Below are 566,892 nucleotides of genomic sequence, written 5' to 3' on the forward strand. Positions count from 1 at the left end.
TTTGTTCAACAAAAAAAGAAATATTTTCTCCTGGAATAAAATAACGATGTACCGTCTGTTGAAATTGAGATTTTCATCTACCGTAAAACGAGGTGACTTTGTCTGAGATTTATTTCGCAAAATGAAGAGTACAAATGAAATACGTAATGGCATGGAATCATACTGACCTGAGTAGAGAAAGGTTCATGGTACTTCTAGAAGATGTTTTCATTATTTTCAACAATTTTCCACAAGGAGAAGGTAAACAAAGTTAGTAAATAATAAAAATGGGTTGTTTTTGAAACGTAATTAAATAAAATTTCAAAATTTTAAGGCATTTTCAGTAGAAATTTTTGATTTGTGCTTCGAATTCAGTTTAAAATGCAATATGAATCGGTAATTTTACAAACAAAACTATTTTTAACAAATTTCAGACAAAATTCTGACTTTTCAACAATTTTACCTAAAATTTATATGTATTTTGTTAAAAAGCCTAAAAACTTAGTTAACTAAATATAAACATTGATTTGTTTTTGTTAAAAACTGTATCAGCAACCTTAGCGATGGTACATTCGACGCAAAAATAAAATTTGAACACCTTGATAACCTGATTTTAACAACAAAAACCATGACTATCATCCCAGTATTCAAAATAAGAATTTTGAACGCAACTATTTTTTTAAACACCACTGCATTTTTTGTAAATAGTGCATTATCCATTAACCTTAAGTGGCCAACCCTGGTACATGTTTTAAAAGTAATAGTCTTGAGAAAATCCTTATTAGTTGAAAAATATTACAGAAAAAATTAAAATCCTATCAATGTCACCCCGGTTTACGGTACCTTTTCTCGACTTGGATTTGAGTCAAAACTAGAATCAAAATTATTTTTAAAAATATTCAAAAGTAATCATTATTCTTACCAAACCCTCAACATGATTTTTGCCTTTCTCACTGAGGTAGGCTATAATCCTGCTCTAAAAATGAACTTTGTATAGGGACCATCCATAAATTACGTGGACACTTTTTTGGAAATCTCGAACCCCCTCCCCCCCTCGTGGACAATTGTCCATACAAAAAAATCTTTTATGTATGGAGCGTGGACAATCGCCATACCCCCCCCCCCCACCCAAGTGGCCACGTGGTTTATGGATGGTCCCATAAAAACGTCGTAGACACAAATATCGACTCAGAATCGAAAACTGAACAAATATGTCTCACTCAAATGTATGTAAATCCAACATCCGACCCATAGTTGGTTAGGTTATTAAAAGACCTTTCCAATGAGTCCAAAACATCAAAGATCTGGCAACCCTGTCTCCAGATATGGCCGCTTAAGTGATATTGATGTACTTTTTGGAAGCCGGATCTCACTTAAATGTATGTAAACTATGTCCGGATCCAACATCCGACCCATAGTTGGTTAGATTATCAAAAGACCTTTCCAATGAGTCCAAAACAGTTAAGATCTGGCAACCCTGTCTTGAGATATGGCCACTTAAGTGATATTTATGTATTTTTTTAATTCCGGATCTAAAAAATAGATTAAAAATAGATCCATTGTTGGTAATGAGTGAGGAAGGCTCCAACCACATAGATGGATTAAGTTAGTTTTTTTTTCTTATTTCTTATCACTTCTTATCACTTATAACATTTTACTGTTAAACAGCTCTATCCGATGATAAATTTTAATTATTAAAATAACAAAGGTTAAATATAAAGGTTGAACTATAAATAAAACATACTAAAACACCGATCGGAAAACCGCGTTGTTTGCCAAAGGCGCTTAGGACTTATTGTAACCAATTAAAATGTTTAATATTTGTAGTATTCAAATATCGTAAAAAAAACGAACCTATAAAAACACAATAATTTAGCCATGAACATAGACAAAACGAAATAAATTAAACTAGCAAGTAATTTGTCTTAAAAAAAATATCCCAAATATTCTTTAGTAAGAATCTACCAAAGAAATAATAAGTCTACATAAAAAATGCTTTTTCAAGGGACATACCGTATCCTTAAATAATATCTCAAAACTATCATTTCAATTTAAAACTTTAAACTTGAAATAAAATTTACAATGGCCAAATTTATCTGCTATATATATAAACCTATAGGTTTTCGCTTTAAATTAATTTGAATTGAATTTATGTTTTATGTTATTTATGTTATTTTATGTTATGTTATGTTAAAAACGAAACTATTGGCACTACGCCCCCCGGGGCATGGCCTTCCTCTAACGTGGGATTTCTGCTCCAGCGCCTCTGACGAGACAGGAGAAACCGGGACCGACGTTTTACTTCACCATCCGATAGAAGCTCAGTGGATAAGGCGGGAATCGAACCCGCGTCTCATAGCATCATCGGGATCGGCAGCCGAAGCCGCTACCCCTGCGCCACGAGACCTATGTTATGTTATGTTATGTCAATTTTATGTTATTATATAAAATTCAAAATAACACAAATGATCATTAGAATAAATTCAAACTTGTACGCAATCGCCTCAGCCGCTGGATAAAGCTCCTCCGGACAAAGCTCAAATTTTCTCAGTTTCACCCCTCGACGATTAAAAGCTCCCCTTTCAAACGCCGACTTCCTGCTCGATTTCTCAGCAACGTCAACCGATTTTCCGCCTTATCAATCGGCCCTCGATAAAAACTAAATGCGCGCGTAACTAGTGCTAATTTTCCCTCTCCGGAAGTTTCACCCTCGCCCCACTCTCTCTCTCTCTCTCTAGTCGATTTGTGCATCCACACGAAGAGGGATGAAGCTATGGAAGCCATCGGACCCTTTTCGGGGTGGGTGCTGTGTGTGCGTGCGTGCGTGTATGTGTGCTAATCTCGGGGGCCGGGAAAGCGCCTATATAGAAAAGGAAAACGCGACGAGGAAAATGATTCAGTTGTGCGGTGCATTTCCACCAGTTGACATCCCAGCAGCAGAGCTCCGGAACTGGGAAAAGGATCTAAGGTTCGGGAGGACCCAGTTTTTGTGTGATTTTGTGATTTTTTGTGTGAAGAAGGACATTCGGTGTTGCTGAACTTTGTGAAACTTAATACTTTTTTTGTTGCTATTTTTTCAGTGTTTTGTGGTTGTGGTAGAGAAGTGCAGTGAAAGTGATTTTACATGTGAGAATCCGTTTGCTTTTTGAAGCTTTACATGATTTTTGGTTGAACATTTCGCACGTGGAAATGTGATGGAAACGGAAAATTTAAAATATTTATGTAACTTATCAGTTTGATTTGAAAGGGCTATGGGTTTATTTATCCATTGAAGTAAATATTGAGCTGCTATCGTTTCAAGAATAATTTATTACCTTCGCCGGACAAAAGTTTTTTCAAATAAAGTACCGTCATCAGGCGAATCGGGACACATGGGGCGAGTTGTGACAACTGTTTTAGCCTTGTTGCTGCACAATATTTTGATATTTTTGATTGGTTTCAGATAGAACAGATACAGATTAACAAAAATAGTGCATCGATTTCCAAATTTCATGCTCTTAGGTGCTCTAAACCCTGCTGTCCCTATTCAGACTGTAGTCCCGATTCACCCCAGATGACGGTGATATAAATTTGCAATACAGTTTCGCATCAATAACAAAAAAGATTTAATTTTTGTTGTTAAATTAACTGAGAAATGGCTACTATTATTAATTAAAACCATGTGCACAAACAAGTTTTAAAAAAAGTTTAAATCATTTCGAATGAAGATTGTTACAGTTATATTTCAGATTACATTTATACAATGAAATTTCATATTGAACAGAGGCCTTCAATAAAATGCATGGCATTCGTAACGAATCTGAGTAAAACAAAAATGTAACATATTTCGACTTGAACAAAAAAAGTTATCAATTTTCAAAACAATTTGCATCTACAATATTTCGTTTGTGAAAAATATGTCAAAAAAGAAAATGTTAAAAATATCAAAATACTCAAATATTGTTAGGTATATCACAGTTATCTAAAAAAAAATCTTGATCCAATTTTGAACTTTTTTTTTGTAGCCGTATTGCGATTTTTCAATAGTTCAAAAAAATCATATAAATTTGTTATAAAACATTGCAAATTGGACGTCTATTTGCTGAAATACAACCACAAAAAATGGAAATAGGAAATATGAAGTATTTTTTAGCTATCACTCAAATTCAACTCAACATTCAAGTGCAGATTTCTAAGTACTAATATTTGAAAGGATTGAGATGCCAAATTAAGCCCTTCTTAATATTAGTCTTGAGTTTTAATTTAAAATTTCGATAATATTTGTATCGAAGAGGCCGGAAAATTTCATTATGTTTCATTTTTTTAAATTGAAAATCGGATCAATAGTTGCTACAATATAGGCATTCGAAAATTGAGTACTGTCTGGGAGATAACCAAAAACCCAATTATTCTTGCTTTTTTGTGTCAAGTGGTTCAATTTTCAAAGTTTTTTGGGCAAAGTTATAGGAAAATTTCTGAACTTTTCGAAGGAAAAAAAAACTTTTTAGACTTGCGCATCCATTTTCACTATGGAATAAAACTGAAAAATAACAAAATAAAAATATTAGAAATCAGACTTTTTGCGGATTTAGCTCGATTATTATTTCTGTGAAGTAATTTTGTATTTCAAATCTGACCTTGCATTTAGAATTGCAGTGACAATTTTTTGACTGGTTTAACAGGGTTTTCTAAATATTACTGTCAAGTAATGTTTCTTGTTCGCTCAAAAGATGTCTTTTCTGTTTAGAGGATAGCATAGCATAGCATAGCATTTTCAACTTCATTTTTCTATGTAAAATCGAATTTGCAATCAAAAAGTACTGAAATTTTGATAAAATGCACCGTTTTTAAGTTATAGCAATTTTTAGGTAACTTTTTTGAAAGGCCTGGGTGTAAAATAAATATTGCATTATAGGTCATTTCACGCCAACTGGCACACCACTCGAAATGCACTTTCTCTGATCAAGCTCAAATTTGGTGAAGCTGTTGATACTATCAAAACATGTACGATTCCCGATTTTTGACCAAATTGGACCACCTCTTCTTTTTTGGCACCGCCCTAAAGTTTTGCGATTTTCGTCATTTTTTCAAAAAATCTCTTTTAACAAATTGCCATATCTCGGAAACAAAAAAATATAGAGCAAAACCTGAATCAAACTTTGATGCATTTAGCGCAATTGAAAACTTGACACGCAATTTTCTCAATATACATGCTATTCAATTTCGAATTAAACTTCACTATCGTGTTCCCCAGACGATTTTACGATTTGATATCTCTTGAGATATATTTTCTGTAATCCTTAAAATTATAATTTTCTAGTTAATTTTAGATTGAGTATATAATAAAAATACCTTACCTATACCTTTAAATCACTTTGTTATTTATTTTTTCAGAAGTTGACTGTATTGAGCTAAAATTAAGAAGAAAAGATAAAAAAAATTCTGGTTTTTTATAGAATTGATTTAATTTTGTGTAATTTTATACAGTTTCCATATTAGTTTCAATCCATTTTGTCCCCAGCTAAAAGTATAACACAGCGAAACCTTAACATAATTTCCATCTGTTTTGCGAAACAAAAAAACATACTGCAGTCCTGTTCGATATTGTGTGCAGCTTTTACAGTAGCAATATCGAGATCTTAATTGAATTCCGGTCGTACCGGTACAATGGTAGGGGCAAAACAAGATGACATTGTGCTTTTTTTCTGTTTTCGCTATGCAATTCCGTGTATGCATTCTGGTTTTTCTATAAAAATGCTTAATTCAGAATTTAATTCAATTGTGCTTCACTTTAGTTAAGGGGGAAAACAGGAAGCACACAGTAAAGTGGAATTGAAATTGAATACCTTTTTTGCTCTGATATTTTTTCGCTGGTCAAAAATTGATTTCTTAGGTTTTTGACGATTTGTTATCCGATCAATCTTTTTCTACCAATGCTCAAGTGCGGCTATTTTCTTCAATTACTTTTGATTGTTTCCGGTGAATGAAGCAATCTTTCGTCGTGATTGACAACACGAGGGAGTTAATCGCGCGAGAGAGGGAGCTCCCGGAGGCTATATGAAACCGAAATGTCTGGAGTTGGTTTACCTTGACTCACCGAACACCTAAAGTTTGTGTTCGCTGTTGGCGGAATTTTCACATTCCGGGAAAATTCATTCGGTGTTTTCCCCGCGGAGCTTTTTCTCGTGTCCTCGTGCGACGCCAAATTCCACGCTTCAGTCGTCTCTGTTATTGTTTAGTGACAAATTAATGAAGAGTTGATTAAAGCTGCTTCTTTCATTTAAAAGCTTAAGTTCAAAGAAATAAATTTTCCGTTTCCAAAACAAAACTTTTCCACCGCCATAAAAAAGGCACACACCCTTGGAGGAGTTAAAACTTTTCAACCCCAGAAGTAAAAAATCCGTGGAAAAGTCCGAAAATAATTGTTTGAAAAATTCCTAAACAGGGTGAAGTGGAAGTTCGCCAACGGCACAACACGTCACAACTGTACCGGTCATCGGCAGCAGGAACAGCGCCAGCAGTGAAAATGAAACCCAGCCCTGGCCAAGCCGGTGGAGGCCGCTGCCCCCAGAGGCTGCTGTTGCTTCCGCCGGTCGCGCTTCTGCTCGGCGGCATCCTGGCGACCACCGTTGGCGGCGTTCCGACTTCGGTGCTCGCCAGCGCGAAGGATTCCAGCAATGGTAAGTCATTTTTAAAACAAACTTCCTTGAACAACTCCAAAGAGGCAAAAAATACACCCAGAGTTTATGTCAAGTCCAAGAATCATTGAAATCTGACAACTCGTTCGAGACTTGCTCAGATCGAAGCAGAATCAAAAAGTTGATTGAAAGAAAAACAAAGAGCTGTGCTGGAAAATCCTTTCTGGTAAACTGGCCGCAAGCAGGGAGGTGGTATCGGTTTGGCGGAAAAGTTTTCCCATCATCTTCATCAGGAGTCCATTAGCAAAAATGACGCAGCAACATTATTGACTGAGAGGATGTTTGATACGTGAATTAACGAAGGGACGGGGATAAGATTTGGAAAAAATGTGTTTATATTTTTGTACTTTCGATTAGCCGGCTTGTTACCGATTACTTAGTTATGTGAGAAGCAAGGAACCTGATTTTCGGTTAGAATGATTTGGAATGACTCACTCGGTGTAAGTAAGATCGCACGAATCGTCAGCGCGCAATCAATCGTGAGCTACCACGATTCAAAAGCAGCAAGCGATTGATCCGATCTCTGCTCACAGCTATTCAATTTCTCTGTGAATCTGTGCAAGAAAATTTAATATTTTTCAACAGCGTTTGAATTGTTATAGTTTTTCGATAGCCTTTCAATATTTATGTTAATTTATAACACGGACGAACGGACATGACACGGGGTTTCAAAAAGTGAAGCAGGTTTTCTTTTACTTCTTCTTGGCGAAAACCTACGCAAGCGAGATCGCTTATGTCAAAATCTTCGCGCCACGTGGTTTTAAAACGTAAACAAAGCCAGCGGATGATGCAAACTCATGGGCATTTTTTTGATATAGTCCAGTGTTTCTCAACCGGTGAGGAATTCCCCCCTGGGGGGGAATTTGGCCATTCTTGGGGGGGAATGACGATGTATTAGAAATCAAATGCGTTTTTTAAAAAAAATATATAAATCTTTATTTGCTTTTTTTATAACCTTTAAAGTTCACAATATATTTGACATACATGGGAATTCCTGTGATAAGATACAACAGCAATTTTTATTTCTTTAGATTTCATCTTTGCAAGTGTTTCAAAAATATAGCTAACAAAAACTAAAATTCAAAAAAGTTCGAGGTATCGAAAATAATAGAAATTGTTCTGAATAATACCATTATTTTTGTTTAAATATTTGCATCCTCTCAAACATAAGCAATTAAAGCAATTGAAGAATGGAATTTCAAAAAAATTGTGAGTTTTAACATTATTTTAAACTTGAGCCTTTTTTGTAATAAATTTCAAAAATTAGCTTTACTACACCCAGAACTGGACATCGGCATACGAGAGGATAAAGAGCACGATTCGGTTGTAAAATGATACTGTGTGCGGACTGAGAGGATAAATCCCGAAATTACCGAGAGTACTTTACTCATGGGTTCATCTTCAAAAAAAAGTTCATCTATCAAAAAAAAGTACCGATACCGAGACTCGAACCCAAGACCTTCGACATATTAAACCGTGCCTTTGCCGTATGGGCCACCATGGTTTGGTGGCTAAGTGGCGGTCATAAGCCACTCAATAGGATGAACTGTTCCAATGAACGAATGAACACGCGAGAGGACTATTCTCTCGCAAAGTAGCACTTTCCTCACGTTTCTTTTCGTGAGGACTATCCCCTCGTTCTTTAACTTTGGGTGTAATATTTTTTAAATAAATTCAAGCTAATTTTCATTTACTTTCAAAATGAGAATTTTTTGAATATTTTTTTATTTTATGTCAATTTTGCTTCGGTTTTGTTAAGTTTAGGTATTTTTTAAAACTGGGAAAACGAAACTATTGGCACTGGGAAGCTTTTGATAAAATATATTTGTGAAGTTTTGCGTTGATTCGTTTTTTTTGCGAACATTACTTTATTTAATTTCTGGGAGTTTTCGCATCATTTTGGGCAAAAATTCCATTACTTTGAAAAATAATCGAGCATCAAATATTAGTTTTTGTAAAAATTATTTGACGTCTTTTTTAAATAAAATATCAGTCATAATTTCTGTCTGTGATTGATAAAAACTAAAACTGGTAGTGTTTGCAATATTGCAGATTATAAAAAAAGATTTTTTGTTAGCTGTTGCATTCCATTAAATATGAACAGATAATAAAAATTCTTTTTAAAATTTCTGCAAGTATGTGTAAATTGTTGCGAGTGAAGAAAAAATGTAATGTTGTGAATAATTTTGAAAATTTCTGCCAACAATAATACCAAAATTATGACATTAGTTAAGGGGGGGGGGAAGATGTTCATAAAATTCAACCAAGGGGGGAATGGATCAATAAAGGTTGAGAACCACTGATATAGTCGTATGACTTTATATTGAAATACAATTTAAAAAAAACCAGCAATTTTAGTATTAATCATAAATAACATAGTAATCATGGGACCATCCATAAACCACGTGGACACTTTGGGGGAGGGGGTTGGCGATTGTCCACGCTCCATACAAAAAAATTTTTTTGTATGAACAGTTGTCCACGAGGGGGCTTGAGATTTCCAAAAAAGTGTCCACGTGGTTTGTGGATGGTCCCCATAGAAACAAACATAATGCCAAAAAACTGTTTCTAGCACCACACTAATGCTAAATGTTTTAATTAATTATTGCATAAGACATTTTGAGAAATCATGGGTAATCGCGCGATGCTACTTCGACAACTTGAATGTAGATGGCGCAAGTGATAGTTAGCTTCAGAAATTTTATTGACCCACTTAAATAACTATAATACAAGCATGATGTGGCCCGATTATTAAAAACCAATGTTATTTATGGAATTGAGTGAGTTTTTGAGTTTTTTTTAAAGATGCAAATTTAAAGCATAATGAAAGTTCAACCAAAGAATACCTGCTTTATAAATAACAAATTTCGGTACTGTGCTACCCACAAACAGTCCTAAAACAAACTCCTTGGTAGTCCAACAAGCACTAAAAACACACATCATTACATAGTTGCTTGTTTCCGGACACGTGCCGATGGTGATGAATGTTATTTTTAAATTTAGTCCCACTCCAGGGCAAAAATACCAGTCCCAAGTTCTAACTGAAAACAGTGCGTAAGGTAACGATACATGCTACTTGTAGGATGCTAGGATAATATCCTTGATTACCCCCCGATTTCCTGTGCCGTCTGTATCCAAGAACCCTCCCGGAGGGATGACATTTGAGGCATGTCTCTCTGCGTGTGTGTGTGTGTGTTCTGGGTCACATCAACAGAGCGACCCAACAACATACCAGTGGGAGCATTCCGCACGTGCCAAAAGTGCGAAAATTGCTAGCATGAAGCGCTCCCTCCCGGCAGCAAAGACAAGACAAGACGACTCGGTGGGGAAGCACTTTTGCACGTGTGTCTTTCGGGTGGCTTCAATTGAAAAGATCGTATTACGCACACATATGGTAATACATTATCTGCCTACCCCACCCACCCTCTCATCTGAAAAGATTCACTCTCCTTTGCATCAGATTGACGACAACATGTCATTATGAAGAGGTTTGGGTGAAATTTGATGAATCCAGGAGATAAGATTCTTTGCTGTATCGAGTATCGCGGGTGAAACATTTCTAAGAAGTACTTTGTGGAATTGGGACATGCCTTTCAAATGGCAGTGATGTGCTTAATTAAACATTCTCTAAGGGATGAGTTTAAGGTGATGCTCACCTTGTTAACAGGTGTCTTTCATATTTTGTTATGAAACCAATCGAAAGCATTTTTATTGATTCTTCGGCAAATGTGTGGCGAAACGATAGTAAATGTTAACATAATTTGTGGTTAAGATGAAACCGTCATTCATTTTCATAGAAACTGAACTCTAAAATGCTCTGTATTTAGTTCAATTTTAGGAACTTTTGCACCAAGAGTAATCAGCATATGGCGGTTGCACTCTTCTTGAAGGCCCTGAAGGATTGCTTGTCTAAAATAAATGTGTCTCAAAGGTTATATAATTCTGTCAAGCAATAATTGACTTACTGCTTGACAAGCATTGATTAAGAATGATTTTCATAACTTTACAAGGAAGAGGAAAATCTTTACATCTGTTTCATTTTTTTAACATTGACAATCGGACCATTAGTTGCTGAGATATCGAATTAAGAAAATAGTGTGTTGTTTGGGTGGGACTTAGAAAACATCAATTTTCCTGTTTTAAACCTTTGCATGGCAATATCTCTGCAACTAAGGGTCGTATCAACAAAATTCAAAAAAGCAAAATTTAGAGAATTTTCTCAGTTTTTCAAAAATATTTTTCAAAGGTGAGCAAACATGAGCACTAATTTAAACAAATGAACAACTGCGACAATTTTCAAAAAAGTTACCTAAAAATGGCTATAATTTGAAAACGGCGAGCAAAATAAAAATATTCTAAATATATGCCTTCTCGTTTGTAATCATAGTAGCCCATGTTTTATGCTAAAAACGCTTATATACTAAGAATTTTGAAAATTCTTCACTTTTAGCTCACTAAAATGCAAATATCTCGGCTTTGCGTGGACATGCATAGAATGATAAAAAAGCAAAATGATCTCCGTAAAATTTCCTATAAGCTGAATGCATTAATTTTGGCTGCTAAATTTTTTGGCTTGTTTTGGAGAGTGATTTTTGAAAAAAAAATCCAGCAAATACAAATTTTTCTCTCTAAAACGCCCTGCCATGCCCAAACACAAGCTTTTATGGACTACAGGAAATTGTTTAGGGGACACTAAACTATAACTTGAAGCCCAAGGCGACCAAATTTGAATGACTTTAGTATGATTGTTAATCGCATTTCTGAAAAATACTCGAAAAATGCACTTTTTTCATTCAAGCTCCGCGCGGAATTTGTTGTTCTATGAAAACATTATTTCTGACATCCTTATCTTTCATTCAAGGGATGAGCACCAAAGATTTGACAACCTTTACATTTTGTTTTGTACTTATCCCAAGGGAATGATGGAAAGAGAGGAATCACAAATCCGTATAAATAATTTCAAGATTGTTCAGGTGTTAACCGAAAACGCGATCAAAAATTAAAGTGGAAGAATAAGGCTTTTATCTGCTTATTTAATTGTCGGTGTACAGGCCGCCGCGATGTTTAATTATATTCTGACGTACATTCAATTTTGCAGTCCAAAACCAGTCATTGAATTGAAAAAATAAAATTCTTTTTCAAATTTTCTTTTGTTTACTTTTTGCTCTTTGGTCTGACAGTCTTGGTCTGGCAGATTTGGTCTGACAGTGGATTTTGGTCTGGTCTAGGCGAGGGATAGGACACAGCACCTTCCTGACTTATCCATAGATATGATTCGTTCCTTTCTCCCCTTAACGTGAAGACTTCCATAATTGTCATGATTTTTCGTTCAAAGATATAAATTTTGCGTCGCTTTCAATATTTTGACAAAATTCTGACTGTACCACAAAATTATATAAATTTTGAAGCACAATTGATTTAGATCACTAATTCCTTCAGTGGTTCAAGAAGGCAACAACCGGCACATGCTGATTCATTTTGGTGCAGAAATTCGTTAAATTGAATTCAATATAGAGCATTTTTGAGTGATGATTAATTATGATCAACGGCTTCACCTTAAACAAGTTGAGTACAACACTTCTGGTCGGCATTGGACGGCTGTCATGGTGGTGAGAAACTGGTTAAGGTGGAATTGGTTTTATTCCCAATTACTAGTTCCTATGCAACTTGGGCTTAGGCAATCATCACATCACATGGCGAAATCCATCACCGTCTCCTAGCGAAGCGAATACTGACATACGAGAAAAAATGAATAGAGGAATGTTTTTCAACTGAAAGCCATTATGAAAATTTTCCAAGACTACAACTTTCTTATCCGTTTCTATTCCTGGCAACACTCAACCATAAGAGCATTTGTCCATATTACAATTGAACTCGTTTACTAGTAAATCGACCTCTCACTATTGCCTCCAACATTAAACCGTGAAGGATCCTACCTCTGGACTGTCTTGTTTTGCTTGTTTTAATCACGTTCCATTTTTTTTTCTCGAGATTGCTCCACAGACCGTGTTACACACACCTTGGCGCACAGCAAATCACTAACAGATCGTTAATTAACGGAACAACCTTCCCCTACTTGACTGTGATGGGACACTCTTTCTCACTATCCCTAAGCTGCCCGAGATCTCCGGTGCGAGTCCTTGGAATGAGATCCGGGGATCCCTTCTCAACTTACGCGTGTACATTTCTACCAGCAGTATTTTTTGTAATTGATTTTGATGGAATATATGTCCTATTTTCATTTTTATAGATTGTCAGTCTTTTCAAGTAAATTTTATATTTCGTCGTAAAGTTTAAATTTACGAACGAAACCACGAATTTAAAATATTTTGAAATTTTCGAAACAAATAAGACAGTTTTGCGATTACAGTTCGGCTAATGTCCCTCCACCTCACCAACCAAACACACGTGGTAAGGTGAGCAGAGAAAGAAAGCAGAAAAATGCTTCCGGACCCGGTCAAGTGGTCACACAAAACCCAGCCGTCCCAGCAGTCCCCGAAGTCACCCCGAGGAGGACCTGTTGCGCGGCGATACCTGACGCCTCTGTTGATTGGAGGGTGGTGCGTTACTGACCATGATGGCTAATGGCCAGCAGCTTCGTGTGCGCTGTGGGCAGGGACTGGGACAGGATTGCTGGACAACAACAGGTTGTTGGCTGTTATTATCCGCATGGGAAAGCTGGAAAATGGGAAAATGAAATAATAAAATTTAATTTACGTTAGAGTCACTCTCTCTCGCTTTTTTCCCTCTATCCATGTACTTGACTTTTTTTGTCGCTTCGCACTTCTTTTTCTTTTCTACTGGGAGGATGAGTGTAGTTTTTCTGTAATATCATTTGAACTTTGCGTTAACTAGCGCTGTTCTTTGAACATTCATCAGTGATTCAGTTAGTAAAATGTTGTTTCATAACTGTAACTTCCAGTGAATTTTCAATAAACAGTTACAAGTTTAATTATATCTAACTAGCGTTGACCTAACTCTTGTTTAGCAAAAATAAATTGGTTTGGATGTGAAAAACTGCCCTCACAAATGAATAGAACAAAAAAAATACAATTTTAAATCAGTCTGATTGATTTGGGTGATAAAAATCAATGGAAAATACGTTCCATACAGATTTCTAGGCTTAGTGATTTTTCATTCTAAAAAAAACAATTTTTACAGTGACCACAAAAACCAACCGGACAGATTTTTGTGCATTTAATTCTATATTAAGCAAATAAGCTAAGTGATTTTTCAAGCTGAAAATTTCCAGTTTCACGGGACCATCAAGTTTCGTGAAAATTTTACCAGTTAAAAAAAATACAATGCTTTACAAAATGGCTGTTTTTTAAAGATCTAAATAATACTATAAAGTCCAAGTAATTAAAACTCTTTGCTGAACTGTACATGGAATATTCACTGATATTTAACATAATTTTGAAGAGCGAAATCGAGGTAAAAGTGATAGTAATTGAATCTAAACGATAGTTGTTTCAATTAGTTGTACTTTTATTTTAACAAAACATTTCAAAGATACTAAAAAGTAAATTTCAGGATTTACTTAATTGAATTTATTTTAAGTAACATTTCAACATTTCAAGTAACATACTACACTTTAAAAAATTCAAAGTATCAATGAAGTCTTCTAAAAATATCCCGGAATTCTACCAGTATTAGGGTGCCCAGAAAAAATGACCCCCAGCTCCACAAGCGGAAAACGGTTTTTTGGGTTATTTTAAGCATCTGTGTAAATTTTGAGCGACATTGGATGAGATAACCCATTGATACCCGAGCGTAAAGTTGGTGAAAAAAATGTTTTTCATACAAAAATAACTTTTTTAAATCGCTAATAACTTTCCAGGATCGGATTTTACAGTTTTGGTATGTTCTACAAAGTTGTAGAGCATTAAATTTTCAAAAAGGATCTCACTTTTGGGAATATTTGGATGGAAAAAACGCACCGTCCAGACCAAACCGTAAGAAACTTGGGATCTCCATACATTTTTCGATTTTTCCCATACAAACTTCACCTTCGAGTATCAATGGGTAAATGTTGACCGAATTTGCTCATATTTGGCCCAGAGTCCTAAAATAGGTCAAGGAACAATATTCAGCTTGTGGAGCGAGGTTTTAAAAAAAAGTCGCTTATTCTGGGCACCCTAACCAGTATATATCCAATCTGTGGTCACAAAACTCAAAATTTGTAAAATGCTTAAAAATGACAAATTTCATTTAAATTGCTAATGCTAATAATGTATAATCGAAATATAATTATATTTTTATATGATTTAAGCGAACATATTTTTTTGCCAAATTTACATCAAGTTTGTGGACCGTTGTGGACAAAATATTTGTTTTTTTTTTTTATGTTTGGCAATGATTTCAGATAATCCTAGAATTTCACGGGATTTCGCGGAAATTGTGCAATTTCACGCTGTCCGCGAACTCGTGAAAGTTCACTAACCCTACAGATTTCGCATGAAAATTTCAGATAAAAACTCTTTATTGTCAGATATAAGAAATCACCCTGTTCTAAGTTTTAGGATATTATTTGGCGCTAAAATATTTTTCAGTCAGCAATTTTCAGCAACTCCCAAAAAAAAAGGCCACAATAAATTTATAGTTTAATTTTTAACAAGGTCGATTGATTTTGTCTTCGAAAATTCAAGATTCAATATTCAAAAACTGTCTCTCATAAATGTTCCCGAGGAATCCGTTAAAAATATTCTCAGATTTAACTGATGAGATCGCTAAAACTGAATTTTATGATTTCTAATGACATTTTCAATTAAAATTAAAAAAAAAGATCGATTTCGTAGAGAACTGCTCAGCAAAATAATGGCTAGCATTTTTGCTAACTAATCCAAAGGACGGACGATCGAACTTCGCCTCGAGCTACTTTAAATTTTTGTTCTAAATATTCTCAATGGGAGCAGATGGGAATCGAATGCAGAACCATTTGCTTACAAATGTCTTGATTAAAAAAAATGAAAATATTGTTTTCGGAAAGATCGGAAAATTTCATGAATGTTTCATATTTTAACATTGAAAATCGGAAAATTAATTGCTGAGATATCAACGTTAGAAAATGGTGGGTTGTTTGGGTGAGACTTTGAAAACATCAATTTTCCTGCTTTTTTAACCTTTGCATGGCAATATCTCAGCAACTAAAGGTCGTATCAATAAAGTTCAAAAAGCAAAATTTAGAGAATTTTCTCAGCTTTTCATAAATATTTTTTTCAAAAGTGGGCAAACATGTGCACTTATTTAAAACAAATGGAAAACTGCGACTATTTTCAAAAAAGTTACCTAAAAATGGCTATAACTTGAAAACGGTGCACTTTATAAAAATTTCACTCGAGTACTTTTTGATTGCAAATTTGATTTTACATCGAAAAAAAAAGTTGAAAAATTTTTGCGACCAACATTTCGATTTTTTTGAAAAAAATTGTGTTGATTCGAAAATTCATAACTCGGTCAAAGATTTTTTGCACAACCTGGAAATTTCTGAAAAGTTGGCATTTTATGTCCCCTAAAACATATCAAAAAATAAAAAAAGTAAAAATAGTATTTTTTGCAATTCCGTCGTGAAACTACTTACTTTTCCTGTCATTCTTGAACGACGAAATAGCCTACTTTTCTGTACCAAAAATAACGGAATCGAATAGCAACACTTTTCAAAATAAATGCTTTTTTTTGGTTTGGTTTGGTTGACAAAATACATGAAAATTTGACTTAAAATTTCATTCAGTGTGTGTTTTTTGGAATTGCAAAAAATGTTGTTTTCAGCACTCTTCGTATTTATCCAACTCGATGAACATTAGAGTGTAACAAAAATGACTTTTTGGCGGGCATTCAGGGGTTTGTTCCGGTGGGCATACTGAGCCTAAATCCCAAATATGAGCTTGATTGGACGTAACAGGAGCTGGCGCTCCGCCCTTCAATTTTAAATGGGATTTAACCCGTAAAAAAAGATTTTTCAAAATGTCACTTTTGAGGCGTTTTGCCACCAATGCGTTTACCGAAAACATCACTGGCGTGTAGGCCAGATCCTTGCGCATCTTTTGGTATATATAACATTGAAGTTTGGAGCATCCTGGAGCTCGGTACAGACCTTCAAAGTTTGGCATTTTTTCGAAAAATCGGTCCCAGCAAAATCAAATGGCGTCTCGGGCGTCGCGAGGTGCGACGCATATCTTTTTTGCCGGGGCCGATTTTTCGAAAAAATGCCAAATTTTGAAGGTCTGTACCGAGCTCCAGGATGCTCCAAACTTCAATGTTATTTATACCAAAAGATGCGCAAGGATCTGGCCTACACGCCAGTGATGTTTTTGATAAACGCATTGGTGGCCAAAACGCCTCAAAAAGTGACATTTTTGAAAAAATCTTTTTTTACGGGTTAAATCCCATTTAAAATTGAAGGGCGGAGCGCCAGCTCCTGTTACGTCCAATCAAGCTCATATTTGGAATTTAGGCTCAGTATGCCCACCGGAACAAACCCCTGAATGCCCGCCAAAAAGTCATTTTTGTTACATCCTAATGAACATCTTTGGATAAATGTACGACTCGTGCTGAAAAAATCCTCTTTTTGCAACTTGTTGCATAAACTACTATTTTTGCAAATCAATTTTTAGTGACAAAAAGTTAAATTTAAAATCACCCAATTTTTTTTTACAGTGTATCATTGTTTTTCAGTGTAGTCGTTATCCATACCTATACGGATTTTTGAATTTTCATATATCATTTTTGTATGGACAGCTGGCAAATTTGTATGGAAAATTATATGAACAAACTAATGATGCAATATGGCTTCTTTGGGCATACCGAAGGCACCAAAAAAGTTTCAGCCGGATTAAATAATACAAAAAAAATCGATTGAACGAAATCTCAGAGAATTGCTCTGCTTCTTTGTTTTACTCAGTTTAAAAGCTTGTTGTGTTCCGTCAATCAACTCTGAGATAAAATGACAACTGTCAGAGTAGTAGAGAACTTCGCTGAAAACAGCGACAAATTTTGCTAGTTTTTCTGCTGCCAGATTTTTTTTGGCAAAAATAAGCAAAAGCAAACCAACAGAACTATGTTACTTGTTTTGATTTTGCTCAGCCGATGGCGTCAGCAAGAAAAGAGGCAAACGACAGCTTTTTGAAGAAAAATCCTCTTATTCTAAAAATGGATAAAATCAGGAAATATTCAGCTTCAGTGTTCACACACATTTCTCTTCAAAAATCAAAACATCGCTAAAGGTGAATGAATACAAGATTTTTTTTTCTTTCCCTGCTCCATGTGCGGTGTGATTTTCCTGTTTTCCTATGATGGCATTTGTATGGCCAGGAAGGGTACTACCCCGTCCACTTACCACACTGACGATGCTGTTTATGTGATGCCACCGGGAAAAGTGGGAAAAAGCATAACCAAGAGGCACACTTTTGCCCGTCCTCAACCACCAAAACCACTCCAGCGGATGCTCCAACGAGAAGTACGACGGCAATGTGTTGCGATGAATGATCCTGACGGACGAAGAATCGTACTTGACTGCGACCATTAGTTAGTGGTGAAGTGCGTTTTTAACTTACTTCCTGTCCCATTATAGTCGCGTTGAGGAAAAATTCAGATTTAGCAAAAGTATATTTTAAAACGTTTTTTAAGTCATTTCAATAAATTTTAATTTGAAGTGGGTTTCTTCCTAACCAATAATAATCTGTGATCGATCACTTGGGAGAACCTTCCGACGAATATTTCCATAATTCACTATTGTCCGGTGTTCGTCCGCCTGCGTCACAAAACTCACCGGGGACGATGGCGGCAATGAAATTTACGTGATGATGAGGTTTAATTTGCTGATGAGATGAGATTACTCATAATTTTATGGTTCCCTCTCGTTGGCCAAAGTGTGGCGTGAGTTTCCGAGCTTGTTTTGATTATTTCCTTCTCCGTCAGGTTAGCATCTGGGGACTCAAATTTTCCACAGCGGAATAAACCTGTCCGTGGGGGCGTTTTTGGAACGGAAAGTTTGTAATGAAAAAATGATGAGCTGGAACCAAATGGTTTCAATTTGAAAGACGAGCTTTAAAATGAAATGATGTATTATTTCATGCAAAACAACAAACAATTAGCCAAGGATACGGCAAAAACGTTTACCGAAAATCTTTGATACAATTTATATAAATCCTGTGTTGTTTTGCACGTGTTTGCTAAATAAGAAAGAAATACATTCAAACATATAACCCCCTAAATTTCTGTCAGTTTTTTAAACAAGGGTATGTTTGTGTTTCTAAATGCTGGCTTGCTTCACTGATATCTGAAGCAGCGTTTGTCAATCAATGCCAACTGACAGGGGATGAGAGGGAATGTCCGTCCCAATGCTGGATGAATGAAATCGATTGGTTGATGTTGAACAACGTCTTAAAAATTTAGGACAACTTTTGTTTTGTTTTGTTCTAGAGGTAAAGGCACCAGTAGTTAGTACACAATTACTTTTAAATCATAAAACATAAACATTTAAATACACGATTCTTTCTCGATAGACTTGTCCGATGTCTTACACTTGTTATATTGAAGTCATAGTTGAGCAATTCCAGCTCAAATCAGGATTTTTTTTCTGGTACTTTTGTACCCGACCCTCTCCGATTTCAATAAAACTTTGTAGACATGTTATCCTAGGCCTATATAAGCCATTTTTGTGTATATCGAGCCAATTGTACTTGAAAATGACATTTGAGAAGCGCGTAAAGTATTTAGATATTTTTGTATTCTGTAATTTGAAAATGACTGTATCTCGAAGGCGTTGCATCGTACTAGGGCGTCCAATTTTCCCGGGTATTGAATTTCCCGGGAAACGGGAAAAATATTTTAGGAATCCCGGGAATTCCCGGGATCCCGGGAAATTTTTGAATCAGTAATAAAATCTATGTTTCATTATATTTGTGTTATGTTTTCAAGCTCAAAATCATAGAATTAGCTTAATAATATCAAATGGTGATAATCCTCACTTCAATCTAAACAAAGCCCGAGCAGACGGAAATAACGTGGGAATAACATTTTTTGATATTTGAAAATACTAGGCCAATAACAATTTATGTTATTTATAACAAGTTTTGTTATTCGCCGTTATGATTTTTTTTTGTTATTGGATTGTTATTGTAATAACAGACTTATAACATTTTTAGTTATTCTTCGAACAAATCTTTGTTATTCTTTTTTGTTATTTTAACAACTAATCCGATCATCCCAATAACAGTTAGAGTTATTGTTCCATAACAAAAAATGTTATTCCCATATTGTTTTGGCTTTCAACCAATATCATACCAATAACAAATTTTGTTATGATAACATAAACTGTTATTAAACTCTTATGCAAAAATGGATTTTTCAAGAAGATTCCATAACATTTTTTGTTATTTTAACAGTATTTGTTATTGAAATGGCATAAATTTTGTTATTACCGTCTGCCCGGGAGATGACAGTTTTAAAATAGCCTAAAAGAAATTATTTTTTTTTATCTTTTTGTGTTTAGGATTTTACATCAACGACTATTTTTAATTCCAGTATGATTTTTTTTTATTTGCGAATCAAATTACATAATTCTTGAGTTTTTTTTGAAAATGTCCAATAAGTTTTTGTCTTCTATATGTTTATAGGACCTATTCAAAAAAAACTCTGGAATTCTTTTATATATTTTTTACTTTAATATATATTTTTATATGACATGACAAAAACAGCTTAAAAAAATATTTTATATCTAAAAAACAAGAAACGACAATAAATAAAATGATACCAGTCAATGTAAAATTTTAGATAAGTTTTGAATTCATTGTTTTATATAAAACATATTTTACAAATTACCGGCCCTGATGCCGGTGTTTGATTATAAATAATTTGATATGAGATTGTTTTTTTTTAATTTAAAATTGAAAATATACGTAAATATATCCAGTCTTTAAAAAAAAATAAAATAAAAGAGAAAAAAAAATTAAAGCGCTAGGCATTTTGCGGACCTGTTAATTAAAATTATAATATTTTTTTTCTAAAATGCCAATTTAATGCTGAGATTTGCTGAATACAAATTTTAATTCATTTTATTGTTCTACTATTTTCACAACCAAATCTGAATTTCCAGACCAAAATATGATATTTTTTTCAATTTCGGGAATTCCCGGGACAAATTATAGAAAATCCCGGGATTCGGGAATTTCCGGTATTGGAAAAATCCCGGGATTTTTGTCCCGGGAATTCCCGGGATTTTTGTCCCGGGAATTCCCGGGATGGACGCATTACATCGTACCAAAAAGTGGTCAAAGACAAACTTGTAGGAAATTGGACGGGCTTTTTGAATAAAATACACTGAAAGAAAAATACACGCCACTTCTATGGGATTTTTCAATTTTTTTGTTTAAAAGTTAAATTTTAAGGTGAAGTCACGATTTTTTTCGTTCAAAATTTTTGAGGAAATAGCCTAAAATGTTACAAAAACACTCACGAAAAATGCAGGATGGTTTGTCTCTCCTAAAAAAATACAAAAATCATTTACTAAAACCAGACTGGTGGCAAGCTTGTCAAAAAGTGAACCTCACTTTTGACAGTCCATATAGGGTGAATGCTCCATAAACTGGTTGCACAAAATAGGGTATACAGGCCATTTATAAGTAAATTTGAAAATAAGTTTATGGGTAATTCTCCGCCAACTCACACAGCAGTTGCCCCGACCCCTCTTCGATTTGCGTGAAACTTTGTCCTAAGGGGTAACTTTTGTCCCTGATCACGAAACCGAGGTCCGTTTTTTGATATCTCGTGACGGAGGGGCGGTACGACCCCTTCCATTTTTGAACATGCGAAAAAAGAGGTGTTTTTCAACAATTTGCAGCCTGAAACGGTGATGAGATAGAAATTTGGTGTCAAAGGGACTTTGTGTAAAATTAGACGCCCGATTTGATGGCGTACTCAGAATTCCGAATAAACGTATTTTTCATCGAAAAAAACACTAAAAAAGTTTTAAAAATTCTCCCATTTTCCGTTACTCGACTGTAAATTTTTTTGGAACATGTCATTTTATGGAAAATTTAATGTACTTTTCGAATCTACATTGTCCCAGAAGGGTCATTTTTCATTTAGAACAAAATTTTTCATTTTAAAATTTCGTGTTTTTCTAACTTTGCAGGGTTATTTTTAGAGTGTAACAATGTTCTACAAAGTTGTAGAGCAGACAATTACAAAAATTTTGATATATAGACATAAGGGGTTTGCTTATAAACATCACGAGTTATCGCGATTTTACGAAAAAAAGTTTTGAAAAAGTTGGTCGTCATCGATCATGGCCATTCATGGTCACCCGCGACAGACACGGACGACGAAACAAAGAGAAACGCAAAAAGTAACTTTTTCAAAACTTTTTTTCGTAAAATCGCGATAACTCGTGATGTTTATAAGCAAACCCCTTATGTCTATATATCAAAATTTTTGTAATTGTCTGCTCTACAACTTTGTAGAACATTGTTACACCCTAAAAAATAACCCTGCAAAGTTAGAAAAAACGCGAAATTTTAAAATGAAAAATTTTGTTTTAAATGAAAAAATGACCCTTCTGGGACAATGTAGATTCGAAAAGTACATTAAATTTTCCATAAAATGACATGCTCCAAAAATTTTTACAGTCGAGTAACGGAAAATGGGAGAATTTTTTAAACTTTTTTAGTGTTTTTTTCGATGAAAAATACGTTTATTCGGAATTCTGAGTACGCTATCAAATCGGGCGTTTAATTTTACATAAAAGTCCCTTTGACTCCAAATTTCTATCTCATCACCGTTTCAGGCTGCAAATTATTGAAAAACACCTCTTTTTTCGCATGTTCAAAAATGCAAGGGGTCGTACCGCCCCTCCGTCACGAGATATCAAAAAACGGACCTCGGATTCGTGATCAGGGACAAAAGTTACCCCTTAGGACAAAGTTTCACGCAAATCGAAGGGGGGTCGGGGCAACTGCTGTGTGAATTGGCGGAGAATTACCCATAGGAATTGATTTATATTTACTTTATTTAAAATTAGGATGGTTGTTGGGATTCACTGCCTCTTATCGAATAAATGTCCCATATGCGACGTTTTCGGAAAACGACGAACAAAAGGGGTCAAAATGTAAACATTAGTTAGACAAGTGCATTATGACGTGTCAGTGCTTTTTTTGTACGGACCGAGTCACGTAGCCCAGTGGTAACGCTTCCGCCTCGTAAGCGGTAGATCGGGGTTCAAATCCCGGCTCGGACCAACACAACTGGTAATCTTTTCCCTTCTGAATTCGATTGCTTAGTAAAGGGAAGGTAGTGTATCGTCACAAACTGGACCTTATCAAGACACCTTAGGAAGACAACCTGTGGAATGTTAACATTAACCTTAACATGATAACATTAAGTTGTTTTATAAACTTTTACTGAATACGCTTTGCGAATGCCGGTCCCGATACTCTTCACGGGTGTTCCCCTCAGGAACAGGGAAAGATTTACATTTTTTATTTACTAGTGCTTTTTAATTTGAATACGTTCGAATTAGCCTGTAGCCTAAATGTGTGGAACAAACTTGCTTAAAGATTATCGAACATAGCCAGTTTATCTATTCAAAAATTAATCAATAGATACAGTCATCATTTTTCTGTTCGAATAATTGAGTCTGGGCTGTAGAAGAACTTTGAAAAAAAAATTACCCCTATGAACTTTGGATAAAAAGATCTGACAGCATTTTTCTTCCAAAATACTATTTTTATCTGAAACTGTTTTTTAAATGATTGCAGGACAACTCTTGAGTTTTTTTTTAATAGGTCCTATAAACATCATAATCGCCGTGAATCTACAATCTACAATTTTAAAAAGTGGGGGTTGCGCATACATAAAGTGGCTTTAATATTTATTATTTTCAAAATCGTATGAAACCGGTGCATTTGATGAGACAAATGGAAAAGAACTTTTCGAACGCATATTTAATTTTCTGTCGAATCATTAGGTTTGTTTAAAAATATTGCTTTTTGTCCATACTAATACTTATTGTTCAAGTCAACATTGTCGAAGTTAATCATGAAGCTCTTTGATTGCTGTTTGTTCAAGCCATCTATAGAAACAATCATTCCAAACTCTCAGCCGAAATTTCCGTCAATGAAAAACAAAAAACAAATTTCCCAATTCTAGCTCCCCTTCTCAAAAAAGCAATTCACACCCATGCTGCAGCGGTGGCTAAAACTTTCCATCCCCAAAAATAACACCGACAGCCAACTCGTAAGCACTTTTGAATAATTTATTTCATCAACTTTGGCCCGCTCTCGTTTTGCAATTGGATCCCCCCCCACTTGGCGTGGGACTCCGCCCCTCGATTAAACTTGCTTAGCGCAAATGGCCCGCACCTGCTGGGCAGTAAAGTTTAAATTGTCCGCCAACCGGGACTGGGCCGTGGCCATGCACGCGCGGAACGCGGTCTTTAGTTCATCAAAGGTGGCGGCCGTCAGGGCGCTCGTCGTCACTTCGGGGGATAGCTCGGTGCGGGTCTGCTGCCAGTTGGCCAACTTTTGGCGGATTTTGGCGGGATCGGCAAAGATGTTCTCACCGCGGAACACCGCCAACAGATTGAGTTGGTCGTACTGGTCACGGGACAGCGTCTGGGTCGTTTCGGAAAGTTTGCTGAACAGGGCTTCGTCAACTTCGTTCAGACAGTTGGTGTAAGCGATTCCGGCGAGACTCATCAGCAAGTTCACGTTGGTCCGGATGAACTCCACGCACTGTGGGCCGTTGCGCTGCACGTCACTTCCGGTCAGTTGGTTCAGCAATTCAGCCTCATCGTTGAGCGCCGTCTGAACGTAACTCTCCTCGGTCAGCAGCACTTCACGTTGGCCACTTGCCAGAAGGTCCGATGCACCGGAAAATAGCTTCGTGGCACGTTTCAGCTGGGCAAAGATCTCAAGTGGGTCCTCGCGCTCGGCCAATGCAACCTGTAATCAGTGAAAATCGCCGTTTAATCCGACCACTTGAAATCCCGTGTGCGGCTAATCACTCACATTTCCTGCCAGCAAAATCACCGCCGATAGCAGCACCAGTTTCATCTTGATCCGGGTGATTTATTGATGACGCGCGCGCGCAAAACACACTGACACTGTCTTGGCTCGGTATTATCGGTTATTATCAACGGATTCTACTAGAAGAAACACTTTTTTTTACCGCGCAATGAAAAACAGTTTGTTGTCTACGTTTACGGCTAGAGACGCATTCATGAATGATGGCCAGTGGCGACAGGTAGTGCAGTTTTATATTTCTTTATCAGCGCGCTTCATCGCGAGCTTTGACTTCTTATCGATGTAGGGCCAGTTCCTGCTCAAATCTGGGTTGACATTTTAATGGGTTTTTAACAATTCGATGAATGAACGAAATTCAAATAAATATTTTAATTGATCGTTGAAATAATCATTCAGGAAACAAAGAATAAAAAAAGAAATCAAAGTAACCAGCGAATCATACTATTATCTTCCCTTGCAGGCAGCGATAGGACCAATGCTAATTATATTTAGAGCAATTCTCTCAGATTTCGGTCATTCGATTTTGCCTTCCTCACCTCACTGAGGCAAGGCTATAAAATCACTCAAAAATTGAACTTTTTAAATAAGCCTCCCAGATATACCTTTACGTATACATATCGACTCAGAATCAAATTCTGAGCAAATGTCTGTGCGTGTGGATGGACGTAGAATTTTTTTTTTCTCACTCACTTTTCTCGGAACTGGCTCGACCGATTTTGTCCGGATCTATGTTTTTGGATTTGCCTTCAGGTTCTTTAAGTCTTTTTTAAATTTCATCCGGCTTGGTGCAGTACTTTAAAAGATATGTTCGAAAAACTGTTTTGGTTGATACTAAAAAGGGTCATTATTTACATTATTTGAAAGCTCCGGCGGATAGCTGTCAGAACTTTACGCTCAGTGCACGCACACAAACACTGCAGTGCTTTCAAATGGTTCATTAAATTTATCATACCTAGATGGCAGCACTCACATGTATAGTGTCTTTACTAAGTAAGCGTTAGCCAAAGCTTTCGTAGTGTGTGGTTGCAAGGCTTTTAGGAGGAAGGCAGCAACCACCTTCCGGTGGATTAAGTAACGTTTTTTTTTTTTGTATTTTCAATTTCATTTTCGATGTAAAATAAAATTTTCAATCAAAAAATACTTTAGTGTATTTTTCGTAAAGTGCACCGTTTTCAAGTTATAGCCATTTTTAGGTAACTTTTTTGAAAATAGTCGTAGTTTTCCATTTTTTTTTTAAACTGGTGCCCACTTTTGAAAAAAAATATTTTTGAAAAGCTGAGAAAATTCTCTATATTTTGCCTTCTTGAACTTTGTTGGTACGACCCTTAGTTGCTGAGATATTGCCATGCAAAAATTTAAAAATAGGAAAATTGATGTTTTCCAAGTCTAACCCAAACAACCCACCATTTTCTAATTTCGATATCTCAGCAACTAGGGGAAATAAACCCATTTTAATCACACTAAGCCGTTCGACCAATTCTCATCACTTTGCCGTTTTCCGCTATTATGTCAACATTTTCAGATGTATCATTAATGGAGAGTTGCTTGCTCACTTTTATTTGAGCTATTTATTACTTTGGAACAGTCAAAAACATTTTATGAAAGCTTCAATTCATGTTCAAAGTGCTGATAAGCCGATAATAGAAATAGGCTGAGAAAGGGTATAGTTCCCCTAATTGTCCGATTTTCAATGTTAAAATATGAAACATTCGTGAAATTTTCTGATCTTTTCGAAAAAAATACTTTCATTTTTTTAAATCAAGACTAACCTTTCAAAAGGGCGTAATATTGAAAGTTTGGCTCTTTTGAAATGTTAGTTAAAAATTAGTTAAAAATCACCAATTTTTTTTACCTTGTATAATTATTTTTCAGTGCAGTCCTTATCCATACCTACAACTTTGCCGAAGACACCAAATCGATTTCTTCAAAAGATACTGATTTTTGAATTTTCACATATCATTTTTGTATGGACACCTGCCAAATTTGTATGGAAAATTATATGGACAAACTAATGATGCAAAATGGCTTCTTTATAGGCATACCGAAGGCACCAAAAAAGTTTCAGCCGGATTAAAAAATACAAAAAAAATCGAATGACCGAAATCTCAGAGAATTGCAGCTCCAATGCTAATATTATTTGATTTTTTTCTCTCCCCCCTTACTAATTCTGAGGACTTGTAACTTCTCCTGGAATGAAATGTGCACACCCAAAATTCAGAGTCGAGATAATCGTTCTCTCATAATTTATTGAGGGTTCAGTGCCAAAATCGATAGAATAATGGTACCAACTCACACCATCATAACAAATGAGTTCATTCGTTAGTTGAATCAATAAATCTCCAACAAGTGTCATACATCGACTTCTGACTTCTCCTTGGTCACCAAGATGTGGTGGCCGAGGCAGCTAAGTCATTGGATTGGTATGTCAAAGGTCTCTGGTTCGATTCCCGTTGTCGACACTTTTGGTTTTTTGTTTGACTAATGAACTTTTTTTTGCAAATGAACCTCGAGAGAATAGTTCTATCGCCCATCTCGAGCTGTGTTCTCTGCGTCCGTGAATGGTACCACTATTCTCTCGACACGAGACCATCATTCTCTCAGACTGGCGCTGCCAGTTTTGGGTGCAGTTACTTTTTCCCTTTTTTGTGGCTTGTGTAATAAAAAAAATTTAGTGCGTGATGGGTTTTGCCAGTTTTGAGCCCCTTAAGGATCTGAAAGGCATCATTCCCGATCGTATTTGCTAAAATTGTGAAGTTATCGCAGATTTAGTGAAAATAGTTGTTTTTTCCGTATTTTTTTTTTCATTTTCTCCTTTTTGGACGTTGTTGTTGTTGTTGATTTTATTAGGAGAACATTAACCCTATGGGTCTTTCGCTCCCGTATTTTTGCTCATGGCGTGTCGAAATCCGCAGATGCTATGAAAAATTTGGTTTTTGCGAAAATCGACGAAAATTGAAAATTTTCGTATCACCCTAAAGTGGTGTAGGTCACCCTAACGGCCAAATAAAAAAAAAATACGGGTCTAATTCTTTCGGCAACCCCACTCCAATTTTGAGCTAAATCAAAACACCTTTATTATTTTTTCTTAAACTTTCGTATGGAACTGCTGAATTGTTTTCAGTGTGTGTTGCGAAATGAAAAATTGATGCATAACATCAACATTAGGCGCACATTTTAACTGAAATTTTGGCATCAGCTTCGTGTTCCTGACAAATTGCTGCATAGGTTTTCCAATTATGATCTATGCTTTATTTTTAGTTCACGAGATATTGAATTGATAATTGATAAAAATGATATTGACGCGCCCGTGTGGATCAATCGGACCGCGCACTGGACTCACAATCCTGAGGTCGCTGGTTCGAATCCCGCGGCGGGCGCTCTAAAATTCTTTGTGTAAATATGGGTGTTCGGCGCCGTCGCTCCGTGCCATACTCTCGTACACTTAGGAGCCCAGGGCGGCAAAGTCCTTGTAGATAAAAAGGAAGACACTTAGTGGTTGGTACTAGCAATGGTGGCCGACAGCTATAAAGTCAACTTCGTTTTAGATATTGAATTTTAAATGTAAAAGTTTAATATATCAATTCCTGCTGGTCCTTTTCAACCTTCCTTAAAGTCCATACCTCTGTGTTTTATGAAGGCTCAATTGAGTAAACATTTAAAATAAAGCCTCCCATCAAATTTAAACCTTTAATCCCTCAAGGGCTAATTTATACCCAGAGTTATTTATTATCACCGGTGTCTTCCACCCTCTGCTGTAAGGCACTTCATTCCAGGGTGAAATAATTCGGCCTGACCTACAGTTTCGTGATGTTATCTAGCAAGGCTTTGTTTTGGCGCACGATGGAATGGAGCTGATGCGTAAATACCACTGCTCTCAACGCGCGTTTGACCACGCGTGCCACCCGACTGATGGAAAACGCTAATCGTCGTGGTTTGTCAAAAAAAAGTGAGGCCACACTGTATCTACCAACCCCGAGGGCTTGGACTGCTCGTTTTCACTTCAACCCACACTTTTTCACTACACACCATGATCATGCGGGGGTTTTCGTTCCGGCCCAGCCTAATCCCAAAGGGGGAGGGGGTATGACGGTGTGGTTGTACCCAAACTCTGGAGCTTAATTAAAATTTGCGTATCATGGAACGGCGAGACCGGGACAGGAAGCTTGTTTTTGCGGACACACTTTTTTATAACAGGCCGGTTTGGAGACATTTTATCTGGCAGGCAATCTCTCATGCTTTGCTTATCACCTTTTTTTTGCTGTTTTGGGGTGGCGGTCAGTTTTTGTGCCTTCCAGCGGTTTTGATATGGGTAAAATATGAACAGTTACTGGATCTCCCCTCTCGTTCTATACCACCCTGAAGAGGAAAAAGAGAACAACCACAATGTTGTAAAATTGTCGTATGAGTTCATCGTGTAAACGAAGCCAAAGTTACGCACACGTGGGACTTCCACGCGCGAGAATTGAATGAACAAAGTTTTGAACGCAATCCACAGAGCAATACCTGGTCGCTGGTTCCTGGAATTGTAATCGAAATATTGCGAGTACTCTGATGGGTAGTTCGATAAAGTTCGCCTTCGCGAGCCACTTCAAACCACCTCGCCGTAGTCTGGGCAAATAATTTAATCCTCCCGCAGCAACGAGTTGACGGGTTGAGCGATGTTGTGCGTTGGTCACCGTCGTCATGGTCTTGAATTTTGGTTGGCGATCAATCAGTCTGCGGTGTGGGGATGTGGTGCCAACGACGAGCACTTAATTATAGAATTGATCGACGAAATTGATTGATAACAAGATAGAAATAGATTGTTTACATCACAAATATGAGTAATACACAATATCTAGTCAAATTTTCCAAAAGTTCCTATCTGCAAAATTATAGCACATAGGTTGTTATGAAAAAGTATTCTACAAATCTTAACATTCACTCAAGGACGTATTAGACTAAGACAAACAAACAAAATTTTTGAATTTAGCAGTTTGACTGTTTTTTTTTTATTGCGATTTTGCCGCAAACAAGTTTGCGAGTTTGGCAATCAACACACAAAAAGGGCGAGTTTGTTTGTTTGTTTGCCACAGTCTAATACCTCCTTCGGTCAACAATAATAAGCGACCTATGTCATATGCTTTTGCTGTTTGCATGTATTTATACGCACTTTTTAGACGACCAAGGTCGATTCCCGTTTTCAACATGGCAAAAATGATATATGTATTGCGTTTTTTTAGAAAAGAATTTCTTTTCCATCTCTTGAGATTTATATTGGCAATAAAAACTTTAAAAATATCTAAATTAGGTCAATATTGAATACTCGCTTTATAATAGACTTTCTTGGATGGACTTCTATTAAATTGACTTTAATAAGCAGTTATCTGTCGGCCTGTGTGGATCAATCGGACCGCGCACTGGGCTCACAATCCAGAGGTCGCCGGTTCGAATCCCGAGGCAGACGCAAAAATTCTAAGTGTTAATATAGGTATTCGGTGCCCTCTCCCCGTGCCATACCTTCACACTTAGGAGATCCGGGAGGCGGAATCTTGTCGCAAAAAGAACGATACACGCCTGTGGATCCGTTGACGAAACCGCAAGGTTTAAGAGGGCCACATAATAAGGTTTTCCGTTAATAAGCAGACAGATAGGGGGAGAGGGGGTAATATGCACCCCCGGGGCAAAATGCACCCCCTACTTTTCTCGGTATTTAGAAAAATTTTCCGGAGAAAAAATCATAGAAATTTGAAGCTTAACATTGCTAAACCATGCTGGAAAAATTTGAGGATCGCAGTATAGAAACAGCTCAAGTTATTAGCAAAACTTTAAAATGTTGTGTTTTCATCTAATTTTCATGGAACTTTCATTATGATTTTTGGACAATATAAAAAGCATTTATTGATATTGTAAGTGTTGAGGTATATAGTTTTAGCCATAATCTTCATTATTCTGTAGATAAATGAGTCCAAAAACATCAAAAAATGCATTTTTAATTAAATTTTCTGCAAAAAGCGTGGTCGGGGCAAAATGCACCGCTGTGAAGCTCCTTTGTAAAAACAGCGGTGTCATCTAGTGGTGACTAGTGAAAACTGCTTTTACCCGGTGCATTTTGCCCCATGTTGTGGTGCATTTTGCCCCTTTGTTGTAGTGCATTTTGCCCCAATGTTGCGGTGCATATTGCCCCGCATGGTTGTTTGAAATGTATCAAAAATGTTTTTAGAAATTTGATATTTTCGAACAATTTTGTGGTTTTTTAAGACTTTTTTCACATGGATGACGAAGAATAATAGTTGTTTTAGAACATCGAACAAAATTCTTCCAAAGTTATACTGTAATGGTTGAGAAATCACAGTTTTCCCTTAGGGGGTGCATATTACCCCCTCTCCCCCTACTACATTGTTGTCGCAATTTCGCACTCATGTCCCCGCATGCAACACCGGTGCAGGTTTGCTAAAATTGAGCAAATTTGGTAAAACATACGGCGTTACAAGTTCCAATCATTAAGCAAACACTTAAAACTTGGTACATACTGAGGGCCTTCCGAGTAAAATGATTGGTTGCTCATCATCAATAAATTAGAAGATAACGGTTCGAAAGTGCTTAGAAATGTTGACGAAAGCTCTAAAATGCACATAAGCTTAGATGGTATAAATACTAAATCAATCAATTGGACTTGTCACAATTCCTTAGGGACACAGTCCGGAGCAACTTCAGCTAGTTTCATTCAGACGAGATTTGGCTCGGCTCGGAAGTGGAAGCAGTGACAATGAAAGTGATACTGGCGTTTTGCGCATTCTTGGGTGTAAGTGATCGTCTTCAGTGCTGAAGAGTTTAAATGTTCTAATGGTTTGAACCTGTTACAGCTAACCGCAGCTCAACGGGAAGATTCGCTCAACGTCATCAGCAGCTTACGACAAGTTCAACCCGCGTATCGAGATTTACAAAATTTTGTCGTTGCGGTAGTGTCAAATGCCAAAATCAACAGTTCTGATGTGATTTTTGCATTTCACGAGCAAATTTCCTCGTCAAGGAAAGCTTCCTCAGATCAGCTATTGGAAAGAAGCTAGCACCTTGTACCAAATCAACGGTCAAAACCAGAATCTCGACGCGAGCTGCCTCAACCTTTTGCGCAGCAGCATCGAAGTCAACATCAATCTGGCGGGAGTTTCGTTCAGCAACTGCATCACGGCCGTCGACGGTCGCCTCAATACGGAAATCTCCCAGATTTACCGCGAGCTGGAATTGAACGAAACTTCTTTCGTGAACATCAGCATCTACGATGTGTTCCGCGGTCAGAACATCTTCATGAACCCGCAGGTCATCACCGAACTGTTGCAAGCCAAGCTGGCTCAGCTGCAGCAATCTCCTACGGGATTGGTTGCCGAACTATCTCAGCTTGTTGACGGTTTTCGCGGTCGGTTGGATCTGGTTCGGGCAGCCTACGGTCAGTGTTTGAACGCCAATGACCAGCTGCTGCAAACGGCCGTCAATACTGTGCTGGTTCAGCTGCAGCAGATTTGTCAGGGTGCGCTGATCCCGGATGTAACCACCGTGGGGCCGACCACGGTTGACCCAGAAACACCGGAACTGACCACTCCGGAGTTGACAACGACTCAAGTGCCCGAGACCACACCTCCATCCACACCGGAGCTGACGGCGGCTCAAACGGATGGGCCCACTGTCGAACCTCCAGCTTACATCAACTTTCTTCCCAATGGACCTCCAGCCGTGCAACCAGACAGTGACTTCCGATGGAACTAACATGCAGCTCAATTATAAGTTCCTTTAAAATTAATTTATTTACGTGCCAACAATCTTTCAAAATAAAAAAAAAATAACAAATGATTTAGACAGTATATCGTCGCTTGTGAACTATCTTGTGATACACCTTATCTTTTTACAGCAGACGTATCACAAGAAAGCACACAAGCGACGAAATTGCACATCAATATCCAACACAATCCAACAAAAAATTACAAGACAACAAGACATAATGCTTCCGTTAAAGAAAATACTTGGAGGGACACTTATGCGTAGACTTGGTGTTGTTTTTAAAAGAGTTTCTGTACAAAGTACTAGATATTATGTGTTTTCTGAAAGTATACATTAAGCTAAACTTGAAAGTGATAAAAAGTCAGAATCGTCCAAAAATAGCATTGGACATTTGTGCGTAGAACGACTGCAAACCAGTAAAAACAGTTTTTCTTTTTCTTTTTTTTTGTAAAACGGTTTTTAGAAGGTTTGCTAAAACTTGCTCGTAAATTGCTTAGAGATGAATGGTTGGTTGGCGTCTTATATACAACTAAATTGTTGTGTTCAACAATTTTCTAGAAGTTGAATATAATTCCAAAAATATTTCTGAAAGATAGTTCTGAAACAACCTAAATGAAAACAAGCCAAAACTAGCCCACTTTTTCAAACGTTTTCATGATAAGCACTTGGAAAATATGTTTCACAAATTAGATTAATTTATTGCCAGGATTTTTCTTGAAATTTATTTTTCATATCATATCCTCTGACTTAAACTTAACAGGTTTTCGATTAAAATCCTTATTTTCCTTCACAAAGAACACTCAGTTGTTTTGAAGTTATTCCAAATGCTTCAGAAAGTAAATCATCATTGGCTTTTAAACATCCCTTATACTTCGCAACGATCGGCACCAATTGGCTCCGGAAATCCTTCACATATCCCTGAAAAGTATCAGTCAACTCTGTTGGCAATTTCTTCAACTCCTCCAATTTCTCTTGGAGTTTTATGTCGATTGCTTGTGGGTCTTGAAAAATGTTCAACCCTCGAAAGGCCTGATAGATGCTGTTTTTCGTCGGAGAACCACTGCTTCCATCCAGTTCGCCGTAAACCTTAGCAATTTGTTCGTTCAGTTGGTCATCGATCTCCACTATGCAGGTACTGAACTTGATTCCAGCAAGCAATACGTCCAAGTTAACTTTAGTACGCAACAAACTCAAACACGATTCGTCGGACATGCTCGAGCTGCCGATTTTTTGCAAAATTTTGGTCTCATTCTGGATAGCCGAGCGAAGGTACTGTTCCTTGGAATCTGCGACCTGTGTGTGGAACTCAAAGATGATATCCGAAACGCTTCGTTTGCTGTTGGCGACTGCATCCACCACAAATACGTTCAAGTCCCGATAGGCGGGCTGAAGGGCCCTCAAGCTGGTGACCACTTTGAGGGATTCATCTCTTGCTGCAGCTGCTACCTTTGGAAATGTGTTGACACATTAAATTGAATAAAGTTAATTCATCGAAAGTAAAATTTACTTACCCCTAGCACAATAAACAAAACTATAATTGTTTTCATTGCGAAAAATACCCCAAGTGAACCTTGGCTTGTTCACGTGTGACTGTGGATCAATCGAAAAATTAACGGCGATTTTATACTACGCATTGTAGCGAAAATGATACCATCAGGTTTTTACCCGACCTGAAGTACTGTCTAGAGAGCATATTATCATTTAACCTAATTATGATGAGTAGTTGCGTTCGGACTTAGCTAGAATCTGAACTGATAAAACGCATTTTTTATGCATGAATGGTCTGGGCAGGCAATTTGTTGAGCTTCTAAAACAAAGCAGCAGCATGCTCAAAACGGGTCTCAAACATTATTTTCATCAAAAATTAAAAAAAAATGGATTTTCTCTGACTTATTGTTTTATTTTTTTGTATAACTTTTGATTTAAAATATGAATCAAAAAACACTTAAACAACTCCAAAACAGTTTTTTCCAATTCCGGAGTTAAACTAAAAAGAAAAAAAGTTGAATTTTTTAATGTTGAAAATTTGGTAGGTTGAATAATACCTTTTTTTTTGAGTAACATAAAAAATGTGTAAAAATGTGAACCTCATGAATATTCATCAAAAACTGATGAAAATTCTTCATTTTTTTGTGTAAAATTAATCATTTTTTGACACAAAATCTGTCACCATTTCCTACTATTTTTGTCGAATATAAGCCACGGTGTATTTTTTAGAACAAGCTAATGATAAAAAATTCGGTATGTCTGGTATTTGGCACCGTCAAAGAAGGGCTCTTTCCCGACATTTTGCGGGGTATACCAAAATATTAAGCACTGCCTGCTGAGTTTTGTAATGAATGCTATAGAATAATTTTCATGAATTTCGTTGTTTGTTGCAATTTTTATGTTTCAATAAAATATTATCATCATAAAAAATATCTTAGTAGGCAGTACCCATCATGTGAAAGGTACTTAAATCAAGAAATTTTTGAGAAAGGCACTATTTATTTCAGGAAATTGGGCATATCTCTGCTTATATTGAACCAAAACTGATACTTGTGTATGGAACTTGTTCAGAAAACTGTTTTCTACAATGTGATTGATTCTAAAATGTTTTAAAATGTTTTAAAATAGTATGATGTGGCAGAGGATTGAAATAGTAGTTTATGCAACAAGATGCAAAAAGAGGATTTTTTCAGCACGAGTCGTACATTTATCCAACGAGGTTCACCGAGTTGGATAAATACGAAGAGTGCTGAAAAAATCAAGTTTTGCAACGAGTTCCATACAACATTTTTTGCAATTCCAAAAAACACACACTGAGTGAAATTTTATGTCAAATATTCATGTATTTTGTCAATAAATCGTTTAAATCAAAAAAATGTTGAAAAGTGTTACTTTTCAAAACAAGTGCTGAAAAGTTCAACTTTTCAGCACCCATTTGAGTGCTGAAAAGTAGAACTTTTCAGCATTTATTTTGAAAAGTGTTGCTATTCGATTCTGTTATTTTTGGTACAGAAAAGTAGGCTATTTTGTCGTTCAAGAATGACAGGAAAAGTAAATAGTTTCACGACGGAATTACAAAAAAATAATTTTCGGAACCTGATGGGTAATAAACAGCTTATTTATTAAATAAACCATGTTTTGCATTGTTTGATGCTCAAATTAGTATCCGGCCAATGTATTGCTGTATTTTCATGACAAATTGTACAAAGAAAAGAATAATTTTCGGTCGTATCGGGGTTTCCAGCTTGGATTTTGGAGTAATTTCAAAGATATATATATATATATATATATATATATATATATATATATATATATATATATATATATATATATTCCATTTGAAAGAGCCTAAACCAAAAAAGTTCTCCGATCGGGCTCAAAATTTTCTGGGGTTCCTTGGCCAAAATAATTAGACCCGTATTTTTGTTTGGCCATTAGGGTGGCCTACATCGCGCTAGGGTGGTTCAAAAATGGCAATTTTCGTCATTTTTCGCAAAACCACTTTTTCTAAAATCATATCTCCGCGCCATTTCATCCGATTTTAGCTGTCTTAGACGCAAAGAAAGGTGATGAGTTTGGCTATTTGGGAAAAATAGTAAAGTTCCAAAAATCTAGCTTAACTATTGAAAAGTCGTATGAAAACTTAAAATGGCGTTTTGACCGTGTCTGGACCAAAGAGCCTATGTCAGAAAATATTTTTATCGGATTCCTCGGAAAATTTCACATAACATATCAAAAAATTGGCGATGTCGAACCGTACGTTTCCGAGATATGATTTTTTGAAAATAAAAACTGAGCTTTTCGACGCGCCACGCGCAAAAACGGGAAAATGACGAAATCGGCAAAAAATCAACTTTTTCCACTAAAACTGCGATAACTTTAAAATTTCAGCGATGACCTATAGATGTTATGGTACCAAAAGTTGCGTCTCTCAATTACGAAAATTTTGGTATCCAGACATGTATAGGTCATCGCTGAAATTTTAGTTATCGCAGTTTTAGTGAAAAAGTTGATTTTTGCCGATTTCGTCATTTTCCGTTTTTGCGCGTGGCGCGTCGAAAATCGCAGTTTTTATTTTCAAAAATCGTATCTCCAAACGTACGGTTCGACATCGCCAATTTTTTGATATGTTTTGTGAAATTTTCCGAGGAATCCGATAAAATATTTTCAGACATAGGCTCTTTGGTCCAGACACGGTCAAAACGCCATTTTAAGTTTTCATACGACTTTTCAATAGTTAAGCTAGATTTTGGAACTTTACTATTTTTCCCAAATAGCCAAACTCATCACCTTTCTTTGCGTCTAAGACAGCTAAAATCGGATGAAATGGCGCGAGATATGATTTTTAGAAAAAGTGGTTTTGCGAAAAATGACGAAAATTGCCATTTTTGAACCACCCTAGCACGATGTAGGCCACCCTAATGGCCAAACAAAAATACGGGTCTAATTATTTTGGCCAAGGAACCCCAGAAAAATTTTGAGCCCGATCGAGAACTTTTTTGGTTTAGGCTCTTTCAAATGGAATTGCTGTATATATATATATATATATATATATATATATATATATATATATATATATATATATATATATATATATATATATATATATATACGGCCTGGCTCCCCTAGCCGTATTGCACCAACACTTGCAGACTTGTCATACGAAGCATTCTTTCTGAAATAATAAATCAGTCAGTCTAGTTTCATCCTTCAACCAGTGCAGTGCTGAAGTCAATTATCCGAACCTCCCCACGGGCCGGGAAGCAGCCAACATGGCCCGCTTCCCGGGAACCCCGTACATAACTGGCGCAGTCGGTCGTCTCGGTGGATTACCGAGGCTTAAGGTAAGTAATTATTAAGTTTTAGTACAATAAATTTAGGGCAAAAAGTCTGGTTCACCAGCAATTTCCTGTGTCGATATTGCGAAATCGTAGTCGACACAGGCTATAAGTGTTTAGCATAGGGCAAAATTAGATTTTGCAATAAATTTAGGACAAAAGTCTGGTTAACCAGCAATTTCCTGTGTCGATATTGCGAAATCGTAGTCGACACAGGCTATAAGGTTTTAGTATAGGGCAAAATTAGATTTTGCCGTAAATTTAAGTGAAGAAAAAAACCCCCCGCGTATGAACGAAGACGATATGTGGATGATACGATGGTCAGCAGAAAATGCTTTGAAACGGTCGTCACCGCGTAGGAAAGAAGACGATATTTGAACGATACGATGGTCAGCAGAAAATGCTTTGACATGGTCGTCGCGCTGACGCGATTGCAACGAAATATCCAAAACCAAAAGAGTTCTATAAAAATTAAAAATTAAAAATTAAAAATTAAAAATTAAAAATTAAAAATTAAAAATTAAAAATTAAAAATTAAAAATTAAAAATTAAAAATTAAAAATTAAAAATTAAAAATTAAAAATTAAAAATTAAAAATTAAAAATTAAAAATTAAAAATTAAAAATTAAAAATTAAAAATTAAAAATTAAAAATTAAAAATTAAAAATTAAAAATTAAAAATTAAAAATTAAAAATTAAAAATTAAAAATTAAAAAAAATAAAAATTAAAAATTAAAAATTAAAAATTAAAAATTAAAAATTAAAAATTAAAAATTAAAAATTAAAAATTAAAAATTAAAAATTAAAAATTAAAAATTAAAAATTAAAAATTAAAAATTAAAAATTAAAAATTAAAAATTAAAAATTAAAAATTAAAAATTAAAAATTAAAAATTAAAAATTAAAAATTAAAAATTAAAAATTAAAAATTAAAAATTAAAAATTAAAAATTAAAAATTAAAAATTAAAAATTAAAAATTAAAAATTAAAAATTAAAAATTAAAAATTAAAAATTAAAAATTAAAAATTAAAAATTAAAAATTAAAAATTAAAAATTAAAAATTAAAAATTAAAAATTAAAAATTAAAAATTAAAAATTAAAAATTAAAAATTAAAAATTAAAAATTAAAAATTAAAAATTAAAAATTAAAAATTAAAAATTAAAAATTAAAATTAAAAATTAAAAATTAAAAATTAAAAATTAAAAATTAAAAATTAAAAATTAAAAATTAAAAATTAAAAATTAAAAATTAAAAATTAAAAATTAAAAATTAAAAATTAAAAATTAAAAATTAAAAATTAAAAATTAAAAATTAAAAATTAAAAATTAAAAATTAAAAATTAAAAATTAAAAATTAAAAATTAAAAATTAAAAATTAAAAATTAAAAATTAAAAATTAAAAATTAAAATTAAAAATTAAAAATTAAAAATTAAAAATTAAAAATTAAAAATTAAAAATTAAAAATTAAAAATTAAAAATTAAAAATTAAAAATTAAAAATTAAAAATTAAAAATTAAAAATTAAAAATTAAAAATTAAAATTAAAAATTAAAAATTAAAAATTAAAAATTAAAAATTAAAAATTAAAAATTAAAAATTAAAAATTAAAAATTAAAAATTAAAAATTAAAAATTAAAAATTAAAAATTAAAAATTAAAAATTAAAATTTTTTAAAAAACTTTAAAAATTGAGACGTTGTGTAATTTTATTGTAATCCATTATTACATGGAAATACAAAGGGTACAAGTGAATTGTAATCGAGGATTACGTAATCTTAGATTACATTCAATATAAATATATTTTTTTTTCATGTTTGTAATTCAGTATTACTAACTTGGAAATTTGTAATTTGAAATTACGAACTAGCTTGACAATTTTTCACCATTGTGTTTTCACATTACTTTTAAAATTCCCTAACCAAAAAAAAAAAAAAAAAAAAATGGACGGGCAATTGTTACAAAGCATGATGTATTTTTTTTTCCTGAAATTAATTCTGTTTTCATCAAATTATCCGAGGTCGATTCGCACAATATTATCATATGGTCGTGTTGCTCAATTGGAGCCCCAATTTGAAGATTTTCATTGGCATTTTTGTTAAACATTTTATTTACTAAATGTAAGCTATTTACTTTACTTTCATCCGCCTTTTACTTTTACAATAAGTATCAAATACACAAAAACAGCATCATGACTACCATAACGCTGAAAGAGAAAATGCACCTTTGTTTGACGATGGAGGAGTCGTTGTATTGGCATTTTCTGTGTAACATTTTGTGTACTTGTTGTAAGTTGTCTATCTCTACTGTTATCTGTCTTTTACTTTCACTATAAACATCGAATATTAACCAATACTTTTTGATCCATAGAGAATCAGGATGATAATCACGAGCCGAAACCGAGGACTGGCAGGCAAAAAGCATCGAAAAAAAAAATCAATGCATCTTCATTCCTTCTTTTATTTGATATTTCTAACGCTTTTTACTTTTAGACTTCCACCATATTCACTCAACACCCGCTTGGTAACCACGTCTAGGGAAAGCAGCAGACGTGCAAAACAACCAGGCTAATTTCTCCCCAATGAACCTAACCAGCGTTGGAGAGGTAGTAATGGATATGAAGAATGAGTTGTAATTGTAAAATTCGTAATCATTGTGGCGTTAACGAAAAGAACAAAAAAAAAGGGTTTTATGCCGTGATTGAGGAGAGAGCAGACATAGCTCAACCTCAACCCAAGTGCTTTTGTCCCTTCCAAAAGCCTTAGCCTGCAAAAATTCTGATGGATGCTACTAAGAAACTGTACACCGAATATCGCTGTTAGAATTAAGTTTGGTAGGACAAGTTAGCAAGAAATCGTTTAAATCAAACCAGAAAATTCTCATAATTCTTATGAGCCTGAGCCGCATCAACCAAATGCTAGGAATGTGATATCCTTGATACGTCAGGAATCCTTCCTGTTGCCATCCCGGGGCTCCAGACAACTAGATTTGTGAGGCCCTCGACACGTCAGGACTCCGTCTAGCCTGGAACAGTCATTGGGAATGTGATGTCCTCGATACGTCAGGCATCCGCCCTTGGACGAACTCCGCAGCAACTCGAGCACATCAGTGGAACTCAGAAAAAAAAAAAACTAAAACAGTTTTTTAAAGTCGAATCGAGACGATTCGAGTCTAACGATGGGGTAGTTACGGCCTGGCTCCCCTAGCCGTATTGCACCAACACTTGCAGACTTGTCATACGAAGCATTCTTTCTGAAATAATAAATCAGTCAGTCTAGTTTCATCCTTCAACCAGTGCAGTGCTGAAGTTAATTATCCGAACCTCCCCACGGGCCGGGAAGCAGCCAACATGGCCCGCTTCCCGGGAACCCCGTACATAACTTATATATATATATATATATAAAATTACGACGGTTTTGTTCGAACGCGAATCAATTCAACACGGAACGTCCGATCGAGGTGATCTTTGTTGCGTTGGGTTCGTATGGTAAGTTCGTGAGTCCAAGGAAGGTTTTTACGCCAAAAAGTTACAACTTTGGCCACTCTGGAACCGATTCCGGAAAATTTGCTGATTATATGGGAAAAATTAAAATCAAGTTTTGATCACAGGAGGCTGAATAAGCAAAAAAGTCAAAAACGTCAACAAACGAAAAAAGGCAGAACGAAGTTTGTCAGGTAAGGCTTGTTTCTCAATAAAGATATCTGGAGTTTTTTTTTTTTTTTTTTTGAAAAGGTCCTCTAAACCAAATTTTCATTTTTTGCTTTTTGGGTGTTTTTGAATACCCTTGACTCAAGGCGGTTATAAAAACACCCAAAAACAAAAATTGAAAATTTGGTTTATAGGACCTTTTCAAAAAAACTCCAGAAATACACAAATGTCACTTAAGCGGTCATAACTTGAGATTGAGCGTTGTCAGATCTTCAATGTTTTGGACTCATTAGGAAAGTCTTTTGATTACCTAACCAACGATCGGTCGGAAGAAGGATCCGGACATAGTTTACATGCATTTAAGTGAGATCCAGCATCAAAAAAAGTACATAAATATCACTTAAGTGGTCATAACTTGAGACAGGGTTGCCAGATCTTCAATGTATTGGACTCATTGCAAAGGTCTTTCGATTACCTATCTAACGATGGGTTGGATTATGGATCCGGACATAGTTTACATACATTTGGGTGAGATCCGGCATAAAAAAAAGTACACAAATATCACTTAAGTGGTCATAACTTGAGACAGGGTTGCCAGATCTTCAATGTATTGGACTCATTAGAAAAGTCTTTTGATTACCTAACCAACGATCGGTCGGAAGATGGATCTGGACATAGTTTACATACATTTAATTGAGATCCGGCATCAAAAAAAGTACATAAATATCACTTAAGTGGTCATAACTTGAGACAGGGTTGCCAGATCTTCAATGTTTTGAACTCATTGGAAAGGTCTTTTGATTACCTATGCAACGATGGGTTGAATGATGAATTCGGACATAGTTTACATACATTTATGTGAGATCCGGCATCAAAAAGGTACATAAATATCACTTAAGTGGTCATAACTTGAGACAGGGTTGCCAGAACTTCAATATTTTGGACTCGTTGGAAAGGTCTTTTGATAACCTAACCAACGATAGGTCGGGTGATGGGTCTGGACATAGTTTACATGCATTTTTGTGAGATCCGATTCGCAACTCTGACACTTTTTTATACGTAACTTTTGAACTACTTATCGGATCTTCAAACAATTCAATAGTGCAGTATGGGGCACCAAACCGGATCGAATGCAACTAATTTGACTCAAATCGGATCAGCCAGTGCCGAGAAAACTTGGCAAGAATTTTGAGCACCCAGGAGAATACGCACACACATACACACACACACACAGACATTTGTTCAGTTTTCGATTCTGAGTCGATAGGTATACATGAATATAGGTCTACGAGCTGTTTTTCAAAAGTTCATTTTTCGAGCAGGATTATAGCCTTACCTCAGTGAGGAAGGCAAAAGAGTTGCTCTAGACCCCCCGACGAAATATTTCGGTATACCCCGCAATATGTCGGGAAAGAGCCCTTCTTTCACGGTGCCAAATATCAAAAAATAAAGATTTGAACACTTTGTTCGCGGTTCCCATTTTCATGAACGTTATGCATCGACTAGTGGTTATTGAAATATTACACTTTTATTGTTATTGTGCGGTTACACTTATTTAAAAAAATGTTTTGTGATAATTTTTGTTGAATATTTTATGATCATATTGGCACCATCTAATAGCAAATAAAATATAAATTTTATCCTTATTCACTTTAACGTTCCTCTGACCCTTATTGCTTTCGTCACTATTCGTCAACCATGTTGGTGGTCTAGGGATGTACGGGGAAGTATGTTATTTTTTGGCCCAGCAGCCCAGCAACTTTTAGTTAAGTTTAAAAATAAGGCTTGGAATTCTGACAATCTCATTTTGAAAATCAGATGTGTACATTATTATTACTTTATTTCAGACGGAATGGTGATTTTTTCACAATCTGTGTAAGCCTCATTTCAAGTGACTGTTGATCAGCGTTAATAATGCTGACTCAGCTTAAAACTTCAAGTGGATTAAAAATAAACGCATGAGCACTAGGACTAGGACTAGGTTGTGGTTGGCTTTGGTCGAAAACAGTGCAAACCTGTTTTTTTATCGATAATATATTATTAATAAATAAAATTTAAAATAATGAGCACAATCAACATCCATTGGTTGTTTTGAATGGCGATAAAATTAATTGTACACCTAGAAAGTTTCATCCCGGTTAACTCAATGTCATTCTTTAACAGATTTCAAAAATAATTTAAACAGTTTTTCTGAACACATGATACAGAAATCCTTTCTCGAAAGCAGGGTTACCAGGTCAAAATTTATAAAATCTGGCGAAGTAACGATAAAAAATCTGCAAAAATCTGGGACACGAAATTAACCATTCTGATGGTAAAAGGAAGTGGAGGTGTGAGTTAATTTAAAAGTTAAAATTGTAATTCAGACGGTTTAACTGATTCAATAGCCTCAAAAATGATGAATTTGCATGTTCGAATTTGAGAAACACATTTTTTTTTTATTTTCATATTAACTCGTTCATTTTAATAAAAAAAAATGTTCAAAATGGGCATAAAGTGAAAAATCTGGCAAAATCTATCAATATCTGGCACAGAGAAGGGTAAATCTTTATTCGGGCTGTCACTTGAAAAAATATGGAATTCCCAGATTTATCTGGCAATCAAAAAACAGGATATTGTATAATTTGTATAAATAATATGTTGCAAATTTACATCAAATTGTATTTGAATTTTAATGTTTAATGACGTGCAAAAGTGTTACATCATAAATGGTGTAACATTCGGTATTTTTTTTGTATGTGTGAGAAATATTTTTTTAATAATTTTATTGATTTACAAATTTCTATTTAAATTATCAAAAAAAAAACCCCTGAAACAAAGCTAGTTTTAGCATCATTGTGACGGGTGGTTTACTGATTCTTACGCAACTTTCTTCGGGTCTTGACTGTAAAGAAGATAATAAGTTGAAAATGTGTTACCACATACTTGTGAACCCGCCTTTAGAGTTTCCCACGATAACCCACGTCTGCAACAATTTTTAATAAATTATGAAAAATTCACTTTTTATGCCCTTTATGGAGATAAACAGCTAATTTTATTCTACTCATGATAAAAATAACAATACTTCAAACATTTAACATCTATTCATCCTCGTTTGGCTCCTCCGCTGTAGGTTCCAGCTGCCCCAGACAAATCTGCACAATCTGAGTGCGTACCATGTTCAAAGCCATGTTCAACAAGCCGACCCCCTCGTCCAGACACTCTTCGTATCGTTCCTTCAGTGCCTCCAAGTCCTCCCCAAATCCCTCCACGTGTTCAGCCAGTTCATCGTCAAAATCAACCGGATCGCGCGACAGCTCTTCTCGCCTAGCTTTCAGCTTCTCGATCAAACTTTCCGGATCGTGGAAAATGTTCTCCCCCTCAAACATGTCAAACAGCCTGGCCACCGTCAGCAGCGACTCCCCGTCCTGAAGTGACCCGTAGAAGCTGTACAGCGTCTCGTTGAACGACTCGTCGACCTGTTTGATACAGTTGGTGTACGAAATACCCGCCAAATTCACGTTCAAATCGGCACTCGATCGGACAAACGCCAGACAGGCTGGATTTACGGTTTCCGGTTGGGCGGAGATAATGTCCAGAACCTGACCCTCCTCGTTGACTGCGGCCAGGACGAACTTTTCCTTCGTGTCGACGACGTCCTCGTGCAGCAGGGAGATCAGCTCGGAACCCTTCAGTTTGACGCCGGTCAGCTGGTTGACCACGTGATCCTGCAGGTCTTTGTACAGCGGCTGGAGGGACTTCATCGTTTCGATCACTGCAAGTGAGGCTTCACGTTGGCCGTAAACTGTGGTGGCAGCGAGGGCCGCCAGACAGATGAAGATTGCTCTCGGGAACATCTTTGATGAACTTTGCAATCGATTGTAAGATTGATACTGAAGAAGCTGATTTGCACTTCTGATTTTATATGCAACTGATATTGAGATGCATCTTTTGTCTTCCGGATCCTATCTCCGTTGACACAGTTTTGGCACGAATTGCAACGATAGATGTCAAGATAATGAAATATCTGCGTAGATTCAAGCATGAATCATAGGAATTTGTGTAACAGTTATTCTTGATTGATTTTTATATTTTAATAGGCCGCTGCAAATGTTCTTTAAAGTTTATGTATTGATAAAAATGTTAATAAGCGTTATTCTAGGTTTTAAAATAATGTAATAATGGCAGTAACCTTAACTAGTTTTGATTGCTACAAGCTAGGTAGCGAGCATAAAAAAATATCAGCATGCTATTGAAACTAGTAGGCAACACGATTAGTAAAAAACAGACCCACAAGATGCAGCGATATCAATTGTCTCTTTCATCGTTATCAATTGCAATACAAGTGTTGACGAGGGTTAGTATCATAAAGATAACTCTTCAAAAAATCAAAAATCAAATTATTCGCTCTACAGCATTGGCCTTGGCGTTCTCGATTGCGAGATTCCTACTCGAAACTAGGTGTCCGAAGGCTTGATTGTTGAGGCAATTGAAAACCTATTTTTACACCTAAGCTTCCATCCACCCCGGGATTCGAACTGACGACCTTTGGATTGTTAGTCCAACTGCCTACCAGCGACTCCACCGAGGCAGGACCCAGGGAGACAACTCCTGCACCTGGACTGAGCTAACGACCTAACCACTAGGTTAGACCGAGACCAACATTTACTTCCCTGTCCGACGGAAGGCGTGATCAGACAAATCTCGTCTCAAAATTTGCCACCGGGACCTTCTGGGATCAAACCCAGGACGACTGGGTGAGAGGCAACCACGCTTACCCCTACACCACGGTCCCGGCAAAGATAACTCTTCATTCTACTCAAATGTTTTGCTGGCATTCGGGTTCAATCACTGATATTTCCATGTTAATCTGTGATAGATGAAACGCTGGTCAAGTTAAAAGATTAGGCATATATTTTTTTTTGTTTGTCCTGTTTTGAAAAATAACACAAATGACGCACTTATTCTTAAGACAATAATATCAACATCGTATGATGGTACTTTTTATCTTCGACGAAGATTACAATTTATTTAACTTAGCTTTAGATAATATCGGGAAAACAGATAAATAAATGACTCATGAGAAAATATATTCTAATTTGCTCAAAACACTGCTGTATTCATGGAAGTTATTCGTTCAGTTGTCTAGCCAACTAACTTACAGACCAAATCGTTCGCGGAACATTCTCAGAAAATCCGATGGTTCAGCCACGGGAGTTCCGCGGAACACCGGCGCTTGCGGGATCGATGCCACTGGGTAGTCCTGCTGGTACTGCTTGTAGTCCTCTGGGATGGATTGTTCGGGCGAAATCTGTCCGGGCAACGATTCCGGCGCAGATGGAACCTCCACGGCTTTGCAGGTCGCCATCATGTTGTCGTGGGCCAGCTCCATACCGATCTTCAGACGCTGCTCACCGTCGGTCATGCACGTAATGTACGATCGCTCCAGGTTGTCCATGGTGACGCCCAGCTGGGAAACCCACGCGTTCACTTCATCGTACAGGGACGTTGGGTACTGCTCCAGCTCGCCAGACTTGGAAGACAGCTTGGACAGAATGCTATCGGGGTTGTAGAAGATGTTCTCATCCTTGAACACGTTCAACAGTCCAATTCCCAGGTAGTCGGACTCGTCCTTCTGCATGGCTGCGTAAAACTTGCTGATCTCGGCCGTTAGAGCGGTGTTGGCATCGGAAATGCACCCGGAGTATGCGGTTCCAGCAAGGTTCATAACACTGTCGGCAAGGGATCTGACAAAGTCAAGACAGCCACTGTTGACCGATGCGGGTTGGTTGTTGATCTGGTAAAGAAGCTTGTTCTCCTTCTTGATGGCATCCAGCACGAACGTTTCCTTCACGATTAGGACATCCTCGTGGAACACGTTCAGTTTCTCAGAACTGCTCAAACGGGCATCGGACAGAGTGTGAATGACAAAGTCCTGGATCTCACGGTACCGTGGACGAAGGGTTTTCACGGTGGAGATGACAGTTTCCGATTTGGGACGGTCCGCCAGTACAGCCTGTGAAATTCATGGTTATTAAAAGTTGTCCCAACTTGATTGAACTAATTTTAAAAACTTACGGTCATCCCAACGAGTACAATTGAAAATATCACGAAGGATTTCATGGTTCCTGAGTGCTGTTGAATGCTTCGAATTTGACTTAACTAGTTCGGAATCGCTAATGATGCCTTACCTTGGTCGGTAAGGATTTTTATACTTCGTTCTCTGATATCGAACGGATTGCAAAAAAGTGTTATCGAAGGGATTTAATCTCCCACAAATCCGCGTCCGATTGATAACCGCAAAGTTAGCAAAAACAACCGCACTCGCGTCCTAATATGTGTGTGAGACCAAATTTTTATGAATGGAAATTTCATTCCAACCTTCAATCTGAATGGGACTTTGTACGTCCGTCTGCGAATTCTTCAAAGACCCGTACACTTTTACAACCAAAAAGGTCAAGTCTAGCCAGGTGATTTACCGCGGCATCCGGTTCGGCTATGAAACAATTTCGTCCGGCGGACTAATTCATCAATGATCGATGAAGTCATAACGAGCGATTGAATTTGTCGTGATTTGCGATTAACACCGGCCTGATAGGATAGGAATGTTTTCGAGTCAAGCTGTCTAGCCGTGGATTGGGACTGCGAAACTACAGGTGTTTGTCTTATGAGGAAATATGGATTTAATAAAAATTTCTTAGAAAACACTTCCTTCTTAAAATGAATTACATATTTAACTCAAAATTTTAAAAAAGTAAATGAAAATCACATTCGACACCCATAAATCCGTATGCTCAGTTTTGAAAACCTCAGCATAATTTTTGTAAAATGAAAATCTGACACGTATTTCTTGAGTCATCGTATAAAAAACTTCATTTTTCCTGTTTGCTTTTCCTCCAGAAGCTGCATCTCAGCAACCATTGGTCCAATCTCCAATGACGTTGAATCCAAATTTGTAGAACATTTCTGCAGTTTTTTTTTTAAAGGTCCAATAAACCAAATTTGCATTTTTTGCTTTTTGGATGTTTTTTGATACCCCTGACTCAAGGCGAGATTTGGTTTATTGGACCTTTAAAAAAACTCCAAATTTTCTGATCTATTCGAAAAACATATTTTCAGAGATGATTAAGCTTGCTATCACTTCTACAAGTAAAAAAAAGGTTTTTAACAAAAAATACACAATATAAAATTGTATGCAATGAACTTTTTGAAGTGCACATGTTTCTGGTGACCCAAAACTTCATGCTTCCCCTCAAGTTGAGCCAGCGCAGAAATTTTGTTGGTCGGTGTAATCAAATCTAAACATCTAAAAATCAACTCAAAAAAGTCGCTTGAATTTTTTTTCCGCGTTTTTAAAAAATATTAATTTTTGAAAAATTGGCAACACTGCAAAGTGAATGTTGACCAACTAATGTCATAGTTCGAATGATGCCATTATGTGTCATCTAAAACACATAGAAATTTTTTTTTCAAAAATACTCAACCACTTGGTCACTTTTTCGTTTGACACTTTTTTAGTTTGTGAAATTTCGACTTTGTTTGTGATAGCTGACAGAACACTACAATCGTCTTCACCACGACAACCTGATTTTTACATTCTGCTTTCGTTTGTTTCACACACAAAGGAATGAGTGCTACGCAAAGTCACTCACACAATCATTGACTTCCCTCCAGGAGAAAAATCGCCTAGAGAGCGGTCGTTTGACATTCTACCGAGATTCCGATCATCTCTCCAATGATAACAATCATATGATTTCTGTCACCACGCAGCATACATTAGGAAGAGAGAGACAAAAAACGGGAGAAATAGAAAGAGCGCGTTGTCTCGTTCGGGCGGCTGCTTGAGTGGTGCTCAGTTTTCGTTCGTTTCGTCTTCGTGTTTACGTTCATCGACCGTCGCCAAGCAATGACGGTCATGATAGGCGTTGTTTGTCAGCGATCAAATATCGTTTTGGGAAATGATCGCTGACAGAAAGTTCTATCGAATATCGAGCAGTCCCGTTGAGTGATTGATCCCTTTTCAAGCATTGATCAGAAAATCTGTTCTCAAGATACAGATTTTTGAAAGTGTTAAAAGTCTTTATGTATGGATAGCTCCCTAAATCTACGGAAAATTATATAGACGAACTAAAGATACAATATATCTTCCAACAAAATTTCTTTCGAACAAAAAAAGATGCTCATTCTTGGGAGAATGCCTCATTTTTTTTTTTAAATTCAATTCGGTCATGTTTTACCCAAGTACTAAAATTAATTAGGTTCTGTACAATTCATCATGTTGAATACCATTTCAATTTCTAGATAACGGATGTGGTCACTTTAATTTCAAGAAATTTTCGATTTGCTATCAGCGCGATTACGGTTAGGAATGCACCCACCCAAATCTTTACATTGTCCGCAAAGCCACAACCACAAATCCAATACGGACACATTCCGTGGCATCCCCCTCATTATCGCTGCGCTAATGGAAAAACATGCCACACCCGATCCCAATCACGACGATGCCAATTGGAATGCCTAAATAAATTCCAGAACCATCCCTCGTCCATCCGGAGCAAACGCTGATGTATTTAGCCGCGTCCTAAATGCCTCTTTGGGTTTGATTAATAATTCAAAATTGTGTACATTTTGCATTGCCATTCCATTCCAGCTGCTAACCATGACGACGGCGGTGGCGGAGGTTCCGATGCGGCCAATCAGCAGTCCGTGACGGCCGATCCGCTCGATGCCCGGAATCATCAAATATCCGTTCCCCAGAAGCGTGGAGGTGAGCACCAAGCCGCAGGCACATCTTATAAACATTTAATGTTGGGCTGAGTTTTATTTCCAAATATTTTTTAATAACTTTTTTGCTTTTACTAAAAAATTTTAATAAATAAAAATCAAATAATTTCCCGTTCCAGTGAACCCCTTGCTGTACAACGATTTGGACTATTCCGGCAATTCGATTCCCCACGGCGGTCAGTGGGACGACGAGGGACTCTTCGACCAGGGACCCCTGTCGGCGGCTGCCCTCTACCCAACCCTCGGGGCTGGCCACCCGTCCGACGGAGCAGCCAGCGTCGGACGGCTGAGGAATTACGACCTGCTGGCAAGTTTGCTCGGTCCGCCGCCGCAACCACCCGTGCAGACCTTCTACGACGGACCGGTTACGCCGTCCGTTAGCTTCCCGTACGGATACGGGTACGGACTGGATCGGAACAAGCGGATGGCCAACTTTGGCCATGGCAAGAACCAGCGCCAGCGGTCGCTGAGGTAAGTTTGCTTGCTGCTGGTAAGATGAAAACCACAGTCAACAAAGGGATTGGTTATGTGGTTGAGCTTTCTGATAATTATTTCTGCTGCAAGCGATTTCTACGTTGAAATTTCCTACCTTAGGGTACGTTATCCATTCGTGGACCCCTTTCCTATAGTGGACCCTCTGAAGGGTTTTTAATGGAAAATTCAATAAAATCACAATTTCAAGAGTGTTGTTGTCTACAAATCTTTTATTTGGCATGTTCAGCATCATTTAGAACAATGTTGACTGACATTGAATTGTCCTTTTCACCAAAATAGGTGTTTTGAGTTCGACATCTGAAATCAGCCATGGCCACTAGCATTTTCACAACAAAACTGCATTTATATTTTATGATTGAATTAACCATCCAATCATTTTTTGACTGATTATTTAACTTCAGCAAGTCGAAGTAATGTAAGTTTAAGGATATTTACTCAAATAAAGCGAAGAAATGCAATTTTCTAGCAAAAATTATGGGGGTCCAATATAGGACAACGAAAATCCAAACTTTTCCAAAAGTGGACCCATGTTAATTAAACCTTCAAAAATGATAAAAACTGTGTATTCAAGCAAAAGTTTCTCTAAAACATACAATAATTGCTTGTTGTTATCAACCTAAACGCATATTTTTTCAATTATGAGTATACATATAGCTGTTTTCATGTTAAATGTACCAATAATGCTGAAGCCGTAAGAATTTATAATTAATCAAAACTATAGTTAATTGTACTTAACTGAAGCACCATAATTGCAGTTTGAAATGATATTTTATAATAATAAATCAATAACAAAACATTTTTTCCAATAAACATGCGTGGTTTTATCAGCAACTATAAACAATTCTATTGTTTAGTTTCGGTCAACCATTTATGTAATTAATATGGAAAAATTTGCATCAAGATTACTTTTTTTAAATTATTTTTATGTTTACAGTGTTTTTTGAGACGTTTTCTCTGATGTTTTTTCTGAAATAAATGTGTTTAAATGTCTGTTTGGTTTCTTGTTGTTTAAAGCCAAATTTGTTAATTCGCAATTCGCAATTTTCAGTGTAAGAACGGGCCTTGACCGATCTTATGCACTAGGTTCCCGACGAACACGCACTGCCCTTACACCTACATCTCACCCTTGCTCTGAGTCAGTACGAGCAGCACGCTAGAACACGCTTTGAGTGTTCGTGCCAGGCATGCACACCTTCTTTTCCGGTTACGCATTTTAACTCGGCCGGGGGTGGTACATTACGTAGGGTTTGATGTAAGTATAAGCGCCTAACCATTATAGTGTGCCTATCAACTTTCATTAAAGCAAAAACTGTTATATTTTTAGTTTGAGTTCAAAAACTAATTGTTATTTACTGTGTATTGTTTTCTCCTGAAATCTTTCCTAGTGTTGAGTCGTGTTTATCTGTTGCTATTTCTCTTGTCGCGGTGTTTTGTTACAATATTTTGGTCCTAAGCATTTTAGAAAAGTTTTTCAAAAGTACAATAGTAATATTTGTGTTAATTCTTTGATCATTCCAAAAATTGAGTAAGGGTTCGAACCTCATTTGTTTGAAGAAAAGGGTGAAGATTGAAAACAATGGACAGTGAAAGAAATATACTATTTGAAGAATCAATAGTAAAAGAAAGATAGTAATTTATTAAGTAGATAATGAAATTAACAATAGTTAATAAAAAGAGGTAACAAACAAGCTTAGATTGTATTAAATGCAATTTATAGGGCAGATGAAAAAATATTCAAATAGATAAATAAAGATAAACAATATTGACATCGCTGCCAAATTAAGGAAAAACAGACAGTTTGTTACAGCAGCATCAGTTGATAAAATAGAGTGGAAAAGCGTTGAGAAATAAGAGAATCAAATGAGTAAAATCGAAATCAAATGGAGTTAACAGAAGCCGCGTTAGAAAATCAGTGAAACAAAATAAACAGAAGATAGGTGGTAGATGAAATGGAAAGAAGAGAAACCCCGTTGTGCGATGTTTCAGGTACATCCACAGCAGTTGACTCAACATACTGCGAATCAAAACAATACCGTCTACAATCACAAATAACTTCCCTTTCCCACATTGTCGCGCCCCTTTCTTTTAGCCGTCTCGACTCTGACCCGCGGTGGTCAAAGGTTTACGATCCGTTTCCACAGGCCACCAGCTAGGTCATCATGAAAACCAAGCCAACGTGGAGGTAAGAAAATAGGACACTTGCAAGGAACCAGAGCTATACTGTCTCGATCAAGAAATGATCTAACAGGACTGCGGACCTAGCCAGTTTCGCTCCTTCCAGGATGTTCCTCGCCTGAGCGTCAACTGAAGAGGTATCATCAGAATCATTCGCACTTGGCCTGCAAAGCCAAATTTGTTAACAAAAAATATTTGTTTATGATGAAAAGTAAGCAAAATCCATCTTTTATTCATTAAATCTATCATTAGACCTACACCATGCATCAAAACATCAAATATCGGTTAAATTTGGTATAAAAATAACAGTTTGCCTATAGTGGACCCGGGTCCACAATCGGATTATGGACCCGGGTCCACTATAGGAAAAGGGGGTCCACAACAGGTAAAAAAATCTTTTTTTTTCAATTGGCTATTTTTCTGCTCAAAAACAAATAACTGATGAAACAAATAGTCAAAATTGTTCAAAAGACTTCAGTTTTCATTGTTTTGTACAAAGGGTTATGAAAAAGTGCTTAAAATATTGAAAATTTGTGAAAAATGTGCTTCGGCTCTACTAGGGGGTCCACTAATGGTTAAAATACCCTATTTCACAAAACACATTCTAAAAATAAGTTTTTCATGTTTTCAACATGATTTCAAATCTTCTTAAGTAAATGTTAATGTATTTGGCTCAAAAGTGAAATTTTCAACAAAAAAAATCCAAAATAAACATTAATAATAAACAGTTTATAAATCGATTGGTGATATTTGTTAAACGCATATAAAAAAAATTAGTCAAAAAATAAGCAAAATGAATTACTTCCTGAAGTCTCCGGTAGATAGACCATCACCAATCGATTTGTCAGGATATTTTATATAAAGATCACCATTTGATCACGGGATATGCCAAAAGAAGCTGTGTTGTTCGTTTGTTTCTCGGGCAAATTTAACTCCCAACCCCAACAGAAGAGGGTAAAAGCTCTATTTTATTTCATTCAACATTTATGTTCGAAAGATTGGATTTTTTTGACATCAACATTTATTATTAGATATCCTCGCGAAAATAATTGGTTTTCCGGTGTTCTCAAAACTCAGCGTGACACGGCCAGACACCGATCCGGTCCGAGACAAAGGACAACTTCCAAGATTCACTCCACTCTCATGACAACGCACATGACGAAACACGTCGTTACCGCCAAGTCCCAACACCATCCTTCTCTCGCGTATACGAGCAAGCAACATCACTCCAACACTGATCAGTTTCCGTCAGATTCTCGCTAGCTTGTGCAACAGAAGCAACGTAAGGCTGATTAATGACTATTTGGAGTGAGCGGTTGCCATCCCGTCTGTACCAGGCAGAACACACGGAAGAAAGGGTTCCTTAGACGCGCACGGATTCGATGTCTCAAAGAATACCGCGAAATTGGATGTTTTGTCTCACATGGCCAAATCGGAGAAGCTTCTAGTGAACGCTTTCGGTTACAGCTTGCCAAACCGAGTGGAAACCTTTAATTAGCGAGTCGCTTTCAGCGTGAAACACCGCCATTGTCATCATCATCCGAAAGCTTTTCCCAATCTCCAGAAAGCTGGCAGATAATCGAATAACGAACGTCTGGCCACGTGGCTGGCGAACCTGTTGCGGCGACCGGTACTGGTGTGGCGATGCAACAAGTGGAAAAACGGAAATTACAAACGCAAACAGACGACAGGTCCTGCTAGCTATTAGGTGCGAGTCGTCCGGGGTCGTCGGGAAAAGTGAACAAGAGCGTCAATTGTATCAACAAAAGTATCTTCTCATTATCGGTCTGTTTGGTTTTCATCTTATCGAGAGTTGAAGTCAAAGTGGCTTCTGCAGTGAGTGCAGAGAGTGAGTGCACTGATAACGGTTTTCCAACTAGGGAGTGGGATTGGGAGTAACTTTTACTTTGCTTTTTTGTTTAATTTGGTAGTTGGAGTGACTTAACATTTTATTGGTCTTATTTGTAGCCTTCTACAATCGTTGTAATTAATATTTTCAATTTCTGTCTGGCGACTATGAAACATCGCCAGCATGTATGCATGCTAAGATGTAAAAATAGTAGTTTATGCAACAAGTTGCAAAAAGAGGATTTTTTCAGCACGAGTCGTACATTTATCCAACGAGGTTCATCGAGTTGGATAGATACGAAGAGTGCTGAAAAAATCAAGTTTTGCAACGAGTTCCATACAACATTTTTTGCAATTCCAAAAAACAAACACTGAGTGAAATTTTATGTCAAATTTTCATGTATTTTGCCAATAAATCGTTTAAATCAAAAAAATGTTGAAAAGTGTTACTTTTCGAAACAAGTGCTGAAAAGTTCAACTTTCAGCACCCATTTGAGTGCTGAAAAGTAGAACTTTTCAGCATTTATTTTGAAAAGTGTTGCTATTCGATTCTGTTATTTTTGGTACAGAAAAGTAGGCTATTTCGTCGTTCAAGAATGACAGGAAAAGTAAGTAGTTTCACGACGAAATTGCAAAAAAACTTTTTTACGGGCATTCAAGAGCATGTTTCGGTGGGCGTACTGAGCCGAAATCCTAAATATGAGCTTGTTTGAACGTAACAAAAGCTTGTGCTTCGCTCTTGAATTGTAAATGAGATTTTACAAGTAAAAATATATGTTTTCTAAAAATTCAATTTGCCTGTGTGGACGCGCAGTCCTGTTTTTTCGTGTTATTTTCCGTCTCTTTTATGTCGCTGTTCGAGTGCATGGGATTGGTCATTATAATTAAATAATGGCATCAGTAGTGCGGTGCCTGTGTGGACGCGCAGTCCTGCTTTTTCGTGTTATTTTCATATCTTTTGTGTTGCTATTTGTGTACATGGGGTGATTGGATTTCTTCTTCTTCTTTTTTCATTCTTTTTAGTTCACGCGTTCGTTGGCCGATGAATTTTATTTTTGTTCTCTTTATATAGTTTTCGATAGAAACGATCCGATGTTTGTTTTTTGAGACAAGCAAGTCGTATTGCTGAATTAAGTCCTTTCCATATCATCGAGGATCGGAAGGCACGCCGACGAATATGTTTTAAGGCTTATGATATAAAATAATTTTAATGAATGAAGCCATTCCTACATCACCGTTGATCGGAAGGCACGCCGACGGAGAATTTTTGGAGAATCGCGGTCGAATTAATACTATATTTAAATCCCTAGATAAGTATCTCTCCGCAGCCGGCTGCCTAAGATTTTTAAAATTTCAACCCATAAACAAATTGCTCATGGTCGCATCACCTACCACAGTGAATCCTGACCTCATACCCATCTTACTAACCCCTCAAAACTCATGTGATACTTTGTCGGAGACGCAGTCGATTTGGCGGTCCCATCACTCAAGTATCGGCTAACATTCCCATCCACTTCCCCGTGTCTTACCACTGGTCGTGGCCGGCGTCGGTATTGATCAGCACGATAGGGACCTTTGAAAATTGCGAAGGGGTGATGATTGGTTCCTACTTTTCATCTGTGGTCCACGGAGCAATGTTTGGGGGTCCTGGTCAATAACGAAGTAGCAGCTACGGGTAGACACCAATGCTATGCTATGCTATGCTATGTTTTCTAAAAATTCAATTTTTGAGAAACTTTGAAAAAATTGAAAGAAAGAGAAAATATTCCTTTTTTATAACGTTTTATCACAAAACTCAATTTTGACCAACTTTACTAACTGAGATTTTTTCATTTATGTGTTCAATGTTACAGGGCTAAGTTTAAAATTTTAGAAAAAATGTCTTTTTTAATTAAAAAAAAATAGTGTCCATCCTCGTTCCCCTCTGATAAAAGAATATTTGAAAATCTGAGAAAATTATCTACAATTTTCTTTTTAAGTGACATTAATAATCCGACCTTTGGTTACTGAAAAATGGCCTTGTAAAACTATAAAAAAGATAAATAAAAAAAGAAGAAATTATTTTTTCAAAAAAACTTCAGAATTTCAATAAAAGTAGAAGCTTACATTATTAAAAACTATCTGAAATGGATTTTATGTTTAATTTAGACTCGTTTAAACATGTTTTGATTTTTTTTATGAAATTCCAATGTACAGCACTGCAAAAAAATGTTTTTTCAATACTACTCGAGGAAGATGGGGCAATTATATGGACGGTTTGAAAATTACGTCGTTTATGGACGCCCCCTGCCCAAATATAGAACAAATTTCTGCGGATGGTGCGGCAGTTGCCCTATGTTGCCCTACCCTGTGCACGCTAGTGACGCTCTACAACTTTGTAGAATATACCAAAGCTGTAAAACTCGATCTTGAAAAGTAATTAACGATTTAAAAATGTAATTTTTGCATGCAAACACTTTTTTCACCAAGTTCAGGCCCTGGAAATCAATGGGATAATCACAACCAATTTCGCTCAAAATTGGCAAAGATGCTTAAAATAACTCAAAATCAAAATCAAATCAAATTATTCGCAGCATTGCCTTGGCGTTCTCGATTGCGAGATTCCTACTCGAAACTAGGTGTCCGAAGGCTTGATTTGCAAACCTCTTTTTACACCTAAGCTTCCATCCACCCCGGGATTCGAACTGACGACCTTTGGATTGTTAGTCCAACTGCCTATCAGCGACTCCACCGAGCCAGGACCCAGGGAGACGCTTCCTACACCTGGACTGAGCTAACGACCTAACCTTTTAGGTTAGTCCGGGGCCAACAAATCTCGTCTCGAAAAATGCCACCGGGACCGCCTGGGATCAAACCCAGGCCAACTGGGTGAGAGGCAATCACGCTTACCCCTACACCACGGTTCCCGACAAATAACTCACAAAACCGTTTTCCGCTTGTGGAGCTGGGATAATTTTTACTGGGCACCCTACTGGACAGGTATATAATGCATTTTAAAACACCTTTGTTTATGCAAATGTTAAAACCATGGCTTGTAATTTAAATTTGAAATTTTTATAATTGATATTTATTTCCCTGTACATTTTTCTCCCGAATAGTCCTAATCATTACCTGCAATTTCGCCGAAGACACTAAATCGATCAGAAAGTTCCTTCTCATAACACTTTTCTATGAACAGCACCCAAATTTGTACGGAGAAACCAATGAATGGCTTATTTGAACCTTAGAAATGGAGGGAGAAATTTTCATCAAAATAAAAATAATATACAATAAGAGTTGATTTGCAAAAACTCAATCCCGCTCTTTATGTTTTGCTTTTTGAAATCAATGTTATTGTATTTGGGGAAAAAAGTTAAAGAAAATGTAAAGTCAAGGAAAGTTTGAGCAACTTTCAACTCTCTTCTCCTAGCCAAATAGTCCACAATAACTCACTTGCAGACGTTATCCATCCATTCAAACCAACCAAAGAGGCTGACCACAGAAGTAAGAAGCCCAATCGAAAATTTTACATCATTTTGCTGCCCCACCCCTCCACCAATCACTTTATAAACTAAATTCATTCTCGTCTCATTCGAAACTCCGGAAAAATATTCTTATTTCTGACGGCAACAGGGGAAAGGGAAGCATGCTTTTTTATAGGAATGTTCGATGTCAGCAGCTGATGCTATTGACTAAACTTTTACTCTCGCCCAATGCAGAGGAGCTGCTTCCTGTTCCGGTTCCCTTTCTCACCCATATGCGAACGGCACGCTTCCAATTCCAGAGCTAAACTCTTGCCAAGTTTACGTATGGTTTAAGGTGAAATCGGGTCAAATCTATTTGGGCTTCTTATTCTTATTCTTCTTTTTCTCATCCATCATTGAAATCATTGATCATTAGCAATATATTTGTGTTGGTAAAACCAACACACACCACTACTAACAGAGTTTGTTTACTAACTGAAAACAAACAAAGTTTTGATTGTAAAAATTTCTTGTAATTGTTTACTGGAAATAATTCGTTAAATAGGGTACATAAAACTTGTTAGAATATTTTAATCCCAGTTGGGGTGTAATCCCGACTAACAAAAACAAACCTTCCACTTTAACGACCCACAGGTGGTCTCTACTGCAAGTTTCTGCTCGAACCCTGGGGTCCGAATACTTGAATGGGGAGGGCACCCAAACCTCTTTCTACTCCAAGGAATCTTCCACCCCGGGATTTAAACTGACAACCTTTGGATTGCGAGTCCAACCGCCGCCAGCGATTTCACCGGAGCAGGCTAGGTTTGGTGTTTTAATTGTCCTTATACGGGGGAGACGACTCCTACACCTGAAATGACTTAACGGCCTAACAACAACTAATGGCCTATCTACAATCACTTAGCTTAGAAAATTTCACTTAGCTTAGGAATTTGAATCTATGGAAATGAATTTGAGTTTCTACAATGGAAAAGTTATCAAATTAGAAACTGACGTTTGGTTTGGAAAATTTCAAAATCTACGGTAAGTTGACGTTTCCATATCAAAGGTAAACAAACAACTGCATAGCAACGTATATCAGCCCAGCAAGTTTTCTAAGTTGATTGTGGATGACGAACGTAAGTTGCAGACTTTCCTAAGTAACTACTTTACTTAGATGTTCTAAGCTAAGTGATTGTAGATAGGCCATAAGGCCGGGACGTTTTACTTCCGCATCCGATAGAAGGCTGTAACGGGCGGGAATTGGATAGGGGATTTCGGGGTACAACTTTCACTTCTGCGCTAGGCCGTGGAAGTGCTAGGATGCGTCTACTGATGCCCGAACCGGCCATGAGACCTCAGGGCAGGTCATACCAAGGCAACTCGTCACTGAGTCACCGTCAGATCCCAACAACAAGAATCTTCGAACTGGACAGGCTAAAACGCGGGATTCCCGAAAAGAGTTACCCCTCTTAGTCCTCCCGCTTCCACAACGACCCTTCCACGCACTAAATCTACTTGCGGACCGAACTAAAAAGTCGCAACTATCTCTACAATGCGCCGCAGCGCTTTTAATTTTCATTTTAACATCTAGGTGTATGTTTATATAAGAGTGTAATTGTGTTTCTATACCTAATTTTAAGTTAAAACTAGCTTTTTACTCTTGACCGTTCGCCGACGGTTTGCGCAGCTTCCATCACGAACACGCGAGGTGCACGGCTGTGCAACGGGACTGGCAGGGTCGATCGCTCGACTCACCTGAGCTCGAATGTGGGGCCAACCAGGTCGACCAGCGTTTTAGGGATAGCGCTGAAGAGTTGTCGAGGGCATTCAGGCTAGCCGGAAATCGCTGGGCAGGTTCGCGAGAGCGGCCGATCGCCGAGGTAGCCATCCCCAGTCCGCGCCCAAGTACGCGGGACCAACCAGGTCGACCTGCATCTCAAGGCCAAGGAAACACGCCGCTAGAAGAATTCATGCACAACCGAGAGGGGGTGGGGGCTGGTGGTAGATCCGGAACACGACCGCGGCTAACTAGCCTCCGGGCGGTTTTCGTCAGCGGGGCCCGTCAGGGTCAATCAGCTGGCAGAGACGTGCGTTCGTGGCAGTTGTGAGTGGCGGTTCCTTGGCTCGGAGGGTTGATGGACCTCCTACACAGGTCGAGATGTCACGATCACGGCCACAACCGGGTCCAGTGGCTCAGAAACCCGGGTTCAGGGTTCCCTAGGGACCAGATGAACGGTCACGAGCTACGCTGGAAGCCGGACCAGGATCGGGGCAGCGTCTTGTGGACCAGAGCGCTCGTTGCTCAGATCCGCGCACTTTTCTTTCTCTTTCTACTAACGCTTGTTGTTGTTCTCGTTGCTGCTGTGGGTTGGCTGGTGTTGTGGGTGATGCGCGGGAGTTCGTGGTCGTCGCGACCCGCAGTCGCCGGCGTCGTGTTTACACCCGTCTGACAGCCGCGACGTCGACGCGTCAGGTGTCGACTTGGTCACCTGGGGTATATCGCGGGCCAGGCGTTGACTGGGGTCCGTCTCGATGGCTGAGTGGTGTAGGTTGGAACTCCTTATAGATTCACCTACTCTGAGATCCCCTCCCGGAACTCTTCTTCCCTCTACTATCATCTCGCTCCGAATCCTGATCCGTCCGTTCCGTCCAACGCATTCTTGGTCACAAATCTGCGGGCGACGCCTTTTCACGGATGACCCGGAAACTGTTCCGGCAGGCTGCACTGATGATTTGCTGAAAAAAATATAATAAAAATCGAATCGAAATCGAAATCGCACCATACTCACTCTTGGTGCGCGATGCAATTCTGCTTCCCCGAGGCTATCACAAACTTCGGCCAAAATTCCACCACCGATTGGCCAGATACGGTATCTTGCCGAAGAATTTGTGTTCCAGAAAAATTCGCTCCGCCAGAACCACTTCAACAAAATCAACAAACAAAGCAACAACACTCAAAATAATCCACACGTTGATGCTACGTGAAAAATCACGTAACCCCAATTTTCCCCTCGCTAGGCACGTTTTACGTGACACACGTAAAAACAATCTGAAAGTGTACCGGCAAAAAAAATATTTCACGTTGATGTTACGTGAAAAACCTCATAGTATTTTTCCACTAGGATCTTTCATGTAGCTTTTATGTGTTTTGAAATATAACTTCAACGAGACTTGGGTGAGCCATTCGGCCAAATTTCTACGTGATTATTTTAGTATGAAAATTGTTGGCGTACGGTGAAGATCTGCTGCCGGACTTGCGCTCGCAAAATTTCATTAAATATGTTTAACAGTAAGTTGAATTAGGTATAATTATATTTTGTTTTAATAATTCATGTTTATTTTGCAGATCTTTTGAAGCAGTATCTTCTTTTCCGGTAACCATGGAATTCTGGCCATACCCCTCGAAAGTATTCCCAGGCGCAACTCTGCGATTTGGTCCGTCGGAATGACATTCATGGTCGAAGCTACCGTGGAGCGAACATGGCCAACGGGTCGTCGACCTTTTCTAGTGTGCCCCGGAGAAGTTCGAGTACGGATTACACAACTCGTTTCAGGTCATAGAGCTAGTGTCCGGCCTCTGTCCGAGCATCCACTCCGGGTTTTTTTGTGGCCACCCTCTCATCGTCCGACTAGTTTCGCTACAACCGTAAGTTAAATTCGGGTTAAAGAGATTTTAACGATGATTTTAAGAAACATTATTTCTTTATTTATCAGGGAAAAATTCAAATCACGGTGACAGTACCAACGAGGACAAAACGGCAACGACGGGGCCTAGACGGGGCCAATCTTGTATGCCATCACTCGTAACAAAGATGACCAGTTAGACCAGCTGTCAGGTCACTTCGTCGGAACGATCGCCCTGTGGCCAACTTCGATTCGTCAAGCGGAAGTCAAAACGGATGCCCAACTTCGACACGGAACACAACAAAATCGTGAATTTGAATAATTTACAAAATGTTATTAAAAGAAAAGTTCAATAAACCATTAAATTAGAATTGAAAATTGCATTATTTTGTTATTTTAAACAGAAAAAATAATCTGAAATAAGATTACATAAGTACTAGAAGGTTCCTATAAAAATCACTAAAACGTTCATGTAGAATTCATCAGCTGATACATTTAGCTTTCACGTGTGAAACACGTAAAATCAACGTGAAATGATCTGGCCAAGCATATTCCGCTTCCACTAGAACCACCTCGTAGAAGTTACGTGAAAAGTCTAGTGGAAAAATACCACATAGCTTTTCACGTAACTTCGACGTGAATATTTTTTTGAGTGAACAACAACTTGTCAGAAAGATCACGGCTCCTGATTGGCTGAAATAAGCAGTAATGCCAATTCAAGGGCGAACAAAACTATATCAAATTAGATTGTTCTGAATTTGGTTGAAATTTTTGCTCCAAGTGACTTTTTTACTCGGTATATTCTGTGTTTTATTGAATAATTAAATTCTGCTGCTTTTCAGTGGATTTTAACAGAACAAATTTAATAATTTTCGTTTTATTGTACATTTAAAAGCTAAATGCTGCTGGCAACCCTTTATGCCGTGATCAAAGAACGTTTGGGAATGGCTTGTGCAAAGGAAATTGAAGCAGTTGACTAGGTTTTAGGTACGCCTTTTCAAAATATTTGTTAAGAAATGATGATTTTCAGCTTGCTGTGCAAGAACAGAGAAGAAGAAAACGAAAATTTGCTCGGTTCGGAGGCTCGGGTTTCGGAAGTTTCGGCAAATTACGAGGAAAATAAAGTTTTTTACGTTTCCAAAAGTACTGTTCCTACAAGTTTTCATCAAAATAGGAGTTGCTTAGTGGTATGAAGTGCATTAAGTGAGAAGTTATCGGAGTTTTCAGTGAAAATAATGAAGAGCCCAATTTGTGTGAAGAAGACTACAATTTTTTTGGGAAGAAGAGGCCAGCGATTGAAAATTTGTACTGGCCCAATATTTCAGGACTTTCCAACGTGTTAAAGTGAGTAATCTCAACAAAATATCCTGCATTCGATCATTGGTGAACATATGGTCCTGGAGTAATCATTTGGTAAAGGTAGGTGTGGAAAAAAGTGTTCAAAAAACCATTATCCTGGCCACGGTTGTTCTCAGGCAGTCGAGGCTAAGGTTGTGTTTGTAATCATTGATTGAAATTAAGGTCAGAAGACGGCAGCCTTTTCGGCCATTTTTCTGATTCTTTAAAATTTCACCTTATTATTATTTTTTTTTTGGCATACTATTTTTGCTGAAAACAAACAATTTTGTCGAAATCATAAAGTAGGTAGATTGAAAAGTTTATTGCCAAAATTAAAAAAAAAAGAATTGAAAATGCAAAAAGATTTTTTCCAGAGAACTGCTCAGTACCGAACCTTGTCCTGGACCGACAGACAGGAAGCTTCATTGGTCGTCCTGTAACACTGCTTCTGATTCAACATAACATCTAGTACTACAACGGCGTCGACGGGTCGGAGTTCGGAGGGCTGACTTCTCCGGGGTTGGTCCGATGTTTGTTCTGGGGAGAAGGATGCCTTTTGCTGCCTGTTGCATACTGTTTTTTTTTGCTTGCGCTTTTCCCAGTTTATCCTGTTTTTCCTCTCCAGGATGGAATGTTGGCCAAAGTGATCGATATTGATTTCCACTGTTTGTGGGTGTTTGGGAGCAATGAGCGGTTTCCCATATATTGAACTCTGCTGCTCTGCTGATTTGGTACCTTATAAGAGGTCGCATTTCAAGTGTGATTGCGTTTCACCAGAGTGGAGTCCTCAAGGACTATCAAGTTTGTTGACACTGGTACTGTTCTGCCGTTCTACGCATAATTGTCCCATGTTCAAAAAAGTGCAACTGAGAAAAACGCGATTGAAATTTTTCGACCGATTTCTGTGTTTCTACGCATAATTGTCCCGTGGGTTCCTATTCGCCCTATGTCTCCCTAATCGCCCCAGTTAGCAGTTTATCACCCTTATTTGTGATTCGCTTGCTATACATCAGGTAAACAAGACATAATGCTTGGTAAAACTGATGATTCCGTGTAAGAAAATACTTGGTGGGACAATTATGCGTAGAAGTTCAACGATGGGACAAACAGACTTGGTGTTGTTTTTGATGAGTTTCCGAACAAAGTACCAGATTTTATGTGTTTTTCTTAAAGTACAGGTCGTACGTGTTTTTCAGATTCTAAAATCCTTAATTTGTTGGCCAACATTTATTATGAAATGGTCGTATTCAGCAGTAATAAAAATAACCAGTCTATGCCATTTAACCTTATCACGTTTAATCAACTGTTTAAACATTTAAACTGAGCACTTGAACGATGAGCTCTCAACATAACATGATTTATAACTTATGACATCACATAAGACTATCTGCACTGCGATAAAAACGCACGATTCAACCCCCGTATAAGCATTAGAAGTAGACACAAAGTCATTACTGAGGCAACTCCGGACGTCACTCGCCGTGTCCAGCAATTGATTTTTCCTCCTCCTTGGGCCATTTGGCTGAATAAATACAACAATGTTTTCATTTTTGTTGTTTCGTTCGATTTACTTATGCAAATCGAAATGGTCAGTCAGTGAGCGCCTGTTGGGGCTTGACCTCCCCTCCCCTCATTGACCCAGCAAATCCCCTTCCGGTGGGACCCCATTTGCATATTTGATTTCGATTTGATAACATTATCACATCGTCAGAGTCCCAGCGTCGCCAGACTCGGTAGTGTTCGCAAAAAAAGCGCGCTTTATTTTAGTCCCGCAGGCTGTTTATGTGCGTACTCCCTGTGCAATTAGTACCCAACTGAACGGTCATTCGTAAAATATGCAGACAGATACGTGGCGACAATCTTTGGAGGTATTACTTGGACAATGTCTGGGTACTCTTCGTCAGATAAAGTCGACTTTAACTTATCATTTTGTGTTTGAATACTGACCTATATTTGGAAGAGAAATCTTTCGTCACAAACCATCTGCGCCTAAAGGTTTGAGTTAGCTGAAAATCATTAAGAGACAAACCTATGGACGAATGCCCACATTTCGGCTCAATTCACCCAAATGTAATGAGCAACAACATAAAACAAACAATTTTTAATTTTGGTATGAATTTAAGTTACTTCATGCGACTTTTCCGATGCTAAATTTAAATATGGCGACTTTTTTGGGAAATTTGGAATGCGTTTACACTAGAGATGGGCTTTTTTGAGCGAACCGTTCTTATGAACCGGCTCAAGCTAAAGAACGAATGAGCGACCGCTCAGAAAAAATGAGCGGCGGTTCATTTTGTGAACCGGTTCTTTTCAAAGAACCGTCAAATCTAAGAGCGAGTCGAAGAACGAACCGAACGAGAGCGAATGAGCGAGAGCGAATGAACGGAAAGAATGAATGGAGCGCTTGATAAGCGTCGCTCGCGCCGTCGTCGACGTCGTCGAACGGCGTCGTTTTCGCTCACTCTTTCGTTATTTCGCTCTCGCTCATTCGCTCTCGTTCGGTTCGTTCTTCCACGCGCTGGTGGTGACGGTGCTGTGGAGAAAAGAGTGGAAACTAGGTTCTCACCGGTCGCCTCATATTCCAACATTTTGGCGCACTTTATGCTTGTTGCTAGCCCGTGTCGGAGCGCCTGTGATTTTGAATTAGCTGACTGTCGCCCGATGTTGCATGATCTCATTATGAAAATATCGATACATTTCTCAAATGTTATGTACATCCCGGTCGGAAAAAAATCTGGTAAATTTGAGTGTCTGGCGCAGGCGGACGTTTGTCGTGCAGTTCAGACACACTTGGCACATTTCTTTTAGCCAGGTTTTGCGTGACGCCCGACGAATCTGACGAAAATCTGGCGGGATAACTCACAGCTGTCTGGCACAAAAACCAATCGGTTCAATCGGTTGAACCGTGCACGACCGGTTTGTTGCATATTCGCCAGAATTCTGGCAACACTCTTGGGCCAGTCGGGGGGGAAATCTGCCAGACGTCTTGCGCAGCTAAGTGCAGCGCCCAAGACAAAACGCCCGCCAGGCGCCCCCCTTTTCCGTCTGGGTACCACAAAAGAGTGCCAAGTTTGTGTGATGTGCTGTGGTGAATTACATTTTAAATCATAAACGGTCCAATACATGGATTAAAACCGCAAACTAGCATACGAACTATGTTCGAATGCATGTAAAAACTTCATCCCAGACGGAAAAGGGGGGCGCCTGGCGGGCGTTTTGTCTTGGGCGCTGCACTTAGCTGCGCAAGACGTCTGGCAGATTTTCCCCCCGACTGGCCCAAGAGTGTTGCCAGAATTCTGGCGAATATGCAACAAACCGGTCGTGCACGGTTCAACCGATTGAACCGATTGGTTTTTGTGCCAGACAGCTGTGAGTTATCCCGCCAGATTTTCGCCAGATTCGTCGGGCGTCACGCAAAACCTGGCTAAAAGAAATGTGCCAAGTGTGTCTGAACTGCACGACAAACGTCCGCCTGCGCCAGACACTCAAATTTACCAGATTTTTTTCCGACCGGGTAATTGTTCAATAGATTTATTAAGGCATTTTTTCAGATCTTCTTTTTGACGCTTGTTTTGATCATTCATTTGCTGTCATGAGTAAAAGATGTTCTTATTAAACAAAAAACTGCATTTCAAGACTAATTTATTAAGTGCAGCAAAACGCTACCTCAAATATGCATGTTAATGAGCGCCAAATTAAATCTTTTGTTTCACAAAATAATGGGAAGATAATTGGGACCATCCATAAACCACGTGGACACTTTTTTGGGAATCTGTTTCCCCCCCTTCGTGGACAATTGTCCATACAAATAAAATCTTTTTTGTATGGATCGTGGACAATCGCCATACCCCCCCCCCCCCCCCCTAAAGTGTCCACGTGGTTTATGGATGGTCCCATTATCAAAACGATAATTCAGCTAGCTTTTCATTACTTTTTACTTTTTACAATTAAATTTGGTTGAAAATATTCACTTCTGAAAAAAAAACTCAAGGTTGTTTACCTCTCTATGAAAAAAGTTTTCGATATTTGTGGATTTCAGAGATCAATGTTTTTCTTTTTTTCATATAAAACGTTTATATTTGAAATGCTTTCCAAAAAAGGATAAAGCAAATCGACGGTTTTCTATGTTTTATGGACGATCTCCAATCTGTTCAGAATAAGTGCGATGAAAACATATATTTTATATCACTCCATTGGTTGTTTGAAAAAAAAAATCTGAATATCTTGAGCACATGTTTCAGTTCATTCCAGTCTATTTTCTGACTTTGAGCGAAATGAGCGGATGAGCCGTTCAAAAGAGCCGCTCATTTAAATGAGCGAACGAAAATGAGCGGCTCACAGAAATGAGCGGTTTTGCCCACCACTAGTTTACACGAACATACAGTAAGGTGCCGAGAAAATTTCAAAATTTTCACAGTTACTTATTTTTGCCTAAGAATCGAATTAGGGAGTATCCCAGAGGTCGATTTTTTGTGACCCTTATATACATTCGCCCTTAAATAGGAAAAAACTGCAAGCTCAAAGCAGAAAAAATAGCAACAAAATCAAACTTTTTTATGATTCCTGAAAAAGCGCATTTCAATTAGATTTTTCATTTATTTGGGGAATCACTTCAGTGATGTTTACCGTCAAGATAAGTGTCAAACTGCAAAACAATATCCAAAAGGTTAACTTTTCAGCACTCAAATGGATGCTAAAATAGTAGTTTATGCAACAAGTTGCAAAAAGAAGTTTTTTTTAGCACGAGTCGTACATTTTTTCAACGAGGTTCACCGAGTTGGATAAATACGACGAGAATTATAAGTCAAATGTCCATATATTTTGTCAATGAATCATTTAAATCAATGTTTTTTTTAAGTATTACTTTTCTAAACAGGTTCAACTTTTCGGCATCCGTTTCAGCGCTGAGAAGTAGAACTTTTCAGCAATTGCTTTTCAAAACATTATTATTTTTTTATTTTCATCTGTTATTTTTGGTACAGAAAGGTAGGCTATTTCGTCGTTCGAGAATATCAGAAAAAGTAAGAAGTTTCACGACGGAATTGCAAAAAGTACTATGGCGATGAGCAATTCCCTACGAAATCAGTCTTTTTTTTTAATTTTAATTTTTGTATTTTTTAATCCAGTTGAAACTTTTATGGTGCCTTTGGTATGCCCAAAGAAGCCATTTTGCATAAATGCAAAATTTGGCAGCTGTCCATACAAAAACGATATATGAAAATTCAAAAATCTGTATCTTTTAAAGGATTTTTTTGATCGATTTGGTGTCTTCGGCAAAGTTGTAGGTATGGATACTGACTACACGGTAATTTTTTTTTTTTTTTAGTTTTTGTCATTAAAACTTGATTTGCAAAAAAATACTTTTTTTTTATATGTTTAATAGGACATCAAATGCCAACTTTTTAGATATTTCCAGGTTGTGCAAAAATCAGTGGCAGTGCGTGGCCGAATGGTTACGCTGTCCGCTTTGTAAGCGGATGATTCTGGGTTCGATTCCCATCTGCTGCAACCTTCCATCGGATGAGGAAGTAAAATGTCGGTCCCGGCCTTGGTTGTTAAGCCGTTAAGTCATTCCAGGTGTAGGAGTCGTCTCCATGCCATAAGTACAAACAACACACCAAACCAAGCCTACTCCGGTGGAATCGCTGGCGGCGGTTGGACTCGCAATCCAAAGGTCGTCAGTTCAAACACTGGGGTGGAAGGTTCCTTGGAGTAAAAAGAGGTTTGGGTGTTCCCCCCATTCAAGCCTTCGGACTCCTAGGTTCGAGCAGAAACTTGCAATAGAGACCACAAAAGACCCGGGGGTCGTTAATGTGGATGGTTTGATTTTTTTTGCAAAAATCTTAGACCGAGTTATGATTTTTTTAATCAATACTGATTTTTTTTCTAAAAATCAAAACATTGCACAGTGGGAAAAAAGGACCCAAAAAATTACCGCAACATGATTTCGCGCAAACCATCGATTGCTAAACACCAAAAGCTTCGTTTTTGCACCTGGAACAATAATCCGATGAAAAATCGCACTGCACGGACCGGTGACCGGAGTACAGGCCACCGGAAGATCATGATTTTAGGAAAAAGTGTCAGATTATTCCAATTGTGAACTGATAAGCTTTCTTCATAGCAATTCTCTGAGATTTCGGTCATTCGATTTTTTTGTATTTTTTAATCCGTCTGAAACTTTTTTGGTGCCTTCAGTATGCCCAAAGAAGCCATTTTGCATCATTAGTTTGTCCATATAATTTTCCATACAAATTTGGCAGCTGTCCATACAAAAATGATATGTGAAAATTCAAAAATCTGTATTTTTTGAAGGAATTTTTTGATCGATTTGGTGTCTTCGGCAAAGTTGTAGGTATGGATATGGACTACACTGGAAAAAAATGATACACGGTAAAAAAATCTGGTGATTTTTTATTTAACTTTTTGTCGCTAAAATTTGATTTGCAAAAAAACACTATTTTTATTTTTTTTATTTTTTTGATATGTTTTAGAGGACATAAAATGCCAACTTTTCAGAAATTTCCAGAATGGGCAAAAAATCTTTGACGGAGTTAGGATTTTTTGAATCAATACTGATTTTTTCAAAAAATCGAAATATTGGTCGCAAAAATTTTTCAACTTCATTTTTCGATGTAAAATCGAATTTTCAACCAAAAAGTACTTTAGTGAATTTTTGATAAAGTGCACCGTTTTCAAGTTATATATAGTATATAGTTATAGTACTTTAGTGAATTTTTGATAAAGTGCACCGTTTTCAAGTTATAACCATTTTTATGTAACTATTTTGAAAATAGTCTCAGTTTTTCATTTTTCAAAATTAGTGCCCATGTTTGCCCACCCTTGAAAAAAATATTTTTAAAAAGCTGAGAAAATTCTCTATATTTTGCTTTATTTAACTTTGTTGATACGACCCATAGTTGCTGAGATATTGCCATGCAAAGGCTAAAAAACAGGAAAATTGATGTTTTCTAAGTCTCACCCAAACAACCCGCCATTTTCTAATGTCGATATCTCAGCAACTATAAATCCGATTTACAATGTCAAAACATGAAACATTCGTAAAATTTTCCGATCTTATCGAAAAAAATATTTTCAAAAATTTAAAATCAAGACTAGTGTAGTCCATATCCACACCTACAACTTTGCCGAAGACACCAAATCGATCAAAAAATTCCTTAAAAAGATACAGATTTTTGAATTTTCACATATCATTTTTGTATGGACAGCTGCCAAATTTGTATGGAAAATAATATGGACAAACTAATGATGCAAAATGGCTTCTTTAGGCATACCGAAGGCACCAAAAAAGTTTCAGACGGATTAAAAAATACAAAAAATAAAATTAAAGAAAAAAGACCGATTCCGTAGAGAACTGCTCTTCTGCCATGAATAGTCATGCAAAACAATCCTATAAAAATATTAAATACCATAGGGCTCATCGGAACCGGTTCCACCGATCTCCGGTGGCCACATCCGGAACCGCATTAGGAAACATGCGACGTATCCAACTTCTTGATTCCCACTGTGTTGGTCGCAAAAAAAATTTCAACTTAATTTTTCGATGTAAAATCGAATTTGCAATTAAAAAAGTACTTTAGTGAAATTTTGATAAGAGGCACCGTTTTCAAGTTGAGGCAATATTTAGGTAACTTTTTTGAAAATAGTCGCACTTTTTAATTTTTTTTTAAATAAGTGCACATGTTTGCCCACTTTTGAAAACAATATTTTTGAAACGCTGAGAAAATTATCTATATTTTGCTTCGTTGATACGACCCTTAGTTGCTGAGATATTGCCATGCAAAGATTTAAAAACATGAAAATTTGATGTTTTTCAAGTCTCACCCAAACAACCCACCATTTTCTAACGTCGATATCTCAGCAACTAATGGTTCGATCTACAATGTTAAAATATGAAAAATTCATGAAACAATATTATAAAAAAATTAAATCAAGACTAACATTTCAAAAGGGCCAAACATTCAATATTACGTTCTTTTAAAATGTTAGTCTTGGTTTAAAAATTTGAAGATATTTTTTTCGAAAAGATCGGAAAATTTCACAAATGTTTCATGTTTTAACATTGTAAATCGGACCATTAGTTGCTGAGATATCGACATTAGAAAATTGTGGGTTGTTTGGGTGAGACTTAGAGAACATCAATTTTCCTGTTTTTAAACACTTAGATGGCAATATCTCAGCTCAGAATCATACTTTTTCTAATTGAATTTCAGACCATTTCTTTGCCAACCTATTTTCAGTTGAATAATAAAGGAAATAATAAAACATATGAAAAACAAATCTCAATTTCAACTCTTTGCTTTGCTATGTCTCAGCAAGTATTTGTTCAAACGTCATAGTCGAAACATGAAAAACATATTTAAAAATAAAAATACAGATTAACATTAGATTAACACCTTTTGTAAAAAAAATAATAAAAAAAGTCAGTTTTTCTGGACTGTTCTTTTACACAAAATACAACATTAGTCGAAAATATCAAACAATCAGAATACTTCTTCTCAATATACAGCTTTTTGGAATATTTAAATATTTTTTGTATGGTTAGTTGAAAACATTGTTTTTCAGACTAGTATGGAAGAACCACTGGAAAGCCCACCACAAAGTTTCAACCATTTTTTAAAAAATCTCATGAAATCGACCGATTTCAGAGAGAATTGCTCCCAGGAAATCTCCAGTCCAATTTTGAGTTTGATCCGAACACTTTTGTTTTTTTTTTCTGCTGATTTCGTAGAGGTTTGCTCTATGGTTTTAAAAATCGAGTGTTCCAAGTAAAAACAAAACTCCACTATCCCCTACCTTCACTTCTCCAGAGATTCCAGGAATAAAACAACAGAAACATTCGAACTGCCTTCGTGGAAAATACCGGACCAAAAGGGGCAGGGCACCAATACTTGTGGCGCCAAGTCTGCCAAGAGTTTGCCGAAGGGCAAAAAATCTCCCTTCTGGGTTGTCCAGTCCAACCCCCATCGTCAGCGCAAAAAGTGCACATGAAAAAATAAAGATTATCATTTTTGCCAATAATTCCATGTTTCCATGCAACCAAAGTAGCAGCCAAAGTACAGGGTTGTGGGCTGTGATTGTGACTCAACAACAACCAGCAACCAACCGGGAGGGCTCTGAATTGAGCAACAGATTGTCAAGTTGACGTCAATCATCTTCTTTGGCTGTGACACACAAACACAGCAACTTTGCAACATAATCATCATCCTTCGGGAGGAGGAAAATGTGCTGTGTTGCTATCTTGAGCGCCACCAGATGGATTTGAAATTTGTGTCCTTTTTCCAACGGATTCAGACGGGGCCACCACGTGTTGATCCGGCCCATGAATGGGAAAGTGAAAATGACAAACAGTTTGGAGAGTTGGTGAAGAGGGGGGTCCTTTCGAGTGAGACATTTTCCTGTGGCCCGCAGTTTGACGTGCACGGGCGGAGATAATATTTATTCATCAAACTCAATGTATTGTGTGTAAATGGGTTTGAACAGAATGCAGACGAGCATGATTTGCATAGTTGGTATTAATATTTATTGGGATTGCCACGGGGGGAGGCAAACATGCGGAAAAAAGTTGAATATTTAATTCTTGCGAAAAGTATTTGGAAAAGTTGGCCTCTTTTTTGTTGCATACTTTTCTTCGGTACTTTTGAAGATATTTTACAAAATTTTCAATGGGAATTTACAATGAAAAATGAATACTATTTAACGCGTAGGTATTGTAATTTGTTTTATTTTTTTGATGGAGAATAACCCTTTTATGAGAATTTGAGATTTTTTGTCTTTTCCAGCATATTCAAGTTATTTTTTCCAAAAAATAACAAAAATCTTGGCAAAAGTTACCACGTTAAAAAAATATTCAAATTTATTTGTTATACAACCTAAGCTTTAACTTAAGCCAGTGGTTTATTTTCCAGAAGAAGCATTATAAACTGTAAGTTTAAATTCACTACCATTTTTAACGACATGCCCACCCACACTTGAATGGCCATAAATCACCTAAAACACGTCGAATATTGCGAAAAAGGAATGTTTCTTTTTTTAAACATTCTCCCATCCCACAAATTGCCAACGGATACGTGTCATGGTATGACACGGGACAACAGTTGAGTGATTCGGAAATAAATTCATCCGTGCTTGGCATCGGTGACACGAAGGACCCGGAAGACGCGAGTAAACTGACCACATTTTGATGACTAGCGTCGTGGCTTGAGGGCAACAGCTCGTTGTCAAGTAGAACTGTGACTAATGTTAGGGTATCAAAACTGTGAATTGAAATGACTGAATATTTTTCTCTTGTATAAAATTAAGGTAAAAATGCATTCTTTTCCCATTATGTTCCCTTTTACAATAAATTAAATGTTCTATCGGCTTTAAAGTAACACGAATATGTTTTCATACAGGGAACGATGAGCCAATCTAATAGAGTATACAAGCCAACGAAACCACACCGAAATAGATTTCCCAAACCCAAACAAGTTGAAAAAAGCCACACATCAAAGCTAGTACGACTTTAGATGGCAGACATCGCCACACAACCAGGCGAAAAACCACAATGATTGTTCATTTTGGGTAATCTTCCGGTTGAATTGAACCACATCAATATGACTGGAAAGCTGCCAATTATGATGTGGGTTAATACAGAACATCGATCAGATGATTTTTAGATTCTTTTTTTTTTTTTTTTGCTCAAAGCTTGAAATATTTTGTAATTTGCGTTAACATTTGGCAACTACTAGAACCAGTGAAATTTACTTTAAATTCCACACATTCCAAAACCATGCTTTACAATCCACAAAGTTTATCATATTTTGTCTAAAAAAAACTGCTCTCCTGCAGAGTGGAATTTTCAGGTATGCTGAAACTAAAAGTTACACGTCGGACAAAAAACAAATATTTTCACCCCCGTACAACCATAGACGACAAAAATGTTTGCCGATTAGGGTTACTGAGCAGTTCTCTACGAAATCGGTCTTTTTTCTTTAATTTTAATTTTTTGTATTTTTTTATCCGGCTGAAATTTTTTGGGTGCCTTTGGCCTAGTTTGTCCATATAATTTTCCATACACATTTTGCAGCTGTCCATACAAAAATGATGTATGAAAATTCAAAAATCTGTATCTTCTGAAGGAATTTTTTGATCCATTTGGTGTCTTGGGCAAAGGTGTTGGTATGGATATGGACTACACTGAAAAAAAGATACACAGTAATAAAAAATTGGTTTTAATACCACTTTTTGTCACTAAAACTTGATTTGCAAAAAAAATAACACTATTTTTATTTTATTTTTTATAAGTTTTAGAGGACATCAAATGCCAACTTTTCAGAAATTGCCAGCATGGGCATAAAATATTTGACCGAGTTATGATTTTTTTGCATCAATACACATTTTTTCAAAAAAAAAAACGAAAATTTTCAACTTCATTTTTCGATGTAAAATTGAATTTGTAATCAAAAAGTACTTTAGTAAATTTTTGATAAAGTGCACCGTTTTCAAATTAAAGCCATTTTTAGGTAAATTTTTTGAAAAAAAACGTCGAGGTTTTTCATTTTTCAGAATTAGTGCCCATGTTTGCCCACATTTGATTTTTTTTTTTTTTTTTTTTTTGAAAAGCTGGAAAAATTCTCTCTATTTTGCTTTTTTGAATTTTGTTGATACGACCCTTAGTAAGTTGCTGAGATATTGCCATGCAATGGTTAAAAAACAGGAAAATTGATGTTTTCTAAGTCTCACCCAAACAACCCACCATTTTCTAATGTCGATATCTCAGCAACTAATGATCAACTAATTTTCAAAAATTTTAAATCAAGACTAACATTTCAAAAGGGCGTAACATTGAATGTTTGGCTCGCTTGAAATTAAAAATTGTGTTTTTTTTTCGCAAACTAAGTTTAAGTGACAAAAGTGAAATTAAAAATCATCAATTTTTTTTACCGTGTATAATTTTTTTCAGTGTAGTCCATATCCATACCTACAACTTTGCCGAAGTCACCAAATCGATCAAAAAATTCCTTCAAAAGATACAGATTTTTGATATCACTTTTGTATGGACAGCTGCCAAATTTGTATGGAAAATTATATGAACGAACTAATGATGCAAAATGGCTTCTTTGGGCACACCGAAGGTACCAAAAAAGTTTCAGCCGGATAAAAAAAACCGAATGACCGAAATCTTAGAGAATTGCTCTACTATAAAAACAATAACGGTCAGAGGAATGTTCAAGTAACGAAGAATTAAATTTATATTACTATTTGCCTTAAGATGGTGCCAACATGATCTTAGCATATTCAAAACAAATTCTCACAAAAAAACATGCTTAATATGTTTTAAAAAGTAAATGCAACCGCACAATAACAATACACTCAAACCCCGATGGTTTGACACCAACTGTTGTCAAACGAACGGGGTCACTTTTTAGTTTGACACCCTTTCTACGCGGAGTTCACACTCACTACCAAACGTTTGTTTTGATAGTGTGCGTGAGCGCCATGTAAAAAGTGACAGTTCGTCACTTTTTAGTTTGACTTTGACCAACCAACGGGGTACAAACTAAAAAGTATCAAACGAAAAAGTGACTAACCACCGGGGGTTGAGTGTAATAGTTCAATATTTCAATACCCGCTAGTCGGTGTATAATTCGAGTCAAAATATTCCCTGAAGACCGTTGCAATTGCATCGCTATCAATTGCATTCCACGAGCCACCAGTGCAACAGACCAAATATCGAAATATTGTGGCAAACACAACACGCCATTCAATTAGGGAATTGAATGCGATGCATGATAAATTCGAGTTAGAACAATTCCCTATTTCTTCGTAAATCAGCTTAGGGGCTTTCCATAAACCACGTGGACACATTTTTTAGAAATTCTAACAACTTTTATACGACGAAAAACGTGTTTGCCTAAAAAATGATTAAAGTACAGAAATGATGTATACATCCAAGTCCATTTTCTAGACAACCTTAACACCTAAACTACCATGCAAGCGAAAAAAGGCGAAGTCCAACTTCAAACAGCTGTATCTCGGCTCCCTGTGGACGGATTTTCAAAATTCAAGAAGCAAAAGATGCGGACAGATCTCTAGATTATTTTGCTTTTTGAAAAGTCAAAAACAGAGGCACTTACCTAAGTTATTCCCAAAACCAACCAGGTAACTTTTTTTTAGCCCTCTATTTTCTAGTTGTTTTGCATGTTGGATCGAATGTTGAATGACAATTTGTTTAAAATTTTATCATAATGCAAGTTACAGTACAATTATAATATCCAATACCATATTGGACCGATCTGGACACATTGGGACCGGTTCCAGGTTCTCCGGTGAAACCCGGAATATCCTCAATTCCAGAGTATTTTCAAAAATTTTATTAGGGTGGCAATATGGGTATCAAAATTCAGCATTTTCAAAATCAAGCTCACTGATGACGCTGAAAACCATTTTGGACATATCTGGCCACTTTGGGACCGGTTCCAGGTTCTCCGGTGGAATCCGGAATATCCCCGAATCTACAGTATTTTAATGAATTTTATTAGAGTGGCAATATGGGTATCAAAATTCAGCATTTTCAAAATAAAACTCATTGATGACGCTGAAAACCATTTTGGACATATCTGGCCATTTCGGGACCGGTTCCAGGTTTTCCGGTGGAACCCGGAATATCCCCAATTACAGAGCAATTTCAAGAATTTTATTAGAGTGGCAATATGGGTATCAAAATTCAGCATTTTCAAAATCAAGCTCATTGATGACGCTGAAAACCATTTTGGACATATCTGGCCACTTTGGGACCGGTTCCAGATTCTCCGGTGGAACCCGGAATATCCCCAATTCCAGAGTATTTTCAAGAATTTTATTGGAGTGGCAATATGGGTATCAAAATTCAACATTTCCAAAATCAAGCTCACTGATGACGCTGAAAACCATTTTGGACATATCTGGCCACTTTGGGACCGGTTCCAGATTCTCCGGTGGAACCCGGAATATCCCCAATTCTACAGTATTTTCAAGAATTTTATCAGAGTGGCAATATGGGTGTCAAAATTCAGCATTTTCAAAATCAAGCTCATTGATGACGCAAAAAACTATTTTGAACATATCTGGCCACTTTGGAACCGGTTCCAGGTTCTCCGGTGGAACTACGGGTATTTTCAAGAAATTTATTAGAGTGGCAATATGGGTATCAAAATTCAGCATTTTCAAAATAAAACTCATTGATGACGCTAATACCCATTTTGGACATATCTGGCCATTTTGGGACCGGTTCCAGGTTTTCCGGTGAAACCCGGAATATCCCCAATTACAGAGCAATTTCAAGAATTTTATTGGAGTGGCAATACGCATAACAAAATTTAGCATTTTCAAAATCATTCCAAAAAAATAATTTGAGTGTCAACAAAAAACTTTATTTTGAAAATGCTGAATTTTGATACCCATATTGCCATCTAGGAAAAGCTCCGTAATTGGGGTTGTTCCGGGTTCCACTGGAGAACCTGGAACCGGTCCCAAAGTGGCCAGATATGTCCAAAATAGTTTTTAGTTTTTATTTTAATCAATGAGCTTGATTTGGAAATGCTGAATTTTGATACCAATATTGCCAATCCAATAAAATTCTTGAAAATACTCTGGCATTGGGGTATTCCGGGTTCTACTGGAGAACCTGGAACCGGTCCCAAAGTGGCCAGATATGTCCAAAATGGTCTTTAGCGTCATCAATAAATGCTGAATTTGGATACCCATAATGCTCCCCCAATAAATTTCTTGAAAATACTCCGTAGTTGGGATATTCCGGGTTTCACCGGAGAACCTGGAACCGATCCCAAAATGACCAGATATGTCCAAAATGGTTCTCAGCGTCATCAATAAGCTTGATTTTGAAAATGCTGAATTTTGATACCCATATTGCCACTCTAATAAAATTCTTGAAAATACTCTGGAATTGGGGATATTCCGGGTTTAACCGGAGAACCTGGAACCGGTCCTAAAGTGGCCAAATATGTCCAAAATGGTTTTCAGCGTCATCAGTGAGCTTGATTTTGGAAATGCTGAATTTTGATACACATATTGCCACTCTGATAAAATTCTTCAAAATTCTCTGGAATTGGGGATATTCCGGGTTTCACCGGAGAACCTGGAACCGGTCCTAAAGTGGCCAGATATGACCAAAATGGTTTTCAGCGTCATCAGTGAGCTTGATTTTGAAAATGCTGAATTTTGATACACATATTGCCACTCTAATAAAATTCTTGAAAATACTCTGGAATTGGGGATATTCCGGGTTTCACCGGAGAACCTGGAACCGGTCCTAAAGTGGCCAGATATGTCCAAAATGGTTTTCAGCGTCTTCAATGAGCTTGATTTTGAAAATGCTGAATTTTGATACTCATATTGCCACTCTAATAAAATTCTTGAAAATACTCTGGAATTGGGGATATTCCGGGTTTCACCGGAGAACCTGGAACCGGTCCCAAAGTGGCCAGATATGTCCAAAATGGTTTTCAGCGTCATCAATGAGCTTGATTTTGAAAATGCTGAATTTTGATACCCATATTGCCACTCTAATAAAATTCTTGAAAATACTCTGGAATTGGGGATATTCCGGGTTTCACCGGAGAACCTGGAACCGGTCCTAAAGTGGCCAGATATGTCCAAAATGGTTTTCAGCGTCTTCAATGAGCTTGATTTTGAAAATGCTGAATTTTGATACTCATATTGCCACTCTAATAAAATTCTTGAAAATACTCTGGAATTGGGGATATTCCGGGTTTCACCGGAGAACCTGGAACCGGTCCCAAAGTGGCCAGATATGTCCAAAATGGTTTTCAGCGTCATCAATGAGCTTGATTTTGAAAATGCTGAATTTTGATACCCATATTGCCACTCTAATAAAATTCTTGAAAATACTCTGGAATTGGGGATATTCCGGGTTTCACCGGAGAACCTGGAACCGGTCCTAAAGTGGCCAGATATGTCCAAAATGGTTTTCAGCGTCATCAGTGAGCTTGATTTTGAAAATGCTGAATTTTGATACCCATATTGCCATTCTAATAAAATTCTTGAAAATACTCTGGAATTGGGGATATTCCGGGTTTCACCGGAGAACCTGGAACCGGTCCTAAAGTGGCCAGATATGTCCAAAATGGTTTACAGCGTCATCAATGAGCTTGATTTTGAAAATGCTGAATTTTGATACCCATATTGCCACTCTAATAAAATTCTTGAAAATACTCTGGAATTGGAGATATTCCGGGTTTCACCGGAGAACCTGGAATCGGTCCCAAAGTGGCCAGATATGTCCAAAATGGTTTTCAGCGTCATCAGTGAGCTTGATTTTGAAAATGCTGAATTTTGATACCCATATTGCCATTCTAATAAAATTCTTGAAAATACTCTGGAATTGGGGATATTCCGGGTTTCACCGGAGAACCTGGAACCGGTCCTAAAGTGGCCAGATATGTCCAAAATGGTTTTCAGCGTCATCAATGAGCTTGATTTTGAAAATGCTGAATTTTGATACCCATATTGCCACTCTAATAAAATTCTTGAAAATACTCTGGAATTGGGGATATTCCGGGTTCCACCGGAGAACCTGGAACCGGTCCCTAAGTGGCCAGATATGTCCAAAATGGTTTTCAGCGTCATCAGTGAGCTTGATTTTGAAAATGTTGAATTTTGATACCCATATTGCCATTCTAATAAAATTCTTGAAAATACTCTGGAATTGGGGATATTCCGGGTTTCACCGGAGAACCTGGAACCGGTCCCAATGTGGCCAGATCGGTCCAATATGGTATTGGGTATTATAATTGTACTGTAACTTGCATTATGATAAAATTTTAAACAAATTGTCATTCAACATTCGATCCAACATGCAAAACAACTAGAAAATAGAGGGCTAAAAAAAAGTTACCTGGTTGGTTTTGGGAATAATTTAGGGTAAGTGCCTCTGTTTTTGACTTTTCAAAAAGCAAAATAATCTAGAGATCTGTCCGCATCTTTTGCTTCTTGAATTTTGAAAATCCGTCCACAGGGAGCCGAGATACAGCTGTTTGAAGTTGGACTTCGCCTTTTTTCGCTAGCTTGGTAGTTCGCGGGATAATATTGAGGATGGTAGTTTAAGTGTTAACAATACAACCCATCACCGTAGACGAAATCTCTCCTACATTTCCCATTGGGGACCATTCACAACGGGATTCAGTCCCAACCTCTAAGTTTCGTGCTCACCAAAGAAATTAAAACATACTTTCCATGCATCGAGACAAACATAGCCGTCGTGCAAATGTGCTCCTTTACTCCTTAAGTGTGGGAACTCTCCCCGACCAGCTGGTCCTTCTCGGCGACGACTACATTTTATAGTAAAACCCCAACTCTCTCCTTCCAGTAGTGTTCCCAGCGCGCATGAAAATGAACGATGAAGCCAGTCAAGAGTTATGACATTCGTTTAAAGCTTCTTGGGTTTACTATTTTTTTGTTGTTGTTGCATTTCGTACTTGATTTATGAATACGACCATACACACATGTATGCGAAAACGGCGTTAACACCAACCTCCCCCTCCCGGAACACGTGGCTGGCCTTTTCTGTAATCCTCCGAGACCAAGTCCAAGTCTACGCTCTGTCTGCCCTGCCTTATTGCCATCATCCTTCATCCTGGGATCGGTCCCGAGCGCCTTTAACGGGAGGGCGCTCTTTTTGCGTTAATCCTTTGTTGACCCATCCGACGTGACTTGTTGCCGAGGTTCGGCCTTGCTCTGCCATGCGTGCCCCTTTACCTAAGCCCCAACGGTCAATCCGTCCGTATACCATCGCTTAGGGAACATGTGTACATGTGTCAGTTCGTCATAGCCGGATCCCGAACAGCTTTATGGATGATGCTGCTGGACGCATTGAAACATCGAATGACCAGCGAAATATGGTCAAAACATTGTTTTCAATACTTTTGTTCTATCTTTTAAGGATATGACAATGTTTAAATAAATGTGTTGCCAACTAAATTTTTATAAAAAAAAATCATCAAAGAATATAAAAAAATGTAAGAATGGATAAAACATCAACCATGAAGAATATCAATATTTCTAAGAATAACTGAATGAAGACAAAAACTTCAAAAAAATCTTTTTCTAACAGTTTAGCACTTTTTACTATTCAAAAATATGTTCTTAACACATTTTCATTCCACCTTGAACCACAGTGCACGGCGTCATGACTGTGACTTAAGCTTCTGTGACGAGAGGCCAACCATCAAACGCGCAGTGGAAATAAGTAGATTTATTAACCATCCGAAGCGTTTAATGAGGTAATAGCTTCCAACCGCAGCGAAACCCGCTAATGATATTGCCACGCCGGGGGATTCCCGGTTTGGAAAATGGGAAGGAGGTTTAGTTTCGTTGATACCACATATCGCACTGCATCCGCAGTACGTCGTAGATCATGCGAGTAGCACGACGAGGATACATTAGAAAAGTTTAATTTAACTTTGTAATTATGTGGCGCGCAGAGATTACACGATGAAGTCGAAAGCATGCACCAGCATCACGAGGAGCATCTTTTTGTATAAAGTTTCCTTGTTTTAAAGGAGGGAATCTTCAATTTCTATAGACTTCACATGGCAACTAAAAGGATTTCTCGTTCTTGTCATCTGTCATTTACAAAGACGAGTTAATTGTAAGGAGATAATTAATGTGATACAAGCAGTTTAGTTATGTGAGACTTTTGTTTACATCAATAGAACATTTTAGTGAATTGAAATCCTATTCGAATGTCTATCACTGTTTAGTGACTTAGTTTTAAAACCAAAAATGTTTTCTTTACAACGAAAATAATTTATCGATCTGCCTGAACCCTTTGATTTTCGAAGCTTGAAGCCGAAGATGTTGCTCTTATTTTTATCCCAAAAATATCAACCTTCCCACATGCTCTAATGTCGACCCGGAATCACCCCAGGCTCGTACACGTTCAGGAAGATGTTGCGGATGTTTTGCTTCCATGGCTGCTACTGGATGGAATACCCTTACCTTAGCTACAACTTAAGCGTCCCGAGCGGTAAAATCCAATTAACAGGTGCAGCCTTTGAATTTTTTTGGAATACATTTTTCGATTCTAGCGGTATGACTAGTTTCTTTAAGTTGAAGCCGTTGAGCATTTTCGAAGAAAACTGATCATCACTCTAAAATTCTCTGTATTGAATTCAATTTGACGAATTTCTGCACCAAAATGAATCAACATGTGCAGGTTGTTGCCTTCTTGAAGCCACTGAAAGAATTTTCGGTCTAAATCAAATGTGTTTCAAAATTTATAAAATTTTGTGGTACGATCATTGACGTCCTAGTTGGCAATCATTGATTAAGTACGATTTCCATAACTTTGCAAGGAATGAGATAATCGTTACCAAAAGGAATCAGCATGTGTAAGGCACTATTCTAAACAACTTGTGGAAGGAATTTTGTCAAAATATTGATAGCGACGCAACATTTATATCTTTGAACGAAAAATCATGGCAATGATGGAAGTCTTCACGTTAAAATAGTTTTGCAATGTATGGTGGATTTAAAAGTATTTTTAAATATACAATCCAGACTCGATTATCCGGAAGCCTTGGAAAAATTTTACTTCGGAAAAATTCGGCAAAAATCGAAACTTCGGATAATCGAATCACGGAAAAAAAAAGTTTTCGCTATTTTTTATGAGCTTTACTATGGCTCTTAAACTATTCTGAAATGATTTAGAATTTTCAATCCAAGATGGCGGCCAAAATGGCGATGATGGAATATTGAAAAATGCATTTTTTTATTTAACAGGCAATCAGTCATTCAAATTTGATTAAAATCGCAGAACTCGAATTTGATGTTTAAATAAGAAAATAAAAAATACAAAAAAATATTCGTGATTTGATTATCCGAAGGCCCATACAAGCCTTTGGATAAACGAACTTCGAATAATCGAAACTTCGGATAATCGAGGCTTTGGATAATTGAATCTGGAATGCAGAAAAGTAGCTTTGAATAATATTATTTTTGACGACGAATAGTATGTCGTTTCGTCATTCAAGAACGACAGAAAAATACGGAGTTTCACAACCGAAGTGCCAAAAAAAATCTTAGCCTTAGCTGAGGCATGGTTTACAAAAAAATCAAGATGCACAGGAATAAGACAGAAATCGGCCAATTTCGACCGATTATTTTTAGTATTTTTTTATTTGGCTCAAACTTTGTGGGGGCCTTCCCTATGACCAAATAAGCTATTTTACAAGTCTCCATACAATTTTGGCTGCTGTCCATACAAAAATGGTACGTACATATTCAAATAGCTATAACTTTTGAGTGAATTTTCTGATCAATTTGGTGTCTTCGGCAAAGTTGTAGGTATTAGAATATTGAGAAAAAATAGGCACACGGAAACAAAAATCAGATTTTTAAATCAACTTTTTATCACAGAAACTAAATTTCCCTAAATACGTATTTTTTGATTTTCGAGATTTTTTGATATGTTTTAGGGGACAAAATCCGCAACTTTTGAGCCATAGAGAAACATGGTCAAAATCTGCCGCCGAGTTAAGAATTTTTGAAAAAATAGTGATTTTTGGAAAAAAAATCGAAATTTTGTGCAAAAACAAATTTGTTGTAATTTATTATCGAAAATTTATTTTGCAATCGAAAAGTACTCTACATATTTTTTGATAAAGGGCTCTGTTTTCAAAATATAGACACCGAAAGTTTGATTTTAGCGAAATATTTGCAGTTTTTCGATTTTTAAAAATAGTGACCATGAGTGACCAGTCAAAAAAAAACATTTTTTTGAAAAGTTCAGAAAATTTGATATAAAATTGTGTAAGAGACATTGAAGATTGGACCTCTGGTTGCTGAGATACAGCGGCTTGAAGAAAAAGAAACATGAAATTTAAAGTTTTCTCGTAATATTCAATATTACGCCCTTGTTAGTCTTGATTTAAAAATTTACAAAATATTTTTCCTCGAAAAGATCGGAAAATTTCACAAATGTTTCATGTTTTAACAATGAAAATCGGACAATTAGTTTCTGAGATATCGACATTAGAAAATGGTGAGTTGTTTGGGTGAGACTTAGAAAACTTCAAATTTCATGTTTCTTTTTCTTTAAGCCGCTGTATCTCAGCAACCAGAGGTCCAATCTGCAATGTCTCTTAGACAATTTTATAGCAAATTTTCTGAACCTTAAAAAAAATATTTCTAGAAATGGTCACTCATGGTCTCAAATTGAAAAACTGCAGATATTTCGCTAAAATTAAACTTTCGGTGGCTAGGGGAAATATACCCATTTTAATCACATTAAGCCGTTCGACCCATTCTCATCACTTTTGCCATTTTCCGCTATTAAATCAACATTTTCAGATGTATCAACAATGGAGAGTTGCTTGCTCACTTTTATTTGAGCTATTTATTACTTCAGAATTGTCAAAAACACTTTATAAAAGCTGTAATTCATGATCAAAGTGCTGATAGGCCGATAATAGAAATAGGCTGAGAAAGGGCATAGTTCCCCTATATCTTGAAAACAGAGCCCTTTATCAAAAAAGTACTTTTCGATTGCAAATTAAATTTTGAATAAAAAAAAAAATACGTCAAATTTGTTTTTGCATAAAATTTCGATTTTTCCCAAAAATCACTATTTACAGGATGACCACTCAAATTCCATTTTCAAATTCCCGACTTTTTCCCGACTTTTTTCCAGACTTTTTCAGAATGCTTAAATAATATGCATTTCATATCTAAAGAATGATTTTAAACAAAAAACTTTCTATAAGAAAAGTCAATATTAACTTATTTTAAGCGACTGTTTGAAGAGACAATTTTTTTAAATAATTATGCAAGAACTCAAAATTTCTTTGATTATTTTTTTTGCAATTTCAATATTTTCTTTATGTTTTCAAAACGTAAAAATCTTTTTCAATTTTGGATTTTATTTTATATCTAAGTTTTCCGCAAACTGAAAATCAAGCTTTATCTATGGTAGGTAATTTACCCATACTGACAAAAAAAGTTCAAGGGCAACATTTGGAAAAAAAAAATCAATTACTTAATGAATTTAGTTAAACAATTACAAATATTTACCCAAAAAAAACTATTGCCAAACCGCAAGTTCGAATCCTGTTTCAAATATTCAATTATGTGACAAAATGGAATAGAATCATAATTCTAAGCTGGCCATTACGCTCTATTTTTATATTAGTTTTTCATCAACTATATCTCTTGTTTTGTGAACAAAAATTAATAGCAATCATTTGATTCATAAAAAAATATTATGAAAATCTGTGTCAAAGACTCCAATATTCATAAAGATTTTAAAGGTCTTAAACAGCTTTTCCATACTCAAATATATTGAAATAGTGAAAATAACCTTAAATTTAAAGTAAGTTACTAAAACAAATTGTAAATTGTACAAAATATCACAAAATTTATTCAAGAGTTAAAAAAGCTCAGAATTCACGACTTTTCCCGACTTTTTGACATCCCGAGCAGGGGTAAATAACACGGGAATACCAAATTTTGGTATTACTTGGGCAAATAACAGCGACCAAAATGTGCCCTTGGTTGCCCAGTAATAGATGGTAAAATACCATGAAATCATACCAAAATCTTGTATGTGTAAGGGCACAACAATACCAAACCATGTTATTCCAAGGGTAAAATAATACCTCAAAATAAAACCATTTCAATACCAAGCTGAGGTCTTCTGGATTTTTGAACATTGCTTGAATACCAAAACTTGGTATTGCCATGGTTTTATTTTGAGGTATTCCCGCCCTTGGAAAATCATATTTTGTATTTCTGTGGTCTTTCACATACATGATTTTGGTATGATTTCATGGTATTTTACCATCTATTACTGGGCAACTAAGACATTATGGTCGCTGGTATTTGAACAAGTAATACCAAAATTTGGTATTTTCATACCATTTTTAGTGCAGCAGTTGCAGTTAGTGAAAAAAATTATTCATATGAAACAGCCAAATCTACTCACCTGATGATTCCATGTTGTTATTAGTGATATTCTTCACCACACCGAATGCATTTGTCATTGATGAACGGCCTGTGCTTGAAGTTCTTGAAGCTTCTGAAAAATAACAAGATTGAAAAATAAGTATTATTAAAATGAAACTGAATTGATATTCACCAAAATTCATTAATCTGTCGATTGACTCGTTTTTCAAAGTATTTGGTTATCCCGACTTAGAGATATTTCAACGTTTTTGAAAAAAATATTAGTGGGTATATCACATTAATTTTTAAAATCATCGTTAACATTTTTGGGTTTCAAGTCATTTTAGCGCAAAATTATTTAACTCGTAAAATTTTTTTAACAAATTTCCCATAGTTACAGAGAAAATTGATGAAACCTTTCAATATTCAAGTAATACCAAAATGTGCCATCCTGACTTAGAAAATTTTCCACAATTTCAAGTCATTTCTGTAGGGGGTATATCAAAAATGTTTAAAATCAAATTTGAAATTTCCGGTTTTGAATGAAAGCATTCGCTTTGAGACATCATTTTAGCGCAAAATTAATTATTTTGTCAAAATTGGTCAAAATTTTCCCATAGTTTCAGAGGAATTTGATAAAACACTGTAATACCAAAATAATACCAAAATATGCCATCCTGACTTAGAAAATTTTCCACAATTTCAAGTCATTTCTATAGGGGGTATATCAAAAATGTTTAAAATCAAGTTTGAAATTTCCGGTTTTGAATGAAAGCATTCGCTTTGAGACATCATTTTAGCGCAAAATTAATTATTTTGTCAAAATTGGTCAAAATTTTCCCATAGTTTCAGAGGAATTTGATAAAACACTTAAATACCAAAATAATACCAAAATGTGCCATCCTGACTTAGAAAATTTTCCACAATTTCAAGACATTTCTGTAAGGGGTATATCAAAAATGTTTAAAATCAAGTTTGAAATTTCCGGTTTTGAATGAAAGCATTCGCTTTGAGACATCATTTTAGCGCAAAATTAATTATTTTGTCAAAATTGGTCAAAATTTTCCCATAGTTTCAGAGGAATTTGATAAAACACTGTAATACCAAAATAATACCAAAATATGCCATCCTGACTTAGAAAATTTTCCACAATTTCAAGTCATTTCTGTAAGGGGTATATAAAAATTTTTAAAATCTAGTTTGAAATTTCCGGTTTTGAATGAAAGCATTCGCTTTGAGACATCATTATAGCGCAAAATTAATTATTTTGTCAAAATTGGTCAAAATTTTTCCATAGTTGCAGAGGAATTTGATAAAATACTGTAATACCAAAAGAATACCAAAATGTGGTGTTCGATCATTGACAAATTCTGCAATTTTGCAATATCAAAACAATACCTTAAATTGGTATGATACCACATTTTGCTCTTGCATAATCCTTAAGACAAATTTTAAAGGGTCCAAGAATACCAAAATTTGGTATTGATACCAGAGAAAGGTATTATTACGCATTTCCCTTGTTATTTACCCATGCTCGGGATAAAATCATAAATTCCCGACTTTTTTTCGATTTTTGACGGATTTTGACGAATTCCCGACTTTTTCCCGATTTTTGGCGGATTTTGACGAATTCCCGACTTTTTCCCGACTTTCCCGACTCGGCGGCAGATTTTTTGACCATGTTTCTCTATGGCTTAAAAGTTGCGGGTTTTTGTCCCCTAAAACATATCAAAAAATCTCGAAAATCAAAAAATACGTATTTTGAGAAATTGAGCATTTGTGAAAAAAGGTTGATTAAAAAGTCCACAATTTTTTCCGTGTACCTATTTTTTCTCAATAGTCCTCAACAATACCTACAACTTTGCCGAAGACACCAAATTGATCAGAAAATTCACTCAAAAGTTACAGCTGTTTGAATATGTACGTACCATTTTTGTATGGACAGCTGCCGAAATTGTATGGAGATTTATATGGGTGAACCAATGACACAAAAAAGCTTCTTAGGTCATAGGGAAGGCCCTCACAAAGTTTGAGTAAAAGAAAAAAATACAAATAAAATCCATTTCCGGTTTTGGTAGAGAATTGCTCTATTGTAGAAAAAGAAATATCCAAAACTTTAGTACCGTACTACTAGAGCGTCCAATTTCCCGGGGTTACAAAATTCCCGGGAAACGGGAAATTTTCAACAAATTTGAAATTTGAAATTTAGCGGAAATTATTCTAATCCTGTTTCTGATTAATCTTTTGCAACGAAATTGTATAGAACAGCAACTTTAATGGTTAATTTTGAAATCTTTCAAATCGACCCAAATGAAAGAAAATATTATTAGTATTTTTGTTGAGAAGGATTTTTTTAAATCAAAGTGTTTGGACAGTGAAAATCTATGCTCCACAACCATAAAATTGCTTTTAAATTTGTCTCAAGGACCATAAAGTTAAAATTAAAAAAAAAACCAAAAAATTCAACTTGTGAATAAATAAATAATCATTGAATTTACCTTAAAAATCTAATTTCTAGCGCTTTTTAACTTGAAACACAATTTTTTAACTTGAAAATTTGATACGAAATTGTTTTTTAATGGTTTTATGATATGACTTTAGTTATATGGTTCAGCCTAATAAATCAATTAGATTAAAATAATTTTGAGCCTTTAAAAGTGGTTGAAATTCAACAATATTTTTTCATATATAACCCTCTTAAGCCCTTGGTAGCTCACGTGCTTCATAAATTTATAACTTCAATCTGTTGATCTTGGCCGGAAGATGTAAATATCTTATTTTCAAATGATATTACAAAAAAAACATTAAAAAAAGGTTGTCAAAAATAAAATAGTTTATATTCATTCCATAACAGCGTAAGTTTTGTTGTCCAACATATAAGCAAACAGTATTCCTAGTGGTGAATGCTTCAGAAATAAATATTATCTGAATTAAACCTTGACATGAAATTTACAGACAAGCTGATTAGTTAATATGAACAGTAGATGGAAATAAAAAAATCATATCTCCAATTATTATTTTTTTTGCAAAATTTCAAAACATTGGTGCCAAAAAGGTAGGAAAATGTATACTTCTGCTTGTATTTCGGGAATTCCCGGGAAATTTACAAATTTCCCGGGAAACGGGAAATATTTTTTTCCGGGAAATCCGTGATTTTTTTCCGGGAATTTTTTCCCGGGACGGGAAATTGGACGCTCTAGGGACTACAGTCTGAAAAGAGACAGAACGATGCACATTTTTTGTTGTTTTGCCACTATTCTATCCGAAACAAATAAAACATATCCAGATATTGTGCAGGCTAAAACAGTTGTCTCAATTTGTCCCATGTGTCCCGTTTTGCCCCAGATGACGGTACTAAGCTTTGTTTAAATAAATGGACAAAAGGAATGGACAACGGCAACCTGCGCGAGTGAAAACAACCTGTTGCACTCAATCTCGCTCCATAAGCCATAAAACAATCAAAGAAACATTTCAGAAGCATGTCATTACCGTGTCCCAAATTCACACCGTGTTCGTGACACCTGGCAGGCACACACCCCGGCGTGAAGTGGGTTTCCATTAACGGGGCTGGGCAAATTAAATTAATAATAAAAGATAAAAGCCCTATACTTGGCGCAAAAATCGATACCTTCCAAGTAGCACGTCATATCGCCCTTCAACAGCTATCAATATTCATTGCAAGGAAAAATCATTATCGCGCAAAATTATTTGATTGATGACCTCGACAGGAGTGAAACACGTGTATCCGATACAGCTACAGATTGGTGCTCGAAAAGTGTCTTTATCACCCTATTTAGGAGCTGTCTGATCACGGGCGATTGGATTATGGCAGTGGGCTTTTTTTTTTAATTTGAGTTTTGGGCTCATTTATACGCTCACCGGAACAACCCCCAAAAATATATTTGACCGTTTGTTTTCAGAGTTTACACCTCTGCCCCTTGGTCAATGCCATCAACTCAATGGTCAAGTTGTCAAACTGGTTTAAAAAGTCCCACAGACAAACCAACTAATAAAAGTCAATTTGCAATTTTACTAGCTCATCCCGTCTGGCAAGGGTTCGCTTGGCAAAACAAATCAACCTTCAGTGACATCGAAACCAAAGCGAATGTTTATGATTACGGGTGGGGAAACGTAATCCAACTGCATTATCTCGCCGGATCAGGTACGTGGTTTATCTTCGCTCCTGGATCCAGCGACCAGCGCGCAGTACCGGGTGGAAGGACAGTAAATTTGTAATCTGATATTAGAGGAGGACTGCTGCAAGTCGCGCTTCTATAAATGGGGGTCTTTTCCAAGTTTTCTTTGTTGGAGGTAAGTGCTCTTAGCGTTGCTGCTGTGGCCACCCGAGAAGAAAAAGTGCCAAGTGCCCTGGAAGTTGCACCTGACCTCCCGCCGCGGAGAGTGACTCACTCGCGGGGGTTAGTGTTGTGTCCTTCCTTGGTGTTCCTACACAGGGAAATATCGGTAAATTTAGTGTGGGCGGGGATGCTAGGCCGGTATTAATATTGCAGGGTGACCACTCAAATTCCATTTTCAAATTCCCGACTTTTTTCCAGACTTTTCCAGAATGCTCAAATAATAGGCATTTGTTATCTAAATCATGATTTCAAACAAAAAACTTTCTATAAAAAAGTCAATATTAACCACCGAAAAAAAAATCTCAATGAATTAAAAAAAAAATCCAAATATAGGCATTTTTTGTAATTACAGAAATTAAACAACAAATAAAAAACTTCAAAAATTGAATTTCATTATTATGATTCAGAGTAGAAACACAAACAATTAGTCATTGAAAAAATAATCGAAAGTTCAACAATACTTAAAACTTCCATGATATTTTTCAAATTGGCAAACGTATAGTTTTTGATACTTCGTTTCAACTGGAAATGACAAAAAGTTAAAGATAACTGAACTTAAAATCTCGATCCTATTTTTTTTAAACTTCATCATCATTTTAAATCAAAGAAGGATTCAAACATAATTGCTGTTATTATTCATTTAAAGGATTTAGAAAAATGTCAATTAATTCATAACAAAATAAAAAAAAAATCAAACCATCCACATTAACGACCCCCGGGTCTTTTGTGGTCTCTATTGCAAGTTTCTGCTCGAACCTAGGAGTCCGAAGGCTTGAATGGGGAGAGCACCCAAACCTCTTTTTACTCCAAGGAACCTTCCACCCCAGTGTTTGAACTGACGACCTTTGGATTGCGAGTCCAACCGCCGCCAGCGATTCCACCGGAGTAGGCTTGGTTTGGTGTGTTGTTTGTACTTATGGCATGGAGACAACTCCTACACCTGGAATGACTTAACGGCCTAACAACCAAGGCCGGGACCGACATTTTACTTCCTCATCCGATGGAAGGTTGCAGCAGACGGGAATCGAACCCAGAATCACCCGCTTACAAAGCGGACAGCGTTACCATTCGGCCACGCACTGCCTATAACATAACAAAATGTTTTTGCCAAATTCCCTTTTTAATTTTGTAATTTTTGATATTGAATTTTCTAATCAATGCTAAAGGTCAGTATTTAACTGTTTGTTTTTTCAATTAAAATTCAGTTTGATATGATTTTATGCTTTCCCACTTTTTTTAAGCAAAATGTTTGATGAGACTATTTTTTTAAACAATTTTATTGCAAAAAACTCAAAATTTCCTTGATTTTTTTTGCAATTTCAAAATTTTCTTTATGTTTTAAAAACGTAATTTTTTTTTTCAATTTTGGATTTTATGCGATAATTAAGTTTTCCGAAAACTGAAAATAAAGCTTTATTTATGGTATGTAATTTACCCATACTCACAAAAAAAAGTTCAAGGGTAACATTTGGAAAAAAAACATATTTTAAATTACTTAATGAATTTAGTTAAACAATTAATAATATTTATAAAAAAAACATTGCCACATTCAATTTGGAATCTGTTTTCAAATATTCAATTTATGTGACAAAATTATATAGAATCTATTAGGATTTATTTTTATATTAGTTTTTCATTGTCTTTACCTCTTGTTTAATGAACAAAAAAAAATAGCGATCATTTGATTCATAGAAAAATATTATGAAAATCTGTGTCAATGACCCCAATATTCATTAAGATTTTGAATGTCTTAAACAGCTTTTCAATACTCAAATATATTGAAATTGTCAAAAGAACCTTAAATTTAAAGAAAGTTACTTAAGCAGAAATGAGTGACTTCAATTTTAAAATTGTTCAAAAGTTGAAAAATAATTTTCAAACAAGTATGCTCAGAATTCCCGACTTTTCCCGACTTTTTGACACAAAATCACAAATTCCCGACTTTTTCCCGATTTTTTGCGGATTTTGGCGAATTCACGACTTTTTCCCGACTTTCCCGATTTCCCGACTTGAGTGGCCACCCTGATATTGGGATGGTCAATCTAATTAAAATGTAAATTTGTTGTGTCCTTTATTGGGACTCAAATTATGTAGCACAATTCTTTATTTTTTATCTAGTTGATGTGAATAAATTTTTCAATTCAGGCTGATTTTCGTTGAGCAGATTTGAAATATTTGGTCGTGAAAAACTTAAAAGTTAATTAAAAATTACGGTGAACAAATCAGTATCCTAGAGCAGACAGTTTAAACCACGTGCTAGAACAATGAATCCCAAAGGATCCGAATAAAAAGCAGTGTTAATTACACCGCCCATCACTCTTGCTCAACCACCTCAGGTTGCACACCCACTACTACTGATGACTGTTGGCATGTGACCGGTTTAATCCATCAACTGCTGTTTGCCACTATTTAACTCTTTCGTTTTCCTCCCCCTCATCCCGTTTTCCAGCGCATCCCGGTTGAAGCGTAGCCCGGGAAAACTGTCGGCGGCCGACGCCCTCTCGCTGCTCGCTATCCTGGACTCCCGCGATCCGTACTCGGCCGCCGCCGGAGGTCCCCTGTCCGAGTACGGTCCCAACGACGTGCTGCCCTACTCACCGAGTTCTTCGATGGCGATGGCGAACCAGGCCACCCAGGACATTCCCCTCTCGTTGGCCCTGGCCCAACTGCTGGCCGAACGGAACAGTCTTGGCGGCGGCGGAGGACCCCTGCTGTCCCCGTATGGTGACCTCGGGAATGGCGACGACGACGGCGGTGACGGCCAGTGGATGAACTCGTGGACCGAACCCGGCGTAGACTACATGGGCTTCCCGATGGACGTCGGAGCGGGACGATTGAACGGGGGCTACGGCATTGGAAAGCCGTCCAAGATTGGTGAGTTTGGGTTAGGGGGATCTAGATTGTTAACTTTATATTGTTGCTCAGCGAAAAAAGCAATTACTGACAATCTTTTGTAATGATAATTTATGCAATCAATACAAAACAAAACCAAACGCTCCCAAATCTAATAGAAACTGCTAAGACAAAGATTTGATTTTGATTTTTCAAATAAAAAAATCAGAAATTTCGCTCGGCAGCATTACCTTGGCGTTCTCTATTGCGGAATTCCTACTCGAAACTATGTGTGCGAAGGCTTGAAACGGTGAGGCAATCCAAACCTCGTTTTACACCTGAAGTCCCATCCACGCCGAGATTCAAACTGACGAAATTATGATTAATGAAGTTTTGATATGAAAACCCTTATAAATGGTAAAACAGGAAAAAAGGTTTTTCTAAGTGATTCTAAATGTTTTAAATAAGACTTCATTTTTCAACTGACGATATCTTGGCAACTAGCGGTTTGAATTTAAATGTTAAAAAATAAAAATATTGTAAAATTTTCCGGTCTCTTTACAAAAAATATTTTAAAATGTTAAAAACTACTCCCTCAATCCCGAAGGTCACAAAACACAGATATTGCAAATATAGTTGTTGATTTTAAACATTCAAAACATTTTTCTTGGAAAGATCGGCAAATTTTCAAATATTTTTATTTTTAACATGGAAAACCGTTGCAATAGTTGCCAAGATATCGTACGAAAAATTAAGTAATTAAACAACACTCAGAAAAACTCATTTTTAGTGCGTCCATCCCGGGAATTCCCGGGACAAAAATCCCGGGATTTTCCCTAAACCGGGAATTCCCGGATTTCCTTGATTTTTGATATTTTGTCCCGGGAATTCCCGAAATTGAAAAAAAAAATTTGTTCTAGAAATTCAGATTTGGTTGTGAAAATAGATGAACAGTTGAATACTTAGTAATCGATAACAATTTTAAAGCATTAGACCAGTTCTCTACGAAATCGATCTTTTTGCCTTTCTTACTAAAGAAAGGTATAGGTTTTACTTTAAGCCAGGACGTCATTTCCAGCTTCGTAAATATGTCGATTCAGCATGAATTTTAAACCGAAAAATCGCTAAAAAATCACACTGCATCGACGCTTCGTCGCCAAGTCGACAAGTTGTCAAGTTGAGCTTCGAATACTGCCGCGAGAATGCTGGCGCATATGTTTCGGCTCGACTTATACTCGTTCGTAGTAGCTTGTCTACCGATGTTTCCTTCAACATGTAAGATATCGTAGCTTTTCGGTTTCTTTTGCTCTGTCAGTTTTTGCATAACTGTCCAATGTTAATGCAAAAACTTTTTTGACATAGGACATTCATCCGGGTACAATCAATTTGTTTCCCTTGTGCTCCTAAAATCGCCTTTAAGTAGGCTTCATTTGTCGTGTCGTTTTATTAAACAGAGTTCATTGGATTCCAATAGGAGCTTTCGAAGCTTCTAAGCTTTATATCGTTTTCAAAGTTTTCAATGCTCGCGACGCCAATGGCTATCTACCTAAGGTATTGCGATTGAGTGTGTAGTGGTGCGGTTGTAAAAATATCTATCTTCGACTCTCTCACTTTCGTAGACGCTGAATGGCAAGCTTCCCACTGTGCGGTTAACTCGGTTTTGCTTTGCGCCTGCTTTGTTCGGTTTTTGGGCTCGTACCAAAACTAGAAAACCAAAACCGCGGTGTGTGTCGTCACTTGCGCATTGGAAGCTAAGAATTTGTACGATTAAAAATATTCGATAGGTGAAAATTGTGTTTTAAATTTTTTTTAGAAAACACATCATTAATAATACCTTGCTTTCATCATTAGATTTTTTGTATCAAGTCGATGTTGTGAATTGAGAGAAGTTATATTCTTTAGTAAGAAAGGCTCTATCTCACCCCTGGTGGGATTAAATCGGGTTTTTTTTTTAATTTTAATTTTTGTGTTTTTTTAATCCGGCTGAAACTTTTTGGTGCCTTCGGTATTCCCAAAGAAGCCATTTTGCATCATTAGTTTGTTTGTTATTAATTTTCCATACAAATTTGGCAGTTGTCCATACAAAAATGATATATGTAAATTAAAAAATCTGTATCTTTTGAAGGAATTTTTTGATCGATTTGGTGTCTTGGGCAAAGTTGTAGGTATGGATAAGTACTACACTGAAACAAAAATGATAAACGGTAAAAAAAATTGGTAATTTTTAATATCACTTTTTGTCACTAAAACTTGATTTGCAAAAAAACACTATTTTTATTTTTTTATTTTTTTTATATGTTTTAGGGGACATAGAATGCCAACTTTTCAGAAATTTCCAGGTTGTGCAAAAAATCTTTGAATTTTCGAATCAACACTAATTTTTTTATAAAATCGTAATATTGGTCGCAAAAATTTTTCAACTTCATTTTTCGATGTAAAATCAAATTTCCAATCAAGAAGTGCTTTAGTGAAAAAGTTAAATTATAAATCACCAATTTTTTTTACCGTGTATCATTTTTTCAGTGTAGTCCTTATCAATACCTACAACTTTCCCGAAGACACCAAATCGATCAAAAAATTACTTCAAAAGATACAGATTTTTAAATTTTCATACACCATTTTTGTATGGACAGCCGCCAAATTTGTATGGAAAATTATATGGACAAACTAATGATACAAAATGGCTTCTTTGGGCATACCGAAGGCACCAAAAAAGTTTCAGCCGGATTAAAAAATACAAAAAAAATCTAATGACCGAAATCTCAGAGAATTGCTCATTAGTAGGCTTAGTGATTTTTCACGCTCGAAAATAGAAAATTTCACGGGGACCTCAATTTCAAAACACCAAATTTCACGCAAATTTCACGGAACGTGAAAAATGTTAAAGTAACTCTGAAAATGTTATGTTTAAATCACAAAAACTACTTTTTAGCTTCATTAAATACTATTCTTCAATAAACTTAAAAAAATCCTAACTAAATTTTACTTGACTTGACACAACAAAAAATCTCCTTATTTTCAAAAAAGTTTCCATCTGGTTAATGGATTGGCTCTATTTACATTTTGAAACTAAATGTAAGCATGCGTATTATCATTTGTTGAACTGCGTTTTTTTAATATTCGACTTATAAAGCTAAAAAGTTTTCGCTGATTTGCTTCTGTTTTATCAGGTTTCATTTCATTGAATTTCATATCTATCATATCAGATTTAACAATCTTGTCCAGCCAAAATGAGTAAAATAGTTTCAATTTTCCGCGACAATTAGTCAATTCAAAATATTTATTAAGGTTTTCATCTCCTTTTTCAAAAGCTTAATTTAAAATCAATAGGTAAAAATAATATAATTGATAACGAAATAGAAATTTTAATTCAAAATTAGAACAGAAAACAAAAAAGGTGCTATTTTTAACTTTCTAGAGAATCATCCACCCTAATAAATAATCAAATATCGTTAAAATTATTTTAACGGGAATCAGAATTTTTTTTAAAGGTTCAAAGATAAAAAATACTCTTTATTTCATTTTGAATAAAACAAAGCTGATTTATTTTAATTTCTTTTGAAGTTTTACCTTTCAAGTAAAACAGTAGTATTTTAATTAATTTAGTTAGTTTCTAAAATACTGAAAAACCTGAACAATTCTTCAAATGGTTCAAATCAAGCTTTTCAATCGGAAACTAATAAAATTTACTGAAATAGTCTTTATTGTTGAAATATTTATTATAATGCTATTTGAAAAAAAAAATTGAGAAAATTGATAAATTTCAAGAGTTTTATACCGTCGGCGAACATAAATCGTCAAATTCACTAACCCTATATTAGTAATTGAACAAGGTTATTCACTCGCTTGATTCTACAGTAGTTTTTACGATTATTGTTATACCTATTTGAGTTTGATACAATATTTTGAGAAAAATCGTTGTATTTTCACGCAAACATAAAATGTCACGGAATTTCGCGGAAAAAGACAAATTTCGCGGATTTCACGCTGTCCGCGAAATCGTGAAATTTCACTAACCCTACTCATTAGCAAATTTGTATTCAGCATATATCAACATTTACATGGCTTATAAGGGAAAATTATTTTAAAAAAAATAGTTTAGTGATCCGCAAAATACCTAGCGCTTTAAATATGTTTCATTACATTTTATTTATTTTTCAAATGTTTACATTTACTGATGATTTTAAACTTGAAAAATAATAATATTTAATTATTTTTCATCAAACATCGGCATCTGAAGCAAATTAGGACAAAAGTAACGAATTGAGACAGCATAATGTTCTGATTTTTTTTTAATTAACAAAACAATTAGTACTCCAGTGATTAAATTTATTGCTCTAAAATATCCTGTACCTATGCAGACTGCAGTCTCGATTTCCCCCAGTTGGCGGTAGTGACATAAAGATAGTTTGTATAATATGTTTTATGTAATACATGAAATTCTAAACTTTTTTAAAATTTTACGTTGGGTGATTTCGTTTTATTTGTTTTCGTTTCTTGTTTTTTTTACAGTTTAACTGATTTTTTTATCTTTTGCAGTCATTTCATTAAAAAAATTAAGGAAATATATTTAGAATATATTTAGAATTTTATGATTATTAATATGAAATAATTTGAATCACATTGTACTAAAAATTATGATGCATTTAAAATCCAAAAAAACAAAAAACTTTTTTAAATTATTTTTTAAACTAACTAAAAACTGCTGTTCTTGTTCAGATTGAAGTGAAGATTATCACCAATTAACAGTATTGAGCTAATTTTACGATTGTAAGCTTGAAAAACGTAACAAAATTAATAAAAACATTTTTTTTTTTGTTTTATTATAGAGACTTTACACCATTGTGCATTCATCTCTTCAAGGTGGATAGTGGAAGAGGAAAGGTTACAGAGTTTTAAATCACTTGTCTGGCTATATTTCAATAATTGTTACCATGCCTTTTTTCTAAATATTTCTGTCTATGTTTCAAATATATAGCGGAAAATTTTGATTTTAAATTATCAAGATCTTCAATTTTATCTTCGTCCTCTTCCTCCAGGGATTTAACAGTTATCTCATAACACTTATTCCTATAATATTTTGCTTTTATGACATCTTCGTCTTCTTCATCTGTTGTTTCTTCTTCAGCCATCTCTCTTCGTTTTGTTGTCAATTCGTCATCCGCGTCCAAATATGCTTGTAGGCGCTTCCGGGTTTTGCGAGTGTGCTTAGAAAGCACTGTCTCGAATCCATCTTTGTCTTCTTCGTCAATTTCACTTGTTTCCATTGCATTTTGTTCTGGTTTACTGTTGTTGCTTTTACTGCTGCTGCTGCTACTTGGCTCAGGTTCAATCGGTGGTGTACTGCTTTTTTGGTTCACCTTTTTAGTTGAATCCGCACATTTTTTGTTCTTTGCTTTGAGTTTGCAAAGCGATTTTTGCCTATAATCGTCACTGTTGCAGCAGCATTGTTTACAGTGATTGATTTCGGCGTTGGCTGTTTCAGCAACATCCGCAGGGTCCGAACTCCATTTGGGATCCCTGGGAAGAAGTTAATCCAGCGGTCGTTGGTGATGGTCAAAATTTCGCCGTATTTACTCATCACTTTTACTACGTCGTCATTGCTTATGCCTAGAGGTAGGTCAAGCACACGAACTTCCGTAGCGTTGTTGTCCAGGTAAATCGGGATTTTGCAACCCTGATATACCAGAGGTTTGTCGATGATGGACGAGGCCACTGCTGAGTCGGCGAACTGCAACACGACTATTCTTCTTCTATTGCATAATTGCAATGCTCGCAAGTTTTCTTGGTTTACTTGAAGGTCTGCGAGGAATTTTTTTACTAGCTTCGGGCCTAGTTGAGTTTGGAGTTGACAAAAATCCAGAACCACACTGTTTTTGTCTACGGTGCACATTTTAAAAAAAGCGGCGACGCGCACACAAACTGCGGACTGGCGTTGATAATGCGACTTGTAAGGTCGGCGGTTACTTTGCAACGGATTAAAACATTGATTTTATGACTGTTTAAAAAAATTACCGGGATCCCGGGAATTCCCGGGATTTGAAAAATATTTTTCCCGTTTCCCGGGAAATTCAAAACCCGGGAAAATCGGACGCCCTACTCATTTTTCTTAAATTTAATTGTTTTTTTAGTTTTTAAAATTGTCGAGGTTATTCTCAGTGAATGAAAAATAACTTATGGAAAATTGGAAGAACTTTCCGGTAAATATATTTTCGAGAATGAAAAATCAAGTCTGTCTTATAAGAATTGCCAAAAACCACCAAAAAAGCTGTTTTTTCAACATTTTTATTTTTAAAACCGCTGTAACTTTGCAAGGATTGGACAAAGGACAATGGTCAATATGTAGACTTCTATGTAAAATTGTCTGGCAAATCTATTCCCACTATCGGTTTTTTTTTAAATTTAGACGTTTAGACCACTTTTCAAAAACACAGATTTAGTAAATGATTTTTGTATTTTTTTAGGAGAGACATACCATCCTGCATTTTTCGTCAGTCTTTTGGAACATCTTAGGCTATTTCCTCAAAAATTTTGAACGAAAAAAAATCGTGACATCACCTTCAAATATTCCCCCCCCCCTTTCGGTCCGATTTTGAAGAAGTAGGGGGGGTGGTGGAGATATAAACTTTGAAAAATATTTGCAACGGCCTAAAAGCTTGTCAATTAAACATGAAATTGTCAATGTTTACTGATACCAATTTAAATTTAAACCAATTCGGTCAAGAGGACGGTACATCTTAAGGATTTTTTTTATATCTTGATTTTCCACTGATGGAAAGACGAAAAACGAAAAACACACCGACGACGAACACATTTTCATTGAAATTTTTCAGTTTTATGAAAAAACAAATTTTCGCCGCCTGATTTTTCGAACCATAAATTATGAAAAATATTTGCAACGGCCTAAGAAAACGGCCTAGAAGTTTAGATTGACCCCTTAACGTTTTAAGCATTATTTCCGTAGTTCTTGTTACATTAATTCCCCTTTCTTCCCAGGTTTCACTCCCCAAAAGCGATTCATGGTTTCAAAGCGAAAACGCAGCGTGGGTAGCCAGCAGGAGGACAACGACACTGATGAACACCACGAGAAGCAGGAGCAGGACGTCGACTGCAAAAGCGACCAGAAGGGCTGTCTGTTGCGAAAGTACGGCCAACTTGCCGGCTCCCGGCCCAAAGTGGAGGCCTCGGCCTAGGACGGAACACGACCCCAGCACCGCACACCCGGACAACCGACATTGCGACCCGATTTTACTAGATGTCTAGATAAGGAAAATAAACACAACATGTTAAGTAGCAAACTGTGCAAAATCGTCACGGAGGAGGTGGAGGAGAGACAATCGGCAGGACGGCTAGAAGCTGAACCTCACCCCAGATGGCCCCAGGCGACTAGAACGGGACACTTGGCAACCAACGGCTACCGACCAAACGGATCAATCGGAACTGAAAACTGGAACTTGAATTTATCAATATCATTATTATTGTGAAAGATTGAATAGCTAAAATATTTCTCCGTATTTTCGTTAGAGCATATGACTCAAACAAAAAAGAGATAATTGGGAATGGAATAAAAACATTACATTGTCGAAATAAAATGAAATTTAATCATTAATTACTCAAGCATAACATACTTAATCAAATTCGAATACAGATATCTTCTTGTTTAAATGTTGTTCAGAATTACTCAAATTACGGCTACCATTGCGAATAATCGAAATATCAGACATTTTATTGCATAGGAGAGAACAATCTCTTATGATCGGGGCTCTATTTAAAGGAATAAGTGTAAGATGGCTATTAGTAGTTAAATATAAACATCACAATGCCAAATGCTATAAATTACGGTTCAGAGGTAAAAAAGTTTTAGTGCTAGGATCAAACAAAAAAAAACACATTCTATATATCCTTAAATGAAATTTCAAAGAAAAAGTAAAAAAAATAAATATTTATCACACTGATCGTTCAAAATCCACAATAAACATTATTAAACCAGACGGTGTTACTTTGCACATCATGAAAACAACAAAAACAACGCCTAAAAGTTGCAGAAAGAAGAACAAAGTCGCGAGCGTTTACTTTTCACAAATCAAACAACGTTATCCCTAAGTTCAAACTACAAAACATCGTTATGCCAACACGTGGTCGCGGTCGTGCGCGATCGCACAAACGCACAACAGAGAACTGTGAGACGACTGCGACCCGTGATCTCGCACGCACGCCGCGCTGGGGAGACGGAGAGAGAGAGAGTACAGAGGGAGGATAGAGTTTTCACGTAATAAAATCCCTTGGTTGGAAAACAAAACACACCCAAAGTTTGTTACTCTTTACGTTTCGCGAGTCACCCGACTGAGTGTTGAAACCCAACCTTCGTTGAAATGAACTTTCAGCTGCAGAAACGGTGTTTTTATTCTGGAAATCCGAAAGAAAATATGGTTTGCAGGGATGACTCAGGGTAAGTTGACTGTTGAAATTCAGTGAAGAACGCTGAAAGTTTTTTTTTTCGTGTCGTATTAACGTTCTAAGAAAAACGCGTTTTAATTGTTGACCTTCAATAAACAAACATATTTGGATTGTCGCACTTGCAGGGTGTGTCAAGATAGCACGGTCAGTTCAGAACTAAATTTCATATGAAAGTGGCAACATTTCAGGGAGTAATAATATAAATATAAATATATATAAATATTGAAATAACAAGCCATACTTTCAACATTTGCCTGGGAAAAATGTTTTAAAATGCAATTTATACTTGTTCTGAATCAGCTATTTGCAATTAATAGTTTTAAAAAATGTATGATTTGACGAAAACAAAAATTTTACCAAAAAATGCATTTTAAATTGATTTCAGCATTTAAATTTCCATTAAAATTTTGAAGTTTTCTGATTTTTCGGGCCAACATTGAAAGGGAGAGACAAAAACTTTAAAAACTTGAAATTTGGTACCAGCCTAATGGCGTTCTTAACTAAATGTGATTGAAAATCGACGTGCGACAAGATAAATCAATCAATTTTTAAAATCGTTGAGTTTTGTGAAACAGGTACGGCACTTGTTCGGTGACTGGGTGTTGTTTTTTTTTTTCTTAACTTATTTTTATTAGGTCCTTTTAGGTGCTGTGACCAGATTGGGACCGAGGATCAGTAAAGCAATGTATAATAAAAAAAAAACTTCTTAAATTCCATACTTGGAGATGATGTAACTGATGAGCGTTACTTGGTCCAAGCGGGTCTTGCAGGTCTTGAACCTGCCGATGTACTCGGAGAAAATGCCCCACAGCTCAGCCGAACTGTAGAGCACCTCCCCGGCTTCCTCCTTCGTGGCTCCACCGTCTCGAGAGCCACTGCTTCCTTGGCTTTTTCCTGCGGAGCGAGGGCGATCCTTCGATGTTCCGTCCGGGACTGCACCCGGCAATGGAGGGAACTCCGTCGGCGTGAACGCCGGAACTGCTGGACTCTGCTTCTCGGCCTTCCTTGCCGGCGGTTTCGGTTTCGACGCCTGCTGGCGCCACCGGATGAAGTCCGCACGCTTAGGGCAGCTGCGGTCCGTGGCTTCGTGAACTCCAGAGCAGTTGGCACACCGCTTCGGCTCGGCTTCTTGGACTCTGCACTCGTCCGTCTTGTGGGGATCCCATCAGTTGTTGCACCTCCCTTTCAGGTGACAGTTCCTGGTTCCATGACCCAGCTGCAAGCAGTTCCTGCACTGGGTCACGTTCGGCCGCTTGTTCCGGTAGGCATCCCACCGGATGATAGTTTTTGCCACAACTTTCATTGCAGAGAGCTTCTTCAGATTGGTGTATCCCTTGGGGAAGACCACAATGTACGGAATTTCGTCCACGGTGGACTTTTTCTTCCGCTCGATGGCATCACGGGATTGAAACTCGTCTGAAAAACCTGTATCATTTTCTCATTGGAAACAGTGGCGCCACGTGGTGGTAGCTGCCCTGTTTATTACACTGTGAAATTATCCATGGCCAATCCAGGTGACAACGAAATGTCCGTCCAAAAGGGGTGCTGCAAAAAAAGTTATTATTTTTAACAAATTTTCGAACAAATCAGCAACTAATTACAAGTTTGACAGTCGAACTACACTTAAAAGTTGGTTTTGTTATTTGTTTTTGCAAAACCGCATATTTTTAACGAAAGTGCCAAAAATATTCGTAATCACCTTTTGCCTCTTGGTGGCGCTTTGTGTTAGTATGTGTGTGGTCGATGTTTGCGGACGTGCTCGCAGAACACAGAACAGTGAGAACCAGCGAAAATGCCTCACTGTCTACTGATGCAAGTCGCCATATTGAAATTGCTTGAAGACTCATACCCATGATGGCATGCACCTCCAGCGCGTCTAGCTTGAGATCCCTCTTCAGCAGGTACTTGACCTCGTCCGGTTTCAGTTCATCAGGTAAACCACGAAGAACCACCCGATGATTTCGTTCGCTCCGCCGTTCGTGGGTGTAGAATTCCACTTTCTTCCTCTTGAGGAGCTCCTGCAACTTGTCAAAATCTTTGACAGAGAAGCAGGTCACCTTGGTTCCAAATCGGGTTAGTTTGTAAATCGGATTGAAACCAAATTTACAACTTTCCACTATCGCCACGAGCTTGTAAAAATCCGTGGTGTTCTTCACCACCAAAGGTGGTTGCTTTTGTTTACCTGCCGACTGGCCGGGTGGTGGAACCGCCGGGGCGTCCCCTCCTCCTGCTGGGCTGGCATTGTTGTTGTTTTTGTTATCCGCTAGCGGGCTGAACTTGTTGTTGTTGAGCAGGGTCTTCTAAACTTTTTCTCCTTCGATGCCGATTTCAGTGACCTCGCTGGACTTCTTCCGCTTCCGATTCCCGCGGACGGGACGAAAATCTTCCTCCTCGGAGGATTCCTCCACCTCCATCCGTCAAAAACTTCCAAGCACGCGAGATGACAACACGAGCAAAACACTTCTTAACTTGCCGCTGGCTTGCGACTGAGTGATATTGATGTTTGTGTTTCATTCCATAAATTGAAAAGTATGTATTGTAAATAAATTTGAGTAACTATTATTATTATTATATATTATCAGGATATTATTATGCATCGGTGGTCCCATCATAATTTTTCGTTCAGCCCAGCCCTCTGTCACGACGGCCATGTTTATGAAACCTAAATGTTCAACCCTCTGGCACCACTGTAAATGGCTAGAACGTTTGACAGTCACCAAAACCTCGAAGAGCCCACGTAGTAATATTAGTGAAGAGCCCACGTTGTTTATCGTGGGCTCTTCACTAATACTACTGCGTGGGCTCTGTGAGTGTAGCAGTATTGGTGTTGTCTGTTTGTTTACACCAAATCTTCAAGAAACATCACTTTTTGTGTGTGCAAATCTGTTACGAAAAAAGATGAAAACTGTTGCTTCCGAATGTCCGGTAAGATTTGCTGAGTAGTACTGGACTGGAGACTGGCCAAGTCCCGCTGTTGATCCTTCCGAACAACTCGCTACAATCTCCGGCAGGGAGTTACCGACCAAGTGCAGAAACATCCGTGATTCCGGTGATTGTGGCGGAGCTGGTCTTTCCGAGCATCCTTCAATAACCTTCTCCGAGGACTGGCCCACTCCCGCTGTCGACTCGCACAGGGAATCGAAGGAATCGCGTGCTTGTGTAGAATCCGACCTTTTGTGGACTCACAAGAAGTTCATCGCGAAGTGGTCCGAATAAATCTGAACTTTGAACTTGCAAAACCATCTTCATCGCTACTTCGCGGAGCATTTATCCATAGTCTCTGGCGGGTAGGGGTCTTCGGGAACTTGTGTTTGGAAATCCGTCCCGTGTCGTTATTTTTTCATGGAAATCATTTCAACATTATGAAATTATACCTTTGTTTACCACGCGGTTTGTTTATTTTCAAATTTTGACAGCAAATGCGTTCTTCATCTTCTTTGTTGTCTTCATGTTCGCGTCGAACATTTACAGCCCTCTGTCACGACGGCCATGTTTATGAAACCTAAATGTTCGACGCGAACATGAAGACAACAAAGAAGATGAAGAACGCATTTGCTGTCAAAATTTGAAAATAAACAAACCGCGTGGTAAACAAAGGTATAATTTCATAATGTTGAAATGATTTCCATGAAAAAATAACGACACGGGACGGATTTCCAACACAAGTTCCCGAAGACCCCTACCCGCCAGAGACTATGGATAAATGCTCCGCGAAGTAGCGATGAAGATGGTTTTGCAAGTTCAAAGTTCAGATTTATTCGGACCACTTCGCGATGAACTTCTTGAGTCCACAAAGGTCGGATTCTACACAAGCACGCGATTCCTTCGATTCCCTGTGCGAGTCGACAGCGGGTGGGCCAGTCCTCGGAGAAGGTTATTGAAGGATGCTCGGAAAGACCAGCTCCGCCACAATCACCGGAATCACGGATGTTTCTGCACTTGGTCGGTAACTCCTGCCGGAGATTGTAGCGAGTTGTTCGGAAGGATCAACAGACTTGGCCAGTCTCCAGTCCAGTACTACTCAGCAAATCTTACCGGACATTCGAAGCAACAGTTTTCATCTTTTTCGTAACAGATTTGCACACACAAAAAGTGATGTTTCTTGAAGATTTGGTGTAAACAAACAGACAACACCAATACTGCTACACTCACAGAGCCCACGCAGTAGTATTAGTGAAGAGCCCACGATAAACAACGTGGGCTCTTCACTAATATTACTACGTGGGCTCTTCGAGGTTTTGGTGACTGTCAAACGTTCTAGCCATTTACAGTGGTGCCAGAGGGTTGGTTCAGCCCAGTTAGCGAGCAGCATTCGCTACATTCTCAGCCCAGTTACCGAACAAATATATAACTCGAAAATAGTGCATTTCAAGAATTTTTTTAAAGGTCCTATAAGCTATTGTTTTTTTTATATGTTTATAGGACCTTTTCAAAATAAAACACAAGATTTTATATTTTTTGCAAAAAAAAGTGTATATTAGTGTACATACGACCTTATGTCCACTCAACCGTTATAAAAACCAATATCCAGCCCGCGCAAGCGCACGAGCTAAAACCATGCACAACGTTGCCCGTTTCCTAGGCAATATGCAACCCTCAAACATTCGGATATTCCTCAGTCCCCACACGGTATCGGTGACCGAACACAGCAGCAAAAATGAAATTCAAAATCTACCACACCAAGGAACCCAAATCCGGCGAGGCCATTTCGGCGCTGGGTTGGTGCAACAACGAGGAAGTGTACAGCTGCAGCGAGGACCACCAGTTGTTCCGATGGACCTCAACGAATCGGGAGTTTATGCAGGTCGCCAAGCTGCCCGATGACTTTGCTCCGACGGATTTGCACTGGCTGCTGCCGAAAGGGGCGGCCGTAACGAGTTCCGGCGGGGCTGCTGGTGGCAAGGGCAGCGATACGCTGCTGATTTGCAGCGGTGACGGCCGGTTCATAATTCTGAACAAGAGTGCCCGCGTTGAACGGAACGTGTCGGCGCACAGTGGTTCGATTGTGGCGGGGCGATGGAGTCCGGATGGGGCGGGGTTGTTGACGGCTGGTGAGGATGGGATCATTAAGATTTGGTCTAGATCGGGAATGTTGCGTTCGACGGTGGTTCAGCACGAGGGGCAGATTAGGTGCGCTCGGTGGGCACCGAATGCGACCGCTATTGCGTACTGTCAGGGTCCGTTTGTGGCCATTAAGCCGCTGGCCGCGAACAGCAAGCTGACCAAGTGGAGGGCGCACGATGGGTTGGTGCTGTGTATAGCGTGGTCCAACAATACGGACATGTTGGCGTCGGGTGGTGAGGACTGTCGGTACAAGATTTGGGACGCGCAAGGGGCTAACATCTATACCAGCGTGAGTGATGACTACGCGATTACCTCGCTGGACTTTAGTCCGGATGGGGAGCTGCTGGCGGTGGGAGGATTCAACATGCTGAAGCTTTGCCATTATTCGGGGGTAAGTTGTTGTTGGTATCAGTTGAACAAACTTGACATGCTAATGCTAATGCTTATTCCAGTGGAGCCACAGCATCAACCGCTTCAACCAGGACGTCGTTGGATCCTTGTTCAACATTGTATGGTCTGCGGATGGAACGCAGGTGACGGCCGGTACCAGCACCGGAACGATTCTGTTTGGACACATTATCGAGAGGGAACTGCGCAATCGCAACCTGAAGGCGGTTACCGCTGGGCGAAAGACGATCCTGCTGCATGACATTGTGGCACGAACGAAGGATACGTTGGACTTTTCCGAACGGATTATCAAGTGGGAGTTGGGCTATGGTCATCTGGTGGTCGCTACCTCACATCAGGTGCACATCTTCAACGAGAATTACATCAATACGCCGATAATTGTGGACGGAAGGGCAGAGATTAAAATTATCATCTTGGGAAAGAAGTAAGTTTTGTTCGAAATTTGACGTGCGACTTGTTCTAACGGCATGTATTGTAGGAATTTTCTCCTGGTGGACAACAACTCAATCTGGATTTACACCTACACCGGTCGGCTTCACCTGAATCCACGCTTTCCGGCGTCGCAGTCCCAGATTCCACACCTCAACAGTCGGTGTGTGTCGCTGGGTCTGGACACGTTGGCAATCCGCGACTATTCCGACCAATCGTTGATCCACGTGTTCGACCTGCTACCGGGAGCAACTCGACAGGAAGAACCGTACACCATTCAGAACAAATCCGCCCTCGTCGAGGTGGCCGTTTGCCGGTTCGGAAACCCGGACGATCAGTACCTAGTGTTCATCGACGTCAACCGGGACCTATTCATCACCAACGTTCGAAGTGGTCCCGATTACATCATCCACAAGATCGGAACCCAAGTTTGTACCGTCATGTGGTCCAGCGACACCAACATCCTCGTCGGTCTTCACGACTCCTGCTACAGCGTCTGGTACTGTCCAGGGGAAGCCTGCACCGATCCCACCCTGATCGCGCTCACCACCTTCACCTTCGACACCAGTGAATTCGGCAAGAACATCACGCTGGAGAACTTCGAAGGTGCCAACGTTACGTTCCGCAGTTCCGGTGCCATCTTCACCGTTTCCGTGAAAACCTACTGCGTAATCCTGCACAAACTCTTCGCGGACAACTCCTGGGAACGAGCGCTCAAGCTCTGCCGCCTTGTCCAGAACCAGATCCTGTGGGCAACCCTGGCCGCGATGGCCTCCAAGCGGAACCAGCTGGAAATCAGCGAGGAAGCGTTCTCAGCCGCACTCCAAATTGACAAGGTGAACTACCTAAACTTTATGAAAGATCTCGGCCAATCCAGCCCCGAGCAGATGGCGGAAAACTCCATCATGAACGGACGCGTCCAGGAGGCGGAAATTATACTGCTGCACAACCGGAAGATACGGGAGGCGATTCTGTTCTGCTTGCGGATGCACCGCTGGAGCAAGGCGCTGGAGATTGCGCAGAAGCACGACACGGACCTGGAGCTGGTGATGAAGGAGCGTCGGAAGTACCTGCAGGCGCTTGGGAGGGAGGAGCACGATCCGAGCTATTTGGCGTTGCAGAATTGAGCGTCGTTTGATAATTGTTTCTGCATTTTTTATTTGGATGAAACTTTGTACGAACCTTTTCTACGACCAAACAAGACATTTTGCATCCTTAGTTTGGCAGCTGTCCACACAAAAAGGTTATTAAAATATTCAAAAAGCTGTATCTTGAGAACTTTATGATTAATTGCTTTTAAAGAACCTTCTTTTACGAGAAATAGTTGAAAAGAAACCATTCTCTATGAACCAGCCAATCACACAAGATGTAAAATATGGTTAGTTTGGTTATTTTTGAATAAAATAATAAAAATTGAATGGCCCCTTTCAAAAATAAAGTACTTTTGTTCCAGCCATCAAGGAATTTTCTCAATTTTTCCATCAATGAAAATTCTCCTCCATCTATTGGTTACAAGAAATTAGTTATTGGTTAATTTGTTAAATACCTAGCTGATAATCGCAGGTACCATACATAAAAGCTACCGGATATTTCTTAAGACTCTTCCGAAATTGACCTTTCTAGTAAATGCACGAAATCGAAGCCTCTTGATTCGATCTTGAAGAAGAGAAGTTGTGTTGGGCTCTACTGACTAATTTGTGTGTTTGTGTTCGCGAGATTCCTGTCTGTTTGATGGCCATCAGAAAATTTGTTCGTTCGATTATAGTGCGCGTTGCGTTGTTGGCAGAAGAGTGGGACTAGACGAATTTAAATTGAAGCCAACGCGCGCGCGTCGTTTGTACCACATGCAATTTGCTCAAAAGGGGCGACAATACAAAATACTTACAATTACAGCTCGTCATCAAAGTGGTGAATGTTCTGCAGATGATCACCGTAATCGGTGGCTTCGCTGCCCACAAAGATGTCGTAGTTGTCGATGATTTCCTTGTACGAGAGACGATCGTCGTGGTTGTCGTCTGTGGACGCAAAGAGGTGGCCCACTTCGTCCTCTGCCACTTCGCTGCAAGTTCACATAAACATTAGAGGTTGTTTTTGGTTAAGAATATGTTCAACTTACTCATTGCTAGGCAAAATCCAGGACAGAATTTCATTCCCGTTCAGATAGCCATCACCGTCCTTGTCATAATCGTTGTCAAACCGGTCCTTCTCCGTTATCAGCCACTCCTTGTCATGGTTGCGGGACTGCTCCGCGGCGTACTCTTGGAAGTCAATCTTGCCGTCCCCGTTCGCGTCCTTATTGCGCAAGGTTTGCTTCAGCACCACGGAAAACATCTGCGGGAACTCCTCCGGCGACATGAACAGGACAAACTCCGCCGAGTCCAGCTTTCCGTCCTTGTTTTCGTCGGCGGCCTCGAACATTTCCTTGTCGTCGGCAATCAGCTTCTTCTCCTCCTCCTTGGTCGGATCGAACTGCCGCTCGCCGTCCTCATCGTCGTCACTCTCCATCCCGTAAGTATCCGCGTAGTATTCCTCCCAGGTGATGATGTCGTCCCCGTTGGTATCAATGTCCTCAAACCTATCCGCAGATTCCTCCTCCGCCAAACTCTTGAACGACCTCAAAATCCACGCCTTCAACTCATGCCTGTCGACAAACTCGTCATGGTTCAAGTCCATCCGGGTGACCAGCACGGCCAGCCGCTTCTTCGACTCTTCCGGTGACAGATTGTCAAACTCTTCCGCCTCCTTCACACTGCCCAAAATTGCCTCGTGGTCAAACTCGGAGTGGTGCTCGCCTACCCCGTCCATGTGGTGCGAATCCCGCGGGGCGTAGCTTCCATCCTCGAGGCGCTCCTTGGCCCCTCCGCCGGCAGTGTGCGAGTGCTTGTGGGTTGTGGCCGCCACCGAAAGACCCAGGACGGTCCCGGCTAGCAGCAGAAACACCTGCAGGTTCATTGGCCTACGGGGATGACGCAAGAGAGTAAAATTAACAGCCACGCAAGAAACGCATCAAATTCAGGAATTTCGATGTTCTAATTTTAGCCCCGCGCTTGCAATTGTCTGCCGGAATAGTTCAAGTGGATTTCGTAACTGGTTCGAGTTTCAAGTTGAGCTGAAAAAGCACTGGTTTGCAACTTACCGTGATGGTTTGGTCGACTTCCTAATCGTACGCGTCGTATCGATTATTTCCGGAATGAAATAAAAATTTAAAAATCCAGCTGCGGAAACGTTTTTCTGCTGGCTTGCTGGCACTTCTGCTGATGTACGTGATGTAAACAATGCGATGGAGGATTAATGCACTGCACTATCAAACGAAAAGGGCGATCAGTTGAAAAATATTTCAGGAATAAAAAGATCGGATAAAAAACTTTCACTTCTGTTTAATTTTAGATTTAAAAATTGTTGTTTTTTTTTATTTTTTTTAATAATTATTCAAAAAATAACTTCCATTTAAGCCGTTTTCGATTGTTTGCATTAGCAAAATGACATTTCAGGTGCACGTTCTAGAAAAACTAAACAGTATTTTTAGTTTTTCAACTCACTTGTTTGCACGCAGGAAAAATTGTTGGCTAAATATTGAATTCGAACAACGAATTCGTTTTTGCGCTGCGAACGGAAATATCTGGAGTTTTTTTTTTAAAAGGTCCAATAAACCACATTTCCAGTTTTTGCTTTTTGGGTGTTTTTGAATCCGCCTTGAGTCAGGGCTATCCAAAAACGCCCAAAAAGCAAAAACTGAAAATGTGGTTTATTGGACCTTTTCAAAAAAAAACTCCAGATATAATCATTTTAAGCCTTATAAGCGGTCGTGTTTAAATGATGCTGGATAATCTGGAGTGTTCCTTGAAATTTACTAAAACCAAGCACAACACTCGCTTCGAGGTTAATTTTTCCAAATTGATTTAAAAATCCATTTCAATTATTTTGACGTCGTACAAAGGGTCAATAATATTACAAATTTAGGACCCATCAAAATAAAAACATTAAAAAAACATTTTTTGTTTATGATTCGATTATCCGAAGTCTCTTATACACCTTCGGATAATCGAGTGTGAGTTAAAATTAAAACAAAGCCTGAATATTAAAAAAAAATCTCAAATAAAAAAATCTGAAAACTCCCATAAAAACTTTTTTTGCCTTCCTCACCTTACTGAGGAAAGGCTTTAAAATCACTTGAAAAATGAACTTCTTAATTCGACCTCGTAGACCCACCTTCATGTGTACCTATCGCCTCAGAATCAAATTCTGAACAAATGACTGTGCGTGTACACGTGTCTGGGTGTGAGTACATGCACCGAAAAATATGCACTCGATTATCTCCGGACTGGCTGAACCGATTTGGTTTCATTCGATTCGTCTTGGGGTCCCATAAGACCCTAGTTAATATAACGTTTAGTAAAGTACTTCAAAAGTTATGCTTAAAAAAACGATTTCAGCCAAAGTTCGGAAGATTGTAAAAGGGTGGTTGGATGCCGGATCTCATATATTGTCGCCGCGGCACTAAACCGAATAGAGCAGGTTTAACTCTCGCGACAATTTTCTGTCGCGAAATTTCTGTCAAGCATGTTTATGTGATTTTGAATCAGTGTGTTTGCTTTTTTGTTTTGACGGCTTTGGATGATGAGAAAAACGTGGCTGATCTTTTCTGATCTACCAAGGAAATGGAATGCTTTAGATTAAATTAATGTTTAAAATCTTGGTTTTTTGTTCTACTACCAATAGAACTGTCTAATTTGGGGTAATTTATAAAGTTCAGTGACTTCAGTCAGTGTCCAGCTTCAGTCAGTGTCCAGCTTCAGAAAAAGACGTAGAAGGGAAAAAGTCTTGGTTAAGCTGCTGATTACGGATGGATTTCCGTCTGAATAAAACAAAAATATGTGGCCTCATTGTCGAGGGACCTCAATCCGGTCCGTTGTTTCCTCTCACGGGAGAGTTTTGCTGATGCGGGATGCTGTGGGTGTCGATTGAATAAGCTCTATAGAGTCAAAATGGGAAGACCTAGCCACCAATTTGAAAATCAAAAGCGCCGTAATTGTCCTCTCCAAGCTAGACATCATGGAATGGTCCATCCGGATGATCGAATCCACGCTCACAGAACGATTTCCGGTAGATTTTCGTGATCGATTCCATGCTCCGTGTAAGACGCGGCGCGAGTCTTGTCGCAACTCAACTGGCGACATTTCAGTTTGGTGCCGCGGCGAAATTTTGTTTTGGTTTCGCGTGTGACATTTGAGGTACACTCAGAAAAGAAACCACAGAAAATTGCTTCGCGAGATGAAAAACACTCGCGCTGTTATTTCGTTTTTTTTTTTTTTTCAAAAACCACAATATTTCGATGAAAATGATTTCCGGGTCCATCATGCGATTTGTCGTTAGTTAGATAATCAAATAACCTTTCAAATTAGCATTAGCATTAGCATTTGAAGGACGCCCCACCACCGGAAGGCTCCACAACGCTTATCCCACTGTTTGGTGTGGTTGTGTTAGACCCTCATCCGGAATAATAATCCAACACGGGAGATACCATGTCTTCATCTTTTGATGAGTGTGTAATACAGCCCAGGGCATAAGGGGGTCCACGCCGGGTCCAAGCTATCCTCGGGGAAATGAAGGAATGCTAGTAAACACCTATCTAAAGTGCGCAGGGACCCCTACGTCACCTTAGTGGTATAGATGTTTGTAGGGAGGTTTTGGACTCAATGTTAGTAGAAAGGTAAGACCCTAGGATATACCTTGACAGGTATTGCGGGTGTGTCAAAAGTTTTTAACTGATAGTGTATTGAGCAGTACCTGCATTAACATTTAAAAGTTAAACTCAAACAGCCGGCTGTAGAGTGAAATTAACTATTTATAATGTAAATTTTAATTTAATTTTATTTAATACGTAGAAAATGATTTTTAACTGATAGTGTACTGATGGTAAATTTAGTTAAGGCTTGTTTTTTAGTTGTTGAATTGTTTTATTTTAGTTTAATGTATTTAAATTTAGATTTGATACTAAGTTGAAATAGTTATTGTTTTGATATATTTAAAACGAGATTCATTGTATTTCGAACAAAAGACCGACGAAGAAGTCACGAACACGAAAAACCGAAACAAAATTGTCTTATCCAGAGTTTTTTTTTGAAAAAGTCCTATAAACTATTGTCTTTCATATGTTTATAGGACCTAATCAAAAAAATGTCGAGTTATGATGAATTATAATACTGCTGGATTTTAAGTATTAATTCCGAACGCGTTATGTAGTTAAATATGAATTTTCACAAGAGCTAAACACAAAATTATACACACGCGATTAAACTACTGGATTATTTGTCAATATAACTCCTATTTGAAATGCCGATTCAAATCTTCTTAAATAAATAAAAACATTTCATTCAAGAACAACCCTACTCAAAATCAAACACACTTTACACACATATATAAAAAAAATCCAATAGAGATATCCACGCGCGAGAGTGTGTTAGTTTGGAGTTTAGTTACACGCAGACATAGGCAAATCGGATAGAATGATTCGTCTGTCAAAATCAGCTGTGTCCTTTGTTATACCACGAGCACGTGGAAAACAGCTGGTTTTTACAGGCGGGTTGTCTACTCGATTTGCCTATGTCTGCGTGAAAATAGTGTAAACAAAATCAGCTGCTTGGAATTCAGCCAATCACAATCGATCAAAACCAAAACAATACTTTAAATACAAATACTAACACAGAAACATGGTGTGCGTGAGAGAATCCGTGGAGATCTCTATAGAGATCTCCACGGTTTCTCTCACGCACACCATGATTGTGTGTTGGTATTTGTATTTGAAGTATTGTTTTGGTTTTGAACGATTGTGATTGGCTGAATTCCAAGCAGCTGATTTTGTTTACACTTTTTTACGCAGACATAGGCAAATCGAGTAGATCAATCGTCTGTAAAAACCAGATGTTTACCACGTGCTCGTGGTATAACAAAGAACACAGCTGATTTTGACAGACGAATCATTCTACTCGATTTGCCTAAGTCTGCGTGTAGATTTTGTACAAACTTACACACTCTCGCGCGTGGATACCTCTATAGAGATCTCCACGGTTTCTCTCACGCACACCACGATTCTGTGTTAGTATTTGTATTTGAAGTATTGTTTTGGTTTTGATCGACTGTGATTGGCTGAATTCCTAGCAGCTGATTTTGTTTACACTATTTTCACGCAGACATAGGCAAATCGAGTAGACCAATCGTCTGTAAAAACCAGCTGTTTACCACGTGCTCGTGGTATAATAAAGGGCACAGCTGATTTTGACAGACGAATTAATCTACTCGATTTGCCTATGTCTGTGTGTAATTTTGTTACAAACTAACACCTTCTCGCGCGTGGATATCTCTATTGGAATTCGCTCACCCAGTTCTTTTGAAGAATTTTCGTTTGCGCACTCAACACCAGAGCGTTAGTTAGTGTGTGTAAGTACTGCCATCGCTACCAGCAGAAAACATGCAAACACACCGAAAGCTCACCCGCACGCTGGGTTGCTATGCAAATAACCTTTCAAATGAGCCTAAAACATCGAAGATCTGACAACCCTATCCAATGTTATTATCACTTAAGTGTTATTTACACACCTTTTGGAGGCCGGTGTGGTGATTATTGCATTCGATCGTAATATTACGATCGTAATTTCTCGACTCACGATCGAGGTTTCTCGATATTAAGATTACGACTTACCATCGACAAATCTCGATCTACCATCGACAAATTACGACTTACCATTGAGAAATTACGATCGTAATTTTACTGTTGAGGGTTGAGATCGTGGATCGAGAAATTACGATCGTAATTTGTAATACCATTTTTTGAATATTTTTTTTTTATTTAAACGGAATTTTAATTTCAAAAATTTAAAAATAAAAAAAAATTAAAAGATTCAATAAATTCAAAATATTAGCAAAATTAAAAAATTTAAAATTTCTAAAATTTTTAAAATTTTAGAAAATTTGGGCCCTCTCTGTCCATTTGAAATTGTCTTTGACCGGTTCTTACCAATGCCAATGTTTAATATTTTGATCATTAAAACAATCTCCAACTAAATTACACCAACGCATACATACTTGTGAGAAAACGAAGGGCGGAAAAATAAAACACAGTCATGTAAGTTTATAGCTATCTCCAACTCTGTTTACGAGTTCTTTGTAATCTTCTCTTTTTTGAAATCAATCTTTATTTTTTGCCATCGTAACTCGTCAATCTTTTGTTGTTGTTTTTTTTTCAAGCTTTTTTGTTGCTTTCTCTTTTGCCGACTTGCGTGAATATCTTTTTTGTTTTCTCTTTTTTTTTGTTTTTTTTTTTCTTGATTCGTTATTTTTTTTCGGCGTTCTTGCATGTTTTTGCTTGTGGATTTTTTAAGCAGCTTTTGCATTTCAACCCAAACATTTTCCTTCCGCTTTTAAACAGTGTGCGGCATGTCTAACGAATATGCTTATATGATAACAACAGAAACGGGATTCTCTTATCAACTAAGACTCGGCTGCTGCTGCTGCTGTCCAGTGTCCAGTGACCCCCGCCGTTGTCGTTATCTGGAAGAAAGAACGGGAAGAGAAAAGGAAAACAAAAAAGACTCGCTCCACGTGTGTTTCTTGGGTCGGTTGACGATGGCCGTCGAGATGCTGCTGTTGATGACGGTGCGTGCTCGCTGCGATGTTCTTTCTCTCGATTGCGCAATAAATTTAACAAGTATTCGTTTTCCGCTTAATCGGTTGTTTGTTTGTGTGTGGTTTGTTGTTTGAATATATATTAAAGTTATTTTCCCTTTTTCGCAGGTGTTTTAGTTAAGATTACAAATCACTGTATGTACACTTAATTGTTATTTGTATCAACACTAGATTTTTTCATCTATTTTTGTATATAGATTAAATTTGTAATAATTAATATTTAATTACTAGTTGTTTTCTTCCTTTCGGGGGATTTTTGTTTTAAAACTACCATCGTTTTTTGTTTGCTTCTGTGGTTTCTTCTTCAAGGAAGCTAGATTCCGTCCGCGCGAGCTCCTCCGCGAACCAATTTGGAAAGAGGGGTGGTAAACAACAACTAAAAAAGCACTCAACGAGAGTTTCGTTTGAGAAATGCCTTCGACAGCCGATTCGTATGACTAACATGATAATTTTGGGCGGCTTTTGCTCGTCGTCGTCGTCGGGAATCGAGTTTCCTTACTCGCTACTAACAATTCCAAACGTTACAAAAAAAAACTGTCGACTAAAAAGTTAGATAACAACAAAGAAAAGGTTTGTTTGTGTGTGTGTGGAGTGGAAAATCTTACAATCTACATTATTTTGAAGAAAAATAAGAAACAAAGTTCACTTAAAACGCTACTGACAATAAATGAAAGAGTTTTTCCCTTCTGTTGCTCTGTAGAGTTCAGTAGACTGGTTCCTCTCCCTCTCTCGCGATGGCTGGATTATCAACGGCGCCAGGAGCGGTCCTCCTCTTCTTCCTCTTCCTCCTCCTCGACCATGCGCACCTCGGACGCTTCCTCCATGGAGCCGGTCTCGGTGAGCGTGTCAGCGAGCGATGCGGCCGAGCTGGCGTCCACTCCAGCGCCAACTCCGACGCCAACGCCACCAACGGCTACGGCTCCTTCGATGGTGGCCGCGACCTTACCGGAAGCATCCGCCCCTTCCTTGGCAGCGGCATCCTGCTCGACGACGGCTTCCGCAGACGATTTTTCCTTGCCGTCGGCGGCCCCAACCGGAGCGACAACCACGGCAGAGTTTGGTATTGTCGTTGGCGTCGTCGGGGGAACCGTCGTTGCGACCCAGCCAATTTGCAGCGTAACGTCGCGGAACGCCTTACCCCGGACGAGAGCCTTCTCGGCGTTCTGCCGGATCGAGTAGCTGATCAGCAGCGATGGCACCGTTTTGTCCAGCTGATGTTTGGTGATTTCGCCAAAGTTTTTAAAGTGTCCCAGCAGGGCGTCGGCGTCCTCGGCCGCGAACCCAGTGATGGAGATCGTGGTGGGACGTCGATCGACGCTGTTTGAACCAAGCGGCCGGTTGATGGGACGCCCGGGGCGTGGTCCGGAGAGTTGCGGCTTTCCGGTGCCAGGAAGAGTTCCGGCGATTGGCCCTGCTGCTGCAGGTTGAGGGTTGGCACCACCGACGCCCGGGATACGATGCGTTCGTTGTTCCGCCGCGATGATCTCCAACTCAGCGTCCAGAATGTCCTTCTCGTGCTGTTCTTTTGTTTTACGCTTGGGCAGCAGCGTTGCCGCAATCTGGTTCTGCTCGCTGGAGATTTCCGCCCTGAGGGCAGCGATTTTCGCCTCGAGGTCCTTAATCGGTGCAAGCAGCTTGGTACGCATCGGATCGGTCGCTTCGACCTTCTCCACCATCATTATCAGCTTGCTCAGTTCCTTCAGGTAGCCCTGCATCAGATCGTACTTGCCCTTGTGCATCGTCTGGGTCAGTTCCTGCTTCTTGCGTAGCAGTTCCGACGTGGCCCGATTGATCTTGGCGTTTTTCATGCGCAGCTGATTCGCAGTTACGATCGGGGTCGTAACCGTGTTGACCAGCTTGGTGGCGGTGTTGGTGAAACCGGTTGCGACCGCCGTTGTGGCCGGGGCCACGTTCTCTCCACCGCTGCTAGCTACGATTGCTCCGCTACTGCTCGTGACCACGACGCCATCCTTTGTGGCCGCGGGTGTTACGGTCGTCGGTGTACTTCCGGCCGTAGTAACATTAGAATTCTGGTTCAAATTGTTGTTGATGCTGTACTGATTCGGGTACGACCTACGCAGCGAATGTTCCGTCTTGGCCGCCGGAGTGATACCAGGCTGTTCACCACCGTTTCCTCCCGTGTGCCAGAATACTTTTATGAACCGGTTGTTCAGCACGGCTTCGGTGCTCCGATAGGCCACGTTTGCCTCAGCGTGCGTCGAGAAGGTCACAATCGCAGCCTCCGGATCGCCGTCGTAGCTGATCTGGATGTTGACAATCTTGCCAAACTTGGAAAAGTGGTTGTTCAGATGAGCGATCGCGTTCAACCCGCGCGGTATCTTTCTCAGCTCGAGCGAGCAATTCTGCTGAGGGTTAACGGCACCACCAGCACCAGCCGGATGTCCCGTAACGCGTGGTCCCAACCGGTTGTTCAACGGAAGCTTGCGCTTCAAATGTCCATCAGCAATCGCAACGGCGTCCTCGGGCTCAAATCGTCGTTTCGTCTGCTGCGACGAAACATCACCACCCTTGTTGGCGTCCACAACCGGCACCGAAATCAACTCCCGCTGCAGCGGCGTAGCCCCAATCGGATTGCCCGGGAAGCCCGGAGGAAACCCAGGAGCAACGTTCCTAAAGTTCCCACCAGCCATTCCACCACGTGGTCCAAATCCACCTCCAACGTTCACTCCTGTGATGTTTCCTAACCTCTGCGTGATCGACGGTCTGCCCGGAGGGAAGTTCGGCGGACGGTTCCACAGTTCCGGCGCGTCCGGACTATACTCGGGATGAATCGGACCCGCCCGCAGCTGAGCCGCCGACTGAATCGTAATCAATGCCGGGTTATTAATGTCCTCCAGCACAACCGGATCCACTCCGTGATCCCACGGACAAGTTTCCCCTCGCATACAGTAACCCTTCTCGTCAAAGTCCCGGCAGCGTTGCCGTTTCCCCGTTCCCAACAGCGCACCATCAACCACAGGTTTATGCTCCACCAGTGCCGGGGCCGCTACATTCGCAGGAGCCGCCACGGCCGGAGATTCCGACCGGGCCATCTTCCTCCGATCCGCCATCGGCGACGGTGATCGGCTTCTCGACTGACTCCGGATCGTACCCCGGTTGTTACCACTTCCACCCGTCGCTCCAGAACCTCCACCGCCGCGACGACTTTCGTAGTTGTTGCCATGGTTCTTGCGGTCATACCGGCTGCTGCTGCTGCCACCGCCGCTACGGAACGAATCCCGTCCGGGGGATTTGTTTCGGTACGCCCGATTCGACTTGTCCCGGTTGGATTCGCTGCCCCGCGCCAGGCCACGGTCCCGTGACCGGGAGCGGCGGGAACGTTCAAAGGAGCGCGAGCGCGACCGAGAGCGGGACCGGTTCGATATCCGGCGGCCACGGCTGCGGCTGCTTTCTTTGCTCTGGTTGGGGAATAGAGGGAGAGGAAAAGTGGATTAGAAAATGAACATGCATTTATTTAGGGCACCATTCACGAATGACGTTGCATTTTACAAGGGACGGGGGTGTTTGATGTGACGGTCATTTAAATACCTTTCTAAAAATGTATAGCAAGACGGGGTTTCTTACAAAAACCACCCTTTTTACAATCTTTCGAAGTTAAGCTAACATTGTTTTTTAGTGAAATTTTGCCAAGGCCTTCGGATAATCAAGTCTGGACTGTCTGTTTGATTATCCAAAGTAGGTAGCTTGCAAACTTTGGATATTTAAATCATGACTGAATATCTTTTATTGTTTTAAATTTTTTCAATTATTTACCGCCACTTTTGGCCGCCATCTCGGATTTGAAATTTTCCAGTCACGTCAAATTTGCACCCGACTTATGAATACCGAGATCAAATTTGCCACCTTGAAAAAACTCCGTCATCCCCACCACTAGGGTAACAAATTTGCCATTTTTTGCTCTCGTTTGCCTTCAAAATCAATAATTATGTGTTGATCCATGCCGAGAAATGCTGAAAGATTATTAAACTTTTTAATCCTGTTGAAAATTCAATAACTCAATTATTCAAAAAATCAAAAATTCAAAAATTTAAAAATTCAAAAATTTAAAAATTCAAAAAATCAAAAATTTGAAAATTCAAAAATTTAAAAATTTAAAAATTCAAAAATTCAAAAATTTAAACATTTAAGAATCCAAAAACTCAAAAATTCAAAAATTCCAGAATTTAAAAATTCAAAAATACAAAAATACAAATACAGTAGTTGTTCGGTAACTGGGCGTTGTTTAACTGGGCTGCTTTTTAACTGGGCGCTCGATAACTGGGCCGTAGCCCAGTTAAAAAGCAGACAAATTCTTTTGTTTGGTGTCAAACAGAGTAGTTCACTTGTACTGTGTTGTGATAAAACCAATAAATTTTGCATGTTAAAGTGCGAGTAGTTTGTGCAAAATATTGTTAATGTGTGAACTAAGAAGCTGTCAACACGGATAAGTAGAAATTTTAAAACGATCGTTACTATCGAGTTGATTATTATCAATTTTATTTTCACCGGCAACAACGGTTTGCTATCGGTTTCGGTGGCGGCTGCTGTTAGCTGTTTGTTGTTTTTTTGGGTCTTTTGTGCTCCGCTATTGTGCTGCTTGGCTAGCTTGTGCTCGACAGCGCAAGATGAGTCTGTGTGGCAAGTGCGAGCAAAAAATTTGTTTCGAGGATGCCGTACCTTGTTCGGGGAAGTGTGGAGCGTTTTTTCATCGTTCTTGCACTACCTTGACTAAAGCGGCGGCAAAAACTATTAATGACCAGGCAAATGTGCAATACAAGTGCGACTCATGTCTTGATAGCGGTGTTGATGCTGAGATTGCGGAGCTTCTCTTTAATGTTAAGAAGATAAAAGAAGAAATGAAGAACTTTTCTGACATTTCTGATTTTATCACTGACATCAAAGAAAGTATTGCTACTCGAATCGAAGAAGCCATCAAGAAAGGGTTAGAAGATGTAATGAAGTCATGCAGTGAAATATTTCAGAAAAATATCAAAACGGTTGTAGAGAGCAGTGTGGCCACTGAAATTGAAAAAGCAATAAAATCGAATTCACAAAAATGTCAAAATGAAAGAATAGTAAAAGTAATAAGAAAAAGAGGGACCCATTCCGAATCCGACGGGCTCCCCGGTAGTAAAAGACGAGCCGTTGATACCGATGATTTAGAACCGATGTTAGTTGACGATGAAGAAAAGGACAACGTTTTTGAAACGCCAACTTTTGCGGAGATTTTGAAAGGAAACTCAGAAATTAAAAATGGTCTTCAAAATAAAAATTACGTGTTCATCGTCCAAAAATTGTTATTAAACCTAACGAAACAAATCAAAGTAATGATCAAACAAGGACTTTTTAAAATCGAATCTTGACCCTAAATTGCATAAAATTAATAATTTAAAAATGGCAGGGATGGGTCCATTATTGCCCAATGCGCGCCAGGACAAAATCTTTCTAAAGTAATAAGTGACATTGAAAACAGACTTGGTAAAAATTATACTGCAATCGTTTCGACTGGCCTACCAAAGATGAAAATTGTTGGAATGAGTGAAAAGTATGCTCCTGAAGATTTCATTGAGTTATTGACCACACAGAATGACGATATTTTTATTGAACATGTAAAGGTTATATCTTTTACGAAAATCCACGCATCAAATACAATAAATTTAGTACAATAATTGAAGTTAATAATGACACTTTTGACGCATTGTTAACGGCCGGAAAAGTCAACATAGGATTTGATAGATGTTCAGTTTTTGAGGCTATTAAGGTCCTGAGATGTTTTAAGTGTGGAGAATTTGGCCACATTAGCACAAAATGTACTAACAGCGAAACTTGTTCAAAATGTAGTGAGTCCCATAAGACTGCTGAGTGTACTTCATCGGTAATGAAATGTGTTAATTGTTTGAAAAAGAATAAGGAGCAAAAAATGAATCTTGATGTTTATCATGCTGCATTTAGTTCAAAATGTCCAGTTTTTCGACACCTGGCTGCAATTAAAAAGGATCGTTTGTACGAGAGTGAATAGCAATCAAATGCTTGCAGGAAAGTAAATGCTACAGATATAATCTATTTGAATATTGCTGGACTGACCACAAATTACGTATCTTTACGGCAGTTAGTGGAAAGCTCGCAACCTCTTTTAGTATTACTTTCTGAAACGCATATTACTGAACCGGAAGCATTCGATCAATATTCCATTCCAGGGTATAAAGTTGTATTTTGTTTGTCGCACTCTAGGCATACTGGAGGAGTTGCTATTTATTATAAAGAATCTATTTATCTTAAAGTGTGCTTAAACGAGTTTTCTGAAAATAACTGGTTTTTGGGTATTACAGTTGAAAAAGGCATGAATACTGGTAATTATGGAATTTTGTATCATTCACCAAGTTCTAGTGACCAGCGATTCATCCAAATTTTAGAAAATTGGTTGGAAAATTTCTTAGATATGAGTAAATTTAATTTGATAGCTGGTGATTTTAATATAAATTGGCTTGATGAGCAGAATTGTACACATCTAAAGAGTCTTACAGAATATTTAGGTTTAACACAAAAAGTAGCTGCTTTCACAAGAATAACGAGAAATAGTAGAACACTGATCGACTGCGTTTTCTCCAACATAGATTGCGTTAAAGCTGTTGTTAAAAGTGAATGGAAAATAACAGACCACGAAACACTGGTTATTACGATCTCAGACTTTGATTTGGAATCTCCGGATGACCGTATTAAAATTAAATCTTGGAAAAACTATACACCTTCAGCTTTGTGCGATCTTTTGGAAAGGCGTGTAAATTTTAGGACATTAACTGGAGAACTCGACTTCAAATCAAGAATTTTGACGAATACTTTGAAAAATTGTACAAACGAATTAGTAACTACGCAGTACATAAACAAGAAAGATTCGAACAGTTGGTATAATGGAGAACTTATGAGATTAAAACAAAAAAGAGATAAACTTTACAAGAAATTCTGTCGAACAAATAATACTAGACATTGGAAAAAATACACAGTTGCAAGAAACAGGTACTCAAAAAGATTAAAAACAACCAGAAGTACTCACATTCAAAACAATATAGAACGAAATAAAAATAACAGTAAAGAACTATGGAAAATATTGAAAAATTAATGAAATCTAAAGACAGTCTTCCAAGAACTATTCTTTTGGAGATATTGAAGAATGTTCCGATGATGTTATTGCCAGTAAATTTAATAATTATTTCATTGAGAGTGTTGTTGAAATAAATGAGAGCATAGAAAGAACTGATGAACCTGTTGGAATTAGGAATATGATGAATAGAAACTGCAGACTAGAAATCTTTAATCCCGTAACCTATGTTGAACTTAAAAGATTGTTTTTGAATTAGGAAGCTCAGCAGGGATCGATAATATAAATGCAAAAGTTTTGAAAGATTGTTTTCATGTCATTGGTTACACTTTGCTTGAGATAATAAATGAATCACTTTTGTCGGGTCAAGTTCCAACAGTCTGGAAAGAATCTTTGGTTATACCGATTCAAAAGTTGCTGGTACAAAAAAGCTGAAGAGTTTCGCCCTATCAACATGTTACATACGTTAGAAAAAATTCTAGAAACGGTCGTGAAAACTCAATTGCTGGAATACTTGAACATAAACAAATTATTAATACCAGAACAATCAGGATATCGTGAAGGCCACTCTTGTGAAACTGCTTTAAATTTGGTTTTAGCAAAATGGAAAGAATTTTTTGAGGACAGAAACTCCACTCTGGCAGTATTTTTGGACTTGAAACGGGCATTTGAGACAATTTCCAGGCCCTTATTATTGGAGACACTCCGAAATTTTGGTATCGGGGGTGCAGCTTTCAAATGGTTTAAAAACTATTTAAATTTGAGAACTCAACGTACAATTTTTAATGATGCAATATCTGAAAATAGGGGAAACAACCTCGGTGTTCCTCAGGGAAGTGTTTTAGGGCCCATTTTGTTTATAATGTATATTAATGATATGAAACTTGTTTTGAGACATTGTGACATTAATCTTTTTGCGGATGATACTGTTATTTTTGTAGCAGCAAAAAAATCCAGTCGACGCTGTATTGCACTTGAACGAAGATTTAGATGCTCTTTCTAAATGGCTGAAATTCAAACAGTTGAAATTAAATATAAATAAAACAAAATACATGATTATTTCATCAAGATATCAAAACATACATGATGCACAAATTGCAATTGATGGGGAGCAAATAGATCGGGTTCATTCAATAAAATATCTAGGGGTTACTATTGACGAAAACTTAAAATTTAATATTCATATTGATAATACAATTAAGAAAATTGCTAAAAAGTATGGAATTATGTGTCGGCTAAAAAACGACCTTAACTTTCAGAGCAAAATTCAACTTTATAAATCTATAATCTCACCACACTTAGACTTTTGTTCATCGATAATATTTTTGGCAAATGAAACACAGTTATCTAGGCTTCAACGCCTGCAAAATAAAATAATGCGTTTAATTTTAAAATGTAACAGATTTACTTCTTCGACATGGATGTTAGATGCTCTGCAATGGCTATCTGTGAAGCAAAGAATAATTTTTTCCACTATGATTTTTGTGTTTAAATTAATCAATGGTTTGTTGCCTAGATAGGGTATATGACCCTATTTTGGACCTAGTACCTATTTTGGACCTATTTTTATTAATCGAGGTAGTTCAGGCTTTTAAAGTACGAATTTACTGAATCCAACCAACAGAAAGTGTAAGCAGGATCGTTTTGTAGCTTACCTCTTCCAAAAATGTTAACATTTTTGATTATTTCCGCTTGTTCAGCCACTTTTTCCAATGTCACTCGCATTTCCTATAATTTTCCTAGCACATCGATTAGGTCCAAAAATTTCGGCCTCGTTGCTTATCACTTTTGGCTCGGGACACCTTGTACAACTTTCTGTTTTTCACTAGCATAAAGCTATTTTCAGCCGGTTTCCGAGTAATGTAAGTGTTATTTATTTAATACTTATATGTTTTTAGTCACTAAACCGTTGAAATTACTGATCTATAGTTAAAAAAAACTCAATTGAAAAAATAATTTCAAATCAGCCGCGTTGGATCAGTTTTTGGAGCTACTTTTCCTTCAGTTCAAGGCTATCACCAATACATGTATAACAAGGTGTTGCCAGTTTTGTTTATGAATTTATTTCGATACTTAATTGAAATTTAATGCCAAGTTTTTACTTAATAATTTGGATTAGTTTTTCCGACTGTAATTATTTCAAATAAAACTAAGCTTTAAAAAGCAAATGATAAACAGAAACAATGAAAATATGATTTTTTAATGATAAACATGCAAATTAATAATAAAGGTAGGGATGATTTTTAAGACTGATTGCAATCTGACCTAAAATTTAAACTGATGTTGATATATTTTTCTCGCAACCTCATTTTCCCCAATTCAGTTGCACCTATTAATTAATATTTGCTTCAAAAATGCAATCTGGCTACCCTGCTGGAATTGAACTGGAAACGATTGAAAAACCAAAAGGGCCTAGTTCATTCAATCGTCAGCTGTCACCGCGACAGGCGCTGTCAACCTTGCTCAAGAGTGGTTTCGATAAGGTCGTATAAATTTATTTGAAAAAATCTAGGGTTAGTTTTAAAAAGGTCCTAAGCGCTAGTCGATCAGTTTTCGATAAATATACGAATTATAAAAGTTAAAAATGCTTTGAATTGTCATCTGCACGTCTTTTAAATGCTCTCTACTGGAAAACAATAAAATAATCGACATCAGGGATACCCTCTGACTCGATTCCTTAGGCAAAAATAAGTATTAAGGTTTAAGGGTCGCTTTTTATCGTTGTTGTTTATATGGGGAAAACGCAAAAATGTATGCAGAAAAACATCGTTTCAGTATTTTTCTGCCAGGTGGCGCGGGTCTTGCCCAAAATTGTCCAAGTGTAAGATTCTCAACTTTGCCGAAGGGTGCAAAACGATCCGAGATGATCCTGATTTTAGGTTATTTTTTTAAAAATATTTTCTTATGTACTTCTTATATACCCAGTATATAAGCCGATTTCTTTTCATCGCATTGCTAATAATTCATCAGGATCAACTCGGATCGCTGTGGACCCTTCGACAAAGTTGCAGGGAATTGAATTTCCTACAGGATCTCACACTTTGACGTCGTCGTGCTATCTTGTCGCACCCGCCATTTTGACGTTCCGAGAAAAACGCGTTTTAATGTTTGACCTTGAATATACAAAAACGAGCGCACGCAATGTAAACAATAACAAACACGTTTTGTTTGGCTGACCATTCTGTGCATTGTCCCGAAGTTTGGTTGAAGTTGGTTGCTGGAGTCCCGAGTTATAATTACAAATGTTTACGGTAGTCTAGCTTGTACGTGCGACAAACGCATCCTGACTTTCCTGGCCTGAAATCCCTTTGGCCTTTTGTCGCACTTACATCAATTTTCATGGAGTGACAAGATAGCACGACAAGATTGAAACTACTTTCATATGTAAAGTGACAAAAATGCACGGAGTTTTTTCGGTTTTTGTTGAATATCTCAGGATTGAAATCGAATTTTGGGGATCTGTGAATGTCAAAAGGTGAGGCATTGTGAGCTGCACAAAATGGCGTTCTTAACTCAATTTGGCCCAAAATGCACGTACGACAAGTTAGCACGATGGCGACGACTTGAACTATTTTGGGCGAGACCCGTGCCACCTGGCAGAAAAATACTGAAATGATGTTTTCTGAAAACATTTTTGCGATTTTTCCCATATAAACTTCGACGATAAAAAGCGACTTTTTAAGGTGAAACGCCTCATCATCACCAATGTCGATGTGTTAGTGCGATGTGAGTGTATTGGAACGATGATGATTAACCGATTTGGCTCAAAATAGGCACAGTTACTTATTATTGCCTAAACAATTGAACCTAGGGGTATCTCTTGAGACTTCACAAAAAATATTTTTCTTGCCAGCCTAATATATATAATTAAAAATACAGGTATTTATAACGTATTTTTACACAATGGACAGCGTTGGCTTATAATAAATTACACTTTTAGATTACTGCGTCAATCATATTAGAAACACAAATAAACCATAAATTTGATCAAAATATTTCGATTATTGTTCATTTTTCCTTATTCTGAAGTGTAACTGTATCTCCAGCTTTGAAAATTTATAAATTTTTGTGGGAATTTAAATCATTTCGAAAAAAACAATCTAAGAGATTTTGAAAGAAGAGGTGTGTGAAACAATTTCGATGAATGGAGAGCTAGTTGAGTCTTTGTGCACTTCGCAGTGTTGCTAGTTGGGCAAATTGCAGCTTTCAGACCATCCCGGATCGTTTCCTGCAAGCTCCGGAAAGGAGAGATAAAATGAAATCATTGCAACTGTTAGAAAAATAAAAACTAACTTAATCCACCTATGTGGTTGTTGCCTTCCTCACTTTTTACCAACATTTGGTGATATCAAAGAGTGATATGATGGGTTTGGATACAAATTCTATCTATCTTCTATACATATTATATATACAAAATTTCGACGGTTTTGTTCGAACGCGAATCAATTCAACACGGAACGTCCGATCGAGTTGATTGTTGTTGCGTTGGGTTCGTATGGTAAGTTCGTGAGTCCAAGGAAGGTTCTTACGCCAAAAGTTACAAATTTGGCCACTCTGGAACCAATTCCGGAATATTTGCAGATTGTATGGGAAAGGTTAAAATCAAGTTTTGATCACAGGAGGCTGAATAAGCAAAAAAGTCAAAAACGTCAACAAACGAAAAAAGGCAGAACGAAGTTTGTCAGGTAAGGCTTGTATCTCAATAAAGAAATACACAAATGTCACTTAAGCGATCATAACTTGAGACTGAGCGTTGTCAGATCTTCAATGTTTTGGACTCATTGGAAAGGTCTTTTGATGACCTATCCAACGATTGGTTGGATAATGGATCCGGACATAGTTTACATACATTTAAGTGAGATCCGGCTTCAAAAAGTACATAAATGTCACTTAAGTGCTCATAACTCGAGACAGGGTTGCCAGATCTTCAATGTTTTGGACTCATTGGAAAGGTCTTTCGATTACCTAACCAACGATGGGTTGAATAATGGATCCAGACATAGTTTACATACAATTAAGTGAGATCCGGCATAAAAAAAAGTACATTAATATTACTTAAGAGGTCATAACTCGAGACAGGGTTGCCAGATCTTCAATGTTTTGGACTCATTGGAAAGATCTTTTGATAACCTATCTAACAATGGGTTGAATGATGGATCCGGACATAGTATACATACATTTAAGTGAGATCCGGCATCAAAAAAGTACATAAATATCACTTAAGTGGCCATAACTTGAGACAGGGTTGTCAGATCTTCAATGTTTTGGACTCATTAGAAAGGTCTTTTGATGACCTATCCAACGATGGGTTGGATAATGGATCCGGACATAGTATACATACATTTAAGTGAGATCCGGCATCACAAAAGTACATAAATATCACTTAAGTGGTCATAACTCGAGACAGGGTTGCCAGATCTACAATGTTTTGGACTCATTGGAAAGATCTTTTGATTACCTATCTAACAATGGGTTGAATGATGGATCCGGACATAGTTTATATACATTTAAGTGAGATCCGGCATCAAAAAAGTACATAAATATCACTTAAGTGGTCATAACTTGAGACAGGGTTGCCAGATCTTCAATGTTTTGGACTCATTGGAAAGGTATTTTTATAACCTATCCAACGATGGGTCGGGTGATGGGTCTGGACATAGTTTACATGCATTTAAGTGAGATCCCATTCGCAACTCTGTCACTTTTTTATACGTAACTTTTGAACTACTTATCAAATCTTCAAACATTTCAATAGTGCAGTATGGGGCACCAAACCGGATCGAATGCAACTTATTTGACTCAAATAGGATCAGCCAGTGCCGAGAAAACTTGGCAAGAATTTTGAGCACCAAGGGGAATACGCACACACATACATACACACACACACAGACATTTGTTCAGTTTTCGATTCTGAGTCGATAGGTATACATGAATATAGGTCTACGAGCTGTTTTTCAAAAGTTCATTTTTCGAGCAGGATTATAGCCTTACCTCAGTGAGGAAGGCAAAATCTTCGAAAACAAATTGTGGTATTGGAGGTAAATGCGATGTTAACTATGAGGATGTAGTCTAATTTTGTACTTTTATATATTTTTTGATTTGAGACATAACTAGTTACATGGTTTATTCAACACCTATAACATAATCAATTTTGAAACTACCCCGAATAAAATTATATGATGATTTGTATTGTCAAAACCATGAAGTTACAATAAATATTATAATATTTATGGTAAGTTTATGGTTGATTTTTTTTTAACTTCATTGGAATGACGATAAAGTTATCGTAGATTTCATGGTTACAGCAAATTTCATGGTTTTGTTATTGGAAATGTTATAAATTGAAACAATAAAAGTACTGTACCTTTCATGAATACAGCAAATATTATGGTTTTGTTATTGGAAATCTCATAACGCATTTTTTCCAATTTTTGTTACAGTAAGTTTCATTGTAATGTTATAGTTGCATAGTGTGAACTTTTTTGAACGATTTTTTAAATAATGCGAATCATGTAATAAAAGTATTGAAAATATAAAAATATTAAAATACTAAAATATTAAAATATTAAAATATTAAAATATTAAAATATTAAAATATTAAAATATTAAAATATTAAAATATTAAAATATTAAAATATTAAAATATTAAAATATTAAAATATTAAAATATTAAAATATTAAAATATTAAAATATTAAAATATTAAAATATTAAAATATTAAAATATTAAAATATTAAAATATTAAAATATTAAAATATTAAAATATTAAAATATTAAAATATTAAAATATTAAAATATTAAAATATTAAAATATTAAAATATTAAAATATTAAAATATTAAAATATTAAAATATTAAAATATTAAAATATTAAAATATTAAAATATTAAAATATTAAAATATTAAAATATTAAAATATTAAAATATTAAAATATTAAAATATTAAAATATTAAAATATTAAAATATTAAAATATTAAAATATTAAAATATTAAAATATTAAAATATTAAAATATTAAAATATTAAAATATTAAAATATTAAAATATTAAAATATTAAAATATTAAAATATTAAATATTAAAATATTAAAATATTGAAATATTAAAATATTAAAATATTAAAACATTAAGGCTTTATCCCAAATCCCCAAATCCCTTTCACTAATCCCATATCCCCGATTAATCATTTCCCGAAAATTCCACTACACTCAACCCCCGGTGGTTGGTCACTTTTCGTTTGACACTTTTTAGTTTGTACCCCGTTGGTTGGTCAAAGTCAAACTAAAAAGTGACGAACTATCAATTTTACACGGCGCTCACGAACACTATCAAAACGAGCGTTTGGTAGTGTGTGAGATCCGTGTAAAAGGGTGTCAAACTAAAAGTGACCCCGTTTGTTTGACAACAGTTAGTGTCAAACCATCGGGGTTTGAGTGTACCCCGAAAATCATTCTCCCGCAAATTCCATATCCCCGAATGTCATTTACCCGAATGGCCATTTTACTGAACAGTTTAAACATTTAAACATTTAAACATTTAAACATTTAAACATTTAAACATTTAAACATTTAAACATTTAAACATTTAAACATTTAAACATTTAAACATTTAAACATTTAAACATTTAAACATTTAAACATTTAAACATTTAAACATTTAAACATTTAAACATTTAAATATTTAAACATTTAAACATTTAAACATTTAAACATTTAAATATTTAAACATTTAAACATTTAAACATTTAAACATTTAAACATTTAAACATTTAAACATTTAAACATTTAAACATTTAAACATTTAAACATTTAAACATTTAAACATTTAAACATTTAAACATTTAAACATTTAAACATTTAAACATTTAAACATTTAAACATTTAAACATTTAAATATTTAAACATTTAAACATTTAAACATTTAAACATTTAAATATTTAAACATTTAAACATTTAAACATTTAAACATTTAAACATTTAAACATTTAAACATTTAAACATTTAAACATTTAAACATTTAAACATTTAAACATTTAAACATTTAAACATTTAAACATTTAAACATTTAAACATTTAAACATTTAAACATTTAAACATTTAAACATTTAAACATTTAAACATTTAAACATTTAAACATTTAAACATTTAAACATTTAAACATTTAAACATTTAAACATTTAAACATTTAAACATTTAAACATTTAAACATTTAAACATTTAAACATTTAAACATTTAAACATTTAAACATTTAAACATTTAAACATTTAAACATTTAAACATTTAAACATTTAAACATTTAAACATTTAAACATTTAAACATTTAAACATTTAAACATTTAAACATTTAAACATTTAAACATTTAAACATTTAAACATTTAAACATTTAAACATTTAAACATTTAAACATTTAAACATTTAAACATTTAAACATTTAAACATTTAAACATTTAAACATTTAAACATTTAAACATTTAAACATTTAAACATTTAAACATTTAAACATTTAAACATTTAAACATTTAAACATTTAAACATTTAAACATTTAAACATTTAAACATTTAAACATTTAAACATTTAAACATTTAAACATTTAAACATTTAAACATTTAAACATTTAAACATTTAAACATTTAAACATTTAAACATTTAAACATTTAAACATTTAAACATTTAAACATTTAAACATTTAAACATTTAAACATTTAAACATTTAAACATTTAAACATTTAAACATTTAAACATTTAAACATTTAAACATTTAAACATTTAAACATTTAAACATTTAAACATTTAAACATTTAAACATTTAAACATTTAAACATTTAAACATTTAAACATTTAAACATTTAAACATTTAAACATTTAAACATTTAAACATTTAAACATTTAAACATTTAAACATTTAAACATTTAAACATTTAAACATTTAAACATTTAAACATTTAAACATTTAAACATTTGAACATTTAAACATTTAAACATTTAAACATTTAAACATTTAAACATTTAAACATTTAAACATTTAAACATTTAAACATTTAAACATAAACATTTAAACATTTAAACATTTAAACATTTAAACATTTAAACATTTATACATTTAAACATTTAAACATTTAAACATTTAAACATTTAAACATTTAAACATTTAAACATTTAAACATTTAAACATTTAAACATTTAAACATTTAAACATTTAATCATTTAAACATTTAAACATTTAAACATTTAAACATTTAAACTTTTAAACATTTAAACATTTAAACATTTAAACATTTAAACATTTAAACATTTAAACATTTAAACTTTTAAACATTTAAACATTTAAACATTAAAACATTTAAACATTTAAACATTTAAACATTTAAACATTTAAACATTTAAACATTTAAACATTTAAACATTTAAACATTTAAACATTTAAACATTTAAACATTTTTATTCAATAATAGAAACGGCAAAAAATATTAAGGATCACAAAACGAACACGACGCTCCCTAACGAACGCACCATGACACCTAATCTGGGCGACGCTCCCTAACGAACACACCATAGTTGATCGAGCTGTCATCAAGGCTGTCATTTTTTCACCCGCGCGTGTTTGATCCTGTTTGTGTGGCGCAGTTGAAATCAAAAATTCTCAAGTCGAATCGCGTGTGCTCGTGAAGGAACAACATCCGGCGTTCGGAACAAATACACCGGGTGACCGAATCGGAACGGCTCTGGGATGGCGGAATTTTCGCATATTTGGGTGAGTATTTGGAGTTTTGTTGAACTTGGAGAGGGCGGAATCGCACCCGCAACAGCAGCAGGCATTTTCAGGCAAATTTCCCAAGCTATTGGCTGATGCACAAAGTGATTTGTTTACCTTTTTTTGGTACCCTCCGCAAACTTCAAGCCATACAAAATTGTTGCCGGATCTTTTACGGAGAGATCCGGAGAAAGATCCGGCAGCAATTTGTTTTGATTTGACGTTTGCTGAGGGTGCGGACAAGTTTGGTTATGTTCAAAGAGAATGGTCAAGGTCAAGTTTGCGAGAACAGTGGTCTGAACAAACTGTGTGTGTTCCTCTTTTTACAGGGACTTCTTCTACCAGGCCCGGCGCCTGCTGCGGACACTTCCGGCCGGATTTGTTCAGGATGGTCGTTTCGTCTGGAGGCGAAAATCGTTAGGTAAGTTGTGTGTTAATGCTCAACGGTGAACGTTCAAACAACGGTCAAGGAAAAGGTCACGAAAAGAATTGTGTTGAGTGGTACGCAACTGAAAATAACAGAAACAGAAAGTAGCGTTTGACGTTTATTGACACGGTGCCTGTGTTAAATTTGTTTTGATGAATAAATAAAATAATAGAATTTGCAAATTTGAATGCCACTGATAATTTCAAATGTTTATATAATTTTGTTTTTAATGTAAACATATAGAGCTGCTCATCAGACCGAATCTCAAAATGCTGAATCTTGGAAGGAAATTAGGCAATTAGGATATTAGGAAATTAGGAAATTAGGGAATAAGAAAATTTGGAAATTAAAAAATTAGGAAATAAGGAAATAAAGAAATTATGAAATAAGGAAATTTGGAAATATGGAAATTAGGCAATTAGGAAATTCGGAAATTAGGCAATTCGGAAATAAGGCAATTCGGAAATTAGGAAATTCGGAAATAAGGAAATTTGGAAATTAGGAAATTAGGAAATTCGGAAATCAGGAAATTAGGCAATTAGGAAATTAGGAAATTAGGAAATTAGGAAATTAGGAAATTAGGAAATTAGGCAATTAGGAAATTAGGAAATAAGAAATTTGGAAATTTGGAAATTAGGAAATCAGGAAATTAGGAAATTAAGAAATTAAAAAAAATAACAATTAAGAAATTACAAAATTAGTAAATTCGGATACCAGAAAATTCAGAAATTCGGAAATTAGGCAATTAGGAAATTAGGAAATTAGGAAATTAGGAAATTAGGAAATAAGGAAATTAGAAAATCAGGAAATTAGGAAATTAGGAAATTAGGAAATTAGGAAATTAGGAAATTAGGAAATTAGGAAATTAGGAAATAAGGAAATTAGGAAATTAGGAAATTAGGCAATTAGGAAATTAGGAAATTAGGAAATTAGGCAATTAGGTAATTAGGAAATTAGGAAATTAGGAAATTAGGCAATTAGAAAATTAGGTAATTAGGAAATCACCAAATTAGGAAATTAGGAAATTTGGAAATTAGAAAATTAGGAAATAAGAAATTTGGAAATTAGGAAATTTGGAAATTAGGAAATCAGGAAATTAGGAAATTAGGAAATTAAAAATTAAAAACATAAAAAAATAACAATTAAGAAATTCCAAATTAGTAAATTCGGATACTAGGAAATTCAGAAATTCGGAAATCAGGCAATTAGGAAATTAGGAAATTAGGAAATTAGGAAATTAGGAAATTAGGAAATTAGGAAATTAGGAAATTAGGAAATTAGGAAATTAGGAAACTAGGAAATTAGGAAATTAGGAAATTAGGAAATTAGGAATTAAGGAAATTAGGAAATTAGGAAACTAGGAAATTAGGAAATTAGGAAATTAGGAAATTAGGAAATTAGGCAATTAGGATATTAGGAAGTTCGGAAATTCGGAAATAAGAAAATTGAGATATAAAGAATTTTGTAATTTTGTAATTTTGTAATTTTAAAATTTTAGAATTTTAGAATTTTAGAATTTTAGAATTTTAGAATTTTAAATTTTAGAATTTTAGAATTTTAGAATTTTAGAATTTTAGAATTTTAGAATTTTAGAATTTTAGAATTTTAGAATTTTAAATTTTAGAATTTTAGAATTTTAGAATTTTAGAATTTTAGAATTTTAAATTTTAGAATTTTAAATTTTAGAATTTTAAATTTTAGAATTTTAGAATTTTAGAATTTTAGAATTTTAGAATTTTAGAATTTTAAATTTTAGAATTTTAGAATTTTAGAATTTTAAATTTTAGAATTTTAGAATTTTAGAATTTTAGAATTTTAGAATTTTAGAATTTTAGAATTTTAGAATTTTAAATTTTAGAATTTTAAATTTTAGAATTTTAGAATTTTAGAATTTTAGAATTTTAGAATTTTAGAATTTTAGAATTTTAGAATTTTAGAATTTTAGAATTTTAGAATTTTAGAATTTTAGAATTTTAAATTTTAAATTTTAGAATTTTAAATTTTAGAATTTTAGAATTTTAAATTTTAAATTTTAGAATTTTAGATTTTAGAATTTTAGAATTTTAAATTTTAGAATTTTAGAATTTTAGAATTTTAGAATTTTAGAATTTTAAATTTTAGAATTTTAGAATTTTAAATTTTAGAATTTTAGAATTTTAGAATTTTAGAATTTGAGAATTTGAGAATTTGAGAATTTGAGAATTTGAGAATTTGAGAATTTGAGAATTTGAGAATTTGAGAATTTGAGAATTTGAGAATTGAGAATTTGAGAATTTTAGAATTTTAAATTTCAGAATTTTAAATTTTAGAATTTTAGAATTTTAAATTTTAGAATTTTAGAATTTTAAATTTTAAATTTTAGAATTTTAAATTTTAGAATTTTAGAATTTTAGAATTTTAGAATTTTAAATTTTAAATTTTAAATTTTAGAATTTTAAATTTTAGAATTTTAGAATTTTAAATTTTAAATTTTAGAATTTTAAATTTTAGAATTTTAGAATTTTAAATTTTAAATTTTAAATTTTAAATTTTAAATTTTAAATTTTAGAATTTTAGAATTTTAGAATTTTAAATTTTAAATTTTAAATTTTAAATTTTAGAATTTTAAATTTTAAATTTTAGAATTTTAAATTTTAGAATTTTAGAATTTTAGAATTTTAAATTTTAGAATTTTAGAATTTTAGAATTTTAGAATTTTAAATTTTAGAATTTTAGAATTTTAAATTTTAGAATTTTAGAATTTTAAATTTTAGAATTTTAGAATTTTAGAATTTTAGAATTTTAGAATTTTAAATTTTAGAATTTTAAATTTTAGAATTTTAGAATTTTAGAATTTTAGAATTTTAGAATTTTAGAATTTTAAATTTTAGAATTTTAAATTTTAAATTTTAGAATTTTAAATTTTAGAATTTTAAATTTTAGAATTTTAGAATTTTAGAATTTTAGAATTTTAGAATTTTAGAATTTTAGAATTTTAAATTTTAGAATTTTAAATTTTAAATTTTAAATTTTAGAATTTTAGAATTTTAGAATTTTAAATTTTAGAATTTTAAATTTTAGAATTTTAGAATTTTAGAATTTTAGAATTTTAAATTTTAGAATTTTAAATTTTAGAATTTTAAATTTTAAATTTTAGAATTTTAGAATTTTAGAATTTTAGAATTTTAGAATTTGAGAATTTGAGAATTTGAGAATTTTAGAATTTGAGAATTTGATTTGAGAATTTGAGAATTTGAGAATTTGAGAATTTGAGAATTTTAAATTTTAAATTTTAGAATTTTAAATTTTAAATTTTAGAATTTTAAATTTTAGAATTTTAAATTTTAGAATTTTAGAATTTTAGAATTTTAGAATTTTAGAATTTTAAATTTTAGAATTTTAGAATTTTAGAATTTTAGAATTTTAGAATTTTAGAATTTTAAATTTTAAATTTTAGAATTTTAGAATTTTAGAATTTTAAATTTTAGAATTTTAGAATTTTAGAATTTTAGAATTTTAGAATTTTAGAATTTTAGAATTTTAGAATTTTAAATTTTAAATTTTAGAATTTTAGAATTTTAGAATTTTAGAATTTTAGAATTTTAGAATTTTAGAAACAGCTAATTTAATAGCATTTGTACCGAAACAAACATATGAAAATATTCCCTATGTCTAATTTAGTGTGTTTCTCTTTTACAGGGGCCTATTCCACTGAGGATTGTGCTTCATAAATACGCGAGAGTTCATCCCAAGTACGAAGCAGTAGTTCTGGCACCGGCTACAAACATTTCGAACAACGTCAGAAAGTTCGGATTGAAGCAGAATATTAAAAGAAAACGACGCGGAAAAAAAGTACTATTTTTTTTAAATCTGCGAAAAAACTATAAAAATACAATAAAACTTACCATATTGACCATTAATTTTAATGTATAAATATATGTTTTACAGTACAATTTAGTGGAGAGAAAACAATAAATACAATGCAAATACAATGAATCATACTGTAGTTATTATTTATTTCAATGTACGAATATAGTTTAAACCGTACTATTTAGTATGGAAAAATCCATGAAGAACTGTGAATTTACTGTGCAAACCATTGTAATGGTTACTGTTTTTATTATAAATGTATGATGTTTTCTATGGTCAGGGTAATTTTTTGGACGGAAAAGGCATCAATGAAAATACGATAGAATGTATAGTTTTTGGTTTTTTTTTGTATGGGGAAAAGTCGAAATTTTTATGGTGACTGTGCCTAACAATACCCCTTTTTTATAGTAAATTCCCGAAATAGGATATATTCTATGGTGAAAAAACATAAAGGCTACAGTAGAATCATGGTTAAAATAACCATAGAATTTATCGTGTGATAACCATAAAATCTACTGTTGGTTTATAGTAAATCTTTATGCGGGACGCCCCTCCTAGCCGATCCGAACGGTAGGCAATCTTGTCAAATCTTACATTGTTTTTTAAAAGTGAAACATGTAGTTAAACTTTCTGTCAAGCGACTGTAAAGTTTAACATAACAGATGCGAAAGTTTCACACCAAGTTACAAGCTATAATCTCCCTTTAAAATTTCTTGATTGTTTAATAGGTAATATTTGAACTTCAGCTCTGCGTATAATAACGTCTCAACCCTTTTCTATATTTTAATGCTTGAACATTTAGTCGGAAGAATACGCAAATTGGAAAATAGGACAGCGACTTGCTAAGGATGCGTGAGTTTTCCATTCAATATAATTAAAACACGTTTTCAAATTCAAATCAATTATTTTTAAATAATTATTTAAATTCTGAAATAAATATTTTCCAATTTAAATCGTGGATAGGCCCTTTGGTTTATCAACCCGAGCTTTTGTAAGTGTGCGTTTTGACGCCGCACGCCGCAATTCAAGTTGTCAAAATTTCAACCAATCAGAGTGTGGGTCCAAAATAGGTTCAACGATGTCTCCAAAATACATTCAATAAGTCCAAAATGCATCCAAAAAATGTTTTACTTGAAATTCCTAATTCAATGAAATGGTTAAATTATTTTCAATTTTCAATAGTACACTTTGTTAAGCATAAATTAAGGCACAAAACAATCCTGAAACGAGCCAAATTAGTTAGACCGTTCCTGAGAACCATGCGAAATATGTTAACGCTTTGCATAGTAGGTCCAAAATAGGGCCATATACCCTATCTATGTGATCGAATTTTACGAGGTAGTGATCTTCATGATCATTTCACAAGAAATGCAGATGCACCACGCACTCCAAACTTCTTGTTTGGAGCTGCACAAAATTCATTGTTTTATAAGGGTGTGAATATCTTTAACTCGATGCCCAGACAAATTAAACAGTCAACGACAATAGCAGAGTTCAAAAGACGGTGTTGCTCGCACATTAAGTTAGTATTTTAAGTTTGACTTCATATAATTATATATTGACGGAATTCTAAAACGAATGTACAAGTAAATTGCTCAGTATGACCACATGATGATGATGGATTTTTTTTTTTGATTTTTGAAATGTTGTTTAAATTTAGAGTTTAAAAAAATGAGAAGTCTACAAAGGTTTGAGAATCGCGCGCGATATGCAAATATAATGTGCCTCTTAAGTTGACGATGATGAAAGTAAATGTTTCTTACTATGTATGATAAAAATTGGTAGTTGCTCTGAGGACAGGAGAGCTCGGAAGGCTACAGGGAAAGCTAGTCTAGTAGGTTTTGGCGGTCGAAAGATAGGGTTTCGAAAAGTACAAATCTTCAAGCAAAACTCGTTACGTACACTCTGTCAGGTAAAACAGTAGGGTGCGATTTCGGGCAATGTCATTGTAAGCTTGGCACTTAGTAAAATCCAGTTCAGATAGATACAAGTAAAACTATATGTGCTCCGAACAGTAGTTAGTACCAAATGCGATTCCTTGAAGCTGATACAGTTACAGGCCTATCAACTAGTAATCTACGAAAGTAAACTGTAATGACGGAGTTAATTGAAAGGCTAATTTATATTTGCTTAAAAATCAGGTCGTTTTGTTTTGCAATACTGATTTAAATGTTCAAATAAAATATCATAACGATAACTCGTCCAGCTCAAACCTTTGTAGGGGTAAGAGGTGGGACCATCATCATCAACAAACGTCAAAAAACCAAAACAAACCAAAATGGCCGAGGGGTTAATGGATGCAAAAATCATATTCAATAAATAAAAAAAAACTTTTTTCAAACTTTTGTTTGATTTCAAGTTACAATTAAAGAAATATGAAAAGTAAGCATTGTAAATAAATTTGAGTTACTTTTATTTTTATACTTCATCTGGAAAATATTTTCCATCGGTGGTCCCCTCGTTATTTTTTGTTCAGCCCAGTTAACGAGCAACTCGACGAGCAACATTCGGTGACTGGGCTACGTTCTCAGCCCGGTTACCGAACAACTACTGTATACAAAATAAAAAATTCATTTAATTTTATTTTAATTTTTTTTAATTAAATTTATTTATGATTTTTGAATTTTATTAATTTTTTCATTTTTTTTTTATTTTTGTTAATTCCCCCCCCCCCCTCCCCCCCTTCAAAGTTGTCCTGAATAATCAGGGGGCAAAAAAATATCTTTTCGAAAAACTTCTAAATTTTAATGAAATTAAATTAAAGTTTAATCAACTGAAAATCAGTTAAAATGCATTTCCCGCGTTTATAATCATTTTCTGACACCCGACAATTACCGGCAAGCCGGGGGCAAAGTTTTGAATGCGTGTTTCGGAGATTACTGTATGTCTGCTCTTGTGTATGATTCAATAATTCAAAAATTCAATAATTCCAAAATTCCAAAATGAGCATGAGCATGAGCATGAGAGACCACCCATGGTTGTCCTTCTCCGTTGCTGAACAGGACCGTAATATCCCATCAGCACAACTGGTCACACGCTTCAACGATCAAATGATGTTTCCCTTATCAACAGCATGCATGAATGCGCTGAAAAGATAAAACATCACGATCATCAAAACTAGAGCCGGTGCGAAAAGGAAACAGTCGTTGGCCACCAACGGCGCCCGCCATGTCAGTTTGTAGATCTCGAGGGGATGGGACGGGAATGTTAGTTAGCACAGGCTGCTACCAAGGGTGGGTTCTATACGATATCCACACCCCCGCGTGTGCCGGAAAACTACTTCTACTTGGGATTTTGTTAGTGGGGAAGGGTAATGGCCAGGATTCATCATAGAGGATGATGATGTGGCCCAATAATCAATGAATTTGGTTGAATAGGGTGATGTATTATGTATTCTCAAGGCAAACAATCGGATGATGCGGATGAGACCGTTCCCGGTTATTTGGTGTTGAGTTTAACATAAATGATTCAATCTTAGACAGCCGGCTGTGGAAAGATAGAATCAAAATTATGTGTGATTAAAAGGTGAAATATTAAACTCAGCGTAACATATTTACGTAGAGTTGCCCTGAGACTATTTATTCTTTTAAATTATTATAAGATGAGCGACCAATTAATGACTGAAGAGTTATGATGTTATCTGAAGGACTTGAACAATCGCGTTGAAACAATATTTGTCGCCGTGATTCGCGGGAAACGAATGGTCGAATTGAATGATAATTTATATTTTGCTGACGCAATTTAAAAAGAATCTTCCCGTGAAACAATTGCAAATCATAGAACAAAGAAATCCGACTGTGATTTGTATCAAATACATGACTAACGAGAAAAACACACCGACGACGATGGACGAAAACGGAACGCGAAAAAAATGCGTCCCGACGGACAGGCATCGCGAAACGAACTCAATAATTCCAAAATTCCAAAATCCCAAAATTCCAAAATTTTAAAATTCCAAAATTCAAAAATTCAAAAATTCAAGAATTCAAAAATTCAAAAATTCAAGAATTCAAAAATTCAAAAATTCAAGAATTCAAAAATTCAAAAATTCAAAAATTCAAAATTCAAAAATTTAAAAAATCAAAAATTTAAAAATTTAAAAATTCAGGAATTCAAAAATTCAAAAATTTAAAAATACAAATAAAAACATGCGTTTAAAAAACTTAAAATTCTTTTAATTTTATTAATATTTTTTAAATTAAATTTATTTATGATTTTAAAATTTTATTATTTATTTTAAATTTTTTATTGTTTTTATTTTTTTGTTTTAATTTTTGTTATTTTTTTTATTTTTATTATTTTTTTTAATTTTTATTATTTTTTTTAATTTTTATTATTTTTTTTAATTCTTAAATTTTTATTCATTTTGTTATTTTTTTTATTTTGTGAATACAAAGAGACGAGTTGTTCCTTTTAATTCCGCTATATATTTTTAATATCTTGACAGATACCTATTTTTTTTATTTTATTTAATTTTTATTATTTTGTTTTAAATTTTTAATTTTTTTAATTTTTATTATTTTGTTTTAAATTTTGATTTTTTTTAAATTTTAATTTTTTTAAATTTTTATTCTTTTTTTTATTTATTTTTTTTTTGTATTTTTTATTTTTTTGTTTTTTTTTTTGTATTTTTTTTCATTTTTTCATTCTTTTTTAATTTTTTTACATAAAAAAAAAACAATTAAAAAAAAAGTTTTTTCCGTGCATGATTCGATTCCATTTGCCACGGTAGCAAACCAGAATAATAGCGGGTAGCAAAGTGAAATCCCGAAGAACTGAGAGCAAATTTGCTTCCGCGACAGGTACCGCGGTGGGGTTGACGTCGGGTGCAAATTTGATTTGCTTCGATGTTTGCTACCCGCGCTGGAGATGCACTTAGGAGCCATTTTTGAGCTTAACGGCCCATAACAATGTCAATGTCACAATGACTCCAACTGGCACGGGGTCACTTTTTAGTTTTACACCCCTTTTACACGGAGTTCACACACACTACCCCAAACATTTGTTTTGATAGTCTGCGTGAGCGCCGTGTAAAAAGTGACAGTTCGTTATTTTTTAGTTTGACTTTGACCAACCGACGGGGTACAAACTAAAAAAGTGTTAAACGAAAAAGTGACCAACCACCGGGGGCTGAGTGTATCCGAAGAAAAATTAATTCGAGGATAATCGAGGCAAGACTGTATTAAAAATTAGGTAAATACAAATTCTACAAATTAAATAAATCAAAATCATAAAACCTTAAAAGTTCTAAAAAAACTACTTAAAAGTTTTCTAATTTCAAAATTTTAAAAATTTTAAATTAAAAAAAAAACAAAAAAAATATAGAACAAAAAATAAGAACTGAAAAAAATCAATCAAGAGTACAAAAACTTCTAAATTCTTGCAAAACATTTACATTATTTACACTAGGTCACAACATTAGTATTCATAAGGTTATACTTTTTTTACATACAGTCCAGATTCGATTATCCGAAGGCCTCAGAAAATTTTCACTTCGGATAAGCGAATTTTCGGATAATCGGATTACAACGTGAAGACCATCATTGCCATGATTTTTCGTTCAAAGATATAAATTTTGCGTTGCTTTCAATATTTTGACAAAATTCATTCAACAAGTTGTTTAGAATAGTGCCCTACACATGCTGATTCCTTTTGGTAACGATTATCCCATTCCTTGTAAAGTTATGGAAATCGTCATTAATCAATGATTGCCAACTAGAACGTCAATGGCTGTGCCGCAAAACTATATAAATTTTGAAGCACATTTGATTGAGATCAAAAATTCTTTCAGTGGCTTCAAAAAGGCAACAACCGGCACATGCTGATTCCTTTTGGTGCTGAAATGCGTTAAATTGAATTTAATACAGAATATTTTATAGTGATAATCAATTTTCTTCGAAAATGATCAACGGCTTCACCTTAAGGCAATCAACCATTCAAATTTGACTAAAGTGAGGTCGCAGAACTCGAATCTGACGTTAAAAGGCAATGCTTTAGAGGCAACAATTTATTTATTTTATTTAGTTGGTGTCGTTAAACCTGCAGAAATCAAAGATTCCCTTCTAAAGTTACCCGACATTACATACTTGAAAAAAAGTTTCGTAGCTCGCAATACATTACATGAATCAGTTATTTTTAGCCTATTTGGTCAGAAAAATATGGTAGGTATACATGGAAAATCATGTATCATTAGTTAATGTAAACAAGTAATTTTTTGTTTGAGTATTTCGAACCAAATTTCGCAAATTTTCATTAGAACTGATTCGGCCTCACTGAGACCCTTTTCTGCACAAGTGAAAATAAAGCGCTTACAAAAACGCATTCCAACCAATTAACAGCAATCAAAAACGAGTATATCCTCAATTTCCCATTCACGATCTTGCCCAATGACGTCACCGCCCAACGACGACGACGACGGATAACCAATTCAATAGTTTCGCTCGCGCTACGCGACCTCCACCCAACATCGACCCACCGCCCGCCCAACGCATCGCTCCGGTGACGATAAATATAGAGAGACAAGTAAAAAAACGCATCGCCTTCGTCGTGCAACGTGTGCAAACGACGACGACGACGACTATCGGTGTTGGTCGTTGGGTGATAATTTTTCTGTGCATAATTAGACCTTCGGCATGGGGCATGGGGAAGCGCAAATAGGTTCACTCTGTTCAAAATACTAACTTTACTCACATGATCCTCCTTGCTGGAGCTTTTGACGGGGGGCGTCGACTTGGCGGGTACCGCGCTAGCCAGATTGGGAGTGGCCGCCGAGATGGCACCGCTGCTGGCACTGCTCGACAGTTCGCTGCCGTTGTTTTCGTGACTGCTGCTGCTGCTCGATACGGTCGTCGCTCCGGACGGAACTCCGGCTGCCGCGAGCGAGTCTTTGGAGGGTTTGCTTTCGTGCAGGGGCGGGGTGAACTCGCGCTTGATGCGCACCTTGGAGCTGGAGGTGGAGTTGGTACTGTGGGTTGAATTGCTGCTGACCTGTTCCGTGGTGGTGGTGGTGGTCGTCGTCGTCGTAGTTGGGGCAACGGCGGGACTAGCTTGCTGGGCGGTAGCTGCTGCCGTGGCCGCGGCTGTTGCCGCTGCGGCCGCCTCCTTCGCTTGCACCACCTTGATGTACTCTTCACTCTTGATCGACCGGAACAGCTGCTCCAGGAAGGGTTCCGTCTCCGCGCCCAAAAACACGTCCAGCTGTTCTTTCATGCAGTCCCGCAGATCCTTCTCGGGTTTGTCCTTCTTCAGCAGGGCCAGCACGTACCTGGCCAGGGCCGCCGGATCGGCATCGCACAACGGTTCCAGCACCTCCGTCAGCCACGTCTTCAACGCGTCCGGATTGTTTATGTGCATTTTTTTTCTCACTCCTTCTTCCGACCGCGACTTCCACTAGACTATTCTACGATCTCCGTTTGACCTCAACGTTGACAATCTCCCTCCTCGTCACTGGAACACAAACACACTCTCTCTCACACACACACACACGCCCTGTGTGGCCGCGCGCGCGGTCTATTATTGGAAACACCACCCGAACAGGCCCAACACCTATTTCGTTGTATTGTGTAATTCCGTGGCCCTCTCTGCGCGCTAGTGTTTGTGTGCTGACTCTTTCTGCTGCAGAAAATTTTCCTCCTCCTTCTTCTTCTTCACGGTGCTCCTCCTCTGTGTGTGTGTGACACGATGGAAGAAAAAAACGCACTGCCCAAGGTGTGGAAAATGGCTAATTTCGGTCCGTTTGCGATCTGGAAGGGAATCAAAACGATACACACTCGATTAGCGTCAACATTGGGCAAATAATTAAACACTTTCTAGCACGAAAACGCACCAAAATCGAAGCGATTTAACGAAAAGAAAATTCAGTGATACGAAGTGCTGCTGCCACTCTTTTTGCCTTTTTCGACTCTGTGCCTGCTTTGATGGCGGACGGACGGACAGTGTGTGCGAAGGGTTGCCAGATCGGGCTGACGTTTTGAGGTGCACCGTTAAAAAAAATGATTTCTGGCGTTTTTTTTTTTTTGTTGTAAAATCTAATGTAACATTTTTCACTTTACCGTTATTGATTATGACTATTTGAGGGTACAATTCTGCTAATAGTTCACAGTTCGTTAAACACAAAATATTTAAAAATGGTTATATTTTATCCACTGGCGGTACCAGCCTCTAACAGAAGGGGGAGGGGGTTACTCGCATGAGAAATTTATCGATAACGTTGTCGAAAATCAAGTAAAATTGCACAAAATTCGTATTTATTTATTTTATTTTTTTGAGTTTTTGCCTTCCTAACCTCAATGAGAACAGGCTGTAAAAAGGCCCAACTTTCGAACGAGTTGATTGAATTGAGATTGATGATCCCTATCAAAAATTACAAGCACTTAAGTGTTATTGATGCTCTTTTTGGAGGCCTAAGATATATTAATGAAAACTTTCTCCGAATCTATCATGCGACCTGTCGTTGGATAGGAACCCCCTTCAAAATTCGTCCGAAAAATCAGGGAGCAATAAGTATTTTTTCAAATCTGGAGTTTTTTTTGAAAAGGTCCAATAAACCAAATTTCCAGTTTTTGCTTTCAGGGTGTTTTTGAAACCGCCTTGAGTCAGAGGCATCAAAAAACACCCAAAAAGCAAAAACTGAAAATTTTCTTTATTGGACCTTTAAAAAAAAACTCCAGAAATGTACAACTCGTGCTGAAAAAAGAAATCTTTTCCCAACTTGTTGTATAAACTACTATTTTGACACTGTGTTGAACTTGGCGTTGAATTTGATGTTTTTCTATTCGCCTTTCTTATACCATACTGCCGTTCTACGCATAATTGTCCCATGTTCATAAAAATGCAACTGAGAAAAACGCGATTGACATTTTTCGATCGATTTCTGTGTTTCTACGCAAAATTGTCCCGTGGGTTCCTGTTCGCCCTATATGTCCCTAATCAGCCCAGTTAGCAGTTTATCACCCTTATTTGTGATTATCTTGCTATACAACTGGTAAACAAGACATAATGCTTTGTAAAACTGATGATTCCGTGTAAGAAAATACTTGGTGGGACAATTATGCGTAGAAGTTTAACGATGGGACAAACAGACTTGGTGTTGTTTTTGATGAGTTTGAGAACAAAACACTAGATTTTATGTGTTTTTCTTAAAGTACACATCAAACTAAACTTAAAAATGTCATAAAGTCAAAATCGTCCAAAACTGACATGGGACAATTATGCGTAATACGGCTGCATAATAGTTGAAAAATAAAATAAATAAAAAATAAAATAAAATGTCCATGAAAAACAATACAACATTTTTGTAAAATAGTCAGTTATTCGCATTGTAAAGAGAGAGAGACGTTTAAAAACAAATGAAAATCAATATTAAAATTTGCTGAAATGATCCGAAACTGTTTGCATGAAAAAAAAAACAAACTGAATAAACTTCGAAAGACTTCAGAATCATAGCAAACCACCAAACGAAATCCCCACAAAACTGGCAACCCTTTTCCGTGACCGTCGTGCCTGTCTTCGTTTTCTATCTCTTTCCTTCTTCTTCACTTGAATGCATCAAAAACCCACGGCACGGGGACCGACCATCGTGCTTTTCCTCTCTCGAGGGAGGTTGAAAAGTTACATAAAAATAGCTCAATAAACAAATCGCCACCGCGATGGTCCAGAAATTTCCCTCCCTCGGTCGAAACTCACCTGAACCTGGAGGACACTCCGGACAACAAAAGTATCAGAACGGACAGCTCGCTTTCTTCGTGCCACAAAATGGATGTCTTTGGCACCTTTCTCCCTGTTGGTTCGCGAGAAAAAAAATCGCCCGACGAAACGCACGATCCTGCCTCTGCGAGAAACGTTTCTCTTTTGATTAGCAGCGCAGCCGAGGATGGCTGAAAATGGCGATGTCAAAAAGAGCAAAACCAAACTGCCCAGTGGGGAAGTACTCGCGAGATTGGCTTCGGTGAAGTACTAGAATGGCACAGACTTGACACAGATATTAGGCTGGTATGCAGATCGGAAGGAACGCAAAACTTCATACATAAAAAAATAACGCCCATGAAACGGTCAAGAAAAGGGTCACGAAAAGATTTGTCTTAAGCGGTACGAAACTGAAAAGGAACAGAAACGGAAAGTGGCGTTTGACGTTTCTACGCGCGGTGCTTGTTTGTAATATGTTTTGATCGAGGTTTTGATAAAAAAATCAAAGAATTTGAATTTAACCAGGTCCCTGCAATGGCGGCCATCTTTTTGTAACCAAAGCATCTGACGAGTACGAGAAGATAAAGAAGACAACAACAAAAAACAGGTTGTCAAATTGTATCAACAAACCTACCCGCGTGCATTCATCCACTTGGAAAAATGACAATTTTGATTGAAATGAGGAGAATTTCGAAGAACGGGGTCTCCTCGGAGCCAATCCGTCACCGAATCTGGATCACCGCAAAAAAACGGCTTATCAACACCTCACCGAGGAATTCGTTTCAGCAAGCTTACTGCAGCGGATAGCGGAACCGTACTGCTCCGAACAGCTCCACTGAATGCAACGTTGATTAGCTCAAACCCGGCCATTCCGGTGCAAACAGGTCCCTGCAATGGCGGCCATCTTTTTGTAACCAAAGCATCTGACGAGTACGAGAAGATAAAGAAGACAACAACAAAAAACAGGTTGTCAAATTGTATCAACAAACCTACCCGCGTGCATTCATCCACTTGGAAAAATGACAATTTTGATTGAAATGAGGAGAATTTCGAAGAACGGGGTCTCCTCGGAGCCAATCCGTCACCGAATCTGGATCACCGCAAAAAAAAAAAAACGGCTTATCAACACCTCACCGAGGAATTCGTTTCAGCAAGCTTACTGCAGCGGATAGCGGAACCGTACTGCTCCGAACAGCTCCACTGAATGCAACGTTGATTAGCTCAAACCCGGCCATTCCGGTGCAAACAGTCGGGCAGGTGCATATCAAGCAGGTTGAGGTTTTATGGTTGCCTTCAAAAAATCCAGGGTGCTCCTTTTTCAACAGATCCACCGTTATTTTTCGGCCAGTGATTAAGACCACGATGGATATTCGGTGACACTGCATTACGAAAGTTACTTTCTGATTACGCAAACATCAAAATAACATATTTTTAAAGCCACGCTACCGCAAAGAGTTCCACATTTTCGTGAAAAAAATTGTGGGGTTCGATCGCTTCGACGTTTCTAAATGTAAACAGTAGGCCGCCATCTACCACTACATCACCAGCCGATTTCAGATAGGGGCTACTCACAAACACTTATGCATGGGCTAGTTTTCAGACAGGGGCTACTCACTAATACTAATGCAAGATTTTGGTGATGGACGAGTAGAGTATCCCTTTACTCTGACACCACCCCCTCGAATTTAACTTTTTGAATACGACTGAAAGTTATAAACGTTTTAATAATTTTATATTCGTCAGAATAACAGAAAATCCCGGTGAATCTCAAATTGCAGAATTTTGAAATCAAAAGGAGAAATTTAGTTTTTTGGTCGAAACGGAGTCAAAAAAAAGAGTTGTCTTTATAGAGCTTTATGACGTTTCGCGTACTCACACTAGCGCACCATTTGCTGCCTGACAAAATTGTACCTCACTTTATTTTCGTGTACGTACACGCAATACATACGCACGTAGATTACTCTATTGCTTTTGGCCCACGTGTCGCCAACTATTGCTAGTTCCAAACACTAAACCAACTTGCAACCTTTGGATTGTGAGTTCACTGCACTGTCCAATTAATCCACACTGGCGGGACCGAAATGAAATAAACCGGAGTGAAAATAAACTTGACAAAAATCATACAAATATCTTTTTTCTTATTGAAAAATTCAATAATAATCTGATATTTGACAATACAAATAAGTCAGAAATAAAATATTGTAAATATGGAAAAACAAATATAATACAGAAATTTTACATAACAAAAAAATATGAAGCATTTTCCAACCATTTTTTAAATCTTTATTTTGTAAAATTAAAAAAAAAAAAAAAAACAATATAAAAGTCAAGATTAAAGAATTCATAAATTCAACAGCTCAAAAAATTAATAAATCGAAACCTGAAAAATTTCAGAAATTACAAGTCAAAATTTCAAAAATTTAAAAAATCTGAAATATAGAAATTCAAAACACATATTTACGAAAAACCCGAAATTCTAACATTCATAAACTCTAATTTTTCAAAAATTCTAAAAACTCAAAATTCCAGAATAAAAATGTGTAGTTTAGATATTTCAAAATTTAAGAATTTAAGAATAACAAAAAAACTAGAATAATATGAAAAAATTTAAATTTCAAATTTAAAATTCAAGAATTTAAGAATTTAAGAATTTAAGAATTTAAGAATTTAAGAATTTAAGAATTTAAGAATTTAAGAATTTAAGAATTTAAGAATTTAAGAATTTAAGAATTTAAGAATTTAAGAATTTAAGAATTTAAGAATTTAAGAATTTAAGAATTTAAGAATTTAAGAATTTAAGAATTTAAGAATTTAAGAATTTAAGAATTTAAGAATTTAAGAATTTAAGAATTTAAGAATTTAAGAATTTAAGAATTTAAGAATTTAAGAATTTAAGAATTTAAGAATTTAAGAATTTAAAATTTAAGAATTTAAGAATTTAAGAATTTAAGAATTTAAGAATTTAAGAATTTAAGAATTTAAGAATTTAAGAATTTAAGAATTTAAGAATTTAAGAATTTAAGAATTTAAGAATTTAAGAATTTAAGAATTTAAGAATTTAAGAATTTAAAATTTAAGAATTTAAGAATTTAAGAATTTAAGAATTTAAGAATTTAAGAATTTAAGAATTTAAGAATTTAAAATTTAAGAATTTAAGATTTAAGAATTTAAGAATTTAAGAATTTAAGAATTTAAGAATTTAAGAATTTAAGAATTTAAGAATTTAAGAATTTAAGAATTTAAGAATTTAAGAATTTAAGAATTTAAATTTAAGAATTTAAGAATTTAAGAATTTAAGAATTTAAGAATTTAAGAATTTAAGAATTTAAGAATTTAAGAATTTAAGAATTTAAGAATTTAAGAATTTAAGAATTTAAGAATTTAAGAATTTAAGAATTTAAGAATTTAAGAATTTAAGAATTTAAGAATTTAAGAATTTAAGAATTTAAGAATTTAAGAATTTAAGAATTTAAGAATTTAAGAATTTAAGAATTTAAGAATTTAAGAATTTAAGAATTTAAGAAGTTAAGAAGTTAAGAATTTAAGAATTTAAGAATTTAAGAATTTAAGAATTTAAGAATTTAAGAATTTAAGAATTTAAGAATTTAAGAATTTAAGAATTTAAGAATTTAAGAATTTAAGAATTTAAGAATTTAAGAATTTAAGAATTTAAGAATTTAAGAATTTAAGAATTTAATAATTTAATAATTTAGGAATTCAAGAATTTAAGAATTTAAGAATTTAAGAAATCTATGAGCTCTTCGCATTCTAGTACTTCAAAATTCGAACCTTCCACAGCTACGCCAAACCCAGTGGGCTTTCTCATCTGTCACACGATTATTGTTTTTTTTTTCACTCCGGTCAGTAGAAAACTCGCGAATCGGTCTGTGTCCGAACGATTCCGGTCCGTAATTTAACCAGATAACGCGACACCCCTCCCTCCCACGATGGCCTCCAACACGGGCGGCATCAAGCCGATGACCATCGCGGGCCGCATGGTCCGCGAGCGGGAACGTCTGCTCGGGATGAGCCCGGAGGAACGCGCGTGGCGGGCGCAGTGGCTCAAGGATCAGCAGCTGGCCCACAACGAGCCCCGTTACGTGCCCGAGTACTGGAAGGAGCGGCTGAACCCGATCCGCCGGGTGTACCGCGCCCCGCTCGACATGGTCCAGAAGGGGCTGACGCCGGTTCTGGTGAGGAGAAGGCTTGGCGAAGAATAGGAGAAGAGTTTGTGATTATGTAATTTGTGTTATTTTTGTTTCGACCAGGGACTCGAATGGGCTCACGCGATTCGATTCTGGACCGGCAAGGTTGCTCTTGGCGCATTCGCCATCCTGGCCACGACGTACTACTTCAAGTACAACCAGAATGTGGGTTTCTCTTTCAATTTAACTGAACGTTGGTCACATTAATTATCATCTGTTTTTGTTTGAGCGCAGGACTGGACGCGAAAGGGCGGCTGGCGAGTGATCCACTCCCGGAAGGCGGTCTTCCCCGGTGATCCAGGCTATCCCAAATTCGACAAGCGCACCGAGCCGGCTGAATACGCGGCGCGTGGCTTCAGACAGTCACCGATTTAAAGGGTTTGTTCCGTTGTCGTTGCTGCGGCGGATGATTGTGTAGATTTGTTCGGGGTTAAATACATTGGAAAAGCATTGTGGAACAGAGGAGAACTTTATTTTGAATCACTGCCTTTCAAGTATTATAGTTATGTTTTCTTACAATGTACCTCTCTCACCTCTTAATTAATCGTAACAGGATGAATATTGGCGTAAATTATAACAGAGAAGAAGCTATATACCAGGCTTTTTGAATAGAAATTTAACTTGTGCAAGGATAAAATTGACGTTGAAAATTTGGGTTTCATGATTTAAACTATTTGGAACTTAATTTTTAAAATATATTTATAATATAAAAGATTTGTGTCACATTCTGCAGATTTTATTTCCTGATTTGGACTTTCATATTGTATTTTTTTTTCTCTCAACCCTTCTGAATTTTGACATGCATCGATTAAAAGATGTCAGAAAACCTATTTTTTTGATTTTCATCAAAAAATAAATAAATAAATTGACGAGTTGACATTTTGCATGGAAATTTCTGGTCGGTAGGGCAATCCAATCCTCTTTTTACACCTAAGCTCCCATCCACCCCGGGATTCGAACCGACAACCTTTGAATTGTGAGTTCAACTGCCGACCAGCGACCCTACCGAGACAGTTATTTTTTTCGGGAGACTGAGCTAACGACGTATTTAGTTCTTTGAGTCATGTCAAGTGATTTAAAAAATAATTGAATCCGAAATTTTCAGAGTAATGGGGGTAACAATTTGAAGAAATCTCAGGCACGTTTTCTATCCAGGTTTTTAAGCGAAGATGGCGTTCGAATGGTGAACGTCCGAAATGTCAAAACCACGCAGTAGCACCAACATTAGAAAAAAATGTGGCGGTCATGCCATTACACACTTTTTTCTTAATGTTGGTAACACTGCGTGATTTTGACATCTCGGGCGTTCACCATTCGAACGCCATTTTCGCTTAAAAATCTGGATACATTAGTAATTCTCTTCGAAATCGACCGATTCCGGCTGCTTTTATTTTTTGTATTTTTTTTTTATTCGGCTCAAACATTGTGGGGGCCTTCCCTATGACCAAAGAAGCTATTTAGTGTTATTGGTTCACCCAAACAAGTCGCCATACAACTTTGGCAGCTCTATACAGGGTTTTAGGGGACAAAAATCCGCAACTTTTGAGCCATAGAGAAGTATGGTCGAAAAATCTGTCACCGAGTTAGGGGCAGGGGGGGCAGAATGGCCCGCCTAAGTAAAATGCGCCAAAAACCATAGAAAAAAAAAAAACAAATTTATGAATTCAGTGTAGAAAGCTTATGCTTTGGGATGTTCCCTTCAATGTTGTATACTTGGTTGATGAAAATTGTCAGCTTAAAACTATTTTTGAGCCACTTCAAAAAAAAAAGTTTTTTTCAGCTACTTTTCCTGGGTGCGGGGCAGAATGGGCCACCTTAGAAAACAAGCCATTTTGTCTAATAAAACGTTGAAAGAAGATAATAAATGATTAAAGGGACCTTTCTTACATAGTTTTCATGAAATTAGACCACTTTTATGAAAATAGTCACTTACCAAAACAAACATTTTAGAAAATAGTTTTAATATGTTGAAATAAGGCACTATTTTTACAAATAAGCATCAAAACAACTGAAAAATCAACTAATGTTGCATTAAACGTGGTTGTGAACCTACCAGGAGCGACATAATCCATTTAACCAAAATTTTATAACTTTTGATTGTTTTTATAAGGCAGGAAAAGGGTGGTTCATTCTGCTCCCAAGTGGATTTTAATTTAACACTTCCACCACCAAGTCTCCTAAATTATTTGAAGGTTCCGTTGTTGTTTGATTACATTCGTAATAGCACAGACAACAGACGTTTGGGCTCGATTCTCCCCTTGTGTAAATCATTGCTACAGATTTTTTAGTTGTGGCAATCCGTTTGTGGCGCTGCAGTCGCTTTGCCCTGACACATTGCCCGCTGTCAAAATATCGCTTTCCGCCTACTTTCATTTTGTTGGTTTTCAACATTTGTAATCGTTTGTTCTGGTTCTGGTGTTTGAGGATCGTTTGCACTAGAAATCCGGTGAAGGAATCTGACGCGCCGGGGAGAACATTCAAGATTCAGGCCTTTGGTATGGCGACGAGGGTTCGCCGGAAGTGAACATCTCAGACTGCGGCCAGATTCCAATCACATGTGGATACTGCCGCAGGTCATTTTAAACGACAAAATCCGGTCGTGGCGCAATTTTTGAGCGGGCTCATGTTCGCGGAATAAACACAATCTCATAAACAAATTATAAAATTGTCCTATAACCGGGACCACGCTGGCCACACGACAACCGGTCGTCGCGCTGGAGATCACGATAAGTGACCATTCGAACGTGAACTCGGCTGACGGCGCCGATGACATCCAGACTTTACCGTGTCAAACCTTGCTGTTTTTCCTTCTTCGACAGTTCCGGATTGTTTCGTTTCTGGTTCCGAATCTTTTATCCTCCAAGAAACGCTTGCCCATGCTCCCGATTTCCACCGGGTCTCCTCCTTCTTTTCGCTCACCTCTGTTGGTTTTGTTTATAAACACAACCAGCAAGAATTTGACAGCCTCAAGCGCGGCCTTGGTTGCTGTGTTTAAAAAAGCATCAGATTAGACTATTTTTTAAATATTGATAATTAAATGAAAAAAAAGTTCCTTGTGCTCGTAAATCGTGTTAATTAATAATTAAAGTAGATTTACTATAGCATAAAAACATAATCTTTACCTTTTTATTTTTTTTCGAAAAATTGAAATACAATATTTTTTAAAAATTTTTGGGTGATGCATTTTCAAACACACCTTCTCAGAAAACCATCATGACTTCTTTGGAGAGTGGCAATAGGCTAACAGATGGCGCTAGTAGGATTAGCAGGATGCGGCAGCTCCTGGTAACATTATAAATATTGAACAAACTTTTTCAAACAATCTAACTTTCGAGAAAGCTTATTTAAGAACCTCGAAATAAACAACATTTGCGTGGTTTTGTCAATAAATTTAAATTTTTGCTCATAATTTGCAAAATACAATGAATTCAAACGTCGTTTTCGGTGTGGTGATGTTATTTGACGTCCTTTATAAGACCCTTGCCTTACAGTTGGTTTAAATCCATTCTAAACACAAAACCAAGAATGGCCCATTTTGCCCCCCCCTTCTGCCCCTATAATTTTTTGAAAAATCAGTGATTTTTGAAAAAAATTGAAATTTTATACAAAACAAAATTTGACATATTTTGTTATGTAACATTGAATTTGCAATCGAAAAGTACTTTACAGATTTTTTGATAAAGGGCTCCGTTTTCAAGATACTCGTCAAGACATGTTTTAACATTGAAAATCGGACCATTAGTTGTTGAGATATCGGCATTAGAAAATGGTGTTTTTTTTGGGTAAGACTTAGAAAACTGAAATTTTCCTGTTTCTTTTTGTTTATGCCGCTTTATCTCAGCAACCAGAGGTCCAATCTTCAATGTCTCTTAGACAATTGTTTAGCAAATTTTCTGAACTTTTCAAATAATATTTTCGGAAATGTTCAGTCATGGTCACTATTTTTTTAAATCGAAAAACTGCAAACATTTCGCTAAAATAAAACTTTCGGTGGCTATATCTTGAAAACAGAGCTCTTTAAAGTACTTTTCGATTGCAAATTCAATATTACATTAAAAAATTAAGTCAAATTTGTTTTTGAATAAAATTTCGATTTTTTCCAAAAACCACCATTTTTTTCAAAAATTTATAACTCGGCGGCAGATTGTTTGACCATGTTTCTCTATGGCTCAAAAGTTGCGGATCTTTGTCCTCTTAAACATATAAAAAAATCTCGAAAATCAAAAAACACCAGCCTTACTCACATTCATATAGTACATCGTCAATTGTTACACGACTTATCTTTTTACAACAGATTCCAAAAATCTAATCTAATCTAATCTCTAATCAGACCCTAGCGCACTATGGGGTATTTCCATATAAGCGAGCGGCCAAAAATATTTTTTTGCTTTTTTGTGACTTTTTTGTGTTGTTTGTACTTAGTATAATAAAAACAAATGAAATTTGATATTTTTCCAAAAAAAAAGTTTAATTTTCGATTTTTTCATATATTTGAGGCCACATGCATTAAAGTGGTGAATTTTAATATTCTTGCTCTGTCTATTTGATGCACGGAATGGCGGTTTATGCTATGTTAAATTTTCTGATTTACGTTCAATCTCCCTCCCCTTTTTCTTGAGTTAAAATCCACCTCTCTTTGAAGAACCTCCCCCCCCCCTACCCCTCCAATTTACATTTGATTTTTGTGGTGTTTTAGAATTTTAGACGGTTTATTTTATGGAACATTGTATGGATTCTCGTCCACGTTTTTTGTTGATCCACTTGCAAAATTTACATTTTCCACGATAAATTCTTATAAATCAAAATCACTATGTAACCGATTGTCGTTAGATTACTTAAAATATGAACTTCTTCTAAATTTTGAATAAAAATCCATCTTTTTTGATTTTTAATTATTTTTTTAGCCTGTAAAAGTGTGTTTTGTAAAATATTATTGAAAAGTTGAATCAATTACCTTTCTGAATATATATAATGATGCAGGAAAAAATACGTAAACAGCTATACAGTACAACTATGAAAAATAATCATTTTTTTGTCAAAAAACATATTTTTTCTTACCATTTTCGCCTTTGAAGGTCTGCAATTCAGTGAATTTTGAACCTACAACTTTCAAACTCCGGATTTTTCTTAGTTAGAATGTTTATTTTCGAAAAAAAATACCAAAAAAATAATTAGAGTATGTCGGTTTTTCGATTTATGGCCGCCTGAAACCCCATAGTGTAGCGCAGCCAATCTTCCGAAGGGATCCTGGAGAGTGCCTTAGGTTAGATGACGCCTGGCACTCTTCTTGTCATTTATTAACATTTGTAGTGCGCCATTGCATTGAAATGCATTGAAACATCACAAGCGTTATTTAAATCAGTTAACAATGAGATTTTCAAAAACTGTAGCAGTAAAAGTTTTCATTTTCAAAACAAGAAAAAAACTTTTAATGAAGCAAATTTTGACCACTTTTTCTTTAAAGAGTAAGTTACTTTTGTCATTATAGTTTTTTTTTGTGTGTGTAGGTATTAACAAACTATTATTTATAGTACCGATAATTTATAAAATAGATATTTCATCACTTTTCCAAGGAATAATGTTCCGGAATTAAATTCTTAGAAAAAGTACGGCCAGCCGGGAAAAAAGACATTCTGGGACAAGTTCTGGGAGCAGTTTCCGCCAGTGATGGCCACATAGTACACAACCATCCGCGCGTGGCCGGAAGGTGATGTTACTCCTATGTGGATTGATGCTTTTTTACGTTGACAAAAAGTGGCCAGGATCCGCACCGTCGTCATCGTCATTAAAAATGGTAGAAAACAAAGAAGACCAGTGTAATTTTTTTCTGTTTTATAGTATGATTTTTTTTAAATACAAATTAAAATAATAATATAAATCATTGCAACATCATTGCAATTTCAAGTGTACCGACGCGTTAAGTTCACGCGTTTTTCTATTAAATTTATCGCGTCGCACGATGAGAACTTTCGGAGTGATTTGAACATGAAATTCACATGCCAAGTCGTATGGGGCAGATTCACGTGTAAAACATGTGATATTGCTATGTGCCTTTCTTTCAGTATAAAATGCTGCAGACATTTCTGAAGCATCCGTACAGACAGTTTGAAACCGCTTTCGGCGCCGCCGCCAATCGCGCCATCCCTTTTCCCCTCACGCACGCGTACCGCACGCCATCTCCCTCACTCCGATTGCGCTCAACTCGTGCGCGCGCCGCTTCAGTTCAGTTGTCAACGGCAGCGGCGGCCAACAGCGGGGACAAGACCGCGACGACGGTGGTTTGTTGTTATTCTGGCGCGCTCTTTCCTGGCTTCTGGTCGCAGCTCTCAATTCCCGGCTCAAAAGTTTGGTGAAAATGTTGCACCGGTGAAACGGATCCCCCCCTCGAAAGTGATACGGAACGCGGTCAGTTTGGCGTGAAAAGTGGTTTTTCGTGAGGCGCAGCCTGTGGCGGATTTTATTCCGCGGAAAAAGTAAGAATTGCGCGTGGGGCTGGGGGTGAAATTGGGCCAAACAGGGGGCGGTGTTGTCGCTAACCTAGAAGTGCGAAGAAGGCCTCAGAGGATTGTACTTGCGGAGGAATTTCGGTGATTTTTTGAATGAAAACGGTTCGTGAGGGCGGTGGGGGAGGAACGGAGTGAGGCGGGATAGGGGGGCATTGTGAATCCGGAACGTCGCGCTGGGAGATTCGGGGGTGGACCGGCGTTTCTGACGTGAGTTTTTTTTTGACAGTGACATTTGCGATAGCTGAAAGTGCGGGAAAATTTCCCGGCAAAAATGTTTTCGACTTGTTTTCCGGATTTGGATTTGAGTGAAAATTTGGCAATTTTTTGATGAGGGGTGTTGTGAATTCAAGTGCCGAAATTAATTGAGGAAGAACCAGGGTTATCGGAACGTTTCTTAGGATTATACCCCTCGAAATCTAGAACACTAACTACGTGGCCACTAAGAAAACTAAAATCTTTGAATTTCAAACCTTAAAAACCTGCCAACTTAAATCCAGAGTTCCTTTTAAATCTTCCGGTGAAAAATCCGGGAAGACATCCCACGTAGACCCACACATTCCGCGCGCCAAATTTGACCCCACTTCGGGAGTCTTCCTCTTCGATTCTTGTTCCGCGAGCTCGCTCTAGCTCCTCTGCGCAAGCAGCTCAGCTGCGAAGGAAGAAGAGGCGCACCGAAAATTTCATTTCGTGCTAGAATTTCGAACGTGTTGCCTCGCGCAGATTTCGCCGTGCCCGATTACGCGCCCGTTCCCACCCGGATCGTGCCGGTCCCGCCGGAACTCGGTGCCCACTGTAGTGACCCATCGCGTCCCGTAGAAATCCCCGCGCAAAAGTGGCCATTTCGAGGCAGAAAGCGGCTCGGAAAAGTGGTGTTAGCCGAGTCAGCCATTTAATTTTTTTTCTTCGCCTCCTTCATTCTCGTGGCCTTCTTCGGACTTGTAGCGGTGATTGCGCCCGGGTCTATCACCCTCCCGGTTCTGGTTCGGTGGAAGGACGGACACACCGTCTTGAGGAAGAAGTTCTAAACGGGTGTGATTTCTTGGTGTTCTTCAGATAAGTTTAAAAATTGTGGGTGGCAACCTGAGGAGAGATCTCACCAGCCCCGGAAGCAGATCGTCCGGTGTTCCGGCGCTCCAACGGGACGATTCCGGCAGCAGGAATCCTAAACTAGCAGTAGCACTACGGTGTGCCGATCATGGACCAATACAGGTAAGCGCGATTTCTCTACCTGGAAGCGCACCCTCCTTTTTCTTACTTTTCAAATCGAGTTTTCTTTTGCGGTGATCCTTCGGGGATCGAAAGGACCCTGGGAAATAGGGACGAACAAGGCAATCCTCTTATACGGAAGGTTCGCTCGCAGCGAAGGACACCCATTTCGTGTGAAGCGGATTCCTGGAAGCTTTAAATTTCAAGGGTGAAGTTGAACACACATAGGCAAAGGATCTTGGCTTCATTCGATCCTTGGGTGTTGGAAAATCATTGAATGAGATATGTCCTTGCGCGCTGGGTACGGATCCGGGCGAAGGTCGGGCCTTACACTTTGGCGAAGGAAGATTCAGCCAACTTGGCAGTATGATTATGAGGTCGCTCAGTGGCGTAGTTTGAGTGGGGGTGATTCGAGTTGGAACATTTAAATCGTCTTGTTAACTAAACTTTTCAAGTTATTAACAAACTAACGTTACTTAATTCATCTGCAAGCGACAACGTCACATTTATACTTTCTTTTTTAGCATTCCAATATCTCTTTGCAATGTTAGCAGATTTCCAGAATGTATTTCGAATATCAACTCTAAAATATGTAAAAAAAAGTAGATATTCATTCACATTAAAACTTACAACTAAAATCATAATCCAGCATAAGAAATTCCATAAAAAAAACATGTCTTGAACTGTGAAATGTGAGAATTTCAGCAAAAGTCGGTTGAAGAGGAGTGGAGGAACATCAAGGACGCCTTCGTCACTACCAGCGAGTATACTCTACGGATGCTAAAAACTCTGAGAAAAAAGTGGATTTCGGATGTCATCTGGGTGGAGATATGGTTATTGTAAGTGTCAGGATAAAAGTGGCAAAGACACGTACTGACGTACCCGATTGTTAATCTGAAAGAGGCTGTGAAGCGCAGTGATAAACAGGACAAGACTGCTGCAAAATCTCGCATCCAAGATCGAGCCTTTAGTACCAACCGACCAGATTTTAAAGTTAACCAGTAGGAACCAAGTGAACTGTAGTCTACCTATTCCGGGATTGAAAAAGCCGTGAGGTGTATGAAATCTGGTAAAGTGCCAGGGGTTGATCGGATCGCCGCAGAAATGCTCAAAGTTGACGCCCAGAGTCAGTTGGTGACTCAAGGCTGGTGATGTAGTTGTAAAAGTCAACACTTCCCAGTACCTTGGTAGTCAGATTGCGCTTGATGGTGCCACCAAGCTCGACATATCCACGTGGATCAATCCATGGGTCTTCGCACCTTTTGGCAATCAAACCAAGTCAGCTGGTACGAAGCTAAGGATCTTGCACGTCAAGTGGTTGTTCGTATCGAGACAGATCCCGTCGAAACTACAGGTCTTTGTGAACTGCTGCTTATTTGCAATGCCCATACACATCGAAATCCGGAACATGGAATACGTAATCCGCACTTGCTCGTACAAAACCGAGCTTCTGAGTCAGGTAGCATTTGAAGCGTCTGGAGATGTGTTGCGTCGGAATCCGACTCCGGCTTCAAGAGATTTAGCAACTCCCACTCTGACCACCATTGAAAAAACGGCTAATATCCACTTTTGGCAAAAACGAGATATTAGCACCAGGTGGTAGAGGACGTTCCAACGCATCTTCTGGAACTTGAATTTTACTGAAATAGTGTCTAGACTTGGCTGCCGATGCGAAAAACCAAACGGCTAATATGCCACTCTTATGGGAAATTACCTTGACGGAGATTTTGTGTCAAACACTAAAACGCGTTTTTCTCGGAATACTTGATTTGGCATAATAGCCGAATTTTCAATTATGGGCAGCACTCAACTCCAGCAAAAATGTTGAAAATCAGCTCCGGCTCCGGCTTTTCAGAATTTGCTCACTCCGAATATGAATAATATAGATCAAAATTAGTTAAGAATGATTTTTTAAAGATCTTTCCATCGCCGGAAGAAGAAAAGTGTTGACAACACAAGTTTGACACCTCCTTTACACGAATTTCACACACACTACAAAACGTAAAATTATCAGGAGGACAGATTCAGATTCAGCGGGCAAATTTACATGTGAAATTATATATTTGGAAATTTTTCGATTTTCGTTAGGGTGGTCCTTTATGGTTTTCCCTTGAAAATCAGACTTTTTCAAATGAAGATATTTCGAGTTTAAAGAAAAACACCCCTGAGATTGCGCTTTTTCGAGATATTTAAGTTTTGAATTTGCATCTTTTTTACATTAAAATCGCTGTAACTTTTGACCCTTTAGTCCAAATTGACTTGGCAAAAAATAAAAATGTTTGTTTTTTAAAGCTCTAAAAGTGCCCCGAATACCACTTTTCTCTAAAACTTAACCCTGAATTGCCACGTTCAAAAAACTGATTTTTGAAGGTTCGCTCAGATGCTTTCTATAAATTTGGTCGTAGAAGGCGTAGATTACGACATTAAATTTTGGTGTCTTCGACAAAGTTGCTTGGATTGGCAAGTCCAACAACTTTCTAGAAGACAAAAAAAAATCCCAAAAATATTCCTGAAAGGTTAGATTTTGAAAATCACCCTAATTTCCAAACAAACCAAAAGTTGCCCCTTTCCATATGCAACAACTCTTCTGAAGATACCAAAGCTCCAAAAAATCATCATTTTACGGAAAATCAATTTTCCAGCAAATTTTGCGATCTGGACCACTGTGCAACGGTTAACCTAGCAATCTACGGTTTTTTAAAAGGGTTTCTATGAACCACATAATTCCCTGTGTTTATATCTGAAGTTTTCTTTATTTTTCTTTTGCTTTTTAGGTGTTTTTGAATACCTCTGACACAAGGCGTTTCCGTCATCTTGGGCGAATTGGGACTACAGTCTAAATAGGGACAGCAATTCAGTAACAACGTTTCAAAAGGGCGAAACCTGCGATCCTGCCGTTTCGAGAAAATCAACATTCAAAATTTTGCAATTTCGATCAATTCCTATTTCCACAAAAGAGTATGAAAACCATCAATTTTGTCAAAACGTAATAGAAAATAGTAATAATTTCATCATAGAGAGCAATTTGAAATTAATTTAGGTGTTTTTGCTATTAAAAATTGAGAAAAAGAAATTACGCCTTTTTGAAGAGCGTGCCTACATTTTCGCCCCACCGTATTCGCCACCCACTCAAACAAAACAACGGTTTAGCCCGTCAGGTTACGCCACAAAGCAGAAGTAAAGAACAGATTCGCCCTTTTGTTTTTTGCTCATTTTTCGGGTTTTTGAAGAAAAAAGTGGTGAAACAACTATTTTATCATTGTGAAATGTTACAGTCAGTGATAATACAGTGATATTTGCAACCTCAGTGATAAAAAAATGGTCTAGAAAGCCTTCATAAGGAGTCCGATTCAGGCCAATTCTCGTTGAGCCAGGATACACCGTAAGTAGCAAGTTGGTTTGACGATGTGGTCTATATTGAAGTGACGTTCCTTGGGGTGTCCCCGCCGGAAGTGGGAGACATGGCACCTGACGACTAGGCCACCCCGCGACACCATCCTGCCTTCTCAATCTTTCCATAGCTTCAATGGTACGGAGGCGATGATTTTGTACGACATTCCTCCTAAATCTCCCTACACTAACTTTTTGTCCTGCAACTGCTCGACCCAGAATCCCCGGATGTTCCAAGAACCGGTAAATTATGGACCTTCATATCTAGATTGTGAAACCAGACCAGATCTGATACTACAATAATTGAAATTAAAAAGTTATGTGTTTAGGATCATACAAATCTGTGTTTGTTGTGGAATTGTGGTCAGAGACATCAAAAACCTACATTTTGATCCATTTTGAGGATTTTCAGGTTAAAATTTACAAAATTATAACGAAAATTTTGTGTTTCTAAATATACGTCGGAACTTGCAGAAAACACTACATTCGCCCCTCGTGATTGGGTGAAAACACAAGGGCGGAAACTCAATTTGGGTTGTTTTGATTGATGTTGTTGATTAGCCCTTTTGTTTTTTGCTTGTAAAACTACGTATTTTCGGAATGGGTGTTTTAGAATCAGTTTTGTTCGCTTTATATGATTCTGACAATAACTCAGTTTGTTTACATCTGAGGGGTTCGCCCTTTTGAAAAGTTGTTACTGAATTAGAGCACTTAAAAGCTTGTAATTTTTAAATCGATGCACTAATTTTGTTTATCTGTGTCTGTTCTATCCGAATCCAATCAAAAATAAACATATTATTGTGCAGTAACAAGGTAAAAACTGCTGTCTCAATTCACCACATGTGTCCCGATTCGCCCCAGATGACGGTTCAAAAAACACTCTAAAAGCAAAAATTGAAAATGTTGATCCTTTGAAAAAAAAAACTCTAGATTTGAAAGACAATAGTTTATAGGACCTTTTAAAAAAACTCTGGATATCAACCACGCCGACTTGCAGGACTTCGCCTCCTTCAACACCAACAGATCATTCCCACCTTCACCTACGATCTACGCCCATGACTTTGTTTCCGCACTTGATTTTCCTGCTGCTGCGGGCTTCACCGAAAAAAAAACACAGCAGCACCGCTCGCGCGCTCAAAACAGCCGCGCGCGCTGCTGCTTCAGCGTTGACAGCGCGCCAGAACTTTAATCAGCGCCTTTCCTTGTTTTTTTGCTCTTCATTTTTCCCTCCCTTTTTTTGGTTCGCCCCATTGCTGCTGCTGCTGCTGCTGATTGGCGCTCAAATCCACAATGTTTTTGTTCGTGCCCCCCTTTGGTCTGCTCGTTCGCGATTTTTCCGCGCGCGCCGTTTTTCGGAGAGAGTCTCCCCGCTCTCCTTTTGGGGCGAGAATCTCCACGTCGTCGTAGGTGACTCTCTCTCTCTCTCTTTTCGCACTACGTCACGGGGCCGCGCCAAATAAGCGGCTGGGCCATTTAAATTTCGCGAAACCGGTCTTTGGGTCGCCGGAGCAGGTTCCCCCCACTCTTAGGAAGAGGCCAAGAAACCATGAATGAAGCAGGCTCCACATCATCTGGTTCGCGAAGCGGACGTCAAAATTCGCGGGGGACGAATGGAGAAATGAAAACAAAAACTGAGCGATTTCTGGCAGATACAGCAGATCAAGAAGAATGACGAGAAATCGGGGAGAGAAGAAATCTGGGCGGGAAGAATTCGGCGCGCGAACTTGGATGTGGAGATGGAGATACACGAGCGCGTGATAGGTTTACCTCCTAGTCATCCCACTTCATCTGGTAAGGAAGTGGCTGGTCGATCGACGACCCCCCGCAAGGGTGGATCGAATTTTGGGTTGTGGAAGGAAGGTGGAAGGCGTTTTTCGCGGGAGATTTCGTGGTTTGGCGGGATTTGATAGGAGTAGATTTTGGAGGGAATCAGATGATTGAGATTGTGGAATCTGGTTGTGGACTAGGTCCAAGACATCGGGAGTTTTGTGGGATTTATTTTCAGTCAGATAGCCTATAAAAGGATATCACAACCAATCTTTAGACTGAAAAAATTCTGATACCTACATGATCCAAGAACGCTCCTTTGTAGAGATAAACGCAAAATATAATATATCTGGAGCAACATTTGAAAGGGGCGGTACGACATTGCTCTTACGGCCTTTCATTACACGCGTTTAAATGGGACGAAAGGCCGTAAGAGCAATGTCGTACCGCCCCTTTCAAATGTTGCTCTGGATATTTAGATAAAAACATAAAACGAGAAGTAAAGCTGTTTATAGAGTGAAATTTGCCCAAAATTACCTGAAACCTAAAATCGAATGACAAATTTTTGGCATCAGAGGGTTAACTACACGAAAATTTCCAAAACACGATAAAGTTAGAAACCTTATTTTCTGAGCCTTTGGAGAAATTAGCTAAAATCGCTTGATTTTTTTCGCTGTATTCAAGTCCAGTCAAATATGACAGAACCAGTAGAAAAAATATTTGTTTTGAAAACATTTTTGCTTTCCGACAGTCAGTGTTGCGATTTTGAGCGCTCATCCGCTCATGAGCGAGTATTTTTCGCTCATTCATGAGGAGAAGCGCTACGCAAGCTTGCTCAAGTTTGCTCCTGCTCATGATTGCTTATAAATTTTATGAGCGAAAATGCTCATTGCTCGCGCTCGCGTTGTTTTTAGTGGAGGCTGCAATAGTCTTATCTCAATAATATTGGGTGAAGATATTTTTTCTGTAAATTTTGTTTTGAAGATTCAGAGTTTCGATGACAAATTGTGATTGTCAACGTTATCTAAAGAAATAATCCGATTTATAAAAAAAAAGTTGATAAAAGAGTAACGCGTGAAGGTCAACTATTTAATTTAACTGAAAAGTATCTTTTAGGAACACAAACAAGTTTTGAACGTTTAGAAGTCTGCTTGCTAAATCAATTATTTGATAAATAATTTAGTGAATAAATAATAAATCTGTGTCTTAGATGAATTTCAATAAACTATCTTATTTATAAATGAGTACCCACAAGTAAAAATATGTTTTAATATAAAAAAATCAATTGTCTTCCTGTTAGCAGCTCGTTTAAGACCTACCAATGCTGTTCCTTGAGAGTTTAGTCTAATTATGAAAGTTAAAATAATAAGCTTAAAGGAGTGTCTGGAATTCTGAGCAAATGTGTTTTGATTGCAATTCAGCCATTTTTCATTGATCGTGCATTTAAATAATAAAAAAGCCTTTGCGAGATTCATCAACAATACTAAAAATCTACCTACTTTGCTGATGAGCGCTCATTGAGCGCGAGCGCTCACGATGAGCATGAGCGAGCACGAGCTACCTGATAAGTCCTCATGTTCATGAATGAGCCAGTTTTGCTAGAGTCAACTTTTTTAGCGAGATCAGGAAAAACTGCAAACCCTTATTTAATTTAATATTTATTTTTGTAATCAAATCAATTTTCGTCAGTTTTCCGTCGGTCATTGTTGCGCTGTAAATGGCATCTGTCATTTATGTAGCTGTTACTTCCTGTAGAACTTCTTCCAGAATAGTTAACGTGAGTAGCAGAAAATAACGACAAAAAAATACAAAAAAAAAATTATAATAATAATTCTTAATATAATTTTAAAATGAAAAAAAATATGGGATATTCTAAGCTTTTTTTAATTTTAAAACTTGACTTAAAAATTAAAAACATGAAACTCAATTATTTTTTAAACTTCAAACCCCATTTTTTGAATTCATTCAAAAATTTCAAAAACTAAGATGAAAAGTATAGAAAATTTCTAAAATTTTAAGATTTCAGCATTTATAAACAGAACCTAACAACTACAAAACTTCTTAATTCAAAAAATAAAACTGTAATTTTAATTTGGAATATTCTTATTTTGTTAACCAAAACTTAAAAAATTCTTTGTTTTTTTTTGAGAAATTATTATTATTTTTTTTAAAATTTTGACAACTTAGCCAAAAAATTAAATAAACTCTAAAATTTAAAAATTTAAGCTGGAAAAATTAAAAAATTAAACTCAAAAAATTTAAAACTTAGTATTTAAATATTTAATGAACACATTAATAAAAAAATCAAAATTTCGAAATCAGAAATAAAAAAATAATTGAAAATTTAAAAAAAATATTTCAAGGTAAAAATATAGAAAAAAAAATCTAAAATTTCAATATTTATAGACTGAACCCATATGCAAAAAAAAACTACAAAATTTTTCAATTCAAAAAATAAATTTGCAATTTTAATTCTAAAAATTCCTAATTTTAAAATTCAAAATTTTTAGAAATTCATAGTTTTTTAATTTTTTTTATTTGCACAACTAAGCCTAAAAATGAAAAAAAGCTCTAAAATTTAAAAGTTAAACTCAAAAATTTAAAAATTTTAAACTCCAAAATTTTAAAATTTCAACTCAATAAATTAAACAATCTAAACTGAAAATGTTAAAACTTAATACTTAAATATTTTATGACAACTTTATAAAAAAAAACAATATTTCAAAATCAGAAACTAAAAAAAAGAAATATTTGAAATTTTAAAAAATATTTTAAGATATAGAAAAATTCTAATATTTTAAAATTTCAATATTTATAAACTGAACCCACATTCAAAAACTACACAATTTCTAAATTCATAAAACAAAACATCAATTTTTATTTGGAAAAGCCTGGTTTTAAAATTTGAGAAATTCTTATTTTTTTTTTTAGAAACTCTCAGTTTTTTATTTATTTTGACAACCCTAAAATTTAAATTTTTTTAAACTACAAACCTATATATTGTATGACTTATTATAATTTATAAAAAAAAAACAAAATTTTAAAAACCAGTCAATAAAAAAAAATATTTTTTTATAATTTTAGTAATTTTAGTACTCAAATACTTTTAAACATAAATAACTTAAAACCATAAAAAACTGAAAACTTAAAACTTAAAAACTTCAATACAAAAAAGAAACTTAAAAGCATAAAATCTGCATACATAAGCTTTATAAAATGTTTGCTGAACAGTTAAACATCTTTTTTTAGTCTTATTTATGGAAATTTAAGTACATATTGAACATATAAACTTTCAAATATATGATATGATTTTTGAATATTAGTTTTTTTTAATCCAACTTAAAATTTGAATTTTATTTTTTTAATTCTTTTTTATACGGGGTTTTTTGTTCCTTACCAGCTCTGTACTACCCCAGCTCTATATTTTAAATCTCTAGTTAAACATCAAATTTAAAAACAAATACTGTTATAAAAATCAAATTAAAATAAATCTTTTATTTTCGCAAAACTTGAATACCAAATTTCAACCAACATGACTTCTCTGTAACCAAAAGCTAATCGAACCCAAACACTCCTTCTCCCAACTCGCTTTCCAGCTCCGAGGATGCCAGCCGTTCATCGTCGATCGTCGCCGCCGCCGACATTCCAGAGCCCCAGCATCAGCACCACCAGCAACTGCCCCGGACGCGGAACGGCCGGAAACGAAAGTACATCGCGGACGATGCGGTAAGTCGGGGCAACTCTCCTCTATCTTGGTCAAACGAGTCAAACAGCAAGATGTAACAGTTTTCTCGAAGAGAGAAGAGAAATCCTCGCTCTAGGAAGGACACAGTAGCGAAAGAAAAAAGTCGTTACATAGCTTCAACGCCGGGTGTATTGGTGCAAGGATCGAAGAAGCAGCCAGTTTGCGCCAGATGTTACGCGTCGTCGCGCGTGGGCATTTAAAGGGTCCTATTTCAAAGTGGGCTGGACGACGACACAAGACGACACGCGGCGAAGAATTGAGTCACTAGTCCTAGTCCGTTTCGCTTGGCTGACCTTCGCGAAGCACTGAACTTGAACTAGTTGGCCCGAACGACTTAGTTGGTTGTTGTGCTGTTGGGATTAACATTTTGCGCCAATTTTGGACGTTTTTATTTGCGCGTTTCTTTCTGCGATTGATTTGGCTGATAAGGTTTCTTTTTTATTTGGTGAAGATGTTTCGGTTCATTTCTCGTAACAGCAAATTGGAGCTAGTTTCTAGAAGAACCTCACTTGACGCCATATCTGCCAGAGTCAACAAGTGGTTTGGTGTTGTATTTGCTATTCCCAGAGCGCTGGATATTCTTCGTAGAAAAGGAAGATTGTGTGCGCCCAGCAAGCTTTCCAAGCCACAATTTGGCGCGTTTTAGACAGATTATGCTTTCCCTCCAGATTTTTTTCTTCTCATCCTCTCTTTTTTTATATACATTTGCTATATTTACTATTTGGTCAATCTTTCTCCCTGGCACGTTATGAGTCCTTCTTGATGTTTATTTCTTCCTTCGGTTGGCTTATCGTATCGTGGAGTGGATTTAAATGGACAGCCCGCAGCCAAAAAAAAAGGGAAGAAATCTGCTGTGGTTCTAGAGGTTCGGGGACGTGTGACGGAGGGATAATTTGAATATTTGGTTGAGCAGGACGAAGACGTCGAAAGCGAACGAGGAATCAAAATAAACAAGCCGACAGCGCAAGATGATGGCTCGAAAAGCTGGTCTTGCTGCTGGAAGCAAAATAAACCGGTTGTGTTTTGGGATATTTGAACGTATACATCTAAAGCTGACTCTTTTAGGGATGGTCAAATTGGGTACTTTTGAAATTGTTACTAGAAAATTGCAATTTTAGCCAAACCTTGTAAGAATAAATTATGATTTATTTCCGTTCGAAATAAATATAACACTTTTATAAATTTATTAAATTACCGAATTTATTTCACACATCAAATGATACAAGTACATTTGATTTGACAATAAATACAAAAAAATATATTAAGTTTGAAATCAATTCTCTTCTAAAATCTTGCTAATTTTTCATGATTTTTCGTTACAGTTCATCCTCGATTATCCAAAGTCTCGATTTTCCAAAGTTTCGATTACCCGAAGATTTTTTTTTATTTTCTTACTTTTGATATCAAATTCAAATTCTGCGACCCAATTTTAGTAAAATTTGAATAGCTGATTGCCTTTTAAATTTTAAATTTTTTTTTCGATATTTCATCACCGCCATTTTTGCCGCCATATTGGATTTAAAAAAATAAATCACTAGAGTTGTTTCCGGATCCAGTCTCCGGATAATCGAGTCTGAACTTTAGCATGAGTTGTAGTTAGCTCTAATCTTTATGAATAATTGGAATAATTTGTTTACTGTCAAATAATTTACAATAGAACTCCGTATTCACTTTTCAAAAGGGCGAATCCCTAGATGTAAACAAGCAGCCTATTCCTTTCTTACTCGACGTCATTAGAACAAGTGGGATAGACTGTTTGTTTACATCTAGGGATTCGCCCTTTTGAAAAGTTAATACGGAGTTCTATTGTAAATTATTTAACAGTTTAAACAAATTATTCCAATTATTCATAAAGATTAGAGCTAACCACAACTCATGTTAAAGTTCAGACTCGATGTTTACATCTAGGGATTCGCCGTTTTGAAAAGTGAATACGGAACTGGTGAGCAACTGGTGACCCCTACACAATTTGCCAATTTCGTGCATATTTATTTTTGCCTTCCTCACCTCACTGAGGCAAGGCTATAAAATCACTCGAAAAATGAACTTCTTAAATACACCTCTCAGATATACCTTCACGTATACCTATCGACTCAGAATCAAATTCTGAACAAATGTCTGTGGGGATGTGTGTAGACATGATTTTTTTTCCACACGATTATCTCAGAACTGGCTGAACCGATTTTGGCCGGATCCGCCTTGTTCTGTTCGTCTTGGGGTCCCCTAAGACCCTATTAAATTTTATTCTGTTTAGTGAAGTTCTTTTAAAGTAATGCCATTAACAAGTTTTTTTTGTAGCTGCAAAAAAGGGTGATTTTTGCATAACCTCAAAGGCCGGGTCTTTTTTCGTACGCGCGAGAGTCGCGCAGCATGCATATCGCCGGTTGCCACATTGCTTAAGCAGTGTCTGCGTCTCTTCTGGAAAAAGTCTGTATTAATTATGTTACTGAATACATCATTTTGGCTCGACAAAGATTTACACGAACTTTTTACTGAAATATACTACCGTTCTACGCATAATTGTCCCATGTCAGTTTAGGACGATTTTGACTTTATGCCATTTTTAAGTTTAGTCTGATGTGTACTTTAAGAAAAACACATAAAATCTGGTAATTTGTTCGGAAACTCATAAAAAACAACACCAAGTCTGTTTGTCCCATCGTTGAACTTCTACGCATAATTGTCCCACCAAGTATTTTCTTACACGGAATCATTAGTTTTACTAAGCATTATGCCTTGTTTACCTATTGTATAGCAAGAGGATCACAAATAAGGGTGAAAAACTGCTAACTGGGGCGATTAGGGACACAGGGCGAATAGAAACCTACGGGACAATTATGCGTAGAAACACAGAAATCGGTCGAAAAATGTCAATCTCGTTTTTCTCAGTTGCACTTTTTTGAACATGGGACAATTATGCGTAGAACGGCAGTATACAACTCATAAGACATGAGCATGAGCATGAGCATGAGCATGGTTGACTGCCAATGAGCTGCTACTCCGTTATTGACAGATCAGCTGAAGTTAAACAATGAATCAAAAATGATCAGTGGGAGCCAACCATCCGTTCACTGTTTAACCTCTGAAGATCCCTACTTTATTAGTCAATACCGGCGCCCTCCCAAGAAGCCTGCAGTTCAACGAAAGGGAGGAATGTTAGTCCGATAGTTGAAGTTGCAGACTCATCAAGCACACAGTTTTTCGCTATATACTTGTTGATACCGCTTGAGACCGTTGAATCCACAGCATCTCCTTCAAGCATCACGTGATTATTTTTTTGGGTTAGTAGGATAAGGTATTGGCTTTTCGATGCCTCCCGAGCTACGATGCTATGGGGAGGACTTTCATAACAGACCCGTCGGCGAGCCTTCCGAGCAACGATGCTATGGGAAGGTCTTTTTGGTTAACACACAAAGTCACTCACACACAATTATTTCACTCCACTATTAATTAATCCAAAATGTCAGTGCGTCTTTCGATCCTTATATAGAAATGGTTTTTTCGCCATTAAAAATAAAACCTTATTCAAAACATTATACACAATTTACCCGACGCCGTGCCTTCCGATCAACGATGATATAGGAAGGGCTTTGAAAATCACAAAACAATTAATTAAGATCTCAAAAAAAAAATCACAAAAAAAAATCACAAAAAAAAATCACAAAAAACACCAATTACTCAACGAAAATTACGCTCAAGACACAAATAATTCAGTAAGTCATGCTATTATTCGATCACCACAATCACTCACCCCTAACGAACAGCGACACAAAAGCACACAAAAAAAATAACCTGCATAATCACGACTTCGCGTCCCCACTTCCAGCGCACCAATGATGCTATTATTCGATTACCACAATCACTCATCCGATACGAACAGCGACACAAAAGCACACAAAAAAATTAACCTGCATAATCACGATTTCGCGTCCCCACTTCCAGCGCACCAATGATGCTATTATTCGATTAGCACAATCACTCATCCGATACGAACAGCGACACAAAAGCACACAAAAAAATTAACCTGCATAATCACGACTTCGCGTCCCCACTTCCAGCGCACCAATGATGCTATTATTCGATTAGCACAATCACTCATCCGATACGAACAGCGACACAAAAGCACACAAAAAAATTAACCTGCATAATCACGATTTCGCGTCCCCACTTCCAGCGCACCAATGATGCTATTATTCGATTAGCACAATCACTCATCCGATACGAACAGCGACACAAAAGCACACCAAAAATTAACCTGAATAATCACGATTTCGCGTCCCCACTTCCAGCGCACCAATGATGCTATTATTCGATTAGCACAATCACTCATCCGATACGAACAGCGACACAAAAGCACACAAAAAAATTAACCTGCATAATCACGACTTCGCGTCCCCACTTCCAGCGCACCAATGATGCTATTATTCGATTAGCACAATCACTCATCCGATACGAACAGCGACACAAAAGCACACCAAAAATTAACCTGAATAATCACGATTTCGCGTCCCCACTTCCAGCGCACCAATGATGCTATTATTCGATTAGCACAATCACTCATCCGATACGAACAGCGACACAAAAGCACACAAAAAAATTAACCTGCATAATCACGACTTCGCGTCCCCACTTCCAGCGCACCAATGATGCTATTATTCGATTAGCACAATCACTCATCCGATACGAACAGCGACACAAAAGCACACCAAAAATTAACCTGAATAATCACGATTTCGCGTCCCCACTTCCAGCGCACCAATGATGCTATTATTTGATTAGCACAATCACTCATCCGATACGAACAACGACACAAAAGCACACAAAAAAATTAACCTGCATAATCACGATTTCGCGTCCCCACTTCCAGCGCACCAATGATGCTATTATTCGATTAGCACAATCACTCATCCGATACGAACAGCGACACAAAAGCACACCAAAAATTAACCTGAATAATCACGATTTCGCGTCCCCACTTCCAGCGCACCAATGATGCTATTATTCGATTAGCACAATCACTCATCCGATACGAACAGCGACACAAAAGCACACCAAAAATTAACCTGAATAATCACGATTTCGCGTCCCCACTTCCAGCGCACCAATGATGCTATTATTCGATTAGCACAATCACTCATCCGATACGAACAGCGACACAAAAGCACACAAAAAAATTAACCTGCATAATCACGACTTCGCGTCCCCACTTCCAGCGCACCAATGATGCTATTATTCGATTAGCACAATCACTCATCCGATACGAACAGCGACACAAAAGCACACCAAAAATTAACCTGAATAATCACGATTTCGCGTCCCCACTTCCAGCGCACCAATGATGCTATTATTCGATTAGCACAATCACTCATCCGATACGAACAGCGACACAAAAGCACACAAAAAATTAACCTGCATAATCACGACTTCGCGTCCCCACTTCCAGCGCACCAATGATGCTATTATTCGATTAGCACAATCACTCATCCGATACGAACAGCGACACAAAAGCACACAAAAAATTAACCTGCATAATCACGATTTCGCGTCCCCACTTCCAGCGCACCAATGATGCTATTATTCGATTAGCACAATCACTCATCCGATACGAACAGCGACACAAAAGCACACCAAAAATTAACCTGAATAATCACGATTTCGCGTCCCCACTTCCAGCGCACCAATGATGCTATTATTCGATTAGCACAATCACTCATCCGATACGAACAGCGACACAAAAGCACACAAAAAAATTAACCTGCATAATCACGACTTCGCGTCCCCACTTCCAGCGCACCAATGATGCTATTATTCGATTAGCACAATCACTCATCCGATACGAACAGCGACACAAAAGCACACAAAAAAATTAACCTGCATAATCACGATTTCGCGTCCCCACTTCCAGCGCACCAATGATGCTATTATTCGATTAGCACAATCACTCATCCGATACGAACAGCGACACAAAAGCACACAAAAAAATTAACCTGCATAATCACGACTTCGCGTCCCCACTTCCAGCGCACCAATGATGCTATTATTCGATTAGCACAATCACTCATCCGATACGAACAGCGACACAAAAGCACACAAAAAAATTAACCTGCATAATCACGATTTCGCGTCCCCACTTCCAGCGCACCAATGATGCTATTATTCGATTAGCACAATCACTCATCCGATACGAACAGCGACACAAAAGCACACAAAAAAATTAACCTGCATAATCACGATTTCGCGTCCCCACTTCCAGCGCACCAATGATGCTATTATTCGATTAGCACAATCACTCATCCGATACGAACAGCGACACAAAAGCACACCAAAAATTAACCTGCATAATCACGATTTCGCGTCCCCACTTCCAGCGCACCAATGATGCTATTATTCGATTAGCACAATCACTCATCCGATACGAACAGCGACACAAAAGCACACAAAAAAATTAACCTGCATAATCACGACTTCGCGTCCCCACTTCCAGCGCACCAATGATGCTATTATTCGATTAGCACAATCACTCATCCGATACGAACAGCGACACAAAAGCACACCAAAAATTAACCTGAATAATCACGATTTCGCGTCCCCACTTCCAGCGCACCAATGATGCTATTATTCGATTAGCACAATCACTCATCCGATACGAACAGCGACACAAAAGCACACAAAAAAATTAACCTGCATAATCACGACTTCGCGTCCCCACTTCCAGCGCACCAATGATGCTATTATTCGATTAGCACAATCACTCATCCGATACGAACAGCGACACAAAAGCACACAAAAAAATTAACCTGCATAATCACGATTTCGCGTCCCCACTTCCAGCGCACCAATGATGCTATTATTCGATTAGCACAATCACTCATCCGATACGAACAGCGACACAAAAGCACACCAAAAATTAACCTGAATAATCACGATTTCGCGTCCCCACTTCCAGCGCACCAATGATGCTATTATTCGATTAGCACAATCACTCATCCGATACGAACAGCGACACAAAAGCACACAAAAAAATTAACCTGCATAATCACGACTTCGCGTCCCCACTTCCAGCGCACCAATGATGCTATTATTCGATTAGCACAATCACTCATCCGATACGAACAGCGACACAAAAGCACACAAAAAAATTAACCTGCATAATCACGATTTCGCGTCCCCACTTCCAGCGCACCAATGATGCTATTATTCGATTAGCACAATCACTCATCCGATACGAACAGCGACACAAAAGCACACAAAAAAATTAACCTGCATAATCACGACTTCGCGTCCCCACTTCCAGCGCACCAATGATGCTATTATTCGATTAGCACAATCACTCATCCGATACGAACAGCGACACAAAAGCACACAAAAAAATTAACCTGCATAATCACGATTTCGCGTCCCCACTTCCAGCGCACCAATGATGCTATTATTCGATTAGCACAATCACTCATCCGATACGAACAGCGACACAAAAGCACACAAAAAAATAACCTGCATAATCACGACTTCGCGTCCCCACTTCCAGCGCACCAATGATGCTATTATTCGATTAGCACAATCACTCATCCGATACGAACAGCGACACAAAAGCACACAAAAAAATTAACCTGCATAATCACGATTTCGCGTCCCCACTTCCAAAGCACCAATGATGCTATTATTTGATTAGCACAATCACTCATCCGATACGAACAGCGACACAAAAGCACACAAAAAAATTAACCTGCATAATCACGATTTCGCGTCCCCACTTCCAGCGCACCAATGATGCTATTATTCGATTAGCACAATCACTCATCCGATACGAACAGCGACACAAAAGCACACAAAAAAATTAACCTGCATAATCACGACTTCGCGTCCCCACTTCCAGCGCACCAATCAGTATACAACTCATAAGACATTGTTTAATAAAACTAGGGGGACAACATGCAATTCCATCGTGCACCTAATGTTGGCATATCAGCACTTTTAAATTCAATTGCAGCGCCCCCCCCACCCTTTCTCCTTAATTTTAGAGATTTGGTTAAAAAAGAATTGAAAATTGCTGTTCTGGTAAAAACAAAAATTGAATAAAAAAAAATAAAATAAATTAATAAAAAAAACATTAAAAAAATCTCTTAAATAATTTGAAAATACAACCTAAAATACAACATGAATGTGAGAAAGGCACCAACCATTATGCATTAAGTAGCGTTTTTTGTATTTTTTTATTTGGATCAAACTTTTTAAAGTCTAACATTTCAAATTAGCGTTATATTGAATATTTGACCTTTGTGAATTGTTAGTCTTGATTCCAAAATGTTTAAAAATGTGTTTTCGCATAGATCAGAAAATTTCGCAATTGTTTATTTTTTTTACATTGAAAATTGGACCATTAGTTTCTGAGATATTGGAGATATTGGAAAATAAAAGGCTGTTTCAATTTTCTTGTTTCTTTTTCTTTTGGGGAATTGGGGCAACTGCCCTACAATCTTAATACACTTGTTCTAAATTTGGTCAGGGGGTGTCCACAAATGACGTAATTTTCTAAACGTCCATATGTTTGCCACACCTTCCTCGATGAACTAGTGATGGTGGATACTGCTTAAAACAAATCGGAATGCTGGATATTTTCAGTTAAAATTAAACTTGAAATGGCTGTATCTTGAAAACGGTACACGTTTTTCAAAATGCGATCTCTCTGCAATTTTTCGAGGAATCCCTTCGCTCTTTAAAGCATTGGAAAGATGAGGAAATTTAAATACCCACCAAATTACTAGTTGATTCATAAGTCTTCTAAAATGCCTCAACCCAACGAGTTCCAGACAATGTTTACACCCGGCAATGTTTTGGCGGGAAACTTCCCAACGCCAAGCGCGTCGCCAGCTTTCCTCTACTTTTGCTCCCTATCCAACATATGGTTATGAAAAATAGGGGAAAGTGGGACAAAACTAGCGTTCGCATTCAACGTTGATCAACCACTTGTTGATCCTGCCAACATGAGCTACCCCAAATTCCCTTATTAAAGGTTCACCCTCGAATGCTTTCCTAGCCTCTTTAAATATACGTTAAATAATAACTAACCCTACAGCAAGGCAGCAACGAGCTCCCATTCCGATGCACAGTGATAAAATGAAACAAGTTTAGCCTTAAAAAATTGCCTTCTTTTCAAATACATAAACCAGTCAATATACCCATTACCAGTTCTTTGCGCACATATTATCCTTCCTCGAGTCTTTCCCTATTGAGCAATTCTCTACGAAATCGGTCTTTTTTCTTCAATTTTAATTTTTGTATTTTTTAATCCGGCTGAAACTTTTTTGGTGCCTTCGGTATGCCCAAAGAAGCCATTTTGCATCATTAGTTTGTCCATATAATTTTCCATACAAATTCGGCAGCTGTCCATACAAAAATGATGTATGAAAATTCAAAAATCTGTATCTTTTGAAGGAATTTTTGATCGATTTGGTGTCTTCGGCAAAGTTGTAGGTATGGATACGGACTACACTGGAAAAATAATACACGGTAAAAAAATTTGGTGATTTTTTATTTAACTTTATCACTAAAACTTGATTTACAAAAACACTATTTTTAATTTTTTTATTTTTGATATGTTTTAGAAGACATAAAATGCCAACTTTTCAGAAATTTCCAGGTTGTGCAAAAATCACTGACCGAGTTATGAATTTTTAATCAATACTGATTTTTCAAAAATCGAAATTTTGGTCGTAAAATTTTTCAACTTCATTTTTCGATGTAAAATCAAATTTGCAATCAAAAGTACTTTACTAAAATTTTGATAAAGTGCACCGTTTTCAAGTTATAGCCATATTTAAGTGACTTTTTGAAAATAGTCGCAGTTTTTCATTTTTTTAAATTAGTGCACATGTTTGCCCAGTTTTGAAAAAAATATTTTTGAAAAGCTGAGAAAATTCTCTATATTTTGCTTATTCGGACTATGTTGATACGACCTTTAGTTGCTGAGATATTGCAATGCAAAGGTTTAAAAACAGGAAAATTGATGTTTTCTAAGTTTCACCCAAACAACCCACCATTTTCTATCGTCAATATCTCAGCAACTAATGGTCCGATTTTCAATGTTAATATATGAAACAATTGTGAAATTTTCCGATCTTTTCGAAAAAATATTTTGGAATTTTCAAATCAAGACAAACATTTTAAAAGGGCGTAATATTGAATGTTTGGCCTTTGTGAAATGTTAGTCTTGATTTGAAAATTCCAAAAATATTTTTTCGAAGAGATCGGAAAATTTCACAAATGTTTCATATATTAACATTGAAAATCGGACCATTAGTTGCTGAGATATTGACGATAGAAAATGGTGGGTTGTTTGGGTGAAACTTAGAAAACATCAATTTTCCTGTTTTTAAACCTTTGCATTGCAATATCTCAGCAACTAAAGGTCGTATCAACAAAGTCCAAATAAGCAAAATATAGAGAATTTTCTCAGCTTTTCAAAAATATTTTTTCAAAACTGGGCAAACATGTGCACTAATTTAAAAATGAAAACTGCGACTATTTTCAAAAAGTCACTTAAATATGGCTATAACTTGAAAACGGTGCACTTTATCAAAATTTCAGTAAAGTACTTTTGATTGCAAATTTGATTTTACATCGAAAAATGAAGTTGAAAATTTTACGACCAAAATTTCGATTTTTGAAAAATCAGTATTGATTAAAAATTCATAACTCGGTCAGTGATTTTTGCACAACCTGAAATTTCTGAAAAGTTGGCATTTTATGCCTTCTAAAACATATCAAAAATAAAAAAATTAAAAATAGTGTTTTTTAAATCAAGTTTTAGTGATAAAAGTTAAATAAAAAATCACCAAATTTTTTTACCGTGTTTATTTTTTCCAGTGTAGTCCGTATCCATACCTACAACTTTGCCGAAGACACCAAATCGATCAAAAATTCCTTCAAAAGATACAGATTTTTGAATTTTCATACATCATTTTTGTATGGACAGCTGCCGAATTTGTATGGAAAATTATATGGACAAACTAATGATGCAAAATGGCTTCTTTGGGCATACCGAAGGCACCAAAAAAGTTTCAGTCGGATTAAAAAATACAAAAAAAATCGAATGACCGAAATCCTAGAGAACTGCTCTATTTAGTTTTTTTTTCGTGAGTTCTTTTTCCCTCCCTCTCGCTTCCTTCACCAAACTACTTTTTGACGAAAGCTGAATGATACCGAGTCGAACAAGTTGGTTCTAAGAATGTATCGATGCGCGGGGTTGTGTGCGTGTGCAAAAGGTAAACAACGTGTGTGCGTGTGTGATTGTGCGACCCGGCAGGATGGTGAAGGAATTCAACGACCCCTTTACATAATATTTTTTATTTCACCCTTAAAAAGAACGACAAAGGTAAAAAAAGGTAGAAATGGCCATAAACTTCGAGTGGCTCTTTTTTAAGGCTGTTGTTGTTGCGCCGCCAGGAAAACATGAGTGTTGGCGTGTGCTCTCATTGTTTTAGACTAGGGAGAGTGGCGGAATTTATGGGTTGACCAGGACTCACGCGGTTTGGGGAGAATTTCGAACTTATTCCAGAAATTTAGCACTGCGCAATTTAGTTCAAGGTCGAATGCGATGTCCTCTGGGATTTAAAGTCGTGCTTTCTGGTTTTAGATTTTCAGAGGTGGAACCTATAAAATGTATGGCAATTACTAGTAAGAGATGTTATTAAGTTCCAGCTTTGTAGCAGTATGACTGTTTTGCCTTCCATACTGAAATCAATCGAAAAATGATCTTATAAAATTGACCTTCTAGGCCCACATTTGGTTAGACTTATCAACTCAGAATAAAATTCTGAACAAATTTCTGTGCGTGTGTTGTCCAAAAATATGCACTTCTAGAGTTTTTTTTAAAAGGTCCTACACACATATGAAACACAATAGCTTATAGAACCCTTAAAAAACTAGACTCGATTTTATCGACTTTGGCTGAACGAATTTTGTCCGAATGTGGTCTACTCGGTCCAGTTTCGGGTCCTACAGCTTGATATTGAAAATTGTAAAGTTTCATTTAGTTGTTTCAAAGTTATGATGGAAAAACATTTTAGACGACTACAAAAAAGGGTGATTCTCAACATAACCTCAAATGCTGCCATTTGCTTCAAAGGTGGTTTCTGTATTTTGCTGACAAAAAGTCTGCAATTTTTTGAAATTAGACGAAATTACTGTGCAAAAGAGAGGAAGGCTCCAACATGCTGAAGGTGGATTAAGTAAATAACGTTGTTTTATTATAATTTTTAAGATATTAAGCTCCTGAAAATTCTTCTAGAAACGATATTTTTTGCTTATTAATATTTTTTTATTTTTTTTCCTTGTTTTAAAGTTAATTTTGGACCGTTGTACATTTTTAACAATCTTGTTTTTTTGTCGTGCTTGATTTCTGTCATTATTTGATTGTTTTAGGCTTTTTCTACTATGTTTTATTCCGATTGTGTCCTTTATTTTGTAGGGGAAATTCTCGTATGTTTGGCAGGTTAAGCACTCGCTCCTAACTCCATCCAATTTGCTGATATTCAATATTTAAACAACTAATTTTGCAAAACTTTGGATAGAAACTTGCTTGCTCACTTCTTATTGAGCTATTTATCACTCGATTTCAGTTGAAAACGCATTTAATTAGCTTTAATTGAATGTCAAAGTTCAGACCTGCCAACATTAGAGGCACGCTGGAATTAGATGCTGTTCCCCTAGTATGTTTTTGATTTTTCGAGGTAAAACATATAATTTGATTCAAAATGTTTGGAAAATCATTATAAAATAAGTGATTTTTAAAAATCTTTTTCGGTTTTGACGAATTTTGAGTCAGAATAACTCAGTTTGGAGCAGAGCTGAAAATGTCAGGGGTCCTGACGCGAAAATCGGCGACGCATACACGATTTTTTCAGATCCATTCACTGTACCGCAAAACCGTGACATAAACAAACCCGACTCAGTCGTAAGTGCCCTAGCTCACTGAACAGCTGCAATGCGAGGCAGTAGTCGACCAACGCTCATTCGACGTTGCACGCACACACATAAAGAAACAAGTTTTTACACACAAAGTTGGTATTTATGCGTGGAAATGTAATTTTGAATATAAGTTATGGTTGTTTTGCACAGTCTAGAACCATTCAATTGTTTAAAAATAGTCAAAATAGTGTTTAGAGAGGATTTTACGAGTCAGTCATACGACACGAATTGAGTGAGTGAAGCTCATTTTTTCACGTCTCTCATTCTCCAGCAGCCGACCGGCACAAGTCAGGCGGCAGTGGTTGAACGGACACAGTAGGCTTACAGTCACATGCTAGCAGTGAACTGACATTTTGGTTTGCTTCATGTGTACGTTTTGCAGGCCTGGAATTGAGTTGACAAATAAATCGATTACTCGATTGAAAGGGTAATAAATTCCACTGTTACATGGAAGGGTTGCCAGATCATTGAGGTTAATGACATTCAGCATTAACAAATTTATTGTGAATTTTTTGAGAAAAAAGGGTATAAACAGTACAGTAGACTGTACATCAAACGAAGCCATGCAAAACTTTTTAAAGTAAAAGTGGTTATTTATTTATACATGGTTTTTGTACCCTTAACGTTGTACAGAGCTGCCAGTTCTGTGGGATATCTTTCTTGATTTTAAAAGCTCTTTCAAGAACCTTTATTGATGCAGTGGGTTTAACACGGTTCACTGTTTAGTTCTATGATAATATTTATTTAAAAATCCTTATTTATTTTAAAAGAAGTGCATATGCAACATGTTTGTTGATTGAACTGCTACCAAATTTTCTTACGTATCGCAGTTAAACCCTAACCGGTTCATCCCCAATTCCAATACCCTCCTGCCAACTGCCACAGATGTCGTCCTCCCTTAACTCACCAAAACATTTCTTCCTTATTGTAAATTTAAATCGCCTCCTTTTGCCAGTTTGTGCTCCTTTGCTCCTTTTTTTACTTCTTTCTTTTCGTCCTCGCCGACAGCTGCTCGAGCCAAGAAATGCCGTTACAAACAAACTGCTCCTTTGTTCCCGGCGGGAGCTCTTGCGCAGCCCAAAGTGAACGTCGTCGTCGTCTCAAAAGAGGCAAATTTTGTTTGACTCTTTGAAAAAAATCTGAACAATGCGTTTCAAAACAAGAGGAAAATGAAGAGGTTTTTGGCACTTCCGCGATGGTCAGCTGATCGGTGCGGTCAGTTGGAATGTGGCTGTCCTTGCTGTTTGTCGTTGACTACTTCCTGGTTCGGGTTACAGTTTTCGAGTAATTCTCGAAGAAGTCTAAATGTTTTCATTTCTCCCACAGGACATAGAGAACCAGCGACCTGCCAAGCGCCATGGCGGCGAGCGGAGATCCCCGATCGAGGCCACCTCCGCCCCGACCATCCCGCCCCCGAGTGTGGCCTCCAGCAACAGTGCCGCGTCCAGCGTACCGCCCCCATCGGTTCAAAGCAGCAGCCTCGGCGAGTACCCGGCCTCCACCTCCTCCGACACGCAGAGCTCGTCCGAGTGTTACTCCACGACGGCCGAGTTCGACCTGTTCCCGCTGGCTAGTCCCCCGTCCATCACCAGCGTGCTGAGTCCGGCGACGTGCGACGCCGCGTCCCGCTCCAGCTGGAACACCAAAGGTGACACGACGCCCCACGGCCACCGCAAGCAGCACCAAAATAGTGATAATAGCAGTAACAATAGTACCAATAAGTCCCGCGTGTCGGCTTCCGGGCCGGCCGCCCTGTCCTGCTGCGTGACGCCGTCCGCAGATCTGCGGACCTGTCCGCTCCCGGCGCTCGCCTGGGCCAAGTCGACCGAGGTGTGGCGGCTGATGTGCCGCAAGGACGCGAAGGCGTCGCTCGAGCGGGAACCGAGCATGTTCGATCAGCATCCAGGTAAGATTTTGTTTTTCTTTATTCGTATTAAGAGGAGTACAATAAAATGATGATGAGGGTAGAGGGGCTGGTTCATAAATTTTTAGGGTCATTATGGAAGTTACAATAAAGTAGAGTTAAAGTTTATGGTTTGTGCTCAGCTTCAGGTAGACATCCTCTTCGACATTTTTTGTTATCTTAAAAAAGGTTAGGGTGACAACTTGACAAATCTTGAAAAAGGTCAACTTTAAAAAAGGTTCGTTTTCTTTACTCTAAAACCATCCATTTTCAGTTGTTCTACTGAGAATGAGAATGACAATTGTATTTTTGTGGGAGTCTTCCTTGTGACCATAAAAGCCATTTTGCGATTCCATATAAGTTTCCATTGACAGTTGTCCATAAAAAAGGTTTCTAAATATTCTAAGTTTACTAGAATCTGTATCTTCAGAACGCAATTATTGATAACTTCAGTGTCTTCGGCAAAGTAGTATACGTTTCAGATAAAATAGTCAAATCTAGAAAAAATAATATGTGTAAAATCGATTTGCGCAAAAAGCTTCCTTTTTTAATTTTTTTTGTTATGTTTTCAATCACAAATATACAACTTTCAGTCATAAAACACGGGCTTAAGTTACTTGGCCATGCTCTTAATTTTTTTACAAAGGCATATTTTTTGAAAACATTGATGACTAATTAAACAAACAGACAAAAAAAAAACACTTAAGTACTAAAATTTCCAAAAAATTCTGTCTTTTGCTGACAAAACATTTTTTTTTCATAATTTGCACAAAGCATCGACGTTAAATTTGAGATTACAGTTTTTTTCGTTTTTTCCGAATTTTCTTATTTTTAACTTCAAATTGGAGTTCTCCGTTCCGTTTCTATAAAATTTTAATGGATAATTGTCTATCAAACTATCAAATGCATTTTCTCAATATTTAACCCTCTACTTCTATTGTTTTATAATTTTCTTGTTTTATTTTTAGTATTTTATTTTGCATTTATCTTGTTTAGCTTATGTTTATTTTTTAGTATTTGACCTATTCTACCACCTCTTATCACTACATTTTGCTTTGCTTGCATTTCACATGCTATGGAATGGCACCATCATCATTTTAATTGTAAAAAAATAAATGCGTAGTGGCTTAGTCGTGGAAACTACAAAAATTGCTGTTTTTTTCTTTTTACTGAAAATGTTAGTATTAAACACAGCCAAAGTTGACCCCTAAAAAAATACATTTTAAAAACATTGGCAATGTCTCACGAAACAAGTCACACTTCCAACCTTGGAATATTCTTGAATTTTATGATTTCTTCTTTCCAGTGGCAATATCTCAGCAACTAAGGGTCGTATTAACAAAGTTCAAAAAAGCAAAATATAGAGAATTTTCTCAGCTTTTCAAAAATATTTTTTTTCAGAAGTGGGCAAACATGGCAACCAATTTAAAAAAAAATTAAAAACTGCGACTATTTTTAAAAAAGTCACCTAGAAATGGATGTAACTTGAAAACGGTGCACTTTATCAAAATTTCACTGAGGTACTTTTTGATTGCAAATTTGATTTTACATCGAAAAATGAAGTTGAAAAATGTTTGCGACCAAAATTTCGATTTTTTAAAAAAAATCAGTATTGATTCAAAAATTCATAACTCGGTCAAAGATTTTTTGCACAACCTGGAAATTTCAGAAAAGTTAGCATTTTATGTCCTCTAAAACATATAAAAAATAAAAAAAAATAATAAAAATAGTGTTTTTTGCAAAACAAGTTTTAGTGACAAAAAGTTTTATAAAAAATCACCAAATTTTTTTTACCGTGTATCATTTTTTTTCAGTGTAGTCCATATACATACCTACAACTTTGTCGAAGACACCAAATCGACCAAAAAATTCCTTCAAAAGATACAGATTTTTGAATTTTCATACATCATTTTTGTATGGACAGCTGCCAAATTCGTATGGAAAATTATATGGACAAACTAATGATGCAAAATGGCTTCTTTGGGCATACCGAAGGCACCAAAAAAGTTTCAGTCGGATTAAAAAATACAAAAGAATAGAATGACCGAAATCTGAGAGAACTGCTCCAATGCTTTATTAACATCAAAAATTGGTGGAAAAATGGGTTTTTGGCGATTTGTTAGATCGAAGCCCGTCTGAAGGCGGAGTTAGGTTGTAGAGGATTAATCACCGCCATTTTGGCAGCCATGTCATCCGAAGTGAATTTTTTCCAAGTCCTTCGGACAGTCGAGTCTGGAACGTATTTTTTAAATCGGTATTTTGCGAATGTTTGCGTATTTTACACTAAAAACTCTGTTGTAGTCAAAATCTATACCAAATTTGGCGTCTTTTGATATCCAAATTAAAAAATGTGTAAATTTGAGTTTTTAACAATCGGTATTTTATGAAAATTTATGTGAGTAGAGGGTCGAATTTACTCTCCATCCGCATTGACTGTTCTTATTTCGGATAATTTGTGTCCTTCTTTGGTCTCTTTTCACCTGTCTCTTTTGTGAGAGGATCATCGACTTTCTAACTTAATTTTTCTGTTTGTCTTTCTTCTTATTTTTCATTATTTTTTTTGAAGGCACAGTCTTTGTGAGGAGATACTGAGCTCGATTTGCTCTACATCCGCATTGACCTTTTCTCATCAATGACATCGTTTTGATGGAAATAGTTTCCAAATTACGCTTAGTCCAAGTTGTGTTACATCATAAAAAAATGTTTTTCTGGTTGTTTATTAAAAAAAATTGGGTTTATTAAAGTGTGGACTCCATAGCTTGCCGAAGTAAACCTAACCAACTCTTACATTCTCCGTTCCGCAGGCCTGCAACCCCGGATGCGCGCCATCCTGCTCGACTGGCTGATCGAGGTGTGCGAGGTGTACAAACTGCACCGCGAGACGTACTACCTGGCGGTGGACTACATCGACCGGTTCCTGAGCCGGAAGAAGGAACAGAAGAAAACACACCTGCAGCTGCTCGGCATCACGTCACTGTTCGTGGCGGCCAAGGTCGAGGAGATCTATCCGCCCAAGATTGGGGAGTTTGCGTACGTCACGGACGGAGCCTGCTCGGAGGACGACATCTTGCGGGAGGAGCTGCTGCTGCTCAGTGAGCTGCAGTGGAGCATCAACCCGGTGACGGTGATGGGTTGGCTGGGGCTGTACATGCAGGTCAACGTGACGAGCCGGATGGCGGAGGTTAATGGCGGTGGAAGTAGTCGGAAGCAGCAACAGCAGGTTAAGGTGGAGCCCCGGTGCTCGGACTCGTTCGTGTACCCGCAGTTCTCTGGGATGGAGTTTGCCCAGACGGCGCAACTGATCGATCTGTGCTCGCTGGACGTCGGTCTGGCCAACTTTCCCTACTCTGTGATTGCCGCGGCCGCCGTCAGCCACACCTTCGACAGGTAGGACACGCTACGACCTCCGTGTTCTAGAATCGTTTCTAAGCTTTATTTTGTTTGCTTCTTCAAACAGGAAAACTGCCACCACCGTGTCCGGGCTGGACTGGGAGGCGATCGCGCCGTGTGCCAAATGGATGGAACCGTACTTCCTGGTGATCTGCGACGAGAACGAAATCTCCCCGCTGGCGCTGCTCGAGTCGAACGAGCAGGTCAAGGGCAGCTACGGCCTGGCGCACGTCTGCCCAAACCTGGTCGCGGACAGCTCGCACATCATCCAGACGCACACGACCTCGCTGGACATGTTTGTAAGTGTTTCAATCGGTACACCTTGGAACAACCTCGCTAACCCCCTACTCTTCAATTTCAGGATCGTGCCGCAGTCCGTCGCGAGCGTCTCGAGGTGCTGGCCTGTATGATCCAGCAGGAGGCCTCGCCGGCGCCAATCCTGCTCGACCCGGAGGGTTTGCTGACGCCACCGGCGTCCAGTCGCAAATCGCTGGACGCCAACAACCCCGTCAGCAACGTGCCGACGCTGCTGGCGGACGTGGAGAACAAGGTGGTCTCCGCCAAGACTTGATAGGTAATGCTTCTAACTTGTTTTAGTCAACTCAACAACTAGGTCAACAAAATTTGTGTATAGGAAAAAGAAGAATCATAAAAATCTTTAGCCAACTTTTTGTAACTTATTCCCAAAAAACAATCATCGCTCATAAATCGGCGGCGATACACGCGAGGAAGAGGGGTCGTGCCATAATTATAGCATGCTTAAAATGTCACGTTTGGCGATTGCAGCGTGTATCGTCGCGCATTTCCAAGTTCATTCAAGTTCAGCCAATCTTAGGGGCAATAAACGTTATATTAATTACTACATCGCTAGATCTAATTTGTTATATTTTAAGTATTATGAAAAAAATGGCGAACAGTACAAAGAGCGTGCCTTAAGGGATACTTTGTCGAGCAGGAAAAACATAATCCGGAATTCCAACTAAACAGCTAACAAAGTCTGGAAAATTCCCAAAAACATTCTAACACTTGAAAAAAGCTTCTAACGAAATCCTCAAAATAGCATCCCAACCCAATAACTAAACCTGACACACTCTACGCTTATCCCACTAACAAACTAAAAAAATACCCCAACATTGGACTAATCACTGACATTCCTTTTCCCAAAATTATTTTTTAAAACAAATCTCAACAAAGTATCCCTGAAGGCAGCACCAAAAACAAACCTTAACCATATTTCCATCCGTTTTTCCACCCTTTTCCCCCCAAAAACAAAACAGACGAACTCAAATTCGCCTTACCAAGCGACAGCGCGACCAGTTAAACATTTTATAGCACAGTTTTTACATATTACTCAAACGATGGTTGATAAAGAAAGAGAGAGAGAGAGTGAGAAAGAGAGTGTGTGGTGAGTGTGAAAAAAGTACGCTTATTCATAGAAACGTCGAAAGTTCGACAGTGTACGGCGCTTTGGCGCCAGAAAAAGACTTTAATAACAGCAAATGATAATAATAAGTTTTTAAGGTAGGTTTTTAGAAGGACACACAAATGATAAAAGGAAGGACTTGTTGAAACACGCCAAGTGTCGTAGACTTTAAGGGCTGAAAACAATATAACGTGTTGCGCGTGGTTACAAAGGAAGAATAACACAGTTAAGTTTAGCTCAGCGGAACGCGTTTATAATGTTAAAAGGAGGTAAATATTAGCGCCGTAAGATGATGGAGGCAAATTTGCCAACTAGGTTGAAATATGTTGTAACACGATCTATGGTAATAAATATCATATTTTTTCAAAAATTCTACTATGTTCTTTGCAACGAATTGAAAGAAATACTGTCCATGGCTACCGTACCTCAAAACCGCAAATTCGTATCACGTGGCTAGGACTCAATCATGTATATCAAGAAGCAATCCACATGCCGTTCTAACATAAAAAATATTTTCAACGGCTTTATTTGAATTGTTTTAAAAATGCTGTTTTATTTATTATTTATATTTTTTTAATTCTTTTTGCGTATGGTTCATTCCATCTGAACCGAACATCACTTGAAAATTACCATCTCCGATTCTGCTCAAATTTGGCAGAGCTGTTGAGACTATCAAAACATGCAAAAATCCCTAATTTCATTCAAATTGGACCTCCCCCTCCAGTTTTGTACCCTCCCAAAAAATCGACTTTTGGGCGATTTTTGAGCGAAACCCCTATCTCCAAACGTCGATAATTCAGGAACCACAAATCTTAGAGGGTCTTAGAGGGTAATTTTACCTACTATGGTACAATGATACTGAGATCTGGAAAAACAGTGCGTTCAAAATTACCCAATAAATATTCCTTAAACAAAAAATAGATTGTTCAATGTATTGATTATCTCAAAATCGTATAAAATTATAAAAATAATTCATCTTACAGAACACCAGATAGTAATCACTGATCAGCACGACTGAGTGCTTTTAGCATATGCGGAGAGTGTTGCTAATTTAGGTAATCTCAAATACTTAAAACTTTAAAATTCGATATCTCTGGAACGAAACATATTCCTTTCTGTCGATAAGTGATTATTATGTAAAATTGGACGGGGAATACGATGGTGAGGTCAAATTTAAAAGAAAAATATGGCTGTTTTGAGATACGGCCATTTCAAGTTTTCAATTGCGCAATACAGGTAGAAAAAATATTTTAATCCAAATTTTGGTCACGGAAATGGATTCTACGTCCAATTTCCAATTTCAAAATTGAGTCTAAGACCGACTCTCTAAGATTTCTGGTTCCTGAGTTATCGTCGTTTTAAGATAGGGATTTCGCTCAAAAATCGCCAAAAATTCGATTTTTTGGGAGGGTACAAAAATGGAGATTTGAATGAAATTCGGAATTTTTGCATGTTATGATAGTCTCAACAGCTCTGCCAAATTTGAGCAGAATCGGAGATGGTAATTTTCAAATTTGCATTTTTTCTTGCACACTTCAGGTGGAATGACCCGTATTCCGAAATTACAGAATAACGGACTTATTTTATTATTTCAATTTCTATTTGAAATTTTTATTATATTGCAGGCCAAGTGCGAATGATTCTGATGATATCCCTTCAGTTGACGCTCAGGCGAGGAACATCCTGGAAGGAGCGTCACTGACTACGTCCGTAGTCCTGTTAGATCATACTTGATCAAGACAGTATAGCTCTGGTTCCTTGCAAGTGTCCTATTTTCTTACCTCCACGTTGGCTTGGTTTTCATGATGACCTAGCTGGTGGCCTGTGGAAACGGATCGTAAACCTTTGACCAGCGAGGGTCAGAGTCGAGACGGCTAGAAGAAAGGGGCGCGACAATGTGGGAAAGGGAAGTAATTTGTGATTGTAGATGGTATTGTTTTGATTCGCAGTATGTTGAGTCAACTGCTGTGGATGTACCTGAAACATCACACAACGGGGTTTCTCTTCTTTCCGTTTTTATCTATCATCTATATTCTGTTAATTTTGTTTCACTGATTCTCTAACGCAGCTTCTGTTTACTATCCTCCATTTGATTTCGATTTTACTGATTTGATTCTCTTATTTCTCAACGCTTTTCCACTCTATTTTACTAAATGATGCTGCTGCAACAAACTGTCTGCTTTCCCTTAATTTGGCAGCGATGTCAATTTTGTTTATCATGTGCCTTTTCTTTATTTATCTATTTCAATAATTTCTCATCTTCCCTGTAAATTGCCCATCATAACAATAATCTAAGCTTGTTTGTTATCTCTTTTTATTAACTATTGTTAATTTCTTTATCTTCTTCATAAATTACTATCTTTCTTTTACTATTGATTCTTTACATAGTATATTTCTTTCACTGTCCATTGTTTTGAAACTTCACCTTTTTCTTAAGCAAGTGAGGTTCGAGCCCTGACTCAATTTATGAAATGATTAAAGGATTAACGCAAATATTACTATTGTACTTTTGAAAAACTTTTATAAAATGCTTAGGACCAAAATATTGTAACAAAACACCGCGACAAAAGAAATAGCAACAGATAAACACGACTCAACAATAGGGAAGATTTCAGGAGAAAACAGTACACAGTAAAATAACAACTAGTTTTTGAATTCAAACTAAAAATAAAACAGTTTTTGCTTCAATGAAAGTTGATAGGCACACTATAAATGGTTAGGCGCTTATACTTACATCAAACCCTACGTAATGTACCACCCCCGGCCGAGTTAAAATGCGTAACCGGAAAAGAAGGTGTGCATGCCTGGCACGAACACTCAAAGCGTGTTCTAGCGTGCTGCTCGTACTGACTCAGAGCAAGGGTGAGATGTAGGTGTAAGGGCAGTGCGTGTTCGTCGGGAACCTAGTGCATAAGATCGGTCAAGGCCCGTTCTTACACTGAAAATTGCGAATTGCGAATTGCGAAATTTTTATTATATTTTTTTTCAGGTGTTATATTTTAAATTTAATTGATTTTCTAATTTTTTAAGTAAGGTAATTAAATATTGTTTTTGATTTTTGAATAAATATTGCATACTTGGCATCGGATAAGGACCCGAAGATCGTCGTCACTCACCTCCAAGCGGCACAGAACAACCTCGAGGAGTTTCAGCGGAAGTGGCGCATCAAGCTGAACGCTGGGAAAACCCAGTCCATCTTCTTCACCAGGAGGCGTGCTGCTCGGCACCTTCCCCGCAGATCGATCAGCGTCAACGGCCAGCCTGCATCGTGGGACGACGATGTCACGTACCTGGGAGTGGTGCATGACAAGAAGTTAAAGTACGACAAGCACGTGAACTACATCATCGGGAAGGTGGATCGGTCCACCAAAGCGCTCTACTCCCTGCTGAATCGGCGGTCGCAGCTGAGCATCAAGAACAAGTCGCTCGTGGTCAAGTGCATCATCCGTCCAATGCTGACCTACGCTGCTGCGGTCTGGGGCAACTGCGCCAAATCGCACCGTGAGCGACTCCAGGTGAAGCAAAACAAGCTGCTCAAGATGGTGCACAACCTGGACCCGTGGTATAGAGATCTCCACGGTTTCTCTCACGCACACCACGATTCTGTATTAGTATTTGTATTTAAAGTATTGTTTTGGTTTTGGTCGATTGTGATTGGCTGAATTCCAAACAGCTGATTTTGTTTACACTATTTTTACGCAGACATAGGCAAATCGAGTAGACCAATCGTCTGTAAAAACCAGCTGTTTACCACGTGCTCGTGGTATGACAAAGAACACAGCTGATTCTGACAGACGAATTAATCTACTCGATTTGCCTATGTCTGTGTGTAATTTTGTTACAAACTAACACACTCTCGCTCGTGGATATCTCTATTATGATTGCGTCTGATAAGATTCAAAAAGAGTATGCACGATTAGAAAATCAATTTAAATAAAAGTGAACATACGTTTAAGATGTTTTCAGTTTTAACAAAAAAAAAACTTTGTTTAATATATTAACTTTGAACTTTTTCGCACTATGCAGTAAAATGTTATAACTAGAAAGAAATTAATTGTTTAAGAATTTGTGATAACTCTGAATAAATTTCTTCTTTTCTTTACTCGTACAAAACTTTATTTCCAAATATACGAACGATTCACAAAAAATATTCCTACACGATTTTTTCCTCACAACACTTGTGCAGCTGTTAAACTAAACTCGTTTAATACTTAAATGGTAATCAATCATTTTGCTATCGCCACTATATGTACACGTTTGCCGTTAAATGCTTACCATTTTATGATTTATTTATTTTTTTTGCTAAAATAAACTCTTACCAGTAGTGTTTCTAACGTGAAACCTTAACGAAAGCGCGAAAGCAAGCGTTTGTTGAATTTTGTAATGGAATGAGACGAAGTAGGATGTTTGATAAGTTATTTACAGGAGTCAACTTAGTAAGGTAAAGTTAAGAGTAAACGTAATATTTGCACAGTTTGGCCTAAATTTCCTTTGCTTTGATTATTTCCACGCGCGGTTGGAGCGACAGAACAAGAAAGGTGAAGAAGTAACTAAAATGCTTACAGTTAGTTTGATAAAATTAGGGGTTTTTAAAACTAAAATGGACTGGACAACATGTACGATTCAACACGGATGACACAGTGTATACACTTAAAAACGAAATTGGACGGAAACACTGAAACATGGACAATCAGGTTGCACTTTTGTACAAACTACATGTAATACATATAATACTAAACAATAAACAAATAAACATGTAACTAAACACTAAACATTCAGTACGTATTCGACTCCAAACCAGGTTGGCTGCAAAAGTTTGTGAGTCTCGTTTTTTTTTTGTATATTTCTAATTGTGCTTATGGGCTAGTTTGTGTTTAAGTTGTATGAAAATTTGTAAACTTTAAGGCACTTGGTGCTATCTGTTACACTTAAAGACTGCGGTCAATCTATTGTAGATTTCGATTTATATTAAATAGTACGGGTTTTTACTTTTTTTAATTCTAGAGCTTACTTAAAGAACCTAACCTGATATGTTGCGATTATCAAGGTTGATCTGTTATACGATTGTTTGTGATGGGGACGCGTGGCATTCCGTAACGGCGGGCGTTACCGGTCAATTATTCTAGCTAAAACAATTTTAAAATTACGCTAATATTACGTACTTAAACTTCAGTTTGTGGAATTCCTTCGATTAAGTTCGTTCGACTGGCGTTGTTGCTTCGGTCGAATCCGGCGCGACTACCGCGACCCGTGGTCGGCTGCGGCGTCGGTTGTTGAGATCGGGACACGGGTTCGATGGGCGTGCTGGTGGCAAACTCCCGTGCCTTGTCGTTGAGTGCGCCCTTGGAGTCCGAGCGCTGGTATTTCCCACCTCCGTTCTTCTGCACTTCGGTGTCGACACCCCGCTCGGCGTACCGGATGTTCCGGTCAAAGTTGGTTTCGGACCGCGGCGCCGGACTCACCGATACTTCCTTCATCGAGATGGCGCTGCGTAGCGAGCTTTGGCTGCCCGAGATGGACTTGCCGGTGGTATGCATCGTGCCGAGCGAACTGGGCGACCGGATGGAACCGGCGTCGGTGGGCGGCGGATGCTTGCCGTATTTGGACGGGGAGTCGCGGTACTCGTAGATGTTTTGCCGCAGGGGTTGCGCCTGCAGCACGTTGTTGTCGATGCCGACGTCGCCACGCTCAGACTCTGGGTTATCCACCACGAAGACCCCCTCGTCGTAGAAGCGGTCAGATTGTCTGAGGAAAGGAGGGAGGGATTGTTAGTGGTTCTGGACAAAATATGTGTGAACGGTTCAAATAACACACAATTATCTGAAAAAGAGGTGTACTTTAAAAAAATCCTAAACGTATTATAAATGTAAAGAATTGCAAAGAAAACACACACTTTTACTTTCATAACAATACTAAATACTCTGGAAATCCAAATCTTAGCTGTTTCACAGCCATCAAACTTTATAAGCTTAAAATCGTTAATTGCATTGCGTTCTACTTCTAACATGCTCTACCATTCCATTTCATTGCAAGGTGCTACACGCGTGTCAGTTCAAACCTTGCCGCCACCGTGTCCTCTCAATCATGGACAATCAAGGGTGCGTACGAAAAAACTTGAATTCTCCTACCTATCCGTACCTCTTTGCATTGCGCCACAGGATGCAGCAGATTACCACCAGCACGATCAGAAACAGACAGGCCGCCGACATGCTCCAGAAGGCGATCTGCAGCGGTTCCGTCGGCTCCCACCAGAACTCGGTCGTGGGCGGGTACGTCGGGACGAGGACGCCGACCACCGTCGGGATGTACTGTTTTTTGAGGAGAAGAGATCACTTTTAGTTAAATTACTTAGAATCTTCCAGATTTCGTGATTTACCTGAGTCCAGAAGGCACTCTCCGTCTGGCGGAAGTTCATCATGATCGACGAGTTGTACGTCGTGTTTAGGTTGAGATAGCGCAACTCGCCGTTGATGGCCTTCTCGAAGTGCAGTCCCAGGACCTGCTGGGGCGTCGGGTTACCGTACCGGGCAAAGTCCGAGTACGTCTTCATGAAGAAGTGACTCATGTTACGATCGTTGTCGGTCCACATGAGCCGATCGAGGCGAGCCTTTTTCGGGAAGAACTCCACGTCCATGAAGGGTGCTCCGGTGAGTAGGTAGTGCTCGATGTCGTGCGGAACCTTGCGCCACTCGGGCAGTTTGAGGCCCTCGATGGTGGTGTTCATGACGTAACTGTACACGGGGACTTTGCGTTCTACCAGCAGTTTTGTCATCTTGTCCGCAGGGGCGCGGTACAGGAAGTCCGATAGGAGCTGCAAGGAGATTCGATCATCAGTAACATTGGATTTATTTCAAAAGCGATCAAACTTACATTGATGTACTGCTCCCGTATGAACGTGGTGTTCTTCGGATCTGGCCAATACGTGTACATGTACTTGATCGCTTCGTACGTTCCGTTCAGGTTGATCGTGTAGTTGTACCGATACACCAGCTCCCACACTTTTTGCTCGAAGAACTTCTGATCAACCTCAAAGTACGGAGCAAGCGTCTCATTCTGGGATATCACAAAGGCAGCTTCCTGCAGCGTCACACCACTCATGTAGTGCAAACCCCGGTTGTAGTGACCTCTCCGAATAAGCTCTTCCGGAGTCTCTCTCAAAAAGTGCCAATCGCGTTCCCTCCAACCCTCGTACCACTCATCGCCAGGAAACGTAAAGTTGATATCCAGCACCGGTCCCCAAGGAAACAGCCCCACGTGCGGAGCAAACTCAGCATTCCCCAGCTCATAGAAGCTCCTTCCCTGTCGCATGCAGTTCACCAACTTCCACGAAGTCTCGATCGAACAGCCCACCATCTGGCCAAACACGCGACTCGTGTTCTGCGCCCTGTACTTATCCACGATCAACGCCCAATCAGCCACAGCCGAACCCGACTGAGCAATAACCCGCGTGATAATGTCCTTCGTCTGTGGAGCTACCATCAACAACCCCGCGGAAGCACCTCCAGCGCCCGGGCCAAACAGTGTGATCGAGTTACGATCACCGTTGAACGCTTCGATGTTGTCGTAAACCCAGCGAACCGCCATGATCTGATCCAGGATGCCGTAGTTTCCTGGGGAGTTCTCATCGCCGGTGGACAGGAAGCCCAGTGCACCCAACCGGTAGTTGAACGTGACCACGACGACCTCGTAGAATGCCGCCAGCATCTGCCCCGGGAAAGTGTTGGAAGCGCCGCGAACGAATTCACCCCCGTGGATGTAGATCATTACCGGGTATTTTTGGGCGATGCCGGATTGGGTCTGTGAAAAATATTGGAATTTTTTTTAACGAATTTTTCAAGTCTACTTTTATTTCACATTAACGGTGCACGTCAACCAGAGCTCTTGCACCCAGATTATTGTTACAGACATTTTAGTATCTTCAAAACTACGAGAATTGCGATTTAATTTTCATTCATCCCCTAAGCTACTACTTCCAAAAAGATTTACAAAACAAAAAAAGTCATTTTTGTGATAAAATTATTTCAGGATCGGGTCCGTAAGTTCAACAATTTTGGAATAAGAAGATATCAATTTCGTTGGTTGCTGTGTACCCTTAAATGGTAAATTATTCTTCAAAGACTTTTAAACATTTATAAAATCAAAATGCTAAATACTTAATAGATTATTATGTTTTCTCTTATCAAAAGAAAATTACTAATGTTTTGAGAAAAGCAAAGACAAAATTTTACAAGACAAATCACATATTTTGAACAGTTTTAAATTGTTTTAAATATTTTTTAATATAATGAAGTTGCGTCTTTTAATTAGAAAATTGTAGTATTCCAACAAGTATAGGTAGATGGCCATAAAGACTTTACCTAAAGTTATCGCAGTTTTCGTTAAATAGTTGATTTTTTACCGTTTTCGTTATTTTTAATTTTTTTTCAAATCATATCTCGTAATCCTGTTAATGAACTCCCCTTTTTTAAGTATTTACTTTAAATTTTCCAAGGAATCTGGGAAAAATATTTCCAGACACAGTCAAAACGGTTTTTGAAATTTCATGCAAACTTTTGAAATGGCTGAACTTTTCAGTCCTCAAATTATTTTTCTTTGAAAGGCCAACAAATAACCTTTCATTTGCGTTCAAGACATTTTTCAAGAGGCACAACAAAAATTCTATTTTTTTTCATTAAAAAAAACTGGTACAGACATTTATTTTTGTATTTTTAATCAATAAACGCACCGTACAGATTGAAATTAAATTCATTGATGTGTAGCAAATTTTTGAAAGTTATACTGTAACTATCAAGAAAGTATTTTGTGACAATTTCTAATTCAAAATTTAAAAAAATGGCTTTAAATTTGAAATTTAGACAAAAACTTGAAATGAAATCTAAGAAACCTAAAGCTGAGAGAAAAGGCGCTGAGGCGCTTTTCCTACGAAAAATTTAAATATGAGAAATTTTATTCAAACTTATCCTGAAAATTCCTATAACTAGAAAATTCTGCGCTTCATAAAAAAGTTTAAAAAGTAAATCATCAGTAAAGTTTCAAAATCAAATAAGTTGTTGATAATAATATTTTGTTTTTTTTTCTTCTCTAAAAATTCTCAAAAATTAGTAAATCCTGTACCAGATATTTCACTATCCTCTACGTATTTTTTTGAACATCCGATTTCTCGGAAAAATATCATAATCATAACCAACAACTATGCCGAAGACATCAAATCGATCAGAAAACTCCTTTTCAAGATACAGATTTTGGAATATTCGCATGCCCATTTTGTATGAGCTGCCCTCAAGTTGTATGGAAACTTGTATTGAAAAACAACGAAAAACAAAAACAACAAGAACAAATTTTTTGTATAAATTTCATATTTAAAGCCAACTTTCAAGCAGAAAGTGTCACAATGGTTTCAGTGAAAATTGTACCCCATTTTTTGTGTTGGAGTGCGTTTGAGACATTTTTTTCTCTCGAAATTAATTTTTATTCTTCCTGTAAATTTGTGGTCCCGGCCGTCTGTTGTGAGCTTACTATGAAAATTGTTCAATGCCTCTTACAATGTTATTTTAAATATTAAAATAAAATACTTACATTCGGCGAGAACACATTCAGGTACAGGCAGTCCTCGTCCATATCGCGAATCCCCTTGGTAGCACCCGTGTACTGCACCGGCTGGGGACAAGCCGGACCGTAGTCCACCGCCTGCAGCAGCTGCCAGCCCCGATGCTGCCGGGGAGGCTTAAACCGGCCCTCGAACGTCGGCGGCAGCGCGTACGGAATTCCCAGGAACGTCGCACACGTGCCCATTATCCGGTCCACCGGACTGTGCCACGGCCGGTAGAACGACTTCGGGTCGGGGCTGTCGTACAGGTGCACCTTGAAGCCCTGGACCTGGCCGTAGTTGGTCGTCACGTGCACATCCCGGTCCAGCTGTTGCCAGTCGCGCCGTTGCTTGCCCTGGAGATCTTCCCGCCAGCCGCCCAGAACTCCCGGGAACGGCGTCTGGACGTTGTTCGGGTTGGCCTGCGTAACGAGAGAAAGAGGGTCAGAGTCAAAACAAGCCGCGTACAAGCACATGTGGAATTAATCAGAATGCAAACAACAACTAAACGACTGTGTTTATGGCGGCTTGCAACTCAGGGGAACGACCACGTTGGATACCGTTAAAGGGAGGGAACCGCCGCACTGATTGCTTGGGAAACCATGGCCAGCCTGGCGTGACAGGACGCCGGCCGCCACGATAAGAAAGACGAGCATTGTTCGTTATCTGCGGGGTGGTTTTTACTTTCGTTTGAACTCAAACGAGATGAAAAGTTTATGAATGTACCTACTTGCGAAAGACTACTCCGCGATCATATGATGTAAGTAAGTGATGTTATGGAAAAGAGGAAAAAAAAAACGCTGCAAATGTGTTTTACGTCGGTGCGATTAACGAGAGTTGCACGCCAAGTCGCATCACTGCATTTTTTTGCTTTGATTTCAAGGTTTTACTACTTATAGAGGGAAGATTGATGAGAAAGAGTTAAGCGATTATACCGATTGTTAATTACATTGAAAGCATCAAACGTTAAAATGAGCCATTATGCATATTAGAACCCATTAGAACTAGGTCAATAAAACAATTTACAGTTACTTACGGGGTCATACTTGAAGCGATCTTCTCCCAGACCGGTGTTCTGTGGGTACTGTCCGGGCAGGTTTTGTCCAGGGTATTGCTGACCGTATCCGCTGGGCTGATAATAGCCGTACCGGCGATTGTTGTACGTGTAGGTTCTGAAATAAGATAGTTGTGTTTCAATTTGAGATATCTACAACAATATTCTATGAAAATTAAAAATAAAATGTTTTAAGAGATGTCTTAAATTCAAAGAACATAACTGTTAAGCAAAACAATTTAATTATGCGGAAAAGTGTTAATTTTTTATGAACAGTAGTCAAGATATATCCATTTACCGAAAATTAAAAACAAATAGCCAATTGAAACACCAACACTTGGTCTTTTAATTCGGTATTATGTTTTATATAGTGTTATACTCATGCATTCATTACTGGACACATTAAGGAGGATAAAGTACCGTAAATTGGGGTGACATTAATATAATTAAACCGATGTAACCGTTAAATTTATTGATTCAATGATCTTGAATTCAAAATTCGATATTTTTAAGTTGATGTCAGTAAACGCGTCAGTTTCGTCAAGGTATGATAGATTTGGGTCTCAACCCCAGACCCAATGTCACCCTATATGTCGGTACCTTAAAATATTTTTAAGACTATGAGAAAAGTGTGAAATGATTTGACCAACGTCAACATTCCAAAGTGCTTTAACTTCAAACAAGTTTCATTTAATTTTCTTTTTTTTTGTTGCAATTCCGAAAACTTCTTTGAATAGGATTTTTAGGGAAACAAATACCCAGCTATTGACCCAGAGTCTATTGGCATAATGTTCACTGCCCCAGTTCGCATAAATGTCCCATATGCATTATCAACACTTTTCAGCTAATGATGTAGGATGGTTCAAAATTACGTGCTCTTTCAGAAAAGCTAAGAATATGTACTATGTTCAACAAACCGGAGGAAATTCAGTTTTCCTCGTGTTTTTCTAAGCTTGATGTTTTCGCGTATGGGACATTTATGCAAACAGAGGCAGTTCAGAACTGTTCTAATAGTTATCTGGATTATTTAAAACAATATGGCGTACTAATAATTTAAAAAAAAAACCTATTTTTCATCGAAAAAAAAAACACTAAAAAACGTTTTATAAACTATTCCATTTGCTGTTACTTGACTGTTAAAAAAAATTGAAACATGTCATTTTATGGGAACTTTAATGTACTTTTCGAATCTACATTGACCCAGAAGGGTATTTTTTGCCTTCCTCACCTCAATGAGGAAAGGCTATAAAATCACTCGAAAAACGAACTTCTTAATTTGCCCTCCTAGACCCACCTTCATGTATACATATCGACTCAGAATCAAATTCTGAGCAAATGTCTGTGCGGGTGGTTGGATGTTGATCAAAATAATTGCACTTGATTATCTCGGGACTGGCTAAACCGATTTTGTCCGTTTTGGCCTCATTCGATCCGTCTTGGAGTCCCCTAAGTCACTATCTATAAATGGTGATGTTTACTTAAGTACTTCAAAAGTTATACTTAAAAAACGATTTTGACTAAAGTCAGAAAGATTGTAAAAAGGGTGGTTTTTGTAAGGAACCCAGACATGTTATACATTTTTAGAAAGGTATTTGAAAGACCTTTCCAACGCGTCCAAAATATTGAAGATCTGACCACCCTATCAAAAGTTATGGTCACTTAAGTGTTTTTTATATACTTTTTTCAGGAAAAAGTTGTCCGGATCTATGTTACGACCCATCGTTAGATAGGTAATCAAAAAACCTTTCCAACACGGAGAGACCGTGCCCAGAAATTTTAACAATTAAAATTGTTGATTTTACTTTCGCAAATTTTAACAAAAACGTACTTGTCACTGCCAATTTTCAGTTAAATTAACCAAAATTTAGTATTAATTTAAAAACCTGTTTGTTGAAAATGCTAAAGGCAAAAAGCTAACAGATTTCCCGAACTCGAAAGAACGTGCTCGACTGTTAGCTTTGGTTTTAGGAAAATCACAAAATTTGTTGGTTGAATAAAGTTTACATTTGTTGAATATTTAAAAGGTGAACTTGGGTTTGTTTACGTCTGTCATTTGAAGTCAGGATTCGAACGAGAGCGGTCGATTTGTTGAGTTTGTGTTGTTAATTATGAAGTGAGAAATTACGCTATTTAGCTAATGTTGAAGTGGCAAATCAAAGTGTTGCAACTGAGGAGGTGGAATTGGTGAGTAGGTTTGTTGATGATTTCTTTGCAGGTGATAAACTATGAAGAGCAAGAGGACGAAATTCGCCAGGAGGACCTCCAATGCGAGTGAGTTGAACACGTTATAAGAATGTTTGATGGAACGAGAATGGAAATGCGGCCCGACTCTTCACGGATAGAGCAGCCCGGGCAAATTTATCAAAATGTTGGTTAATCCAAGTAAGTATGGGTTTATTTTTGCACAATAATTTATCTAATGTGATTCTTATTAGAAAACTATCATTAAAAAGCTTCGTGCTTACAATGGATAAAATCTTAATGAACCATAATTTTTTTTCAGAATCATCAATTATAAAATACATAGCGATGCGTACACATGACAACATAAAAAATAGAGATGAAGTAAAATATAAAAAAATAAAAATATATAAAATATATAAAAGAAGATAATTATTATCTTGAAAGTTTTGTTGCAATACGACTGCTCAATAAACTGGTAAGTAAAACTCAAAATATTTTTTTCAGGAATCGGAGTACGTTGAATAAATTGAATCAAATGCAATGAAAGTTTGTTGCCAAAAGTAATTGTTAAATTAATGCAACCTTGGTAAGTAGCATTATTGATATTTCTTCTTTCCTCAATATAATTACATTTATTTACGTTCCTTTTCAGTTTATAGCCGAAATTAAGAATTTTGTATTAAATTACTAATACATTTCACATGTCTATTTGCAGCAAAAGGTTCGCTTTGGTGTAAATTCCACAAGAAAAATAAATAAACCTGAGACCGTTGTAGATGATGATGACTTATCGTATGATTTCACAGTGATGGTAAGTGAATACAACACTTCATTTTATACAACATAATAAAAATATAAGCTTAAACAAAATTTTAAATATACTTTTTAATTTTTTTTCAGATTTATTTTAGGCAGATTAAATGCGAATATAAAAACACCCAGCATTAATTTGTGAGGCATTGTTATGAAATTTACTGCAAATTCAATAAAAATATTGCTAACATGAGTTAAGACGAGGTGGTTTTGTGCCTCTCTGAGAGAGTGTCCTCTGACACAACTCAAAGGGGCTTTTCCCCACCTCCAAATAAAAAAAACAAAACAAAACAACAGCTAATTATTGACTACATGTACGAATATTTTTCTGTATTCAAGTAACACATTAGTTTAAAATATAGCAAGAAATTCGGCACAGCCTGTATCGTTAGATAATTAAACAAAATATATATCGACACTAACATAAATTATGTTTAATTAACACCTAAACTCCCAAGCTCGAGAAAAACGGGGAATTTCCATACAAATTCCCCCTTTTTCTTGAGCTTGGGAGTTTAGGTGTTAAGAAATGTTTTGTTATAAACCACTAATAATTTGCTGCATGCAAAAATATTTCGGTTGATACAACGAAAAAAAATGTTAAAAAATAGTTGAAAAATATAGTCCAGCCTGTTTTTTACAGAATATTCCACAATATTTCAGCTGAAAACAAAAAAAAAAAATAGTAAATTTTCTCAAAAAAATATTCTAGCAGTCGACTGCTAGAATTTTTTTTCTGCCATTTAACCAACCAAAATGGCAATTCCAACTATTTTTTTAGTTACTTTTAGTTACTGGTGGTCAGCAATTTCGGGTTAACAAATTCAACAATCGATTGTTGAAAAAAGCTATGTAAAAAATTAACCCATACTTTTAGTTAAATTAACCAAGATTTTCTTAGATTTGCCCCGGCCGGTCTCTCCGTGAACGAGCCCAAAAGATTGAAGACCTGTCAGATCAAAAAATATGAGCAATTGTGCAAAAATATAATTTTTGCAATTCCGTCGGGAAACTACTTACTTTTCCTGTCATTCTTGGACGACGAAATAGCCTACTTTTCTGTACCAAAAATAACAGAATCGTATAGCAACACTTTTCAAAATAAATGCTGAAAAGTTCTACTTTTCAGCACTCAAATGGGTGCTGAAAAGTTGAACTTTTCAGCACTTGTTTCGAAAAGTAACACTTTTCAACATTTTTTTGATTTAAACGATTTATTGACAAAATACATGAAAATTTGACATAAAATTTCACTCAGTGTGTGTTTTTTGGAATTGCAAAAAATGTTGTATGAAACTCGTTGCAAAACTTGATTTTTTCAGCACTCTTCGTATTTATCCAACTCGGTAAACCTCGTTGGATAAATGTACGACTCGTGCTTAAAAAATCCTCTTTTTGCAACTTGTTGCATAAACTACTATTTTAGCAATTCCGTCGTGAAACTACTTACATTTCCTGTCATTCTTGAACGACGAAATAGCCTACTTTTCTGTACAAAAAATAACAGAATCGTATAGCAACACTTTTCAAAATAAATGCTGAAAAGTTCTACTTTTAAACACTCAAATGGGTGCTGAAAAGTTGTACATTAAATTTCCCATAAAGTGACATGTTCCAAAAAAAAAAAAAATACAATCTAGTAACGGAAAATGGCAGAGTTTTTAACACTTTTTAGTGTTTTTTTTGATGAAAAATAGGTTTTTTTCGGAATTCTGAGTACGCCATCAAATCGGGTGGCTAATTTTACATAAAAGTTCCTTTGACACCAAATTTCTATCTCATCACCGTTTCAGGCTGAAAACTATTGAAAAAACACCTCATGTTCAAAAATTGAAGGGGTCGTACCGCCCCTCCGTCACAAGGTATCTAAAAACGGACCTTGGATTCGTAATCAGGGACAAAAGATACCCCTTAGGACAAAGTTCCACGCAAATAAACAATGGAGGTCGGGGCAACTGCTGTGTGAGTTGGCGGAGAATTACCCTTTAGTCATCTAAAACATCCAAAAATGAGAATTTTCAAATGTATTTATTTTACGCCATTTATTTATTTGCGTAAAAAGAAAAATGAAAAAATGTGTATTGCTTAAAGCACATTTTTTTTTGCTGAAAGGTAAAAGAAACACCTACAATTTGCCGAAGACAGCAAATCAGTTCAGAACATCCGTTTTCAAGATACAGATTTTTGAATATTTGGATAGCCTTTTCGTATGGACGGTTACCAAAATTGTTGTTTGGAGACTTATTGTATAGCCGATAATGTAAAATGACTTATTTGGCCTTCGAAAAAGTACACAGTTTCATCAAATCAAAATGTAAGAAAAACAACCGTTGTTCGAAGACTCAGAGAATTGTTCATTGAATTTGTAGAATGATTCACATGTCATAAAAATCGAATTCAGTGTACTGTTTTGAATATTTTTATTTTTTCATATTTTTACGAATCCAACAATGAGATAAATTTTATTTATTGATTGATTTTTGAATAAAAAATATTAAAAAACACTATAATGTAAAGAAACAAACAGAGATTGCTGATTTACAGCCCAACATCCGTAATAAGATTAGTCAAGTTAAATTGCATGGAAAACAATTTCGTATGAGCAGTGATGTAGATGTCTGGTTGAAAAACTATCATTTGATCATCCTGCGTCAAAATATCAGAGGGTATAGTGACCGTCACAATAGTTTGTGAGTTCTCTTCTTTTATCTCGTGCTTGCCAGCAAAAGCATTCTCTTTCTCTCTCTCACGCGACAGAGACCGGCGATTCTTGGTGCTGAGAACCTCTAGACGTCGAGACGGAAGGAAGGGCAGTAAAACAGGGAGATGAAATTTCGGGCATGATGATTGTAGTCGCTGAGAAATTTCTTTATTTTACAACACTGCGTATGAGGATGAAATTCACAAATGTAATGAATAGAAAATATGGCAACAAATCAAGAGAAAGTCAAAATGAAATTTAACCAAATTTCAGCAAAGCCAAAAAAACTCAAGCAAAACTCACGGAGACTCACCCATAGCTAGTACCAAGTAAGCTCCTTCACAATTATGTCGCGTGCCAAGAGGATAAATGTCAGATATAATAAACCTACGTTACACTATCCGTGTAACACCACAATCTGTTCAAGTACTGACCTATAGTCCGGATCACCGGGATTGGGCAGATGGTAGTTGTAGTCGCCTTCCCTCGAATACCACCGGGGATCTCGCGTCGTGTAGTACTGCCCGTGGACGACAGTACAGAAGATGAGCAGTATCGGCGCAGTAACACAGCACCATGATCTTCTACACCGGCCGTGATGGCTGGACCTTGCTGCCACCACCACCATATTCAAAGTACACCTCGTCGAAGATTGCGGCCGCAACGGTGTAACTACACATCGGGTCGCCCGCGACACACTCACACGGGGTCGTTAAGTAACTCTTGTAATTTTGTCGCACTGCTCACGTTCCAGGCGTGGAATTTGTTTCGAAATAGCTCACTATTTGGGTATGACGTCGTGGGTTTGACTAATGATAACGGTAGATGCACGGTTTACGGTTTCACAGTCACATATTAGCGCACTATAGCTATGGTGACGCACTGCTGTAGTCGAGGTGTGTGTGTCGTGTGACGATATTGAGGTTGGCTTCTAGGTATGAATGTTACTCATTCATGTACTGCTCGCTGGAATGGCTCTTCGAGTACTCGAGGTTGCGATGACTAATCTGTAAATGGACGAAGCAAAATAATGCCATTGAGAAGGTGCATTGATTTGTAATCGAAGATAAAGGGGTACCGCAAAACATTTGAACATTTTCTGTTTCAAATTACATAAAGGTAGTCCACAATACGTTTCTACTGTTTCCTTATCATAAACAGAAATAAACTATTTTTCGGCCTTCACTCTTATCAGCCCCAAAAGATACTCCATTAAACTTGACTTTCCTATCAATAACCACCAAAAATATAGTTCACGGTCCCAAAGTCGCTGCCTTGAACGCCACATATTTGAAATTGTAATCAATTTCGCCTATCTTCCTCAACCGGTTGATCCGACCACCTTTACCGAATTCCAGCTCATGAACGAATGCACCTGATTTCGGAGCGTCAGCCGTCGTAACCTTGCGCTGCTTGGCGACAGAAAATAAACATAGAAACTGTGTGATTGTTTACAGTCCGCAAATGTAGGTTACTGGCTACGTAAATAAATGCAAGCATATTGTTATGTGCGGCGACACCAGAAACGGAGTTCTAGCCCAGCAACATGGAGAATGTGAATGTGTAGGCAAATATTTAACCAGGAAGAGAGTTCGTCTCCGAAGAGACTCCAACGAGCAGGTAAGAACGAACTGTGCTTTGTTAGTAAACCGAAAATGCTAATGTTTCGTTTTCCTGAACGAAAGACCGATTATTGCTACCCATTTCCATAAGTGAGTTTTGAATTCGTTTAGATTGCAGGTTGGTGTCTAGTCGGGTGTTTCAGGAGCTAGATGTAATTACTTCCTTCATCAAGCAGGACATATACTCGTTTAAAATATAGGATATCTATCAAAGAAAGGATGATAACATAAAGCAAATTAAAGATTTTTGATCAAATTTGAATCCTGTCACCCTATTTTAGTCAAATTTGAATGGTTGCTTGCCAAAAAAAATCTTAATGCATTTTCTCAATATATCATCACTACCGTTTTGGCCGCTATCATGAATTTAAAAATTCTGAATCACTTTAGAGTAGTTCAGGGGTCATACTTATGCTCAAAAATCAAAAATAAGCTAACAAAAAAAAAAAAAAACATGATTTGACTATTCGAAGTGATTTTTCGAGGCATTCGAATTTGCTTCGGATAATCATGTTTGAGTTGTCAACATTTCTTGCAATTCCGCAATAGTAGTTTGTGCAACAAGTTGCAAAAAGATTTTTTTTCAGCACGAGTCGAACATTTATCCAACGAGTTTCAGTGCTGAAAAGTAAAACTTTTCAGCATTTGTTTTGAAAAGGGTGTATTTTCGATTATGTTATTTTTGGTAGAGAAAAGTAGGCTGTTTCGTCGTTCGAGAATGACAGGAAAAGTAAGTAGTTTCACGACGGAATTGCAAAAAAACTGCTTTTTGCAATTCCGTCGTGAAACTATTTACTTTTCCTGTCATTCTTGAACGACGAAATAGCCTACTTTTCTCTACAAAAAATAACAGAATCGAATAGCAACACTTTTCAAAATTAATGCTGAAAAGTAACACTTTTCAACATTTTTTTGATTTAAACGATTTATTGACAAAATACATGAAAATTTGACATAGAATTTCACTCAGTGTGTGTTTTTTTGGAATTGCAAAAAATGTTGTATGGAACTCGTTGCAAAACTTGATTTTTTCAGCACTCTTCGTATTTATCCAACTCGGTGAACCTCGTTGGATAAATGTACGACTCGTGCTGAAAAAATCCTCTTTTTGCAACTTGTTGCATAAACTACTGCCGGGACCGTGGTGTAGGGGTAAGCGTGGTTGCCTCTCACCCAGTCGGCCTGGGTTTGATCCCAGAAGGTCCCGGTGGCAAATTTTGAGACGAGATTTGTCTGATCACGCCTTCCGTCGGACAGGGAAGTAAATGTTGGCCCCGGTCTAACCTAGAGGTTAGGTCGTTAGCTCAGTCCAGGTGTAGGAGTCGTCTCCCTGGGTCTCCCTCGGTGGAGTCGCTGGTAGGCAGTGTGAAAAGAGGTTTGCAATTGCCTCAACAATCAAGCCTTCGGACACCTAGTTTCGAGTAGGAATCTCGCAATCGAGAACGCCAAGGCAATGCTGTAGAGCGAATAATTTGATTTTTTGATTTGATTTGCATAAACTACTATTTCAGCACTTGTATCGCAAAGTAATACTTTTCGACTCTGTTATTTTTGGCAAAAAAAATATTTAAAGAAATGTAGGCCGTTTTCTCTTTCGAGAAAGATGAGAAAAATAAGCAGAAAAGAAAGAATTAATTTTATTTCATTTGAGCAATAATTCCTGAATTGCGGTAATGAATTTGAATTGTATTTTTTGGATTTTGCTCAATTTTTGTGGGGCCTTCAAAATGGTACGTAAACATTCGAAGATTTGTATTTTTTAGAGGAATTTTCTGTTCGATTTGGTGTCTTCCACAAAGTTGTTATTCTTGATAAGTGAAAAAAAAAAACAATTAATTCATGATGTTTTTTTTAAACTCACAACTTTCAAGTCATAGAGGAGTATGACCAAAAAAGCCACCAAGTAACAATTTTTTGAAATAATGAAAATCTCACTCATTTTTTCTATATTATTCCATGTATTAGAACATGTATGAAATGAACTCAGTACAATCTGGCATTGGAAAATTTCACTTCGGATTATCGAATCACGGTTTTTTTTTCGTTGTCGTATTTTTGATTATCTACTACACTACACTCAAATGATTTATAATTTTTAAATCCAATATGTCGGCCAAATTGGCAGTGATGAAACATTGAAAAAATGCCTTTGGTAATTTTTAAGGCAATCACCCATTCAAATTTGACTTAAATGGGGTCGTTAAAAGTATGAAAATACATAAATAATAGTAGTTTATGCAACAAGTTGCAAAAAGAGGATTTTTTCAGCACGAATCGTACATTTGTCCAACGAGGTTCACCGAGTTGGATAAATACGAAGAGTGCTGAAAAAAACAAGTTTTGCAACGAGTTCCATACAACATTTTTTGCAATTCCAAAAAACACACACTGAGTGAAATTTTATGTCAAATTGTCATGTATTTTGTGAATAAATCGTTTAAATAAAAAAAATGTTGCCAAGTGTTACTGTTCGAAAAAAGTGCTGAAAAGTTCAACTTTTCAGCACCCATTTGAGTGCTGAAAAGTAGAACTTTTCAGCATTTATTTTGAAAAGTGTTGCTATTCGATTCTGTTATTTTTGGTACAGAAAAGTAGGCTGTTTCGTCGTTCAAGATTGACAGGAAAAGTAAGTAGTTTCACGATGGAATTGCAAAAAAAAATATATATAAAAAACTAAATTTGTTCATGATTCGATTATCCGAAGTCTAATACAAACCTTTGGATAATCGAACTTCGGATAATCGAAACTTCGGTTAATCGAGTCTGGACTGTATAGTTTTTAAAACTAAAAGTTGACCCAAGTTCTACGGCTCGATGTTATATCCACTCAGCTTCATTCTGGGTTGTTTTAAAAGAAACCTTTGAGTTTTACAGATCCAACGGACTTTCCCATGTTTGACAAAGTAAAAAAAAAGAACATCAGGTACCGATCGATGCACCCTCCACAATTGTGCAAGCAGGTGAGAATTAATAAATAAACATTTGGGCTGCGGGATCCGAAACCCAAAAAATAACACAATCCCTCTGTTGTTGTCCTAATGTTGATCGTATACCTGATGCGGCCTCGCAGGCATTTAAATCCCCTTGCGTACAAAGTCTACCTTTTCCCGAAAAACCCGCGGCAACGCGATCATGTGCGAACACCACCGCAAGAAGTCAACCTGGATGAACGTAACACATCTCACCTCACACAAATACAAAGGCAAGAGTGGGTGCTCTCTGGGACCCTACACAATTACCAACTTGGTATAACTTTACGCGGACCAGAGCCGCCAGTGCAAAAAGGTTGAAAAACAGGTTTTTGGCTTCTTTCGTTTCGTACACCTTCCCAGTTTGAGAGTTTGTTGTTGAGGTTGATGTTGATGGCTTATTGCCTTTCTTCTGCTTTGCTGCTGTCTGGGGTGGATGGTTTTATTCCGGCCGCGTGAGCTTTTTAATATATTTTTGGACAGGGACGGAACGAGGGTTAGTAATTTGTGTTTGAGTAATTTCAAGTATTTGGTGAAGAAATTCAATAAAGTTTGTTTTTTTTTTGCTACAGACAAATTGCTTATGTTGAGAAAAAAATGTAACGAAAATGTACTTTAAAAAAGTCTTGCGAAACTTTGTCCTAAGGGGTAACTTTTGTCCCTGATCACGAATCCGAGGTTCGTTTTTTGATATCTCGTGACGGAGGGGCGATACGACCTCTTCCATTTTTGAACATGCGAAAAAAGAGGTGTTTTTTCAATAATTTGCAACCAGAAATGGTGATGAGATAGACGCCCGATGGCATACTCAGAATTCCGAAAAAACGTAATTTTCACCGAAAAAAAACACTAAAAAGTTTTAAAAACTCTGCCTTTTTCCGTTACCCGACTGTAAAAATCTTTGGAACATGTCATTTTATGGAAAATTTAATGTACCTTTCGGATCTACATTGACCCATTTTTCATTTAGAACAAAAAAAAAAAAATCATTTTAAAATTTCGTGTTTTTTTTTCTTACTTTGCTGGGGTAAAATGGCAGAGTCTTTAAAACTTTTTAGTGTTTTTTCGATGAAAAATAGGGTTTTCTGGAATTCTGAGAACGCCAACAAATCGGGCGTCTAATTTTACATAAAAAGTCCCTTTGACAGCAAATTTCTATCTCATCACCGTTTCAGGCTGCAAATTAATGGAAAACACCTCTTTTTTCACATGTTCAAAAATTGAAGGGGTTTTACCGCCCCTCCGTCACGAGATATAAAAAAACGGACCTCGGATTCGTGATCAGGGACAAAAGTTACCCCTTAGATCAAATTTTTACGCAAATCGAGAAGAGGTCGACAAGTAGCAACTAAAAATAAAATTAACACGAATCAAATTTGAGTAATTTTATAAAAATAGTCACGATGCTCCCGAATGCGATGACTATAATTTGAGATAGGCCCCGGAAATACGAACAGTGTTGTGATTTATTATCTTTTGCAAGAAAATCTATGCGTAAAAATGTTCTGAAGCTTAAAATTTCAATTTTATTTTTTTCAAAGGTTTTTGAATTTTAAAACTGTTTTTTTTGTAGAATCCAAATTAAAGCTTATCAACTTAATAATTTTGCATGGAAAATTTTCTCCTTCTCGTATTAAAAATGTATGTCCAGAAAATGTAATTTCTTTTCACTAACATACCACCTAAAATATCATAAATTGTGATATGAAAGATATCACAAAGACGCTAAACAAAAAAAGTTTTTTTTTTGTAAATTTGTCGTAACATTGAAAAATTTTACGAAAATATAACTGTAAATTTTAGCTAGGGCCGAGGGACACAAATTTTGGGAAAATTTTGTATGGTCTCTATCAATAATTATTTTTCTCTACTTGGATGTTCTCTATGTCAGCAACTCTTATTTTTTCTATTGGGCTTTTTCAGTTATCTTTGATGTAGTCCAAGTTTTTAGCAAGCTGGCAAAAAATGTTGATAATAAATTAAAAAATTATTTTATGTTTCGATATCGTTAGCAAGCTTAAACAAATTTTATCAAATGCCTTTTTTACTTCAAAACGTGGATGAAATTGAATTTAATGGTGATTTTGCTTTAAAATATTTATAGAGGCCTGTTTCTCTGTTTGAAAAAATAATTTAAAATTTAGAAATTTTGTAATTTGAGATTTGAACTCGTTTGGTAAGTAATTATCCCTTAGTACACCGCTGCATTTAATGCTCCATGTTTTCGATCGAGATTAAAATACCCTAGTTCCAACAGAAAAGGTTTGTCTTCGCTGATGAGCTTTCAGCTCCGATGGCTTCGTGACGTCACAAACTTTACTAAACTACTGCTGAAAACGGTTTTCGAGGGCATCCAAGCGTTGGGGGCTTACCTTACGGCTTTCGGGCAGCTCTCATTTGAATGATCCCAGCATGATTTTTTTTCACGGTGTGAGTGACTTCACTACTGGAAGTGCTGCATTATTCATCAACGAGCGGTGTAACGGACTCTGATTAGCCTTTTCCATTCACTTTTCTTCAAGTGGGGGTTTTTCTCGGCGTAAACTTGAATTCAGCCCAAGACACAATGAACTTTTATTTTCTAAACCATTTTCCCATGCCACGGATAGCTTACAGGTTGCACAATTTCCGCTGGAAACCTCAAACTTGGCAACCTTCCCAGACAGGTTGTATACACTGATTAATCATTCACCTGAGCACTTTATTGATTTTGGTTGGCTTCTTCTTCCCCTTTAGCTATGCTCGTCAGCCCTTATCAGGTCGCGCGGGTATTCGCGCTATCTGTTTGATAAGAACACAACTTTGCCAAACACACGACCTCGTCCGAATCGAAAGGGTACACGCTCCTTTTATGGACCCCGCGCGATGGCCGCCGAATGTCGGTCACTCGGGTATTGGCAACGCCCTGCCCTGCTCACAGAACTTGGAACCACAGCACGGAAGCAAAAACACGTCCGCAGGTTGCGCGATGAACTACTCGACTGACGGGTTGATGTCGGAGAGACGAGCTAAGCTGAGCCAACGCCAACGCCAGAGTTACGTCGTGGTAGTTGTGGTTGTTGTTGGGCTCCTCGTCAGTGAGTGAGGTTTGTGGGGTGGATTGGAAGCTCTCGCGAGGTTCTGTGTGTGGTGTGGTGTCTGCCAAATGGCTACATTTGTGAGCGGGTGAGAAACAAGGTGTTTTCGTGGGGTGGGATTGCGTGGCCCGAGCAGGGGGAGGTGGCAGAATTTACGGTAAAATTTAGTATAAGTTCAGCTCTGTTTTGACAAAAAAAGAACTGTAACTCATGACTCATTTTGGTGAAGGTTTTTCCAATTCTTCCAAAAAAAATACAAAATATCGGGGCAAATTGGGCAAAAATTTAAAAAAAATAAAGAGTTTTAAAAACTATACAGTTCAGACTGAATTTGAAGCATCGATTATCCGAAGTTTCAATAATACAAAAATCGATTGTCTTCGGATAATCGAGTCTGGACTGTATGATAGATAAAGTTATTTCGACGGAATCCAAGTTTTTCGGAAATAATTGTTTTTTTTTTGCATCCTGAATTTTGGGAAAATATTTAAGAGGTCGAAAACTTGAAATAAAATTTGTATTTGAATTCACGATAAAAATTATAGTTTTTTTAAACATCAAATGTAGAATAAAAAAAAAACAAAACTCCTTACAATATCCCTTGCTTAAGATGGATTCAAGAATACCTAATGAGTAATAATAATAAATTTGTTTAAATGGACATTTTTATTTATACTTCCATATACAATGTTAATTTATTCAATTGAGTATACTTCTACTTTATTGTAAATGTTAAATAAATAATTTTTCCTCTTGATTTTTTTAATACATTTTGAGTAGGGAGATAATAAGACATTTACTTTGTATCGAGAAATTAAAAAGTGAAATGTGAGCCGGTAATATGGAGTTAAACTTTTGCAACTGTCATGTTAAACTTCACAGAAGCTTGACAGAAAGTTTAACTCCATGTTGCACTTTTAATTTCTCGATAAGAACATAACATTCTTTTAGAGTAACAGAAAAAATAATATATTTTAAAATTAAATACATTTATTTTATATGCATACGATTCGATGAATTTTTATTAATTCTATGGATAACTCATTAATAAATTCGATGACGGATGACCATACTACGGTTAAAGTCATCTAACTTTACTAAACATTACTTTACTGTTTAATTACCCGACTTCAGTCTATTTGACGAACTTTTAGGTTCTTAAATGTATCGATATCAGTTAAATGTTGTCCAAATAAAGTTAATGAAAATACGAATTATCGTAAAAATTTCAGTCAATTTGAACCTTTAATATTAATTCAACATTAAACACAAATTTAATTCACCTTTCGATACCTTCCCGACCCATTCTCACCGTTCACGTTTCACGCTAAATCGGTGAGAAGGTGTTCAGCATTTAAAAAACTTCACACAACAACTCCTCAAATGGCAAAAGTCAAACCCAACTTCATACTCTATTAAAAAACCAACACATGTTTCGGGCAACATGCAAGCATGTTTCGCTTGCTGGTGGTGTCGATTCTTTGTTTTGTTTTATGCTGGCAATCTACAACGTACCTCACAGGTGTGGTGGTGTGCGCAAGGTTAATGTTGAACTTCTACCTTGATTAGCGGCGTCGGTAGTGGTCGTTCTAGCTATGCACGCGGCACAGGTTGATTCATATACAAGTTACCCTCGTAGAAGAAAGGTTCAAAAGGGGAAACTGAGGAATGATTCTACATAATGCTACGCAAGGTTTTGAAATGGTAGGACACACCTTCCAGAGCGTAGTAACAAATTGGTCGTCAAATTTTGGCAATGTAACGGTTGTGTCTGTCGTTCCTGGTCCTGTTATTTTTTTGAATAAAAAAAAAGACTTGCTCTGCTTCGACAGCTCTGATGAACTAACTTTGTTAGCCTGAATCATCAATTGGTGGTAGCGTGACCCGACCCTACACCAACTTAGTTGATTCGATTAAGCCAAGAAATACGGCTAATTTACTCGCTGCCATAGTGTCACGAAGATGGTGAATGAATGTCTGGAGCGACTGGTGACCAAGATCTTGTGTCTTTTTATGTGTGACGATGAATTCCGCTCCAGAGTCAATCAATTAACCCCCATCTCAAATATGTGATTTCCGATGTGGCGAACGCGTCGTATAAAAGTCAATTAAAAATTATGTGAAAGGGGTTTATCCTGGATCTACAAATGTGAATCGTTTAAGACTTGATGTAGATTCTGTTTGACTTGAAGATTGAGATCAATTTGTACCCACTTTAGGTGCAGCTACCCTAGCTAAGACCAAGTTAGGCTCATTTATGAACCTGCTCAACTGGGCGACGTTTGAGAACGGAACAAATTCGCCGGAGCAAACTTGGCACTTGCGCCCACTTACGCAGAAAGAAAGTCTGGCTGTGGCCAAATTGTGGCACTGAGAAGGGGAGTGTAACATTAATTTTTAGTCGCGGGTCACGCTACTAATTAAAACTCGTCACTGACTGACTGGTGCTATTGTCGGGGTCATCAGATGGTGGCTGCAGTACTTTTCAGAGGGTGATATGAAGTGTGACGAATTTTGTATGACATGCGTTTATAGTGAGTGATTAAATGCAATTACGGGGTGAGTTTTATCTGAATGTAAACGCCTTGAGATCTGTGGAACAAGAGAATATCATTAATCATATAAGATGGCTTAATCTTTACATGGTGAATCTATAAATATGATAGAAGAATGAATAAAAAAAGTTGTATGTGATAACGAAAAAAGTTAGTTACTGGTAAATTATTACAATTTTCAATTTGTGTTTTTATTATAAATTAGCAGTTCTGTTCCAGGATATTACATTTGCAATTCAGAGATTTGAAGAACCTTTCAACTGAGATCAATTCATAAGCCTTTGCAGGGAGGGTACATATTTCTACGTTTAGATTTTACTAGTAAATTATATGGCAAAATGTTTAAGAGAAACCTGCTTGGTCGCTTCCTATTAGAAATGCTAGAAATGGAATTAATAAAAAATGACTAAAACTTTTAATTAATTTTTATAACTTAGATTATGAATATGGTTGTGTTTCAAACAAATATTTTTTGTATATGATACCACTTTGCTGAAAATGTCGCTAATTAAAAAAATCGCTCAAAGTTCTAAACATCAAGTTGAACTCTGTGTGAATCTTCCTGCAAAATATCGAAATCAAAATAAAATACACCAAATCATGCCCAAATTTGATCTTCATAGATCAAGGGGCAAAGTGGCAAAAACTCTATTTATCTAATTTAAAATCATTATTTCATTAAAAAATTACCAACCAATAAGCGGTTCGAGCTACATAAAACTAAAACTAAACAGACGTATTAAAGATTTTAAAATCTTTTTTCTTCAGGCAGGAGATATAAATTTTATTTATGTTTACTTTAGTTTAACCTTAATAGCATAATTAATTTGTCTCGGAAATGGACAAAATCAAGATTTTTTTTAGTTGAATTTGATGCCAAATTTCCATTTAAAAATAAAATTGCCACTCAGAGATGCATTTAACTGTGTTATTTTCAGTTTTTTGAATACATAAGCTAAAAAAGATGAAAATAGTTTAATTGAATTTCAGAAGAAAATAATTCTGCTAAAATCATTACCCGTTTATAAACCAATTCAAAATTTGGATTTTTCAATAAAATTTAATTCAATTCAAATTTCAAACAAACAATAAATACAAATGAAGGCATGGATGATTTAGAAATATTGTTTTATTCTCTAATATTATATAATGCTAATAAATCTAAATTCAACAAATACTCAACTTTATGAAAATTTCATTTGCTAATGAAATGTTTTTTTTTTTAATTTCATTATTGTTCTTTTAACCTTTTATCCTTAAATAAAGCTTTTTAAGAGAATAAAAAACTGTTCACAAAACGTAGAACTTATTGATCTAATATTCGTTTAGTTATCGGTTCAAAAAACTTCTGAAAACTTATCCAATTAATTTTAGGCTGGTACAAATTTTATCTTAGGCCGGTACAAATTTTATTTTTCTTTTTTCTTCTCCCCCTCAAAGATGGCCCGAAAATAAAAATAAACATATTTTTCCAAAAAACTTCAAAATGTCAATGGAAATTAAAGTGGAATCCGCTGAAATTAATTTAAAATGCATTCCCCTGCGTCTAAAATCATGTTTAGCATTTTTGAGTTGATTTTAAAATCTTATAATTTTTTTTAAATTTTCAATGTTTAGTACCGCAAAAAGTTTTTTCCGCTAAAATGTTTGTTTGAAAACTAATGATTGCAAAACAACTGACATATTGTAAAATGCATTTAAAAAACTTTTTCCATGCAGATGTTGAATCTATGGTTTGTTGTTTCAATATTTGTATATTTTTTTATTTCTGCTCAAATTCAAAAATTTGAGGAATTTTGAATTATTTTTTACATGCGGCCCGCGAATCTGGAGCAAAAAGCTAAAATGACACGCAGGGTTAAGCTGCACTACACCATTAAAATATGCTGCTATTGAACAGTTCTCGAGAACTTCAACCATCTATTTGTTTTTGATCGGTTTTCAAAAGGTTGATTTTTGAACAAAAATAACTTGTTGTAAGCTTTCACTATTTAACCCAGAGTTTTTATTTTTAACATATATTTATTTTATCCTTTTTTATATACAGAGAAACCTCTTTTTACGCGGTGGCGTTACGCTTTTTGTTTCGTAGGTTTCTCTTGAACCATACAATATTTTTGCAAGCTTCATTGCAAACATTGCAAAAATGTTGCGTCGTTCCAGAGAAATCGACGAAATAAAAAGCGTAAAGCCACCGCGTGAAAAGAGGTTTAACTGTATATTTATTAATTGCTGAAGAATCTAAATCAGATAAATGGTTTTTTGGCTACATGCAGATTTCCGTATCTATACTTTTTTTTTAATGTCAAATTTGTATGGAGACATGCATATACCAAACATTGATCCAGATGTTTTTTTTGGGTAAAATTTACTTTTTTTTTGTTTGATTTGATAAAACGAGAAAAAAATATTGATCTAGTTCATGGCTTACATAAAGTTCAAGTCAAATTACGGAGAACACGAAATTTGAAAGAAACCTATAAAATCCTTGGATATTGGATATTAATGAGAAAGAGATCAGACGAAATATCGGCAATTGGCTTATCAGATAAATTTACCTGACCAGCAAAAGACCTAGGTGAGTTTCCAATGCAAAGTGAAATATTTCAAGTAAGTTTTCCTGTGAAGCTCAAACTGTCGTGCTTTCCGCATAACACACATAACGCAGCATACGCGGCAGAATTGGAAGCATGATGTGCATGTTGAAAATAAGGGTGAGATATCATGCTGTGATCTTACGAATAAAAATTGGTGGTACTGATTGATATCAAACTGTAAGAAAAATTATGGTGTAATGATGTTGATTCGTCGAACCGTTTTTAAAAGATTTTATTACACTCTCAAAAAAATCATGAATTAAAGATCAAATTCTGGTGCAGTGAATGCACATAGGAAATACATAGGTTATACTGTAGTAATAAACTAAAGAGTTTGTTTTGTTTAAAGTCTAAGACTAGAGTTGGATCTAGGGAGAGCACCCAAACCTTTTTTTACATCTAGGATTCCATTCATCCTGGAATACGAATTTACGACTATATGATTGGCCAACCAGCGGCTTTGTCTGGTTCTTGGCTGTACGAACTCCAGGAAAACGACTCCTACATCTGGAATGACCTACCTTAACACCAGGCCAACTGTGGTGAGCTATCACGCTTACCGCTACACAACCAACAATTGGTTTAAAATGAACAAAAAAAAATATAAAAAAAACATTTACGTGATTTTATAGGTTTAATTTGTGTTATTTGGTCTTTCAATCTCTGTCTATTAAAATAAAAGCCAATTCGCCTATTCTTTGCTTTTTCACAAATGGGCTGTTGGACAAAAACTAACGTTTGTGTTTCAGTCCTTGGGTGTTAAATTTATCTGTTATTTATTGTCATAATATGTGATTCACATTGAATCCTTCAGAAACGTAAGAAAAATGATTGAATAGTAAAACAAAAAAAAAACCATCCATCGCCCATCAAACATCCTTGACTGTCCAAGCAAAAGGGGTTGCTGCACAGACCAGCTATTTCGTAGTCCATTTCGGGAAAGTGTCCACCGGTGGACGGTCTGGACGCTAGCACTAAACTCACACACATACCCGGGGTTCGTCGTCACAATTAGGGGAAAGTGGTAATGTATGGATGTACGCCAGAAGCAATTTTTAAGGGTGCGTTTTTGGTCAACACCGAAACTGGACAACGACGCACCACCGCACCGCTCGGACCAAGGAAGATGTTTTCTCAAGGAATAGAGAGCGAGCCAGGACGACAAACCGGGATGCAGCAGCGCGGGCACAGAATCCAGTTTAGTGACTTCTTATTTTCGGATCTTCGACACTAGAGCTCACCGTTTGGCTCATGATGATGGGGAGATTTCGGAGTAATGAGCAGCAGTTCTTGCTGTGAAGAGTTGATACGATGAGAAAATTTTTCATCTTCGGCCCGAAAAACCCGTCCGTTGACCGCTGGGGTCACGAAACATTTGGATGCTGGTGGCGGGGCCCGGTTGACGGTTATCTGGACTTTGTTGGCACGAAACTGGTTCTGAACTGATGGCCGTGAGGATTGTCACCGCGACGGGGATTTGAGTTGGTTTTTGGACCAAGATGCTCGTTAGCACATCCCGGCAATGGAACAGCCAAAACTGGAGGTCATTAAAAATTCCGTTACAGAGTAGAACCAGGATAACCGTCCTGCATAGGTATCCTGTTTTTGTGGTCCATTTAATTCAAGTTTCAGCTGGTTGGATCGGTCAATTGATTAAACTATGTGTGAGCGTGACGTATTTGACTACCCTGAAGACCGTTTTCCGGCTTTAAAACGAATTCTTTCATTTTTTGTTACGGTGGTTTTTGTTCGGATGTCTTTAGGCTAACCAAGTTGTTATGGTATTTGCACTTTATGTACTGTATTTTTATGAAAAATAAAACCAAATCCAATTGAAAATATTTGCCAGAATTATTTTTTTACTTTTAAATGTATTTGGGACAATTTAAAAGTTGCGATTACTTGGATCATAGAACAGAAAATACGATATTTTACAAATTTTGCAAACGTTTTAAGAACATAACTGATATCATTTGTAAGGCAACTGTTAAACTTTGAAGCAACGATCGAAAAGGGCGCATAAGCAATTTGACTACTGAACCTACTTTGCAAATTCCAAGTCAGTCTAGGAGTCAATGTGGAAAGATTTTTTTTTTCGTTAAGCTGGATTTTATTATCTTGTAACGGTTAATGGCATGAGGGTAAAAAAATAATTTAAAAAATTTGCGCAGCAATCTTTTTTGATGTTTGCGTTAGGTCGTTGCAAGTATTTTTTTAAATGTTTGTTTCACTCGACTTTGAATAACCTTTGACAAATATTTGCAACGACCTTATTTAATGAAATAATATGTTATAGATAGTAAAGCTAAAATGGAATTGCTCAACAGTACTATTTAATATTTTATGATCTTTATGTATACTTAATTTTATTAAAAAGGCTGGATTCAGATTTGTTTCATTTCACTCGTCTGAAAAGAAGAAAAACATTGTACTTTCTTCTTTTTTTTATTGTTTTTTTTTAATTAAAATTCTCGTAACCAATAATAGTTAAAAGTCCCTTAAAATCAAACGGGAAACTTAAGATTAAATCTTTCTTTTCTCACAAGACAAAGCAGAATACTATTCGTTTATCCTTATTCTTGTCTTGATATTTTATCAAAAAAAGCCTCACTGAAGTAATACTATAGTCCTGCTTTAAAATTGATTTTTTGAAATCCACCTCAATCGAAAACTGAATAATTGTCTGTTTTTCTGTATGTGACCAAAATAGTCACTCAGTTTTGATAAGTAGTTTGAAAATTCTGTATAAAAAAGTTATTTTGCTTATGTCCGGATGTGATCATAATCATCTTAAATACCATCATGTTATACATCGTTGGATAGGTAATTCGAAGACCATTTCAATGAGTTTAAAAGCTTGAAGACTTTTCCAACAAAGTTAAAAATTTAATATATTCATAAGATCTGCAAATGGGTACATCTTTTATGACATAAACTTTGTAGCGACCTTAGCTAGTTTCTTTTAAATGTCGAATTCGATTGTATAATAAATATACAAATCTCAACTGTCATTTCATATCACTTTTCGTGAACTTTTACTAAAGGACTAACCTAAAATCTTGTTCAACAACATATCTTTGAAAGGCTCTTTAATATTTAAATTTCTATAACGCTACCCCAAAATTGCATCCATAATTTGTTAGTTTCATCCCATCTTCAGAATCTTCTGTTTCAAGATATCTAGCGAAGCCGTCCAAAGCAGTTGACCAGCATTTGCGCCCAGCGATTTCCCATGGACCGGTTCTGTGTCCACTGGAGGAGATTTAAAACAACTATCCATCCTGGAAAACAATTGACCACCACCAGCTTGCTGCAACTAGCAGCAGGACGACGACGACGAGATGAACGTTACTGAAAAGGATGCTGGCTGTTTAGATAACCAGTTGAACGAGTTTTTTGGTCCTCGGCTCGGCGGAATCTTCAGAAGCGAAATTCAAGGGATTTTTCGGAACCAAATTAGCGTGACTGCTTTTGACCGCCAAAATATCCAGACGGGACAGCTGAGCGTGGCCCGCGGGTCATTTGCGAAATGATTCGTAGAATTTTATAATTTGCACCGCACGTGGATTCCAATAAGAAACCCTCGTTTATTCAAGTAAAACGCAGTTCCTTCGTGGGACCTCCTCTTTTCCGTAATCCGACGAATGGGAACGTCCCGCGAGTCTTCTGAAAGGTGCTCGAAAGGATTCTTCACCTGGACGGGGAAGTATGCTCTGGAGGTAGGAGAAGTCCCAAAAAATGTGTGACGAAATGTTCTCACCAAAGTCTTCACGCAACGTAAGCAAACACGACACGAAAAATGCAAATGAGCTTCCCCTTCCTTTTTGGTCGGCCAAATACGATTCGTATCCTTGGCTTGTAAGGATCTTGGTCTGTTGTCCTGTAGGTATTAATGCGTGCTGTCGAAGTAAGGGCACGGAATGGACGGCCGTCTTCAAGTTTATAAACATTGTTGTCCACGTGCTACCGTGTTGAGGTATTACGTGTGTCGTCCTTGTTTTTGTCCTTTTTGTTTTGGGAAACGAACGATTACATGTAAATCGAGAGGGTTTAAATGGCAATCGTCCGATAAAATAAAAATGAAAACTAAACAATTTTACAATCAGCGCAATATTCCATCTAAAAATATGAAATTTTACTTATTCTATCTGAAATCATATTTTGCATCCAAACAGAGGTTATCTTTAACCATCATTTTTTTCAAATTTAACTACTTTTTACTGTGCTTGTGCTTGACTTAATTGTAAACGAATTTGTTCCAAGGGCGAACGGACGACGGATCGTTAACATTGGTAAACGGATCCTAGAACAAATCGTTTACAATATTAACGGCTCAACTAGAGGGTGACGACTCTCGAGATTTTCAATTTCCCGGGAATCGAGAGTTGAGTTTTGCCATTTCCCGGGAATTCCCGGGACCCGGGAATTTTTTAACTAGCCAATAGTGTCAATTACTTAAAAAGAACGTTTCTTTTTAATGAATTCACATACAATTCATTCATACTAATCCAATGAAATGTAAAACTAAGTAACCTCATTGTTTTGAGGAACTATTTCTTCATTTTGATTTTTTACCTCAATCTACAAATAAAAAATCGTTCCTTGAGCCTTTTTGGGAAATTGCAGTTAAAAATGCTTACGAATCTTCATTCGCACTTAGTGATTTTTCAAAAGTTGCACAAACTTGTTGTTGAACTTGTTATTAGATATTTTGAAGGCAAAAAATAACTAATAATTAATTTTCCACTTATGCAATATCGTATTTTTGCAATATGATAAATAACGACACAAAGTAAAAACTTTAAGTTGATTTTTTCCTTCTTAAGATCAACTAAATGTTCAAAATTAGCGGACACTAACTGTACAAAGAATGCCTGATTGTTATTCCCAAAATATAATTTGATATGCAAAACACAAAATAACTTATTGACATAAAAAAATATCTAAAATTGGTTTCCTTCTTAAAAATAATGAATATTTCATTCCTGGTGTGTAACTACTAAGAATGTTTCAAGGTAAATTTTGGAGTCAACATTTTTGTTTACTCTCAATTATAGTTATTGGTATTTTTTTAAAGTTAAAATTTACACTTTTAGAATAAGAAGATAAGAGAAGCATTGGTTTATTAAATTTTGAAAATCGAACATTGAACATTCAATGTTCTAAACCATTTCGAATTTTTCAAATATTTTTCTGATCAAATTATTGATTTTGGTTCGATATTTGTAAGTATAAAATTTCCCGGGAGGTTCGACCAAATTTCCCGGGAATCGAGATGTCGAAAAATGGCCAATTTCCCGGGAAATTTTTCCCGGGAATTCCCGCTCGTCACCCTCTAGGCTCAACGCATAGGGTTTCTTTCCGTGTATAATCATTTACGTGAAGGGTTTACTAGAAATTATCAGTTTGGCAGTATATATGGGAAATTTTGATAAATCCTAGGTCGATTCCTTACCAAAATTAAGAACTAGCATCAATTTTGAGCCGAATCGGTTAAGGTTTAGGGGTCGCTGTGGATAGTTTATGTTTTCATGGATTTTTTTTGACAAAAAAAACTATGGAGAGCACTTTAAAGGCAAAATTGTCGATGTTGTCCCGGAAGGTGGTGTTAAATGCGTGGAAATTTCGTCAACAGTGAGATTGTAATGTGAAACGAAAGGGTCTTTAATTTTTTCGAAGAGTAAAAAGCGATCTGAGTTGTGTTTAACCTTTTGTTCTACGAAAAACTTTACTTCTCTTGTTCTATTTTTAGTACATTTATCAGCATTTATCTTGTTTAGTTTGTGTTCGTTTTGATAGTATTTGGCTTTGACTTTTAAGTTTTTTCATGTTTTTTTAGTCACTTTCTAAAATTTTCATGTTTTCTACTATAGCCACCATTATTATTTAAATTGTAAAAAAATGCTTAAATGCATTTTTTAATAAAATAAAGGAAATGTTAGTAAAAAACACAACCAAAGTTGACCCATTATAAACATTTTTAAAAACATTGGCAATATCACATAAAACAAGCCAAATTTTAAACATCAACATTTTCTAAAATCTAAAATTTCAACCTGGAATCTTTTACCTTTAAATATCAAAACAAGTATGTCTATACCTTATTTCAAGCGCAAACTCCTGGCCGAACTCAACAACCCAAATCAGTGATACATTTGAGAAAATGTGTAGTATATTTGAGAAAATTAGCATTAATTTATTATAGTTAAGTGAAATTGAATTACTCCATCACTAAGTGAATTCCCGCCACAATGTAATGAATTAAAAGGCACGTGCCTTATATTACAAAAATAAATAAACAAATAATAATAATAATAATAAAATTTTAAGAGTTCTTCTTTCCAATGTTTTTTAAAAAGCAAAAATTAGTTGGAAAATTGATTTTTGGCGAACTTTTAGATCGATACCCGACTCTGGGCGGGATTGGGTTGTAGATGGTTACTTTTGCCTAGGGAAACGAGTCAGGGGGTTCCTAATTTTTTTCGTCACCATAGTGATTATCGTAGTATTTATTCAATAATTTAAAAATAATCTTGTAATATTTTGAAAAGATATGTTTTATCAGATTTCATTTTATTGTTAAACTATTAAAATATTAAAATCTATTTTGAATGTATCTAACATTGCATCAAGTAATGATAGATTTTTTTACCGGTTAAATAGCGATTCTTAATGTTTGTCTGATGAAATAATCAAATTTATATTATTGTTTAAACAGAACTTATATGTATCTAATCTTAGATTGGATAATCTTAGATGGGTAATTCTCTACCAACTCACACGAAATCGGGAAAAGTTGCCCCGACCCCTCTTCGATTTGCGTCCCTGATCATGAATCCGATGTCCGTTTTTTGATATCTCGTGACTGAGGGGCGGTACGACCCCTTCAATTTTCGAACATGCGAAAAAAGAGGTGTTTTTCAATAATTTGCAGCCTGAAACGGTGAGGAGATAGAAATTTGGTGTCAAAGGGACTTTTATGTAAAATTGGACCCCCGTTTTGATGGCGTACTCAGAATTTAGAAAAAAACGTATTTTTCCTCGAAAAAACAAACACTAAAAAAGTTTTAAGAACTCTGCCATTTTCCGTTACTCAACTGTACATTTTATGGGAAATATAATGTATTTTTCAAATCTACATTGACCCAGAGGGATAATTTTTTATTTCAGAACAAAATTTTTCATTTGAAAATGTCGTGTTTTTTTCTAACTTTGCAGGGTTATTTTTTAGAGTGTAACAATGTTCTACAAAGTTGTAGAGCAGACAATCACAAAAAAATGATATATAAACATTAGGGGCTTACTTGTTACCATTACGAGTTATCGCGATTCTACGAAAAAAAGTTTTGCTGTGTGAGTTGGCGGAGAATTACCCAGATTAGATACAGATTGACAACTAAATGTATGTGGAAATTTTCAACCTGCATTTTTGCACCTCTGTTGAACACTAAATTTTTTTTAAAAATATTTTATTTATTATTTAGCTACAAATATTAATACCTAATTATTCATCTTATTGATGTTATAAAAAATATAACTTTAATTATATGATAAGATGATTTAATTCAGGGGTGAAGGGTGTCCAAAATATGGCCCGCGAGGGGATATTTTGCGGCCCGCGGACTCGTTTGATCCCGATGATCATGTTAAATTGCCCTTCGACCGATCTGTAAAGTGATTTTATAATTCTTAAATATTAAGGTTTAGTTTGAGCTTTTTTCTGAACCATTTCATTTTCTGTTTATATGAAACTTATGATTAATTAATGCATTGATCTCGATTGTACAAAGCAAATATTTTGTTGAAAAATCTATCTTATTGAAAGTTTATATGTGATTGAAATCTGATTTCATCAAACAATTTTTGTTATAAAATCTTAAAAATGACTGAAGTAGAAAACAATAAAGATATTAAATATAACGTAATCAAAGGCATTCCATTAATATTTAATTAAATAATAATTAATATTCATATGACATAACGCACCATTTTGTATGTGGTGGCCCTCAAACTTATTTTGCACTTAGAATTCTTTCACCTCGGGATTCGAATTGAAGACATTTGGATTACGAATCTGAGAGACTAACATCTTGATAAGGCAGATCAATTTTTTTTTTCAAATTTTATTGCAATTAGAGGAATAATTTTTGAAAAATCCTTTTGGTTTGCAACGGTTTAAGAATACTGTTACACTGTATTGCAAAATAATACTATGCCATTTTTCATTTTAAAAATACAAGTGTATTCCAATAAACACCTTTTTTTCTTGACCATATCGCGGAATATAAATTTCTTTAAAAATATGTGAGACCTTACCTGATTTCAATGTTTTCTGAGGCTTGAAAATTGCAATGAAATATTCTCAGTTAATTTTTTGGCTTTGTTGTTTTGAATAAATTTTATAGTTGTTGATAACTTTTGTTTTTTTTTCTCTGACTTGTCGAAAACGACAATGAACATGAAATTTGTAAAAATTGATATTTGTTCCACTTTTGTTGATTGAATTATTGTTTTTTTTTTCATTTTTTCAAATATACAAACACTTGGCCCGCAAGCTCAGATGAGCTACATTGTTAGCCCACAATTCAGTTTTTTTTTGCTTGGAAGCAATAGTTAAGCACATCCAAATTTTATTTCATGAACTCTACGCTCAATCACTCCAACTTCTCCAAAGATGCACCGACATCGCTCACGATACCAGTAAAAACATGCACCAACCTTCTTCATAGACGAAGAAGAATTTCCATTCTTCCAACACCATCACACGCGGGCACGCACACACTTTCAGCACACACTTTGGAGGGGAAAATCGGCGCACCCATACAGACGCGTGGCGCACATGTATTCGTTACCGTATTTTCATTCGCTTTCTTTTCCGGAACTGCTTGAAAGGAGAAATCTCTGTTTTTGAGACTTCTTAATTTTTTTGTGGTCCTTCAAAAAAACAGGTTTTTTCGGGTCCTTCTCCCGAAAGATGTGGTCCTTTGGACCGACCGCTGGCGATGGTCAGTTTGCAGCATGTATCTTTAGAGTCGATCACGGGTCCGTTTTTACGTTTTTGTGTTTCTTTTTGGAATTGTTGAGTTTTTTACCAGTTTGTTCAAAATTTTCGTTTCTGTGCTATGAAGTTTGTGGGAGATTTTTTTTTGTTAAATATTAGTTAATTTTCGATTTTGCTCAACGATGTCGGATCGGAAAAGTCACGGTTTTGACGGGTTTGAATTTTCGGGCGTGGGTGGCGGCGCGGCTTCGGGAAGCTTTTTTGGCGCGAACGCGAGTTCCACGCTGCGGCGGATGCTTTCCGCGGTGGAACCCTTTACCAACACGGATAAAACGGTGGCGATGACGTCATTTGGGGGTGGTGAAAATGTGTTGCAAAATTTCACTTTACAAACAAACTTTCACCGGCAAGGCCAGCAGCGCGCCAAACGAAAGCGCAAAGAATCGTCTTTTTCGTCCTGTTCGTCGTCCTCGTCGTCTTCGACGCTGCTGTCCTTGGTGGCGCAAGGACCGCCGACGAGTGCCGAACGAAGGTACCCTCCACCACCCACCACAAGCGCTGCTGGTGTTGGTGAGGAAAACTCTTTCGGTGTGGGTGGTGGCGGCAGCAGTGTGGAAGAACAAAGTGGGCAGCAGAAAAATGGAAAATCTCTGCTGGGAGGAAAAACAGCTGATTTGAATGAATCGACTTCGGTTGCAGGCGCTGGTGGTGGTGTCGACTACTACAACAGGTCGTCGGAACCGCCGGCGCAGGATGTGGGGGAGGACGAACAGACGGATTCACCCCGGCGGAAGCGACCGAAATACGACTACACACGTGATCAGATGTTTGAAGTAAATAGACTTTTATTATTCAGTTCAAGTGCTTTCGTCTGTTATTCTTTTTGGTGTTGTTGTTTTTGCTTGCTTGCTTTTTTACGAGGCCATCGACGTGGTAGATGTGTTGTTTATGCTTTTTGTTGCTTCTTTAATGCTTTTGTACATGTATGCGCTTCTTTGATGCTTTGCGATTGTGTTGTTGGTGTTATGCTTGGTTTTGCCTATTATGAAACGTAATTGTGATACATCCGTGGTTACAGATTTTTCAACCGTGGGTGATACAAACGTACGGCGATCGGGCTAAAACGAAAACGATCACGCTGAAAAAGCAAGCACGGATCATCAAAACTCTTAAGGGACAGGAGATGAACAACCCAGACAGCAGCAAGTTTCGGTTCTGGGTGAAGACGAAAGGTGAGTTTGTGACAAAACAATTGCTAAAGAATTATTTTTTATAATAAGGTAATATTTTTTAAAGTTCAACTTTCAAATTTAAGTGGAATCCGAAGTGCAACAAAAAAAATGTATAATATTAAATATTAAAAAAATTATACCGATAGTTAAGGCCACTGCAAAATTTTATTTCAAGTTTTGTTTCAAAATTTCTTGGACAAATCAGGGGGCATAAAAATAACTATGATTAATAAATCGGAACTACAGTCTGAATAGGGAAATTCGTTTTAGAGCACTTAAAAGCTTGAAACTTGGAAAAGCATGCATAATTTTTGTTGTTCTGTGTAATGATTTTTTAATTTATTTAATTGATTAAAATAATACCAACTGAGTCAATATGGCTCTGTTATTTGAATATTTTATAAAATCTATAAAAAAATATTGCCTTTTTTTCGTGTCTATCTTCCAAAAGGTTAATCAAACATATTAAAAATTGTATGGATACATTTTAAAGGTTTTTTTTATCAAAAAGAGTTTTTTGAAGCTTTTTTTAAACAATTTTGAATATTGAGACCCTACATAGAATAAAACCACATCACTTAAAAAATCGATGCTAAGCATATCATAATTTATTTTTAAAATATTAGAATGTAGTTTTTGTAGTTTTATTTTAATCCCCTTTCTTTCGACTTTGACCAAAGCCGAAGGGCAAAAACCTTCAATAAAATTTGTAGCAGCCTAATTTATAAGAAGAAATATTTTATTTTTCCTTTGTCGGTTCCACTGAAACATATTTTTAAACTAAACATTTTGCGATACTTTGTTTTTTTTTTGTTATTGTACGTAGAAATTCATGGAAAATTTATTACTCCAATCATAGTCATTTTATGTATATACACAATTTCGAAATAAGGTCATCAGTGCATAATTGGCAAAGGGAGCGCGTGGTCGTAAAAAAATATTTGGAGTGAAAAGTGATTTGTTTTTTTGTGTGTGCCTTTTGTTTCGCATTTTTGTCGTGTATTGTGTGCTGCGAAGAGATTTGAAATTGGCTCACGTTATTTGAATTGTAGAAACAGTAAAAATATACTGATAAGTCCAGCCCATAGCACTTATGCTCGGTTGGCACGCGTTCGATTAAAAAAACTTTCTAAATCATCACTAATTTATCTTTCCGCAGCCGGCTGCCTAAGATTTAAAAAATTCAACCGATAAACAAAATGCTCATGGTCACATCACTGCCATTCGTGAATCCTGACCTCATACCCATCTACTAACCCCCTCAAAACTCATGTGATACTTTGTCGGAGATGCAGTCGATTGGGCGGTTTCTATCACTCAAGTATCGGACTAACATTCCCATCCACTTCCCCGTGACTCTACCACTGGTCGTGGCCGGCGCCGGTATTGATCAGCATGATAGGGGCCTTTGAGAAGTTGCGAAGCGAGGAAAGATAGCTCCCACTCATCTTCCACGGCTCGTGGATGTAACTTCTGGAGGTCCTGGTCTATAACGGAGTAGCAACTGCGGGTGGGCACCTATGCTTGCTTATGCTTATGCTTATACACAATTTCGAAATAATCAATAGGGCAAATTTGTTAAAAAAATAATGATTTTTTAAATTTATTTCAGACATGATTAAAATAATAACAACTGAGTCAATATGGCTCTATTATTTGAATATTTTATAAAATCTATAAAAAAAGATTGCTTTCGAAAACAAGACTTATATTTTTTATGATTTTTATGTATTTTGTCTTTGTTAGTTCTTAGAAATTAGAAATTATTTTAATATCAAATGATAAATTAACTTTGAAAAAAAGAGCAATAAAAAAACACGTACTGTGAAGTAACCCAAATATTTTGTTTTGTTTTTTGATCTGATCCAACAAAAAATCCACTGAAATAAACTTTTCGGTTGAAATTTTATACAAAATAATCAATATGCACAAACAATACATTGTATTAATCTTTTTTTATGATTTCTTCAGGCTTCACCACCAACAAACCGAAAGGCTTCCAGGATATTTTCGTGTTCCACAATCAGGAGGAGAACGATGGATGCCTGCTGTTTGCTCCAAACACCACGGTACGTTTTTGCAGGCAATATTTTAAACATTTTAAGTACACAATAAAATTAACTCTTTACCTTATCCCTACATCCAGGAAACCGATACTCAACCGTACAAGAAGGTCGCCGTTGTAGAAAACTTCTTCAACATCATCTACGGCGTGCACGTTTCACTGGGAAGCCGCTCAACGCGGCACGCCGGCCAGAAGAGAACCTACCGAACGGTACCTATCTATTCCCGGGGTTCTATAGAGCAGATTTAAAAACTTTTTGTTTATTATTTCTTCCTCAGATCACGGAAACCTACGCCTTCCTGCCCCGTGAGGCGGTCACCAAGTTCCTGTCCCTTTGCGGCCAGTGTTCGAAAGCAATGCGTCCGAATTCTCCGATCAAGCTGGAGGATCCTGCGCCGACGGCCCCCAGCAGTCCCGTCTGCTCCGTAACGGAGGAATCGTTTGACGATGGAGCCGCAGTGTTGCCGTCTCCGTTGGCACGCGATACGCGCGGCAACAGTGTTGTTAGTTCAAGTTTTGATAGTTTAGCCAGTGATGAAGTTTACGCCAAGTTGATGGATTGCTACAAAGTGCAGGGTGGCCAGGGTGGAGATCGTGCCGGGGGGAATAGTTCGACGTACTATCAGTTGCTGAAGACGTTCTACGATAACGTGAAGAAACGGGAAGAATGTAGTGCGGTGGAAAGTTCGCGCCGGGATGAAGGGAAAAGTGAGACGGTCGAGAAGGACGAAGAAATGGTGGTGGATCTTACCGGAACGCCTGATTCTGATAAGCCATCCGGACGCAATTCTTCAAAAGTGCCTAAAACTGTCGCACCGCAGGATGAGGAAAGTTCTAAAAGTCGAAGCAGAAGAAGCTTTGCCAAAGCAGCTGTCGAGGTCGATGCCGATGCCGATGATGAAGAGGATGACGATGGCGAAAACGGGGAAGTTTTGTCGGTGGGGGATGGTGCAAGGCCGGAGTTGTTATCCTCCAAGGAGCTATTTGCATCGTGTGAGCCTTCGTCGGAAGTGAGCGAGAAAATAAGACTGAATAATAACCTAGACGATAAATTTGATGATAGTGATGGTGACAGTGATGCGAGCGAGCAAAGTCGGAGTGAGTCGGTACCAATTACGTCGACTTACTTGGAGCTAACTCGCAGTATGGGGGTCGCGGACGATGACGCGCTGAATATGGTGAGTAGACGGATATATTTTTTCCTATTTTTGTTGGAATAGACAAATTAAGTTTTGAAAGAAACTCAAAATTCCGAAATATGTGAATAACGTGTAACAGTTGGCATTTTTGAGTTGATTTTAACGGTTTATACATTACGAAAATCACTTACTGTATTTTTTACTTGCATTAACTATTTGCACAAGTTTTTTTTTGTAAGGTATGCAACACAGATTACACGGGGGAAAAAGTTGGCACTTTCATGAACGCATGTTCACGAATCACGACTTTGGGAACTTTTTTTTCTACGTGTTGTTTGCAAATATTTGTTTAACATAATTTTTACACTGTTTTACAAAAAAAATAAAAATATATATGTTTTTCCTTAACAATACTAATTTATTTATGGACATCATAAGTTTTCGGGCAATTATAAAAGATTTCTATACGGAAAGATTTGTTGATGTGTCGATTTTGTTTTGAAAAAAAAAAAAAAAAATGTATATCTCTAGATCTTATTAGCCTTTTTTTTTATTTCCAAATTATGTGTGGATTGGCTTAGTCGAGAACAGAAGACTGACGAAGTTTGCAAGTAGTAGAAGAAAAACGTACCTGTCAAGTTATTAAACCTAATAGAAACCTAATTAAAAGGATCATCTCATCTCTTTTTTCCAAATTATTTTTCCAAAAAGTCCAACTTATCACAAAACCAAAGCCAAAGAGAGCTTAATTGATTGAAAGCGCGTGTAGATTTTATTTTTTATTTTAAGATGTAGTTTTTGTGAAATTCGACTAAAATTGAAATTTTTTGGCCCACCCTAACCTGGCGTAAGTAATCCTAATGTCCATACAAAAAATAAAGGTCTAATTATTTTGGTCAAGGAACTCCCATTTCAAATATGAACCCGATCCAAGTTCATTAGACTTGTAATCAAACACCAAAATCACCCCAATTTTTCACGAAAATCCGAGGTTGATCGGGACAACAGCTGTAAGAGTTGGTAGAGAATGACCCAGGGTCATTGACCCTTCTTCAATGCATGTTATTTTGATTTGAAGTTTGCTAGAACTTTTATTTATATTTTCTGATAGTTTCTTGTCTTCTCTTCACTTTACAACCATTATCTTTTGCTTATTGTGTGCTTTGAAGTAGTAACAAATTACTTTATTGACTTAAAATGTGACGGATGTCAGTCAAATACACATTTTCTTCTCTCAGACATGAAAATTCAGATGGGACAATTTTGCTGGCCGGTACGACTCAACCTATGTACATTTCAGTTCACTGATAACCCAGATAGGGTTTCGTCCAATAATAAATCTAATCCAATCAATCCTGTACCAATTTTCCACACCATTACCCATCCTCTCCAGTAGGTTACTTTCGCGAGTGCCGTTCAATGGGGCAATTATTGAGCCTCAGAACGCACCGCGTGGTCCGGGAGCAAGTTTTAATGGCAACACAAATGAGTTAATAATGGACGGGAATGATTTAATGACAGCGGAGAGAGAGGCCTCTGAAAGGAAACCACTTTCGATGCCTGGCACGGGGCATGAACTCGTGCCGCCAGGAGGCCGATCCCACTTTCCGCGCTAAAGCAGTTCCTTGTTGGAGGGGTCGTCGGTTAGAACGAAACTTCAAAGCGTCCTCTGTTCAGGACTCGTCGCTCTAGCAGCAGCAGCAATGTGACTAATGGAATTAGTTTGATGATTTTCTCATTTTTGCACGCGTTACACCCCTCTTGGGTGCAGGGTTTTCTTCTTACGGGGAAAAGGAAAGGGTGGAGTTCTTGGCCCGGGGACGTGGCACGGGACTCTAATACTCTGCCACCACGGCCACGGCAGGTAGATATAGATGGGTACGGCTCGGAAAAGGGTGCGCCTCTTTCTCGCGCGCTGTTTTGACACGTGCCCATCAGGCACCCCTTTTTCCCGTTGACGGAACGGGGTACGAGGAGCGGACGGGGACGCCACAGTGGGATACGTTGGTGACAGTACACAGAAAAAAAAAATCATGGTAATATTACATCTGGGAAGGGGTACATCTTTTATGTCAGAAAAAAGGTGTAATTTTACCTCTGGAAATGTGTAACTTTACCACTTTTCTTGTGTAATGTCACTTTTTCAGTCTAAATTGAGGTAAAATTACATCATAAAAGAGGTAATATTCAACCTTCCAAAATTAAAGCTTCCAAATTTACATTATTTTTTTCTGTGTACACGGGAGCAACCCTTGGAATAGTGGCGTAGAAAGATTATGTTGGGACATTTTTTTTTAAATTTATGCAGCTCAACATTTTGAAAATAAATGTTAGTATGATTAACCTTATTATGATTTTTCGTCATACTCTGCAGAAATAAATTTTAGTTCGTTTCTGGCTTAAAATTACACTTATTTCGAGTGCTTAGAAACTAAGCGCCTTCATGAATTCATGTGAGAAAGGGGGATTCAATGGAGGCGTTTGGTTCTTTTGAATGATTTAATAGCATTTTTACTTGAAACTGTTATGTTTTGGTTCGCAAATGAATTGGTTCAAATTTGGTTCTTTCGATTGGAACAGCTTTAGGGAGGGAAGTAATACGAGATATTTTGTAAAAGGTGAATATTGTATGACTGAATAATAAATTCAACAAGATTATCTACAGACGTAGAGTCTTCTCACAAAAAAAAAAAAAACAAGATGACTAACCAGCAAGCCTACGAAACAACAACAGAGCGCGCTCGACAACAACAGTGCGCGCTCGAGACAGGCCAAATTCATTAACGGAAACCACCATTACGTCCCGGTAGAGTAATTCCCACTCAAAACGGATGCGACAGTTTTGCCAACTGACTGGCAGTCGGCATAGTGCCTTTGCTAGGCTATCCCCGGCTACATGTAATACGGATCCCGTGTTCCACCTCACCAACCCCCCTGGAAGCAAGGATCCGCTCCGCTTCTCCGTTGACGACTCGACATCCTCCTTCATCAAACTGTCAAAAGAAGGGAGATGGAAAAAAAGGGAAACGCTTTTTCTCCAAATTATTATTTCGTATTTTTTTCGGTATAAATTTCTCCAAGGAATAGCAACGGCAGGATAGGCACGGAAAGGAAGGGGGAGGGTGCTAGCAATCCGAAAGTGGGACCCTCCTTCCCTCCGGACGGATCCGATGCCAGGCTGAACCCAAAAGTTGTCCGATGCTCGGCAGGCAGTCAAGATTGGGACCGAGGACACGGCGGGAAGGGAACACCATCGTCTTCAGAGACGAGCTCCTTGGCTCTGGCTTGGCCTTATGCCGGGGTGGTTGGGGTGGTTCTTGCCAAGCTAGCAGGGCCAAACCGGATGGGATGAGTAACGTCTTGGAGTCTTGGAGCACACACAGTTAAGAAGTGTATAAGAAGATGCTGGCCCTGAGTCTCGATCCAATGAAGTCTTGGGCGTCCTTCTATGTATTAAAGGAATCGAGATTGGGACCAAAACCGAAAGATGGGTTGCTGCCTGGCTGCTGCCGAGTATATACTTATTAAATATAGGATCCTAATGTTGGGTGGTGGTATCCGGCATTGCTGCTAGAGAAGGGGGCCATACCAAATGAACTACCCTCCCTCCAACCGAAACTCCCCACAATACCAAGGATCCGGCCCCGATAGAGAGGAGTTGAATCTGTGCCGGTCCGTTGGTCCAGAGTGAGAGAACAACCGCCCCATTCCATCCCAGGCCCCGGTCCCAGGGTGGCTCGATGTTTATGTATTAGGGGGGACTATTCGAAGGAGGATGCCTTCTTCGAAGTGAAGGAAAGGTTTCTTCCCTGACTTGGACCGAGAGTGGGCGAGAGACAGCACCGCACACACACCCACACTCAAGTTGCCCAAGAAACACATTAGGCCCTACGACGACGACGGAAGAAACACTGCCACCCACTTTCCACCCTGTGCTGTTCTACCAGGGTTGGGCGACTACTCCCCTTGTTGGGGTGGTTTGGGTAAATTGAATGGCCACTGCACCCCCGGAACGGCAAAGCTAGTAGACCCGTTACCAAACCCTCCTTCTATGTACGACGGTGAAGAATAACATCAGACTACCGTGTACCCATTCCAAAGGTCCGGGGTTCCATCTTCACCCGAAATTGGAATCAAATTGGTCAAAGTATAAGATATTAGATCCATACACCGGAGAGTGGTCAAGCTGGAGTACAACTTTGCTGTATGTTGTTGTTGAATATGTCTCAAACTAATGCGCCTCCTGACAAGCTCAGCCTAATGGGATGCAGGATACTGATAGTAATAATACTAATAATTTAACATCTACCCTCTGAAACGGTTTTGCAGTGCAGAACAACTTTGAATTTAAATTAATTTGTGATTAAATTTATCATAGTTTAATAATTCTTCCGAATTAAAAAAAAATGTTTTTAGTTTAAAATAAATTATGCCATGTAGCAAATATTTTTTTTCCGTTCTACTAGTTCACACAGAAACGGAAAAAGTTGCCATGCCCTCGCTTTGATTTGCACTAATTTCCATTTTTTTAATATCTCGAGATATCTCGAGAAGTTTTGCTTTTTTTTTCTTCTTGAATGTTAGATAATCACCTTTTCAATGCAACCCGGAGAGCTAAAATTAGTTAAAACGAAGCTATGATTTCTTGATAAAAAAGTTTTTAGTAGTTTTTTTATTAAATCGACGAAAATGGGTTTTTTTTTCCATCCAAGCACCGTTGAGCACCCTAATGAGCGCTCCAAAAATTGTTGTTATATAATACATAAAAAAATATAATACATATGAGACTCAAAACAATTTCCATCAGTAATAGGGTGGTTCAAATTTGACTTTTCACCATTCATTGCTGGGCTGAATTGTAGCGATGTTTTTAGTCTTAATCCCAACGGAGCACCCGCCGTCGAGCAGTTTTTGCTTTTTTCTACAATGCATTTCACAGAAAAAAAAATCACGGTAATATTACATCTGGGAAGGGGTACATCGTTTAGGTCAGAAAAAATGTGTAATTTTACCTCTGGAAATGTGTATTTTTACCACTTTTCTGTTGAAATGTACTTTTTCAGTCTAAATTGAGTTAAAATTACATTATAAAAGTGGTAATATTCAATCTTTCAAAATTTACACAATTTTTTACTGTGTTATTATGGAGTGAACTTTCAGAAACTGCTCGAGTGCGGGTGCTTCATTATGAGCTCAATCACACGAAATTCAAGCAGTTGTCTACGGAATGCTGCGATTTTTCCAACAAATGTTTATTTTCAGAAATAAAGTAACAGCACGGTTTATTTTTCCGAGAAAAAGTCTGATATTTGGCACCATGAAAGAAGGGACATTTTGCGGGGTCTGGCGAAATATTTCGTCGGGGGTCTAGAGCCAGTTTTTTTAAAGATTTTTTTTCGATTTTACAGGATTCTTCTTCAGAAAAGTACATGGAAATCGATGGGTTCATGTTCATATTCATCAAATTTCTTATGAATGTGCCTCAAGAGACTCTAAATAACTTATTTGACCTCAAATAAAAAGTTTCCAACCCAAATTTACCAGATTTTTAGCATTCTTTGAAATAACCCCAAAATCCAAGCTGGAAACCGTGAACAGATGCATGCAATATTATTTAGTGCCTAAAAAAAATGCATAATTTGCAATATTTGAAAAAAAAAAACTTTTTCATAGAGGTCAAAAACTATAAAGATGTGCAGAAATATTTTTTTTGTCTTTTTTCCTGATTATTTTTTTGAGATCTGTTCACATTTAACTTCATTTCACTCATTTTTAGGAAGCTCTCAGTAAAACAAAAGAGATTTCTTCATTTCACCCGTAAACCCTTTTGAATTTGGTCAAATTTTTAATTTCTTCCCGAAAGGCCACACCATCTACCTGAAGTTTTTCCCCCTCTGCCCAAAGAAAAGGCAAGTGGGCAAAAACCCGATCCCTTCGTCCTTTTGTTTGCTTCCACCGAGTTTCCTTCCCTCTGACGGTGACACCCGACCGTCCCAAAGCGGACAAATATTTTTTTCCTCCTTTCGAGACTGTATGCAGGGGGTGGGGTTGGATGAGTCGGTTGGTGCAAATAGGGTTGGACAGGCCAGGCTAGGGGTGGTGGGCGGGGGTGGTGAAGTTTTTCTCCCCCGAGAAGAAGTGGTTTCGGAGGAGTCGTCGACGTCAACGGTTGAGTAAAGAAGGAAAAAATTGGAAGAAGAGAAAAAGCTAGAGCAATTCGGCTGTCCAAATGATGAGGGTTTTGCTGGAAATGACCATGGTTCGGAGGGGTGGGGTGGGTGGAACCTATACTGGCGTCTTCAATCATCCTTGCGGGCGCTCCTCCGGATACACTTTTTCCACTTCCACTGGGATGTCCGTATCGATTGAGGAACCGGGACCGACCGGGGAGGGAGAAGGTATAAAAAATATATTAACAGCAATTCCAATAACGGGCTCTCCCTTGGCCGTGCTGCCAGGATGGAAAGTCCGGGGGTGGGTGGTCCAAGGAAAGTGGGACACCGAGGACACGGAGCAAGGGGATGGAAAAACTTCGTCAGGAACGTCCGGCTGTTCAGGGAGGGAAAGGGTAGAGGAGTAGTTGTCGAAAATATTTTTCGTGAAGCAACTTTAATCTTTGAGCAAGTTGAGCCAAGACTTTGACCATGGTCTCGAACATATCAGATTGCCGCCCCCTCCCTACTGCTTCTTGGAGTGGATTGAGCCCAGAGATATGGCCAAAATCCTTGCGAGACGGAAATCGGAAAAGTTAGCCCTTCCCCGGTGGAATGGCTTTCGCTGCCGGATTTTCGGGGGAATATCTCGCAGTTGGTTCGGTTGGAGTTATTTCAATTATTCGGAAGCTGCTTTTCTGGCCCCCGGCAAGCGAGGGTGGTGGCCAGCAAAGTATTTTCGCTTCCTGCTTCTTGGCGGTGGCGTCGAAGAATCGAAGAAGTTATCCTCCCGATGCTTAAGATGCTGACTGGTTGGCTTGATACGCCACCAGCCTGACTACGGGTTGGTGGTTCTGCCCAGTCGTCGCGTCGAATTCCTGAATGGTAACTTTTGGCTGCCAAACTTGCAAGTATTTTGAAGTTGAAGTTTTTTTTCTGTTATAATGTTGTTGGTTTCTCTGAGATTTTGTATTTTTTTTCTGAATCTGTTAGCACAGTGCAAGACAATCCTTTATCATTGAAGGGTTAGTATCGTAGTTAATTCTTAGTCATTTTCGCAGTTTTTTTGTTCAAATTTAACTCAACTTGTAATTGTGAGCTCTTTCTCATTTTTTATAATCAAAAAAGGATATAAAATCATTTGACAATTTTACACAAATATTCCTAGAATTTAGATGGCTGTTTTTTTTAAATATTTTTGCCATATTGTTAAAACACTAATTGATTTTTTCAATTATATCCTATTGGTTGAATATTGGCAAAAAAATCATATTGTTGACTCTAACCATAAATACCAACAGAAAACTGGCCTTATTCCACCCATTTGGTGAGCCAAATTAAACTTAAATGAGGCCTAATTGGAGTAAAAAAAGATGATGTGATGTTGGAATAAGACTTATTTTTATTCATAACAAGAGTCCAACTCATAACAGCTGTCAAAAAGTTGTTTTAAATTCACTTATTGTTTTCATTTGTTCAGTTCAGTATACATTCATGAGCAATTTCATGTCAAATAGGGAATCGGTTGTACCCGATTTCAATGAAACTTTGTAGACATGTTATCCTACGCTTATATAAGCCATTTTTGTGTATATGGAGCCAGTTACACTCGAAAATGACATTTGAGAAGGGCGTATATATTTTAAATATTTTTGTGTTTCGTAATTTAAATATTGCTTTATCTTGAAGCCGTTGCATCGTATCAAGAGTGGTCAAAGACAAACTTGTAGGAAATTTTCGAAAAAAAAACACTGAAAGAAATAAACACGCCACTTTCATGCGATTTTTTGATGTTTATGCTTAAAAGTCAAGTTTGATGGTGAGTCCACGATTTTTTTCGTTCAAAGTTTTTGTGAAAATAGCCTAAGATGTTAGAAAAAGACTCTGTAAGCCCATACATCCAATTGAAGTGGGGTCATTGCCAAATTATGGGAAATTGGACGAGCTTTCCGGTAAAAATATTTTCGAGAATGAAAAATCAAGTCTGTCATATGGAAATTGCCAAAAACTATCAAAAAACCTATTTTTAAACATTTTTATTTTTAAAACCGCTGTAACTTCACAAGGTATGGACTTAGGACAATGGTCAATATGGAGACTTTTATGTAAAATTGTCTGGAAAATTGATTCCCGTGTTAAGTTTTTGAAAAATTTTCAGTAAATGATTTTTGTAATTTTTTAGGTGAGTTGCTCCATCCAGCATTTTTCGTGAGTCTTTTTGTAACATCTTAGGCTATTTTCACAAAAACTTTAAACGAAAAAAAAATCGTGGGAGTCACCTTCAACTTAGACTTTTGAACTTTAAAATTAAAAAATCGCATGAAAGTGGCGTGTTTTTTTCAGTGTATTTTTTTCGGAAAGCCCGTCAAAAGTTTGTCTTTGACCACTTTTTGATACGATGCAACGGCTTCAAGATACAGCAATATTTAAATTACGAAATTCAAAAATATTCAAAACACTTACGCCCTTCTCAAATGTCATTCTCGAGTGTAACTGGCTCCATATACACAAAAATGGCTTATATAAGCGTAGGATAACATGTCTACAAAAGTTTCATTGAAATCGGAGAGAGTCGAGACAAATGTACCTAAAAAATTCCTGTTTTGGGCTGGAATTGCTATCATAAGCAATCATTATTTGAATTATGACGTAAACATGAATTAATAAATTTAATAAACTAATAAATTAAGTAAATTTAACAATAAAACCAGGTATAACAAATACGACGATACTCAGCTGAGTATCGCAATATCGCAGAAATTGCAGCTTATTTCTCTCTTAGGTAATTCTATTTTGTCAATAATTAAGATTTTTTTTTGTTTTTTTTTTTAATATTTATCTAAGTACTTTAATATGAATTTACTCCTTTTTTGCAGACTTCAAGTATCATCATGTAACATGATGTTTTTTCAGATGATTATTCCATAAATAATAATTTATTATCGTGTCCTCGCTATGTTCGACTCCAGCAAACATTTTCCCTCACTTGGTGCTATGCTGGGCATGTGTGTGTGTGTGTCCATTTGGGAGTCAACTTTCGGGATTGGGGGTTGCCCCCCTCATCGAATAATAATCATATTTCTTTTTGCCAACGTCGAATTCTTTCTTTGGTCCCCCCTCCCTAGTGGAGGGACAAAGCAGCAGCAGAAAAAATAAAAGAAGCTGAGCAAAAGAAAAAGTTCAACTATTTTCTTCTGAGTCATGGTTTCCTCTTGCACGTCAAGACGTCCACGCTCCCTGCTCGAGCGATGGTTTTTTTCCCTCGGCTTTTCCGGGGGTGGCACATGAAAGGATCTGCTCGGGATCTACCCCTGCACACCCTCAAGGGACGACGAAACCGGACCACACCGGTTTCACCACGGACTGCCGGACCCTCGTCTCAGGTTCGTCTCCCTGTACCCAGTTGAATCGTTGCTGGGAGCCATTCATTCTACACGCTCTAAGATGCCTTTCCTTTCTCCATTTCCGGACAACTTCGAAAGCATCTCGGTGGAGTCCTGGACTGGTCCTCCTTTGGTTGTTGACGACGGCTTGGGGAGGTCGGTGGCCCTGGTCCTTTTGGTTGGCATTTGGCAAAGTTTGGCTTCTAAGAAAACTCATCTATATAATAGGATTTTTGATGATGGTGCCAGGGAGTACCAAAGATGGGGAGAGGAGTGCGAGGTTTTCCAAGGGGGGCTGGGGAATGACGAAGGAAAACCTTAGGTCTTGGAACCGAGTAGGGACTTTCAGGGAGAGCAATGGTGGGAGTACATCTTCGATGGAGATACAAGCCCAAGCCAAGAAGACGGTCCAAGACACAGGATACATTTGACCACCCTCTGCTCCTTGGACTGAATCCTGGAGAAACGGGTAAAGATCGGGGGAGCGTACACACATAATTCCGTACAGCTAAAGGAGTAGAGTAATTCTCTAGAAATTCAGTGAAACGAGGATTTATCTCTGATCATTTGTTTAATTTAAGTGCTAAGATCTTTTGAGACACGTTTTACAAATTTTCATAAAATGAACATTGAAAGCATATTTCTGAGCACAAATCTGAAAGTATTTCATATCTTTTGCTGTAATTTTTTTTTATTTAAAAAAAAGACTTCAAATTCCTCGAAAATATTCTTCTAGGAATAAGTAATTTGGCGATTTTTTTAATAACAAAATTTTACAGCAAAAGATTTGGATTTTAAAATTATTTGTAGATTTGTGCTTTTTTTGCTTTCAATGTACATTTTGTCATATTTTGCCAATATTTGAAGATCAAGATGGTTTACTTACTCAAGTTTTACAGTTTTTTTATTTTTCTTTGAAATTACTTCCAAAAACAATGCTGAAGTACCTTGAAAAACAATTGAACCTTTGTTGAATGAGTTCTCAGTTTTTCCCAGTTTTTGTGAAAGAGGTCGAAATCTAGAAAAAAATGATTTTTCACTTTTTGGGTGTTTTTAGAACCGCCTTGAGGCAGGGGTATTCAAAAACACCCAAAAAGCAAGGAATGGAAATTTCGTTTATTGGAACTTTTCAAAATAAAACTCTGGAGATCATTTTAGTGTCACAAAAGTGAGGTTGGTCTGATTTTGATGAAAGTCGTGAATTTGAGCTTGATTAGAAAAAGTTATATATATATATTGCACTCAGAAAATATTGCATCAAAAGCCTTAATCATATACTAGCAATTTTCTTTTCGACTGTCATTATCTTTAAATTTCAGTAAAAATTAAACAACGTTTAATTTACGTTTGAACAGAGAACAGCTCCGTAGTGTCGAGAAACCACCCAGCACACCAAACATTTGATAAGAAAAGACTGTGGGTGGTGGTATAAGGCCAAGCTGGGGTGGCCGTCTTGGCCTGTATGCTTTCTGGGATGAGTTTTGAACAAACGGATCACACACACACACACAGTACGCAGGAAAAGGAGGGGTCGGTGTCAGGGCGAGGGGGGAGACGAACATCTTTGAAAGCATCTTCTAAGTAGGGTGGCATAAGATTAAGGATTGGAGAATGTTATCCACCCACTCTTCTTGGCAGGTCCTTGCCAAGGTGTGAGGCCAGTGTGATGCCGCTTTTGCCGCTGGGGGGGCTTTTGCCATGTTTCCAATCCGCAACCCCAAATCTTCATATCGTCTTATGCGTTTTCTGTGTCTCTCTCACTCACTATAATGTGCTCCTGTGTGTATGTGGGTGTGCGTTTGTGATACCTTGTTCAAATTCTCGATTCTCAACTGGGGAGGGTGGGTGGTGTGGAAAATGGGGAGAAAATCGATTCCCCATTTCTGGGTGCGTGGGGTGGGAAAACACACAACATCCATCTCCTCCTGGAGGAGCAGCAGTGTAAAGAGGTACGTACCCTTCAGGTTGCTGGATCACAGACACACACACACACACACACACACACACATACATGGTCAGATTGCCTTACCCAGTTGCCACCTCTGAAACCAAAAATGTTGATCTTACTGGAGATGTGCTCGATCAACCGTTTTTGAGTTGATAATTGTGATTGTGGTAACTATTGGAGCTCAAAAGATTAGTTTTAATTTCAATGTTTGTGATCAAATTTCTCCCCCTTTAAAATTGGTCTAATGTACAGCACCGCATAAACTTTATTTTCTAGCAAAAAAAGGCAATAATTAAATACTTTAGAAACTTATTATGTAAAAAAGCTTGTTCTTTAAATTTTCACCTTTTTTAAATTTATGTTAGTAATTTTGATTAACACTGCTGTAAAAAAAAATCATCATGCTACCCTTCGTTAGATAGGTATTTGCAAGATCCTTCCAATAAGTTGTGAAATCTGGTAAAATGCTCAAATACTTTTTTTTTGTTTAGGAGGTAATTTTGAGCCACTTTTTTTTAAGGGAAATTTTTCTTCTCTTGTTTTATGTTTTTCTTTTCTTTTTTTTTTCATTTTATGTATTTTTATTTGCATTTAGGCTGGTACAAATTTTATTTTAATTTTTTGAAAATTGGCCCGAAAAATCAGAGGCAAAAAAATATTTTTTCAAAACTTCAATGGAAATTTAAGTACAATCAGCTGAAATCAATTTAAAATGCGTTTCCCTGCGTTTAGAGTAACTTTGAGTTGTTTGAGTTGACTAAGGTATCTTTTGATTTTTTGAAAATTTTCGATGTTTTTTTTCGCAAAAAAATGTTTTTGTCAAATCTTTCACTTTTTGCTATAGCTTGTTATTTCAATAATTGTATTTTTTTGTTGCCACTATGCCGTGTTTGGGTGGTCCCAAAAATGTTAATTTTCGTTTTTTTTTTTTTGCAAAAAACTACTTTTTTCAAAAAAATCAAACTCCGCGTTATTTTTTAGCTGTCTTTGATGCAAATAAAAAATAGTTACCAGTCTCAAAAATAAAGCTTAATTGGGTACTAAAGCCTTATGTAAATTATTATGTACAACGAAAAAAAAACACGACTAAAAACTATATCTGATCACTTCTGTTCATTTTAATGCTGTCGAGCTGTCAAGTAGGACTTTTTCTGTCAAGAAGGACCGTGAAGTTAATTTTTTAAATCCTTTGCGGTCGTTCAAAGGGTCTTTGTACTCAGAAAAATAAGCTTTATCGTTGGGTAATTCTCTACCAACTCACACGAAATCGGGAAAAGTTGACCCGACCCCTCTTCGATTTACGTGAAACTTTGTCCTAAGGGGTAACTTTTGTCCCTGATCACGAATCCGAGGTCCGTTTTTCGATATCTTGTGACGGAGGGGCGGTACGACCCCTTCTATTTTTGAACATGCGAAAAAAGAGGTGTTTTTCAATAATTTGATGAGATAGAAATTTGGTGTCAAAGGGACATTTATGTAAAATTCGACGCTCGATTTGATGGCGTACTCAGAATTTCGAAATACATGTTTTTCATCGAAAAAAACACTAAAAAAGTTTTAGAAATTCTCCCATTTTCCGTTACTCGACTGTAAAATTTTTTGGAACATGTCATTTTATGGGAAATTTAATGTATTTTTCGAATCTACATTGACTCAGAAGAGTCATTTTTTCATTTAGAACAAAAATTTTCATTTTAAAATTTCGTGTTTTTTCTAACTTTGCAGTGTTATTATTTAGAGTGTAACAATGTTCTACAAAGTTGTAGAACAAACAATAACAAAAATTCTGATATGTATACATAAGGGATTTGCTTATAAACATCACGAGTTATCGCGATTTTACGAAAAAAAGTTTTGAAAAAGTTACTTTTTGCGTTACTTTTTGTTTCGTCGTCCGTGTCTGTCGTGGGTGACCATGAACGGCCATGATCAACGACGACCAACATTTTCAAAACTTTTTTTCGTAAAATCGCGATAACTCGTGATGTTTATAAGCAAACCCCTTATGTCCATATATCATTTTTTTGTAATTGTCTGCTCTACAACTTTGTAGAACATTGTTACACTCTAAAAAATAACCCTGCAAAGTTAGAAAAAACACGAAATTTTAAAATGAAAAATGTTGTTCTAAATGAAAAAATGACCCTTCTTGGTTATTGTAGATTCGAAAAGTACATTAAATTTTCCATAAAATGACATGTTCCAAAAATTTTTACAGTCAAGTAACGGAAAATGGGAGAATTTTTAAAACGTTTTTAGTGTTTTTTTCGATGAAAAATACGTTTTTTTTCGGAATTCTGAGTACGCCATCAAATCGGGCGTCAAATTTTACATAAAAGTTCCTTTGGCACCAAATTTCTATCTCATCACCGTTTCAGGTTGCAAATTATTGAAAAAAAACCTCTTTTTTCGCATGTTCAAAAATTGAAGGGGTCGTTCACGCAAATCAAAGAGGGGTAGGGGCAACTGCTGTGTGAGTTGGCGGAGAATTACCCCGTTATGAGAAATAATATCATAAATTTAAACTTCATTTTAGGACACAATTTGAAAAGGTCGTATGAAAACTTGAAATGGCGTTTTGACAGTGTTTGGAACTAAAGCTACAAATATACCTATAAAAGTATAAGTAGACGCTGAAATGTTAAAGTTATCGCAGTTTTAGTAAAAATGTTATTTTTTTCTCGTTTTCTCCATTTTTCAATTTCGCGCTTGGCAGGTCGAAAAACTCGTTTTTTTACTTTCATTTATTGATATCTCGAGAACGTACAAGTGCACACCTCCAATTTTTCGAAATTTTATGTGAAATTTCCCTTGGATTCTCGAGGAAAATTACTGCATGCTTATTTTTACAGAAAATATCGAAAATGTTAATGAAAAACACAACCAAAGTAGACTCCAGAAAAAATGACATTTTTAGAAATATTGGAAAAGCCGCATAAAATAAATCAAACTTCCAACCCTTCAATTTTCTTATGTTCTTTTTCCAATGTTTTTTTAAAGATTTAAAGGAAAAAATAGTTATTTTCGCGCAGAATTCAAGTTATTTAGGTGACAATGCTGTTAAGAACAAGACTATGGCTGTAGATAGGCAATTGTCGATTGATGTTTGCAATTTCCAAAAAGAGTCCACGTGGATGAATGGATGAAAGTAGAAAAATTGAAAGTTTCGTGAGTTGAAGACATTGCCTTGCCAACAAGATAGCTTTTCATTATAATTTGTTGATTCCTGCGAATTTTTGGAATGGCAAATTTGTAATCGAGTTTTAAGCAAATGTTGTCAATGAGTCTTTTATGAAATAACCCTTTTTCATTAAGGATAATTGATATTCCTTTCATAACTTATCACTAATCTTTTCATAGTTTTTTTTGTATTATTTTGTCTGATTTATTTGAATTCCATTTCCAACTTAATGACCCTCGTGGGACAGTAGACCACCCTCCTTTACCAGCACCTCTTAAAGGGGTAGAGTCCCCATTACAGGGTGTCGTGGGGAGAGAAGGGCCCATTCTCAAACCCTCACTGCGCTCGTCGGAGGGCTTTGATCGAAATTCGAACAGGCAGCAACGGCGGTGCTGTGGCAGCCCATTATAAACCTCGCCGAAAGCAAGTGCATAATACCCTTTGACCAACCCCGCTCCCCTCACCTCGAATGTTGGCTGATGTGCATCGGATTTAATGAGAAATTATGCTTTGCGTTGCCGGGTGTGTGCATCTACCGGCCATATAATATTATGCTGTGCGGTGTGTGTGTGTGTGTTCGAGGGATACATACGCACAAACACACGCACACAGACAGGATGTGTGATGGCAGGAATGTTTGTGAACCGGAGCCACAAAGGAAATGAATAGGTAAACTTGGAGTCATGGCGGATGGTCAGGAAGGACGATGATGAGCAGCAACACAGTGGAGTAAAGGGACAACATTAACAAAGGAAAGCACACACCCGGAGAGGTTCTAAGCATGGAACGAGAACACCACCAAGGGGGTGGTCGGTGCAAGAATTGGGTGGTAGCAGCATACATTAGGAGAAACAGCAGGAGAAAGAGAAAAATCGATAAAGTTAAGACGAGGAGGAAAAACTTGCAGCAGCATCCAAGAACAACTGTCTTTGGCATATGGCTCCGGAACAGCTCGAAGAAAGTGGGTGGGATTGGGTGGTGTCATGCAGGTATATGCAGTGTGGGATGGGAAATCTTAAGAAACTGTACTGTCTTCTTGGAGAACACATCCCTTGACCAGGACCGAGAATTTGAAATCATATTGATTAAATTCTGTTCTGCTCCAATCGCCTAGTGTATTATAAATCTAGTCGTAGCCAACAGAAAATTGTGGTCGTTTTGTCTTCAACAAAATGTTCTTGAACCCAAAGATTATTTCCAAGCATTGAAACCAAAATTTTCCATTATAAAATCATCCCCACAAAATCGAAAACCAAATTTCATACCTGATTAATCCACTCTGGAACACTATTTTTTCCCACAAAATCTCAACCCAAGCATACCAATTATGCAAAACACCAAATTTGCGGCCAATAACCGCGCGCGTGTGTGTGTGCGTATGTGGCCGAAGAAATGCCGCCCCGACTAACCACGACCAGATTGCGGTAGGTCGCGGCCATTCTCTGAATTCAATTGACAGTAAAACGGACGACGACGACAGCAACGAGCCAGCATAAATACGCACACACAAACAAACGGAAGCATAAACATCGTCTCGCAGCGCAGCATTTGCCGTTTTTCCACGTGGTCCCGTGCGTTGGCGGAAAGGTCGGCTCGCGTCTTTGGCGAGTGGTGGTTAAGATATTCATGTGGCGAGGCGAGGCCCGTGGCGTATGGATTTGATCTTGTAAGGACGATAAAGTTTTAAGGATTTAATGGGTGTCTCGGCGATGGTGCGAAGGGTTAGCTGAAACGAAGGGTTGTTTTATGACGTGCTAAAGTAGTTGTTATTTGCGGTTTATTTAGCAGCATGTGGTGTACAAATGAATAAAAATAATTAATATATTTATTTGTTTAGTTTCTTTGGTTCATTGATTTTAATGTAACATTGAGCGCACGATTTGTTGACGTTCTTTTTGAGCATGAGCATGGTTGAGCTGCTACTCCGTTATTGAAAGATCATCTGAAGTTAAACAATGAATTAAAAATGATCAGTGGGAGCCAACCATCCGTTCACTGTTTAACCCCTGAAGACCCTGACTTTATAAGTCAATACCGGCGCCCTCCCAAGAAGCCAGCAGTTCATCAAAAGGGAGGAATGTTAGTCCGATAGTTGAAGTTGCAGACTCATCAAGCACACAGCTTTTCGCTATATACCCGTTGACACCGCTTGAGACCGTTGAATCCACAGCGTCTCGTTCAAACATCACATGATTTTTTTTTTGTTAGCAGGATAAGGTATTAGCTTTTCGATGCCTCCCGAGCTACGATGCTATGGAGAGGACTTCCATAATAAACCCGTTGCCGAGCCCTCCGAGCTACGATGCTATGGGAAGGTCTTCCTAATTAGCACACCAAAACACTCGAGCACAGATACTTAACTACTAAATAAATGTAATTTTGCACCACGTTTACCCAGACGACTTAAACCGCCAGCGTGCCTCCCGATCAACGATGATGTAGGAAGGACTTGGGCAAGCCAACCAGGATGAAACACGAAACAAAATTCTTTTCTTTTCACACACAATGCCACACAATTGAGACCGCGTCACCATCCAACAAATTGAACTCCGCACGATTTGTTGACGTTCTTTTTCATGTTTAAACAAAAAAAAAATATTTTCAAAATGTTGAATTTTTACAACATTTCAGGTTTATTTTTTAAATTGTAACCAAGTTGTAGAGAAAACAATTAGACATTTTTTAATATATTAGGGTGGTTCATAGTTGACTTTTCGCTGTCCAATGCAGGGCTGATTTGTATGGTTGTGGTAAACTTGAATCTCAAATATGAACATGATTGGGTGAAAACTCGAGCAGTTCGAGAAACTTTAATTCGCGTGGTGCGACGTTATTTGATTTTTCGTAAGTGGACGGAGAATAGACAAATTCGAACCACCCTAGTTGGGGTTTGCTTGTTAACTTCACGAGTTCTGGCAATCTACGATTTTTTTTTGATTTGTTCTTTTTTCTAATTAAGACTTGATTTTCGAGATTATGGGAATTCAGATTTGGAAGATATTCAGTTTTACATTAAACATTTTTTAGGGATTCGTCTGCCTTTCTTTAAAGTTATTTTCAAAATTAAAAAAAAACTTAATTCTTTTCTATGTTTCTTTTGACCAAAGCTTTTAAACGCATTTTTTATCCACTGACAATATTTTTGGTATGATGATTTTAATTCTTTATTTTTTAAAATAAAACAAAATCAGGAATGCCATTTTACAATTATTGCGTTAATTTAAAAATACATGAAAATGTATGAGATTTTTAAATATCCAAAGAGTTGGAGTTATACAAACAGTCAAACTTGTAAATTCTTTAAAATTTATATCAAACCAGATTTTATTTTTTTCATCAAACATTTAAAGTTTGTTTTATTTAAACTATTGCATTAATTGAAGTAAGCTTATTTTTAAAGATATTATTTGTAACTTTGATGGCACTTGGTTCCTTTTATTTAATATAATTTGGTTAATTTAAATTTTTGTCACCCTTTTTCCTCCCTACCCTTCCAAGTTGGGCCGAAAACTCAGGGCCCAACTTATTATTAATATTATTCAAATTTCAAAAAATCAAACTTCAAATTTTAAAGGAAATTTGAGTGCAATCAACTGAATTGGTTTCAAAGTGCGTTCTTAGCATGTTTGGGTTAGTTCTTAAATCTCTTGAATTTTGAACAGCAGAACATTTTTTTGTCAAATTTATCCAATTACCGTCGACCTTGGCCAGGGTCGAGGAACAAAAACTTTGAAAAATGTTTGGATCGTTCTAATTGAAAGCACTTATTGTACAAAAAATCCGTTTACCCATAATTATTCTGCAAATTGGTGAACAAAACCAGGGCTGCGGAGTCGGGTCATATTTCAAGCGACTCCGACTCCGACTCCGGCTTCCAGATCCAACTGACTCCGACTCCGACTCCAACTCCGGTCTACCAACTCTAGATGACTCCGACGCCGACTCCGACTCCAGCTTTAAAAAAATGGTTGGCTCCGACTCCGACTCCACATATTTTTAAATGTTTCAAAAGTTAGTTAACTATTATTTCGAAAACATTGACAAATAAGATTATTCAAAACTCTCTAAGTGGAAAAAACTGAAAAAAGTTTCTAGTTTTACAAGTTTTAGACGTTATTGAAACAACAATAAAAAATCTCCAGTTTTGAAGGCATTTTCAGAAAAAACCGTTTGGTAAGAAAATTTGGATTTAGTTATTTTACTTAAAATTTTTATTAAATTTATTAAAAGCTTAAATTTTAAATTGTTTTTTTTTGAATGATCATTAAATGATCGATTTAACATATAAATCTCAATTCGCTCACTTTTAGGTTGACATTTATAAGAAGGACAGTGGCTATCATAGTCTTCTTTTTTTTTAAATATCAGTTTTAAACGAAACTATTTTTTAAAGTTCCATTGATATTTTTAAGACGTACATGGACATCACGCCATGGCCAAAGAAGATTTTTATTACAAATCAATGTATCTTAAAAATCCTCGTGGTAAAGACGCTTAGGGTTCCTTTTCAAGTATCCGTGACCTAGAAAATCTTTTACCTTGGAATTTTTGTTTTGTTTGAATTTTTAAATTTTTTATATATTCAAAAGGAGGCGAGCTTTACTTCTTGCATCTTCACCTAAAACGAAACTTTATGAATGGGCGTGCGCCACCATCAAAATATATGGAAAAAAAACTTAGATTTGGATAAATAACTAAAATCCACAGGTTAAATATTTTCTAGGTCACGGATATTCAAAAAGATCCTTAAGCTACCTTTCCAAGAAGCATTTTTTTAGATACATTAAGTTGCAATGATAATCACCTTCCGTGATATTGGCGTGGGACAAACAGTATGAGAAAATTCTTACCGGTTCAACAATATTTTGCTTTTGATTTTTTTTCAATAATTTTCGAAATATAAATTAAAATACTATCATTTTTATATCTATTTTGTATCTTGAAATTCTATATTATCCAGAAATTTTGAAATTTGTTCAACGATAATTTGCATCAATATCAAAATTGTTTGCCTGAGAATCAACATTCTCAGATTTTAGTAGAGAAATTGTAAACATTACGATAATCGATATATTTAACATATTTAGTCATGATTTCAAAATCAGTTGCAATTTTTTTATATTTGTTGTCAGTTTCAAATATGTTAAGCGCGACACTTTGATTTTTATGTACATAGTTATATTCAAAATACGCATGTTGAGTTCCAAGTAATAGATTGTTATAATCTTTGGATATTTGTAAGAAGAGTTATACTGTCAGTATTTTTTTTCGGATTTTCATAAATAGTGATTATTATTTTTTTATTTTTTGATGTACCTCGTAGCTTTTTTCCTTAACATTGATTTACTTTAAACCTCCACTGTGTGTGAACTTTTTCAGAAAGAACTGGATTAAATTTGGTTAAATTTGAATTTACAGGGTAATACAAAATAAATATAAATATCGGCAAAAGGATGCAGTCAAAAAGCAATTAAATATTTCTGACTACAAAACAAATATTGTTTTAATTTTTTGAGTTATGATGATACTACATACTTGGGTTATAGCTGATTAACAAGTTATTATTTAGTGATCATAGATCTGTAAAAAATGAAAAATGGTAATGCAAGCGCATTGAAAAACAATTAAAAATAAAAGAAGTTTTGTAAAATAAGCTGATTTAGAGCAAAGACTGATAAATAAAAAAACATTTTTTTTTTCGAATTTAAGATAACTCTGACTCCGACTCCAACATGGGTAAACAGAAATTTTCGGCTCCGACTCCAACTCCGGGTAATCATAAATTTTCGGCTCCGACTCCGACTCCGACTCCAGCTAATAAAATTTAGCCGACTCCGGCTCCGACTCCGACTCCAGCTGTTTGAGTTTTGACGACTCCGACTCCGACTCCGACTCCAGGCTTCCCAAAAGACCCGACTCCACCGACTCCGGCTCCGACTCCGACTCCACAGCCCTTAACAAAACCCTTAACAAACGTCTATGGCTTAAATAAAAAAAAAATGGTTTCTTGAGGAGGAATAAACGTATTTGAAATGTATTCTTTGGATGTGCTTAAGGTCACTGAACTTTTACGATATTTGCGGAACATATTTTGCGCTTCCTATGAAATCATGTGAAATCGAAAGTATATTAAAATCAAAACAAGAATAAGCGAATGTTACACACACAAAGTACTCATAATCCGAATAGTTAAAATATTCTATATCTTTGCCATAATACTTTATACAATATAAAATCATTAAATTACTTTAAAATATATTATCAATTCAATTTTGTGTTGTTTTATTGCACAACGTGACTACACTAATCAATTAGTTATAAGTTAATATTTAAAACCAAAAGATTTATGATGATTCGATCTCTTTATTTATTAACCTAACTTCAACGTGCCTAAAGTAACAGTTTTGTGTTTACATTTTGGCGTTATACAGTGTTTATAATAATTTAATGAAATCCGTTAAGTTTACGTTACCTTGAGTGGTTTGCTTTGATCGATCCCACGAAAATTGATCATATTTACAGTAGCATGTAAATGAACCGCAACAATATGAACTCAATTGAAAACTAAAGAGGGGCTGCATTTTTCAAAACCAACTAATCAAACCTGACTTGAAAATTGCATTCAAATTTCAAACAATGAAAAAACAGTTCTCTTCATTGTCCATTAATTGTGCATGGATTCTATTCGGTTGCATCAGTGCTTGATTTGCATTGGAATGTAGCGCCAAATTGCAATTTTTGTGTCGAACTCCCCCTGAAACGAGAAGTTCGGATTATTGCCTCGGGAAAATCACTGCACAACGCGTTCTTGCATGCAGTTGATGTTGCATGCAGACATGCATTGGCACTGCACGCGGTTAGCACGTGTGCTATTTGAACGGATAGCACTGCGCTTTCAATCATAGCACTCGCTCTGGCACTCGAGCAAAAATGGTAACTAGGTTGATTTTTCATTTGTTGATTTGAACTTAACCGTCATCATTGTCTAGAATGTGATGAAACTAACAACAACAACATTTATCTGTAAATTTAGTGCAGTGCCAGTGTTCAAGAAATGAAAGCAGAAGATCCATGGTTCAGATCCCTTCAAGGTAAACTTTTTTTTTGCTGTAGTTTGCGTTTTACGTAACAATTTTTTTTTTTTATCAATGCAGATTATTGTCCTGGAATCAAAATAATGAGTTGCAAAGAATAGTGAAGTTTATCGGAGTGAAGGACCCGAAAATCAGTTCCAGGTGACCTGGAGACTTGATAGGGACTGGCTGGCTGGCAGTTGATGGGAACAGAATATTAATTTTAATTCCCTGAAGTTTTGCGAGCCCTGAGATAAATTTTTTATGGAAGAATCTAGAAAAAGGTATGTTGCAGTTGTAGTAGATTCCCGCCGTTGACCGATGTACAAATTTGCTTGAGACTTTTCATTAAAAAGACTCACTAAAAAATTAAAAAAAATCCTATGAGTGCTAAATGGGAGTGCTAATTAATAGCACTAGCACTGGGCTGGAGTAGTATGCTTTGAACTTGGTGTGAGTGCTAAATTTGAAGTGCCAGTGCAGAGCGTGCCAATGCACGTCTGGTTGCATGTCACGAAGAAAAAAAGCAACGAAAAAACTGCACAGATTTCACAGTTCAACTCAAACGAAAGGGGGAGAGGGGAACCTTTCGTACAACGCATTCGAAATCAGCATTCTGATATGCCTGCTCGGGGAGTATGGAAGGTGATGTTAGAATTTACGATAATTGGGGGAGATGTTGACACTGCCAAGTCTCTGGTTGCATTTCTCCCTCGCAGTTGGATGCACCACCATCACCACCCACTGGGTGGTTGGGAGATGCATCCCTCCCTTATCCGGTGGGGGGTGGGTGGTGCGTTGAGAATGGGGTAACATAAAATTTCATTTACCACACGTTTTGTTTATAGTGTGTGCCTACGCAGAACACCCCAGCACTGGAAAGGGTCGAGATTTAGTGAGTGTCGAGCGGGGAAGACTGGGGAGACGACGAGCATTGGTTTGGCATATCGGCTGTACTGTAGAGCCTACCCCGGAAGATGGGTGGGGGTGGTGGGTGCCCGTTTTCGGGATGGGTGGGGGTACATAGTGAGCTGATGCCTGGCTCGAAAGGGGGTGGTAATGTTCCTCTTGTGGTGTGTGATGTTCCATACGCAGCAGCACCATCCAGAGTGGAGGCTGAGTAGACTGAGATATAAAGTCTTATTAAACAACTTCCCCCTCAAGAAATATGTACCTTTTCGTAGGCATATAATTGTGTGAGGAGCCAAGAGATTGGTTTTCTTGAAGAACATTTTCTTAATAATAAATCATAGGCACATAAGGTTGTTAAACAATCTTCGGAGAAGTTATGTTTGAATTTTGTCTTACGAGATCCCTGGTGAGTCTGGCAATTGTGTGTGTGCGCTACCCGAGTCGGTCAAATGTTCCAATCTTTTTACGATGTTCTCTAGCGCTGGCATAATTTCAATTAAAAATTATGGGTCCAGCTTCACGTGGCCTACCCCCACCCCCACGTAAACTTTCATTCTCCGCAAAAAGGAACGGACCGTGAAAAATAAAGGTGGAACCCCGTTTGAAAAAAAAAACCCTTTTAGACAATTATTTAAATTAAAATAAAAGGATGCACGAGATTCTTCTACCCCTTTTTCAACCACCTGCACCTTTTAGGGTCTTCGTTACCATCGAGAAAAAAAAGGAACACAAAAAAAAATTTGAAATTGAAGCAAAACTTTTTCCCGCCTGATACCAAGCCCACCTACTGTGGAGAGGGTGGTGCACCGGGGGCTGTCTCCCACTCCAAATCAAACCCAAAAATTTTCCCTTTTTTTCCCACCCCCTTCTCACAACCAACCGTTGAGGATGTGGCGCGTGGTACGGTTTAATTCATATTTTATTATACACGGGTTAAATTCTGGGTGTTTTTCGTCGAGAGACACAATGGCGTATTCGGAGAGAGTCGGTGCATTAGATGATTTGAAGGTACTGTCAGCAGAAATGAAAATGTGCTATTTTGTTTTAAATATTTTTCAAAAAGTTTTGATTGCTTTTAAATTGAAATATTTTATTTCGTTAAACTAAACAATATTCAATAATAAACTAAAAATATACTTTTTCTGATTAAACTGAATATTTGATTATGTTTTTAGATACAATGGATTCAGAGCTGTACAAATTGAAATTGTTTTCACAATATACAATTGTAAAAAAGTTCATATTAGTTTGCATTTGCATTAGTTTCTATTTTGGTCAAATAGAGACAATTATAATTAAGTCTAGCGCAGATTTTGAAATAAAAACTAACTTAATCCACCTATGTGGTTGGTGCCTTCCTCACTCTTTTCCAACAATGGGTGATATGTGATATGATGGGTTTGGACACAAATTCCGTCTAATTTCGTTAAGTTCCGGATTGCAAAAAACACATATCACTCAAGGGCTCATAAGTGGCATCATAAGTGGTCATAGCTTGAGACAAGGTTGCCAGTTCTTCAATGTTTTGGATTCGTTGGAAAGGTCTTTTGATTATCTTACAAACGATGGGTCGGATGATGGATCCGGACATTGTTTAAATACTTTTAAGTGAGATCCGACTACAAAAAAGTACATAAATATCACTTAAGTGGTCAGAACTCGAGACAGGGTTGCCAGATTATCAATGTGATGATGATGATGTTTGGTTCAGTTTACTGCCATTTATTCAACTTCCTAAAATATGCGAAAACACGTTTTGCCTTTCTTACTAAAGAAAAGTATAGGGTTTGCTTTTGGCTCCGACCCCAAATCAAGCTTCGTTCTCAAATCGTTTCTCGAGAAATATTCATTTGAAAAATCTGCAAAAAATCATGGACGATCGATTTTTGACGCCCGATCGTTTGACAATGACAGAATTGGTCTATCTCCAATATACGAATTTTGGCGCTTAATTTACTGTAGAGCACGCGTGTCTTCCGTGTGTGGTAAAAAAGTGCTCAATTTTGTGGTAGGGGGTTTCTCAGAGCCCACATTATGGATTTAAGCTCTCTTGGGCGCATTTGAAAGGGGATGTGCTGAACCTGAACCAGTTCCATACCAAATTTGAATTAATCCATTTTTTAAGGGGACTTGGAGTGTGTTTTCACCTGATCAGGCGGTTTTCAAATGAAAATTCGGTCGAAAATTAAAGTATTGAAATCGTTTATTTATCCAAAAAATTGCATTTTTCGAGCCCTACATCCTCCCAAATTGTCATCCATATCGGTAATGTGGTTCTTGATTTATAGCTTGTGGACTAATTCACTGTGAGGGGGGAAAACCCCTAAAAAAGGTAAAACCCAATTTTCACCAAATGCCAAAACTATTCCTTTGGCATTTTATCTAAATTTTTTTCTCCATATCATAATCTAGACCATAATCGAGGTTCTGAAACAAATTTGACCTCATTCGGATTTACCGTTCAGATTTTAGAAAATTTCCATTTTTGCCTTTCTTACTAAAGAAAGGTATAGGGTTTGCTTTTGGCTCCGACCCCAAATCAAGCTTCGTTCTCTACCAAAACCGGAAATGGATTTTGTTGGTATGTTTTAATTGAAAAATGTAAATAAAAATGGTTGAAATCGGCCGATTCCGCAGAGAGTTGCTCTATAGTCAAAAGTCTGCTTAATTTAACCTTGTTCTAGTGCAGCAAAATGTTTCTCCAGATCCTCAAAACTCTACAATCTCCACTCATTCCAACTAAAACCAGGGATATGACAGCATACTTTGAGTTGCACCGTGCGCTGGCAAGAGCGAAAAAATAGACCCGTTCTCTAAAGTATATATACATTTTCCCTAAATTATATTATTAATAATTATATCCACAAACACAGACACGGACGGATCTACTTAAACAAAAAAAATCCTGGACGAACAGTGAAATTCTACTTTTTCCTTTCCTGTGTAAAACCCACCCGCGATTGATCCTCCCCTCCCCTCCCGCGGTGTGTGGGAGTAGTTTGGAATGGAAAAAAGGACTTTCACCAAGCGTGCAGGAAAAACCGTCTCTGCGGTGTGCTGCCAGTACTTTTTCCTTCTGGAAAACCCAAACGAAAAAGTGTGGTGGCACAGCAGGGTGGCGCAGGGTGTAACCACATCGCATCGTCCTGACGGGGTTCTTCTGGCCACGGTTGGGTTGTACGCGACGGAGAAACAATTCCCCAAAAATTACGATGAAAAAAATATGAGCCCCACACTCACTAATCCGTGCCTCTGAGGGGAGTACCAACGGAGTGGAATTAGGAGGTTATGAACAGTGGTGCCTTATAGCTCGGTTGTGATGAGTTTGTTGCTTATTACATTAATCCATTCATTTATGAACATAACGTTTTGTACATACATGAATTTGACTAAATTATTATGTTAACTTTCCGAAAACCCACATATAATTTACAAATGTCTATCAGGAAAAAATATGGAACGAATTATGTGTATTTTCATGAGAATAATTTGATAAATCTCAAAATGTGTTTAAGAGATTGTGACTCATTCCTTCGTCCAATCTCACTATGCCACCGAGTCTTCCTAAAAGATCGAATTTTCCTCAAAAACGCCAAACCTGGTTTTCTCAAACCATGTTCCATTACCATCAGCTCAGCCCACTCCAAGGCCGGAGTTTTGCTGATGTGTCCCAAAGTCTCTCTACCCAAATGGTAACTCGGTCTCCCGGTGTGTTCCTGATGGAACCAACCACCTTCGCGACTTCGTCATCATCCCTGGTGCTGCCGTTGTACATAGGGACTATACGATGACGACACCTCACTCTTCCTACTGTAGAGGAAGCTGGGTGGGTGGAAGCTGAGTTGGGCGCGCATTTTCGTGAAAATGTTTCTCCTGTCTTTTTAAGTGTGGCTTCCATCAAGCCATCGTCAGCCTGGCAGTCCCCGCACCCTTTTCGAGCGAAAAAGTTACTCTCCCTTTCCACAGATTCTTCCAGTTTTTCCGCTCTTCCCCCTTCCAGCTGATGGAGCGCTTCTCCGTTTTAAGGCGCGTACCAAAAATGCGCGTTCTAATAGTAGATTGGTGGTTGGGGGGAACCCGGGAAGGCCGGGAAAAAGAAAGCCCGAGATCCAACTGCTGCTGCTGCCGTTGCCGACGGTGGCGTTTTAGCGATAGCAGCAGCGGCAGCAAAATATCCCCGGGGAAGGGTAAATGAAAACCATTTTAAACCAGGCGAAACTCGTGGATCAGGCACAGTGGGAGATTTTGTAGTAGAGAGTGTTCTGTCCTTATCAGTTATATATTGTTTTTTTTTTCGCTTGAAAATTCAAAACTAACTTACTTAACCCACATAAATGAATCAATTTTAATCTGAATACAATGCCATCTCGTTTTTAGCAAAACGACTATTTCAAACATTTCTGCTTGCCAATCATCAACGCCATTTTTTTAATTGTTTATAATTGTGTGAAGTTTTAGATTGGGTATCGATCTACAATTAAGAATAAATACTAAGTTAGTCTCATTCATCAGTCATTTATGACGAGAGGAAATTTGTTGAAAGTCGTGATGCCAGAAACGTGATGGCACTGCAGTTCATTCAATTACTAAAATTATCGCACTACCGAATCGTTAACTCTATTAAAAAACGAAAGTGTATGAGAAAACCTATTTTGATAAATAACTTTTTAACTACTTACCAAAAGTTCAAACAATAAAGGAAGGCAAAAGGAATAAAATTAAAAACAACTGTATCCTGTAATTAGGATTCACTTACACATTACATAATAAATTTAGGATGAATTTGCAGTTGGCGACTTTGATACGATTGACAAGCCCTGTTTTGGCCGGAAGTCCGGAAGATTTTGAAAAGGTGGATTTGTTGAATTTAATCTATTATATATTTAGAAAGGTATTTGAAAATTTGAATTTCTCGGGAAACGGGAATAATATTTATCTTAATTCCGGGAATTCCCGGGATCGCAGGATATTTTTTAAAATGGTCAAAAAACCATTTAAAATACATTTGTCAAATTCGCAAATCTTGAAATCATAAAATCAGTTGATTACTATTGACTGGTGATGATCTAGATTACAATCTGAACAGGAAAATCAGTTTTAAGATAGTTTGAAAGCATTATAAATGGAAAAAAAATCAACCACAATTCATTACACCTACAAAAAATGAAAAAATGACACGCAGGATCAACTCCATGAAGTTTGCGGTCCCCAGAAATACGTGCACTTTGAATTTTTCAAAAATATTGGGACATGGTCGAATAGTTTTTCTGCCAACTTTTTATGGAGAATTCGGGTGGATCGTCGCTGTTGCATACAAACAAAAATTACATGCAATATGTGGGAGTCGCAAACAGCACTAAAACCATTCGGCCCTGTCTAAATATTTTAGATAAAATTCAAAGAGCACGTGTTTATGCTTTCCTTCCAGATAAGCCTGCGTAGAAATGTTGTTGGTCGGTGTTATCTAATAAGATTAAGAGTGCATATATTTCTAATGAATGAATTTACTTTTTTTATTTTTAAATGAGTAGAAAATGCTTGAAAAAAAATATGTCTTTGATAAAGTCTAAAAAAAGCACAAAAGAAAAACATTGGAAGTAAAAAATGACATTCAGTGAGTATTGAATTTAATATCCGAATTTGATGTTTTGTATAATAAATATTTTTCAAATTCTATTTCCATTCATGCCACTAACGCCAACTGAGGCAAACCGGGCATTAAAAACAGTTTGAATAGGAACAGTGGATTTCAAAAATCGATGATAAAAATATCAAAACATTTTGCAAAAATATGGCTTCAACAGTGGTAACTGAAGAGAATATTAATAAATATTTAGAATTAAATAACATATACATAAATATAATAAGGCCGTTGCAAATATTTTTCAAAGTTTATGTCGACATAAACTTAAAAAAAAAATTTGCAACGGCTTAAACAAAATAAAAAAATACATAGAAAAATATTTCAAGAGATTGCCATTGTGGATCTGTACTCTGAAATGCTTTAAAAATCGTCATTAGTACTCAAATGTTTAACTATTTTCACAAACCAAATCTGAATTTTCTAAAGTAACATGAATTGCCAAAATATGAAAATTACCGGGATTCTGAAATTCTTAGTTTTGGAAATTCCGAAATTGATTCACGTGCTCAATAGGTTATGAGAATATGAAGTTAATTTAGAGATAATTTGTTAGTCGGACATTGCTATTTTATGTAAAAAACCCGATTTAATCCCACCAGGGGAGAGATAGAGCCTTTCTTACTAAAGAATATAACTTCTTTCAATTCACAACATCGATTTGATACAAAAAATCTTATGATGAAAGCAAGGTATTATTTAATGATGTGTTTTCTAAAAGAAATTGAAAACGCAATTTTCATCAAAAGAATATTTTTAATCGTACAAATTCTTAATCAAACAAGCGTTTATGACAAACGCTAGCATAGCTAGCTTCCAATGCGCAAGTGACGACACACACCGCGGGTTTGGTTTTCTAGTTTTGGTACGAGCCCAAAAACCGAACAAAGCAGGCGCAAAGCAAACCCGAATTAACCGCACAGTGGGAAGCTTGCCATTCAGCATCTACGAAAGTGAGAGAGACAGAGATAGATATTTTTACAACCGCACCACTACACACTCAATCGCAATACCTTAGGTAGATAGCCATTGGCGTCGCGAGCATTGATAACTTTGAAAACGATATAAAGCTTAGAAGCTTCGAAAGCTTCTATTGGAATCCAATGAACACTGTTAAATAAACTTACGAAATCACGACAAAATGAAGCCTACTTAAAGGCGATTTTAGGACCACACGGGAAACAAATTGTTTGTACCCGGATGAATGTCCCATGTCAAAATAGTTTTTGCATAAACATTGGACAGTTATGCAAAAACGGACAGAGCAAAAGAAACCGAAAAGCTACGATATCTTACAAGTTAAAGGAAACATCGGTAGACAAGCTACTACAAACGAGTATGAGTCGAGCCAAAACATATATGCGCCAGCATTCTCGCGCCAGTATTCGAAGCTCAACTTGACAACTTGTCGAAATCAATGCAGTGTGATTTTTTGGCGATTTTTCCGATTAATATTCATGCTGTATCGTCTTATTTACGAAGATGAAAATGACGTCCAGCCATGAAGTAAAACCTATACCTAAGATAGTAAGAAAGACAAAAAGTAAATCGTTCTAAAAATTGATCGGAATTGCCGATCGATGTCGAATTTGTTTCAGATGCTCACTCATGGTCTGTACTATGAATGTAGGAAGAAAAAAAAACGAAGTTGACTTTATAGCTGTCGGCCACCATTGCATGTACCAACCACTAGTGTCTTCCTTTTATCTACAAGGACTTCGCCGCCCTGGGCTCCTAAGTGTATGAAGGTATGGCACGGAGCGACGGCGCCGAATACCCATATTTATACAAAGAATTTTAGAGCGCCCGCCGCGGGATTCGAACCGGCGACCTCTGGATTGTGAGTCCAGCGCACGGTCCGATTGATCCACACGGGCGGGACATGTAGGAAGGAATTTCGGATAAAATCAGAAATTAAAAATGTTGGCGAATGTCACCACGTGGGCTTTTACCTTTTTTTAGGGATTTTTTTTCTTATGGTAGGTTAATCAAACGGCTCTAACTCCAGAACCATATTATGAATCTGGATGAAAATTTGGGAGGTTGTAGAGCTAAAAAAATGCAATTTTTGAGATAAATAAAAGATATGAAAATGAAAAAATTGGACCATATTTTCATTTAAAAACTGTGTATTTTGTTGAAAAGTCTGGCCGCATCCGAAAACAGATGGATATTTCAAAATTTGCGCGGCAACTCGCTTAGGTTCAGCACACTAGCTTTCATGTGCATTCAGAAGAATCGAAATCGGATATATGGGAGCTGAGAACGGCGCGACACAAAATTTTGCAAAATTTTACCACATACGAACATCACTCGACCTCCACGGAATTTATTTTCTCAAAATTCGAGGGTTCGAGAGTTCTGTCAAGGTTAATCGAAAGAGCGTCAAAAATCGATGCAGTGTGATTTTTTAGCGATTTTTCGGATTAAAATTCATGCTGAATCGACATATTAACGAAGCTGGAAATGGCGTCCAGCCTTAAAGTAAAACCTATACAATTCTTTAGTAAGAAAGGCAAAAACTTATCAATGTGAGGAAGGCATGTGGATGAAATGCGGGTTAAATCAAAAAATTGCTATTAAGTTAAACATTAGATTTAAAGTTGCTTGTAAACTATTTAGAATTCATAGCATAACGTGTACCTGTGTACTTCAAATCAAATAAAAGCTTTTATTTATATCTTTTTACAAGTTTTGAATTTTGTGATCACAAATCGGAAAAAAGACTGTAAATTTAAGGAATAAAGGTAATAAAAAGAATAATTAAAAAATCTAACAATTCTGATAAAAAAAGACAAAAATACGTTTTGGCAAGGACACTGGATAACCAAATACAGATAGTACATGTAAATGGTAACTTAATGATTATAGTTGTTGTGTGTTTCTAAAATGTGATTTTTTTTGTGCAGTTTCCGAAACAATGACTCTAGAAATTTGTTTGTGTTAAATTTCTTAGGATACTATACTTTCAAATTTGTCCTTGTCATGATTCTTATAAAACCTTGAAAGTATTTTTTAACGGAAATATATTTTTTGAGTTTTACGACATTTCTCTTTTTTGGTTTCAGAACAAAAAGTTTTTTTTTTCATCTTTACGCATTTGGCACATCACCACCCACACGCACTGTGCAAAGATCGGCTGCCTTGCCCGCGAGGCACGCGAGAGTTGGGGGTGGGCAGACGAAAAAGGACGAAATATTGTGCCGTGGGTGGTGGATGGCATCAGCAAACGCTCGCTTGCCAGAAAACCCTCCTCCGAGCAGCAGTGGGATGAGAAGGGTACAAAACCATGAGCCGCTTCCGCCGTCGTCGTCGTCTTCTCCGAGTCCTTGGCGCGTAGTACGCGATGGTAACAATATTCGGGTATCCTTTCCGTAGATTGAATGAAAAAGGATAGGGAGGGTAGGGAAATGGCACGTGGAAATGCGGGGGATGCTTTTAAATTTTTCAGCGTTTTTTTCGGCGGTTACTGCTGCTGCTGCTGCTTCTCTGCTGCCGCTAGGAAAAAGTATAATCAAATGAAACTATGAACATCAGGCAAAATTTACCTTCTCGGCAGGATCGTCATCGTCGTCAGGAGGTTGTCGTTGGAAGTGTGTGCAGCAGTCCTTCCTCGTCTCAGGAATTGGTATCCTAGCCGTGAGTGGATGCTGGGTCTCGCGCCTTGTTTGGCAAGATAGTGAATGTAAGGGGGTTTGGTGTTGCAAACCGTACGGTAAAGTTACTGGGATTTAAAAAAAAGCTGGAGAATGGAATCTTGTTTTAATTTGAATGATTTTTAACCCAAATTGGTTAAGCTTAACCCATTGAATCTTAAAACATATTCACTTTTGTTTTATTCTAACAATTTTCAAAAAATATCTGTTAAAATTCAGATTAAAGACCAAACTAACCACCCTGCCCTGTAATACTCCCATTCAAACTCCTGGAGGCAAACATTCAAAAAGAGTGAGAAGGGGGCAGCGGGTTTGGTTTTTTCGGAAAAGTCCCTTTCTTTTTGCCCTGCTGCACATTCTGGCGAGCACATCACGCCACGTGTGTGCATTCGTCCCAACTTGGGTCCTGGTCCAGGATATCGCGCGGAGATACACCTTACCTTGGGGCGAACGGCATCGGTCCCCTTTTTCTAGTGATGTGTGTTTGTATACGTCGTACACACCATCTCATAACGAACGTTCCTACGCACCACGGAAAATGCCACGGGGACGAAATGGAGTTTTCTTTTTGTTGCAAAATAAACCAGTTGGAAGGCCGTTGGTTCGTTGCGTTGCGTTGCTTGTCATCCCAGAGTCCTTACGGTGTATATCCCGAACGGACGTGGTGTGTCCTCGTAGTGGCGCGCGGGACCAGAACGCACTCAGGATTATGGATTTTGGCCGGTCTCTCAGGAAGTGTGTGTGTGTGTTTGGGAACCGCCTTCAATCTCCAACTTTTCCGGCCAAGAAGAGACACGGACTGGCAGAGGGGGGTATGTGGATTATGATATAAGAGTGACGCGCGCGTTTTGGAGTGGATCCTCCTCCCACTGTCCATTCAAAATTTCATCCAAGTGTGCAAAAAGGTTGGGTTGTCTGGTTGGGGACGACGACGCACCATGTGAGCGGGGACTTGCGTAATATGCTAGAGTGCGTTTTTGCATACTTTGGGGGTGGTTTCAAAAGGTTTCGAAATGAAATTTTGCACACTGCCTCTCAGGTTGATTCTTTCTTCCCTCTTCAAGGGACAATTTTGGACGATGTATACTTTGTATAGCATAGTGATGTTTGGAGTTTTAATCATGTTTGGAGTTTGGAGTTTTAATTTAATGGGGTGATTTTTAGACTAGATGCATCCTGAACTTGATCGATTGGATATAACCTAGCAAAGGTAAATTACAGATAAGTTTTTCCCAGACAAGTTTTGTCGAAAGATATGTAGAATATTATAAATTGCTCAGATTTTCAAATAAATCAAAATTGATGCAGAACGTGAGTTTAATTATCTTGCACAATGCAATATTAAAAACTAACTTAATCCACCTATGTGGTTGATGCCTTCCTCACTTTTTACCAACAATGGGTAATATGCGTGGTTTGGACAAATATTTCAGCTATTTTTTTAGATCTAGAAAAATACTGGACTCGTTGGAAAGGTCTTTCAATTACCTAACCAACGATGGGTCGGATGTTGGATCCAGACATCGTTTACATACATTTAAGTGAGATCCGGCTTCAAAAAAGTACATAAATATCACATAAGTGGTCTTAACTCGAGACAGGGTTGCCAGATATTCAAAGTTGTGGACTCGTTTGAAAGGTCTTCTAATAACCTAATCAACGATGGGTCAGACGATGGAACCGAACATCGTTTATATACATTTAAGTGAGATCCGGTTTCAAAAAAGTACATAAATATCACTTAAGTGGTCATAACTCGAGACAGGGTTGCCAGATCTTCAATGTTGTGGACTCGTTGGAAAAAACTTTCAATTACCTAACCAACGATGGGTTGGATGTTGGATCCAGACATCGTGTACATACATTTAAGTGAGATCCGGCTTCAAAAAAGTACATAAATATCTCTTAGGTGGTCATAACTCGAGACAGGGTTGCCAGATCTTCAATGTTGTGGACTCGTTGGAAAGGTCTTTCGATTACCTGACCAACGATGGGTCGGATGATGGATCCGGACATCGTGTACATACATTTAAGTGAGATCCGGCTTCAAAAAAGTACATAAATATCACTTAAGTGGTCATAACTCGAGACAGGGTTGCCAGATCTTCAATGTTGTGGACTCGTTGGAAAGGTCTTTCAATTAACTAACGAACGATGGGTTGGAAGATGGATCCGGACATCGTTTACATACATTGAAGTGAGATCCGGCTTCAAAAAAGTACATAAATATCACTTAAGTGGTCATAACTCGAGACAGGGTTGCCAGATCTTCAATGTTGTGGACTCGTTGGAAAGGTCTTTCAATTTCCTAACCAACGATGGAATGGATGATGGATCCGGACATCGTTTACATACATTTAAGTGAGATCCGGCTTCAAAAAAGTACATAAATATCACTTAAGTGGTCATAACTCGAGACAGTGTTGCCAGATCTTCAATGTTGTGGACTCGTTGGAAAGGTCTTTCAATTACCTGACCAACGATGGGTCGGATGATGGATCCGGACATCGTTTACATACATTCAAATGAGATCCGGCTTCAAAAAAGTACATAAATGTCACTTAAGTGGTCATAACTCGAGAAAGGGTTGCCAGATCTTCAATGTTGTGGACTCGTTGGAAAGGACTTTCAATTACCTAACCAACGATGGGTTGGATGTTGGATTCAGACATCGTGTACATACATTTAAGTGAGATCCGGCTTCAAAAAAGTACATAAATATCTCTTAGGTGGTCATAACTCGAGACAGGGTTGCCAGATCTTCAATGTTGTGGACTCGTTGGAAAGGTCTTTCAATTACCTGACCAACGATGGGTCGGATGATGGATCCGGACATCGTGTACATACATTTAAGTGAGATCCGGCTTCAAAAAAGTACATAAATATCACTTAAGTGGTCATAACTCGAGACAGGGTTGCCAGATCTTCAATGTTGTGGACTCTTTGGAAAGGTCTTTCAATTACATAACCAACGATGGGTCGGATGATGGATCCAGACATCGTTTACATACATTTAAGTGAGATCCGGCTTCAAAAAAGTACATAAATATCACATAAGTGGTCTTAACTCGAGACAGGGTTGCCAGATCTTCAATGTTGTGGACTCGTTGGATAGGTCTTTCAATTACCTAACCAACGATGGGTCGGATGATGGATCCGGACATCGTTTACATGCATTAAAATGAGATCCGGATATATGTGAAAACACATTTTTATACATAACTTTTGAACTAGTTATCGAAACTTCAAACAATTCAATAGCGATGTATGGGACCCTAAACCAAGTCGATTGCAACTGGTTTGATCAAAATCGGTTCAGCCAGTGCTGAGAAAACTCAGTGAGAATTTTAGTCACATACATACATACACACACATACACACACACATACACACACACATACACACACACATACACACACACATACACACACACAGACATTTGTTCAGTTTTCGATTCTGAGTCGATATGTATACATGAAGGTGGGTCTTTGAGCTTTTAATAAAAAGTTCATTTTTAGAGCAGGATTATAGCCTTACCTCAGTGAGGAAGGCAAAATCTTAATGATGTTTCTCGGATACTTTGCTAAAATTAAACAAGGTATTTTTTTCTTAAAATTTCCATATAAAATGTGAAACAGTTCCAAAAGCCATATTTTTTTCAGATTTGAGCTCTTCGGTAACAACACCATCAATTCAGCAAACAAAGTTTTTACTTGATCTGTAAATGAGTCATTCCTTTCCAAGTGACCACGCGTCTGACATCGACCTTCACCAAATCTGCTTGTATTAGGCATGGGGGTTGTTTTTACCTCAAAAACAAAGAATCCCAAGTTTAGTGACATTTGGTTTAAATTCGCACCCATAGCACCCCCTTTTTTCTTCTTTTTTCCTAAGAGAAAAAGTTATGTTTGTTTGTTGTAAAGTCAACTTTTGGGTAAGCAAATTTGAAGATTTTTTGACGTAGAATCCAATGGCGTTCTCAAAATTTACGTATGGGAAAACCGACCATTGCTTTGAATTGCTGTGAGTTTTTTACATTGAATAATCAAAAACTCAAGGTAAATTTAATATTTCTTGAAATATTACATTTTTAATTCGAAAAGTCCTGTATTGCCTAGCAAATGATTTACTTATCCAATAATTTTCTAAAATATATTGCGTTAAATCACAAAAATAAAGAATAAATAATTTTTAAAAATTTCCAAACAAAAATAAATATATTTACCAAACTGAATTTATGCCCAAAAAAACAAACAAAGACAGTTTTAGGATCAAAGTAATCTATTTGTTAAAAAAATGTTTTTTTTTTATTTGAGGCTTTTCAAGAAACACATTGATCCTATTTTTTTCATAAATTATATTTTGGACGTTCATTTATTTTCGCAACGAAATTTCAAAAAAAATATTTCTTCAAATTTCAAGGCTTGCTGTACTCTAACATTATATGTACATTTTAAGTAAGTCATTAGTCATTACATAAAAAAAATCTTCAGATTTACCCTTACCCACTTAGCCCAGTTTACCCAAAAGTTGACTTTTTGTAACGTTTTCTCTTGAACGGAAAAAAAAAATCAATTCTCGAAATCGTGAATTATATTCACGAACGCGAGAACCACGAAGAAATTTATTCACGTTTATACACCATACTTAAGGCTACCAACTCTTGCTGAGCAAAAATCCTTATCCGAGTTTTTTTTATTGAAAAGGTCCTATAACATGTGAAGCACAACAGTTTATAGGACCTTTAAAAAAACTCTAGATTGGTAAGGAAAAAATCCGTACAGTTGGTAGCTTTAACCATACTCATGAAAAAATTCCTTCGTGGTTCTCACATTCGTGAACATAATTCACGATTACGAGAATTAATTTTTTTCTGTGTATGAAAATACATTTTAAAAATGAGTTTTTTTTTCAAAATCTCAAATAGAGGGGGGTGACAATGTCAATACCATGGCTTGTATTAATTTTTTTTTTAATATCGGCCGAATGGAAGCTTTTAAATGTTTTATCACTTGTTTAATATGATTTAACCAAGAGCGATCGTAATGGTTGAAAATTTAAGGAAACTTCACAAAACTCCTAAATTTATAAAGTGTTGGAAGGGCTTTGAATGAATCACACTGTTTTCAAGAGAAGTATCTTAAATGCCAAGAATTGTATTGCTTTTAATAGAAATTTTAGGTCAAGTTTTAAACACTGATGTAAACCACAATATTTGAACATAACTTATCTCAATGGGTTTTTTGGTGCACTCACATGATTAATTGTACACTCTTTCTCTCTCGAGTGCTGCAATGATAACCAGTTCTCTTCAAACGATCTTTAAAACATTAGCAGCCCGTCTCCTTCCCCTCAGTGCATCGTGTGCTTCTGCTTCTATTGTATAAAAGAGGGCACCACAAAAAAAACTTCATTCCATCCAGAGCGCAGCGGTTTTGGGTTTGGCATACTGTCCATTTCTGTGAACCCCCCCTCTCTCCCTCTCGGTTTGCCGTCCAGTCCCCGAATCCGTTCTCGTTTTCATGGTTTGACGTTCCTTAAATACATTTTTTGCTCCCTGTACGCCACCCGTGCTCCATTGCGAAATGGGATATCCTTCCCCCGCCGAAAAAAAAAATGTAGAGGGACTCATCCAAGCAGAGGAGCAGCGGATTACAGTCTTCGTCCGGTCGTCCTTTTCCTCTTTTGCGTGTTTTTTTTCTGTTGCGTTCCTTTCTCTATCTCAAACTGGTTGTCCTGCGAAGGTGGGGGCGGTTCTGTGTGTGTGTGTGTGCTTCGTTCGGGATGAGTTCCAAAGGTTTCTCATTTTTCCATTTTCATTTTTCTTCTCCTGTCTCGGATCCCCAGCCTTTTTTTTTGCGCGCGTTGTGATTCTGTTTCTGAACTGTTCTCAACATTTCCGCAATTATACAAACATTCAATTCTTGTAGTTTGGTAAAATAATGTCAAATAATGGTATATTCCCATTTGAAAATTTAAGAGTTTTTATGTTGGTTCTGTTGATTTAAAAAAATGGCAAGAAGCCATTGAAATATACATTTTCATCTATTATCAAAATAATTTTGAAGACATTTGGTTGTATCATTGCCGAGATATAGCTATTTGATGTTAGCAGTTTAAAAAAACGGGTGCCACGATTTCTCAACACTGTGTTGACCACATCGGCTCAGAATTTTGATGAAGACTCGTTGAACCAGTCCCGTGTGCATGACGAAGGCAAATTTTCAAAAAACTTTATTTAAAAAAAAAGTAAAAATATTTTTTATGTTTTTCATATAAAAAATCGTCATTTTTTGATTTTTATATAAAAAAAAGCAAAATTTTAAAATCGGGCTTCTTGAGAGTCTTTACCTCAAATTTCAGCCTATTTGGTCAATAACTTCTCGAGATATCGTGGCACCCGTAAATCAACTAGGTGTTTCGAGAAAAACGCTCAGAAAGTTTGACAGTCCGCTTAGCGCATTGCAAAATTTTGAGTAAAAATCGCTTCTAACTCAGTTTATTCAAGAAATATCTTCATGAAACATTCAGGAGTGATTGAAAATCATCTTTTTAATGAATTCAATATTTTTTGGTTATATGAAATTTTGTGATTTCTAGTTGAACAAAAGTTGTCTAAGAAGTGGCGTTTAACCTTCCACCTAAAGGGAAATTCATAGTAAAATTTAAGAAATATTAAAAAACATCATTTGAAAAAAAATTACAGTTTATAGACTATTTTTCCATGTAAGCCGAGCCTATCAAATTTCAAACAGAATCCGGAAGGCAAACAGCGGTTGAATAGTTGTGCCGTCATGATTTTTAGAAAATCAAATGATTAAAATTCAAATTATGTGAATATTGAAAAAAAAAAAATCTTTTTTTAAACAAAATTTGTTTGACAGAATTCACGGTTTTATTACAACAATGTTGTTGTTGAGATTCAGACAAAATTTTACTGAATAAAAAAAATCGAAGGGTTTAAATACAACAATTTTTTTTCTAAAAAAGTTCAACATACATTAAAAAAGATTTTCGAAAATGAAGAGAATCACGCCTTCCACCCAATGCTGGCTGGTCGGTCACCGCATTTTATTTCTTTCCTGCGTCGTCGTCCTTTTTTTTTGTTCTTCCCGTTTGAACCAACCCTCACTCCCCCTCCCATTTCTGTTTGGCTTCCCGTCCGAAAATTCCTGGTGGGTGGGTGGTCGCTCGGGGTGTTTCGCATTAGATCCAAGGATACCCAAAACCCACGAAAAAGGAACGGAACGGTACTGCTGTGTGAATGTGAGTGTGTGTCCTTTCCTTTCAGGCTGGGGGTGGAGCAGCCAAAGTTCCAGCTTGAAGTGGGCGATTTTTTAGAAACAGCGAGTGAGGCGAGCGAGTGAAAAAAAAAACGCAGTCCTAGCCAAGAGTTGGAGTTGAAAAAGCAGCCCCGACGATGGTGCCCGTGTTTATAGCATCAAAAGCTTCCATATCTGGAGGGGGAAAGGAAGGGGGGAAGAATGGACCAGAACCAAGCTCAAAACTTTTTCCTTGCGAGAGCATCTAACATTGGGTTTTTGGGATTGGGATGAGGGGTGGTCCACATCAGAGGAAACATACCGGAGAATATGCGACCGAGGGGGGTGAAATAAGAGCTCGGACGGAAAGGACCTAGTGGAGATATGCGCTGGAAAAAAGTATATCCGCTTGGTGTATCCGCCTGGCTGTGTTTTTTTCCTCTTCGGTTGTGGAGGCTACCCAGTATCGCACAGGACCAGCGTCAATCGCCTTAGAACAGTGAGGCACAATATAGTTTCTACTATTTCTAAAAAATATTACGATGAATATCGAAGCAGTATTACAAAATATTTCAAAGGCGCAAAAAAATATTGGTTAAACATGTTTGAAAAATGTTTTGTTGTTCCAAAAGTTTAGCATTACTTTTGAAAAAATCGAATGAAAACTTTAAAAGCTGTTTTGACGGCATTTCAGAGCCTACATCTGAATATATATTTTTTTCATTTTACTATACTTTCTGAGCACAACAGTTTTCACAAATGAAATGCAGAAAAAACCCCTATTCATTTTTAAGCAAGAGAGCTAAAACTGGTTAAAATGGCGTGAAGTTTAAAAAATGAGGATCCACGAGAGTTATATATTGTTGGACCACCCTAAGATGGCGTATGGTGTATGATGTGGCCATAATAAAAAAAAATCTAGTTTAATTATTTGGGCCGAAATACTCCCAGTCCAATTTTAACCCATTAGATAAGGGGCGTTTAACTTTCATATGAAACTGCTGTTAAGTATGGAATGGTTGTAACCATTACGAATTATCGTGACATGGCGATTTTTTTTATGTTTTCTTTTATGTTTCTCTTAGTGTGATCTAAAACAACCATTTTATTTAAAAACTTTTTTCTTAATGGAATTTTCTGAATTATTTTTTAAAGGATAAACAGAAAGGCAGTTTTTTAGAAAAACGCCGTAACTTAAACAAGTTCTGTCTATTGCAACATAGCAATCAATCTGTTTAACTCATAAATTGAATTCAGTTGAACAGGAGGTTTGTAAAAACTGTCATCCAAAAAACAAACACAACACGACTCGAGTTATTGGAAGCATCTTTAAGGACAATGCCGTGACATTCATAGTTCTGTTTTTTTTGCTGGCGCTGAGTGCAAGTAACATGTCAAGTTCAGAAATTGATAAAAGTTGAATGGAAGTTGTTCAAGAACTGGTGTCCCGTTTCATCTTAAGAAATTATACTATGAAAATTGTTGTACTGGATAAAAATTACCCTTCTGGGTTACTTGAGTTTCAAAAAGTCTATTTATGTCTATTTGAAAGATATGTCCCACGATTTTTAACAATTGAGGAACGAAAGTGCAGATATCTTAGGATTAGCTAGAACTAATGGGAAAAATATGAACTCAATCTGTATATCTGAAAAATACTCAAACTTAATAGAAAAGACCTCAGTAACAGCAATAAAGTGTTTTAAAGATAAAAGTTATTAACCCTCTATGACCTGGGGTCGTTAAAGTGGGTGGTTTGATTTTTTTTTATTTCATTTGATTCTATTTATTGAAAAAATCAATATTGATTCAAAAAATCATAACTCCTTCAAAGATTTTTTGCCTGTTCTGGATATTTCTGAAAAGTTGGCATTTGAACATACAAGAAAATAAAAAAATAAAAATAGTGTTTTTTGCAAATCAAGTTTTAGTAACAACCGTTTATCTTTTTTTTTCAGTGTAGTCCTTATCCATACAAACTATGGACAAACTGATGATACAAAATGGCTTCTTTGGGCATACCGAAGGCACCAAAGAAATTTCAGCCGGATTAAAATTACAAAAAAACGAATGACCTAAATCCCAGAGTATAGTTAACTTATTCACAAATATCGAAGTGTAAAACAATAGCTGGCCTTCCCAGCTAATTCTCAACACTTCGGGGATCACTAAATACGACGGTAACATTTCAAAAGGCATCATGTACATTTTGACACTTTCTGGGTTATTGCATATTCTAAAAGTACTCCTAATAAGCTACCTCTCCACCAAAAATGAGCAAAAGTTACTTCAGTAAAGTCTGTTTAATCATGATTTTAAATAAAGTAACATAAACAAAATCTCTGCCATCAGCAGTACCTGTTTATATAGCCCTGTCAACCTGTCAAACAAAAGACTACATGAACCTCGTGACGAAAAAAAAGCAACATGAACAAAGCGCTATGTACATTCGGCGAAGAAAAACGAATCATAACAAAGCGTCCCCCTCAATGACAGCAGGGTGATATAGACGTTAGTGATTTCAAAAGAAGTTATGTTTGTTTTTCTCAAATAAAATTACGGAAATAATGTTTTATTGAATTTGGATGATCAAGTATCAATAAAAGCAACGTTTTTTATCGTTTGTTATCATTAGAACATCTTATTTGGCTTTTATATTAAAATGGGAATTGAAAATGGATGCTCAACATTCAAATGCGTTTTTCTCAAAACGCATGGTTTGTACATGATGCTTTTTGAAATGTTGGCGTCGAATAGTTACTCGTTGTCTTGGTATTTGAAAAATAGTTGAAGCTGTCGAAATGCTTATCCGCCCTTTTCAAATGTTGCTCCAAAAATATTCCAACATCTCCGAGAAATTCGATCACAGAATTTTTGGAGATCTGTAGCGACCTGATAAGGGAAAAACATTTAAAAAATAATAAAAAAGTTAAAATTGTTTATTAATTTTATGACACTTAAAAAAGGCTCTATCCCAACCGTACTCGTGACATTCTTCTGTGCCCAACTGTGGATTTTTTCCCCCGAAAACCTCGCTGGCTAGCTCAGGCAGATCTCATCCCACTCTGTCGACCCACCTCCGGAGGAGGATCACATCGGAACGGAAAGGAATAGATTGATATATAAATATAAAGGCGCGCACAGGAACCATCTCTGACGCTGGTTCTCGTTCAGGCACAGACCAAATGAAGTACGCGATGGTGTTCTGCTTCTGCTGCTCGGCTTAAGGCACAGAAGCAAAAATAGAGGGGGATGAGGATTTTGGAAACTTTTACGAAAAAGAACCCTGCAAATGGTATATCCTCTCCGAAGCGTGTGGGGGTGGATGGGCTGGGTACATTTTTAGCTGGAGCAAATCCACCGTCAGCGATGGAACACCCAAAAAGAAGTGCTACGTCGATGGCAAGAGGCAGCACAGCGGGGTAAAGTGCACTTTGTGTTGTGAATGGAAGAGAGTTTAATTAACAAATCCTTGAAGAAGTTTGAATGAAAACTGGTTAGCTGATTTTTAGCACAAACAGTTAATACAAAATCCACTTACTTTTACCAGCACTTTGTTGCAGTGCTATTTTGACTTTACTGATGATTGTGCTTAATTCTACCACAAAAAATATGCTCATGCCAAATTTACTATTATTTTTTCCCCTTTTTAATTTTTTTTAACACTTATAAGCTTGAATTTTCAAAAAACATTTTTTGGTTAATGATGGGATGATAATTCTTAATAATAATACGAAAATTAAAGGCTGATTTTGAAAGGGTTAATTCAACCAATAGTGAGCTTCTACGATTCGCCAGCAGCCAGCGATTTGGTCGTCTGAGCCAATTTTAATTTGATTGTAGGTTTATAAGTTATTGCTTTTTTCTTAATCAGTATTTTAGAAAGATGGGAATTGAATTTAACTCTTAGAAATTTTTTAAAAAAATATATTTGAAAATTTTGATTTCATTTCTGGGGGGCAACTGTTAAATATTTTTTAAGGTATATTTTGGGGTCCAAAATTTTTCAGCTTCTCTCAATTATAGATTTTGGAATTTTTGACAATTTAATTTTTAAAATTTCTGAATAAGAAGATTAGAGAAGCATTGGATTAGTGCGCTGACCACGGGGACGCGCTGTCTTGTTTTTGCATGCTCATTTTCATTTCTTTTGTGTCGCTGTTTGTGTGCTTGGGTGCGTGGTTATTATATATAGGTGAAGGGATTTTATTAAATGATCATTATATTATTTTATATATTATATAACCACACTATATTTTACACTTAAAACATTATACAAAACACATATGAAACTACAGGAGCGTTTGGTACGGTATGTCCACGCATCCTTCCTCCCCTGTAGATTCTGTGAAATGTGCTCCGTTCACAGAATCTGTCTCTGCGGTTAATGCAACGCAGTAGGCCTGGCCGCTTTTATTTATGCAATACATCTTCGGGGTTACTCAAGTGTACTGCAATAATTAATATTGACAAGAAAGAACTTGGGGCGTAATCTAACCCCAAGTTCTTCCAGGATGCTTTCTTCGGACTGGCTGCGCTTGTGTTCGATTAGATTAGATTAGATTAATCAGTATTTTAGAAAATATTATTTGAGACCCAGAACCCGTTTTACCCTCCAAGCCACAAAACCCCACACTGCAAGAACCCAGCCAGCTCGCGTAGGAAGTTGTTCTGACAACGCGGTCCCCGCGTTCCACGTGGTGTGTGTGTGTGGGTGCGGTGGTCTTGGATGAAATTGATGGAGTGAAGCCGGGAGCTGGGCGGGAGCGCGTTGGTGGATGGACACTTTTTTTCGGGGAAAAACGGAACGTCCCGCCGCTCAAGCCAAGCCCAGTCAAGCCAAAACCATATCGCAAGCAAGCAGTCCAGGCTGAGGGGGAAGCATTAGAGGACAACCCGAGGGGTTCCGGTCTCTGCCGAGGGGAGGCGGTGAGGATTGGAAACGCGTCCGTGGAAAACACATTTCTGTACATAGTCGTCGCCAAATCGGGACGGCACAGCTCTACGGCGACGACGACGACGACGGAAGAGGGACCGGGTCCTGTGGAGTTGGTCGCGTGTACATATCTTGTGCTAGCTTACGACAGTGGCAGCGGCAGGGACCTCCCCAAGGTACCCGGAATTCTCGGATGATGAGAGTTTTTTTTCCATACCGCTGGCCATTCTTGCTGTGTGGCACTCCCCGAAACGTTGGTAAGTAACATCTAAGCAGCGGCGGATGTTGAGCTAGAGTGGTACCGTAAAAGGCGAGAGGTTCTCTGGGAAATTGTGAGTAGAAATTTTAAGTGCTTGAAGCTTTATCGTAACTCTATTTTGGAACCCACTCCGTGGTTTAATAATTCGGCTTCTGTCTCACAAGCAGGAGGTTTATGCATCAAATACTGGTCGATCCCCTGGAAACTTGAATTTAGAAATGGAACAATGAATACGAGCAAACAACGACTTGAATCAGGTGAGATTTGAACTTTCACCTTAGGATTAGTGGAGATATCTTGATTCATGTTTTTCTTATTTTTATGGAATGTTGAGGAATATATTGAATCCTGAGAAATGTTGTAAACCGAACTGAAAATAATTTCAAATCATGATTTTCCAGAGAAACCTGCTCAAAACCGACAAAAAAAGAAGCAAAGAAAGAATACCCCCAGCTCGGTGGCAATGGGAGCCTTCACGTGGCGCGTGGGTGTGGGGCCGAATCTTCCCACTGCTGAACCGAAACCGTATTATCGTTCTAGGAAGGAACGACGTCGGGCGGTGATGAGCGTCGTCGCACAAAAAAAAGTAGCAAAACTTTGGAAGCGAAAAACATGCCCTTCGTTATGTAGCAGCAGCAGCGGCCCAAGCAAAGGAGATATGACGAGAAAAAGGGTGCTGTTTTTTCCTCGATCCCTTTAGGAAAAAAAAAGTCAGCAAGGACTTGCTTAACGAACAGCAGCAGAACCAACAACGAGACAGCAGAGTTCGTTTTCCGCGTAAGGCTTAGCAAAACTGGGATGAAAGCTAGAATCCAGGTTTTTTTTTTGTTACTTTCTTCAATTTTGGCAAAAGCCGGACAAAGCTGTCGTAGGAATCTTTTAGGCAAAGCTAGTCCGTTGAAGGGCTGTTTTGTGTGTGATCCCTTTCTCAACCGGTCCACGGATGTTACCGATGGTGGTCAGATGCGCTCAGAGCTTGACGATAAAGGGTAGCTTCCAGTGACGAAAAACGAATGTTCGAGTTTGAGACCAAACCTGGCAAAACGCTTTTGAATGGCTTCGACGAGCAAGTTTAGATCGTCAAAACGAATTAAAGATACACATTTTCTAAGAAAACGGTTTTTTGTCTAGAAGAATAACAAAAATGCTTGTTAGTTACAACTCTTTTAAAAAAGTGTGTCAGAAGACCTTTAGTTCAAAAAAATTTTGTTCTGAAATCAGCATTACCATTATCATTTCCATCAAAGCTTCCGACGTTCCGACGACGACAAATACAATTAATTTAGTTCAATTGGCGGTCAAAATTCAAATTCAGTGACTTATCCTAGCAATTCTACTGCGAAATTCATTTTTATTAAATGTTTAACATTGAACCCTAAGCAGCTAGCTCAATATGCGTTAAACTTTGTTCTTAGGGGTAATTTTTGTCACTAATCTTGAATCCGAGTGCAATTTTCTGATAGTGTCAAAGGAAGTTATCGTGATTTTACGTTAAAAAAGTTTTGAATAAGTTGGTCCTTGACCACTGTTCGATCATTTTTTTTTTTTTTGTAATTGTCTGCTCTGCCACTTTGTGCAACATACATAATTTGGGTTTAAATGATAATTTTACATGGAAACCCAAAATATGACCAAAAATCGATTTTTTCGATACTTTGGCTCAATTCTGAGGGCAGATTCAGATTCAGTGAGCAAAATTACATGGAAAAACATATAATATGGATTTCCCTTAAAAATTAGACTTTTTCAAATGAAGATATCTCGAGTTTAAAGAAAAACACTTCTGAGATTTTTTCAGCGTTTGTAGTGCTAGATCTCCTCTTTCAAATGCAACCTGGCGCTTCAAATTTGGGTTGCGCCTTTTTGAGATACCGTAAACAGGGGTCAATCGGGACACATGGGGCGAATTGGGACAGCAGTTTTAACCATGTTGGAGCACAACATTTTGATTTTTCTGGTTGGTTTCGGTTAGAACAGACTCAGGCCAACAAAATGTGTACATCCGTTTCTAAATTTAAAGTGCTCTAAAAACTGCTGTCCCTATTCAGACTGTAGTCCCAATTCACCCCATATTACGGTATTCATGTTTTAATTTTTTTTAGTGGCAGTGCGTGGCCGAATGGTTACGCTGTCCGCTTTGTAAGCGGATGATTCTGGGTTCGACTCTCATCTGCTGCAACCTTCCATCGGATGAGGAAGTAAAATGTCGGTCCTGGCCATGGTTGTTAGTCCGTTAAGTCATTCCAGGTGTAGGAGTCGTCTCCATGCCATAAGTACAAACAACACACCAAACCAAGCCTACTCCGGTGGAATCGCTGGCGGCGGTTGGACTCACAGTTCAAAGTTCGTCAGTTCAAACACTGGGGTGGAAGGTTCCTTGGAGTAAAAGAGGTTTTTGACCCTAAAGTCAAAATTGAGATGTCATCAAAAACAAAAGTTCAGTTTTTAGAGCTCTAAAAGTGCTTCGAACATCTCTTTTCTCTAAAACTTAACCCTGAATTGTCACGTTAAAAAAAAAACAGATTTTTGAAGGTTTGCTTAGACCCTTTCTATGAATTTGGTCATAAAAGGCGTAGATTACGAGATAAAATTTTGGTGTCTTCGTCAAAGTTGCTTAAATTGGCAAGCCCAACAACTTTTTAGAAGACGAAAAGATTCCCAAAAATATTCCTGTAAAGTAAGATTTTCAAAATCACCCTAATCGTGATCCACCCTAATTTTCAACCAATCCAAAAGTTGCTCTTTTCAATTTGAAACAATTCTTCTCAAGACACCAAAGCTCCAAAAGGTCATCATTTTTTGGAAAATTCATTTTCCACTTAATTTTGCGATCTGGACCACTGTGCAATGACATTTAGTACTAAATGACTACCAATTTGTTATAGGCAATCCCATTTTATAAAATCGATGAAAAATGTTCAGTGTTAATGCTACAACGATAACCATCATGACGAAGAACTTAAAATACTCTAATAGCACGTTCCGAGAAGTCAAAAGGGTGTTTTATCTTTAGGCGTTTAATTTCGCTTCGAGAATTTTTGATTTGCTTTCCCGTATAAAGCCCCAACGCGAAGTTTTTCGTAAAACTCCAATAAACATTCCACAACTTCATTAACTAAATTACTGAGTATTCTGGAAATTAATACTTTTCGATATTGTTTTATCATCTTCTAGAAACGACACATGTACATTATTCATTCGTTCATTTATAAAAACACAAAAAGTTAACAGTTCATATACTCAGATTTTCTTAATGGTGAACACACACACACCCACACATTCGGCGAGTGTACACTTTTCGCATTGTTGTCCACAATTGCTCAGCTCAGTCACGAGCCGATTTTCGTCCTTCACCACCACCACCACCACTTCAATCACCAACACTAGAATGGCCGAAGTTGAACAGCCAAAAGCCACAGCGCAACAGGTGGTTGTATCAAATTTTATTTCCTTTTTATTATGTAGCAGTTTCGCTTCATATCAGCACACACACACAGATCCACAGACACACAGAAATGGCAAACAACCGGGAGAAAGAGCATGGTCATGAAATTGCAATAAATCCGGCTGGTGCTTGGCTTGGTGCTGCGACAAACACACACACACACTAGCACACATAAACTTCTTTCTACTTCTTTGTGGAGGAAAATGAGAGAAAGAGTGTTTACAACCTTCTCAGCACAACAACTGCCCTCAGAAGACCATTGAATGGTGTGAACAATGAACGGGAAAAACTGAGGGAAACCCGATGTGGACGAAGAACGAAAGAACGTTATCACTTAGCAGAAGGGGCAATTTGTACTTAGCCGACAATTACTCCGGGATTTGCGAGAGCCCTGGCACAAGGCAGTAAAACGGGAATTGTCGTTTTGGTTGTAGGCTTTTCTTTTCCGGAATGGTCTTTGGCATATGCTGTTGTTTTTATCGTTTTCGAGATGGATTGTTGAGAAGGAATAAAGGCAACTCGTAACACACTTTTGGTTATAGAGTTCAGTACCTGTTCTATGGATTCTATGGCTTTTAATTGTTGTTGTTGATTTTATTAGTGGAACTTTAACCCTATTAACCATATTAACCCATTCGCTCCCGTTGGTAAAAGTAAGGCTTCCAATTAGTATGCGCAAATCATTTTAATTCTCAATTCATTGAATTTGCTAGTAAGATGAAATTTTCATCCCGTACATTGATTTATTTTTTGCATTTTTCTCTTCCAATGCTGTTTGAGTTGTTGATGATTTTGCAAAATGCAGTTTAGGCTCGATTTTCTGAAACCATAATTATGCGAATTTTAATTATTAGTAATTATCCTTGCGCCTTTGATTACACAATGATCTAGGTATATAGATAATTGAAAAACATCTTTTTTTTTAATTTATTTTCTAATTCTTAAGATCAAAATCAAATTCTGTGGCCTAAGAATAGTCAAATTCAAGTGGTTATATCACAAAATGAACATTCTCTATACTTGAACAAGCGTCTAATTGGCCATCATCTTGGATCGAATATTTCCGGATAACTTGGTTCATGTTCAGGGTAAGTAAAAAAAAGTTCATGATTCGATTATCCGAAGAATTGTTTGAACTGAAGATTGTTTGAAGACAAATTTTAGCGAGTGCTCAGAATAACTATTCTTTCCAATCAATTCGTGTATTTTTTTTTTAAATTTTCTAATTTAGCTGGGATAGTTATGGATAGTTATTGAACATTTGAGCAAAGAATTTGAAAATCATTGAATAACTTTTTATTAAATATTAGTTGCTTGTTAATCTTTTTGATGTCATATTTAAAGCCTGCTTTTTCTAAAAAGCCTGATAATATGGCAGTTTCATGTTGTAACTATTTTGCTACACACAGAAAAAGTACAAACTGAAAAAAATACAAACTCTGAAAAAAAATTGTTAAATCGATTTTTAAACTAGAGAGAATACATTGAAAAACGTTTATTTCTGCATTAGTATTCAAATAGAGCATTTTTAAGCTTTTCACAAGTTTTGAATGTAGAGACCACAGGGAGGGGAGATACACACTAGAAGGGAGAAAATATTTTCATAAATTTATTTATCCTTTCCCGAGCAGACGGAAATAACATCGGAACAACATTATTTTGATATTTGAAAATACTAGGCCAATAACTTTTTATGTTATTTATAACAAGATTTGTTATTCATCGTTATGAAATTTTTGTTATTGGATTGTTATTGTAATAACAGACTAATAACATTTTTAAGTTATTCTTCGAACAAATCTTTGTTATAATTTTTGTATTTTAACAACTAATCCGATCATCCCAATAACAGTTGGCGGTATTCTTCCATAACAAAAAATGTTATTCCTAGGTTGTTTTGGCTATCAACCAATATCAGACCAATAATAAATTTTGTTATGATAACATACACTGTTATTCAAGACTTATGCAAAAATTGATTTTTCAAGAAGAATTCCATTACACTTTTGTTATTTTAACAGTATTTGTTATTGAAATGGCATGAATTTTGTTATTACCGTCTGCCCGGGTTGCCAATTTGTGACAGAGGCATAACCAAAAAATCAAAAATCAAATTATAACCGTTTATTTTCCCTAAAAGAACACCCAGTTAGCAAAATCTAAACGTAGAAATATGTATCCTCTCTGCAAAGGCTTTTGAATTGATCTCAGTTGAAAGGTTCTTCAAATCTCTGAATTGCAAATGTAACATCCTGGAGCAGAACTGTTAAATTCTAATAAAAACACAATTGAATTGAATTGAAAAATTATAACCGCAATGGTTATGTTATGGTTATGGTTATGTAATGACGTTAATGATTTTTTGAAATTTTTTTCAAATTAGACTTGAAAATCTAAATAAGTTTTATTTTATTTTTTTTGTTATTCAGGAAGCAACTTTATTATACATTTATTTTTAGAATATAATTACAAGTTTCATGTTTTATCTAATCTTGGCCAATGTTTGTAACATGAAAAAAGATTACCCTTGGCTTTGCTCATCATCAGCTGCCCACCTTTATCAGGGGTGCTCAAAGTTTTAGAGTGACGGGCCAAATTTAAAAATGACATAAGCTTGCGGGCCAAATGTGAAAAATTGTTTATAAAAAAATGCGTTATTTTAAATTATAAAACTGTAAAATACATGCATCATGCATGCTGGTTTTTTAAATTGTAGGTTTTTTTTGACATTTTCGCCATTTAAATTCTGGACTGTTCTCTGGAATATTATTTTATTCCTATTTTTTTATTTTATTTGATTAAATTAAAAAATATAAAGCACAAAAAAAGCATTTTAATGTCTCAACCAACAGATTAGGCTGTACAATATTTTTGTAAAAAAGTACTCCCTGTTGATGGATGTTTCATAATTTTGTGACTGAAGACAATCGTTGTTGAACAAATTTAATGAAAATGAAAATAGTCTTTAACTGAATTCATTTATATTTTCACATCATTTTTTTCTGTAAAAATATTTAAAAACAGGTGATTTATACTTTTTTTTTTTTTTTGTTCGATGCCACTATCCACTGCGACCAGTAGGTTGATCTATTGCGGACTTGCGATTCTATTTATAGAATCACAAAGGCTTCATCTGTTATTAGGCAAAATGGGACACGCACACACGCTATTGTTGAGCAAGTGTGTCGAGCGATCCAAAGCCGTAACTTTGCCGCCGAAGAGGTTTGAATGTTTTTTTCCTTCCTCTTTGGCTCATCCTTTTCCACTCTGTACTGTCCAAATGTATCGCTAGAACCGAAGTGCACATTTACGTTTTACTTATACCCAGTCCCCCACTTTAAACTCTGGTTTCTGAAAACTCGTCCCTTTCAAAGCACATTTTTGCGATCGGGCCGTGGAACTCTGCAGACGCAAATATACAGAGAACAGTATGGTCCTTCTACATGTGAAGAGTACAGGGGAAAGGACTTGCCAAGCCATGTGGGTTTGAAACCACGACCTTCCACTCATAAAGCGAAACCTGCACGCAAAAAAGTCCGTTCGCGTAAACGTGAACAACGTACCATGAAAATAGGAAACAAAGCAAATTTTATGATAAGATTTTGCACCGTGAACAAATGCATGATTGCAACCGATTTCCATGAACGTTTGTTCACGAAAAACCGTAACGCCAGGTCTGGTTACGTTTTTCCTGATCTCGTATTCATAAACTTCGTTCATGGTAATGGGAAACAAATCATACATTTGTTCACGCTCATGCGAACAAAAAGCATGAAATTTTTCTTCGGGGGAATTTTGTGGGCGTTGCCACAGCTTTGAAACAGAGGAGAAGAACGTTCAGAAATCCTTATACAGAAAAGTGACAGTTGCAGGGTATCATTCAATTATTACGTGATGAACTATTTAATTTTGGCCCGGGTACGGATATATTTATCTGCAATCAGTTATTCGCATACCAAAATTAGATAATTTAACCGATTTTGGATTTTTTGGCCGCAGACGAAAGATACTAAGAACCTGCTTTATTGGAGCAATGCCGACGGAACCTGGTCCAACCTGGCCACTCCGGAACGGGTCACCGGTAACCGGTGACCATTTGGGGACACTTCGGAATTTGCAAGGAACCATGTCATGTGACATATCAAAATTCATCAAATTAAAAACTACGACCATTACAAGTGATGCCAACGTCCTCTGGCCCAACCTGGCCACTCCGGAACGGGTCACCGGTAACCGGTGGCCACTTGGGGACACTTCGGAATTTTCAAGGAACCATGTCATGTGACATATTAAAATTCATCAAATCAAAAACTATGACCATTACAAGTGATGCCAACGTCCTCTGGTCCAAACTGGCCACTTCGGAACGGGCCACCGGTAACCGGTGGCCACTTGGGGACACTTCGGAAATTGCAAGGAACCATGTCATGTGACATATCAAAATTCATCAAATTAAAAACTATGACCATTGTAAGTGATGCCAACGTCCTATGGACCAACCTGGCCACTCCGAAACGGGTCACCGGTAACCGGTGGCCACTTGGGGACACTTCGGAATTTGCAAGGAACCATGACATGTGACATATCAAAATTCATCAAATTAAAAACTATTACCATTACAAGTGATGCCAACGTTCTCTGGTCCAACCTAGCCACTTCGGAACGGGTCACCGGTAACCGGTGGCCACTTGGGGACACTTCGGAATTTGCAAGGAACCATGTCATGTGACATATCAAAATTCATCAAATCAAAACTATGACCATTACAAGTGATGCCAACGTCCTCTGGCCCAACCTGGCCACTCCGGAACGGGTCACCGGTAACCGGTGGCCACTTGGGGACACTTCGGAATTTTCAAGGAACCATGTCATGTGACATATTAAAATTCATCAAATCAAAAACTATGACCATTTTAAGTGATGCCAACGTCCTCTGGTCCAAACTGGCCACTTCGGAACGGGCCACCGGTAACCGGTGGCCACTTGGGGACACTTCGGAAATTGCAAGGAACCATGTCATGTGACATATTAAAATTCATCAAATTAAAAACTATGACCATTTTAAGTGATGCCAACGTCCTCTGGACCAACCTGGCCACTCCGAAACGGGTCACCGGTAACCGGTGGCCACTTGGGGACACTTCGGAAATTGCAAGGAACCATGTCATGTGACATATCAAAATTCATCAAATTAAAAACTATGACCATTGTAAGTGATGCCAACGTCCTCTGGACCAACCTGGCCACTCCGAAACGGGTCACCGGTAACCGGTGGCCACTTGGGGACACTTCGGAATTTGCAAGGAACCATGACATGTGACATATCAAAATTCATCAAATTAAAAACTTTTACCATTACAAGTGATGCCAACGTTCTCTGGTCCAACCTAGCCACTTCGGAACGGGTCACCGGTAACCGGTGGCCACTTGGGGACACTTCGGAATTTGCAAGGAACCATGTCATGTGACATATCAAAATTCATCAAATCAAAAACTATGACCATTACAAGTGATGCCAACGTCCTCTGGCCCAACCTGGCCACTCCGGAACGGGTCACCGGTAACCGGTGGCCACTTGGGGACACTTCGGAATTTTCAAGGAACCATGTCATGTGACATATTAAAATTCATCAAATCAAAAACTATGACCATTTTAAGTGATGCCAACGTCCTCTGGTCCAAACTGGCCACTTCGGAACGGGTCACCGGTAACCGGTGGCCACTTGGGGATACTTCGGAATTTGCAAGGAACCATGTCATGTGACATATTAAAATACATCAAATTAAAAACTATGACCATTTTAAGTGGTGCCAACGTCCTCTGGACCAACCTATCCACTTTGGAACGGGTCACCGGTTACCGGTGACCATTTGGGGACACTTCGGAATTTGCAAGGAACCATGTCATGTGACATATCAAAATTCATCAAATTAAAAACTATGGCCATTTTAAGTGATGCCAACGTCCTCTGGCCCAACCTGGCCACTTCGGAACGGGTCACCGGTAACCGGTGGCCACTTGGGGATACTTCGGAATTTGCAAGGAACCATGTCATGTGACATATTAAAATACATCAAATTAAAAACTATGACCATTTTAAGTGGTGCCAACGTCCTCTGGACCAACCTATCCACTTTGGAACGGGTCACCGGTTACCGGTGACCATTTGGGGACACTTCGGAAATTGCAAGGAACCATGTCATGTGACATATCAAAATTCATCAAATTAAAAACTATGGCCATTACAAGTGATGCCAACGTCCTCTGGCCCAACCTGGCCACTCCGGAACGGGTCACCGGTAACCGGTGGCCACTTGGGGACACTTCGGAATTTTCAAGGAACCATGGCATGTGACATATCAAAATTCATCAAATCAAATGACCATTACAAGTGATGCCAACGTCCTCTGGTCCAACCTGGCCACTTCGGAACGGGTCACCGGTAACCGGTGGCCACTTGGTGGACATTACGGAATTTACAAGGAACCATGGCATGTGACATATCAAAATTCATCAAAATAAAAACTATGACCATTTTATGTGATACCAACGTTTTCTGGTTCAACCTGGCCACTTCGGAACGGATCACCGGTAACCAGTGGCCATTTGGGGACACTTCGGAATTTGCAAGGAACCATGACATGTGACAAATCAAAATTCATTAAATTAAAAATTACGACCACTTAATGTAATGTCAACGAACCATACAAAAAAAAACAAAAATACAAAAATACAAAAATACAAAAATACAAAAATACAAAAATACAAAAATACAAAAATACAAAAATACAAAAATACAAAAATACAAAAATACAAAAATACAAAAATACAAAAATACAAAAATACAAAAATACAAAAATACAAAAATACAAAAATACAAAATACAAAAATAAAAATACAAAATACAAAATACAAAAATACAAAAATACAAAAATACAAAAATACAAAAATACAAAAATACAAAAATACAAAAATACAAAAATACAAAAATACAAAAATACAAAAATACAAAAATACAAAAATACAAAAATACAAAAATACAAAAATACAAAAATACAAAATACAAAAATACAAAAATACAAAAATACAAAAATACAAAATACAAAAATACAAAAATACAAAAATACAAAAATACAAAATACAAAAATACAAAAATACAAAAATACAAAAATACAAAATACAAAAATACAAAAATACAAAAATACAAAAATACAAAAATACAAAATACAAAAATACAAAAATACAAAAATACAAAATACAAAATACAAAAATACAAAATACAAAAATACAAAAATACAAAAATACAAAAATACAAAAATAAAAAAATACAAAAATATAAAAATACAAAAATACAAAAATATAAAAATACAAAAATACAAAAATACAAAAATACAAAAATACAAAAATACAAAAATACAAAAATACAAAAATACAAAAATACAAAAATACAAAAATACAAAAATACAAAAATACAAAAATACAAAAATACAAAAATACAAAAATACAAAAATACAAAAATACAAAAATACAAAAATACAAAATCAAAGAAATATTTGAAATATTTGAAATATTTGAAATATTTGAAATATTTGAAATATTTGAAATATTTGAAATATTTGAAATATTTGAAATATTTGAAATATTTGAAATATTTGAAATATTTGAAATATTTGAAATATTTGAAATATTTGAAATATTTGAAATATTTGAAATATTTGAAATATTTGAAATATTTGAAATATTTGAAATATTTGAAATATTTGAAATATTTGAAATATTTGAAATATTTGAAATATTTGAAATATTTGAAATATTTGAAATATTTGAAATATTTGAAATATTTGAAATATTTGAAATATTTGAAATATTTGAAATATTTAAAATATTTGAAATATTTGAAATATTTCAAATATTTCTTTGATTTAAAAAAAATATAATTTTTATTTTATTTTTTTGAATGATTGCAACAACCACAACAACTCCCCCCTTCCCTTGACCACGGCCAGAGCCGAGGGACAAAAACTTTGAAATTTTTTTGCATCGGCCTTTCTTGAATTCTATAATTACTTGAAATGCTTGAATTACTGAAATTATTGAAAAAAACTTGAATACCCTGAATTACTTGAAATACATTACATGTACTTGAATTTATCGAAATGCCCATCCAACCCTAACGTTGCTTTTCACATTACACAAAATTTCAACTTTTTCTTTGGAACGTGATTTTTCGCTAGATTCTCCCCTCCCCCAAAAAGCCACGGGCTTTATGCATGAGCCATTCTGGCCATTTCCCCCTGACGAAACTCACCTGGACTACCCGCCCCCGGAAGTCGAACGATCGAAAATTCACTCAACAAACACAAACATTTATTAGCAAAGAAAACTTCAAATCTCTTTAAAATTCAATACCCAAGCAAATTCCGCCAATCAGCTGGCCAGCACGTCAAAACATGTCTGTTTTGTTTCCAAGCGTTACGGTCGACTTTAAAAAAATAACGCAACTTTTCGGCTTTAAACAGGGATCACAACTTCGTGAACTAGTTCATAACTTCATAAAGTGCACATCATGATTTCATGATTTTCGTACCATGATTTCATGAAACTGTTCACGTTTCCATGAACACGCTTGTTTTCTAAATTCGTGATTTTTTGTTCATGGCTACGGGAACGCTTTTTTTTGCGTGTGTAACCATTAGACCACAGGAGCTCGGCTGATTTATACTTGGATGAATGGAATACTTTAAAATATAAATCGTTATTCCACGATTATTCCACCAACTTAAATAATATTTTTATAAATTTTCGACAGCCTGAATCAGATGTTACGTACTCAATTCGTAACCCAAATGTCATGAGTTGGGGGTTTATATGCGCAAAAAATGGGGGCCAACCCAAACAAAATGTTGCGTTATGACATTTCAATTAATATGGAATACCTGTATTTTTGCTGCCTTTACAGTTTCCACTTCAGTCAGAATTTTCTCAAAAATATATGGGGTGACACGTCAGTTCGTCAGTGGTTATCTGTTAACAAAAACTGAAAATTTTCAATAAACCATAATATTAAGAATTTTGAAATCCAAAGGGCCATTTTACATGATTATTCAAAATGGGTCCGCGGGCCACAAAAACTCACCTCGCGGGTCACATTTGGCCCGCGGGCCATACTTTGGTCACCTATATTGGTCACCTATATTAACTTTTCAGTCCTATCTCGTCCGGTGTTCATAACTCCGCGCTAAGGACGATGAAGGATCATCGCCAACCGACCTAACGTCCAGAGATCCACAGTTGCTTGGCCAGAAACCTTCAAGCTGTTGGTTTGACCAACTCGGACCGATACTTCTAACCGTTCGTTCTGCAGAGGAATATAGCCCTAGTCCAGTGCCTCGCGCGATGATGAGCCTTCATATCTGCGCCCACGATGTCGTCGTCGTCGCTACGCGACAAGGACTATACCACTCCATATGGGTTGGTTCATGTTATCCGTGCTAGAGTAAGGGTGCTTTCCCAGTTGATACAAACCGTCACAGAAATCAATAACGGAATGAGAACCGACGAGTTGCCAGAATTTCAAGGATTTTTTGTTGTTGTTGTTGTTGAAGAAGGCTATGAGATTTTCGAGTAATCCTCGCCAAAGAAAGATGTAAACAACTCCGGAAACACTTGATCAAACTGGCAACACTGGTCTCCAAAAAATCTCAAGGCAGCTCCGGTGGTGGGAGGTGAGACACCCACCAAACGAGATGACTGGTACCGAGGATCTGCGCCAGGGCGAGATACAAAAGTTGATTTTGGCTGGCAGCGAAAAAAAAACCCAACGCTCTTCGAGGATGAGTTTTTCGGATGTGTACCAAAGAACATCGGAAGGGAAAAATGATTACCAGCGCCAACGGAATTGGAAACTTGCCATCGAGCAGCGCTCGCGGAGGTGGTCCGGGAAATGAAAGGGGCCTTTGCTGAACCGTCGTCTACGTCGACATCGTCGTTCGATGGGGTGTACGGAGGGAGCGAGTCAATGGATTTCATTCCGTCGTCGTTGGCGGGGCGAAAATAAGTTGGAAGAGTAAAGTTTCCTCCGCGCTCCATTATGGAAAACTCGCGCGCGCTCGTGGATTTCCCAACCGCCGAGGGATGCCATCTCGGCATCATCCCTTGGCAACCAGATTGAAGCGCCAAGTTGAACAAAAAAAAACTAAAAATCCATCCCAAGCCACCCCCGAAAAAGTGGGGGTGAGTTTTTCCTAATCATCAACCACCCACCCGTCGTGTGGGTGAAACCGGGCAAAGTAGAAGTTTGTTGCCACTATTTTCCGTTGGTTGTCAGTGAGGGGGACCAGGCAGCCAGCTATCAAAAGGTTTTCCGTGCCTTCGCGTCCACGATGTTTTCGGGAAAGTCTAGCGTGAGTATCGCGCGCGCTGGTTATGATGAGTTCCAGCAGAATATATGACTACAAGAGGATGACGATGTTTTGGGGGTGGGCGTACTGTAAGCTAGTCGTTCAATGGTGCCTTTGCTGAGGAAATGTTGAGATGGTTATTGTGTAGGGAAAAGTATTTTTGTTTTGTTTTTGGGATAAATCGGATTAGACTGCTTATATGATTTTTAATTAAACAAATTTTCAATCAAATTTTTATCCTTTTTAAGCATATACAACTTAAAGTCTCATTGATAGATAACACTCTAAAAATGTTCTAGTATATCCTAAATAAATTCAAAGGATAATTTTTTCTGGAAACTTAAATTTTAAAATTTTCTGCATTGAATTTTGCATCACAATTGTTGAAAAATATCGAGAAAAACAATTTTTTAAATATAGTTGAAAAATAATAGTTTTTCAAAAGTCAATTTCGTTAATAAAGAACAGAAACTTGATGCAAGAAAGTACAGAAACAAGCTTGAGAGCAAAATTAATGATATTTTTTCATGTTTTTGTGACAATTACATACAGTAATATGTAGTAATATGTAAAAAATAAATACTTCAACTTGTATTTATAAATTTATATTGAAATAAATTTTAAGCTTACCTATTATTTTTGAACATTTCACTTTTTTTTCAAAATTAGAAGAAAAGAATGGAAAAGCTCAATTCAAAATCCTTTTCACTTTCTTCAATTTGTTATTGAAAATTTTCATTTTCCGAAAAAAATATTATAAGTTTACCAAAAAAAATGATAAGCTCAGTTCAGAATCCATTTCACTTTCCATAAAAGCATTAAAGTTTTCAAGATAATTCTTCTTTTCATTTCAAATCTGCAGATTTTGCATCTGAACAACAACAGGAATTTCATACAATATAAGATTTGAAAATCAACTTAATTTTATAAACAAAATTCTCCTGCTTGCTTAATTTCATCATTTAACACAATAGTTCACGTAAAATTACACAAACAACAAATGTTAAATCCTCCTAAAATCATCATTTTTCCATTTATATTCGGGCAAGAGGATTTAAAAATATTTTTTTCTGCCTAAAATTGCCGCAAAAAATGTGTTATGTTACAATAATTGTGTACAGGAAGCTACTGAAAAAGCTAGCAGTTGTTCATGACAATCAAAATTATGAGGTCAGTTTTGTGAATTTTTGCTGAATTTTTATTAGCAGAATTACAATTCAGCTATCCTATTTTTACTGGTTTTTAAACATTTAAATTTACTAAAATATCTTTTAAACGAAGTTCAACTTAAGTATCTTTAATCACATCCTAAGCGACATTCACCAAAAGTAGAATCATTCAAAAAAGAGAAATACAATGTTGTTTGCAAATGATTTTCAGCAAAAGGGAAATTTCAGTATTTAAAACAAAGTCTAGGCAAAATTTTAACTATTACAGTTTCTTTTAATAGTTGATATGGATAATACCAAAAAATTAGAAATTTCAAAGAGCTAAGACTTGGTTTTGGATTAAAAACTAAATTGGTTTTTGTTATCATTTTCAGCCAAAATATTTGCATTTTTTTTACTTTCCTAACATTTCATGCAATTTGTTCATCCTGATTTTAATAAATTTTACAGAAATTCTAAAAATTGAATAGCTCAAAATACTCTGCAATTTCTTCTATAATATGCTTTATAAATTTATTTGTATTATCCCTGACATGTTACATCCAAAATTTATTTCGCTCGAACTTTTCATAAAACATTGTAATAATTAAATTCTTAAAAATTAAATATTAAAAATGCCTGACTGTTGATTGTTTGAATAAAAAAAATATGTTTCAATACTCTGAGGAGCAATTTTTTAAATGATTACTTCGTATTTCGCGGCGAATTACACTAATTACGCGACTTCCACGAAACATCACTAGCCCTACAATAACATAACCTTCTGTTCTAAGAAACACAACGTGAGAACTATTCAGTTGTGTAATTGAATTTATTTCATCTAAAACAAATCATTATCAATTTTATGAATACAACTTCAAGCCACCCTAGAGTTTTTTTAAACATTAAGCAAAGATGTATATTTTTCCAAAACATCGTTTCCTGATTTTTTTTTCTTAAAACTGCCAACCAATTAATGCTCCATAAGGATAATGAGTCAGAAAATAGGCTTCAACAACATCTTTCCCCGATTGAAATTGTTCCCTGTCTGCTCGTTAAATTACATTTTATTACTTTATTACTTGTAGAGTCAACGCTGGCAGAAAGGATGTTTGCCTCACAAGGCTCCCTGCCAGAACATGCAACCTTAATTTGAGAATCCAAAGGGAAAACACTGCACCCACTAAAGGCAGCTACTATGGCTGACGTTTTTTGCGGCACCTAATTAACCCCCTGCAATAATTTATTTAATGCCACTACGTTTGGCGGGAATATCATGGATTCAATCTTTATTTTTTTTTATTATATTATCTGTTTCAAAAAAAAAATTATAAACGCATTTATTTTTATTTTTAAAACATCAAAAATTTATTAAAAACTCATCAACAGTTCCCCTCCAATATTAATTTAGAAATGCTGGGTAGGCTCACCACCACCACGAAGAAGCCTCCGCACTTTCCTCATCCCACTCATATATCTCGGGGAGTCGTCACCCGCTTGGGTTGTGCCCATCAGCCACCCACTCCCACCACCACAACCACCCACCAAGGCCGATGGGTTCAGCTAGGGTGTGAGACTCGGTGTCGGCTACGATTCGGCTCCTTCTCGGGCTGCCACCCTCCGGAAGAGGCACAATAAAGGAGCGAAAGAGAGAGTCAAACCATGTATAAGGGAGCAAATAGTCGCAAGATAGCGCGAGTGAGTGAGAGAGAGAACGGGGACAGTAGCAAAACAGAAACACCACCACCACCACCCAATCTGTTCCAAAAGGGGGTGTTGGGTGTGTGGGGGGTGAAGAACCTTGCAATCCTCCTCGGAGTAGAGTGAGGAACTCTCCGAGTGGAGACGAACACGCGCGTTCTTCTGATGTGCTCATTCCACACAGCCTCAGCCAGCAGCCCACGGAAGTTGGACGGAGCGCGCGAGCAAGGGGGTGGTGTGCCACCCACACCACCCACGAGAAGTTCCTCTTTTCGAGGCAGCACACAACACATGGTCCACGGAGCCAAAACTATGCCGATGCTGGCTCGGTTAGACTCTTGGCAGCGCGCAGTGCTTGGCGGGGCACTGTGGGAGAGTTTGCATGATTCAATTTTGCAATGTTTTGAAAAAATAAGTAAAAAATAGTTGCGTATGAAATGAGTTTTTTTTTGTTTCCAAAACTTTCATTCAAAATTAAAAATAAATTTAAAATTACAAAATTAAATTATTAAGCAAAGCCAGGAAAAGTAGAAGTTTCAGCTATCCATAGTTCGATTTTCAATGATCTTAAGAAAATTTGGGTTATATATTTGAATCATGAAATACAGAGATTTTTTTCAAAAATGTCACTTTTTGAGGCATTTTGGCCACTGAAGCGTTTATTTTTAACATCATTTACGTGTAGGCCAGATCCTTGCTCATCTTTTGGTATATATAACATTGAAATTTGGAGCACCCTGGAGCTCGGTACAAACCTTCAAAGTTTGGCATTTTTTCGAAAAATCGGCCTTGGCAAAATCAAATGACGTCTAGGGCGTCGCGTGGCGTGACGCATAACTTAACTTTGAAGGTCTATGCCGAGCTCCAGGGTGCTCCAAATTTTCAATGTTATATATACCAAAAGATGCGCAAGGATCTGGCCTACACGCCAAATATGTTGAAAATAAACACTTGAGTGGCCAAAATGCCTCAAAAAGTGACATTTTTGAAAAAATCTTTTTTTACGGGTTAAATCCCATTTAAAATTGAAAAGCGGAGCGCTAGGTCCTGTTATGTCCAATCAAGCTCAACCAATGAAAAACATAATTAGGAACTCAGAGATTATTAAAAAATACTTCAGACACGGAGAAAAAAGAGTTCCCAAAATCGTGAACAAGCGTTAATGAAACCACGAACAAAGTGTTCAAATTCCATGGTACGTTTTTGAAAATCGTACCATGACATTTGAACATTTGTTCGTGGTCCTCAATTTCATGAACGCTTGTTCACGATTTTGGGAACTCTTCTTTCTCCGTGGAGATAGTTAGATTGTTTTGTTTACTGGTGTAAATCATTATAAATATTGTTCATGCATTTAAAAAAGCTTAATAAATACATAAATGAATAGTTTAAAATATAAGATTTCCGTCCGCTTAGTACAAAAATTTAAAAAAAATATATCGCATCAAATGAACACGGTTTATCACCTTCTCTGATTAGTAGAGCTAGTGATTTTTGCAAATTGCAAATCATTTAAATTTAACGACAATTTTAAGACATTCTGAAAACTACTTGAAATTATGGAAAAAATATAGTTTTAACAAAAATTGTCTACAGAGCAATTTTATTCGAAATCGGCATTTTATTTTATTTAAATTTTTGGATGTTTCATCCGGCTGAAACTTTTTTGGTGCCTTCGGTATGCCCAAAGAAGCCATTTTGCATCATTAGTTTGTCCATATAATTTTTCATACAAACTTGGCAGCTGTTCATACAAAAATGATATATGAAAATTCAAAAATCTGTATCTTTGAGAGGATAAGTTGTAGGTATAGATAAGGACTACACTGAAAAAAATGATACACGGTAAAAAAAAGAATGTTAACGCACATCGTAGTGGATGTGGTCCTGTGTGTCGGGGGTGAAACTTAGTGATCCGGTAAGTTACAGAAAAGTCGCGATAACTAAGGGATGAACTTTATTGCACAAGAGGGTTACAAATTCTTAGGTGTTTATTGCGTCTACTTAACTTGCCCCTGAGGAGGGGTGACTGTCCCGGTCGACCATCTGGTTAGAAGTGTTCTTGGATTGAGTTCTGGTCTAGTTCCTAGTGGTCAAGTGCTTTGCGACCGGGAAGTCTACAAACTTTACAAAAGACAAACCATTTCGTGTGTTGAAACGACTACTAACATTGAACATAAAGGTACACGAAGGGCTACTGAGATTGTGTGTGGGGGGTTACATAATCTACAGTGTTGTCTGGAAGTGTTTTTCTACTAATCGTCAAATTTGGTTAACTGGGCGTTAACAAAGAATATTTGGTAATTTTTAGTTTTCCATTTTGTCACTAAAACTTGATTTGCGAAAAAACACTATTTTTTTTCTGCTTTGTTTTAGGGTACATTAAATGCCAACTTTTCAGAAATTTCAGGAATAGGCAAAATATCATTGACCGAGTTTGATTTTTTGAAACAAAACAGATTTTTTCAAAAAATATATATATTGGTCTCAATACTTTTTTAATTTAATTTTTCGATTAAAAAAATCGAATTTGTAATCAAAAAGTACTTCAGTGAAATTTTGATGAAGTGCACCGTTTTCAAGTTATAGCCATATTTAGGTAACTTTTTTGAAAATAGTCGCAGCTATTCATTTTTTATATTAGTCATGTTTGCCCACTTTTGAAAAAAAAATTTTTTTTGAAAGACTGAGAAAATTCTTTATATTTTGCTTTTTGGAACATTGTTGATACGACCCTTAGTTGCTGAACAATTCCATGCAAAGATTAAAAATTGAAAAATTGATGTTTTCTAAGTCTCTCTCAAACAACCCACCATTTTCTAATGTCGATATTTCAGCAACTTATGGTCCGATTTTCAATGTTAAAATATAAAACATCCAAATTTTCCGAGCTTTTCAAAAACATTATTTTCAATGTTTTTCAATCAAGACTAACATTTAAAAAGGGCGTACTATTGAATACTATTCCAATATTACTGAAGTTTTAAAAAATATCAGTATAATTTGAAAAAAAAATTGTATCAAAAGTAAAATATTCATAATTTCAGAAAAGTTTTAGGAAAAGTATATTTACAATTGTATTTGTAACTTTGGGTATTGATAATTCCACAAATTAATTTGCAACAGAATTTAAACTGACGTAAAACAAAAATATTTATTTAATTTTTATTTTTCTCCCGTTATATGCAACTTGTATACTTAGTTAACTAATATAAACAGAGATTTTATAATAAAATAGCTCAAGCAGCTTTTCATTTCGTCTCAGGCCGTTGCAAATATTTTTTGAAGTTTATGTCCCTCGACTCTGACCAAAGTCAAGGGGGGGGGGGGCAAAAAAAATAAAAAAAAGTATAAAAATTGAAATTACGAGCCATGGTTTCAACATTTTAATGAAAAAATTGTTTTAAAATGCATTATACACCTGTTCATATGTTTTGCCATCATTAGTTTCCAAAATAGTTAAGTATTGACGAAAATTTTATTTGTTGCGAAAAATATGATTATCAATGCAAAAAAATGCATTTAGGATTGTTTTCAGTTGATAAGACTTCTATTTTCATGGAAATTTTGAAGTTTTTTGGGAAAATATTTTTTTGCCCCCTGATTTTTCAGACCAATTTTGAAGGGGGCGACATAAAATTTGAAAAATATTTGCAACTGCCTTACTTGATTGTAGTTCAGAAATCTTAATTTCACACTCATTTTGGAATTTCCTGCGAAAAAGAAAAAAAATCAAGTGCTATAAATATAAATTTACGCTTCACAACTATAGTTATTTTTGAAAGGGTGAACTTTTGTGTTTCATATGTTTATAGGACATGTTAAAAAAAAACTAGACATTTCTATCCAACTATCCCTGGCATTTTTTTCAATCAAAGCGGTTCCGTTGCAAATTTGAAATTTTTTATCAATTTTTTTTTAAAAAGTGAGATCTTAATTCATGATTTTTTTTTATTTTTGCAACTTATACTAAAATTCCAGTTTAAAATCTGCTGGAATTAAAAAAAAATAGGTTTTAAACCATTGAGAAGCATTTTAATAATTGATTGATTGTTAATTTTGTTTTGACGACCGAGAAAAAAAGTGTCAAAAAATGTAAAACTCAAAATAGGCAAAAAATAATCGTTTTAACCTTTGACAAAAAAAACTTCAAGATCGGGTTTTAAATTAAAAAAAAAATGCTTCGCATGCTATACTAGACTTCAGCATCCAATCTTGTCTTGAAAATGCCTATGGGACATTTATGTGAGCATGGACGGTTTAGTGCTTGTTCTATTGACTGTACACGGAATGAAATCATGTCGGCAGATCCGTTAACATTTTTAACAATTTGTATATATTTGTGGTTTATTGCTGGCTTATCTGACTTTTTTTTTAATAAATGTTTTGAACTCATTTACATAATATTGATAAGCTTTTTAGAATCACAATTTTAACATTTTTTTAAAACAAATCCCAAAATTTGTACCACCAACTTATCCCACTATCCACGCGGCCCAACTTAACTGCACCCCCTTCATCAGCGACAACAACATCGCTGCAGCGCACTCCTCACTGATTGAGACGACGACGACGCCGTTCCTACAGCACCCAGCAGCATCAACGCTCGGCGCTATGCAACAAGAACAAGACCATCGTCGAGCAGCCAGCATAATCCCACCGCCGATGCCGCTTCTCAAGTGTGGAGGGTGCAAAAAGCGAACCACGTGGAACGGGAACCGCCACCACGTGCCCACCCACGTGCACATGGGATGAGTTGGGTAGAGCTCGCGCGAAGGGATTTTTGTGAGGTGGTTTCGAACCCGGTCCCCTCCCCACTGGAGAAGTACATAATGCATCGAAGGAAGGAAGCTGAAGGCGCGCGAAGGGTGGAAAAACTTTTTTATTTCGGGGTTGTACATAGGAGAAAGCGGCAGCGGCGCTTCCCTTTCGTGTGTCGTCCCGTTCAGCTGCTCGACAGGACATCCTGGGTGGTGGTGGTGGTGGTTCTGTCTTGTGCTGGCTATGTATAGAGGGTGCAGCGGCGATGTTTTGGTCAGTCAAAACTTAGTATCCGTCGAGTCAAGTGACATCCAGCGAGCGAGCGAGGAGTCGACCTTCCGGAAGGATTAAGCAGCAGTCGGAGTAGTGTCCTCGGACGGTTTGGTAGTGTCTTGGAAGAGTGGTGTCGGTGTGTGAGTGTGTGGAGAACTTTCTTGGAAGCTTTTGACGAGGGGTAACTTTAACCCCCACCCCCTTTCGAAGACTCGAAGGATTCCTTTGGCAACCACCCACCACCCGGGTTTCTAATCAGGCAAAAGGGGTTGTTTTCAAGAAGCTCCGAACTCGCTCCCTAAGAAGAGGTTGAGGGTGGCGTTCGTCTTAGTCCAACGACAGAGAAGGCGTCAGTGAGTTAGAGTGAGACACCCTTCGGAGAAGATCATCAGCAACCGAGCACCACCACCCCAGCTGAACTGAAACCGAGAGGGTGGCAATCCGAGAGGCAGCAGCAGCAGCATTCCATCTTACATTTTTCCTTCAAGGATAATAATACTCATCGGTCCTGGTCCTCCTGTGGCGGAGAAGCGTTTTGTGCTGTTCAGTACGTCGTCGAGTGCGGATCGGTTTCGCTCGCGTGCCCCAAACTTTCCGAGGAAGTTTCAGCAGTTGGCAAGGATAGCCCTAAAGTGTGTACAGATCCAATGAGTGAGTCGAAACCAGCATCTTGAAAAAAAAGGAAAACTTTTAAAAAGGAAAATAAAAGTTTTCCCGCAAAAACAGTGAAGTGACCCCCGCTCAAACTGATCCAAACTTTTTCTTCTCTTTTCTTTTATTCGCGAAAACCAAAATTCTGGATTCTCAACAAACCTGCTAAAACCAACCGTTGCAACTTGTCGGAAAAAAAAAAAACCGCGCGAATTTTCCCGCGGCCTGCTGACTCGTGTGTGTTTGTTTGTGTACGATAAATAACGTAACGCTGTGTGACACTGTGATTGTGTGTGCGCGCGGAATTCCACGTGTTGTTTTGTTGTGGGCGTTCTGTGGTTTGGTGTGGAAAAAAATCCCAACACCCCGAAAAAAAAACTTCGAATAACATTACTGGAATTGAACGATGGCAGCCAAACGGAAGGCAAGCGGTGCAATTTTGCACAATAATAAGGTGAGTGAGGAGGTTTTTAGAGGAAAAAACATGTGAGAAACCACAATGACGGTTGATTTTTGTGATATTTTCAAAAGTCAATCAAAATTGTCGGAAAAATTGAAATTTTTCTGTGGTTTTAAATCGAGAAGGATTGATTTGATCTTGAAAATCAAACTAAATTTAAGTTTGAAGCTTTTGTAAGGTTTGAGAATATTATGTGGATTGGTGTAAATGTTATCCTTTTTATTTTATGAACAATGATTTTGATATATAGTGCCATCCCGATTTTGGCAACATGACTTTTCGACTTAATTCCTCTCATCAAGAATGACTGAAGAATGAGACTAACTTAATTTTACTTCTAAATTGTTGATCGAAACCCTAACTAAAATTTCACAGAGTAATGAACAATTTAAAGAAAATCGTGTTGCCAAAAACGGTATGGCACTGTATTTTTTATTTGGAAATTATGCTTTAAAAAGTGGCAACCCAAAATTTCTCGATGGTTAATAAAACGTACAGAAGATTTCAAAAATCTCTTTCTTCAGTTTTCGTTCATTTCTATTTCGCCCAAAATATATTTTTTTAATCCTATTCTTTAGAGAATGAAAAACTAAAGCCACATTTCATTCATAATCTACGTCATCTAGTGCGATGCTGGACGCATGGAGTGATGGGTTACAGCTTTTTCAGCAAAGTTTTCGCTAAACAGAAACACACTAGCAAAGTTCGTTCACCGATTTCATAATTTGAGGCTTTTTAGTGCTGGTCCTGTTCAACCCAGTTGACGGTAGCCGTTGTGATATAAGGACATTATGGGATATCTTATCAAATACCTTAATTCTTAATGCGGAAAGCCGGAACAGCATGTAATTTCAGCGAGCTCCTAGTTTTGCCATATCACGTTAAACTACAGCTTCAAACAGATGTTTTTTTGGGATTGATTTGGATTTAAAGAGGACCAGATATCCTTAACCTGCCAAACTTACAAGAGAATAAATTGTTTTTTAATTTCTTTTAAATCTGACGTTTCGACGAAATTGATCGCCTTTTGTAAAGTCTTCCATAGTTTTCAGTACTTTTCTTCCTCTTGTTTGAAAACAAAGTTGGTTTTCTCAAAAGTATTTGTAATGAAATACAAAAAATACTTCACTCTCAACTTTAAGGGCATGCTAAGGCTTTCAACAGTTAACCCTCTACAACCCAACCCCGCCTCTAGACGGGCTTTGATTTAAAAAATCGCCAAAAATCCATTTTTCAACCAATTTTTGATCTTCAAAAAGCATTGGAAAGAAGAACTTTTAAAATTTTGGAAAATTTTAGGGTTGGAAGTTTGACTTGTTTTATGTGACTTTGCCAATGTTTTTAAAAATTTAATTTTTTTAGGGGTCAACTTTGGCTGTGTTTTTTACTAACATTTCCTATATTTTAAGTAAAAAGAAGTATGCAGTAATTTTTCTAGTGCCTCAGACTATGCCTCTACGCATTTATTTACAATTTAAATGATAATGGTTTCATTTTATAGCAGAAAATGTGAAAAACATGCAAAAAATTGAAAAAGTCACTGTAAAAACATGAAAAAATTAGATAGGCAAAATGTAATGATAGGAGGTGGTAGAGTAGGCCAAATACTACCAAAAACAAACATAAACTAAACAAGATAAATGCAAATTAAAATACTTAAAATGAAACAAGAAAAACATAAAACAAGAGTTTTTCGTAGAACAAAAGTTGCTAAAAATGACCTCCTAAACACGAGAAAAATAAAAATTTTCGAAAAAAAAATTTGGGCAGTAGAGGGTTAAGCTTTGGTCTTCAAGATTCCAAATAAACTTATTAATCATTAAATAATGAGAGCTATCTCGAGAATGCAACAAAATGATCTGGTTTTTAAAGCCTGAAATATTAACAGATCTGAAAATTGTAACAACAATATGCTTAAATAAGCTAGAAACTTTTAAACTTGATATCACTTATATGACTAAATATAATACATATTAGAGTGTAACAAAAATGACTTTTTGGCGGGCATTTAAGGGTTTGTTCCGGTGGGCATACTAAGCCCAAATCCAAAATATGAGCTTGATTGGACGTAACAGGAGCTGGCGCTCTGCCCTTTAATTTTAAATGGGATTTAACCCGTGAAAAAAGATTTTTTCAAAAATGTCACTTTTTGAGGCATTTTGGCCACTGAAGCGTTTATTTCCAACATCATTGGCGTGTAGGCCAGATCCTTGCGCATCTTTTGGTGTATATAACATTGAAATTTGGAGCACCCTGGAGCTCGGTACAGACCTTCAAAGTTTGGCAATTTTTCGAAAAATCGTCCCCGGCAAAAAAGATATGCGTCGCGCCTTGCGACGCCCTAGACGCCATTTGATTTTGCTGGGGGCGATTTTTTGAAAAAATGACAAACTTTGAAGGTCTGTACCGAGCTTCAGGATGCTCCAAATTTCAATGTTATATACACCAAAAGATGCGCAAGGATCTGGCCTACACGCCAATGATGTTGGAAATAAACGCTTCAGTGGCCAAAATGCCTCAAAAAGTGACATTTTTGAAAAAATCTTTTTTCACGGGTTAAATCCCATTTAAAATTAAAGGGCAGAGCGGCAGCTCCTGTTACGTCCAATCAAGCTCATATTTTGGATTTGGGCTTAGTATGCCCACCGGAACAAACCCTTGAATGCCCGCCAAAAAGTCATTTTTGTTACATCCTAATACATATGTTCAAAAGTGGTTCGAATTGAATAGATTTTAGATTGACCAAACTACAAGTTTTACATAGAAATCAGATTCTTTGTGATTTTTTTGTTTAGCATAAAAATAAATTTAACTTTATAAGATCCAAATGATGATTCTCAAATCATGGCATGGATCATATTTAATTATTATTACAAAATAATTCAGTCAACACTTAGTGTTTATTAAAACCAATTAGAGTTTTGCAGTTTCAGACTCAAAGCTGAAAAATATAATAAGAAAAATATTTTGCATAATATTTTTTAAATAAAATTTAGGGATCTTAAAGGGCCAAAGCTATGGTTCTAACGAGGAACTCCACAAAAGTTTTCCAGTTTGTAACCACCAATCTTCGAGCACAGACACACTTCAGAACACTGTTCGATACCCTTTAGCCACTGGTCACTGCAATGGAACAAATCTTTTGAAGTAAAAAAAAAATCAATACCGTTCCCTAACCACCACACTCAAAAAAAAAAAAATAGAAGGAACCCTCCTCCTTGATTTCAACCCAACCCCTCCAAGAAAAGTGTGCTCGTGTTTCTTTCGAAGAACCAACCCCGCTCTCTCGCCTGAAAACTCCTTCATCTGTGCCGTTCTCCTCGGCAACTTCCCTCAAAAGACCCTTCCGTTCCGTCCCGAAAAAGCTATTTGGCCATCCCCGGCCAACCGTCCACCCACACCCAACGTCTAAGGCGTCGTCCCACGTCATCTATCTTTTTTAATTCTTGACAGTTTGAGCGCCAACAAGAAATGAGGAAGAAAGCCCCCGCTCAAAAGACTCTCCGGGGTTAGGACGAAGAAAAAAACACACCAACGCTGCTGCTGCTGCTTCTTCTTGGAACTTTTCCGGCTTCTTCCTCGTCTTGTTTTTCCTGATGGTCCTGGAAGCTGCCGCTACGGTCCCAACCTCCCAGCTTCCTTATCGTGGTGCCTTTTTTTCGCTCCTTTCCAATGTTTAGCACCGAACCCCGTAGAGGGGACACAAGGCAAGGCCAAGACGGGGAAGGGAAGGGCCCCCCCGGGGGAACGGGGCGCCGGAATCGGTCGACAACGTCAGCCAAGGAACCGTTCCCTGAGCCAGAAAAGAGGGTTTTTCCTTGATCCCAACACACACACACACCGCAGCATCCGAAGAAATATAAAAGTTGGATCCTTGGTCCTGCCGAGGGGATGGTTTTTCCGGCCAGGACGGAGGGGGACCAGGACCATCCCCTTGGTAGCATAACGTCAAAAAAAGTCCGAATCGAATTTTCCCCTTCCTCCCGTTTCCCCGCAAGCCAAGACTTGGTCGCTACTTCATCTAAGATTTCCTTCCCTCATCCGTTCCTTCCCCCACCAAAAAAAAAACCCGGTTCCTCGCCCCTTAAGGTTGGCTCATTTTTCCCATTTTCTTATTGTGGGAGGGGGGTCGTCCCTATTGCTTCGTCTTTTGCGTCGTCGACTGCTGCTGCTGCTGCCATTGTAGAGCTACCCTTTTTTGTACGCGGAGGACCCTTTTACCCCCCACCGCGTTCCACCCTCGTCTTCCTCCACCAGCCAGCAAACACAGTCTGATGGCTGAAAATATAAAAATTAATTAATCTTAAGCCGAAGAAAGACGACCTGCAGCATAGGATAGGACAGTGGGAGTTTCACTCCCTCTGATTCCCTCCCGTCCCGGCTCATCAAGAGGAAGTTAAAGAAGGAAAAAAGAAAAACTCCTTCCGAAGGGGGACGTCATTTCTTGTCCTGATGACGAGGAAAGGCACACTAAGGGAAATATGAGGGATGTTGGATAAAATTTGACAAGCAGTTGTTTTTCATACCTAGAAAAATATATTGTTTTCATTTTTTGCAAACACAATGTTGAATCTTTGTTTTGGGATCAGAATGATTATTTAGGTTTAGTTAAATTCAGTTTCCCATAACTTAGAAACAGATTTATTTCAACAGTTTTTGAATAATTGTCACAAAATTTAGCGAAAGATTTTGAAGAGAAACGTTATTTATAATTTTTTGTCACTTAAAGTTGTTGATAATCGAAAACTTTGTATTATTACTGAATTGGAACAAAGAGATGAACGAATTTTTGTTACAAATTTAAACAAATTTTGATGAATTTTTTGCTTATTCATCTTATTTCAGTTTTCAACTATTTTGTTAACGAACTATTATTGTAGGTTAATGATCCCTTTTCTAAGCTTGGGCAGTGTGAGTTTCCAAACATATTGCATCTCAGGGTAGACAGATCATCAATCTTTATGATTCAACAGAAGGGGGTACAACATTGTACGGAAAAAACTGACATCGAAAAGTTCTATAAATTTTACGTGAAACAACATGACAGTGCTGCCAGATTATTCTTGAAATCTATCACTAAAAAGTGCTATAAATTCCACTTATTACACGTGAATTAAGACAGTTCTGGCAATTGGGTACTAAAGCCCTATGTCAATGTTTATATACAACGGTAAAAAACACGATTAAAAACCATTTCTGATCACTATTTTTCATTTTAATGCAAATTTTTTTTGACAACACAACATTTTTTCGATGGATCAACTACCCCTTGGAACGAGCTGTCAAGTAGGAGATTTTCTGTCAAGAAGGACCGCGAGGTTAATTTTTCAAAATTGATTTCAAAATCCATTTTAAACTCTTTGTGGTCGTACAAAGGGTCATTGTACTCAGCAAAATAAGCTTTATCGCTGTAAACAATAATATCAGCAATCTAAGCTTCATTTTAGGACCCAATTCCAAATTGTTTCATCGAAAAGATTTCCAATATCTTTTTTGAAATTTATAATACAAAGCCTTCTGAAAATATCATAAAACTGAATTTCAAATTGTATGCATGATTAAAAAAAAAAATAGGCGGAAAGTATCACAAAATATTTCATACTATAGAGGGTGACGATTCTCGAGATTTCCAATTTCCCGAGTTGAATTTTGCAATTTCCCGGGAATTCCCGGGATCCGGGAAATTTAGCATAATAGCAATATTATTGATCTCCTGACAATTTTTTTTTTAAATTACACCAATTTATATCAAGTTTTTAACATTTCCATTTATTAAATGTTATTTTTAGTCACATTTATTTAACACAATATTTGTTTATTATCTAAATTTGAAATATTTTGTGGAAAATCTTCTACTTTTTGAAAAAGCTTTCCAAATCTGCTACTAACAATTCAAAGGTTTGTTGGTTTGTACTGAATCTTTTTGATTTTAAATTCTCACTGAATGATTGATTCTCGGTTTATTGAATCTGTCTGTGCTGTAGTTCGTCGTGTAGACATCAACTTGTTATTTTTTTTTTCAAAACTTCAACAATGGTTTAAATCCTAAGCAACATCTGAAAGTTTTTTTACTTTAATTTTCAGGCAGACTTTTTTTTTAATACATATTCATTTAGACAAGATACTTATTCTAGATTGTCAATCCAAGATTTCTCAGCTTGAAAGTTGTTTTCTCAACTGCTAGTTAACAGTAAAGTAATATTTACAGTTACAAGGAAAACTGTACTCAACATTAACAATTGCGCTCCTAAAAATTATTAAAAATGCTTTAAGTTTTTCACGAAAAATACCAGAGTTTTTTATACAAAAAATGCCAGAGTACCAAAAATTTAAAGTGGTCGTGTCAATTACAAATATTAGGATTTTATACAAGTTTAATTTTACACTTTTTGAATTTGAAAATTAAAAGAAGCAATGCTGGAATCGAAATGGCCATAAGTTTTTTTTTGTGTATTGAAATTAACTTTTCCCTTATCACTGCTTCTATTTTTATTATTTTGCTTCAATATTTATAAGTATCAAAATTCCCGGGAGTCTCGACCAAATTTCACGGGATCGATCGAGAGTATGAAAAATGGCAAATTTTCCGAGAATTCATACATCATTACAGTTGTGCTTCTTTAAAAAAAAATGGAAAACAACAATGAATTTATAAACAAAAAAATATTTTTGTGTTGTAAAAATCTTTAAAAAGGTTTATTTATTTTAAACTACATAAATAATCATTATGCAATGTATTCTGAATACACCCAAAATTCAGAGTCGAGATAATCGTTCTCTCAAAATTTATTGAGGGCTCAGTGCCAAAATCGATAGAATAATGGTACCAACTCACACCATCATAACAAATGAGTTCATTCGTTAGTTGAATCAATAAATCTCCAACAAGTGTCATACATCGACTTCTGACTTCTCCGTGGTCACCAAGCTGTGGTGGCCGAGGCAGCTAAGTCATTGGATTGGTTTGTCAAAGGTCTCTGGTTCGATTCCCGTTGTCGACACTTTTGGTTTTTTGTTTGACGGATGAACTTTTTTTGCAAATGAACCTCGAGAGAATAGTTCTATCGCCCATCTCGAGCTGTGTTCTCTGCGTCCGTGAATGGTACCACTATTCTCTCGACTCGAGACCATCATTCTCTCGGGCTAGCGCTGCCAGTTTTGGGTGTAGTTTACAATCAATTTTGGGAGACAAAAACTTGAAATAAAGTTTGTAATGGGACCTTATGAAGTTTCATAAATGAAAAAAATCTCGTTCAGTGTTTGAAATTTTGACGAAAAAATATTAGTGTTTGGAGAATAAAATTAATTAAAAATGCCACTAATCCCACTGTGCGCTCTGTTGTCCCTCCTTAGCCGTGTCTACAAAGAAAAAAGTAGAAAGGGGAACCGCTCTAAGAATAGTGTTGCCACGGGATGCCCAAGCGGAAATGGTCCTGGAAGGAGCCAGAGGAGGTGAGGGGTAATGTTGAGTGAAAAGGGCGCCTCTCTGTTTTGGGGATACTTTGCAAACTCGGAGGGTTTGAGGATTTGTTACAGAGAAAGAAAAAAAAGGCTAAAGTTTCCGAAGACGAAGCAAGTGATTATATTTTGTTGGGTGGATGTCCTACAGTTTAAGGGTGGGATGAGCCGGGAGTGGGAGACTGCTTTGAGTGACAGAGGAATCGAGGACATGTCCGAATAGTGGGTGGTTGATGGAGAATCTATGTACAGCACCCTCATCCCACCGTCAACGAGCACACCCTGATGATGTCCACCCTCGTTTCCAAGGATAGGCCGGGGCGCACAGCACAGTACAGGGCTTGGTGCCGAGTCCTTGATGCACACACACACACACTCTCCCACACAGAGTGGAATAATATATTATCTATAGTGGGCTTCGTTCGGGGCCGTTATTTTCTTTTACACATTTGGCACTCCCAAATGCGGGACGTGGAGTGGCCACCCTAGTCCACGTGTCCGTGGCGGGGCTAGGATTAGAGAGACCTAGTCCAGGCGTTCAATTTCCCACCCCACGTCCTGATGGTGCATGAACCACACCGACTGATGAAACTCCTCGGCCACGCCAACAGCAACGTGGCGGTGGGGTGTATTACTGTGAGTATCGGACGGGCGCACAAACCTTCTTCGGAGGCCGATCCCGCGATGCACCAACATGATGCAATGCATTAGTGCAGGGAGGTGACTTTGCGAGGAAGTTTAAAATTAGCGGGAAATATAGGAAATCTCTCAGAACTAGATATCTAAGAATTTTCGCTACTTTAAGATGTAAGCTTGATTTCTTCAATTCTGACTAAATGTGGTTTTCCTTTTTAATATTTTTAAGAATAACAAGCTCTAGCAATTGACTTTATTTTTGTAGAGATGGATTGTCAAAAGATTTTCGAATTTTTTATTTTATTTTTTTTTATTCTTCTGCCAAACATTGTAAAATATCTGATATTTGTTTGTGATATCCGTAATAAATAACACATAAAAATACGTTTGACTTGAAAGCAACTCACCCATTGTTGTGATCGCCTTTAGACCATTTCCAGAGTTTTTTTTTTTGGAAAGGACCAATAAACTATTGTCTTTCATATGTTTATAGGACCTAATAAAAAAAAAACTCTACATTTAACCTTCTCAGATCCTTATAACTCGATTTCAATCCAAAAAAATACAAAATAAACAAAAACCGTAAAAAATCTGTTATGTTGACATCTTTGGCTGTTACAAAAATGTATCATTTAAAAAAATTTCTTCTAGATAAGCGGACACCCTGCAAATTATTGCCACAGAACCCCTCCGTTTTCAAATCCCACAATGCACTTTATCGAGATGGGTGCGATGCCTACACATCCATCCCATCCCACGACGTTTCATGCCCGAAGGGGTTGGTTGTTGCGAATCTCATCCCATCCCAGCATCCCTCGTTCATCTTCTTCACCCACAATCTGATCCCATCCCAAAATCACCCACGCACGAGGGTTGCCTCCTTCTACCCATGCTCATCATCTGCAGCAGCAGTACCCGCCGGAAATAAACATGCACACACGCACTCACGGAGTTTCTCATTCTGCGTTGTTGCGTTCAATATCTGGGGTGCGTTTCAATCTGGAGGATCGTTCGCGTAGTCAACGAGCAACCCCCTACTCCTCCTTCTTAGAATTGCGCGCGAGTTTTTTTATTACTCGCTCCCCTAACGTATCAATTGTGCGTTGTATTTATTTCTTCATAATAACGAAGAATAACGAATAAGAATTTTATACTTATTTTTTGTTGCGTTCGGATGCCTGGAAGGCTTCAACGCAAGTCAAGTTGATGAGTAAGAGTAGAGACTAGCTGGAGGATCTTGAACGGATTCTTTCGAAAAGTATCCTCCCGAAGTCTTCAGCAGAAATATTTCAAGATTGAAGCCTCTTACCAGAAGTGTTTAACAATATTGACTTATTGAAAATTGAACCCGTAATTAATTACATCACTTCTATCTTTATCATTACAGGAATCAATAGCGATGCCATTCAACAACGAGTTGACGGAAAACAATGGCACAGGTGGAGCTGCGGCCGGGGAAGATGCATACGCAGGTAAGATAATCCGAGTTTCTTTGAATAAGATGGGATCTTATTGCCGTGCCAAGAAGGAAGAATGTCTTCATCTTAGAAAAGAACAATAGTGATGAGATGTTATGCAGTGAAAGCATTGATTGATACTTCAAGCATCGGGTGCTTCACACTTTCAATGAGTCATTTGTGCATTCTGATGGTTTTGGATTTTCATTAGGTCAATATAATTAAAATAACATTTAAAAAACAAACAGGAAACATTTGATTATGAAACAAGCTGACATTAAAAAATCAATATTCTTTACATATAATTGCAGTACATTTAAAGTATTTTTCTGAAATATTCCATCATGGATTTTTTTGGTCTCAAATATCAGAGAAATATTGTTTAAATTCTTTAAATTTCATATTTAAAACAAATTTAACACAACGAAAAAAAAAATCTTTACACATTATCACTTTTTTTTTTATTCGACTCCATGACAGTTTCAAATCATTTAAAATATTTGGTTAATCTAAAAACCTTTTGTATGAAAAATAATAATACTGTGAAAAGCACTCCAAGCCAATTCGTATATAAGCATGACTGTTTATTGTTTTTTTTAAGAATAGAAGGTTGTACGAAAATGGCTTGTTTGTTCTGAAGGTTGTACGAATTTTCGATGTTTGGTCCCAAAATTTAGAGTTTTTAATAAGATTAAAAAGTTAATGTAAAGAAATGTTTAAAATTACAGAAAAAAGCATTCTAAGATGAAAGTTTACAATCGTTTTAAAACTTTTTTTAACGTGAAGACGTGAAGTTGTTTAGAATAGTGCCCTACACATGCTGATACTTTTTGGTAACGAGTATCCCATTCCTTGCGATGTTATGGAAATCGTCATTAATCCTTTCAAAAATTGCAAATTCCACGGGAACCTCAATTTCAAAACACCAAATTTCACGCAAATTTCGCGGAACTTGAAAAATGTTGAAATAACTCAGAAAATCCTATGTTTAAAAAACAAAAACTAATTTTTATGCTTCATTATATATTATTCTTCAATAAACTAAAAAAATCTTCATTAAATTTGAATGTGACACAAAAAAATGTCCTAATTTTTAAAAACAAATCCTCTTTGATGGACTCTATATATATTTTGAGACAAAAGGTAGGGCACGCGTATTCTCATTTACTAATAAAGCTAAAATGTTCTCGCTAATTTGCCTCCTGTTATATCATTTTACATTTTATTGAAATTCATATCAAAGCAAGATTTAACAATCTTATCCAGTCAAAATGAGTAAAATAAATTGAATTTGCTGCGACATTTATCCCATCAAACTTTTGTTGTAAGGGTTTTAGCTCACTTTTCAAAAACTAAATTAGAAATCAAATTGCAAAAATATTATAATTGAGAAAAGAAAACAAAAAAGTAGTATTTTTTTAACTTTCACGGGAATCATCCACTCAAATAAACAAATATCGAGCAATTTTGAATTGGCCACATTTGAATTGGATGTATGGGCTTACAGTTATGAGCTAATTACATTGCTCATAACTGAAAACCTAATATTTTTTCAGTGTAGTATAGTAACCTGGATAATAAATTAGCTCATATCTGTAAGCCCATACATCCAATTGAAATGTGGTCAAAGACAAACTTATGGGAAATTGGACGAGCTTTCCGGTAAAAATAATTTCGAGACTGAAAAATCAAGTCTGTCATATAGAAATTGCCAAAAACCATCAAAAAACCTGTTTTTTATTTTTAAAACCGCTGTAACTTCACAAGGATTGGACTTAGGACAATGGTCAATATGGAGACTTTTATGTAAAATTGACTGGAAAATCGACTCTCGAGTTTGGTTTTTGAAAATTTTGACGTTTAGAGCACTTTTCAAAAAAACAGCTTCAGCAAATGATTTTTGTATTTCTTTAGGTGAGTTGCTCCATCCTGCATTTTTCGTGAGCCTTTTTGTAACATCTTAGGCTATTTTCACAAAAATTTTGAACGAAAAAAAATCGTGGGCTCACCTTCAAATTTGACTTTTAAACTTAAAAAACAAAAAATCTCATAAAAGTGGAGTGTTTTTTTCTTTCAGTGTATTTTTTTCGGAAAGCCCGTCAAATTTCCTACGAGTTTGTCTTTGACCACTTTTTGATACGATGCAACGGCTTCGAGATACAGCAAGATTTAAATTACGAAATACAAAAATATTTAAAATACTTACGCCCTTCTCAAATGTCATTATCGAGTGTAACTGGCTCCATATACACAAAAATGGCTTATATATGCCTAGGATAACATGTCTACAAAGTTTCATTGAAATCGGAGAGGGTCGAGATAAAAGTACCTACAAAATTCCTGTTTTGGGCTGGAATTGCTCTATCGTTAAAATTAAACAGGCCCAAGCAAAAAATCTTTATTTTATTTTGAATAAAACAAAGCATGATTGCTTTAATTTCTTTCGAAACTATACCTTTCAAATAAAAAAGCAGTAAATAAACAGCGAATGAAAACATTACTAAATTTAGTTAGTTTCTGAAAAAAACTAAATAATCTGAACATTTAATAAACTAGTCTTTTTGGATGAAATATTTATTAAGTTGCTATAAAAAAAAAGATTTGAGAAAATTGACAAATTCCACGAATTTCAGAATCTAGATTTTGACAATAGTTGATAATATCCGTTTCTTCAATGATTGGCAGTTGATTATTTCGCATTAGATTTCTTCAAGAATCTTCAATAGTCAGAGTTTTTGCTTTTTTCAAAATTTTAATGCTGTGGAAAATCAAAAAAAAAGTGAAAGTATTGATATATTGCTAAGTTTTTTAAATTAAATTTCTCTTTACTTCCTTGAAATAATAATGATTTAACCAACAAAAATCTTGTATCTTCTTTGCAGGCCTCATCAAGGACGCGGACAAATTCAAACTGATGCTGCTGGCATGGAACTACCAGAACTCGGCGGCAGGTAAATGTTAGTGTATCGTGTCACCGTCCCTCTGAACAGTTTTAATCTAACCTTCCCCATTTTTTCTCCTCCCCCAAACAGCAGCCCAAAACGGCGCCGAAGGACCCGACCTGGCCACCATGACCAACCTCTGGCAGCAGTACCAGAACGCACTGGCCATGAACGCGAAAACTTCGTTCAACCAGTTGCCTATTCCGGAACGTCAGCAACCGTCACCGATCGAACAGCATGACGAAACCAACTCATCGGAACAAAAGGACGACGACGACCTATCGGAGGATGATTCCGAGGACCGCATCGAGGCAACCGTCAACGATCCGGAGCGGTTGAAGGCGTTCAACATGTTCGTGCGGCTGTTCGTGGACGAAAATCTGGACCGGATCATTCCCATTTCGAAGCAACCGAAGGAGAAGATCCAGGCCATCATCGATTCCTGCACGCGGCAGTTTCCAGAGTTTGCCGAGCGGGCCCGCAAGCGTATACGAACCTATCTAAAGTCCTGCCGGCGAAACAAGAAGACCCGTGAGGGTTGGGAGAACACTGTAAGTGAGGTTGATCTCAGGAAATCTTTGGAATTGAGATTGGAGGTGATAGTAATTTTGTTTATTTTTTACGATTTCTAGTCTCGACCAACGCCAGCTCACCTGACGTCGGTGCAGGCCGAACAGATCCTGGCCGTGGCCTGTGAAAACGAAAGTCTCAACGCCAAACGCATGCGGATAGGGCTGGAGCCCATCAGTCAATCGGTCACTCCGACCACGGCGGTAAGTTATATGGTAAAATGTCCTCTTCCAAACATTGGAAGGAGTCTACATGAGACAGGTTACTTTCTCTAGGGTAGAGTGATCTAAATTTATTGTTCTTCCAGACTTCGGAACCACCAAACGTCCCTACGCTGTATCAGAACATGACTCTGAAGTGTGAGACCGAGACAACTCCACCCGTCAAAACTGAACCTCTCACCAGTGTTCCCAAGTTGTCCCCGGTTCAGAACACCACCCCGGATATCAACCAGATGAAGCTGTGAGTATATAAGAGGAAATGGGCCAGTTATGATGTACCTATTGAAATTTCTGTCACTAAATCCACCTTGGAAAAATATGACTAACCCTACGAATCTCTCCTTCCAGAAACATTCCGAGTGCCAGCGCAAGTTCCACACCCACGATCCCCACGACTGTGCCCACCATTTCCAACTTCAGTGACTACAACACTGGTTTCACCAACCGGTCGCAGCACTACACCAACTTCATGAACTCGGTCAACAGCTCCAACAGCACGAGTACGACCATGTCCGCCACGGGTACTGGTAAGGGTTCCAAAAACAAAATTTCATAAGCATCTTAAATTGTGTTACTGATGTTAAAGCTAACTAGAAATTTTCCACTTTCAGCTCCCACCGATTTGTCGATGAAGCGGCCCATCCTGGCGCACAAGCTAAACAGTGCCGAAATCACCGCGGTCAAGCAGCTGGTCACCGGCTACCGGGAGAGTGCCGCCTTTCTGATGCGAAGTGCTGACGAGCTGGAGAATCTGCTTCTGCAGCAGCAATAAGTAGTGGTCTCGATATTATCGGATAAGTTTACCATAAAAAAAAACTATGTGAACAACAAAACGTTACTGATTCGGAGATACCAAAAACTACCTGTACACGGTTACACAGTTTAGACGATAACAAAAAAAAAAAAAACAAAAATTAAGCATGGAATCGATATTTGTGTCGCAATTATGTTTTAAGTTGTGTATAAAGTGTTAAATAAAAACGAAACGAAACAAGTTAGAAATTGAAATTTTGAACACTGGCGAAAAACTACAAAACACAGGGTGATATAGAACTACAAAGAAATTATATTTATTTTTAAAACGAGAAACCAAAAGGATACGAAAAACTAAAACGGATAAAAACAAACTAGGAGGAAAGTGAATAAGACCACAAATAAGTCCTATGAGAGTAAGGAAAAGGAAAGGAAACAACACTATTGTAATTGAACGTACCCACTAATGTCGCTATTGCTATCGCAATTTGCCAAAATCCTACCAGGACTAACCCGATTGTAACGACAACTGTAGAAAGATGCAAACTGAATAATCTAAAACTATTGAGTCATTTTCTCAACATCTTCAATAAAATTACAACATTGGTTATCATGATAGTTGATGGGATGTTTTATTTGGAAAGAAAATTTTCAGGTTATTTTTGGATTGGATCGTTAATAGTGATTTGCTTTATTCGTATTTGCCTCGTGACTTTTTCCTGTGTTTTTATAGTTGAGTGACAAAAGTATTTCAAGCATTTTTTATATTTGCATAAATTTTCATTTTCTTCTTGTTTTACTGGTACATAATTTTTGATATGATTTTTCAAAAAAGTTAAAAAAAAAAGCCTTGGTGCCAAAGTAAGAGAACAGTCAAACGAGAACAATTTAGAAGACATTAGTTGTAGGTACCCGAGCAGACGGAAATAACTTGGGAATAAAATTTTTTGATATTCGAAAATTCTAGGCCAATAACATTTTATGTTATTAATAACATGATTTGTTATTCGTCGTTATGATTTTTTTGTTAATAACAGACTAATAACATTTTTAGTTATTCTTCGAACAAATCTTTGTTATTATTTTTTGTTATTTTAACAACTAATCCGATCATCCCAATAACAGTTGGCGGTATTCTTCCATAACAAAAAATGTTATTTCCAAGTTGTTTTGGCTTTCAACCAAAATCAGACCAATAACAAATTTTGTTATCATAAAATAAACTGTTATTGAACTCTTATGTAAAAATGGATTTTTCAAGAATATTCCTTAACACTTTCTGTTATTTTAACAGTATTTGTTATTGAAATGGCATGAATTTTGTTATTACCGTCTGCCCGGGTATGAATACGGACTACACTGGAAAAAAATAATACACGGTAAAAAAAATTGGTGATTTTTTTATTTAACTTTTTATCACTAAAACTTGATTTACAAAAAAACACTATTTTTATTTTTTTTTAATTTTTTGATATTTTTCAGATGATTGAAATGCCAACTTTTCAGAAATTTTCAGGTTGTGCAAAAAATCATTTACCGAGTTATGAATTTTTTAATCAATACTGATTTTTTCAAAAGGACGAAATTTTGGTCGCAAAAATTTTTCAACTTAATTTTACGATGTAAAATCAAATTTGCAATCAAAAAGTACTTTTGTGAAATTTTGATAAAGTGCACCATTTTCAAGTCCATCACCAATTTTTTTACCGTGTATTGTTTTTTTCCAGTGTAATCCGTATCCATACCTACAACTTTGCCGAAGACACCAAATCGATCAAAAAATTCCTTCAAAAGATACAGATTTTTGAATTTTCATACATCATTTTTGTATGGACAGCTGCCAAATTTGTATGGAAAATTATATGGACAAACTAATGATGCAAAATGGCTTCTTTGGGCTTACCGAAGGCAAAAAAAAAGTTTCAGTCGGATAAAAAAATACAAACATTAAAATTAAAGAAAAAACTAACTTAATCCACCTATGTGGTTGATGCCTTCCTCACTTTTTACCAACAATGGGTAATATGAGTGGTTTGGACACATATTTCAGCTATTTTTTTTTTAGATCCAGAAAAATAAGTACACCAATATTACTTAAGGGGCCATATCTCGAGACAGGGTTTCCAGATCTTCAATGTTTTGGACTCGTTGGAAAGGTCTTTCGATAACCTAACCAACGATGGGTCGGATGGTGGATCCGGACATAGTTTACATACATTTAAGTGAGATCCGGCTTCCAAAAAGTATACCAATATCACTTAAGGGGCCATATCTCGAGACAGGGTTGCCAGATCTTCAATGTTTTGGACTCGTTGGAAAGGTCTTTCGATAACCTAACCAACGATGGGTCGGATGGTGGATCCGGATATAGTTTACATACATTTAAGTGAGATCCGGCTTCCAAAAAGTACATCAATATCACTTATGGGGCCATATCTCGAGACAGGGTTGCCAGATCTTCATTGTTTTGGACTCGTTGGAAAGTTCTTTCGATAACCTAACCAACGATGGGTCGGATGGTGGATCCGGACATAGTTTACATACATTTAAGTGAGATCCGGCTTCCAAAAATTACACCAATATCACTTAAGGGGCCATATCTCGAGACAGGGTTGCCAGATCTTCAATGTTTTGGACTCGTTGGAAAGATCTTTCGATAACCTAACCAACGATGGGTCGGATGGTGGATCCGGATATAGTTTACATACATTTAAGTGAGATCCGGCTTCCAAAAAGTACATCAATATCACTTATGGGGCCATATCTCGAGACAGGGTTGCCAGATCTTCATTGTTTTGGACTCGTTGGAAAGTTCTTTCGATAACCTAACCAACGATGGGTCGGATGGTGGATCCGGATATAGTTTACATACATTTAAGTGAGATCCGGCTTCCAAAAAGTACATCAATATCACTTAAGGGGCCATATCTCGAGACAGGGTTGCCAGATCTTCAATGTTTTGGACTCGTTGGAAAGGTCTTTCGATAACCTAACCAACGATGGGTCGGATGGTGGATCCGGATATAGTTTACATACATTTAAGTGAGATCCGGATTTATGTGAAAACACATTTTTATACATAACTTTTGAACTACTTATCGAAACTTCAATCTGTATAAAACTCGATCTATGGGACCCTAAACCAAGTCGAATGCAACAGGTTCGGGTCAAATCGGTTCAGCCAGTGCCGAGAAACATGAGCTAGTTTGTTGGTCACATACATACATACACACACACATACACACAGACATTTGTTCAGTTTTCGATTATGAGTCGATATGTATACATGAAGGTGGGTCAACGACGTTTTTTTACAAAGTTCATTTTTAGAGCAGGATTATAGCCTTACCTCAGTGAGGAAGGCAAAAGACCGATTTCGTAGAGAATTGCTCAGATCAAACTTTCATTCTACTTTATGTATGTAAAACTTGAATTTAACATTTTTCAAAAGGATTATGAAATGCGAAAAAAGAACATGTATTTTTTGTAATATAAAAGTGCCTGAAACATAAAAACGTTGCACTTCTTGAGAGCAGAATTATCATTAAGAAAAATAAATCTGGAATTATCAGTCTGTCAAATTAACGATAAACTGTCAGTATCCAGATTTGCTCTGGTTTTTGAAATATTTTGATAATTGAAAAAAATTAAGTATTCCAAATTTTAGACATATTCAACAAAAATATATAGAAAATTTAATGTAAGAAGAGTATATTCCCATTATTGTGTCATTTATAAGTGGCAATAAAAATCACTTTGAAATGAGATAAATATTTCTAGTCAACTATCGGTAACCCACCCTCGAAGAGCTTTGCTACCACTGTGAAGCTTTATTTCGTTCGTAAAGCTCATCAAGCTGTTAGCAACCTCTCTCTCTCTCAAAAGCTCAGCATTCACATCCGAGCAAGCTCTCTTGAGGAACGCAACTGAAACCGAACCCGAACCGACCAACGAAATGTTTTACGTCAGAAGTAAAAGAGCGTAGGAATCAAACGAACGAACGACCACACGATCACAAAGCAAAACTAACGAAAAATTGCAACTCATAGAATTAAAGCTTTCTTAGGCGGCGCGCGCAGCCGAGACTGGCTGGAAAACCAGTTTGGTCACTTGTTGCTTTTGATACGTGCCTGGCTGCATACGAGAGGGTGTGTGTGTGTTGAGCGCGAAACGTTACTCGCAACATGGCACACGGCATGCCGTCCGTCCGTCCAGAACACACTGGCTGGATGGCTGGCCAAATGGGTGTTGTTTGGCTGACCCGTTGAGGGGCGATGACGACGACGACGGTGGAGTACCGAAATTGTCGCTATAGTTTGAGTAAAATTTAAAATGTGACAAAGGTTAGTCATGAAAATGAGTTTAAGTCTAACTTCATTGTAAAAACAAATAACAGTGCTTATAACTTTTCTAAAAAAAAAAAACTAATCTTGATACAAGAGTTGTATATAAAAATATAGCTGAATAATGGAATATATTAACAAAATCTTGGGATGAATTGCGCTTTACTGATTTTCGGCAAAGTCTATGGGAATCGTATGGAGAAGTGTAAAAATCGCGAGTTTAACTGAAAAAGTAAACTAGTTGTTCATATTTGGACTTAGAGACTTGATTTTTTTTACAGTAATTTCTTAGGATGTGGACAACATCGTCATGCTAATGTTTTTTTTTTTAATTCGTTGAAATTGATTTTTTTTTAATAAAAAAAAGTGAGTTGCACAAAAACTAGGCAAAATGGTTCTAGCTTCCAATTCCCCTTGAACTATAAATGAACCATACATTTAAGACTTTTTAAAAGGTTCATCCACTTGCATGCATTTCATTTCTTCAACAACTTACCATCCAGAAGGCCGTTAGCTGAAACTCGTACCAATTTATCAGGATTTTCAGTCATAATATTCACTCTTTGAAGGGAATCTGACTAAATTGTCTGAGAGTTTGAAAAACTTTTTTAATGTTTTGATTAAGTTGCATGTATTTTTTGAATAATGGTGCAAAAAACCTTCGAGATATGTTTTTCTTTGTTTTTATATGTTTTGAAAACAGTTAAATTTCATTTGACAAAATATTGTCTATGATCAAATTGTTTGAAAAAATTATCATCAAAAAAACCATTACGCTCTTGCGGTTAAAAAAATCGTACTACTATGTTTGCAATTAATTGTTTAATAAGTGCCTCTTGTCATTTAAACAGACTCTGAAACAAATTTCAGCATTACTAAGTGGCGGCTCGAACATTTTTTTTGTAAACAAAAATTATGAGCGTTTCAAGACATCATTGGTCTTAATTTCAATATTTTAAGTGCGAAAAAAAAATTCCCCAAAACTTAGATATTTTAAAAACTAATTATTGAAAAACAACTGGACAATTCAATATTTATATTTTTTTTATTATTTCGCATTTTTGACAATTTGAAAGATTTTCCCAAAAAAGTTTAAGTTAAGTTTTGGCAACAGAAAATATGAAAAAAGATTTTGTGGTACGAAATAATATAAATATTTTAAATTTTTTTAAACTAGTACAAACATTCCGAAAATGAATTTCAACGCAGGAAAAATGCATTTCAATAAAATTCACGTCTATTCCCCAAAAAAATGTTTTTTGTTTGTTTGAATTTTGAGTTAAGTTTTAGATTTTAAGTTCAAAAATAAAATAAAATTAGTTTCGACAAATATTTAGTTTTGCCTGAACTTTTGTTTCATTGAACGTGTTTATTTTTATTTTTATTTTCATGTAATTGTTTGCTAACTCATGTTTAACACTTTTTTCCGTTGATTCATAACTTATACCATTAGCTCTTATTGAATTTTGGATATTCTAAATTTTCCATACCAACCTTAAAAATTTACAGTCTAGATTCGATTATCCGAAGTCTCGATTTTCCGAGGTTTCGATTATCCGAAGATTTGTATGCGACTTCGGATAATCGAATCACGAACAAAAACATTTTATTCGTGTTTTTTTTATTTTCTTACATTTAACATCAAACTTGAGTTCTGCGACCCCATTTTAGTCAAATTTGAATGGGTGATTGCCTATAAAATTAAAAAAACAATCTAAAATAAGACTACGAAAAAATAATTTACTTCTAAAAACAACACAAAAAACATATTTTGATTGAAAACCTCTGAATCAAGATTTGAATGTTTTTCTAAAACAAACATGACCGCCAAATGGCCGATCGGGAATGATGCCTTCCAGAGCCTTAATGTAACTTTGGAAGAATAATTTTCTAAGTAGAACAATCTTTCTAAAAAGATGTAGAACAGGTAAGAGTTTGTTCGATTATTACGTCCAGAGATTTCCGGAATTTCAAATCCCCTAATCCCCTTAGACTTAAATTTTGGTAGTTTGATGAAAATAGTACATTTTGTGTTTATTTGTATGAATGTTCTGTACAGGTTTGTAAATGTATTAACAAACGCGATAATGATTAATAAATTTTCAGCTTAAATTAAAAATGCCTAGCAGTTTTCAAACCATTCAACTCCAATTACTCCATCTGCAAACTAATTCCCTCCTTCACACTTTGACACCGCAAGTTCAGCATAATTCCGCGAATATCGCGCTGATCATTCCACCTTTTTTTTCTCCCCAAGGCTGCTTCGCTCATTGCGATTCTTAATCTCATTTCTCTCCCTCACTCTCTCTCGCCAAACTTCGCGCGGGAGCTTTAATCCCCAAACTCCCCAACAGTCTCCACCAACAACAACAACTCCGTCCACCGAAGAGAGCAGCAGCGCGCCTTCTCTCGCCGACTTGGACCTGCTCTCCGCATTTCGTATCGAGACGACTAGCGGATCGGTCGCGTTTTTCTGCGTTCTTCGTTCGTTCTTTGGTGAGAATTCGCGTTGTTGTGCGCTCGCGTGTTGTTGTTGCTGCGTTCTTTGAACCACTTGTTGATCCAGCAAAATCCGCAGCCTTCTTGGAAGGAGTTGATGGCGGTGTTGTTGTTGGTGGTGCTGCGAAATTGAAAGAGATTTTCATTAATGAATTTTTAACGCGAAACTGTGCGAGGAGTTGATGAGGCTATCGTGAAGAGTGATTATTTCTTTTGTAATCCGTTGGGAAGTTCTGGAAGAAGAAACGGTGTCTTGCGTGTGAAGAGTGTTGACTGATACCGCTCGCGGGTTGACGTCGCGTATCTGGTGTTACGGGGCTGGGAGTTCTGGAGGTGTTGCGGAGAGCCAAAGTTCAACCGAAGGCAAACAAGAATCGGTGAAACGGGTCGGAAGAAACAACGGTGTGCAAAAACGACGAAAACATATACGGAATTGCCATTTGGTGCGAAGTCTCCCTGCATACGTTTTCGCGCGTGGAGTTGCGAGAAGCCTCGCCAGTGAGTGGCTGCGGAACGGATCGTGGTGAAGCCCGAAGAGAGTTGTTGTTGTTGGAGGCTGCGCGCGATCGTGGAGACAGACCGTTACCAATCCGTGGCGTGAAGAGAGGGTGTCTACCGGGGAAGAAGCGTTACTGGTAACCGCTGAGTGTGTACGATTCTGAGTCGCGCATTCAATTTGTGCAACGGATTTTAGGTCTATCTCGTGCGGTGAAATTGGCACACCAACGCGAGTCTCCCTTTGCAGCGTTCAGGGGAAATTATCTAATCATCGTGTTCAGCGAACATAACCTAGCAAATCACTAGGGCGACTGCTAACTAAGGGCGTTTTCAACTTACCGTGCCTAAAGAGCAACTAAATGTTTTCGGTCACAGCCGACCAACTCGTCGTCGTACTCAAGGAAGAAAAGTGGCTTAAGCCGTAGTGCACTCTCCGTATCCCAGCAGAGCCAGCAGTGTTGCATTCAGAGGTTATGAAGCGAATCGGCTCGTCGAGTTTCACCCGCTGATTGTATTCTGGAAAATTTATTGAATTAATTCATAGCCAACACAAAAAAAAACCTCCAACGTCGTCGTCATCATTATTGTCATCGTCGCGAAAAATTCAAGTAAATTGGAAAAGCGACATTACCAACGTGTGCGAATTCATGGCCGATTTGGACACCCCAGCAAGCGTTCCCCAAGCAGCAGTGTCAACTCCGCGCGACTTCGACACGCGGTAACCGATCAACAACAGCAGCATCAAGCAGGTAAGTTTCGATTAAAACTGAGTTTATGGAACAGCTGAATAAATGGACGCGCGCGTTTTGAACGCTTTCTTTTCGGGGGAGCGAGCTTATTTTTTAATTTATATTTTAAGGCTAGATGTAATGAAAAAAAAGTTGATACTTTGGGTTTTGGAGCTGAGAGTAGACTGGCTTACTCATGGGGAAAATCGTGAGTCGAAAAGTGCGGAAAGTTTTCGAACATGGACCCAGGGCCAGCTAATTAAATCGTTTACGTGAATAACCACATAAAGCTGGTGGAATTTGTTACACAACGTAATAGTTTGGTTTATTTCGTAGGAAAGAATTGAAATTTGAGAAGTTTACAATGTATTTGATTATCTACAGGATGTTATGCTTCATTCCAAGGTTGATTAATCTTAAAATTACTTAAATCTAATTCAGATTTTCAAGATAAAAATTCCATAAAAGAACTTAAAACATTACATTATTGTGTAATAACACTTAATAGTATTGTTTTGGCCTTAAAGTTATTATTAACTTTTATGACCTTAACCTCAAATAAATGTGTATTCAATTACAATTTTAGAAACTCAGTCAACAAAAAAAAATTATTTAGTTTTTCAAAATAATATAAGTAGCAATCATAATATTTCAATTAGAACACATTTATCATGAAATAAGCCAGAACCACTAATACTATCAAAGCCTTTCCGGAAACCAGGATACCAAAGATTTTTTTTTAATAATTACATTATTTACAGCAAGCAATTTTTTAAAAACATTATATTTATGTTAATTATCAGGACATATGTCAACATGTTAAACATGTATGCATTTGGAAAGTGGAGGGATATTTTTTTTTTTCAAAAATATTGAATAGTTAATTCAAATTTGCAGTCGATTTTTTTTTTATTTTTAAAATAGTTTCCCAGTATGTTCATTTCTGAAATTATGTTTTTCAAACAGCTGCGATAATTTTCTACCATTTTATTAGATCTTCTGTTTTTTTACAATAGAAATAGTTAGACAATTATTGAATCAATACTTTTTTAAATGGAGAAAATACATTCGAGGTCTAATTGTTGTTCAAACTTCAAGCCTGATTTTCAAAATTTCGAAACAAAAAATGATCTTAAAATGCTTCAAACATCTTTACTGTTAATCTTCCTTCAAAAAATGGTAGAATATTAACATATTTATCACGTTAGCGTCCCAATATTCAAAATATGATAACATTTTACAATTTTTGGTCCCCTTATTTTTTGAGCAAGCTTTGAAGAATGGGGGGGGAGGGGGACATAAACTTGAGATTATATTTACAATGGTCTTATTTTATGAAAAAGCTGTAAATTTAAAAAAAATCGCTTTTAATGTTTATTATTGAACCATTTTTTTGAGAAATCTAGTGTTGAAAAATGAGGGCTAATTAAGTGACACTGATAATAACCAATTTTTGCTCAATATTTTAACTGTAAGATTATTTTATTATTTCAATTTCAATTCATTTTATTTACCGAAATGAAAATTTTACATTTTGTGTAATTGGCTGGTTCATAGAGATATGGTGTTCCTTGCAACTATTTCTTTTTCATTTACCGCTTGGTAACAGAAGGTTCTTTAAATGCAAATAGTCAAAACTAAGGAAAATTTCACCAAAAAAACCTAATGAGATCGGATTATTTTATAACTGCAATCAGCAATCTGATTAATGAAATCAATTTATTTTATTTTAAACATATTTTTTATATTGCAAAACAATGGACATTTTTCGAAAAAAATAATATAACTTATAACATATAACTTTTAACTTGAAATCGATACACTTTATTGAAAAAAATGTGAAGTCGATGGCTGATTTGGATTTGTATCTAAATAACGATTTATGACATTTTGTTTGACAATATTTTCGATTTTGCCAAAAAATACATTTTTTCAAAAACTTTCATCTTTCAAAAATTCAACTTTCAGGGATTAAATTCAATGAATATTTTAATTTATTTTTAAATTTAAGCTCAACTTTTCAAACTGGCCAACATTTTATATTAAAAAAATTAAATTGGCACTAACTGGCCAAACAGCAGTTTAGATGATGGCGGCCAAAATGGCGGTGATGAAATATTGAAATACTGAATTTAGGATATCAACCATTCAAATATGACTCGAATTTGATGTTAAAAGTAAGGTTGGTACAACTTTTATTTAAAGTTGTTGTCACCTTCACCCCCTTCAAAGATGGCCCGAAAAATCAGGAGGTTTTTTTTATTTTTTTCAGAAAACTTCAAAATTTCAATAGAAATTTAGGTGCAATCAGCTGAAATCAATTTAAAATGCATTCCCCTGCGTTTAGGATCATTTTCAGCATGTTTGAGTTAGTTTGAAAATCTTTAGAATTTTGAAAATTTTCGTTTAAAGTTTATTTTTCGTTAAATTTGGATTTTCGTCAAATTTTACATTTTTTTGAAAACGAATTATTTCAAAACATTTCAAATACATTTAAAACGCGGTTTACATTCAAATGTTGTGACTATGGCTTGTTATTTTTGTTATTGTTTTGTCCATCCCCTCGACCCCGGCCAGAGCCGAGGGACAAAAACATAGAAAAATATCTGCATCGGCCTAATAAAATAAAAAGCGCGATTTTTTTTATTCTTGATTCAATTATCCGAAGTCCCATGCAAACCTTCGAATAATCGAACTTCTGATAATCGATACTCCTGATGATCGAGGATGATTTAATTCCATATGTTTAAAGGTCACTCTCTCTAAGAAAGATTTGTTATTTAAAAATAATCTTGAAAGTGAAAATTGTGAAAGATGGAGGGAAAGTATTTAACAATCAATCGAAATTTTTTCAATAGTTATTTAAGTTTTAGCCATTTTTTTTCACCTCTGAATGAGAGACAAAAACTGGAAATATTATTTGCATTTACCTATAACATGATTAAAATTATGTTAAATCATTGCAGATGTGTTATTACACATACTACAAATTTATTATTTTTACCGTCCTTTAATAGTTCTTGCTCGGTAACTCTACCGATAAAAGGGTCCCAGCTTCACACATCCCATCGTCCATCTCGTGTTCTCGATCTTTCCGCTCCAGAGTCCATCAGCCCATCAGACCACATGTGTGTCGTGTAACCTCACTTTTGGCATCATCACTTTCGACATCACCCGACACCACGATAGGACGGACTCAGCTCATTTTGCAAACTTATACGAAGTTAAACGCAGAGCCAGCGAAACATTAAGATCACAATGGCGAGATAAACCGCGAGTTGGGCTTTAGCGTTTGCTGAAACCAAGTGACTGCGCGCGATTTCCTAAACTCCGAGGTCGGTTTGATGGACCTCGAAATTGGTGGGGAGGCTGCAATTACCGACCACTCCAGCATAATGGGAGCAAAACTGCTATCGCCGCTTGAACAAACGATTAATTTAGTGTTGAATTATCTCACATTATTTCGGAAAGAGGTTGTGGGAAGAACCCGCCTGGATGAAGTGCAAAGCGTTTTTTTTCTCTCTCCAAGTTGGTTGTTGTGGTTGTTGGCAAATGCGGAATCTGGTGTGGTAATCAAACAATTAACAACTGTTTCGGACCTCTTCGCGATGAGGCGATGGCCCGGCACTTAATTTCTGGTGGGTCCCCCTGAATCACCAACAAATGGCTGCAACAGCAACATTTTATCGCCAGTGATAGACACCTTGATGTGATGTGGGAATGTCGACAGCGCGCATGTGTTGAGAAATATTTACATAATTTTGCGCGCCGAAATCACGACCGCACAGGTCCTGCCAGAACTCCGCGAGTTCAACCTTCAGCTCACTTCCAAATACGTCGTCCTGAAAGCCCCGCAATTAGTTGCGGACCCAAACTTTCGGCAAGGTCGTTGCACTTGTCGTCGCACTATAATTTCGAAGCCAAGAGAGCCGGTCACGGCAATCATCTCGACCGCCAAGATCGAAGAATCGGAGGTTTTTGTTCTTGCCAGGCTCACCAGTGTTCTCCGTCTAACTATTAGCATTGTTAATTCTGTTGAGTCATCAGCAGCCGCGAGCACTGCTGTGTTCAGCAAATATTCTAATTGAAACAACAACATTCCTCTGGGGGGATCGTGGGCAGAGGAACGTATGGAGGACTGTCAAGTAGGGTGTCTTTAGAATCTATGTTCAAGTTTTTATTCTCAGCTGTACTTTGCAAGGAGCACTTCAGATATCTCATTCCCGAGGCTTTGACCCAGCTTGGACTCTCTTAGTGTATTATAACTCTAATACAGCCGCAGCTATAGAAATCCTGTAAGCGAATCCGGTAACTCTTTTCGTCAACTTTTTACTTCGAATTTCTGTAAATGTTTTAAAACTAACAAAATCCGAAAAAAAGTTGAACATAAACATATGAATCCAAAATTGATATTTTTCAAAACTGATCAAATATGTTTCCCTTCACGGTACATCACTTACTAGAGCAATATTATGTAATCCCCTCCAAACACGTGGCAACAAGGAGCATCCGTGAATCAGCTCCTTAACCACAGGGTGGTGATCCAAACGTGGCAGCAGCGTGACCAACCCACCTCGCAACCATTCTGCGTAACCACGGGCAAACTTTGAAAGGTTGGTACTTACGTGTGTGTGGCTGCCTCCATAAGCAAAACACCAGCCATCAACGAAACCCAAAAGTCATTATCTTTAAACAACTAATCAAACATCCGCGATGACGGGCGTTCAAGTCTCGACGCGCACGATCGCCAGAACTGCTGGCCTGGGGGGGAGGGGGATAGATTTATCTACTTAGCTCAACATGTGAGTATGAGGACTGAACGGCCTTGGAAAGTACCTTCGGACAGGCCATTTAGGATTTTGGCCCTGGGCGAGGCTTAAAGGTATAGAGCGTTGAGAGCCTTAAGGTGATGTTATCTTTTTTTGGCAAATGGTACTCGTTCTAGATCGGGAAGTGCTACTGTTATGCAAATTTGTGCGGAGAACGGTAGCTGATGGGAATAGAATTTCTGATTAAGTTTTGCTTTCAAAATTTTAGGTTTGAGGTTGCTGAACTTTTGGATTTGATGATAGGATGATTTTGTAAGGATAAAAATAGACAGGAACAATCGACTCATTAATAATTAAGAAAAAAACGAAAATAATTTAGATTTCCTAAAACACTTAAAATTTAACGTTTGTCATCCAAAAGAACCTTAAAATTAAACTGAAATTAGTTCCAAATGTAAAAAACGAAACTATTGGCACTACGCCCCCCGGGGCATGGCCTTCCTCTAACGTGGGATTTCTGCTCCATCGCCTCTGACGAGACAGGAGAAACCGGGACCGACGTTTTACTTCACCATCCGATAGAAGCTCAGTGGATAAGGCGGGAATCGAACCCGCGTCTCACAGCATCATCGGGATCGGCAGCCGAAGCCGCTACCCCTGCGCCACGAGACCCCCTCCAAATGTATTTATTTGAAATAAATTAACATTTTATTAAAAGGAACGTGCACCTATATGGTGCCCAGAATATGGAACATTTTCTCAAATCCTCGCTCTGAAGCTGAATATTGTTCCTTGAGCTATTTCAGGACTATGTGCCAAATATGAGCAAAATCGGTCAACATTTACTCATTGATACTCGAAGGTGAAGTTTTTATGGGAAAAATCGAAAAAATGTATGGAAAACTCAAATTTCTTACGGTTTGGTCTGCAGGGTGCGCTTCTTTTATCAAAATATTCCCAAAAGTGAGATTCTCGTTGGAAATTTAATGCTCTACTTATTTGTAGAACAGACCAAAGCTGTAAAACTCGACCCTGAAAAGTTATTAGCGATTTCAAAAAGTCATTTTTGTACGATTTTTTTTTCACCAACATTAGGCTCGGGTATCAATGGGTTAATCTCAACCAATTTTGCTCAAAATTTGCACAGATGCTTAAAATAACCCAAAACCGTTTTTTTGCTTTGGAGCCGGGGTCATTTTTTTCTGGGCATCCTACTTTGGATATTTTTGATTGGATATTTTTGATTGGATAGAACAGAAACAGATTAACAAAAATAGTGCAGTTTACTCGTATCAATCAAATTTTGTGAAATTAACCCTCTACAGTCCAAATTATATTTCCGAATATTTCTATTTTTCCCGTGTTCAGAAGGTCATTTTGAGCAACTTTTGTTCTACGAAAAACTTAACTCCTCTTGTTTTATATGTTTCTTGCTTCATTTTTAGTATTTTAATTTGCATTAATCTATTTCTATAGTATTTTTCTGATAGTATTTGGCTTTCTCTACCACCTATCATTACCTTTTGCCTATCTTGTTTTTTCATGTTTTTACCGTCACTTTTTAAATTTTTTGCTTGTTTGTCACATTTTCTACTATAGAACACTACACAGAAAAAAAAATCATGGTAATATTACATCTGGGAAGGGGTACATCTTTTATGTCCGAAAAAAGGTGTAATTTTCCCTCTGGATATGTGTAATTTTACCACTTTTCTGGTGTAATGTCACTTTTTCAGTCTAAATTGAGGTAAAAATACATCATAAAAGAGGTAATATTCAACCTTCCAAAATTACAGCTTCCAAATTTACATTATTTTTTACTGCGTACCATTATTATCTAAATTGTATAAAAAATGCTTAGAGGCATAGTCAAAAATAACTGCATGCATATTTTCATATAAATGATAGTAAGAAACACAGCCAAAAATGACCCCAGAAAAAATGACATTTTTAAAAACATTGGCAAAGTCACATAAAACAAGTCAAACTTTCAACCTTAGAATTTTCTTTAATTTTAAGAGTTCTTCTTTCCAATTCTTTTTATAGATCAAAACTTGGTGGAAAAATTGATTTTTGGCGAATTTTTAGATTGAAGGGTTGTAGAGCACTAACTGCATAAGGCAACCGCAACTTTCAAATGCTTCATATACATTTGTCAAACATATTCGATTCGAAGATGTTGCCATTTTTTATCAGAAAAATATGACTTCAGCTAATTTTTCTCATATGCTTTCTCTAAAAAGCATAGTTCAACGCTCAAATTTTCAAGTTATCACAGTTTAATTGAAAGTAGATTCTTCCCGTTTTGTCAATTTTCCGTTTCTGCGTGCGTTGCGTCCAAAAAAACAGTTTTTATTTACATAAAATCGTATCTCAGAATCCTGTTAATAAAACTGAATCTTTTTATTTATGATGCATTATTCTAATCTTACTAGGAATCTGATAAACATATTTTCAAATATAGGCTTATTGGTCTAGAGGCCTTTTAAACAGCATTTTAAGTTTTCATACGATATTTTTCAAATTCTGGGCTAGATTTTTGAAACTTGAAACTATTTTTCCTCAAAAGCTTAACTAACCTTTCACCTTTCATTTACGTCCAAAAGACAAAAATGGGTTGAAACGGCGCGGAGTTACATTTAATTTTTTGTAGTTTTCTCTAAGAGCGAATTAACTTTTCGTGCAAATTAAGGTTTCCTCACCCACAAAAGCACTGTGATACGTTGGAAACAGAAGTTACCACCGTAATCTGCCGTAAGAATAATCTCAGCAATGCAAATAAACAGTTCAGCCCGTTTAACCACAAAATATGCTCAAGTTAGCAGTTCTCACTGTGAAATCACAGTTATTAAAAATTATCGGCTGAGAACTCAGCCAGTTTACGGTGCACCGTGTTCTGGCATTGTTATATTAAGTAATAGATTCTTGCCAGGCAAAAAAAAAACACACACAAAACCAACTCCTACCAACAACTCTCGATTGTTACCGAGCGCGAATAAACAGGCAAACAACCGTTTCATGAATAATTGAAAGTTTGTTCCTCCGGGGGAGGCGAAAGCTCGTTTTAATTTTTCAATTGCATTTCTTTGCCGCGAGAACGTTCCCAGCCCCCCCGAAAGCCACTGCCAGCAAAAGTGTGTGGAAAGAATCAACAGAGAGTCCGCGCGCCAACTGGCGAGATATTGTTTCAAGATCAGAACCACTGTGGCCGGCCGGCCTCCAGTGCGTTGAACCGGCATTGAAGCCTTATATGGGTGGAGTTGGGTTGGGGATGAGGTTTTTTTTTTTGGAACATCCACATCCACGCGATTCTCTAACGATTCTAGGCGTAAAGACAGACTAGCAAAACTATGTAATCAACCGGCTACTTGCTGCTACTGCTCTCGGTTAGGGCGGCGGACTCGAACGCAGAAAATTAATCTTTGCGACTCCCTCGGCGTTCGCCGGCCAACGGAACCGCATAGCAAGTTCCCCGGCCGCCCAAAGAACAGTGGGTTTTGCATGCAACAGTTGTTCTGAACTTCAACTCCCTCGTCATTATCGTCATCAGCAGCGGCCAAAGTACTATCATCATTATTGATTGACAAGCGTCAGCTAGTTGTCTGTCCCGCCAGCTACATCTCATCGCGGCAGTTTGGTCGGCCAGCGCTGTTGATCTGCAATCCATCGCGCGATCAGGCACGGTCGCCGGAGAAGCATGTCTAATGACCACCCCACGATTCCGTGCATTGAAGGGGACGCTCGTATCAGATGCCTGTACTGCGACTTGACTCAGCATCATCTCAGAGCTACTAGTTTTACCACCACTCAGATCGTATTCAGTGCACATTAGCTTAGAGCGTTTAAACTATATGGAGAACTCATACGTGACTTGGCTTGTGTACAGCACACATTATTTCGTCCAAAACGGATTGCTTGAGCTGATTTTTTTTTTTGCCTGCTGGTGATGATCGAGCAAACGTTTACCTGACAGCAGATGATTGGATCTGGTTTGCAGCTTTCTTCCTGATTTGATTTACTAGGTTGTTGAACTCTACAACGAGATTTCAAGTTCTCAAGAGCTACGAATATGAGCAGAAATCAGCATTTTGTTTTTAAATTTTAGTTTTTGCCACAATAGCCAATTTTTTCATGGTTTATTTAATGGAATCGGTTATCAGATGTAAACATAACTTTGCCAAAAGCTTGGAAAAATATTTTTGCAAGTCGTTTTCATGTAAGTTTTAAGTGAAAAACTTGTCCGGCCCTCGGGCCAGAGTGATTTTTGACGAAAAATGTAGGTAAAAACGAAACGTGAAAATATGTTTTCTAATTTTTAACAAAATTATGTCATCTGAGAACCGATTCCATCAAATATACCATGCAGAAGTGGGCAATTGTGTTTTTGATGATCAAAAATGTGAACGTTTGAGCTAAAAAGGTTGGGAAGGCCTGCCTTAAACCTTATGACTTTGGGTCATTGGTTTGTCCATTCAAGATTCTATACTAATTTGACAGCTGTCTATACAAAAGTGGATTTAAATAAATGTCTGTATCTTGAGAACGCTATTTCATATGAATTTGATGTCTTGGGCAAAGATGTAGGCATAGATGAGGACGATTTGGGAAAATAGTTACACTCAAAAAAATATTTTTCATATCAAATTATAACACAAAAATCTATTTTTGCACAAACATTATTCGTAAAAATGTTAATTTCTCGATATCAATTCAAAGGCAAATGTTTCAACAGTGCGGTAATTAAAAAAACGTTGCTTAATCCACCCTTAGGTGGCAGCCTTCCTCACATTAAGAGGGTAACGCTATCCAAAATAGATACAAAAGGACAGACCTTTCAGTGTTCTATCAACTTGATTCATTATTCATACCACCAGATTGGGTAGTCAGATCATCATAATTCAGGGATCTTATGTGCTTATAACTTTTGATAGGGTTGTCAGATCTGCAATCTATTGAACTCATCGAAAAGGTCTTTTGATTACCTATCCAACGACAAGTCGCATGGTAGATCCGGACAACGTATTCAACAAAATATCTGAGATTCGGCCTCTAAAAAGTTCATAAATAACACATAAGTGCTTAAAACTTTTGATACGGTTGTCCGATCTGCAATCGTTTGAACTCGTTGCAATGGGATTTTAATTGCCTATTAAATGACAGGTCGCATGATGATACGGACAACGTTTTCATCGAAATATTTGAGATCCGGCCTCCAAAAAGAGCATAAATAACACTTAAGTGCTTATAACTTTTGATACGGTTATCAGATTTTAAATGGTCTTTTTATTAACTTTCTAAATATGTATAGCATGACGGGTTTTCTTACAAAAACCACCCTTTTTACAATCTTCCGGACTTTTGTTAAAATCGTTTTTTTAGCATAACTTTTGAAGTACTTAACTAAACTTTATAATTTTCAATAGCGACTTATGGGACCCCAAGACGGATCGAATGAGACCAAAACGATCTAAATCGGTTCAGCCATTGCCGAGATAATCCAGTGCTATTTTTTTTATCAACATCCCACCACACACACAGACATTTGCTCAGAATTTGATTCTGAGTCGATATGTATACATGAAGGTGGGTCGAAGTTCGTTTTCTGAGTGATTTTTTAGCCTTTCCTCAGTAAGGTGAGGAAGGCAAAAATGTTTTAGGAAAATTTTAAAATACGGTCGACATATTTTTTTTAGGTGCAAACCCGGATTTGAAATCGGAAGTACTTCAAACAAATTTTAATAAAGTGCACCGTTTTGGAGGTTTATCCAATCCAATGTTTGATTTTTGCAATTATTGCAATTTTTTATACTGCCCATGTTTATAGATACAGTGTACTCTCTCTAGATTGATATTGAAGAGACCGTCGAGAGCGGGAGATATCAAATTATAGATCAAAAAAAATCAAAGCATGCTATTTGAAGGGACTGAACAATTTATTGAAAAATCCAACTTTGGACTAAAATCGAGATTTTTGCTTGTTTTGATAGTATTAACAGATAGCCCCACCAAATTTGACCTTGATCAGAAAATATTTATTTCAATGTTGCACTTGTTCATGCCCGATTAATGTTTTTTAAACAATTTGATATTTCGGATAATTCGATCTTTAATTACTGATGCACCCTTCAAAGCATTAAAAAAATCAGCTTCGATTTTAAATTAACGATACTTCGGAAACTATTGACCCGATTCACATTCGAAAAAAAAACATCTCAGTCCTCAACAGACCAACCAACGTGTCAAAGAGTCAGTACGACAAACCTAGCGAGAGCAAGCGGATGATCACCGGCCATAAAAGTTATTGTAAAACATCATTTGCACATAAATGATTACGCATTTACCAAGCACACGACGCGCGCAAGAGACACGACAATTTTCTGCTGAAAACGCGACGAATGACGACAGTACTGAGGACTGGACAAGACAGAAAAAAACAGAACAAGAAGAAGAAGAGAGAGGCTGCACCACGTTGCAACTGTCAACTCCTCCCGGCGTGTGACCACCTCAATTTTGGGACTTGGGTTGGTCCACTGAGAAGCGGGTTGAAACCCACAGCAGTCTGTTAGGGTGACTGAAAACTTTGTTTTGACTAATTTTCGGTTTTCAATGAAAGGTTATTGCATTTCTTAAAATAAACTTTTCAAAGATTAATTGTGACATTAAATTTATCTGAATTGTCAAACTCAACGGTCACCCTACCGCGTGCATGTGAGGTTCGCTGTCTGTACGCGAGCGCGCAGTTACCGGCAACCTTGAGAAGTGGATTTTTTTTTATAATTATGAGAGACGGTTCGGGCGTGTATTATATAAACATCGCGTTCATCAATCCGAACCGCGGCACACGACGGCACGGTAAACGGTACGGAGATCCCAGACCGCAGACCGTACCGATTTGGCAGCGTGATCCAAGGCATCGCGTGCTCAACAGGCCAGGTAGCAGCTGTGTTGCCGTATTAATACGGAATGTGTGCGAAACAGTTCCAAGTCGCACTTCCTCGCGAATGCGCGGTGCGAGATGGTTATGGTGATGACGGGCAGCAGATCGTAGATCGGATTCGGGGGTGGATTTTTTTGTTGCCGTAAGGAGAGAAAGGAGGGGGTTTGTTTGCACGAAAATTATGCAATAGAAACAGGTCAGAAAAAGGGATTGATAATTTTGAACTCCAGGTTTGCAGATGTTCTGTGAGCGTCAGAAAGTAAATAGACACCGGGATAAACTTTCATTTAATTTTAAATTTACTAGCAGCAGATTTTGAATTGATCTGTGAAATTTATCGACGTGCCTCCCGAGTTACGAGGTTAATTATTTGATAAATTTAACCCTCTACAACCTAACCCCGCCTTTAGACGGGCTTCGATTTAAAAAATCGCCAAAAATCAATTTTCCAACCGATTTTTGATCTTTAAAAAGCATTGGAAAGAAGAACTCTCAAAATTTTAGAAAATTTAAGGGTTGGAAGTTTAACTTGTTTTATGTGACTTTGCCAATGTTTTTAAAAATGTCATTTTTTTAGGGGTCAACTTTGGCTGTGTTTTCTATTAACATTTCCTATATTTTCAGTAAAAAGAAGTATGCAGTAATTTTTGTAGTGTCCCAGACTATGCCTCTACGCATTTTTTTGCAATTTAAATGATGATGGTGCGATTCTATAGCAGAAAATGTGAAAAACATGCAAAAAATTGAAAAAGTGACTGTAAAAACATGAAAAAATTAGATAGGCGAAATGTAATTATATTAGGAGGTAGAATAGGCCAAATACTACCAAAAACAAACATAAACTAAACAAGAAAAATGCAAATTAAAATACTAAAAAAGAAACAAGAAAAACATAAAACAAGAGAAGTAAAGTTTTTCGTAGAACAAAAGTTGCTCAAAATGACCACGGGAATAAATAAATGAACACGGGAAATGAACACGGGAAAAATAAATAAAAAAATTTGGGCAGTAGAGGGTTAATAAAGACCCAATGACCTCTCATATTTTGAGCAACTTTTGATCTCCGAGAAACTTCATTTATCTTGGTTTATATTACCTTTTTTTAGTTTGAGATATTTGCAAAGAACTACGTAAGAATTCGATGGCCACAAACTATATTAACGCAAATGATACTGGTTTTTGTCCCATTCGATCCGTCCGAAATTATTAGCAATATTTATTTGCACTTTTATATTAACAATTTTAACCTTTGAGATATTTGAGTTTTGTCGAAATGCATATGAATCTGCCATTTCATTTGAGCAATTTTTCAATTTTTCTCTTAAAATAAAAAGGGTACTTTAATGTGTTTTGCCAACAATTGAAATTTTCAAGAAATAAAATGTATAAGGGTAATTCTCTACCAACTCACACGAAATCGGGAAAAGTTGCCCCGACCCCTCTTCGATTTACGTGAAACTTTGTCCTAAGGGGTAACTTTTGTCCCTGATCACGAATCATAGGTCCGTTTTTTTATATCTCGTGACGGAGGGGCGGTACGACCCCTTCCATTTTTGAACATGCGAAAAATAGGTGTTTTTTCAATAATTTGCAGCCTGAAACGGTGATGAGATAGAAATTTGGTGTCAAAGGGACTTTTATGTAAAATTAGACGCCCGATTTGATGGCGTGCTCAGAATTCCGAAAACACGTATTTTTCATCGAAAAAAACACTAAAAAATTTTTAAAAATTCTCCCATTTTGAGTTACTCGACTGTAAAATTTTTTGGAACTTGTCATTTTATGGGAAATTTAATGTACTTTTCGAATCTACATGGTCTTCGTTGATCATAGCCGTTCATGGTCACCCGCAACAGACACGAACGACGAAACAAAGAGAAACGCAAAAAGTAACTATTTCAAAACTTTTTTTTTCGTAAAATCGCAATAACTCGTGATGTTTATAAGCAAACCCATTATGTCTGTATATTAAAATTTTTGTATCTGTCTGCTCTACAACTTTGTAGAACATTGTTACCTCTAAAAAATAACCCTGCAAAGTTAGAAAAAACACGAAATTTTAAAATGTAAATTTTTGTTCTAAAAGAAAAATTACCCTTCTGGGTCAATGTAGATTCGAAAAGTACATTAAATTTCCCATAAAATGACATGTTTCGAGATTATTTACAGTCGAGTAACGGAAAATGGGAGGATTATAAAACTTTTTTAGTGTTTTTTTCGATGAAAAATACGTTTTTTCGGAATTTTGAGTACGCCATCAAATCGGGCGTCTAATTTTACATAAAAGTCTCTTTGACACCAAATTTCTATCTCATCACCGTTTCAGGCTGCAAATTATTGAAAAACACCTATTTTTTCGCATGCTCAAAAATGGAAGGGGTCGTACCGCCCCTCCGTCACGAGATATCAAAAACGGACCTCGGATTCGTGATCAGGGACAAAAGTTACCCTTTAGGACAAAGTTTCACGCAAATCGAAGAGGGGTCGGGGCAACTGCTGTGTGAGTTGGCGGAAAATTACCCATAATTGATACAAGTCAATAAATACTGCCAAATCTGACCCTAAAAAATACATTCCGAACATTGGGAAAATCGTTAAGAGTTAATTTTTTTTCTCATTTCTGGTCGTTGACCAATAAAAATGCAGTGATTTGGAAATTTTAAATGCTGTTCCAGAAAATTTATCCCCATTTGAATCGTGAAATTTGAAGATTGCCGTGAAATCCCGTGAAATTTATCAATTTTCTCAAATCAACTCTATTTAATAGCAACATGATAAATATTTCGTCTATAAAGACTTCTGAGGTAAAATTTATTAGTTTTCAATTGAAAAGCGTGATATGAATAATTTGAAGAATTGTTAGCAAAGCACACATTAACATACAATTGTTCCAACATTTACTGAGAAGTGAATGCTGCGAATACTTAAAAGATGTTAACATAAATCAGTCAAAGTAAATCATATATTCTCTGAATCATCAAAATATCATAAAGATGATATCATCAATCATTTGATTGCAGTTATACTCAAAGTTTGTTTTTTTTTTACAAATTTTGGATTTTCAAAACTTGTTAAAATTGACTGAACAATTCCATTAAGAGAAGTTTTTGAAAGATTGCACAGATTTTTTAATAATTGAATTTATTTATTTTAAAAAATCAATTAAAAGCAAACATTCAGTAGAAAAAGTTGTCCTTACCTGAGTCAATATATCGTTGAGTGGAGGAGCATTCAATCAGAATATAGAAAGAAAAATTTAATTCCATCAGACTGGAGATAAATATTGAGAAAATAAATTGCTGTTCAGAATACCAATAATAGTTTATTTTTTTTTAGGAAGCTTGCTAAATTTAGTAATATTTTCATTCGCTGTAATAACAGTTTGACTACAGTTTTATTTGAATGGTACAATTTTAATAGAAATTAATAGATTCAAGCTTGGCTTATTAAAATTTTTATTAATAGTATTTTTGATATTTAAAATCATTTTTGAGAACATTTTTAAATGTAAACAAACTTGAATTGAGTTGATACGACCCTTAGTTGCTGAGATATTGCCATACAAAAGCTTAAAAAACAGGAAAATTGATGTCTCACCCAAACAATTTTCAATGTTGAATTATGAAATATTCGTGAAATTTTTCGATCTTTTCGAAAACAATATTTTCAAAAAATTTGAATCAAGACTAACATTTCAAAAAAGCCAAATATTCAATATTACGCTCTTTTTCAAAAAAGAAAAATATAGAGAATTTTATCAGCTTTTCTAAAAATATTTTTTTCAAAAGTGGAAAATCATAAGCACTAATTTAAAAAAATGAATAACTGCGACTATTTTTTAAAAAGTTACCAAAAAATAGCTTTAACTTGAAAACGGTGCACTTTATCATAATTTCACATAAATACTTTTCGATTGCAAATTCGATTTAACATCGAAAATTAAAGTTGACAAATTTTTGCGACGAATATTTTGATGTATTGAAAAAATCAGTATTGTTCCAAAAAAAAAAAATATCATAACTCGGTCAAAGATTTTTTGCCCGTTCTGGAAATTTCTGAAAAGTTGGCCTTGGATGTCCCTTAAAACATATCAGAAAATGAAAATAAAAATAAAAATAGTGTTTTTTGTACATCATTTTTTTCAGTGTAGTCCTCATCTTTACCTATAAATTTGCCAAAGACATCAAATCGATCAAAAATTCCTCCAATAAATACCGATTTTTGAATTTTCATATATCATTATTGTATAGCCATCTGCTAAATTTGTATGAAAAATTATATGGACAAACTAACGATGAAAAATGGATTCTTTGGGCATACCGAAGGCACCAAAAAAGTTTCAGCCGGATTAAAAAATACAAAAAAATTTAAATTAAAAAAAGACCGATTTCGTAGAGAACTGCCTTAAGGCTACTTATAACCAAAACAAAAAAATACCTGGATTGCTCAATCTATCGTCAAACCACAGTGTCGTGGCTCTCCAAACAAACCAAAAATCTAGAGATCCTCAACGATTACGATGCGGTTACCTTTACCGAAAACACTTTCTTTCATCGCAATCATTTGCAGGCCAAAGATTGCCACGAGTTGCCAAATTAGGGTGGTTCTTCGAAATGTGTTACTTTGAAATTTAATTATTTTGGGAAACTAGATTTACATCAAAGTTAATTTTTCGCTGACATTAAATCAAAATAAAAGACCAGAAAGACCACCCTAATCCCTCAGCAGCGCTGAAGAAGTGACGGGAACCCAGCATCAGTGTGACCCCTCCTAATGTATGTCATACGGTATCACGTAATCTTTTGCCTTTTGATTTATCTCCAGCAGCAGCGTGGTCTTATTTTTTACTACTCACTGGAGCTTTGGGGCTCGTCGAAGCCTTTTTGCCTGCAGTATAAACTACCATCATCATCAGCAGCAGCAGCAACCGCCCCGATGATCTTTATTGCTCTTTTTATCTGTACCGAGTGATGTTGTCGGGGGTGTAGCTGGAACGGTTAGTTGGAGCTTTATGATTTGAAGAAAAAATGTAGTTATTATTTGCTCATTTTACGGGTCATGGAGTGCTGCATCCACATTTGAAGCTATTATTGCTGAACTTACCGAGCCAATTTGATGTTTTGAAAGTACAAAATTGAGTACAACCCACCCTAGCTGTACCGAGAATTCAAATCAAGTGATGCTCCTAAGCATGGCTTAACACGCAAATTATGAATTAGCAAACAATGCGTAAACTCGTTATAATTGGGTGGTGAAAAAATCTAGGATGGGTGCCGTCTAGACTCTAGAACGGTATTTTGTATTGTAACGAAGCAGAATTCATACCTTTGAACTTTGCTGATCCGTTAAGCTAAATGATTATCTCCTCTAGATTCAAACTAGGTGGTTAAGATTTGGAAAATGAATAGTAGGGTGGTTCAGGGCTCCTTGGAAATGCAAAAATGTCGTCTAGACCGTTGCATTGTTGATAAAATCATTGCTCTATGTCCACAGAAACTCTCCTGAAATTTTCAGCCAATTTGGTTCAGGTTTCGTCACAGCTCTTTCGCTTTTAAGTTCGCATGCGTTTTCCATGGAGAATATTCACTTTTTTACATTTTCTGACCGCAAAAATCATCTCCCGAACCAAAATGGCTGAAACCTGAGATATATATCAATTATAATATGGGGAACAATTTTGTAGAACACTTTAACTTAATCTGAGCAGAACTGACTTAGTTATAAGTGGATTAAGTGAAGGTGTCGAAGTTGTATTTTCCAAAGGGCCTCTTTCGCTAAATTTTCCCCTGATGGCTCACTTTGATCGATGGCAAATCGTTTGACAACTTGTTTGTTGCTGATGTCAGAAAAAATGGGCATGATGGTTTCAACTTCGGTGGAACAATTTAACCAGATTTCTTTCGTCGTTTTCAGGTTCCAGTTGAACAAGAGCTGTTGGCCAGAGAGGTACATGACTCGGACCGGGCTAGGTTATCCCAGAGAGATGGAGATCGATGCGGAAAACACGACGAATGTAATGATTTGCAGCTTCCGTTTGCTCGACCGACGTTTGCGCTCCGGCGATGTACGGACGGCCAGTGGAGCTCCAGCTCCACACTGTCGCTTCCATACAACTGGGAAGGGTGAAAGGGGGAGGGGGATTTTTTGGTTGATTGATGCCTTACGGTTGTGTCTGCGATCTTCGACACCGGTGCATCTTTTCTTCCCAATTCTTCCGTGTCCGATGGCATCCCGAAAGGTGTGCCTCCTGTGCGATGCAGGCCAGCAGACTGAGGCTTGTCGTTCTTAACAATTATGGCGGAGGATATCGCCAACGACGGGGGAAGTCATTATTGGACGTTGGCAGATGCCGCAAGGGACTCATACTGCTTTGACTGTCCACACTTCCGAGTGAGTTCCTGTGGGGCTACCTGTACTCTATCCAGCGTGAACTGTCCACTAGAACCTATGGCGAGTAAAAGAGGTCTATGACTTGGTCGATGGTCCTCAGATCATCGGTTTTTATAAAACCGTGTTCGGGAGTAGTCCTTAGACACCCTCGGGACTGAATTCCACGTATCTACTAATGCTTTGCTCTGGTCAATTTGGCGATCAGCTTGTCCACCATTGGAACAAAACGCAGACTCGAGCATGGAAGAACGTAGGGGGGAGGGAGGGAGCGAGAGGAGAGAAGTCCACTGATAAGGGCTAACATCGCGATCATTATCAACGGTCTTCGGGACATCAACGATCGAGGAAGCGGACATCTTCTCCGATTTTCTCTGAGAGGATCGAAGTAGGGCCGTCGCACGACCCGTCTGCTCATGGTAGTTGGGTTCTTGATGATCCACAAAACGGAATCGACGTAACACCTTATAATGTGGCCCTCTTAAACCTTGCGGTTTCGTCAACGGATCCACAGGTGTGTATCGATCTTTTTGCGACAAGACTCCGCCTCCCGGGTCTCCTAAGTGTGAAGGTATGGCACGGGGAGAGGGCACCGAATACCTATATAAACACTTAGTAGGAGCTAAGCAGCTTTGTTCTGCTTTTTTTTATAACCTGACTTTTAGTTGATGTCAATTGAATTATGACGAGATGAATAGCCGGCCTCTTTTACTCGCCATAGGTTCCTGTGAGGCTACCTGTACTCTATCCAGCGTGAACTGTCCACTAGAACCTATGGCGAGTAAAATAGGCCGGCTCCCCGGTCAACGATGACGCACTGGATGGCAAAGATCCGTTGACGAAACCGCAAGGTTTAAGAGGGCCACATTATAAGGTGTTACGTCGATTCCGTTTTGTGGATCATCAAGAACCCAACTACCATGAGCAGACGGGTCGTGCGACGGCCCTACTTCGATCCTCTCAGAGAAAATCGGAGAAGATGTCCGCTTCCTCGATCGTTGATGTCCCGAAGACCGTTGATAATGATCGCGATGTTAGCCCTTATCAGTGGACTTCTCTCCTCTCGCTCCCTCCCTCCCCCCTACGTTCTTCCATGCTCGAGTCTGCGTTTTGTTCCAATGGTGGACAAGCTGATCGCCAAATTGACCAGAGCAAAGCATTAGTAGATACGTGGAATTCAGTCCCGAGGGTTTCTAAGGACTACTCCCGAACACGGTTTTATAAAAGATCTGATCTGAGGACCATCGACCAAGTCATAGACCTCTTTTACTCGCCATAGGTTCTAGTGGACAGTTCACGCTGGATAGAGTACAGGTAGCCCCACAGGAACTCACTCGGAAGTGTGGACAGTCAAAGCAGTATGAGTCCCTTGCGGCATCTGCCAACGTCCAATAATGACTTCCCCCGTCGTTGGCGATATCCTCCGCCATAATTGTTAAGAACGACAAGCCTCAGTCTGCTGGCCTGCATCGCACAGGAGGCACACCTTTCGGGATGCCATCGGACACGGAAGAATTGGGAAGAAAAGATGCACCGGTGTCGAAGATCGCAGACACAACCGTAAGGCATCAATCAACCAAAAAATCCCCCTCCCCCTTTCACCCTTCCCAGTTGTATGGAAGCGACAGTGTGGAGCTGGAGCTCCACTGGCCGTCCGTACATCGCCGGAGCGCAAACGTCGGTCGAGCAAACGGAAGCTGCAAATCATTACATTCGTCGTGTTTTCCGCATCGATCTCCATCTCTCTGGGATAACCTAGCCCGGTCCGAGTCATGTACTTCTCTGGCCAAAAGCTCTTGTTCAACTGGAACCTGAAAAAGACGAAAGAAATCTGGTTAAATTGTTCCACCGAAGTTGAAACCATCATGCCCATTTTTTCTGACATCAACAACAAACAAGTTGTCAAACGATTTGCCATGGATCAAAGTGAGCCATCAGGGGAAAATTTAGCGAAAGAGGCCCTTTGGAAAATACAACTTCGACACCTTCACTTAATCCACTTATAACTAAGTCAGTTCTGCTCAGATTAAGTTAAAGTGTTCTACAAAATTGTTCCCCATATTATAATTGATATATATCTCAGGTTTCAGCCATTTTGGTTCGGGAGATGATTTTTGCGGTCAGAAAATGTAAAAAAGTGAATATTCTCCATGGAAAACGCATGCAAACTTAAAAGCGAAAGAGCTGTGACGAAACCTGAACCAAATTGGCTGAAAATTTCAGGAGAGCTTCTGTGGACATAGAGCAATGATTTTATCAACAATGCAACGGTCTAGACGACATTTTTGCATTTCCAAGGAGCCCTGAACCACCCTAAAATAGTTACATACGCCTTTCCTAAGATGTCCAGAGAAGGTGTAGCATGTGATAATAAAAACTATCTAGTTGAATTGATGTGGCGTTTGTTATCGCGAAACTAAACCTTGATGACCTCCAGTAATTTTCTGTGTTGAACCCCTAAAAACTTCTTATTTGTAGCAACCTTCTGTCACGGAATATAATCATGATCGATGTTACGCAACGACCCGAAGAACCCGTGTAACAAGATCCTCAACATCAAAGAAACTCCCTACGCCGACCGTCTACCCGTCCTTCCCTGGGGCCGAACAGTATGGGTGAACATCGAGACCCTTTCAATCATTGGGGATCAATCAGCTGCAAAGATTTAAATAAATAATTGATGAAATTTCGAGCGGTTCGCAGTTCACCTCCGCATTAGGGCCTAGTCACACGTCCCGTTGCTCCGCAGACGCCGCAGACTTTCGAGACTGGGCACAGCTGGCTCACACAGTTCCAACCCGTGTGGGGCTGCTCACTGGGACCCAATACAAACTATTAACTAACGATCTCGACCTCCAGCGCGGGGACCTCCTCAAACCGTCTGCTGCAGCAGCTGCTGGAGGCCGTTCGTGAAAGGCCGGACAGCCCGATGAAGATGCGAAGAAAGCAAAACACCCCAACCCAGGGTCCGGCCACGTCCGATCCGTAGCACCCTGTTCCTCTCCTGGGGTCTGACCATTCGACCATCTAACGGTTTCGGAGCGCCGAAGAGTTGGAGGGAGAAAAAAAACAACACGCGCTAAACAGATTATTAATAATTTTATCTATTTTCCGACATTCGGTGCCTCTCGGTATGGGTGTGATTGTTTACTATTATCGTAACTGGGAGTAACTTTGGTCCAACTAGTTTATCATATTTCTTCAAATTAATGTTTTTTTTAATATCTTATGTATAAGTTTTGTAAATGCTCAAAACTCGATTTATTGTCAGATTGTTTCATACATTCAAAAAAGTGGGAGGGCACTAAATTTTTAACAAGAATCTCATTCTTGAGAACTTTTCGGCGAAAAAGTGCCACCTTCTGGTTTAATTTTTTATAATTTTTATAGAATCTTCTAAAAATGTAACAAATTGCTTTTTAAAGAATTAGTTTTTTGACACTCTGAAATTTAAACTATTTTTTACAGATAAATCATAGTATACACATTCTTCACATTTATATTCTTTTTATAGACATTTTGATACAAATATTTGAAAATATTCAAATAAAGACTATTATATCAAAATTTATTGACATAAAAATTTGGATTGCCATTTCAGTAAAATAAATAACTGAATGCGATTCAGTAGTAGGATGCCCAGAATATGGGACTTTTTCTCAAAACCTCGTTCCACAAGCTGAATATTGTTCCTTGAGCTATTTTAGGACACTGGGACAAATATGAGCAAAATTGGTCAACATTTTCCAATTGATACTCGAAGGTGAAGTTTGTATGGGAAAAATCGAAAAAATGTATGCACAGAAAAAAAATCATGGTAAAATTTCATCTAAAACGGGGTACATCTTTTATGTCAGAAAAAATGTGTAATTTTACCACTATTCTGGTGTAATGACGCTATTTCAGTCTAAATTGAGGTAAAATTACATCATAAAAGAGGTAATATTCAACTTTCTAAAATTACACCTTCCAAATTTACACATTTTTTTGCTGTGTGAGAAATCCAATTTTCTTACGGTTTGGTCTGCACGGTGCGCTACTTCCATCCAAATTTTCCCAAAAGTATGATTCTTATTGAAAATTGATTGCTCTACAACTTTGTAGAACATACAAAAGCTGTAAAACTCGATCCTGAAAAGTTATTAGCGATTTAAAAAAGTCATTTCTGTATGAAAAACATTTCTTCACTAACTTTTGGCTCGGGTATCAATGGGTTAATCTCAACCAATTTCCCTCAAAATGTGCACAGATGCTTAAAATAACCCAATAAACCGTTGTTCGCTTGTGGAGCAGGGGGTCATTTTTTCTGGGCACCCCATTCAGTAATCATCACTTTTGCTGAAATTCGGCAATGAACAAAACATTGGTGAAAAATCAGTAATTGCATATCTGTCAAACTGAAATGTCACTTATGACTTACTGTTTGGATGCTGCCGAGAGAAAATCCTTTGGTGTGTAGTTAGATCTTTTTTTAAATTTACATTTATACAGTAAAGAAGCTGTAGGAGTTATTTACACGATCACCCGCGCCCGCTATTAGACGTTTTAAGTCTGGCCACACTGCTGCCACTGTTGCACTTTGAAAAGTGCGTAAAAAGTTTCGCAAATTATAGCCGCGACTTTGCTAATAGGCCTGGGAAGTCGTCTTCAACGGCAGTAGCAACCGCGGGGAAAAATTTATTCAACCCAATCATTATCGGATTTTAAGTGGACGGACAAATTGCAACCCCCACCCCTCGCTGTCTCTCTACCTCATTGATGGTGGAATTTTATTTACTGGTGCAATAAAAAAACAACAAACGTTTGGTCTCACACAGGTCTCGCAAAAAAGCCGCGTACAAAATTGCCACTTTTCTCAATATACAATGTGGCTGGCAGAAGAAGCCACCGCGGCTAGTTAAAACTGTTTGCCTTCGTTAACCGCCGCCGCCGCCGGATGATGTTTTAGTTAATTATGAGGTTAGAACCGGAGCTGCAGGTCTTAAAAAGTTATGCGCCCAACGGGGCGGATTCCGTTCTGAGTGATGCTCTCTAGTTTTATCTGAGCGTTCAGATCAAACGGTTGAAATAGTTGGAAAAATTAATAACATCGTAAACAAGGCTATGAAAGTGGCAAATGAGCCCTAACAAATTTCTTTGGAGAAATCATAACCAGATTGTTAGCATTTTTATGTTTGTCTAGTTAGTATAACAAGTTTCCGCACATTCTTAAGTTATTTCTTTTTCTTCTTTTTTCAGGTGAGACCAAATTTCAATCATACCAAAATGGCAATTGTTCATCATGTCTGTAAGTAAAGATAGATTATATTGTTAGAGATTATTTGTTCATTGTTGAATTTATAAACTAAATTTTGCCCGCTAGATGCTTTTGGACCTGTGAAGAATTTGAGGATCAAATACGATTTGTGTCGCCCGAAAAAAGTTAAATTCCTGTTATTGATTTTCTGGTGTAGGGGAAGGTGGGGCAAGATGACCATATGGGGCAAGAGGAACAATCGCTTCTACGGCCGTATTTTTTACAATTTTGATTATTTCCAGTATGAGGAATTGTTTCTAGCAATGCAATTAGCTGATTCTACTACCACATAACCGTTAAAACGACGTAAACGTCACAGGGCATAAGATTTAATAAAGTTTTTTCAAAACCTTTGTTTTCTTTGTATTTGGAAAGTAAATGTAAATTCTTTGTATTTGGAAGGAAAATGCTATTTTTCCTAGATCAGTAGTGTCCCTACCAATGACTTGCACCTATTAGAAAATAATGATTTAACTTTTGGTTATTTTTGTTGAGAGTTTTAAAAAAATCTTGTTCAGGTGGGGCAAGTGTACCATATGGATATGGATACTGCAACAACATATTTTATTGGGAAATAAATACATAAAAGTACTTAAAAACTGATAAACAATTGTTTAAAAAATGAATTTACAGAGTGCTAAAAAACTCATAAAAATAACGACGACGCTCATAAAACATATTTTATGTACCACAATCCTTCTTAAAATTAAATCTGATAAAACAAGATTAAGGCATCCAATTCTATAACCAATAAACATTTAAAAAAAAGTTTATACTCGTCAACTCGTGTGAATCAAGTTTCTAGATCACTTAATGGTGCACAGCAACCAAGGAAGTTGTTGTCTTCTTATTCCAAAATTGTCAAACTTACGGACCCAATCCTGCAAGAATCTGATTGTGAAAATAGTCAAACTTTGTTGTAAAAACTACGAAGACAGTTATTTGGGGGATGAATAAAAAATATATCGATAGTTCTCGTAGTTTTGAAGATACTAAAATGTCTGTAACAGAATTCTGGGTGCAAAAGCTATTCACTATTCAATCACTATTTTTTCAAAAAATCATAACTCCGGTACTAGATTTTTCACCATCATAAACTCTGGCCAAAAAGATGCCTTTAGGCTTTAGTCGCCTAAAATATGTCCAAAAATATCGAAATAAAAAAAATAGTTTTTCGGGAATTCAACAATTAGCGATAAAAAGGGGGGAAAATTTTCTAACAATTATTACATGTTTTACCAGATTGTTTTCATCCAAATGTAAACCACACTCAAAGCCCGACCATGGTAATTTTAAGAACATTTGCTAAAAATGCTGCTTATTAAATTAACCGTGGTTTGTCAGCAAAAGTAAACACATATATGGTCACGGCGTGTTTTCTAGAACAACCTTATCAGGAAAAAATAGTCATCGCTACTTTCAAATGTGTCTTATAGGAAATTTTCTCAGCTTTCCAATGCTTCTAAGAGCGAAATGTTTCATCGGGAAATTTCTGAGATATCTCTATTTTAAGTTTTTTGGTTTTAAATTCCTTTATTATTTATTGGAAACTTTATACTAACAGTTCATAAAACTTATCAAATGATGTGTTTCATGAGTCATTTATTCATCAAAATGTTTGCAAATTTTGATGAGTAAGACAAGAAACATTTTTTTAGAAGGTTGCAACCCGCTAAACATTTTGAAAATTATGTTTTGTTTAAGTTTTTGAATATATGGGATTTATTCAGAAATTAAAATCATAAAACAGTGTAAAAATATATTTTTTACAAGAATTATTTGATAATAACATATTTTTTGTGTACAAATATCACGTGTCTACTCTGATTTAGCTTGTTCAACCGAAACTTTGGCAGGTTTGTGATTGTTAATGGTATTATTGAATTTTAATGAATAAATTTGATATTTCCTTAAGAAAACTTTAACCAGGAACATAAATACAAATATGATTTCAAATCGAAAATGTACTACAAATTACTGTAGCAAGCTTCAAAAGTAATATTTTCATGAGTATAGAATAAAGATAAAATTTTATAAAATGTTTTGTGTTGAAAATGCACTTAAAAGTAGCACTAAAACTCGAGTTTTCCAATTCAGAATGCTGAAAACACCGTCACAAACTTTTTTTTTGTTTGAACAAAAATTAAATAATATTTTAACAAAAAAAATCAAACAGAAACTTTCTTTCCAAACTCTTTGAACAAAAATCAAGACAAATATATATTTTTTTAAAGATGAGATTGAGGATGAGAGCCTTAAATATAAACTACTAAAATATTGCTAATTCCTTGATCATTTAATACAAAAAAAAACTAAAACAATCACTTCATACTAATGAAAAGTATTTCTCCTAAAGCTAGCAACAGTAATTTGCAGTTCAATTTCGAGTATTGAACATATTTTGTATCCATGCAACTTGTTAGTGTTTGATTAAGGAAATATGCTATTTATTCATAAAAATCTTGTAATACCCTATCAATCTCAAACCTGTAGAAATTTCGGTTGTATCAGCTAATTCCAAGCTGAATCAGAGCAGACTGGTGTTATTTGTATACAACAATTATGTAATAATCTATTTGTTCTTGTAAAAATAATATTTCAATACGGTTTTATTATTTTAATATTTAAATAAATCCCACGTATTAAAAAATTCGGTTAAAACCTAATTTTCAAAATGTTTAGCGGTTTGCAACCTTCTACAAAGTTAATTCTTGTCTCATTTTGCACATTTCGATGAGTAAAAGACACATGAAACACATCATTTGACAAGTTTCCTGGACTGTTATTTAAAAGTGTCCAATAAATGATTTAGGATTTTAAAAGAAAAAACTTAAAATAGAGATATCTCAGAAATTTCCCGATGAAACATTTCGCTCTTAGAAGCATTGGAAAGCTGAGAAAATTTCCTATAAGACACTTTTGAAAGTAGTGATGACTATTTTTTCTCCTTAAGGTTGCCCAGAAAACACGCCGTGTGGTATAATGTACCATGCTTCCAAAAAAATGCATGGTAGCAATTACAAAATCATGATCATTCTCTCAATATTGGAGGGTTAAAACTACCATACCGCTCTCGACATAGTATATTTGACTGCGCATATCAGTCAATCCAAGCGCATTTATGTCGGTGGGTGTTCTCAATGTAATCCTACAATACTACCATGGTTAGGTTTTCAGAGCAGGCATTCAATATTGTAATTGAAAAAAAAGATATGTATGACGATGTTTTTTGCTTTCTTTACTGAAAATGCCATTAAATCACCTTAAAAATTGACTTGCACATAAAAAAAAATAGAAGAAAATTTACAAACGGTGCATCCAAATTGCAAAACCAAAAAACACAAAACGCGCCAAAATCGGAAGGACACACCGCGCAGTCAAATTGGGCGACCTGGGTCAAGGTGCATCGCGATTTTTCTTCAACCAATCATAATTACGGAGTCTCACGGAGCGGAGGATGGCTCAAACTCCGTTTCACCTACCAGCAAACTCCCAGGCAGCCAATTTTCGCACCGTGTCTGTTGTCTGAGCATCGCGATGAATTGAAACAAATACCTGCCCATTATAGCGGTAAATTCGAAAATGCTCCACAGTGAGCATAACTCATAGTTAATTTATGAGTTTTATACGATAAAAAAAATTATTTGGCATTACAAATTCTCTAAACCCAACAAAAAGTCAACTGTTCAGAAAATCGAATATTTTGAATAACGCAAAACTACATTTTGACCTATTCAAAAACTCCCACAGTGCGGTTTGCCGGCCGGACGGACGAACCGGCATGCCAGATGAAAGAAAAAATTGCAAACCGTTTTGAAAGCAAATAGCACACTTCAATATGTAGCAGCGGCAGCAGCAGAAGTCGGTAATTCTCAAGAGCCTCAATTTTTCTTTCGTTCAATGTCTCGCAAGGTCGATCCCCGGTGGGCTATACTTTGTGGGGGTAGTCAGAGCTGGCAGAATCCGCCGATGGAACGCAGAAATTGGAAAATTATGCATTTTTTCGGCCCGATTGCCGCACGTTCTTCGAACTTTGGCGCTATTAGAAGTGACGAAGGCGACGACCGGTGCAAACTTCGAGAAGAAGACTTGGTTCGGTTGATGGTATAAATATTCTGCGGTGCACTACTAGTAGTGTCAGTTCAGTTGAAGTGTTCTACCAGAGTACACTACCCCCTCAGAGTTCAGCAGAGTCACTAGCAGCAGGAGATCCAAAATGTTCAAAGTAAGTCGCCTAGTACAACCCTTGTTTCCCTATAAAGTTCTAACGGGTTCTCCCGAATCGTCCAGGTCATTGCATTGGTTGCCTGTTTGGTCGTCGTCGTCTCCGCCGGATACTACGAGCTGGATCATCATGACTACTATGCCTACCCCAAGTACAAGTTCGAGTACGGGGTGCAGGATCCCCACACCGGGGACCACAAGAGCCAGTGGGAGCACCGGGATGGCGAGGTCGTTGTTGGATCGTACTCGCTGGACGAAGCTGACGGTACGCACCGGGTGGTGACCTACAACTCGGACGACCACAACGGATTCCAGGCCCACGTGCAGCGCGTTGGCCACGCTCAGCACCCGCACGGGGAGAGCTACTCGAACATTGATCAGCACCATTGATTGATTGGGGAATTCGTTGGAGGGAAGAAGCGGAAGAAGAAATCTCAAATTGCCACATTAGAATAAAAGTTCCTTGACTGTTTATTACTGTTTCACAGTGAAATCTCCAATGAATTTGGAGACAAACCATGCTTCGGTACCTGTCAATAAAAAAAACTGTATTTACCAACGGTGTAACTTATTTCATTTGATTTGATTTTTATTTTTTATAGATTATTTCACTGATTTCATACAAAAAATCTTGAGACTTACAGTAAAAAATAAATCCAAGTTACAAAATTACTGACGCAAAAAAGGAAAAACATTAAACCAAGATAATATGAAAATGTTAAAGATTAAAAATTGTAGAAAATGTCTAAGAATCCGAAGAGAAAAATGAGAGAAGAAAAGCCAAAGCAAAAGAGTGTTCTTTGTAACAAGACTTCTTTAGACAAAAGTTCAACAAAAATTATTGAGCTTTTTTTAAACATATCAAAACTGGGCATAACTAAATCGGCGCAAAATCTCGTGATCGAAAAGGTTTATTATTTTTTCATCGATTATGAACTGCTTTAAACTGCACAATTTAATAAAAAAAATATAATAGAGCAATTCCAGCCCAAAACAGGAATTTTCCTGGTACTTTTTTGAAAAAAAAAAGTTTTTTCTCGACCCTCTCCGATTTCAATGAAATTTTGCAGTGGTCAAAGACAAAATTGTAGGAAATTCGACGGGCTTTCCGAAAAAAATACGCTGAAACAAAAATCCACTCCACTTTTATGAGATTTTTTTTATTTTTATGTTTTAAAGTCAAATTTGAAAGCGAGCTCACGATTTTTTTCGTTCAAAATTTTACTTTTAATCATTTACTGAAACTGTGTTTTTGAAAAGTGCTCTAAACGCCAAAATTTTCAAAAACCGAATACGGGAATCAATTCTCCAGACAATTTTACATAAAAGTCTCCATATTGACCATTGTCCTAAGTCCAATCGTTGTGAAGTTACAGTGGTTTAAAAAATAAATTGTTGAAAAATTAGGTTTTTTGATTATTTTTGGCAATTTCTATATGACAGACTCGATTTTTCAGTCTCGAAAATGTTTTTACCGGAAAGCTCGTCCAATTTCCCATGAGATTGTCTTTTAGCACTTTTCAAAATAACTCGTTTTGTTTTGTCCTTTTCGATCACATACTAGATTTTTGCAAAATTTTGAGATTTTTGAAAATAAAGCTCTATTTTAATTTCAAAAAATCCAATTTTTAAAATCAAGAAATTCCAATTGTTTGCTTAACCCTCTACTGCCCAAATTTTTTTTTTCGAAAATATTTATTTTCCCGTGTTCAGGAGGTCATTTTGAGCAACTTTTGTTCTACAAAAAACTTTACATCTCTTGTTTTGTGTTTTTCTTGTTTTATTTTTAGTATTGAAATTTGCATTTATCTTGTTTAGTTTATGTTTGTTTTTGGTAGTATTTGGCCTATTCTACCACCTAATATAACTACATTTTGCCTATCTAATTTTTTCACGTTTTTGCAGTTACTTTTTCAATTTTTTGCATGTTTTTCACATTTTCTGCTATAGAATGGCACTATCATCATTTAAGTTTCAAAAAAATGCGTAGAGGCATAGTCTGGAACACTACAAAAATTACTGCATACTTCTTTTTGCTCCCTTAAAAAAAACACATTTTTAAAAACATTGGCAAAGTCACATAAAACAAGTAAAATTTCCAACCCAGAAATTTTCTAAAATTTTAAGAGTCCTTCTTTCTAATGCTTTTTTAAGATCAAAAATCGGTTGGAAAATTATTTTTTTGCGATTTTTTAGATCGAAACCCGTCTACAGGCGGGGTTAGGTTGTAGAGGGTTAACATCTTTACCTAGGCGTTCTCACAATTAATCACAATTAACTCACGTTTACCTTCGAATTGTTCTACTGAAAACGTCCACAAGATTTTTTTTTATTTTTGGATATTGTTTTAAGAGCACTCAAAAATTTCAATTGAATAGTTTTTTTTTATAATACAGCGTTTCTGGAAGATTAATTAAAAAAAACGAAAATACACCCATCCCAGATTTAAACATGTCATTAATAGACACTCTTAGCATTGAAATATTCAACTTTTCATTTGAAAAAATAAAATAAAAAAATCTTGTCAAGCTTTTTTGGATACTTTTCGATTCCAAGCAATTTCGTTCGTATTTCGTTCTATTCAATTCGTAATTTTAATTTCGAACTAACAATTCTAGAGTTTTTTTATTTTAAAGTTCAATTTACCAAATTTTATTATTTTGTTTTTGGGGTATTTTGAAACCGCGTTGAGTCAGAGATTTTCAAAAACACTTAAAAGCTAAAAAAATAAAAATGTTGTGACCGTCAGTAGAGGTGACATTGGGTATGGAGTGTGAGACTGGGCTTAAAAAATCTCGTTTCTAGAACAGATCATTTTTTAAATATTTTTTTAATTGTTCAAAAAGTGCCCAAATGTTTGAAAATCTCAACTTCAAACATTATAGCATGTCAATACGATTCCCTCGAACAAGAAACACTATTGGATGACTTGTTTTTACCATATCTATGTATTTGAACATCATTTTAGTTTCATTTGACCCAATGACCCCCCTCTAACTCTACTTTAAATGACAATTTTCAAAGATTTTCATTTAAGGTAATAAAAAAAATAAAAGTTCGTAAAATTCCACCAAAATTTTAGTAAACTATCCATGAAAAATTGTACGTTAATAGATTTTCGACGTTGTATTTTTTTGTTATTAAGAAATTACGAGAGGTGTGTCGTTTTTGGCCCGTAGTCACCCCCACTGACGGGATCTATCGACAATAATACGTGGCAGATTTAATAAAAGTAAGAAAACAAGTTTAGAAATTATTTTCATCAAGAGTACTTTCACAAAGTAGGTTCCTTTCTCCTACCATCATTAAGCTCTAATCGCTCAAATCAACCCCGTTCAAGTGAAATGTATGCCACCGCTCAAGGAAACCACCGCCCTCCAAAAAGCGTGCCGTCAGGATGTGCCCACCCACCGTTTTCTCGCGCCAGTCCGTTTCGGGGGTCGTCATCACGGCAGTTCCTCCTCCCACTCATCGAATTGCCACTAATTGTGTCGATTCGCCGCGGCCACCCCGGTTTGACCTCGACCTCTCCTGGCGGCAACCACCACGAGTTCATCTCCGCCTAAACCAACCCACGACAACGAGCCAACCACTTTTGGGCCACGTCCCATCCGCCGATGACCAATCATTTCCGCGCGGATTTCTCAATGACCATTGCAATTATACACATTCCGCACCGGCATTAACCTTTTATCGAGCCACCGTGCAGCCGTGACCTGACAGGACAGGAAAAGCAAAAGGTACAACCGTGGTGGCCTATTTTCCCCGAATGTGCGCCCACAAACCTCACATGACGTCGGATTGACCCCAGGTTGTTGGTTGTGTGTGCAGAGCCCATCGTAAGTGGGCCACCGAATTGAATTTTCGTTACCCCGCATCGAGTTGATCGAGCTCCCATCAACGTACCAACCAACAGAGCGGGGGGAAAACGCTTTGTTAGGACCGGAGAGGGTGGGACGTGAACTCGTGAACTTTCCGGACGGAGACTAGGGCAGATTTGGACGATGGCGTTGGCAACCGTGCACACGAGAGAAGAGCGCAAAAAATCAATTTAAAAAAAGTTACCTATTGATCGCCTCAATTGAAGAAGAAAGGCTGTCGAGCTGTGGAATAGGTTGAACTTTTACCATAACCAGGTTTCACTTTGAGACTAAATAGGTGAGCGTTTGAAATTGAATTGGTTCAGTTAACACAAATTCATTGATCCTAATTTCAAGGGGATCAACCGGGATTTGATTCCTGAACCTTCTGCCTGTGAGACAGAAGTAAAGCCGGTTCTCACTCTTCTGACAACAAAGTACAAGTCAAGTCCTCACCTGTCAAAACCTTTCTCCTCATTCATTGATAATCTTTATTGCGGAAACTTGAGAATAATGGACACAAACACAGTCCGAAGTCTATACTCAAAACTACAATTCTAGACGTCGCGCGCGCACACACACACCGGTTCCGTTCATGTTTTATGATCCAATTTGACTAAGTACTTTATTGCAGTTGTACACATTACCGGGCACGCTCCACTCCAGACTCTCCAGCCAACCGACCCAGATGCCGCAATTGTCCGGTGCGGTGGCGCGGTTCGGTACGTGCACACAACTCGCCAGCAATTGAGACAAACAAAAAATTAATTACCCAAGATTTAAGTGAGTTTTATGGTCACGGCGCGCGCGGTGGAGTCGATCGTTAACGGGTTGCGTCCTGCGGCGTGCCAGGGTGTCACTAATGGGTCCAATGAAGGCGGGGGCGTCAACATGGCACGAGAATCCCATACGCGAGAACCGCCCACACACACACTGGAACCTCCACCGAGGGAGGGAACTCAATGTCTTACAGGGTACAGCAGCGTAAATGAGACACCAACCACAACTTTGGTCGCAGAAATCTCACAAGCCAGTCCAGTCCACCGGAGGCCGATCGTTAAAACAAGGACTTTACAAGCTCGATACAGATATTCAATGGCTGGATGAGTTGTGAGTTTAAGGCGGCCATTTGTGCCCAGCATGTTGCTACCTTACTTGGGCCATGGTAGTTGGTGAGTGTAAACTGCATTCTAGTAGGTACAGTTAGAGAACGTATTATTCTATGATTTATGCTAATCGCATGATGTTTATTAGAATAGCAACAACAACCATTTCCAACTTGTACATCGATGGGCATCGTTTTGAAATGAGTTTTATTATACATTTTCAAAGAAAACATGAACTTATTGAATTTTCACCTGCGATGGAAGAATCTGTGAGCGACATTTGAATTAGACTGGGTCTCTAATATCTTTTTTTCGGAAAATATCGGTAAAATGGAAGCTTTAAAAAAAGCCACAAAAATCATTTGACGCCGCTAAACGTGATGCCATATTTTGCAAGAAATTAATATTTGAGAAAATATGAAATTCAAATGCTAAATGAACAAACATAAATTCAGGATGAATTCGTTCGTTCGTCCGTATGGTGGGGGAATGCGTTATATTTTTTGATAAAGTTTACCGATTCCAAGTTATAGCTTCTTTAATAAATAAATTTTCGATGACTTTTAAGTTTTCTTTTGAATTTCAAAAAAACTTCTTGAAAGATAAGCACTCCTGAAAAAAAAAGTTTGAACAGCTGAGCAAATTTCCTACAAATTTCTCTCTAGAACTTAAAAATCAAGAATTAGTTTCTGAGATACAGCCTGGTCAAGAATTCGAATCGATTAAATTTTCAACAAAAAATATCTATTTGTAGACCTTTTCAAAAGTAAATCTTAATTTAAAAAAAACGTTACTTAATCCACCTTTAGGCGGTTGATGCCTAAAGTCAATACATTTAGTAAAAATAGCAACATTCCCCCTTAACATGTTTTACAAATCAACTTTATTACTAATTTCTTTTGATAGGGTTCGCAGACCTTCAATATTTCTGGCTCATCGGCAAGGTCTGATAAAAAACCTATTCAACGATAGTTCGCATGGAAGATTCAGACAATATTTCTATCACAATATCTGAAATTCGGCCTCCAATAATTGTATAAATAACACTTAAGTGCTAATAACTTTTGATAGGGTTGTCAGATCTTTGATGTTCTAGGCTCATTTGGAAGGTCTTTCGATTATCTAACTAACGACAGGTCGCATGATGGACCCGGACATCATTTTCATTGAAATATCTGAGATCCGACCTCCAAAAAGTGTATAAATAACACTTAAGTGCTAATAACTTTTGATAGGGTAGTCAGATCTTCAATGTTTTAGGCTCATTGGAAAGGTCTTTTAAATACCATTCTGAAAATGTATAACATGACATCTTGCAAAAACCACCCTTTTTACAATCTTCCGGACATACGCCAAAATCGTGACAATTTTTTTGTCCACCCACCCACACTAGGGTGCCCAGAATATGGGACTTTTTTTCAAAACCTCGCTCCACAAGCTGAATATTGTTCCTTGACCTATTTCAGGACTCTGGGCCAAATATGAGCAAAATCGGTCATCATTTACCCATTGATACTCGGAGGTGAAGTTTGTATGGGAAAAATCGAAAAAATGTATGGAAAACCCAAATTTCTTACGGTTTGGTCTGCACGGTAAGCTGCTTCCATCTTAATATTCCCAAAAGTGAGATTCTTATTGAAAATTTAATGCTCTACAACTTTGTAGAACATACCAAAGCTGTAAAACTCGATCCTGAAAAGTTATTAGCGATTTAAAAAAGTCATTTTTGTATGAAAAACTGTTTTTTCATCAACTTTAGGCTCGGGTATCAATGGGTTAATCTCATCCAATTTTGCTCAAAATTTACACAGATGCTTAAAATAACTCAAAAAACCGTTTTCCGCTTGTGGAGCAGGGGGTCGTTTTTTCTGGGCACACTAACCTACACACATCCACACAGACATTTGTTCAGAACATGATTCTGAGTCGATATGTATACGTGAAGGTTGGTCTACGAGGTCAAATTAATAAGTTCATTTTTCGAGTGATTTTATAGCCTTTCCTCAGTAAGGTGAGGAAGGCAAAAATTAAATTATTTTTTTTAAAAGATCTGCAAATTTTGCAAAAGTTTAAATTTTTAACATTTAAAATCGCAACATTCTCAAAATTTATTTTCCCTAAAAGAGCCCTCAGCTAGCAAAATCTAAACGTAGAAAATGTACCCTCCCTGCAAAGGCTTGTGAATTGATCTCAGTTGAAAGGTTCTCCAAATCTCTGAATTGCAAATGTAACATCTTGGAACAGAACTGCTAAATTTTAATAAAAGCACAAATTGAATTGATAAAAAAAATTGCAACAATATTTTTTGAAATATCGTCTGTTTTTGTTTTTAGGCTAATAAGGTGACACTAAGAAAAAATCATTTTCATCAATTCGAACTCTATGTGAAATATTTAAATGTTTTCAATTTAAAATTAAATTATAATTAAAATCAAGCTCAAATACTTAACATAATTTTAATCCAAAGGTATCTCTGTTATATCTGAAAAATACATTAGGCTACCTTTTAAAATGTCTTAACGCCTATGCAAATATGTTTCAATGTTTTTGTCCCTCGGCTTTGGCCGAGATCGAGGGGAGGGCAAAAAATTAAAAAAAAATATTCAAATCACAAGCCATAGTTTCAACATTTGCATGGAAAAAGTGTTTTAAAATGCATTTTACACCAGTACAGTTTTTTTTGCAAGTTTACAAAATATGTAAGATTTTAAGAAAACAACAATTTTAGCAAAATAAACTTTTTGCGATAATAATCAAATATTTTTTTTCTAAAATTCAAAACAAGCTAAAAGTGATTCTAAACGCAAAGGAATGTATTTTAAATTGATTTCAGCTGATTGCAACATTAAAATTTTGAAGTTTTTTGAAAAAATATTTTTTTGCCCCCCGATTTTCGGACCAACATTAAGGGGGGGGGGGGGCTGGAGGGACAAAAACTTTAAATAACATTTGCACCAGCCTAAAGTCCAAGAAAACAAATGAAACACTTTGCTGAATAATTTTTAATTAACCATCTGCTGTTTACATTTTTCCTCTTTTTTATCCTGTGCCCAGAAGGTAATTTTGAGTAACTTTTGCTCTATGAAAAACTTTACTTTTCTTCAATAATTTGTAATAATTTAATTTGCATTTATCTTATTTAGTATAAACAAAAAATAACTTCATACTTATCTTAAAATATAGGAGATATTACTTAAAACTCAACCAAAAATGACCTCTGATTTTTTTAAAGCAAGTCAAAGTCACATTAAAACAGGTCTATTCACTGCATTCTAATTTTCAAAAAAAATAAGTGTTGTTGTTTTCAATGCTATTTGAAATTCACAAAATTGCTGAAAATTGATTTTTGGCGAATTTTTGAGTTCGAAAAAGCCTTTTTGAACTATTTTGTTATAAATCATTTTGAAACAAAATTTAGCAAACAGTGCGACTAAATTTTGACATAACCTAAATTTGGAAAGCCGGTAATCCTCGTTGGATAAATGTACGACTCGTGCTGAAAAAATCTTGGTTTTGCAACTTGTTGCATAAACTACTATCATATGTTGTGTTGGGGAGTTTTGAGGTCGCCTCTTTTGAGCGGAGATTAAAACACCTGATGTTGATGGTCTCGCTAAAAGCTAAACAAATTGTTTATTTCAATTCTTTGTTTTAACAACTTGTTAGTACTTACATATTTAGTTTCCTCACTTAACCTTTCTCCCAACAACAATCTTCCCTTTCGCGAGCAAGAATCAAAATTCTTTCCTTTCCAGATCACTTTCTACGACTGCGCGGCAAACTAGTAGAAACCATCACCTACTGTACATTTCACAGTTTGTTTTGATTCTTCTTTCCCGCGTACAGCGACTTAACAGTCGATATTGACGATTTCTTCCCGATGCCTAACCTAGTATTACGAATGTGAGCATTTGGTAGTGTCCCCGAATAATACCCACTCGATGAGTACTTTTGCTTTCCCTCATCGGCGCGATCTGTACCAACATGTTGAATACTTTAAAAATGCTTTGAACAATCCTATTGAGGCAAAATAAAAAAAACACCTAAATTTTGATAGTTTTCTGTCCAATTAACCAATGTTAATGACCAGTTAAATTTCATAGTATTCTCCACACTGTTGCCAAACTAGCCTATTTTGTAAACATGCGGCATTTAGCCACCCTTTTTTGAATATCGCAATAATCATCCACAGTGAATTATCACTGGCCGTGTCATGCACACGTCCGTAAAATAGCAACTAGTTTCACTTCCCGAAACGTGTTCTCATATGCATATAAAAGTTCAGCAAAATAAAACAACTTCATCCGAAGTAGCAGCAGCAACAACAACAAACACAACGCCAAGTGAAATTGATGCCGGCTCTCTCGTCAGAAATGGTACTCAACCGACAAAAAAAAACTGAGACGAGACGACCGACTTCGGAAGCAACGAGAACAAAACAACAAAAACAACTAAAAATAAGCCATCGAGCGAAGAACTCAATTTGCTGCTGAAAAGCGCCCCGCCAGAGTGCACTTTGGGTTCACCTTGGATATTACAATTAAGATATAAATCTGTAATGCCTTCTCGGTGCTTGCATGTGTCTGCTGCAGTACAATGTTGGGGCACCGAGGGTGCAATGCAAGTAAATAGAGCAACTTTTGCAGAAATGTGTGCCAAATGGAGTCACGGCGACGATGCAAATGCTTTTTTTTTTGTTGTTACCGGAACGAACCGACTTCCATGTTGCAGCGAGGGGAATGTTTGGGTGCACTTTGGGTTGTAAAACTATTATGTCGGGAGGGGAGTCATAAAAGCAAACTTGTTTCAAACGAGAGTAATACATGTGTTTTTTTCCTCTTTCAGATCCGCCAGCAATTGGATACTTTGGACGAGAGCAAGTTTGAGGTTAGTGTTGAAAATTTGTTGATCGATTTGTGTAATTCGTTACTATTAGAGCATTTATCTAATTATGAAGAGAGAAAAAACCTTGGGTAGTAATCATACCTTCCAAATATATTCCAAAATATGCTTGAGGTCACGCACAATGGAAACACATTTGAACTCGTAATTACGAGTTAATAATTTTCTATTGATGTTGATTTTTCTGGATCAACAGACATATTCAGGTCGGAATGATAACGGTATATCAAATAGAAAAAAAAAACCAGCTTACTTACCTTTGGAATTCCAAAACTGATTTAAATTGGAATTGAAGACAAATCAAAACAGGAGTTCACAATAAAAAAAATCAAAGCGGACAGCCCTACTGTGTTGTGTTTTCCGCAGAGAGGATTCTGAGAACGGATCTCATTTCACAGTATCTACAGGGGAGGACCGATGCGTGGACAAACCTTGAATTTAGAATGTGTATAAAAAAATTCAGTCTATGAAATAATTCTTGCTGCAAATCGAACATGTTAAACCACCGTAAAATGCTACTAAACTGTCTCTCGGTAGACCACACACTTCGGGGAATTTCACTACAGATCTCAAGCACTACGCTGTGGGTCCAAACCAACCCTCATGATGCATCGTGAAACAGATTTCAAAACCATTCGCGCTTCATTTCGTGAAGCATTCACTGCATTTGCCGCCCACGGTGGAAAAGGGGTGGTAGTGGGAGGAAAATAAAAATAAACCCATAGACCCACATCGCCGGCTTCGTGGGCGTGTGAAATAGTTTGACTTCAATAAACGATTTCAGCCGATTAGCCGGCTTATGGATTTTTATGATCGGCGCAATTGCCCGGCCAACGACGACCAACTTGCTGCTGGCTCGTCGAACGGCCAGCGGCTAATACAGGTTCTAAGACGATTTTTCCGCCATGCACCCCTGCCCAAGTGAGCCGCGATGAGAAATCTTGGCCGGTTGGACCGACTGGAAGGGAAATCGCGGGGCTTTGTGCAGTATTTGGAGCGAATCGATCGCGCGCCTAATGGATGAGTCGAAGATCTGTCGTGCGAGATTGGCCGCCGATGTACACGCGTGATTACACGTGGGCTGCCGGTTTTCCGCCTCGGAATTGTATGCAGACACGTTCGTTATGGATTTCACTTGCTTGCACGTGTGTAAAAGTGGCAAACGTTGATTGGAATCACTGGTTCACAGTGGGTTTGGATTACTGTTACCATGTGTTTTTATTGGATAGTTACCACCTTGTAACAATTGTTACGAAATCATTGGTGCAATGCTTTAAAAAATCGGAGTATGTCCACGCCTTCTTCCTCCGCTGACGTTTCTTTGAAATGTGGGTTTCGTTCACGCTGTATAGGCCTGCCCGGTTTCCAGGATGCCTTCGGACTAATTGCGCTTTTCAATAGTTGTTCATTGTCATTTTAATAACTTGAAGTGTGCATACTAAAATCGTGAAAAGTTACGAAATACAATTTTCGTCCAGGCTAAGTTTTGTCTCCATACAAACTTCTATAACATGCTGCTTCGCTCCAGTCCATTTTTTCAATTCCAGAGGGATGATTCTGGGGACCTTAAGTATCATACCCCATAAGACTTGCCCTGAAACACAAACTTCTTTCCCATCTTTTTGCACGATATAATCAATTTGAGAAGCAAAACCTGACGCAGATTGAAAAATGACTCATTTTGCTATTTTCCCAGGACGCCAATCAAACCCCATCTCCCGGCCAATGACGATGGCTTTCGTATATTAGGTCAAGACCCAGTACGCACATTTTTCACGATCATCTATCCAAGTGAAAAAAAAAACTCCCAAAAACTCATCAATCGCCCAAGCGCCATAACCTACTATCGTGACTTGACTAGTGCGCGCGCCCAATCTCTGACCCCCATGACGGAGGGCACCACCTGAGAAGACAACGCGAAAAAAAAAAATGCTTCAATCATCTCACCGGATCCACCAACAAAAAGCAAAAAAAAAGATGCTCCCACCATGATCCCAAATCTGCCAATCTCCTCTCGATCGCAAGCGCATCAATAACAAATTCATGTTTTTCGCTACTAATGACCCCAAAAAAACAATACCCTATAGCCAAATATGCCCGCATCGCGGCGGCGTAAGATTGATTGCTCATCTTGAAGAACTGACCAATGCAAGAAGTGGCGGGGGAAAAAAGGCATAAAAACCAAGCCTAAACCCCTTCCGCGAGATGTGCTGTTATTTCCCGCGCGAGTTTATTATTTTGGACCTGCTGTTGTTGGTCAGATTCTTTGCCTAAGCAGCAGCCCACAAAAAAAAAGGAGACTCCGAAAATCCGTTACTTTGGCACACAAAAATAATCATATATACCTTTAAATCTTCCAAAGAGTGTGTGTGAGTGTGAGAAATAAAGTGTGTACGATATATTATCTTAAATTGGCTTCGAAAAGAGTTTGCACCGTGCCAAGAAGGGTAATTTGCTAATATGGACTTGCCAGATGAGCGCAGCCCATGACCATAGAACTTCGAAGAGTACAACACTATTGGCCTAATGGGGACCTCCAGCATTAGAAGCATTCTTTCCGAGAGAATCGATGACGTTGTCGTTATGCTCTCTGGTCGCAATCTTTGTTTCGATCTCAATTTTTCCTCATCATAATGCCTCTTGCGACAACAGAGCACAACGACGAACGTGGTCCGAAAACTCATCGATAGCCCGCCGTCGTACGTAGTTGTGTGCGTTTTTTGAACACTCGTAGTATTTCTTGACTTTTTTTTGATAAGGTCCTATAAACAAATGTAAACATTGAGTGTATCCCTTTCACACCTTATGTCAAAGTCCATCGGAGTAAGCGGGATACACTCAATGTTTACTTTTGTTTATAGGTCCTTATCAAAAAAAAGTCAAGATTTGTAGGTCATTTGGTTTCCTGCCTTGGCCCTCTCGAATTTGCTGCTCGTTCAAGACACGTACCCTTGAGCGCGCGCGGGCCGGCTAATTAGCAATGCCGCTGCTGGTGATCTTGAACTGTTTGGTATGGGCCCGTGGTTCGTATGGAGATGAGCTTGAAAATTCTCTAATTGCTGTGGAAAGAATTGGCTAGCTTTTGGTTGGGCCAAATTTAATTCGCGAGATAATTTGGCAAAAAAGTGGTGTATCATTTGTTGTTTGAGGTTTTTCGAGGTTCTCTTGTTTTTCAAGATTTTTTTACTAAATATTTACCATGTTTCAAATATCATATGCTTGTAGTTTTAATTTTTTTATGATTTGTATAAACTGAAACTTTTTTCACAGTTACAAAATTGAGATGAAAAGATTGAAAAAGTCGTTAAAAAATGATAAAAATAAACCTATTATCTGGGATATTGATAAGATTTTGTTATCTTTCAAGCATTATCAGATTGATATTTTAAACATTTTTTTACATTTTATTTTCAATCTGTATTTTTTTCATTTGGATGCACTACTTTTGCCTAAACAAATCATTTTGAATCTGAGCAGTTCTCTACGGAATCGGTCTTTTTTCTATAATTTTAATTTTTGTATTTTTTAATCCGGCTGAAACTTTTTTGGTGCCTTCGGTATGCCCAAAGAAGCCATTTTGCTTCATTAGTTTGTCCATATGATTTTCCATACAAATTTGGCAGCTGTCCATACAAAAATGATATGTGAAAATTCAAAAATCTGTATCTTATGAAGGAATTTTTTGATCGATTTGGTGTCTTCGGCAAAGTTGTAGGTATGGATATGGACTACACTGGAAAAAATGATACACGGTAAAAAAAAATTTGGTGATTTTTAATTTAACTTTTTGTCACTAAAACTTGATTTGCAAAAAAACACTATTTTTAATTTTTTTTATTTTTTGATATGTTTTAGAGGACATAAAATGCCAAATTTTCAGAAATTTCCAAAATGGGCAAAAAATCTTTGACCGAGTTATGATTTTTTGAATCAATACAGATTTTTTCAAAAAATCGAAATATTGGTCGCAAAAATTTTTCAACTTCATTTTTCGATGTAAAATCGAATTTGCAATCAAAAAGTACTTTAGTGAATTTTTGATAAAGTGCACCGTTTTCAAGTTATAACCATTTTTAGGGAACTTTTTTGAAAATAGTCGCAGTTTTTTATTTTTTAAAAATAGTGCCCATGTTTGCCCATCTTTGAAAAAAATATTTTTGAAAAGCTGAGAAAATTCTCTACATTTTGCTTTTTAGGACTTTGTTGATACGACCCTTAGTTGCTGAGATATTGCCATGCAAAGGTTAAAAAACAGGAAAATTGAAGTTTTCTAAGTCTCACCCAAACAATCCACCATTTTCTAATGTCGATATCTCAGCAACTATAGGTCCGATTTACAATGTTAAAACATGAAACATTCGTGAAATTTTCCGATCTTTTCGAAAAAAATATTTAAAAAAAAATTAAGTCAAGACTAACATTTCAAATGGGCGTAATATTGAATATTTGGCCCGTTTGAAATGTCAGTCTTAATTTTGCATTTTTAAAAATATTTTTTTCGAAAAGATCGGAAAATTTCACGAATATTTCATGTATTAACATTGTAAATCGGACCTATAGTTGCTGAGATATCGACATTAGAAAATGGTGGGTTGTTTGGGTGAGACTTAGAAAACATCAATTTTCCTGTTTTTTAACCTTTGCATGGCAATATCTCAGCAACTAAGGGTCGTATCAACAAAGTCCTAAAAAGCAAAATGTAGAGAATTTTCTCAGCTTTTCAAAAATATTTTTTTCAAAGATGGGCAAACATGGGCACTATTTTTAAAAAATGAAAAACTGCGACTATTTTCAAAAAAGTTTCCTAAAAATGGTTATAACTTGAAAACGGTGCACTTTATCAAAAATTCACTAGAGTACTTTTTGATTGCAAATTCAATTTTAAATCGAAAAATGAAGTTGAAAAATTTTTGCGACCAATATTTCGATTTTTTGAAAAAATCAGTATTGATTCAAAAAATCATAACTCGGTCAAAGATTTTGCCCATTCTGAAATTTCTGAAAAGTTGGCATTTTATGTCCTCTAAAACATATCAAAAAATAAAAAAAATTAAAAATAGTGTTTTTTTGCAAATCAAGTTTTAGTGACAAAAAGTTAAATAAAAAATCACCAAATTTTTTTTACCATGTATAATTTTTTTCAGTGTAGTCCATATCCATACCTACAACTTTGCCGAAGACACCAAATCGATCAAAAAATTCCTTCATAAGATACAGATTTTTGAATTTTCACATATCATTTTTGTATGGACAGCTGCCAAATTTGTATGTAAAATTATATGGACAAACTAATGATGCAAAATGGCTTCTTTGGGCATACCGAAGGCACCAAAAAAGTTTCAGTCGGATTAAAAAATACAAAAAAAATCGAATGACCGAAATCTCAGAGAATTGCTCATCTTTAGGTTTTCTATACAAGTATCTATACAATTTTGCGGGTCGGTCATACAAAATGGGCATGAGATTATTTGAAAATCTGTATCTTAAGAAGAGATTTTCTGATCAAATTGGTGCTTTTGGCAAAGTTATAGGATATGATCACAACTTTTCAGATAAAACTAGTTACGTGGACAAAAAATATTTTTATTTAACTTTCAATTATTAAAAACTGTATGAAAAAAAATGTAATTTAGTAATCATCGAAATTTTTTGATATGCTTCAAAGGACTTAACCCTCTACTGCCCAAATTTTTCTTTCGAAATTTTTAATTTTTTTCCGTTTTCAGGAGATCATTTTGAGCAACTTTTTTCTAGGAAAAACTTAACTTCTCTTGTTTTATGTTTTTCTTGACTTATTTTTAGTATTTTAATTTGCATTTATCTTGTTTAGTTTATGTTTGTTTTGGTTAGTATTTAGCCTATGCTACCACTTCCTATCATTACATTGTGCCTTTCTCATTTTTCATGATTTTGCAGTCAGTTTTTTTCAGTTTTTTTTTATTGTTTTTCACATTTCCTGTTATAGAATGGCACCTTGATCATTTAAATTGTAAAAAATTACGTAGATGCATAGTCTGGTACACTTCATAAATTACTGCATACTTTTTTTTTACCTCAATTATAGAAAATGTTAATAGAAACACAGCCAAAGTTGACCCCTAAAAAATTAAATTTTTAAAACACGTCAATCTTCCAACCCTAGAATTTTCTAAAATTTTAAGATTTCTTCTTCCCAATGCCAATTTTATTTTTTTATCAATCAATCAAACATTGCATTGATTTAAAAATGATTTTTGGCGATTTTTTTAGATCGAAGCCCGTCTAGAGGCGGGGCTGTGTTGTAGAGGGTTAAACTGGCATCGTTTGTGCTAGAGTTTATTATACTACAAAATCTGGTCCAAAGTTATGTTTTTTTTTTTTTGAAAAAAAAAAACAACTTTTTTTCAATGATGGAGGCTAATTAGATGTAACCGAGAAAAAAAAACAAATTTTAAACTTTAATAGGCTATATTCTTTACCCAGCATCTCGATCAACTTAAAAAGAAAATTTTAGGAAATTTTCTCAGCTTTTTGCAGGGATGTCTGTTGCAAAAAAAAACATGAACTTTTTTCGAAAATGTTAAACTAAGAATTACTGCACTGCCCACCATTGTAAAAACGGCTAATATCCACTTTTGTCAAAATCGAGATATTAGCACCAGGTTGTAGAGGATGTTCCAACGCATCTCCTGAATCTTGAATTTCACTAAAATAGTGTTTAGTTTTGGCTGCCGATACGAAAAACCAAACGGCTAATATCCCATTCCCCTTTGAAATTGCCGTAGCGAAAATTTGATGACAAACACAAGAACGCGTTTTTCTCGGAATACTTGATTCGGCATAATAGCCGAATTTTCAATTATGGGCAGTGCACTTGAAACCGGCATACCCTGGTAAAAAAGTCAAGTAATTTTAAAAACATTAGGGGAAAATAAAAAAAATAGTTAAAAAATTAAATAAAAAGGTAAATAAAAATTAAATATAAAGGTGGTTAACTATTTTTGTGAAAAGTTAAATCTGACCAAAATACAAATGGTTTCTTTTGGCTTAGGAAATGCATGCACAGAAAAAAAAATCATGGTAATACTACATCTGGAAAGGGGTACATCTTTTATGTCAGAAAAAAAGGTGTAATTTTACCTCTGAAAATGTGTAAATTTACCACTTTTCTGGTGTAATGTCACTTTTTCAATCTAAATTGAGGTAAAATTAAATCATAAAAGAGGTAATATTCAACCTTCAAAAATTACAGCTTCCAAATTTACATTATTTTTTACTGTGTGGATAAAGTATCATCCACATCAAAAACTTAAAAATAAGAAATCCTGAAAAAACGCAGAATTAGGCCTTTGCAAATATTTTTTGAAGTTTATGTCCCTCGACTCGACCAAAGTCGAGGGGGGGGGGGATCAAAAAAATAAAAAAAAAGTATAAAAATTTAAATTATGAGCCATGGTTTCAACATTTTAATGAAAAAAGTGTTTTAAAATGCATTATACACCTGTCCAGTTGTTTTGCCATCATTAGTTTCCAATATTTGTAAGTATCCACGAAAAAAATATTTTTTGCGAAAAATAAAATTTTTGCGGTGCTGTACATTGGAATTTCATAATAATTCAAAACATTTTTAAACAAGCCCAAACAAGCTAAATATGATTATCAATGCAGAAAAATGCATTTTAGTTTGTTTTCAGTTGATTAGATTTCTATTTTCATGGAAATTTTGAAGTTTTTTGGAAAAATATTTTTTTTGCCCCCTGATTTTTCAGACCAATTTTGAAGGGGGGGGCGACATAAACTTTGAAAAATATTTGCAACGGCCTTACTAAAAAATATTAAACTATTTTAACGATGAAATTGTTTGAGGATTGTATCCTTCAATTCAACAATATCATAAGAAGAAGAACGCAACAACATCGCCTTCTTTGTCAAAAATGTGTTCAACATATCTGCACTACAAATGTAGTACAAAACGCAGGCCTGCAAATCAATTACCGCAACAATTTAACGCCCGGTTGCACATTGCACACAGTCCAACCCAGCCGTCTGGACCCAAGTCGAAGACGACGACGACGAAAAACCTTCATTGCAGCCTATTTAAATCCATCAATGAGCTTCTTGGGCGTCCAACGGAGGCTCGCCAAACGCAGCAAAACACGAAATCGATTGCGTAAAAACACCACGCGGCGTTCGCAAGAACGATTAAAAATAATAATAATTTGCAAGTAGTGTAGCGGCAGTAGTTCGAATAGCCACCGATTCGAGGTACAGCACATTAACCGTGTTGGCAACAACACTGACTAGCTAACGAACGATATAGGTACTAACTTTAGTAATGCAACATGAAACGGACAAGCAAAGGCGAGCGAGCGCAAAAGCGAAATTAAATTTATACTAAACATGCAATAATTATTATAAATTTCACGTGGGCCCTTCCCTGCTGATGGGGGGATTGTACTACCAGGTACTAGAGCGGAGCCCAGCTGGTAACCGACTACGAAGCGGAAAAGGGTAGCGAAAGGAGGGTGAGTTAGAAATCGGGGTTGCACGCGATGATCGGTGAGAGGTAGAGGGAGGGGAGAAAAAAAAAAAGCTTCAATCAGCATAAAGAGGAAAAACAGAGCAAGGGGGCTTAACTTTGCAATTGAACCAGCTGAAGAAAATGCTTACACGGGTGGAAAACACATGTTTTTAAGTCGATTATTGCAGTCAGCTGGTGATGCTTAATTTCTGGAAAAAAAATGTTTTCTTCATGTGAAATGTTTTGCGTTGCACATTTATTTGAATGTGTTTATTTCGTGTTTTTAGGAATTTAGAAGAAAAACAGAGCAGATTTTTCAAGTACTAAAATGGCAAAATATACAAAAATGAATAAAGTTTATTATTGCTCAATGTCCATATTACCTTTGACAAAAAAAAATGTTCTTATAAAATTTGAATTATTTTAACAGATATTTTATAATTTAAACATTGCCAATTTTCTACAAACATATTTTGAAACAAAATCTCCGAATGCAAGCGATAAAGTCAAAGAGAAATGGGATCTTCAAACGAAAAAAATATTGAAGGTGATGAATTGTGGCTAACGAAAAGTTTCAAACAACTTTTTTATGAAAAATAACAAAAAGAAGCCTACTCCGTAGCTTTTATTCTTTGCAGCATCGGATCAAGATTACAATTATTATAACATAATATAATTAGAATAAAGAAGAAATATTCTAATTCAGCAAAAACATGTTTGGGGAATAGAGCGTCCCAAAAAAATAAAAAAATGTCGAAACTCTGGTGCTCACCCCTAAAATGATAGATTAGAATGTCAGGAACAACGTTTCCATACAACAAAGAATTCCCAAAAATAGTTTACAATTCGCGCGCGAAGCTTCAATGAACAAAGTGCCTTTTTCTAATCTCTAATCTAATCTAATCTAACACAGACGCAGTTAGTCCGATGAAAGCATGCTGGAAAGTCTTGTGATAAGATTACGCCCCAAGCACTTTTCTTGTCAATATTAATAATTGGAGTACATCCGCAAACACCCAAAAATGTATTGCAAAAATTAAAGCGGCCAGCCCTACTGCGTTGTGTTTACCGCAGAGAGGATTCTTTGAACGGACCACATTTCACAGAATCAACAGGGGTGGAAGGATGCGTGGACATACCGTACCAAACGCTCCGATTTATTGTTTAATGAACAAAGTGCCTTTTTCGAGTATTTTTCAGAAATGCTCGTATCAAACTCCGTAGGTCACTCCTAAAAAGGAGCCAAAAAAATTGCGGCACTTTGTGAGAAAATTTCATGTTTTTGCATGAAATGTTATGAAAAATATCATTTTTGAGCGAGCAAAAAAATAAATAAAAAATATATGCCTTTGCGTTTGTAATCATAGTAGCCAATGTTTTACGCTAATAACGCTTATATACTAAATTTTTTGAAAATTCGTCACTTTTTGCACATTAAAATGCAAATATCTCGGCTTTGCGTGGACTTACATTAAATGTTTAAAAAGGAACATTTGTTCTCCGTGAAATTTCCTACTAGCTGCATGCATTTGTATTGGTTGCAAAAATGTTTGGCTCGTTTGTGCTCGAAGTGATTTATGAAATTTTTCACTAAAAAATCATATTTTTCTCCCTAAAACGCCCAGCCATGCCCAAACATAAGCTTTTATGGACTATGTCTGTACAAGAATTTGTTCAGGGGACATTAAACTATGTCTTGAAGCCAAAGGCGATCAAATTTGAATGACTTTAGTACGTTTGATATGCGCATTTCTGAAAAATACTCAAAAAAGACACTTTTTTCATTGAAGCTCCGCGCGCGAGTTGTAAACTATTTTTGGGATTTTTTGTTGTATGGAAACGTTGTTCCTGACATTCTAATCTATCATTCTAGGGGTGAGCATCAGAGTTTTGACAATTTTTCATTTTTTTGGGACGCCCTATTGGGGAATGAGACACATTCACTATTATAGCTCTTCATTTAAAATTTTAGAAAAGTATATTTTTTTGAAAATTTTAAATAAAAATTCAAAATCAGTGTTTTTTTAAATTTAACTGATTTTTTTTAATTGATTTTTTTAAATCTATCAACAAATTTCTCGGGAAATCCCGTTAATTCCTGGGAAATTTGATATTTATCAAAAGTTATTCTTAACCTGCTTCTGAATAATATTTTGCAACAAACAGCAACTGTAATGGTCGAAATAAGCTTGACTGCTTGTTAAAATTATTTAACTTTAAGAGAAAAATATAAATATTCAAGTCTATAAAGTTTCTGATCACGGTAAACAAAAATGTAAAAATTGATTTGATTTTGATCTTTTAGAAATTTGTACAATATTAACAGTAGATTGAATTAAATTAAGTTAGGTTCTCTCATTATTATTTATTCTTCGTAAATTTTCAAAGCTTTGCTGGCAAAAAAATCAGAAATATATGCTAGGGTTTTTTTTCGGGAAATCCCGGAAATTCCAAGGGCGTGAAATTGGACTATAGAATGACAGGATAAGTAAGTATTTTCAAAACGACATTACAAAAAAATCATTCATAAAACTGTACAGTTATGTTTTAAAAGTACGATAAATAGTAGAATCGAGTATTGATGAATTCCTCAAGAACTGAAAGCCACTCCATTTAAAACTGTTGAGCTTGAATAAGTTGTGCATAATTCCATTCGCAAACAACAACAGCGATTATGTATATTCAAACAGTAATTTGTAACAACGTTGTTGTTTTAAGTGGTGCATATAAAATTTGTTTTACAAGGTATTAACTCTATCCTAACAAGCTTTCGCTTCGCTGAACAGAAATCGAAAGGAAGTAAGTTTAAAATAGAAAACAATTTGATTTTGAACTGCTTCGATAATATAATAATATACTGAAATAAGCATTTTTTAAATTTTCGTAGTCTAATTTTGCTTTTCGTAGAACTATTACAAAGCCTATAGTATCATGTTAACATCTCCACAATGCATCACATCCATAAATGATAAATGGATTAATGATACAGATAAGGGAAAAACCTGTACCGTCCAGCCAGTATGGAACATACCACTTGAAGGGTCCACTTATTCCCCTCAACAGCTGTAAACCAGGTTAACGAACGACCTTCCTGCGGGGGCTCCACCCGTCACGTACCACCAACAGGGACAATTAATTACCGGTTCTTGTGGTTGCGTGTCCGGTCCGGTAATACGTCACAACTTTCGGGCTAAATGATACCCGTGCCGTGTCGTAATCATACCTTGTAAGGGTCCAAACAAGTGTTGGCTTAAAAAAGTGCAATTTCCTCCCCAGTTTTTCGAGCCATCTCAGCGGCGTGTACTTGACTTTGACGCCACAAACTGGGGGTAGAAAAGTGGTATGATTGATCACACACGTGCCTGGGCCGATGAAGAAGCTCGTCTGATGAACTATCAGGTGTCAGATGGGTTGAGGTACAAACTGCTCTTTGTTTAAGCTGGGTAGTGGGATCGATATCTTGCGAATCTGTGCAGTAAACTTGAGCTCATAGACTGACGGACAAGTGGCAGTGTAATTTTAAACGAAACTAATAGAGGTACATCAAGTGACGTGCTGCTAACGACAGCCAGCTTGAACGAGATGAAGTTTAAAGTCAAACAGACCAGCAAGATCAATCAGCCGTGACTAAAATTTGAAAAGCAAATATAGGTGCGTAAAAATCTGGAATTAATCTAACGTACCCACTAAGTAACTGTACAAAACGGTTTTTGGTGACGCAACACAAACAGCTCGTCGAGATTTGGGACAAGTTATTGCGATGGTCTTGTTGTGGACACCCCAAGACGCGATCGAGGCCGCGTGCTTCAATTGTGGGTAGGGTGTGTGTAGGGCAGGGGTTCCAAAAATTTGTAATCTTCGAATGACAATTGAAAAAATAGTAAGTTCTTCAGAAACCCTGCTGCTAATTTCGACTATAACGCACAACACAACCCATAGCCAAATCCAGCTGGCAGGAAAGTAATCAAACATCGCACGACACTTAGCGACATCGCAGGCCGCCGATCGAACTGACAAAGCGCCGTTCTGTGTGCCATTCATTGTCAGGCGCTATTTAGGCGTCTATTACGCTGCCTCAGCACCTCAACGACACCCCCGAAAGGGGGAGCTGCTGAGCCGCCACAACGCGGAGTCTTGTTTCAAGCGCGAAACGCTAACTCGGCACGTCTAATCCAACTTCGGCGCAGACTTGACAGACGAGCCGTCAGCTATAAGTGCTTCCTACAAAACAATTACAATACCAACAGCTCGTGTGACGACGACGCTAACGACTTTCTGCTGACACTGATGGAACGTGCCCCGTTTCTGAGCCGGGCGCTGACTCAGCCGGGCTGGCGACGGCGGCTAGTTCTGTGGGGAACTTTCAGCGTTCCGAATTCCCCTCCCTGGCTGTTGATTTGTTGAGTCCGTCGGCTTGTTTGCCAGAACACCGCGTTCGGGTTGATTGAATCTGCTGACAAGTAGCGTAGCTTGTATCGGGTTACAGTGCCCGTGTATCTCGTATCGGATTCTGACGTGAGCAATGTGAGCCCATTCCGGAGTGATCCCGGGTTTGGACACGCGCGATCGGTGTTCTGTCCTGGTTTGTGGAAGGGTTTCAAACGAAAGAAATCTGGTTTGGGTTGACCTCGTTTCGTTGGTTTTGTGTCTTGAAGCTTAAGCTAGGCTCTTATCAATTCTAGGAAAAAAACAAATCCGGTAATCAATCAATGTTATCGCAAAAATTCTTTCTTTAAGATTTTGTGAATATGTTTCAAATGAATGCGTTTGATTGATACTAGAATAATCAAATTTACTTTACAAATAGTTCAATCTATGCAGACAAGCTAGACATCTGTCCATCAATTAGACTACATTCAGCAGAAAACCGGATTAACATGCCAAACAACACCATGTCTAATTAAGTAATCTCCCGCGGAACAAAATACCCATTAAACTGAACGAAAAAAAAAAACTGCAAACAAATCTGTCTCACAAAAACATCCCCAAACCAAATCCAAATTGGCTTTGTGACCGGCCGCCAGCAAGTTCAGGTTGTTGTTTTTCGCAAAACCCGTTTGGGGCTCGACCGTTGATTCGATTTCGTTTCAGAACCAGTCCCCGGTTCGACAACCGCGACCGACGCTTGTTGGAACATCTTCATCGCATCCAAAACCAGACGGTGACGACTGCGACTGGCTGCTGCAGCAGTCTAAATTTTTGCATCCAAAACAAAAGCCCCCAAATGTCCGGCGGCGAGTTCTGGACCAACGACCCCTCGCGCGGTCAATGGCCCCCATAATCGACATCTTCCTCGCGTCGACTCGCGTCGCCATTTAGGAGCGAAAGCATGAATCCGCAGGCAGTTACTGTACCTTTGAGAATGTATGGGTTAAAGGAGTTTGGGTCGTTTGGTCGAAAAGGGTCACTTTGCTGAAACCTTTCACCGAATAGAACATTTTGTTCGATTGACATTTGAACTAGTTGATCTTTTTGCTGAATGCCGAATTTTTCGAATATTTAATTTCTTCGAATGAGTCATTTTACTGAATCAGTTATTTCAAAGAATCAATACACACTTAGATTTTATTACCGAATTCTGTAGTTGAAAATCGGTAATGTTTTAATCGATAACCCATTTGTCAAAATGAACAAAATTTTACCGAAAATCGATATCAATAATAAACTTCTTTACCGAATTTCGATTAGATTTGAACAAATTTGGTAATTTTCAGTTTACCGAACTGTTAAGCAGTTGAAAAATCGGTAAAAATTACCGAATTCGGTAAAAAAATTTAAGTGTCTGAGTTACAAAAAGCTGATTTTTTTAGCACAAGTCGTGAAAAAAGAGAATCTTACCCAAAAAAATAAAAAAATATCTAAATGTGTAACTTACATAAAGAAGACAAAAAAGGTCACTTTGCTTAAGAGCAATTCTCTACAGAATCAGTTTTTTTTTCTTTAATTTTAATTTTTGTATTTTTTTTAATCCGGCTGAAACTTTTTTGTGCCTTCGGTATGCCCAAAGAAGCCATTTTGCATAATTAGTTTGTCCATATAGTTTTCCAAACAAATTTGGCAGCTGTCCATACAAAAATGATGTATGAAAATTCAAAAATCTGTTTCTTTTGAAGAAATGTTTTGATCGATTTGGTGTTTTCGGCAAAGTCGTTGGTATGAATAAGGACTACACTGAAAAAAATAAATAAAAACGGTAAAAAAAATTTATGATTTTTAATTTCACTTTTTGTCACTAAAACTTGATATGCAAAAAAAAACTATTTTTAATTATTTTTTTCTAATATGTTTTAGGAGACATCAAATGCCAAATTTTCAGAAATTTCCAGAACGGGCAAAAAATCTTTGACTGAGTTGTGAATTTTTGAATCGATACTGCTTTTTTCAAAAAATCTAAATATTGGATCGTGGATCGTAATATTGAATGTTTGACCCTTTTGAAATGTTAGTCTGAATAAAAAAAATGTTCGAAAAGATAAAAAAAAATCACGATTGCTTCATATTTTATCATTGAAAATCGAACCATTAGTTTCTGAGACATCGACATTAGAAAATTGTGGGTTGTTTAGGTGAGACTTAGAAAATATCAATTTTCATGTTTTTTAATCTTTGCATGGCAATATCTCAACAACTAAGGGTCGTATCAACAAAGTCCAAAAAAGCAAAATATAGAGAACTTTTTCAGCTTTTTAAAAATATTTTTATTTTTTTTTGATTTAAAAAAACAATTAAAGACTGCAATTTTTTTCAACAAGTTAACTAAAAATGGCTATAACTTGAAAACGGTGCACTTTATCAAAATTTCACTAAAGTACTTTTTGATTAAAAATTTGATTTAACATCGAAAATTAAGTTGAAAATATTGGGACCAATATTTCGATTTTTTGAAAAAAATCAGTGTTGATTCAAAAAATCATAACTCGGTCAAAGATTTTTTGCCCGTTCTGGAAATTTCCGAAAAGTTGGCATTTGATGGGTTTTTTTTTCAAATAAAGTTTTTGTGACAAAAAGTTAAATTAAAAATCACAAAAAATGTACCGTGTATCATTTTTTTCAGGGTGAGCCCTTATCTATACCTACAGCTTTGCCGAAGACACCAAATCGATCAAAAAATTCCTTCCAAAGATACAGATTTTTGAATTTTCATACATCATTTTTGTATGGACAGCTGCCAAATTTGTATGGAACATTATATGGACAAACTAATGATGCTAAATGGCTTCTTTGGGCATACCGAAGGCACCAAAAAAGTTTCAGCCGGATTAAAAATACAAAAATTAAAATTAAGAAAAAAAGACCGATTTCGTAGTTTCACGACGGAATTGCAAAAAGATAGTGTTAACGAACATCAAAAAAAAAATCCAAAAACGAACATAAATTTATCAAATGAATCAGTTTGGGCCTAAAGGTGGGCGAAACCGATTTTTTAGGTGCCGCTCATTTTCGCTCGCTCATTAAAATGAGCGGTTCTATTTAACGGCTCTTTCGCTCTTTTTCAAAATTTGATTATTAGGATTTTTTATTGGATTTTTATAAGTTATTTTTGGACTTTATAAAAAAAATCGCCTGAAAACAAAAGGGTCTATGTCAAGATTTCTGATCTAAACGTTCGAATAAATGAATGAGGTATGCACTCAAAATTGGTATTAATTTTACAAAATTGTTTTTTTCTGCATTTAATTTTAATCGATAAAGTCTATAAAAGTTTCATCGGGCAATTGATTAAGTTTCTTTTCCAAACCGTATGGGCTTTTTTACAAAGTTTAGGTAAAATTTTCCAAGCTAAGCATTTTGAATCACTCAAATTTGTGTTCAAGTATTCCTTGAATGCATCTTTATGTTCAGTTGTGTAATGATAAGTTTTTTTATTTTGTTTATAAAATTAATCACTTTTCGAGTAATTTCAAAGGAAATAAAGAAATCGAAAATATGGGTTAGAAAATGATATTTTGAAACGGTTCATTCAAAAGACTGGAGTTTAAAAAAGAACCACGGTTCTTTTTTGTGAGCCATGGTTCGTTAGCTCTTTTTAATGAATCGACTCTTTGAGCGGATCACTCATATTTTGCCCACCTCTAGTTTAGGCCATTTCGAAAAAATGGTCACTTTGCTGAATGAAATCATCTTTTTAGCAAACAGAACATCCCGTCGAATTGGTCATTTCACATACAAGATCATTTCACCATTTAACCAAAAAAGCTATTTACACTGAATAGTTTTTTGTGCCAAATTATATTAGAAGGTTAAACTAGTCTTATAACCGAATAGCTCATTTGATCGAATAATTTCATCGATTGATACCATTTGCTGAATGCGTCATTTCATCGAATCATTTCAAGTTTCAAGATCTGTTCAAGATTTAAAGAATACAAGAAAGAAAGATAAACCGACGTCGACAAAACGGCATTCGACGAAACGTCCAACACCCCTGTGTAGAAGTCATCGCGCGGTAAGATTCGCGCGACCAAACCAGGAAAGTCAACATTAAGAAGTGAAGAAAAATTGGTTCCAGATAAGCCGGCTCGGACGGACCCCCTTCCTTCTTGGGGCAGGCAGGACACCATACTTTTTCTGGTCCCGCTAGTCTGGTCGGTGACGTAAAACAGTGGGAGTCGTCTGACTGTCTATTAGCAACAAATAGGCACATTCAACAGGTGGTTCGGTGTGGACCAGAATGTCCGTGCTCTCCGTGGGTTGGAATTATCATAATGAATGGGAATCAATCGGACAAGTTTTTTTTGTTCTTCTTTTGGACTCTTTTAGCTGTCGTTAGAAGCTACTTATGAATGGTCGTGACAAATGTTTCTAGCTTATCGGAAAGACATTAGCTTGGTCTCTTCTTGATTTATGACTTGGAGCGAAAAAAATCTCCAAACTATTCTTTTCATGGAAGACAACAATTATCTGAACTGTAATTTATGTAGAATAATAAAGAACCGTCATTGTTCTGTGACCTTCCATGATCGTATTTGGAAGGAATACGATGAACTCTTCCTCCAACTTCTCTATTGGCAAAACATAAAAGCGACCATTATGTCTTCGTTTGATTCCCGCAAAGTATCAGCATGATCCGTCAATATTTGGTCAATCGTCATTGCTCTTTTTTTTCTGCCAGCCACTCAATGACACTCGACTCAACTACCCATGACAATTCAGAGTCGCGCCACGATGACTTGTTTTAGCTTAATTTGATCTCCCCTCGGGGGTTGTTCTCGTTCTACGCCCCCTACGGTTGGCTTTAAAGCCAAGAGACCCCAAGATGACGGCTTATGTGAGTGTGTGTGTGTTGTGGGCTTACGGGTTTGGCCAAAAAACCGGCTTTGGCACCTCCACTAATGCTACATAAACCGCTCCAGAGCATGTGAGTCGTCGGCTGAGTCCTAAAGCACTTCCCCGAGGGTCGCCGATTTTTGTCTTTGTGATTGGGAGAATGCTTTGAAATCACTTTGAATTAACCAAAAATAGAGTACGTAATGTAAACAATAACAAACACGTTTCGTTTGGTTCACCATTCTGTGCATTGTCTCGAAGTTTTGTTGAATTTGGTTGCAGGATTCCCGAGTTATAATTAAAAATGTTTGCGGTAGTCTGGCATGTACGTATGTCAAACGCGTTCTGAGCTGAAAGCCCTTTGGCAAGTTGTCGCACTTACAGAAATGTTCAGGGTGTGTCGAAATAGCACGAAAGATTGAAACTGATAACAATTCACGGAGTTTTTTGGTTTTTATTAAATGTCTCAGGATTGAAATAGAATTTTGGGGATCTGTGAAGGTCAAAAGGTGAGGTATTGTGAGCTGCACAGAATGGCGTTTGTAACAAAAACATGACAACGACGAATTTTTAACTTTTTGAATCCAAAAACCATTGTTATTGAGAAAAAAATGTAATGGAATATCTCTCAATAGAAAATTTATAAGCGAAGAAAGTAGGGAGAAAAGAATGTTCTTTATCCTTAATTTTTAAATATCCTAAAACACAATGTAAGGAAGACCTCATTCCCCTTCAAGATGGCTCAATAAGTGCCTTTCAGCATGATGCTGGGACGCGTTTGCTGGTGACCCCCAACCTGGGTCCAACTTGCAGTTCTTGCTGCCCCCTCCTTCTGCAGACTACTACTACTACCCAAGAAGGGGTCTCACCGACTGCGCAGAAAACCAGTTTTACTGCCGAGGTATACGCGTCACGTGTGCCACTCTCGAGGTTCGACGAATGGAACGCTCCGGAAAGTGGAACCTTGCTGCCTTGCCAGAACAAGAGTATCTCACCTCTGCTAGGTCGTTGCATTTGCTTGCGAGGTTCTTCCAGAAGGACGCGGCACCGACCGTGCGCGGGGCCGGGTGGATTCCAGCCACGATGATATCACACTTATTTTTCATTACTTAATACACCGAGATTGCGCGGAACGCACCATAAAAACCAGTTTGGGAAGGCAGGAACCGTCCGCCGCTGATTATGTGTGCAAAACATAGCCAAGAGAGTTGGGTGAAGCAAAAAAAGACAGAAATAACCACGCTGTAAAACACGACTTTATACAAGAGGCAACGCAGATATGTCACGGTGACAGGTTTTGGAGAAACTTTGTTTTTTTTTATGTTTTGCCGAAATCGAGTTCATTGCACAAATTTGCATACGCTAACTCAAAAGTTTACAGGACCGCTTAATGTTTGATAATATCATAATATAAGGAATTTGTCACCTCACCAGTTGTAGTGACGATACGGCGGATACGAAGAAATCGACGATGGTCAAATATTTGCTGAACGACGTCGAGGGGAATGTGACTCATTGAGGACGCGTCGAATTCGCTGAAACAATATTCTATAAACAGAGTTGAGCAAATTGTGAACAAGTTGTCAATGTGTTTTGGTTTTCTAGAAACCATTGAAATACCCATGCATAAATTAATACGATTGCGATAACTATTTCACAATCGCAGTAAGGATTTCAGGTTTTTCGTGTGATTCACTGCACATTTTACGTTATTTAATCAAAACCAAGGATACCTCTTTGGAACAAAAGAGTCATAAATTTCGAAGTGCTAACTTTCATAAGACAATTTTCATTTTAAACTATTTTTTTCATTTATCGATAAATGATTATTATCCCAAATGAACCAAGAATATTTCTATGAAAAATTTATTACACAGGACTTGCATTATACTACAATTAAACTGAGTTTCGAAAATTATTTGCGGCAAGAAAATTTAATATGATTTAAGTGATTAAGGGGTTACATAAATGTAGAATATCACAAAATTTCATATCACAGAAAATTTATTAAATCCACTAAAATGAAGATTTTCGATCACTTCTGAAAGGATCATGAAGAAATTTCTTCATTAAAGTGAGTTAGAGACGACTAAAGCTCAAAATGAAACTTTGTTTTTTTTTAAATAAAAAAATCTAAAACTAATGATTTTTTATAAGAAAAACATAAAAATATTTTTATCTTTTTTAAAAATATATTTTTTAAATCGGCCTTCGTCATGCACACGGGACCGGTTTAACGAGTCTTCGTCAAAATTTTGAGCCGATTTGGTCAAGGCAGTGCTGAGATATCGTGGCACCCGTTTTTTTAAACTGCTAACTTCAAATAGCTATAACTCGGTAATGCTACAACCAAATGTCTTCAAATGTGTTTTGTTAATAGATAAAAATGTATATATGCCCCGAAAATAGATTTAAAAAAAGTATAAGTGTGTGCTCATACCAACCTCTGAATTTTTTGCCGATTTACATGTATGTAACCCCTTAATAATGTTTTGATATACCATTTTAAAACATTTAAAATCGATGCAAACTTTCTATCAGGATACCAAATTTTGGTTTCTGGTATTCCAGTATTTTTACCAAATATCTCTGAACCTATAAAAAATTATTGATTGAAAATTTAAAAATTCAAGTTTGATTTTTTTTTAATGACTTATAGAATTTTAGAAAGGAAATTTAGAAAATCGTAGAAAATTTAATTCGGGATACCAAATTTCACCAAAATGAGATTTCACACTCTCCTAAATGCTTGATTTAATCTGTTCACGGTGTATTTTTTAGAACAAACTAATGATAAAAAATTCGGTATGTCTGATATTTGGCACCGTGAAAGAAGGGCTCTTTCCCGTCATTTTGCGGTATATACCGAAATATTTCGTCGGGGGGTCTAGTGCAACTTTTTTTTTTGAAGATTTTTTTTCGATTTTATGGGATATTTGTTCGAAAAAGTCACAGAAAATCGGTGCATTCATGTTGATATCATTCAAACTTCTTATGAATATGCTTGGGGATTCTAACCAACTATATTTGACCAATATTTGACCTCCAATAAAAAAAAATTCGAACCAAATTTACCAGATTTCTAGCTTTCTTTGAAATAACCCCCTCGATACGACCGAAAGCAAATCTTTTCTTTGTACAATTTGTCATGAAATAACAGTAACACATTTCCCAGATAGAGATTTGAGCATTAAACAATGCAAAACATAGATTATTTATTTAATAAGCTGTTTATTACCCAATAGGTTCCGAAAATTATTTTTTCAATCCTCTGCCACATAACACCATTACATTTTAAAACATTTTAGAATCAATCACATTGTAGAAAACAGTTTTCTGAACAAGTTCCATAAAAAGGTATCACTTTTGGTTCAATATAAGCAGAGATATGCCCATTTTCCTGAAATAAATAGTGCCTTTCTCCAAAATTTTCTTAATTTAATTGCCTTTCATATGATGGCACTGCCTACTAAGACATTTTTTATGATGATTATATGTTATTAAAACGTAAAAATTATAACAAGTTTTGACGAAATTAATGAAATTATTCTAAAGCATTCATTACAAAACTCAGTAGGCAGTGCCCATCGTGTGAAAGGTAATTAAATTAAGAAATTTTGGAGAAAGGCACTATTTTTTTCAGGAAATTGGGCATATCTCTGCTTATATTGAACCAAAAGTGATACTTTTTTATGGCACTTGTTCAGAAAACTGTTTTCTACAATGTGATTGATTCTAAAATGTTTTAAAATGTAATGGTGTTATGTGGCAGAGGATTGAAAAAATAATTTTCGGAACCTATTAGGTAAAAAACAGCTTATTAAATAAATAATCTATGTTTTGCATTGTTTAATGCTCAAATCTCTATCTGGGAAATGTGTTACTGTTATTTCATGACAAATTGTACAAAGAAAAGATTTGCTTTCGGTCGTATCGGGGTTTCCAGCTTGGATGTTGGGGTTATTTCAAAGAAAGCTAGAAATCTGGTAAATTTGGTTCGAATTTTTTTTTATTGGAGGTCAAATATTGGTCAAATATAGTTGGTTAGAATCCCAAGGCATATTCATAAGAAGTTTGAATGATATCAACATGAATGCACCGATTTTCTGTGACTTTTGAACAAATATCCCATAAAATCGAAAAATCTTTAAAAAAAGTTGCACTAGACCCCCCGACGAAATATTTCGGTATATACCGCAAAATGACGGGGAAGAGCCCTTCTTTCATGGTGCCAAATATCAGACATACCGAATTTTTTATCATTGAGGTCTCGAAAAAATACACCGTGTGTTATATCACTGTTTAATTTTTCTGAGGCAATATCCTAAATCCTTCTGAACAGTTCTCTATCTACGTTGCGCATATTTATTATTTTGTAATTTCAATATCAAATTTTCCTTGCAAAATTACTTTGGATCTATGCAAAATCTGTATCTTGAGAAGCTGTCCACTTTTCACTCAAAAGCTTGATCAAAAGATATAAATTCTGGAATTTTGATCAGAAAATAACTTAAAGTGTTTTCAACCATTTTGATTTCTCATTTATGAATCATTTGAATCAAATTGTTAAATGTATTTCATATTTTAAGAATCTTATAATTTTGCAATACATATTAGGTTTGCACATTTTTTAATAATATTTTAGATTTTGATTTAAAAGAATGCTGATATAATTTTGAAAATGGTGAAGAAAAAAGTTTTTACTACACAGCATTTCAGTTTTAATTCAAATGCTTAAAATTAATCAATTTTTAGTATTTTTATCGTTGCAAATATTTATCATTAATTGTTGACATAAGCAAGAACATTTTAGACTATAATTCCCCTGTTTAAATTAATTAACAACTCGCTACTCACTGTCTATTCCAGATGAGTGACTCGTAAAGCAAACTTATGTTTCCGCAATTAGACTCCGTGGATGCCTAATGATACCCATTTACTAATAATCGGCTAGGGGCGTCACACTGTGTCACCACCAACCTTCCATTGACCACACCGTGCTGGTGAGTGTCATTAATGAGAAAATCAATGCAAAACCACACTCTACTACTACGCCTGGTGTGCGCACTATACAGTTCAAATAGTCAAGGGCTGTGACGAATACGATCTGGTGGTACATTTATTACCGCAACTGTTACATAATTAACCTCAAATCAACGAAAGGGAGGGTGTCTGCGACGTCATCATTACCACTAACAATCTGCCACCAGTGAGTTTATGTGTGTGTGTTTGATGGAAATTAAGAGAAAGTTTTTCCTGGTGGAAATTTGTATCAAGACTGGTAAATGGGAAATTTTTCCTCGTTTGACCTGTGTGTAAAATCATTAAATTTCAAATGATGTGCATCGTAAGAGACTAATTCAGGTCTTGAGTCCCCTCGCAAATCATGTTGCACCACTAATCACTCGATCTGTACTTCAACGCCATATTTACATCTTGATACGATCCTCCAGCATAACTCACCGAAGCGTTAGGTAATAATCAAAACTAATAATTGTTTACTTTTTCTCGTTTAATTTTTCGCAGAAATCATGCACTGATCATCGACCGGCAACAACTTGGTCGTGTCCCTGTTTGAAGAGCCCGAGTTCGAGGTAAGAGTCTTGGTAGACACACTTCAGGTTGAACCTTATCGCTCTTGTTACCATAATTGAGTACCTCGGAGCGCGCGCAGTCGGAAAAGTGCAGCTCTAATTGTGTTATGTGGAGTGTCGGCACTGAACAAACAGTGGTTATTGGGACCAAATATTCTTCAAAGTCTTGAAATTATTTGTTTGTTTGAAAAAGGTTTAAAAAAATATTCACACCCACATTTTTCCTTAATTTTTTATACTGTGTTCCAGACCTGCCCACAACGGTCAATATTTGCTGTGACTGTGACGATGACTTTGAGCAAATTGAGTTGAGAGTGTAATGCACTTTCTTTGTTCGAAGCCGCCTTTGGATGTGGTTGCTGGCTGGCGGTTGACCGCGTGGTGAATTGTGCCGCGATTGCTCTGCCATTTGGGATATAGATAAGGAAATGGTCGTCGCCGTTCATTCAGCTGGAGCTGGGAACAATGTCATAAACAAGATCAACGGCTTGATTCTGCAGAGAGGTGCCATGTGTTATGCAACTTTCAACACTTTGGTAGTCTCTGATATTCTGACGACGTCGCAGTTATGAAATAATGTTCCAATGACCCCCCTACCAACAACCCACCCTTACATAAATAACTAGGAGTGTTTGGTACGGTATGTCCACGTATCCTTCCTCCCATATTGATTTTGTGAAATGTGGGTTCGTTCACACAATTTGTTTCATGCAGTAGGTCAGGCCACTTCAAGAAGTATAATACATATCGAGGGTTCTCGGAAATACCTTCATACATAATGTTAAGAAAAGTTTAGGGCGTAATCTAACCACAAATTCTTTCAAGATGCTTTCTTGCGATTTGCTGCACTTCAATTAGATTGGATAAAAAAAATTGCAAATGAGATTTTATTTCTGTGTTATTTTTTAAAACAATTACAAAAACTTCAAAATCGTTTCGTTACACAAACTTTTCTGTCAACCAACTTAGTTGTCTTAACATTGATGAAATCTCTTTGCAGTGGCAGTTCATGGTGTGAATTTTTGACGCGTGAAACAATAACGCAAACAAATTGCTAAAGAGCTCTCGTACGACTACCCTAAACTGCAGACCTCGGCGACCGGGACCAATTGTTGTCCACTTTGGCACCGCGGCATGGCATAAAATTGAAGAAAAGCGAATGTTTTCAGTGGAAAATAAGCGTAGCAACGGCTTTGACGCAGCACCGAAACGTTTAATACTCTGCTTATTGCACCTCAACGACGATTGCCGTTTCTTCTCAGGAGAGGAAAAATCTTGCCAAATTGACCCATTGGTATCGTAAACTTAAGGCTGACAGGTCTCGCCGTCGTGGCCCACAGGTGCCGGTAATTAATTTGTTTTCCCATTCTTTAACTCAATGGTCAATTATATTCTCGTTTGGGCAAGTGGACGACCTGAATTGACGATCGTTTTTTTTTTTTCTTGGTCTTCTTGTTTCAGTTGGTTTATTGGGACGGACAGTACCATTCTTTCTTTATCGCGCCGGGTTTCTCCATCGGATTTGGCAACCCCGAAACTGGTGTGACCATAGCAAAAGGCAACCCCAACAAGCAACGGGGCGCCCCCCTTGCGGAGCCCCTTTGTTTTGGCAAGAAAAATGGCCCATTAAACAGGTCAATGTCGTTCGCTGATTGAGGTCGAAGCGAAATTGGCACGTGATAACATTCGGTTTGCCGTGTCCCAAATATTGTATTGTTTGATTTATTTATTAAACATATGAGTAAAGATATCAAATTTCTATGTTTTAGTATGAATTTGCATATTTAGGTTTCTACTTCTAATTGTTTTCTTTTGTTCAAGAGTCTGTGAGAATTTCTGAAATTTTGAATGACCCAATCTCACCCCAGACCCAATTTCATCAAATCAAATGTTGTTCATCAAAATTTTCTTTATAATAGTTTACTAAATATTCAAAATTTTATGAAAACTTCTTTTTGAAGTACTTTGAACACTTCTCTACCATTGTCAGTATGATTCCTCAGCATTCCGTACGTATTTAATTTAAACTCCTCATTTTGCGGAAAAATCTCAATCCTATCAAAGCTACCCCGTTTTACGGTACTCTAAAAACTTTACTATCCACACTGTAGTCCCGATTCACCCCGGTTGACAGTGCACGGAAAAAAACCCAATTTTCGACTTGCCTTTTCACCAATTCCTAAAATATCCCCTCTTGTAATTTTCGAACTTTTTTAAATGCTTTGTGGAACTAAAAAACTGCATATTGCAAAGTCGAACATTGTCGAACAAAATTTTAAAAATGATTATTAGATGCAAAATCAAATTAGCATTGAAATTGGTTTTAACCAGTGTTGCAAATGAGTGATAGAAAAGCTATCAATTGATTATCTCTGCACCAGAAACATCCGAGAGTATAGCGTCCGTCACTATAGCTTGTGAGATCTTTCTTTTGTCTCGTGATTCCTAGCGATGGCATTCTCTCTCTATCACTCCTTCCCTTTTCCTCGACTCTGCGCTCTCACCGCTGAGTCTCTCAATCTCTCCGAAAACTGCAATGAAAGAACGCGAGACGGCGATTAGGAGTCGACCACGCATGACGTCCCGTTTAACTGCGTTTGAGAAATTGGTTTTGTTAAACGCTGTTGTGGTTGGATGATCCTAGAAGCGGGAATGAGAGAGAAAAGGAAAATGTCAATCGCAAGTGTGTAAACACGAAAACGTGTTCGGCCATGTTCGGCGCTGAGAGTTTCAATAAGGAGAGAAGAGCAGTTGTATTTGAGGCATGAATATTCAGGCGTGATAATTGTAGTTGCTGAGAGCTGATATTTTGAAATTTTAACAACCCTGGTTTCTACAATTTTTTAACAAAGTTTTTTACCGTTTTTAAAGTGATTATTATCATTTTTATTCAGTTTTGCAATTAAAAATATGTCATAGGGGAAAAAACCCCTGCAATACTGTATTTTTGAAAAGCTTATGTATAAAATTATTGATTGAGGCCTTTCAATATATCTTGATTCTAAAATTTTGTATTTTTTTTTAAAGAAAAGAATAAAAAAAATCAGAAATGTTTGATTTTTTAACATTGAATCGATCCAAAAGTTCCAAGATATCGTGATCTCAGCAACCAGCGGTCCGATCAACACAATCAAAAAGTTAAAATTGCATGAATTTTTCTAAGCTTTTCAAAAATATTTTACTCTATAAAATGTTTTTAAATTGCGAAAAACTGAACATATTTCGAAAAAATACATAAAGTCCCTATAACGATGCACTTTTTAAAAATGAGTGATGTGAAGTAAATTAACTAATTTGAGAAATTCAAAAATAAGTATTTTGGGAATTCAACTGTTAGTGAACTGCCCATGATCGCATAAATGTCCCATATGCATTTTCATCACTTTTGAGTTATTGATGCAGTTTGGTTCAAAATCGTGTGCTCTTTCAAAAGAGCCTATAACATCCAGTACTTTGTTCCAGAAATCAGGAGGAAATCCTGTTTTTTCGTGAAAACTTAACACGTAGCCTTATGTGTGGGACAAACTTTCCTTGCGTTTTTCTCAGCTTGCTGTTTTTGCATATGGGACATTTATGCGAACATGGGCAGTGAATCAATGTCAAATATAAAAGTCGGATTTATTAATCATAATCTACAACATCGCCGAAGACACCAAATCGATTCTAAATATCTTTTGAAGATACAAATTTTCACATACCTATTTTGTATGTTCAGCTCGCAAAATTGAATGGAATCTTTTTTGGATAAAATAATTAAGCGTATTTTAGTAAAAGTGCTGAAATGCCAATATTGGATGCTCATCTAATTTTCCATAAGGCTTCTTAAAAAAACACATTTTAAACTAAAACAAAGCCATTGATCCACATCGTCGCCATCGTGCTAACTTGTCGTACGTGCATTTTGGGCCAAATTGAGTTAATAACGCCATTTTGTGCAGCTAACAATGCCTCATCTTTTGACCTTCACAGATCCCCAAAATTCGATTTCAATCCTGAGATATTCAATGAAAACCAAAAAAGCTCCGAAAATTGTTGTCACTCTACATATAAAAGAAGTTTCAATCCTGTCGTGCTATCTTGTCACTCTCTGAAAATTGATGTAAGTGCGACAAAGGGCAAAGGGATTTCAGGTCAGGATGCGTTTGACGCACGTACAAGTTAGACTACCGTAAACATTTGTAATTATAACTCGGGACTCCAACAACCAACTTCAACCAAACTTCGGGACAATGCACAGAATAGTCAGCCAAACAAAACGTGTTTGTTATTGTTTACATTGCGTGCTTTCGTTTTTGTTTATTCAAGGTCAAACATTAAAACGCGTTTTTCTCGGAACGTCAAAATGGCGGGTGCGACATGATAGCACGACGACGTCGACATGTCGAACACGCCAATTAACTACTGCTTTGCCTTTTTCGGACAGAAAACAGCAAAACCAATGTCACCAATATCGGCAACAACCCGAAAATAGATGTCATTCTGCCCATGTTCACCCATGTAGTGGACGCGAAATGTCATAAAAACGCGTGTGTCCCTCATAAAACGCTAAAACAATAAGGAAACGGTAAATGACACCCCACAAGAGAGCACTCGCGGATATTACACACACACACACGGTTGCACCCAACGGACTATCGATGACCTGTGAAGTGTAGCGACGAGGTGGACGTGGACATCAGTCAAAAAATGGCACGAAACCTCCACCCGAAAGTCACGTCAACGCCGAGCAGGAGGAGAAGGAAATTGTCATTGACATTGAGCTGGCCAAAAGTGTGCACAGCTGAGTGTGCTCTAGATTGTGCACGCGTTTTCGATCTTCCGTATGTGGACAAGTTTTTGGTACTCCAGCGTACCATGACCACGGCTTGGAGTTGAATGAATTTGCATTTGCAGAGCAAACAACGCAATCTGCGGCTGCGGATTTTTTAACGACGTCGTCGATGATCAACAACGGGTCGTTTGCGCTGGTCTAGGAGACTTTACTTTGGCAGGTGTCGTGGGCGTCAATACGTTTTGTTGATCTCTTAAGTAGACAGCAGAGGGGGTGCCGTCCATGGCCTACGGGACGCAGGTTTGTTTTGGGTAAAGGTTTAACTCGCTTGACTGCATTTGAGGATCACCCCTTACGAGTCAGTTAGAAGAAGCTGTTTGTATGGTTAATAAACATGCGGATGACAAGGATTAGCGGGTTGAGTAGTGCTAATAAGGCGACGGCTCAGGTACTTCCAGGTGCATTGAATGCAGGAGAGAGCTAGAGCCAAGGTCGTAGGAATGACGAAAACGTGTTGAATCATTAAACCCACGTCGACGTGCCTTCCAAGCTACGATGCTATGGAAAGGTCATTTCATCAAGTTACAGTTTCAAACAAGAACCAACCAAACATTCAGTAATGCTTGCAAATTGTACCAAGCAAGAACACCTTGCGCTCGCCGACGTTCTTTGTTGCAGCCAATTTCCATGACTAGAAACGGTGAGAAAGCCCATGAAGGTATCTCAATTGTCTTTGAAGCCTGCAACCTTCCAGTTTTGCAAAACAGTCCCTAACCCCCTTCTCTGCTGAATTTGACCGAGACGAATTGCCATTGCTCAGCTCCGGCTGAAGTTGACCAATCTTGTTGCTATTTCTATGCAAAACTCCGTGGGCCTCCGACAATTGCGCGTTTAGTCATACTTAACAAAATCAAGTCGTTAATTATCATAAACCTTAGACATTGTGCTCGTCGGTGGTAGTGGCGGCGCACGCTTGTCGCGGAATTCCCACCGTAAATGGTGCTCATCGTCCGTGTAGTTGCGCGCTTGCTGGAGGCAAGAAGATCGAGTTGACATTCACCTTGGACACCGCCTCGGATGCTGGCAACACTGATGATGCATAACCCCCCACAACTCCGTTGTCTCAGGGGAGGGCTGTTGGGTATGTAGCGATTCACACCGGGTCAGCTTTGTTGTTGTGCTTTATGATAATAACCGTGGGCACTTGGAATGCCCTATGAAACCATTGGATTTCTCAAGGTCGAACTCGGTTTAGTGAATAAACATGACGATGCTGCCTCATGACTGCCCTGGGTACAAATTGTGGCAGATGGGAATGGAAATCAGCTCATAATCAGATCAACGTTTTGCCTTTCTCACTTTACTGATGAAAGGCTATAAAATCACTCGAAAAATGAACTTTTCAATTAGACCTCCTAGACCTACCTTCATTTGTACATATCGTTTCAGAATCACCAGCTGAGCAAAGGTCTGTGTGTTTGGCTGTACGTAGACATGTGTACCGAATCAATGTCACTAGAATATCTCGTCACCGGCTGAACCGATTTGACCGTATTGGCCTCATTCGGTTCGTCTTGGGGTCCCATAAGTCCCTATTAATATTTATAAGATTCGGTGAAGCACATCAAACGTTATGCTTAAAAACTGCTGCATATAAATTTCACAATTTTCAAAAAAAAGGGTTGTTCTTGCATAAAACCTGCCATATTATACATTTTTAGAAAGGTTCTGAAATTCCTTTCTTGTGGATTAAGAATTTTCAAGATCTGACTTACCTATCTAAAAATACATGCAGTTCTGTTTCCCCACAGGTTTTGCCTTCCTCACTGAGGTAAGACTATAATCCAGCTCTAAAAATGAACTTTTCTCAGAAAGCTTGTAGACCCACCTTCATGTGTACCTATCGACCCAGAATCAAAAACAGAACAAATGTCTGCTCACTTATATTATTTTACCGAATTCGGTAAAGTTTACCGAATTTTCAACTGTTGAACAGTTCGGTAAACTGAAAATTACCGAATTCGGTAAAACTTACCGAAATTCAGTAATAAAGTTCATTATTGTTCATTGTACATCCGAAATTGGGTTAAATTTTGTTTATTTTGACAGATGGTTTACCGATCCAAACTTTACCGATTTTTCAACTACCGATTCGGTAAAAAAAATCTAAGTGTATTTGTGTATGTATGTTACCAAAATACTCAGTGAGTTTTCTCAGCACTGGCTGATCCGATTTTGGTCAAACCAGTTGCATTCGATTTGGTTTAAGGTCCCATTCCTACTGATTTTTATGAAGTTTTGAAAAGTAGTTCAAAAGTTGTGTATGAAAATGTATTTTTGTATTTATCAGGATGTTAGATGAGTGACCGGAAATCGACTCAAATACCATCATATTTTACATAGTTGGTTAGGTATAATCAAAAAACCTTTCCAACTAGTCTAAAATATTGAAGATCTGGCACTCTTGTCTCAAGTTAAAACTACTTAAATGATATTTATGTACTTTTTTGAAGCCGGATCTCACTTAAATGTGTTAAACTATGTCCGAATCCATCATCCGACCCACCGTAGGTTAGGTAATCGAAAGAACTTTCCAACGATTCCAAAACATTGAGAATCTGGCAATCCTGTCTCAAGCTATAGCCACTTAAGTGATATTTATGTAGTTTTTTATTGCGGATCTTAAGAAAAACTAGATGCAATTTGTGTCCAATCCCATCGAATCACCAATTGTTGTCAAAGAGTGAGGAAGGCACCATCCACTTGTGCGGATTAAGTTAGTTTTATGTTTAATATCCATAAGTGATCGTAGCCTAAAACAGGGTAGCCAGAATACTAAATTTTTAGACTCATGTGGAAGGTCTCTGAAAAAAAAAAAACAAGAGCATTAGGGTAGGGTAGTCATCAATGAGACACTTTTGGTTTTCAACTTTCAACGATTTTTGTATTTTTTTCATCAGCATGTTTTAATGAGCTTTTTGTTGCATTTTTTTTCTTTAAATGTGTTCAAACATTGACCAAAATATGAGATCGATCCGACCTCTACTGCCAGAGCTATTCAACTGTCTCATTGTAGACGCACTTGGCAGGAACAATGAGACAGGTGGGGAACAATGAGACACTCTACGAAATTCAATACTTTTCTAGCTAAACATCATATTTTTGTATTGTTTCATTGCAGGTGACTTGCCATGAACATTTTAAAGCAATTTTGCCAACTTGAAACTTTAATTAACAAAAGTTATACTAAAAAGTATTTAAATTTAGTAAAATCCATTTATTTATACCAAATAACTTTATATTTTTGGTTAAATGAAGTTAAAACTCAATAAATATGTCAAAAATCACTTTCAATTCATGTTTTGAAGGATTTCCCTAGATTTTGAAAAGTTTAATGAACAAAAATCAAAGTGTCTCATTGTTCCCCATGGGCTGAAATGAGTGGGGAACAATGAGACAGCCCTGGATTCTGGGTATATTTTTAATTTTGGTCAAATCTAATGAAAGGCAATTGTCAGGCCTGCAAAAAGTTTCCAACCCAGCGTACACATGAAGTAAACCAAAATTTCTGTTTACTGCTAGCATGTGACTGCAAGCCTACTGTGTCTATTCAACCACTGCCGTCTGACTTGTGCCGGTCGGCTGCTGGAGAATGAGAGACGTGAAAAAAAGAGCTACACTCACTCAATTCGTGTCATATGACTGACTCGTAAAATCCTCTTTAAACACTATTTTGACTCTTTTCAAACAGTTGAATGGTTGTAGACTGTGCAAAACACTTAAAACAACCATAACTTATATTCAAAATTACATTTCCACGCATAAATACGAACTTTTTGTGTAAAAACTTGTTTCTTTATGTGTGTGCGTGCAACGTCGAATGAGCGTTGGTCGACTACTGCCTCGCATTGCAGCTGCTCAATGAGCTAGGGCACTCACGACTGCGCCGGGTTTGTTTATGTCACGGTTTTGTGGTTCAGTGAATGGAACTCAAAAATTCGTGTCAGCGTCGCCGATTTTCGAGTCATGACCCCTGACATTTTCAGCACTGGCAATTGTAGCCCAACTCATGCCCTATGAAATGACGAAAGAAATTTTGAGAAATATTAGTTTTTGTATTTATGGCAGCCTATGAGCGAAAATGTAATTTTCAGTCATAATTTACTTTTACACCCCAAAATCAAACATTTATGAATAACTTTGCAAGGGAGCGTCCATAACCAAAGCCACTATTATGGCAGACGTGTATCCAGTAGACACACCTTTCCCCAAAATATTAGCCTGATTGGTTAAAACTACGACTTGTGAGACCCATTTTATCATTGTTCCCCGTGTCTCATTGATGACTACTCCACCCTAAGTGTTACATTCGATTCATTGGAAAAAAAAAAATAATCTCGTTATTTTCAGATTGGTTTATGGAGGACAATTTCTGCATTCAATTTGTCCTGTTTATCGTCTGAAAAACACACAATAAAATGCAAAAAAAAAGTTTGACAAAATCTTAACCCCAGACCTAATGTTACCCCTGATTATGGTATCTAATTTACGGTACTTCCCAAACAACTTTTTTTCAAATCTTGTTTCAAACGGTCTAAATTAATATTCCCTTTTCTGCTTAACAATTTCATTAAACAGCATCAAAAAATATTTCTTGAAAAATTGATTCTTCAAAATTGTTGAAACGCACAAACTAATTTATTTTTGTGTTTCTCTTTACTTTTAGAATAAAATGCAACGAACGTGATCTGCAATCAACAACAAAAAATCACTTCCAATCAAGGTGAGTCTGCACCGCGCTATAGATGCAGTTTTTCAACGTCCACATTAGAAAGGAAATACCAACCCCCTAGTCCGAGAGACCACTGACACACTGCTCGCACCGGCAAATTTCGTAATTCCTCTCTCGCTCTGCGTGTTCATACTTACCCGTATAACCTTGAATTCATCGGCCAATTTCCGTTACATAAACTCCCGCAGCACCTCCTCGTTGTGTAGCATATGCCATTAACTTAAAGTCACTCGAAAAACCGGCCATCAAGCCCCTAACGAACCGTCCCCCGTGGACAACCCCGCGCTTGATAACAGGTTTCCTGCCAATCGTCATGTTCAAGTCACCTGGCCACAATAAGTGGCCTAGAGTAGAGAGACTCTATTGATTGAGTTTATCGTGGAGCTCCAGCTGGGACGAATTTCCCCTCGAGGGGTGTGAGGTGAGCTTTGCGAGATACTCAAAACATACAGCAGAAAAGCTCCAACGAGGCCATTATTCTTTCACTGGGACCTAGGTCGAAGCCAAACTATAACTTAACCCTTAAATCAACTTTTTTGTTTTTATTTCAATTTTGGCATTTGTTTCGTTCATTTTAATTCATATGTTTTTCTTTTATAACTTACTTTTAGTTCTTTGTTTGTCAGTTTTGTTTTTGTTGTTACAATTAACTTCCAATTTTTCATTGATTGTCTCGGTTCGAAACTAATTAATAAATATTTTCCTTGATTTTTGGGATCTTTTTCAAGAGCTTTTTTAAAAGGTCCTATAAACAAAATGAATCTCATATTCCTATAGCTTATAGGACTCATTAAGAAAAATCTCTTGATTTGTTAGCCAAGGGTTAACCGCTTTTGCTAAACTCAAACCGATGTGACCTACCCATATATTGCTAATAACGACAGAGCCATGCGTACCCCTCTGGCCTAGCAAGTCACGCTGAAAAGCAACATCATAATAATTTATCGAAATAAGAACTAGAGGCCGTGGCAGTTCAAAATGTGTGCCATTTAGTACTCCCCCTCAGGGCGACTAAAAATACCGTTTGTCCAACTCATTAAAACAGACAAAATTTCATGATTGATTTGTCCACCAACCACTTGGGGTGGCCACACTACGCAGCAAATATTCATAGGTTGTCGATGGCGGCCCACGGGGAGCGATTTGCGGGAGACACCAAGTCTAGCGGTGATCGTATTAATCCTATTTAGGGTGATTAATAATGTGACGTTAATGTTGGGACATGAATGTTGTTGCGTGAGGTGGTTTGACAGTTGACGCGGGAACATCTGGTCCGACGAGGAGGGATGCGATTTATCAATTCAGATAACGGCTAAATACGTGAAATTTGACAATGTAGGCCAAGGTGGACTTTGAGTTTTTCGGGTCGTTTAGAACTTTATATTTTAAATTATATGATTTTATTGAGATGGCCCCGAAGCAGTATTTTTTCGTATTATTGATTACTAAGATTGGATGCAATGTAATTTCAGTTGAAAATCTGATGATGAAATATTCCACCAAATTTGATTACCTTAAGGTTTAGCAATTTTTTCACGATTTTTTAATTATCATTTTTTTATTTGGATGAAACTTTGTCCATGCATTCCCTATGTCAAAAGAAGTCAGTTTGTATCATTAGTTTTTCCATACAAGTCTCCATACAATGCATAGTGATCCAGACCACACGTGTCAAAAAATCGTTTTTTTTTTGTCATATTTTAGGTTTTTTATGTAAAATTTCTTATATAAACCCAAAATATGACGAAAAATCAATTTATGGCACTTTGGCCCAATTCTGAGGGCAGATTCAGATTCAGCAGGCAAAATTACATGGAAAACATATAGTTAAACAATTTTCAAATTTTGTTAGAGGGGTCCTATACACTTTTCCCTTGAAAATTAGACATTTTCAAATGAAGATATCTCGAGTTTAAAGAAAAACACCCCTGGGATTTTTCAGCCTTTGTAGCGCTACATCTCTTCTTTCGAATGCATCCTGGTGCTTAAAATTTGTCCAGCGCCTTTTTGAGATATTTATGATTAAAATTTGCACCTTTTTTGCCTTCAAATGGCTGCAACGTTTGACCCTTAAGTCCAAATTAACTTGTCAAAAAATAAAAATGTATGTTTCATGAAGATCTTAAAGTGCCCCTAACATTACTTTTCTCTAAAACTTAACCCTGAATTACTACGTTCAAAAACCTGGTTTTTGAAGATTTGCTTAGATGATTTCTATAAATGTGGTCATAGAAGCTGTAGATTGCGAGATAAATTGTTGGTGTCTTCGACAAAGTTGCTTGAATTGGCAAGCACAACAACTTTCTAGAAGACAAAAAAATCCGAAAAATAATTCTAAAAGGTTAGATTTTGAAAATCACCCTAATAGTGAATGAGCCTAATTTTCAACCAATTCAAAAGTTGCATCTTTCTATTTGCAACAACTCTTCTGGAGACACCAAAGCTCCAAAACTTCACCATTTTTTGGAAAATAATTAAATATGAAACTCATATCTTGAAAAGAGATTTTCTGATCGATTTGGTGTCTTCGGCAAAGTTGTAGGTTATGAATAGGTCTTTTCAGAAAAAATAGGTACAAGGAAAAACCCCTTTTTTATTTAACTTTTTATGACTAAAAGTTTAATTCCTACAATGTTTTTTTTTTATTTCCATCTTTTCGAAAAAAATATTTTCAGGAATGGGAAATTATGAACACTATTTAAAAAATCGAGAAACTGGAATTTTTCAGTTTGAATCAAACTTGTTAGTCGCTATATCTTAAAAATGGGTTAATTTATCGAAAAATCTGTAAAGTACGCTCATCAGGGGTGACATTGGGTCCGGGGGTGAGATTGGGTCATACAAATTTCAGCATTTTTTTATGACAACAAAACAAACAACTTTGCTTAAGACACCAAATCGATCAGAAAATTTATTCAAGAGATTCAGATTTTCGAATAATTACGTACCATTTTTGTATGGACAGCTGCCAAAATTGTATGGAGCCTTTTCTGGGTTAACCAATTACACTAAATGGCTTCTTTGGTTATAAGAAAGGTCCTAAAAAGATTGCAAGATTGCAAGAAAAATATAATATATATCCGATTTTGGTGGAGATTTGCACATTTGTATAATTTTCTGACCTTTTGAAAAAATCAAGATTAACATTTGAAAAGGGACTATTATTTTTCATGCTATTGAAATTTTTAGAAATATAAAGAGCCTAATATTTATTAAAATTATTGAAATCTTCAAAGTTGAAAAAGAAGTGTCCACTTGGCTTCAATGGCCCAACAAACATCTAGAAAAAAATGTTTTTTTGATCTGCACACAAAAATTACACACAAGTCCAAAATGTTCCATTTTGCTTTAAACTTGAGCCCATAAACGATCAATTTGAAAATTGCTCTCCATAAAAAAAAAACGTCCCTCTCTTGTTCCTTATTGGGTTCGGCTGTTATGCCATTTACTCTGATGGATTGATGGCGGCAGCGGCCGCTTCCTTCCACAGTGCGGTGCAAATTGCTCGCACATTCGGATATGAATTTATAATTGCTCTCTTTCACGATCGCTCCATTACATAACTTCTGTGTCGAAGGAAACAACAACATTGCCGTTTGTGAAACACACTCACTCCAATTTTCGAGGTCATCCACCCAGTTCGGAAAAAAACAAATGCTTTCCGTCAAGACGCTTCACAGTGGTGCCGTTTTGTGGATAATGCGTCAAAATTGATTTAAATTTTTGTGTCAATGAATAATAAAATTGATTTCAAAAATCTGTTTAAAACAAGTTTGATCAAATTTAACCATTTTTTACCGGATAATCCCAGTTTCCATCTACACTGTAAAAATTTTGATAGTTTCGAGGGTGTAAAATTTGAGATTTTTCGAGAGGTAATAAAACCTTTTTATATGAAATTTTACTTCAATTAATGTAAAAAAAGGGAATTACACATAAAAAGATGTAAATTTACGCATTTTCATGACATTATTAGATGTAATAATACCATGTTTTAACTGCACGGAGAGACTGTGCCCAGAAATTTTAACAATTAAAATTGTTGATTTTACTTTCGTAAATTTCACAAAAACGTACTTGTTACGGCCAATTTTCAGTTGAATCAACCAAAATTCAGTAATAATTTAATAACCTGTTTGTTGAAAATGCTAAAGGCAAAAAGTTAACAGATTTCCCGAACTCGAATGAACGTGCTCGACTGTTAGCTTTGGTTTTAGAAAAATCAAGATTTTTTTTGGTTAAATGTAAATATCAATTGGTTGATTATTTAAAAGATGAACTTGGGTTTGTTTACGTTTGTCATTTGAAGTCAGGATTCGAACAAGAGCGGTCGATTTGTTGAGTTTGTGTTGTTAATTGTGAAGTGAGAGAATGTGAAAGGTGAAAATCACACTATTTGGCTAATGTTGAAGTGCAAATCGAAGTGAACACTGTTGCAACTGTGGAGGTGCAATTGGTGAGTAAGTTTGTTGATGATTTCTCTGCAGGTGATAAACTATGAAGAACAAGACGAGGACATTCGCAATGAGGACCTCTGATGCGAGGGGACTTCATGACAATGTTTTAAGGAAAGGGAAGGGCAGTGAAAGGAAGAGGCGGGCGAACTCTTGCACGACAATACTTGCACGGGCAAATTTAACAAAAGGTTGGTTAATCTAAGTAAGTATGGATTTATTTTTACATAACAATTTATCTGTTGTGATTTTAATTAGAAAACTGAATAATCAAAAACCTTCGTGCTTACGATGGATACAATTTTAATGAACCATTTTTTTCAGAATCATCAACCATAAAATATATGGAAATGAGTACACATAATATCAAAATATAAATGAGATGATGGGAAATGTCTAAAAAATAAAATTTATAAAAGATATACAAAAGAAGATAGAAATATTTTAAAAATGCTGTTAATAGAAGACTGCTAAATAAACTGGTAAGTAAAACTCAAAATATTGTTTTCAGGAAACGGAGCATTATTGATATTTCTTCTTTCCTCATTATAATTACATTTATTTACGATCCTTTTTTCAGTTTATAGACAAAATTAAGGATTTTGTATCAAATTACTAATAAATTTTATATGTCTATTTGCAGCAAAAGGTTCGTTTTGGTGTAAATTCTGTGTGAAAAATAACTAAACCTGAGACCGTTGTAGATGATGATGACTTATCGGATGATTGCACAGTGATGGTAAGTGAATACAACACTTAATTTTATACAACATAATAACTTACTTGGTGAAATATCTTCAAGGAATTCACGAGAAATTAAACATCTTTTATAAATATGTTTAACAAAATTTGTAATATGTTTTATTATTATTTTTTAGATTTATGCAACGTATTTTTTCAAACTTTAATCAAACTTTACATGTTTTATAATAACAGATAATAAAAAGTTTTGTTTTGATGCTTTTTAACAGTAATTTAATAACTTCATGCAAAAAAACAAATTAGTACAAAAAGTTAAAATTTTAGGCAGAATAAATGCGAATATAAAAACACCCAGCATTAATTTGTGAGGCATTATTATAAAATTTACTGCAAATTCAATAAAAATATTGCTAACAATAGCTAATTATTGACTACATGCACGAATGTTTTTCTGTATTTAAGTAAGACATTAGTTAAAATTATAGCTAGAAATTCAGCCCGGCCTGTATCGTTAGATAATTAAAGAAAATATATATCGACACTAACATAAATTATGTTTAATTAAGAAATGTTTTGTTATAATTCACTAATAATTTGCAGCATGCAAAAATATTTCAGTTAATAAAACGAAAAAAAAATGTTGAAAAATAGTTGAAAAGTATGGCCCAGCCTGTTTTTACAGAATATTCCACAATATTTCAGCTTAAAACAAAAAAATTAGTTAATTTTCTGAAAAAATATTCTAGCAGTCGACTGCTAGAATTTTTTTCGGCCATTTAACCAACGAAAATGGCAATTCCAACTATTTTTTTAGTTAATTTTAGTTACTGGTGGTCAGCAATTTTGGGTTAACAAAATCAACAATCGATTGTTGAAAAAAAGCTGTGTAAAAAATTAACCCATACTTTTAGTTAAATTAACCAAGATTTTCTTAGATTTGCCCTGGCCGGTCTCTCCGTGTGTGTATTTTACAAAAATCTCAAGCTTCCTTCGACCATTTTTCCAACACACTGCCTGCTCGGCAGACCCCCAAACCAATTCAAAGTCCAGTCGATTTAATTTTTAAATGTGCCGTAATGATCGGCCGCGCCACACAGAGGAGTGCAAATGTGCCTGTGAAAGTGCAATTAATACTGTAATAAATGAGATAATGGTGCATTTGGGGCCCGGCCTTTTACGAACGGATGAATGAATAAACGGCCGCTTCTCGCCGAAAAGTGCAGTGCAGCGGAGAAGGTCTTCAAAAATGGATCGTTTAATGAGCCCCTGAATGCTCATCAGGTGCGCGTGGCGCCCGTTTTCGGGGGGAGGAGCCTTGATGAGCTGGTTCGAGGGTCTTGCTGGTCGTAACAAGGGTGAACGGTATCGAGCATCACGGGTCTATTTTTTGGAAAAAATGAATTGCTGAGTTTTAAAAACAATTTTCAAAACATCTCAAAACATTAGGGGTCAAAGCAAATTGAATTATTTTTTAATCAGAATCAAAACTTTGCAAAAAGAATTTTGTAGTGGTAATTTGACATTCTTCTGGATTCAATTGACGTCCTATGGAATGTTAATTTTAACAGCAAACTTGTTAACAGTAGTAAAATAAAAATTGTCACTGAGTCCGATTTGTGGACGCCGGCCCCGAAACTTTCCAAGAGTGCTCCTCTATTGGGTACTGCTTACTTACTCACTCAAAAAAAAACATTAAAAATTTGTAAAAATGTGCATTAACAATTGTCTCCGTTGACACCTCCCAACCAAACTACTGCTAATCGGACCAACCACTCCTAATTCACACGCCAATTTCAAAAAGCTGCCATTCAGAGCTGCCAGCATTATGGTACCCACCAATTTCATCCGGCCTTGTCAAATGACACCCCAAACCCCGTTTACTTGTACCCCCTGTCCAAAATTCACGTTCAACCCCCTCGAGTCGTCGATGACCTTCTCCACCACAACCACACCAAATCTCGTTTACATTTCTCCCGCGGTCCATGCCCAAAGAATTACTATAATTGATACTTAACCACAAAAGTTTCGTAATGCCACACACAAACGCAGAGTAATATACGCCTCCCCGTTGTCATTGTCGTCGTTGCATTAATCGTGAGGCTCCCACGACGACGACCAGAGCGAACGTGTCGCGCGTCAATCAGTCACCGGCCAGCTTGATCAAACGAATGTTCAATAGCGCTGGCAAATGTTTATGTTGGGTGTCAATCGACGTGTGCCGCCATTGAAGATTGGTAATGGTTTAGTTTGACACGGTGTGGTGGTAAAGCATCGATGCAATTGTGTGCATTTTTGTCAAATTTAGTAATGATGATTGACGATGTTCAATTAATTTCAACGAATCATCTTTGCGGTTAACGTAACGCAGTAGGCCTGGCCAATGAAAAGAAGTATTTAGAAAGTGATCGACTTAGCATTTCCACGACTCTTTAAAAAGAAAAGGAATAGCAAAACTCTGAGCAGCATTACAAATATCTTGGACAAAATAATTTAAATAAAATCTCACTGAGAAATCAATTAGAAGTTGAGCGAAACACTTTTCTGGGAGTTCTTTAGATTTTTGCAAATTATTTCGTGATTTTTTTTAATATATATATTTTTTTTATTTTGATGAAACTTTGTCCATACATTCCCATAGTCAAAAAAAAAGCAACTTTGCATCATTAGTTTTTTCCATACAAGTCTCCATATAATTTTGCGGGCTGGTCATACAAAACGTGTACGTAAATATATGAAAATCTGTATCATGATCTGTATCAATGAGGTTTTCTGATCCATTTGGTGTCTTCCGCAAAGTTGTACATTTTAATAAAGAGAACATTTCATAAAAAAATTGCTACAATCTGAAAAAAATATATCCATTTCTTTATTTCACAGTTTTTTACTAAAAGTTTGATTCTCAAAATACCTATTTTTCATTTTCGAAATATTTTGTATGTTTTATGGGATTAAATGAGAGATATGTTTTTTTGAAAAAATGACTTTTGAAAATATCATACAATTAAAAAAAATATATTTTAAAGCTAAATTAAATTTGCAATGGAAAACCTTTTGACCGATTTATGATTAAGTGCATCGTTTTGGAGATGTATTCACTTTCAGGTTAAATTTTTTTGAAATGTTTACATTTTTCATTCATTTTTATTATTTTGTGAAGGCTTTCCTTGAAAAAAATATTTTTAAAGAGATGAGAAGATTTCTTACAATTTGCTCTCAAAGACTTTTAAAATCGGACAGTAATTTTCTGGGATACAGCTAAACAAAGAATTCAATGGATGAAAATGAGTTTTTCTAAGTTTCACCTAATAAGCCTTTAATTTTTAACTGACGATAGCTCGAAAAGTATTGGGTTGGTTTTCAATATTAGGAAATAAAACATTTGGGAAATTTTCTAATCCCTCCAATAACATTATTTTGAAATTTTAAAATGTTGTATGAATTATCAAATGCAGAAAATAATCTATTTGTAGACCTTATCAAAAGTAATGCTCGATTTAAAAAAAAATTATTTTCATTGAAAAGGTTAGAAAATTTCGCAACAGTTTCTTTTTTTAACATTAACCTTCGGGAAGTCGCGTGTTTTCGCCTTTCTTACAAGTACCCTTACAAACTGTGTACAAAGTACACGTACGCGACCTCCGGTGGGTTAATTATCGAACCAATAGATTCCGAGATAGGGTATTTCAACCATTAGTGGACCCCCTAGTAGAGCCGAAGCACATTTTTCACAATTTTTTAATATTTTAGGCACTTTTTCATAACCCTTTGTACAAAACAATGAAATCTGAAGTCTTTTGGACAATTTTGACTATTTGTTTCATCAGTTATTTGTTTTTGAGCAGAAAAATAGCCATTTGAAAAAAAAAATTTTGCCTGTTATGGACCCCCTTTTCCTATAGTGGACCCGGGTCCATAATCCGATTGTGGACCCGGGTCCACTATAGGCAAACTGCTATTTTTATACCAAATTTAACCGATTTTTGATGTTTTGATTCATGGTGTAGGTCTAATGATAGATATAATGAATAAAAGATGGATTTTGCTCACTTTTCATCATAAACAAATATGTTTTGTTAACAAATTTGGCTTTAAACAACAACAAAAACCTAACAGACATTTAAACACATTTATTTCCGAAAAAGATCAGAGAAAACGTTTCAAAAACTACTGTTAAAATAAAAATAATTAAAAAGTAGTAATTTTAATGCAAATTTTTCCATATAAATTTCATAAATGGTTGACCGAAACTAAACAATAGATTTGTTTACAGTTGCTGATAAAACCAGGCACGTTTATTTAAAAAATAATGTTTTGTTATTGATTTATTATTATAAAATATCATTTCAAACTGCAATTATGATGCTTCAGTTAAGTACAATTAACTATAGTTTTGATTAATTATAAATTCTTACGGCTTCAGCATTTTTGGTACTTTTAACATGAAAACAGCTATATTTATACTCATAATTGAAAAAAATATGCATTCAGATTTATTACAACAAGCATTTATTGTATGTTTAAGAGAAACTTTTGCCTAAATACACAGTTTACTTCATTTATGAAGGTTAAATTAACAGGGGTCCACTTTTGGAAAACTTTGGATTTTCGGTGTCCTATATTGGACCCCCCTAATTTTTGCTCGAAAATGAGCAGTTCTTCGCTTTATTTTAGTAAAGATCCTTAAACATACATTATTTCGACTTGCTGAAGTTAAATAATCAGTCAAAAATGATTGGATAGGTAATTCAATCATAAAATATAAATGCAGTTTGGTTGTGAAAATGCTAGTGGCCATGGCTGATTTCAGATGTCGAACTCAAAACACTTATTTTGGTGAAAAGGACGATCCAATGCCAGTCAACATTGTTTTAAATGATGCTGAACATGCCAAATAAAAGATTTGCAGACAACAACACGCTTGAAATTGTGATTTTATTGAATTTTTCATCAAAACCCCTTCAGACTATACAGAACTATAGGAAAGGGGTCCACTAATGGATAACGTACCCTATCGTCATTCGAAAATTATAGGCTAATTAGGTGACACTTGAAAACACTCATTTTCATCGATTCGAATTCTTTTTGAGGCTGTACCTTAGAAACTAAATTTCAAAGTCTTGAAGAGAAACTTGTAGGAAATTTTCTCAGCCCTTGAACAAAATTCGAGGGGTTCAAGAAATATTTTTAAATGCAAGAAAACGAATAGAATCAAAAAATATAAACCCAATAAAGGCTAGAACCTGAAAGTGGGAAATTTTTTCAAAATAATTATAAAATTTTGCAATTCAATGTTGAATAAAAAAATATTTTGTTTCGTTTATCTTTTTTTTCGAAAAGTCTTGAAAGAACGAAAGTAATCAAATACAGTTTAGGTTTATACAGTGGACTCTCTCGTTGTCAATATTGAAGGGAACGTCGAGAGAGGGAGTTATAGAACGGGTATTTTTTACACAATGATATTCTTTTGAATGTTTGGGAAACATCAAAATTTTGTAGGCAAGAAAAAATTACCAGCGAAATATAAAAATTTTAGATGATTTCGCTGACTAAGTGATGTGGCTTTTGACCAATCAGGATGCTGACCTACAACCTTCAACTTAGCAAAAAGAACCTTTGATTGATCAAAGGAAACAAAAACATGTAAATTTAACCAAAATCATCAGTGCATCTCCACCAACGGCGGATTCAATAAAGACGTCAAGTGGTTTCCGTCGGCCCAAGAAGATGTCAATCTGCATCGCACTGTTCTTTGCTCATCTCAAGAAAAAAACTTAACGAGTGTCCAAAAGATTTCACGACCAAGATGGATGCAAGTTTATTGGCAAGTCTCCCGCCGGGATCAGAAGATGCGCCGGCCACTGAACGCATTTTCAAAGATGCCAAACTGGCAATTAACATTACTACTCGACTTGGCAGAACGACGACAGAGTGTTGAGCAAAAAAAAAAGATCGCTGGGGTGTCGGTCCGCCTAAAGTATTTTAATGATCCACCGAGCTGCACTGCGACTGGATGTTGTTTAATGTTTTAACAGCTCACGCCTGGTCCGGATCTCAGGGCAGTGCACAAACACGCATTTTGTAGATGTCATGCTCTGGTATCATAATTGCGCTTCTTATTCATATTGCATTGCAGGGCTTTAAAGACCCTTATTCAACGGTCAGAAGAGAGAGTGTGTAGGTGTGAACTGACCCCCAAGGTCCCAACTTGATGTTATGACTGACTTTAAAATCATATTTTGCTCGAAACGGAGGCTGCGACTGGAGAGCACGACGCCGATGATCTTCCGCGCGCACGGATTTTATGAGAGCTCGTAAAATATGATCACATCTTGTAACGGTTCTACGGCCAGAAGCCTGGTCAGCCAATTATTTAAATTGGCCGCGGTTGGTTTTTTTTGCCCAACCACCGACTGTTGTACTCATCGGTCCCAGCCCACATGCGCGCGACCATATTGCGACGCTTTTGATTGTTTTTCATGAATAATAATGTCATTTTAAACGTGTGCACACGTCGTAAAAGATATCGCCAACGGGGGGTTGCCTATTGGATTTAAACCCGACGCGTCGTCGTGCTCATTCGAAATCTGGTCCAAATAGTCTAATGATCCATGAAATGTATTCACAGCTATTTAGTTACATCGCTTCCGCTTCCTATCGAGCGCCAACCCCAAAAGCCACAGCTCTCTAGACCTTTGCAACCCAAAGGGCCTCCATTAGAGCCTAAACCCACCAATTTATCGCTTAATACTTCCTCAGAAGAGGCCCTGTTGAAGCCGGCAGCCTCCTAACGATCCGATCGGATTACCACCATTAGAGATCTGAATTCGATTCCATTCGAGTGACCATTTCTCGGTCAAATCTCCAGGCCCAACTCTCGACTTGGTAACTGTTTCTCTCAATTTCTTGCGGATCCCACCTTGCTTATCCGGCAATTATTTGGATCAATGACGCAGACCGGTACCGTGTCTCCCTCACTCTTTCACGCGTGAGATATATCTTTTAATCGCATAATAAATCCAATTTCAATCAATAAGTGTTACACGCGCGGTACAATCCCGCGACGCGGTTTGATCAGTTTGTCACGATCTCATTTCGCGCTGTCCGGTCGAAAGGGGGCGCACGCGAAACTGCGTACACCCAAAGGAAAACGCCGTGGCATCCAATGTTGTATACTTTGTTGACCTTCTCCCAATATGCGCCATTTTCATTTACGTCATTCGATCTGCGACTAATGATTTCATTTTGAAAAAGCTGCAAAATTGAAACTCTTTAATTTGGGTGTACCCTGAGCACATACCCCACGGGAGATGGAGATTCGTGGATCTGTCATACGTCCGCGCGTGTAGCTCTTGTGCAGAGGGAGGTGCACCACCGCGCGCTGGCTTCAAGCTCTGTCACGCCGAGGAAGGTCAGCATTTGACTCGGTTTTGGATCTGCAACGTCGCGCCATGCTGCAGTCAATCCGATCCAATGGAACGAAACGGCCAGAGGAGGGAGTCTCACTTTCAGGCGCGAGCCCGTACAGGGTGACCTACATACAAAACGTTGCTGCGGCGAAGAGGCGTTGATTCTCGATGCTGAAAAAAGTGGTGAATTTGGTACGGGTTTGCCTTCTTTCCTGAGAGGAAGCTATGATCTTGCTCGAGAAATTAAATTTTCGTTAAAAAGTTTGTAAACCCACCCTTATTATTCCCTATTGACGAAATAATTGTTGCAAAGTATAGCTATATCATATTTCTCAACACATAAACTTAAGATTTTTCTGCTTGCCTATGCAAAGATAAAACCACTTGAATAAATTAAAATCAAAATTTGATCCTGGACCCATTGTCAGAAATGGAATTAAAAAGCCTTTTCAACGAATCGTAAAGTTTGAAAATCTGGTTACTCTTACCCTATCTATGACTTCAAATAAATTTTATATAGCTTTTAGACGTTTTTTTTGTAATGAAACTAATTTCAGATTTTCAACTTTTCAGCATTTATTTTGAAAAGTGGTGCTATTCGATTCTTTTATTTTTGGTACAAAAAAGTAGGCTTTTTCCTCGTTCAAGAATGACAGGAAAAGTAAGTAGTTTCACGACGGAATTGCAAAAATATACACTGCAATTATACTTAGAACAGGCGAATCTCAATACTCACACAAAAAAAATTAATTTTAAACATATTCGAATGTGTGCCATTCAAATTGCATGGGATTTGAAGTGCAACTTTTTGTATACATTTTGCTGGTTTCATAGAATGGTTAACCCTCTTCTGCCCAAATTTATTTCGATTTTTTTTATTTTCGCGTGTTTAGAAGGTCATTTTGAGCAACTTTTGTTCTGCGAAAAACTTTACTTCTCTTGTTTTATATATTTCTTATTTCATTTTTAGTATTTTAATTTCCATTTATCATGTTTAGTTTATGTTTGTTTCTGATAGTATTTGGCTTACTCTATAATCTACATTACCTTTTGCCTATCTAGTTTTCACATGTTTTTACAGTAACTTGTTCATTTTTGCTTGTTTTTCACATTTTTTACTATAGAACGATTTAAATTGCAAAAAATGCTTAGAGGTATATTCTGGTACCGAAAACCGGGGTGACATTGATAAGATTTCAATTTATTTTTGGAATACTTTCCGAATGTTAAGGTTTTTCTCAAGATTATAATTTTTAAAAAATGTACTGGGGTAGGCCACACAAATATTTTTGTAAAAAAAATTTCTCAATAGCGTTTAAAAAAAATAGTTGCGTTGAAAATTCTTATTTTGGATTTTGCGGTGACTTTGATATTCATAGTTTTTCTTGTTAAAATCGGATTTAAGGTGTTTACATTTTATTTTAAAGTCAAATGTACCAAAGGTTGCTGATATAGCTATAAATAAAAAAATACAAGCTCACAATTTTGCCTAGAATTCGTTAAAACTAGTTTTGTTTATAAAAATGTCGATTCATATTGCATTTTAAACTGAATTCGAAGCACGAATCAAAAGTTTTCACATTTTATGTTAAATTTGTTCTACTAAATTTGAAGATTTTTTTAAATTACATTTCAAAAACACATAATATTTATTATTTACAAACATATATTACCTTCTCTTAGTGAAAATAGAAAGAATCCGAAAATGCATTCTGTTTTCCGATTCGAAATCATGTTCATTGAGAAAATCATGTAATTTTAAGAATATTAAAATAATGCTATTTAGCAACAATTTCTTTATTATAGTTAAGTATCTTTTTAAAATTTTCAAAATTTTATGAAAACTTCTTCTTGAAGTACTCTACCACAGTCAGTATGATTCCATAGCGTTCCGTATGTATTTAATTTGTAGTACAGAGAAACCTCTTTTTACGCGGTGCGTTACGTTTTTCTCATTTGTCGAATTCTCTGGAACGACGCAACACTTTTGCAATGCTTTAGAAGCAATTTGTAGGTTTTGTTCAGATCTACAAAACGCTGTTTGAAGCTTGCAAAAACATTGTATGGTTTTAGTGAAATCTACGAATCAAACAGCGTAACACCACCGCATAAAAAGAGGTTTCTCTGTATTCATTTTGCGGAAAAATCTCAAACCTATCAAAGTCACCCCGCCTGTCAAAGTCACCAGTTTTACGGTACATAAAAATTACCACAAAAGTGTTCTGTGTTTCTTGGGATGACTGTATTTCTAAAACAAAATGTATTTAATGATATTTATGAATTTAAAAAAAAAGGTTATGAGTTCTTGTGCAGGAATAAATAACCAAACGAACGAACAATTGTTGTTTTGTCCAAATTTGGACCCAACAGTTCTCCATCATCAAACTTCCATTGCCATTTAGTGATGTTTGGCTCCCTCAAATCAGCAATCATAAGCCTGCCGGCCAGTCAGATAATCCCTTGATGTCATTGACACATACGCGAGCCCGCTCGCAAAAAAAAAAAACAACAGAAACAAAGTCCCATCATCATCGTAATAAATTGAGTCAGTTCCCGCCTCGGGGGTCTTCTTTACGTAATCGACAGCCCCGCAGGTTTCGCAGGCATCCCTTCACAGAAGAAGACGAAAAAAAACAAACGGCGTGCGATGATCTTGAGGTTCGTCGAAGTCTCTGATTGTTGTTGTTTCTAGCTGGTGTGTGGGAAGCATCTCTCTTGAAGTCATCACCATCAGGTTCAGGAAGGTTCAGCAGACCCCCACACACGCGCGCGCCAACGTGGTCGCTGCAATTTATAATGAGCCTCGCGACCTTGAGAAACTACCACATTCCAAATAAGGCGTTACTGGTCCGCGGACTTATGGCTCGGGTGATAATTACCGCCGCCGGACAGCTCTCTGTAGCACAGGGAAGCGCGACCTGCTAGGTCGCGACGCCGATCGCCAGGGACGCACGTCAACCTCATCAACACGCAGCAACAACAATCAGCAGCGAGCTTGAGCCGCGGCAACATAAATTGCGAGCAGTGGAGTTCCGCGGATTCCTGCGCATTGTATGTAGATTTGTGACATTGCAACGCGCGCGCTCGAAACAGATCTGTATCGCGTGGACGGATTGTGTGACGAATGCCGCTGCAATTCCCACAGCTCGGATTCCTTACACAATTGGTGCAACGCAGAAGGTTGCGTAACTCTGGCGCAGGAATTCCCTTGCGACTGCGTTGTTATCATTTTGTCTTTCTTGTCGTTGCTGAACAGAAGGAAGGTTTTTACTTTCTATGCAGCCATTGTGTGTAAAAGTTTGGGCGTTTCACCGCAAAACAACCCCCATCATCAGCGATTCAAATCTTCGCATTGGCATTGAACAAGGTTGCGAGACGCGCTTCACGGGACACGGAGAAGTGCAAGGTTGCGCACAGCAGCGTTTTGTGGCGTAACTCGAAGTGTTTTATTGCACTTGTAGCTGCACAATCCGTCCGCGCATCAACTTCCCGGAATTCAAGTTCACGCCCGTCTTGTAGTTTTTACGGGTGAGTAGATTCATCACGGGGTAATTTATTAACACCTTGGGCGTGCTTCTGGAGCTGCGTAGACAATGCGATGAAAGCAAAGGATGGTACATTAGAGAGAAGAAGTTTTGATTTGTTGATTTTTTGTTAAATTAATGCATGCATCCATTTTGCAAAAAGATTTACGGATGTATCTGAACTATTAGTGTCCAATTTGATAGTTAATCAAAATTGACTTGAAAAATCGGAGGGCAAAACATTTTGTTTAACCTAAAAATTCCAATAGAAATTTAAGTGCAATTATAATTATTTTAGCATATTCGGATTTATTGAAAAATCTATTTTCAAAGATAGTTTTGAAATCTCTGCTATTTTCTAATCTAATCTAATCTAATCGAACACAAGCGCAGCCAGTCCGAAGAAAGCATCCGGGAAGAACTTATGGTTAGATTACGCCTCAAGTTCCTTCTTGTCATTATTAATGATTGCAGTACTTTCGAGAACCCCCGAAGTGTATTACACTCATTAAAGCGGCCCGGTCTACTGCGTTGCATTAACCGCATGAGACAGATTCTATGAACGGATCCCACATTTCATAGAACCATTAGGGGAAGAAGAAGAAGCCAGAGACATACCGTACCAACCGGTTCGAGTTATTTATAGATTATAATGGTGTGTGGTGTGTAGGGGAATCGTTGGGGAAGGGATTGTTGTATTATATATTAAATGACCTTGTGATATTATTTCACCACTACGGATTAATTCACTCAAGAAGTATTGATCCCTTGGTGGCCGAATGGGTAGAGCATCCGACTACCAATCCAAAGGTGTGAGTTCGAATCCCACCTGATTGTATGCGTTTTTTTTTTTGTTCATATTCAAAGTTCATTTACAGTCGAAAAATTTCAAGGAGACCGGTCGGGAATCGAACCCTGAATTTTAAAAATAAACTGACTTTTTGAAGCCGGATCTCACTTGTCAGGATCCATCATCCGACCGATCGTTGGTTAAGAAATCGAAGATTTGGCAACCCTGTTTCAAGTTATGCCCAGTGAAATTTCTTTACTTTTTTAAAGCTGGATTTTACTTATCTGTATGAGATCTATGTCCAGACCCGTAATCCGACCTATCGTTAGATATGTGATCAGAAGATTTTTCCAAAGTGTCTAAAAGTTTGAAGATCTGGCAACCCTGTCTGGAGTTATGACCACTTAAGTGATATTTCTGTACTTTTCTGAAGACGTGTTTGCGCGTTTTGATTACAAAAATAAATAAATATTGTTTTCGAAATTATCAGAAAATTTCACGAATGTTTCATATTTTAACATTGTAAATTTGACCATTAATTGCTGAGATATCGACATTAGAAAATGGTGGGTTGTTTGAAAACTTCAATTTTCCTGTTTCTTTTTCTTTAAGCCGCTGTATCTCAGCAACCAGAGGTCCAATCTTCAAGGTCTCTAAAATTATTTTATAGCAAATTATTCGATTTTTCGACCATACTTCTCTATGGCTCAAAAGTGGCGGGTTTTTGTCCCCTTATATGTACATATCAAAAAATCTCGAAAATCAAAAAAATACATATTTTGGGAAATTGAGTTTTAGTGAAAAAAAAGTTGATTAAAAAATCTGCAATTTTTTTTCCGTGTACCTATTTTTTCTCAATAGTCCTCAACAATACCTACAACTTTGCTCAAGACACCAAATTTATCAGAAAATTTTATTCCCTTGTGGAACACCAATCAGTGAGGTACTCCTGGATATTAGCTCCTGAAAAGTGCTTAAAAAGTGCAAAAATGCCTCACGGCAAGAAAAAGAGGCGGTCCTCACCAGCAGGATCAGCAGATTTGAAGAAGCTAAAGAATGCCGAAGCGCTACATGCAAAGCCAGGCAGTTTGAGCAAGGACGCTCAAAATTCGTCTAGAAACCAGTTCGCTACCCTCCCTGTGGACGTGAGCGAGAAGGAAGAATTTGAACGACGGGAAAAGTTGCCACCCATTTTTGTGAAAACATCGTCATCGGATTCGGTGCGAAAGTGGCTGACCGGGTTTATCAAATCTGGTGCTTTACGAGCTTCCATTCGCTTGTGTGCTGATGGACTCAAAATTCTGCTACCTACCAGAAAGGATTACAAATACGTTCGGGATTTCCTGAACAACACAAAGATTGAATACTACAGCTATGACGATCCAGGTAAACGCCCCATGAAACAGGTCCTCCGAGGCCTGTACGACATGGATGTGAGTGTGCTGAAAGAAGAGCTAAAAACTCTTAAGTTGAACGTGATCGAAGTCTTCAAGATGACGAGACACAACAAGGACATCAAGTATCGTGATCAACTGTACCTGGTTCATCTCGAGAAAGGATCGACAACGCCGTCTGAGCTGAAAGCAGTTCGGGCAATTTTCAACATCATCGTGACTTGGGAACGTTATCGTCCAGTGCACCGTGACGTGACACAATGTTCGAATTGCTTGCAGTTTGGACATGGTGGAAGGAACTGTTTCATCAAGAGTCGTTGTGCAACCTGCGGAGGTGAGCACAAAACACAAGCTTGCGAAACAATCAACGAGAACATCGAAGCGAAATGCTTCAATTGCGGCGGCGACCATTCTACCAAGAATCGAAGCTGCCCAAAACGTGCTGAGTTTGTAAAAATTCGGCAGCAAGCGACGACGAGGCACCAACCAAATCGTCGCAAAACACCACCAGCATACACGGACGTGGATTTTCCTGCTTTGGCGTCGCCAGTATCAGGATCTGTTCGAGTGGTTCCAAATCTGCAGCCATTGCCGTTGAATCAGCGGCAAAATGTTGCAGAGAATACAACACCTCCTGGCTTCAGTCAGCAACCGAGGGAAAACCAACCAACATCAACGGGTGAAGGCAGTAGTGACCTGTTTTCACCACAAGAACTTTTGAACATTTTCATCGAGATGACAACAACACTGCGTGGTTGCAAAACTCGCCAGGAGCAAGTAAGAACGCTTGGAGCATTCATCTTAAAATACAGTACGTAGTTTCCTCGTTCTAGTGATTTTGAATATTTCAATAAATTCATTTTTTTTTTTAGTTTTAAGTTAGGATTAGTTGTTAAAGTGATTTTTTTTCTTTTTTACCCAAATGTATTCGATTCAATGCAATAATGTAAAACAATTTGAAGTAAATAAAATAAATGTGATCAGTTAATAATAAAACGAAAAATACAACAAAGATGAAGAGCATTAGGCCATACCACTTAACATGTAAAAGAAATGTAATTATTATAAGAAAGTTCAATAAAGACATAATTAATTTCAAATTTCAAAAAATCAGAAAATTCACTCAAAAGTTACAGCTGTTTGAATATTTACGTACCATTTTTGTATGGACAGCTGCCAAAATTGTATGGAGACTTGTATGGGTGAACCAATGACACTAAATAGCTTCTTTGGTCATAGGGAATTTTTAATTTATCTTCTTAGGATCAAATTTACGAATAATGCAAATTTTTGCATGTTAGTAAAACTTAATGATATAAAAGCACCTATTTAAACAGTTACAAAATAAAACTTTAAAAGTATTTATTTTTTATGATTACAATCATTAATTTAACAATTGTTTCTCTCAAAATCGGACCATTTTACAAATATGTTTCTAATGATTTCTCCTAATACTGCGTACAATGTGCAAATCTTCGATTGCAAATTCTAATACAGAGAAACCTCTTTTTACGTGGTGGCGTTACGCTTTTTGTTTCGTCGATTGCTCTTAAACTACACAATATTTTTGCAAGCTTCAAAAAGCATTCTGTAGAGCTGAACAAAACCTACAAATTGCTTTTGAAAGATTGCAAAAATGTTGCGTCGTTCCAGAGAAATCGACGAAATAAAAAGCGTAACGCCACCGCGTAAAAAGAGGTTTCACTGTATGCACCAGATAATTTATTCACCTTTTTTCACATTTGCCTCATTGGCGCTTGATCGTGATCTAGGACACTCTAGTGAACCTATATAAAGGTAAGGCAAAATTGATCGTTAATGGTTCCAGATCTTCGCTCGCGAACCTGCAATTCTCGGAGGTCACACAGATCGTCACGATTGATGCTCTGCTCTCGATAAAGCGGCAAACCAACAGCGGCGCACTGACGTGACGGATTGTCTAGCACAGCAGTATGTCTTGCATGAGTATGAATATTCATCCGCTGCGTGTCACATATTGTGCTGCATGAATGAAATTTATAACAGTGTCTTGCGAACCTTCGTGGTGAACGGACACTAGAGCTGCGGTATTTTTTACTACCTAAGCTCAGAGTTATTTCAAACAAAATTCACAGTCTTTTTAAAGACTACCTGAGTTACTTTCCAAAATTCTAAACAGTCTTTTCAAGACTAACCCCACCTGAAATTTTGTTGTATTTTACAAACGAAGCCATCTTTTTAAGAGAACTTTGCTTGCAAAATGCGTCAAAACAAAGGTAAACGCAAATCTTCTGAAGATTTGGTCGTTACGTTGGTGAAGCGTTTGAACGCTAAATCGGCTAACGGAAACAGAAAAAGAAAACAGGCTCATCCGAGGTCTGATTCTGATTCTGAAAGTGAGGTCAATCCTCCAATTCCATTGGCAAATAGTTTCGGTGTTTTATCCGAAACTGTTGACAAGGATCCTTCTCCTTGTACTGAGCCTTCTGCCGTCGAGAAACGAGTAAAGGCTCCGCCAATTGTAGTGACTTCCGTCTCCGATTTGGCCAGCTTTCGAACGCAACTGAAGAATTGCAAGGAAACTTGTAATTTGAAGGTTTCGTTCCAGCTTGGTCGAAGAGGAGAATGTCGCTTGTTGACGGAATCTTTACAAGATCACCAAACTTTTGTTGGTTATTTGAAAAACCACAAACACAATTTCTACACGTATGAGACCAAGGTCTCTCCAACGACTTGTCGGTGGATGAGATCAAAAACGAACTTAAGGTGTTGCTTGGCTTTGCCCCATCCCAAGTAATACCAATGAAGAAGAAATCAAACGGGAATATTTCTCGCTTTGGTTTGACTTCACAATTTTATCTGATTCATTTCAACAGAAATGAAATCAACAATTTGAAACTTTTGGACAAAGTACAGTTTTTGTTCCATGTACGGGTAAAGTGGGAGCATTTTAAGAAACATGGCGGTAATGGCCAGAATCTGACCCAGTGCCGGCGTTGCCAGGCATTCGGTCACGGTACTGATCATGGCGCTATGGTTCCAAAATGCATGGTTTGCGGGGATTCTTCTCACGACAAGGACAATTGTCCCGTGAAAGAAGTCACCCAATTTAAATATGCAAATTGTGGTGGAAATCACAAATCAAATTTCTGGGATTGCCCCATCAGAAAAAAGGTTTTGGATTCTCGTGCTAAGCATCAGCCGAAAACCAAACCGAAATTTTCTCAAAGTCAGGTTGTACCTGCATCTTTAAATCAAACGTTCGTGCTGTCTCACTCGAACAATACCCCTACCATGGAAAAGTTAGGTAACACTAATGGTATTTCTTATGCCAACGTCGTTTCGGGTTCGGGTTCATCCACGAATTTTAAATCCTCTACCAATTTTCAAATTGGGCAGGTACCTCAAATTTCATTTGAAAATTTTTCTGCTGGCAACGCTTTGGGATCTTCTGATCTCGGCGATGTAACGTTTGAAAAAATGACTTTTTTGCAAAACTCACTGTTTGGTTTGATTCAAACAATGAGTAATGCTACATCCATGATGGAAGCTATCCAGATTGGATTAAAATTTGCGAATGATGTTGTTCTTACCCTGAAGTTTAATCATGGATCTAAGTAATTCCATCAATATTATGAATTTTAATGCTCGCTCTTTAAAAGCGAAAGAAAATGAATTTTTCAACTTTTACGAGTTCATAACGTGCATGTTGCTGTTATAACCGAAACATTTTTAAAAACTGGCACTTATTTGAAAAGTGATCCAGATTATAAAGTTATAACCAATAACAGAATGAATCGAAATGGCGGTGGAGTTGCAATAGTTATCCACCGTAGTATGACTTATAGCACTTTACGTGACTTTAAGTTAAAAGTTGTTGAAAGTTTGGGTATTGAACTTGAAACTTCTTTTGGGAAAATTATGATTGCAGCTGCATATTTGCCTTTCCAATGCACTGGGGAAAATAAAAATTATTTCAAAGGGGATTTGAATAAACTTACTCGGCATAGATCTCGATTTTTGATCATCGGTGATTTTAATGCCAAGCACCAATCTTGGAATAATTCAAAAGTAAATTCCAATGGTAAAATTCTATTCAGAGATTGCACTTCTGGTCTTTATTCGGTTTTATACCCGAATGGGCCAACTTGCTTTTCTTCTGTTAGAAATCCATCAACAATTGATTTGGTTTTGACAAATCAAAGTCAGTATTGTGGTCCTTTAGTGACTCATGCTGATTTTGATTCTGATCATCTTCCAGTAACTTTTTCACTTTCTCATGAAGCAGTTACCAGACCCAATAGTTCTGTGTTTAATTACCACAAAGCTAATTGGGACAGGTATCAGCATTATATTGAGAATAATTCAAATCATGATTTTGTTTTAGAAACCAAAGCTGATATTGATTCAGCCTTGGAATCTTTGACTAATGCAATTTTGGATGCTAGGAATATTGCTATTCCTAAAGTCCAAGTCAAATTTGATTCTCCCATTATTGATGACGATCTTCAACTTCTGATTCGTCTGAAAAATGTTCGCCGAAGACAGTATCAACGTTCTCGTGACCCTGCACTGAAGCGAATTCAAAAAGATTTGCAAAAGGTTATTGACCACAGATTCACTCTCCTGCGAAATGAAAAGTTCGCAAGAGATGTCGAACAAATTAAACCTTATTCCAAACCTTTTTGGAAACTTTCAAAGGTTCTTAAGAAACCTCAAAAACCAATCCCTTCTATAAAAGATGGTGATAATATTCTATTAACTAATGGGGAGAAAGCTCAAAAACTTGCTCAGCAGTTTGAGAGTGCCCATAATTTCAACTTAAATGTTTTGAGTCCTATTGAAGATCAAATTTCAATAGAATTTCAGAATATTGTTGAACAAGAATTTTCATCAGATGAAGTTTTGAAAACGGATCTGAATGAAATTAAATCTATTATCAAAAAATTTAAAAATATGAAAGCCCCTGGTGAGGATGGCATTTTTTACATTTTAATTAAAAAATTACCTGAAGCAACTTTAAGTAGCTTGGTCAAAATTTGCAACAAATGTTTTGATTTGGCATATTTTCCCAGTAGTTGGAAAAATGCCAAAGTAGTTCCGATTTTGAAACCGGATAAAAATCCTGCTGAAGCCTCAAGCTATCGGCCCATTAGTTTGCTTTCATCTATTAGTAAATTATTCGAAAGAATAATTCTTAATAGAATGATGACGCACATTAATGAAAATTCAATTTTCGCTGATGAGCAGTTTGGATTTCGCCTTGGGCATTCAACTACTCATCAGTTGTTGAGAGTTTCAAATTTAATTCGAAGCAACAAATCTGAGGGCTATTCTACTGGCGCTGCTCTTCTAGACATAGAAAAAGCATTTGACAGTGTTTGGCATAAAGGTTTGATTGCAAAATTGAAAAGGTTTAATTTTCCGATTTATATCGTGAAAATTATTCAAAATTATTTGACGGATCGTACTCTGCAGGTATGTTATCAGAATAGCAAATCTGATCAACTACCTGTACGTGCCGGCGTCCCTCAAGGAAGCATTTTGGGTCCAATTTTATACAATATTTTTACTTCTGACTTGCCTGATTTGCCCCAGGATGTCAGAAATCACTTTTGCTGATGATACAAGCATCTCCGCCAAAGGTAGAAGCCTTCGTGTCATCACAAGAAGATTACAAAAAGCTTGGATATTTTCAATTCTTATTTGAAAGAATGGAAAATTACTCCAAATGCTGCAAAACTCAACTTATTATTTTCCCTCACAAACCAAGGGCTGATTTTCTTAAACCAAAAAGTCATCACATTATAAAGATGAATGAGGTAAATTTAAAGTGGGAGGATCAAGTGAAATATCTTGGACTTGCTTTTGACAAAAACCTTACTTACAAGGATCACATTGAAAGTATCCAGGTTAAATGTAACAAATATATTAAATGTTTGTATCCACTTATAAACAGGAATTCTAGACTTTGTCTCAAGAATAAACTGTTAATTTATAAACAAATTTTCAGACCTGCCATGCTTTATGCTGTGCCGATCTGGACAAGCTGTTGCTTAACCAGGAAGAAAAAACTTCAGAGGATTCAGAACAAAATTCTGAAAATGATTCTGAAACTTCCTCCCTGGTTCAGCACCAGTGAACTTCATCAATTAGCCGAAGTTGACACTTTGGATGTTATGTCCAATAAGATAATTGATGCATTTCGACAAAAATCATTGCAGTCTTCAGCTGCATTGATCCGCTCTTTATATAGTTTATAAGTTAGTTTTAAGGTATCCCTTTTCCCTTTTGTACATGTAGGACCTCCTACATTTGAAATCACTGAATAGCGAAAGCTACAATATTTCATGAATAAATGAAAGTTGCTAGTATTTAAAATTGAGGTGAAAAGTCATCGATTGTGATTGGACACTCAATAATATTTTAACTGAATGAATGTACATGGAAAAGAAAAACTGAATAAATATAAATTAAAAAAAAAAAAAAAAAAAAAAATGAAATTTATAACCGGCCACATTCGATGTGCGCCAGCGATGATAATTGGAGACGTTCTGGGCATGCTGGGCTGCTGTCACCAGCCCGACGGGCCCTAACAAACCGCTTTCAACCCTTGAAGAATCAACTCCGCATTTGACGTTGTGAATTTTAAGAAAATCGCAAAATAGAACATTTTTATGTCAACAGATGTTTGGTTTAGAGATTAATACCTAATTTCAGCAAGAATTTAGCTTGTCTGATGTAATATTGAGAAAAAAAAATTATAAGCGTAAAACATTAGAGGGTTAAGCCCTGCAGTGTCACGAGGCCGCCGCCACGCATCGCTCCAAAAGCCGGGGTGGCCGCCAGTGATTTGTCACCTTCAATTTGTCATGTCGCGGACACGGGCCGGGCGCATCAACCGACGAAACCACCCTGGACCACAACCGCACACGGCCGGCGCGACGACGCTTGATGCCGTGCTGACTGGACTGGACATGCATTTTAAATTCTTGGTTTGTTGGTCAAAGTTAAGCTGTGGGGCGTCCGAACGGCGAATAAGGAAACTTGCGGTCGCGACCGCAGCGTGGAGCACCATTTTTTTATGGTCTCCACAATGCGCCCTGCTGATGCTGCTGCTCGAAAGGGCCCCGGACGCGAATTACTCGATTGGAAATGATTTCATTGACACAGTGATCCACTATGCAAGTCGCCGGTAAGAATATACGAAACGACAGGTCGCGGCGTATCAGTTTTCCAAGCATAACTTAGAGAAGGTCTTGTATATCGGGGTGTTTATTGTGCACGTGCTTTTTGGGCTAAATTGAGCTAAGGACGTAATTTTCTTAAAGCTATCAATCCTGTCCTTTACAGATCCACACAACTCGATTTCAAATCCGGATTACTAAAACGATGGAAATCTGCGCTCTTTTTCCACACATCACGTTTAATTTTGACTCAAATCAGTTACGTTACACAGACTTGAGTCTTCATCCTTTCGATAAATGAATTCTGAGATAGCTGGCGCAGCTAGAAGCCGAGAAATACTGATAAAATGATACATTTACTAATAAACTTTTTTTTTCAGGTAAGCTAGTAACCCACATGACCAATGTATTTTGTAAGTTTTGTCTTTAATATTTACGACAATTTTAAAATTCTAAATAAGTGATAGAAAAAACTATAATTTCATGATTGCTGCACCAAAATATCAGAGAGAGTATGGCGACCGTCACTATTGCTATTGAGGTCTCTTCCTTTTCCTGGAAAATTTTTAATTGGATTTTAAAATCAATTTTATTTTTTTATTGCGATAAGAAAACTAAGATTTACCGTAATGAACAATACAATCCGTCATTCAAACCTAATTTTGGGACCCAATTGGCGTTTTAACATTTAGTCAATGTTGAGTTTTTAGAACTTTTGGAGATCCCAAATGCTTCCAAACCTTATAATTAGAGCTAGAAATTTTTCACGGCAAAAAAATCGAAATTTCGCGGCATGCCAATTACAAAACATCGGAATTTCAATAAACTTAAAAACGTTTTATTTCAGCATTATTATGTACAGAAAAGTGTCAGTAGACAGAAGTAGCAGTGGTTCGTCATAGAAAATAAATACCCTGACACAAAATATTTTTTGAAAAAAAAATTGGTTCAATTTTTCGACATGATTTGGCTATTTCAATGTTACTAAGATTATAGAAATTTAATTTGCTCAAATAAATATCTCCACAACATAGCACATCCCAAACCGTCATATTCATCGTTAGTAGAAATAGTAATTGATGTGTAATTTTTTTTTTTTTTGTTTTCGTAAATTTAAACAAAAAGGAAATTTGAGTATTTTAACAAAAGTTTAGGCTGATTCATTGATTGAACAAATGGTAAACTTAGTAAATTTTATTTCAACATGCATTGCATTTTAAACTAATTGAATAAAAAACTTCATTTAAAACGTTATAATAAAAAAATACGTTAATGTAATAAATTTTACAAAGATTTAATAATTAAAAAGCTCAAACTACTTTGCTACTTCTTTCTTTTATTGAAGTTTTGAATAACGTGCTTTTATTTTTACATTTCAGCAAAATTTCTGTATTTCACAAATCTATATATATAAAAAATTTCGACAGGTTTGTTCGAACGCGAATCAGTTTAATACGGAGGGTCGGTCGGCTTTTTGTGGCGTTAGGTTCGTGTAAGCCCAAGGAAGGTTCTTACGCCAAAAAGTAACAACTTTGGTCACTCTGGAACCGATTCCGGAAAATCTGCAGATTGTATGGGAAAAATTACGTAAAATCAAATTTTGATCACAGGAGGCTGAATAAGCCAAAAAAGTTAAAAACGTCAACAAACGAAAAAAAGGCAGAACGAAGTTTGTCGAGTAAGGCTTGTTTTCAATAAAAAAGAATAATAAATATAAAAATAAAAAGGAATTTTGCTAGAAATGTTAAAATAAAAAAAATAATTCTACATTTAAAAAAACATAAAAAAAACATCCTTTTTTTGTATGGAGCGTGGACAATCGCTTTACCCACCCGGTTTATTGATGGTCCCCAAGCGGAAAACCGTTTTTTGGGTTATTTGAAGCATCTGTGCAAATTGGTTGGGATTAGCCCATTGATTCCCGAACCTAAAGTTGGTGAAAAAAATGTTTTTCATGCAAAAATTACTTTTTGAAATCGCTAATAACTAGAGTTTTACAGCTTTGGAATATTCTACAAAGTTGTAGAGAGTTAAAATTTCAATTAGAATCTCACTTTTGGGAATATTTGGATGGAAGTAACGCACCCTGTAGACCAAACCGTAAGAAAATTGTGTTTTCCATACATTTTTTCGATTTTTCCCATAACGTCATGATTCGAATTCCAGGATGCTTCGAAACCCGGACACCTCATCTTGTTTTATCAATTATTTGGATATAAGTTCGCATTATGAATGTCAAAACTGTGTTATTTGATGAATTCTAACATTAACTTTCATTTAAAGTTTGTTTGAACGCTGTAGTTAATGCCAAAACAATTATATAAAATAAAATTATAAGTTTATCAACAATGTGAAACATTTCAACTGAAATATTTCATTAACGTCCGAAGTACCGGGCAGTCAAAAGAGAAATTTATGGTTTTGATTTCCTTAAATTCTAGCAAATTTTTATATAAAATTATTATTATTTATTTGAGAATGCCATTCACTAAAATTTTCGTCCAAATTTGTGCGGTTCATAAGCAAAATCGAGTGTCCGGAATTCGAAGCATAAGTGTCCGGATTTCGAATCAGCTTTTATCGGTGTCCGGGATTCGAAGCACAACATATCATTTTATTTATAAAATTATGATGAAAAATTGTTAGAAAAGACATATTGTGCATGCATTCTCTTAAAACTGACTGTTTATACTACATACTGATGATATTTCTACATTTCCAACTTGTTACATGATTTTTTGCCAGCTATAACCAAAATGTTAGGCTACTAAGTCTCCGGATTTCGAATCATGACGTTACAAACTTTATGTCCGAGTATCAATGGGTAAATGTTGACCGATTTTGCTCATATTTGGCCCAGTGTCCTAAAATAGCTCAAGGAACAATATTCAGCTAGTGGTGCGAGGTTTTGAGAAAAAGTCCCATATTCTGGGCACCCTATTCTACATTTGTCATGCAATTTTTACTTTATTTCAAAACTGCTTCCAAACTGCTTGTTAAAAAGAAAGTGTTTGAATTCAAAAATCAAGGCTTGTAAACAATAAGCAGCAATTTTTTTATTGATTATTTCAAAATTCAAGGCAATTCACGGTATTCAACTAATTTCACGGATTACGGTGCTTCCGCGAAATCACGAAAAATCAATAGCCCTACTTACAATGAAACAACTTTCCTAAAAAGAGATGAACAAGGAAAAATTTTCCTATTCAATTTATTTCAAACGATTTACAATAAGTTCCCAACAAGGAAACACTGGTCATTGGCAGTGAATTTGATCTCTGCGGATTCAAATTTCCCCCACAAAACCCTGCTTAATGACCACCACTTAATTTTACAACTCCGTAACTGTAACCCGCGTGGCATCTTTGCGCGTCACATCGACCAACGCCAATTGGACGGGGGCGTCCAAGGGAATAAATTTGCCACAATAAAACACGACTGCGGCCACATATCGCGTTACCCCTGTTGTTCTGCCACCACCCCTCTGAAACCCGCACGATCTCGACAATAATTGAATGAGTAACCTTGGCGCCCGCCCCCACAAATCGATAAATTTGAACAGTTTCTGCGGACTCCATCCCCATTCAGCGCGGTATCGGATGTGGAGTTGTGTAAATCTCGTGAGTTCCCCACCTCCCACCCTCGAAAAGCTCTGTCAAGGTGTCGCCAAAACCTGCTGGCTGTTGGGGAGAGAACCCCAAGGTGCAATGGAATGTTGATTTGATTTGTTCGGCTACCGGCTGGCGCTATTTTGTGACCACAAACCGTTTGTTTTTGGTTTGGCGGGGGTGTGTGCACACAAACCAGGTAGCTAAACCTGATCTAACGGATCGTACGCGGTGGGTATCGTCGCACCACGAGCTGTCACTCGGTGCGCTGTTGAGTGAGAAATGTTTTGACTAATTTTGAATCACTTATGTTAATTGATGGAAAGTTAACCTCGAAAGAGGGAAAAATGGCCGAGGTAGTTGGATCATGACGATACTCAAAACAAAAATGAACAGTACGAAACCTTTGTGCTCGGCATGATGTGGTTAATGGTCAGCGAAACCATCGGGCATGTCGGAGGAAAAGTTACGTTTGAGGAAAACCTTAACCTGCTGAAAGTAGCCAGCTAGGTATTGGGGTAAGCTGGTTTCCATGCCAAATTGACCACTAGAATTACGAACTTTTTCCTATCTTATTCAAAAAAATGTACACTACATGACATTCCCACAAATCAAAGTTCATCGACTCCAAGCAGCTTAGCTCCTCTCTGACATAATAAACCTGTGACATCATGCCGCTCAATCAGCACATTCCCCGCCGGTTAAGACCATTGAACTTTCATCCCCCACCGGGTGATTTTCTGCTCAACAAACAGGTTCATCCCGTGGCCTTTTCCATCCTTCTTCTTCCATCTTCCCTAAAGAATATGAAAAATGACTCTCTCAATTGCTTATCTATTCAGCAGAAACATTTCCCTAAGCCCTCGCTGTCCCGCAGAATCCCACAACCGCAAAACCCAACCGCAGCTTCTCAAGAACTCGATACTTTTTCAACCTCAGCGCCTGCATTTGCAAGTACCTCAAGCCACACCGGGGGGAAAGTCAAGAACACAGCTGGGGTAGTCCCTCTAATGATGTGGCCCGAGGAAATTCCAGTCACTATTATTGTCGCATCATCGCTTCGTCTTTGTCTCCGAAAGGAGTGCGTGAGGAGTTCCCCATAGTTGGCAGTCAGGATATCTTCTACTCTTGGAGGCCCAACAGCTGAAATAAATTACGTTTGCGGATGCAGCGAGAGGGTTTGTTCTGGAGAACAGGGAACATGGTTCTGGACCTGGAGGTACTTTGCGAGTGCGAGACTATTAATCTTCTTTTGCCAGCTGGCGTTGGGATGCAAACGAGCTGCCCGTGGTTGGGGATATTTTTAGACGAAATTACCGTAAGTGGATTTTTGTTATCAAAGTAATACATTTTAAAATTTGCCACCAGATGTGAGTTTGTAGAAGTAAAAGATAGTTTTTTTTTTTTTTTGCATTCAATTTAAGTTTACTTTTCACACGTGAACTCAAGCTTGATTAAACATGTTTTGTTGAAGTCGTATCATAATGTTATTTTAGTCTTTGAGGATTGTACCAAAAGTAAATTGAAATTTTACCAACAAAAATAGGGAGTGTTCATTAGGGTGCCCAGCATATAGGACTTTTTCTCAAAACCTCGCTCCACAAGCAAAATATTGTTCCTTGGGCTATTTTAGGACTCTGGACCAAATATGAGCATAATCAATCAACATTTACCCACTGATACTCGAAGGTGAAGTTTGTATGGGGAAAATCGAATAAATGTATGGAAAACCAAATTTTCTTACGGTTTGGTCTGCACGTTGCGCTACTTTCATCCAAATATGTATTCCCAAAAGTGAGTTTATCATTGAAAATTTAATGCTCTACAACTTTGTAGAACATACCAAAGCTGTAAAACTCGATCCTGAAAAGTTTTCAGCGATTTAAAAAAGTCATTTTTGTATGAAAAACATTTTTTTACCAACTTTAGGCTCGCGTATCAATGGGTTAATCTCAACCAATTTCGCTCAAAATTTGAACAGATGCTTAAAATAACCCAAAAAACCCGTTTTCCGCTTGTGGGAAAGGAAGTCGTTTTTTTCTGGGCACCCTAGTGTTCATTATGGTGACAATAAAAATTGTAAATTTTGGAAAATCTCAGTAAAAATCCCTGGCTCCTTAGGTAAAATTAAGTATCTGCGCCAATTTTGAGCAAATCCGTTTGAGGTTTAGAGGTCGCTGTTGAGAGTTGAAGTTTGCATGGGAATATTTGAAAAAACGTATGAAGAAATGCAAAATTTTCTATTTTCCCTGGAAAAAACGGTGTGAAATTTAGCCAAAAGTAAGTTGATTTTGATCATTATTTTGATTTTTTTTTAATATAGCATTAAAAAAATCGCAGAATTTTTAATTTTGAAATTTTGAAATTCTCAATCACGGATAGAAATCCTGTAAGCAAATCCGGTAACTCTGTGTTGTTGAATTCGATAACATGGAAATATTTCCAAAATCGTCATAATATTCTCGATTTCGCTGCAAATGTTTTCAGAATTGATAACATTATTGTTCAAAATCGAAAAAAAATATTGACGATTTCGGAAACATTTCCATGTGTCGAATTCAACTACACAGAGTTACCGGATTTGCTTACAGGATTTCTATCCGTGTATTTTGTCCTGATTATACAGCAATTCGTGACGACGAAAAGCAACGAAAAAATGAGGAACTGGAAGTTCCTCTTTCAAAATTATTAGACTCTAGGTCATTTCATCAAGGTGACCTAAGGCATGGTAGGGTGTTCCGAATAATTGTCATTTTTGTCGATATTCATAAAAAAACATTATTATTTTTAGACACAAATGAAAGGTGATTATTTGAATTTTCATAAAAAAATAGTTTTAAAAAATAATTAAATTTTAAAATTATCGCAGTCTTTCTGAGTTGATTTTTTCTCGTTTTCGTTGTTTTCCCGTTCTGCACTAGGCATGTCGAGAAATCTAATTTTTATTTTCAAAAAAACATATCTTGGAATCCTGTTAATGAGCTGGTTTTTGCGAATATCAACGAAAATTGCCATTTTTCGGACCACGCTAAATCACCCTAATAGACACACACAAAAACGAGTTTAATTGTTTCGGCCAGTCCAATTTTGAAACCGATCCAAGCCCTTTTGATCTCTGTTTTCGTGGGGAATTGCTGTGAATAGAATTTCCATGCCTGAAAATATAAACGAGATAACTGCATTTGACAACTCTCGACAAAGTCGAAACTTCGTGAATATTAGGCGTTATGCTAAACTCTAGATCTTCTTTAGAATCAACGTTATTTTAAATTGTGAAACAAATAATCACTGGTTTTATGATTTTAAGATCTGAAAATATATTAAATATATGCTCATAAATTCTAAAAAGGTTAATCGTTCAGATTGCAACAATTTTCAAAAAAAATCAAATTCTTGAAAATTATTTTTAATTAGGTAATCAAACGCTAACTGTGACAAAATACTCGAATTTTTTTTTTACCTCCAGGAATTGGACGTTCTAGACTAGAACTTCCAGTTATGTAAATTTTAATGTAACAAAATGATTCAATCTTGCAGGTCTATAACGTAAAAATGTATAAACAACTAATAAGGCCGTTGCAAATATTTGTCATAGTTTATGTCGGCCTGAATAATCAGGGAGCAAAAAAATGCGTTTATAATCATATGAAGCATGTTCGAACTCCTTTGAAAACCTTTTAAATTTTCATGAATTACCAATGTACAGTCCCACGAAAACATATTTTTTTCCGCGAAAAAAAAATCCGTTAATAGGGGAAATATACCCATTTTAATCACTCTAAGCCGTTCGACCAATTCTCATCACTTTTGCCGTTTTCCGCTATTAAATCAACATTTTCAGATGTATCAACAATGAAGAGTTGCTTGCTCCCTTTTATTTGAGCTATTTATTACTTTAGAACAGTCAAAAACACTTTATGAAAGCTGTAATTCATGATCAAAGTGCTGATAGGCCGATAATAGAAATAGGCTGAGAAAGGGTATAGTTCCCCTACATTGAAATTTTGAAAACCAATTTTTTCATCCAAATGTTGAAACTTAGGCTTGTAATATCAATTTCTATATTTTTTGATTTTTAGGGACATAAACTTCGAAAAATATTTGCAACGGCCTAAATTGTACAAAACAAAATACCGTCTTCAGGAGACCCAACAATGAACCTGCTAAGTAGCCATGGCAACAGACAAGCCGCACTCGCTCCACCAGTCGTGAAATTCGGCTCTAATTAATCGAGGTCAGATAGCGCCGCCAGATTTCACTGCCATTTGCATTAAACTTCTATGGGTTCCGGCGAGCGGCCGGCAGTTTTTGTTACGGCCGCTTACTGCTGTATGGTTGCCGCTGTAGCTGATGAAAAAAATGAAAGGAAGTGGTAATTTTACAGCCAAATTCACGTAAAATCACAAATGTCAGTTAATTTTTGAAAGATTTGTCATAAGATTAAAATTTCGGGATGGATATAAAACACTTGATGAGGCAAGTTCAAACAATTCTCACACTTTAGTACCAGTCTGCAAAAGTTCTCCTTGAAATCATAATCCATTGTGCAGAAACTGGGCTTGATTAAACACCTGATCGCTATCAAGCAAAGCAGTCATTCTCCACAGCGACTTCAACTAGGTAGATCAGATAAATCGTTACACTAACTTGGGCTGCCACTTGTTTCTTCACCAACTATATGGATGGCGTCATTCAAGCCCAATTCACACTCGTATTCATCGTGTCACTAATGTTAGAGACCGTTTTCAAAACATGAAGTCTGCGGTAATGTATGCGACACTTGGCCAACCTTCCTAGGCCGGCTAGTGTCTTTGCTAATTCTACCAATTGCACGATGACTAACTAAGTTTATGGAATCATAGAATGCTGCATTGTATTTTTTCAAGCTTAATTTAAATAAAAAAATCGTATTTTTATTAAGTTTATTTGTTACAAAACGGGATTTTAAAGTACATGGCGATTGAACGTAGAACATCATCAAACAGCCATGTACGATACCCTCGCTGTACCAAACTCCTCTAACCACAAGAGAGGAACCCAAAACCAGTCACCTCACGTTTGATTTATAAGGCAATAAACCTTATACACAACCGTAAGGTCGTCGTGCGCGCGATTTGAAAAGGTTCTGACCGTTCAGAAAAGCCCCGGCAAGGTTAGAAGAAGGAAATCACCCCATTCTGGGGGAGCTTTGCGTCGACGCCATAAAAGTTGTTTCCGTCCATCATCGCTGGCCGGCCTGAAATGTCCCCCCGGCTTCCTCCTCTCTTGGATATTTCGACGGCTTGGGATTGAACTGTCAACGCCACGAGATGATGGCGGTGAGGACGTTGTCGGAAGTATTAGAGAGGCGTTTCTTGGGATTTCATGTGTGGCATTAAATTAGACTGAAATAATGATGCGGCTCGGAATGGAGCCGTAGAGTTAGGAACAAGTTGCCTTCCGTATGGTAGAATTTGATTTTATGCAAATCTTAGTATCAAAGAACTAGAGTTTAATGAAGATTTCCTCCGGCGTAGTTATTTGGATCTTCAATTTAAGAACTTAATTCATTTTTTCTTATTTTTTTCATAAAATATTACATCAAACCAAAACTTCGAGGTAGCTGGTCATAACGATCGTCCAAAGTGAAAATCTCTCTGTACATAAAAAGTAACCAGGTTAATCTTTAAATTTCATGCTTTTTCACACTCTGCCGACACGCACTCCGCCGAAACTAACCTCTCTGCTATGGGTCATAAACTGTTTCGCACCAAAACGGGATCACCACACGCCACAGCCGCGTAAAAAGTTTACTCCAACATAGTAGCAGAAAAAAACTCGAAGTTTTCTTGCTACACAACAAATTTCATTTACTCAAACTGGCAGCATAATGCAGTGTCCTTCACGAAGGCTAACTATTGTACATTTTCTTCCCCGAAAAAAAAAGTGCATAAACCTCAATCTCATTATTTCCAAACTAGCGTTTTCATTTGCATGTGAGAAACTTAACCTCACCAGCGAATGATTGCCCGTGAGGCGTGTATTGTGTATTGTGTTCTTGTTTGGCGGACTTTTTTTAAATCCCCAAACTAGACTTGAGTTTTTGGCCACCGCAGATGACCTCAGGCATCGTGGGATTCTGCGCACAACGGGACCTCCTCGTGGCGACTGTAACGGACGATTGATTAGGGCCTCGTAATTCTGGGACAGTAAAAGACAAAAAACAGAGTAAATTTGAATAGGGAGGAAACCTTGAGCGGAAGACAATGCTCGGTGAAGAACATTGTCGCTGAAAAGTTGATTTCATGGTTTGTATGAGACATTTTCCCACATGATGGTGGAAATTTCAATTCAGTTTCGTTCTTTAATTTTAAAAATGTATGGTTTGTCATTTTATATTACATTTAACATACTTTTGAAATATGCAATAATCCAGATCGGTGGTTTTAAGCCAATTTTTTCATTCTACATTCTGTTATATGCTGTTTAAAATTTCATATTTTCCAGTTACTAAATATTATTATTTTCGTTATTTTCACTAACATTAAATCCTGAGCTTTGAAGATAAAACAAACTGCTTGAAAGGTGAGTTGTTGCTTTCTTATTCCAAAATTGTTGCATTTACGGAACCAATCTTAAAGCAAATTGAGTTGATTGGTGGTCCCCGTAGATTTTAAAATAGTAAATAAAGTAGGCTTGATGGTTGATGTGCACTATTTAGACAAATTCCAAAGAATTTAAAACTGGGTACTTATTTTGACGTTAAATATAAAATGTTCTTCTTTCCAATGCATTTCAATTAAGAAATGGTGAAATGATTATTTGCCAATTTTTTATTTGAAGCTCGTCCACAGGCAGGGTTTAGAGGGATGATTTCTGTGCATTTTTAACGAATTTTGAAGAGTAAAACAATCTGTAGAACACATCACATAACAAAACAAACTTTCGAGACTACGAAAAGCTTCATTTTTTTAACCTTCCAAATTATCTTATTAACTTTTTTTTATTATCTTTTTTTGCAGGTAAGCATTCAATAATTTCGCTGTATTTGTAAGTAAAAATAAATCATATTTTTTAATGTTGAAGTGATAAGGCTGGTACAAATATTATTTAAAGTTTTTGTCTCTCCGCTCTGGTCAAAATGAAGACCTTATTTTAGAAATTTTGAAACAAAAACTATTATATTACAAAATGTTTAATACATCATTACAGTAATGCTATCATTGAATTTTCGTAAAAAATCCTTTTTTCCAGATTTGTGTTCACCAAATTGAAAATTTGTTAAAAGATTTAAATGGTTGTGGTTTGGTTGAGCGTTTTAGCAGAATGCATTACTATGAATACAAAGAGACGAGTTGTTCCTTTTAATTCCGCTATATATTTTTAATATCTTGACAGATACGTATTTCGTCTACTACTTGCAGACTTCATCAGTGTTCTGTTCTCGACTGAAGGTTCATCGCTGGTGTATCCGTATTTGTAGTTACTGTAGGTACTACCTCCTTGTTCTTCTTTGGTGCCTGTATAGGTAACAGCTTAAACAGCCACGTTGAGCCGAGTTTTTTTTTAAACATGCATTATAACGTTTATTACAATGTATTCTGAACATGTTTACATTTAATTATTTTTTTTCAATGAAAATTTGAATTTTAGTCAACATTGCCCCCTGATTTTTGGAAGAAATGTTAAAGGGGGGAGGGATAGAAAACTTGAAATAACATATGCAATGACTTAATGTATTACTGAAAGATAGTTGAGCTTACTTTATGTGAATATTCGACAGTCTAAGGATTTTTTTGAACCCATTTTTTGTTTTTTGCCCCTCTTAATGCGGTTTCTAAAACACATACAAAAAATACAAAAAAAAACAGAATAAAGTAAATCTCCATATCAATATTATGTAAGTAAATTTCTGATCGATTTGAAGTTATCGGCAAAGTTTCAGGTTCTGATAAAGACTTTTTTTCTTGCGGTTTATTCGAGATTTGCAATTTAAAAACATTCATGAAGGAAATGCAAATTTTCAGCTTTTTTTTAATAGCATTGAAATTTTAGAAACATGCCTAACATTTGAACATGTTCTACAATAAATGTTTTTAGCTCTTCTCAAATGTCAGATTTGATTTAATTTTTTTTTTCGATGCGAACAAACAACATTCACAATATTATCATTTTTATCATTTAAAATCGAATCAATAGTTTCCGAGATATCATCAGTTGAAAATTTTTGGCCTAATAAGTGTCACCGAGAAAAAAATAATTTCCAACAAATTTTATAATTTAAGAGGCTATCAGTATCTCAGCAAACAGCAATCTTATCAACTAAGTCTTAAAAGGAAAATTGTAGAATTTTCTCAGCTTCCAAAAATATTTTTTCAATTGTGCTTATCCTTAAAAACCAGAGAATTTGTATAATTTGGAAACGGCACACTCATAAACAAAAAGTTTAGTCATTTATGACAGCAAATTTGATTCTGCATCTAAAATTGATTCATTAACATATTGTGTGACCTGTGTTTGATATTTTCCAAAATTATTTATTTGCTCTAAAAATCTCTTTTGCACCACCCTAAACTCAAAGGCAAAAGTTGCCGTCTTGGTCTCCTCAAACATACTATTATAATTATAAATAAATACATATTTTTAAAATTCAACTTTTTGTGATAAAATTGGAATTATAAATGTCGAGAGTATTTTGTTCGTAACCATTTTTTTTTTTTTTTTTGTAAAAATCCTAGCCTACATCCATAACCTACAACTTTTCGGAAGACACTCAATCGATCAAAAATATCATTTACAGATTTTAAGAAGAAGATACAGATTTTCAAATATTACCAAGCCCATTTTGTATGACCAGCCCTCAAAATTGTTTGGAGATTGCATGAGCAAAGCTTCATTCATATAAAAAATCTTGAAAAAAATGCTAAATTCTAGATAGTTATTAATTTTAAACATGAAACATATATTTCATATGAAACAAATATTTCATATAATTTTTTTTAACCTTCTTACTAAAACATTTGCTTTGGATTTGACTATAGATTTTAATATGTGATATTTTATTAGTTTCCAAAAACACCACAAATCCTAACATTTTCTCCGGAAACAAACCCAACTCCATCAAATTACGAAATCTAGTTTCACTTTCCCACTGCACAATGTCATAACGAAGAAACAAATAAGTTTGCAAGTTCCGCAAAAAAACGCCACAAACTTGTAACTTCCAATTACTATTCTGCATCGTTTGTTGTTTCTGCATCTAATTTCCATGCAGCCTTTGCGATTTATGAACCTTCATCATCCCATTCATATTCATCGCGTGGTGTAAAAGTTGGAAAACATTATACTATTTGGTTGCAGCGCCGGTGTGTTCACACCTTGTGTGGTGCAATTTCTCTAAACCGCGCGCAAAAAAAAAAACCTTTTGCCCACCACGGCACGTGTGGAAAAACAAAGCGCTAATAATATCGCGATATATGGCGAAAAATGCAAATTGGAAAACGGTTTTGATCCAATATAAGCGATAGTGTGCCCGCCCACGGACCATTTGCTGCGCGGAAAGTAAACATTATTGGTCTTTTTTTTTTTGTTTGTTCGTTTTGCATTAGAAACAATGCATATTTTATACGTGAAACTATTTGCGCGTGTTTTTGCCCGGTGTTCCTCTCCACTGCCAATAAGAAACGTTTCAATTTCACCTGGACGGTTTCTCCCCTCCTCCTCTTGATAATGTACACAAGCGTACAAAAAAAATATCTTTCAAAAATTTATTTAAAAAAACACACACACATGTTTTTAGCAAAGCGACATTTTCTGAGTACTTTAAGCAACTTATAATTTTCAAAAAGTTTATTGAAGAAAAAGAACAAGTTTACCATAACGATTTTTGTATAATCCAGTGTAATAGCGCCCACGTGATTCCTGTGGGTGAGCGATAGATATCACGTGGTGACAAAATTTCATATTCACCATCTTTTATGCGATGGATATGTTAATGCTCTGCTCGGTTGGGTGATTTCAACGCTTTTTCTTCCTGTTGTTTCTTGGCTCACAATTTTCATGGAAAACCTCACATCATTACCTTCAATCTGGTTGGTATTAGTTGGAGTTAGAGTTTGGTTAAATCTGACATGTTTAATTTTGACTTGCTAATATGAGTCGATGTGACTTTCTTAAAATTACAAGATCTCTATTTTCAAACACTTTGAATATTGCTATTTTTTGGGAAAATATGTTTTATTGATTGAGGCAGTTTTTCTAATTTCATAATTCATTTCATTTCATTTCATTTTATTAGGTTGCTTTAACAATTACATTGGTGCAGTTGTTATCCTGAGCAGAGATATGGACTACCTTTCAACAGCTGATTTGTTCAAAATGGGGAGAGAGTTTACTGGTACTAAGGAGAACGAATTAGACAGAGAAGGAAAAAAATTGCAAAAATAACCTTCGAAATAGCTAATAGATATGGGATAGTTAGAGGAAAGGAAATTTCATAATTCACATTAAAAAAAATCATCTTGCAAAGGAAGGCTGCAACTTGCTAGTAAACAATTTTTGACAAGCATTTTTTGAACAATTATTGATATAGAGGCATCAATATAGTTTCTTTGACTTATTTACAGCCATTCTAAGGATCAAATTAAGCCAATTTCCAAGCGATTGACATTTATGGTCGAATTAGTCCAACTTAACCATATCTTTGATAGAAAATGATTGAGAATTTTATTTTATTCAAATATTAGAGTCTTTACCTATTGCGATTTTTTTTTTTAAAGTTCTTTCATGTCAAATTACAAATTGCATGAAAGTTTTACAGGTAATTTCGATGAGCACATGTGAAAATCTGAAGAAAAAAACTGTTAAGCAAACTGACATAATTTAAACTAATTCATTCAAATAGATTAGTATATTAAATACTCTATCTAAGCATTAAGGCATCCACCCACTCGTCATCTTGTCACCTCGCACAGGTGTAGAATGGCGAAAAAACAAGGCATAACATGACCACAGATTGTTTTATTGCTTTATTTATCTGTTTTTATTTCTTTGCAGTTTTTTCCCCTTCTTTCCTCTCTATTCACTTTTGCTCCGATTGCCTATCTAATGATTAATTCATACCACTGCCCGAGAGGGGCAAACTTTTATTTTCGTTTCGGTAATTTGTATTCAATCGTCTACGGCTCCAAACTCCGAGACTAACGGCTACCGATGACGACGACTTAGAGACTATGACCGGCAGAGGTGGATGACGACGACTGTGACAGTTCGCTGACGTGCGGTGAACGGCGAATTACATCTTTTTTAATGTTGTTGAACTTTTTTTTTTTTGCTGCCGAAGCTGCTACTGCTGCCCGATTGCGAAATAATGTTTTACTGCGAATTAGTACACGTGCATTTAAAGTTGGGTGACTGTGGCGTGGGTGATGATGTTACTCAATCGAGCAAGGAGAAATTGGCGGAATTCCTTCATGCGTGGTCCGTTAGGAAATTGGTACTCATCGATTATTGATGCATCAATATGAGCTTTAAATTGAATTTAATGCGTTTATGCGCAATTTTGGCAATCTCCGGAAAAATTTTAGAGCGAGTTTTTCACCAATGTGTAACAGGTCGTATAGAGGTGCTCCGATTGGGATGAAACTTTCAACGTTTGTAGAAAAATACATGAGATGAACTCATGCCAAATATGAGCACTCTACGACAAAGGGAAGTGGGCTAAAACGTGCATTGAAGTTTGAGGTCCAAAAAACTTAAAAAATCTTAAAATTGCTCGCATTTCCGTAAAACTTCTTAGATGCATTCGAATGGTCTTTTGAAGCACTTCAAAATGAGCTATAGACATCCGGGATTGGTTTAACTTTTTCTCGTAGCTTTTGCAAATTACTGTTAAAAATTGATTTTTAAAAACCTTAATATCTGTTTGCAACAGCCTTCCAACACCCATACTCCTATAGGTCAAAAGTTAGGGAATTTCATGGACTATAAGCCAACGTTATTAACTTTTTGGCCAATCGCAGTTTTTCTCATAGTTTTTCGATTTTTCTATAACGAACATTTTACAACGTTAGTTTTTGCCCTGTAGGCGTCCATAGCGGCACTTTTTGGTCTCAATTTTAACATATATTCGAAATACTTGGAAAATTTTACGTTAGTTAAAAGTTTTGAAGTTGTAAATTTGATTGGAAAAAATGCCGTTTAGAATGAATTAAAATGTTTTTCAACACACATTTTTTTTGCAAAAAATATTTCTTTTAATTTTATTATTAGATGTTTAAGATGACAGAAATTTCATAAGTCGATCAAAAATGTTTTTGCAGTGTTGCCAAAATTTTGAAAAAATATTTTTTTCAAACGTTTTAAAGGAAATTTTGACTTTATTGGTAGATGTAAAGTTAATTTGCAATCGAAATAGTAGTTTACGCAACAAGTTGAACAAAGAGGATTTTTACAGCACGAGTCATACATTTTTTTTGAAATTAAATATGTCTTTATTGAACTTTCTTATAATAATTACATTTCATTTACATTCTAAGTGGTATGGCTACATGCTCTTCATCTTTGTTATATTTTTCGTTTTCTTATTAACTGTTCACATTCATTTATTTACTTCAAATTGTTTTACATTTTTGCATTGAATCACATACATTTGGGTAAAAAAGAAAAAAAAAATCACTTTAACAACTAATCCTAACTTAAAACTAAAAAAGTAAATTCATTGAAATATTCAAAATCATCAGAACGAGTAAACTACGAACTGTATTTTAAGATAAATCCTCCAAGCGTTCTTACTTGTTCCGCACGAGTTTTGCAACCACGCAGTGTTGTTGTCATCTCGATGAAAATGTTCATAAGTTCTAGTGGTGAAAACAGGTCACTACTGCCTTCATCCGTTGATGCTGGTTGGTTTTCCCTCGGTTGCTGACTGAAGCCAGGAGGTGTTGTATTCTCTGCAACTTTTTGCCGCTGATTCAACGGCAATGGCTGCAGATTTGGAACCACTCGAACAGATCCCGCTCCAGGTGACGCCAAAGCAGGAAAATCCACGTCCGTGTAAGTTGGTGGTGTTTTGCGACGATTTGGTTGGTGCCTCGTCGTCGCTTGCTGCCGAATTTTCACAAACTCAGCACGTTTTGGGCAGCTTCGATTCTTGGTAGAATGGTCGCCGCCGCAATTGAAGCATTTCGCTTCGATGTTCTCGTTGATTGTTTCGCAAGCTTGAGTTTTGTGCTCACCTCCGCAGGTTGCACAACGACTCTTCAAGGGTTTCCAGAAGCGCTCATTACTTGCCAGTATGTCAATTAATTACTCAAATTGCTGGTCAAAAATGATTAATTACATTAATTACTTAATTACTTTTCACTACGATAAAAAACATTTAATTTAAATTTAAGAATTCATTTCTACGGTTCTAAACTAAATTATTTATCACCTAAACTCCAATTTTATTATAAAATTGTCATTTTATTTAATTATACCATTTTCAGGTAAAAAATAAGTAGCTCAATTGATATGAACAATAATATTTGTTTTATGGCCAATGTAACCTGTTCATTACCTGATTCGAAATTCCATTATGTTTCACGTTTCAATCAACCAAACCCTTATCAATCAATTTCAAAAGAAGATTATTTAAGTTGACTTACGTTTTTTGAAGTCGTGTTTGTCATAAAAGCAAAAAAAAAAACTGTACTGTTTTACTTCAATATATGAATTTTAATATAATTAATTAATAATTTAAAATTATTTTCAGTTTATTGCAAATCGAATGCCATTAAAATATAGAAGTTGTTTAAAAACAGGTCCCCTGATTTTCGAGCCAAACATAAACTTTGACAAATATTTGCAGCTTTTCATGAAAATTGTGAAATTCATCAAAATAATGTTATGTTTTAAAATGTTTTCAAACATTGGTTTGACATTACTTTGCATGTTTTTTTTCTCAAGCAAATTAAAAAAATCCGTTGCTGAAAATACGGATAATGTGAAATGTGACATTTACATTGGATTTAATTTCTGCATCTGAATATTAGTCGATTTTAATTTCACTGAGTTTGATTTTTAACATTGAAACATTTGTCTCAGAAATATTTGGAAATTTTTCGGGAAAATAGCTCTTAATAGAGAGATGTTACAGGACTGCCAATTCCTGCTGATTATGAAAAAATATATTTTTATTTTTAATGATTTTTAAATGGCTATCAATTGAAAACTTTGTTTTTATCAATAAGTTCATTTTGGTTTTAAATATTTGATCCACATAAATTTAAAATAATTTTGACTGCCTATTAGAAGGAAAAGCATAAAAAATTTATCAATTCTAAATAAAAATTAATAAAAATGAATAGATTTCGGATTCACAAAATATTTTTCCCTGGGTAATATATCATGGCGTTGCCTTTTGTTGTTAATCAGCTTCGATAAACAACATGATTAAAATTGATGAGAGTTCGACTGTTGTTATTAATTTGAGTTTGATCGGCTACTCAGTCAGGGCAAAGTGAAACGCTGTTTATGCTGTGTCCGACGTTTAACTCGCACCGCCACAAAATTTGTGACCATAGCGACAGTTCAGTGTACCACCAGCTTTTGATGGATTTTATGACGTTAGCCTTAGAAAAGGCAGCTAACAAGAAACGTCAAGCTATTTCCCCCTGAAGAAGGCGCCAATCAGCGCCGAAACGTCGGACACAGCATAAACAGCGTTTCACTTTGCCCAGACTGAGTAGCCGATCAAACTCAACATGATCAAAATAAATTTTAGGAGAGTTTTAGGAGAGAACTATGGTGAATAAGGCCTTCCACATACAGAACCAGTCTATATTAATCTTTGTGTTTCACTCTTATTTGAAATTAATAAAAAAAAATTATATAATAGATAGATTATATATAAAAAAGTAAAAAGTGATGTTGAAGAAGTACAATTTAAAATAATCAATTACTTTAATTACTCAAAAATTACTTTGATTACCAATTAATTACTTTAAATTACTCTAATTGCCATGAATTACTAAGTAATTAAAGAATTACCTAATTACCAGCTGAAAATCAAAGTAATTATGAATTACTTGCCAGTCTGAGGCCTTGCTGGAAACCCTTGCGACTCTTGACGAAACAGTTCCTTCCACCATGTCCAAACTGCAAGCAGTTCGAACACTGTGTCACGTCACGGTACACTGGACGATAACGTTCCCAAGTCACGATGATGTTGAAAATTGCCCGAACTGCTTTCAGCTCAGACGGCGATGTCGATCCTTTCTCGAGATGAACCAGGTACAGTTGATCACGATACTTGATGTCCTTGTTGTGTCTCGTCATCTTGAAGAATTCGATCACGTTCAACTTAAGAGTTTTGAGCTCTTCTTTCAGCACACTCACATCCATGTCGTACAGGCCACGGAGGACCTCCCAAGTAACATTTTTTCCCAGGAGTTCTACAAGAGCTCTTCAAGATAGCTACAGCATAGCAGTTTGGACCGCTGTAGGATAAAACTCTCTTCAAGAACTCTTCCAAACTCCTGAAGATGTTTTGAAGAGAATTTTATCCTTCCGCGGTCCAAACTGCTATGCTGTAGCTATATTGAAGAGCTCTTGTAGAATTCTTGGAAATAAATGTTACTTGGGCTGTTTCATGGGGCGTTTACCTGGGTCGTCATGGCTGTAGTATTCAATCTTTGTGTTGTTCAGGAAATCCCGAACGTAGTTGTAATCCTTTCTGGTAGGTAGCAGAATTTTGAGTCCATCAGCACACAAGCGAATGGAAGCTCGTAAAGCACCAGATTTGATAAACCCGGTCAGCCACTTTCGCACCGAATCCGATAACGATGTTTTCACAAAAATGGGTGGCAACTTTTCCCGTCGTTCAAATTCTTCCTTCTCGCTCACGTCCACGGGGAGGGTAGCGAACTGGTTTCCAGACGAATTTTGAGCGTCCTTGCTCAAACTGCCTGGCTTTGCAGGTAGCGCTTCGGCATTCTTCAGCTTCTTCAAATCTGCAGATCCTGCTGGTGAGGACCGCCTCTTTTTCTTGCCTTGAGGCATTTTTGCACTTTTTAAGCACTTTTTTGGTTTGTGAGGGACGCACGTCTGACTCGCTTCTCTGCTGATCGCAGACTCCGAGTCATACATTTATCCAACGAGGTTCACCGAATTGGATAAATACGACGAGTGCTGATAAAACATTTTTTGCAATTCCGAAAAACACCCATTGAGTGAAATTTTAAGTCAAATTTTCATGTATTTTGTTTCGTTTCTCCAGACGGACAGCAAAAGTTGACAGTTTCACAGCGGAATTGCAAAAAAGAACTTTCTGCAATTCCGTCGTGAAACTACTTACTTTTCCTGTCATTCTTGAAATAAATGCTGAAAAGTTCTACTTTTCAGCACTGAAATGGTACTGAAAAGTTGAACTTTCCAGCACTTGTTTCGAAAAGTAACACTTTTCAACATTTTTTTGATATAAACGATTTATTGACAAAATACATGAAAATTTGACTTAAAATTTCACTCAATGGGTGTTTTCGGAATTGCAAAAAATGTTGTATGAAACTCGTTGCAAAACTTGATTTTTTCAGCACTCGTCGTATTTATCCAATTCGGTGAACTTCGTTGGATAAATGTACGACTCGTGCTGAAAAATCCTCTTTTTGCAACTTGTTGCATAAACTACTATTTTGCAATTCCGCTGTGAAACTGTCAACTTTTGCTGTCCGTCTGGAGAAACGAAACGGCCTACTTTTCCCCACCAATAATAACAGAATGGAAAATTAATACATTTGAAGACCAGTGCTGTAAAATTCTACTTTTCAGCACTGAAATGGGTGCTGAAAAGTTGAACTTTTCAACACTAGTATCGAAAAGTAACATTTTTCAATATTTTTTTGTTTTTAATGGTGAATTTACTTAACACATGGATGATTGACATAAAATTTTATTCAAAAAGCGTTTTCCGAAATTGCAAAAAATGTTGTAAGCAACTCGTTGTAAAACTTGATTTTTTCAGTACTTGTCGTATTTATCCAACTCGGTAGACCTCGTTGGATAAGTGCACGACTCGTGCTGTAAAAATTCTTCTTTTTGCAACTTGTTGCATAATAGTAGTTTATATTTATATATTTTATAAAAAAACGAAGTTGACTTTATAGCTGTCGGCCACCATTGCTAGTACCTACCACTAGTGTCTTCCTTTTTATCTACAAGGACTTCGCCGCCCTGGGCTCCTAAGTGTATGAAAGTATGGCACGGAGCGACGGCGCCGAATACCCATATTTACACAAAGAATTTTAGAGCGCCCGCCGCGGGATTCGAACCGGCGACCTCTGGATTGTGAGTCCAGTGCGCGGTCCGATTGATCCACACGGGCGGGACAAATATATATTTATATATAAAACGGTGCACTTTGAAATAGCCACCTTATAGAAGTTTATGCATAAAGTTGCAAAAAGAAGATTCATTTAGCACGAGTCATACATTTAAGGTCAACCGAGTTGGATAAATACGACGTGTGCTGAAAAAATCAAGTTTTGCATCGGGTATCATACAACATTTTTTGCAATTCAGAAAAATTCCCTAAGAATAGAATTGTAATTCAAATGTAAAATAACTATTCAAAACAAGTGCTGAAAATTTGAACTTTTCAGCATTAATTTCAGTGCAGAAATGAGAACTTTTCAGCATTTCCTTTGAAATTGAATGGTAGGTATAGAAAAGTAGGCTGAACGGCGAGAATGACAGAAAAAGTAAGTGATGACCAATGCTTGATGAGAATTCTTTGTAAGAAAAGCAAACAGGAAAAAGGGTGTATTAACATCACCAAAATAGCGTCAACTTTGAAAATATTAAATCCCCATTTGATAGTGGAATTCACAGAAAAAAAACATATTTTTGAAAAAACAACCAATTAAGATATATTTTATATCTTGAAAATTGGACAGTCAGTAGCCGTTACATCGTCGGTGGAAAAAATGAAGGCTTATTGTGAAATAGTAGAAATTTCATTTTTATCTTCAATAAACCGTTGAATGACTTCTAGTACATTTTATTAAAAAAAAATCGTATGTAAATTTTTATTCATTTAAAAAAAATAATAGTTTAATTATCTGAAGTAAAATTTCAACAAGAACTTGAGGTAAACGAGTATGAACCTTTTTTCTCTCAATGGCTCATAAGTATGTCAATCCATTAATCCATACATTTAGAGTCCTCTTTAGTATTCACTTGATTAAAAAAATATTTTCAAAAACTAGAATACAAAACTTGAATAAAAAATGTCCACCCAAAAATCAAAACTAGAAAGTGTCACCAGTTATGATTTGTTAAGAAGTGTGAAAAAACATTTGCATTCTTGCACAAATGCCTCCATGTTTCAGGCAACATTGTAGCCACCTCGACCGTATGGTGGCAAAACTGTAAATTCAAGGGTTAAGATTAACATCTTAATTGTGCTCGCGCCAGGCTCGAGAGCAAATCAGTGTCGTTCCCTATAGCGCAAACACCACTTGGCTGACCCCTATGGTTGAACTTACTGCTTGCAGCTGCACCAGCCAACATCGAGAGAAACATGCTGCCTGATAGAACCAGCAGGAGCAGTTTGGGATTTAGGCGGAAAACGGGGTGGAAAAGCCGTCAGCCACAGCCTAACGAATGCAAATGATACAACATAAATATTCGCGCTTTTAACTGTCCCGCGCAACATTGTTTGAAGTTTAGGGTTGTTACAATAATTTAGTTGTAGTTGTTGAAATGTTATGTTGTTTTTTTATTGTTAACCCTTTTTTCTCTTTTCTTTAAATTCAATCGCCTCAAACAACGATTTTCCGCTGGAAATATGATTTCGTGGTTTTGCACATTTTTCTTTTCTTTCCCTCCACTGACCTACAATTCCTCTCAGTTTAGGCATTGGCCGGCATAAAAAAAAAATCAGAGCCTAGCCACAACAAAACCCTCCGATCATGCCCCGGCCGAGATTGTTTATTTATGCTGCCCAGTTTTCCAGGTCAAGCAACACACACACTCGGTACTGCCTGATGGGCATGGAGGTAGCCTTCATGGCCGGAAAATCGCCCCAGCAGCACCCGCGAGTGCAGTTTGAACAGAAGGACTGTTTTCCCTCTCGAATTGTGTGAGCGCGCAAATTTGCGTCAAGAAGATCGCATCACGGCGCGATGTTTGTTTTTATTTCACCAGGCCCGAGATCTCGATAGACCTCGTACTATGTAGTTACTGTAAACAGATTTCTACCAGGCTATGATTTGTGGGGTTTTGTTTTTCTGTGGGCGCCCATTCACGGCGCAGAAGATGTACAATGTATCAAATGGAAGTTTGGGTCTGGTGGTTTGCGAAAAGAGCGGATAATTTTGCAACGATCAGCAAACATAAACATTTCCAGCTAATTTGGCCAACTTATGCTTGGATCAACAATGGTGGGACGTGATCGATGCTACGATTGCATAATGTTTTAATTCTGAGGATTTATTTGTTTTGTCGATCTATAATGTTTCTACAGTTCTGATCTAATCATTTGTTTCTTAAGTAAGTCATGAAAGCTGATAGCTGTTTAATACTGAACCTAATCGCAAATGTTTTGATTTTCAACAAGTCAGAGTTGACCATTTCCAAGAAACTAATGGTTCTGTGTGTTATCTGAAGATCTAATGTTAATGTGAAGTAATGTATTTTCTATTCCAATTTGCTGATAACGTAAAGAAGCGAACTAAAAATCTCATGTTTATTAGCTTAAGGGGTTGAACAGTGCACAATGTCAAAATAAAATTAGGTTTTTTGCTAATATTTCTCAAAGCCACAAATATTGAATGTTTGGCCCTTTTGAAATGTGAGCCTTGATTTTAAATTTTTGAAAATATTTTTTTCGAAGAGATCGGAAAATTTCACGAATGTTTCATATTTTAACATTGTAAATCGAACCTATAGTTGCTGAGATATCGACATTAGAAAATGGTGGGTTGTTTGGGTGAGACTTAAAAAACATCAATTTTCCTGTTTTTAAACCTTTGCATGGCAATATCTCAGCAACTATGGGTCATATCAACAAAGTTCAAAAAAGCAAAATATAGAGAATTTTCTCAGCATTTCAATAATATTTTTTTCAAAAGTCTATTTTGAAAATAAGACTATTTTGAAAAAAGTTACTTAAAAATGGCTATAGCTTGAAAACAGTGCACTTTATCAAAATTTTACCAGAGTACTTTTTGATTGCAAATTCGATTTTACATCGAAAAATGAGATTGAAAAATTTTTGCGACCAATATTTCGATTTTTTGAAAAAATCTGTATTGATTAAAAAAATCATAACTCTGTCCTGTCAACGATTTTTTGCCCATTCTGGAAATTGGAAAAGTTGGCATTTGATGTCCTCTAAAACATATCAGAAAAAATAGTGTGTTTTTTTTTGCAAATCAAATTTTAGTGACAAAAAGTGAAATAAAAAATCACCAATTTTTTTTTGTACCGTGTATCATTTTTTTTAGTGTAGTCTATATTAATACCTACAACTTTGCCGAAGACACCAAATCGATCATAAATTCATTAAAAAATACAGATTTTTGAATTTTCACATATCATTTTTGTATGGACAGCTGCCAAATTTGTATGGAAAATTATAATGATGCAAAATAGCTTCTTTGGGCATACCGAAGGCACCAAAAAAGTTTTAGTCGGATTAAAAAATACAAAAAAAAATCAGATGATCGAAATCTCAGAGAATTGCTCCATTAACTTTTGCCCTGTAGGCCAACGTGATGGCACTTTTTGGTCTCAATTTTTACATATTTGGAATATTAGGGAAATTCCACGTAAGTTTGAGATGTTGGAGTTTTGATTGAAATTTGATTGAAAAAAATGCCATTAGAATGAATTAAAATAATTATAAAATGTTGTCGGATTAGGGGTAAAACAGGTATTCGCCTACTGGATACAGCATTTGACGTATTGATCACAGGGTTAGGCTGGTACAAATATTTTTTAAAGTTTTTGTCACCCCCTTCAAAATTGGCCCGAAAATCAGGGGCAAAAAAATATTTTACAATAAACTTCAAAATTTCAATGAAAATTCAAGTGTAACCAACTGAAATCAAATTAAAATACATTCTCCTGCGTTTAAAATCATTTTTAGCATGTTTGGGTTTATTAAAAATCTTAAGATTTTTGAAAATTTTCGATGCAAAATCTTTTTTCGATACAATTTTTGTTTTTGTCAGATCTTAGATTTTTGAAAACTAATGATTGCAAAACAACTGAACTAGTGTAAAATGCATTTTAAAACACTTTTTTATTTAAATGTGAAGACTATGGCTTGTTATTTAAATTTTTATATTTTTTTTTTTTCCCCCTTGACCTTGGCCAGGGCCGAGGGACAAAAACTTTTTTAAATATTTGCATCGGCCTTAACAAAATCTAACTTTTTTCAAAAGTGTTTTATTTATTTATTTTCTACATCAGATTTATAACTAACTAACATGAAATTTCCCGAGGATTCCGAATATGTCAAAATTGAGACCAAAAAGTGCCATCTTGTTGGCCTACAGGGCAAGTTAACGGTGTAAAAAGTTTGTTGTAGAAAAATTAAAAAAAACTATGAGAAAAACAGCGATTGCCCAAAAAATTAATACCATAGGCTCATAGTCCATGAAATTCCCTAACTTTTGACCTATAAAAGCATAGGCTTTGGAGGCTGTTGCAAAAAGATATTAATGTCTTATAAATCAACTTTTAACAGTAATTTGTAAAAGCTATTAGAAATAAACAAACCAATCTTGGATGTTTATGGAACATTTTGAAGGGCTTCATAGGATCTTTCGGGTGCAGTTAAGAGAGTTGGAATTGGTCCTCAAAATTCTAAGTTTTACCCCACTTCCCATTGTCGTAGAGGGCTCATATTTGGCATGGGTTCATCTCATGTATAGACAAACAAATCTGGAGTATATTTAAACTCCAGAAATGCTGAAAGTTTCATCAAAATTGGAGCAACTCAATACGACCTGTTTCACATTGGCGAAAAACTCGCTCTTAACAACGTTAAGAATACAAAAAGCAAAATAATATGAAATCAATCAGCAACAATAGATAAGTTAAATATATAAAATAAAAATTGTTATTTAATTGATATTTAACCCTCTACAACCTAACCCCGCCTTTAGACGGGCTTCGATCTAAAAAATCGCCAAAAATCAATTTTCCAACCGATTTTTGATATTTAAAAAGCATTGGAAAACAGAACTCTTAAAATTTTAGAAAATTTCAGGGTTGGAAGTTTAACTTGTTTTATGTGACTTTGCCAATGTTTTTAAAAATGTCATTTTTTTAGGGGTCAACTTTGGCTGTGTTTTTTACTAACATTTCCTATATTTTCAGTAAAAAGAAGTATGCAGTAATTTTTGTAGTGTCCCAGACTATGCCTCTACGCATTTTTTTGCAATTTAAATGATGATGGTGCGATTCTATGGCAGAAAATGTGAAAAACATGCAAAAATTTAAAAAGTGACTGTAAAAACATGAAAAATTAGATAGGCGAAATGTAATTATATTAGATGGTAGAGTAGGCCAAATACTACCAAAAACAAACATAAACTAAACAAGATAAATGCAAATTAAAATACTAAAAATGAAACAAGAAAAACATAAAACAAGAGAAGTAAAGTTTTTCGTAGAACAAAAGTTGCTCAAAATGACCTCCTGAACACGGGAAAAATAAATATTTTCGAACAAAAAATTTGGGCAGTAGAGGGTTAATTAATATTTAATTGAAATAAAATGAAAACCTCAATTCGTTTTGACGCTTTTCCCCATAAAAACTTTAACGACTTTGAGTGAGGGGTTCCCATGGTCCAGGTCGAGCTCAAATTTGGAGTTTAGCCTAGTGATGGGTCAATCTTTGACTTTAGGGGGTACCTGAATTTGAACCATCCTACTCATAAATGTTGATACTTTCTGAACATGCGACTTCACAGAAAAAAAATGATGGTAATATTCATCAGGAAATGCTGACAGATTTTGTGGCAAAAAAATGATTAATTTTACCCCAGAAAATGATGAATTTTCATCAGTTTTTGATGAATATTCATCAGGTTCACATTTTTACACATTTTTTATGTAATATAGTCAAAAAAAATAGGTAATATTCAACCTACCAAATTTTCAACATTCCAAAATTCACCTTTTCTAATCTCTTTACCATTAACGAAACATTTTGCAGTCAGATTCATTTGGCACATACCTCAAATAGTCACTACACCTTCTTGCATTTTCTCCCGGCCAAATCCATGCCCGATAACCGCACCAAACTAGCATTCCGCTCGCGTCTAAAACTAGTGTGACCAGCCCGGTCCAGTTCAGTCGGTCAAAAACCGGCAACTAAACAACAACACGAAGTAAAGTAAAGCGCGCAGGGTCAACAGTGTGACGGATGTGTAATTAAGAAAGACATTAATGCGATATTTACGCGTTTTTCGAGCCTGCGCCTGGGCGATTATGGCGCGGCGGTGGCAAACGCTTCGAGTCGCTTGCATAATCGTTCATTCAGGCTGTCGCTCTCTATGCTGGCAGAAAAATGAAAAAATACACCAAAACAACATATATGGCAGCACTGCGCTGGCAGGCTTGAGAGTCGATTGTGTTTTTGTTTTTCCTGGCCGACACTTTGAGCTGCGACTTCAACTTCAAGTTATGATTTCTATGTGTGCGAGCATGATCATGATCTGATCGCGCACGTTATTGCGCACGTGATGTGCAATATGAAGGGGCTTGTGGTGTTGTTTTTAAATAAGTTTGTTTTTCTTTTGCAGCGCATTGCTACTAGAAATGATGTCATTGAGGTGAGATTGACTCTCTCACTGGTGATGAACAAACGTTGAGCGTTTGATGAACGGTTGAAAATACTTTAAAGAGGTAAATTTCTGGAGCAACATTTGAAAAGGGCGCATAAGCTTTTTGACAGCTGGCAATAAGGAACTATTCGAGATAACCCGCGTTGTCAAATGGTAGTTGGAACGAACAACTATAGTTTTCACCTCGAGTTGAGTTATAAATTAAACTGAAGCCGTGGAATTCTTTCCTTGTGTTGTCCAGATTTATACCTTAATTTTTCCAATACAATCAGTTTTACTTTAATTTTACTTTTAGAGCATAAAACAAGAACAAGTGTTTCCTCATTAAATGCCAATCCAGTGCATCAAACCGTAAAAAAAACCTACATTAGGCAATAAATCCCAGTTTTATTGCCAACTTGTGCATACGGTGCATCCAAAACAAGCACCGTAAATGCATCCTAATAAAATTCTAATTCCAGCGCGTTCTGAATCAGCACAGTTAGCAACAATAAAATTCGCGATCACATAATACCGGAGCTGTTTATTACAAGCAAGCGGTTTACCTTCATCCATCACCGGCTGCGTTACGATCCGCCCAGATTTTACGACGTGAAGAATTTATTTTCAATATTTCAAAGCGCGCGGGAGATTCCTTTGTCCGAGTTGGAATTTTACTGCATTTCTTCCATCCATTATTGGATCTGCACTGACCGAGCAGACTGCTGTGAACAGCAGTTGTACACTGCATTAGACCAGGTTTGATTGATTGTTCAAGGTGTTTCCTTCTGCTGACCTGTTCGCGGATTTTTATGGACGCATTGACGAGTGATCGAGGCTTTTGTAGGTTACTAATGGCTTTGCGAACTTTGCGATAGGGTGTTCTATATAATTGCTAACAATTGTAAGTCATACTTTTTGCTTATTACTTGATATTTAAAAAAATATAAGCGCCACATCTATTAAAAAAAATATTCTTGTTTGATTAATTTATCGATCAGTCATAGAACGTCAAGTGATTGCTGCAGTCACATTCATTCCTCTCAGTCACAATTGCATATCATTTGATTGATTGGAGTCGTATTCATTTGTGCATTGCATTCCTCCATTAGCTGTTTATTCAATATCCGACCGTAAATCAATGGCATTAGCGAGACAAAATGACGAGTAAGTGCAGGGAAAATTATGGACGTGCAAGTTGTCTTCTAACGGGCAGCTAAAAGTGGTACTCAAAATTTGCATAAAGGCATCTGCTCTGCTGCTGCACGTGCAAACTGTTATGGACCGTTTTTGTCTTGTGCAGAGTCATCACAGGAGATGTGGTGCAGCGAGAGGGCCGTAAAATACTCCAATTACGCGCAATTGTCCGAGGGTAGTTAGTCAAGCCCCCATCAGAGCTAACACCTTGGCTTGAGCTTAACTGTCCCAGTCACTGGACAGAGTGTCACTACGAGAGATAATTAAGACGAACTCTCGGATAGCATTTTTTGCACCGACCAAGTGGCAAGTTATTGAGGTATGGGACAGATTGTAGCGACAGTCACTAGACGCTCGTCGGATGTGCGCCATAACCGTTCCTATTTTCTGTGCCAGTTTACTGTTAAACGGGTGGTTCAAGTGCCATTTTGCATACATTAGCTAATCCACTTACCCTTCGTTACAAGAGATGATGATCATTCTTCGAAATCAACCAAAAGTAGATGCGATTTTTTGTGGATTGTTCTATTATTAAAATGAAGGAATATGGAATATAAGTACTCTGAAACCCCGATGGTTTGACATCAACTGTTGTCAAACGAACCGGGTCACTTTTTAGTTTCTCTTTACACAGAGCTCACACTTACTGCCAAACGTTTTGTTTGATAGTATGTGTGAGTCCCGTGTAAAAGTGACAGTTCGTCACTTTTTAGTTTAACTTTATCAAACCAATCGACGTATCAAATTTCTTGATTTTGGATGGGGACATGAGTTATACACTCCTCTCTTAAAAAACATGAAGTTTGATATGTCGCAAGAGTGGTTTCAGGAATTTGCCAAAAATGATCTTCGGATGTGGCCACCGGAGAACCTGGGAACCGGTCACCGGAGGTAAAATTACATTTTAAGGATACTCTCCATCCAAAATCAAGAAGTTTGATACGTCGCATGACTAGTTTACGCTGTTTCCTAATGCGGTTCCGGATGTGGCCACCGGAGATCGGTGGAACCGGTTCCGATGGGTCCTATGGTATTTAATATTACTCTAGGATTGTTTTTCGTGACTATTCATGGTAGAAGAAAGCTTATCAGTTCACAATTGGATAAATCTGACACTTTTTCCAAAAATCCGGATCTTCCGGTGGCCTGAACTCCGGTGACCGGTCCGTGCAGTGCGATTATTTATCGGATTATTGTTCCTGGTGCAAAAATGAAGCTTTTGGTGTATAGCAATCGATGGTTTGCGCGAAATCATGTTGCGGTAATTTTTTGGGTCCTTTTTTCTCACTGTGGCAACGGGTACAAACCCATAAAATGAGCATTTCATTTTATGGGAAATTTAATGTTCTCTTCGAATCTACATTAAATCAGAAGGGTTATTTTTCATCTGGAAAAAAATTCTTTTTAAAATTTTGTGTATTTTATAACTTTGCCGGGTTATTTTTTAAAATGTAACAATATTTTACAAAATTTAAAACAGACAATCACATATTTTTGGGTTTGCTTGTAACCATCACGCGATCTTACGAAAAAAAAAAATCTGAAAAAGTTGGTCGTCGTTGACCATGGCCGTTCAAGGTCATTCGTGATATAACATAAATAATAAAATAATATGTTAAGCTGTTAAGCTGTTATGCTACAAATAAGTTGCAGTTATGTTGCTACTTTGAAGGTTTGCGCATCACATTGCCTTAATATTATTTTAATATTGATCCTTGCACTGTAACTTGGATTTAGCCCGCACTTTTCTCTCGCACTTTTGACAACAAAATTTCCAAAAACTAGGCAACCAGCATTTGTTTATTTACATTTCCAGTCGCAATTTCCACCAAACTGGACATTCGCACTTTAAAATTGCGATTGACAGGTGAGCAACATCGGCTCGCTTTGATCATTTTTTGAGAAAATTAAAATTTCCCAAGCCAGTTTGACAAGTCGCAATAGTGCGATCGATAGCAATAATTTAGTGCGAAGTCCAAGTTAGTGAGAATTGCGCAATAATAGACAGAATTTCTTCATCAGCGCAATTTGATTGGTTGCATGTTTTATAATACAGTCCAGACTCGATTATCCGAAGTTTCAATTATCCGAAGGTTTGTATGGAACTTCGGATAATCGAATCATGATTAAAGAAAAAATGTTTTGTATTTTTTTTTTTCTTGCTTTTTATATCAAATTCGAGTTCTGCGACCAAATTTTAGTCAAATTTGAATTATGGCTATTAAATTAAAAAAAAAAAATTTTAATATTTCATCACCGCCATCTTGGATATAGAAAATTACAATAGAAGGTGTGTTATAAAAATGAAAATTTATTATGCTGAAATCAAGGGTTCTGATTGCTCCAAAACGACTCATTCACTCGCGACCACAAATTGACAGCGACAAAAAACTGCTCTTACAGTTTCCTACCGTTTGTCGCTTCCACACCAATCGTTACAGAATTCTCTCTATTTGCTCTTCCTCTCACTTCAATCTTGTAGTACAGCGAATGATTCAGAGAGACCGATTGCATTATGTCGCTCAGTCGTTAAGACGAAATAGTTTGCGATCGGCTTTGTTTTACTCAGTTATTAAACTGCTTAAAATCTATCCCAAGTAACATTTTTTGTTGCTGATCCTTAAATGCAACTATTTCGTAACTCCCAAAAAGTGCTATCACAACATAGTTAGAACACTCGTGGTGCCCTAAAATGCGCACGAAAATTTTGTGTTGGAAACATTTAGCCGTTTGTTTCAACTTTGTTACGACGAAGTTTCAGAAACAATTTGTTTGTCTAAATATGTCGGTAAAGTAGTTTGTTGTGTTGTCATGATTGTCGTTATGTTGTCGTTTAATTTGCGCGAAACAAAAAAAATCTATTTGAACAAAAAAACTAAAGTACCCCTGTCGGGATTCTGGACTGGTACCTTCAAATCTTCACACCTTGCCTCTACCACTGATACCATTGATGAAAGGGCAAATGGTTGGGCTGAACTGTATCTAAGGATTTTTGATTTCAATATTATTCTTAGCACACAAATCGGGCTAAGTCACATGTTGCAACAATGGAACCAATAAGTTTTCAATATGTTTCGATTACAAAACGAAATGGATTGTTGCAAAGTTGTTTTCAATTCGAAACGTTTGCAACATTGCAACGTAAACGAAGTTGACTTTATAGCTGTCGGCCACCATTGCTAGTACCAACCACTAGTGTCTTCCTTTTTATCTACAAGGACTTCGCCGCCCTGGGCTCCTAAGTGTATGAAAGTATGGCACGGAGCGACGTCGCCGAAATAAACATTGCAACGTATTGTTGCTAAAATGTCATTTTTATGTTTCTACAGCAAAACAAAACAAAAACTGGACTTAGTCAAATTTATCATGTTGAAAAATGTTACTTGGGATGTTATCAAAAATAAATTGCAATTTTGTTGATAACACGACATCAAAGACACATTTACAAGCAATTTCCATCATGCCAAATACATATTTATGGCAAACTGTGGTAGTGCAGGCCAAAAGAGCGCCGAGCTGGTATGTTGTTAGATTCTCTCCTCTCTGAACGTATTCGTGTGTTACTCGGGTCGACGGACGGAGTGGGCAAAGAAATTCACGAAGTATTTCTGTCGCTGGGAAAAGCGATTGAGCAAGTCGCTGGCAGCCTGAGTATCGTGCTCGCTAGCGACGGGTTGCGAGCTCCAGTCGGCAAAGATTCGCTCGGCGATGAGTGAGTGATTTCTGATCTTTGAACCTAAAATCAGGACCCTTGATAGAAATTCTAAATCACTCTAGAGTAGTCAAGAGATCATAATTAAGCTCAACAATCGAGTCTGGACTGTACCTGTCACGCGTTTTCTTCCTTCATCACCCAGATCATCATCGTTGGCATCATTTCTCTTCACGGGGGAGTGCCTGAGTGGGTGTTAAAAATGCAACACGTCATCCTTCACGCACACCTTCTGAATAATAAAAAGTATTTAACTTTGTCTTATTGTTTTACGGCGCCTCCACGAACAACGTCTCTAACTTCCTTTCAATCGTCCTCGAGCTGTTGTGGTTTTAGGGCAACTTTTCGCAAATATTGTAGATTTTTTTGGTGCCATCAACAAATGACGTAGTATATTAGGAGAAGCGAGTCTAATGAGTCTAATAATTTATAACGAAAAAATCCCCCTTCTTCTTTTTGAAAAAGTTTGATATTTTTGAATGTCAATTAAACACGTTGAAAACACTTTTTTCAATAATTATCTTTGAATGAAATGTGAACCGTTTTAATTTGCTATGTATACCCAAATCATGCTACAGTCAATATATCACGCAAAAAAGGAATCTTCGCGAACACACTTCGTCACGCAGCAAGGAGAAAGTTATGTGATTTGTTGTGATGTGACCATTGTAATGCGATTGATCGATGGCGACGAAGGAGATTTATGCGAGTTTTACAGCGTGGTTACGCGACACAAATTAGTCCACAGGTGCTTCGGGTTATGCGTTGTGTAATATATACAGTTACAGTTGAAGTCGGAGATGTTGTCTGTAGCGATTTGAGCTTCGCGGAGATTTGGGTCATTTTTTATCTTCTTGTTTTTGTAATAAAACTAGCATCAAACCCTAAACACCTTTCATTACAATTATTCTCATACGTGGACACTTTTTTGGAAATCTCAACCCCCCCCCCCCCCCTTCGTGGACAAGTGTCCATACAAAAAAAAACTTTTTGTATGGAGCGTGGACAATCACCATACCCCCAAAGTGTCCACGTGGTTTATGGATGGTCCCAAACCAATTTTAGACTCAAAATAATTAAGTCAGAAAAAAAAGGTTCGTCGCTTACCAATCGTTCAACTCTTTTGTAACTTCTCGAGTTAAATTTATGGATTGAGGGGCTTATTGACCCAGAAATACAAATGACTCAAAGCTCCAATTTAAATCATGAATTTTACCTTATTTGGATGCCAAAGGCCGATTATCCTTCCCCCGATTATTCTTCTATAATTGACCATTTTGATTGTAGCTCTAAAGGTACCGTTTACACACGCAGTGTAATCGATCACCCCGCGATTAGTGGTGGCCGCTTGTTGCATTCACGTCAATTTCACGCCTATCGATGACCGCCGGGTCCATGTGCACAACAATTCGTTCCACTCACTTTGTTGGCCTAATAGCGGTGGGCCCCCCTTGCCGGAAAATAAACCCAAAACTTGGATGCGTTTCACGCTGGAATCACACCAACACCATGATGATAGCGCCATCTAATTAGTAACGATTGTTTAGTACACCAGCGGTAGCACTTACACTCATTTTTTTTTTCAAATTTGCTCGCAATATGTTCCGAAACAAACACCTGATGGAAGCGAAAAAAAAGAGTCCATCGTTAAGTGATTTTATGGCGCCCCTAATGATAATGCAAACAAGCATTCATTGAACAAGTGCGCAGAAAGAAAAAAAATCGCACATTGCTGATGACTTGTTGCTGCAGTGTTGCATTAATTGCTTCACCCATAATTGTTGAGCAAACGCTACTTGGGCTCGCTCAAGAGGTGAGTGTGATTCATCAACACCATCATCAAATACTCGATGAATGAGTGCATCGACACACACTCGCGAACACACTGCAAAACAGTCGGTTTTGGGTAATTAGGAAAAAGTAATTAATAGATTCGCCGTATAGTTAGTATAGTGACTGTGGCAACTAAACTGAAAAATTGAAAAGTAAGTTTCAGAGACGTAGCTTGGAGGAATGCCCCCTTGAAGAAGCTTTGACAATCTGTTGTGCCTTCTTTACTGAGAAAATGACAAAAAAAAACACTCGAAAAATAAACTTTATAAAGCGCTTCTGCCATTTAAGCTTTTTTTTTCTTTCAAGATATTATTTTTATTATACGAAAAACATCACTAACTGTCAAAAAGTCTTCTTCTAATTATTTTTCTTTAAGTTTATTGCTATTTAACAGCATTCATTTTTCTTAATCCAAAGTTAAGAAGATATTGGCCAAAGCCTCCAAAATTTGACACGTTTAAAAACATTGGCAAAGTCTAAAAAAAGAGTTCTTCTTTCCAGTGCATATCTAAGACAAAAACTGGTTTCTATTTTTGGTGTTCGTCTAGAGTCGTTCAATTACACTTGCAAATATTTTTCAATGTTTTTTTAAAGTTCTTCATTAAAAAAATGTTACTTAAAATTAACGCCTGAACCCGGAAAAAATAAAAATGTTTTGCCTTTCTTACAAAAGAAAGGTTTAAGGTTTGCTTTTGGAAAAACGCTTTTTTCATAAATTCTAAAAAATCGTGCACGGCGAGGATTCGTCCCAGGAAAAAAATCCTATAACTAAATTGAAGGTTTAGATGCGCTCTTCCGATTGAATTTTGGCCCGAAACCCGGAACTCAAAGTCCGATTTTTGAGAGCTCTTTTTCTGAAATACATGAGCGATGTCTGTATCCGCTCTCAAAAAATTGTGTCTTCCATCACTGGAAAACCACTCGTAAAACCCAGAATTTTTATATTTCAGATCTGTAGCCGTGGGGTCGGAGACGAACATTTTATTTTTCGATTCACAATTTTCGAGCAGTAAACGTGGTCAAACATTTTTAGAGGTATTTTTTGGACTATTTTACAGATAACACTATCAAATTAAAAGAATTCAGTTTCAAACAAAAAGCCATTCAAAAATATGCGCCATAAACTGCTTGGGCCCAAAATTTGAAGCATTTCCAAAATGTATTTCCAGAGATATAGCCATATTAGTGTTTTTCGTCTTACTTTTACCCTATTTTTTTCCTATTAATTTTTTGGTTTTATACACAATCATAAACTGAACATCAAATTCGAAGTCCCGGCTCGTTCTCGCTCGAAAGCTCGACAAGTCAAGTCGAAGCTTCAACACCAGCGCTTTTACGCTGCGCGTGAAAGTGTCCTTTCTGGCTTTTCATAATTGATCGACAAAGTGCAATAGCGATACATATTTTTTAAGTTAATCATAGAATAACAATAAAGACTGGGTACCCTTTATTTTTTTCTAATAATGTCAATCCAATAAGTTTTTCTTAATAAAATTTAAATATCTAGCGACAAATAATGTACCTCTAAAATTGGGTCCTAAAATGAAGCTTAGATTGCTGATATTATTGTTTACAGCGATAAAGCTTATTTGTCTGAGTACAATGACCCTTTGTACGACCAAAAAGAGTTTAAAATGGATTTTTAAATCAATTTTGAAAAATTAACCCCGCGATCCTTCTTGACAGAAAAGCTCCTACTTGACAGCTCGTTCCAAGGGGACCATAGTTGATCCATCGAAAAAATGTTGTCGAGTCAAAAAAAATGTTGCATTAAAATGAAAAAAAGTGATCAGAAATGGTTTTTAATCGTGTTTTTTACCGTTGTACATAAAAATTGACATAGGCCTTTAGTACCCAATTGAAAAAAATGGCATTCGAGGTTTAGCCTAAAAAGATTCGAAGCTTTAGGTGAAATTCTCACTGGGTGGTATCATTTGATTCAGAAAAATTAATTGCACCAATATATTTCTCGGAGTTTCATCATTTTGTAAGAAAGGCTCTATTTCACCTCAGGTGATATTAAATCGGTTTTTTTTATTAAACTCACAAATGTATCTTTGATGAATGAAATTATTTTCCTTACCTAAAATCCCCAATTTTTGATTTTTGTACGATAATTCCTTCTTTTTTGAAGCATGAGAATTAAAGTTTTAATAACAATAAGTTATTGCTTGAAAATTACACTGAAATAAAAAACGTACCAAATTCCTAAATTCTAGGCACTTTTCCTTATTTAGTAATCGGATTTTTTGGATTACTTAATAAGGAAAGGAGGCAAAATTCCTAGAATTTTGGAATTTGGTATTTTTTTTTTAATTCAGTGTAAGTTTACTGATAATATTTTTACAACATTCTCGAGAAAAAAAATGGAAATGTAATTTATATTGGAATTTAAGGTACATGGATTTACTTTGTATCTACCTTGGTGAAGATCATTCTAGAGATTTTTCTAAAACAAATGTAGCAAGAATTATCAAGAGTGACTGAGATACAGAAACTAGAAGAATGCTACGATATATAGCTATTTATGTAGAATTTATTGAGCATGTCAAGCTCGGGAGTTGTACATTTTTTTAACGAAAATACCTTTGAAATTCACTTTTGTTCCAAAACGCTGGATCGATATTTGAAAGTTCCTTCCTTTTTAAAATTTGAACCATATTTTACCATATTTTACTGCAGATAAACAATCGAAATTTTAATTTTAAAATTTATTTGAAGTTAAGTTAAATAAGTATGATTAAGTTCATTAAAACTTAAAGGAAATTTCAACTAAGATCCAAATGTTACGGTTTTGAATTCAATCATTTGAATTAAAACCATGTTTATTTGAGGTTCTAGAATTTTAATTTAATTAAATTTAATTTTAAAATTTATTTGAAATTAAGTTAAATAAGTATGATTAAGTTCATTAAAACTTAAAGGAAATTTCAACTAAGATCCAAATGTTACGGTTTTGAATTCAATCATTTGAATTAAAACCATGTTTATTTGTGGTTCTGAATGAATTGTAATTTTTTGAACTAATTTTAAATTTGTTATAATCCGAGAATCTTTTCAACTAGTTTATTTATCAACATAAAAAAATCAAGTTCTTTGGAGATCGAAGTAATCTGGGAGCGTGAAAAGACGTATATTTTTCCGCTGTCATATTTTTTGGAATTTGATTTTTTTTTAAACGTTCGATTTCAATTTTTTAAAATGGAGTTCCTGTACAATTTTAATGGTGGTAGCGGTTGAGGTAGTGTCAGTGGAATATCAAAACCCAGAATTCAACTTCTCGTTGGCTTGATGCTCTTCATGGGGGTGACGATTACACAAATAAGAAGGCAGGATCAGCAACAGCTGGAGCACTTTATGAAGTGGTCATCATGCTCCTGTTCCAATCTACCAATCCGGCCAGCAGTAGCAGATTAAATGCATCGTGTGGTGAGAAGTACCAACTTGCGGCGTCTTATGCCTTTGCTGCCGGTCGAGCTGTACCAGGATTGCTGCTGGAAGAACTGAAACCTTGATTGTTGCTGCCCGCTTCTTTACTGTAGTCCTGTTCAAGTCCAGAAATCTTAGAAGAATTACGATTCAAGTGGCATTTGATGATAAGTCCAAACCCTGCTGGAGCTATTGAATCTTGACTTGGTGAGATCTATCCATTTTATCTATCATTATTTGATAGATGATTTTATTCCCTTATTTTATATAATATTCTATTGATCAAATGATATATCCATATTATCCCATTCCCACCTTCCATTTCTCCTATCCACATTTCCTCCCCTCCAAACATTACCAACATTACGATTAATTCTTTAGGTTTCCAGATATCATCAATTTCATGACTTTTCATAGAATTAACTATAAATAACCTTTTTATCTCTTCCAAAACGCACCACAGATAAATAATAAAGAGCATAATAGTTTTAAAATCAATTGAAATAACCCGTGCATACGCCGCTGCGCACTCACCAGGGGGGCAGCGCGAAAAGTGATAGTAAAGTTAACTGATACTCTTGGTGGGTGGCGATGCCGCCGTACGCAACGACGGAAAAGTCTAACTTTCTTCACAGTTCCTAATTGGCCACAGTCCCGGTCGCTTCATATGCGAAACATTAGCAGACTCAAATTTATGTACCCATTTGTGCAATTTTGTAAAATTTTAAATAACAATTCCCCTCATTTTTCATTCTCCACAGATGGCCGACGCCCTAAAGCTGGCCGACATGCAGCGAGCCAGCGTCGAGTTCGAGCGGCAGCGCCACCTGGCCAACTGGCTGATCGAATCTAGTCCGCACATGCCGATGGTGACGCCCCAGCAGCAGCAAAAGCAGGCCCAGCAGCTGACCAAAAAGGGTGCCGCCAAAGCGTTCAAGCAGAATCCCATCTTCTTCCTAGCGAAAATCGGCCATAACATGAACCTGACCGGAAGTGCCAACGCGGCCGCCGCTGCCGCCCCGGGTCCACCCCCCAACCTGCTGAGCACCAACTCGATAGCGTCCACGTTCAACTCGCAGACGAACCTCCCGCTAGCGATCGTGTCCTCGTCCGGCCGGGACGGGCACAAACCCAAGCTGAGACGGTTCAACTCGCACGACACCAGCGCCAACATGTTCTCGGTGGCGGAATTCGAAAACGCCCGACTCGCGCGACGAAACGAAATCGAAAATGCCGCCCTTCTGCGTCAACGCCAGCGCTACAAGCTCAACTCGCTATCCTCCGGGGGCGGAGACTGCTCGACCGGGGAAAGCAAGGGCTCCAAGCTGAGCAACGATTCCACCGGGGAGCCCCTGTTTGCGGAACACTTCCTCGAGAAGTTCTCCCTGCCGCGGGTGGTTCGCGTTTCGTACACCTCGGACAGTGGCGTCGGCAGCAGCAGCTCCGGTGACCAAACCATGACCTCGTCCAGTTCGGCGGAATCGACCAGCACGTCCGAACGGAAGAAGAAAAAGAAGGGCCAAGGAGGCTCGACGACGTGCAGCAGTCCCGCGAACGGGGAGCTGTTTCTGCTGTATCGGTACATGCGCAACTACAAAGTGTACCACGTGTTCAACTCGAAGAGTGGCAGCAACCGGAAGAAGGGCTACAAAATACCGCAGGACTATCCGGGTGAGTTTGAATGTTTCGATTTAATCATCGATTCAATGTGATGGAGAAGCGAGATGTACTAAAAATGACCATGCGGCTCCACAAAAGTTTTATCCTATATTGTTTGTATATTTTTGCCGTATCCAGGTTTTTAAGCGAAGATGGCGTTCGAATGGTGAACGTCCGAAATGTCAAAATCGCGCAGTAGCACCAACATTAGAAAAAAAAATATGGCTGCCATACCATGGCACACTTTTGTCGTAATGTTGGTATCACTGCGTGATTTTGACATTTCGGGCGTTCATCATTCGAACGCCATTTTCGCTTAAAAATCTGGATAAGGTAGTAGAGTGTAACAAAAATGACTTTTTGGCGGGCATTCAGGGACTAGTTCTGGTGGGCGTACTGAGCCCAAATCCCAAATATGAGCTTGATTGGACGTAACAGGAGCTGGCGCTCCGCCCTTCAATTTTAAATGGGATTTAACCGTAAATTTTTTTTTTTTTCAAAAATGTCTGTTGTGTGCCTCAAACATTGACCACCAATGCGTTTACCAAAAACATCACTGGCCTGTAGGCCAGATACTTGCGCATGTTTTGGTATATATAACATTGAATTTTGGAGCATCCTAGAGCTCGGTACAGGCCTTCAAAGTTTGGCATTTTTTTCGAAAAATCGGCCCAAGCAAAAAAGAAATGCGTCGCACCTCGCCTGAGACGCCATTTGAATTTGTTGGGTAATTTTTTCGAAAAAGATGCACAAGGATCTGGCCTACAGGCCAGTGATGTTTTTGGTAAACGCATTGGTGGCCAATGTGCCTCAAAAACAGACATTTTTAAAAAAAAAATATTTTTACGGTTAAATCCCATTCAAAATTGAAGGGCGGAGCGCCAGCTCCTGTTACGTCCAATCAAGCTCTTTTTTGGATTTGGGCTCAGTACGCCCACCAGAACCAGCCCCTGAATGCCCGCCAAAAAGTCATTTTTGTTACATCCTAATAAGGTAGTTCATTTTTAACAACATTTGTTTAACTTTAATTTTAATTTTTTATTTATCTTGCTTATTTTAATTTATTTGACTATATTAGGGTGTTTCAACCAAAACAAAAAAAAAAATCTCAGATCACGACAAACCGAGGTTCCCCTTGTAGAGGATACCCATAAGCCCATAAGGACTCTCATGCCAAATATCAGCCCATTTGGTTGTCCCCAGCGAGTTGAAATATAAAAAAAAAACATGTTCTCCAACCTTTAATCGTTATCTTTTTCATAATTTTTTGTTATCAATATTTTGCTTGATTTTCACTTTTTTGTCATGACATTAAAACATGAAGCATTCTGATTTCTATTTTGACATTATATAGGACATTTTCGATGATCATAACTTTTCAACTTTTTTCCGTGTTTTATACAAATGTTGACACTTGAGAAGTACTGATAATTTACTCATTTTTCTAACAAAATTATTTTTTAAAGATTACATTGCATTTTCAGTCGAAAAGAACCATATTTGGTTTGATAAAATGCATTATTTTTAATGTTAGCGTCCATGTTTGTCCATCCCTGTATTTTTTTTCAAGAGTGAGAGAAAATCTCCTTTGAACTTTAATTCAATTGTTATTTAGATAACATCCATATTTGTCCAATTCAATTTTTTGTCGAGAATCTTACATTTTTTTTTTATTTTGAAAGTCGGACTAGGGGAGGAGCATGTTTTCCCATTGGGAACCTTCTACTGATTTATAAGCAAAGTGATTACCACGAAAAAAACACGAAGAATCCTGCCAAAAATACAAGGTTTTTCCTACAATAATTGAAATTAGAGAAAATCTCGTATTTTTACAAATTACCTACTTTCATTTTTTTTTAAATATCTTAATTTGTGAATAATGGTGGATTTTTTAAATTTAATTTTTAGATGTAAAACTGAATTTGAAATCGATAGTACCTTCAATACATTTTTTATTAACATCTGCCAAAAAAAAATCTTATTTTGCTAGTGAGCAATTTTTTACCAAAACACGAGAATTATGATTTTTTTATTTGTATAAGGGGACAACTTTTGAGCCATAGAACAACAGTTGCCGCCAAATCTTGCTTTTTTGAAAAAATGGTTGGAAAAAATAGAAATTCTACTTACTTTTTTCACTTCAGTGTAAATGAAATTTGCAATTGAAAAGTACTTTGCTGTTTTTTTTCGTTTTCGAGATATAGCCACTTTAAGTTAGATTTAAACTAGCTCGGCGGCAAAACTGTGTCAAGACATATCAACATATTTCAAAAGCTAAAAAAAAGAACGAATTTTCGAAAAAAAAAGTTAGTTTAAAAATCAGACAAAAAAAGTTCCTTTACCGAAGACACTAAATCGATCAGAAAATTCCTCCAAAAGATACAGATTTCCGCAGTAACAGTTCAATAGGGCGTATCTGCGTTTGTAAACAAGCAGTCTATCCCTGTCTTACTTGACGTGAACTGTCACTTGAGCAAAAGGGATAGACTGTTTGTTTACAAACGCGGATTCGCCCTATTGAAATGTTACTACGGATTTTATTCGTATACAGTCCAGACTCGATTATCCGAAGGCTCTGGAAAAATTTCACTTTGGATAATCGAATTACGAAAACAATTGTTTCGCTGTCTTATTTCTGATTGTCGAGTTTAAGGTAACCTATAAACTACCTACTCAAAAATGATTTAGAATTTTTAAATCCTAGATGGCGGCCAAAATGGCGGTGATGAAATATATAAAAATGCAGTTTTTTTTATTTATAGGTTATCAACCAGTCAAATTTGACAATTTTTTTTTTAATTGATTTTTTTTTGTGGTCGCAGATCTCGAATTTTTAAAATCTAATGTGTGCACGACAAAAAATGTTCATGATTCGATTATCCAAAGTTCCATAAAAGCCTTCGGATAATCGAACTTCGGATAATCTAGACTTATTTACGTATCATTTTTGTAAGGGCAGCTGCCAAAATTGTATGGAGCCTTGTATGGGTGAACCAATGACACAAAATGGCTTCTTTGGAAAGACCCCAAAAAGTTTGAGCCAAATAAAAAATACAAAAATTAAAAATGCATGGAATCGGCCGATTTCGAAAATTAATATATAAAAATAATTTTTGTTTGTAAATCTCAGAAACTGTATAGGTTGGACTCTTGTTGAAAAAGAATCAGAAATTACAAAATAAAATGTTGGTCTTGAAATTTATAATTTTAATAGATTTTTTTTTCATTGTATCCTAAAATTCTATGTTTTTTTTGTTTAATCGATAAAAAAAATCTGAATTTTTCCAAATTACATTTTGCGTTCTGTATGTTGTTCTGTAAAGTTCGCAATTTATCGAAAAAAATCCACCAAAAATCGAATACACCCAAACTTCAAACATATCCATCTAATCTAATTCGTACTTTCAGGTTATAGTGTATTTTATTACTCACCCTCGTAACAAAATTCGGTTATTGAAATAAAATTGTTTCTGGCATAACACAGCTGACCGAGCCACGTAGCCTAGTGGTAACGCTTCCGCCTCGTAAGCGGTAGATCGGGGTTCAAATCCCGGCTCGGACCAACACAACTGGTGATCTTTTCCCTTCTGGATTCGATTGCATAGTAAAGGGAAGGTAGTGTATCGTCACAAACTGGACCTTATCACGACACCTTAGGAAGGCGACCTATGGAATGTTAACATTAACCTTAACATGTTAACATTAAGCCTGGTCTACAATAGGAAACTCGCAGGATCGCAGTTACAAGCGCATGTTTTAAACACGTGCAAATCAATCTGATCTTCTACAATGACAATGCTGCGTTGCTGCGATTCTGTACTAAAACCGCAGACCGCAGGTCGCATGTTCTAAATTTTGAAATAAATGAAAATTTTCGCAGGATTTCTGCGTTGACAGTTCCAAATGGGAAATCACAGCAACCAACGCAGCTCATTGTAGATACTCGCAGGAAAGTCTGCGTTTTTAAAACGAAAATTTTTCACATCTGTCATCGCGGCGCAGCGTAGGATCGCAGCAGTTTCCCGATGTAGATCAGGCTTTAGTTGAGTTTAAAACTGCCACTGAATCCGCTTTGTAAATGCCGGCCCCGTTACTCTTCACGAGTGTTCCCCTCAGGAACTGGGAAAGATTTACTTTATAACACAGCTGACGACAACCCCCTCTAATTGCGTTACGTTATAAAAGAACGCCTTCCAAGTTGTATTCGGATTTCGGATTAAAAAACAAAGTTCTTTCAAGAAAAGAGATTATCTTGGAGTTATATTTATTTTATGTTATCATTTTATTTACATTTTAATTTACCTATGCGCCCCTGATTCCATAATTGTCCCATATGAATTTTCATCGCTTTTGAGTTTTTTATGCAGTTTAGTTCAAAATCGAGTGCTCTTTCAGAAAAGCCTGCAGTACATCCAGTACTTTGTTCTAGAAATCAGGAGGAAATCCAGTTCGTTCGCGAAAATTTAACACGTAGCCTTATGTGTGGGACAAACTTGTTTAGCGTTTTTCTCAGCTTGCTGTTTTTGCATATGGGACATTTATGCGAAAATGGGCAGTATTGGTTAATACAATATATTACTCGAACTTTTTTTGCTTAATGTTAAATGTAAATGTAAAAACTGTGATAAGCAAATAAAGAAATGTAAATAATTAAGAAATACAAACGTCCTGCATAAATCTGACTCGTCTATGAAGGTTTCCTGCAAGAAAAAAAGAAAAGTTATTTTTTAATAAAATACAATTGTTAAATTGATAAAAGTAAGCTGAATTCAACAATGTTCATACTCCCAACTCTCCACTCCCATTCCAGGCTACTTTTCGTTCCTCACCGAGAAGGGCGCAGCGGCGGCCACCGCGTACACGACGATCGTCCAGCTGGTGCGCGAGCGCGTCTACAAGTTTCTCTCGCTCGAGAACCTGTCCGCGTACACCGAAACCCATGGTAACTTATGCGTCTTACAGACATTGTTTTTTTTTTATAAAAGTACGGTGATAATGCGAGTTTACCACATTTTTCAGACAACTACAGCCACAAAACGCACTACGTGAAGGCCACGGCCAAGGCCGGCCAGGTGTACCGGCTGCTGGCCGTGTTCCAGGACGGCGACAAGGGCGCCTCCTCCTCCTCCTCTAGTCAAAAGGACGCCGTCTCGCTGGGCGGGTCGGGTTCGGGCGCCGACAAGGAGCGCGGCAAGTACGCCCAGCTGCTCGGGGACAACCGGCAGGTAGGATTTGGAATTTGCTGATTTGTTGGGAGAGTTGGAAGAGTTGATGGGTTTTTTTTTTTTTTCGATTTTAGATCTATTACGTCTCGCTATCGGCCAAGGGAAAGTTCTACGAGATCGAGCAGCACACGGCACCGGTGCTGCAGAAGAGCAGCAGCCTCGGCCATCCGAACAGCAACAGCAAGACGCCCAAGCAGCTGAACCGGGAGTGCGTGCACCGGATCGGGTTCATCATGCAGTCGGAGGTGAAGCTACCGCTGAACTTGAAGCTGATCGCGAGCATGGCCGCGAGTGGGAGCCAAACCGGGAGCGTTCCAGGTGAGAGTGGATTGTTTGTTTGGTGTGTTTGGTATTGACGAAGTGTCTTCTTTCAGAGTACATCACCATCGCCAAGATCAGCGTGGAGAACTTCACCGTGGCCTGTCCGATCGACGAGCAGGAGTACGCGTCGTCGCTTACGTTGACCAAGCTGCACACGTCGCCGCAGCTCAAGTTCACCAAGTGTTCGCTCGGGTTCGACAGCGAGCAGCGGATGTTCCTGAACGCCGCCATCCAAACCGTGCTCAAGTTTTGCCAGTTCAACTGCGATAATTTTACGCGCGTCGTCGACAACGACGCCAACTGGGCCGAGCTGCAGCAGCTGATGAACGCCGTCCAGCAGCAGCAGAACTCCGCCAACAGTTTGAACCACCTGGCCGCGGCCGGGTCTTCCGGTGGGACCGTTACGAAAAGTGAGATGCTGAAGAAGCTGAGGCTCACGCGACTGTTTGGGAGTGGTGGGGAGCGCAACCAGGGTTCCTCGTCGGGGCACGAAAAGGAGGACTCGATCATATTTTTGAGTAAAAATGATCTGGAGAGCCTCGAGTGTGGTCAGCAACAGCAGCAAAATCAGCAGCTGCCCGAGCATGATCAGCAACCAATGTCATTGGCATCGGGGATGAGCGACAGAATGAAGGTGTTTACGCCGAGCAAGAAGAAGTGGTTCAAGGGATTGCGATCGAGCCAGGAAGTGGACGGGGAAGGGGACGAGCAGGAGAAGCGGCAGTCCAGCATAGACCGGTACAAGGACATGTCGAGGCTGATCCAGGAACGGTTCGGCGACATTGACATCAGCGGTATGAGCGTTCCGAGGGCGAACTCGGACATTGGTTACGACGACATTGTGAGCGGGAACCCGGAAGAGATCGGCGATCGTGAAAGCGGCCTGCAAAAGTGTCTGTCTTTGCAGCACATTGAAATCAAAACGGACTCCGGAATGGACATTAGGAACAAGGACAAACCCGACCTCGTCAACAACATCAGCCTGAGCGAACGTGAAGAAGTGCTGTCCGAGTCGGAAGATACCATCTTCTTCCCGATCAGAAGCAGCGCCGCCCAGCAGTCCTTCATGACCCAAAAGCTGTACAGCGAGTTCCACGTCAAAACCAAACAGCACAGCAAGTCCCAGTCCAGCATACAACACCTACTCAACCTGGCCAGTCCGCAGAAGCTCCAAGACGGCAAAAACAAGTCACGCGACAAGAAACGCTCCGAGATCGTGCTCTCCTTCGAAGATCTGCAAAGTCTCAACCGAGAGGAAGACCTCGCCGGCGAAGGCAGCAACCCTCACCGCAACCGACTCAGCATCCTGGACGACCTGCCGTACAGCAGCGTCCGCGACTCCATAATCATCCAGGAGGCCGAACCCCACCCTCCCCCCTCCGAAAGCATCTACGCCGAAATCTGCGCCGAAACTCCACCAACCGTCGCCGCCCCTCCGCCCCGTCCCGAGAAGCGCTTCACCAGCATCCGGATCAACGTGCCGTCCAGTGACGCGGCCGTGAGCCACAATCCGGCCGGAAGTCGGTGCGCTGCGGCCGTCGCCAGCCCCGTCGAGGACAACATCTACAACACCATCAAGTGACGATCGCTTTTCCCCCCATTTTTTTAATCGCTCAAATTACACGTGCCTTCAAACTCATTACTCTCACCGGCAGCGCACGCTTCAAGTCGTGCAAGGAAATATCCCCGCTTAACAAGTTAGAGTTTAGTTTTACGACAGAAAGAAAATTGAAAAACATATCGAAAGAGACAGGGAACGCAGGCAAAAGTGGACGGAATCAACGGCGACCAAAGTATTACCGGAACTTGTGATAGAAACAAAATAAAAACGGAAGAAAAGCACGCAAAAGCAATGTTTTCTTGATAATTTAGAGTAGCGAGAGGTAAATTTGTGATGGAAAAACAATAATCGAAGTACATTTTAAACGCAATAAAAGCACTCGTTATTACCGGAAATATTTTATCATTTATATCACTTGTAATAAATTCTTAAGGCATAATCAGCAAGTCGCGCGCTCATTTAGGCAAATATCAAGCAAGCAATACATAATTTAACACAAAAACACGCAATCTGATTCTTGTAAGTTTCGTGTACCATCAGCAAACTGTACCATATAAGGCGAAGCAAGTATTTAAAGTAAATAAAGAGTATAAGAAAAACAAAAACTTACCTGGTTGCTTCTTTCACCCCCTCGATGACGCGCAGAATGCGTTCGCACCGGGCCCGGTCCTCGCCGACGTCGCTGACGACGCGCTTCAGCAGGTGGAGCAAGCTGTTGTACTCAGCGATCAGCAGGTTGCGCTCTTCCTCGTTGTACTTGGTCGCTTCGAGATCTGCAATTACGTGGGGACATATTCGGTTATTTTTTTTATTTCCCCAATTTAAGCATCAAAACTAATCCGAAGCGTTTGATACGGTATGTCCACGCATCCTTCCTCCCCTGTTGATTCAGTAAAATGTGATCCGTTCACACCATCTCTCTCTGTGGTTAATGCAACACAGTAGGCCTGACCAATTTATAAATTTGATCAAAAAAGCCTAAAAGCTTACTAATTGATTCCCACTTACCCCTATCGGTCGCACTCGGCAGCGTGTCCAAATAAATATCCCTCATCTTCTTCGAGTGGGTTATCATTTTCACGTACTCCTGGTCCGCCCGTTCCCGAACCTCCGCCAACGCTTTCGCCGTTTGCCGATGGCTACCCGTCGGTACCTCCTCTCCCTTTGGCATGGCCTCCACCTTGGCGCGAAAATTGTCCATGAATCCCCGATACTGGCCCTCGATGTACGCGTCAGTGTCCACCGGATTTCCGCCCAAGTTTTTCACTCCCAGCGCATCGAGCAGCTCGTTGCGCCGCTGTCGCTTGCGCTGGTGGCCGTTGCCGGCTTGGGACGGCTGTGGCGAGAACAGTTCCTTAAGATTGTCCGTTTCTTTGCCGTTGATGTCGTAGAATTTGTTCTCCAGCAGCTGGAGGGATATCTCCGTTAGGAGGAAGTTGAGATTCATCGCAGGCAGAGTTTGAAAACAATTTTTTTTTTTGTTCTTGATAAAAATTCTGACTAACAGGATATCGTTTTCAAATAAAACTACAATTTTAATTTGTATTACAATAAAAATCACAAGTTTTGATTCCGCGACACGATACGGACGGAGTTACCGATCAATTTGTTTACAAATAAATCCGCCACCCACACTCGTGATCCACAAACTGTCAACAGCAATTTAAATGGTGTTTCAAACATGTTCGAATCAATCAGAATTTTGGGTTAAATTAGTTTCAAATAAAAATGGTTAAAAAAAGGTAATTTCCATTAAATATCAAAATCGAATCGAACAAAACATTTTTTTTTTTAATTTTATAACAAAATTAGGAAAGTGCGGTCAAATTTGAAATCGGAGTGGCACGTCAGTTCGTCAGTGGTTGATCCATCGAAAAAAAGGTTGTCTTGTCAATTTATTTTTTGGTCCTAAAATTTAAAAAACGTTACTTAACTCACCTTTAGGTGGTTGGTGCCTTCCTCACATTTAGAGAGTAATGCTATCCAAAAAAGATACAAAAGAGTGGACCTTTCAGTGTTCTATCAACTTGATTCATTATTCATACCATCAGATTTGGTAGTCAGATCTTCATAATTCAGGGCATTTATGTGCTTATAACTTTTGATAGGGTTGTCAGATCTTCAATCTTTTGAACTCGTTGAAAAGGTCTTCTGATCACCTATCCAACGACAGGTCGCATGATAGATCCGGACAACGTTTTCATCGAAATATATGAGATCCGGCTTCTAAAAAGTGCATGAATAACACTTAAGTGCGTATAACTTTTGATATGAATGTCGGATCTTAAATCTTTTAAACTCGTTGGAAAGGTCTTTTGAATACCTTTCTAAAAATTTATAACATGACGGGGTTTCTTACCAAAAACACCCTTTTTATAATCTTCCGGACTTTTGTTAAAATCGTTCTTTTAGCATAACTGGTGAAGTACTTAACTAAACTTTATAATTTTCAATAGCGACTTATGGGACCCCGGTTCAGCCAGTGCCGAGATAATCCAGTGCAAATTTTGTTGATCAACATCCCACCACACACACAGACATTTGCTCAGAATTTGATTCTGAGTCGACATGTATATATCTAGAGTTTTTTTTGATTAGGTCCTATAAACATATGAAAGACAATAGCTTATAGGTCCTTTTCAAAAAAAAGTCTGGATATGAAGGTGGGTCTAGGAGGTCAAATAAAGAATTTCGTTTTTCGAGTGATCTCAGTAAGGTGAGGAGGCAAAAAGTGAGTAAGGTGAGAAAGGCAAAAAGTGATCAGAAATCAGGAGCAAAATTTGAACGGGGCGGTACGACATTGCTCTTACGGCCTTTCATTACACGCGTTCAAATTACAGTTTGTCTAGGAAACAGTTTGGCCAATGTTTGACAGATCCAAACGCGCTGGACACCAAACGCCCTTTACGCCCAGCAAAACTGGCAGTGTTGCAAGCACAAAACATACGTTGCCAGTGCCTATTTATTTTGCATCGGCCAGTCTGTTTCCCCTAGACAGTCTGTAGTTCAAATGGGACGAAAGGTCGTTAGAGCAATATCGTACCGCCCTTTCAAATGTTGCTCCAGAAATGGTTTTCAATCGTGTTTTTTTACCGATGTACATATAAGTTGGCATAGAGCTTTAGGACTCTATTTGAAAAGAACAATTGGGTCCTAAAATTAAGCTTGAATTGCTGATATTATTGTTCACAACGATAAAGCTTTATTTTCTGAGTACAATGACCCTTTGTACAACCGCAAAGGATTTAAAATGGATTTTTAATTCATTTTTTTTAAATAACTTCGCGGCCCTTCTTGACGGAAAAGGTCCTACTTGACAGCTCGTTCCAAGGGTTGATCCATCGAAAAAAAAAGTTGTTTTGTCAATTTTTTTGTATTTAAATAAAAAAAATTGATCAGAAATGGTTTTTAAATGTGTTTTTTACCGTTGTACATAATAACTCACATATGGCTTTATGACCCTATTTAAAACTGCTTGTGGACTGAAATTAAGAGAATGGTTTTTTGATGTCGGTCTTTTCGGACATCATGACCAAACCCACTCATGATCCACAACTAAACAACACGTGATTGACGTTTCTCCATACCAGGGGGGTGACATTCTGTTTGACAGCGTACACAATCGTACAAAAAACAATCAATCGGCATCGACTGTTGTCAACAAAATTTCCATTAAATAAAATCTGGAGCAACACGAGAAAAGGGCGGATAAGCATTTTGACATCTAGAACTATTTTGCAAATTCCGAGCCAACATGTAACTTTTTCACAAAACTCGATGTGCTAAACAATAGCTGGCCTTCTCAGCTACCATCTAACGTAGCGAGTTTTGTTAAATAGTTACCTGTTGTTTCGGAATTTGCAAAATAGTTCTAGCTGTCAAAATGCTTATGCGCCCTTTTCAAATGTTGCTCCAGAAATAAAATGTTTATTACGTTTTATATTATTATCTGCACAGCGCTCACAACCACTTCTGACCGCTTGCATTGGTAGTGTGCGTGAGGTCTGAGCAAAAATTTTATGACAGATCGAAAAAAAGTAGCTGCACCATGGTGAAAATATACATGGCACCCCCCTGGTCGTTTGACAGCCCAAACGAAAAACACAAAAAGAGGCATGCCTCTGCAGATTCTCATCTCTTGTGGTGCAATTTGAGCTAAATTTTGCGTTTGTTTTTTAAAGTTGCCAAAAGTTTGCCGTATTTTCGGGAGTTTCGTTCATCGTCTGGCGTCAACGTAGAACAACGAGCAATGTTTGCCGTGGTTAGGTGAAGAAGTTTTCAGGTGGTTCACGAGAAAATTCGAAATATTTTCCCCCTCCCAGCAGCAGGCAAAAAATGAGGTAAGCAACTTGTGTATTGATAAGAGAAAATCGCGTCAACATCTGGTTTGCTTTCGTTTGTCCATCATAATTGTTGACCTAATTTGCAGCACAATTGCTGCCAGATATCGAGGTGCTATCGAGAGATCATTTTATGATAGAATTCGTTCTGCCCTCGAATGTTAGCCGAATCTCGTGAACCCGTTCAAGCGAGCTGGCTCTAATCTAATTAGAGAAATCACGATGTTTTCATGTTGGATAGTGATTCCGATTCGCATTAGATGCGCTTTCCATCTTATGCTGAAAATGCTTACGCGAGCCTTTTCCTCTGAATAATACGCGTGACTTAAGCCGTAAGCTAAAGTTGCTGATAAAGCGAAAGTCGCTCTCTCATTGCTGTTGTTTACATTGTGGCGTCGTCCCTTCTCAGATCTAATGCCTTACTGCTCTTTCTTCCTAGAAAATGTTTGACCGGCCAAGGTGTCGCGATTGGAGTCCCCTCTCAACGCAGCAGCTCCGGTTGCGCAGCTTGATCCAGATTTCCGGACACAACATCGTGACGGACCACCCAAAATGTTCGGTGTACTTTACGCTGCACACTACCACGATGTCGGCGCCGTTCTACACCAGCGAGCCGCAGGACATCCACAGCAACATCATCTGGCCGGAGATTAACTGTCCGACGATGGTGAAGTCCTCGCTGCGGTGCGTTTGTGTTCGCGTGTGGCAGCACCGTCCGCCCGAGGAGAGTCCCCCGGCTGCTGCTGATCCAGTTGAAGGGGAAGAGCACACAGAAGGTGATACGCAGCTGTTCCTGTGGGGCGTGTACTTTTCCGGGTTGGTTCCTCTGGCGAGGAGAAGCGAAAAGCGACTAAAGGCCAACACGCTGGTTTTTCAAATGCACGGAGGTTTCTTTACGTCGGCCGAAAACATACTTGATGGGGACGAACCTGTGAGGCCGTCGTCAGCGTCGTCCTCCGTTAAAACACCAACTTCGTTTGCCAACAGCATCGAAGGCAAAAAGCTAGGCTTATTTTCCCATAAAACTGATCTGCTCTGTGATAATAGCGATAGTAGTTCTCCTCTCAGTTGGTACGGCCCGAGCAGTGGTGGAAAAGCCCGGCCTGCCGTCAGTCCGACACCAACGGAAGCCGAAACGAACCTGAAGATCCGGTACCTCTTCATGGAGTTTCTCAGGGCGGAGATTCGACCCAGCTACGACGTGCAACGGTTGCTCGCGGTTCAAGAACGTCAGCGCCGCATCAAGTACGAAAGCGAAAGCGCCAAAGAATTGACCGACCGGATCTGCATGAAGAGCGCGTACTGTCTCAACCTGGATCTGTTCACCGACAAGCAGCTCGTGTATCACGCGTCCACCTCCGCCAACCAGAACCGGGGTGGCATGGGACGACAGCTGAGCCGATTGCTGTACCAGGAACGCGAACCCCTCAAGCCGGAAATTCTCCTCAAAGCCCAGGAACTGCGGCGTCAAATCGAGCTGGCTCGGTTCCGCAGCCGGATCCTGCTCCAGGAGAAGGAACGCATCCGGGGCAGCATCCGGCAGTTGCAGCACAAACTGCACACAATCATCGACCACAACATCGAGGGGGAATCGGCGCTGATGGCCAACTATCGGAACTACGGCCGCGAGAAGGAGGCGCTGTACCAGCAGAAGTTGGCCTACGCGAGCGAAAAAGAAAGCTACCGCGAGCTAAGGACAAAGGTGCTGGCCGCCAGGCATCGGCTGCTGCGGGGGCTGAACGAGATCTACGGCATAAGGAAGGTTAGTGAAGGTGTTATTTTTCTGGTGAAGTTTCAGTGTACCAGAACTGGGATGTTTTTTGATTCTCTAGAAAGTATTCCATTATTAATTTGCGACCTTGAAAGCCAACCCTTTGTCGTAAAAAAAAAAAAAAAAAAAAAAACGAAGTGCCTTTATCCCACTCTATATTCTTCCATCTACTTTCTAAACAAAAGTTCTTGAAAAAAGCCTTATTGAAATAAAATAAGTCGGATTTGATTATTTTTATGCAACTAAAAATATCAAACGTTTCGATATAACATCACTGATTAATCGAAATTGCTCCATAACACGCAGAATCTTGAAACGCTGAAATTTAAAATGACGGATTTTGTTTTTTGCTAAGAATTAGAAAAAAAACATGCAGATTTTTTTTAATAATAATTAAATTCTCGAGGTTTTTATTTTGATTTATTAATTAAGAAATTTAAAATTTCAAAAGTACAATTTTAAAAAATGCCAAAGGTCTTAAAATTTCGCTGGCAAAAAAAAAATTCAGGAATTCATAAATTTTAAAATTATAAAAAAAAAACAGATATATTTTCTTTTTTGCATGTTTCAAATTATGAAATAATATGTAAAATTCTCAATTTGTTAAGTTTTGAAATTAAAAACAGACATGAATCTAGAAACTCAGAACTAAAAAAATAAATTATAATTTCTGTAAAAGTTAAATTTTAAAAAAATATGATTTTCCGAATGCAAAAATGTATAATTTAAAAAAAAAATAAAAATCAAGAGCTCAAAAAATTTGATGTTTTTGAAACCAACAAATTAATAAAATATATATGCATAAATATTTTTTTCCCAAAAACAAAATCAAATTAAAATTAACATGAACTAAAAAAAAACCAAAACCAAAAATTCTAAAATCCTAAAATTTTCAAATTCTTGAATCTAACAATTTTGAAATAAAAAAAAAACAGGTATTGAGAAATTTAAAAAAATATAAAAAATATTCGTATGTTCAAATAAACAAAGGTTTTGAAATTTAGAATTCAAGAATATAAAGTTTTAAAATTTCTGAATTGTCCTATTTTTTTAAAATGCAAATTCAAAAAAATAGGATTGAAGGATTTGAAAAAAACGTACATTCGCAAAATTCAGCATTTCAATTCAAATAAATCAGAAAAATACAAAAATATTTGAAAAAAATACAAAAATTTGAATATTCTGAAATGTTGAAATTCAAAAATAATAAATCTCAAAAATTCTTAAATATAGCAAAAAATATAAATTTTTGAAATTACAAAATTCACAAAATCCAGAATTTCGACAAAATTAATTTTTTTAATACTTTAAAAAATATTTTTTTAAGAATTTAAGAAGAATTTATGAATTTAAGAATTTAAGAATTTAAGAATTTAAGAATTTAAGAATTTAAGAATTTAAGAATTTAAGAATTTAAGAATTTAAGAATTTAAGAATTTAAGAATTTAAGAATTTAAGAATTTAAGAATTTAAGAATTTAAGAATTTAAGAATTTAAGAATTTAAGAATTTAAGAATTTAAGAATTTAAGAATTTAAGAATTTAAGAATTTAAGAATTTAAGAATTTAAGAATTTAAGAATTTAAGAATTTAAGAATTTAAGAATTTAAGAATTTAAGAATTTAAGAATTTAAGAATTTAAGAATTTAAGAATTTAAGAATTTAAGAATTTAAGAATTTAAGAATTTAAGAATTTAAGAATTTAAGAATTTAAGAATTTAAGAATTTAAGAATTTAAGAATTTAAGAATTTAAGAATTTAAGAATTTAAGAATTTAAGAATTTAAGAATTTAAGAATTTAAGAATTTAAGAATTTAAGAATTTAAGAATTTAAGAATTTAAGAATTTAAGAATTTAAGAATTTAAGAATTTAAGAATTTAAGAATTTAAGAATTTAAGAATTTAAGAATTTAAGAATTTAAGAATTTAAGAATTTAAGAATTTAAGAATTTAAGAATTTAAGAATTTAAGAATTTAAGAATTTAAGAATTTAAGAATTTAAGAATTTAAGAATTTAAGAATTTAAGAATTTAAGAATTTAAGAATTTAAGAATTTAAGAATTTAAGAATTTAAGAATTTAAGAATTTAAGAATTTAAGAATTTAAGAATTTAAGAATTTAAGAATTTAAGAATTTAAGAATTTAAGAATTTAAGAATTTAAGAATTTAAGAATTTAAGAATTTAAGAATTTAAGAATATCAAAATTTCATAATTTCAGATTTTGAGAATATCAGAACATCGGCATTTCAAAGAATTCAAGAATTCAGGAATATTCGATATACGTAAAGAATTTCGGAATTTTTGAGTTTATTGCTTTGATGTTTTTGAACTTTTTTTTCAATAAATTCACTTCTCTCACATAGACCAACAGTGGCACCACGTGCACGATCAACGACGTCGCCCTACCGAACGCGGAATCGTACACGGACGCAACCCCGGCGCTGGCATTCAGCGTGGCCCTCGGCTATGTTGCGCACGCCGTCACGATGTGCTCCTCGATCCTGAATATTCCTGTTAGGTGGGTTGTCGCATAGTTAACTGCCTTCCCCTTAGTTAAAATCTCCTCCTGTTTCAGAAATCCAATAAAATACGAAGGATCTCGATCGAAAATGGTTGACTGCATCAAGATGCTACCGACGGCAGACCGAGAGTAAGATCAATCGAATTTCTAGGTAATCTTCTCCACCTCACAATTCACCTCTCCCCCGCAGATTCCCGCTCTACTGCCGCTCTGGGCCGCCTACGAACGCCCTCCTGTACGCGGTGTTCCTCCTCAACCAGAACATCTCCCAGCTCAAGTACGCTCTCTGTCTGAGCCGGGGCGACCCACGGGCCACACTCGCCAACCTGCACGAAATCATGAATGTCCCGTCGATCAACGTGCTCAGCCGCGACATCGAGGAACCGTTCCAGTCGATCCAGACGGCCACGTCCGGCTCCTCCTCGGTGGAACTGGACGTTCCGATCGCGTTCAACCAGCTGGCGGTGACGGCACTCAAGGAGAGCAAGTCGACGTCGAGGTGAGCAGACCCGTTGAAATTCACAAGTTGATCGAATATCTAACCACTCTTCCTTTCCGCGGGGTAGAATATCTCGCTCGGTGGACAACTACGGGGACAGAGAGGGCAAGGACGGCGGCGGTGGTGGTGGCGGTGAGAAGCGCAACGGCAAGTTTGCGTCGGATCCAATTTTAGCGCAGGGACAGCTGCAGATCGAAACCGGCGGTTTCGACAAGAATAAGAACTTTTAACAACTACAAGCTACGCTAGCGGGTTCCGGGGAGGTAGGACACTTTTGCGCGTGTGTACGTATGTATTCATCACGTAGTAATCTGTTATCGAATTTATGTATGGGAAAAATATTTATTCGGAATCAAACACACGTTCAATCTTTTTTTTTCCTGGAAAAAAATGTAACAGTAGAATTGGGACTTCATAATATATAACTAGCTAAAAAAAGTTAAATCTCAAATTTTAATTGATGACATTCCCTCTTCCGACCTTTGGGCTCTTATCCAAGAGATGTGAGTCAATCCCAAGCTCGAAGTGCGGTTTTCGTGGTGTCTATTGGTTTAATTTACAATATTTAAAAGCCAAGGCAAAGCTTGTAGAGCAAACAAATTATTGTATTTATTTTTTAAAGCAAATTAAAAATTTAATAATAAATTATAAAAAAAAATTAAATGTTTTTTTCTATTCACAGAATAAAACTTTGACATGTAAAAAATTTATCAGTTTTAAATTAAAAAAAAAACGTTACTTAATCCACCCTTAGGTGGTTTGTGCCTTCCTCACATTTAGAGGGTAATGCTATCCAAAATAGATACAAAAGGGCGGACCTTTCAGTGTTCTAACAACTCGATTCATTATTCATACCATCAGATTGGGTAGGCAGATCTTCATAATTCAGGGCACTTATGTGCTTATAACTTTTGATAGGGTCGTCAGATCTTCAATCTTTTAAACTCGTTGGAAAGGTCTTTTGATTACCTATCCAATGACAGGTCGCATGATAGATCCGGACAACATTTTAATAATAACACTTAAGTGCGTATAACTTTTGATAGGGTAGTCAGATCTTCTATCTTTTGAACTCGTTGGAAAGATCTTTTGATATCATGACGGGGTTTCTTACAAAAACCACCCTTTTTATAATCTTCTTAACTTTCAATAAAATCGTTTTTTATCATAACTTTTGAAGTACTTAACTAAACTTTATAATTTTCGATAGCGACTTATGAGACCCCAAGACGGATCGAATGAGACCAAAACGGTCCAAATCGGTTCAGCCAGTGCCGAGATAATCCAGTGTAATTTTTTTTATCAACATCCCACCACACACACACAGACATTTCGACGGTAACATTTCAAAAGGCATCATGTACATTTTGACACTTTCTGGGTTATTGCCTATTCTGAAAGTACTCCTAATAAGCTACCTCTCCACCAAAAATGAGCAAAAGTTTCTTCAGTAAAGTCTGTTTAATCATAATTTTAAATAAATTAACATAAACAAAATCTCTGCCATCAGCAGTTCCTGTTTATATAGCCCTGTCAACCTGTCAAACAAAAGACTACATGAAACTCGTGACGAAAAAAAGCATCAGGAAAAAAGCGCCATGTACATTCGGCGAAGAAAAACGAATCATAACAAAGCGCCCCCCTCAATGACAGCAGGGTGATATAGACGTTGGTGATTTCAAAAGAAGTTATGTTTGTTTTTCTCAAATAAAATTTCGTAAATAATGTTTGATTGAATTTGGATGATCAAGTATCAATAAAAGCAAGGTTTTTCATGGTTTGTTATCATTAGAACATCTTATTTTGCTTTTTTGCAGGCCAAGGATTGATACCTAAGAGCATGCAATGGCACTGACCTTGTTGCGTGCTCTTCGGTTGACGTCCACGTAAGGAACATCCTGGAAGGAGCGTAACTAACTACATCCGTAGTTCTGTTAGATCATCCGAATTATCTTGATCAGTACAGTATAGCTCTGGTTCCTTGCGAGTGTCCTATTTTCTTACCTCCACGTTGGCTTGGTTTTCATGATGACCTAGCTGGTGGCCTGTGGAAACGGATCGTAAACCTTTGACCACCGCGGGTCAGAGTCGAGACGGCTAAAAGAAAGGGGCGCGACAATGTGGGAAAGGGAAGTAATTTGTGATTGTAGACGGTATTGTTTCGATTCGCAGTATGTTGAGTCAACTGCTGTGGATGTGCCTGAAGCATCGCACAACGGGGTTTCTCTTCTTTTCATTCTCAGCTACCACCTATCTCCTATTTTTATTTTGCTCTACTGATTCTCACTTCTTCATTCATTCTTCTATATTAATCATTTGATTTTGATTTTACTAACTTTTGATTCTCTTATCTCTCAAAGCTTTTCCACTCTTTTTTACCAATTGATACTGCTGTAACAAACTTTGTTTTTTCCTTAAAAATATACTTTTCCTTAATGTACTAGTAATATCAAGTCTATTTATCATTCGCCTAATCTTTTTTGATTTTATTGCGAATTTATTTGTTTGAATAATTCTTTATCTGTCCTATAAATTATCATTACTATAATCTTAGCTTGTTTTGTATCTCTTTTTTATTAATTATTGTCTAATTTTACATCTAATACATCTAGCTTCTCATTTTTATTCTTTAAAATACGCTCATCATTCTCTTACTATTGATTCTTGATTTTTATAAAATAAATTCTCTTTTACTGTCTATTGTTTTCAATCTTCACCCTTCTTTTTCAAACAAGTGAGGGTTGAGCCCTTACTCAATTTATGGAATGGTTAAAGGATTAACAGAAATATTACTATTGTATTTTTGGTAAACTTTTATAACATGCTTAGGACCAAAAATTGTAACAAAACACCGCGACAAAAGAAATAGCAACATATAAACACGACTCAACACTAGGAATGATTTCAGGAGAAAGCAATACACAGTAAAATAACAATTAGTTTTTGAATTCAAACTAAAAATAAAACAGTTTTTGCTTTAATAAAAGTTGATAGGCACACTATAAATGGTTAGGCGCTTATACTTACATCAAACCCTACGTAATGTACCACCCCCGGCCGAGTTAAAATGCGTAACCGGAAAAGAAGGTGTGTATGCCTGGCACGAACACTCAAAGCGTGTTCTAGCGTGCTGCTCGTACTGACTCAGAGCAAGGGTGAGATGTAGGTGTAAGGGCAGTGCGTGTTCGTCGGATCCTGGTGCATAAGATCGGTCAAGGCCCGTTCTTACACTGAAAATTGCGAATTGCGAAATTAGAACATCTCATTTTACTTTTATATTAAAATGGGAATTGAAAATGGATGCTCAACATTCAAGGCGTTTTTCCCAAAAAGGATGGTGTGTACATGATGCTTTTTGAAATGTTGGCATCGAATTATGCGTAAAAACCTTGGTAAAACAATTTCAATCCGGTTTTTCTCAGTTGCACTTTTTTGAACATGGGACAATTATGCATAGAACGGCAGTATGAATCTTTAAAATATTGATTTATTTATTTTTTTTCTTCAAATTTTACAATTGTACTACTATCCAGGTTTTTAAGCGATTTTTTTTTAATTTTGGATTTTGTTGAAGTTTAGATTTGTTTTTTTTTTATTTTAAGATATTTGTACATTTTTAATTTTCTCATAATTTCTCAAACTTGAAATCAAAATTTAAAAATTTCATAATTTCTGAAAAAAAAAAACAAATTTATTTTTTTTATATTAAGCAATATTTTAAAAAATCAATTATTTTTTAAATTAAAACATATTTTCTTTAATTTAAAATAAAGGGGAAAAAATCATATGCTTTACACTCGAACATGCGACGTGGGACAGCAGAAATCTCAGGGTGACCACTCAAATCCCAATTCCAAATTCCCGACTTTTTCCCGACTTTTTTCCAGACTTTTCCAGAATGCTAAAAAAATACGCATTTCTTATCTAAAGAATGATTTTAAACAAACAACTTTCTATAAGAAAAGTCAATATTAACCACCGAAAAAAAAATTAAATGAATTAAAAAATAATCCAAATATAGGCAGTTTTTGTAAATACAGAAACTAAACAACAATTTAAAAAACTTCAAAATTGGAATTTAATTATAATGATTCAGAGTAGAAACACAAACAATTAGTCTTTGAAAAAAATATCGAAAGTTCAACAATACTTATAACTTCCATTTTATTTTTTAAATTTGTAAAAGTATAGTTTTTGATACTTCGTTTCATCTGGAAATGACAAAAAGTCAAAGATAACAGAACTTAAAATTTCGTTCCTATTTTTTAAAATCTTCATCATCATTTTAAATCAAAGAATGATTAAAACATAATTGCTGATATTATTCATTCAAAGGATTTAGAAAAATGTCAAGGAATTCATAAAAAAATTTTTTGACGAGTTCCCTTTTTAATTTTGTAATTTTTGATATTGGTTTTTTAAACAATGTTAATTTATCTAGTGGTCAGTATTTAACTGTTTTTTTTTTCAATTTTTATATTTTAACACTTATTTTGAGCAAAATCTTTGAAGAGACAATTTTTTTAAAACTGTTTTGCAATAACTCTTAATTTTTTGCAATTTCAAAATTTGCTTTATGTTTTCAAAACGTAAAAAATGTTTTTCAATTTTGGATTTTATTCGATATTTAAGTTTTCCGAAAACTGAAAATCAAGCTTTATGTATCGTAGGTAATTTACCCATACTCTCAAAAAAGTTTAAAGGCAACACTTGAAAAAAAACATATTTTTAATTTCTCAATGAATTTAGTTAAACAATTATAAATATTTATCAAAAAAAAAAAACCATTGCCAAACTCAAGTTGGAATCTGTTTTCAAATATTCAATCTATGTGACAAAATGAAATAGAATCATAACTCTAAGCTGGCCATTAGGCTCTATTTTTGTATTAGTTTTTCATTAACTTAACCTCTTGTTTGATAAACAAAAATTAATAGAGATCATATGATTCATAAAATATATTATGAAGATCTGTGTCAAAGACTCCAATATTAATTAAGATTTTGAAGGTCTTAAACAGCTTTTCTATACTCAAATATATTGAAATAGTGAAAAGAACCTTAAATTTAAAGTTAGTTACTAAAGCAGAATTGAACGAATTCAATTTGAAAATTACACAAAATATTACAAAATTATTCAAGAGTTAAAAAATAATTTTCAAACAAGTATGCTTAGAATTCCCGACTTTTCCCGACTTTTTGACAAAAAAATCATAAATTCCCGACTTTTTCCCGATTTTTGGCGGATTTTGGCGAATTCCCGACTTTTTCCCGACTTTCCCGATTTCCCGACTTTAGTGGCCACCCTGCAGAAATCTTCAGTCAGTCATGCAGGAGTTTACCTCAGTTGACCCCAGAAGCCCACGTACCGTAAACTGGGGTCAATCGGGACACATGGGGCGAATTGGGACAGCAGTTTTAACCATGTTGGAGCACAATATTTTGATTTTTCTGGTTGGTTTCGGATAGAACAGACTCAGACCAACAAAATGTGTACATCCATTTCCAAATTTAAAAGCTTTAAGTGGTCTAAAAACTGCTGTCCCTATTCAGACTGTAGTCCCGATTCACCCCAGATTACGGTATTTAATGTGTATTTTGTGATATTTCCCTTTGGTCCACTACTACGGATCAATGTATACAAGGAAAGTGCGGGTTCGAATCCCTCCTGATTCCATTTGTTTTCTTGTTCATATTCATTCATATTATAAAGTTCAGTTCCAATCAATTAAAACTCAATGTTGCCGACCGGGATTTGATCCCGGGACCTTCCAGTTATAAATTTCTTATTTAAACAAGATCAAGAGTTTAAAAAAAATTAAAGCTGTTCTAAAATTTTCAAATCCATGAAAATATAAATAAAATTGTATTTTTTAAATCTGAAAAATTTAAATTTATTGAAATATTGAAAACAAGCTTTTTCAGTTTTTTTCTTTAAAGAGAATTTAAACTTTCGTGTATTTGTCTCTTCAAGGTGGATAATTGAAGGGGAAAGCTTACAAAGTTTCATTCATTTTCATTTTTGTAAGGGAATTTCGGACAATTAAACGCAGTAAAACTTATCTTTTTTATTCATTGTTATTTATTATTTATATGTATTGTATTATTATCCAGATTTGTGTATTTTTAAAATAAAACAACTTTTCATTTTCTTTTAACACAATTTTACGATATATCTATTCAACAATATTTATATATAGAGCTTATGTTTATTAACCTGTCCACAAACAAATCTACAAATATTACAAATTTTTTACTTATGTTTTACTTTTTTCTCATTCTTACTTGTTTTTTCGCTTTTGTCTCCTTACTTGTGTATTTTTTCATTACCATGTATATATTTTCGCTCTTAATATTTCCATTGTTTAATTTTATATATACTTTATAATCTGCATTCTTTTCTTTTTTTTCCTCTGTTATTTTGTAAATGTATGTATATTCTTGCATCGCATCTCTTTCGCTCTCTCTCTCTTTCTCTCATACACTTATCCGTTAAATTTACGCTATTTTTCATCGCTCGCTTGTGTTTTCGCCATCCTTCATTTTGCTCATTTACTGTGTGTGTTCTCACTTGTTTTTTTTCATTTCTTTGTTTAAATGTATATTTTGTGAATCTGCGCCTTCTTCTTTCTTTATTTTACTTCCTGGCAATTGTATAATATATATAGAGGAAAGTGTGTGTGTGTGTGTGTGGGTGTTTGTGTGTAACTCTCTCTTTGAGAAAGCACAGTGAGTGAGATAGCAATGAAGACAAACCTAATGACGAAAAATACGCTTTCTTTTTAATAATAAAAAGGAATGAATGCTTCTTCTTCTTGTTGTTTTACTCGTGTGACCTAAGATGAACGAATAAACGAGATGCTTGAAGGGGGTTTGAAAGGTGTCGTTTGTGTGTGCAATGTACGATCTCTTTAATGTAGATTTGTTTAGCTTGTGTGAGTGTGTGTAGGGGGAGAGGAAGGGTGAAGGAATTACATTAGATTATATTTTACATGTCAATATTTTACAAGTAATGCTTTAGCTTTTGTTTGTTTCGCCATGCCACACAACACGCACCGTGTTTTTTTCTGCAACAGCAACAGCATTTTCTTTTTTTCTAACGGGGAAGCAAATACGTTTTCGTTTCATTTTATAAATGTGTGTGAGAGTGTTTGTGTTGTGTTTTGCGTGTGAGTGTTTTTTTGATTAAATTAAATTCAATATTTATAAATATTTCACCACTGCAATTGCGTTTTAAACTTTTTGTTTTTTTTCCCCTCACTCACTTGCGTTCTTGTTTGCTACTCCTCTTTTCAACACTCATTCGTCGATTTAGCCGCCGCCGCGTGCGCGATTGATGAGAAGTTTATGATTTGAAACGCATTTTTGATGGTATTTCGATCTTAATAAATTTAATTTGTAGTATTAATTTATTCAATAATTTACTTCTGATTCTTAGTTTTGCATTTTGTTTGTATTCTACAATAATAAGAAATAGATTGTGTGTGTGTGTGTGTTTGTATACATGATCAGTAAATACAGAGCGTTTTTTTGCTTTTTTCAATTAATCGTACTGAGTGGTTTCATTACTGCATGCTAGAACTAAACTCTATGTCACTGTGTCAGTTCATATTTGTTGGTGTGATTGTGAGTTGATGTGAGTGCGTTTTTGTGGGTGATTTTGACTAAACCTGCATCGTTTCAAAACTGGCGTGAATCTTGTGCAACATACAAAATGGTACTACGGGAAGCGGCAATTCAGCTACTGTTTCGATTTTAAGCAAACTTTGTTGGAAAAGTAAATCAAATTGGCAAAACATCTAGTAATATTAGCCCTAAAAAGCTGACTGTGAACATTTAATTCAAATAATACCCTCTATCTAAGTTTTTTTTTTTTTGCAGTAAACTCTTACCCACATAAAAGGTTCCGATTTCAAGGAGCTATTACACTACGGCAAACAAACAAACAAACTCGCACTTTTTGACAGTTTGTCTGCTTCGTTTGTTTGCCTGGATTTGTTTGTACAAACGTCAGCCTGCATGATTTTGCCTTGTTTGCGAGTTTGCCGCTAACAAATTTGCGAGTTTGGCAAACTGTCAAATACAAAAAAGTGCAAGTTTGTTTGGTTGTTTGCGGTAGTGTAATGGCTCCTTAAGTTGTTTCGATTTCAGCATCCATGAAAAACATTTATTATAAAAGATACAATTCAGACTGACATTTTAGATAGTTATTTTTTATAAATATTCATCTGATTTCAAACGCTTTGCTTCGTACAGACAAATAGGAGAAATATACCCTTTTTCATCGCATTTCCATTGCAAGTCTATCAGCATTTTGACATTCAATTACAGCTTACATAAAGTGTTTTGAACTAGTTCTAAGAAATAAATTACTCAGCGTGATACATTCACCACTTGATTCAAAATTTATTTTGAAAAAAATCAATCAAGCATCTCAAAGCTGCCATTTTTTTGACTTTAGGCAAATGCAAAGTTAAAAATATTTTCAAATGCTAAGAACTTCCAAACTAATTGTGAGCTTCCCAAACGTTGACATTAACTTCAAGTACCGAAAAAGCACTTCCCCAGCACGGATGTGAAATTCACATACCAAGAATGCAAACAAATTATTGAAAATTACGCAATCGTGCCAAATCAAGTATTTTGACAGAAAATATTAGTGTTTAATTTAAATAAATACAATTTTGTTGAATAATTTAACTTCAATATGACTTTAACTCAAAAACTGTGAACCTTAGCGAAATCGGATTAGAATTCAATTATATTTTTTATTTTGTTTTGTACATTTTTGATACTTTCCAAAAAAAACACTATATTTAAACAACCATAACTTGGCCAAACCAAATGTCTGGTCATAACCTGTAGTTTAAAAGTTGGAACCATTTATTTACTAAACTGCCGTTCTACCACAAAGTAACCCAGAGTTAACACTGGCATTCGATTTTTGGTTCCAGCAACCTTATGGAGCCAACATTTGAAAAGGGCGCATAAGCATTTTGACAGCTGGAACTATTTTGCTAATTGTGAGCCAAAAGTAATTGAACTTAACATAACATTCAGGGTGGCCACTCAAGTCGGGAAATCGGGAAAGTCGGGAATTTGTGATTTTTTGTCAAAATGTCGGGAATCCCAAGCATACTTGTTTGAAAATTATTTTCAAACTCTTGAATAATTTTGTAATGTTTTGCACAACTTTCAAATCCAGATCTTCACCTCCATGATAGTCGTCCAGTCGGACGGTTTTTGAGAAGGTAGAAGGTCTAGTATACGCTCTAAGCAGGCATTGCGACCAATGGAAATGTGTTTAAGGGGTTTGACAATCAATCGAATGCTGCTGTCGAGATAGTTCCCGTTTGGATATTTATTGATAAAGCTTGATTTTCAGTTATCGGAAAACTTCAATATCGAAAGAAAATAAAATCCAATCGTTGTTCGTCCTGAACGAAAAGAGGAAAATCTTTTTTACAAAAAACACAAAACATGAAAAAAATAAATTGCAAAAAAATAAGTTCAAGAAATTTTGATTAAAAAATCCATCATCAAAAGTTACAAAACTAAAAAAGAACTTGGTAAAAACATTTTTTAAACGAATACATAGATATTTTTCTAAACTTGTTTTAAACGTGCTTTGATTTACAATGAAATATTGGAATTTGTTGTGGAGTTTTCTGTTTTTTTTTTTATAAAAAAGGTCAATAACGATGGATTATGTTGACTTTTTAATAACAAGTTTTTTGTTTAAAATATTTTTTTAGATAAGAAATGCCTATTGTTTGAGTTTCTAGAAAATTCGGGAATTTGAAAATGGAATTTGAGTGTTCACCATGTTTCCATAGAACAGTAAGGAGCCATAAACCACGTGGACAGACAAAAAATAAAAGGGGCAAGTTTTTTTGATTTCCGAATGAGCAATTCTCTCAGATTTCGGTCATTCGATTTTTTTTTGTATTTGTTTAATCCGGCTTAAACTTTTTTGGTGCCTTCGGTATGCCCAAAGAAGCCATTTTGCATCATTAGTTTGTCCATATAATTTTCCATACAAATTTGGCAGCTGGCCATACAAAAATGATGTATAAAAATTCAAAAATCTGTATCTTTTGAAGGAATTTTTTGATCGATTTGGTGTCTTCGGCAAAGTTGTAGGTATGGATATGGACTACACTGAAAAAAAAATACACGGTAAAAAAAATTTTGGTGATTTTTTATTTAACTTTTTGTCACTAAAACTTGATTTGCAAAAAACACTATTTTTTTTTTTGATATGTTTTAGAGGACATTAAATGCCAACTTTTCAGAAATTTCCAGGTTGTGCAAAAAATCTTTGAGCGAGTTATGATTTTTTGAATCAATACTGATTTAAAAAAAAAAATCGGAAAATTAGTCGCAAAAATTTTTCAATTTCATTTTTCGATGTAAAATCAAATTTACAATCAAAAAGTACTTTTGTGAAATTTTGATAAAGTGCACCGTTTTCCAGTTAAATCCATTTTTAGGTGACTTTTTTGAAAATAGTCGCAGTTTTTCATTTTTTAAAATTAGTGCGCATGTTTGCCCACTTTTGAAAAAAATATATTTGAAAAGCTGAGAAAATTCTCTATATTTTGCAATTTTGAACTTAGTTGATACAACCCTTAGTTGCTGAGATATTGCCATGCAAAGGTTTAAAAACAGGAACATTGATGTTTTCTAAGTCCCACCCAAACAACACACCATTTTCTAATGTCGATATCTCAGCAACTAATGGTCCGATTTTCAATGGTAAAATATGAAACATACGTGAAACTTTCCGATGTTTTCGAAAAAAATATTTTCAATTTTTTTAAACCAAGACTTACATTTCAAAAGGGCCGACCAATTTTTCGATTTTTTGAAAAAATTAGTATTGATTCAAAAATTCATAACTCGCTCAAAGATTTTTTGCACAACCTGGAAATTTGTGAAAAGTTGGCATTTTATGTCCTCTAAAACATATCAAAAAATAAATAAATAAATAAAAATAGTGACAAAAAGTTGAATAAAAAATCACCAAATTTTTTTTTACCGTGTATCATTTTTTTCAGTGTAGTCCATATCCATATCTACAACTTTGCCGAAGACACCAAATCGATTGAAAAATTCCTTCAAAAGATAGATTTTTGAATTTTCATACATCATTTTTGTATGGCCAGCTGCCAAATTTGTATGGAAAATTATATGGACAAAGTAATGATGCAAAATGGCTTCTTTGGGCATACCGAAGGCACCAAAAAAGTTTCAGTCGGATTAAAAAATACAAAAATTAAAGTTTAAGAAAAAAGACCGATTTCGTTGAGGATTGCTCGAATGTCTTCTTAGCACTTTTCTATTCCATATTCCAATTTCTTAAGCATTTCAAAGCATTTTTGGGGTCATAATTGAGCTCAACGACGCCAAAACAAGACAACTTCTTTGAGCATCGGAAAAGCCCAACAAAGTATTAAGCAAAAAAAAAAAATTAATAGCATAATAAAAGTCAGAAATCATTAAGAGTTGATTGAAAATACAATTTTTAATCGTTTGAAATAGTCTGTATGAGAATCATTTCATTTTTTTTTTAAATAGTCGCTGCATTCGACACTCTTTATTCACCAAGGATTTAGGCTAAAGGAGAGTGAGAGTGTATTTTGAAGAATCACCATTAGGAAAAGAATTAAATCAAGGTATTTTTGCAATATATTTTTTTCTCATTCAGAACTGTTACACAATCAACAGAGCTTTGCACACAATGCGTGGTTGAACAGATAAAATATATTTTACAGATACTTAAATATTCTCTACTATATTCCACAATTTCATCTGTTGGTGAAACTTCCGGCTAGCCCTCATCAACTTTGTAGTAATGTATTTCATACTTCACAATGTTACCATCTTTCTTTTGCGCACAATAAAAAAAAATTAACACTTTACAAACGTTTAGCTGACTGAGGTTGAACAAACAAAAAACAAACGGAACGCGCATGTGTGTGTGTGGGTTTGTGTGAGAGTACGTGTGAGTGTGTGGTGTAGCTAATAAACCCAAATCCCCTCGCTTCCCCTTCCGTCCCACAGCTCAGTACAGCGAAATAGTTACCACGGATATCTCCAGATTGCTGTCGTCGTCCGACGACACAAACTCGTCCAGACTGCAGTCGCTGTTGGTCGTGAGGATGCCTTCACTGGCGGCGTACGAATCGTCATCCTCCGGGGCCGCCGTCCCGCCGCTTCCGGTGCCACTTGGTCCCGCACCGGGCTGTTGCTGCTGCTGTCTGGAGCGAGTGTGTCGCCCTCCTCCACTCGGGTGCGCCTCAACTGCCGTAGCTCGGTTGCCCGTCTTCGTAGTCGTCTGCATCGCAGCAGCACCGCCGGCACCACCGGCGATCCCCTCCGACTCTCCGGTTCCCACCGGTGTCGTCGAAAGCGGATCGACCTCCTCGCTAAACAGCGGATCGTCCCCGCTGCTGCTGCTAGCCTTGCTGTTTTCGTCCACTAGCGTGGTGTGGCCGGCGCGTCCGAGGACATCGATGACCACGTTGTTGTTGTTCGTGTCATCGTCCTCCTCGGCACTGTCGCTGTCGTCCTCGCGTTCCCTCTCCTCCTCGTCAGAGTGCTCGAAGTAGTGCGAGTAGAGGACGCGGCCATTCAGCCGCTGGTGGTGCGCGTCAAACAGCTGACGATTGCTGCGGCGGCGACCGGCGGTGCTGCTAATGCTATTGTAGTTGCTACTCTCGGCAGAGGCGCCGGCGATTGGTCACTTGCTGTCGCGGGACACCCGTCTCCGGCGGCCCTCGGCGGTAGAGTCCAGGCCTGTAAGTTGAAAAAGGGGGGATTATTGAAAGTAACCTTTAAAGAACTGAACTTGAGAGTAGACTTCCCAATCCCCAACCACACTTGTGCCTTCCGAGCTGTAATGCTGTGGAAAGGGTTGATGCAATAATAAATCTTATCAAACCTATAGAATTTATTTTCATTGTTAAAAAAATCCGACCTCTGCATTAAAAATAATTAAAAAAATTTATGCCTTTAATTTGAAAACGTCCAAAATCAGTGCAAAACACAAATTAAAAAATTAAAGAGTCCAAAAATTTTTGAATTAAAAAATATAAAAAAAAGGCAAAATACGGAAAACTAAAAAAACTGCAATGTCGAACAATATAAAACTCTAAAGTTCTGAAATTTTAAAATTCTAGAAATAAGTTATAATACAATCCAGACTCGATTATCCCAAGTTCGATTATCCGAAAGTTTGTATGGGACTTAAAAAATTCGAATCACGAATAAAAAAATATCTTTTTCCTGTTTCGTTCTGCGACCCCATTTTAGTCAAATTTGTTTGGTTGATTGATTGCCTGTAAAATAAAAAAAAAGCAAAATTTTTAAATTCCTTAATTCATAAATTCTTAAATTCTTAAATTCCTAAATTCTTAAGTTCTTAAATTCTGAAATTCTAAAATTCTGAAATTCTGAAATTCTAAAATTCTGAAATTCTGAAATTCTGAAATTCTGAAATTCTCAAATTCTTATATTCTTAAATTCTTAAATTATTACATTCTTAAACTCTTAAATTATTACATTCTTAAATTCACAAATTCTTAAATTCTTAAATTCTTAAATTCATAAATTCTTAAATTCTTAAATTCTTAAATTTTTAAATTCTTAAATTCATAAATTCATAAATTCTTAAATTCTTAAATTTTTAAATTTTTAAATTCTTAAATTCTTAAATTCTTAAATTCTTAAATTCTTAAATTCTTAAATTCTTAAATTCTTAAATTCTTAAATTCTTAAATTCTTAAATTCTTGAATTCTTAAATTCTTAAATTCTTAAATTCTTAAATTCTTAAATTTGTAAATTCTTAAATTCTTAAATTCTTAAATTCTTAATTTCTTAATTCTTAAATTTCTAAAATCTTAAATTCTTAATTTCTTAATTCTTAAATTTCTAAATTCTTAAATTCTTAAATTCGTAAATTCTTAAATTCTTAAATTCTTAAATTCTTAAATTCTTAAATTCTTAAATTCTTAAATTCTTAAATTCTTAATTTCTTAATTCTTAAATTTCTAAATTCTTATATTCTTAAATTCTGAAATTCTTAAATTCTTCAATTCTTCAATTGTTAAATTCCTAATACTATTAAATTCTTGAATTCTTAAATTCCTAATACTATTAAATTCTCGAATTCTTAAATTCCTGATACTATTAAATTCTTGAATTCTTTAATTCCTAATACTATTAAATTCTTGAATTCTTAAATTCTGAATTAATTAAATTCTTATATTCATAAATAAAGAGTAGCATTTCAAAAGGGCACATAACTTTTGTAAACAATTGTGTATCCCTTTCACGTGCTTTCACTCAAATGACAGTTTACATAAGGTGTGAAAGGGACACACTCTTGTTTAAAAAAGTTTTGTCCCCTTATGAAATGGCAAGCAAAATCTTGAATTCATAAATAATTTCGGAATTTATAAGTTTTTTTTAATTCTGAATTTTTCGCCAACTTGAATTTGGGTTTTGGGGTCATATTTTAGGTTAGAAACTCAAATTTAGAGATTGGAAATTTTGACGAGGACTTCGGGGAAAAAAGTACGATTTCTTTTAATTTTTTAAGCAATGTACTGCCGTTCTACGCATAATTGTCCCATGTTCGAAAAAGTGCAACTGAGAAAAACGCGATTGAATTTTTTCGATCGATTTCTGTATTTCTACGCTTAATTGTCCCGTGGGTCCCTATTCGCCCTATATGTCCTTAATTGCCCCAGTTAGCAGTTTATCACTCTTACTTGTGATCCTCTTGCTATACAATAGGTAAACACGACATAATGCTTCGTAAAACTATTGATTCCGGGGAAGAAAATACTTGGTGGGACAATTATGCGTAGAAGTACAACGATGGGACAAACAGACTTGGTGTTGTTTTCAATGAGTTTCCGCACAAAGTACTAGATTATATGTGTTTTTCTGAAAGTATTCGTCAAACTTAACTGAAAAATGTTAAAAAGTCAGAATCGTCCAAAAATGACATGGGACAATTATGCGTAGAACGGCAGTGTAGCAATGTTAAATATTTGAATGTTTTATGCTTTTACCATACATGTTTTTAGATCTAGAATTGATTTTTTTAATTTTTGATTTTCTATATATGTAAATCACTCAATTTAAAATATTTAATTATTACAATTGTTGAAGCTTTGAATTTGTGATTTATTGTTCTTCATGCATATTTGTAAATTTCTAAATCCCTGATTCATTTTTTTATTACTTAAGGAGCTATTACACTACTTTTGACAGTTTGCCAGTTTGTCTGCGTTTTTTGTTCGCCAACATTAGTTTGCAGAAACGTTAACCTGCATACATTTTGCTTTGTTTGCGAGTTTGGCAAACTGTCAAACGCGAAAAAGTGCGAGTTTGTTTGCCGTAGTGTAATGACTCCTTCAGTTTAAAAATATTTTTTTTTCAATATTACAAATACAAATGTTGGAATTCATGTGATTTCAAATTATTGAGTTTGTGCATCACAACTTTTTTTTAAGTTTTTCGGCCACAAAATTTAATCATAATTGTTTTGATTTTCCCTTTGATAAATGCAATTCGAGCAAAAAACAAAATCCGTCCTTCAAAATTTTAAGGTTCTGCGTTTTGAGATTCGGCATTATAAGGCAATCAAGAATTTTCTAAATTATTATATCGAATATACAACATTATTGATACGTTTGTAATTTTCAGTCGCAATCAAAAAAGCAAATCCAAAATCTTTTGACATTTTTAGAGAATATAAATCGCATAATTTGAATTCATTTGGCAACCAAAACACAAACCACCCCGAAACTCACCTGCACTTCTCGTTTTCCGCCGCGCCTCCGTCGTCGGTGTATCCGTGGCAGCCGCCGTCGTTCCTGCACCCGCTCCCGTACCACCACCACCACTGCCCTTTCCATCAGCTGTCGACGCCGCCGCCGTTGTCGCTCCTGCCGCCGCCGAATGCTGATGGTTGACGTGATTGTTCTTGTGGTGGTGGTGATGATGGTGGTTGTGCGGCGGATGGTGATCATCGCCATCGCTGTGATTGGCGGCGTTCGCTTTCGCCTTGCTGTTCATGGCCGCCGTCGACAGGGTGGACGTGGTCATGCGGACACTCCGACGGGTGCTGATCTTTTCGTCCGAGCCGGGTTGGGAGGGGGCGACGGCGTTTGACGGCGTTGCCGCGGCACTCGTAGCTTTGGCTTTGTGAGATGTTGGAGTGCTGGGTGCGTGGTTGGTTGCGGCGGATGACGCTGTTGACGACGGTACGGGGAGTTTGTGGTTCCGCAGGGGTTTCTCCTTTTCGGCGGACGAACCTGTTGTAGAGGATGAGGAGTAGTGGGAGGTTGATGATGATGGTGTTGTTGTTGCGGTTGCGGTTGCGTTTGTTGCAGTTGTTGACGAAGAAGTAGTTGAGGAGGGTGTGGTAGAGGTGCTAGTAGAAGAAGTACTGGGTTTAGTTAGTTTAGAATTACGAAATTTACCCGCTATCTCAATCAACGGTTCGTCGCTGTCGGACGAGTCTTCGACCGTGACTGTGGCCGTTGATGCCGGTGTCGACTCAGTGGGCGGTGTTGTGGTCGTGGTCGTCGATGTCGTGGCCGGCGTCGAACCAGTGGCAACTTTTCTCTGCGCCGTACCCCGGCTGGGAACCGTTTTGCGCTGCTTTTCAGCGTTTGTGACGGCGGCCGCAGCGACGGCCGCCTTGCGCGGTTTCTTGGTACGGCTTGGAATGATCATGACGTCATCACTTACGCACGACTGGTTCGAACTTTCCGAGCCTTGGCGTTTTCGCTTGCCCTTCGGGAGTGTTTTCGGACTGAGCCGGTCGGCAGCTGGCACTGTTGTAGGAGTGCTTGTGGCGTTCGCGACGGACGCGCCAATCGGGTGCTTGTTGAGGGAGTTTTTCAACCGCTCGGCCGCCGGCGAATCGATCGAGGGACTTTGCCGGGGTGGTTCGAGTGGACTTTCGAGCTTGCTGGAGGCCCTCGTTCGCACCCGGTTTTCGGCCGACTCTGGCTGGGACGGGATGTCGATCGTCAGGGGCGAGTGAATCGGCTTGTTCGTCGCTTGCGTTGGCTGCTGCTGCTGCTGGGGGTGAGGTTCTAGGTCTAGGGACTTGCCGGAATCGTCCAGATCGATAATCTCGATCACCGACGAAGACGACGGCGGTGGCGTCGACGCGTTGGAAGAAGTCGTAGAGTTGGCCGCCGATCGTCGCTCGCGCGCCTTCTCGCTGGAGTAGCTGTAAAGTGGGGGCTGCTCGTGGCGTGGCTTGGGCTCCAGGAGACCCGCACCGGCGTCACCCTTGTCCACCACTTTTGTCGCGTCCAGCGAATTAATACTACTGTTGCTACCATCACTATTGCTATGACTCTTGCCGCCACCGCCACCGCCCGCCTTCTCCTGCTTTACACTACTCACGTTAGCCTCCTCGGGATCAGTTTTAATTACAGCTTTACAATCAACTATATTACTATCACATTCGCTTTTTAAACATAACACCTCCTTATTGCTACAACAATCGTCCAGCGCGAGCTGCTGCTTCTGCACGCACTCCAGCTTAATCTCGGTCTTGTCCGTCAGATTATTGTTACTACTACTAGTGAGTATATCGTTTGCTTCTCCTTTATGCTGCTGCTGCTGCTGTTGCTTACTTCCCGTCTTCACAAGCCAGTCTTCTGCCTCTTCTCCTTTGACCACGTCCTTGGACTCCTGCTGCTGGGGCTTCTCCGCCAGCTCGTCGTCGCCGCCCAGCAGAATGCTCAGATTCGCCTCGTCCAGCTTGGGCTTGGCCGCTTGCAGCAGTATCGCGTGATCGCCGTTCAGCTTCCGCTCGCCGAGACTCGCCGCCGTCACCTGGAGCTCGTTCAGGCCCTCCATCTTGGCCAGCGCGGCCTCGATGTCGATGTAGTCGTCCAGGTTGGTATGGCTGCTGTTGTTGTTATTGTTGGTGCCCGAGTCGCACTTTGCATCGCCCGCCAACGCTGGCTGCTGCTGCTGTTTGTCCTTGGGGCTGTCCATCTGGAGTATCAGCTTGCCGCCGGGATCGGTGCCACCCTGCGGGCTGTGCGACACCTGGTGGGGACTCTTCTCGGACAGTGCGTCCATCGATTCGATCCCGCTGTCTTCGCCTTGCGCTTGAGATCCGGGCGATCCGCGTACTCCTTGCGCCACCACTATTGCACCCGGGACGACCTGTTGCTGCTGTTGCTGCTGCTGGTCGAGACTAGTGGCCGGCGAGGAAGATCCTCCTCCTGCTTGCTGCTGCTGCTCCGGTGGCCGGTTGTGATGGTGATGATGGGTGTTGTTTATTCGCTGGTTCGCCCCGGACACTTGCTGCTCCGACGAACCGGCTGAGGTAGAGGAGGTACTATTGCTGCTGTTTGGGGATTTGTTGGTGCCACTTTCGGGTTCGGGCTTGGCGCCGTCCGCGTCCGAGTGGGTCGCCGTTGCTGTTGTTGTCGTAGTCGTCGTCGTCGTCGCCATCTTCGAGGTCGAGCTATTCGCCGTATTCGGTGCAGCTGCCAGAGCTCCAGGCGATGACACGGACGACGACGACGACGACGACGACGTCGTTGGGCTCGACTGCGCCGGCTTGACCAGGTTTTTAATGCTGCCGCTAATGCATTGCTTGCCAAACGCGTTGCTGTTGTTGATACTGTTGTTGTTCGTGCTGGAGCTCTTCAAGTTTTTTGCAGACGACGTGGCCGCTGCTAACAGCGACGAATGGGGCAGCGTGCCCACGTTCGTCGACCCGATCGGTCCACCGGCCGTGGACGAGATCAGGGTTTCGTACAGTTCGTTTATCTCGTTGATACTGCTGGCCGGAGGATTCGAATCGGCACCACCAACGCCATCGACCGCACTACCGCTCAGCCGGCGTTTCTTCTCCGCCGGACACAGCAGCAACCCGTTCGGACTCTGGAGGGGCGTGTCCGGGGCGGATCGTTTGTGCGATTCACTTCCGTCCTTGTTCAGATCTTCTAGTTTATTCGATTTCACTTTGGGACTTCCGGCCGTCGCCGATTGCGCGCCCAGCAGCGTGTGGTTGTGATGGTTCGGCGAAGAGGGCGGCATGATCGTCGTCAACCTGCCATCCTGGCTAGTCCGCTTGATCGCGCCGCCGCCGCCGCTCTTTCTGCCCAGCTGAAACCCACTGCCGTCGCTGTCCTCCTCACCGCCGCTGGTGCTCTTTTTCCGGTCCTTTTTCGAGTTCTTGATGACGACCGAGTTCTTCCCCCGCAGGCTGATGTGCAGCGGAGGCACGCGCAGCTCCTCGCCACTGCTGGGGGACGTCATCTGCTGCAGGCCGGCACTGTTGTTCGTCCCGGAGAACGAGGCACTGCCGACGAGCGTGGGTTGCGATAGCTGCGCCGCCGCCATAGGCGACGTCACCGAGGAAGAGAGCATACCGCCGGACAGGTTGGGCGCGGACGCCACACCGATTACCGTCGCAGGCGGGTTGGGCACGCCGAGCGTTCCGGGAGTTGTTACTAGCACTTGTGATGATTGCACTTTTTTCGCCAAACTGCCACTGATTCCGCCTGCGGCGGTCACAATGATGCTGCCTGCCGTTTCCGGCTTTTCCAGCTTGAGTCGAAGTTTGATCTTTTCCTGACTTCCGGGGGAATCGCCTCCGCCGCCACCTTCGGTGGCCACGATTTTCGCCTTCGTCTTGACCTGTTTCAGTGCCGAGGAGGACTTCTTTTCCCGCGGTTTCTTCTCCTTCGTTTTGGGCGTTAAGCTTTGCTGCTTTTCCCGCTTGGCCTTGGCCGGTTTGCCGAGCTTGGCGGGTGTGGTGGTGATGGTGGAGGCGTTGATGGCATTGCCGAATCCACCGCTCGAGCTGGCCCCGTCCAGCAGGCTGCTGCTGCTTGTGCTGGTGGTCCGCTCGGTGTCGCTCACGTCCGAGGTAAACTTGGAGAAGCCGGTGCTGCAGGACGTATCGTCGTCGTCCGAGTACAGCGAGTTGGACATCTCCGAGAAGAACTCGGGGAAGTTCTTGGACGCGTCGTCCTCCTCCTCGGGAATGTCCTCGGTTTGGGTTTCCTCCAGTTCGCCGGTCAGCGGGTTGATCAGAAACTGTTGCTTCCACTTGCGTTCCGCCGGCGGTACCTTTGGCTCCAGATCCAGGTCCAACCCGTCGAGGAAGGCCCCGTCCAGGTCGGCCGAGCCAAGCGTCGGCAGCAGCGAGTCCAGATCGTTTTTGCCAAAGTCGGGCAGCTCTCCGAGACTGTTGAGCCCGAGCAGATCGGTCGTCGCTCCGGGTTGCTGAGGCGTGGGCGCCGGCTTGTGCAGCTGCTGCTGACTAAGATTGTATTGCATCTGGTAGCGCGTAAACTCCTGATAGCTGGACTTGGTCATCGAGTCCATCGACTGGGGAGTCGAGCTGCCCCAGCGTGCGGAGTTCATTTGCTGCTGAAGGTGAGGTGCTGATGGCTGTCTGAAGGGAATGCCGCCCTGTTGAACTGGAAACCGGTTAAGCTGTTGCTGCTGCAGTTGGGCCATTCGCATCGCCATCGCTTGGGCCCGTACGGTTTGAGGGGTGTTGGAAGGCCGGAGGCCAAGATTGAATCTCGGCTGCTGTTGCACACTAACGTTTTTACTTGAAGAAGGCACTGACATTGGTGGAGTTACTAGAGAAGGCGGCACATTTACAACGTTCTGATTGTTACTAGCGGTACTGTTTTTCATGGTGTGAAGGTTCGCTTTAGCGTCCGGCGGAACGACGGCTGGTCCGGCGTTGCTTATGCTACTGCTGTGGTTCACTAATATTGTCTGTTGGGGAGGTGGCGGAGGCGGCACTACTGGCACGATACTGGCCGCTGGGCCACTCCCGATCACTGGATGCACTGGATTGTTACTACCACTATTAGTTACGATACACGACGACAACGAGGTCGCCGTTGTCTTCTGTCTGCTCACACTTAGTTCATTGTCACTGATAACATTCACTACACTAGGGCCGGGCGCGGCCACCACACCTGGCACCACTGACTTGGCCGTAGATGCGCTGGTCTTTGGTCCCCCAGCTGCCGCAGCCGCCATACTCTGCGGGATGGCGCTTTCGTTCTGCAGCAGGTTCACCAGCAACGGGCTGGTCATCGCGACATTTCCACCCACCGACTGGGGAGGTCCAGTCTTCACCGCCGAAACCGCAACTTGGTAGGGCGGCGGTGGAGGAGGTGGCGCCGGCGGACCAACGGCTATCGGAGGGCTCGGCGCGACAAAGGGCTTCGGAGGACCCACTCCGAGCGTGTTCTCCCGCCGTTGAATCACCCGCGCCTGGGTCATGCTCTCGAACGGGTAGGCCGCGTCACCGGCGCCACCTGCACTGTCGAGCGCGTTTGGCACGTGCACCGGCAGCTTGCCGTCCATCGGGCAAATCGTGTTCGGCGACTTGAACACGACGGCACTACTCTCCGGCGGCGCCACGACAGGTCCATTCGACAGGGCCACCACCGGAACGGGCGTCGCCACGGGTTGTGGCACGACCACCGGTTTGTTGGGCAGAGAAGGCGGAGGAGCTTTCGAAGGACCTGCGACAGCTTCGTGAGGCACGGGCTGCGGCTGCTGTTGCTGTTGTTGGGAGAGTATTCGGGTGAGCTCTCCTAAGCCACTAGAGGTGCCTCCGCCGGGAGTCGCTGCGGAATTATCTGCAGAAAGAAGGAGACAAACACAATCGTTAATAAAACCCGCGTTGATGCACCACCACACCAAACTGCAAACTCACCCGTCCGCAGCACAATCTCCTGGCCGACCAGCCGGAGCGACAGCACCGTGTCCCCCTCCAACTGCACGGACAGGATGCCGAGCGCCCGGAGCGCATGGTTCCCTTCGGCCGCCAGCTTGCGCAGCTTGACGGCCGCCTCCTTCGGGATCGACAGCGTGACCCGTACACTGTTCCATGGTTCGACCTGCAAAAAATCCCAACATTAACTCTACATCAACTCAGATTGCAACGCAACACACTCACCTTGTCTACCGTAAGCTTGCCGTTATCTGCTGGCTCGTCGACCAGCGTGGTGAGTCGCGCGACCAGACAGTCTAGTCGCGCCTGAAAGTCCGGATCGTGGAGGTTGCCCTCGCAGATGACGACCGCCTTCAGCGTGCTGCCGCCGCCGTCGGTGCTATTCCGTTGATCACCGTCACTATCGGCCGCCATTCTGTTGTAGTTGTGGTCAATGTCGCAATCGCGCGCGCGGCAATATTCATGAATGGAGCGTGGAGAAAGAAGGGGAAAAAAAAAAGAAGAAATGCGATTATCAAAAACGACCTGCTGCCGGCGGGACGACGGGGTGCGTCCTCTAATCTGAGTTATGGCGGGCTCGAACTTTTTTTTTCCGCGGGAGATAGTGTGACGAGTGTGCGGTTGGTCTGACTGGTTCGCGCGCGCTAGGGTCGAAGAAACTTTACATTTGGGAAGGAAAATATTTTCACTGTTGTTTTGTTTTTCTAAATAATACAAGCATGGTTGATTAATCTTATCACTGTCTTCTTAACAAGTATAACTATTTACAGTAACGATCTTGTTCTTCGGTACTGTAGGTCATAAATTTTAATACAAATAGTTAGTTTGGGCTCACGGAGGATGAATTCTAGCTAAGTTTGAAAGCTGAGATCTAAGCAGTATTGTTAAAATTTGGTAACCATCTAAAACCTGAGAAATCTAAATTCCAAAAGATATTGTATTCAACTCGTTGCAAGACTTGATTTTTTTTAGCGCGAGTCATACATTTATCCAACAAAATTTACCGACATGTTGTGTTATAATACTATTCAATTCTTATTGAATTTTGAATCTTCAAAAATAATCAATAAGGAGATTTCCTAATGTTTTAGAAAATCCTGTGTTGATGATTTTACTTGTTCCATGTGACTTTGCCAATGTGTTGAAAAAAAATATTGTTTTTTTACTGAGATTTTGCCTCTTGAAAAATTGACTTGTTTATTAGACCTCGTAGACCCGACTACACGTATTCATTTCTACTTAGGACCAAATTCTGAGCAAATGTCTGTGTCTTGATTATCTCAGCACTAGATAAACCGATTCTGTCTGTTTTGGACTAATTTGATCCGTCTTAGGATCCCATAAGTCGCTATTTTAAATTACAAAGTTTAGTCAAGTACTTCAAAAGTTATGCTAAAAAACGATTTTGACTTACGTCCAAAAGTTTGTAAAAGGGTGGTTTTTATAAGAAAACTCTTCATATTATACATTTTTAGAAAGGTGTTTAAATGACTTTACCAACGCGTACATAGATTGAAGATCTGGCAACCCTATCAAATGTTACGAGCACTTAAGTGTTATTAAGACACTTTTTGGGGGCCGAGTCTCAGATATGTTGATGAAAATGCTGTCCGGATCTACCATGCAACCTATCGTTGGATGGGTAATCAGAAGACCTTTCCAAGGCGTCTGAGGTCTGACAACCCTATCAAAAGTTATATGCACTTTGATGTTATTTATACACGTTTGACCACTCATCTCATATAATTTTAAAAAATGAGGTCCGAATATATCAAGTAAGCTATCGTTGGAAGGATAAGCAAAACCCCTTTCAAATTAACCAAAAATATTGTTGAATTAACCCTATCAAATGTTATGAGCACTTAAGTGTTTTTCATACAACTGACTGAGGTCGGATCTTAAGTATTGAAAATGATGCCCGGGTTTGTCATGCGACCCATAGATAGGAAATCGGGGGAGCTGAGCCCTGAATTAGGACGATCTGACTACCCTGACTGACTTGTATTTAATGGTACGAACTGAGGTACGAATAACTTAGGATACGTTAATAACGTGTCCCAAAAAACACGAAGTCGAGGAAATCAACGAAATAAATAATCATGTTAGAAACAACTTTCTCATACATGAAAACATTCGGAAAAATCTTTCGCCATGTTCCCTGGGCATTTTTTGAAAAAAGTAATTTTTTCGACAATTTCACAAAATCTGCTTAGAAAAAATGGAAATTTTCAAAATTTCAGATAGCCTATACCATAAAATGATGGTATGTGGTCCAATAAACAAGTTAATGTATCGATTTGGCCTTTTAAAACCTTGTTTTCACTTTCCCGGTAACTTTTATGTCGAAAAATAGGAGTTTTTGCTATACTTTTTTCAATCTTTTCCCTCGGTATTGAACACAAAAATTTCCTCATCTGTAAGAATACATTGTAGGAAATTTTCCGCTGAAGATTTTTGTCTAAGCAACTTTGAATTTTCATCAATTCTGAGCTGAGATATTCAAGTTTTTGTAAAGATAGAATATCGAATTTCTGAAAATGTTGAAATTAATCATCTTTGGCATACAATATTAAAGGAAACTAAACCCTAATTTGAAGTGAGGCTATATTGCATCTGTTTTTAAACATAATTAGCTCATCCTCTAATACTTAGGCCACCTGGTTTTGTTTTCTCATGGCATACTACGTGCTAAATCAATGAATTACTTTTAGTAAATAAATCATGTTTAGAGCATTTTGCCTTTAAGCCAATCGATGCACGTTTGCTGCGTTTCCATGGATACAAATAAACAAATCAGTAACAACTTTTCAAAAGGGCGAAACCCTCAGGTGTAAACAAACTGAGTTTTCATCAGAATCATGTAAAGCGAACAATACTGTTTATAAAACACCCTCCAACATCTCAAAATTCCGAAACTACGTAGTTTTACAAGCAAAAAACAAAAGGGCTAAACAGTAACAACAATCAAAACAAACCAAATCGAGTATCCGCCCTTGTGTTTTCAACCAATCACGAGGGGCGAATGAAGTGTTTTCTGCAAGTTCCGACGTAATAATTAGAAACACAAAATTTTCGTTATAATTGTGAATTTTTACCTGACTATCCTCAAAATTTATCAAACTGAGGTCGCAAATATCACTGACTGTAACGTTAACAATGATAACATAGTTTGTTAACCACGTTTTCCCTTAAAACCCCGAAAAATGAGCAAAACACAAAAGGGCGAATCGGTTGTTTACTTCTGCTTTGTGGCGTAACCTGACGGGCGATACCGTTGTTTTGGTTGGGTGGGGCGAAAATGTAGGCACGCTCTTCAAAAGAGCGTAATTTCTTTTTCTCAATTTTTAATAGCAAAAATCCGTCGGACAGGGAAGTAAATGTTGGTCCCGGTCTAACCTAGAGGTTAGGTCGTTAGCTCAGTCCAGGTGTAGGAGTCGTCTCCCTGGGTTCTGTCTCGGTGGAGTTGCTGGTAGGACTAGTAGGCAGTTGGACTAACAATCCAAAGGTCGTCAGTTCGAATCCCAGGATGGAAACTAAGGTGTAGAAAGAGGTTTGCAATTGCCTCAAAAATCAAGCCTTCGGACACCTAGGAATCTCGCAATCGAGAACGCCAAGGCAATGCTGTAGAGCGAATAATTTGATTTTTTTATGAGAGATCCGGCATATAAAAAGTTTATAAATTACACTTAAGTGGTTACAACTTTTAATAGGGTTGTCAGATCCTCAACGTTTCAGGCTCGTTGGAAAGGTCTTCTAAATACCTTTACCTGTATGGCATGACGGGTTTTCTTACAAAAACCACAATTTTTACAGTCTTCCAAAACATAGCTAAAATCGTATTTTTAGCATAACTTTTGAAGTACTTTCCTAAGCTTTATAATATTAACAAGCCTTACCCGACAAACTTCGTCTTGACGTATAGCTTGTTCGTTTATTCAGCCTCCTGTGATCAAAATTTGAGTTTACGCAAATTTTCCCATACAATCTGCAGATTTTCCGGAATCGGTTCTAGAGTGGCCAAAGTTGTAATTTTTTGGCGTAAAAACCTTCCTTGGACTTATACGAACCCAACGCAACAAAGAGCACCTCGATCCGAACTTCCGTGTTGAATTGATTCGCGTTCGAACAAAACCGTCGTAATTTTTTATATATATAGAAGAAGAAGACTAGGGTCTTGTGGGACACCGAGACGGATCTAATGAGACCAAAACGGTCAAAATCGGTTCAGCCAGTCCGGAGATAATCGTGTGCATATTTTTCGGTGCACGGACTTACAGACATACACACGCACAGACATTTGTTCAGAATTTGATTCTGAGTCGATAGGTATACATGAAGGTCTACGAGGTCGAATAAAGAAGTTCATTTTTCGAGTGATTTTATAGCCTTTCCTCATTGATGTGAGGAAGGCAAAAGTCTTATATTCTGGGCACTCAAATGAACATGCATTTTGCTGTAAAAATCCTTTTAATTTTACACCGGTAACGTGGACTATAAGTTCACCATGGTTGTTGCTAGTGTTGTTCACCGCGACAACTCACCGCACACCAGTGTTCTCTTTCGATTTACGCAACTCAAAACTATTCGCCCTGCTGTTTTAATTGCTGCTGCTTCATAAAATGCAGTCACCACCCAGCCATCCAGTCAAACGTTCTAGCCAACACACAGGTAGGTTTGCCACTCAGACATCGGCGCACGCGGGACTGCTTTTTTCTTCCTCTCTCTACCGGAACCACCAACACAAGTGCACTTCTCAACTCAACTGTTGGGCTGTGGGATGACAACTCGCCGCTGGTCGGCACCACACATCGTCCACCCATCACTCGCACTGAACGTCACTTCTTGCTGGTTGTGAATCCTGAATCCCGAATTCTTCAAAGAGTCAAAGAAACCAACCGGCCATTCAGTAGCAGTACAAAAGGAAGACCCCCGTTCGGTTCATCATACAGGTGAAAGAGTTCATGAGGTTGAGGCCGCGGGTGTCAACACCATCCCGTGCAGTACGTATTTTGCGTATACTTATTTTTCGCACTCGTGCTCATCGTCAGCTAGTAGTGTAGTCATTCGAGTAGCACTCCAGCGGGTCAAACGCGCGCGGTTCCACAAACACAACCGCAAACCGTTTCTTTAAGTTTTCGAGGGTCGAACGACACGACAAAAAGTGTGTCGTGTGTTGGCTGTATGAGTGGTAAAAGGTATTTCTGCAAAAAGGCGCTAAATAAAGCCGGAAGCAAACGTGGATCCGGGAACCGGTGTTACAGAGAAGAAGAAAGAACAGAGATCCCTTGCGAAAGTATAATCAATCTATTTTAAACAGTGTGAATTTGTACCAACTCCAGGGAGACAACTCCTACACCTGGAAAACATAATATTTCTAAGACTTTTGACAACGAATTTTTTTACTTCCAAAAATGTAAATTTTCGAGCATTATGCAATAAATGGACATAAACCCACTCTGTGGCCTAATGTCTCATAAGAAGAATTGGGATAAGGTGTGTTAGCATATTCAAAATCGTTACAAATTATACTTTCCCGTAACTTCGTTACCCGATTGGAAGCACGCTAGGGTGACAAAAAAAATCGACATCAGGGATACCTTTTGAATCGATTCCTTAGGAAAAAATAAATAACTATGCTAATTTTGAGTCAAATCGGTTAAGGTTTAAGGTCGTCCAACTTCAATAATCTACATTAGTTAGTGAAAAAAATCATTCCATACAAAAATGTCTATTTTTCATAAAATTATTTTTATTAGGTCCTTCTCGGTGCTTTGACTTGGTTTAGGGCCGAGTCAGCTTTTGTAATTACATTTTACTTAAAGCTAAGAGTAATTACATACAAAAACGTCTTCTTTAAATCGTTAATAACTCGTCAGAGTTAACTCGGATCATTTTGCGGTCTTCGACCAAGTTGTTTGTCAATAAATTATACATAAGAATCTTACACCTGACAATGAATTTTGATTTTTTTCTTTTCTTCATAAATTTTCCATACAAGGATTAAAAGCGAACCTGAATCGATTTGTCTCAAAATTGGCACAGTTACTTATTTTTACCTAAACAATCGAGCAAGGGGCGTCCTATAGATCAGTGTTTTTTTTTGTGCCCAAATAGGGCTTTTGTGTTTAATCTTAATTCGTCCGTCCTTAAGACTAATTTTTGTGATGTATCCCTGTTTACTCTACACGGTCAGCCGGTTACTCGTACCATTGATAAGGGTAACGAGTTGGTTGTTGGCTTGTGCTTTTATCCCTTTCTGGTATGATACAGTTCAAGAAACTGATCATCTTTTTGGGATGAGTGCGCCATACGGGTTATGGCGAGAGAAGGCGACTTCCTAGGAAATTCAACCTTCGTGTAGCAATTGCAGTGTAAGTAACAGTGGATACTGGGCTCCACCATTGCATTGAAGTACGGAGGGTGCCAGGGCTAAAATAGTATGGGAATCAGTATTGGGTATTCTATGACAAATTTCCGGAATCCCATTATCCGGAAAGGACTTTTTTTGAAATGGACACAATCCGGAATGGAATTTCCCGGAATACTAACACTACTCATTTTCTCCTCAGAAATTGAAATTTTACCATCCAGATTCAAATAACCGAAGGTCTCGGAAAAATATCACATCGAATAACACCGACCAACAAAATTTCTGCGCAGGCTCAACTCGAGGGGAGAAAGCATAAAGTTTGGGATCCCCAGAAACACGTGCACTTTAAAAATTTGTAAAAATATTTAGAAAGGGCCGATTTATTATTCTTCAAAGTTTGTATTAATCTTCTCATTGAAAGATGCCGGCGACAAAATTGGGCGAAATGTTCACCGCCCGGAGATCGCGAGTTGGCGCGAGCGAATGAACACCGCGAAAAAAGATTCGGGGGTGCATTGGGGTTAAATGATCATTTCGTCATTCGGTGTAATTCTGTAATTCTGTAATTTCGGAATACATTCGTCCGGCTTCAGCTGAAGATTCATGCTGTCCCATGTTGCATGTTCGAGTGTAGACCTACGGAAAACCTTGCCGCGAGGAGAGGTGAGTGAGAAGTACACGAACCACCTACGACATAATTCCTCGGGCGGCCCAGGTCAACTCGAAGTTACCCCAGGCACCCCCAGTGCAGGACACATTGGGGGTAGAAAGCGGATAGATATTTCAGTGAATACAATAATTATGACAATATAGTTTCATATAATCCTTATTCCTTGATCTTACCTTTTGACACTATCAAACCTAGCAATATTACTATTGCATCTTACCATTCCCTTTTGATAGTGTCAACTTCAAACCTTCATCCATTGTGCAATTAACACATAATTTCCGCTATATTCTTCATGCGGAATCGTCGTCTATTTTCTTCGCATTATTATCACTGAACCACGGCGCGATATTGTTCTCACATTTTTTTGAGCTTCAACGACCGATTGTTATTCACGCACTTATAAAAATACTTGTTCTGTTTCGCGGCTTTGTGAAAAATACACGTGTGTTGGCTGATACAATGACTTTTTCGGTCATCGTATGCTCGCAAGGTACATGAAAGAGAAAAAGAGAAAAAAATGGGATAAGTACAATGTAAAATAAAATCGAACATTGAATAACAGACTAACACAGAAAGAAAGAATACAGAAACCTTATTTTGCAACTAGACAGAACTACCAACTTGTAACGAGAAGTTTACAAGAAAACAACTGAAGTTGTGAAATATGGGACAGGACAAGCAAACTAGAATAGTTAATATATATAATAAAACAGATTGAACGTACCTTTAATCATATTAATAACAGTTATGCCCAAATTTCTTACCAATTTTTTCCAGCAGTACATTTCTACAATAATGTATTGCGATTCCAAGATTGAAGAATAGAGTAGTTAAATTTTGTGAGGTAAGGGACAAGTTATAGCAATAGCAAAATAAATAGATGGATAGAATTTACTAAATTTTATCTTAAAATAATAGGAAAAATGTAGCTTGTTTTGAAAATAGCCAATGCACCAATTGCAAACATACAGCATTTCACGTTCACACCGTAAGGAGTAAGTGTGATAAAGTATATGTCCACATTCGGCGCATCACCTTTTCAAAATACAGGAAATGATAGAAGGAAGGCTCCATTGTGTAGAGCGGAAGGCTTCTGCAACACTTAGAACTCAGACCAGGCATCCTCTGAAATAAGAGAGAAAGACAAATATTAAAATTGTGGTATTATCACTAAATCCTATCATCCTTTCACCCCCCAAGACATGGTCTATCCTTCGTGCCTTCGTGTCTTGGGTGATGGCGAATTCTACCTAGAATTCACAACAGGACCCCCCTCGGCTCCAGTTTACAACATGACAGCGACGAGAACACAGCCGAATGGGAGTTGACAGTATCAAATGCATGCTATACCCTTTGCTTTGCTGGATACTTACTAATAGCAAAGGGCGAGAGTCCTGCGACACTCAGCAATCATGTATACTGCCCATTTGCCACATTTCGTCATTCGGTGTAATTAAACAATAATTATTTTTTCGTAAATATCGCTACTTTGATGCGATGTAATTCATTTTTACAGTAAATTAGGCATTGTTACATCAAATTTGACCTTTCAAACGCACTAGAATGGCCAAATTTTAAAACATCAATGTTTGCCAATTTGACCGTTTTACCCCCAATTCCCCTTGTAGAACAAAAGAAAAGTTCATCCGCGGTCTGTCAGCAGCGCGCTGTTTTGTTTGCTGGATCAACATTTGGAAATGTCGAACGTTGAAGGAAATCGCTCAAAAAATGGAAATTAATCGATTTCAAATGTTATGGCCGCAAATGAAAGGTAAGGGTGGCTAATTTTTGATTCCGATCTGTAAAACTAGTTCTGGCGAGGGTTCTGCACAGAAAAAAATCAATTCCCGTAATCGTGAATTAAGTTCACGAATGTGAGATCCACGAAGGAATTTATTCATGAGTATGGTGCATTTGCACCATAAACGTGAATATCTCGGGTTAGTTTTCAAAACGTCGTAAAAGCCAAACCCTTCATGTGGGGAAAACCGATGAACAAGTTTTCGGCCATTATTTTAATTCTTATTTATATGTAAGTGGGTTTCAAGGGCATATTTTTAGTCAAAATCATTGCTTTGACTATAAGCTATGGTTGCCATATCAAGTGAATTAAATTTTTTAACAATTAATGTGTGTTTTAGTCTTGTTTTACCACACCAGGTTGATTCGACCTTTTACATGAGCAAATTGTTTCATACGTCCCTGTACTTGGGACTATTTTTGAGTAAGAATGACAATACGACCATTGGCAAAATTTATTTATTTTATGACTAAACCACATTTAAATCAAACATTATTATTTTGAACATCGTTTCAACACCCCCCGCAAAGAGGGCAGTCGATGTTTTGTGTTTTTGGAGGAGATTGGGAGAAAACATCGCAGGGGAGAAAGGTCCAACTGACAGATTTTATTCTCCCTCTCTCGCGTTGGCTCATACGCTAGCTGAGAGCACGAACAAAATGACGAATTACCACTGATTTGTTTATCTTTTCTTCAGTGGTCTATAGGACCTTGAAGAACTCGGGGTTCCTGGAGTTTTGAGAGGGCGTTTATGCGTGATATGATGGATGCGGTCATTATCGCTTGTTCCTGAACAGATTATGCAACTTGATTTTGCGTTGGTTTAGGCTGCCACACAAAATGATGATTTTGGGGGAAGCTAGCCGTATCTTCCGGAATAAATGACTGAAACTGGGTTTTGCTGGCTGGCAAATTGGAAAATATTCTTCGCGCATCCTTTAAGTCATATAATCAGCGCAATGTTTTTAACGGGATAACAAATATTCATCTTTTTTTTCGTAAAAACTCATGTGCGCATAATCATAAAGCAATTAAAACTGAACTTACGTCCTTTTTCTATGAGCGTAAGTACATTTTTGAAATTATCAGTACTTACGACCTTGCATCACCAAAGACGTATGTGACTTCTCCGTATGAAAAGCACATTCGACCTTTTATATGCGGGCGATATTTTCGTTTAAATTTATTTTTTTGAAAATTCTGCTCGAGTAGATCATTAGTAGTGCGTTAGAAGAGTGCAACCGTGCCAAAAACTCAATTTTGGACAACTGGCGCTTACGACCTTTTGAAAACTAACCCGAGATATATTCCTTCGTGGTTCTCATAATCGTGAACAGACTTCACGGTTTCGAGAATTGATTTTTTTCTGTGTGGGCACTGTGGCAATCGATTTTACCGGCGGGTTGCTTCCGGTTGCATTTGATTTGAGGAGAAGGTTTTTCAATCCACCAGGGGCTTATTCGGGAGCAACAGTTTCGGTAATCCGGAACTTCCGGTAAGTTTCATATTTGCAGTGTTTAGCATGAAAAACAAACTTAGACCAATCTTTCAAGTGTGCGCTCTTTTTGAGGAGGGGGCGCATCCGAAGAAGAGCGCAACTCGGGGGAGCGTTATTTCGGGGTTTGAGCGCAAATCGAAGGAGCGTTATTGCGGGGTTTTGGCGTAAAATGGGATTTTCTTTTTTAATTTTATTTACAATTAAACGAAACATTTATATAAGGGTCATCCACAAAACACTGATAATGGGCCATCCTCAAATCTGGGTGTCCAAGAACTCCCGGATGTCATGGCCTAGATAGCTACCTGATCAACGGAGGTCTATATGGGTGAATTAACCATCGGTATAGCTTCAGATAGCTTTAGTGAACCACGATGGATACCCTTCGCCATGTTGGATTATTATGGGTCCTCCAGGAACTCCCGGGAGTTATGACCTGATGATTTACCTGACTTCCGAGAGTTCCTGGGAAACCCATTACAATCAGGCATGGTGCAAAGTGTCCATCATGGTCCACTGAAGCTTCTTGAAGCGATACCGATGGTTGATATACCCATATAGTTTCGCGTTGATCAGGTAGATCATCAGGTCATCACTTCCTAGAATTCTTGGATGATCGATAACAACGTACCCCAGAGTATCTATCGTTGTTCACTGAAGCTACCTGAAGCCACACCGATGATCAATTCACCCACATAGACAATAGGGTCCTAAAGCCCTGAGTCAATTGTTATGTTCAACGGTAAAAAAAAGATTAAAACCCATTTTTGATCATTTTTTTTTTATTTAAATGAAAAAAATAGGACAGGACAACATTTTTTTGATGAATCAACTAAGGTCCACTTAGAACGAGCTGTGATTTTTTTTTAAATTGATTTAAAATCGATTTTAAATCCTTCTCGGTCGTACAAAGTGTCATTGTACTCAGAAAAATAAGCTTTATCGTTGTGAACAATAATATCACAAATGTAAGCTTCACCTTTGGGCCCAATTGAAACAAACATATCAAACGAAATATTTGAAACCAAACCTGCACAACAACAAACAAACAGAGAAATGAGGCGCTAATTTGGATTCAACAAAGTATTTAATTCCTTTCGTTATTGCAAATCGACTTTTGATTGCATTTTCAGATTTGTATGAAACCTTGTCCATTGATGTTTTTTTATGACCAAAATAGTTATTGTGCACTATTGCCTCATATTCTTCATACAAAATGGTGTCTGTCTATACACAAGTGCTGTGAATGTTTTCGCAAATCTGTATCTTGAGATAAGATTTTCTGAATACCAATCATTGGCAAAGTTTTAAGTTATGACCAGGATTGAATTGAAAACTTTTTTTAGTCTAAAAAAGATTATAGTTACAATGGTTAATACACCCACACCCAGAACTGGGCATCGGCATACGAGAGGATAAAGAGCACGATTCGGTAGTAAAATGCTACTGTATGCGGACGGAGAGGATAAATCCCGAAATTGCCGTGAGTACTTTACTCATGGGTTCATTTTCCAAAAAAGTTCATCCATAAAAAAAAAAGTACCGGTACCGAGATTCGAACCCAAGACCTTCGGCTTATTGAACCGTGCCTTTGCCGTATAGGCCACCATGGTTCGGTGACTAAGTGGTGGTCATTTGTCCATATAAGCCACTCAATTGGATGAACTCGTCAATGAACGAATGAACTCACGCAAAATAGTACTTTCCTCACGTTTATTTTCGGGAGGACTTTCCCCTCGTTCTTTAACTTTGGGTGCATATAGACCCCCGTTGATTAGGTAGATCATCAGCATGGCTTTCTACCTTAGGTACTCGCGAGTGTGTAGTAGTGCGGTTGTCAAAATCGTTATATCTGACTCTCTCACTCCACTGCCACTGACATTGTTTATGTTTTGCTTTTCCTGGCACGGTTCATTGTTCGTTTGTTATTGTTTTGGTTTTAGTGGCACGGAGTCATGCACTCACACTAATGCAAAGCAAGATCGTGAGTACCTATGATATACAGCCTTGGATCATCAGGTCATAACTCCCGGGAGTTCCTGGAGGACCCATAATAATCCAACATGGTTCTTAGAAGACTTATAACAATCCAACGTACCCCAGTGTCTCCATCGTTGCTCACTGAAGCTACACTCAAACCCCGATGGTTTGACACAAACTGTTGTCAGACGAACGGGGTCACTTTTTAGTTTGACACCCCTTTTACACGGAGTTCACGCACACTACCAAACGTGTGTTTTGATAGTGTGCGTGAGCGCCGTGTAAAAAGTGACAGTTCGTCACTTTTTAGTTTGACTTTGACCAACCAACGGGGTACAAACTAAAAAAGTGTCCAACGAAAAAGTGACCAACCATCGGGGTTTGAGTGTATACCGATGGTTAATTCACCCATAAAGACCTCCGTTGATCAGGTAGCTTTCTAGGCCATGACATCCGGGAGTTCTTGGATACCCAGATTTGAGGATGGCCCATTATCAGTGTTTTGTGGATGACCCCTTATATAAATGTTTCGTTTAATTGTAAATAAAATTAAAAAAGAAAATCTCATTTTCCGCCAAAACCCTGCAATAACGCTCCTTCGGTTTGCGCTCAAACCCCGAAATAACGCTCCCCCGAGTTGCGCTCTTCTTCGGTTTGCGCCCCCTCCTCAAAAAGAGCGCACACTTGAAAGATTGGTCTAAGTTTGTTTTTCATGCTAAACACTGCAAATATGAAACTTACCGGAAGTTCCGGATGACCGAAACTGTTGCCCCCGAACAAGCCCCTGGTGGATTGAAAAACCTTCTCCTCAAATCAAATGCAACCGGAAGCAACCCGCCGGTAAAATCGATTGCCGCAGTGCCCAGAACCCTCGCCAGAACTAGTTTTACAGATCGGAATCAAAAATTAGCCACCTTTACCTTTCATTTGCGGCCATAACATTTGAAATCGATTAATTTCCATTTTTTGAGCGATTTCCTTCAACGTTCGACATTTCCAAATGTTGATCCAGCAAACAAAACAGCGCGCTGCTGACAGACCGCGGATGAACTTTTCTTTTGTTCTACAAGGGGAATTGGGGTAAAACGGTCAAATTGGCAAACATTGATGTTTTAAAATTTGGCCATTCTAGTGCGTTTGAAAGGTCAAATTTGATGTAACAATGCCTAATTTACTGTAAAAATGAATTACATCGCATCAAAGTAGCGATATTTACGAAAAAATAATTATTGTTTAATTAAACCGAATGACGAAATGATCACTTAACCCCAATGCACCCCCGAATCTTTTTTCGTGGTGTTCATTCGCTCGCGCCAACTCGCGATCTCCGGGCGGTGAACTTTTCGCCCAATTTTGTCGCCGGCATCTTTCAGTGAGAAGATTAATATGAAGTGAATTAGTGCTGTTCGCTGGAATTCCCAGCTATCGTTTAACGTAATAGGTTTTGAAAATAGTTGCATATTGGCTGGGAAATAGCAAAATAGTTTCAACTGTCAAAATGCTTATGCGCCCTTTTCAAATGATGCTTCAGAATATGTTTATTGGTCCTTAAAAAAAACGTTTCTTAATCCACCATGAGGTGGTTGGTGCCTTCCTCATATTTACAAAGTAATAATGGAAATAAGTTTATAAAAAAATATATACCTGATACAGACTTTTCCAGAAAACATGCAGACTTTCATTTGAAGCAATGCAAAACCCGGCCTTTTGAGGTTGTGCAAAAAAACACCCTTTTTTGTAGATACAAATATCTTTTTCTTAGCATAACTTTTTAAATACTTTACTAAACAGAATAAAATTAAATAGGGTCTCAGGGGACCCCAAAACGAATCGAATAAGGCTGACCCGGGCAAAATCGGTTAAGCCAGTTCTGAGAAAATCGTGTAGAAAAAAACATGTCTACACACATCCCCACAGACATTTGATCAGAATTTGATTCTGAGTCGATATGTATACGTGAAGGTTTATCTAGAAACTATATTTAAGAAGTTAAATTTTCGAGTGATTTTATAGCCTTGCCTCAGTGAGGTGAGGAAGGTAAAACTCTATAAATAATCATTTTAAGTAAGTATTTATCTGGTTAATTTACAATAAGTCGTAATGTTTTGGCGTTTTGAAAAGTTGCGTGTTTTGGCGTTTCATTCAAGTGCCTTTACTAAACGTGTAGAAATTACACGTATACGACTGCCGATGGGTTAATTTATTTATTTATTTATTTTTTTCAACAAAACAAATTAAAAGTTTCACTGAACAAAAATCAATCAAAAACGGCTTTGTTTACAAATGGCGCTAAGAACCTATTGAAAATTTACCAGAGAATTGCTATCTGTTTTTGTAAAGATTGAGTTTTTGCCGGTACAGAAAAATTCCTGTGCACCAAATTTTCAATTATTTTATGGATTTAATGTTTGTGGGCCAAAGAGGTTCGGTTATTCAGTAATTTCGGAATACACCCTTCCGGCAGCAGCTGAAGATTCATGCAGTCTCACTTCGTATGTTCGGTTGTAGGCAGGGTTGTTAAAATATCAAAATATCAGCTCTCAGCAACTACAATTATCTCGCCTGAATATTCATGCCTCAAATACAACTACTCTTCTCTCTTCATTGAAACTCTCAGCGCCGAACAAAGCCGAACACGTTTTCGTGTTTACCCACTCGCGATTGACATTTTCCTTTTCTCTCTCATTCTCGCTTCCACGATCATCCTACCGCAACAGCGTTTAACCACAAAAGCCGCCACAAAACCAATTTTGCAAACGCAGTTTAAAGGGGCGTCATGCGTGGTCGGTTCCTAATCGCCATCTCGCGTTCTCTCATTGCAGTTTTCGGAGAGATTGAGAGACTCAGCGGTGAGAGCGCATAGTCGAGGAAAAGGAAAGGAGTGATAGAGAAAGAATGAAATCGCTGGGAATCACGAGACACAAGAAGAGATCTCACAAGCTATATTAACGGCCGCTATACTCTCGGATATTTTTGGGGCAGAGATAATCTATTGATAGCTTTTCTATCACTCTTTTGCAACACTGGTTGTAGGCCTACGTTTGTGGCCCAAAGAGGTTGTCAAAATATTATGTCCGGAGAATTTCAGAATTATAATTTTAGGGTGACAATATAATCAACCAGACATTTTTCGTTATCAATTAACTACCAACAATTTCATCTAATCTAATCTAATCTAATCAGACCCTAGCGCAGCCAATCTTTCGAAGGGATCCTGGAGAGTGCTTTAGGTTAGATGACGCCTAGCACTCTTCTTGTCATTTATTAACATTTGTAGTGCGCCATTGCATTAGAATGCATTGAAACATCACAAGCGTTAAAGCGGCCAGGCCTACTGCGTAAAGCCGTATCGCAGAGATGACTCGTAATTGGGTTGAGTTTGAGCACTGAGTGTTCGAACAACAACACAATTCTGAATCGACAGGGGAGGAAGAAGCGTGGGGACACACCACCATACGCTCCGAGATTTTTGGTTGTATTCGTTGGGAGCACCATGCTAAGAAGGTTTGGTACTCCAGAACCCTCTGGGATGGGACATTGTATTTCCACGAATGCCCTGGACACTATTTGCCGTGGTTATAGCGCCACAACTCGCTCCAATTACCTAACTACCAACAATTTCATCAGAGAAAAACTTTCAAATCTTGAAACTTGTTGAAATTGCAGAGTTCAGATATCATAGGATCGTCACTTATACGTAGTTTCAACAGTAATATCACTAAATATGATCCTGTAACAGCTTTGGCCATTGATTTCCTCGTTATTTTTTCTGCTCGACTTTTCTCCTAACAAAACAATCTTCGTTATCACCAAAACACACTTTTCTTCACTATTTGTTTCCAAAATATTATGTTCCGGATCTTCCCGATTAACACACTAAAGCACACAAACACACATACACACACAATCCCGCTCGCGCGACCAGGACAACGTGAGCATCCTCCTCCAACTTCCTCCCCATCCCACCCACACTCAAACCGGTGCGGCGCGCTGATGCTTCGGTTCAAAATTTGTTTACGTTTACATGCGCCCGCTAGGCCCTTTCGAAAGGTTAACCCACCGGGAGCCCCCAACTCTCTCGCTCTCCCACTCGTTCTCATTTTTAAAGAGAGAGAGAGCAAACAAAAAGACAAAATCCGAGCGGGCGAAATTTCGCCGAATGTTTTTGTACCGAAAACACACGCACACAAACGTGTGCGTGTGCGGGCGAAGAGAGCGAAAGTTCGTTCTCCCTCGCTCTCTCTGATCAGAGGGAAGAAAAAGGCACAGAAAAACGACGACTCCGCGAGCGCTCAGCTCGTCAGCGCAGCCATTTTGATTTTGACGGGCAATGATTACGATGATTTTTTTTTGGGGGACCGTCGCCTGCTGAGATCGGTTCCCGTGGGGCTGGTTTCTGACCCCTGGAGGCTGGTTGTGCGTTGTCCATGGCCAACTCGGGTTTGACGAGCGAGGACCGGTTTACAAACGATGTTTTCTGCCGAGATTTTTCACTGATTTGGGGTCGGTTTTTTTTTCGTGCTGAATTTCAGCAGCTTGCTGAATTCTGGCATTTTTTTCGTGACTTTCTCACGCACAGAAAAACGGCATCCTCACTTGCCACACGCACTTTTCCGCACAATCTTCGTCACCGGGTTGAACCCGGATCCACAATTTCCTCCGGGAAGCACCGAAGAAGGTCAGACCAACACAGCACAGACACACACGCACACACTTGACGCGCGGAACATGGTCCACCGGAATCCACCGCTCCCTTACCCATTTGAGCCTAATTGCTCCGCCGCGGAGCCCGTCGAATCGTCGACGAAATTCTGTTCCTGCTCCTGCTGCTGACACACTTTGGGCTTTACGCTTTTTCGTTTCGTTCTCCGTCGGGGCCCTTACTTGCTGTGGCCAAGGGGGAAAGGAAAAAAAAAACGCCACCACCGAGAGAGAATGAAAAAGTTTCCGCGGGGTCCGCGCACCAAACCCGTCCCGAAAAGTCCACTTTGCACGCTCAGTTTCCGGTCGCGAACGACTGCAACCCGTTCCCGGCACTAGCCCCGACCGTCGCACGATATTTTCCGGCCGCAAAACGCTGCGAAACGCGCACCATTTACCGAAAATCGAGCCCGTTTGTTACCAGCGAACAATAACAACGACCGCCATTTGCATTTTTTCCCATTTTCTTGCTGCTGCTGGCTCGGCTGGCTGATTTCGCCGCGCTGTGTTGGTTGGGGGGCGAAAGTTCGCCCCGACACGCACACTACCATCAGCCGCCTGGCGAGTGCGTTGTTTGAGAGCGATACGCGAGCGGCGGCATTTTGACACGCCAGCCCTGCAGGTCTAGAGCAGTTTTCCAGAAGAGGCGGCGAAATGCGCGGTAGGGCTGTGACCGATAAGATTTTGAGGGACAAAATTGGGTCCTAAAGCCCTATGTAAATTTTAGTGCACGCATAAACATGTTTTGTAGAATCAGCCTGTACGAGGTTTGTTTCAACAAAAATTTTGTTGAATATAATCAACGCCGATTTTGTGTTGAAACAAACCTTGATTTTCTCAATTCTACAAAAGTCTTTTGTTGTTTTGGAAAAGCTGCTTTGACGTTTAGCGTTGATTCAACAAAAATCTTGATTTTCAAATCAACAAAACGTTTTGTTGATTCAAATATGCTATTTTTCTGCGTGTGTACACTCAAAATCAGAAGTACCCACGGAAGTACCCCTCAAAAAAGGTTCTATCAAATAAAAGAAAATCAAAAAAAAATGAAATTGCAGGCCATGGTTTCAACATTTAAATAAAAAAAAGCATTACACATCTGTCCAATTGTTTTGTAATCATAAGTTTCCAAAATTTGTAAGTATTGACGAAAAAAATATTTTTGCGAGAAATATAAGTTTTTGCTAAGGTTTTTGCAGTGATGTTCAATGGAATTCCATAAAAGTTCAAAATATTTTTAAACGAGCCCGAGCATGCTAAATATGATTATCAATGCAGAATAGAGCATTTTAGATTGTTTTCAGTTGATTAGACTTCTATTTCCATTGAAACTTTGAAAAATATTTCTCGGCTTTTTTGAATTAGGTCCTATAAACATATGAAAGAAAGAATTTAAGAATTTAAGAATTTAAGAATTTAAGAATTTAAGAATTTAAGAATTTAAGAATTTAAGAATTTAAGAATTTAAGAATTTAAGAATTTAAGAATTTAAGAATTTAAGAATTTAAGAATTTAAGAATTTAAGAATTTAAGAATTTAAGAATTTAAGAATTTAAGAATTTAAGAATTTAAGAATTTAAGAATTTAAGAATTTAAGAATTTAAGAATTTAAGAATTTAAGAATTTAAGAATTTAAGAATTTAAGAATTTAAGAATTTAAGAATTTAAGAATTTAAGAATTTAAGAATTTAAGAATTTAAGAATTTAAGAATTTAAGAATTTAAGAATTTAAGAATTTAAGAATTTAAGAATTTAAGAATTTAAGAATTTAAGAATTTAAGAATTTAAGAATTTAAGAATTTAAGAATTTAAGAATTTAAGAATTTAAGAATTTAAGAATTTAAGAATTTAAGAATTTAAGAATTTAAGAATTTAAGAATTTAAGAATGAGTTGCTTTGGAGAATTTGAACGGTTCGCGTCGCGGTAAACAAGCCGGATTTTCGTTGCCGTTTCCGTCTTTGTTTCCCCCCCGATTGTGTGTGTATTTCGACCCGGGTGATTTCGGGATGTTTGACAGTTGCTTTGGAGAATTTGAACGGTTCGCGTCGCGGTAAACAAGCCGGATTTTCGTTGCCGTTTCCGTCTATGTTTCCCCCCCGATTGTGTGTGTTTTTCGACCCGGGTGATTTCGGGATGTTTGACAGTTGCTTTGGAGAATTTGAACGGTTCGCGTCGCGGTAAACAAACCGGATTTTCGTTGCCGTTTCCGTCTTTGTTTCCCCCCCGATTGTGTGTGTTTTTCGGTCCGAGCGGTTTCGCGTTTTCGCATTTTATTTGGTTTTATCTTTCCACAGCCGGCTGTCTAAGATTGAATCATTTATGCTAAACTCAACACCAAATAACCGGGAATAATCTCATCCGCATCCTCCGACTGTTTGCCTTGAGAATGCATAACACATCACATCATTAAACAAAATTTATTGATTATTGGGTCGCATCATCATCCTTTATGATGAATCCTGGCCATTACCCTTTCCCACTAACAAAATCCCAAGTAGAAGTAGTTTTCCGGCACACGTGGGGGTGTGGATATCGTATAGAACCCACCCTTTGTAGCAACCTGTGCTAACTAACATTCCCGTCCCAATCCCCCGAGATCTACAAACTGACATGGCGGGCGCCGTTGGTGGCCAATGACTGTTACCTATTTGCTTCAGATTTAGTTTTAATGATCTTGATGTTTTATCTTTTCAACGCATTCATACATGCTGTTGATAAGGGAAACACCATTAGATCGTTTAAGCGTATGACCGGTTGTATGGATAGGATATTACGGTCCTGTTCAGCAACGGAGAAGGACAACCATGGGTGGTCTCTCATGCTCATGCTCATGCTCATGCTTAAGAATTTAAGAATTTAAGAATTTAAGAATTTAAGAATTTAGGAATTTAAGAATTTAAGAATTTAAGAATTTAAGAACTTAAGAATTTAAGAATCTAAGAATTTAGAATTTAAGACCTTATTAATTTAAGAATTTCCTATCGATCTCCGTACCGTACTTTAATAACAACAACAAATTATTCACTTGAACGACCCAGAGATCTTTCGTGGTCTCTATCTCTATTGCAAGTTTCTGCTCGAACCTAGGAGTACGAAGGCTTCAAGGAGCGGTCGTGGCTGAATGGTTACGATGTTCGCTTTATAAGCGAATGGTTCTGGGTTCGATACCCATCTGCTCCCAACGAGAAAGTTCTGGACTCATTGAATTTGGAATTAATGAAAAAACATGAAGCTCACGGCGGGGTTCGATCCCCTGTCCTTAGGATTGGCAAGCAAAATGCTTTCCATTTTACCGTGGAGCATTAGTAGCTTTAGTAGGACTTAGACTGATATAGTTGAATCCAAGAAACGGACGAGAATAAAGTTGAATGCAAGTTGAACATCAGAACATACAAGAATGCATTGCATTGCATGCATGCAGGCGCATTTGAAATGAACCTACATTACCTCGCTATAAAAATAGCCTGGGCGACTGCTAGAATTTATCCAATAAGAGATGAGAAGAATTGAAAGCATTCCCATTAGAAATGAGAACACACGAAGAATTCGAACAACAATGCAAACGGTCGTTACCACTCGCCTAGGGTGGATCCTCAGACCATTCACCTTCCCAAAAACCGTCCAACTCCAAGCGAAACTTACTTGAGAATACCGTGGAGATTTTCCCTTAATACTCTTAAAAAAGTGGAGCATCACACTTCCCGTCTTCCAATTCCCTTTCCTTGTCCCTGGTGCGCGGTGGAGATGGGAGCGGCCGGCAATGGACGGCTGCCATGGTGGTGAGAATCTGGTTCAGGTGGAATTGGTTCTATTCCCAATTATCGATTCCTAGGCAACTTGGGCTTAGACAATCATCACATCACATGGCGAAAATCCAGTCTGCAATCCGCTAAAATCACCGTCTCCTAGCGAAGCGGAGCGAAGCGAACCTAGGAGTACGAAGGCTTCAATGGGAAGAGAGCACCCAAACCTCTTTTTACTCCAAGGAACCTTTCACCCTGTAGAGAATAAGACGAGGAAATGCAATATTATGCAAAATTATATTAGCGATTCTATTATTCTTCGGAAAAATATGCTTCAAATTATATTTGGCCAATTGAAATGTTGGAGTCGAAATTCGACTGTTGTTGTTTGCTGAGATGCAACGGCGACGCACACGAAAAAGGACAGCAACACGTGAGTGACCGTACTAGTGTGCGTGCGTCGACCAAGTTGAGCTTGTCTGTCTGCGCAACGCAAAGAGATGTGAATGAAATGAGAGAGAGCGACAACGACCGAAGTCATCGATTGCTGCGATGCTTGCACGTTGGGCGCAGGCGATGAGCGTCGGGTCGGTTGCGCGTGTGTGTGTGCGCTCTTGAAATGATCGTGGAATGCTCGGGGGTCTTCAGTCTGGTTTGGAAATTTGCAGTGGTTGGTCGTTTGACGACATTTTGCAAAAAAAAGCTTTGTTTACTACACACCCCAGGATTTGATCTGACGATCTTGGATTGCGAGTCCAACCACCGACCAGCGACTACTCTCCACAGGCTTGGTTTGGTGTGTTGTTTGTCGACGACTCCTACACCTGGGAATGATTTCACGTCCTAACAACAACTAAGGCCGGGACCGACGTTTCACATCCAGCATAACCATTGAGCCACGCCTACATTTCTAGAGTTTTTATTTGTAAAGGTCCAATAAACCAAGTTTCCAGTTTTTGCCAACTAAAAAGTGTCCAACCAATTCCTTTGTGGAACACCAATCAGTGAGGTACTCCTCGATATTAGCTTCTGAAAAGTGCTAAAAAGTGCAAAAATTCTTCACGGCAAGAAAAAGAGGCGGTTCTCACCAGCAGAATCGGCAGATTTGAAGAAGCTAAAGAAGCCTCGGCCGAAGCCAGGCAGTTTGAGCAAGGACGCTCAACATTCGTCTGGAACCCAGTTCACTACCCTCCCTGTGGACGTAAGCGAGAAGGAAGAATTTGAACGACGGGAAAAGTTGCCACCCATTTTTGTGAAAACATCGTCATCGGATTCGGTGCGAAAGTGGCTGACCGGGTTTATCAAATCTGGTGCTTTACGAGCTTCCATTCGCTTGTGTGCTAATGGACTCAAAATTCTGCTACCTACCAGAAAGGATTACAACTACGTTCGGTCCTGAACAACACAAAGATTGAATACTACAGCCATGACGATCCAGGTAAACGACCCATGAAACAGGTCCTCCGTGGCCTGTATGACATGGATGTGAGTGTGCTGAAGGAAGAGCTTAAAACACTTAAGTTGAACGTGATTGAAGTCTTCAAGATGACGAGACACAACAAGGACATCAAGTATAGTGATCAACTGTACCTGGTTCATCTCGAGAAAGGATCGACAACGCCGTCTGAGCTGAAAGCAGTCCGGGCAATTTTCAACGTCATCGTGACTTGGGAACGTTATCGTCCAGTCATCGTGACGTGACGCAATGTTCGAACTGTTTGCAGTTTGGGCATGGTGGAAGGAACTGTTTCATCAAGAGTCGTTGTGCACCCTGCGGAGGTGAGCACAAAATTCAAGCTTGTGAAACAATCAACGAGAACATCGAAGCGAAATGCTTCAATTGCGGCGGCGACCATTCGACTAAGAATCGGAGCTGCCCAAAACGTGCTGAGTTTGTAAAAATTCGGCAGCAAGTGACGACGAGGCACCAACCAAATCGTAATGATTTTGAATATTTCAATGAATTTAGTTTTTTAGTTTTAAGTTAGGATTAGTTGTTAAAGTAATTTTTTTCTTTTTTACCCAAATGTATTCTATTCAGTGCAAAAATGTAAAACAATTTGAAGTAAATAAAATAAATGTGATCAGTTAATAATAAAACGAAAAATTTAACAAAGATGAAGAGCATTAAGCCATACCACTTAGCATGTAAAAGAAATATAATTATTATAAGAAAGTTCAATAAAGACATATTTAATTTCAAAATTTCAAGTGTCCAACCACCGAGGGTTGAGTGTAATTGGGTCCTAAAATGAAGCTTAGATTGCTGATATTATTGTTTACAGCGATAAAGCTTATTTTTCTGAGTACAATACAATGTTTAAAATGGATTTTTAAATCAATTTTGAAAAATTATCCTCGCGGTCCTTCTTGACAGAAATGCTCCTACTTGACAGCTCGTTCCAAGGGGACCATAGTTGATCCATCGAAAAATGTAGTCTTGTCAATATTTTTTTTAGCATTGAAATGAAAAAAGTTCATTCATCAGAAATGGTTTTTAATCGTGTTTTTTACCGTTGTGCATAAAAATTGACATAGGGCTTTAGTAGCCAATTGAAAAAGGACAGCCCTATCAAGTCATCTAGATCAGTCGTCCTTACGCCGTTTCAAAAGTGTGAGTGAGATGATACACGGTCAGCTGGATGTACTCAAAATCAAGTTCGATTCACTCATTTTGGACCATGCGTGGAGGAATTCATTTATGAGTTTAATGCTGAAACTCATAAATGAGTTTAGCGCTCGAACTGCCGAATGAGTAGTTTGGCTGAACCGCGATTTTCGGCTGTTTTAATGAAAACTAGCTCAAACAATTTAAATTTTTGGATGTTATTGCTAAATTGGATGGTTTTCTAGATAAGTAAAACATTGTAGTTGCTGGTTTTAATAAATTTATTTAATATATATAACATAACGGCATATCATCTAGAAGCGAAATCGCTTGGTAGAACCTACAGGACGAAGAACTTTTCCAGATGTACTGGAACCAGTCTCTGCAGCTCGAATTTGGAATTCTCCAGGCCACTGATATAGTTTCATGTTCTGTGCGGGACTTCCACGACGGGTTCACGCAGTAGCAGTCCTGCTTAAGGACGTATCCCATAACTTAGTTATTCGTTTCGAGGGTGCCTTTGTTGACCAACCCGAAAAAGCTGCTCCGGAGTCCTCGGTCCCGCCAAGCCGTCCAATCCCCTTTCAATCACGTCCAACTCCTCCCCGAAATGAATTCTGTGCGTCACTGCCGCAACTTACGAAGATCCTGCGTAATCCGGGTCAACTCGGCGCTAGCTTAAATGAAACAAATGTTACGCACGTTTATCACCGCATTAAACTAGACCCATTGAATGAGGTTCAAAATCTCAACCAAAACTCACCGTTGGTACTGCCCAGCGAAAGTTCACTCAGGTCCGGCAGCAAGTCGTAGCCACGCAGCGCTTACGCAAAGGTCGGCTGTGACATCCTTCCTAACCGATTCGCAGGCGGATCGCTTCTCGGACTCAACCCACAGAACAAATCCTTCTAAAGGCCACCGCAGCTGTTCCAATTCCGCATAGTCGGCAAAGTCAGCATATCCGCTCATATCCACCGAAAGCTGGCAAACATGCGGCGTCCCAAACGCCGCCTCAAAGTCTCCTTCCACGGCGTAACATCAGTAGGCTCATCCGCGCTTGGGGGTTTAAAATCGTCGGAGCTGCCGACTGACGGTGCACAGAGACACGTTTCGAACAGATCGTCTGCGGTCGTTATCGCGTCGTGCGTCGCGAGGATTTTCTCGGCGTGGGTGTTTTGAAGGGTTGTGAGTTGGTGCCCAGGTTGGCGGTAGGAACATTGCTGGTGCCGAACTGGGTTGTTCTGTCATGGCGGCCGTCGGAGCTTTGATCATGATATTGGCCTTTTTTCGTCTGACGCTTCGTGCGTTGAGGACGAATCGGAAGTGTGCGTGTGGGCCAAAATTTGAGGATGCTTGTCGCGTAGCGAAGCTTTTGGAGCGCTCCTTGTCGTAGTATCTGGAGGAATAAAGGAATGAATAAGAAACTTTATTCAGAACAGTTTATGGACATATTTCTGTCAACTTACCTGTTTTCTACGCCTACGCAAGCTGATGAGAACCGAAATGCTGAAGCGGTCATCGATACCACGAGTATCCGCAGTTGCAGCATCATCCGACCAACGTCTGAACTGGTCAGGCCAACATAAATCGCACAAGTCCTCGCCCTCGGTCCCGCCAAGTCATCCAATCCCCTTCCAAACACGGAACGATTTTTGGGCATCTCATGCAGCAACGGATATTCTGCGATATTCAGGTCAACTCAGCGCCAGCTGAAATGAGGTGTCGTACGATTTTCACCCGCGGTCAGCTGAAGTCCGGTTAGGTCCGACAGCAGCTTGTTGGCCGCCGGTGCTTGTACAGGCGTCGGCTGTGCTTCCAAGGCATTCACCTGAGCAAAGACAAAAAAATAAACGTTCAACTGCGTAAACCTCTACTTAACCACTAACTCACCCAACCTGCAGCGGTCGTTCTTGAGCACAAACGCTTAGGCGACACCATTTGATCCGCCGGGTTCATTTCCACGATCCCTACCTCCTCCGTCCCCGCCTCCAACGCCTGATGGTGGTCACCCCGTGATGTCCTAAACCAACCACACCGTGACTTATGGTGGTGACATTGTAATGTGCAGTGCATTACTTCAATAACATTATTTTCGGATTATTAATAAATTAACCCGGCGTAAGTTCGAGGATGTAAACTAACAAACTGGTGATTAAAAAGTGACTGTTTATTAAAAAGTTTCGGTTACATTATATAGTTCCTTAAATTTAGTACAATTTTTCAATGCTCTCAATCAAGAGATTTCTCTCTTGTTCTAAACCTCTCTCCTGGACTTTTGTCCTTTTCTTCCATACGCGCATAGCTTGTCTATCTCGCTTACGCGGCGATCATAGTTCGTTCTATGTTTTGTCCTCTCTATTCTAGTGACGTCGTTCGCTCAATTTCTACTTTCTCTCTGCTTTGATCGATTAATCCGTTTGCTCGATCGTCCCTTTCACTCTATACATGCTACTTTGTATTCAGGTGCGCGAACATGCTTCGGATGCTTGTTCTCAAGCTCTGTGCGGACAATACCGTCTTTTCGTGTTTCTGATTCTAGGATCTGATAAACTTGCAGGATATATGGTTATGTCTTCGTTTGAATTTTAACCTTCTGATTTGTACTTCTGAAAAGGGTTTTCTGATGTTCCTAGAAACCTAGCTGCCTTTCCTGTCGATAATGGTTTTCTTGGATTTCGTGTTTCTTACAGGAAATGTAATAAAATAAATCTTTCTTCTAAATTACCCGACACCGCTTGAATTTCTTGATTTTCGTGATTGTTGCGTCACAGGATGCGCGAGTAAGTTTTTTCTAATAATTGAAACTACTTCGGTTAATTTAACTTCAACTAAATCTGACACCGTCAGCTACACCGGACCCCGTAAATCTACATCCGTAGGTTTACCACAAATATGAATTTAGTTGGAGTTGTTACATGAGTAAATTGTTTCTTATCTTTATGGGTATTGTTGAATATGATTTCCTTACATTTATGTATTACTTGAAAGATGAAATTAATATAGGAAAAATAATATGATTTATTTGCTTTTACTATATCTATGGTGAATACCTTCTTATTATTCCTTACCCCGTATTGCTTGGGGATCATTTATAAATTTGAGTTTTGCTTATCATCTTTCATTTTGATTTTCTTATTGCCATCATCATCTGATGCATTCCTTTGTATACGCTTGACGTCGAGAACGGCTAATTTCACGACTGGTCTTGTCAAATACTTTCCTGATGCTGTTTTGATTCTAACTGATCTTACTATCCCGTCTTTTCCAGGTCTTGTGTCGGTTACCAAACATTTGATCCACTTTCCTTTGTTCTCTTCATCAGGAGTTATAGCAATATCTCCAACTTCAATTGGTTTCATTTCTTGATTCCATTTTGGTCTCTTTGTAAGACTGGGTAAATACTCTTTTATCCATCGGTTCCAGAAGTTATTCGCCAACTGGCTGGACCTTTTCCATTGCTCTCGTAGAGCTTCGCCTTTTGAAACATCATTTAACATTGGTTCCATATCACCGGAACAATTTATCAGAAAGTGATATGGTGTTAAAACTTCGTCGTCTTCTGACTCCAGTGGAATATGAGTCAACGGTCTGCTATTTATGATATACTCAATTTCAGTGAGTAAGCCTCGTAGAACATCTTCTGGCATAGTTTCTTGCACCGATGCTAAAATACTTTTGACTTCTTTTACCATTCTTTCCCAAACACCTCCGAAATGAGGCGCTGAAGGTGGATTGAAATACCATTCAATTCCTTCGCTTGCTAATCTCTGACGGATTCTTTTGATTTCATTATTTGCTCCAATGAAATTTGTTCCATTGTCACTGTACAATTGCATAATTCTACCTCGTCTTGATTGAACATTTTTCAAACAGATAAAAAAGGCATCTGTACTCAGATTACGAGACAGATCCAAATAAACTGCTCTTGTTATTAGGCAAGTAAATACTACTCCCCAACGTTTTTCAACACGTCTCCCTATAGAGACATTTACTGGTCCAAAATTATCTACTCCGGCATAAGTAAACGGTTTGACAAATGGAATTGTTCTGTATGACGGAAGCGCAGCCATTATGGGTGGCTGGGGTTGCGCCGATCTATTTTTGCATAATTGACATGCGTTCTTTACTTTCTTCATTGTTGCTCTAATGTCAATTATCCAGTACTTTTGTCTAACTGATGCTATTGACGCATCCAGTTTCAAATGGTAGAATTTCTCGTGGTAATATTTCAGTATGAGTTTACTGACATGGTGATCTTTCGGTAATATGATTGGAAACTTAGCTGCGTAGTTTAGCACGTCAACATTTTCCAATCTTCCTCTCGACCTCATCACTAACTTTTCATCAAGGAACGGTGTGAGACCTCTAAGAGAACTATTTTTCTCGATTGGCAATTCAAATGTTAATGACTTCATTTCGCTCGGGAACTTATCCCACTGAGCCTTTTTAATCAGAACGATTTCAGCTTCACAGAAATCTTCTTTAAGCAATGTATTTTCGTAGGCCATATTCTTAGCTTTCGAAACGATCATTTTCATTATACCACCGATGGCTCGTTTCAAACGACTCCAATCGGAACACCATTCTGTTTGAATGTAACTGTAGTTTGGAATTTTGCATTCCCTTATGATATGAACTGGCTTCAATTCTTCATCTGTTTGAAAACGTTTTCCTTTTACAGGCCAGTTTTCTTCTTGATACTTTAGGAAATTTGGACCATGCATCCAAATGGATTCCTTTGTTACAACCTTCGTTGCTTCATCTGCTGGATTGTTGTTCGTGTCTACCCATCTCCATTGAGATATGGTTGTAGAGTCGAGTATTTCACTAATTCGTAATCCTACGAATACATTATATGATCTAGCATCAGACTGTATCCAAGCTAGCACTGTCTTCGAATCAGACCAATATATGGTTCTGTCGATTTTCAATCTTAGTTCATTCATTATGTTTTTCACGATTCGAGTTCCTAATACTGCTGCTAATAATTCAAGACGTGGAATGGACAGCATCTTGTTGGGGGCAACACGTGCTTTTGCTGCTACTAGATTTATTTCAATTTGTTCCGATTTAAGATCATCCAAATTTTGGCTGACAGTTCGTAAATATACAACTGCAGCGTATGCTTTATCTGAGGCATCCGCAAATACATGGAGCTCTCGTCGTTTAATGTTAGTCATGGTTGAATAACATCTTGGAAATTTAATGTTTTTAGCAGCTAAAAGTCTAGTTAACCAATGGTTCCAGGACTCATTCAAATCTTCTGGAATTGATTCATCCCATTCTAACCCCAACTTCCACAACTCTTGCATAAATATTTTACCTTGAATTGTAATGTTTGAGATTAATCCCAATGGATCATATACTCTCATAATCGTGGATAACATATTTCTTTTCGTTGGATTTTCCGTTTTAAATTCTTTATCATCGTGTTGTAGACCAATTTCACAATGGCCATTCTTGTTATGCGCTTCTTCAATTACGCTTTCTGTTTCCTCAATTCTTGCAATTAGAGGCTTCGACAAATTACTTCTTGGTAAGAATTTACCTTTCATTTTATTTATGGATGTTTCATGATGCTGCACTTCTTTGTGCAACGCAACTGTATGTCTCCCATTGGAGTTCTTATTGGAATTATTCCCAGATACTTTGCCATGCAAGACCCAGCCTAATCTGGTTCTGTTTGCAATGGGTTCATTGAATTTGCCTACTCTTGATTCTAATCCTTGAATAACGAACGAGTGTGGCAAGCCTATTAAAAGTTTAGGACATTCTTTCCCGTAACCTTTCAAATTTGTATCCTTCAGATACGGATAACGTTTAATCATCTTGTCCTTATTTAAGGACTGTTCGGGTAGTGACATGCTACTGATAGTACGCATTTTTCGTAACTCGTAAGTTTTTCCATAACAGCCTTCGATACTAACTGTAATCTCTTGACTGTTCTCATCGTTTTGTACGTTTCCATCGGTCCATGAAAGAGCTAATGGTTTCTTAGTGCCCTTTATGGCCAATTCTTTTCTTACATCATCTAGCAACAAACTAGTAGATGAACCGAGATCTAAAAGAGCTAAAACCCTAACTCTTTTATCTCCATTTGATAATATCACCGGCATGATTTGATAATACACGCTACTATCATTCCTATCATGGTGGTTAACTTGATTTGCTGTATTTTCAGACTGTTTCTCCACGGTAGGAGTTTTCTCGGTTTCGTGAAGCAATGGATGGTGGTTTATCTTACACCCAGCGACACTGCATTTTCTAGGATTCTGGCAGTTCCTCGAAATATGGTTCGAGAAATTGCAACAAGCGAAACAAAGTCTATTTTGCTTCACACTTTCTATTCTTTTAGCGACATCCATTTTTGCGAAAACTGGACATTCAGCATTTCTATGGGTTGTTTCATTGCATGAGAAACACTTGTATCTTTTGTCTGATTTTATATCCAAATGAGCATTCAATTTTTCTCTTCTATTGAACCTTTCGCGGTTCCCTGGTTGGGAGTATTCTCCTGTCTTATACGACATCATCATGGTTGCCAATGATTTATGGTCCTTTAGCCATATCGAAAACGATTCTAAATCAGGCAATTTATTTTCTTCAAGCAGATTCGCTGCTTTCTCTTTTTCAAGCAATGATTTCAGCCATTGCTGACGCAAATTGAATGGTAGTTTTGCTACCAGATCTTGTATCAACCTTTGATCCTTCAGGTAATCAGGTTGTTTCAGCAGTTTGATATTTGTAACTAAGTTCTCGATCGAAGTTACGAAATCAATAATTGATTGTGGGTTCTCCACACTTGGGTTTTTAAGACTAAGTGCATCTTTTAAATATCCTTCATAAAGGAATCGAACGTTACCGAACTGATCCTTTAAAGATTTCATAATTAGTGGAACATTTGTATGATCTGTCAACAGAGACTCTACGTGAAATAGGGCTTGTCCCTTCAAATGTTTTTCTAGGCGGTTCAGATTTTCCACATCACTGAAGCCTCCTTCTTTTGTAGTTGTTTCAAAGATACTCTGAAACCTGGGCCATACCTTATAAGACCCGTCGAAATCAGGCAAGTCCATGAGGGCTTGTCTGGTCACAATTTTGTTAAGTTGGATGATTGCAGCCTCCCCACTTGGATTATCAACTAGGGGAACAGCATCTAATTCCAGCGTGCCTCTAATGTTGGCAGGTAAGAACTTTGACATTCAATTAAAGCTAATTAAAAGCGTTTTCAACTGAAATCGAGTGATAAATAGCTCAATAAGAAGTGAGCAAGCAAGTTTATATCAAAAGTTTTGCAAATTTAGTTGTTTAAATAGTGAAAATCAGCAAATTGGATGGAATTAGGTGCGAGTGATTAACCTGCCAAAGATACGAGAATTTCCCCTACCATTGCAGATTGATTTTCGAGTTGCTCATTTTTAACATTCAATGATGCTTTAAATGCATCCATCATTTCTTTTAAGGTTGCTACCTGATTGTTAGTACTCTTATTGGACATGTAACGGAATGCTTCCTTTTGTGCTTCCATCATTTCGATAATTGGATTTACACTTCCTCTGAGTTTTTCCGCGATGGTCACGCATCTTGGACAAAACCATTCTTGTTTCTTGGGTGGATCTTTTGGAACATTTGCACAACTTTTGTGAAACCAATGTTGGCAATCGTCACAACCTATCATCTTATCCTTTTCATCAGCATCATTACAAAGCTGACAGTGACCATTCGTATTGCCACTAAACTTGAACAATTTTGAAGCCATATTGGTTCTTTACACTCTTTTTGGTAAATTTGCGATTTTTTCCTAACTGATCACTTCTTACGGGCTAATGTTGTAGACTTACTACTTTTCTGCTGTAGCTCGTTGCGATGGTGATGCTGCGATGCTCGTGGCGCTGCTCGTTACGCTGCTCGTTTCGTTGCTGATTCTGCAATGCTCGATGTGATGCTTCGATGTCTCGTTGTCCACACGACGATAGATTTTCCTTCAGATTGATCTGCTTCGATTGACGATTCACTGATGAAACTCCTTGGCGCATGTAGGCTCGACCTGATGTCGAATGCGACCGGGCAATCTCTAATTGACCGGATTTCTTCGTTGTAACGTGCTCTTCCAGTGAACACGACAGTTGCTGATTATTGATATCCAACCGGACTTATTCGATGTCCGGACCAGGCACACTTATCCGCAATTCGGGTGTGACCGAACAGATTTGTCCGGATTTCGACGAGCGCACTTTTCCAACCGTATGTTGAAGGCGACCGATCGGCACGTGGCACTTGATCGGATTTTGATGAACACGAGTCAACCTAGACGTTGGTCGCGGCCGAAGGAAAGTGAACTACTTCTCACTTTTTACACATGAGTCACTATTTTGTGAAAACTCGGCAAATTCCACAAACACTTGGTTCTTACTTTTGAACCATCACCAGTTTTGTACTTTTCCTCTCTGGAGCCACCATAAAATGTAATGTGCAGTGCATTACTTCAATAACATTATTTTCGGATTATTAATAAATTAACCCGGCGTAAGTTCGAGGATGTAAACTAACAAACTGGTGATTAAAAAGTGACTGTTTATTAAAAAGTTTCGGTTACATTATATAGTTCCTTAAATTTAGTACAATTTTTCAATGCTCTCAATCAAGAGATTTCTCTCTTGTTCTAAATCTCTCTCCTGGACTTTTGTCCTTTTCTTCCATACGCGCATAGCTTGTCTATCTCGCTTACGCGGCGATCATAGTTCGTTCTATGTTTTGTCCTCTCTATTCTAGCGGCGTCGTTCGCTCAATTTCTACTTTCTCTCTGCTTTGATCGATTAATCCGTTTGCTCGATCGTCCCTTTCACTCTATACGTGCTACTTTGTATTCAGGTGCGCGAACATGCTTCGGATGCTTGTTCTCAAGCTCTGTGCGGACAATACCGTCTTTTCGTGTTTCTGATTCTAGGATCTGATAAACTTGCAGGATATATGGTTATGTCTTCGTTTGAATTTTAACCTTCTGATTTGTACTTCTGAAAGGGGTTTTCTGATGTTCCTAGAAACCTAGCTGCCTTTCCTGTCGATAATGGTTTTCTTGGATTTCGTGTTTCTTACAGGAAATGTAATAAAATAAATCTTTCTTCTAAATTACTCGACACCGCTTGGGAATTTCTTGATTTTCGTGATTGTTGCGTCACAGGATGCGCGAGTAAGTTTTTTCTAATAATTGAAACTACTTCGGTTAATTTAACTTCAACTAAATCTGACACCGTCAGCTACACCGGACCCCGTAAATCTACATCCGTAGGTTTACCACAAATATGAATTTAGTTGGAGTTGTTACATGAGTAAATTGTTTCTTATCTTTATGGGTATTGTTGAATATGATTTCCTTACATTTATGTATTACTTGAAAGATGAAATTAATATAGGAAAAATAATATGATTTATTTGCTTTTACTATATCTATGGTGAATACCTTCTTATTATTCCTTACCCCGTATTGCTTGGGGATCATTTATAAATTTTCGTTTTGCTTATCATCTTTCATTTTGATTTTCTTATTGCCATCATCATCTGATGCATTCCTTTGTATACGCTTGACGTCGAGAACGGCTAATTTCACGACTGGTCTTGTCAAATACTTTCCTGATGCTGTTTTGATTCTAACTGATCTTACTATCCCATCTTTTCCGGGTCTTGTGTCGGTTACCAAACATTTGATCCACTTTCCTTTGTTCTCTTCATCAGGAGTTATAGCAATATCTCCAACTTCAATTGGTTTCATTTCTTGATTCCATTTTGGTCTCTTTGTAAGACTGGGTAAATACTCTTTTATCCATCGGTTCCAGTAGTTATTCGCCAACTGGCTGGACCTTTTCCATTGCTCTCGTAGAGCTTCACCTTTTGAAACATCATTTAACATTGGTTCCATATCACCGGAACAATTTATCAGAAAGTGATATGGTGTTAAAACTTCGTCGTCTTCTGACTCCAGTGGAATATGAGTCAACGGTCTGCTATTTATGATATACTCAATTTCAGTGAGTAAGCCTCGTAAAACATCTTCTGGCATAGTTTCTTGCACCGATGCTAAAATGATTTTGACTTCTTTTACCATTCTTTCCCAAACACCTCCGAAATGAGGTGCTGAAGGTGGATTGAAGAACCATTCAATTCCTTCGCTTGCTAATCTCTGACGGATTCTTTTGATTTCATTATTTGCTCCAATGAAATTTGTTCCATTGTCACTGTACAGTTGCATAATTCTACCTCGTCTTGATTGAACATTTTTCAAACAGATAAAAAGGGCATCTGTGCTCAGTTTACGAGACAGATCCAAATAAACTGCTCTTGTTATTAGGCAAGTAAATACTACTCCCCAACGTTTTTCAACACGTCTCCCTATAGAGACATTTACTGGTTCAAAGTAATCTACTCCGGCATAAGTAAACGGTTTGACAAATGGAATTGTTCTGTATGACGGAAGCGCAGCCATTATGGGTGGCTGAGGTTGCGCCGATCTATTTTTGCATAATTGACATGCGTTCTTTACTTTCTTCATTGTTGCTCTAATGTCAATTATCCAGTACTTTTGTCTAACTGATGCTATTGACGCATCCAGTTTCAAATGGTAGAATTTCTCGTGGTAATATTTCAGAATGAGTTTACTGACATGGTGATCTTTCGGTAATATAATTGGAAACTTAGCTGCGTAGTTTAGCACGTCAGCATTTTCCAATCTTCCTCTCGACCTCATTACTCCCTTTTCATCGAGGAACGGTGTGAGACCTCTAAGAGAACTATTTTTCTCAATTGGCAATTCAAATGTTAAAGACTTCATTTCGCTCGGGAACTTATCCCACTGAGCCTTTTTAATCAGAACGATTTCAGCTTCACAGAAATCTTCTTTAAGCAATGTATTTTCGTAGGCCATATTCTTAGCTTTCGAAACGATCATTTTCATTATACCACCGATGGCTCGTTTCAAGCGACTCCAATCGGAACACCATTCTATTTGAATGTAACTGTAGTTTGGAATTTTGCATTCCCTTATGATATGAACTGGCTTCAATTCTTCATCTGTTTGAAAACGTTTTCCTTTTATAGGCCAGTTTTCTTCTTGATACTTTAGGAAATTTGGACCATGCATCCAAATGGATTCTTTTGTTACAACCTTCGTTGCTTCATCTGCTGGATTGTTGTTCGTGTCTACCCATCTCCATTGAGATACGGTTGTAGAATCGAGTATTTCACTAATTTGTAATCCTACGAATACATTATATGATCTAGCATCAGACTGTATCCAAGCTAGCACTGTCTTCGAATCAGACCAATATATGGATCTGTCGATTTTCAATCTTAGTTCGTTCATTATATTTTCCGCGATTCGAGTTCCTAATACTGCTGCTAATAATTCAAGACGTGGAATGGACAGCATCTTGTTGGGGGCAACACGTGCTTTTGCTGCTGATAGATTTACTTCAGTTTGTTGTCTTGGAAATTTGATATTTTTAGTAGCTAAAAGTCTAGTTAACCAATGATTCCAGGACTCATTCAAATCTTCTGGAATTGATTCATTCCATTCTAACCCCAACTTCCACAACTCTTGCATAAATATTTTACCTTGAATTGTAATGTTTGAGATTAATCCCAATGGATCATATACTCTCATAATCGTGGATAACATATTTCTTTTCGTTGGATTTTCCGTTTTAAATTCTTTATCATCGTGTTGTAGACCAATTTCACAATGGCCATTCTTGTTATGCGCTTCTTCAATTACGCTTTCTGTTTCCTCAATTCTTGCAATTAGAGGCTTCGACAAATTACTTCTTGGTAAGAATTTACCTTTCATTTTATTTATGGATGTTTCATGATGCTGCACTTCCTTGTGCAACGCAACTGTATGTCTCCCATTGGAGTTCTTATTGGAATGATTCCCAGATACTTTGCCATGCAAGACCCAGCCTAATCTGGTTCTGTTTGCAATGGGTTAATTGAATTTGCCTACTCTTGATTCTAATCCTTGAATAACGAACGAGTGTGGCAAGCCTATTAAAAGTTTTGGACATTCTTTTCCATAACCTTTCAAATTTGTATCCTTCAGATGCGGATAACGTTTAATCATCTTGTCCTTATTTAAGGACTGTTCGGGTAGTGACATGCTACTGATAGTACGCATTTTTCGTAACTCGTAAGTTTTTCCATAACAGCCTTCGATACTAACTGTAATCTCTTGACTGTTCTCATCGTTTTGTACGTTTCCATCGGTCCATGAAAGAGCTAATGGTTTCTTAGTGCCCTTTATGGCCAATTCTTTTCTTACATCATCTAGCAACAAACTAGTAGATGAACCGAGATCTAAAAGAGCTAAAACCCTAACTCTTTTATCTCCATTTGATAATATCACCGGCATGATTTGATAATACACGCTACTATCATTCCTATCATGGTGGTTAACTTGATTTGCTGTATTTTCAGACTGTTTCTCCACGGTAGGAGTTCTTTTGGATTCGTGAAGCATTGGGTGGTGGTTTATCTTACACCCAGCAATATTGCATTTCCTAGGGTTCTGGCAGTTTCTCGAATTATGGTTCGAGAAGTTGCAACATGCGAAACAAAGTCTATTTTGCTTCACACTTTCTATTCTTTTAGCGACATCCATTTTTGCGAAAACTGGACATTCAGCATTTCTATGAGTTGTTTCATTGCATGAGAAACACTTGTATCTTTTGTCTGATTTTATATCCAAATGAGCATTCAATTTTTCTCTTCTATTGAACCTTTCGCGGTTCCCTGGTTGGGAGTATTCTCCCGTCTTATACGACATCATCATGGTTGCCAATGACTTATGGTCCTTTAGCCATATAGAAAACGATTCTAAATCTGGCAATTTATTTTCTTCAAGCAAATTCACTGCTTTCTCTTTTTCAAGCAATGATTTCAGCCATTGCTGACGCAAATTGAATGGTAGTTTTGCTACCAGATCTTGTATCAACCTTTGATCCTTCAGGTAATCAGGTTGTTTCAGCAGTTTGATATTTGTAACTAAGTTCTCGATCGAAGTTACGAAATCAATCATTGATTGTGGGTTCTCCACACTTGGGTTTTTAAGACTGAGTGCATCTTTTAAATATCCTTCATAAAGGAATCGAACGTTACCGAACTGTTCCTTTAAGGATTTCATAATTAGTGGAACATTTGTATGATCTGTCAACAGAGACTCTACGTGAAATAGGGCTTGTCCTTCAAATGTTTTTCTAGGCGGTTCAGATTTTCCACATCACTGAAGCCTCCTTCTTTTGTAGTTGTTTCAAAGATACTCTGAAACCTGGGCCATACCTTATAAGACCCGTCGAAATCAGGCAAGTCCATGAGGGCTTGTCTGGTCACAATTTTGTTAAGTTGGAGGATTGCAGCCTCCCACTTGGATTATCAACTACCATTGCAGATTGATTTTCGAGTTGCTCATTTTTAACATTCAATGATGCTTTAAATGCATCCATCATTTCTTTTAAGGTTGCTACCTGATTGTTAGTACTCTTATTGGACATGTAACGGAATGCTTCCTTTTGTGCTTCCATCATTTCGATAATTGGATTAACACTTCCTCTGAGTTTTTCCGCGATGGTCACGCATCTTGGACAAAACCATTCTTGTTTCTTGGGTGGATCTTTTGGAACATTTGCACAACTTTTGTGAAACCAATGTTGGCAATCGTCACAACCTATCATCTTATCCTTTTCATCAGCATCATTACAAAGCTGACAGTGACCATTCGTATTGCCACTAAACTTGAACAATTTTGAAGCCATATTGCTTCTTTACACTCTTTTTAGTAAATTTGCGATTTTTTCCTAACTGATCACTTCTTACGAGCTAATGTTGTAGACTTACTACTTTTCTGCTGTAGCTCGTTGCGATGGTGATGCTGCGATGCTCGTTGCGCTGCTCGTTACGCTGCTCGTTGCGTTGCTGATTCTGCAATGCTCGATGTGATGCTTCGATGTCTCGTTGTCCACACGACGATAGATTTTCCTTCAGATTGATCTGCTTCGATTGACGATTCACTGATGAAACTCCTTGGCGCATGTAGGCTCGACCTGATGTCGAATGCGACCGGGCAATCTCTAATTGACCGGATTTCTTCGTTGTAACGTGCTCTTCCAGTGAACACGACAGTTGCTGATTATTGATATCCAACCGGACTTATTCGATGTCCGGACCAGGCACACTTATCCGCAATTCGGGTGTGACCGAACAGATTTGTCCGGATTTCGACGAGCGCACTTTTCCAACCGTATGTTGAAGGCGACCGATCGGCACGTGGCACTTGATCGGATTTTGATGAACACGAGTCAACCTAGACGTTGGTCGCGGCCGAAGGAAAGTGAACTACTTCTCACTTTTACACATGAGTCACTATTTTGTGAAAACTCGGCAAATTCCACAAACACTTGGTTCTTACTTTTGAACCATCACCAGTTTTGTACTTTTCCTCTCTGGAGCCACCATAAAATGTAATGTGCAGTGCATTACTTCAATAACATTATTTTCGGATTATTAATAAATTAACCCGGCGTAAGTTCGAGGATGTAAACTAACAAACTGGTGATTAAAAAGTGACTGTTTATTAAAAAGTTTCGGTTACATTATATAGTTCCTTAAATTTAGTACAATTTTTCAATGCTCTCAATCAAGAGATTTCTCTCTTGTTCTAAATCTCTCTCCTGGACTTTTGTCCTTTTCTTCCATACGCGCATAGCTTGTCTATCTCGCTTACGCGGCGATCATAGTTCGTTCTATGTTTTGTCCTCTCTATTCTAGTGGCGTCGTTCGCTCAATTTCTACTTTCTCTCTGCTTTGATCGATTAATCCGTTTGCTCGATCGTCCCTTTCACTCTATACATGCTACTTTGTATTCAGGTGCGCGAACATGCTTCGGGTGCTTGTTCTCAAGCTCTGTGCGGACAATACCGTCTTTTCGTGTTTCTGATTCTAGGATCTGATAAACTTGCAGGATATATGGTTATGTCTTCGTTTGAATTTTAACCTTCTGATTTGTACTTCTGAAAAGGGTTTTCTGATGTTCCTAGAAACCTAGCTGCCTTTCCTGTCGATAATGGTTTTCTTGGATTTCGTGTTTCTTACAGGAAATGTAATAAAATAAATCTTTCTTCTAAATTACCCGACACCGCTTGAATTTCTTGATTTTCGTGATTGTTGCGTCACAGGATGCGCGAGTAAGTTTTTTCTAATAATTGAAACTACTTCGGTTAATTTAACTTCAACTAAATCTGACACCGTCAGCTACAGACATAGAGACCACCGTAATGATTTTGGGCGCCACTTCCGTCGGCTCCAGCACCACCACTCGAATCGTTAAACAGCGAGTATTCGTGCGCCTCCCCAATTCGCATGAAGGTTGTTGTTGATCTTGGACTGCAGTTGCTGGGCGATGGCCGCTGCGGCTGCTGCTGAGAAGGTTGGTGTTCCGCTGTCGACTGGACCGGTGCTGCTGCTGGAAACGAAGGCAGTTGTTGATATTGTCACTGTCGCGGATTAAGTGGGCGCGATTTGTTGGCGTGAGCTGGAGGTTGTCCGATCGGGGAAATTGATCTGCTTGAGCCGGATTCGATTGAGGCCGGTGGAGTTGGTGATGAAGGCTTAGCCGCTTCGATTTAAGAAAAAAAAAATATAAATTAATTTATATAATACCATCCGGATTGTCCAGGAGTTGCAAAAGAAGTTGGAGGAGTAAGGTCTTCATTTGCGTTTGAATCTTCCAACCAATCTGGAATTTCCAAAAACAAAGGTTGACTTCTCACCTTCGTCCGGTGTTGCACCTTCCGGACCGTCTGGAAGATGCAAAAGCAAAAGTCATACATTCCTCCTCCAACGATCGTTGCACCTTCCGGACTTCCAAAAACAAAGAATGAAATGTTTCTCCAGCCAAGTTTGTACCTGCCGGACAATCCGGATTCCGGATGGGGCAAAAATTGTTGGAGGAGGAAGTTTTTCCTTTGCTTTTGCATCTTGAGACACAGCGGGAACTGGATTGCCACTTTTGCCAGCTGAAAAAGTGGTCAATCAATCCTCCCGGACCATTTCGGCAAGGGGGAAGTAGATTGACATTTCTTCCAGCTGGCAAAAGTGGACCACCCAAGGACCACCACAACTCCCGGACCTTCCGAAAAGAAAAAGCAAATTTGTCACTTCCACCAGCTGGAAAATAGATAACTGAACATTCCGAACCATTCGGAGAAGCTGAGAAAATGGGCCTCTGCTACACCCGGAACGTTCCGGGAAAGAAAAAAACAAAATTGCCGCTTCCAGAACTGAACTTACCTCGACTTAGAAAAAAAGCTGACTGCTGCTGACCATTTCTTCGCCAAGTCCAAACTACTCAAACGCCAGTTCAGCTTTTGAACTGTCGTTTGAGTGAAAAATCCACTCATAATCAAGTTCAGAAAACCACTCATTTTCAGTTCGAGCTCCGAACTTGATTATGAGTGGATTTGAACTTGATTTTGAGTACATCCAGCTGACCGTGTAGGCAAAAGAAAAACATATCGTTTAGTAAATATCTCAAAGCAAAACGATAAGTTTGTGTTCGCGCGCGCAGTATTTTAGGATGTTTTTCTAGGACTTTGATGTCGTGATTTTGAATCCGTTCAGATTTCGCAATGGAAGATCCAGCGGCCCTCGAATCGTACCTGGGCCAGCTGGTGCAACGACTTGACCAGGCAGAACAAAGTTCCAATTCCTTCCAGAAAGCCAACACAATCCGGAATCTGAGCTCGCAACTTTTCGCCGAAGCACAGGCAACGTGAGTTAAATTTAATTTTGGGTGGCTCGTTGACGCCCTGATGGGAACCAAAAACCTTTTTATTTGATTTAGAAACGATGAGCGCCTCGCTGTTTCCATCCTGGCGCGATACTTGGATCAGTACCAGGACACAGTTATGGACACCGACACGGTCAACAACTACTGCGACTCGGTGGCCGAGCTGCTCCAGAACGAAGACGAAGAGGAACCGGGCATTACCGAGAGCATGCTCGGCGATCCGTTGAGCTACTTTTCCAATGACCAGCGCAGACTGTGCCAAGGAACGTTCGAAGACTGCACCAGCTGGCAACCGAGCGCGTCCGATTTGCAGGCCGTCTTTCAGCGAGTCACTCAGAACGTCGTGGTGGCACCGGAAGTGGTTCCGGCTAAAGCGGCGGTGCCAAAGGCCACCTTGTCGGCGGTTGAGGAAATCTCCCGTCGCGTTTTTGGTCCAAAACCGTCGATCTTTGCACCGAAGGTACCGATTATGGCGAAACCGGTTCCGGTGGAGGTTGCTCAGCCGAAAGTGGCGCCGAATGAACCCGGTAAGGAGAGTTCCGCCGCTGGGACTAGCTTCCGAACGGCCAAGGACGAGCTGCAGATTCAGAATGTTAAGAAGTATGGTACGGCGAATCCTGCTGGGAAGACGCCCTTATTCGCTTATGGAAGCAAAAAATCGCTGGGTGGTCGTCGGACGCTCGGGAGCAAATTTGTCTGTCCGATTCGCAACGACGACGAAGAGAACAAGCCACCTTCGAGGCAGCAGCACGGGGACAATCAATCTGCGGCGTCCGGGTCGAGTCAGGAGGAGTTGGAAGAGGTTGACGAACGGCTGCGCAACATCGATCCCAAAATGGTCGAGTTAATTCGGAACGAAATCATGGATCGTTTCTCTCCCGTAACGTGGGACGACATCGCGGGGCTCGAGTACGCCAAGCAAATTATTCGCGAAGCCATCGTGTGTCCGCTGCTGCGGCCGGACATCTTCACCGGATTGCGCAAACCTCCGCGGGGAATTCTCCTGTTTGGACCGCCCGGAACGGGCAAAACTCTGATCGGCAAGTGCATCGCATCGCAGTCCAACGCCACGTTTTTCTCGATTAGCGCGTCCTCGCTAACTTCGAAGTGGATCGGCGAGGGAGAAAAGATGGTCCGAACGCTGTTTGCGGTGGCCGCCGTGCACCAGCCGGCGGTCGTATTCATCGACGAGATCGATTCCCTACTCTGCCAGCGGTCTGAAACGGAGCACGAAAGTTCGCGCCGACTCAAAACGGAATTCCTCATTCAGCTGGACGGAGCTGCCACCGCCGATGACGAGCGAATCCTCATCGTCGGTGCCACCAATCGGCCCCAGGAACTGGACGAAGCGGCTCGGCGGCGCCTCGTCAAACGCCTGTACATTCCACTGCCGGAACTGAACGCACGAACCCAGATCTTAAGTCGGCTTCTCGCCAGCGAGAAGAACTCCCTCACCGACGGTCAGATTGCCGAGATTGGCCAGCTGACGGAGGGCTTCTCGGGGGCCGACATGAAGGTGCTCTGCCACGAAGCCTCGATGGGGCCGATTCGGTCCATTTCGTACGATCAGCTGGTGCAGGTGGCGAAGGAAGACGTCCGGGCGGTTAATTACGACGATTTTAAAACGGCGCTGAGTCGGGTGCGGGCGAGCGTTTCGCAAGGAGATCTGGTGCAGTACGTGCAGTGGGATCGTCTCTACGGGTCGGGCAGTTCCGGCTGATGATGACAGGTAACGGTGGTGGTTTGTGTTTTGTTTCTGTTTTTGGACAAATATTATAGTTCTTTTGTATTTGAGAAAGAATTATTTTGATGACTTCCTTGTAAGATAACCTTGACCTTCAGAACTTCCAAGAATCGCAGCTCTTGCAAAGGACCAAACCACCTCCAGCGAGCTGAGTGTGGAAGGAGAGAGACTCTTCTTATTAGTACGCAGTTATTTCAAAGACCGATGGTTTTTATCGGTGAGGAGGACAAGCGCTACATTTCACATGATTACTCTTGGTCACATGGATGGCCTAATGAAGCAGTGCGTAGCCAACTGTTTGACAAACTAGATTCCATGCATCGATGCAATGAACACCGGACCTTGGGCTGCTATGGAGCAAGAGGACTTGCTAGTTGCTGGAAAATATATGAAAAAGAAGTCTTCCACGCTACGTACACCGTAAAAAAAGGAGCAACATGAATCTTGAATACTTGATAATAATGTAAATGTCGCATAATACTCGCGCAGTATTCCTAGGTTGCATACCGTATCGACTCCAATATTGGCTTCATATTGGTGCAGTATCAGAAGTGAATTGCCCTTTGGTTGAATAAGATTTAAAAGGCGAGAGAATGCCACGAAGAACTAGGAAAAACCGCCTTCTATGGCGTGGCTTCGATCCATGCTGGACCAACTCTTTATGAATTAAATTTTTATAATATGTTGCTTTTAGAAACGATTTCCAAAAAAGGGGCAGTATTGATTTATCATGAGAAAGAGCTTCAGATACTTGAATAGCACGTCCCGAGAAGGGAAAGGATGTTCCATTTCGCGAAATTTTGGATTGCTACTCTGTATACAGTATATAGAGCCCTAAGATGAAGTTCTTCATCAAGCTATCCGTAGTCAGCATGGATAGGTAATCGAAAAACATTCCCGATGAGCCATAATTTGAATGGATGAAGCTTGAAAATCCGACTCTAAAATTTGTTTGTAAGTAAGCTTAGTAGATTGTACAACAAATTTATTTTCCATTTAACGACGTCGAACGCTGATTAGCACGCAGAAACTTCTGTAAAAGTGTAAACAAAGGTCTGTAACGTGTTTTTTTGGGTACAGTTTTATTTTATTTTTTCATTAGATATTATGCACAATACATGAAGGGCCCAAAACTATCGACTCCCACCAAAAAACGGAATCTAGTTTAATCCTTCACGGACTGCAGCAGTCCGGCGGCCTTCATGCGCTCGAACGACTTGTTGGCGTCGTACGTCCTGTAAACAAAGGAAAACCCAAAAAAAAAAGTTAGTTTGCTCCCATGTTCCCGGAAGTTCCGACAACACACTCACTTGTAAAAGTCGGCGTAGGCCTGCTTCTTGGGGTCCACGTACAGCAGCTTGACGGCGATCACGGAGATCGTGCACAGCACGCCGGACACGATCAGGTTGCGCTTGATGGACGCGTTATGCAGTCCGCGCAGCACCGGCTTCGGGATCTTGGCAGCGACCTCAGACATCTGTGCGGATGGAGAAAAAAGATGGTTCCATTACGTAATTTAGACAGGCGTTTTGTTTTGTTGCCAAAAAGTTGTCGGAACAGAAACAAATTTGCGCAAAATACTCTTCTGTTCTTGCAGAACTAAATTCCATACAAATTACAATAATGTATCGAGAAAATACTCACTTTTTGGGGATTTATTTGCACAAAATTTGTCCGGAAAAAACCTTGCAAGAGTTTTCGAGCTGCAAAACAGATGTGTCAAGCGCGAGGTGCTCGGAATGATTGGAAAACGGCCAGCTGAGGGTGACGTTATCGTTTTCACAGGGTGCTTAGATTTGTGTGTCTGTGCGGATAACCAAGAAAGTTTTCTCTTAGAAATTATATTCAAGCCAGGGACCAAGAGAATACAAAACTGATCGCTTGAGGGTTTGAAAAAATATTTCACATTTTTAAAATAAAGTGAACCTCGCTTTTGACAGTCCATATAGGGTGAACGTTCCATAAACTGGTAGCACAAAATAGGGTATACAGGACATTTATGAGTAAATTTGAAAATATTTAATTTTAATATTTAGGTTTGTAATTTTGAAATTTCTATTTATTGTCCAGTTATTTTTTTTGTTTAGACCGAGCCATGCCGTAACGCTTCCGCCTCATAAACGGAAGTTCAGAACCCGGTGCGGACAAACATAACTGGTAATCGATGCCCTTCTGGATTCGATTTCTAAGTAAGGAAAAATAGTTTATAGTCACAAGCTGGACATTATCTTCTTGGAATGTTGACATTCAACACTAAAACATGTTAATAAGTTAACATTTAAAAAAAATAACGAGTGACTTCGTTCTCAAAAGGCTGGATAATATTTTATTTTATCTAGTTATTTATTTTTTACAAAACATATTCAAAATTGTTCATCAAAAACAAAATTTAAAATAATTTTACACAAAAAACAACTTTTTTTCAATTGCACATTTGCTGGCTCTTTTACCCTATATTTAGCATCATAAGGGGTAAAGCGACCAAATAGCGGGGGCCACGGTCCAACCAATGTGAGTATCGCGGCCCATACATACAATTTGACAATCTTGCCATCAGGCTGGCTGTTGTCAAAGGTTGCCTTGAGTTTTCAGCTGACTTTTTGGGAAATATTCAAAACAAACCAAGTTGACAGCCAAATAAACGCAAATTTCAGTTCAACTTGCTGATTTTTACACTGCGGTAGTTAGGCGGCAATAATCTACTGTCACTCACAGCGAAGGAGAAACGTGATTTTATCTCGCAATAAGCAATATGTATAAATAAATATTTATATTAAATACAAATATATCTGGAGTTTTTTTTTATAAAAAGGTCCAATAAACCAAATTTTCAGTTTTGCTTTTTGGGTGTTTTTTAATACCCCTGATTCAAGGCGGTTTCAAAAACACCCTAAAAGCAAAAAGTGGAAATTTGATGTATTGACCTTAAAAAAGCTTCAGACATGATACATAAACAATATCTCGACTTTTTTTTTTTTATTAGGTCCTATAAACATATGAAAGACAATGTTTATGGGTTTATGCCCAAACCACCCCAAACCATTCTAAAATGTTGACAGCTTTTAAATGTTAGGACCGAGATTTCCTAAAAAGGGTCCACGTGGTTTTTGGATCGTCCCTGTAGTAAACAATCTAAACACGATTTTTCTTAGCAAAATTAAATCAGAATATTTCTAATGGATTTTTAAATAAATTACTTCTCGGCCTTTCTTGGCAGAAAAAATAATGTTTTTACTGATTTTCTTTTGACAGTTTTACCAGCTGTAGCATGATATTTTATTTTTCGATATTTTGCTACTGAGCAATTCTCTGAAATTTCGGTCATTCGATTTTTTTTTGTATTTTTCAATCCGGCTGAAACTTTTTTTGTGCCTTTGGTTATGCCCAAAGAAGCCATTTTGCATTATTAGGTTGTCCATATAATTTTCTATACAAATTTGACAGCTGCTCATACAAAAATGATATACGCAAATTTGAAAATCTGTATCTTTTGAAGGAATTTGTTGATCGATTTGGTATCTTCGGCAAAGTTTTAGGTATGGATAAGGACCACACTGAAAAAAATTATACACGGTAAAAAAATGGTGAATTTTTATTTCACTTTTTGTCTCTAAAACTTGATTTGCAAAAAAACACTATTTTTGTTTTTTTTTAATGTTTTAGGGGACATCAAATGCCAACTTTTCAGAAATTTCCAGAATGGGCTAAAAATCTTTGACCGAGTTCTGAATTTTTGAATCAATATTGATTTAACAAAAAAATCAAAAAAATTTCATCTTCATATTTCGATGTAAAATTGAATTTGCAATCAAAAAGTACTTTAGTGAAGTTTTGATAAAGTGTTTTCGTTTTCAAGTTATATCAATTTTTAAGTAACTATTTTAAAAATAGTCGCAGTTATTTATTTTTTGAAATTAGTGCGCATGTTTGCCCACTTTTGAAAAAAATATTTTTGAAAAGCGGAGAAAACTCCAAAAAAAATATCTATATTTTAATTTTTTGAACTTTGTTTATACGACCCTTAGTTGCTGAGATATTGTCATGCAAAGATTTAAAAACAGGAAAATTCTCGGGTGAGTTTTCAAAAAGCCGTAAGAGCCACCGTGACCTCCGACACTAATTTTCATTTTTCTCCAAATTGAAACAAAATTTCGTTTATCTTTAATTTAGAGCACTTGAAGGACGTGTAGATGAACAATCTCAAGCATTTTAGAAATAGTTTTTTCGTAAGTAGGTCGAGTACCGTTGCAAAAAGGTCTTTGTTTACCAATGGCTCTTACGTCTTTTTGAAAACTAATCCGAGAATTGATGTTTTTCAAGTCTCTACCAAACAACCATTTTCTAATGACGATATCTCAGCAACTAATGGTCCGATTTTCAATGTCAAAATATGAAACATTCGTGAAATTTTCCGATCTTTTCGAAAACAGTATTTTCATTTTTTTTAAATCAAGTCTAACATTTCAAAATGGCGTAATATTAAATGTTTGGCCCTTTTGAAAAACCTAAAGTACCAAAAGTGTTTCAGTCGGATTAAAAAAAATAATACAAAAAAACAAAATTAAGTATAAAAGACCGATTTCGTAAAGAATTGCTCTACTTTTAAAATAAGACATAAAATTTTGTTATTTTTTTTAACAGAGAAGAAAAATTCCGTCCATCGGTTTGTTTTTATTCACATGTTTCACTGTAGACTGGAGTTATAACTTGAGATAAAATCTGTAAGCAATCGCCACCAGGCACGCTATCGCGGCCACCAGCACGAACATCGACACCGGTGACTGCTTCTGCACCACCATCACCGTGTCCCCCTGGCTGGTCAGGGTCGTTTCCCCGTTGGACAGCGTCGTACAGTTGACCCATTCCTTCTCGCCCTGGGCAATCTCGGCGATCATGCTGAACTTGGTTATCTTGGCGATGCGCACCTGAAAGATTGGTTGATTGTGAGGAAATTTGTGTTGTTTTTTAAGAACTTTGAACGACTCACCTCAACCAGCTTGCCCAGCAGTGGTTTGTCCATGGGAAGCAAGATCTGCTCGTAGAATTTGTTGTGACCGACGTAGTGCTTTTTGTCGTGGGATATCTCCGTGACGAGCACGGTTTGTCGGTCACCGATCGTGTACTTCTTTGCGTATGGTTCGTAGCCGTAGAACAGGTCCGTCAAACGCTTGGTTCGCGTTTTCACCTGATCGGGCGGGATTCGTTGCATTTTGGCTGCCGGGGTTCCGGGTCGCGGGTAGAATTGGTTGATGAACAGGCTCGGGAATTCGTACTTGGCGCACAGGGACATTGTGTGCTCAAAGTCGGCCTCAGTTTCCGTGGGGAATCCGCAGATGATGTCCGTGGCTATGGTTATTCCGGGGACTTTTTGCTTAAGGAAGTCGCAGATGCGTTCGAAATCAGCTCGGCAGTACTCGCGCTTCATTTCTCCCAGCACCGAATCGGATCCACTCTGGACGGGGACGTGCAGGAAACCGTAGACTTTCGGGTGCGCCAGAATCTTGGCCATTTCGTCGAGATGTTCCAGTATGTAGGGTGGATTGGTCATGCCGAGTCGGAGTCGGCAGTTGTCCGGGATAACTTCGACCAGCTTCCACAGCAGTTCCGGGAGCGAGGATCCAATGTCGCGACCGTACGTTCCGGTGTCTTCGGACGTTAGCCAGATTTCGCAGACTCCTTCCTGGAACACTTGGGTAGCCCGCTCGATGATTTCCTCAACCGGATAGCTGACCAAGTCGGCACGGGCAAACTTAGTCTTACAGTAAGTGCACGCGTTCAGACAACCTGAATTGATCGGGATGATTTCAATTAACGGGTTCTTACGAACCTTGGGCAGCGCCAAGTTAGGTCCAGCCACCTTCTTCCCGTTGATCTTCTTCGGCTGCAGCAACCGCACCGAGTGTCCTTTGAGGGTTTCCTCAACAACCTCGGTCACTCGATCCAGCTGCTGAACGCCTACGATGCTCAAACCGGTCATGTACTCGGACTTTGGAGCGGCCTGCGGAACGCAACCCGCCAACACGACGTGCTTTCCCAATTTCTCCGCCGCCAATATCTCATTGCGGAACGTGTCCTCCGAAGGATTCTTCACGGTACAACTGTTCAGCAGCCATAGATTCGCGTCCGCCTTATCCGTCGTAATGTTGTACCCATACGAGGCCAACTGACCGGCCATGTACTCACTGTCCGAGCTGTTGTGCGCGCAGCCCCATGTCTTCATGTAGATCCGTTGCGTCCCCGGAATCACACTCTCCAGAATCGGCTTCTCGGCCGTCTCGAGCTTCTCGTTCTGTTGCGCCTCAATCGCCTTGCTCACCCGCTTGGCCCGGATCGTCACGTTGGTCTTGTTGGCGTACCGCTCCTTCGGCGTGATGTCCTGGGACTGGATCAGGTCCTCGATGTCGTCTATTATTTCGCCACAGGCCGACATTGTGTCGAGATTCGTGAGAAATTCACGATTTTTACTGATCTGTTGCCGCCGGAATCCGGTGTCGCGTGTAGTACGCAAGTAAAAAGAACCGATATCAAAACATGTCAAAAAATGTAAACATGCAAGGTTTGGGTGGCTGACGGAGCGAAGGTGGGATGGGTTTGGCGCACGTGTGAGACGTGATAGGGTCGATCTACATCAGGGTGGCCACCTCGGGAAAAAACCGGGAAAACCGGGAAAAAACCGGGATTTTTATCTACCGGGAGAAAACCGGGAAAAACTCGGGAATTCGACTGTCAAACCGGGAAAATATTCGAAGTTTAGTTAAAATTTTACAAAAGCCTCTTTAATGTATTCAAAATGTTATTTTCCTTAATTAAAATATTATTCCTGTTATTCTAAATGAAGAATTCACGAAAACTATGTTTGAATTTGTGTAATAGACATAGCTTCTTGGCTATGGATGTTTTTTTTTCTGTTGTACATATCCTATGATATTTTTACTCGGCGAATTTGTTTATTTTTTAAATAAAGCAAATTGTTTGCTCTACAGCAGCGGTTCTCAACTTGGGGTACATGTACCCCTGGGGTTTACCACGAGTGGTCTCAGGGTGTCCGGAAGACAAACCCCGTAATGACGGACATTTGTCCCAAACAAAATACTTGTTCGGTAACTGGGCGCTCGATAACAGGGCTGTAGCCCGCTTAAAAAGCAGACAAACGTCAAAAAACAAACCGAAATGACCGAGGGGTCAATGGATCAATGGTTTTTAAGTTCTCAGCACAGTTACCGAACAAGTACTGTATTTAAGAGAAAAAAAAATAACAAATGGTTTTGAAGCAAAAAATTAACAATGATATGCAGTAAATTACGGGCGAACTGTTTTTAACCAATCAGAAAATGTTTGAAACAATATTTCTCGGATTAGTTTTCAAAAAGCCGTGAGAGCCATTGGTAAACAAAGTCCTTTTTGCTTCGGTATTCGACCTACTTACGAAAAACCAATATCAAAAATGCTTGAGATTGTTCATCTACACGTCCTTCAAGTGCCCCAAACTAAAAATAAATGATATTTTGTTTAATTTTGGAGAAAATGAAAATTAGTGTCAGAGGTCACGGTGGCTCTTACGGCTTTTTGAAAACTCACCCGAGATTTGAATGATAAACCTATAATTTGCACTCGTTTAAAAAAAAATTAAAAAAAAAAATAAAGAACAAGCCATAGTCTCAACATTTGAAGGCAAAAATGTTTAAAATGCATTTTACTACAATATTTAATTCGCATTCGCATTCGCATTCGCATTCGCATTCGCATGGAGATGGTGATCTTAGCGGGTTGCAGACTGGATTTCTTCATGTATGTGTGATGATTGTCCAGCTCAGGTTGCATAGAAATTGATTAAAGGGAATTAAAACCAATTCTACCCGAACAGGACAGGCAGCACCATGAGAGCCATCCATTGCCGGCCGCTCCCATCTCCACCATACACCGGGACAGGAATAAGGATTAGGAGCACGGGAAATGTTGATGCTAAACTTACTTAGAAAAAGGCATTTTACTACAATATTTAATCTTCAATAAATGTCAGATTTGACCAAAAAAAATATCATCAAAAAAAACTTTTTATGATACTAAAGATCAATTTTTTCTAAAAAAAATCAAAAGATTATTAAATCAACCCAAAAATGATTCTAAACGCCCCTGATTTTTTGGGGCAACTTGGAGGGGGGGGGGGGACAAAAACTTTAATTTAAATTTGTATGTGTTGTTGCAAAAATCGCAGCACGGTCATTTTTTATCATTTTGTGTTTTGGTTTTTTTAGAATGTTTTTTTTATTTAAAATTATTTTCGAAAATTTATCCCATCAATACATACAAACTTAGCGAAGATACTAAATCGATAACAAAATGTTTCAAGGTACCAATTTTTTACATTTGTATGGCTGCTGCCAAAGTGTATAAATATTTGTTTGGACTAATGATGCAATAATATTTGTTTGGTTAAAATAAAAGAACTCACATAATATTAGCCAAAAAATAATAATTAATTCATAGAAATTAATAATTCTTATAAGAATAGCTCTTCTTGAATTCACAAAAGCTTTTTTTTCAAAAAAAATTACGAACATTTACATAAATGTTGATAACAATGTATTTTTGCAAATCTTTTCTACAAAATTAATAATTTTCTTTATGCAATTTACTGCTTTCTAGTTATAATTTATGTTATTCTAAAAAATAAAAACTATTTTTTTTATTTTGAGTTTGTAAAATCTGTAGAGCATGATGGTGAAAAATCCCAATCATTAGGGAAATTAGAGGTTTGGATTGGAAGCAGATAAAAATGGTTTCGTTTACAACTTACTTACTTTGTACTCAAGATATTTGAAAGCTTTCTTGAGGAATTCAAACTTTGAACCAAATGTATGCGCTCAAAAAGTATGTTGATACTAACGTTAGCCTAAATAAACATTATAATTAGATTCAAAAACATACCGGAATATTCCTTCTGGTCTCGGGAGAAAAACCGGGAAAAAAACCGTGAAATTGAAAATCGAAATCTGGTGGCCACCCTGATCTACATTATTTTTTTAACTAGAAGCAGGAATAAATTTTAGAATTTTTCTAAAAAAACTTTGTATGTTCAGTCAACGGGGGCTTACTTGTATAGACCGTGTATTTAAGAATATGTTTTTAAAATACTTAGTTTAGTTAAAAAAAAAATCAATGTGAGAAAAGAGCGGATAAGAATTTTGACAGCTTAAACTATTTTGTAAATTGGCTGTAGGTATTTTTCCTTTAGACTTAGAGTAAAGTTTAGAGTAAAACAATACAGCTAGACTTTCACTTAAGTATATTATAGATTTTTCAAATCTTGAGTGTGATCAATCGGATGTTTGTTTTTATTAGACTAGAAAAAATAATAAAATACTTTCCCTTTTTAATTTCCGGAAAAGTAACCTCAGAATTTTTTTTTCAAAAATCGACCGAAAATCAGATTTAATAAGGCTCATTTTGTCTTTTAATAAAAGGTTTTTGGCCAATGATCAAGATGCAATATCATTTTTTGGACTCATTTCAAAAAAATCAAATCGAAATGTACTTAATTATCTTTGATCTTTCGAGGACAAATTTTCAATGCTAAAAGTAAAACATTTTGAATTTTTTGAAATTTTTGAATTTGATTTTTTTCAGATCTTGTTTAACCATGTTTAAAATAGTAAACTTTTCCGTTCCACCCTATTTAGCAGATAAAATACAAATTGCCCGCAGTACTAGAACTAGAAATTTATTAATTCCAAGACACAGCACAACACATTACGGAAATAGTTTCATAGTATGGGGTGCTACTATCCTGGAACCAACTTCCTAACGAGATTAAAAACATTCAAACTATTGCAGGTTTCCGCAAAGAATGCATCACTTGGTTTAGAGGATAAATTAATTAAAATGACATTAGTTTACACTGATCAGGAGTTTAGAATTTAATTAATATTTTAGGATAATGGTTCTCAACAAAGTGTAGTAATTTAAAAGGATATTTCCTTACTCTACATCAGGCCTGCCCAACGTCCGGCCCGCGGGCCGGATCCGGCCCGTGATGCCATTTTGTCCGGCCCGCGACGGCTTTTCAAAATAGTTCTATGACCGGCCCTAAAGGCTGTTCATGAAATACTCAATTACCAAATTTAGTGTAAAAATTTAAAAATTAATCTTAAGATCAAAAGTCATTTGCCTTTGTATTTTTTAAATGATTTTATTTCACATTTAAAAATTCTTTATGTTTGAATTAAATTCTTATCATTTTTATATTGATATTTATTATACTTGAAAAATGTGCAAAAAGATTGCAAAAAGACACTATATTTAAATTTCTTAAAGTTTTGGCTGTTTTTACTTCTAATTGAATTGTTACATTTTTTAGGATTTTGATTAAAATAGTTTTTTTCATAAATGAGTTAGCAACAATAATGAATATTTTTCAGTACAACTTTTCAATGATAAAGTTTTGCTGGAAAAAGCTTAGATCAAAAATAAAGGTCGCTGCAAACATTTTAGAAATATTACAATATGTTTCAAAATGAGTCAAGAAATCAGATAGCTATTTTTTTCATGTATTCTTACTAATTCTATGAAATTTGAAGAATGACGAATTAAAAACTATTAGATATATATTTTTCTACACTTTTTTAAATTTCGTGTCTTTAACATCATTTTGTAATGCTTTGTAAATTATTTGAATAAAGGTGCACAATAACGCAAAAATGTTTTTTCGTAAAAAGATTTGAATCCAAATTTCGTTTCAATTTTAGCTTGTCTCGTTGATTTTTCAAACTAAAAAAACTTGCAACAATGCAATTTAAATGTTTTTTAGTTAATGATATCAGGGTATTGAATTTCAATCGACAAAAACAATTACAATACAATTTTAACCAAATCAAAATAAAAATAAATTTGATAAACACACCTTTTAAAGTAATCTTTATTTTTCTTACTAAAAATCAAGGTATATGAATCTTATTTGTAACGCAAGTTTATTTAATTCCCTAGTAACATTTTTAAACTTAAAGGTTTTATCATGGTTCTGAAAACCCTCATACGGCCTTAATAGGCTTTTATGGCCTACTTAAAACCTAAAATGTTACTAGGGTTGTTTACTTGAAACAACCTAATAAAATCAATGTTATGATTTTTTTTAACAGTTTTGAACTTTTACCAACATTAGTTCCGGCCCGCCACTGCTTCAGAAAAATCAGATCTGGCCCGCAGGGCCAAAAGGTTGGGCACCCCTGCTCTACATGAATAATAAATAAATGAAATGAAATGATATACATTATAAAATATCTCTAATCACAGTTTTTGAAATAATTCCTCATTCATCTGAAAATTTTAACATTTAACAATTGGCTAATAATCAGAAGCTTTAAATTCAAAATCAGCGGAAATCGCATTTTCCGCATTTTTTACGTGTTGAATTTCAATTTATTACGATTTTTTTTTATTATGATGAAACATTGTGTATATGTAGTTCCTTATGTACACAGAAAAAAAAAATATGGTAATATTATATCTGGGTACATCATTTATGTCAGAAAAAATGTGTAATTTTACCACTTTTCTGATATAATGTCGCTTTTTCAGTCTTAATTGAGGTAAAATTACATCATAAAAGAGGTAATATTTAACCTTCCAAAATTACTCCTTCCAAATTTACACATTTTTTTTACTGTGTATGATGCACGGAAAATCCGAATTTTAATCACTAAAAATTAAATTTACTAAATATTTTGTACTATGGATATGATTTGTTTAAAAAAATGTGATTAAAAAAACAAACGAAAATATTGTCAAACAAAATTTTTAAAAACATTCATAGATCAAATGTGGAATGGAAAAAAAACACGTTTTCAAGTTTTTTTTTTTTTTTTTTTTTTTTGTCACTTTATTTCACAACATTTTTCTTTAATTTACATTTCACCACTTGCAAATAAGACGACAAATAAGCTCGGTAGAGATAATTTAACTTTGGATATTTCTAGAAGATGTTCAAAAAATGCTTAAAATGGCGCTCAAAAATAGCTTTATTATTAAAACGAACGATTCTTATGCTTTGTTTAAATTCATTCAAATCCCCAGAACCTCGTTTTTCTAAATTATAAACTATCGTTTGCACAGTCAGCCAAAGTGCTGCTTTGTATTTAAAGTCCCTATCACCGATACTCAATGATAGAAGCTCATCAGGATCTTTTACTAAAATTTTGAGTCTATTGTTCAGAATATTTTTAACCATCTCCAAATGTCTTCGGATGTTTGACAATATTTTATTAAGTGACTAACTGATTCTACTAAACCGCAATTCTCACAAAACTCCGAGTCCGTCCCTCTTATTCCGTATAAATGCAATTTCTTTTTGTTTAAAACTATGTCCTTGAAGATGCAAAACAGTACGGTTTTACAATTTGAATTTAAAAAGTTTGAATCTAAATTGTTTAACAAATTTGACCACATTAAATTAGGCATATCTTCCATTGTTTTACATTTGATGTTTAAATTCTGAATGAAAAAATCATAATTTTTTTTGCTGCTGTTTAAATGGCTTTCAAGTTTGAGTTCATCAGCTTTTACGATCCATTCTCGCATATTTCTAGTTAAAGTACAATTATTGATTTGTCCTAACATAAAGTTGTCCAAAGGTGCGTTTCCATCAGCGTTACTATAAAGAATGTTTTTAATAAAAAGAGACTTTGCTTTTGATTCTACATCTGTCAGAGCGAGACCACCTTTAATAACCGGTAAATACAATTCATTTCTAGGAACCTTAAAGATAAAGCCTTGCCAAATAATCTGTCCGCAGATTGATTTTATCGCTGCTAAATGTTTATTATTTGGAGGAAATATTTGACAAATATACCAAATTTTGGACAGAACGTAAGTGTTCAACAACCACGCTTTCTGAAAAAGATTTAAAATACGTTTATGATGTAAACTTAATGTGTATTTCAATTTGTTCAAATAACTATCATAGTTAATTTCAACTAATTTATTGAAATTTTGGCAAATTAAAACTCCTAAAACATTTAGAGACTCCACTTCTTTAATTTGATGTGGACCAGATAAGCAACCATTAAAACGGAGATACTGAGATTTTGCAAAATTGAGTTTTATTTTAGAGTATATGCTAAAATAACTCACCAACTGCAAGACAGTATCAAACTCGTGATTGTTTCTTACTAAAATATTCAGATCATCTGCATATGCAACAACCTTCACAAAATTGTTAGCAATGAGACAACCAAAAATATTTTCATATAACATTCTGATGAGTGGTTCAATGTAAAGGGCAAATAATGCCATGCTTAATGGACATCCTTGCCTTACTGAACTTAAGATACGAATTGCTGAAGTGAGAAACCCATTAAACAAAATTTGTGAAGTTGCATTTTTATATAACTTTTTTAAACAATTTATAAAACTAGCTGGGAAATTAAATTTCGTCAAGACGGCCCATAGGAAGTCGTGATCAACCCGATCAAAAGCTTTTACTAGATCAAGGCTCATGAGAATTCCTTTGAATTTTTTTGATGCGTTTGCTTTAATGAGAATATTTCGAAATGTGCGGAGATTGTCAACGCACGAACGATCGGTGACACAAGCTGCTTGGCCAGGCCCGATAAGTTTATCTAACAGTGGCTGTATTCTATTCCATAAAATTTTTGTAAATAATTTACTATCTGTATTTAACATGCTAATTGGTCGTTTGTTGGATAAATCATAATTATCTCCTTTCTTCGGGATGAGTGTAATAATACCTGCAGAAAAACTGGCCGGTGGATAAGCACCCTGGATTAGATACGAATTAAATAAATTTAAAAGGTCAATTTTCAAAAGTTCAAAGTGGTTTAGATAAAAATTATAACAAAGTCCATCGGGTCCGGGGCTAGTTCGTTTTGATGCTGTTTTTATAACCAATAGTAACTCTCCCTCTTCAATAGGTTTAAGAAGAGCTTGATGATCATCGTTGTCTAGACTAGTTTTAATGAATTTTAAAACGTTTTCGTACTCTATATCAGAATTTGGCTGCTTTTGAAAATTGCATTGATAGTGATCAAATATATATTTTTTTAATTTCGCTGTGTCGGATGTAATTTCCCCATTTATTCTTAATTTCATAACGTTAGAAGTCATGCTACGAGTAATTTTCGTAGAGATTTGGAACAAGCCTAATTTTTCGTCAGATAACAGTGTATTTGCTTTGAGTTTGTAATTGCATAAATTAATTCGTCTATTCTCAATTTCCATCAATTTTGATTTGACTATTTCCAGATCGGATGTGACTTCTGCACCAGATTTCTGTAAATCAAATAATTCATTTAAACAAACATAGTAAAAATTCTTCTCTCGATTAAACTGCTGATTGAACAAATAACTTTCATTCTTGTAAAATTTCTTAACACTCGCTTTAAATACTGAATTCCACCAAAAATTAATATCACTATGAGAGTTTCTTTTTTGCAAATCTCTATACAGACTGCTAAATTTTGAGTTTATTTCATCATCGTTCAATAGAGATGAATTTAATTTCCAGTATCCCCTTCCCAAGTAAGAAACATTTGATAAATCTAAAACTTTATATTTTGCAAAAACGCAATGGTGGTCAGAGAAGGCTGTTGGTTTGGTTTCAATTTTTGTTACAGAATCACAAAAATATTTGGAAGCATAAATTCTATCCAAACGTGACTTTGATCCGTTACGGTAAAAGGTGAAAAATGTATCGTTTCCCTTAATTTTCTTTTCAACATCGATAAAATCCATTGATGAAATCAAGTTTTTCAATCCCGTAGATATATTTTTCACAGCACTGTTTGAATCTTCTGTGTGAATAATACAATTAAAATCGCCGAGCATAATATTCTCCCTACCTTCCTTGAAGTGAATCAGTGTGTCAACTGTAAATAATTGGTCTCGTTCTTTCTTAAAACCACTCCCTGAATGTGCATAAATGTTGATAAAATTCAAATTGTCGATACATAGCGATGTTATCCTTCCGTTGGTGTTCATTATAAGATCAGAATATTCAATATTGTTGCGTAAAAGCACTCCCGTACCTTTTCCATCAGGACTTATGTTGATCAGAGCTTTGTGAGAATTGATAAATGCGAAATTTTCAAATGCAACTTCTTGCATGAATATAATATCCAAATCGTTGTTCCAAACAAAGTCTCGCAATAGAAGTTTTTTCACCGTAGAGCAAATAGCATTAAGATTGATTGTAGCGATATTACGTATGAGAGCCATTAGAGAAATATGAATGAATTAGAACAAATTGCAAAAGAATGGATAAAATTTCGCGAAACCGACGGATAGAAACATTTTTTGAACATCCCTTCCACACCCTGACGTTGAATGTCTTAGTGATATTATCGTACCGAGTTATCGTCGTCTACTTACGTGGCCGACCCGGCCTTTGCTGGCTACGAGATCTGGATCCTCTCTCCGTATCAGGCGTTCGGGTCGATCCTCGTGACCGATCACCGATCGCATCGATCGGGCTGTCCAGCTTGCTCGTGTCTTCGTTCGGGATGGTCAGCTGCGGCTTTTTCTGCTTCGATCGGTCAACCAACGTGAAGGGCGAGTTCGCTTCGTCAGACGAGATGTCCGGATACGACTCCATTCCCTCTCCATCCCCTTGATCCATCGTGTTGTCGCTCAGGATCGTAATGTTGGAAACGCTGCGATCCTGCAGCGTGTTCGTCTCGGCAGCGCCTGTAGCCGCGAAACTCGTGCTAGCTACGCACGCATCGGTTGCGCTCGTGCCAGCCGCGCTCGTGTCAGCTGCGCTCGTGCCGGTCTGATGTTCGGCCTCAATCGGCGGTCGCTCGGGTCCACCGTCCTTGCATCCAGCACCTCTGTACGGCGGCACTGGCAGTGACGTCATGTTTAGCGATGGAACGTCCTGCTTTGTTCCCGACCCGATGATCGCATTTGCGAGCACATGGCTGTACTGTCCGCCATTTTGCTGCGCTTTGTTACTGGCTAGCTTGGGGCAGGTGGCCTTCAGGTGACCTTCCCCTTTGCAGTAAAAACATTTATTTTTAAGGCCCTCATAATAGAGCCGCGCCTTGTAGTGGCCGATGAACAGATTCGCTGGTATTTCCTTGGAAATCTCCATATGCACACCTCTTACGCCGCTGTACACGGAGAATCCGTACGCCGCCGGGTATTTCTCTCGAACATGTTGCCTGATCACGCCGAACTGTCCCAAAACCGTGGCAATTTCTTTATCCTCTATTTCGGGCGGCAGGTTGAAGATTCGCACGTACCGGAACAGGCTACTGGCCACATCCAGGCGAACGACGGAGGTGCTGAGGTCGATGTACTCGAAGGTGTACTGCTCTTCGATGGTGGCGGTGAACAGGTTAAACGCGACGTCATCAATGAACTTGATGTAAAACTGTTGTTCGTTTTCGTCCTTGTAGATCGAATGTACGCTGGCTGCTGATATCTTCAACGTTCCTCCAACAAATCGCAATACGTCCATGTGCTGTGGTATCTTGGCCGCGGTCCCGAAAACTATTTTCAACGTGTTCTTCCTGGTTTTGTCCATTTTTGTTTCCGTAGTAAATTCCGTTTAGAAAAAAAGAGGTTAGGTCACAAACGTGTGACAAAGCAACGCTGATGCCGGAGCACAGTCTAAAGCACTTGCGGTCGCTTCAGTGTCCGAGCGTCAACTGAAGTTAAACCGTTGCGAATATTTTTTTATGTTTAGATTTGACTCGAAAGATAAGGGTTTTCAAAAATCTTTAAAATTTCAATTAAATTTGACTTGCAATAACCCCTGGGCTTTGTCATAATGAGTAACATAGGTTTGATGCTTGTTTGGCAAGGAGTATGATTTGATTCGATGTGGAATTAAACCGAAGTTTTAAGTATATTACTGAAGCTTCCATTTTTACACATGGACACCACTTCATAGGGGGATGGCGTCGCTATTTTTAGACCACGTTTTCCACTTTTTCTCATCGAAACCGACTATTTTATCGACTTTATTTTGCTGGGCGAGATAGGACGCCGTCTATTTTTAGACGATGACTCAGCACTTTTACACTCTTGCACTTAAAAAAACCAGATGGCAGCACGATGTAACGCCACGTCCCTATGCTACGAGAACCCACTTTGGCGCAGTCTCAGGGCTTAATCGATGGCCGGTAAGCTGTCATCGAGACAAGGAGGTTCTCCGATAGTGGAAATATCACATTTGTACAATGAACCGCTACATATGTGATTTTCCCAGCCGTCCCCTAACATGACAGTTTTCGTGAGTTGCGCATATCCACCGACAGATGGCAAGTGGGCCTCGTCGGAGTCCGCCCATTAAATACGCAACTAAAAATTTGCATGGGAAACTTTTTTTTCGTGACGGCTTTCGCGACACGCTCCCTTCATCTGTTCGAGACTAATATTTTAACGTGGTGTATCTCTAAACAAGTTTTTCAACAAAATGATTCCAGAATGCTTATTTTGTCGTTTTAAACCGAAACAAGGCAAAAACTACATTAATTTTAACTATTCGCCATTTTCAAATGTTTGGCTAGATAATATCGAAAGCCGCCATCTTAGGCCCACTGGGCCCACAAAAAAAGGTACGCTCAGTTTGTATGGGAGCTGTCAACATGCTCCCGGGCTGGATTTTCCCCTATCTTAATGTGGGTGTCAGGTTAGGATGCGGGTTTTTAAAAATTTAGTTTTTGTAGAATTTAGGATTTTTACTATAAATATCAACTTTTTATACTTTGCCTTTAGTTATTTAGGGACAAAATTAGTAAAAGTGAATTTAGTAATTCTATCAGAATCGGTGATTTTCATTCAGGTAGCATAAAAACCATTCTGATTTGTCGAAATTTCCATAGAGTTTCGATCAATCAATAGTGAAATGATATCGGACTAAATTCGTTGATCTGTTGAACTAACGGTTGTCGGATTATGATTCTATCGATCATTGTTGCGAATCGAGGATCTACTGAAATTCTGACGATCAAATGGTCTTCTCTTTTTCAATTCACGACTTGTAAAATATGAAATGTTAATCTATTTTTTTTTATTTTTTAAGAGAAGCCAGACAGGTTTTAAAAGAAACGTTCTAGATTTTTTTGGCTATTAATTAAAATGTCGAGGATTTGAGATAAGAGTAGCTTTCGGATAGGTTACTTCAAATCTTGTATTCAATTCAAGTTAGGTAGTTCTCCGCAAATTAATATTTGGACTTATATGAATAATTGAACATTTTGGATTTATGAATAACACACAACTGTGCATTTATTCTAGAGTCAGATCCATACAGCGTCAGTGTTTATTTGGTCGAAGTGTACTAATTCATTGGCAGATCTGGTTCTAGTTGTAATGTACGACAAGACTACTGACGGACGTGACAGGACGAGGGCCCAGTTTAGAGGTTTTGACATCAACAATGTGCGGCTGGATCACCCTCCCAAAAAAAAAAAAAAATTGACTTGCAATAACCCGATAAAAACAAAAAAATCATTTCACTGCATCGATATTCATTTGATTGAACCAGTTAAAAAATATTTGAATATTTGATACAAAACCATAAAATGATTTTTCTTGTGAAGATCTAGGGTGTTTTATCAAAAAAATTCCCTAAAAGAGCACCCAGCTAGCAAAATCTAAACGTAGAAATATGTACCCTCCCTGCAAAGGATTATGAATTGATCTCAGTTGAAAGGTTCTCCAAATTTCTGAATTGCAAATGTAACATCCTGGAGCAGAACTGTTAAATTCTAATCAAAAACACAATTGAATTGAAATGAATTTTTCTAATGACTGCAAAACAGCTGTAATGGTATATAATGTTATCTATTTTTGTTCTCTTAAGCTTTAAATTTTGGGAAATACGTAATTTTGTCCTTATTTTTCAACCTACGATATATCGGAAATTATTGGTTCGGTTTTCATAATCTCTCTTTTTCTCTTTTTTATTATAATACAAGTTTAAATTCTCAAAATCTATATTTTTAAAACAAAATTAAACCAGCTAAATTTAAAACATTGAAAAAAACTAAATACTTTCAGTTCTTTTCATGATTGTATATATTTTTTTTTCAATTTATGGTTTAATTTTTGAAAGAGCTATCCAACTTTGTTAAGAGCCAAAGAATTATTCAAATTTATCAAAAATTTATCCATATTTTACATCAAAGTAATTAATGCTTCTGTAAACCCTTGGATTATATTTAAAAAAAAAGTTGAATCGTACCTCGTACAGTTTGAAACTTTGAAATATCCGGTTTGAAAATCCGGAACCAGGATATATCGGCTAATTTTTTAGGTGAAGACTCGTCAATTTAGTCTCGTGTACATTACGAAGACTGATTTTATTTGGTTTTATGCGGAAATGCCAAGATGGTTAACCTATATTCTACAAATTATGATAAAATTTGTTCAAAACGCAACACCCTTCAAAAAAAATGGTCAGATTCTGTAATACTGTAATTTTTTGATCGTACATGGTATGTTGCCTGTAATGATTTTGAAGATGAATGAAATTATGTCAATAATTCATAGAAATAGTAAAAAAAAACTAAAAATAAAGTTATTGAAAAATAGCTACCATGTCAAACTCCAAACGCCGTTGGAGCCAATTTTTCCGTTGAAACCATAAAAAGTGTTGACCGTTACACCGTATACCTATGCAACTCCCATCCCAGTTCGATTTTGCATAAACGACCGTTGCAGAGCAGATTTGCAATTAGCATTCTCACACAATCTACGCAAAATGAGGTGTGTCAACCAGGGGAGGTGCAATATAACCGAACAGACGAAAATTTCCAGGTGCATCCCACAAATTTAGCAGGTCCTAGTTCCTTTCTTTCGCCGTTAACTTCTTTGGGAAGTGTGCTTGCACTGTTTTTTTGTTGGGAAAATTACTAGGTCTATTATCTCTACCAATTTGTTAGCAAATATTTAACCAATATTTCGAAAACAGTTGGTAGGAGTAATTTTGAAATAAAGATTTTGGCGTTTATTTACTGATAAAAAGTGTTCAAATTCCGCAAACAATTACCTTAAAAATGAAATAACAAGTTCTTGTCAATAAATAAATTGCTGTTATATTCTAAACATCATATTTTGCGACAAAATTAGAAAAAAAAATTAAACAAAAAAGTACAAATTCCCTCCTTTCAACGGTCAAATCCCAGCAAAATCTACCCGCGCCCCACGCGATCGTGTCCTGTCTCGAGCAGGACTTCGTTGACTGCCTGCCCGTCGCCTTCGGCAGTCTTCGGCACGCATGGCGGATAGGTAAACCAAACGAAACTCAGCATCCTTTTGTATAAAACGGCCTCGTGCCGATTGTTTCGACATCACAGTTCGCTCAGGACTCGGCGGGACAAGATCGCAACAGGTCTTCGAGATCGTTTAGTTTCAAGGGTGACCGTCATGGAGTATTCGGAGGAGGTCTGCAAGGTAAGTTTATCGGATTGGTTTGTTTCAAGTGTAGCGATTGTCGCGGATTCGACGAGGACGACTTAACCGGGATCCACAGTCACGGCTGGTACTGCATTGGCTACGATCTGTAGTACGGCCATGACTGAGGGCTCCCTGTTGGAGGCATGGACTACGATTGGAGGTGAGAAACGCTATTTTGAGATGTCGAATTTCGCTGGAGTTCTGCCGGATTGCATTGGCGATTGGAAATTTGTAGTACGGCTAGAACTCCACGGACATTCGGCATTCGGTGCGGCTATTGTTTGGTGATCGCGCAGTGATGGCGGATGCGTGCAGTGTTGCTAGTGTTGTATTTGAGGTGATCGTACCCGTGGTGTTTAGTCGTATTGCATTGATTTTTAGAACTGTAGTACGGCTAGAACTCCACGGATATTGACGCCTAATACTGCGGTTTTGAAGTGATGATAGTTTTTTTTTTTAATTGTTGATTTATTACGAGTCGGAAGTTGATCAATTCCTTATTTTTATAGGCGCCAATGGACTCTTCGTCGAGCTCGTCAATCTCAAGTGGTCAACCGCCAAAGAAGCGTAAATACGACAGTAATGAGGTCAACGTGATGTTCAGGATGAGGTACAACAACATGGAGAACCAGTACATGTACGATCATCAGCGATCGCACGCCATTCAAAAGGCCGATCAATCTCCCAGCTATCCGACGACCTCCAGCTCCGGAACCGATCAGCGGACACCTTCGCCGGACTTTGCTCCGAGTGCCAGCCACACTTCGTCACCACTTCCCGCACTCCTGACCAAGCCGGAACACAACTACGCCGTGTCTTCGTCGGCTTCGTCGTCAACGGACACAGCACCGTCGAATGATGAAGGTCAGCGTCGGCTGATGCCGAGTCGTGCCGCGTCCGATTCGGGCAACTCGACCATGTCCGACGAGATCAACCCGCTGTGCATGACGGATTGGTATCGGGATTTGCTGAAGCCGGAATACGCGCAGCGGTTGAGCACCCAACTCGACATCATTACCAACCGGTCGGACTTTGTCAAAAACAAGATCCTGACGGCGAGGATCGCCGAGCTGCCAGAGTCCTTCGGTAAGTCTTGTATGCTATAAAAACTGCATAAATTAGCAGCTTTGCATTTTCAACTGGGGATTAGCAACCTTCAACAGGTAGAACTCGCGAAGTTCTGCCAATTAATCCCTTTCCCCAGCTCTTGCCCAGGTAGTCCTTTATGGTTTTACAACCTTGCAAGTGTCGCATTTTATGACCCCTTTTCGGGAAAGTTTCATCTTCCATAGCAATCAACTAATCCGTACAAATCTCCTCAATTCCAGATTACTACCCGAACAAGTCCCGCCTGCGCAAGCAGTACGTCGACCCGGATGAGGCCGCCGAACGCGAACGGAACAACCTGGCCTCGCGCCGCTCTCGCTTCAAGAAGAAGCGCGCCCAGCTAATCCTGAACATGCACCTAGAGTACGACCGCACCGAAAACGCTCACCTGTACGCGATGCAAAGCTGGATCGGCAAGATCATCTTCCAGCTCGAGACGCAGTGGCTGGAGCGGGGCGCGACGGCCGAGCAGATGTGCCAGCTGCGCCGGGACTGCGGCTTCCCGCAGACCCCACCCGGAGCGTTTCGGTTGATCTAGTCTCTCAAAACCCTCTCTTTTAATATGTGATCTAGTGTACAAATCTCAAGTCAACAGCTTCTGTATTTGCATGATAATTGTAAAATATACAACGAAAATTACTTTAAAAACAAAAACACCTCAAATCAAACTTCTTCAAACTCAATTGTCCTCCTCGTCGGCGCCGCCGCCGTATCCGCACAGCTTTTCCATCATTTTGTAGAAGCAGTAGCGCGCGTCGTACTCCATGTCGTACCAAAAGTTGATCGCGACGCACTTGTGGCTCTGGCGCACGTGGTGGTACCAGAGGGCCGGCAGGTACAGGATGTCGCCGGCGTTGACGCGTATCTCGTAGGCGGTGGCGCGCGAGTACTGCGGGAAGCGGTCCAGGTCCGGCGCGAGCGGATCGACGCTGACCCACTCGATGAGGCGGGGGTGGCCGATTTCTGCGGGAGAAAAGGGGGAAACAGTATATTTTTGATGTTTTAACATTATTATTGGTTGATTTGTTCAATTCACACAGAAACGATTCACTCCTATTTTTTTTTTAAAAATTTCTAACCTGCATCCTGTGATTACATATTCTCTCAATTCGTCGTGATTGTGCTATCTTGTTACAAGTCGATTATAGGCCGAATTGAGTTAAGGACGCCATTTCGTGCAGCTTTTGCCTCTTCTTTTGGCATCTACAGATCCCCAAAAATCGATTTCAATCCTGAGATATTCAACAAAAACCTCCGTGCATTGTTGTCACACTTCATATGCAAGAAGTTTCGACCAGATCGTGCTATCTTGACACACCCTAAAATTTGCTGCAAGTGCGAAAACTGGCCAAAGGGATTTTAGTAAGGACGCGTTTGACACACGTACCTGTCCGATTTCTGTAAACATTTTTATTTATCCTCTTTAAGGAGCAGCGATGGAATAATCATCATCAAATGAAAATCTTTAAACGTTCATCAAGAGAAAAAAAATCCGTAGGGAGCATGGCTCTCCTCTCTCGCGCACGAAGGATCGGTAAAAGAAATCTAAAAAAATCATCATCTTGATTATTCGGCGGAAAATCTTTTTCTCTACTACACTTGCAAGTGTAACGTCACACGTCTAAAAATGACCGGTCACATTTTGTAGATGGGCAATGTGTGTAAACAAAGTGAAATACATATTTTTAAGTGATGCTGGTAAGAAAATTCACAAAAAATCATCAACAGATTGATTTTCTTGAAGAATTTTGGGAGCGATTTTCCTTTGTGTGATTTTTCTCCTCTCTCTTTCAAGGGTAAAGAAAGTTCGCAACAGAAAATGAAAGAGTATTTTAACAGTCCAGAAAAAACAACTCTTAAAATATGGTTTGAACAAGGGTTTGTAGCATGTTCCCTGGGCTTTGTCATAATGAGTGTCATAGGTTTGATGCTTGTTTGGCAAAGAGTATGATTTAATTCGATGTGGAATTAAAATCGAAGTGTTCAGTATATTGCTGAAGCTTCCATTTTTACACATGGACACCACTTCATGCTGCGAGAACCCACTTTGGCGCAGTCTCAGGGCTTAATCGATGGCCGGTAAGCTGTCATCGAGACAAGGAGGTTCTCCGATAGTGGAAATATCACATTTGTACAATGAACCGCTACATATGTGATTTTTCCCTATCATAATGTGGTTAGGTTAGGATGCGGGTTTTTAAAAAAATAGTTTTTGTAGAACTATAAATATCAACTTTTTGTACTTTGCCTTTAGTTATTTAGGGACAAAATTAGTAACAGTAAGCTTAGTAATTCTATCAGAATCGGTGATTTTCATTCAAGTAGCATAAAAACCATTCTGATTTGCCAAAATTTCCATAGAGTCTCGATCAATCAATAGTGAAATGATATCGGACTAAATTCGTTGATCTGTTGAACTAACGGTTGTCGGATTATGTTTGTACCGACCATTGTTGCGAATCGAGGATCTACTGGAATTCTGACGATCAAATGGTCGTCTCTATTTCAATTCACGACTTGTAAAATATCAACTGTTATTATTTTTTTTTTGTTTTTTTAAAAGAAGCCAGACAGGTTTTAAAAGAAACGTTTTTTTGCTATTAATTAAAATGTCGGGGATTTGAGATAAGAGTAGCTTTCGGATAGGTTGCTTTAAATCTTGTAACCAATTCAAGTTAGGTAGTTATCCGAAAATGAATATTTGGACTTATATGAATAATTGAACATTTTGGACTTATTAATTACACACAACTGTGCATTTATTCTAGAGTCAGATCCATACAGCGTCAGTGTTTATTTGGTCGAAGTGTACTAATTCATTGGCAAATCTGATTCTAGTTGTAATGTACGACAAGACTACTGACGGACGTGACAGGACGAGGGCCCAGTTTAGAGGTTTCGACATCAACGATGTGCGGCTGGATCACCCTCCCAAAAAAAAAAAAAAAAAAACAAGGGTTTGTAGCATGTTATTTGAACGTTTTTTTAACAGATTTTTTTTATTGATGATATGATATCTAGAGTTTTTAATAGGTTTCTAAACATATGAAACACAATAGTTAATAGGACCTTTAAAAAACTCCAGAAAAAAAAATTTTTTTTGAACTGTCAAAGTGGAACCAATTTACTGTTCGCTAAAAGTAGAGAGTATTGTTATCGATCATTAAAAATTGTTTTTTTTTGTGAGAATGAAAAATCTGTGGCTGTGGACCTGGAGTTGAAGTCAAGAAATCTTAAAAATATTGAAGGCGAGATCGTCATTTTTGTTATAATTATGAATGCAAGTTGTTTATGGAGTCGATGCGGTTGTTCCAGGAGGTGTTTTTATTAATTGATAAGTTTGGATCAGCTTCGCTAGAATTAGCGATGTTTTTTTGCTGGACCAGGAAGAGCTGCAGGATTCCAAAATCAGCCAGGGAATTTATCTGCGACATCGCAGAATGACACTCTTGCCGCAGTTCTTCGTCACCCGTAAAAAAGAAAAATCTCTTCTAACCGATCGAAACGCGACAATTTTCCAGCAAAAAATGTCAAAAACTAGACAAAATGAAAATGAAACATATACTACTGGTTATACACAGCAATAAAAGTAGTAATCCAGCTGCGTGTAAAAGGCCCGGGTGTAAAATAAATGTTGCATTATTTTATGAAATTCTATGTAATATTACACCCTAGAATATGTAGCCCATCAGTATGGGAAACCTACTTGACCAAAATATCAAGCTCATGAATGCGTTTATCCTTTCAATTCTTCATCGGTCTGATGGCCGAGCGGGCTAAGGCGCCAGTCCTTACTGTTGGTGCTGGGTTTGAATCCCGTCGGTTGCAACTTTTTTTTGTTTACAAAAATTGTACATGCAACGTGTAATATTAAATGTCTTTTATGACGAAGGTGATGTGCATGCTTTTGCATGCGATTTTACCATCGGATTTTTTGCTGTGTAAAACAGCTCAATTACCAGTAAGAAAAAAGTCATGCTTGTGCTTGAACAGCCTCCTACTTCGTAGATGTAAACAAAGTGGGAGCATTCGAAAATCACGTTACGCATTCTCTCTATTCATCACCCAGGTTAATACGTTTGTCAAGAATTACGTGTTTGCTGAACTTTTTTTTTTGGTTTAAGAGTTTTTTTACCAAGATCGAAAATCTTTTCATATGTGAAAGGGGATAATAATGAGTTGTAGACAAAATATTGGACAATAACAAGCAAGCTGTTAATGGCTCGTTTTCTAAAAAACGTTTTTATTCAAAAACGTTTATATTAATATTTTTAATTAAATTGGGGAAATTTTATTTTAAAAAAGCAGCAAAGAAAAATACAAACGAAATTATTTTTCGTGAATTGTTAGATATTTTGCAGGTTTTTAGGTGTTGCATAATATAACTGGAATCATGCCTTGAAGTATTTTGTAATACTTTTGCTTGAAAGATCTACAAAACGCATTTTAAGGCATGCAAAAATATTGTATGGTTTAATAGAAATCGACGAAATAAAAAGCGTAACGGCACCGCGTAAAAAGAAGTTTCTCTGTATCCTAGATTTTTGGTCAGAGTCCTTAATGTCATTCTTTAAGGTGAAACTGGACGTCGGCCATTGAAAAAATCTATGCGACTTAAATTAATTTTTAAACTCGACAGATTGTTTGATTACGGCTTATTTACCGTCTGCCAAACAGAGAACTTTCCAAGATACGACATTTTTCTTAAAACTGCTTTCAAAATCGCGAGTCGGGAATTACGTATTTTCGCGATTACAAACTCTTAATCAACTTAATTAGATGAACTCTCCCGAACTTGCTTGCCCTTACCGTATCCCCTTAATATGTTTTACTATTTTAAATAAAAAGTACATATAATAAAACAAACTTTTTTTTGTATTATTAAATAATGTAAAGACAAGATTTTACTTACCATCCAAAATTGGTTCGATAACCATTTTGCCATCGTCCTCCTGCATGTAAATGCCCATCGGGTATCGTTTCCGGGGCACATTGTGCACGTCCACGGGCGGTATCAAAACGAAATCTTTATACCCCGAAATGACGCAGTAAATGTTCTCGTACGGATCCTTGTGCACTGAAACGTTCAAAGTTAAGTTTACAAATCTTGGGAAAAAATAACCGTAAACTCACTAGAAGTCACCGCCCGATCATCTCCCATCCAAAAGTTGATCGCGTCCGGTTCCTTGTTGAATGCCTCGGCGGCAAAGCTGAGCCTCTCCGTCAGGACATCCTGCCACAGCTCCTGGAAGTCCTCGGTCAGGTTGGAGTTCTGCCGCTGGATGTAGAGGATGTTCTCGGGTCTGAGAAGGAAAACTCGAATTATTTTTTTTGCGATATTTGTTTCACCTCAAACTGTAACTCACTCTTTCCGGTCCAACGAGTCCAGGAACTCGCCCATCGTCATCTGGGTCTCCAGTGGCAGCACAAAGTAGTCCTGGCCGTCGTGCCGGGCCAACCCGTCGGCGTATCCGTTCGGGGTGATGGCCACCGTCACTTCCTTGTCCGCCAGCGTTTCTCTGCGGAACTAACATGAATAAGAGCAAAGTTCGGCTGGTTGGTGGTTTATTCTATTTGCACACACATCAAAGGAAAACGGCAATCAAGGTGAGTCACAGACAAATAGAGGCATGCAGAATACGAAAGCTAGGCAGAATAACCCTAAATCTTAAAATAGCAACGCGCAGTTTAAAAATAAATCGTTCTCGGTGATCATCTTTCGATGGCAGATGTGGAGGGTGTGGCGCTTGATGGATGGTAGCACGTGCACGATTCAGTGGCATTAATTACCAGTTTTGAGAGAGAAAAAAACAACGTGATTGAACGATCAGAGCGGTCCTGTGGGTTAAATTATTAATCTCATTTGTTTGGTTGGTTGACCATTCGTACATCATGTTACAACTTGTTGAATAAACTATAGTTAAGGAATTATTTTAGTGAGTACTATTTTCAAGTTTACTTCAACTAATAGTTACAAATTTAAGTTGCCCAACCCTCAGGCACGGCGCTGATCAATTGCTAGCAAAAAAACATCTTGAATCGCACGCTAAATACCAAAACAGATCTTCTGCCAGATGCAGCATCACTATTACGGTTTGTAGAGGAACTAGTAAGCCGTCACTCAAAGGGTAGATTAATTCGCGGCAGAGACGACGACGACGGCGCGGGCAGAGGAAAATTATAAATTAAATGGTACCGGTCTGTTGAAAATTTTGATACGTCCTGCGGCGACGCCGGTGCGAGGTGAGATCCATTTCCTGGCGCACATTTGGACACCGTTCAAAACCCCTCAGACAATCCAAAGCCAAAGTAGTGTGCATGTGCGCAAAAACATGCCGAACCCAGCTGCAGGCGTTTGATCCGAAAGCATTTTATTTGAACTCACCGAAAGTACTTGGAGTTCCACTTTTCCACCGCTGGCCAATCGTTGGTGGCCTCCCGGATGACCAGCGGCACGTTCTTGGCCACATTGTCCCGGACGAACTCGAGGGCCGTTGGCACGCCGAACGTTTCGGGAATGCTTGGTCCCAGAAATAGATCTGCAATATCGGGAACATTATGTAAGGCCAGGGATCGATTGAGGACTATTTCGGGACTGGTCTCCAGGACTTCTTACCTTTGGCTTCGGAGCTGAGCACGTCGAAGGCCTGGCTGAGCAGTGACTGTTGCTGGTTGTTCATTGCTGGTGGCTAATTATATCGGGAGAGGAAGCACTTTGCTGAGCGAGCGATCTGTAGCAGCACTTGTACCCTGCTTGTTGGCTGGCAAGATGCTAAACATTGACTGGTGCTGGTTGTTTGTTGTATGAGCGTGAGCTTCGAAATGTCAGCTGGGTTTGTGTATACACGCGAAAGAGATTTCAAAAATATTGTAAGCTGTACTAGATTGGATATGTTCACCACAACAAAAATCTCATCTCATGTGAATGTTGATTTTTTTTTACATCTGCTATGGGAATTGAACCAGCGACCTCCGGATGGATTAGAAAATTTCACGTAAGTTTATTTTTCTTCTTTTTTGTGGCTTTATTGCAGCAACTAAAGGTCTAATCTTCAATATATCTTAGACTATTTTATAGGATATTTTCCTACACTGAAAGAAAGGCACATAGTAATATCACATGTTTCACACATGATTCTACCCCATACGACTTTGCATGTGAATGTCACGTGTAAATCACTTGAAACAAATTCTTCACGCGACGCGGTAAATTCAAAAGAAAAACACGTGAACCTAAAGTGGCGACTCACTTGAATTTGCAATGATATTCTTGTGAGTCTCAAATGAAATTCTATTGATTTTCTAGTGATTTTTTGTCTGTTTTTAATAAAAATATTTGTATTCATTGATTTTTAAATTATTTATTTATTTCACGTATTTTTAATTTGATTTCTACGCATCATAATTTCTTTTCTACGCATCATAATACTTTTTACACACTGGCCAATATTTTTCGTCGATGTTCGTCTTCTTAGAAATGCCCGCACCTTCCGGCCAAATCCGGTGGGCCAGCTACGGACCGTTAGAGGACATCATTAGTATTGACGAAACGGGCCAGCTTCCTGAAAGCCGGTGCCGATACCAGTTTATGATTATCTGAAATAGTGTTGGAAATTTTGTTAAAATATTTCCATCGTTATACATAATAGATTGTATTACCTACCGTGATTGCACAATTTGTTTTTTTTTATCAATATTCCACGAATGTTCAATATTATACTAAAAAAACTGTTTGTAAAAGGAAGAGCTCCAACAGCGAGCTCTTAAAATTCGCCATCTAAATTCATTGTCTCCTCGAAAATTTTCGACACGCAGCTTTCAAAATCAAGACATGTGTTTTTAACGTGACTTTCACTTCAGAATTGAAGGACTAGTCGATTGGGGCAAATCAAAGTGAAATTCATTTGGTTTTCATGTGTAGTTCATGCGAAAAAAGAATGAAGGGCTTTTTGCCAGCGATCAGCTGGTTCCAAATGATTTCCACATTCATTTGAAGTGCAAAGCATGTGTGAGTCAAAGGAAAAGCATGTGAATTTATAGTGTTGGTTTTCGGAGTGGCTCACGTGAAAAAGCATTTGATTTTGCTATGTTGGTTTCTTTCAGTGTAAATTTAAAAAAAATCATACTTAAGGAGCTATTAGACTATGGCAAAAAAAAACTCGCAAACAAAGCCAAATGTATGCAGGCTGCCGTTTCTGCAAACAAATGAAGGCAATTTGTCAAACTGTTCAAAAGTTTGTTTGTTTGCAAGTTTGCTTGTTTGTTTGTCGTAGTCTAATACGTTCTTTAGGCAACCAAACTAATCTAATCTAATCTAATCGAACACAAGCGCAGCCAGTCCGAAGAAATCATCCTGGAAGAACTTGTGGTAAGATTACGCCTCAAGTCCTTTCTTGTCAATATTAATGATTACAGTACATCCGAGTTACCCCGAAAATGTATAGCAAAAATTAAAGCGGCCAGGCCTACTGCGTTGCATTAACCGCAGAGACAGATTCTGTGAACGGATCACATTTCTTAGAATCATCAGGGGAGGAAGGATGCGTGGACATACCGTACCAAACGCTCCGAAACAGTTGTGGTGTGGTGTGTTAGTGTAAATTTGGCAGATAATAATATTTAGGAGCAGGAGGGGGGAGGGGAGGGGGAGGAAATGTGGATAGGAGAAAGGGAAGGAAGGAATGGGATAATATGGATATATCATTTGATCAATAGAATATTATATAAAATAAGGGAATAAAATCATCAATCAAATAATGATAGATAAAATGGATAGATCTCACCAAGTCAAGATTCAACAGCTCCAGCAGGGTTTGAACTTATCATCAAATGCCACTTGAACCGTGATTCTTCTAAGACTTCTGAACTTGAACAGGACTACAGTAAAGTAGCGGGTAGCAACAATCAAGGTTTCAGTTCTTCCACCAGCAATCCTGGTACACCTCGACCGGCAGCAAAGGCATAAGACGCCGCAAGTTGGTACTGCTAGTCTGCTACTGCTGGCCAGATTGGTAGATTGGAACAGGAGCATGATGACCACTTCATAAAGTGCTCCAGCTGTTGCTGATTCTGCCTTCTTATTCATGTAATCGTCACCCCCATGAAGAGCATCATGCCAACGATATGTTGAAATATGGCTTTTGATATTCCACTGACACTACCTCAACCGCTACCACCAGTAAAATTGTACAGGAACTCCGGTTTAAAAATTGAAATCGAACGTTAAAAAAAAAAAACAATTTCCAAAAATATGACAGTGGAAAAAATATACGTCTGTTCACGCTCCCAGATTACTTCGATCTCCTTTAATAGTTTTCAATGTTAAAACAAATACGTTCTTTAGGCAACCAAACTGTTATTTTTTAAAGTTTAGGATTAACAATTTTTTAACACTGGCAACCCTTGCTGCGTCATAGGCTAAAACAAAGTTGTCTTTTTGAGCAACAAGTCTAAACTCATAAAATAAGTTTTTTCAAAAATAGTTTTTTTTTGCGCAAATCAATTTTTTATGCTAAAAATGAAATAATAACAACTTTTTTTTATTGTTTACCCTAGAAATTTAGTTTTAAAAATACAGATTCCTGAATATTTAGATACCACTTTTGTGACGACAGCTGTCAAATTTATATAGAAACTTGTATGGACGAACCTATGACGCAAAATGGCTTTTATGGTCAGTTCAAGACAAATAAAAAAAAAATACAAAAAATAATCGATGGCTGAAATTAAGTCTAATACAATTCCAGTATATTTGTTTTACCGATCACAAGATGCTTAACTAATGACAATCATAAGTTACCTATTTTTAACCAAACTAGAGTTATGTTTCGTTAGAAGAAGTTTGAACATTTTTAAATTAATATTAAATTAGATCAAAACAGACACCAAAGGGTAATTTTTCCCGGCTATATTGTATGCAACATTTTTGCCGTTCTAGTACGACAAAAATTATTTCACGTCTCACTCTGCTTGATTTTCTCACCTCAAGTCTTATAGGAATAATTATTCCTACTGGAATAATTCATCTTCTTTAAAAACCACTTCAAACACTTTTTACAAATATCATCTGAACAATTTTTTCGACGAAAAAAAAATAGGAGGTAGATGGTGAAAGACAGCTAGGGTATTTTCAAATAATTAGATTAGAAGAAAAATCTAAGTTTAATTCAATATTTTTTAAATAATGAAAACTTGTCAGAAATGTATATTTTTATTTATTCATAAAAGATTTCAGTATTAGAAAAAAAAAAATAACAAATTACATTTCATTGTTGTGTCAATCGAAGCAATCTTCCTATACGTAATCGACTGAAAGTTTTAATAAGTAACTACAAACAATAACAAGTGATATTTTTTTCTGTTTGTTGTAGGAGCTGTTTTATTTTCTTTGTAATAATGTGTTTTGACTTTTAGTTGGTAAGTAATTTACTGTCCAAAGATTTCGCTATGCATTCCAACATCTCGATGCTGTCGTGCTATCTTGTCACACTTCGCTTTTTTGACGTTCCAAGAAAAATGGTCAACCATTAAACCTTGAATGAACACAAAATAGAGCATGCAATGTAAACAATAACAAACACGTTTTGTTTGCTTGACCATTCTGTGCTTTTGTCCTAAAGTTTGGTTGAATTTGGTTGCTGGAGTCCCGAGTTATAATTAGACATGTTTACGGTAGTCGAGCTCGTACTTGTGTCAAACGCATTCTGACCTGAAATCCTTTTGGCCAGTTGACGCACTTACATCAATTTTCAGGGTGTGTCGAAATAGCACGACAAGATTGAAACTTCTTTCATATGAAAAGTGACAACAATGCACAGAGTCTTTTGGTTTTTATTGAATATCTCAGGATTGAAATCGATGTTTGGGGGATCTGTGAAGATCAAATGGTGAAGCATTGAGAGCTGCACAAAATGGCGTTCTTAACTAAATTTGGCCCAAAATCGACGTGTGACAAGATAGCACGACAGGGACGATCTATTAACCATTTATGTTAACTTGAAACGTGTTTTTGATTGTTTTTATTGCATACTTCAAGTTAAAAAATAACTTTGAAAAATTGATAACGAAAAAAATATTTATAAAATTAGGAATTCAAAAATGTTTTATTTTATGTTTTATGTTTAAAAAAAATAACTTTGAAAAATTGATAACGAAAAAAATATTTATAAAATTAGGAATTCAAAAATGTTTGAGAAGTCATAAGATATTTCCATTTATAAAAAAAAGTTAACAGACTTAGAATTATTCTAGAAAATCTATCTGTCCTATCTGCATACATAACCCATATCATTCAGGTTTTTTTTTTAAA

The 566,892-nt window shown here is 37.3% G+C and overlaps 21 protein-coding genes, 3 long non-coding RNA genes and 1 pseudogene across 36 annotated transcripts; 13 read left to right on the forward strand and 12 right to left on the reverse strand.

Annotated features, from left to right (window-relative positions):
• Positions 1-2,812: 2,812 nt before the first annotated feature.
• LOC6031344 lies at positions 2,813-101,129 on the forward strand. Of its 2 annotated transcripts, XM_038258505.1 has the most exons (7): positions 2,838-2,947; positions 3,060-3,105; positions 6,404-6,638; positions 49,532-49,648; positions 49,785-50,136; positions 92,358-92,782; positions 99,737-101,129. In XM_038258505.1, the coding sequence occupies exons 3-7, from the start codon at positions 6,485-6,487 to the stop codon at positions 99,931-99,933; spliced, it is 1,245 nt and encodes a 414-aa protein (XP_038114433.1). In that variant the 5' UTR covers positions 2,838-2,947; positions 3,060-3,105; positions 6,404-6,484; the 3' UTR covers positions 99,934-101,129. The 2 variants fall into 2 exon arrangements, with proteins under 2 accessions (XP_038114434.1, XP_038114433.1); XM_038258506.1 differs by lacking the exon at positions 3,060-3,105 and having other exon boundaries at positions 2,813-2,947.
• Positions 23,883-24,901, reverse strand: LOC6031349. Its single transcript, XM_001842110.2, has 2 exons — positions 24,662-24,901; positions 23,883-24,595 (listed from the first exon to the last, which is right to left on the reverse strand). The coding sequence occupies exons 1-2, from the start codon at positions 24,704-24,706 to the stop codon at positions 23,984-23,986; spliced, it is 657 nt and encodes a 218-aa protein (XP_001842162.2). The 5' UTR covers positions 24,707-24,901; the 3' UTR covers positions 23,883-23,983.
• Positions 31,333-32,503, forward strand: LOC6031348 (annotated as a pseudogene). Its single transcript, XR_005277910.1, has 2 exons — positions 31,333-31,460; positions 31,522-32,503. The product of XR_005277910.1 is annotated as an uncharacterized LOC6031348 (transcript).
• On the forward strand, positions 37,036-40,384 carry LOC119768097. Its single transcript, XR_005277911.1, has 2 exons — positions 37,036-37,263; positions 39,624-40,384. It is a non-coding gene; the product is annotated as an uncharacterized LOC119768097 (long non-coding RNA).
• LOC6031346 lies at positions 43,903-44,787 on the reverse strand. The gene has a single exon (XM_001842107.2). It carries the CDS (start codon positions 44,736-44,738, stop codon positions 43,983-43,985), a length of 756 nt encoding a protein of 251 aa, XP_001842159.2. The 5' UTR covers positions 44,739-44,787; the 3' UTR covers positions 43,903-43,982.
• Positions 45,879-47,076, reverse strand: LOC6031345. Its single transcript, XM_001842106.2, has 2 exons — positions 46,960-47,076; positions 45,879-46,897 (listed from the first exon to the last, which is right to left on the reverse strand). Exons 1-2 carry the CDS (start codon positions 47,002-47,004, stop codon positions 46,040-46,042), a joined length of 903 nt encoding a protein of 300 aa, XP_001842158.2. The 5' UTR covers positions 47,005-47,076; the 3' UTR covers positions 45,879-46,039.
• Positions 101,130-104,043: 2,914 nt separating the features above from the next.
• On the forward strand, positions 104,044-108,532 carry LOC6049612 (intraflagellar transport protein 80 homolog). Of its 3 annotated transcripts, none has more exons than XM_038254991.1 (4): positions 104,044-104,122; positions 105,817-106,652; positions 106,714-107,093; positions 107,148-108,532. In XM_038254991.1, the coding sequence occupies exons 2-4, from the start codon at positions 105,855-105,857 to the stop codon at positions 108,223-108,225; spliced, it is 2,256 nt and encodes a 751-aa protein (XP_038110919.1). In that variant the 5' UTR covers positions 104,044-104,122; positions 105,817-105,854; the 3' UTR covers positions 108,226-108,532. The 3 variants fall into 3 exon arrangements, with proteins under 3 accessions (XP_038110919.1, XP_038110918.1, XP_001866340.2); XM_038254990.1 differs by having other exon boundaries at positions 104,107-104,122; positions 105,780-106,652; XM_001866305.2 differs by lacking the exon at positions 104,044-104,122 and having other exon boundaries at positions 105,594-106,652.
• A 67-nt stretch (positions 108,533-108,599) lies between these two features.
• On the reverse strand, positions 108,600-110,397 carry LOC6049613 (reticulocalbin-2). Its single transcript, XM_001866306.2, has 3 exons — positions 110,235-110,397; positions 109,215-110,054; positions 108,600-109,157 (listed from the first exon to the last, which is right to left on the reverse strand). The coding sequence occupies exons 2-3, from the start codon at positions 110,048-110,050 to the stop codon at positions 108,986-108,988; spliced, it is 1,008 nt and encodes a 335-aa protein (XP_001866341.2). The 5' UTR covers positions 110,051-110,054; positions 110,235-110,397; the 3' UTR covers positions 108,600-108,985.
• A 4,824-nt stretch (positions 110,398-115,221) lies between these two features.
• On the reverse strand, positions 115,222-146,775 carry LOC6031342 (zinc finger protein swm). 3 transcript variants are annotated; one of them, XM_038250248.1, is made up of 3 exons: positions 146,588-146,775; positions 143,594-144,645; positions 115,222-119,199 (listed from the first exon to the last, which is right to left on the reverse strand). In XM_038250248.1, exons 2-3 carry the CDS (start codon positions 144,254-144,256, stop codon positions 116,527-116,529), a joined length of 3,336 nt encoding a protein of 1,111 aa, XP_038106176.1. In that variant the 5' UTR covers positions 144,257-144,645; positions 146,588-146,775; the 3' UTR covers positions 115,222-116,526. The 3 variants fall into 3 exon arrangements, with proteins under 3 accessions (XP_038106176.1, XP_038106174.1, XP_038106175.1); XM_038250246.1 differs by having other exon boundaries at positions 143,585-144,645; XM_038250247.1 differs by lacking the exon at positions 146,588-146,775 and adding an exon at positions 144,729-144,862 and having other exon boundaries at positions 143,585-144,645.
• Positions 132,468-136,904, forward strand: LOC119765957. Its single transcript, XR_005276937.1, has 3 exons — positions 132,468-132,627; positions 132,957-133,048; positions 136,733-136,904. It is a non-coding gene; the product is annotated as an uncharacterized LOC119765957 (long non-coding RNA).
• A 3,638-nt stretch (positions 146,776-150,413) lies between the features above and the next one.
• LOC6031341 lies at positions 150,414-151,250 on the forward strand. The gene is made up of 3 exons (XM_001842102.2): positions 150,414-150,780; positions 150,856-150,957; positions 151,027-151,250. Exons 1-3 carry the CDS (start codon positions 150,535-150,537, stop codon positions 151,165-151,167), a joined length of 489 nt encoding a protein of 162 aa, XP_001842154.1. The 5' UTR covers positions 150,414-150,534; the 3' UTR covers positions 151,168-151,250.
• A 5,770-nt stretch (positions 151,251-157,020) lies between these two features.
• LOC6031340 (G1/S-specific cyclin-E) lies at positions 157,021-186,267 on the forward strand. Its single transcript, XM_038255761.1, has 7 exons — positions 157,021-157,265; positions 158,352-158,507; positions 167,258-167,387; positions 181,699-182,278; positions 185,080-185,662; positions 185,733-185,964; positions 186,027-186,267. The coding sequence occupies exons 2-7, from the start codon at positions 158,494-158,496 to the stop codon at positions 186,234-186,236; spliced, it is 1,749 nt and encodes a 582-aa protein (XP_038111689.1). The 5' UTR covers positions 157,021-157,265; positions 158,352-158,493; the 3' UTR covers positions 186,237-186,267.
• Positions 186,268-191,186: 4,919 nt separating this feature from the next.
• LOC6031339 (cholinesterase) lies at positions 191,187-210,998 on the reverse strand. 3 transcript variants are annotated; one of them, XM_038254147.1, is made up of 9 exons: positions 210,390-210,998; positions 203,861-204,433; positions 203,740-203,763; positions 197,711-197,846; positions 196,665-197,096; positions 193,959-194,885; positions 193,465-193,899; positions 193,227-193,396; positions 191,187-192,833 (listed from the first exon to the last, which is right to left on the reverse strand). In XM_038254147.1, the coding sequence occupies exons 2-9, from the start codon at positions 204,052-204,054 to the stop codon at positions 192,251-192,253; spliced, it is 2,901 nt and encodes a 966-aa protein (XP_038110075.1). In that variant the 5' UTR covers positions 204,055-204,433; positions 210,390-210,998; the 3' UTR covers positions 191,187-192,250. The 3 variants fall into 3 exon arrangements, with proteins under 3 accessions (XP_038110075.1, XP_038110076.1, XP_038110077.1); XM_038254149.1 differs by having other exon boundaries at positions 192,751-192,833; positions 193,217-193,396; XM_038254148.1 differs by lacking the exon at positions 203,740-203,763.
• A 14,295-nt stretch (positions 210,999-225,293) lies between these two features.
• Positions 225,294-311,581, forward strand: LOC6031336 (nucleolar protein 4). 5 transcript variants are annotated; one of them, XM_038256631.1, is made up of 12 exons: positions 225,294-226,080; positions 226,326-226,479; positions 228,451-228,548; positions 228,626-228,754; positions 228,823-229,722; positions 306,408-306,492; positions 309,360-309,434; positions 309,510-309,979; positions 310,052-310,204; positions 310,297-310,451; positions 310,559-310,731; positions 310,822-311,581. In XM_038256631.1, the coding sequence occupies exons 1-12, from the start codon at positions 225,430-225,432 to the stop codon at positions 310,980-310,982; spliced, it is 3,204 nt and encodes a 1,067-aa protein (XP_038112559.1). In that variant the 5' UTR covers positions 225,294-225,429; the 3' UTR covers positions 310,983-311,581. The 5 variants fall into 5 exon arrangements, with proteins under 5 accessions (XP_038112559.1, XP_038112557.1, XP_038112558.1 ...); XM_038256629.1 differs by having other exon boundaries at positions 225,299-226,080; positions 310,559-310,737; XM_038256630.1 differs by having other exon boundaries at positions 225,299-226,080; positions 309,360-309,428; positions 310,559-310,737.
• A 6,167-nt stretch (positions 311,582-317,748) lies between these two features.
• LOC6031333 lies at positions 317,749-461,477 on the forward strand. Its single transcript, XM_038253325.1, has 9 exons — positions 317,749-319,052; positions 356,456-356,497; positions 379,806-379,873; positions 389,371-389,427; positions 453,211-454,120; positions 458,919-459,050; positions 459,128-459,333; positions 459,408-459,651; positions 459,708-461,477. The coding sequence occupies exons 5-9, from the start codon at positions 453,211-453,213 to the stop codon at positions 461,234-461,236; spliced, it is 3,021 nt and encodes a 1,006-aa protein (XP_038109253.1). The 5' UTR covers positions 317,749-319,052; positions 356,456-356,497; positions 379,806-379,873; positions 389,371-389,427; the 3' UTR covers positions 461,237-461,477.
• Positions 339,635-347,034, forward strand: LOC6031335. Its single transcript, XM_038250909.1, has 4 exons — positions 339,635-339,733; positions 339,874-339,926; positions 339,984-340,109; positions 346,683-347,034. The coding sequence occupies exons 1-4, from the start codon at positions 339,635-339,637 to the stop codon at positions 347,032-347,034; spliced, it is 630 nt and encodes a 209-aa protein (XP_038106837.1).
• LOC6031332 lies at positions 458,356-462,837 on the reverse strand. Its single transcript, XM_038253327.1, has 3 exons — positions 462,224-462,837; positions 461,826-461,988; positions 458,356-458,808 (listed from the first exon to the last, which is right to left on the reverse strand). The coding sequence occupies exons 1-3, from the start codon at positions 462,660-462,662 to the stop codon at positions 458,796-458,798; spliced, it is 615 nt and encodes a 204-aa protein (XP_038109255.1). The 5' UTR covers positions 462,663-462,837; the 3' UTR covers positions 458,356-458,795.
• A 2,466-nt stretch (positions 462,838-465,303) lies between these two features.
• LOC6031331 (UV radiation resistance-associated gene protein) lies at positions 465,304-470,784 on the forward strand. Its single transcript, XM_038256435.1, has 6 exons — positions 465,304-465,555; positions 465,995-467,317; positions 469,690-469,844; positions 469,902-469,976; positions 470,038-470,346; positions 470,414-470,784. The coding sequence occupies exons 2-6, from the start codon at positions 465,998-466,000 to the stop codon at positions 470,574-470,576; spliced, it is 2,022 nt and encodes a 673-aa protein (XP_038112363.1). The 5' UTR covers positions 465,304-465,555; positions 465,995-465,997; the 3' UTR covers positions 470,577-470,784.
• A 12,225-nt stretch (positions 470,785-483,009) lies between these two features.
• On the reverse strand, positions 483,010-509,612 carry LOC6031329 (serine-rich adhesin for platelets). Its single transcript, XM_038251207.1, has 6 exons — positions 509,193-509,612; positions 492,341-492,530; positions 492,098-492,281; positions 486,846-492,020; positions 486,174-486,677; positions 483,010-483,146 (listed from the first exon to the last, which is right to left on the reverse strand). The coding sequence occupies exons 2-6, from the start codon at positions 492,527-492,529 to the stop codon at positions 483,091-483,093; spliced, it is 6,108 nt and encodes a 2,035-aa protein (XP_038107135.1). The 5' UTR covers position 492,530; positions 509,193-509,612; the 3' UTR covers positions 483,010-483,090.
• A 6,144-nt stretch (positions 509,613-515,756) lies between these two features.
• Positions 515,757-517,532, reverse strand: LOC119767170. The gene is made up of 4 exons (XR_005277368.1): positions 517,375-517,532; positions 516,951-517,312; positions 516,248-516,880; positions 515,757-516,161 (listed from the first exon to the last, which is right to left on the reverse strand). It is a non-coding gene; the product is annotated as an uncharacterized LOC119767170 (long non-coding RNA).
• Positions 517,533-532,046: 14,514 nt separating this feature from the next.
• Positions 532,047-534,104, forward strand: LOC6051866 (fidgetin-like protein 1). The gene is made up of 2 exons (XM_001842089.2): positions 532,047-532,297; positions 532,370-534,104. The coding sequence occupies exons 1-2, from the start codon at positions 532,155-532,157 to the stop codon at positions 534,033-534,035; spliced, it is 1,809 nt and encodes a 602-aa protein (XP_001842141.2). The 5' UTR covers positions 532,047-532,154; the 3' UTR covers positions 534,036-534,104.
• A 1,020-nt stretch (positions 534,105-535,124) lies between these two features.
• Positions 535,125-535,842, reverse strand: LOC6031325 (cytochrome c oxidase subunit 6C). Its single transcript, XM_001842088.2, has 3 exons — positions 535,704-535,842; positions 535,370-535,536; positions 535,125-535,294 (listed from the first exon to the last, which is right to left on the reverse strand). The coding sequence occupies exons 2-3, from the start codon at positions 535,534-535,536 to the stop codon at positions 535,225-535,227; spliced, it is 237 nt and encodes a 78-aa protein (XP_001842140.1). The 5' UTR covers positions 535,704-535,842; the 3' UTR covers positions 535,125-535,224.
• Positions 535,843-538,710: 2,868 nt separating this feature from the next.
• On the reverse strand, positions 538,711-540,584 carry LOC6031324 (threonylcarbamoyladenosine tRNA methylthiotransferase). The gene is made up of 2 exons (XM_001842087.2): positions 539,047-540,584; positions 538,711-538,984 (listed from the first exon to the last, which is right to left on the reverse strand). The coding sequence occupies exons 1-2, from the start codon at positions 540,487-540,489 to the stop codon at positions 538,760-538,762; spliced, it is 1,668 nt and encodes a 555-aa protein (XP_001842139.2). The 5' UTR covers positions 540,490-540,584; the 3' UTR covers positions 538,711-538,759.
• A 13,776-nt stretch (positions 540,585-554,360) lies between these two features.
• On the forward strand, positions 554,361-556,238 carry LOC6031323. Its single transcript, XM_038255498.1, has 3 exons — positions 554,361-554,474; positions 554,987-555,563; positions 555,806-556,238. Exons 1-3 carry the CDS (start codon positions 554,448-554,450, stop codon positions 556,120-556,122), a joined length of 921 nt encoding a protein of 306 aa, XP_038111426.1. The 5' UTR covers positions 554,361-554,447; the 3' UTR covers positions 556,123-556,238.
• On the reverse strand, positions 556,168-562,404 carry LOC6031322 (bifunctional peptidase and (3S)-lysyl hydroxylase JMJD7). Its single transcript, XM_001842085.2, has 6 exons — positions 562,201-562,404; positions 561,970-562,123; positions 560,951-561,103; positions 560,718-560,887; positions 560,497-560,661; positions 556,168-556,547 (listed from the first exon to the last, which is right to left on the reverse strand). The coding sequence occupies exons 1-6, from the start codon at positions 562,262-562,264 to the stop codon at positions 556,264-556,266; spliced, it is 990 nt and encodes a 329-aa protein (XP_001842137.2). The 5' UTR covers positions 562,265-562,404; the 3' UTR covers positions 556,168-556,263.
• Positions 562,405-566,892: the final 4,488 nt, after the last annotated feature.

Source organism: Culex quinquefasciatus, chromosome 2 (genome assembly GCF_015732765.1).
Source record: "Culex quinquefasciatus strain JHB chromosome 2, VPISU_Cqui_1.0_pri_paternal, whole genome shotgun sequence".
Lineage (NCBI taxonomy): Eukaryota > Metazoa > Arthropoda > Insecta > Diptera > Culicidae > Culex > Culex quinquefasciatus.

What these genes read in the sequence shown, in the direction of transcription:
- LOC6031344 (XM_038258506.1), top strand. Translation starts at nt 6,485, where the DNA reads ATGAAACCCAGCCCTGGCCAAGCCGGTGGAGGCCGCTGCCCCCAGAGG. An exon ending in CGCGAAGGATTCCAGCAATG is followed by an intron (nt 6,639 to 49,531) that starts GTAAGTCATTTT and finishes ATTCCATTCCAG; the next exon opens with CTGCTAACCATGACGACGGC. An exon ending in TGGAAAGCCGTCCAAGATTG is followed by an intron (nt 92,783 to 99,736) that starts GTGAGTTTGGGT and finishes CTTTCTTCCCAG; the next exon opens with GTTTCACTCCCCAAAAGCGA.
- LOC6031349 (XM_001842110.2), bottom strand. Translation starts at nt 24,706, where the DNA reads ATGAAACTGGTGCTGCTATCGGCGGTGATTTTGCTGGCAGGAAAT. An exon ending in TGATTTTGCTGGCAGGAAAT is followed by an intron (nt 24,596 to 24,661) that starts GTGAGTGATTAG and finishes CACTGATTACAG; the next exon opens with GTTGCATTGGCCGAGCGCGA.
- LOC6031346 (XM_001842107.2), bottom strand. Translation starts at nt 44,738, where the DNA reads ATGTTCCCGAGAGCAATCTTCATCTGTCTGGCGGCCCTCGCTGCCACC.
- LOC6031345 (XM_001842106.2), bottom strand. Translation starts at nt 47,004, where the DNA reads ATGAAATCCTTCGTGATATTTTCAATTGTACTCGTTGGGATGACC. An exon ending in TTGTACTCGTTGGGATGACC is followed by an intron (nt 46,898 to 46,959) that starts GTAAGTTTTTAA and finishes TGAATTTCACAG; the next exon opens with GCTGTACTGGCGGACCGTCC.
- LOC6049612 (XM_038254991.1), top strand. Translation starts at nt 105,855, where the DNA reads ATGAAATTCAAAATCTACCACACCAAGGAACCCAAATCCGGCGAGGCC. An exon ending in AGCTTTGCCATTATTCGGGG is followed by an intron (nt 106,653 to 106,713) that starts GTAAGTTGTTGT and finishes TGCTTATTCCAG; the next exon opens with TGGAGCCACAGCATCAACCG. An exon ending in ATTATCATCTTGGGAAAGAA is followed by an intron (nt 107,094 to 107,147) that starts GTAAGTTTTGTT and finishes CATGTATTGTAG; the next exon opens with GAATTTTCTCCTGGTGGACA.
- LOC6049613 (XM_001866306.2), bottom strand. Translation starts at nt 110,050, where the DNA reads ATGAACCTGCAGGTGTTTCTGCTGCTAGCCGGGACCGTCCTGGGTCTT. An exon ending in TGGATTTTGCCTAGCAATGA is followed by an intron (nt 109,158 to 109,214) that starts GTAAGTTGAACA and finishes GTGAACTTGCAG; the next exon opens with CGAAGTGGCAGAGGACGAAG.
- LOC6031342 (XM_038250246.1), bottom strand. Translation starts at nt 144,256, where the DNA reads ATGCACATAAACAATCCGGACGCGTTGAAGACGTGGCTGACGGAGGTG. An exon ending in AGGAGGATCATGTGAGTAAA is followed by an intron (nt 119,200 to 143,584) that starts GTTAGTATTTTG and finishes TTCCCCAACCAG; the next exon opens with AGCAAAGAAAGCAGCCGCAG.
- LOC6031341 (XM_001842102.2), top strand. Translation starts at nt 150,535, where the DNA reads ATGGCCTCCAACACGGGCGGCATCAAGCCGATGACCATCGCGGGCCGC. An exon ending in AGGGGCTGACGCCGGTTCTG is followed by an intron (nt 150,781 to 150,855) that starts GTGAGGAGAAGG and finishes TGTTTCGACCAG; the next exon opens with GGACTCGAATGGGCTCACGC. An exon ending in ACTTCAAGTACAACCAGAAT is followed by an intron (nt 150,958 to 151,026) that starts GTGGGTTTCTCT and finishes GTTTGAGCGCAG; the next exon opens with GACTGGACGCGAAAGGGCGG.
- LOC6031340 (XM_038255761.1), top strand. An exon ending in AGTACATCGCGGACGATGCG is followed by an intron (nt 167,388 to 181,698) that starts GTAAGTCGGGGC and finishes TTTCTCCCACAG; the next exon opens with GACATAGAGAACCAGCGACC. An exon ending in CATGTTCGATCAGCATCCAG is followed by an intron (nt 182,279 to 185,079) that starts GTAAGATTTTGT and finishes TCCGTTCCGCAG; the next exon opens with GCCTGCAACCCCGGATGCGC.
- LOC6031339 (XM_038254147.1), bottom strand. Translation starts at nt 204,054, where the DNA reads ATGGTGGTGGTGGCAGCAAGGTCCAGCCATCACGGCCGGTGTAGAAGA. An exon ending in AGAGTGCCTTCTGGACTCAG is followed by an intron (nt 193,397 to 193,464) that starts GTAAATCACGAA and finishes CTCAAAAAACAG; the next exon opens with TACATCCCGACGGTGGTCGG. An exon ending in CTGTGGCGCAATGCAAAGAG is followed by an intron (nt 192,834 to 193,226) that starts GTACGGATAGGT and finishes TCCTTTCCTCAG; the next exon opens with ACAATCTGACCGCTTCTACG.
- LOC6031336 (XM_038256629.1), top strand. Translation starts at nt 225,430, where the DNA reads ATGTCGGATCGGAAAAGTCACGGTTTTGACGGGTTTGAATTTTCGGGC. An exon ending in CACGTGATCAGATGTTTGAA is followed by an intron (nt 226,081 to 226,325) that starts GTAAATAGACTT and finishes CCGTGGTTACAG; the next exon opens with ATTTTTCAACCGTGGGTGAT. An exon ending in CCACGGCGGTAAGTTATATG is followed by an intron (nt 310,205 to 310,296) that starts GTAAAATGTCCT and finishes TTGTTCTTCCAG; the next exon opens with ACTTCGGAACCACCAAACGT.
- LOC6031335 (XM_038250909.1), top strand. Translation starts at nt 339,635, where the DNA reads ATGTTACGCAACGACCCGAAGAACCCGTGTAACAAGATCCTCAACATC. An exon ending in TCCTTCCCTGGGGCCGAACA is followed by an intron (nt 339,734 to 339,873) that starts GTATGGGTGAAC and finishes GTTGCTCCGCAG; the next exon opens with ACGCCGCAGACTTTCGAGAC. An exon ending in CTCACACAGTTCCAACCCGT is followed by an intron (nt 339,927 to 339,983) that starts GTGGGGCTGCTC and finishes CTCGACCTCCAG; the next exon opens with CGCGGGGACCTCCTCAAACC.
- LOC6031333 (XM_038253325.1), top strand. Translation starts at nt 453,211, where the DNA reads ATGGCCGACGCCCTAAAGCTGGCCGACATGCAGCGAGCCAGCGTCGAG. An exon ending in TGCTCGGGGACAACCGGCAG is followed by an intron (nt 459,334 to 459,407) that starts GTAGGATTTGGA and finishes TTTCGATTTTAG; the next exon opens with ATCTATTACGTCTCGCTATC. An exon ending in CCAAACCGGGAGCGTTCCAG is followed by an intron (nt 459,652 to 459,707) that starts GTGAGAGTGGAT and finishes GTCTTCTTTCAG; the next exon opens with AGTACATCACCATCGCCAAG.
- LOC6031332 (XM_038253327.1), bottom strand. Translation starts at nt 462,662, where the DNA reads ATGAATCTCAACTTCCTCCTAACGGAGATATCCCTCCAGCTGCTGGAG. An exon ending in GCCGAGTGCGACCGATAGGG is followed by an intron (nt 461,989 to 462,223) that starts GTAAGTGGGAAT and finishes ACGTAATTGCAG; the next exon opens with ATCTCGAAGCGACCAAGTAC.
- LOC6031331 (XM_038256435.1), top strand. Translation starts at nt 465,998, where the DNA reads ATGTTTGACCGGCCAAGGTGTCGCGATTGGAGTCCCCTCTCAACGCAG. An exon ending in AGATCTACGGCATAAGGAAG is followed by an intron (nt 467,318 to 469,689) that starts GTTAGTGAAGGT and finishes TCTCTCACATAG; the next exon opens with ACCAACAGTGGCACCACGTG. An exon ending in GAGAGCAAGTCGACGTCGAG is followed by an intron (nt 470,347 to 470,413) that starts GTGAGCAGACCC and finishes TCCGCGGGGTAG; the next exon opens with AATATCTCGCTCGGTGGACA.
- LOC6031329 (XM_038251207.1), bottom strand. Translation starts at nt 492,529, where the DNA reads ATGGCGGCCGATAGTGACGGTGATCAACGGAATAGCACCGACGGCGGC. An exon ending in GGAGATTGTGCTGCGGACGG is followed by an intron (nt 492,021 to 492,097) that starts GTGAGTTTGCAG and finishes TTCTTTCTGCAG; the next exon opens with ATAATTCCGCAGCGACTCCC. An exon ending in ACCGTTGATTGAGATAGCGG is followed by an intron (nt 486,678 to 486,845) that starts GTAAATTTCGTA and finishes CCTCTACAACAG; the next exon opens with GTTCGTCCGCCGAAAAGGAG.
- LOC6051866 (XM_001842089.2), top strand. Translation starts at nt 532,155, where the DNA reads ATGGAAGATCCAGCGGCCCTCGAATCGTACCTGGGCCAGCTGGTGCAA. An exon ending in TTCGCCGAAGCACAGGCAAC is followed by an intron (nt 532,298 to 532,369) that starts GTGAGTTAAATT and finishes TATTTGATTTAG; the next exon opens with AAACGATGAGCGCCTCGCTG.
- LOC6031325 (XM_001842088.2), bottom strand. Translation starts at nt 535,536, where the DNA reads ATGTCTGAGGTCGCTGCCAAGATCCCGAAGCCGGTGCTGCGCGGACTG. An exon ending in GCCTACGCCGACTTTTACAA is followed by an intron (nt 535,295 to 535,369) that starts GTGAGTGTGTTG and finishes CTTTGTTTACAG; the next exon opens with GACGTACGACGCCAACAAGT.
- LOC6031324 (XM_001842087.2), bottom strand. Translation starts at nt 540,489, where the DNA reads ATGTCGGCCTGTGGCGAAATAATAGACGACATCGAGGACCTGATCCAG. An exon ending in TGCTGGGCAAGCTGGTTGAG is followed by an intron (nt 538,985 to 539,046) that starts GTGAGTCGTTCA and finishes CCAATCTTTCAG; the next exon opens with GTGCGCATCGCCAAGATAAC.
- LOC6031323 (XM_038255498.1), top strand. Translation starts at nt 554,448, where the DNA reads ATGGAGTATTCGGAGGAGGTCTGCAAG. An exon ending in ATTCGGAGGAGGTCTGCAAG is followed by an intron (nt 554,475 to 554,986) that starts GTAAGTTTATCG and finishes TTATTTTTATAG; the next exon opens with GCGCCAATGGACTCTTCGTC. An exon ending in CGAGCTGCCAGAGTCCTTCG is followed by an intron (nt 555,564 to 555,805) that starts GTAAGTCTTGTA and finishes CCTCAATTCCAG; the next exon opens with ATTACTACCCGAACAAGTCC.
- LOC6031322 (XM_001842085.2), bottom strand. Translation starts at nt 562,264, where the DNA reads ATGAACAACCAGCAACAGTCACTGCTCAGCCAGGCCTTCGACGTGCTC. An exon ending in TGGAACTCCAAGTACTTTCG is followed by an intron (nt 561,104 to 561,969) that starts GTGAGTTCAAAT and finishes TTAGTTCCGCAG; the next exon opens with AGAAACGCTGGCGGACAAGG. An exon ending in TGATCGGGCGGTGACTTCTA is followed by an intron (nt 560,662 to 560,717) that starts GTGAGTTTACGG and finishes TGAACGTTTCAG; the next exon opens with TGCACAAGGATCCGTACGAG.